Source organism: Drosophila virilis, chromosome X (genome assembly GCF_030788295.1).
Source record: "Drosophila virilis strain 15010-1051.87 chromosome X, Dvir_AGI_RSII-ME, whole genome shotgun sequence".
NCBI classification, from domain to species: domain Eukaryota; kingdom Metazoa; phylum Arthropoda; class Insecta; order Diptera; family Drosophilidae; genus Drosophila; species Drosophila virilis.
The window spans coordinates 5,098,300-5,522,975 of NC_091543.1; the positions used below are offsets into that span (position 1 = coordinate 5,098,300).

Genomic DNA, 424,676 nt, shown 5'->3' on the forward strand with positions numbered 1-424,676 from the left:
ATCTATGGTCGAAGATTGTATACGCTTGACTCTATATATTTTGTATATTGAACTGATCACGATCATAATCTTATCTTGAGTTATCTATTGGACGCCCCAATCTTGAGGCTGACAAGTTGTTTTCAGCTGGAACTGGAACTGGAGCCTGAACTTAAGTTGCGCCTCAAGCTTAACTGAACTATTTCAATATGAATTCCAAAGAAATGAAATCTAACACAAAACTGAGAACGAAAAGTCACTGGTTCGGTTCAAGGTTTGAACCAGTTCGTGAACATCTTTTTGTAGAACATCAAAATCAGATTTCTTATTTTGAGCTTACACTCAAAAAAAAAAATGGGTTTTTACATTTTAGAAAATCTTCAGCACCCAAAAAAAGGTATCAGAAAATATTCTATAAATCAATTTTTTTTGGATATTTTTTGTAGATATGAAAATTTCCCGACACAAGTTAACTTTTGCATATTAAGGCGAACCTTCTTTTAGTGTATTTACTTTTACAGTTTATTTAAATTTAAATTTATAAAAATATGTTTCGGCTGTTATTTAGCTCACGAACCAAATCTGTTTAAGGTAGTTCATGAAGGGAGTTCAGATCGCGAACCAGTTCGGTTCAAAACCGGACTAGCTTTTGCGACATGTCTGCAATACAGCTTCCAATCGAAAGGCATACAGAAATGTCTTGTTCAAATTGGAGTCGTCTCTTCAAGATTGAGAAATGGCTAACCACATGGCGCATGCCGCATGCGGGTCGCGGCCCAAGCTGAAATCAAGCATAAACCATAAAAAGAAAACCTGAAGTCTCTTGTGGCCGATGTTGGTTGATTGTGGATCGTTTCAATTACGGCCCGTGTGGGTATTTTTATTTTATATTATTTTTTTTTTCGCTTTAAAGGCTTGGCCCTGTTTAATGTCAGCCGCGTGGCTGCGGCGGGCATGGGGTGGGGTGGTGCGGAAGGTGGGCTCCGGCGATGGGCCGCAGCCAGATCGTTGACAATGCCGATTTACTGGCTTTGGTGGGCAACAGAACCCGTTGCCACAAGAAACTAGAGTGTGCTCTAGTCGACAGCAGATACCCTGTAGCACACCATGGGCAAATGCCTGTGCATGAGCACTCCTCGGCTTTGATCTTTCAAAATGGCTTGTCAGACATAAACAAATCGATTTCGATCGATTTCGGTAAATACAGTCAGTTATCGATATGTTTGAAGTGCATTTATCGATAGTTTTTGAGTTAAATTAAATTGTTTTTTTGAAGTTTGATCTTTATCAGATTTAACCGAATCGACTTTGATCGATTGTTACAAATGCAGTCAGTTATCGATATGTTTGAAGTGAATTTATCGATAGTTTTGGAGTTAGCTTACATTGGTTTTTTGGAGTCTGATCTTTAAAGATAGCTTGTCAGACTTAGCCAAATTGATTTTAATCGATTGTTTTTCGATATATTTGAAGTGTCTATCGATATGTTTGAAGTGAATTTATCGATGGTTTTAGAGTTAACTTGAATTAACGGAAGCTTAAGCATATAAAGGGCTCCCCCATGCCCACATTTGCCTGTCGCATACACCTGCTTGGAAGCAATTTACCCATTTGTATAGATATGTTCGATATGTATAGGGTATAGAAAGCTGCTTTTGCTATGTTGGTATTGTTGTGCGAGTGTGTGATGTGCTTTTTTGTCTCTTATTGAAGTTGAATGCCCTCGTTGGGCCATTCTCTCTCTCTCTCTCTCTCTCTCTCTCTCTCGCTCGCTCGCCAAAGCTTGCTGACGTCGCCAAAGAACCCAGCGATGACGTTTCCAATAGCAACTCCAATGAGAATGAGATTCCAATCAGAACTGCAAAGGGGAGCCAACGAGCGTGTGTGTGTGTGTGTGTGTGTCGACGCGGCATACCTGTTGCCTTGCATAGCTGTTGCCCAGCAACAAGTTTCGATAAACGATAAAAAGAAACGCGCAAAGGCGCGCCAGGGGGCGCCAGCAAAAGGATATGCCGTACAGCTGACAGCTAGGGCTAGAGTAGCAGAGTCTAACAACAACAGTTAAGCAAGAGATGGAGAGAGAAAGAGCGCGCTCAACGTACACACACACACACACACACACACACACACACACATACGTACGAATACAGTCGCTCGCAGCAGCGGCTGAAACGAATGGAAACGAAGTTAAAACAACGTTTCAGTACGAGCTTGGCATTTGCTGACGACGCCGACTTTGGTCTCTTTGCGTCTCATCGTTTGTCACTGTGTGTGTGTGTGTGTGAGAGAGTGTCTGTGTGCGTAGTGCGTCATTGCAGAACTCACCGAACGCCCCCCGCTCCATCAAGCTACATTGTGCAATCGAACAGCAGCAAACATCAAAAAAAAAAAAAAAAAAACAAAACAAAAGGTAACACAGCAAAAGGCAACAAAACAAGACAAGACAAGACAAAATGTCAACGTCGCTGCTGTTGGCAGCGCTGCTCTGGTGCTGCTTCTGCCTGCGCTGCAGCTGGGCCATTGAGTGTTACGTATGCGATGCCAGCGATACGCAGAATCCGTTCCAGTGCGGCGAATGGTTCGAGCGCTTCGATCAGCCGGACATCCAGCCGCAGAACTGTTCCAGCGTACATGGCGCCACATTCTGTGTGAAGCATGTGGGCCGTTTTGAGGGGGGCATCGGTGCGAAACGTTTCTGCAGCTCCAAGGATTTGGGCAACTATTGTGACTATGTGCGCAATAAGGGCGATCGCATGGATTATCGCAGCTGCATTTACACCTGCGACACGGATGGCTGCAATGCTGCCAATCAGTTGGCCAGCACAGCTTGGGGTGTGGCAGCGCCACTGTTGTTGCTGTTAACGATCTGGCAACGCTGCTGAAATGCTAGACAGCCAGCCAGCCAGAGAGAGAGAGAGAGAGAGAGCCCTCACAAACATAGCTTTGTAAACAAAACAGACAAACAAACGCAAACAGCTTGTTGTTGCCTTTGATTACCTATTTTTCTTCTTCGCTATTTTTTTTTTCTTTTTTTTCATTATTAAACAAACAAAAATGTACGTTTTATATATATATATATACCATATACACGTAAGTTAAGCTAAGTTGAACATGAGTAAAGTTTCTCACACAACAATAAAAGGCGGCATTTATTTTTTTTTTGTTTCGCTGCGCGGCACGAAATGAAATGGAATGGAACGGGTTAGATGCGCGTTCTGTTCACGCCCAGCAGCAGCCTGATCGTGCGTGTGAAGGGGTTGGTTGCGGGAGGGGGGGGGGGGGGGGGAGGTGTAGATTGTGATGGGATTGAGCTATGCAATTTGATAGTTTTTGCGGCAATATTGGTTAATCGACAGATTGATATCTGTTGGCGGCCGCTGCAACTGCAACTGCAGCGCTGTGACACACATTTCAACGACTGTTTATACCCTGTAACTGTCAATTGTTTGTCAAGGGGTATGCTGTGCAAATGCTCAAAAGTTTATGCACAATTTGGCATTGAAATTGTCGAGTATACGACTGGAAATACCCTGTGAACTCAGCGTAACGTGAGCTTAGAGCCAACAATTGGCGATTTAATCAATATACGACTGGAGATACCCAGTAAACTCAGCGATATGTCAGCTTAGAGCCAGAAACTGTCGAGTTTATCGTGTACATACCCATTAAACTCATTTAAACGTGGGCTAACAGCCAAAAAACTGTCGAGTTTAACTTATATACGACTCGACATACCCATTAAACTCAGAGTAACGTGGACTAAGCATATATATTAATAAAGTTTTAGTGTAGATAGATAGATATAAGTATATGAAACATTTAAGTACTCTCTATGTATATATAATTTATATTAATAGAATCCCATTTAATGTTACCATATCTACATTAGCTCCACAATTTTTCGTGCAGCTTAGATGCCTAAAATGTTAATCTGGAATCTATATATGATATGCACCTATTTACAATTAAACAGGGTATCAACTGGCCGAGCCGTTAGTTTCGCTGTGCCGACTAGTTTTGAAAGTTGTCGCTGTGGCTGCGGCTGGGGGCGGGGACTGGGCGCGGGGGGAATGGGGACGGCGGGCTGTCGTCGCCAGCGATTGCCTTGAGTTGTCTTACGATTGGCGACCCTCAATCAAACGGATCGCAACCTGTGCGGTTGATCGAGTCGGCTTTGGGGCTCATCAGTGCAACACAACAAAAAAAAAAAAAAAACAAAGTATTGAATTTATATTGACATTTCATTAAGCGAAAGCCATTTAATCCAGCTCAATTAGCTTTTGGGTTATTTCTTGATTTAGCTGCGCTTTTTTTCTTTATACCCTGTACCCAATAAAAATGGGTATAAGGGTATATTGTATTTGTGCAAAATCCAAATGTATGTAACAGGCAGAAGGAAGCATCTCCGACCCCAAAAAGTATATATATTCTTGATCAGCATCAAAAGCCGAGCCGATCTAGCCATGTCCGTCTGTCCGTCCGTCCGTCCGTCCGTCCGTAAGTATGAATGCATGGATCTCAGAACCTATAAGAGCTGGAGATGTGGGTGCTCCTAGTTCCCGCGCAGATCGAGTTTGTTTCCGATAATCGATAATTTACTCCGTTTTCAAGCAATCGATAAATCGATATCGATATCGATATCCTGTTTTTTTTAGTAATAATAAGAGCTAGAGTCACCAATATAGCTTCTAATATTGCATTTGATGTTGGAAGAAGAAGAGGGTTCAGGGTATCTGCTAGTCGGGAGCTGCCGCCTAGAACCTCATACTTGTTGAGGTTAGAATTGCCGCCCACGTTGTGCCAATTCCGGGCGCACAGTTCCAATTCCATTTACAGTTGCGTAATTGTCTAAATTGAAAGCGCCTTGAGGCGCTATCATTGTCATGCGGCGCTAATTTGGCTCTACGCCTGGACGGACAACACCACCCAAAAAGATCCGACACACACACACACACACACTCGCACACACTCGCACACACATGAAGCATACTATATTTAGAGGAAATTTCAGCCTCTAATCGAGGCGTCGCTTGTTGCTTCTTATCATCGGCCTCTCGCCTAATCTAATGGATGCTTCCAGTTCTTCGTTGCGTTGAGTTCTTCAATTGACTTTTGTGACATTGTCTCATCAAAGCAAACAGCAGAAAAAAAAAAAAAAATGAAACAGCATAAAAAAAAGATACAGCGAGCAAAAAAAAACCAAATACATCACGTTCTGTGTAAACGAGCTGTGCCCTCTTGTTTAAGATCTTGCTCGTTGGCAGCTTTGGCATGTTTGTGACTCTGGGAAAATGCTACTTTTATTGCCAAAGGTTATTTGCACAGCACATCAACAAAATTCCGATATAGAAAAATACATTGAGATTGGCTTAAACACGACATTTCTAAGGCTTTCAGTCCATGTAGACCCATGGTAACTCAGCTTCTAGTGAAGCTATGAGGCTGAAATTTGTTGCACTTGCTGCTCTTGATAGTAGTTGATCTCATCCCAAAAACTATTCAGATTGTTACATTGCATCATGCATAGATTCACGGCTATGCTATATAGACCCTTGGGAACTCAGTTTCTAATAGGGCAGAGTTGCTGAAATTTGGTACAGTTGCTGCTTTTGAAAATAGTTGCCATAATATAAAGCAACCTTGAGATTGTCGCATTATATCATATATTATTTCGAGGCTAAGTTGTATAGACCTATGGTAACTCAGCTTCTAGTGAAGCTATGAGGCTGAAATTTGGTGCACTTGCTGCTCTTGATAGTAGTTGATCTCATCCCAAAAACTATTCCGATTGTCACATTGCATCATATATAGATTCACGGCTATGCTATATAGATCCATGGGAACTCAGGTTCCAGTGAGGCTTGATGAAACTCTGCCAAGACTTTTCTCTTTAGCACAGATAATCGGATTCAAAATTCCCTTTAAGGGGAATCGAGCCATCGAAGGATAATTTATTGTATGAAAGCATTTTGTCAAGTCTCACATATTAGAGTGCAATTTGACTCAGTTTTGACAGAAAGCTTTGTTCGGTTTTTACAAGCGACTCGTACGGCCCATTGGAATCCGTTTATATCGTATAACCGATTCGCTTGCTGTGCATATCATGTTGGGGCAATACGTGAACAGTTGGTTTTGGATAAAATGCATCGTTTACGGAAAGGAAGTAGTTTCATCGTCGAATGCCAACACGGAGTCCGATTTCCAGCAGGCAGCAGCTCGAAAACAGAGCTCGATGCGGTTCGGTCTTTAATCTTAAGTTTACGTCATGCACAACAATTTGTTGTGGAACCCAACCCCGGGCTGATAAGCTGATAATCAGGCGCTTACGAGGCCACGTAATTATTATGTAAAATAATCTAGGTAAATACCCTGTAATTGTTAGGGTATCAGCGGGTAGCGGCGGGGCAGATGGGAGTACTTGGCATTTATAAAAGTAAAAAGATTTCAAATAAACTTCAATTCATACCCTGTAATTTTATGCTGGAGGAAGGTGCGAAATGGAAATGTGAGAAAAATAAAAGGAACTGCAAGTATTTGCAGCTTGGCTGCTTGGATAGGTAGATACCCTGTAATTAAGACTAAGTTATTGTTGTCGACTTTGGCGAATACCCTGTATTAAAGGGCTACGCTTCGGTATTATTTTGGACCTTGGTAAGCTTAGGTATTAATTTAGAATTTGGAGATATAGCTAGTTGAATACCCTGTAATTTAGTGTTTAACTAGCGTAAATAGCTCGGGTCGAGTAGCTGGTTCAAAGACTTATGAATACCCTGCAATTTTGTTGAGCAACACGCAATAGAGAGAGAGAGAGAGAGAGAGAGAGAGAGCTGCTTTATTGATTGTGTTGTAGGGTATCTAACAGTTCATCATGTGCGCACTGAACACCTCTATGCTAGCCCCATTCGATGGGGAACACGTCTAAGGCTAGAGGTCAATAACATTTGTTGATACGCTCCGACGTGACGAGACAGGAGTCGCATGTTCCCAACTTAGGAGCTGGAAACAAAAATAAAAACCGTCGAGAGATGGAAAGATACGTCGGGCATATTGTTGCTGGGAGGGCGGCCAGCGTCAGCAGCTGCTCAAGGTCACTGCCAAGTGGCAGCCAAATGCAATGCGAAGCGCGGCCAAAGGCAAATGCAGACAAAGGCGAACTCATAAAAACGGAAATAGACGCCAGACCGAAACTCAAACTATGAAGAAATCTCGAGAAACTCGGCGAACGAAATTTCCGGGCAATAAAAAGACGACATTAGAACGTGCCACATGTTACACACACACACACACACACTCGCACACAACAAACATTGTAAACAACCCCCGAATTCCTACTTCGCAGCACCCCAACCCTTGTCGCCGGGGTTGTCTATACCCTAGAGCTGGGCATTATGATTTATATATAGAATACGATTTTGAGTTGCGTCTCAGTAATATCGGAACACTATATCATATCGTAACAATCGGTTCAAAGTTTGACCAAACTATATCATAATCTTTAGAATGTAAGACCCCTATTTGACATTGAAATTGGTGCTAAATCTCGTGAATAACAGACATATATATTATAACTTGAAATCTTGACGAAACTCTTTGCAAAATGTAGCTTAAACATGTTCCCTACGATATCATATATATATATATATATCATATTCCTTACATACATATATCCTTTTTTACCATATGTACAGCTTCTATTGGTCAGAAGAAAAGTCTTGTTTTATTTCCTTAACTTTTCGCTTTATATATCCAAATCTAAATCTAAATCCAAATCCTTTTCGTAAGATACAATCTTTTCATTCTATATCGTCTGGTTCACAGTTGGAATTTCAAATATGTCTAGCTAGGATATTCAATTTTCGGTGTGCCAAACACAGCTGTTATTTCTGGTATTTTCTTCTTCTTCTTTTTTTGATTCTTTGTTGTCGAAATACGAAAAAATTTCGGAATGCATTTCGCTTCCTGGAAATCGGGAGGGTTCTGTTTCCGTGTTGCGGGTGCGAATTGCGTCGTTTGCTTTGTTAGCTGTTTCGGGCTGCTGCGACGTCATTTCGAGGGTTGCTACCCCCATTCCGCTTGATCCTGAGCCAAAGAGAGCGAGACACACAGAGAGAGGGAGAGAGAGAGAGAGCAGGAGAGAGCGCGTGCTTTGTCCTGTGCGTACTGTACTGAGTTTTTGAGTGAATTCTCATGAGTTGAACTGACCTACGCGCTGCACGCAATTCGTGGTTGGTATTTCGTCATTTTTGTCCTGGCACCAGGAAACGCATTTTAATATCCGGAACAAAGACACAAAGGCAACGCGGAAATAAGCTCAGACTCCATGCGACTGGGAAGTAGACAAAAAAAAAAAAATAAAATTAGCCAGAACAAAGACTTTTTGCCATAGTTTGCTTAAAACTCAGCTGAAACTAAAATTTCGGTCTGCTTTATGACAGGGCATAATGCTCAGAGTACTCTAAACTAAATGTAGGAAATTTCGATTACAAAATATGGATAGCACCAGGACTTGCTCAATTGAAACTCTCTTTAGTGCAGAAGCTCAAAGATTCGTAGAAATTTAAATTTAAAACAAGTAAAAGGCTCTAGTCGGGAGCTCTCGACTAGGAAATATCCTTAACCCTCTTCTTTTTGCAACACCAAATGCAAATATATTTTATTTATTTTCGATTTTTCGACTTTTATCGATTACTTTGCAACGGGGCAAGTTATCGAATATCGGAAACAAACTCCATCTGCGCGGGCACTAAGAGGTTCTTCAAGTTTCTAGCTCTTTTAGGTTCTGAGACCCTTGTGTTTATACATACGGACAGACGATCAGACGAATAGACGAACGGAAGGACAGACGGAAGGAGAGACGGACATGGCTAGATCGATTCGACTGTTGAAGCTGATGTCAAAGCCTGCTTAGATTAAAAGAGAAGGTAGATTGAGAGGGTTGACGATTTGGGTTTTCGCAGTTCATTTCGACTTTGACTATTTTAAGGCAGTTCTTATAGCAAGAAATGCTACGCTTATTCCAGATGATATGTGAAAGTTATCGAATCCATGGCTTAAGCCAAGCTATGCAGTCTTTTATAGCTCGAAGTATGCAGCGCACTGTGAATCTATTCCCAAAGGTAGCACAAAATATTTAATTATATAAAAGTTTCCCTTTAAACAAGTTTCGTACCTATGTCAGCTATATGATATAGTAGTCCGTTGTTATTAGGATGCTGCATATATGTAAGGAGAATTGTCTAACTTATAAGGCTTTAGAGTAAGTTCAAGATATCTTGAAATTCCACTCGCCTAAGAGCTTGGGAAATTTTGGAAATTCCACCCGTTACAGTGATAAATTCGCTTTCCGTTCGATCGATTTCAGTATAATATATATTATATAAAGTATTTCTAAAGCTGTTCACATGCTCAAATTAAAACATAGCTTAATAATTTTCTGTTGCCAGCATTTTGCACATGCTAAAACACATTCCGCGCACATGCCTTTCTCAGTGGACTCTCTCACGTGCGGCTGAAATTGGGGCCAGGCATTGCCAGAAATTGCTAATAAATTGTAATAAATGTTGCATGAGATGCAAATTGGATGCATGTGGGCGAAGAGGAATGTTACGAATTGGGCATTTGGGCGAGACATTTGCTAATCCGCACAAATGAAATGCAATTGAAATAAATTTTGCATGGCAAAGAAATTGGCAGAGCCCTCCCCCCCCCCCCCCCCCCATATTCCACCACCGTCGTGGCATGCAACAAGTGTGCCAATTGCATAAATTTATTGGCAACAAATTGCCGAGACAAGCCACAGGTCGCCGCACAGCAGGTCCACAGCATGTCCAAGTAGAGAGCCCAGCAGCCATTTCCCCAGTCGCATCTATTGCCTGACTGGGCTGCAGCTCGTTTCGCTTGGCTGCACCAGTTCAAAGTGTTAATTGTCGCATATATTTCGATAATTGAGGCAAATTTGTGCACCTACCCCTTTCCCCAAGGGCTGTCGCACATGAGAACCTGCACCTGAAAGTAAGCTTACTTCCATTAAGTTCGGCTTTGGGTCGAGCAGAAACGATAGCCTTTAATTATTTACTACAATTCTAGACATTATTTTTAACTGCTTTACTAACTATTTCCTGCACGTTGCCCGCTTTCAGTTTATGGCTAAAAATTTTCAAGTGGATTTACGGAAAAATGTGCAACGAGTCTCAAGTGAATTTTCATAAGAACCTTTGCAGTCGCCTCTGTTGGTAAGCGTTAAAATGTCATAAAACCGTTTTCCACCAATTTTCCACAGTTGCACGTGAAATTGCAACATCTCAGAGTCAATATTTTGCTGTTTATAAGTTTTTGCAACGTGCGTAATTATGTGTTAGCCATGAAATGAGCCCGAGGACATTTTCCCTAGACTTAACGCACATTAAAAAAAACGGTAAAAAGGGTATATTGGTGTTTCGTTGATGAATGTAACAGGCAGCAGGAAGCATCTGCAACTCCATTGGGTACATAGATTCTTATTCTAATTATGCGCCTATGTCTGTTCTTCCGTCTGTCTGTCTGGATAAGTCCGTCGATTTTAGAATCTAAAAGAGTTAAGGCGTTTCTTTTCGATAATCGATAACTTTTCGCGTTTCAAAGTTGTCGATAAAAATCGATATTGAAATTCTGTAATTTCAGTAAATCTCTTAGATTTTAGGAGCTAGACCCACCAAGATTGACATCTAGCCGCTAGAATATTATATACTGATCACGTATCTTTCAATTTATAGCTGTCGTATATTTATAAATCAAATGAATGATATACACATTCTTGTGAATATACGAATATTTTCAAGTACAATTGAATTTTTTTTTTTTTGAGAGAATATGTCAACCTCTAGATCAGATATTTATCAGCTTGATTTATCAGATATACCCTAGAATACTTTTGCTTGCCATTTTGTTTTTTTTAGAAACTAAACAGATTTCTTTTACAAAGTGCTTTCCAAAGTGCCGAGATGTCGCCCACATCAAAGACTTAACACTTCTTACCATTTCTTTTGGGTTTTCTCTTGGCTTTTGTTGCTGGGGCCAGCTTGTTTTGGCCATTTGTGGATATGGCCCGAAAGGCGCAAGCTCAATGGGGGCCAGAAGAAACCTGTCAGGCCAGAAAGCTGGTTCTTTGGCGACGATCTCGACAAAAATGTTAACGGTCATTCACCATGTGAGGGGCGAGGCGAGTCGATTCGATTCGATGCCCAAAACAATGCCGAGCTGTAGACAATTATTTATTGTTCTGCTTCTTGGTCTTGTTCTGGTTCTTTTGACTGGAATTTTTTTTTTTTTTTTTTTTGGTTTCCGCTTTTGCCCGAACTTCGAAACAACGAAGTTTCGGGAATGAACAAGACAACGAAAAAGAACATTAACTGAATCACTTGATATGCAAAGCAACAAAAGAATGAGAATATTTCTATATATATATATATATAGATCTATTGTGTAGTTCGCCCATGTGACATATTTATTTATTTCAATGCCCTCAACAATCCAATAATAACCTCTGATCAGTTCTCTGTTTTTTTTTTTTTTTTTTTTTTTGCTTTTTACATTTTGCATTTGCATTGATTCCATTTCGAAAGTCTGATATTATGCAAATAGCTGGCAAAACAGATTCGCAGCACACGCTTTCTGCGAGGTAAATCAACTAAATGTTGCAATTCGTCAAACTATCTGATTATTATTTATATAAACGTTACAAAGCGAAGCTTTATGATCATAAATTTAATACATATTGTGAAATATTTCTTACAAGAACTCACATACGTAGCTAGTTGATACGTATCTCTCATCATTTTTGATCTCTTGATCTCTATATACTTATAAAACTGTTGGTCCTGAATTTCTGATTGACTGACTGATTGACTGACTGACTGACCGTAGTTCCCTTATACGTTGGAGTTGTACGGAGTTTTGATCCATTCCACCCGCGTGTGTGGAAAAAACGCGAAAAAGATTTTTAAAAAACTTTTTTATTTGACAACCGATCGGCCGCAAACTCATTTTCAAAGATCTTTGTTCGAATTCATTTGAAAGCTGTTTCACACTTTTCGGAAAATCCATTCCCGCTTGGCGAAACTGGGGATCGTTGATTTGGTGCGTTCGTGTTCGATTCAATAGCCAAGGTTCTTTATGAAAATTAATTTTCGCAGAATTCAAGATTCCTGAGTTTTCGTCCAATCGACTTCATATCTGTGTTTAAAGCCCTAGCTAAGAACTTTATGAAAAAGTGCTCAAGGGTTTTCACACAAAACAAACTAAATACGGACAAAGCCGGGTAATAATCGTTAATTTTTATCGATCTTTGTTTTCGATTGTTGTTATGGAAACGAAAATGTTGGAAGGCTTCGAGAAATAAAAATATATATGTATAGGATTTTCCTAAATAATACAAACTTAAAGTTTGTACGCTTTAATAATCTATAAAAAATGCGTGCTACTAAGTTCCTTAGAAGTGGCTGATATGTTATTACGATATCTCAGGATCTTATGAAGCCAATGTATGAAGAATTCATTTATGTTTTAACGAAGGCTTGTACTTTTAGAAAACAATTGTTTCATTATTGGGTTCGGTACATTGCGCGTAGTATTCGATGAAAGTCAAGGCTCTTTTCAAATAAATGTAAAATAAATATTCAAATGAACTTTCATTAAAGCTTGAGAGCATTAGATCTTCGGATAGATTAAGCTGCCTAGTTTTGTTTTGTTTTTTTTTGTTTTCTACAGGTTTCTATTAGCTCAACAACTTAAGGCGACAGCAAACACATGTCGACTGACAGCCGCAAGAAGGGGCTACTGCAGGTGGCCCGGGCGCGTCGGGGCAGGGGAAGCTGCCACAGACTCAACTCCACGCAAGTGAACTCGTTGGCATTGACCGCAAATAAAAACGCAAACACTCGTCAGTTGGCAAAAAAAAAAAAAAAATGAAATAGTAAGAAAAAGAATAATTGGCAAACACCTTAAAAGATTTAGAAACGCAAAGATTTTAGTCGAGTGGCTGGCACTTTGGCCAATAAAATGTCAAATGGAAGTCAAACAAATGCTCGTCAGATCGAGACGTGCTCGACTCTGACCCGTTAAGCAGGTGTCATAACTAACTGGCAATTACATGTTCACAAATATGGCAATCGAATATATTTTTTTTATACCATGTTTTTGACGCATTTTTCTCTCCATCACAAATCTCAAGTGCCGCAAACGCCAAATGTTATATAGGGGCTGCAACAAATTGACATCAAGCCCATATAAGCACATCATTTGAGATTGTAGTTTGTTGCGAAATAACTCGGGAACTCTTGAAATGAATGTGAATCAAATTGGTATACGGCTTAGTTGGTGCATTTAGTTTTAGTCAACGCTTAATTTGCTGCTGGGCGTGGCATATTTTGCTAGGTACCTGAGGATAGCTTGGGATCGGTAGGACTAAATTGTGGAATATTTCGTATCTGCGTTAGGTAGGGCTTGCAAATAAATTTCCAAATAAATATTTTAATGTGCTTTCTGTGTTATGTTCTAAGTGTTCAGTCAAGCGACTGCAGAAACGTAATGTGATATCTCAGGATCTCATCAAGCTAATGGATGAAAAATTGATTTATGTTTTAATGAAGGCTTGTACTTTTAGAAAATAAATGGTTTATTAATGGGTTCGGTACATTACGCGTAATATCCGTTGAAGGACAAGGCTAACTTTATGAAAAATATTTGAATGAGCTTCCATCAAAGCTTTGAAATATTTATAAAGGTACGCATTATATATATCAGCTATATTTGAGGATCTGTGGAATGGCATTAAGGCAGCTGGCACTTTTAGAAAATAATTGCGCGTTACAAGGTTCGTTTTGTTGGACGTGACTAATTCAATTTGGAGCCGCAACGCAATACCGTGACCCAATTGTGAGCATGAGATATGACCCAATGGTAGATCTTTGAACTGTGAATGAAAACCACAGCTGTTGGCCACATTTGCCACGCCTGCGGTGCTGCGTGTCAATTGAAAGTGGGTCAAGCCACAGTCAAGAGTGTCAAATCCAAAGTCAAGATAAAGTCAAGCCAAACGAAAGACTTGACGGCTGACAACAAAATATATGTATATATATATATATATATATACCTCAGACAAAAAGGAGGCGGGCGATTAACTGTTACAGCTGCCACGCCCACGCGGCTCAAAAATTTTGGGTGGCTGAGCTTAGCCGGTTTTAGGAGTTTTTTCCATTTCTAAACTGGCAGCGGGGCCAGTTTTTTGCTTTCGGCTAATTTGAATATTGAAATATTGAAATATTTCTTGCAACCGGTTGACGCAGCCAAGGCCAATAAGAAGAAGCACAAGAACTTGACAATAAATATATTCAAAATAATAATAAAAAAAAAAAACATCTGAAATCGATAACAATTAATAACATAGCTTTAATTAAGGTACATAAATAGCAGCCATCAAATGGGCAACGTGGCGCCATCTGTGGGCGATTTTGGCGTTGCCAAAACGGGCCCCGCCCCCCGATGATGCAACAGCGGCGCATCAACCGTATCCAGTCCACCGAGAAGCGGATACTTTCCGGTACTGCCGCTGGGCAACTCACGTTCCCGTGCTCGATAATCATTGATATCGTTATCGTGTATCGGATCGTTGGGAAACTCGCTGGCCAAATGGTAGATGACCTTTTGGAAGAGGAACTCGGACAGATTGGTGCGCAAAAAGAACAGGAACATCCAATTCGAGAAATTGCATTTCTCTATAATTGACTTCAGATCCGATTCATCCATTTTGCCGGGCTTGGCCCAGTACAGAGCACATTTGGTGAAGGTAACGCTAAAAGAAGAACAATCAAATTAATTGGATTTCTGGACAGAGCTAAGGCTTAAGGGACGGAAGCACAAGAACATCATAAGATGTTTAGATGGATCATATGCAGATACAGATACATTTTGGCTGCAGTAAAAGATACTTTGATCTGAAGAGCCCAGAACATACTAAGGCTTCTAAGGCTTGAGCGTCCTGGAAGCTAGACCCTAAAATTCGGACAGCCTAAATTGCAAATATTATAGATCCTCTGCGTTGTCTAAGGAATACGTAAGGTCTATGGCTTGGTATAGTAGGAAAATACCCTAATACAGGGTATTTTAGGTTTGTCCTGTCTTGTGTAACGCATGGAGGCAGACATCTCCGGTCCCATAGAGTATATATATTTTCTAGATCAGCAGCAACAGCCGAGTAGCTATAGCCCAAGGTCCGTCTGTGTTTGCAATGAGAGCCAAATGATATAGGTGTCCGATTCGGCAGGTTTTGATAAATATACTGCCTTAAATAAAAAGGTCCTATCAAGCTTGAAGAGCTTGGGACCGATTTGCTCTAGATGGCTTCGAGGTTGTCCTCTATAAAAGAAAACCTCCCAAGATCTGGACCTAGACATTCTGGGAATTTCTGGGAATATGTGCTAGCTCGGTATGAGAGCTTGAGGACTTCAACTTACTTATGGTAGAAGATGAGCGTGAAGAGGCGCCAGAGCAGACCCAAAACGGTGACAACCAACAGGAACGAATACCAGAACCAGAGTATTGTGTAGATCTTCTCGTTCATGATATTCAGTGCCATGACACAGAGTGTATCGTGCTCTTGGAGCGAGCCAGCCGAGCCATATTTGTAGAACGTGCATTTGGTGACTTTGGGAAAGACCACGTCGAGTGCATCCATTTTATCGACCCAGCGTTCGCGAAGCACCTTCACGCCCAACGTGAGAAACTCGCGACCGAGAAACCGATTTGTCCAATAGATTTGTAGGCACAGATTCAACAAATTGAGCAGCTCGGCAAAGACCAAATGTGCACCCCAAGATTGATTCAGACGCATCCGATCGATCATAGTGCGTCGTATGTTGATCACGCGATCCTCCACCTCGGCCATCGAGGGTATATTCAGTTTACCAATGCGCATGCTATCGTTCTTCAGATACTTGGTCAGCCCAACCATGCGCAAGCCATAGACCAAGGCCTTGACGCGTCCACCCTCCAGTTTCTTCCAGAGCGCGTGCGGCAGATAGAAGCACAGCGCCTGCCCGAACAGCACAAAGGGCACCCACTGATAGTAGGCGTGCCTTTTGATCACATCCTCCTTGCGATTGTAGGGTCCGATGCCCGGCTGGAAAATGGAGCCGGAGTCTAGCGCCGTGTTGTTCAGGTGACGCACCTGTGGTTGATTAAATCAAGCAGTTGCATGGCATTTTAGTTATTTTGAAAGATGTGGCAACCCCAAAGATAAACAATTATGTTGCGGCCTCTATAATTCATAATCAGTTTAAGCAAGCACAAGCACAAAGTGCTTACGATTGGGCAACACTTTCAAATATTTGGTACACTTGCTTGTTGCCAGAAGGCCACATGCAGCTTCAAAAAACTGGCTGAATCTTAGATAGAAAATAGCTAAAAATAGTTAAATAAGCTTTCTGGCCAACAAACATAGCTAGTATCTGTCGTCAAAAATCAGGCTAAATCAGTTTATTAGCGTCAACTGTTTCCAGCCGATCTCTGTTAATAGCCAATTCTGGCTAGTAAAAAGCTGAATCAACTTGAGATGTAAATAATTGTTGACAATATAGTACACAATATAAAGTAGCAAGAGTCGTGCCGATATACCCTATATATTGCATACGAGGAAGATTAAGTTCTTGAGACTGAGACTGAGTTTTTCATGAACAAGTTTAGCTTTTGAGTACTGTAAAATCCATCAATGCACACTTACCACTGTGAATGTGGGCGTAAAGAAGCAGAATGTATTTATAACGGGCGCGACCACATTATCGGATATGCACTGTATGTGCTCGCCAATGTATTGGCGTGAGGTTATCAACAGGGTTGCCACCAGCAACAGCACAAAGGTCCAGCGATAGTGCAGCTTGAACACAATGTTATCGATAACCACGCGCGATATATCGAACTTGAGGTATTGCTTAACCGAACTGAAGGTGCCCAACATGATGTTAACTTTCTACGCCCGAAAGCCAACCCTGTTCAGCGCTTGTTATCAGGCCCGCGATATAATCGAACGTTTTAATATATTTAAAACAGAAATATTTATATGTGTTGTTTTTTTTTTTGCTTTCTGATTTTTGTGCGAGCAGCTCCTCGTATCGTTGCTGTTGTTGACGGACTGCAAGGCTTTTTAAGTTTAAACGTCGTTTGGCCGGCCGATCGAGCGAATGGGCGACTACACCTTATCAACAGCCAGCAGACCAACCCCTTGGCAGCTGGAGGAGGGGCGCGGGCGGGGGCGGGGCTATCCCTAGCCAGCCACTTGGGAGCGAAAAAATAAGGCAACGATAAGATAAATTCAACTGAAAATAACAAAAAGGCAAAGTAAAACAGTTAAGCACATTAATTGAGTTTAATTATGATACCCTGTAGGCGCATAGAAAATGTCTGAGCCAGGGCATATTGGTTTTAAGTAAGCCGACATGGCCGAGCCGATATATATATATACATGAATATATGGTTGGTCAGGTTGAGCTGGAGAAATATATACATATATATGCATATATACAACTTTTCAGTTTTAATCGAAATTTGTCACAATTATCAGTATATCGATAAGAAATCGATTTCCGCCCAAAATCGTTCAAAATAATATACTTCTAATGTAAGAGCCTTATCTTTGAATCATATGCCCATAGCAAGACCATATATATGCTCTCGAAACTCCAATAAGATCTGCTGACAAACATAGAAGTTATTCCGAACTCGTTTGTCAATAAATCAAACTGATCTCAGGCACTGGAGTAGAGCTAGAGCTAGCAAAATTGTTATGTAGATGACCATTCTTTCGTTATGAAAATATAGAAAATTGCACAAAAAATTATATTTTTCATTTTATAAACTTATAAGCAGGGTATCCACCCACTAGAGAAGTTAAGTTTGATTCTTGAGTCGCATAGCGCTAGGGTGCTCCGCCCATAGCAAGCACACACTCAAGAGAGTGGTCGGAAAACCCTCTCAAGACATGTGCTCAATAGTTATAAGCGTAGAATATATTTTTGATTGGCAAAACAGTGTGTCCTCCTTGCCTAGCCATTGGGTTCTAATCGAGTACCGTTTTTAACTCAAGAGCAACATGCTTGCTGCAGACACCTCTGCTCTAGTACATCCATTCTATCATTCTATCATGACATTGCACTCGGCGTGGGCGATATTAATATGGACCAATATCAGTGCTCGGTTGGCGCCATTAGCATGAGCTTTTAGATTACTGGGACAAGCTTAGCCTTAAATGGGCAGAAGACAATCTAAACCGAAAAATGATAAAACAAGGGAAGAGCATGTTTCGCTGATTCTATAGAGAAGTTAGTAATATTCCTGATCAGAACGACAAGCTGGATTATTCTAGCCAAATCCATCTGTCCGCCCTATGAAAAGAACCAAAGCCAAAGACCTGCAGTTTCAAATATGTATTCAGCTAAATCACACGCAGAATGGGTTTATTTTTTTTTTATCGATATTTTCTGAAATTTTCGATATACCGATAACTATCGCTTTTGAAACATGCCTGTTTAAGTATTGCTCAAAAGTAAAAGCGCACTCGATTCACTTAAAAAAAAAGGCCAAAAGTTTTCTATAACAATTGTGCAAGTTCTTTGATTGCTTTTTTGTCTAGTTATCGACAGACCTTAGACACTTTATTCCTTGAAGCAGGCATAGATACAGATAGAGAAATGTGGAACGCCTTGAAGAAGGCGCCTCCGATTCCAGAAAGAAAATATATTTTTTAGATCAGCCAAGCTGTTCCTCTGTTCCTCTGTCTGTCGTCTAGTCCCTCAGCCCTGACGCCTCGGCCTGCCTAGCATATACTCACTCTCTCGTTATTTTATTCGAAATATCGCAGCTTGAAGTTCAAGTCGAAACATTAAGTATGGCTGCGACCCCATTATGGGCCGTTGTTATCAGCGGCAATTGACCGAGTTGTCGAGTGCACTTTGGATGAGTGCAGCTGACACAGATTGGTCTTGGGGGATATACGTATTGTTATTTACATTTGTGCACAACTGTTTGCTAGTCTTGCCTTTGATCTTGGCTGGCGATTGAGGCCTAGTGACTGGTACTAGCGCCCGTTTGCGTCATGGCTGATTCATGTTGGGCACTTGCGGTATCTTGGCAGCTGGCGGAACTAATTAGCCAGCCGGCAATGCGAACAACATTATCAAAAATCAAAGAACTATGCCATGAGGCATGCTTCTCCGCGCCGCATTTACAGCAAGGCTGCGTCAACGCTTGCCTGGAATGTGTTCAGGTAATCGTGACAAGTCAATATTTGGCCAGTGCTGCCAGATGCTTGTCACTGACAACAAAAAATATATGGTATATACACCCAGTACTTATCTCGCTGGGACTATCTTTAAGTGCTTCATCTCTATTTATAATATTATCTTTGTTTGTTTCGGCTGGTAAGATATCATGCATTGGCTGGAAGCAAAAGTTGGGTAGGTTTAGACAGACCTGTAGAGTATCCAGTTTTTATTTGATCGTGTGAATATATCAAAACACATTTCCAGATGTATCTGTATCTGTATCTGTATCTGTATCTGTATCTGTATCTGTATCTGTATCTGTATCTGTATCTGTATCTGTATCTGTATCTGTATCTGTATCTGTATCTGTATCTGTATCTGTATCTGTATCTGTATCTGTATCTGTATCTGTATCTGTATCTGTATCTGTATCTGTATCTGTATCTGTATCTGTATCTGTATCTGTATCTGTATCTGTATCTGTATCTGTATCTGTATCTGTATCTGTATCTGTATCTGTATCTGTATCTGTATCTGTATCTGTATCTGTATCTGTATCTGTATCTGTATCTGTATCTGTATCTGTATCTGTATCTGTATCTGTATCTGTATCTGTATCTGTATCTGTATCTGTATCTGTATCTGTATCTGTATCTGTATCTGTATCTGTATCTGTATCTGTATCTGTATCTGTATCTGTATCTGTATCTGTATCTGTATCTGTATCTGTATCTGTATCTGTATCTGTATCTGTATCTGTATCTGTATCTGTATCTGTATCTGTATCTGTATCTGTATCTGTATCTGTATCTGTATCTGTATCTGTATCTGTATCTGTATCTGTATCTGTATCTGTATCTGTATCTGTATCTGTATCTGTATCTGTATCTGTATCTGTATCTGTATCTGTATCTGTATCTGTATCTGTATCTGTATCTGTATCTGTATCTGTATCTGTATCTGTATCTGTATCTGTATCTGTATCTGTATCTGTATCTGTATCTGTATCTGTATCTGTATCTGTATCTGTATCTGTATCTGTATCTGTATCTGTATCTGTATCTGTATCTGTATCTGTATCTGTATCTGTATCTGTATCTGTATCTGTATCTGTATCTGTATCTGTATCTGTATCTGTATCTGTATCTGTATCTGTATCTGTATCTGTATCTGTATCTGTATCTGTATCTGTATCTGTATCTGTATCTGTATCTGTATCTGTATCTGTATCTGTATCTGTATCTGTATCTGTATCTGTATCTGTATCTGTATCTGTATCTGTATCTGTATCTGTATCTGTATCTGTATCTGTATCTGTATCTGTATCTGTATCTGTATCTGTATCCTTATCTGTTTCTTTATCTGTTTCCTTATCTGTATAAGTTCAATATTCTTCTACCTGCATCACTTTCTTTGATTGATTAATCAAAAGTCTTATCTGCATCATAATCGGCGGCTTCATCTCTTATCTTTAGGCATATTCGTATTTAGCTAAGGTATTTGCGTGCGTATTACAAAGCACGTATATTTTGATAGGAAGAGCTAAAGTCCCAGCCTATCGGATTAGATTGCTCCAGATACGGGGCCCGGTTACGAATGTGCACTCTTTGTCGAACGCGCTTAGTAATTTGTACATATTTAGTTGGCTGATTGGTTGCCGGTAAAATACGGTAGATATGAAATAACATGAAGGTTTTTTTTAGCCGTAACTGCTTTAGTGACTTTGCTTCCTAACACCCCCTTCCGCAATAAATATTCATTGCGACACAGTTCATTGATTGATGGACTATGACGCTTGCTCAATCGGCGTCATAAGCAATTGTCTGGTCTCGTCTTGTCTCTCTATCTATCTCTGTCTTTGTCATTGTTGCATCTGGATTGCATTACAGGTGAAATTTGAATACGCTCAACCACAAAAGAAATCGAAATGCGATCCATTCATGCAAAGCGCGCACAAAATGACGAAATATATTTAAAATATACAGGCAAACAAGCCAGAGAGCTCGAGTCGGGTGGGCACGACTAGCAGATACCCTTAATCAAGAAACATGTATATAAATCGATATTTATCGATATTAGGGAAATGAAAGAATATATGTCAGACTTCAAGAGTCTAGCATTTATTGCTTCCGCAGTTCCTCAGATGATCAAGAATATATATAAGCTTTATGGCTTAGCTGTCGCGAACGCCTTTTCCGACTGTCACAATATCATACCCCTTTTATTCATTTGCAAAGCTGTTCACTTCGCAATTCACCTCAAGATACAATTACAAGTAGCTTAACAATTTGAAGAGAACGCGTTCGATTAATTTGCAACAGTTGCAACAAGTTCTGCTGAAAATGTGAAAGTATTTTCGATATCGGATGAATAATTTGCGCAATAGGCCGCAAAACCGAAAAAAATATGCTACTCGGCTGTGCTAGAGGAAGAGTTACCCCACAAATGTTTGGGTCGGGTGCAATCGACTGCAGAGCACTTGTTCAAACTTGTTTAAGTTTTTGTGATTTTATTGTGCTTAAAGAACGACTGGAACGATTTATTCTTATGCTTGCAGTGTAAAACAATTACCACAAAGTGTATAAATATTATGGTTTACTTAGCATACAGACATGATAAATATATATTAAATATATACATAGATCGGCAGACCCTTGCTTCTGCAATTCGCAGACATTTAACTGAACTATACAAAAATGATTCCCCATCATATCAAGCTGTTCCACAAACTGCTCTTGGCCCAGTTCTATATAAACCTTAAATGATTCAGTTGTGCAAACCCTTTCAAAAAGGTGATAATAAATAATTATAAAAGCTGACTCGAACCTCGTGAACTTCTCTTTAAGAATGAATACTTTTTTCTTAGTATTAGCTGTACGATTTAATTAAACACGTTCGATTTTGATTAGGTTCGATACAAATATTTCCAAAGAAAAAGTTTGTCATACTGAAATTTATTTTTTCAATTTTGGTTAACAGCTTTATTAAAGAATGCATCCCATATGAATACCTCTCAAAACATTAACAAATTATTTAAATTTGACTCTTAAATATATTTCTAAATATATATACTATTTCAATCTAAGTAAAGTAAGGAATAAGTTAAAGTAAGAAATATCGTTGGCAGGCCAAACTTCGATGTTTCTTCCTTTTAAAGTTGATTTGGGAGTCTCTAATGCACTTATCGATGACATCGAGCGATATATATCGAAACATTAAACGCCAGAAACATCGCGTTCTTCTTCGATAGCAATCGATATCTTAATGTTTCGATGCTTTTCATAAAATACGAGATGGAAATGTTTCCGAATTTTTTATATTTCTTCAAATCTAGAGAAATATTGTTTCCAAACAAGCAGATATTAATCTTCACTAAATAGGATATAGAAGAATAGAACATGCTTCGTGGGATACTCTCTACTTTAATCTATATCTACTTCAATCTGATCTATTTATCAGTACTAAAAAAGCTTCAGTAAATTCAACTTCATTAAACTACACACAAAATTCTCTTCTAAAGACATAAATATTTGAATTAATTTCTTATTTAGTAAATTGTAGTTCCTATCTTCTTCCTTCTTCTTCTGCTTATGCGGCAGTAAATATTATCAATTTCTTTGTAAATGCCAAAAACTCAAGAACTTTTTACCAATAGCTTATGGGCCTTCTTGGGTTGGGAAACTTTCTAAAATAGATAACAGGCCACATCACAATCTATTCATATTCAATATACATGCAGAGAATGCGCATACGTGACCGTTGTGAGGTCATCAAAAATTATCAGTTCTATTAACCCATATACGATAGACATGGTTCGGAGAGTTGGGACTTTGGCAGACAGCGTTTGGCACGATAAAGTCGATATCCAGCGCTTTGATGTGGCGCATCGGAAATCAAGTGTGCCGCCAATTAAGCCCAACTGATTAGCTTAAAAACTGTATATATATATATATGCATATGCCTGTCCATATCTTAGCTAAGCTGTTAATACCTTTTATCTGACTCAGGTGGAGTACTGTGGAAATTGGGTACCGCATCGGCCATTAAATCCAAAGAGGGATTCAGCCGCGAAATGGCTTTGGGGACTGGCCAACTATGACGCTGACGGGCATTTCGGTGAATTCGTCATGACTAAGCCATCAAAATGCGTGGAGCATCGCGATCTGCCCGCAACCGCCACGCTTCCCTTACCCCGCTGGCGTACACAAACATTTGATTCATGCTTTAAATAACATGTGCTGAAAACGCAATCTCAGCATGGCGACATGTAAATGCAAGCAGGGATGTGTGATTGTGGCTTTGCACGACTTGAAGATACCCTGTTAACAGTCGACAGTACTTGAAAGGCCTAAAAGTCCATTGCTCAGCTTGCTTACAATCATTATGCTTGATTTTATGAGAACAATATCTATGTATAATCCAGAAAAGTCCGAGAAACCAATTTCGCAGAGTCCAGTTCCTGAGTTCCATAAAGGTTCAATATGAGCACAGCTTAAAAAACCTTTTGGCATGCTCAAGTTAAGTCTGATGAACAACAAAATGTATTTTCTTAGCACGCGTCATATTATATTTTCTTTTATATTGTGATTTAATGTGTTTGCGGTTACTTTAGCTCAAGCTTTTCAATAAATTACATTTAAAAATGCTATTATTATGCTGCATATAAAATTTTGCAACACTGGCACACACAGTTCCTGAGTTCGATGAGGTATAAACTATAAAACAGCTCTTAAGTGGCTTAAAAAAGTTGTATACCTTCACAAACATAAAACGTTGTTATCAGAGATGCCGCCTACCAAATTTCACTGCTCGAATACTTATAGTTCCTGAGATTCTTGTTGGGTTTTACAGGGTATATAAATATTAAAAGTGCTCAGCACAGGCACGACCTGCTTAAATATTTATTGAATCGAACTCTATATCCTCTTAGCTACTTATATGTTTTGTGAAAACCCTTTGTTTTTGTTTTGCAAACTGTTCGAGAAATATGCAAAATTATGAACAATTCCAATTGATTTTATCAAAATCGAGCATTATTAAAATCAAGTACCAAATGCTTCACAATCTGACTGTAATAGTTGCCGAGTTACTTGAGATTGTTGTCGTATGTTTACAGCGCATTTGGCATACGAAATGAATACAAAACTATTAACAACAGCATTAAATGCTTGACTCCAAAGTTCTTTGTCAATTTGTGTAAATATTTATGCTGCGGCTCGAGGCGTCTTATCTGATGTTTCGCAAAATTTTGTGGCCTGGTGTGAAATTCGAGACGTCGAGACCGAAACATAAAAAAAAAGGAACGAAACGGCAAAGAAAAAAACAAGACTTCACAGAAAATTGAGTCGTTTGAGGCGTTGATTTGATTTATGCCAAAATAGATGAGCTGCCACGCCCCCTACGCCCACCCCCCTAACTGCCTACAACAACACTGATATACGATATGATCAATTATGTGTGTGTGCGTGTGTGTGCGTGTGTGTGTGCGTGTGTGTGTGGCCAGATGCTGTAAATTTTAACGGTGTACCTAATGCGATTTATGAGCGTGCGATTTGTAGTAGGCGTCTTTAATTTAAAATATTTATCGGATAACTATTATTAATTGATATAACATCTCTATAAATGATTCGATAATAGATTTAACAAATAGTTCGAACCCTTTGAATGACTTTGAATAGGCTTATGAGCGCTGCTTCGGCTGGCTCTTTGAGAGAAGAGGCACGTGATTGAAGAGTCTCAGCTAAATTGTTTGGCATATAAATTATATACTTATTTACTTTTTTTTTATATTAATTAATAATTAAATTCTAGATATATTTTTATACCCTGAAATGGGCGATTTTGGTAAATAATAAAAGCTAGAGTCACGAAAATGATATGTTGCTTCTAAAATAGAATATATATATTTGCATTTGATGTTGGAAGAAGAGGGTTCTGGGTATCCCCTAGCCGGGAGCTCCCGGTTTAAAAAAAAAACTATTTTTTGCTTGCAAACAATTTATTAATGCAATCGAATTGAAACATTTTAAAATTTAATTTAATTTTTAATTTAATACGAACATAAGCCTAGGATTTTTGCCCTATACTTAAAGTGTATTCTAGAATTCGGCTCTATATTTTTTAAGGAAATTTCATATCTTTTTTTGAAATTTCATATCTGGAGATTTTTCTTGAATAATTTCAACTGGAATTTACTTTTTAAATTTTCTGCTCCCCGGACATTCCATTTGATATGCTTGGGTTTCTCGAAATTCTGTTTCTTTAAAGTGTTTTTTTTTTTTTGAGAAACAAGTTCGATAATTGTTATATATGGAAAAATTATTCAAGCCCCGCTGGGATTTGATAGCTAACAATGTTATAATAATTTCTAATTTTATTTTACGAATTGACTTCTAATCATTTTATGAAAATGGCTTATGCATATGTATATGTAAATATATATATGTATATAGGTATATATATGTATGTATATATATGCATATATATATATATATAGGCATTTCGGTTATAAAACACAACGGATCTGATTTGATATGGGCCCACTTGAGACGCACAAGCGTGTAAGGGTGAGGTTGTAAATTTACATTTAAACAATTGAGCGCGAGAGAGGGAGAGAGCGCGTATATATATTATTTGAAGGCATTTAATTTATAATTAAGATAGTATAAGCTAAGGTAATACGGCTCGTAGAGGCCATAAATTATGGTCAAACGACGTTCAGGCTAAACAATCCGATGATTAAAGGCTGCTCGCACCTTAACAGAAGGCACAGAAAACGAGTGTAACAGGTAGTCAGCCGGTTCGAATCCACATCCACATGGCTGCTATATACCACAGGTGTGCGTGTGTGTGTGTGCGTGTGTGTGTATTGAGTGGTAAAGTATATCTGGCGAGCTGGAAAATCCATTGATTGAGCGCTTAAATGTATCTATCGATGGCATAGATTGAAAGCATAACGAAAGGTAAAAGATACACACGCACACACAGACACGCTGTGGCCACAGGTAGTTGGGCAGCTCGTCAGGTAAGGGAAAGGTCTGTCTGTTTTGTAATTACTGCACATTATCAGGGAGACGCGTCAGGTAAATAACAATTTGAAGGCAAACATCATGCAGTGAAAGCAGTTGCCGATAATAAAATAAAAATACCAAAACCCAAAAAAAAAAAAACACATTTCTGTGTGTCTGCGTCTGCTTCTTCTTCTTCTTCTTCTTTGAGAGTGACAGAGAGAGCGAGAGGGGGAGCGAGAAAGAGAGAGAGAGAGAGAGAGATATGTATCTGTGCCTGTCCGTAACTTGTTTCTTTGTGCAATGTGCATTCCAGTGGAGCTGGGCTCTGCTTTATTTCACTCAATTGACGAGTTCCAAGAACTCTTCGTCTTCGCCCTCGTCTTCAGCGTGGAGCGTTGCATAAATACACACACACACACACACACAGACACTCGCATGCATACATACCTGTACACACACACACACACACACAGGCACATATGAGGTATGCGTTGCAGTTGCATTTTGTTGCTTTTCGGCCAGCCTGAGTCTGGGTGCAGTTAGCGCTGCAGCGTTGCCAGACTGTCGCCAGATTGAAATTTGCATAACCTCAAGACATAACGAGCCTTTCGTTTGCTTAAACAAGTCCCCAATTAATTGTAATTTCTAACTACATAGCGTTGCCAGACTGTTTGCAAGTGCAATTTTAATCTCTGAAGTCAGACAGAGTTGCTCGAAAAACAGCCTTAAAAACAGTAGTTCTTTGCTTGGTATCCCATTGAAGGTTGCCAGATCAGCCCACAATTGCAGCTTTTGGGCTCCGCACCTTGCCCCACTTCGGTTTCATTTTGAGCAGTATGTATGTGCCCAATATCCTGGCAACTTTTAAGCTAGAGTTGTCTTAAGGCTGCGCAAGGTTGCCAGATCGCTTTAAAGTGCATATGTTTTAATGACAAGCTATGTATATGTGCGTCTAAATTTAGAGCGGCCTTTAAACCTTTATCTAGGCTAGAACAACAGCTAGTCAGGGTTGCCAGACTGCTTAAAAGTACCTTACAGCCTTCTGTCCAGCGTGAAAGCTCAGCTTGGCAACAATTAAATAACCAAGTCAGCAAATTGCGTTGCCAGACTGCTTGCTGTTTATTTGTTTTCGGTTCGGAAAATTGATTTGGATAAAAAAAAACCAATATATATATATATATATATATAAAAGTATGGGGCCTTCATGCTTAGGGTTATTAAGCGACAGATTTTAATTGGAAAGACGAATTGCTGAGAACAGCTGAACGAAATTCTATAGCTTAATGGAATACCGCTAGCTTTAATTTGAATTGTCTAATTAAACGGGCTCGTCGCATTCCCGATAAACGAAATTCGCATCAGTTGCGGCAACTGCGAATGCAATGGCATATGTCAGCTGCCGTTGCCGCTGACAGTTTTCGGTGGCAAATGTAAATACCCTATTAGCTGATCTTCCAGTCAGGTATATACAATGTTTGAAATGCGTTTGCCAGATGTGCAGCTGGCAGTCCAAAACTGTAAACGCATTTCAACAGCAATTGCCATTATTACACGCACATTGCATTGCATAGGTATTGGCCAAGTCGAAGCTGGGCTAAGAAAATGGCGACATTTGGCAGTGGCATCAACTGAGTCATGGCATGCCCCCGCTTCTACCCACTACAGCCAGGCAAATGCCACTTGACCCCGCTCCTGCCTTAACTAACCCCACCAACATGGCTTGGCTATGTGCTTGTGTGTGTGTGAGTGTGTGTGTGTCTCAGCTTCCAGTTAGCGCTTGAGTCTCCACTAAATCATGTTTATGTTGCGCTCTCTCAGCAGCAGCAGCAGCAGCAGCAGCATAGAAAAACAGGTCTGACTGCAGAGACAAAGGCAGAGCGCGTGTTTATGTGTGTGTGTGTGAGTGCTGCTGCTGTGTTTGATTGCGCGCGTGTGTGCCTATATGTGTGTGCGTGTGTGTGTGTGTGTGCACTCAAGGCGCGCGCTCAACAAGATCCACCCCAAGCAACAACATTTACCTGAGCTCACATGAACAACGCAGCGCGCTCTCTATCACACTCACACTCATGCGCGCGCTCGTGCGCTCACTCACACACACAGTTGTGGGCAAACGACTCAAGCGCAAGAGACCTGCTTGCCTGCTCTCGCACGCTCTCTCTGGCGTTTGTGCACGTTTGGGCTGTGTGCGCTCTCTCTCTCGGCGCCCGTTACTCCAAAGTTTTGGGCTCAGTTTGAATTTTCTATTCGAAGAGTGCGCTTACTGCCCGCTGCTGCGACGGCGTTTAAAATACAGAACGAATTACAAATACAACAACAATTGCCGCCAGTGTTATTTATTTATTTGATTTGATTTGTATTATTTTTTGTTTTTTTTTTGTTGTTGTTGTTGTTGTTTTCGGCCAACATAACACAAGAACAACACACGCACACACACGTTGCACGACGCTCAAGCTCAGGCCCGTTGATGTTGTTGTTGTAGCACGTTCTTCTGCTGCTGCTGCTGCTTCTTCAATTTGTTTTTTTTTTTTTTTGTTTGTTTGTTTGCGTGCGTGCGTGTGTGTGTGTGTGTGTGCGCTGCAGAGAGCGTCGACTCAAACACACTCGAGGGAATTCGTTCAGATCAGTTCAGCACGGAGCAGCGGCGAGTTGAGCCTCCACGAAACAGTTACGGCTCATTACGGCCCGCCAGATGTGCATATGCCCTGGTGCATTCTCGAGCCAGAAACTCAAGCGTTATGCTGGACAAGTGACGTGTGAAGCGCAGCACTAAAAAACAAACTATACACAACAATCAATCAATCAATCAATCAATCGATCAATCAGTCAATCAATCAGTCGATCAATCGAACAGTTCATCAATCAAAACGAAAAGAGACTTTAATCAAACGAAACGTAACTAAACACAACTCGTTGCGACACACATCAATCAGCAGCCAGTCAATCAATCAAACAGCCGCAAAATGTTTGATGTATTCGGCTCCGTCAAGGGGCTACTGAAAATCGATCAGGTCTGCATCGATAACAATGTGTTCCGCATGCACTACAAGGCAACGGTTATCATCCTGATCGCCTTCTCATTGCTGGTCACCTCGCGTCAATATATTGGCGATCCGATTGATTGCATTGTGGATGAGATACCGTTGGGCGTTATGGACACCTATTGCTGGATCTATTCAACGTTTACGGTGCCGGAACGATTGACGGGCGTCACCGGGCGCGATGTGGTGCAGCCCGGCGTTGGCTCCCATGTGGATGGCGAGGATAAGGTCAAGTACCACAAGTACTATCAGTGGGTGTGCTTTGTGCTGTTCTTCCAGGCGATACTGTTCTATGTGCCCCGCTACCTGTGGAAGTCGTGGGAGGGCGGACGACTCAAGATGCTGGTCATGGATCTCAACAGTCCCATTGTGAACGATGACTGCAAGAACGATCGCAAAAAGATACTGGTCGATTATTTTATGGGCAATCTGAATCGTCACAATTTCTATGCGTTCCGTTTCTTTGTGTGCGAAGCTCTCAATTTTGTGAATGTCATCGGTCAAATCTATTTTGTGGACTTCTTTCTGGATGGCGAGTTCAGCACGTACGGCAGCGATGTGCTCAAGTTTACCGAAATGGAGCCGGACGATCGCATCGATCCCATGGCAAAGGTCTTTCCCAAGGTCACCAAATGCACCTTCCACAAATACGGTCCGTCGGGCAGCGTACAAAAGTTTGACGGCTTGTGCGTGCTGCCGCTGAACATTGTGAACGAGAAGATCTATGTGTTCCTCTGGTTCTGGTTCATCATTCTGAGCATCTTGTCTGGCATATCGTTGGTTTATCGCATTGCCGTTGTGGTCGGACCCAAGCTGCGTCATCTGCTGCTGCGCGCACGTTCCCGTCTCGCCGAGAGCGAGGAGGTCGAGAAGGTGGCCAACAGGTGCAACATTGGCGATTGGTTCCTGCTCTATCAGTTGGGCAAGAATATCGATCCCCTCATCTACAAGGAGGTGATAGGGGATCTCTATCGTGAAATGGGCGGCGACGGTCAAAGTCCGCAGAAGCAGCCGTTCGAGGCCTAAGCGACAGTCGGAAATGGAGTTGGAGTCGGAGCTGGAGTCGGAGTTGGAGTTGGAGTCGGAGCTGGAGTCGGAGTCGGCACCTGGGCCACCCTGTGCTAGGCCAGGCAGCGTGCCAGCGGCCGTAAGTTGAGCTTAAAACCCCAATTTCCCTTTCCCTAACACACACACACGCACACGCACAGACAGACAACATTTGTACTAGCAGTAGTTACACACACACACACACACACACACATACCACGCACATACGATCTTAGCCTACGAACTGTAAATCTCTTACAGAGAGCGCACGCATAAGAGTTAGGCGTTAGAGTGAGAGCGCGCGCTTAACAGCGTCTGGCATGCAAAAGACATTTAGCCCTAGTTCTTAGTAAACATTAGCTCTTAATTATGATACCCCTTCCTTTTCTTTCTTTCTTTTTTTTTTTTTTTAATCTGTATAATTTGTATGTTCGATATATATATATATATACATATATATACATTAATTTTTAGTTGTAATTATTATTGTCAATAATTTTTAAAACAGGCTATATATAAAAAACAAAAACAACTGCAGTTGCGCCACGAACAACAACAATATCAATAAACGACAAATACACAAATAAAAATTCCAAATCTAAGCAAAGATAAGCCACGCGCTTTTAACGACAGCTTAAACTTTAAGAGCGCTCGCTCTTTATCTTCAACAGCGCAGAGAGAGAGAGAGCGCGTGCGCACACACGCACACGCACTGCTGGTCTTACGCGCTCATTTAAGCGTAACGCAAGCAGCTCAAATCGGCGTTCGCCTCGCTTGTGCGCACTTGCGCAAGCGAGATGCCCGCACAGAGTGCGACACGCATGCGCAACTGGAGAGCCATTGTATACCCGTCTCGCTTACTCATCAAACTACATTCCAGACTTGAAGTCTTCCTTTTTAGTTTTCTCTTTTGTTTTTAGTTGATTGCTGAAAGCTGCTGAATCTGCATGCGAACTGGTTTGACCAGCCAATGGCATAGATGAGGGGCACAGCAGCGGAAGGGGCACAGCCGGCTGCCGCAAGTTCAGGGCAATTGCGAGGGCGCATTTGCCAACAAGACAAATAAATGATCTGCCCCGAAGAAGTTCGTCCGATAATTAAGAGAAACATCTTAAGAGATAGGCGCGACACAGAGCGACATATTCTATGGAAGTTTCTTAAAGGCGCGACTACTTGAACACCCTGTTAGGAAATTCAATTATATTAAAGTAAACGTTATGCATCCGCATTTTGAGCAAAATTCCTGCATAAATATGCATTTTTGTCAACCATATTTATTAACTGCCCATACCTAAAAAATGTTAAAGCCAGCTTAGAGAAAGTTCGTATATAGACGCCACAAATGCAAATCCATGTTTTTTTTTTTTTTTGTTTGACCTCAAAGAACTCGGGCACTGTGAGAGCTAAAGTTATGAAACTTTGTGTGTGACCTCTTGCATAGAAAAGCAAAATAATTTGATGTCAAAACAAGATCTAGACACATTCATATTAATCTGCACATATCCCTCTTTACAACTAATATATTTTGGAATGGAACCAAAAACTACTAAAGCTTTCAATTTGGTATATTTCTCTAATCAGACGTTGGAAGCAGTTGCTCAAGTGTCTGCATGTTTACCATGTCGTATGTCTTATTCTTTACCCGCCCCGCCCCGCCCCGCCCATTGCCCCGTGTCTGCGGTCTGGCTTGTTGGTTTTGCCTTGTGCGTACATACAATGCCAATTAGAAGTTAGGCAACATATATTTGGCTTCTTCCGTCTGCCAGAGCGACACGCCTTATCTTATCAAATGTGCCCCAACCCCTTCCCCGCAGCCAACCGACAGGCACCCTATATAGCAATCCGGCCTCGTTGATAAGACGGCAAAAAAAAAAAACCAAAAAAACGACAACAACACAAAAAAAATACCAGAGATGCTGATGTCTTGATGGTGATAAGTGATAAAGTGTTGTAATTAGCGCACATTTTCCACGTCGCACACACACACACACACGGGCTTGTTATTTACAATTAATGCAAGCGAAACACATAAATGGACACTTGAAATGCAGCCGAGTCGAGTTAGCGACTAACAGCTACCCTGTAGAGCAGTTAAATAGCATTGCTGCATGACAACACTGCTGACATGTCAGCTAGCACGTCATGTAGGCATCCGAATTTTGTCTGTAATACTTGCTGTTACGGATGTCTAAACAACCTTTTTACAAATTTGTATACAAAAAATCAAATATCATATAAATAGCTTTTACAATTCCCAAGTTCAGATAGTTTGTTAAAATTCGATTTTTGTGTCTGTGTCAAATTTGGATTTTTCATAAAACTTAACTCAGTTTTCAAACAAAAAGTTACGTATCAAATTTCATGCAACATTCTAACATAATTCTCGAGTTCGAATAGGTTGTTGGGTTTACTTGTTTGCAATTTGTATGCCTGGCTGTGTAATAAAATCTAGATTTCCTATAAAATTTTACACAATTTGCCAACTAAAAGTCAACTACCAAATTTCATATAACTAACTTCTATAATTCCCGAGTTCGGATGGGTGTACGAATGATCTAGTTATTCTATGAAAAGACTTGTCCATTTAAAATCTCACTCTCTGAAGGGTAATGAGTGTTTCAATGGGGTAAAAAAAGGAAGAAAAAAAACAGAAAAAAAACAGAAAATTCGTATGGAACGTCGAATCCCAACCACAAACCCAGCCTCAGTTCCAGTCGACACAGTCATGATGATCACATAAACTCTGACCGCCAATTTGAGGTATCAATGAATGGACCTACCCCTGCACACCCACACCCCCCCCCCCCCCCCTCCCATTCTCCACCCACCGATCCCATAGATCGTAATGGCAGCAGCGAGTTTAGGAATGTGAGAATTGTTTGAATGTATTCATTGTACTCGTTGTACGCGTGCATGCGAGTATTCACTTTGTTCTATGAATGAGAAATGAAGGCAGCCTTCAGAAAATTTATTTGACACGCGAAAAACGAAAATGAAAACGTTAATGAAAAGCACAAACGTTGTTGTTGTTGTCGTTGTTGTTGTTGCACGCACAAATGAGTCGCGCGAATATTCACAAATGTATTCATTTGCACAAACGCAGACTCTCATTTTTGTTGTTTTTTTTGTTGTTTTTTTAATTGTATTAATTACTTTCAATTAACGAAAAAGGCAGCCCAACTAAAGATCACAGACATTGCCACAGATAATTGCCATTAATAATTGTGCACACATTACGTATACGTATGCCATGAAAAGAAGAGGAAGAAGAAGCAACAATTTATGACTTTTGATGCCACGTGAGCTATTGGCTCACCCGACCCCAGCGCAGCTAAAACTGTAGGGAGCTCCCGACTAGGGAATTTCAGGATATTCCCGCCCTCTTCTTCCTCCCACTGTCTTTTAGGCATGGCACATTTTACGACAAAACTATAATACCCTCTATAATGCTCTCTAATTAGATGCAATGTGTTAGGTGGTTGTCAGCTTCGAACTGGCGACTTTCCGCTTGCCAGCTAGACGCGCTCACGCCTCAGCTCAACAGCTGCTCAGCAATCGGTCTGTGAGTCAGGACAAATTCTTTGGGTTTTTTTTTTGTTTTTCGTTTTCAAGTGTTCTTTAAATTGATTAATTAGGTTTTGTTTTCCGGACGCACAATTGTTTATCTTTTAATTTTTGTTCGCCAGATCTTTTCGCTTCAGCAGAAGAGTGATGAGTGGTGGCTCAGCTGTTGTCGCAATTGTTGCGCTGAAAATGTGTTTTACTCATACGATATATATTGTTTGTTTTGCCTCTTTTTGTTGCAGTTGCACGCCGCCAAGTGAAGGATGATTTATTATTAAAGGGGGCGTGGCCAATATTTAAGACATATCAACGAATTGCAATGCCGCAAAGGCGCTTGTGTTTCACATGTTTTGACCGATTGCAAAACACTTGAAAACCCGAAGAAGTAGTGCAAAATATATAAATATATATTAAAAATGATAAAAGCAAACACGACACGCCCACATACGATGACCGCCCACACCCCCCTCAAGCCACAGAACAGGCAGCTGTTTTTTTTTTTTTTTTTTTTTTTGAAGCCAAGGACAATCTTGAATGGGCTGCTATAAGAATTAAAACGGTAAAACTATAGAAACTCTAGAGATAATAACGATAAAAGACAACGCAGAAAAGACACAAGTTGACAAATGTTTCGAAGACAACAACAACAAAGTTCAAGCATTTTTTTAACAACAATTTAAATACATTTTTTTTTTTTCGTATTCTAAAAACTATTTTGGTAAATATTTTTGAAAAGAAACACACACACACACATATATATACATTATACTACTAGATATATAGATATTAATATTATATATATCTTTATATATATATATATATTTATGATGCGAATGCCACGATGCGATGAATATTTATGCTAAGAGTTGTGATCATTGATTAAGCAGTTTATAAAATTTATAAACAATTTGAATAATAAACAAAAACAAAAAGCAAGCAGCAAACAAAATAATAAACACTTAAAATACATAAATCATTTACGCCTAGTAAACAAATGCCAACAACAACAAGCACAACAACAACAACAACTACAACAACAATAAACAAATGCAACAATAATAATTATAATAATGCAAATAATTATTAATCATATACATATATATATATATTAATATATATATACACACATATTTTATGATAATTATTTTATAAACATTTTTCGCCCATATTAAAATATTTTTAAAAATCAAATATAACAACAATAATAATTATTTGAATTATTATACGCCTATATATATATTTTTTAATTTACAATTTTTTTTTTAGCAATTTTTTCGCCAGCCAATTTATTTGTCATTTTATATAAATATAAAACATCTTTTGTAGCATTTATTTTGTTAGTTTTTAGCACATTTTAGTTTAGCGCAATTTTTTTTTATTTTCTTTGTTTAATTCAAAACAAATCAGCTTGAAATAAACATAACATATAATATTTATGCATATTTTTGTATGTTAAAAGAAAAAATGAAAGACTCAAAAGCAATATTTAATAAAAGAAGACAAAGAATTTGAATAACAACAAAAAGGTAAACAGCAACAGCTTGAAATTGTCTTGCAGCAATTTTTTGTTGCATTTCAATTCGTTTTTAAAATTACATTAATTATATATGCCTATATATATATATATATATATATATATGTAAAATGTAAGAGTATAGAAGTGCGCGCAGCTTGATATATTTAAATATATATATATATATTTTTTTTAAAAATATCGATTTATCGAATTATCGAGTGTGTAAATGCGCCACAGGCCGTAAGCTAAGTTTTATATAAATAAAATAAAATAAAATAACAGAAAAAAAGCAAATACTTTTTTTGAATTAAGCTTAAATGTAAACAAAAAAAATGCAACCAAAGAAAAGCAGAAATAATATTTCTGTACTATCTTATCTCAGCACACACTGTTGCCGCTTCTCCTGCCAATGCACCTCCCCCCCCCCCTCTGCACTGTCGGCCCCCTCTTTGCGACAGTCGCACATGCGCAAACAGAACAGGTGAAGCAGAGCCACCTGTCGCTGACCTCTTGGGCAAACAGTTGTACGTCGTGTGGGGGCCATAAATCTAAGCAGCAGGCAGCTGGCAGACAGCTGAGATTGTGACATGACGAAGCTAAGATACCCTGTAATATGAGAGTAAGGTCGTCAGCTTAAAGCCAGAAGCCGTTTTTATAAGTAAATAGTTAAAATAAATTTAAAAACCAAAAAAAGGGAGAGGCAATAGAATGCTTTCTAGTAACAAATAACCGCGCAATGCCGTCTAATTTCTTAGAGCATGCTTCATAGTAATAAAACCGGACTAATTTTTACGTGGAGAATGGCAAATGAATGGCTGTCATGCAATGCCGGGCAATTTCATAGATAAACTTACTCATTTTCGCATCTCCTTCGCTTCGTAAACTCCGCATTCGAGTCCAGGTGGAATTGAAAAAATGCCCTGGACTTCGCCCGCTTTTCACGGGGAACAAAGATGCGCCTTTCATGGGAAACTAATAATACGCTCTCAAGGGCCATAGATAAAATAAACATAATAATAAATTCTCAAAGCAAACAGCGCTTTCCATGAAACAACGCACAGGTCGAGCGTTTGTGGCACTTGAACAAATCTTTGTCTACGCTGTGAGAGCAAGTACAGTGCATACCCGCTACAGTGCACGAATTAGTTAGAAGTACTACATAAAAATAATAACTATGCACAAGTCAAATCAAGTAGTTCACATAAAACCTTCTCTGTCTATTTGCCCCAAGTGTTTCATATAGACGTCATATTGACGTTGGTTCACTGTAGTGGGTGTGGTCTGTATCAATTCTTTAAGGGCCCAAGAATTGGCTACTTTTACTAGCTTTTGATATTTTATATTAATTTTGACGCTGGACTTAAAGAACTCTCAAAGTCTTTCCTCCTTATGTACGTTCACTTTATTGAGTGGGTACTGTACTTGTCTATATTATATTTAATATTACAATTACAATTACGTTTAAATTCTATTATTCACTTTATCGAATGTGTACTGTATTTCGTATTTGATCTCTTGCAAGCACGAGATAAAGAAAAGGAGATTTATAGTAAACTTTGATCCCAACTACTTCTATTCTTCGTAAATATGCCTCTTAGCGTGAGTCTACTGTATTGTTAGAACCAGCGACTTTTTTCTCCGAATTTGACACTTTTTTAGCTGTTTATCACTTCTAGACTGGTTTGCCCAGTGCAAAGTTTACTTTAGCCTGCGTGCACTGTGTTGTAGTTGGGCTGATAATTCTCTAGATTTGTCACTTGTTCGACTTGCGGCTCGACTAGATGCCAATGAACTGAGTCGCATCCAGGCACGTTTCAGACGTTATTTTGTTTGAATGAGTCAAACGTTCCAAAACTATTTCTGGAGCACGATCGTCATGATCCGTGCAACGGATTCCGAGTGGAAAATCTGTGAGATTATCAAACGAATGGATATCGAAATCGGAGTCCGAATTCGGTTGGCCTACAGCATCATATCGGATGGCAACTGCGCCACAGGCCACAGTCAGCCGGGCCACTCGTGCCATTATTCGAATATTATTTCATTTGTTTACTCCAAAGTTCTCAGTTCCCAGTTCTCAGTTGTCTGACTGTTATTGCCAGCAAGTATGCCAATGCAACAGTACAGCTCGATTCCCAACCAAATACTTGTGTAAACATAATGCAGTGCAGCTCAAATTATATCAAAATTTTGCAAATGTATTGTCTCGTTGAATTCTTTTATTATTTGCTCAACACTGTTCGTAGAACTCATCTGAGGTCGACTCCTCCTCTGGGTAACAGCTTGTCATCTTTCTTCTTTTTTTTTTAAAACAAAGAACTTTAGATATATACTGAATATCTTATGAGATCTGAGAATTCATATTTTTATATATGTTTTTTTCTTTTAATATATCTTTTTTAATTTCCCTTCTCATTTTTTTCATTAGTTAAGCCCTTTCAGATGGAAATTCAGTTCAACTTGTCTTATTGTTCTTTACGATTCTTTAAGTTTTCTTGATTCTTATATCCCCGTGGAAACATTTGCTCTGCTATTTATCCAATCTATTTTTCGTATACCTTCGCAGCATTTGATAACGTCATAAGCTTACGTGACGATACAATTAACTGTACTTGAAATAACTGTAATGCGAGCACTACGATAACTTCCTGTTGGATTTTTATGTGAATAATATGATCCAGCGAACCGAATACCTGAAACACCACAACATATACAGACCTATTATATATATACCTATTATATATATGTATATATATATATATATATATATGTTAAGGTAAGTACTCATGTTAATGTTAGCGTTATAGTAATGTTAATTGTTAATGTTAATTGGCACTGTTAATATCGTAACAATGTTACTGTAAGTACTCATGTTAATGTTATAGTAATGTTAATTATCAATGTTTACATTACGAATGTTAATTTTTATGCGAAAAATAATTAACAATGAACCAGTTCCCAGTGTGTAGGCTTCAGTTGTTAACATTTAAATTCAAGAGTTTGGGAATTTTAATAATTCAATATTCAAATCGGAAAATAATCGAAAACTGGTTAGAAATACTCTTTTGTTTTTAGTCCCATTCACTACGAACACATTTACCTTACATTAATAATTCATGATATCAAGTTTCACAGAAGTGAATTTAAGTGAAGTAATGCATGTTTATTATTTCCCAAGTTACACATCAAGTAACGAAATGTAAATACCCTGGGCGTGTAGGGTATACGATTTGCGAAGCATTACGAAAAGAATAGAAAGTGTGGCAATTGGCAAATGAACCTGATACCGCGTGCATTCTATCTGAGATAACGTCTAATGGAAACTAGCAGCTAAGCATGTCGGAGCGCCCCTCCCGTACCCAGATGGGTTGGCATCTGCTTGGTGTGCGTCGTCTTTGGCGATTGTTCAAGCAAATTAGCATATCAAATTGAATTAAACGCTGCAATTGTCCAGGCGTGCCCTCAATAAATAAATAAATAAATAAATATTACGGCACCAGAAAAGCGAAATTCAAGTGGGTTACGGAACTGGGAACGCACACAACGAACTGCACAGGGCTTGGTGGACGCAAGTTGGGGTCAACATCAAGTCAGACATTGCAATTGGAATGTGAGAATCGCCCGCGAGTTAAGCAATTTACGAGTATTACGGGTGTGCGTAATACAAGTATTACAAAAGAAATATACATAGATATTGCCTAAGAAAAAGTTAAAATATTCAAGATCCTGGATTCGATTAAGGATACGGCACGAAGAGGAGTAGGGAGTAGGGATAAGCACGCACTGTTTCCCATTTAAAATACATTCTCAAAAGTATCTCAACGTTTTATTACATAATTAGATGCCACAAACAGCAAACTATTTGCAGCAAAGATGAAACGTTTAAGAATGCGAAACAAAAGGGAAATTGAGAAAAACCAAAAGCTACTTTGAAAAATTAGATAAGGGAAGAAAACAAAAACCAATCTCCATTGAAGTGTTGTCAGCATTAGCTTTAAGGATGCGAAAGGAGGAGGAGGAGGAGGAGCAGCAGCAGCAACAATGAAACGTTTACGAATGCGTAACAAAGAAGAAATTGAGAAAACATTAAGTGTTGCTGCACCCAGAGCTGACATGGATTTGTTGATTGAAAAAAGAGGCTTGCAGTCAGTTTTAAGATAACCAAAAATCATTTGAATTTATGTGTGCGAATGCTTTTGAGTACTTTGAATGACCTTGAATGGCATTGCGTCATTGCAAAAGGTTAATTCGAATCAAACAAATGCCGCGCAAAATGTCAAATAAATTGTAATTTTAATTCAATCCCAACAAATTGGCAAAAAAAGCCCGCTAAACGTGTTGCATAAATGCGAAACAGCATGGATCACTGGATGCCTCTGGCGGCCGTCAATTGCATAATATGATAGCTCTCTATGGGTGTGCGTGTGTGTGTGTGGGGGGTCTATGCTTAAATTTAGACACAATTTATTTATTTAAAGTCAACAAACAAACGCTTGTTTTTTCGCTCGCTTTCCAATTGTTCCTTTTTGTGGGCTCGTCTTTTGTCTTTGTCATTCGCTTGTTCGCTGTCAGATTTATTGTTATTGTTTTTTTTTTTTTGCTTTCTTTCGTTTTTGTTTATTGTTTTTTTTTTTATGTTTTTGTGATGTAAACAAAACTTGTCGCTGTGACTTTGATTCGATCCCAGCTTTCCGCAGACCTCACAGCTGTCCAGCTGTCCGGCTCTTGTCCATTCCAATTTGTTGCTGCTGTCATTTCAAAATTTCAAAAACGTTTAATAACGGGCTCCCAAATCCATGGATATTGCATTTATCTGTCACTTGCAAGCACTTTGTGCCCAATAAAATAACACACATTCAAAGTATAGTATGTGTAATATGTGTAATATGTACAATATGTATAATATGTATAGTATGTATTATATGAATAATATGTATAATATGTATGAAATGTATTATATGTACAATATGTACAATATGTATAATATATATAGTATGTATAATATGTATAATATGTGTAATATGTGTGATATGTATAATATGTATAATGTGTACAATATGTTAAGTATGTTGACTATGTATAAAATTGACCATATGTATTACATGCATAATATGTATTATATGTACGATATGTTTAGTGTGTATGACGTGTACAATATGTAAAATAACATTTCTATGATATGTTTAACAGATCCTTGAAAGTTAACATTAGCATCTCTGAGATTCATCAAAGGAGGCTCTGCAATGCCCAAAAAAGTGCTTAAATACGCGTGAGAAACTGTTTTGGGATCAGTCTGTTTCCGTGCCTCGTCGAGGACAGACTCCTATTTAATCTCTGTTTTTGTTGAACAATTTTTTTTTTTATTTTTCAATTTTTATTTGTTTCTTTTTTATGTTTTAAACGTTTTTGGTTATTTTTTAAATAATTTATTTTAAATATTTGCCACGATTCGCCCCGAATGATACCCAAGGAAATCATTTTCGTTACGCACATTAATTGTGCAGCACCTTTTTTCAAGTGTAATTTTGGCATTCAGACCGAATTAAAACTGAAGAGTATTAAATTAAATTGTATTTAAACCTTTGGTGGTGAAATGATCTGCGTCAACGAAGTTTCTTCCAATCGTTTTTTTTTCTCCTTTTATTGGACATTGAAAAAATTGTTGTCAAAAATAGATCAATATTTTGTCTTGTATGAAATTTCTTAATATTTCATGGAATATTGAACCTTCATCCAATTGACTAATACCTGTAAAGAACTAACCATAGACTTTTTGAAATGTTTTTGAAGAAATGCAATGCTTTATAGTAATTTGATTGTGAATAGGGATTGGCTTACGTTTTGACAAGTTAAAGCTCTAGTTCTATTTATCGTTATTTGTTCTCAATGTATAAATTCTGAATTTAATTTTTGTTAGCATATCTTATGTTCCATATATTTTTATATTCAATGAATTTCTTTTGAATTACTTGCCCAGAGGTTTTCACTTCAGATCGCTTACAAAAACTCTTCGCACCAATCGATGAGGCATTAGTAGCAATCGGTGGCCTGTTCTTGAGTCAAACCCAACTTCATGCAATATATGAAATAGCTTTTGACTTTTCGATACTCGTCTCGTCTCTGTTACAGATTTCCATGCCCATTGGCATTAAACACAAGAACTATTTTCGTATTTTTTAAATCTTTTTATATCATGATTAAATTTATTTTATTAGGCTATTTAATGAGATTTAAAGTTCACATTGGCTTAACATATATATTCGATTAGTCGCATTCTAGTATATGGACGCAATTACGTAGAAGACTTTCATTTTCTTCACATGCCGCAAGTTATATGTCTGCAAGGGTATTTAATTTTCGACGTGCTTTCTAGCTTTTTAAATTTTTGTTTCGTTGTATTTTTACTAAGCATGCACTAAATATATTAAGCCCAAGTCTTAATTTATGAAGTTATGCATATGCATTAATATTATTTCTTTTTTTAAAAATAAAAAGTGTCTGAACGAGAGTTTAAATATTAATAATAATAGTAATGATGAAAATTATAAAAATAATGATAATGATAATGATAATAATCATAATTAAAACTGTAATAATATTAATATCAATAATGAATATTAATAATGAAAATATTATTATTAACAATATATATTCTAATAATATGAAGGTACTAATAATATTAATAACAAATACTAATAATATAAAATATTAATAATGAATAATGAAAAATAATATTAATATTAATAACAATGATAATAATTCGATGCAACAAGTATTTATATTTTCTGATGTAAATGTATGAACATATGCTCAGCTTCATAAATCAGTGTTAATTTTTTTTATTTCTGATAATAAATCATTTAAATAATGGTAATTAAATTTAAGCCCGCTTGTCACGCAGCTCACCCTGACCCTCCCGCACTACCCCCCTTTCTGCACATTCCACTCAGTTTTTAAATTGCTCGCTCTTTTTCTGTTTACTTGGTCAGGCGACAAATATTTGTTTGCGTTATCATGAGTTTTATCAATTAAAAAAAAAAAAAGAATCAATCCATTCTAAACAAATTCATTAGCATAGCGCAGTTATCGATGGACTAAAGCCCAACCTAAGGCCCCTTTTTTGCCAAGGCCCCCTTGCCCTTCTTCCCAACTTTGTACACACGCAAGTTTCGTCGGATATTTTTGGGTGCACAGTTCGTAGAGCATATTTATGTTTTACTTGTTTTCATTAAGTAAGCAATATAACAATACAAGAGCAGCTTGTCCATTCTATTTCAAATACATTTCAGCTTCAACAGAACTTGCTAACGACTCGAGCATGGCATGTGCCTCATCATCTTGCCAAAGCTATAACTCGTTGCGAATTACAAGCAAGTAGGGAAAAGTACAGCTTGCACGTGCAGCGTGCAAGTTGATGTGTGTTTGAGCAATAATTGTGCTTCAAGTTATCTTTAAGGCAATTGGAATTAAGAAACTATAATCCATGCCAAGTAGCCGAGCCTCTTGCAAGGGTATTTCAACTTCGGCACCAGAGGGAAAAAAATGAAGTTTTCTGTCTTGTTTTCGATATTCGGCAAATGTTTATCGCCAGCCGTTGACTTTGTATGCAAATCCTCATGTTCTCAGCGATTGTGTGTGAAGTTCTTTGGTTGCTTTTTTGTTTCTAGATTGGACATTTGGTTAGCTTTCGCACATTCGCGTAATGGGCACAAGCAGCAAAAGTGAGTCAGTATCGAGTGGGGCGCTGGAATTGGCAACTCCCCCACAAATCGCACACTCCCCCCCAATCGCACGCACCCTTCGCCCTCCATCAATTCCATTCAAAGTGCCCTGTGCGACGACCTCTTTGAAACATGGGCCTCGTACAGACAGAGCTCACTCATTATTTGCATTATTTTGTGTGCTCCAGAAACTTAATTTGAAGCTATATGGAAAAACATATACATATATACGCCTGATATGCATATATATCTCGGTCCATTTGGCTATTTAGCTATGTCGTCTCCGAATCTTGCGGAAGTTTCAATCGTTTTTAATGAGCTCGTCCAACAGCCACATAAACGGGCCGAGTACAAGACGCGATTGTCCGACTGCTAGTTGCCCTTTTTTGGTTCAATTATGCGCTTAAATATCGGCCATATTTGAAGTCAAGCTCAAAATATTGGGCTATATAGAGCAAAAGGCAAAACTGAATTCATCCCCAAAACAGCTTGCTTCGATTAAGGACAGACTAAGATTATATTGTGACGTGCGAAAGAAATCTTCTCTGCGCCCATATTATATATATACTATATATTCCTGGTCAGCATCAGTATCACAGTCGATCTCTGTGCGTCCGTGTGTATTCACGCCTCAATCTACGACAGAATTTAAGGATTATAGACGTGAAATCCTGACGTCTATTGCAGTGGTTTTGCACAACGATCGGACTTTAAGCACCGAAGTTATTTCAGAATGATTGCGCCCATAGTTGGGACCAGCTCTGCAGGGTATCTTCTAGTTGAGCACTCCCAATTGGTGGTAAATGAGATATTCTGCGTTTCGATGACATTGCATACGCGTGCATATGCGAGAATCAACTTTTGTTAATGCTTCCCCAAGTATTTTTTGTCATATGTATGACCGGTAAACGAACAGATTTTATATATCCAATGCTGGAGGCTTTAAAGCCAGCCAAAGTGCGACTTTAATTTCAGAGGGGTTGCAGACCTGTCTTACTCGTTATTATTTAATATTATTCACCTTTTTAGTGCTAACTTTTGCTGACCAGCTTGAGGGTCAACTTTGATTATTCTGACCAAGAACAACAGGGCTTAAAATTCAAGGGCAATCCAAGCTATTTCAAGAACCCCTCGCTTATATTAGCCAACTTTGCCATCGTTTCTAGATCTGCAAGGCCTTTCACTCAATCTAAGGCTAAAACCAGTTGAGAATTATAAGCTTTCCGCTCATCTTCCACGCTTGCCAGTGAAATGTACATTAACAATAGTTCCATTCAGTCAGAGTCTTATAGAGTATTTATGAAGAGTTCTTTGTAACTTGAGCTGCATTTGTTCGGTCTGCAACGAACGTCGCTTTCTTGACTTTATAGCTGAGATGCCCACACATATCCATGCCAGTTTTATAGGGTATCAAAAGACCAGCACACACGAGGCGTCGGCAGTGTCTGTCGCTGCAATTTAGCGTGTGGATGTTCCCCTGTCCAGACTCGTGTCTGCCCCACGTTTCAGTCGCCGCGTGTGTGTGTGTGTGTGTGTGTTTGGGGCACAATCAGCGTTTCTAATTAGCTGGCCAGACGCTTATTAGACTTTGGATTTTGGGCAAACGGACTCAAGTTTCAGCTGCAGTTTCAATTTTGGCATCGGTTTTGCCTTTCAAGCAGAACTCTGACGCTCGCAATTTGTTGCCTCGTGTTTAGCTTTCGCAACTCGACAACAAGCAACAATTTACAGCACAAACATTTGCACAGTGCAGCGAACAAGTTGCATAAATTATAATTGAAAACAAATGCAATTGCACGACTCGCTGTGCATACAGTGAGAGAAAAAGCTGATATCGAAACAGAAAAAGAAACAGGCAAACAAACAAACCTTGTTGCTAATGACAAATTCATGTTGTTGTCGCTTGCTTTGTTGATACTGAATACCCTCTACCAAAGCGCGGTCAATTAACAATGTGATCAGCTTTGACCAAATGCTGGAGAATTAACATAGCCATAAGATTGAAATAGATATAAGATATATATAAAGTTTGGAACTTGATCCAGATTATCTGCACGAAAAGCAAGAAATTAACTTTATGTAGCCTCTGCACCTATTCTTTTTATAGCCCCTTTAGCTATATCATATAGTAGTCCGATATGGCAAGGCTTTTGCTCAGGTATTAGAAGCAGGTGGAAACGCCTCAATGTCAAGTTTGACCAGGCATAGAAAAAGGCTGGTTCATAGTTGATTCGCAAGTGAACAAGTTCAACATTAAGCTTCTATATTTGTAGCTGTTATATTCAAATATCCATTTATATATACATATATATCTATCGATAAGTTAGCGCTGATATAGACAAAATTTCAATAGACATCTTTGGTTACACTAAAGATTTTCATGCAAGAAATCAAGTATAAAATATTAAAATACATTTTAATATTAAAAAATGGACCAGCATTAAAAATTATTAAGTTATTATTAAATTAAATAATAATAGTTCCCAATTCCCAATATCTCCTAATTATAGAGTTTTTTTTATGTATTCCATAAAAAATGTGAGAAATGAAAACTCTTGTGCCAGGAAATTCGATCTTTAAAGTGTCATATGATTTTTTAAATATTTATTTATATAATATATTTAATATATTACAGTAATTAAATAATAAGTAATTAAGTAATTGAATTATTTAGGACTAGTATTTGTTTCTTATTTATGTATTATTTATTTAATATTTATTTATTATTTGTTTTGATTTATAATTTATTTATTTTATATTTATGTTTTTATGTATTAATTTGTTTGTTATTTATCTAGTATTATTTAAAGTTTTTCAATTGAAGGGCATTCAAGCCATCGAAGCACATTTATCTATCAGCAATATGCAGTTGTCTGCAGTTGGGTGGCGGGCATTTTCCAAGGGGCTGGCGGGATGGGGTATGGTGTGTCAATAGGCAATGGGGCGTGGCATGTTCGAGGCATGCACTTGCATTTAGTGTGAGGCACTTAGCACACGGCCGAGTGTTTAGTTTTCAGTTTGTTCAGCACAATTACAAAACTGGAGCATTAAGCAAAACGATTTCAATGGGTTGGCTTTTGGGCTTGGAGTCTGGCTTGGAGTCTGGGTTGTGCGCGTGTGTGTGTGTGTGTGTGTGTGTGTGTGTGTGTGTGGCCTGACAGGCGTTAACAAGCTGACTAGCCGAAAAATGTGCTCATGCAAACTGATCTGCCTGTTAGCGAAACACTGTCTACAAAAAGTCAGTGCGCACATGTTTTGATTTTCTAGTTCTAGTTTCCATTTAAGAACAATTTTCTTACCTTTTTGAACACAATGTAGGTCTTTGTTGTTTCAAATTGTTTCAAATTCTTTATAAAATGAAGATAATATTTTATTGGCTTAGAAAGCATAAGAAAGCGCACTATAAATGGCATATTTTTTATAATATAAGTGCATTTGGCATAGATTTATATGTCCTGATTCTTTTAAGCCAGAACAAACAGATTTGTATAGTTATTCTTGGGCTTTGGCATGCCTTCTTAAAGCGCTCAACATTTCAGAAAAATCGGACTTAATTAAAGCAAGAATGAACCATAGATAGTGGAAAGAAGAAGCAAGAAAGAAAGTTCAAATATTTGTATTGCCAACTTGTCGCTGGGTGCAGGGCATCTACTACTCGGGCGCATTCGACTCGAGTTCTATTCTTTGGCTTAAAAGTTTTATGACATCGAAAATTTTGCCAAGCAATTATTGTGCTTAAATTGTTAGCTTCTTCTTGAGAATGTCGCAAGTTAAAGAAGAGTTTTTTTTTTTCAAGTTGAAAGTTGATTAAAACTTGAAGCTGCAAATGTCTAACGCGAGTTTTGAAGTCTGAAACCAGTTTATCCATTAAATTCCGCAATTGTCATGTGTAAATAAGTCGAGTCCCCGTTCCGCTCTCTCTCACTCTCTCTCTCTCTGGCTCTCCCTTTGCCTCGCTCACATATCTCTGCTCTCAGTCTATCTCTCACTCTCCTCCCCCTGCCACTCCCACTCTCCTTTTGAGTAATGACTATTCAACACTTTTTTTTCTGTCTTCTCTCTGCTGTATTATTTTTTTTTCACACACAATTATCTCAACACTTTGGAATAATTGCTGCGGGCTGTACGGAACGGAATCTTTATAAATATTAATATGTACATAATAATATTAATGGCATCAACCGATTTCAATTACCAGAGCAAAACTAAGTTGTTGGCAAATGCCATTATAATTTTGTAGAATTTTTTCAGAGACAAACAAACAAGAAAATGGAAAATTTCATGTGAACTAAACGAAAGACTTATGCAACAAACTTGGCCAAAATGGGCGGGCGGCTGATGAGCTGCTCTGGAGTTGGGCCGCATGGGCCAGAGGCCAGGCGCAGCATGTGGCATGCCACATGCAGCTTATTGCGCCTGCTTGGACCAAAGCCAAATTGTTTCCCACGCTCGCAATTTTGGCCAAGTTAAGCGAAGTGCTTGCGCTGTGTTGGGTGGTGTGTGTGTGTGTGTGTGTGTGTGTGGTTGTGTGTGTGTGTGTGTGTGTGTATGCTGTTGTGTGTATAACATGTCTAGCTTTGGGTTAGCTCATAGGCGTATCCTATGCGCTAGTGGCGCTTGTTGGCTACCGTTGCACGCCAGCGCGGTCCAAGCTAGACCCGAAGCCAAGAGCCAGACCAGAACCGGTTGCCGCGGCCAGCGAAAAATGCAAGGGTATATATAGGGTATATACAAGTGTATCAGTATATATAAATATGTGTACAGCGAATTCTATATGCATAGCTGTATATACATTATGTATATGCGCTGCGACTTGCCTGGTTGGCAAAAGGGTAAGAAAAAAGACACGAGACATGGGTGCTCTAGGCGCGAGTGTCCGACCAGGAGATACCCTGTAAAAGCATCGAGCTGCCGTGAAAATAATTCAATCTAGGATAAAAGACGCATACAACTTTTGTTAAAACTTAAGATGCCTATAAACGATATACGATATAAAGAATATGCCATATACGATCGGATATACGATAAAATATATATGATATAGTGTATATCGTATATACTATATCCTTAATACTATATAATACCGGAATATACATACAAGCCATATGCGATATACTATATCCGATATACGATTTACGATAAAGTATCTACGATAAAAGACTTTGGATATCCAGTAAATACTATATGACCCCGCAATATATATACAATGTCCGATTTACGATATTGGACATATGATATATACTATATGACAGCACAATATAAAAACAATATACTATACACTATATACTACATCCGATATGCGATATACGATATAAGACTTTTGATATCCAATAAATACTTTATGACCTCGCAATATATATACTATATACTGTATATATTATATGACCTCGCAATACAAAATCTATATACTATATACTATATCCGATATACGATACACGATATACGATATACAATGTACGATGAACTGTATGGCTTCGCAATTGTATTTTTCCATTTGTTGCATACATATGCACATCTCTGCAATATGCCCGCTTTTTCTCAACCATTTTCAATTGGGTACAGGGTATTAAAAATCAAGTTTTGCATTTTCATTTAAATTTATTGGCTTTGGCTTTGGTTTTGGCCACGGCTACAGTTACGGCTTCGGCATTAAGGTTTGTTGCCAGGCACAGTTCGAGTTGCCACAGCCTCAGTCGCAGCGGATTTGCAACTTGTTTGCCCGTCAAGTGGCGAACAAGATTCTCAGCAGCCAGTTTTAAATATGGCGACGCACAACATACACACACTCACACACACACACACACACACAACACACACACAACACACAGCCCACAAAGACAACACTTGAAATTTGCATTAAAACATTTTTTCAGTTGCAATCGCTTTGACATTTATCTCAGCAAATGCAGAAAAGCAATTACGCCCGACTGACAGATACCCTGTGCACAGCCAAATTGTCCATGCGTGATGTGGACATTAAATTTCCGCAGCATTTAATTTTATATAGTTGACGCTTATTTAAGGACCCTTGCAAAATTTTGAGATCGGAGCACAAATACTAGGGTATTAAAGCCCATGTTTTTGACTATATCCAAGAAAATGCCCACGAACAGGGTATATGAGGTGCTGATAATGTGTCATCAATTTGTAAATGTAAATAAAAATATTTTTGAAAAGAAAATCCTCTGTCTCCCAAAAAGAAGATACAATTTTTGTAAGCATATTTTTTATTTTTGAAAATAATTTAAATATTGGGTTAACTCTGACTTAAAATTTAAATACTTTTTGTATTTATTAATTTTTCTTTTAATATTTTTTTATTATTATTAAATCTTAGTATAGAGTTTTTATTATTTATTTATTTTTTATATTATTATTTATTATTTATAATTTGAATTCTGTAATTAAAATAATATTAAAATAATATTTACTTTATGTTTTTCTTTTCTATTTGATTTATATTTTTTATTGTTGATATTTTTTATAGTATTAGACACATTTATTACATTCATTCACCTTTCCTTGTATTTGAATTATTTAATTTTTCAGTACAATTTATAAAGTAATAATTCAATTATTTAATGTTGATTTTGGCGACGCTTCCATTTTTTACCTTCGTGCTAATAATATATTTATTACATTTTTTTCACATATATATTGAAATATTTGCTAGCCGATTTATTTGCTTGCTAAAAAAAATTATATATATATTAACATTTTTGATATATTGAAAAACATAAAAGTTCTTCACATAAGAGCTTATTCTTGTGGCAGCTATATTATATAGTAGTTCGATCCGCCCGTTTGCGATATACATAGACATATATAAGACAGAGAGATTAGTTTGCACAGAGAGATAGACAAACGGACATGACCATATCGACTGGGCTATTGATACTGAACCAAGCATATATAGGCTTTATAGGGTGTAGAGATCTCTTCTACACTCTGCTGCCTAAATATGAACCGTTCAGCTTTTTTTTGGACAGTGTATAAAAATAATATATAAAAAAGGCGTCTTATACATTTTAGACATATAGACATATATACATTTAGGATCGATACAAGTTTGTAGCTTTTAGACAGATGAGTTTTTATGGTTTATAAAATAAAATAGTATATAGTTATAATAATGGAAATAGTAGCAGTACAAATATAACCAAATGTTGAACATTAAGACTAAAGTTCTTTAGATTTTTGTAATTTTGTTATTCTTAATTAAAGCTGAGTAGAGGGCCGTGCGCGGCGTGTTGTTGGGGGCATGCAGCTACATGCGCACCTGGAATTTGCCCGCTTTGGTTAGATATTTGACGCCCTTGAAGGGCTTATATTTCTCGCCGTACATGTCCAGGCGATTCACCTTCAGCCCGGAGACGGCCAGCTGTGAGATTTGGAATTGCACATTGATTGACGGATTGGCATCAAGTATTGGGCTGCCGGGCATGATGGAGACCTAAAATCAAAACTCACAATAATCGCAATTCGATTGACTGGTGCTTCAGCTTACCGAGCCGCGAATGTTTGGCAGCTTGGAGACATCGATGCGTCCGACATCCCAGGAGAGCGTTTTGCTCACCGAATCGAACGTGTATTTGCCCTGATTGGGCGTTAGCACGCAGTTGAGCACGCACTTGGGCATTGTTAGCTCTAGTTTGACCTTGTCGACGGTGCGGCCGAGCGTGTTCCGTGGCCCAATGGTCAAATCTAGGCGACCCTGTTCGCCGGTCTTGATTGAAAAGTTGTGCCGTATATAGATGGGTATGGCCACCACCGACTGCGAGCTAATGTGATAAGACATGAGCCGAAAATTGCCATCGGGCGGTATAAAGGAGAGCAAACGTTCTGCCTCCCAGCGCTTAAAGCGCACGCACGGATGAAACGACACGTCGTCGAAGAGACGCGGATTCATAAAGGACAGCGACAAGTCGGGCATGCCAGACAGCTTGATGCAGCAGTCGATCTAGTGTGGACAGTTTAGGCAGGATTAGAACCGATAATATATATATATATATATATATATTAAGTTTGGTCTACGTACGTGTCCCTGTATTTCAGCAAACACCGTGGAGCCGGATTTGTCAATGATGGCGTCGACCTCCTCGATGACATCAAAGTAGGCTTCGTTGTTGGTGTAGCGCACACCGCTGCGACGCCAGGGTATGGCCGACAGCTGGCCCACGGGCAGAATGGTGCTAACACTGCAAGCAAAAGGACATGCATTAGGTAATCCTTTAAAGAAACGCTTATAGGATCGGCACACACTTGCTCTTGCCGGTGACGGTGTTGGCGATGGTGCGCAATATGTTTGGCGGCTTGATCAGCTCCTTCAGTATGTTGCTTTCGGTGGACAGGGGGAAGCCATTGTCGAGCATCTCGTCGAGCAGCTCATAGACGACCACATAGTTATCCTTTATCACAGACTCGGAGCAGTCGCTAAAATAGTCCTGGAACGTGTCCACAACGCGATGCAGAAACTCGATGACAAACAGCGGCGGCACCTCCTGCTTGCAGGCGGCCACCAGTGAGACGCTGTCCCGCTGCACGGTAATCAGATAATAATGGGGCGTGGCAATAACAGGCGGCACATCCTGCAAGAAGAAGAAGGCTTAGTGTGCTGCATGGCAACGTGGCAGGCAACTTACGTAGGGTGCGGCACGCTGTGCATCGAGAAAGTATTCGCAAACGGAGCGCGAGACAACCGAACGCCAGTGCTTCTCTAGAAAGACTTCGCTGTCAGGGAACAAAAGGCATAATTCTTTTATTTACTGCGATAACTTGGCATATGCCAGGCCTGGCACATTCTAAACATTTTGTATGTCATGCTTACCCGCTGCTGTTGACTATGAACAGGCTGTGTATCATATTTGGTGTCTTGTTTACTATGTATGCATATGTTTAAAACAAATGCGTTTGCAAATATGAAATTGTTTACGTGTTGAATAAATGGAAACACTAAACAAACGTAGAATGTAACGTAAGGCTAACAGCGAATGTTAAAATTAACAGGGCACGTAAGGTGACAAAAGAGTAGAGTGCGCCATTTATGTACGTAATGCAGTATATTGAGCAAAATGGATGCAACATGTACGTGAAAAGGGATCTTAAAGAGCAGCAGCTGTACAAAATGGGTAAGGAAGTACTAATAACATTTTTTATTAAAACACAAGATGCAGCAGCTTAACAGAATGTGCTAGTCCTCTGCTATAAACAGCAGACAGTGCTTAACGCAAGATTCGGAACTCAACGCAAGAAGAGCTAACAGCATGTAACGGCTGTCAGTGATGTTGCCACTGCGTTGAACAGCTGTTCATCTGGACGACAGGTATGATTTGTCTTTTTGAATAAAATAATATAAAATTTCCTAATTAAAACAAGCATACAGACCTCTTTAGTAAAACACAATACGCCACGCAAGGAATTTCCTAAACCCCTAAGTACTAACAGCATGTAAAGACACAGCGTACTGACAGCATGTAAACACACTGCGTATTAACAGCATGTAAATACAGTGCGCATAGGCCAAAGTTGCCACTTGGTCAAACAGCTGTTTTAGCTACCCACATTTTGACAGTTGAAAGCACACAGCTCGCATTTTTGAATTATTTATTTTAAATCAATTTATAAATTAAACTTACAGTTAAGGAGCGAAGCTGCAAACAGCAGCGCTGACAAAATCAGTTGCTTTTAACGCACTGCACAAGCGTTCGCGTAGGCAGTTCGCCTGGGCAGCCGTTTGGCGGCCTGCTTATATAATCGCCGGATGAGTCTTTACAGCAGCTCGGTGCGACGTCTGCTCGACAGTTGGCCCGGCAAGCGGCGCTTTGGCATCTACAGATTCCTGCCGCTCTTCTTTGTGCTGGGCGCGGCGCTGGAGTTCTCCATGATCAAGTGGACCGTGGGCGAGACAAACTTCTGTGAGTGCCAGCGCAGCAATGGAAACTTTAGAAAAAATCGAATTCTCTGTTTCTGTACAATCCACAGATCGCACATTCAAGCGGCGCCAGGCCAAGAACTACATCGAGGAGCAGCAGCAACACCTGGCGCAGCCGCAACCCACAGCCACAGCCACAGCCACAGCCTAGGCATGCCCGCGGGCGTTTCATGGGGCCAGTACATGAAGTTTCTGGGCAGCGCCATGCTGGCCATGATGGCCGGCTCCCAGGCGGTGCATCTGTACTACAAGCCGCTCGAGGATTTGCCCGTCTACATAGAACGCGAGCGACATCAGCTGGAGCCACCGTCAGGTGACACAAAAGCGAACAGTTAGATTTAAGTGTCATATATATATATATATATATATTTGGAAATGCAACTAACAACTATGTAAATACTCCCGCCCGCCTGGTCGCGGCTCACTTGTTCTTCTCGTGCACCCGGCCATGGTTCTTGAGGCACGTCTGCTGTCGGAACGCCTGGCCACACACCTGGCACACATACGGCTTCTCGCCCGTGTGTATATACTCGTGATGACGCTGGGTTTTGCGCGAGGCGAACGACTCCTCGCAGTACTTGCAGCCGAAGGGCTTCAGCTTAAGATGCACCGCCCGGATGTGCGCCTCCAGCTCGAATTTGCGCGCAAAGAGACGGCCGCAATGCTCGCACGGCAGCTTCTCGGCACTGTGCATCAGCATGTGCTGGACGAGCATGAAACGCTTGGCCAAACGACGCCCGCACACCTGGCACTCGTGCATCGTGACACCTGGTGCGCCCGTGCCCGCAGCCGTGGCCACTGCGTCCTTCTGATGCTGCTGCATCGTGTGATACTTGAGCGTGTAGCGGGAGTGAAAGTGCTTCTGGCATATATCACAGAAGTGCTGTTCGCTGGCGCGCGCATTGGCCGCCGCCTCGTCGGCGGTGGGATGCTTGGTGCGCCGATGATACTTGAGATTCGCCGTCTGGTTGAATGTGGCGCCGCACTGCTCGCACACGTACTTGCGGGCGGGCGCGCCGGCTGTGCTGTGCTTGAGCCGCTTGTGCTTTTGCATGGCAATGCAGCTGATGTAGACGCGCTCACAGCCGGGCTGATCGCAGCGATAGGAGCGCTCCTGGGGACTGTGTATCTCCTTGATGTGCGTGTAGAGGCCGCCCATAAAGCTGTAGGCCTTGTCGCAGCGATCGCACTGGAAGGGTCGCTTGCTGCCCTCGTGCACCTTGCGCACGTGCGCCTGCAGTGTGAGGCTGTGCGCAAAGCTGTGCCCGCACTGCACACACTTGAAGCTGTTCTTCAGGCCCTTGCTGCGACGCCGTGCAGCTGGCTCCACGATGGGCTGCGGCTGCGGCTGCACCTCTTCCATAGCCGGCTCATCAATCGGATCTGGCGGCAGCTGCGGCGGCGGCGTTGGATTACCCTGGCACTCCGCTTCGAGCAGCTGCTCCGGCTCTAGCTGCTGCTCATCAGGCGCCGGCTCCTCGTACACAATCTCGAATACGCTGGCCGTTGGCTCTTCCACTTCCTGACGCGTCCGCTGCAGCAGCATGGACAGTAGCTCGGTGCGGCAAGCATTCGCCTGTTGCTGGAACAGCTCGTAGCCCAGCAGCTGCTGGTGGCAGGCCGTGCACAGCTGCTGGGGCAGCCATTCGCTGGTCAATTCAGTTGGCTGCCATTCCAATTGCTGCACCAGCAGACGCTGCAGCTCGGCGTCGATGGCATGCGCTGCCGGCACCTGTCCGTCAGCGTCCAGTTTCTGCAGACATGTCAGACAATTGTTGTTGGCCAGCGTGTGCATTGGGAGCAGCCGAGCGAGCGGTTGGGCTTGTGCGCACCTCCGGAACTGAAGGCTAAATGGCGCTGGACGATGGTAAACAAAAGGTTTATGTTAAAGTGCGATGCAGCAGTGGCACAACTGTTGTGTATTGTCGCTGTTACTGTTAAGCACGCGGCGTTGCCACCCGCAGCTGCCCACTGGCTGCCAATTGCAGGCGACTTTTTGTGTTTACAGCTTATTTAAAAGCGGTGTAAACAGGCACGTTCGCGCATTGCGTGCGCATTGACGCGATTTTGCGTTAACACAAAAGCGAATTTTAACAGTTTTAGAAACCGTTAGATTGCTTGCTCATAACATATTGCCGCTAAACTTTGGGCTTGTTAGAATTCATTAATTTAGCTTTGCAAACAGCTGTTACGGTCATCTCAGCTTTACATTAACAACAATTAATATAACTTGCCCACACCTCCACTGTTAAGGGCTTCTGCCTCACACTTTCCCACATTGCAGCTTACAGTGGCGCATAAGCGCATTTAACAGCGCCAGTGTTACCATATACTCGTCTTAAGTTTCGCCATTTTGTGTGTATTTTGTCCATTCGTCGCCGCTGGTCTGTGTATTTTGGTTTCCCATTGTGTTTGGGGCCCAAGCGCCAAGCCACTTACGCGTCCTATTGCTAGCATCAGCACAGCCAGTTGCATGCAGGCGTTCAACAGCAACGCACGCATCGGACCAGTCACAGCGCAGAGCGCACAGCTATTGGCAAAATTAACTGTTTTTGGCGCGCATTTCAATCTGTTGGCCACATGCAGCAGTAGACACAAGTTGTTGCTGCCCCAGCTAATTGTAAAGCGCATTTGAGAAATTCATACGACAAGTGACAGTTTTTTCTTTTATTTATTGAGTGAACTCTAGTTTTTTTTTTTTTTTTAAACATTTTGTTTACGTGACTTTGTTTGTGTTTGTGTTTAGAGTGTGTGCTGGGTGTTTACTTAAAACTTTGCACACAACACAACATGTAAATCCTTATCAATGGCGTCGAGCAGCATGCCCAAATACCGTTACAAATCCCCTGGCGCTGCCGGCACGCAACTCCATTGGCTGCACTGCCTCCTGCGGCTCTGCTTGTTTACCCAAGGTAAGTCCAAAATGGCGGCGTTTTGCCTTATTTATAATATGACAGCAACAGCTGCTGTTGTTATACGGTCTCAACTACTTAAAGAAATTAAAATATGTTCCGGAAGATTCCCCCACTCAGCGTTGCAACGACCACGCGTTTATGTGTAAATTGTGCAGCAGCACAAACAAGATAAAAAAAAAAATTAAGGGAAATTCTATTAATATGAAAATTTCCCAGAAAATATATTCGCACATTAAGAACGCAACATAAGCATAAGCCCACACATATGCAGCAGAGACCCACACACACACACACACACACACACACACATATCGCTCTCCTCTCTCCCCTCTTCACTCTACTAACTGTCCACTGCTTGTGCTCAAGCACGAAAGAACTGCACGCTGCCCCAAACAAAGGCGAAAGCAGCAGCATAAGGAGACAGACGAAAGGCGAAAGGCGAAAGACACAGAAGCAGCGCTGGGCGAACTGCAGCCGGACCAAAAATAACTTATAAACAAACTAGAAAGCCTGACTGCGCGATACTCTGCTCTGTTGCCAAAGCGGCAAACCGGGCTTAAGCCCCAGTTTTCGGCTCCACACTGAATCGAACTAGTTGTCCGTAAAGAAGCCGAGCCGTAGGACTTCTCAAATCTGACTATTTTCATAGCAACAAAATTTGATTACTTAAAATCAAGGCTGCAATTTCTATATATTTTCTATTATAGGCCTAACCTTAAACCAAATCAGAATTTTGAGCAGATCTAGCCCTAGCCTAACTATTTTGCTCAAAAAAAAAAATTGTTTGGCTCAAATCAAGGCTTAAAATCTGTAAGGCAGATCCAGCTGCAAGGCATCAACAATTTAATTACATCTTGTATTTTATTGTATAAAAGTTTTAGTATATTATCAATTTTATCATATTTTACCAAAAATTTTAACAAAGTCTGAAAATACAACCCAAATGAATTTTCATAAAGAACTTTGAAGATGAGTTAAGATCCTATCTAAAAACTTTTTCCACAAATATTTCATCCCAGCGCGTGACATCTTCAAAAGCCCCTTGTATCGTAAACTTAGGTAGACATTAGATAACTTTATTACAAATTTTCGCTTCGTAGCTCTTAAAGTTATCGCAGGGCGTTGATCATCAATCAGTCAATCAGTCAGTCAGCTTGATGTATGGTTTCTTTAGAGCGCGTAAAACCAATTTACTTCAGTCTTCCGCTGTAAACAGCGTATAAAAGTGCAAAGCAGGAAGAACAACAATAACAAAACGCACAACAAAAGAGATGCAAACAAGAGGGGGTGGGGGATATGAGTGGCTGGAGAGAGGAAGTACCTATATAAAGATAATCTGTGAAAAGTGTGAAGAAACTTTGCTCGCGCCGCTACTGCAGCTGCTCAGTTATTGTATGGCACTTCAACGCCTCCCCAATTCCCTCCTTACCCCCTTCCCGCCCGAAGTTCAGGCAAAGTATTTTTCTAGGGATTTGGCAAAGAGTTGGACTAAGGCATAAGCTGACTCTTGATTGACCAATGGCTTTGGCATCTTGGTTGACGACGATGACGATGACGATGATGGAGATGGAGATGGAGATGATGGTGATTGGGACGTAAAGTGGCTTTCGATTTGTTCAATTACATCAAACTTTTGCAAGTGCGCGAGAATATTTGCAACTTTGTACCAAATTACTTGGGAGTTACCTTTAGAATAGCTGGAGGCATTGCGACAGGCGGCTCTGAGGCTGAGAGAAAACTGTTTGCAACATTTCCATAAGTACAAAATTGATTTGTTGCCCTAATACTCATGAAGCTTAAGCAATTTTATTAATTTGTATTGCTTTATCTTAATGGGTTTGGGATTTTAATAACTAATCAAGTAAATTATGAGCAGTAAAGCACAATACACAACAAGGAGAGTAGAAAAGCAAGTTGGGCAACAAATTCCTTCAATTTACTTTGCTGATTTTCATTTGTATTTCAATTTCATAGCAAGCCATTAAAACGTTTAAGAATGCAGCACAAAGAAGAACATGCAATTGTAATGCTCGCAGGAGATTAAAGTGCTTGTAAAACACGAACAGAATTAGATGAGAGTAACAGTTAGAGAAAGCGAAAGAGTGAGAGAGATAGAGGGCGAAAGAAAGGGAGAGGGATAGCAGGAGGCAGAGAGAGAGAGAGAGAGAGAGCGAGAGAACAAGCGGGAAGGAGAAAGAGAGAGAATGCGAATGAGGAAGAGACCGAGGACAAGAGCCCCAGCGGGAGACAGGGAGAGAGCGAAAAAGATAGAGAGACAAAGAGGAGGAGAGAGAGAGAGAGTGAGACAGAGAGAGATAGAGACAGGAAAAGAGTTGGTAACATAATTCCGACTATTGATGGAAATATGTTGCCAACTCTTCTCCTCCCTCTTCGCTCTCACTATCTATCTCTTTCGCTTGCTTCAATTGCAGTTAAAATGAAAATGAAAAAAAGAGCACAAAAAATTAGCAGAAATAATTTATCAAAATAAACACATAATAAATTGGCAACAATCTGTCAGCCTTAATCGACATTTGTGTCCGAGCAAATAAACAAAATTGTTCCGATTTAGAAAATTCAAATAAATGTTTATTGCATTAAGTAGGCAGCACGTCCGACGGCTGCAATAATTTGATAAAATGATTATTTATCTTCGATACAGCAGGCATTACATTTGGCATTACATTTGATTTTATAGCAGAATACCCTATAAAACTGTTAAAGTGGGTAGTTAGCGAAGGGAATTTACTTTCCATGTGAATCTGTTTTTTTCTGTCCAAGTTGCATGCATCCGCTTATTAGCTCTGATCCGAGCTCGTTAAATTGGTCTGTATATCGTCTATATATATATTCTTGAACATTTACAAAATCCTAGTCGATATCTGTATATGTGCTATATATGCAGCAGAAATATCTGAATCGGAACTAGCTTATCAAGCTGGAAGGAATAATATATTATTAAGCTTTTTGAAAACAATAAGAAGTGAAATACTCTGGAGTTACCGAGTAGGGGATACCCCAAACCTTCTTCCACCAATACCAAATGCAGCTCCGTCTAAAGAAGGGGGAAAAGGTAGCTATAAAGTACAAGATACTATTCTAGAAGTTTCATATCAAAGTTGGTGACTCAAGATCTAAAAACCTAAAAGAAATGCTCAAAAAGTTGGATTTCGATATCGATTCTTATCGACTGCTTAGAAACGGGGCAAGTTATCGATTATCGGAAATAAAACTCGTGCTGTGCGTGCGGATCCAGTCTCCCTTTAGGATCTAGGATCTAGGATAGACATACGGACAGACAGAGGGACATAGCTAGAACGAAAGGGCATCTGCTAGTCTGCCATATTTACGTTGCATCTAAACAATCTCGCCTGGATCTCGAATCGGGATCAGCGTTTATTTATTTATCATGCCGACGTCTACTTGAAGATTTTATTTGTTTATGTCGTTCGCACAGTTAGCCAAAGAGAACTCTATTAATATATCTACGACTTAGTGATGGGTTTTTTTAAATTTTTTTTTTTTTGGCTGGAAACAAAATTTTAATTGTATATGTGGAAGACAATCAAACACTTCTTCTCTCACATTGGCTTATAATTTAAAAATGTATTTTAGCTGTATCTGCTTTCGCCCGAATGAATGCAATAAATGTTGTGTTTTGGACAGGCTTTGACGAATTCTATATTTATGATTTATATAAGTAATTGTGCGACATTTTTCCTTGAAAAAGGCATCCAGCCAGGCCTGGCGCCCCATGCTACATGCCACATGCCACGTGAGTCAAGAGGGTACAATTTTTATAAAACTGCTTCTCAAGCATTTGGTGCTCAGTTGAAGGTCTTCTGGTCTGGCAGCCAGAATGCTTATGTAAATGGTGCTACCGGAGCAAGTTGTTCTTTCCTTCTTTAACTGGCCGTTTCCCAAACTGACGCGCACACACACGTGTACACACACACATCCCCCCCAAATCAAGCACGGAGCAGACAGCCCCGTGAGAGTTGTGCACGTTGGCTTTGACGTCCGTCTCTGACGCAGAAGTCGCCGTAATCGTCTTAGCTGCAGTTAGCCAGCTAGCTACCTGCACGACGGGGCTGCTCCTGCAAATGACAGTTAAATGGAGCGATACCTAATCAGGTGCAACAACAACAACAACAGCAACAACAACTAGAACTCGCGAGGGCCAGATCACAGTTACAGCTTTGGCTACACAGTGAAAGTTCTTGCTTTCACTTCGAAACGATTTATTAGTTGTTTTTTTTATTCATATTATTTTATGTATGGGACATACAGCTTGGGAGTTAAACCAGCATCTTGATTGCTTGGTAGTTCAAATCACTTACCGATTGCTTTATTTTGGTTAACTTCTATAAGGAATGAGAAAATAAATCTGATTGCGTACTAATTTTGTAAAAGCCTTATATATATCTTAGATCATATATTTTATTCCTTATACCTTATACCTTGTACCTTGTACCTTGTACCTTGTACCTTGTTCCTTGTTCCTTGTACCTTGTACCTTGTACCTTGTTCCTTGTACCTTGTACCTTGTACCTTGTACCGTGTACCTTGTACCTTGTACCTTGTACCTTGTACCGTGTACCTTGTACCTTGTACCTTGTACCTTGTACCTTGTACCGTGTACCTTGTACCTTGTACCTTGTTCCTTGTACCTTGTACCTTGTACCTTGTACCTTGTACCTTGTACCTTGTACCGTGTACCTTGTACCTTGTAGCTTGTACCTTGTACCTTGTACCTTGTTCCTTGTTCCTTGTACCTTGTACCTTGTACCTTGTACCTTGTACCTTGTACCTTGTACCTTGTACCTTGTACCTTGTACATATATAAGGTACAAAACTTTCTTAAGACTTGTTCAGATTGTTTTCTCTTGTTTCCTTATTTCCCACAAAAGCAAACCAAAATAAATCAAAATGGAATCATATTTAGTCCTAATTGGGTTGAAATACAATACGTAAACATTAGAGCCACGTACGTTTTTATCCAACGATAGTCAAAAAGCAAGAAGATCTTTCTAGCATCGAACTAGGGGTTTATCATTTCTCATGCCCTTAGCGGTCGGTCGCCTTGCCACTGAGCTGTGTGGGCTCTGGCTTTGCTGGCAGCTTAAATTCCCTTGATAAGGTAAAAATGTTAAAAAGAAAAAACTATTTAAAGATGAATTTGAGATAAATTATGAAGCTGTAAACTTAAAATCAGCAGAAAGACTAAATATTTGTCACCCTATATATCTGCTTCAATAGTTTTTCGAGTGAGCTATAAAATAATTGAAACTAAATATCTATATTCAAAATGTTTGCAGTGTTCTGTGAATACAGACTCCTTCTATCTCTCTTTCTCTCTCTCCCTCCCTCCCTTACTCTCCTCTTGCCTGCTACAGCTACAAATACACATTTGTTTCAGCTCCACCTTTTTGTTTTTGTATATTTGTCATCCTGTTGGTCTCTTCTGAGCTCCTGTTGGAGCTTTTACCTTTCGCGTGACAGTCGCCCTAAGCCAGTTAAGACAGGTACGCACGCGATTTCTCTTGGCTGTCGCCAGCTTTTCAGGGCCACGATTTGAACCTTGGCTTTGTTCTGTTCCCAGCCATACAATAATGGGCTTTTTATCTGGTTAGTCTGGTAAGCGCTATCACAAGTCCCCAAAGACCCTTCAAACAGTTCGCACTCACAGCTGCTTATATATTCCATATTGACATGCGCTGAAAGTTGGGGCCAAATCAAACAGGAAACAACTGTTGCACTCGGATAGTGAATATTAAATACCCTTGAGGAACTTTAGAAGCTTTAGGAGCTTTGAATATAAAATATAGAATACAGTTAAGCTTTTAGCTCAAATTTTAAGTAACATCTGCGACTTTTCCGTTTAGCTAAGAGAATTTTCATTAAAGTGGAAACATGGAAACAAATGTGCTTATTTATCATACCCTGGACACATTAAAAATGGATATAAGGGTATATTGTATTTGTGCAAAAGCCAAATGTATGTAACAGGCAGAAGGAAGTTTCCGATAATCGATAACTTACTCCGTTTCCAAGCAATCGATAAAAATCGATATCGATATCCTCTTTTTTGGGCAATTTTGGTAAATAATAAGAGCTAGAGTCCCCAAACTTGACATATAGATTCTTAAATAGAATATATATATGCATTTGATGTTGGAAGAAGAGGGTTCAGGGTATCCCCTAGTCGGGAGCTCCCGACTAGAACCGCTTACTTGTTTTAGTTGCCTTGCCTCCTCGATTCTCAAAAGTATAAGTAAGGCTTGGAGGCTTCACCTACGAATTAGGCGCAGGCGGCTTTCACGCTGGAAGCTGAGGAGCCGGAGGAGCACCAGGGGGGCGCAGCAGGAGGCGTTGGCATATAGATATGTCTCTAGATATGTAGGTATGTAGATATATAGATATGTACATATGTATGTATGTAGATATGTATGTATGTTTAAAATTGATCGTTTTTCATAAGTATCTTCCCACACTTGCACTCTCAGCAAGTGTCATTGGGCCTTGCACAGCCTGACAAAAGCAAACTAGTCAGAAAATATAAGTAGCTCAAATAGTTAACGCGCTGACACATGATTCTCCCCTTAGCCAATTCAACAGGCACGAATATTCAAAAGCTAGCCACAAGTTAAAGAAAATATTAAGTATACGCCACGTGCCACGTGGCACGAGGCCGAAGCGCGAGAAAGCCAGGCGAATTGTCGGTTTGTGTACGCCACAGGCGGTGTGCACGGGGGGTTTATGGGGGAGGGGGGTTGAAGCAATAAATTCTCATTGGGCAACGAAATGCTCAAATGTTTTGTGCAAATATTAAAATTGTACATTAGCACCGCAAAAATCAATCAAACCCGAAAACGCGGTTGGGGTAGGTGCTGGGATACGGGCAGGGGCAGGGGTAGGGTTGTGCATTGGCAGCTTGTTTTAACTGTATATTTGTAAACATTCTCATCTACTCTCTCTCTCTCTCTCTCTCTCTCTCTCACTCTCTCCCCCTGCTCGTTGTGTACAAATAAACGATAAACAAAATTTTTGCGCTGCTTTTGCTGAAAATTTCGAGCGTTTTTAACATCTTGCTAAATCATGCTCATCATTATTTCCCATATTCCCATCATCATCTTCTTCACCATCATCATCATCATCTTCATCAGCATTAAGCAGACACACACACACTCGCTTTCAATTGTGTGTGTGTTTATGCCACGCCTACCGCCTGTCCCTGTTGCAATATTTCCAAATTTGTCAACTGTGTTTTTTGTGGTTGCCTCCGTCTCTGCCCATACCCCGCCCCTGCCCCTTGGCCCATTTAGCCGCTAAAAAGGACACACACATATGATACATGACGACTTTATTTTGTATTTTTTTCTATATATTTTTTTGTTTCTGTCATACAATCCAGCGACAACAACAATTACAATAACAAAAGCCGCAGAAAATACATATTTTATGCCCTGAATACCCATTGAAAATGCTGTAAAAGGGTTTATTAGCTGTGGGCAAAGTATATAGACTCTTATAGCACATATATTTATATTCAATATTTGAATTAAGTTTTTCAAGCGTAATTCGGTCAGAAGCCAAATTTGGTTAATAATTTACTGAAGCACGACAACTGAAATATCCATCAAATATATTTTTCTTTATCGGTAGTAAATTCTCCACTAGCATCTGAGGGGATATATCCAAGTCCGTCCGAATATAAGTGCTACGGACTTGAAATTGAACAATTAGTTTTGTCCGCTGCAGATCAGTTTCTGCTTGGAGTTATCAATAGTTAGTTGGTTTTTAATGGAAGAGTATATTGCAGTCGGGCACGCCCGCCTAGACGCCTGCCTATTCGTATTGTTTGGTTTTGTGCTCGCTTTGCCCCTGCCCCAACTCCTTTTGGTGCGTGCTACAAACACGAGTTTACAGCGTCTATTTTGTATTTGTTTTTTTTTTTTTTTGCTCTCCTTCACTGACTGCCGCCGAACTTTGAAATTTAATAATTTTGAGAAATTGCTATATCAAATTTATTTGACTTAACACATTCTGATTAAAGTTCATATTTTATGCTCTTTACGTAATGCGAAAAACTCCTTAAATCTAGTAAAGTTTTTCAATTCTCCGATTGATTTGTTGCATATTGTTCTTAGTAAGACTTAAATTTATTTTACTTTTCGTCTGATTTATGCGAACTTCAAGGTTTTATGGGTAATCTAAAGAATTGAAAGTAATAATTGTAAGCTTTGGGGTTGGCATTTCCAAATCGCAGCAACACACTTCCCTTAATTTCGTATGTAGGGCTTGGAAAATAAGTTTGAAGCCAATCCGACAATGCTTAATCCTTCGCCTAAGGCCGTACACAAATAATTCGCATACAACAGTTTTACGGGATTTCTCCACACTCACGAGTGGAATTTCCCAAAATCCCATCTTAGCTACAGTATATGTTTCCGCTGCCACGGCAAGGATGGGGCATTCCCGCTATTAACCTACATAGACATAGATCAAAATTTCCCATACCCAAAACTCGATCAAATCTCATCTGATCTTCACGGGATTTGGCTCATGGTTCATGGTATCTAATTGGCATGTAAATCTGGAGACTTTATTCTTGTTTTGTCCGATTTGCTTTAAACTTATTTCCACAATCTACAGAAGAACTCAATGATAACGTGAATAATTGATTTTTTATAAATTGGCAAACTAATTTTTAAAGATCTTTAAGAGAATTTACTTAATACGTACCAAGCGCAAAGCTGGGGCATTTCTTTTTATGTAAAAAATTCAGCAATATATCAGAAATTTATATAGTATTTGGTTTTTTTATTTTTATTTTATTTGAATTTTTTAACGAACTGTGCATTTTTGGTTTAAAATTGCATTTCTTCTGTTTTTTTATTTTTTTTTATTTTATATTCATATTTTTTTATTGTCGTTTTTTATCCATTCTAAATTGATTTTTCTTTATTCAATTTTGTTTTTCGGTTCTAGTTCTAGTTTTAAATTTCAATTTCAGTTTTATATTTAATTGAGTTCTGTGCTTGCAGTTGCCTTCGGCTCTCTTCTGCTCCCTTTTCTAATTCTCTTCGCTTCACCGCCTCCACCCTCCACCCTCTCCCCTCTTTCCTTGCTTGCCATCCACACTTGTCTTCTCGTTCTGTTTTGGGTTTATGCTGCGTATTGTTAATGCCGTCGGCCAAAACAATATGAATTTTTGCGTGTCGTCACACACACACACACACACACACACACAGAGGCTCACAGGCACACACACACAGAGGCTCACAGGCACACACACACACGCACTTGCCGGCGGCTTTTGTTTGTTTTTGTTTCATTTTCATTTTTTTTTTGCTGTACATTTTTGCAGTGTTGTAAAATTTGAACGTTTCGTGCATTTTATTTTGTACCTTACAAAAATATCATAAAACACGCATTCGTATTTGGAAGGAAAATAAAACCTGGAAATGGAAATGAGAATGAGAATGAAAATGAGAATTGTAAAGCATGAAGCATGAATTTACCGTTGCTCCCTTTCCCCTTGCCCCCTTACTCTTTAGCCTGCCCCTCGTGCTACGTACTCAGCTTTCAGCTTTCCGCTCAAACGTTTGAAGTTTTTTTTTGGCATTCGAATTTTTGTATTCAATTTTGAAATTCATTTATTTATGAGACCTCACACACACACACACACATTAGACAGTCACGCCCCTGTCCACGCAGCTCCTAATCCCTGCCTCGGACACGCAATTGCGATTATGGTCGACAGGTGATGGGAGGGGGGGGGGGGGGTGGAGGGTGCTGTGCTGGGGTTAGGCGATTGTTTGATTTGTTTAATGGCGCCTAATTGATATTTAAATAGCGATTCGCCTAACAAGCGAGCGAAACAATTGCATTCACGAATTTTGTTAGGTTAGTTTAGAGACCTAACGGTAAACTCTGCTTCTTATTCACCTGGCCGGGAAATGCAAAAACTTCGAATGGAAAGCTCACATATTTGTATAAAACTCTCTACTTGCGAATTATTTTCTATATTATATTTGTATATATATATTTGTATAAGTTTTGTATAAGTGTTTACATATCTTAACTTTGCATAAGTATTTCTGACTTTTAAAAACTATAAACAATTTCTGACTGTACTTCATAAAGTTTCCACCAACTGCAAAGGACTTAACCCTTTTATGTTATACCCTGAACCCCAGTTAAAATGTGTAAGAAGGGGTATACTGTATGTGTGGAAATTTGTGTAACAGACAGAGAGAAGCAGCTCCGATCCCATAAAGTATATATATTCTTGATCAGCATCAATAGCCGAGCCGATCTAGCCAGGGCCGCTTGTCTGTTCGTGCGTCCTTCCGTCTCAGAAACTATTAAAGCTAGAGACTTGATATCTCAAACGTATGTAGGTCCTTCTTGTGCCCGCGCAAAATAAGTTTTGTTTCGATTACCGATACTTAGCTCCATTGCCAAGCAATCGATAAAAGTCGATATCAAAATCCTGTTTTTCGAGCAAATATCTTATGTTCTAAGGGCTAGAGTCACCGAATTCGATAGGTAGCTTATAGAATGCTATCACAAATGAGTATTCATTCATTTAATAGCTATCGCCTCGCCCTCCCCATCCAAGCGCGACCTGCACTTGGTGTTACTAGAAGAAAGTTCAGGGTAGCGTATAGTCGGGCACACCCGACTTGCGCACTCTTGTTTTCACGCTGATTTAGATTAAAATCAGCTTTTTGCTCTCATAAATGAGTCACCAGATTTTTTCAATTGACTTTATAAAATAAATTTGTTTTCATTTTCCTAACTTAATTTTATAGCTTTCACTCGCTTTTCCTCTAAATCTACGTTCCTCTCTCCCCATTCCTCTCTCTCTCTCTCTCTCTTTCTCTCGCGCTCTCTCGCACTCTCTTCTTCTTGTTCCGCCTCACTTTTAGCTAGTTGAGCTATTTACACGCCTTTCGCACGCATTTTCCACATACTTAACCGCCTCTCCGCCACCCTTCCCCCACTCCCTCTGCCACCCAATTTCTCCGCCTCTCTGAATATTTGCTTCAACTTGTGCACATTTTTCTACAAACATTTTGCAATATTTCTCGTTTGGTCTCAGCGTCGTCCTCTTAATTACTTTAAGTGCACATTCTTCACATTTCGCTTCTTTGTCCAGTGGCTGCTCCCCCCCCCCCCCCCCCCCCTCTCCCAACCCACCACACTCCTCCTATGGCCCTTATAAACTACTTCTGTTTTGGCTTTTCTTCTGGCTTTTGTCGTTGTGCAAAAATCTGTTCACGCGCTTTAATTGCATTAGCCTTAAAGACATTTTAGCCTTTTCCGCTGTTCCTTCTTCAGGTTATATATAATAACAAGTAAGACTACTCTGGTCGGGTCTGACCGACTGCCTGATACTCTATGCTCAGCGCCAAGCTGCCTCCATCTCTATTTGCCCTTGCCACACAATATGGAAAATGAAAAAAAGGAAACTACTCTTTATGTGAATATATTGAAGGCGAACCCACAAATCAAATTTAATTTGTCTAGCACTTAAAATCCATGAGATATGCTTGAAAAACGTTCTGCCAAAACTGATATCTATCGATATTATGGCATATGATATAGCAGAATATATATACCGAGATTGACACTATACATTGCACAAAAAAATACAAAACCCTTTCATATGTTGGGTTCAGGGTATCAAAATCCGTCAAGAATCAACGCCTCGTCTTGCTGTTCTGTTGTTGTCGAGGCTCGGTTGCTGTGCAAATTGAATTGCAAAATGCCAGCATTTCCATAAATAAAGGCTAACAATTTCCTGACACACCCACAACCGGGAAGTCATGTGTATGTGTGTCTAGTGCATGACATGCTAGAATTAATTCAATAATCCAAGTCAAGGCAGCTCAAGGGTATCCGAGCACTCAGAATCCTAGCCCAACTAGGCGCAGATGAAAGCAGAGCTGACAGCCTACACAGAGAAATATGAAACCCATGCCAAGTGCATAAAAATGCTCGACTATGTAAAGGGAAAACTTTCATAGCTTCAGTTTTTGGCATTAATGTGAGCTAATAAATGGATCGGGGGCAGGTTTCCAAAAGGTATGCTATACGAGTGCATCAAAAACTGAAGAGTAATATCGATAATTATCGATTTACAGCAAATTAAAATTGTAAATTAATTAATTATTCGTTTTGAACAAGAGCATAGATAGCAAATTTGGCGTATTAAGCTCTTATAATTATCGAGTTTAATTATAGAAACCCCGTCTCAAAATCGATACTTATCGATAATACTTATGAAAATGCATGGAGATATCGCCAACAACATGATGAGCGTGATATAGAAGAAAATATATGATTTATTACATTTCTTGTTTCTAGCTTTAGTAAATTTCGAGTGCATTCCGACGGACGACTTACTAACAGTTCAACCGAACGATTACTTTTATAACCTTTTCTGACTACTGCTTTCTTTTGCCTGCTGCATCGATTTGCAGAAACCTCTTAAAGCCTTTTTCCAATATTCGATGGTTCTAGGATCTATAAATGTAGCGTGTCTTATTTCTCTTTATTATTATTGTTCTACTTATGTCCCCAGCTTTCCGAGCACGATTTTAGCGTGTCACGACGACTATCATAATTAAAAACGCATTGCTGGCGAAATGTGTGACTACAAGCGGCTTAGTCTCTGCACCCACTTTCACACACACGCTCACGCCCACCACCAACTGCCGCCCCACCACATACGGGTAGCGGCGAGGCTTGTTCGCACATTGTCACAGCATGCGGCATAGCACAACAGCCACGCCCACAGCACAAGCAGACAAGACCACGTTTGAACATTAGACACAACGAGCTGGCGACAGCCTTTAATGAGACTGGCCGCCGGGCCAGAGTTGCCAGGTAGTTGAGGCGAAAGAGTTAACTACCTGTTAGCCAGTTGCTGTTGCCTGCTGCGCCCAGTTTCTATTGAGCTGACCGCAAAGTTGGCCAAACGACATTTGAATTTGACAATTTTTTCGACACAAAAAAACGCGAAAGCGCGCTCCAGCCAGCGTTGCCACACTGGCCAATACCCTGTGCACAAGTGTACACAGCTGCTGTGCTGCTTCTTTTAGCATTATGTAAATTTTTATGCTATAAAACTTTTGTCGAAGCTAAAATCTTTACCGATTTCCCCTGATCTTTTTGGACTCAACTCTTTGGCTTGACTCCATGACTTCTTCTGCATTTTACATACATTCCCATTAGCTTCAGCATGCCCTTTCTCAACCATTTTTAATGGGTATAAGCTATGACAAAATTAATTTTAGTTATGCTTCTGCTCTGTCCCACTCTTGCTCTCTCCCTCTCCCCCTCTCTGCTCCTCTTGCGCTCGCTTTCTCTGGGGACTTTTCGGCTGGGGATTAATTTGGTAAGCGGCTCAATGCATAATTAACCAAAATGAAGCAGCTGCCACGCCTCCCTCTAATGGACGACCAGACTCACACAGCTCCAGGCACAGCTCCATTTAAATTAACCACAAAAATTGCCAGAATTCAATGCACGCTGCCTGGGCTGAGCTGCTTACCTTTCATCCCCCCCTCTCTCTCTCTCTCTCTCTCTCTCTCTCTCTCTTGCTATTTCTCTCTCTGTGTAATTAGTGACATTTTGGGCCAGGCCCGCAAAATGCATTGTTTGCCAGTGCGAATTTGGTGAACAGAAATCGCATTTCACAAGGCGAATTCAATGGACAGGTCCTGCTGCCCTGCTGCCCCCACCCAGCCTGACCCCCCTCTGACCTGTAATGGATGCCCCAAATGTAAGCTCAGGTTTATCGTATGTGTGTGTGCGTGTGTGTGTGTATGTGTATGTGTGTGTGCTGTCAACAATGTCCATCGTGCTGAAATTGCAATGCGGAAAGAGGCGACAAGAATGTTCATGTTCAAGTGTTATTATCCTAGATGCCAAAATAGATAATGTTCTGGTTTCGGTTCAAGGCCATAATTCTGAACGATTTGAGGTTATAGCTAGTTTGCTTAGCCCTATTAACTATAATTTAATTGACACTTCTATCGCTTATCTGTGACTTTATTCCGCTCAATTAAATGTAACTTAAATGCTTTAATTTGTTTTATTCAGACTGCGCTCAACTAGTTTGTACATCAAATTGAACGTCCTCCATGGTCACTTGCATGCATATTTATGTATATATCATATATATGTCATGCTGATAACTTGACTTGGCATTATTCTCTCAAGCACCCATTCGTTTTGCGATCAAGTAACATTATTTTTATTTCTGTTAAATTTCGGTGCTCTTCATTGACATTTGTCCACCATGGTCTCTTTTATTTCTAAGTGCAATTACCGTTTTAAGGCCACAAATGTTCGACAGGGTGTCCTCCATGGTTATTCAAGTTTGATCTTGTCTTGTTTGCCTGGTCTTCATGATTAACCAAACTCGAGCCAAACTCTTTTCCTTGTTTGCTCTTAAATATTGACCATGTTCGCTTTAACCCTTTTCTCAATAATTGTTTCTTGAATATTGTTAATTAAGCATTTTATTTGGGTCATTTGGTATTTTCTGAACTTTGTGAACAGAACCTCAAATTTACATTGTCTGCTTGTGTCTCCTATTTAAGAAACTTCATCAAATCCCATTTAACTATCTTCGTTATAGATTATTTAACTATCTGATTGTCCTCCTTGGTCACTTTAATCGCAATTAAGTAGTTAATAGTTCTTCTAGATTTTTCATGTTCATCAATATAATTTTTGTCAATGGTCAATTAAAGCGCAGTCGTTTTTGTCCTTCTCCCCATTGTTGTACCAACAACATAATTGACCTCCATGGTCACTTTTGCTTTGTTTACTTAATTACTTTTTATTTTCAGCAAGTTCTCATTTGCGCAGCTTTAAAAGTTTTGAAGCTCTCTCAAATATTTTGGTTTCTTTTGCCATCCACTCGAGTAATTGCAGTTGGACTAACGCAACCACAGGCACATTTAACACACGCTCAACACATACACAAACACACACATATGCGCACACACTCAGCTGGAATAGTGCAAGAAGCACTTGAAAGTTTGTCGTACATTTGCGAAATGAAAAACACGTTACAACTGCAACTGCAACTGCAACAACAACTTTGAACAGCAACTTCAAATGCAGATACGAGTGCGAAATGCAGATACAGATACAAATTAAGATGCAGATACAGATACAAATGAAAATGCAGATTCAAGTGCAGTTACAATTACAAGAACTTCTACAAGTACAGATACAGATACAGATACAGATACAGATACAGATACAGATACAGATACAGATACAGATACAGATACAGATACAGATACAGATATATTGGAAAATACCTAGTTATATCTACTGCACGGTGTGTCCAAAATGTATGGCACCTTTTTTTCGCGCGAACAACTAAAATTAAGTTACAAATTGATCTTTAAGCTTTAATAAAAACTAGAAAGAATGTTTTTTTTTGGCTGGGGAGACCCGCAACCAAGAGCTTCTCATTCTTCCCTTTAGCCAATGCTATGTGTGGATCGAATATACTTGATTAGCTTCGGTGTTTGTAGTCAGATCTGTGTAAAATCTGCAAGGCTTCAATATGGCAAGGCCTTGGTCTTTATCTCTTTTATTAAGGGTCTTACAATTTTGGAGCGAACGAATAAGCGTATTTTCCACAGGAAGTTACATTTCAAATTTGGGTTCTCTAGTTCTAATAATAAATTTTGAGATATGCCAATAAAACCTTGTCTCAAAATCGATTTTTATCGATATTTAGAAAATAACAGTTGATATCGACAAGAAAAATTGATTTCATTTAAAATATCAAGGGATTTGCTTTTGTAGTTCCTGAGCTGATCGACAAAAGCAGCCCAAAGTCTGCGTCGTCAGTATGCAGCAGGTGCTTAGCACGCATTTATCATTGTTTCTGCCAAATTGCAATAAAACACAGGTTAAGAAATTAATTTTCCGGACAGTTGATTGAGTTATTTGTAAAATAGAGCACAAAATTGTTTCGCAATTAGTGTGTGAAATCAATTGTGGTTGCATACACGTGCATTAACTTTTGCCCGGGACTGTGCGCCTGGCTCATTCATCAATTTGATTTAGATAAATGCGAAATGAAGCGTTAAAGGCCAAGGTGCGTGTGTGTGTGCGTGTCGGTGGGTTTTTGTGTTTGTTTATTTGTGTTATGCGTATCAAGTTGTTAGCCAAACATGCCACTTGCCACATGCCGCAACCCATTCAGAACTTGCCCTCCAATTTGCATATACGCATTTTCCCACAGACACAAACGGCAAAAAGCCAAACAAATTACAAGGTCTGGCCACAAGGCACAAAGTCAAAAGTGCCCTTATAATTATGGACACACACACACACGCACACATATACAGACACGCACACATTGTAACTGGAGCTTGAATACATGCTTAGAAATCAATTCCTGTTGGCGATAAACGATAAACGATAAGCGATAAGACGGCAAACAAACAACGCGCAAACCTTTTACACAAAGCCCAAATAGCATAAAGGACGAGACACAAAAGCATCGCGCACAAAAGGATAAAAGGCAGCCCATATACCCCACTGTTCCCCCTGCCTCTAGCCACGCCCCAGTTGGGTCAAGCGTCTCGGCGCGCATTAGGCGAGCCCCTAAAAACAAAACAAAAAAAAAAAAACAAAGACAAGAACAAACAAAAACCGCAAGGTCTACATTTAAGTAAAGGCTTATCAACAATGATTTTTCTATTAACTTTTAAATTTTAACCAGCTAGTAATGTTACCGAAAATAAATGTTTTGAAATGTCGAATTTCCTTAGTATATGAGCACAAAAATAACGTATACGACCGGCTTCCGCCTAATTTCCGACCGCGAATGTGAAGTTCCTCGAAATATTTCAAGTCTTTCGGTTTGATCTGTGGAAGTGAATTTAGCAGAGTTATGTTTATAATACTGAAACCCATTGGAAATATATTGAGCTTCTCGCTCCACCCGCTGTTCCTTTAAAGAAAACACTTTTCGATTGAAATTTTCATAAAATTTGTATTAATTTGGCTATCCCGTTAAAAGTTGTACATATGCTTGATTTGGTCACCAAAGTATTTTTATCTCAAAAAGTTGTGTGTGCGTCTTAAAAGCGTCCCCATTTTGTACCAAAGCCCAGATGGGTGTCGGCTATTGCTTCGGCTTGTGGAGCTCGGTCTGCTGGGTCTTGCGCTTGGCCCCATTGCGATTTATGGCATTTGCCGGTGACTGTTCCCGCAGTGTGATCGTTGCCAATTGGCGCAGTGGTATTACCTCGCCGGCAGCGTTGGGATACTGCGGCTGCTGTCCAATTGTCCAGCCCAGTTTGACCAGCTGGCGCTGCAGCTCCTCCTGTGTGCGCTGCGACATGCCTTGTGCCGAGTATCGAAAATTCACTTTGACTTTTTTTAGAATTGCAAACTCAAGAACAAAATTATTAGCGAGGGTTTCTACAAATTTACTTTAACTGTAACGAGTTTTCAAATCATGTATATTTGCAAACTTGTGTTCTGTTCGAATGCTTCGTTGTAAAATGAGCATTTGTGCCCGGGCTCGACACAAGCCTGAACCTTAAGTCACGGCTAAGTTGATAAAAAGCACAAATTGATGGAAAAAGAAATTATAGACATTTCAAAGCCTTCTAAGAAGTTGCTTTCTGGTCTTTTTATGAAAGGGGGAGATTACAATAATTGATAAAGTAATAAAGAGCATTTGATAAAGTATTATAAAATATATATTATTGATTGTCAAAGTACTCGAAATAGAAGAGCATCAAAATACTATTAGTGATTCAATTAATTCGAATTTTTGAATAGCTTCGAAGCTTACAGTCTAATCTTCATAGAAATGTGCAGCAAAAGTAACCAATTTTAATTAAATTAAAATTAATTAAGTATAAAAAATTGTTGGTATTTACCTGTATAGACTTAACAGCTCTTTATTTGAATAGCTTTCATGTTCTGTCATGTCTAATGGAAAATCCTTAACCATCAGCTTAGATTAAGGGCATCTCTCAGTCGACTTGGCAGCCTTGCTTTTTCGTTTCTTGGGCTTGGTGGGGGAATTGTCTTTTAAACGCATTCGGATTGCTCCTTTTCTTTTCTTTCCCTTTCTTTACTTTTCATTCTATTTTGTTATAACGCAAAAGAAATCATAAAATTAAATATGCGTAGCATACTTTTTGGGGTGGCGGCTGCAATTGACTTAATATCTGTTGGGCAGACAATCAAAACAACAGGCCACTAAAGGGCTGTCCGGAGCGGAGGGGGTGGCTTGTGTGGGTGAGTTGCCAGAAAAAAATACCCAAAAACCGCAAAAGTTGCGCGCCAGCCAAATCTTAAACCAAAATGGACGCAATTGATGTGAAGCAGAAAAAAGTCTTTGATAGCAGGGGGGATAGCTATAAAAGGGGCGAGTTTTGTGTTTTGTGGCTTGGGGCAGGCCTATCAAATGGTTATGAGGCAAGTTTCGTGAATGCGGCTTCGATTTGCAACGCTTAGTTGCACGCATTCTGTTTGGGCCCAACGGGGCGGGCCAGGGGCGGCGGGCACACTTTGGCCATTGAGCTCTGGGATTCTGACCTGCTGTTCTCTTCTGTTTACCTTATTCCTGTTGTTGTTGTGCTTGCTGCTTCATTTGATGACTGCAATTATGGCGTCATTTACATTTTGCCTTGAAATAGAATGATTGCCCCGCCACAGCACCCCCCCTTTCTGGTACCATTCGCCTTCGCCCTGCTGCGGCCTCTGACAAGCTTGGCGAGCAGTTTTGCAGTTGTTTTTACATTGTATACTCTGTACGCATTGTAAATGCCTAAAAATCGGGCAGATTAGTTTGGAGCAAGTGCTTGTAACAGGCAGCAGTATTTTGATCGATATTGCTACATAATTCCCTCAAATCGATGACTATCGATTGCGAGGCACAACTGGCACCTTATAGAAGCTGTTTACAACATATTTGCTATGTTTCTGCACGCATAACATATACAGTTAAATATTACTTCCATAAAAATTGATAAATGGTCGACGCCTGCATCTATAGGGTAGCCGCTAGTCGAGTACACCCGGCCAAAGCACTCTTGTTTTGCTGCCCGTGCTATATTGTTATTGTTATTTCTATTTCAATGCCACTTTGGTCGTTGAAGCGCGCTGCTAAGTATGCTACACATTTTCTTTCAATTTTCTTTGTTTTTCAACTGGGCGTATCTAAGCAGGGCGCGGGTTTGTGGCACGTTTATAGATGTTTGTATTATGCTGAGAAATGGCTTTTAGCAGCTGCAACAGCCCCTCGCCAAGCAAATGATAAATGCAGCTCACCAATGGGCGACCAAAATTGAACATTTTGAGGGTTAGAGAATGTTTTCAACAACAGCCCTAACGACATAAATCAAGCTGCAAACTCAGGCTAGTTAGTATCTTAATTCGTATATATTATATTCTTTGTTAATAAAGAAAAGATGCAAGCCGTAAAGCCCATTGATGAGTCGGCAACCGACTGTGTTATATGTGTTTTTTATAAACATATAAAATCTATATGTCTAGCTCTTGTCTGAGATTTTGTAGCTTAACTTGGATACCTTCTTCGACACATCGGTTTAACATTTAATTCTTCTCGCATAGCAACGCAACGCAAAATCCAGCAAACTTAACATGAGCCGCGGCTGTTAGCTGAAAATGTTAAAAGTATTTTGCTGTTACAAATAAAATGTTAGCAAAGTTCGCCAGTTAACAGCATATATTATTACATGCTGAATTAAAAGTGTATGTTTCTATTGAAAATTGCAAGGAAAAAACTAAGGAATCGAGATTCGAGCCAGCATCTGGCAGGGCACCGGTTCACATCACGCATCTAACTACTGAATACATTTGTCGCCTTGCCGAGCCTTGGCAAGCAGTTTATTTTAAGAGCCAGCTTTTGAGCCAGCTTTTGAGCCAGCTTTTGAGCAATTCGAATGCAAATTTTAGTTCCAGAATATATATAATTTTTTTTTTTATTTCCTCGGTATTTTATATGAGGCAGTTGTCGGCTTTCATTTTTCGCCCTGGCCTCTAATTTTATTGCTATGCTGTTGTCTGCGCTTATTTAGTATGCCCTTTCATTATCATTTACTTATGTCCTTTCTTTCGCATTTTTCTCTGGCCTGTTTTATGTATTTTTTCTGTTAGCTTTTTAATTGGCACTTACGCTTACGGCTTATGTACAAGTCATGTCCTTGCCCCCGCCCGCCCTTGTTGTGCCGCGAACTGCCTAATTTATTTTTCGGCAAATGCCTTTTATCCTTTTGTCATTTGCTGTACGTGCGCGCGTGTGTGTGTGTGTGTGTGGCCCATGCCCAAAATGAGGTTCAACTAATTGCGTAACGCATACGCCCCGTGCGCTTTAAGTGGGCTTTACTGCAAGACTGCAGAGCAGAGTCTTTGCCAATCGATCCTCCCCCCTCACTGCCTGACATCCCCCCATATTTAGCTGCTGCTGCGCGCCTGGCTTTTTGGCTGGTCTTCAATTTATTGTGTGTGTCCATGCGGCATTTTATTATCTCAATTTGCCGCTGCCAGCCGAAATCCGGCGGGATTTGTGGCATGATTTAGTGCTGTGTGCAGTGTCATTAAAATTTAATTAAGCGCCAAGTTCATATGCATCTCAAAGAGAGGCAGTCAGCGAAGTGGAGAGAGAGAGAGAGAGAGTGGGAAGGAGAGGCAGCGTATAAACTGACGCAAGAAAGTAACGCAATGGCAAGAATCTAATTTGCTTTTCTGAGTGCGCATACAAAGCAGATTGTAATAATTTATAACATGATGAACCTGTTTCTGTCAACCTACACACACCTACACACACCCACACACACTCACACACACATTCAGGCGCGAATGCACATGATTTGTTTGCAACAATTTTGCATACATATATGCCAAGACAGGCCAGCGGAAAGCGCAAAATTCTTCATAATAACAATCGTGATAGCAGCAACAAACAGCGCCACGTATCAAGTTGTTTACCTTCGATTGGGCCTGCTCGACCTTAAGTTACCCTGCAAAACGAGCATATAAAGCAACTGTCCGCGTGCTGTTAACTAACAACTGTACAAAGAACAAGATAGATATGTCTGCTGTTACTTACAGTTCTCTGTTAACGTACTGTTAGAGAAAAGTTGTCTATTCCCCAGCTGTATTTGGGCTGCTCTTACTAACATTATGGCTTTAATCTCTTGTCACTAAAAGAAGACCTGCTCTTGAATGCACAAATTGGGCTCTAGTTAACAGTTTGGTAGTACAGTCACTGCAACGTTTGATATGCTGTTATTGCCAACTAAAGCAGCTGCTGGCTTGAAAAGTAGTAACTTAACAAAAATGTTAGTGCATAAGAATTACCAGCTGTTAAAATTAAAAATTATTTGCAGTCACTTTAAATTGCTGGCTAGTTAGGCGACTGCTTTTACTAACAATGTGTGCTGCAGCATGCTGTTATTAAATGTACGTCTTATGTGTATAAGCTGTTATGTTTCAAACATTTTCTGACTATGTTAAACATCTGTTAACAAATATGTGCTGTTATCAACAGCTATCAGCTCTGTTATGCAGCTGTTAGCAGGGCTAGCAGCTGCAAATGAAATAAAACCAGTGACCTTCACCTACTTAATGCACCTGATTTATTGCGTTTCCGAGAAAAGAAATCCAATTACTATTCCTCTTAAAAGACTAGTAGAATTTGCAAGCAAGCACTCTTGATAGAGTGGATACCAGTTCCTGGAAGCACTCCAATATAAATCTAAATGTTAAAAGATATTTTTCGCTGGAATTGAATTGCCAGCTGCGGTTGTACATCAACATACCCAACGATGATGATGATGCCGATGCCAGTAATAGCAAATTGTTGGCTGCTGTGCGATGATGATGATGAGAACCCGGGCAGCTATGTATGGGCGTACGGGCGGGGGTGTTGTCTGGCAAGGTAGAGGCATAAAGATTGTTACCATATTGCTATCATTTGCACACAATCAGCGCCAGCGTCAACAGACGCGAATGCCCGACTGCAGAGACAGCGACAGCGACAGCGACGGGCAAGAGCCGCAAGGCAAGTGGACCAGGAGTAGGGGGAGGCGTGGCGGCGATGTCGCCATCAACTGAAGCGGGCGCCGGTGGAAGCGTCAAAGGGAAATAAAACGATTTGATAGCGTTGCCAACGATAACGGCTGCGAATGACGTTGCCAACCACAAGCACGAATGAGGCATGAAAAATGGCAAATGTGGGCGGGGAGTTGCTTGGGGGGGGGGGGGGGGGGTGTGTTTGGTCATTGTCATCGGGAAAAGTGCGAAAATTGCGGATAAATTGAAATATAAAATTTTAATAAATAGACCAAAATCAAATTTCACAGGTTACTAATAGAAAAAGAGTCTACCGGAGTGTGTGCGAGTGTGTGCATGTCACAAATCGTAGCTCTCTTTAATGCTTAAAGCCACACACACACATCAACGCACACACACAGTAACTTCTCTTCACGCACCAAAACTTCGCTTACATGCACAGCCAGCTCATAAAAACAAATAAGAGCGGTTAGCAGCGACTGCGCCATACCCTGTGCCGATTTCAAAAAACAGTTTCGAAGCTTCAAACTGAGAATATTACAAAATAGATTATTTTTATCTTTGAGCGTGGCTGCAATATTTGTGACTCATCAGTAAAATTACCTTTGCCCTAAAGATGCGATAATGATAATTTTTTATTACTTTCTGATGCGCAGAAGCACAAGAAATTTGAAAAAAAAACCCAACCAATATACTTTCTAACATATTGCGTACAGGGTATTGAACATAAACTCCAAATTATCGAATGATTAAGTTTTGAGGCTCTAAAAATAGCGGCTACAGCAGCAGCTGAGCCGTAACCACAGTCTGGGAAGTTCATAGAGAAACTTCCAGTAAAAGGGAATAAGCGATGCGAGACGAGTAGGGAATGATAGGGGGGGGGGGGAGTAGGGAGGTTGACTGTGTCGCGACCCACTTAAAATGCGTGAAATGTGGCAGCGCGCATAAACTGACAAATTTATTTGATTAGCCGAAATGTTGCCAGCCTCGCAGACTGCACGTATGCAATTATTTATGTTTTATCCCACCCTCGGGTCCCCCTTAAGCGCTGCGTAATTGCCCTTGCTGGTAGGTTAGGGAGAAGGATATGGGGGGGAGAGTTCTGCTTTGATTCATGGCGACTCGGCTTTGGCCTCGGCCTCGACTGCAGCGAGCGGCATTAAGTCTGCGCCCGAAATTGAAAAGTATTTGCCGGCTGTTTGTCTTTCTCTGCTGCTGCTCTTCTTTTGCGTACGCCCCTCTTCTCCCATCCCCCGCACCGCTGCCTGCGTTTGGTCTTTGTTATTTGCTTTTGGCTCTTGGCCAATCCGAGCGGCTTTGTTCCGTTACGTTTTGTTTTTTTGTTTTTTTTCAGTTTGTTGTCTTGTGACATCCGAATACCCTTCCAGCGGAGGCCTCTATTGTGATTTGTTCATAGAAGTCGACAATCCTATAAATGCTAGTTACAAAAATATGTCCTTTAAATGAGCCGAGTCTCTTATTCCACTTTAATTCCTTTCTTAAACGTTTTACAGGCTTTTAAAAAATTAATCGTAGCCCTTAATTTAGATCATTTTAGCCTAGGTAAATGTATTTCCATGCTTAACTGGAAAGTAGACGGTCTAATATGGCAGTTGTTAGGGTATACGGCAGTCGTATTGTTGTTTTCAGCTGTGCGCTTGACTTGCTCTTATTAGCTGCTCGCCGTTTGAGTGCGACATTTGGTAAACACGCGTTACTCATACGCCGCGTGTTGCCGCATGTTGCATGCTACATTTGGCTGTCTTTCTGTCTGACGGTCTGTCCGTCTGTTCGTCTGTCTATCTGTCTGCTACTTTTTTCTTGTTCCGCTTTCTGTTTTGCTGCTTATAATTGCCTATTAGTTTTCATTTGTTGATTTTGTTTGCCTGGCGTAGCGCACGTGACGCGTCGCTTGTGGCTCTTGGCTTTGCCTATCGATTTGCTCAAAGTAGGTCCGAACCCATTCTAAGTGGACACTATCTAAATGGAATGACATGTGCGACGAGGGGGGGTTGGCATTTGGCTTCAATTTGGATAAATGTGGCTGATATGTTGGCAAATGTTGCCTACTCTTTGATAGTAGCTGTGATTTAACTGGGCCATTGATTGAGTTCATTTGCTACCAATTTCCCTCTCTGCGCCGCCCCGCGCCCTCTCTGTCTTCTCTGGTTCTCTGTGTGAACTTGTGCCAATTTATGTGGCCAGCTTTGCGGTTCGTTCAACTTGTTGTCATCTTTTTTCGCGTGTGCCACAAATATATCATTGCGGCATTTGCATTATGTGGCGCGTCGTCTCTGGCATTTCGCCTGCCACTTGGCAGCCTCATAAATCGTTTGGCCCACTCCTCAAACCTCTTTAGCAGCCCGACGCATATCAGCGCAACATTTTTGTTTCCCCCATTTCTTATTTTTTGCTTTCTGACTAATGAATGAATTTCACATTTTGCATTTTCTTTGGCTTTTCTTCTCAATCAAATTGAAATCACCAGCGACAGCTGGCAAGAAAAACAAACAATTTTCAAAATAGAAAAGACGCATCATCAATACAAATCGGTGGGAGCTGCGAAATTGGCTGATTGATAGGCCCGATAAAAATTACAAGTGAAAATAAACAAATAAAGTAAATAGCAGCAGAGACCGAAAGACTGTTAACGCCAAAGCTGGAATACTCTTTATTTTCGAAGACATTAAAGAGTACTTTTTTTTTGAAAAAATCCTTGTACATAGGCATTCATACATAATCAATATACATCATACATACCTTATATATATATCAAAGTACCTCATGCATGCATCGCATATGATGTATCATGAGTAGATTATTCCCGCTTCATTTATACATCATGCATACATCATTAGGATATCACTTGTTTATCAAGCATATGAATATATGAGATGTATGTACATATTACATATTACATATTACACATGAATCATAAAAACATCATTCATACATAACAAATATATCAACATATACATCATCATACGTTTACATGCATTGTCATTCATCATACGGATACATGAATCAGACATATCCACATAGTTGTCATATCGTATATATATTTTTCTCTCTCTCTCTCTCCCTCTCTCTTTCTACCTCCCTCTCCTTAATTGCTATTACTTTTTACCTTTTTGTACCTTCTTTCCTGTGTTTTTATCTGTCTACTTTACTTTTTTGTCTACTTCTTTTCATATATTGAGAAATATATTATCATACATCAGCATCGTTTTCTCTCTATTCTTAACTATTTTTATACCCTGAATCCATTAAAAATGGGTATGTAACAGGCAGAAGGAAGCATCTCCGACCCCATAAAGTATATATATATTTGATCAGCATCAATAGCCGAGTCGATCTAGCCATGTCCGTCCGTCCGTCCGTCCGTATGTATGACGGCAAGCATCTAAGAACATATAAAAGCTATAGACTTGAAATTTTAGATGCAGGTGCTCCTAGTGCCTGCGCAGATCGAGTTTGTTTCCGATAATCGATAACATACTCCGTTTCCAAGCAATCGAAAAAAAACGATATCGATATCCTGTTCTTTGGGTAATTTTGGTAAAAAATAAGAGCTAGAGTCACGAAACATGATATATTGCTTCTAAAATAGAATACATATATATGCATTTGATGTTGGAAGAAGAGGGTTCAGGGTATCCCCTAGTCGGGAGCTCCCGACTAGAAACTCTTACTTGTTCACTATTCTTCTCATGGTGTTTATCTTTTCCTCTTTCAAATATAATGATATCTCTCACTGCTTGTCGCTTACAATCTGTGTCCTTTATTCACATCTCCTCGCGAGCTGTTCCACATCGTCATTCGTAAATGTTTCACTGATAAAGTGCAATCTGTTGCTCCCCTCTCCCTGGTCCAAGAACTGCAGGGCTTACATTTTATTAAGGGTATTACAAAGTGTTGGGCAGACTAATTGCAAAACCTCACAGACCCACGTCAACCCGCCCACCCACACACACACACAGACACATACACACAGACGAGCCTGCCATGTTGCCGCTTGCCACACGATTTTGTTCTCGTTCTTTCGACTGTTGCATTTTTGGCTGCATTTTGGCTTAGTTTTATTTACTTTTTTTTGGCTTTTCTATTTGGCTTTGTGAGTTGGCAGCAAATTCATTGACGCTGATTAATTGCCGCCGCCAGTGACCCTGCCCCGTTTAGGGGCGTTTGCTATTTCGACCAACTGCAAAAAATCGTCTGCGGCGGTTTTCCCAACTGAAATAAAAGCTTGAAATACAAATGCCCCCAATTACTGTCCCATTTCATAAAAGCCAGTTTCATCTTCATACATCAGAGACTGAGGATTAATTTGTATTCATTTTGTATTTGGCTTTTACCCGCTCAGTAAATGACCGCTATTCCTTTTAATGTAGACCCTTATCCATATGAAATGTATCTTAACATTCCAATCAAATTGATTTAAGTTACTTTAATCAATCGATTGATTGATTGTCTTTTTTCAACTACTATGCATTGATCAGATGGATAAAAGTACAACTCTTTATGGAAAATTTTATCAATTGATTGATTGACGAACTGATTGATTTATTGTTTTTTTTTTTGACTTACCGATCAATCAGTTTGCTTATTGTCTGCATATTACTTAGTGATATGCATATTGATTGGCCTACTGATTGATTATTTAGCCAATTCGAGATTAAAATCATTATACTGCCTTCATTTATGTTGATTGATTGACGGACTGACAGTTGATTTGATCTATAAGAACGGCGGAGATATATCGTGCGAAATAATGTAGTTACCCCAATAATACGTTTATTTGGTCTATTCTACATTCAGAACATGGTTCAAATTTTGTTTTAATACATCAAATCCGATTGATGGATATATTTATTGATAAAAGCAACTTGTATATAACTACATTTATATTTCTTAGCTTAAATTCGAGCTAATTGACTAAGTCTAGGTTGTTTTATCCTGGTATACTTCGCACATTGTCATTGATTGTTTTGATTGACTGATTGATTTACTTCAAATTTCACATATCTCTATTGGATGCAGCTATAAATTTATATCTTTTGTCTCGTGCGTATAATCCCTTATTTAACTGCTAGTTTTATATAAACTACAGACTGCCTCTTTCAAGTGATTGATTGATTGAGTGCTTTGATTGTACTGTCCTACATACATTTCAGTTCGAATTGTATTCAAACTAAAACATTTTTTTTGATTTACTTAAATACGAATTTTAAAAGCTATCACATTACGGATTCCATTTCGTTACTACAAATGCCATCAAATGCGTCGTTCGTTGCGACGGGCATAGTAAAAGCCGCCATAGTATTCCTCCAGATCGCATAGCTCCCGCTGCAGCTGCTCCTCCAGCTTGGCCTGGGCGGCTCGCTGGCGTGCCGTCAGACGCCGCACGCTGCTCTGACTGCTGCCGGGCAGGCGGAAACTCAGACGGCTTCGCACCTTAACATCGCCCACGACGCACTCCTCATAGAGCGGCGGCTCCTCCTGCCGCACCAGTTCCTCGTGCTGTGGGCAACGACGTGCGTCCGTGTGCGAGGGAAAGCCACGCGGCGTTGTCTGCCCCGAGAGCGCCTCGCTGATGTCGTGCGGACGCGGCGCGGCCGGTAACTGACGCTTGCCACTTGTATGCTCGAACATGCACTTCCACTGCGCATAGTTGTTGTCCGCCTGCGTTGGCTGCTTCTGCTGCTTGGGCGGCATCAGCAGGGTGCTGCAGCTGCCGAAGGAGGAGCAGCGCGGCATGGGACGCAGTAGAGCAGTGCGTGCGCTGCAGCCGCGTTGGAAGCCGCCGCTGCAGCCAACGCCGCGTCGCTTACTTGACCGCAAATGGCGGTTCAGAGTGCGGCGCAGCTTGGCCAGCAATTGGCTGAATTTTGGTCGTGGCGACAGGCAGCAGCCACAGCCGCTGGGCGTCGTGTTGCTGCCACCTGAGCTGGCGGCGTTGGAGTGTGAATTGCCCATACTTTCGAGTAGGTGTTTGGACTTCTCTGTCGAATATGTTTAATAGATGTGTGTACTTTGCGTGTGTGTTGCTCGTCTGGCGGTCGAGAAGCTTCTGTGTGCTGTGGCCTCCGCGGCAGCTGTATTTAAGGCCAGTTACCATTTTACCTGCCCGCCCAGGTACGCGTTTTGTGCAATCTTATTGCGACCGTTGCGCGCCATAAAAGCTGCCTGCTTTGCATCCCATTTATGAGGCATCATTAAATCGGGTTTTGTGTAAATCCCTTTTGGTTTTTGTCGCACCACAAGGCCTCATAAAAGCGCACGTGTTCGCGCCTGGCAAACCTGCCCGCCTGACCTTTGCCACAACATGCTGCAAGCTGTGGCAATTGTCTGCAGTTGGGCGCCACTTCAGACGACTGCTAATTGTTAATGAATTGCAGCAGCTATCATTAGCCGCAGCTATCATTCAGCTGCCACATGCGCCACTTGCAACAGCACTTGCTGACGTGGCACAGATGAAGCTCTGCCCCGGCTCCGCATTTGTTTGCGGCTTTGTCAATTGTGGCTTTTTGCGTGTCAGCAAGGCCCTCATTAGCCCGGCTTTGGCCACTTGTTTATGCAACTTGTGTCTTTCACACGCATATGCAATATATACAACATTTAATCCGATTAAGTTTTGTCTAGCTTTAGTTTGCCTTTGCCTGCGACTCTTTCAATTATCCATACTACTTTCGTCATGCTCCTTTTCATAATTTCATTTGCTTTATTTTCTGGTTTTGTTTGTGCATTTGAATACCTCTCACCACCGGCATTCTATAAACCCTTTTAAGCCGAATATGGCGCAACATGGCCAGCTGTGCCAATAAACAAGGACAATAATGAATTGTGCACTTATATCCACATCCAGCGTGAGTTTCTAACCGGGAGATCCGATTAACCTTCCTAAGGAATATGTCTTCTCTAAAATAAAGCTGTCTCCTTTTGACATCTATTCAGAAAACCTAGTATAGGTTTAAATAGTTGCCTTCAAGTTAGTATATTAGCTGCCCCAGAACATTTCTTTATAAATTTTATGTATTTTTTTGTGCCTATATAATGACTAAACATAAGTATATCACACAAATATTACGTACAGCTTTTTCCAGCTACTACTCCCAAGGTTAACCTATTCTAACTAAGAGACTATGACTTTAAAAGTTAAAACATTTCGTATCTGGATTCATCCAATTGTTTCATTCAAAGAAGTACATCCATCGAAATTCTATTCTATTTCTAACTATTCTATTCTAACAGTTCTTTGCTTTTCGGACTTCGCAAAAAATTTACATAAAATCTTTATATCATACGGAATTCGAATCGAATTATAGTTGGAATAATCCTTTACAGAGCAATTTGCCAGCTACTTCTCCTAGGCTTGACCTACTTTAACTAAGAGACTATAAGAGAATTTAGCATGTGGATTTATCCAAGTAAAATATATATAAAAAATCTTAAAAATATATATATGCGCTGCTTTAAATATGCGGCTCATCAATTTTGTATTAAATCTTCAAATTACACGAAGCTTAAATGGAATTATATTTATGAGAATCCTTTAATGCGATTTCAAGTCAATTTATGCACATAAAATTTACCAGGAATCATTAACACCTCACTGAAAATTTGTATGCCAATTTGCAGCTGTTAAAAGTATATTTTAATTTAGGCAAACATTTTTAAATGCGCAATTGCAAATGCGTAATTCGCATGCGTTTTAACATTTATTAGTAATTTCCCATGGCTGATTGAATGCGAACCAACAGTTGCGAGTGCACTCTTCAAGCGAATGCACTCAAATCTCCGATGATTCAGTCCGACATGATTTGTTTCTAGAATCTCAATGCGCTTCATTCTATATATATACATATATATAGCTGGGATTTTCTGCGCCTCGACGTTGTCCGTGTGGCATGTGTGAAATTGGAAGTGGCTGCAGCCCGAGCAAACGTCAACATCATTCAGTTTGCCGCAAGCTGATGGAGCCTGGGAGCGGGCCCAGCTGGAAATTCATTTGCGAATTCCAGCACAAGCCAGAAAAATAAAATACACATCAAATAAAACACACATGAGGAAAAATGCAGCAAGCTCTGGATAAGAGCTCTGCTCAACTTTTTGACTCATCTGTTAAGTCCAGATCTGAGCTTGGTATAATAAATATGAGCTGCTATTTAAATAATAGTTCAGACCTCAATTAAATCATTTTAATTTCATTTTAGTCCAGTGTTGGACAGGGCGAGAGAAAAGTAGAGTAAGAAGACGCTTCAAACAACTTATTGACCGAATAAAGCGAAGAAAGCGTAAGAAATTACGATTAATAAGAAAGAAGCACAAATATTTGATATGTTTAAGGCACTTGCATAATGTGCAAATTATAAGCTCTCAAACTTAATGCATAATTGATAATAAATTACGGCCTATAGGGCATCTCCCGGACGCATTGAGCTGCTGTCCCCACTTTGAGCTGTGAAAGGGTCTGCGAAAGTAACCAACGTTGTTGTTGCTGTTGCAGCTGACAGTGACGAGCACTTGCGGCTAGTGGTAACTAGTGTTGGGAAACGCGAGAGAGAGAGAGTGTGAGAGAGATGGAGATGGAAATGCGGCAGTAGCCTCAACTATTGCAACAATATGTCGACTTTTGGAATGCTATGAAAAATTGCTCAATGTTTAACTAGAGATGGGCGTGCATGGAAATTTTTTTCTGATAAATCAACAGTATAGTGTTGACAAGTGGCATGTTTTTTGCGTGTCCGTGCTAATAGTGCAAGCATGAAGACAAAAGCATGTGCGAAGCAGATATTAAAGCAGATAAAAATATGCAGATATACAAATATACTTATTAATATAATAAGCCTGTTTTAATATAACATATATCTTATACGTATCACTTACACATGCATATATGCAAGTTATTACATATATATGTAATGCAGAATGTTCACATTAAGAAAATGCATAAATTTGATATCTTAAAATCAGTTGAAAGCTCATAATTGAGCCCCAGTCTCTCAGTCTGCTTGGCTGAATATTCGTGTTTGCAACGTGTCATGTCCTGCCGTGTCGTGCTTGAGTCCTGAGTATTGAAAATGGTAACCATTTAATATAATTTTGACTGCATGACATGGCTTGCGCGGCTTCCATTTTTCGCTACCAAACAACTTTGAACTTGTTTAATTGAGTTGCATGCGGCGTGCGGCATGCGACATGCGGCATGTTGCATGTAAAACATGTCCAACGTTAATGCAGCAGGCAAACAAGCAACTCGGTAATTGGCTGCCTGTCAATTCCAATTAATTTATTATGCTATGACAATTTTGCGCAGTTTTTGTGCATTTTCTTTTGTGTTGAAACCACAATTTTCTAATTGATTTCCCACTGACCGCTGCAAACATGAGACGACTGTGACAGCACAAATATTTCTGACCCTGCCTCCTCTAGATTGAAACACGCCCCCTCGAATTGTTTTGCACGGGTGCAAAAGTTTTTCAATTAAAGTCGACCACAGTGTGTGGCATGGAGCTGGTTGTGGGTGGCTGTTGAGGAGGGGCCTTCTTTGCGCGAGAGGTGTGTCTGCAACAGCAAGCAAAAGCACGACATGACATGAAATTGCAGCAACAACAACAAGAACCAAAGGTGGCACTGTCTGCCTTTGTTTTTATTTGGTTTGCGTCCCAACTGAATTCATGAGGCGTCGCAGCGTCAACAGCGCCGCCTGTGACTCAATTCCTGCGCCCCTTCTGCAGGACCTCTTCCACCTCACCCTCTCTCTCTCTCTCTCTCACACACACAATCCTGCTCCGGCTCACTCTATTTCTCTAGCGACTTATGCCCACGGTATATGCATTTGAGATAAACTCGATTTGCTCATAAATCCCAAAGACACGCACGAGAGCCCTCGCAGGGTGCAGCTCGTGAGCTCTTCGTGGGAAGTAATGTCACTTTAAATTTACAGTCTATTGCAAAAAACTTATTAGTTTAATAAAGCAACCATAATTTAGTCAATGATTTTAGCCGCAACCCCAGCACTGAGCTTACCATTTTATGACAAAATTATAATACTCTCTACATACAAAAAATATGAACGATCGGGCGTTTATTATCACAGATTTAGTCTAATCCAAAGCCTTTTGAAGATCCATAAAAACCTAATATTGCGCCGCTGTATGGAGAGAGAGAGAGAGAGATAAAGATGTCGTCTATGTTTCGCTCTCTGTCTCTCTCTCCCATACCCACTCGTCTCTCGTTCTCACTCTCTGTCAGTCGTTTTGCCCTCGTGCTCGGTCGTGTCACGAGCTCGCGCCCAAGTGTCATGCCTGCACACAATTAAATTAAGCCGTGCGCAACGCAATGGAATGGAATTGGAACGTCGTGGAATGGAACGCGGTGCGTCGACAGTAGCGTTTATAACTGTGGTTGCTTTTCATGCTTTACGGCCACGCTGGGCTGGGCCAAACATATGTAAAGGCCATAAAAAACAGGCCATGAAAATTGTTTATTATGAACGGAGTTCATTTTTTACCCGCCGCTGCTTAACCCTTTCACCCGCCAAACCCTTTTTGTGGGTTACAAAGGCACAAGCAAAACCGAAAAGAAAGAAAAGAACACATCAATTGCCGGCTGACGTTCCCGGAATACCAACGCTTTTCAAGTGGTCTGCACTTTAACCTCCAACCCCTGCCCATCACAATGCCAGGGGCCATGCAAAATTCAAGTTTATTGATGTTCTGCAATTTTTCATGCGCAACAATTGGCCAAAAAACAGTTGACACTCTATCTATTTGTATGGCTGTCTCTGAGTGTGTGTGGGTGTGTGTGTGTGGGTGTGTGTGCTGGTTCCCTTGTTAGCCACACAGAAGGTTCTTCTGTCTGCGGCTGGCACAAAGCTGACAAAGCGAATTTGCCAACTTTCAGTTTAAATACCCTGTAACCATAAAACAACCACACTGGGATAAAACAATTTAAAGCATCTGTTGGTAACCAACTATAGAATGCAAGCCCGTAAAATCCTATAAAGTTTCTGCTCTCTGGCTCTCTTTTTAATTGTATTTATTGCATTTTATATATATTTTAATATTATAAAATTTCATTTGTTTTTTGATTAATTCAAGTCAAGGTTTTTTTTTTAAATATTTAATAAATGGAAATCGACATTCTCACTTTATTTGTAGCTATTTCCAATTGTATTCTAAATTATCGCTAGATTGATTCAGTTTTGAGTTTTTCAGTGCGAGGTTCTCGTATTTTCAATCGATATGTGAAAAATCCCATATAAAAGGAGCACATTTCCCCCACCTTCTTATTTAAGATATTTATATTTGAATTCAAATTATAAAGTTTTATTTCTAGTCAACTGCTGCGTTCAAATCAAGTATAGCTGAGGCAAAAGTGTTTTGCTAACAAAACTCTTTACAAGAAATAAGGAATTCATAACTTTTTCAATCAATAACTTTTGACATTCTTCCTCTTGATTAACTATAGTATACATATATAACATAGATTTTTAAATTTATTTACATTTTTTTTAAAGATTTTTATTTTGATTTTAATTTTGACAAATGGGGCGTGCAGTCCATTTTCAGGCAACAAAGCGTTCGAGTCCCAAAAAAAATCTTTAGATTTAATTTTAATCAAGAAGGATTTTTGCTTCAACCTTGACCTAGCTGCTAGATATTTGCGCAGTCGAGCACTTGTTTGTCGTTGATTTGCCGCCTCAGGCGAATTGCGATAAGGTATGCAAAATCAAAGTTATATTTTTTTTGTTGTTTTTTGGATTCTCAGACAAAGCAGGTACACGTAACGGTACAGATACTACTTAACGGCTAGTTAGATGTGAGGCTTACTCGGGGGAAAAGTTTCCTCGAAATGTGCTCGACAAGTTTTGTATGCGAACAGAGCAAAGCTTAAACGCAAATTTGTAATCTTTAAAAGGGAATTTATTGCCAAAGCGGGGCAAGGCTTCGTTTCAGCTGAGATTTGATCGGTTGTTGTAATTCGCAATCGGTTCGAAGTTACTCGAGCTTTACCTGCATACTTCATGGTCTTTAGCTTTTCCTTTTTCCTAAGCGAATACTTAATTTTTGATAGTCTTTAGTTACGGGTGTAACAGAACCCCCTTCGCGCACTCATTGCCCACTCCCCCTTGCATCAGCATTTGCTCTTGACATAGTTCGCAACTAGCTCGTCCCCTGCCTTTTAATAATGATAAGTGGAAGCTGATAACAAAGTTTACTAAACAACGTCAAGTGTAAGCAAAAGTTAATAATGCCCACACACAGACAGACAATTGGCCTGAAATCTTTTGGCAGCGACCCACAAATTTTTGGCCAGCCGCAGTTAACGCAAGGAAACTAAGCCAAAGGCAGGTTCTCAATATATATATCTACACACTTATACTTCGCATATATCCTATATATATATATATATATATAGTATATTTGTAGTTTTGTTTTCTTTATGTCAGGGTTAAGGACAACTGCTGCACGCATCACTAGCAATCAATCAATTTGCTGGCAAACAAAAACACAAAAAAAAATAGATATAAACACAACTCGTTGAGGAAAAACGCCGCCGGCTTAAGTTAACAGCATCTAATGTGATTTTTAGACACTCGCCTACAGATAACAACAACAACAACGACTTGACCCGTCTGTACACTGAGCGAAAAATCAGCTGAAATCAGAGCATATCAATAATCATTTTAATCATGGTTGAAGTTTTGGTGCTTAGACTCCGATTCTTGTGATTTATGACAACAAACTATGTGTATATAATAAAGCTCAAGGCTGTTCATATGTAAATGAGTTTTTGCTATTATTTTTTAAGACTTGCCTTAGCTTCTATAGTTGTTGAGGCTGATGCGATATGCTTTCTCAAAATCGACATATGCATAGATATTTGCGAAATGAAAGTCTATATCGCACAAATTAGAATCTTTTTCTGTTATTAAAGATTTGGCTTAGGCTTTCTCTCGGTGTATGCCACATTTTGTGTTATGTTGCCTTTAAGTATTTTTGTGTATTTTTCATAATTGAATTTGATTAAACACAAAACGTTTCGGTTTCGGGGCTTTTCGGTTTGTTTAGTCTTCGCCTTGGAGGAGGAACCCGTCTAATAAACGGAGAAGCTGCCGGCACAGCTCGGCGCTATCCGCTGTTTACACACATCAAATTCCAAGTCTGCATTTTTATACCCTGAACCCATTAAAAATGGGTATAAGGGTATATTGTATTTGTACAAAATCCAAATGTATGTATCAGGCAGAAGGAAGCATCTCCGACGCCATAAAGTATATATATTCTTGATCAGCATCAATAGCCGAGTTGACTTAGTGCCTGCGCAGATCGAGTTTGTTTCCGATAATCGATAACTTACTTCGTTTCCAAGCAATCGATAAAAATCGATATCGATATCCTGTTCTTTGGGCAATTTTGGTAAATAATAAGAGCTGGAGTCACGAAACATGATATGTTGCTTCTAAAATAGAATATATATATGCATTTGATGTTGGAAGAAGAGGGTTTAGGGTATCCTCAAGTTGTTGGTTTTGTTTAGCTACTTTCCTTACTCGTGCTTCCTTTTTTTTCGCCCGCCTGCAAATGGCCATGGCTGGAAGAACAAGGCGGGCGGCAAGGAACGAGGCCTGGAGATGGGCCATAAATTCATCAGGGCTCTAAATGACTTTGTGCTGCTGCTGCTGCTTCGAGCTCGAGCGTGGCCAGGGGAGAGGTGTTGGATGCAGGGGAAATAGTGAAATAGATGCCACACAGCTGCATATAAAACCGCAACATGGGCCATAATCCTGGCAAGGATTACAAGCCCAACGCCTTGCGATGGGCGAATTAAACTGAAACCCCGCGACGTTTTTCCATAAAATTCCAAGTGCTATAAACCGCACACACACACACACGCGCGCGCACACACACACACACATATGTGCGTGTTGACTGGTTAATCTGCGGCTTTGGCTCAGCTGCGGTTAGCATTGGCCCAGCCCGAATCCTGGCCAGAATTCACGCGCACGCGACATATTCAAGTGGGATCAAGTGGCCCCTAAATCCAGCCGATTTAAAGAGCACTCAATTGTGTCATCTCAAGTGTTGCATTTAGTAATTAGAGCAGCTTATGCCCATATATACCCTGTATATGCCTTATACCCTATATCTGGCCGCATCGTTAATTCAGCTACTGATCCCCGCCCAAGCCCTGGGCCTAAGCTCAGTTTCAGCTCAAGCCAAACTATTTACTGCCTGGCTCAATTGATTGTCTTGGCTTGGTCTTAATCTGACAATCCCCGCGCTCTCTCTTCCTCGCCCTCCTCTCTCCCTGATTTTCTTAAAGTGTCGCAGCACTCTGCCTTTGCTCACTTTTTTTTTCAGCTCTGCCCGCCAGCGTCCATTAGAGCACTTGAATTATGCATGGCCCGGGAAAATAGATTGCTGGCCCAGACCACAAAGTTCTGACCTGCCTTCACGTTGGCTCCGCTAAAAGCTGAGACAGCGCATGCCACTTTTCTGCGTAATCCGGAGGACTCCAGCTAATGAACTATAAATGTGAATATTTTAACTCATGTAATAGCACTGCAATCCGGTTAGCTGTACATATAAATGAGTTTGTCCTGACATCAGAGCCGGAAACTTGCATTATTTGCAGAAGCTATGTTTTTGGTTGCAGTTGTGGCAAAAGTAAACTTAGTTGTTATAGAAAATCAGGAGCATAAGTTGTGTTTTGCCAGCTTAGCCTAGCTTTTATATCTAAGCGTTGGACTAGCAAGCGTGATGGCGCTGGTTCAAATTCAAAAAGCATTTTTAATTCGTGTATTTGAAATAACTTTTTGCACAAACAAGCTTGCATTAGCCTGCGTCGCTTTTGTGACAGGGGATTGGACTAGCAAGCGAGAAGTCGCTGGCTCAAATTCAACATAAAATTTAAAATCTTTCATTTACTGCAATAAACTGGATTTTCTTTTTGCACAAACAAACTTCCATTAGCCTGTGCAGCTTAGGTGTCTGGGCATCGGACCAACACGCGAGAAGCCGCTGGTTCAACTTCAGCAATTATTTTTACTAATTGTATTTGCTTATTAAACTTTATATTTTTATGTATTAAATCAGCTTTAATTGCAAACCTAATGCATGATTAATTCAAAGACTAATTAACGTTAATCTATGATATGCGCAACAATTTACATTATTTCCACATAGTTTTTTTTCAGTTGAAAACAATTTTTGTCAAATTAATTTAATATTTTGTATCTATGTGGTTTTTGCATATTGCACAAAGAGCTCATAAATAATATCAAAGGGTCCCCACACCTCTGCGGTAGGGTCACATACAATTTATGCCACACCCCTGTACACAGCCGCCCCTCCTTGCGCTCCCACTCCGGACCTATCTGCCCTCGAGCTTTTATTTCAATTTCATTTGGACGCATTTTTCGCATAAATTCCATAGAAAATAGCTCGATTTACTATTTATTACTGAGCACACAGAGCTATGTAGTCCTTTTAACCCACACACCACTCACACACACACACACACACACACACACACACGCCCGCACACACACCCCCGCCTTGCCATTTCTCTTCCCCCTTTGACCATCGGAAGTGGCCAACAATGAAAGGCCCCGAGCCTGGGGCCAGTTTTTGTTGTTTTTATCGCTCAATTCAGAACCCAGAAAGTTAATAATTCTATATCATTTTTATGTGCATGTCCATTCGAATACACACGCACACACAGGCACACCCACACACACACATGGTGAAAAACTTTTGTCACACTCACATAAACAATTTGCTGTCCTCAGAGCAAAAAGTTGCGCAGTCTGCACATAAAATTGTTAAATTGTGCGTTTCGCATCTGAAAATTATTCCATATTATTAGCCTCTGAGCGACCTCCCCCCTCCCGCCCTTGTCACAACAGCAAAAAGCATGAATTGAGATTGAGAAAAGCTTGCAAAAAGTTTTGCAATAATCAAGGCGAGTTCTCGCAGGCTCTGCAGGATCACAAGGTGCAAATGTATTGCCCCTCGAACCGCACGGCAACATTTGCAATTGTCTCCGGCCAAGTGTTTGTTCAAAGCAGGAAGGGGGCGGTTGCAAGGGCTTGTGGGCGTGGTCGGGAACTGTGCACTTGCCCCGTGCTGTCATTTGATTAAGGGCTGTCTCTGTGTTTTGACAGCGACCAAAGTGCAATGCATATAGACACGATTAAGTCAATGTACACTGAGCCAAAAGATAGTGTAAGAAATGGCAAATAGAAAATATACCCAAAAAGGTAAAACCTATCGCCAAACGCATCAAGAAGGTGTCTTTACGTCGAGCGAGAGGTCGCTGGTTCAAATTCAGTAACAATTTTCAATTTTTCGAGACACTCTGTATATACAGAGAAATATCTAAGTAAAAGCAACAACAAATAGATGGAAAATTAATTGGAATTAAAAATAGTAATTAAAACCCCAACCGTAATCAAAATATATGGCAGTATTTAAATATGCACGTCTTTCCTTTATAGAATATAAATTACAACTAAATAGCTGATCGATTTCCAGAGTAGCCGCTTGACTGTAGTTACACGCACTTTTCGCTCAGTGCACGAGCATGAGACTCAAATTGCAATTGACCCCACGCCGTAACCTTAAAACGCGACTTTCCACCTGTGCAGGGGTCACAGGCACTGGCCGACTCTCTGACTGATTGACGCTCTGCCTAACTGACTGACTGACTGACTGAACAAATGGGGGACGCACAATTATGGCTAACACTGTCACGTCATTGCGGTGGCGCTAGCTTAAAAATGCAAACGGCTCGCAATGTCAGGGCTGCACTTCCGCTGGGGTCCATACAAGGACTGATCGGGGATGGTCGGGGCAATGTGGGCCAGTGCGAAGGCTACGTCAATTGTTTAGCTGGGCAACCAAGGCAAGGCAGCCTGTCAGCATTGGCCCCTCGATGACGATAACGATGACGATGACAATGATGCGGCCAAGAAGCCGACGTAGACGACGACGATGCTTGGACATGGGCCCCCAGATACTTGACATGGCTAACGCCTGGCTACAACTTGAGTGCGGATGGAGCGCAGGTTGGTGCCTTACGGGGGCGGGGGGGTTGGTTGTCCAAAATCAATATTGCTTGCTTTAAATTATGAACAATCGAATGAATTGTCGTCGTGCTGTTTTCTTTTTGTGCTATTGTTACTTACGTATTCTGTGAAAAAGTTTGAAAAAATATTTTGACCATTTGTTACCGAACTTTGCACTCAACAGTTTTTTGAATACCCTGCTTGAGCCACTTATAATCACTTGTGTCACGTAACAGGCAACACATGAAAGGAAAACATTTATAAATCCATTAAAAATGTATATAATATACATCAGTTTAATTGGCCGATATGTATAGTGCGGCTTGCCCTAGTGGCTTTTAGTTGTGCCAAATAGATATATGTTAATGCGTACATAACGATCTTTATATAACAGAGTAACACTTAACTGTGATATATCTAATCAGGGCAATATCTGCTTATATGGTATCAGCTCCATCAATAGGAATGCTAGCCAAATGATATTTAGATTCGTGCGTTTGCTGTGAGCTGTTTAAAAGTCAACTTCACGGGGATTGTAGCTCCATATAATACTGTGTTAATAGTCGATCGCAAATAGCAACTTGAACAACTTTGTATACCCTTTTCTATATACATACCCTTTAAAGGGTGCTATCTTTTTTCTTGATTTTCTTGGTTAGAAAATAGAGTTTACACCTGTCATAAACATGTCTGCAAGGGTATTCAATTTTCGAAGCACTCGAAAGAAGTCCTTTTGTTTTGTTGCTTTTCTCTTCAGACTTGGGTCTCAATTTCGAACTCTACGCTAGTAGATCGTTTCTCAACAGGGTTTGTTTTCTTAATACTTGAGCGACTCGACAACTCTGTTTTTCATGCCACGCGCTAACTTAATGGGAAGCGCTTTAATTGTAATCAATTTAATTAGTTTGTTGCGACAAGTTTGAATATTTGAAATTGGCTGCAAGAAAGGAAAGTTCAAGGCGATTGCGAGTTGCATGCTACCAAGTTGCAAGTTAACAAGTTGCAAGTTAACAATAATTTCTGTGTTGCGTCCACTTCAATTTGATGATTTGATTTGATTGCAGCACAAAGCCAACTGAATAATAGTCGAATCATGGGAAGGCAGGCAGCCGGGGTGTGCTAGAGGCGGGGAGAGGAGCAGCTGACCAATGGCAAAAATCAATGCGCATTATGAAATACATACACACACACACACATACATATGCAGAAAGAAAAAAGGCAACAATTTAATACCGACCACACGGCGAATACGCAATATTCACATTTCAATTTATAATTTGTCCAATAATTAATTGAACCAAATTACGAATTTTCGTTAAAGGGCATCCAATTAAAGCGCAACCACAAATAAAACTGACAAAGAAAAAATTCAAATAAATAATTTTAGGGTTGTGGTCGAACAACGAATACCCTACACAAAACTTAACTCAATTTTAGAGAGTATAAAGAAATAAGGTTAAAGGATATTAATGCCAAGAATGAGACGAAAACACTGAAATACAGAGCGAGAGAGAGAGAGTGAGCGAGTGAGAAGGAACGAGTGAGAGAGAGGGAGAGAAAGAGTTGGATGATGGAACGATAGATTGGGAGAGACAAAGTGAGTAAGGGAAAGGGAGCGAGAGGGAGAGTGAGTGAGAATAAGAGAATTGAAAAATATAGTAAGAAATTTAGAAATAGAAGAGTAAAAGAGTGTGGAAGATACAGCATAGAATTGGCATAGAATAACCGAATGGAAAAATATAATAAAAGAGACAGCTAGAAAGGATAAAAATATTAAATGAAGTAATTACGAATAAGATTAACTGAAAGTGATGAAATAAGAAATGTTAAGTTCAAACATTATTTGGTATTAATATTTTTTGTCCTTAAAAATGGGCTGAGTGGGTCGGAGGGAGGGTCGGCTACTGTCTACTTGGGCTACCAAGAATTTGTGAGAAGTTGGCCAAGCGGAAATACGAGTGCAGGCGCTAGGCGACAGTCGACCTTTGACCTGTCGCACAAAATATTAACAATGCGAGCAGCTTCAGCAGCAGCTGCTGATTTTTGTTGCTGTTCTTGTTGCTGTTGTTGTTGTTTTTCATTTGTTTGCTTTGACTAATTAAGAAAGCCCACAAAGTGCCAGACCCAAGAGTATGTCCCCGGGGCGGAACTGGATGTGCCTTTAATTCATTTCAAATTGAAAAGTCCGTTGAAAAATGTATGCTTTCAATATTTAATTTGATTTGTTCATTTAATTAATAAATTCGTCTTAATTAAAATACATTTTTAAAATTTGATTTTATTTTGTGACAAAAAAAAAGTGTTTGCTTAAATTAAATTTTTGTCTTAGGACTAAACACAAAATAAATCGGATATAGATATTTTTTGCTAGGCAATTGGGAATTATTCACAAGGAAAACACTTACAAAGTGCTCTGTGTTGATTGATTGATTTGGTGTATGCAGCTAGGTATTTTGATTGATTGATTGACTGATTTCCAAAAAATTGCTGAGCCGACTAATTGAATGATTGCTTGATTGCTCGAGAAGTATTTACAAAATGTTGCACTCGAGCAACTGATTGACTGCTTGATGAGTTGCAAAAATGTCAAGTCAATCAGTTGACTGCCAGATGGATCGACTGACTGACAACCTGTTGCCAGTAGCCAGCAGTCGACGCACGTGATGTGAGGGCAACTGCGACAACTCCGTACCAAGCGGAGCCCAGTCCAGTTGCCGAGCACGCATCAGCCTCTGATTAGCTCAGCTCAGCTACCACTGCCTGCTCCCACTCACAGATCTGTGCTAATGGTATGCGTCAGATGCTGCTGAAGCGGATAGTTGTCCGCATAGACGGACGCATTCGTATCGATCTTGAAACGCTTGGCCGCACTCTCCATCTCCTCCAGATCGCTGAAGGCGGGAAAGTCAAGGGGACAAAAGTGGCCCGCAATCGCCTCCGGTATGTGGCTGACATTGTGCAGCATGTGGGCGGGCGTGCTCTGTAAATAATTGCGCCACTTGTGATACGAACGTGAGTTCAGCTCAAATGTGGCATCGCGACGCTGGCAAATGGGTGACGAGGTCTTTGGCATAATGCGCTGGGCATGCTGCATCATGTACATCTCCCATTCCAGGTTGCCCACGCCGCGTGACAACTCGCCGCAGCTCCCGCTCCCGCTGCTACTGCTGCTGCTTTGCTGGCTTTGATTGGCCAGCTCCATGTCCTGGGTGCGATACAGCTGATGCTGATGCTGCTGCTGGCTGGGCGTTGAGGAGCCGCTGCTGCATGTATGATAGCCACAGGAGCGCTCCAGTTCGTGTTCCGCCTCCAGTTCGGTTAGCTGCGGCAGCGGCTGTTCGGCAAAGTCATCGCAAATTGGTCGCGTTTGGCTGCGACTCCAAATGCTGCGATTGCGCTGCGGCGTGCTGCATGCACTGCCCAGCCCGCTGCTATTGCTGCCACAACTGTTGCTGCCGCTGCTGCTGCGACTGCGCTTTGAGGCATAGACGCTGCCATTCAAACTGCGATTCGTATCCAACTTTAAATTGCTCGCACAGCAACCCATCTCTGACGTCTGTAATTCAAGTATGTTCTCTATATGATAAATATTTATGGCTCGAGTAGCTCGCGTTGTCTGTTCGCCGCTGCGTTTTTGTCAACTGTTTGGCCTAAACGCCCGGCAGCTGGCTCTTATATAGCCTGGACATTGGCTCGGTTCAGGTAGTTTTTCGCGAATTTCCCGGAATTTGTGTTTGCATTTTTGGCTAACGCGTTTACCTGATCCGCTTTTGGCTAATCCGCCGTTTTATGACGCGGCCCAAAAGCCCGTGCACGTGTGTGTCTGTGTCCTTTTGGCCTTAAATGATGCACACAGCTTACCGTTTACCTGCCCGAGCCGTGCCTTGATTGTCCTTGTCGCACGGATTCCCTTGATGGATTTTCAATTTCAAAATCTATGGATTTTCATAAGACTCGCAAACTGGACAGTTCTGGCTTTTTTCCCCTTGTTTTGGCCATTTTGCCGCGTTTATAGGTAACCCTTTTTTCTTGTACACATTTTATACAGACTGCAATCGAATCTGAGTCCAGGCCAGAAACTGACCTCCAGCTCGATGTCGAATTTCATTTCGATTTCATGTGCGGCGCTGCGACTGCGCCTAACCTTGGCCCATGGCCCGATTGTGGCCCATTGTTGTGCAAACGCCGTTGACGCCGGACAAGTTGTCAGCCAGCCAGCCAGGACAATGGGAGGACATCAGACGGGACAGAGAACAGCTGCGCTTCGATCATGCACAACGGCAATCTTTAGAGGCATTTTATTGACAGTTTCTCGACTCGCATTTCACATGAATTTTTTCTGAATGGAGTTTCGTGCGTCCTGACCAGATTCTATTCTTGGCCAGAAATACTTATGACTGCGCCTCCTGCTGCTGCTGCTGCGGCTGCTCTGCCTGCTCTTCAAGGCTGCCCAATTGAAGTTGAACTCACTTCGGGCAATCAAACTGTATTATCAAGCCCAGTATTACTTCCAATACTATCCAAATCACATTCCACAATATGCCATAGCTTTTTTCATACCTTTATGCCTTTCACTTTAAGTCAGCTCTGATTAAACATGGTTGCAATTAGCTCTAGTTGAAGGGGAAAGTTTGAGTGCTGAAAAACGCAGCCTAGATCTAGTCCATTCAAAATCTAAGGGAAAAGCTCTTTTGTTTCTGACAATAAAATAAATATATAAATATATAATAAATGTAATAATAAATGTAAAGTGGGAAAATAGTTAAAAGAAAGGGTCTAAAAGCTGACACGAAAATCAGTTAGAAACTTCCAGAAGACACAGACAGCTTCAAGCTGAGACCTTGAAGTACACTCAAGAGCAGAGATTGGACTTGGAAAGACTTAATTTGGGAAAGTCTCAACTAAGATCCGGTTGCAGCTTTTGAGCCAAAGAAGCTGTTTTCCCTCTGTTAACTATAAGAGGAATGAGAGGAAAAATAGCAACAATTATGCCCGCTGTTGCGTTAAGATTAGTTTTGCTTAATGCAATTTGAGATCCTTTTGGAGCTGAAAATCAAATCAAAATGTTTTCTCATATTTGGCCGTTTGCTGCTTGGAAAGCTAGAAATGCCCTTTGGAAAAACCTTGGCTCTGGACAATCCAAACGAACTGTGCTCGCCACTCGGCCCGCTTCTCTCTCCCACTTCCACACTCTGCGCACTTTCCCAAAAGATGAGCGCTGGGTAAATAGCCCTGGGAAACACTCGGCCATGGTTGGGATTCGAGATTCTAAACACAGCCAGCCCCGTCTGCTGTGGACGCGTCGGCGGTGAAGGGTTGAGGCGTTACTTTTCCCACACGCTCGCTGATGTTTTGGGTGCAGCCCATTTATTTGGCTGGTGTCAAAAGGTTGCGACTCGACTCAAGTCGACTCTTTGGCCCTTGGCCGTTGCTCATTTGACTATCGGCAGGAAATGTGGATTGTTGCATTTTCACACGCAATCGCAACAGGCCCGCAGTTTTCCGCAGCGGCCAACTGGAATTTCCCCCCGGCCCAGAACAATTTACACAACAATTTTCCCAAATTTATGACCCAACTACAAAGTCGTTTGTGCGGTTGACAATTTTCCAAATCCGAAATGGAATTCAGCTCAGGGTTTTTCTTTCCCTTTAATTTTGCCTAGCCGCTTATCTGAGAATGCGTTAAAGAAAAACCGGATGCCGGACCTCGACCTCGGGCTGCGAGGCATCCAATGCACGTTGTCCAAACAGTTGTGCAGTTGGCACTGCAGTTGCACATTTTCCGACTTTCCAATTTTTCTAATTCTTCAATTTTGTTTGCCTTGCGTGGCCAGCACGTGACTTTCACTCCGGGCATCAAGCGGAAGCGGAAGCAGCTGCCAGCCCAGCATTAAAACTAAAGGCCAGTCCGGAACTTATAGAAAAAAGTTCTCTAGCTGGAAGCTTTCAATTTTGAAGAAGAAGACGCTGGATAATCAAAGCAGAGTTCGCAAAGAACTTCGAGAACCTGAGGGATTGCTTAACTAAGAAAAAAGCAGACGACGAAGCCAGTTCGAGCCTGGAACTCCTATGAACGGAACCAGTTCCAGGGAAAGGAATAACCGAATTAAAAAAAAACTTTTAACCGACCAGTACTCAATTCTACCTCTATCAAATCAGAGCGGCAGTATCCGACTAGGGGATACCCTAAATATTCCTATACTACTACTTATACATTCAATAAGCTACAAGTTGTGCTAACTCAAGCTCTTAAAATCTGAGAGGTCACTGGACCTTAAGCCCATCTATCTGAATCCGACAACTATAAAAGCTACCAAATTTGGAATATGACTTATACTAAACATGTATATTGTTTGGGATGTAGTTGTGAGATTTGATATGATATTTGTTAGAATTTGAAGATCAACTACTTATTTTCATAGATTTAGCCACAGCTAGAGCTAGTTACAGAGTATACGCTAGCCGAGCATGCTCGATTGGTCTGGCTTGGAATATGTCTGCTTCTTTTCTTATAGAAATTATGCACAACTCTTATATACACATTTTCAGCAATTTAGTGGTTCGTGTTTTATTGATTATTCAAGTGTGGTCAGACCCACTTTACAGCCATTTCAATGGGTATTACTGCCTCCCCCCCCTACACACACACACACACACACACACATTTCCGCATTGTCAGCACTTGCAACTGGGCAAAGAGTTAGGGCAGCATCCAATGGACAACCACTTGGCACAGCTGCAATCGAAGTAGTAATCGCAATCGCATTCCAGTCCAGTCCAGTCCAGTTCAGTGCTCCTCTTGGCAATCGCTGTCAATTAGTCTCCCCATCAATTTGGGACTATCCAACTGCAGGAGTTGCCCATGGCGAACCGAAGCACGATTTGTCCGATTTGTTCTCCACTCAGTGTGCAGTTTGCAGCCTTGTAGCAAGCAGAGCATTTGACATGCCATTGACGTGCGCTGATAGGGGCAAGCGGCCAGTTGGCATAGAGATCAAGCCACAAGATACCCTGTAAATGCCTAGACCTACAGTTAACTTTCAAATGCAATGTGTTGCACTTTAATCAAATTCGATTGACAGCAGCAACGAAAACAACACAGTTCGCTACATCCGCTACATCGTTTCTGAAATACCCTGGAAAAATACAAAATGTAAGCACTAGCTGCTTACATACACAAATCGTTTAGGCAAATGGCTAAATAAGTGCATCCGATTTTCAAAGGTAAAAAATAGTTTTAGATACGCCGTAAAAACAAGATTAAAAATCCTACATATACAGATACCCTTTCGAAACACAAATGCACACAGCTGTAGGTATTAATAAACATTCCATTGCACTTTTAAAGCTCAAGCTACGAGTTACCATAGTGTACCCTCTTTGTATGATTAATGCCTGCTGAAAGATACCCTCTAAATTGAGAATTATGTTCGATGTGGTATTTATTTCAGTTGTAATGCGGTCCGCATAGTTAATTTTCTTCCAAAATATCCTGTAAACCGAAATGCATGAGCATTCACCACTTTCATAGTTGGCATCTATTGAGGGATAGCCTGCACAAACTGGGGCTTGCCTAGCTAACGCAGTTATTTTGTGGCTACATCGAACAGTAATTTGCTAGAGGGTATCTTACTTTCCCGCACATTAAAGATACCCTTGTATTTGCTCTGTTAGATCAGTTATACCCGATCCGCCGTAATTGTGCGGGGTAGAATCGAAACACTTGAACTGAAAATCGCAGCCAATGCAAAGAGGGCCACTTGCTTCAGTTGGGAACGTGCCCGAAATGTTGAAATTGTCGAGAATCGTGAATGCCAATGCTAGATTATTCATATGCAACTTTCGTTTTTTCTATTTTCGATTTGCGTTTATCTTTTTGTTGCAAGTTCGATTGTTTTCGATGTAGGGACAAGGACGAAGACATCATTGAGCAGGTTACCGAAGGGGACTTGAGATAGCAGATAGAATCGAAGGGCAGGCACATCTGGACGCGGTTTTGTTTGTGTTTATTTTTTTCGCTCCGGCTTTTTAGCGCGCACTTCCTGATAATGAAAAAAAAGAACCCACGAAGCAAAATACTATAAAACCTTTCTGACGGATATCTGCAAATGTTTGCCTGTTTATATGCATAGTTGTGTTGTTTATGAAACGCATTTGCGGGCCAGCCCTTGGCCCACGGGCCACATACTTGCGGCCGTTTGGGCCATAAAAGCAATCGCTTAGCCCTGGCTCAGGCCAGGTAGTCGTTGCTCTGCGCTGCTGTAATGCCATCCTGCTGTCCGGTGTGTCCTTTCGCTGCGTTCACTTGTTGATCCGGCGGGCCATTCCGCCGGCTCGCTGTCAAGTTGGCGGCCAATCGATGCGTCGGGGCGCTCGCCTTTTGGCGGTATTTCCGTTTGGTATTTCCGCTTGGCCGCGTGGAATTGCCACAGCAAATCGCGTCCACATGTGCCGCATAAGCTGCTCGTTAGCATATGCCGCGAGGCGGCATCTATTTAAACGTTAATTTGTCCATTTGCCTTGGAATCGGTCACTCTAAGCACTTGCTCTGGCACAGCACGGCACGGCACAGCTTGTGGCATTCGCATCGGAGACAAGTGTGGCATGCGGCCAGCGCTCGGGAATTGCCAGCAAGGTTTTCTAGGCTCTATGCCAGGTGGCAGGCGTCAGCCGTACTCGAAGTACAGTTGTGCTTGCCACTAAAATGAAATTTCTACAGCAACAGCAACAACTTTAATTAGACAGCTGAACCCCCCCGTGACGTGGCTGTCGCAGCTGCATTTAGCCGCCAGCCCATTAATATGTGTGTCTAAATGCGCCTCGCGGATAGGCAACACTTTTCTTGATGGGGTGGGCTGTGAGTGGGGTAGCCCTGCTGTCTTAGCTTAGCTGCACTGCATTGTAGAGTATTTCGCGGCGAATCACTCGAAATAGAAATGCACAACTCGACACTACACTGAAAAATATAAAAAAAGTTTTATTATTTAATCAGTGCTTACGTAACACTTAAAAGCAAACACACATGAGGTGTGTAAAAATCGCGTAACCCACGCACAACATGGTGTCAAAATAAAGGATGCTGGTTCAAATCTCATGTTTATGTATAAATGAATGTTAATACGGTTTAGTTCATTGCTTGAAAATATAAACAAATTGGATGTATGTAGCTCAATCCATCTGCTATTCTAAAGAAAGCTGTCGTAGAAGTATATTTTTGTATGTTTTCTTTCAGATATCCCAGTCAAATCCACTTTTTATGTGCTCATTAACAAATCTTTATATTCATTATTATTTCTTTGTAAAATCAGTTATAATAATAAACGAGTCCACAGCTGAGATAAGCTCGAACCCGTTTTTATATATGTTAGTAATTGCCTTTGTTGAGGAGAGAAAAACTTCATAATATTTAAAGATTTCAAAATGCATCTAATAAATATGCCTACAGCCATGTTGGCATTTGTGCAGAGATATGTTATTAAATCAAAAATTTTTCTAAAATCTTAAGTTATTATGGATCTCGTTTGGGAATAGGCCAAAACAAAAACTGTCTATTACAGCAGCAGACATTCCAGGGTATTTCCAGGCTAGGCTTGACGTGGTTAAATGGAAACACCGTCTTTTTTCATGTTTCTTGTTGTAATTTGTTGTTTTTCCCCCACACGGTTCTAGCTTTTGCATGTGTCATGTTGAGTTAACAACACATGTGTGTACATGTGTGTGTGCGTGTGTGTGCATGCGTGTGTGTATGGGTGTGTGTGTCATTTGTTTGCTTGATTTACAAAGCAACTGTCTGCCATCGAAGCTGGCCAACGAGTGTGTGTGTGTGTGTGTATTGCAATACATAGAAAATCAATATTATTTCCCACTTTTATATTAAACCCCACGTGTGTGCGTGCGTGTGTGTGTGTGTGTGTGTGTGTGTGTGTGTGTGTGTGTGTGTGTGTGTGTGTGTGTGTGTGTGTGTGTGTGTGTGTGTGTGTGTGTGTGTGTGTGTGTGTGTTGCTCTTGTTGTAATTTCTTTATGAATTATTAAACGGCAATGGATTCTCGCTTTGTCTGTCCTCTCGAGTACATTTACTCATAATTGAAACGACAATCTTTGCCGATACTTTGGTATCGATACTCGCTAATTAAAAGGGGCGTGGGCCAGGGGTGTGTGGGGGATGCGTGCCTCGATTGGGGTTAAGTTTTCATGCACGTGTGCAAATTACCAGGATTTCTTAAGCTTCAGTCACAACGCGTTTGTCATTTAAAAAGCCAAGAACTTAATTGTTCTCTGCGATACCCCGTAGCCTTCGACGAGGGGTATATTTGGTTTGAATAAGATTTAATATCATCATTATCATTTAATAATTCATTACGAAATCATCAAAAAGGTTGAATTTACGAACGAATCGGTTTTTTGTCTTCATTTTTTTTAACAAAAAGGTATAACATTTTAAAATCAGACATTATTTACCCGAGATATTAAAAAAAAATCATCGAAAAAGTTTCGATTTTCGCACCGACCTCGATTTTGAAAAAAAAAAAAATGTGATGTAACCCCTTGCCATTTTGTCGATTTGGGTCGAAATTTTGGATTCCCATCAATAGAACTTATCCTTACGAGTCAAAGATGGTATAAAATTGCAAAATCGGACATTATTTGACGGAAATATTCCCAAAAATCATCAAAAAGGTTGAATTTACGAACGAATCGGTTTTTTGTCTACAACATTTTTTTTTAACAAAAAGTGATAACAAGAATTTTGGATTTCCTTTTTTTGATGCCAATCGATAGAACTTATCCTTACGAGTCAAAGATGGTATAAAATTCCAAAATCGGACATAATTTGACGGAAATATTCCAAACAATCATCAAAAAGGTTGAATTTACGAACGAATAGGTTTTTTGCCAACAACATTTTTCAACCCATCGATGATTCATTTGTTTGAATGCCAATTGATGGTAGGGATCCGTACGCATTCAAAAAGGTATAACATTTTAAAATCAGACATTATTCACCCGAGATATTAAAAAAAATCATCGAACAAGTTTCGATTTCCGCACCGACCTCGATTTGAAAAAAAAAGTGATTTCTTTATTTATTTATTTATTTATTTATTAATGGTCGACAAAACGAGTGTCTTCCTCATTATTCAATAGATTGTACAATAGAATTATATGCTAAAAGCCTAGTTAAAGGATACAATTTTCTAAATAGCAACACCGACCGATGGAGGTGTTTTATTTGCCAGTCCGGCCAGCTGTGCCCCTTTTCACAGCTAATTTTGTCAGTGACACTGTTAGAGCCTACATCTAAGCAGAAGGTTGTAAGTGGGAAAAAAGTGATCTCAACTAAAATTAAAAATAATCTTAATTTGCTATATTAATAAAGAAAATACAATAAATAGGAAAAAAGAAAGTAAGAAGATTGTTAATAAAGTAAAGCAATGTAAGTTAAATAAAGAGAGTTAAGTAGGTAGGACAAAGAGAAAAGTAATGGGAAATCACCCGGTGGGGGAAAATTTTTCAGCCTGTCCGGCAAGCTATGTCGGATGATGATGATTTGGAAGGTCATATCTCCGCGCGGAGCTATTACCCAAGATATTATGTCGTTTTGGAACGTCATATCTTCGCGCCGAGATATTACCCTAAATATTAAAAAAAAAATATATTATGTCGTTTTGGAACGTCATATCTTCGCGCGAAACTATTACCCGAGATATTATGTCGTTTTGGAACGTCATATCTCCGCGCGGAGCTATTACCCGAGATATTATGTCGTTTTGGAACGTCATATCTTCGCGCCGAGCTATTACCCTAAATATTAAAAAAGATATTATGTCGTTTTGGAATGTCATATCTTCGCGCGGATCTATTACCCGAGATATTATGTCGTTTTGGAACGTCATATCTCCGCGCGGAGCTATTAACCGAGATATTATGTCGTTTTGGAACGTCATATCTTCGCGCCGAGCTATTACCCTAAATATTAAAAAAGATATTATGTCGTTTTGGAACGTCATATCTTCGCGCGGAGCTATTACCCTAGATATTATGTCGTTTTGTAACGTCATATCTCCGCGCGGAGCTATTAACCGAGATATTATGTCGTTTTGGAACGTCATATCTTCGCGCTGAGCTATTACCCTAAATATTAAAAAAGATATTATGTCTTTTTGGAACGTCATATCTTCAAGCGGAGCTATTACCCTCAATATTAAAAAAGATATTATGTCGTTTTGGAACGTCATATCTCCGCGCGGAGCTATTACCCGAGATATTATGTCGTTTTGGAACGTCATATCTTCGCGCGGAGCTATTACCCTAAATATTAAAAAAGATATTATGTCGCTTTGGAGCGTCATATCTTCGCGACGAGCTATTACCCTAAATATTAAAAAAGATATTATGTCGTTTTGGAACGTCATATCTCCGCGCGGAGCTATTAACCGAGATATTATGTCGTTTTGGAACGTCATATCTTCGCGCTGAGCTATTACCCTAAATATTAAAAAAGATATTATGTCGTTTTGAAACGTCATATCTCCGCGCGGAGCTATTAACCGAGATATTATGTCGTTTCGGAACGTCATATCTTCGCGCGGAGCTATTACCCAAGATATTATGTCGTTTTGAAACGTCATATCTCTGCGCGGAGCTATTACCCGAGATATTATGTCGTTTTGAAACGTCATATATCCGCGCAGAGCTATTAACCGAGATATTATGTCGTTTCGGAACGTCATATCTTCGCGCGGAGCTATTACCCGAGATATTATGTCGTTTTAAAACGTCATATCTCCGCGCGGAGCTATTAACCGAGATATTATGTCGTTTTGGAACGTCATATCTTCACGGGGAGCTATTAACCGAGATATTATGTCGTTTTGAAACGTCATATCTCCGCGCGGAGCTATTACCCGAGATATTATGTCGTTTTGAAACGTCATATCTCCGCGCGGAGCTATTACCCTAAATATTAAAAAAGATATTATGTCGTTTTGAAACGTCATATCTTCGCGCGGAGCTATTACCCTAAATATTAAAAAAGATATTATGTCGTTTTGGAACGTCATATCTTCGCGCGGAGCTATTACCCGAGATATTATGTCGTTTTGAAACGTCATATCTCCGCGCGGAGCTATTAACCGAAATATTATGTCGTTTCGGAACGTCATATCTTAGCGCGGAGCTATTAACCGAGATATTATGTCGTTTTGGAACGTCATATCTCCGCGCGGAGCTATTACCCGAGATATTATGTCGTTTTGGAACGTCATATCTTCGCGCCGAGCTATTACCCTAAATATTAAAAAAGATATTATGTCGTTTTGAAACGTCATATCTCCGCGCGGAGCTATTAACCGAGATATTATGTCGTTTCGGAACGTCATATCTTCGCGCGGAGCTATTACCCAAGATATTATGTCGTTTTGAAACGTCATATCTCTGCGCGGAGCTATTACCCGAGATATTATGTCGTTTTGAAACGTCATATATCCGCGCAGAGCTATTAACCGAGATATTATGTCGTTTTGGAACGTCATATCTTCACGGGGAGCTATTAACCGAGATATTATGTCGTTTTGAAACGTCATATCTCCGCGCGGAGCTATTACCCGAGATATTATGTCGTTTTGAAACGTCATATCTCCGCGCGGAGCTATTACCCTAAATATTAAAAAAGATATTATGTCGTTTTGAAACGTCATATCTTCGCGCGGAGCTATTACCCTAAATATTAAAAAAGATATTATGTCGTTTTGGAACGTCATATCTTCGCGCGGAGCTATTACCAGAGATATTATGTCGTTTTGAAACGTCATATCTCCGCGCGGAGCTATTAACCGAGATATTATGTCGTTTCGGAACGTCATATCTTAGCGCGGAGCTATTAACCGAGATATTATGTCGTTTTGGAACGTCATATCTCCGCGCGGAGCTATTAACCGAGATATTATGTCGTTTTGGAACGTCATATCTTCGCGCGGAGCTATTACCCGAGATATTATGTCGTTTTGAAACGTCATATCTCCGCGCGGAGCTATTAACCGAGATATTATGTCGTTTTGAAACGTCATATCTTCGCGCGGAGCTATTACCCGAGATATTATGTCGTTTTGAAACATCATATCTCCGCGCGGAGCTATTAACCGAGATATTATGTCGTTTTGAAACGTCATATCTCCACGTGAAGCTATTAACCGAGATATTACGTCGTTTCGGAACGTCATATCTTCGCGGGGAGCTATTACCATAAATATTAAAAAAGATAATATGTCGCTTTGGAGCGTCATATCTTCGCGACGAGCTATTACCCTAAATATTAAAAAAGATATTATGTCGTTTCGGAACATCATATCTCCGCGCGAAGCTATTAACCGAGATATTATGTCGTTTTGGAACGTCATATCTTCGCGCGGAGCTATTACCCGAGATATTATGTCGTTTCGGAACGTCATATCTTCGCGCGGAGCTATTACCCGAGATATTATGTCGTTTTGAAACGTCATATCTCCGCGCGGAGCTATTAACCGAGATATTATGTCGTTTTGAAACGTCATATCTTCGCGGGGAGCTATTACCCGAGATATTATGTCGTTTTGAAACGTCATATCTCCGCGCGGAGCTATTTCCCGAGATATTATGTCGTTTTGGAACGTCATATCTTCGCGCCGAGCTATTACCCTAAATATTAAAAAAGATATTATGTCGTTTTGAAACGTCATATCTCCGCGCGGAGCTATTTACCGAGATATTATGTCGTTTTGGAACGTCATATTTTCGCGCAGAGCTATTACCCGAGATATTATGTCGTTTTGAAACGTCATATCTCCGCGCGGAGCTATTAACCGAGATATTATGTCGTTTTGAAACGTCATATCTCCGCGCGGAGCTATTAACCGAGATATTATGTCGTTTTGAAACGTCATATCTCCGCGCGGAGCTATTACCCGAGATGTTATGTCGTTTTGAAACGTCATATCTCCGCGCGGAGCTATTAACCGAGATATTATGTCGTTTTGAAACGTCATATCTCCGCGCGGAGCTATTAACCGAGATATTATGTTGTTTTGAAACGTCATATCTCCGCGCGGAGCTATTAACCGAGATATTATGTCGGTTTGAAACGTCATATCTCCGCGCGGAGCTATTAACCGAGATATTATGTCGTTTTGGAACGTCATATCTCCGCGCGGAGCTATTACCCGAGATATTATGTCGTTTTGAAGCGTCATATCTTCGCGCGGAGCTATTAACCGAGATATTATGTCGTTTTGGAACGTCATATCTTCGCGCGGAGCTATTACCCGAGATATTATGTCGTTTTGAAACGTCATATCTCCGCGCAGAGCTATTAACCGAGATATTATGTCGTTTTGAAACGTCATATCTCCGCGCGGAGCTATTAACCGAGATATTATGTCGTTTTGAAACGTCATATCTCCGCGCGGAGCTATTAACCGAGATATTATGTCGTTTTGAAACGTCATATCTCCGCGCGGAGCTATTACCCGAGATATTATGTCCTTTTGAAACGTCATATCTCCGCGCGGAGCTATTATCCGAGATATTATGTCGTTTTGAAACGTCATATCTCCGCGCGGAGCTATTAACCGAGATATTATGTCGTTTTGGAACGTCATATCTTCGCGCGGAGCTATTACCCGAGATATTATGTCGTTTTGAAACGTCATATCTCCGCGCGGAGCTAGTACCCGAGATATTATGTCGTTTTGAAACGTCATATCTCCGCGCGGAGCTATTACCCGAGATATTATGTCGTTTTGAAACGTCATATCTCCGCGCGGAGCTATTACCCGAGATATTATGTCGTTTTGGAACGTCATATCTTCGCGCCGAGCTATTACCCTAAATATTAAAAAAGATATTATGTCGTTTTGAAACGTCATATCTCCGCGCGGAGCTATTAACCGAGATATTATGTCGTTTTGAAACGTCATATCTCCGCGCGGAGCTATTAACCGAGATATTATGTCGTTTTGAAACGTCATATCTCCGCGCGGAGCTATTACCCGAGATATTATGTCGTTTTGAAACGTCATATCTCCGCGCGGAGCTATTACCCGAGATATTATGTCGTTTTGAAACGTCATATCTCCGCGCGGTGCTATTAACCGAGATATTATGTCGTTTTTAAACGTCATATCTCCGCGCGGAGCTATTAACCGAGATATTATGTCGTTTTGGAACGTCATATCTTCGCGCCGAGCTATTACCCTAAATATTAAAAAAGATATTATGTCGTTTTGAAACGTCATATCTTGGCGCGGAGTTATTAACCGAGATATTATGTCGTTTTGAAACGTCATATCTCCGCGCGGAGCTATTACCCAAGATATTATGTCGTTTTGAAACGTCATATCTCCGCGCGGAGCTATTATCCGAGATATTATGTCCTTTTGAAACGTCATATCTCCGCGCGGAGCTATTAACCGAGATATTATGTCGTTTTGGAACGTCATATCTTCGCGCCGAGCTATTACCCTAAATATTAAAAAAGATATTATGTCGTTTTGAAACGTCATATCTTGGCGCGGAGTTATTAACCGAGATATTATGTCGTTTTGAAACGTCATATCTCCGCGCGGAGCTATTACCCAAGATATTATGTCGTTTTGAAACGTCATATCTCCGCGCGGAGCTATTACCCGAGATATTATGTCGTTTTGAAACGTCATATCTCCGCGCGGAGCTATTAACCGAGATATTATGTCGTTTTGGAACGTCATATCTTCGCGCGGAGCTATTACCCGAGATATTATGTCGTTTTGAAACGTCATATCTCCGCGCGGAGCTAGTACCCGAGATATTATGTCGTTTTGAAACGTCATATCTCCGCGCGGAGCTATTACCCGAGATATTATGTCGTTTTGAAACGTCATATCTCCGCGCGGAGCTATTACCCGAGATATTATGTCGTTTTGGAACGTCATATCTTCGCGCCGAGCTATTACCCTAAATATTAAAAAAGATATTATGTCGTTTTGAAACGTCATATCTCCGCGCGGAGCTATTAACCGAGATATTATGTCGTTTTGAAACGTCATATCTCCGCGCGGAGCTATTACCCGAGATATTATGTCGTTTTGGAACGTCATATCTTCGCGCCGAGCTATTATCCTAAATATTAAAAAAGATATTATGTCGTTTTGAAACGTCATATCTTGGCGCGGAGTTATTAACCGAGATATTATGTCGTTTTGAAACGTCATATCTCCGCGCGGAGCTATTACCCAAGATATTATGTCGTTTTGAAACGTCATATCTCCGCGCGGAGCTATTACCCGAGATATTATGTCGTTTTGAAACGTCATATCTCCGCGCGGAGCTATTAACCGAGATATTATGTCGTTTTGGAACGTCATATCTTCGCGCGGAGCTATTACCCGAGATATTATGTCGTTTTGAAACGTCATATCTCCGCGCGGAGCTAGTACCCGAGATATTATGTCGTTTTGAAACGTCATATCTCCGCGCGGAGCTATTACCCGAGATATTATGTCGTTTTGAAACGTCATATCTCCGCGCGGAGCTATTACCCGAGATATTATGTCGTTTTGGAACGTCATATCTTCGCGCCGAGCTATTACCCTAAATATTAAAAAAGATATTATGTCGTTTTGAAACGTCATATCTCCGCGCGGAGCTATTAACCGAGATATTATGTCGTTTTGAAACGTCATATCTCCGCGCGGAGCTATTACCCGAGATATTATGTCGTTTTGAAACGTCATATCTCCGCGCGGATCTATTACCCGAGATATTATGTCGTTTTGGAACGTCATATCTTCGCGCCGAGCTATTACCTTAAATATTAAAAAAGATATTATGTCGTTTTGAAACGTCATATCTCCGCGCGGAGCTATTTACCGAGATATTATGTCGTTTTGGAACGTCATATTTTCGCGCGGAGCTATTACCCGAGATATTATGTCGTTTTGAAACGTCATATCTCCGCGCGGAGCTATTAACCGAGATATTATGTCGTTTTGAAACGTCATATATCCGCGCGGAGCTATTAACCGATATATTATGTCGTTTTGAAACGTCATATCTCCGCGCGGAGCTATTAACCGAGATATTATGTCGTTTTGAAACGTCATATCTCCGCGCGGAGCTATTAACCGAGATATTATGTCGTTTTGAAACGTCATATCTCCGCGCGGAGCTATTACCCGAGATATTATGTCGTTTTGAAACGTCATATCTCCGCGCGGAGCTATTACCCGAGATATTATGTCGTTTTGAAACGTCATATCTTCGCGCGGAGCTATTAACCGAGATATTATGTCGTTTTGGAACGTCATATCTTCGCGCGGAGCTATTACCCGAGATATTATGTCGTTTTGAAACGTCATATCTCCGCGCAGAGCTATTAACCGAGATATTATGTCGTTTTGAAACGTCATATCTCCGCGCGGAGCTATTAACCGAGATATTATGTCGTTTTGAAACGTCATATCTCCGCGCGGAGCTATTAACCGAGATATTATGTCGTTTTGAAACGTCATATCTCCGCGCGGAGCTATTACCCGAGATATTATGTCGTTTTGAAACGTCATATCTTCGCGACGAGCTATTACCCTAAATATTAAAAACGATATTATGTCGTTTTGAAACGTCATATCTTGGCGCGGAGCTATTAACCGAGATATTATGTCGTTTTGAAACGTCATATCTCCGCGCGGAGCTATTAACCGAGATATTATGTCGTTTTGAAACGTCATATCTCCGCGCGGAGCTATTAACCGAGATATTATGTCGTTTTGAAACTTCATATCTTCGCGCGGAGCTATTACCCGAGATATTATGTCGTTTTGAAACGTCATATCTCCGCGCAGAGCTATTAACCTAGATATTATGTCGTTTTGAAACGTCATATCTCCGCGCGGAGCTATTAACCGAGATATTATGTCGTTTTGGAACGTCATATCTCCGCGCGGAGCTATTACCCGAGATATTATGTCGTTTTGGAACGTCATATCTCCGCGCGGAGCTATTAACCGAGATATTATGTCGTTTTGAAACGTCATATCTCCGCGCGAAGATATGATGTTCCAAAACGACATAATATCTCGGTTAATAGCTCCGCGCGGAGATATGACGTTTCAAAACGACATAATATCTCGGTTAATAGCTCTGCGCGGAGATATGACGTTTCAAAACGACATAATATCTCGGGTAATAGCTCCGCGCGAAGATATGAAGTTTCAAAACGACATAATATCTCGGTTAATAGCTCCGCGCGGAGATATGACGCTTCAAAACGACATAATATCTCGGTTATCTCGGTTAATAGCTCCGCGCGGAGATATGACGTTTCAAAACGACATAATATCTCGGTTAATAGCTCCGCGCGGAGATATGACGTTTCAAAACGACATAATATCTCGGGTAATAGCTCCGCGCGGAGATATGACGTTTCAAAACGACATAATATCTCGGTTAATAGCTCCGCGCGGAGATATGACGTTTCAAAACGACATAATATCTCGGTTAATAGCTCCGCGCGGAGATATGACGTTTCAAAACGACATAATATCTCGTCTCGGTTAATAGCTCCGCGCGGAGATATGACGTTTCAAAACGACATAATATCTCGGTTAATAGCTCCGCGCGGAGATATGACGTTTCAAACGACATAATATCTCGGGTAATAGCTCCGCGCGGAGATATGACGTTTCAAAACGACATAATATCTCGGTTAATAGCTCCGCGCGGAGATATGACGTTTCAAAACGACTTAATATCTCGGTTAATAGCTCCGCGCGGAGATATGACGTTTCAAAACGACATAATATCTCGGTTAATAGCTCCGCGCGGAGATATGACGTTTCAAAACGACATAATATCTCGGTTAATAGCTCCGCGCGGAGATATGACATTTCAAAACGACATAATATCTCGGTTAATAGCTTCGCGCGGAGATATGACGTTTCAAAACGACATAATATCTCGGTTAATAGCTCCGCGCGGAGATATGACGTTTCAAAACGACATAATATCTCGGTTAATAGCTCCGCGCGAAGATATGACGTTCCAAAACGACATAATATCTCGGGTAATAGCTCCGCGCGGAGATATGACGTTTCAAAACGACATAATATCTCGGGTAATAGCTCCGCGCGGAGATATGACGTTTCAAAACGACATAATATCTCGGTTAATAGCTCCGCGCGGAGATATGAAGTTTCAAAACGACATAATATCTCGGGTAATAGCTCCGCGCGGAGATATGACGTTTCAAAACGACATAATATCTCGGGTAATAGCTCCGCGCGGAGATATGACGTTTCAAAACGACATAATATGTCGGGTAATAGCTCCGCGCGGAGATATGACGTTTCAAAACGACATAATATCTCGGTTAATAGCTCCGCGCGGAGATATGACGTTTCAAAACGACATAATATCTCGGTTAATAGCTCCGCGCGGAGATATGACGTTTCAAAACGACATAATATCTCGGTTAATAGCTCCGCGCGGAGATATGACGTTTCAAAACGACATAATATCTCGGTTAATAGCTCCGCGCGGAGATATGACGTTTCAAAACGACATAATATCTTGGTTAATAGCTCCGCGCGAAGATATGACGTTCCAAAACGACATAATATCTCGGGTAATAGCTCCGCGCGGAGATATGACGTTCCAAAACGACATAATATCTCGGTTAATAGCTCCGCGCGGAGATATGACGTTTCAAAACGACATAATATCTCGGTTAATAGCTCTGCGCGGAGATATGACGTTTCAAAACGACATAATATCTCGGGTAATAGCTCCGCGCGAAGATATGACGTTCCAAAACGACATAATATCTCGGTTAATAGCTCCGCGCGGAGATATGACGTTTCAAAACGACATAATATCTCGGTTAATTGCTCCGCGCGGAGATATGACGTTTCAAAACGACATAATATCTCGGGTAATAGCTCCGCGCGAAGATATGACGTTCCAAAACGACATAATATCTCGGTTAATAGCTCCGCGCGGAGATATGACGTTACAAAACGACATAATATCTCGGTTAATAGCTCCGCGCGGAGATATGACGTTTCAAAACGACATAATATCTCGGATAATAGCTCCGCGCGGAGATATGACGTTTCAAAACGACATAATATCTCGGTTAATAGCTCCGCGCGGAGATATGACGTTTCAAAACGACATAATATCTCGGTTAATAGCTCCGCGCGGAGATATGACGTTTCAAAACGACATAATATCTCGGTTAATAGCTCCGCGCGGAGATATGAAGTTTCAAAACGACATAATATCTCGGGTAATAGCTCCGCGCGGAGATATGACGTTTCAAAACGACATAATATCTCGGGTAATAGCTCCGCGCGGAGATATGACGTTTCAAAACGACATAATATCTCGGTTAATAGCTCCGCGCGGAGATATGACGTTTCAAAACGACATAATATCTCGGGTAATAGCTCCGCGCGAAGATATGACGTTTCAAAACGACATAATATCTCGGTTAATAGCTCCGCGCGGAGATATGACGTTTCAAAACGACATAATATCTCGGTTAATAGCTCCGCGCGGAGATATGACGTTTCAAAACGACATAATATCTCGGTTAATAGCTCCGCGCGGAGATATGAAGTTTCAAAACGACATAATATCTCGGGTAATAGCTCCGCGCGGAGATATGACGTTTCAAAACGACATAATATCTCGGGTAATAGCTCCGCGCGGAGATATGACGTTTCAAAACGACATAATATGTCGGGTAATAGCTCCGCGCGGAGATATGACGTTTCAAAACGACATAATATCTCGGTTAATAGCTCCGCGCGGAGATATGACGTTTCAAAACGACATAATATCTCGGGTAATAGCTCCGCGCGGAGATATGACGTTTCAAAACGACATAATATCTCGGGTAATAGCTCCGCGCGGAGATATGACGTTCCAAAACGACATAATATCTCGGTTAATAGCTCCGCGCGGAGATATGACGTTTCAAAACGACATAATATCTCGGGTAATAGCTCCGCGCGAAGATATGACGTTCCAAAACGACATAATATCTCGGTTAATAGCTCCGCGCGGAGATATGACGTTCCAAAACGACATAATATCTCGGTTAATAGCTCCGCGCGGAGATATGACGTTTCAAAACGACATAATATCTCGGTTAATAGCTCCGCGCGGAGATATGACGTTTCAAAACGACATAATATCTCGGGTAATAGCTCCGCGCGGAGATATGACGTTTCAAAACGACATAATATCTCGGTTAATAGCTCCGCGCGGAGATATGACGTTCCAAAACGACATAATATCTCGGTTAATAGCTCCGCGCGGAGATATGACGTTTCAAAACGACATAATATCTCGGTTAATAGCTCTGCGCGGAGATATGACGTTTCAAAACGACATAATATCTCGGGTAATAGCTCCGCGCGAAGATATGACGTTCCAAAACGACATAATATCTCGGTTAATAGCTCCGCGCGGAGATATGACGTTTCAAAACGACATAATATCTCGGGTAATAGCTCCGCGCGGAGATATGACGTTTCAAAACGACATAATATCTCGGGTAATAGCTCCGCGCGGAGATATGACGTTCCAAAACGACATAATATCTCGGTTAATAGCTCCGCGCGGAGATATGACGTTTCAAAACGACATAATATCTCGGTTAATAGCTCCGCGCGGAGATATGACGTTTCAAAACGACATAATATCTCGGGTAATAGCTCCGCGCGAAGATATGACGTTCCAAAACGACATAATATCTCGGTTAATAGCTCCGCGCGGAGATATGACGTTCCAAAACGACATAATATCTCGGTTAATAGCTCCGCGCGGAGATATGACGTTTCAAAACGACATAATATCTCGGTTAATAGCTCCGCGCGGAGATATGACGTTTCAAAACGACATAATATCTCGGGTAATAGCTCCGCGCGGAGATATGACGTTTCAAAACGACATAATATCTCGGTTAATAGCTCCGCGCGGAGATATGACGTTCCAAAACGACATAATATCTCGGTTAATAGCTCCGCGCGGAGATATGACGTTTCAAAACGACATAATATCTCGGTTAAAAGATCCGCGCGGAGATATGAAGTTTCAAAACGACATAATATCTCGGGTAATAGCTCCGCGCGGAGATATGACGTTTCAAAACGACATAATATCTCGGGTAATAGCTCCGCGCGGAGATATGACGTTTCAAAACGACATAATATCTCGGGTAATAGCTCCGCGCGGAGATATGACGTTCCAAAACGACATAATATCTCGGTTAATAGCTCCGCGCGGAGATATGACGTTTCAAAACGACATAATATCTCGGTTAATAGCTCCGCGCGGAGATATGACGTTTCAAAACGACATAATATCTCGGGTAATAGCTCCGCGCGAAGATATGACGTTCCAAAACGACATAATATCTCGGTTAATAGCTCCGCGCGGAGATATGACGTTTCAAAACGACATAATATCTCGGTTAATAGCTCCGCGCGGAGATATGACGTTTCAAAACGACATAATATCTCGGTTAAAAGCTCTGCGCGGAGATATTATATAATAGCTCGGCGCGAAGATATGACGTTCCAAAACGACATAATATCTCGGGTAATAGCTCCGCGCGGAGATATGACGTTTCAAAACGACATAATATCTTTTTTAATATTTAGGGTAATAGCTCGGCGCGAAGATATGACGCTCCAAAGCGACATAATATCTCGGTTAATAGCTCCGCGCGGAGATATGACGTTTCAAAACGACATAATATCTCGGTTAATAGCTCCGCGCGGAGATATGACGTTTCAAAACGACATAATATCTCGGGTATTAGCTCCGCGCGGAGATATGACGTTTCAAAACGACATAATATCTCGGTTAATAGCTCCGCGCGGAGATATGACGTTTCAAAACGACATAATATCTCGGTTAATAGCTCCGCGCGGAGATATGACGTTTCAAAACGACATAATATCTCGGGTAATAGCTCCGCACGGAGATATGACGTTTCAAAACGACATAATATCTTTTTTAATATTTAGGGTAATAGCTCGTCGCGAAGATATGACGTTCCAAAACGACATAATATCTCGGGAAATAGCTCCGCGCGGAGATATGACGTTTCAAAACGACATAATATCTCGGGTAATAGCTCCGCGCGGAGATATGACGTTCCAAAACGACATAATATCTCGGTTAATAGCTCCGCGCGGAGATATGACGTTTCAATAACATAATATCTCGGTTAATAGCTCCGCGCGGAGATATGACGTTTCAAAACGACATAATATCTCGGGTAATAGCTCCGCGCGAAGATATGACGTTCCAAAACGACATAATATCTTTTTTAATATTTAGGGTAATAGCTCGGCGCGAAGAGATGACGTTCCAAAACGACATAATATCTCGGGAAATAGCTCCGCGCGGAGATATGACGTTTCAAAACGACATAATATCTCGGTTAATAGCTCCGCGCGGAGATATGACGTTTCAAAACGACATAATATCTCGGGTAATAGCTCCGCGCGGAGATATGACGTTCCAAAACGACATAATATCTCGGTTAATAGCTCCGCGCGGAGATATGACGTTTCAAAACGACATAATATCTCGGTTAATAGCTCCGCGCGGAGATATGACGTTTCAAAACGACATAATATCTTTTTTAATATTTAGGGTAATAGCTCGGCGCGAAGAGATGACGTTCCAAAACGACATAATATCTTTTTTAATATTTAGGGTAATAGCTCCCCGCGAAGATATGACGTTCCAAAACGACATAATATCTCGGTTAATAGCTCCGCGCGGAGATATGACGTTTCAAAACGACATAATATCTCGGGTAATAGCTCCGCGCGGAGATATGTCGTTCCAAAACGACATAATATCTCGGTTAATAGCTCCGCGCGGAGATATGACGTTTCAAAACGACATAATATCTCGGTTAATAGCTCCGCGCGGAGATATGACGTTTCAAAACGACATAATATCTCGGTTAATAGCTCCGCGCGGAGATATGACGTTTCAAAACGACATAATATCTCGGGTAATAGCTCCGCGCGGAGATATGACGTTCCAAAACGACATAATATCTCGGTTAATAGCTCCGCGCGGAGATATGACGTTTCAAAACGACATAATATCTCGGTTAATAGCTCCGCGCGGAGATATGACGTTTCAAAACGACATAATATCTCGGTTAATAGCTCCGCGCGGAGATATGACGTTTCAAAACGACATTATATCTTTTTTAATATTTAGGGTAATAGCTCCCCGCGAAGATATGACGTTCCAAAACGACATAATATCTCGGTTAATAGCTCCGCGCGGAGATATGACGTTTCAAAACGACATTATATCTTTTTTAATATTTAGGGTAAAAGCTCGGCGCGAAGATATGACGTTCCAAAACGACATAATATCTCGGTTAATAGCTCCGCGGGGAGATATGACGTTTCAAAACGACATAATATCTCGGTTAATAGCTCCGCGCGGAGATATGACGTTTCAAAACGACATAATATCTCGGGTAATAGCTCCGCGCGGAGATATTAAAAATGATATTATGTCGCTTTGGAGCGTCATATCTTCGCGACGAGCTATTACCGTAAATATTAAAAAAGATATTATGTCGTTTTGGAACGTCATATCTCCCCGCGGAGCTATTAACCGAGATATTATGTCGTTCTGGAACGTCATATCTTCGCGCCGAGCTATTATATAATATCTCCGCGCAGAGCTATTAACCGAGATATTATGTCGTTTTGGAACGTCATATCTTCGCGCCGAGCTATTACCCTAAATATTAAAAAAGATATTATGTCGTTTTGGAACGTCATATCTCCGCGCGGAGCTATTAACCGAGATATTATGTCGTTTTGAAACGTCATATCTCCGCGCGGAGCTATTAACCGAGATATTATGTCGTTTTGAAACGTCATATCTCCGCGCGGAGCTATTAACCGAGATATTATGTCGTTTTGAAACGTCATATCTCCGCGCGGAGCTATTACCCGAGATATTATGTCGTTTTGGAACGTCATATCTTCGCGCCGAGCTATTATATAATATCTCCGCGCAGAGCTATTAACCGAGATATTATGTCGTTTTGAAACGTCATATCTCCGCGCGGAGCTATTAACCGAGATATTATGTCGTTTTGAAACGTCATATCTCCGCGCGGAGCTATTAACCGAGATATTATGTCGTTTTGAAACGTCATATCTCCGCGCGGAGCTATTACCCGAGATATTATGTCGTTTTGAAACGTCATATCTCCGCGCGGAGCTATTAACCGAGATATTATGTCGTTTTGGAACGTTATATCTTCGCGCCGAGCTATTACCCTAAATATTAAAAAAGATATTATGTCGTTTTGAAACGTCATATCTCCGCGCGGAGCTATTACCCGAGATATTATGTCGTTTTGGAACGTCATATCTTCGCGCCGAGCTATTACCCTAAATATTAAAAAAGATATTATGTCGTTTTGAAACGTCATATCTCCGCGCGGAGCTATTAACCGAGATATTATGTCGTTCTGAAACGTCATATCTCCGCGCGAAGCTATTAACCGAGATATTATGTCGTTTCGGAACGTCATATCTTCGCGGGGTGCTATTACCATCAATATTGAAAAAGATATTATGTCGCTTTGGAGCGTCATATCTTCGCGACGAGCTATTACCCTAAATATTAAAAAAGATATTATGTCGTTTTGGAACGTCATATCTTCGCGCGGAGCTATTAACCGAGATATTATGTCGTTTCGGAACGTCATATCTTCGCGGGGTGCTATTACCATCAATATTGAAAAAGATATTATTTCGTTTTGGACCGTTATATCTTCGCGCCGAGCTATTACCCTAAATATTAAAAAAGATATTATGTCGTTTTGAAACGTCATATCTCCGCGCGGAGCTATTATCCGAGATATTATGTCGTTTTGAAACGTCATATCTCCGCGCGGAGCTATTACGCGAGATATTATGTCGTTTTGAAACGTCATATCTCCGCGCGGAGCTATTACCCGAGATATTATGTCGTTTTGAAACTTCATATCTCCGCGCGGAGCTATTAACCGAGATATTATGTCGTTTTGAAACGTCATATCTCCGCGCGGAGCTATTAACCGAGATATTATGTCGTTTTGAAACGTCATATCTCCGCGCGGAGCTATTAACCGAGATATTATGTCGTTTTGAAACGTCATATCTCCGCGCGGAGCTATTACCCGAGATATTATGTCGTTTTGAAACGTCATATCTCCGCGCGGAGCTATTAACCGAGATATTATGTCGTTTTGAAACGTCATATCTCCGCGCGGAGCTATTAACCGAGATATTATGTCGTTTTGAAACGTCATATCTCCGCGCGGAGCTATTACCCAAGATATTATGTCGTTTTGGAACGTCATATCTTCGCGCCGAGCTATTACCCTAAATATTAAAAAAGATATTATGTCGTTTTGAAACGTCATATTTCCGCGCAGAGCTATTAACCGAGATATTATGTCGTTTTGAAACGTCATATCTCCGCGCGGAGCTATTAACCGAGATATTATGTCGTTTTGGAACGTCATATCTCCGCGCGGAGCCATTACCCGAGATATTATGTCGTTTTGAAACGTCATATCTCCGCGCGGAGCTATTTCCCGAGATATTATGTCGTTTTTGAACGTCATATCTTCGCGCCGAGCTATTACCCTTAATATTAAAAAAGATATTATGTCGTTTTGAAACGTCATATCTCCGCGCGGAGCTATTAACCGAGATATTATGTCGTTTTGAAACGTCATATCTCCGCGCGGAGCTATTACCCGAGATATTATGTCGTTTTGAAACGTCATATCTCCGCGCGGAGCTATTACCCTGATATTATGTCTTTTTGAAACGTCATATCTCCGCGCGGAGCTATTAACCGAGATATTATGTCGTTTTGAAACGTCATATCTCCGCACGGAGCTATTAACCGAGATATTAGGTCGTTTTGAAACGTCATATCTCCGCGCGGAGCTATTAACCGAGATATTATGTCGTTTTGAAACGTCATATCTCCGCGCGGAGCTATTAACCGAGATATTATGTCGTTTTGAAACGTCATATCTCCGCGCGGAGCTATTAACCGAGATATTATGTCGTTTTGAAACGTCATATCTCCGCGCGGAGCTATTACCCGAGATATTATGTCGTTTTGGAACGTCATATCTTCGCGCCGAGCTATTACCCTAAATATAAAAAAAGATATTATGTCGTTTTGGAACGTCATATCTTCGCGCGGAGCTATTACCCGAGATATTATGTCGTTTTGAAACGTCATATCTCCGCGCGGAGCTATTAACCGAGATATTATGTCGTTTTGAAACGTCATATCTCCGCGCGGAGCTATTACCCGAGATATTATGTCGTTTTGAAACGTCATATCTCCGCGCGGAGCTATTAACCGAGATATTATGTCGTTTTGAAACGTCATATCTCCGCGCGGAGCTATTACCCGAGATATTATGTCGTTTTGGACCGTTATATCTTCGCGCCGAGCTATTACCCTTAATATCAAAAAAGATATTATGTCGTTTTGAAACGTCATATCTCCGCGCGGAGCTGTTACCCGAGATATTATGTCGTTTTGGAATGTCATATCTCCGCGCGGAGCTATTACCCGAGATATTATGTCGTTTTGAAACTTCATATCTCCGCGCGGAGCTATTACCCGAGATATTATGTCGTTTTGGAACGTCATATCTTCGCGCCGAGCTATTACCCTTAATATTAAAAAAGATATTATGTCGTTTTGAAACGTCATATCTCCGCGCGGAGCTGTTACCCGAGATATTATGTCGTTTTGGAATGTCATATCTTCGCGCCGAGCTATTACCCTTAATATTAAAAAAGATATTATGTCGTTTTGAAACGTCATATCTCCGCGCGGAGCTATTACCCGAGATATTATGTCGCTTTGAAACGTCATATCTTTGCGCGGAGCTATTAACCGAGATATTATGTCGTTTTGAAACGTCATATCTCCGCGCGGAGCTATTAACCGAGATATTATGTCGTTTTGAAACGTCATATCTCCGCGCGGAGCTATTACCCGAGATATTATGTCGTTTTGAAACGTCATATCTCCGCGCGGAGCTATTAACCGAGATATTATGTCGTTTTGAAACGTCATATCTCCGCGCGGAGCTATTAACCGAGATATTATGTCGTTTTGGAACGTCATATCTCCGCGCAGAGCTATTAACCGAGATATTATGTCGTTTTATATCTCTGCGCGGAGCTACTAACCGAGATATTATGTCGTTTTGGAACGTCATATCTCCGCGCAGAGCTATTAACCGAGATATTATGTCGTTTTGAAACGTCATATCTCCGCGCGGAGCTACTAACCGAGATATTATGTCGTTTTGAAACGTCATATCTCCGCGCAGAGCTATTACCCGAGATATTATGTCGTTTTGAAACGTCATATCTCCGCGCGGAGCTATTTCCCGAGATATTATGTCGTTTTGGAACGTCATATCTTCGCGCCGAGCTATTACCCTAAATATTAAAAAAGATATTATGTCGTTTTGAAACGTTATATCTCCGCGCGGAGCTATTAACCGAGATATTATGTCGTTTTGGAACGTCATATCTTCGCGCGGAGCTATTACCCGAGATATTATGTCGTTTTGAAACATCATATCTCCGCGCAGAGCTATTAACCGAGATATTATGTCGTTTTGAAACGTCATATCTCCGCGCGGAGCTATTAACCGAGATATTATGTCGTTTTGAAACGTCATATCTTCGCGCGGAGCCATTACCCGAGATATTATGTCGTTTTGAAACGTCATATCCCCGCGCAGAGCTATTAACCGAGATATTATGTCGTTTTGAAACGTCATATCTCCGCGCGGAGCTATTAACCGAGATATTATGTCGTTTTGAAACGTCATATCTCCGCGCGGAGCTATTACCCGAGATATTATGTCGTTTTGAAACGTCATATCTCCGCGCGGAGCTATTAACCGAGATATTATGTCGTTTTGAAACGTCATATCTCCGCGCGGAGCTATTAACCGAGATATTATGTCGTTTTGAAACGTCATATCTCCGCGCGGAGCTATTAACCGAGATATTATGTCGTTTTGAAACGTCATATCTCCGCGCGGAGCTATTAACCGAGATATTATGTCGTTTGGAAACGTCATATCTTCGCGCGGAGCTATTACCCGAGATATTATGTCGTTTTGAAACGTCATATCTCCGCGCGGAGCTATTAACCGAGATATTATGTCGTTTTGAAACGTCATATCTCCGAGCGGAGCTATTAACCGAGATATTATGTCGTTTTGAAACGTCATATCTCCGTGCGAAGCTATTAACCGAGTTATTATGTCGTTTTGAAACTCATATCTCCGCGCGGAGCTATTACCCGAGATATTATATCGTTTTGAAACGTCATATCTCCGCGCGGAGCTATTAACCGAGATATTATGTCGTTTTGAAACGACATATCTCCGCGCGGAGCTATTAACCGAGATATTATGTCGCTTTGAAACGTCATATCTCCGCGCGGAGCTATTACCCGAGATATTATGTCGTTTTGGAACGTCATATCTTCGCGCCGAGCTATTACCCTAAATATTAAAAAAGATATTATGTCGTTTTGAAACTCATATCTCCGCGCGGAGCTATTACCCGAGATATTATATCGTTTTGAAACGTCATATCTCCGCGCGGAGCTATTAACCGAGATATTATGTCGTTTTGAAACGTCATATCTCCGCGCGGAGCTATTAACCGAGATATTATGTCGCTTTGAAACGTCATATCTCCGCGCGGAGCTATTACCCGAGATATTATGTCGTTTTGGAACGTCATATCTTCGCGCCGAGCTATTACCCTAAATATTAAAAAAGATATTATGTCGTTTTGAAACGTCATATCTCCGTGCGAAGCTATTAACCGAGATATTATGTCGTTTTGAAACGTCATATCTCCGCGAGAAGCTATTAACCGAGATATTATGTCGTTTCGGAACGTCATATCTTCGCGGGGTGCTATTACCATAAATATTAAAAAAGATATTATGTCGCTTTGGAGCGTCATATCTTCGCGACGAGCTATTACCCTAAATATTAAAAAAGATATTATGTCGTTTTGGAACGTCATATCTTCGCGCGGAGCTATCACCCGAGATATTATGTCGTTTTGAAACGTCATATCTCCGCGCAGAGCTATTAACCGAAATATTATGTCGTTTTGAAACGTCATATCTCCGCGCGGAGCTATTAACCGAGATATTATGTCGTTTTGAAACGTCATATCTCCGCGCGGAGCTATTAACCGAGATATTATGTCGTTTTGAAACGTCATATCTCCGCGCGGAGCTATTACCCGAGATATTATGTCGTTTTGAAACGTCATATCTCCGCGCGGAGCTATTACCCGAGATATTATGTCGTTTTGAAACGTCATATCTCCGCGCGGAGCTATTAACCGAGATATTATATCGTTTTGAAACGTCATATCTCCGCGTGGAGCTATTAACCGAGATATTAAGTCGTTTTGAAACGTCATATCTCCGTGCGGAGCTATTAACCGAGATATTATGTCGTTTTGAAACGTCATATCTCCGCGCGGAGCTATGAACCGAGATATTATGTCGTTTTGAAACGTCATATCTCCGCGCGGAGCTATTAACCGAGCTATTATGTCGTTTTGGAACGTCATATCTTCGCGCGGAGCTATTACCCGAGATATTATGTCGTTTTGGAACGTCATATCTTCGCGCCGAGCTATCACCCTAAATATTAAAAAAGATATTATGTCGTTTTTAAACGTCATATCTCCGCGCGGAGCTATTAACCGAGATATTATGTCGTTCTGAAACGTCATATCTCCCCGCGGAGCTATTAACCGAGATATTATGTCGTTTTGGAACGTCATATCTCCGCGCGGAGCTATTAACCGAGATATTATGTCGTTTTGGAACGTCATATCTCCGCGCAGAGCTATTAACCGAGATATTATGTCGTTTTGAAACGTCATATCTCCGCGCGGAGCTATTAACCGAGATATTATGTCGTATTGAAACGTCATATCTCCGCGCGGAGCTATTACCGGAGATAGTATGTCGTTTTGAAGCGTCATATCTCCGCGCGGAGCTATTACCTGAGATATTATGTCGTTTTGAAACGTCATATCTCCGCGCGGAGTTATTAACCGAGATATTATGTCGTTTTGAAACGTCATATCTCCGCGCAGAGCTATTACCCGAGATATTATGTCGTTTTGAAACGTCATATCTTCGCGCCGAGCTATTACCCTAAATATTAAAAAAGATATTATGTCGTTTTGGAACGTCATATCTTCGCGCGGAGCTATTACCCGAGATATTATGTCGTTTTGAAACGTCATATCTCCGCGCAGAGCTATTAACCGAGATATTATGTCGTTTTGAAACGTCATATCTCCGCGCGGAGCTATTAACCGAGATATTATGTCGTTTTGGAACGTCATATCTCCGCGCGGAGCCATTACCCGAGATATTATGTCGTTTTGAAACGTCATATCTCCGCGCGGAGCTATTACCCGAGATATTATGTCGTTTTGAAACGTCATATCTTCGCGCCGAGCTATTACCCTAAATATTAAAAAAGATATTATGTCGTTTTGGAACGTCATATCTTCGCGCGGAGCTATTACCCGAGATATTATGTCGTTCTGAAACGTCATATCTCCGCGCGGAGCTATTAACCGAGATATTATGTCGTTTTGGAACGTCATATCTCCGCGCGGAGCTATTAACCGAGATATTATGTCGTTTTGGAACGTCATATCTCCGCGCAGAGCTATTAACCGAGATATTATGTCGTTTTGAAACGTCATATCTCCGCGCGGAGCTATTAACCGAGATATTATGTCGTATTGAAACGTCATATCTCCGTGCGGAGCTATTACCGGAGATAGTATGTCGTTTTGAAGCGTCATATCTCCGCGCGGAGCTATTACCTGAGATATTATGTCGTTTTGAAACGTCATATCTCCGCGCGGAGTTATTAACCGAGATATTATGTCGTTTTGAAACGTCATATCTCCGCGCGGAGCTATTACCCGAGATATTATGTCGTTTTGAAACGTCATATCTTCGCGCCGAGCTATTACCCTAAATATTAAAAAAGATATTATGTCGTTTTGGAACGTCATATCTTCGCGCGGAGCTATTACCCGAGATATTATGTCGTTTTGAAACGTCATATCTCCGCGCAGAGCTATTACCCGAGATATTATGTCGTTTTGAAACGTCATATCTCCGCGCGGAGCTATTAACCGAGATATTATGTCGTTTTGAAACGTCATATCTCCGCGCGGAGCTATTAACCGAGATATTATGTCGTTTTGAAACGTCATATCTCCGCGCGGAGCTATTAACCGAGATATTATGTCGTTTTGAAACGTCATATCTTCGCGCTGAGCTATTACCCGAGATATTATGTCGTTTTGAAACGTCATATCTCCGCGCGGAGCTATTTACCGAGATATTATGTCGTTTTGAAACGTCATATCTTCGCGCGGAGCTATTACCCGAGATATTATGTCGTTTTGAAACGTCATATCTCCGCGCAGAGCTATTACCCGAGATATTATTTCGTTTTGAAACGTCATATCTCCGCGCGGAGCTATTAACCGAGATATTATGTCGTTTTGAAACGTCATATCTCCGCGCGGAGCTATTACCCGAGATTTTATGTCGTTTTGAAACGTCATATCTCCGCGCGGAGCTATTAACCGAGATATTATGTCGTTTTGAAACGTCATATCTCCGCGCGGAGCTATTAACCGAGATATTATGTCGTTTTGAAACGTCATATCTCCGCGCGGAGCTATTAACCGAGATATTATGTCGTTTTGAAACGTCATATCTCCGCGCGGAGCTATTACCCGAGATATTATGTCGTTTTGAAACGTCATATCTCCGCGCGGAGCTATTAACCGAGATATTATGTCGTATTGAAACGTCATATCTCCGCGCGGAGCTATTACCCGAGATAGTATGTCGTTTTGAAGCGTCATATCTCCGCGCGGAGCTATTACCTGAGATATTATGTCGTTTTGAAACGTCATATCTCCGCGCGGAGTTATTAACCGAGATATTATGTCGTTTTGAAACGTCATATCTCCGCGCGGAGCTATTAACCGAGATATTATGTCGGTTTGAAACGTCATATCTCCGCGCGGAGCTATTACCCGAGATATTATGTCGTTTTGAAACGTCATATCTCCGCGCGTAGCTATTAACCGAGATATTATGTCGTTCTGAAACGTCATATCTCCGCGCGGAGCTATTAACCGAGATATTATGTCGTTTTGAAACGTCATATCTCCGCGCGGAGCTATTACCCTAAATTTTAAAAAAGATATTATGTCGTTTTGAAACGTCATATCTCCGCGCGGAGCTATTAACCGAGATATTATGTCGTTTTGGAACGTCATATCTTCGCGCGGAGCTATTACCCGAGATATTATGTCGTTTTGAAACGTCATATCTCCGCGCAGAGCTATTAACCGAGATAGTATGTCGTTTTGAAACGTCATATCTCCGCGCGGAGCTATTACCCGAGATATTATGTCGTTTTGAAACGTCATATCTCCGCGCGGAGCTATTAACCGAGATATTATGTCGTTTTGAAACGTCATATCTCCGCGCGGAGCTATTAACCGAGATATTATGTCGTTTTGAAACGTCATATCTTCGCGGGGTGCTATTACCATAAATATTAAAAAAGATATTATGTCGTTTTGGAACGTCATATCTTCGCGCGGAGCTATTACCCGAGATATTATGTCGTTTTGAAACGTCATATCTCCGCGCGGAGCTATTAACCGAGATATTATGTCGTTTTGAAATGTCATATCTCCGCGCGGAGCTATTAACCGAGATATTATGTCGTTTTGAAACGTCATATCTCCGCGCGGAGCTATTAACCGAGATATTATGTCGTTTTGAAACGTCATATCTCCGCGCGGAGCTATTACCCGAGATATTATGTCGTTTTGAAACGTCATATCCCCGCGCGGAGCTATTACCCGAGATATTTTGTCGTTTTGAAACGTCATATCTCCGCGCGGAGCTATTACCCGAGATATTATGTCGTTTTGGAACGTCATATCTCAGCGCGGAGCTATTAACCGAGATATTATGTCGTTTTGAAACGTCATATCTCCGCGCGGGGCTATTACCCTAAATATTAAAAAAGATATTATGTCGTTTTGAAACGTCATAACTCCGCGCGGAGCTATTAACCGAGATATTATGTCGTTTTGAAACGTCATATCTCCGCGCGGAGCTATTACCCGAGATATTATGTCGTTTTGAAACGTCATATCTCCGCGCGGAGCTATTAACCGAGATATTATGTCGTTTTGAAACGTCATATCTCCGCGCGGAGCTATTAACCGAGATATTATGTCGTTTTGAAACGTCATATCTCCGCGCGGAGCTATTAACCGAGATATTATGTCGTTTTGAAACGTCATATCTCCGCGCGGAGCTATTAACCGAGATATTATGTCGTTTTGGAACGTCATATCTTCGCGGGGAGCTATTACCCTAAATATTAAAAAAGATATTATGTCGTTTTGGAACGTCATATCTTCGCGCGGAGCTATTACCCGAGATATTATGTCGTTTTGGAACGTCATATCTCCGCGCAGAGCTATTAACCGAGATATTATGTCGTTTCGGAACGTCATATCTTCGCGCGGAGCTATTACCCGAGATATTATGTCGTTTTGAAACGTCATATCTCAGCGCAGAGCTATTACCCGAGATATTATTTCGTTTTGAAACGTCATATCTCCGCGCGGAGCTATTGACCGAGATATTATGTCGTTTTGAAACGTCATATCTCCGCGCGGAGCTATTACCCGAGATATTATGTCGTTTTGAAACGTCATATCTCCGCGCGGAGCTATTAACCGAGATATTATGTCGTTTTGAAACGTCATATCTCCGCGCGGAGCTATTAACCGAGATATTATGTCGTTTTGAAACGTCATATCTCCGCGCGGAGCTATTAACCGAGATATTATGTCGTTTTGAAACGTCATATCTCCGCGCGGAGCTATTAACCGAGATATTATGTCGTTTTGAAACGTCATATCTCCGCGCGGAGCTATTAACCGAGATATTATGTCGTTTTGGAACGTCATATCTTCGCGGGGAGCTATTACCCTAAATATTAAAAATGATATTATGTCGTTTTGGAACGTCATATCTTCGCGCGGAGCTATTAACCGAGATATTATGTCGTTTTGAAACGTCATATCTCCGCGCGGAGCTATTAACCGAGATATTATGTCGTTTTGGAACGTCATATCTTCGCGGGGAGCTATTACCCTAAATATTAAAAAAGATATTATGTCGTTTTGGAACGTCATATCTCCGCGCGGAGCTATTAACCGAGATATTATGTCGTTTTGAAACGTCATATCTCCGCGCGGAGCTATTAACCGAGATATTATGTCGTTTTGGAACGTCATATCTTCGCGGGGAGCTATTACCCTAAATATTAAAAAAGATATTATGTCGTTTTGAAACGTCATATCTTCGCGCGGAGCTATTACCCGAGATATTATGTCGTTTTGAAACGTCATATCTCCGCGCGGAGCTATTACCCGAGATATTATGTCGTTTTGAAACGTCATATCTCCGCGCGGAGCTATTAACCGCGCGGAGCTATTACCCGAGATATTATGTCGTTTTGGAACATCATATCTCCGCGCCGAGCTATTACCCTAAATATTAAAAAAGATATTATGTCGTTTTGGAACGTCATATCTCCGCGCGGAGCTATTACCTGAGATATTATGTCGTTTTGAAACGTCATATCTCCGCGCGGAGTTATTAACCGAGATATTATGTCGTTTTGAAACGTCATATCTCCGCGCGGAGCTATTAACCGAGATATTATGTCGTTTTGAAACGTCATATCTCCGCGCGGAGCTATTAACCGAGATATTATGTCGTTTTGAAACGTCATATCTCCGCGCGGAGCTATTACCCTAAATTTTAAAAAAGATATTATGTCGTTTTGAAACGTCATATCTCCGCGCGGAGCTATTAACCGAGATATTATGTCGTTTTGAAACGTCATATCTCCGCGCGGAGCTATTAACCGAGATATTATGTCGTTTTGAAACGTCATATCTCCGCGCGGAGCTATTACCCGAGATATTATGTCGTTTTGATACGTCATATCTCCGCGCGGAGCTATTACCCGAGATATTATGTCGTTTTGAAACGTCATATCTCCGCGCGGAGCTCTTACCCGAGATATTATGTCGTTTTGAAACGTCATATCTCCGCGCGGAGCTATTAACCGAGATATTATGTCGTTTTGAAACGTCATATCTCCGCGCGGAGCTATTAACCGAGATATTATGTCGTTTTGAAACGTCATATCTCCGCGCGGAGCTATTACCCGAGATATTATGTCGTTTTGAAACGTCATATCTCCGCGCGGAGCTATTACCCGAGATATTATGTCGTTTTGAAACGTCATATCTCCGCGCGGAGCTCTTACCCGAGATATTATGTCGTTTTGAAACGTCATATCTCCGCGCGGAGCTATTACCCGAGATATTATGTCGTTTTGGAACGTCATATCTCCGCGCGGAGCTATTAACCGAGATATTATGTCGTTTTGAAACGTCATATCTCCGCGCGGAGCTATTAACCGAGATATTATGTCGTTTTGAAACGTCATATCTCCGCGCGGAGCTATTAACCGAGATATTATGTCGTTTTGAAACGTCATATCTCCGCGCGGAGCTATTACCCGAGATATTATGTCGTTTTGAAACGTCATATCTCCGCGCAGAGCAATTAACCGAGATATTATGTCGTTTTGCAACGTCATATCTTCGCGGGGAGCTATTACCCTGAATATTAAAAAAGATATTATGTCGTTTTGGAACGTCATATCTTCGCGCGGAGCTATTACCCGAGATATTATGTCGTTTTGAAACGTCATATCTCCGCGCAGAGCAATTAACCGAGATATTATGTCGTTTTGAAACGTCATATCTCCGCGCGGAGCTATTACCCGAGATATTATGTCGTTTTGAAACGTCATATCTCCGCGCGGAGCTATTAACCGAGATATTATGTCGTTTTGAAACGTCATATCTCCGCGCGGAGCTATTACCCGAGATATTATGTCGTTTTGAAACGTCATATCTCCGCGCGGAGCTATTAACCGAGATATTATGTCGTTTTGAAACGTCATATCTCCGCGCGGAGCTATTAACCGAGATATTATGTCGTTTTGAAACGTCATATCTCCGCGCGGAGCTATTACCCGAGATTTTATGTCGTTTTGGAACGTCATATCTTCGCGCCGAGCTATTACCCTAAATATTAAAAAAGAAGATATGTCGTTTTGAAACGTCATATCTCCGCGCGGAGCTATTACCCGAGATATTATGTCGTTTTGGAACGTCATATCTTCGCGCAGAGCTATTAACCGAGATATTATGTCGTTTTGAAACGTCATATCTCCGCGCGGAGCTATTAACCGAGATATTATGTCGTTTTGAAACGTCATATCTCCGCGCGGAGCTATTACCCGAGATATTATGTCGTTTTGAAACGTCATATCTCCGCGCGGAGCTATTACCCGAGATATTATGTCGTTTTGAAACGTCATATCTCCGCGCGGAGCTATTAACCGAGATATTATGTCGTTTTGAAACGTCATATCTCCGCGCGGAGCTATTAACCGAGATATTATGTCGTTTTGAAACGTCATATCTCCGCGCGGAGCTATTACCCGAGATATTATGTCGTTTTGGAACGTCATATCTTACCGCCGAGCCATTACCCTAAATATTAAAAAAGATATTATGTCGTTTTGGAACATCATATCTTCGCGCGGAGCTATTAACCGAGATATTATGTCGTTTTGAAACGTCATATCTCCGCGCGGAGCTATTACCCGAGATATTATGTCGTTTTGATACGTCATATCTCCGCGCGGAGCTATTACCCGAGATATTATGTCGTTTTGAAACGTCATATCTCCGCGCGGAGCTCTTACCCGAGATATTATGTCGTTTTGAAACGTCATATCTCCGCGCGGAGCTATTAACCGAGATATTATGTCGTTTTGAAACGTCATATCTCCGCGCGGAGCTATTAACCGAGATATTATGTCGTTTTGAAACGTCATATCTCCGCGCGGAGCTATTACCCGAGATATTATGTCGTTTTGAAACGTCATATCTCCGCGCGGAGCTATTACCCGAGATATTATGTCGTTTTGAAACGTCATATCTCCGCGCGGAGCTCTTACCCGAGATATTATGTCGTTTTGAAACGTCATATCTCCGCGCGGAGCTATTACCCGAGATATTATGTCGTTTTGGAACGTCATATCTCCGCGCGGAGCTATTAACCGAGATATTATGTCGTTTTGAAACGTCATATCTCCGCGCGGAGCTATTAACCGAGATATTATGTCGTTTTGAAACGTCATATCTCCGCGCGGAGCTATTAACCGAGATATTATGTCGTTTTGAAACGTCATATCTCCGCGCGGAGCTATTACCCGAGATATTATGTCGTTTTGAAACGTCATATCTCCGCGCAGAGCAATTAACCGAGATATTATGTCGTTTTGCAACGTCATATCTTCGCGGGGAGCTATTACCCTGAATATTAAAAAAGATATTATGTCGTTTTGGAACGTCATATCTTCGCGCGGAGCTATTACCCGAGATATTATGTCGTTTTGAAACGTCATATCTCCGCGCAGAGCAATTAACCGAGATATTATGTCGTTTTGAAACGTCATATCTCCGCGCGGAGCTATTACCCGAGATATTATGTCGTTTTGAAACGTCATATCTCCGCGCGGAGCTATTAACCGAGATATTATGTCGTTTTGAAACGTCATATCTCCGCGCGGAGCTATTACCCGAGATATTATGTCGTTTTGAAACGTCATATCTCCGCGCGGAGCTATTAACCGAGATATTATGTCGTTTTGAAACGTCATATCTCCGCGCGGAGCTATTAACCGAGATATTATGTCGTTTTGAAACGTCATATCTCCGCGCGGAGCTATTACCCGAGATTTTATGTCGTTTTGGAACGTCATATCTTCGCGCCGAGCTATTACCCTAAATATTAAAAAAGAAGATATGTCGTTTTGAAACGTCATATCTCCGCGCGGAGCTATTACCCGAGATATTATGTCGTTTTGGAACGTCATATCTTCGCGCAGAGCTATTAACCGAGATATTATGTCGTTTTGAAACGTCATATCTCCGCGCGGAGCTATTAACCGAGATATTATGTCGTTTTGAAACGTCATATCTCCGCGCGGAGCTATTACCCGAGATATTATGTCGTTTTGAAACGTCATATCTCCGCGCGGAGCTATTACCCGAGATATTATGTCGTTTTGAAACGTCATATCTCCGCGCGGAGCTATTAACCGAGATATTATGTCGTTTTGAAACGTCATATCTCCGCGCGGAGCTATTAACCGAGATATTATGTCGTTTTGAAACGTCATATCTCCGCGCGGAGCTATTACCCGAGATATTATGTCGTTTTGGAACGTCATATCTTACCGCCGAGCCATTACCCTAAATATTAAAAAAGATATTATGTCGTTTTGGAACATCATATCTTCGCGCGGAGCTATTACCCGAGATATTCTGTCGTTTTGAAACGTCATATCTCCGCGCGGAGCTATTACCCGAGCTATTATGTCGTTTTGGAACGTCATATCTCCGCGCGGAGCTATTACCCGAGATATTCTGTCGTTTTGAAACGTCATATCTCCGCGCGGAGCTATTACCCGAGATATTATGTCGTTTTGAAACGTCATATCTTCGCGCGGAGCTATTACCCCAAATATTAAAAAAGATATTATGTCGTTTTAGAACGTCATATCTCCGCGCGGAGCTATTACCCGAGATATTCTGTCGTTTTGAAACGTCATATCTCCGCGCGGAGCTATTACCCGAGCTATTATGTCGTTTTGGAACGTCATATCTCCGCGCGGAGCTATTACCCGAGATATTCTGTCGTTTTGAAACGTCATATCTCCGCGCGGAGCTATTACCCGAGATATTCTGTCGTTTTGAAACGTCATATCTCCGCGCGGAGCTATTACCCGAGATATTATGTCGTTTTGAAACGTCATATCTCCGCGCGGAGCTCTTACCCGAGATATTATGTCGTTTTGAAACGTCATATCTCCGCGCGGAGCTATTACCCGAGATATTATGTCGTTTTAGAACGTCATATCTCCGCGCGGAGCTATTACCCGAGATATTATGTCGTTTTGGAACGTCATATCTTCGCGCAGAGCTATTAACCGAGATATTATGTCGTTTTGAAACGTCATATCTCCGCGCGGAGCTATTAACCGAGATATTATGTCGTTTTGAAACGTCATATCTCCGCGCGGAGCTATTACCCGAGATATTCTGTCGTTTTGAAACGTCATATCTCCGCGCGGAGCTATTACCCGAGATATTCTGTCGTTTTGAAACGTCATATCTCCGCGCGGAGCTATTACCCGAGATATTCTGTCGTTTTGAAACGTCATATCTCCGCGCGGAGCTATTACCCGAGCTATTATGTCGTTTTGGAACGTCATATCTCCGCGCGGAGCTATTACCCGAGCTATTATGTCGTTTTGGAACGTCATATCTCCGCGCGGAGCTATTACCCGAGATATTCTGTCGTTTTGAAACGTCATATCTCCGCGCGGAGCTATTACCCGAGCTATTATGTCGTTTTGGAACATCATATCTTCGCGCGGAGCTATTACCCCAAATATTAAAAAAGATATTATGTCGTTTTAGAACGTCATATCTCCGCGCCGAGCTATTAACCGAGAATATAATAGAATATATATGCATTTGATGTTGGAAGAAGAGGGTTCAGGGTATCCCCTAGTCGGGAGCTCCCGACTAGAACCTCTTACTTGTTTTCTTTTCTTTTTGCTGCTGCCCTGCAATTGCGTTAAGAAATTTGAGAGTGGCTCACATGCTGCTGCTGTTACTCCTGCTGGTTTTGACTTAACGAGCATTTAATTGCCAGGTTTACCTTTGGTGTCACCCACACACAGGCACGCACACACACATACATAATCACACGCACACCCTGATTACCTGGACATTCCTTCCGGTTCACCCTTTTGTCCAACGAATTCACTTTTATTGTGCTGTGCGCATTTCTAGCTTCTTCTCCTACTTTCCTAAACGATTTCCTTTGCTTTCTTTTTCTAAATTTACTTTTTTTCGTCTACTCTTTGCGTTTATATGCGCTGTTTCATTCATAAATTACAGGGAATCCCTCATTCTCATTGTCCCTGCTGGGCAAAGTTCCAGGAAAGTGTCTGCCTTTACCTCTCCCTTCCTCCTTTTCTCTCTCTCTCTCTCCTTAGCTCCTGCTGCCTGTGTGTTGTCTAGTCTAGACTAGTTTTGGACTCTCGCTGTTTTCTTTCTATTGCTCCCTGATCTTGTGACCCAGCCGATGCCTCGCGGGAATTGCGCATAATTTGTGCATGTTAATTAGCTCATTTTCGGGCATAGATTAAGCAAATTAAGCAAATTAACTAAATGAGCAGCAAGAAAATAAATAAATTAAATGCTACACGAGGACAGCATCTCAGCAAGGGCACAAAGGGTATAAAGGGCCTAAAAGGGCTAAAGTATTCAGTAATGGCCATCTGGGTCGGGGGCACAAAGCACCATCAAATGTGTGAAATACCAAATTGTGAGCATCTACTTAAGAAGCATTTGGGGTTCAAGGCGTGGCTGTGAACTGTATGCATACTATATATATTGCTCATCAGCGTTAAAAGTCGTCTTAATCGCAGCCTGCTCCTTGTTGAACTCAGGGATTATACGACCTGCAGCTGACAAATTTGTTATGTGAGTTACGTTTGCCGAAAGCAGAAGGCATAACTTACAAGTTCGAAAAGTGTAGAAAAAATAGCTACAAAAGAAATGCATGTATAAATTGAACTTAAATGAAAACTGCCTTGCACTTTAATTCATAAATAAATAGCGTTTTTTTTTCTGGTTGTCTTTACTTGAAGAGATTGAATTGATGGCATTCCAGCTCTTGTGGCTATGCCATAAATCACCATCTTCACAACAGGCACTAAGTAATGCCACCCCTTCGCCTCCTATTCGGCTCCATATTCCCTGACAGCTCCTCGGCCCAGCAGCTAGCTGCTTCAGTTGTAACTTTTAATGCACTAAACAAGTGCCAAAAGTTGCGTCTTAAGTTTCGCATATTCGTAAATTGCGTTCATAGCACCGAAAACTATATCAGAATGTGTGTGCATGTGTATGCATGCGTGTGTGCATGCGTGTGTGTGTATGCCCTGCCCCGGTGTCTGACACAAGCACTTTTCAAGCTCAGCTAGCAAAAACATTTTCAGCCAGTTGCTCTGTGCGCTGGGGAGGCAGGGCGGCTTGTGGGGCTCTGGCTGAAGGACGTTGCATGCAACATGAAGTTGCACATGTGAATTGGCCGCTTCAAGCCATGCAACACTCCGGGGAATCACGCCAAAAGTGCTGATGCAGTGCCCTCCATCTGTCCGTCCGACGCCGCCAACTCGCCCCTTGCCCACGTCATTTTAAACAATTTGCGCACCCGAGGAGCAAATCCCGCTGAGTCGCCAAGTTTGCCATGGATTACAATTAAATTGTGCTTGATTATAATTGCAATTGTATTAGCCGTGATGCGGCAACGCTGCCACTCTGCGATGCTGCAACGATCTGGCACTTGACTTGCTTGGCAACTGTGCGCGTTAAGCTGGCTGCGCTAGGTTATTGCCTGAATTGATAATTGAAATTGAATTGCCTTTTTATACCCTGAACCCATTCAAAATGGGTATAAGAGTATATTGTATTTGGGCAAAATACAAATGTATATAACAGGCAGAAGGAAGCATCTTCATCTAATAAGGGCTAGAGTCACGAAAAACATGATATGTTGCTTCTAAAATATTATATATTTGTCAAGTATCTTTTATTTTATCTTTCATATAAATCAAGTTAATAACCCAACTTTTATTGCCAACCAATTTAAGCCAAAATTTAAATGCAATTGACCTTTTCGGTATACACAAATATTCTATAATACAATAAGATATACTGTAGAAAATTTCATAAAGATCGGTTAAAAAAAAACCCCAAAGTTATATGCAACTGCGCAATTGAATAGAGCAGCATCTTTAAGAATTTCTGTATACATGTACAAACACACATTCATGCGCGTTTGCTTCGCATTTTAACATCATAACGACTTTTTTCTGTAATGCTATTTAAGTTACTTTTTTATGGTGCTTAATTAAAAATATGGACCCAAATCGACAAAATGGCAAGGGGGTAATATCGAAACTTTTTCTTAGTTTTTTTTAATATCTCGGGTAATAGGTCCGCGCGGAGATATGTTGTTCAAACACGACATAACTCCGCGCCAAAATTAATCATTTCAAGGGCAACGCCACTATCCTTGAAAATTTAAAAAAAAAATCGTACTTTAAACACCTTAGTTAATCTAGAGTGGATTTCTGATAGTGTGGGGCTACACTTGGAAGAAGTATAGCTCCTTTAAGGTTATCTACTGACAGTTTCAGTTGGTTTGTTTATCCGAGTAGCTTGGCAAAATAAAAGGCTATCAAGGTTATTTAGGTATACATTTGGGAGTTGCTTTTGCAAACTCTGCAAACTCATTAGCCGACCACTGACAAGTCCGTTAGCTCTCATATCTGATAGTTATGTGTAGCTTTCCCTCGCTTATGTTCACAATCATGACAAAATCGTAGCCAAAGCATTCTTTGATGACAACTCATGACCAAGTTGGCCAAGTTTTGTTGTTCTTCAAGAAACTTTTTGGCATATTCATCTTGGCTGCTGGCCAAGGTAAACGGAATCAATGGCAGTCGCTTGGCAGTGGCCGAGTCAACATTTGCCACTTGCCGCTTTCTACTTGGCACTTGCCACATGCGAGTGCCGCACTCGAAAGTTTATCGTTTGTCTTTGCAACACATTTAACCCGCTCTTCCCCGTTGTTTTTATTGGTACTTGCAGTTGTTAAGCTGGGGGCACGCGCCGAGGAGGCCAGCACTTCGACTGGCATCTCTGAAGGTGAGTAGATGACGCATAGATGCCACGTGCCATATGCCACTTGAAACTTGCCAAATGCCACATGCCACAAGCGGCATGCGGCATGCGGCATGCCACTCGATTGATGAACTCAATTCGCAAACTAATTCACAGAATGGGGCTCCGGCTGGAAGGGCGGCACCAACTTTCTCGTAGAGGTCGAGGAAACAGCTGCCATGTCACCAAATACTGCACGTGGCAGCAGCAACACATCCGATGAATACATCGCCGAAATAACCAACAGCCAGGAGGAGGTGCCACCCGGGGCCACCGTTGCCACAAATGGCACAAAGCCCGAAACGGGTGAGTTGACCCAAAAAACCGAACTCAAATGGCATTAATCCCACTTAAGGCCATTAATTTATTAATCTGCATGCCCGACCGCATTTAAGCCGGGATAAAAATCGTATTGTTGGGGAAATTCGCGCATCTGATCGGTACGCGCCTAATGACTGGGATTAAAGGAAATGTTACGAGTGCATCTGACTTCAGAAATTAATTAACTTAACTAAGTTTGAAAAACATACAAAATGTAGGCGCGGCCACCTTAACTAGTGTAGCCAAAAGAGTAAGAGTTAAAGAGAGATGAGAAGAATTATGCTTAATTGTAGATAAAATACTAAGCGATGTTTTTGACGGCATTGCGACTGCATTTCCGATTTACAATCAACCGAATTCCGCACGAATATATGTCGCTTTCAAACACTAACAATTATGTCTGTGACATGCAGTTTATCCTCATGTTACTGATGCACAGCCAAGTTAACACACTTTGCAAATATCTAGTGTTGCCAGATGACTAGGGTAACAAATTCATGCACATCTGCTGCTGCCCGATTAATACGCTTGGTGCTGCCAGATCATAAAAAAAACTATGTATCACACACAAAACTATAATCCCACATCTAGCGCTGCCACACGTTATATAGACATTCACCCAGCGCTACCAGATCGCTTAGTGAACCCCCCAGCATACATCTAGCGCTGCCTGAATGCTAAATTAAGGGCTTAGCAGACAAAATTACAATTCGACACGCACTTGGCGCTGACAGATCCAAATCTAAATCTTCGCTTAACAAAGAGAAAGTCTCAAAAAAAAAAGTAATGCGATGTTATTGGATTTAGGAGAGTATCGTAAATGGCTCAGCACAAGCACGACTTTAAAACAAATCCGTGAAGATTTGTCGCTACACATGTATCCAGAATGCGCAGGATACGAGTAATTGAATGTTTATGGTCTTAACTGTAATCCAATTGGCTTGCCACGGCCAAAAGGGGGATGGGGCAGGTAGAAGGACAGCTACCAGCAACGGCGACAGAATGTGACAGCAGCCGCGTGATAATTGAATTCCAATCTGCGGCATCGTCTTGAGTTATTTATGCGCTTTACGTGCGCTGCGAGAAATTCAAAATCCCAACATACAGCAAAAGCATTTTACAATTTTCTCCCTTCTCGTTTGCCATTTCAGGTCCGAAGATCATAGTGCGCACCGAGGAAGTGCTCATTGTTGGGCTCGTGCTCATCCTGTGGGTGGGCGCCATCATGCTCTTCTTCAATCGCTGGGGCAAGATACGCATGTTGGAGCCCTATCAGCCCAAGTTCCAGCAACAGCATCGCAGCTCCTGTCCCCTGGTCGATATAGATGCGGTACCAACGCATCAGGTAAGATATGTTCGAAATCTATTTCGAACTCCAGATCTTCCCAGATAACCCCGAAAAGCTGTAAAGCATGCAAACGGGTTAAAAATGTCCAAGAATGTGTTATTAGACTTATAGGCGATTAATGTTAGTCAATCGGGGTGTTAATCCAATACTAAATAGTATTAAAAAAAATCGTTAGATAAAATACAAGTTGTCTTAAGTTTAGGCAAAAGGCTCTTCTGTCATAAGAAATATATTGAAAACATTTTGAGATCCGCATAAATTAAATTTGTTTTGCATAACCCTTGTATCTGCAAAAATGTCTAATAAAAATTTATTCAACTTTCTCAACTTACTTTTCGCATTTTTTCTCTCTCTTCTTTTTTGCAGCGCGCCTCCGTGTCCCGCATGTCGATGGGCATGGTACACAATCATAATCTGAATATGCCAACGTGTCAATTCGCGGCCTATAAACCGAGCCTCTATGCAAAGGGTAAGCATTGTCCTTGGCGTAACGCCGCAAGCTGCCCGCACTTTCCGCTGGTGCCGCATGTTGCATGCTGCACGTTATTCGTAGTTTTTTTCTTGTTCGCCTGCAGCGAAAAGAAAAAATTCGCGTAAAATGCAAATGCAAAATGCAATTAAAATCGAACAACATCTTCACACACACACACACGCCCGGCAACCACCTCTACATGTGTGTGTGTGTGTGTGTGTGTATGTTGTCAACTCGTGTCGCATGTTCTGTTGCCTACTTTCGAGCGCCGCCCCAAAGCGTTGCAAACTTTGCGCTGCAAATAAATTGCACTTGAAATTCGCGTTAATCCATTGAACTGACTTGCAAAAAGTTTTTGGTAAAACTTTTCGAAATTTTTGACCCAACAAACTTATTCTGAATTATCTATATGAGAAATAAACCAAATAAAGTAAAAAAATCTGTGAGAAGAAATTAAACGCATGCAAGAACTTATTATTCTTATATTTCTTATCACGTTCAAGTTATTTGAAGTAAATTTTTTATTTTGCACCGAAAATAATCTTTATATAAATTGAGCCAGCGAATGCCGGGTAATATACGTTGTGTGTACACATGCTCCTAAAGCTGCTTCCCTGAATAATTTGTAGAATCTTACTCAACCCAATGATCGAAAAGGGAAAATAAAGATAAGAAACGTTCAAGATAAGTGTTGAACACAGCGCCCCTTAACAAATCGCATGTGAGTCGCAATTAATTTTATGCAGTGTTGTAAAATGCTGCGAGCAATAACTTTAAAAACTTGTTTTTACAGCCACATATAAACTAACATACATACGTAAATTGTCTTAATCTTCAGTACTTACCTTTGATGCATATATTCCATTGCTAGCACACTTTTTGCCTTATATGTACCTCATTCATCATCAATTCAGATCCCTTTACAACACTGCATATCTTCTGCAGTAGCGTGTAAATATTAAAAATGGTTATTCAGAAATGTGCGATTGTTTATGACTTAACTTGATTCAGTTAATACATGTCATATTAGCAAGAACATATCAGTCGATTTAATGCAATGCTCTAGACGAACTCAAAGATCTTAGGGACCATAAGAACTAGAGTTACCGAATTTGTTATGCGAATTTCAAAATACCAAATGACAATACATTTCATTTAATACATGACATTTTCAGCCCAGATACTTGGCATGACAATAGTCAATAGTCAATAGCATATAGGTAATATATAGATTTTATTCGAGGCATATGCTTTGGATATGAAAATCAATTAAAATATTTTAAATTTGAGCAATTGGCTTATAAGCCAGACACAGGGTATCTGCAGGTCGAGCACTGTCAAGTGCAACCTTCTTAAGTAGTTTTTCGAATATAATAGTCTTGACTTTTATGCGAGACGAACATGTTTGAGCTTTACGCATTAGCGCCGCATACAGCATGCAGCCCGAGAGGGAGGGAGAGGAAATGGCGAGAGCGAGGCAGACAGAGAGAAAGAGAGAAAACGACAGACAGAGAAAGAGAACAAGGAAAGCGTTTATAAATATGCTTAATGCTCGCTAGTCGAGGCGTGTCTCGCTTTAAGTGCAGCATTTTTGTTCGACTTTTAATGAGTTGCCAGACAATTAAACTGCACAACAGGGTGGCCGAATGGGGGCTGCTTGCATGCGGCTAGGCCCCAAGGGGAAAGGGGGGGCGGTGTGGGTGGCGACAGGCGGCACCGAGGCGCAAGCGAAGCACATAACAATACAGTTTTAATGCCATTTCTTTGACTCAACTCTCGGCTCTCGTCTCTCGAGGATGCTGCGACTCCGATTCCGGCTCCGACAATGGCTATGCAATTAAATCTTGCGGAAACGCACGCACAACCACACAGATACGCACGCACACACACACACACACACACACGCGCTCATGGCAAAAGGCTGAGCGTAGCCGAGGGGAAAATGGCTTGTTGGGGGGTAATGGAAATGTTAATGGAAATGGATGCACGATTCGCTGGCAATAGTATATTAAGCTTGTTTTTCACAAATGAGTATGTCTTCCACAATGTGTGTGTGTGTGCGTATGTGTCAACACATGCTCAGCAATCGTGACTCCGTGTGTCCATCTGTCCGTCCTTGAAAAAGATGTGCTCGTTTCTCAGATAGACATACATATATATATATATATATATATAAATATATATATATATATATATATATATATATATATATATATATATATATATATATATATATATATATACCATATAATGGGGGCTTAGGAGGAAAGAAGCACAGAAGCAAATCTCGTGACTTCTTTCTTGTGAAGAAAAGCTGTATGTTGTATGAAACGATAACTTGGCACTGGACTTAGGGTAGCTTCCAGTTCGAATGTAATCTATTTCAAACTCTTCTCTAAATCTTATTATACCTTTTTCATTTCAGGCTACGCCTCGCATGTCTCGCACGTGGCTCGGCCGCGCCAGAATTCGGTATTTGTTGGAGCCAGTACGAGTCACTATTTGATGCCGCGGCCGCCGAGGAAGACTCGCTCCGCCATGGATCTGCACTCGATGGTGCTGGACGAGAGCGCCGAGCAGGTGTAGATGCCTAAAAGAGAGAGCGAGAGAGGGAGAGAGAGAGAGAGAGAGAGAGAGAGAGGGAGAGAGGGAGAGAGTGAGAGAGAGAGAGAGAGAGAGAGAGAGAGAGAGAGAGAGAGGACAAATGTTAAGGCTAATGTGAGCGTGTGTGAGTATGTGTATGTGTTTTGTGTTGGGGGCGTGTGTAAAAGAGGACAGCTAGATGTGTGTAGATCAAGGAATAGGTAAATAAGAATATGTGTCAATAGCGAGAAGAGCATAAAAGAGAAAAGAAGACATAGAAACAGTTGAAGTTACCCAATTGCAACAACTACTAAGTATTTACAACGTGTTCTTAAACTCATACTAAACGCGACACTCCTATCTCTCTCCCACTCAGTCTGTCTGTCTCTCTCTCTCTCTCTCTTTTTGCAACTTACTCTCCCATTTGTGCTTATTTTTTGCTGATGCAGCGTGGTTTTATTCATTTTCAATGCCAAAACAATTGACGCACTCTTCAGTGAAGTGTGTTAAAGCAAAGAGCTCTGTAGCTGCGATAACAAAGCTCGCTGCTATGCAACTGCATTGTAAACAGTTACCATGCATTTTGAGCTGATATCAAACATAAAAGCCATCAGCTTTTGTCTGCCGCGCTGCGTCCACGGCGCTTAAATCAAACCTAATTTATAGTATTATTATCTCGTAAAGCTATCGAATCTCTTTATATTTACCTTAATTCGTAACTGTCTCCCAAAGAACAACTCGCACACACCAGTTTATTTCGATATATCTATAAGAAAAATAATGAAATTAAGTGCTAAACATTTATGTCGATTGTTGTTTTGCAAAGGCTCAATATATCCCACATACGAGTACATATTTTGCTATATCCCAACTACAAGTATCTTTAACTATATCTATATTAACATATTCGAGCTGATTGTAATGTTCGTATAAGTTCCATTTAATAACTCACAAAATAAATACATATGCACCAAGTTTTCGCTTCTTGTTCAGTTAAACGAATATATGTTTCGAGCTAGACTAAAACCGAAACGAGAATCGAATTTTATTGGACAGAAACAGCGTGAATAGGATTGTAACGAATGATAACGAATGACGGCAGGACGGCAGAATGACGAACTGAATGACAGGAACGAATGAGAACGGTGATCTAACGAGTTGAACTAACGAGCACGGAACTGTAACGAATAGAATGAACGAGAACGAGACTAAAGGAAAATGAGTACAAATGTGTACACAAAAAAGAAACAAATGAAACGAAAAGTAGACTCAAATGAATCAAAGTAACTAAACAAAAAAAAAAAACAACGAATAAATGATTCGAGTTTCATAAAATTAAAAAAATAATTATACTCGTTTATTGAAATGCAGTAGGGAGCTCTTTGTATATAGCACGACTTAGTTGACTTAGAAGCCTGCCTATTAGCTATTTTTATTATCTGCCCTCTTTTGTGGCAAAGTCTTTTGCATTTCTAACGAGTCAATTGGCCTCCCTTTTTGCTCATTTGAATTCAACATAGTGTTTACTGCATCTAATATCCTAAAATATATATTTAAAAAAATGTAACTTAACTCTGGGCGGTTAGCCCAGCTGTCTTAATATTCTCGTTGTCTACTTACTTGACTTTTGCATAGATATTTTACTGTACCTAACCAACTATCTATCTATTATCTAGCTATCTATCTATATATCTAACTATTCATATACATATATCTATATCTGTTCTGAACTGCGCGTTAAGTATTGTAATTTGTAAGCACTGAGCTAACTTTTGACCAAGAACAACAACTACAACAAGAACTACAACCAAAGTATGACTAACGAAAGCTTTAAACAAATAAACAACCCATCCAACTAAATAAACTAATGTCACAGATATATATACATAACATATTTTAAGATTCGTATCTGTATGATGTAAAAACTCAACTAAAGTCTAGAGCAAACTATGCGGAACAACTATTTAAACCTAAACAACAACTGCAACTAAAGCTAAATCAAAAACCTAATGCAAGCTAAAAAACATCTCTGAATATAGAAATAATTCAGCTATTGGGCACATTGGAGCTGTATATTAATAGCTAAGCATATGTATTATATATATAAGTACTAAAGGGGTATTCCCTAGCTCTGAGTGAGCTTTATTCAATAACTGAGTGTTGAAAAGAGCACTAACATTTGTTTAAGCTAACAGAGTGGCAAAGCTAGACTTAATTTTTTTTTTTTGACAGTTAAATGTGGGCTTGCACAGGCTAACTTTGCCGAGCATAAAGGCTGCCTATGTGGCAGCCTCCTTGGAGCTTTGACAGTGTTGTATAACTAAAATAAAATGAAAATGTGGCAACGCCGTTGACATAAGTCTTCAGGCGATCTTGTGTGCCAGATTCAAGTTTCAGCAGTTTACTTGGGCTGCGGAATATCCCCACTAAAAATTTGTTGAAAAACGTGTTCCAAATTTAGAAAGGGTACCAAAAGGGGTTTTTTTTTTCTAAGCTACAAAAATGGCAAAACAAACACATAAATACTTATATATAAATTTAAAGTGCGAATATATGCATACATATATATATATATATATATTTGTCAAATTGTATTTTACAAACCAAAGGCAAAATCTTTTAATTACATATTTATACATATATATATGTATATATATATATATACATAAAGAAATACAGATGTATATGTGCGATTAGGCACGAGAACATTATATACATATATATATATACTATATTATACTCGTATACTACAAATATCAAAGCGAAATTATAAAAAACAACAATTATATACAATTAAATTCAAGAATTAAATTGAAACAATTATATTTGAAGCAAAATCAATTGAGTTTTATTCATTTTCGACTGCTTTAAGTGAAGGCAAATAATTATTTTTTATACCCTGAACCCATTAAAAATGGGTGTATTGTGCAAATACAAATGTATGTAACAGGCACAAGGAAGCATCTCCGACCCCATAAAGTATATATACTCTTGATCAGCATCAATAGCCATATCGATCTAGCCATGTCCGTCTGTCTGTCCGTCCGTCCGTCCGTATGTATGAACACACGGATCCCAGAACATATAAGAGCTATAGACATTATTTTAGATGTAGGTGCTCCCAGTGCCTGCGCAGATCGAGTTTGTTTCCGATAATCGATATCCTGTTACCCTGTTTTGGGCAATTTTGGTAAATAATAAGAGCTAGAGTCCCCAAACTGAACATATAGCATATAGGATATATATATGCATTTGATGTTGAAAGAAGAGGGTTCAGAGTATCCCCTAGTCGGGAGCTCCCGACTAGAACCTCTTACTTGTTTTAAGCATGGATTGTTACTATATCTTATCGCGATCTCTTTACAGCTTTGTTTTGGTCCTCGAACTTGTTTTATCACATCCATAAATCCACTGTCGAACTTTTCTATACATTATATGTACATAAATTCTATTCATTGAGACTACTTATTCTAATCGTAGATCTTTTCGGGTGGAAAACTTCTTATACATCTTAAAGCTCATGACTTAAACATCAGATGAAGTTTCCTGCTAAAGGATAAAACAAAGCTTAAGCATTTATTATTACGCAACGAGACTTTGACTCCGAATGAAGCCAGAGATCAGGCTGGCAGCTGATGCGGAAATTGATTTTTTGGGTCTCAAGTGAAAATTGTTTTTAACTAAGGAGAACCCAAAATTAATAGAATATACCGAATAGTAGACATTGATATTGGTTTTTCTATGCCTTTGCAGATGGCTTGGGTGGCCCTAAATAAAGTTGGTTTCTTTTACATAGACATATATTGTTAACTAGAACCACCTAAAAATATCTTCTCAAACATTTAACAGCCTTTTTTTGACTTTCACGAGGTTTGGTTTTTAAAGATCCTTGAGAGAATTTATTTTATACGTACCATTATTTTAAAGGATTATGCTGGAATTTAAGTGTTGATAGGAAAAAAACATTTAGAATTCGTTCTTGCTTTATTGCGTTTATTGACGCGCGGCGAAATCCAACCAAATGCCGCCTTCGAGGGATGTAACAATTCCAATTGGACTGAACTTGTTATCCTTGCGTGTCTTGGGATTGACCTTGACATCGAAATTGACAATAATCTCGACGAGAGCTGCCTTTATCTGGGCCAAAGCGAAGCGCATGCCTGTAGCCAGCCAAGGAGTGTGAGTATTGAATGAAATGGGAACAGGTCAATTGTGGCTTTACGTACCGATGCAGATGCGGGGACCATCGCCAAAGCCCATAAAGACGCCGCGATCGCGATACATTTTGACCGCATTGGGCTCCAGAAAGCGATCGGGCTGAAACTGATGGGCATTGGGAAAGTAATCCTCGTCCAGCATAAAACAGGCGTGGGGCACAAGGACGGTGGTGCCCTGCTCTATGGTAAAATTGGGTCCGTTCCGATTGGGCAGCTCGATGGGCTTAGTGCACAGCCTGTTGGAGACCGTAAGTGGAGGGAACAGTCGCAGGCTCTCTGGAATTGTAAGACCGAGTTATTGTGAGCGCAGCTGTACGTAATCCAATACATACCGTGAACACAGGCATCCAGAAAGGGCAGCTCGACCAGCTTATCGAATGCGACAAAGCCCTCATCGTTCAGTTCTGCCTGCAGCTCCTCGCGCAGTCGCTGCTGTGCCTCGGCATCCCGTCCCAGGAGCAGCAGCGTGTGGGCCAGCACAGAGGCCGTTGTCTCAAAGCCGTCCAGCAGGAAGGTCATCGAGTAGGCGGTTAGCTGTCGTGCGGGCAGGTTCCTCTTCTTGGCCAGCTGTAGAATGTAGTCCAGAAAGTCAACGCGATCGGATTGCGTTCCACGGCGCGCTCCGACCGCCGCCTGCATGAACTCCACGAAGAACTCCTCGACGTGCTTGGGTATAAAACGCAGCTTTATGATGTGACGCAGTGAGGGTATCACGGACACCGCCATGAAGCTCAGCAGCAGGGACAAGGGCTGTTCGAAGAGAGTCTTTATGTTCGCCAACACCGGCGTGGGATGTTCGCTGAAACTCTGGGCGCTCAGGCCAAGAACCGCATCGGTGACCATTTCGGTGGTGAAGCACAAGCTGAGCTGTTCGTAAAAACAGGGTTTAATGGACTTTCTGATATTTACACCATGTAGCACCCACATCCTTGCTGTTGACGCCGTCCGGCGATCCAATGCGGATCTGCTTGCGTATGAACTCGTTCATCCTTCTGCACACCTGGTTGGTCACAGGGTAAACCGCCTTGACCTAAATTGATTTAGTGCACGGCTTGCAGATAAGAAAGCATTTACAGAGTGCTCAGAAGGCTTACGCGACTTATGGTAAGACCGGGTGTTAGATCGGAGCGGCGCTCCTTCCAGCCCTCCCCGGTCATTGTGAAGATATTGTTGGCAAAGATGAAGTCGGACTTCTCGGTCACCAAGGCGCTTACCTCGTTGTCGTGGAAGTGCTTAAAGTCCGTAACGAATACACGATGTGCCAGCTCCGGGCTGACAATCAACAGCTGAGGGGAGCGGGACGCATAAATGCCGACAGCATCATATTGCTGCTTGTATTTGCTGCAGGTGGGAAAGGAAAGAGTCCTCTTCATTGACAGCAATCTCTTTGGGAAAAGCTATAGAATCGCGATAATTACCAATAGATCTCATTTAGATCCTTGATAAGATGTTGCTTCATTGTGAACATGTTGGGATAGTTGCCGGTAAGAAGCGCTGGCCGCGGACCAGGCACCTTCCGCCTGCGCCAATAGCCATAGTTCCAGACGAGGAACACATAGCCCAGAGACGCCAGCAGCACGATCAAAACTATTGTTACCAGAAACATTTTGTCCAGCACATGGAACTAGTTTGTAGCAGAGATTCCGTTTGCCGACTGTTGCTTGAATCGATACAAACGGCGCATTTATGCCTAGCCACAATCTGTAGCTGAGCTTATCTGCCACGTAGGTCAGTTCCCAGATAAGGCTCTAATAGTTGCTGCAACAGTCGGTTAGACTGTTGAAATCATGGCTCTGATAACGTTTATTGGCCAGTTAGAGCCTCAGATATACCCTTTCCATTTACAGCAGTTTACCATTCATCCATGCATCTGGCTTGGCATAGAGCATGCAAACGTTGCTGCGTACCTATATTATTTGATAATCGTGACGGTGCAACTGTCTTTAACTAAGTATTTCGCAAATCATTCTAAAGTATTGAAATTGAGTGTAAAGATTGTGTTGATTGTAAATAACATACACTTGATGGGGTCGGTGATGCTTCCTTCTCCGTGCCCCACACAATTCCAAACAAAGTTAACAAATATTCGAAAAATCAAATATGTTGTTTACGAACCAAAAGTGAAAATTCATTTGAGTTGTATTTCACATTTTATGACGAGTCAGCCCTCTTCTTATTTTTGTCATTTTGAAGATGTTTTCAAGCTATACAGTGAATCGCATAAATAAAATGAATAACTTAACAGTAGAAGAATAAGAATGCGTTAAAGATTTAGCAAGCAGTAAGAGCGCATATTATTTCGCCTATTTCAATGTTTAAGTAGCACGTTTATCAGTTGGTAAATTTACCATTAGCTTGGCCACATTGCGGATTAACATATCTGTTAACTGTCGACCGTCTGTTTCTTCTCTCTCCACATTGACTCCATCGTTAAGCTAACAGACGCTGTTAAAGCTTGATCAATTCTGTTACTGTAAGGACATGTCTTTCACTCGACTCTACTGTTAGAAACTTAACACCAAGCTTTGCCTTAAAACATCTATCTTCTAGTAGAGCACTAACATCTAGAGAATTTTCACATGTGTTTATCATATATTCTTTAAGGCCTTATTCTTCAGCCTTAGCTCATGCAATCAACATACTATTAAGGGTTAAGATTGCCATCTCTAAGTTTTGTATAACATCAAAGTAGGCGTTGCCATGCCCAACAAATGCCTTCTTTCGAGTTGGCAACTGCTTTGAGGCTCAGTCTGCTTCGGTGCTTCGTCGAGGACAGACTCCTCTTTATTTATATTTTTCTTGATTCCTTTTTTATCCTCATACTTTTTTTTATGTATTTTTTTTTTTTATTTTTGGTTGCGTGACACGTACCTTTAAAGAACTAACCACAGACCGTTTATGTTTTTTGGTTTAAAAGAAAGTTGATTGTCAGGTTTTCGCTCCGAATGATACCCAAAAAAATCTTAATTTTTCTATTAACAGTAAAACCTGCGAAGCGTTCAGGTAATAATAAACTTACAAACTAAAAGCGAGATGTTCCTGGTTTCCAAAAGGCAATATCTTGTATTTTTTATTTTATTTTGTATTTGTGTTTTTTAGTTACTTAAGCTACATTATTTGATAATTTTTAAATATTATTCGAGTTGAAGCAAAAATGTTCTTTTGATTCCTGCTTGTAAAGAAACAACCACAGGCTTTTTGTGTTTACCACGAAGATACTTTTTTGCTTATTTAATTTTAATGGAATCTTCAACTTTATACTTTATTTTCTCAAATATTTGTGAGGAATTCGACCCGAATGATACTCAAAAGAATCTGCTGTTTAGCAAAAACTTTATATTCCTTGCCATGTATTTTTATAAGACCAAATTAAACTTGCAGGCTAAATGGTAAATTTGCCAGCTGAATAACATACGCTGTAAAATGTAAAAGGTGTGCTTATAGCTGTCATTTCTCATTTGTTTTCTCTTTATGGGCTTTAAAGCTTTGTTTTATTTATACCTGAGCTCATTTGGGAATTTGGGAGCTAGCCAAATATAATGTCGCCAGAGTTCGAATCACAAATCAAGCAAGTCTTCACAAGTGTGGCAACTCTGTCATAAAAAGTGACAGCCCAAAGGCGATGTGAATGCCTTAAAGGTGCTGGGAAAGTGGCTTGCCTTGCCGTACATAAAAGTCGTTCGGCCTTTTGGCCATGTGGCATTGTTATGGGGCAGTTTGGCTTCTGTTGGCTCTTGGGCATTTGGGCCATAAACAATTTGTGCAAATGGCCGAACGACGCATAAACTGCTGACAAGGAAGCATTAAGCGCCGAGCCATTGCGCCCTGTGGCCAGCCGACCCAGCCGACCCAGGCTCTCTAGCCCGACCACCATGATGTTTGCCCCCAGCCCATGGGGCGGAGGGGGCGTTAGTGGGGGCATTCGGTTCAAGTGCATTGAATTTATGGCCAATCTACAATGCCGCATAGCAAAGTGCACACCTAAACCCTTTTGGCGCCCTCTCCCTCCCCTCAACCCCTTTTACAGACGCCAAAGCGTCGCGTAACCTTGAAGGCGCCTGCACACAAATCAAGCGAAATTCGTGTCGCTGCAACTTGCAACTTGCAACCTGCCGCAAATTCTACTGAGAATTGCAGCCCATCGAAATGCGCTGGGCGTGGCGCAGTGCTGGCACATTTGTTGCAGCTGCCATCCTTATCCAATTGTCAGCGTAAAATTCTAGTGAAATGTTTAACTCTTGTAGACTACGACTTAAATCAAGAAAAAAATTGAAAGTGCAGCAAATATGCTACCTATCATAGTTTTAGCAGGCACTGTTACATGTCCGTCCACTCGTTTTTTTGGTTTCTATTAGTTTTTCTCGCATCGTTGCTGATTTTTCAATTTTCCTTTGGTGTGCGCTTTTATGCGCTGCGCTCCGTTGTTTTTGCCTGCAGAGCAGCAGCAGCTGCTGGAGCTAGATTTGCAGCTGAAGCTTCGTTAACTTTGATTTGTCCACTGAGACACATTCAAATGAAATTTCACGGCTACCCCGCACAAACACACAAACACACACATACACACACGCACAAAGCAAACATGAGCAAGCATTTGTGTTATACCACGTAATAGTGGTAATGGGGTAGCTTAGCCTGCCTTTGCGATCAATTCAAGCACGTCTTTTCGCCTCAGTCAAAATGTTAACATTTGACAAAGGGATCAAAACTAACTGCTTGTCAGCTAACATGGTCTTTAACATGCACATGTTAAGCAAAGATCTTATTTATTTTCAATTTCAGATCTTGTAGCTTTAACATAAAGTATGTGGGTTTTTTTTATGAAATTTAATAATTTTACTTCTTTTGCCTAAATACAATAATTTGTATTTATGTATTTTGCTTAAGGCTAAGAGTGAGCGATGAGATTTCGAGGAAGTACTTTTAAATGTTTTTTTCGTTTCTTTAAATATATTTTTTATATATATTATTTTTATTTGTATTGACGAAACAAAATAAAATTGCTAACCATTTATTATCCTTTTTTGTTCAATTTTATTTGATTTGATGAACTTTTTTTTAAATTTTATAAAATTTGTGCTTAGTTTCTTATGCTTTCATTAAGTCTGCAATATATTTCGATTTATATTTTTGGGGTTTAAAATGACTTCTATCTTTATGTTAAGCCAGAGCGATCCCAGTTCTTCACTGACAAGCTCAGCAAATGGAACTGTCAAGAGAGCAAGCGCCAAAGAGAAATAGCTTGGGCTATTTTGTTGTAATAAAAACAATATTCTCTTTTGCGTGCTATTACAGAGTATGTTAATACGATGCACATGTTTTAAATGTATGCGAATAAATCGTTTTATGTTTTGTGCTTGAAACTGTGCGTTTTTTATACCCTGAACCGCTTAAAAATGGGTATAGGGGAATATTGTATTTGTGCAAAATCCAAATGTATGTAACAGGCACAAGAAAGCATCTCCGACCCCATAAAGTGTATATATTCTTGATCAGCATCAACAGCCGAGTCGATCTAGCCATGTCCGTCTGTCCGTCCGTCCGTCCGTATGTATGAGCGCAAGGATCTCAGAACCTATAAGAACTAGAGACTTAATAAGATGTAGGTGCTCCTAGTGTCTGCGCAGATCGACTAGATCGATAAAAGCTAGAGTCACGAAACACGATATGTTACTTCTAAAATAGAATATATATATGCATTTGATGTTGGAGGAAGAGGGTTCAGGATATCCCCTAGTCGGGAACTCCCCCTCTTACTTGTTTTATGTTTGTATTATTATCCAATGGCAATTACAGGGTATTCACGAGTCCATACGCCGCACGCTGTACAAACGCTTTCGATTCGCTGTCTTGCTCTGGAACAATTGCCGGAAACCTTCGCTTGTCGTCGCGTCCCTGTCCCTGTGCAAGGACAAACTCATAACTGCGCATTTGAAATCGTATGTGAAGCCCCTGGCAAGGGAAGGAGAAGGTGGAGTTGGATAGGGTGCTGTGTATTTCAATGTACGCTATCTGTGGGTGCCACATAAAAAAGTTGCAATGTTGCAAACGTGTGTCTGCCCCACGCGAGCGATCTCACTCATTAATTGCTGCCGACAATAAAAAATCATCGTCAATCCCGACAATTTTAGATGGCTGCCAATTTATTATATAAATCGTTTATGGGTATATAATGCTAAATAAATTGCGCACACACACACACACACATATGTATGTATATCAAATTAATACACAATTCCATTACGCAGTTCAGCTCGTTGAGTCTGCAGGCGGGGTCGCAGCGGGGCAGCGGGGCAGCGGGGCAGCGCGGCAGCGGGGCTAAGTGAGCTTTTGGTCTAATAGTTTGTCCAGCTGATTGATTGCCTTGGCCCCTACCCACCCCTCCTCTCCCCACCCGCCCGCTGCTGCTGCCGCTGCAGTCGCTCGACTTCGTCTTCCTGTTTGCATGCATGACTGATGGCAAAGCCAGTGCCGCATGTGGCATGCGACATGCGACATGCGGCATGCGGCATGCATTTAAGCGAGTCGTGTGGATTTCAAGAGCAAACAGCTAGCGAAATGCGAATTTGATGAACTGCCTGAAAGCTGATGCCAAATATTTAACCGCCGATTAATCACCAATGTTTGCAGACGTGCTTCTTCTCACCCCCATTAATTGTTAATATTTAATATTAATACAAAATATTTGAATGATGCAAGTCAAAAATGTGAAAAAAAAGTATAATAAATAAAACAATTAAAAAAAAAGGTCAACGTATGAAATTAATTTTTTGGTAATGAATGTATTCTAGACATATTTTCTTCCTTAAAAAAATGGGACTTATGCGAGCAAGTTTATATGATGATGATTTCAGCTTTTAAATCGATTTGCGCTGACCTATCGATAACAAATATCGGCATCGATAACAACTAAATGTACGTAGTTACGACGACGATTAATAATTGAAAAGTAGGAGTGCCGAAAATTGAATACCCTTCACAAAATTCCCTTACCCTGCACTTTAGCATAAGTGGTCCGATATCATCAACCGATTATATCAACCATAGAATATAGTCCGATTTCCAGATGATTCGCTCAAAATATCTTTAATAATAGAATTGTTTGAAGAACAGACTTCTCTTACTGAAAACATGCTGTTAGCTCGAAATGCCCTAAATTTGGTAGGGATATCTTGACAGACAGAGAAAAGTGGCTTTTAACTATAACAACTTTTAAGCTCGACTCATTCATATGACAGCTATATGACTTAGGGGTCCGCTTTGGACGATCTTAAAATACGTACTTCCTGCATAGAGAAGGATCTGTGAAGCTATATAATCGTCTATTAATGCTGATCAGGATTTGATATATTGTCGTCAATGATTGAGACACTGTTTCGTGAAAATTCCATGCAATCAATTTGGAGCAAATCAATGCCAAGGTCAGTCCTGCAGCTGCAGGAGCGGAGTGCACGGATAGGATGAGGACGGGTAGAGGAAACATCAGCTAGTCGATGTTGCCGGCATCAATCAGAGCTGACTAATTATTCCGTTCGAACCGTGCCAAAAATGCCAGCTCATGGCAGACAGTAGACAGCAGAGGCGCATAGTTGGTTGAAAAGCAAAAAGGGAGGGAGGGAGGTAGGGAGGTGCGGAGCTAGGGAACTCTGTCGTCCTTGTCCTGCAACTGAATCTGGATGCCACCGCAACTGTCGATTTTCCCATGCTATGCACGGACGGACGCTTCGAAGCTTCATCTGAGGCTGGTGACAAATGCAATAAAAACCCAAAAGCGACGCGTCTCATTGTTGTTGTGGCCACAGAGGGGGAGGTGGGTTGATGAGGGCAAGGGGATTGGGAGTTGGGGGGCTGGTGTCCAGTGGGCGGGTGTTTTGGCGCTATTTGATTAATGACTGCCATTGCAGCGCTGAGTGATGAGCGGCTTTGACAGTGGAGCACAACGCAACGGGAAAGCAGCAAGGACAGGAGCGGACCCGGTTCCGGGGCCACTTTCATGCTCATGGATGGCAGTTTATTATAGTGCAGAGACAAAACTAAGTTGCCGCTTTTACGGCATCCGATTGGAGTCATTTTAAACCAAAACTGGCGCATGCACAAGCCCGACCAGCAGATGCCCTTCTTGTATAAAGTGACAGGGATTAAGTTTCTTTTATCAAATACGTAAGGAAATAAAGCTTTTAACTAGAGAAAAACAGAGTCCTTTCAAGCCCAATGTTAATGCGAGCATGCCAATGTTAATGTAAACATCTTAATGTTAATGCGAGCATTCCAATGTTAATGCGAGCTTCACGTCAAATAGTTAACAGTGGCATGGTCGACAGCTTTAGTTTGTACATTCGACAACGGCATAAAATAACTTATTACGACTACAGTAAATCTTCTCCTGACACTCTCGTTCATTCCGTTATTCTGGCCACCAGAGCAGGACGCTAACCGCACAGCATACAGTACGTAGGTTACCTGCTTTGGATTGTGTAATTTATGCCACACTCAGCTTAACAAAGTTCACATTTCCAAGCTGGCTGCAATTAATCTTTCAGCAAGAGACTTGATTGATGCATAGTTCCATGTTAGTGTGACGACAACAGTGTGACATTAACAGCACAATTTACAGCAGCATAGTCTACAGCTTCATGAAACGGGCAATTGATTTTGGCTAAATAAACTGGTGTTAATTTAATTGTAACTTAACCGCCAATTAACTAGCCAATTCAATGTTAATGTGACGCTAACAACTAACAGACACTGTTAGCGTCACATCAACAGCACTGTTAACAGTGTTACGCACCCGTCTGCTATGCAGAGTATCAAGAGCCGAAACAAAGCAGATGACCAGACCCAAAACTCTTGGAAATCAATCAATGTGAACGAAATGAGCCAGACGGCCATGTAGGCGTGGCCATTGCGCCCCCAACTGTCATCAATGTTTACGAGCGGTCATAATGACAACATTGCGCATAAGATACACGGATTGGGTGTGGGTTTGGGCACTGCAAGTGAGCTATGGCATAATCAAAAGACACGCAGCCTCATCAAGTTTTTTGTTCAGTTTTCCCCCCAATCCCTCACAACAAAGGACAGGAATGGGCCGTTTGGATGCGGGATGCTCGCTTCGGGACCATGAACAATGCGTGAAAATAAAACGGGCGATAATGAGTGCGTGCTGAACGCTGACCCGCCGACATCTGGCCCAACCATAACTATCCAGCATTGGCAACAACAATGGCCATGTGCTTACCCGAGACCATCTCCGAAAAAGGCAACAAGCCGTCGCTTCATAAAGCGGACACGCTCCCCCCACAAGCCGAAAATTGAGCTGTCAAGGACAGCTTCGCGGCGGTGCCTCCAACCCCCCCCCCCCCCCCCCCCCCCCCCCCAAAACCAAAAGGAGAAAACAAAAAAACCACAAACATAAAACTGCCCTCAAAGTCCCGGGGATTCGAGTTGCATTTGCCTCTTAACCTCTGCCCCGCTACAGTTGAAGTGTTCTTATAAATGCCAAAAAAAACAACATTTCTTTATCTTTTATCTTTTGCGCTGATGACAATAAAAAAAAACACTAAAGAACAGCTTGGAAATAAACGATACAAAATTAAGTCTTGAACTGCGATTTAGATCATAGGTTTTCGAAGTTCATCATTTTGCTCAAGTTATAAGATAAAAATGATAATTTAGCAAAAAAAAGGGACGAGAAAGTAGGCATATCTTCGACACGCCGAAGATTTAATACCCTTGTACACATTTGCCTTACAGCTTTGCAGATGTGTTAGAATAGGGCCAAGATCATATATATATATACTTATATGAGGAGCATAGTGGACACAATAAATACCAAATTTGGGCAAGATATCTTGATAAACAAAAAGTTTTCCATACAAGAAGCTATTTATCGACCGATCATTCCTATTGCATATATATGATATAATGGTTACCACATATTTACTGGCTGCAGCTGAAAGCCCGACCTATGCGAAGTTTTTAGTCGAAAACTTTAAAGCTAAGAGTTCGCATAGAAAGGAGCGGATGGACAGACAGGCGGATGGACAGACGGACGGACGGACTAACTAAGTATATCTACTCGACTGTAAATAGGGATCTAGAATATATATACTTTATGGTGTCGGAGATGTCTCCTATAATTCTTTTAGATAATAGTCTACTGCACTTACCAATATCTGGGCGCACTTCCGTCCAACGTATTCGAGCATTTTGAAAATCCTGAAAGCGTTGCCAGATAAATTGCGTTCACAAATACTAACAGAACTGCTCCACACTTAAAAAAAAAACAGCTCCACATTTGACAAGTCAACAGATATTGCTTTATAATTACATTTGAGTGTTATACACTCTGGCAATAGAAAAAAAAAGCATTTAAATATAGATATTTAGGTTGCTAATGGAGAAATGCAGGAAGCGCCCGCGGTTAGGATATGGGCGAATCGCTATCGCTACTACATAAAGTCATCAGATTCGTTGCCGGCATCGTAGTTGGTGCGCATGTTCTCCGTTTTCTGCAGCGAGGCGTAGCTGCGCAGCTCGGCCTCCAGTTCCCGCTGCTTGGCCGCCTCCTTTTCCTGTTCGCGCTTCTCGCGCTGCAAACGCTTCTGATCCTGACGATCGGCGGCATCGCGTGCCTCGCGCTGTCCCCGAAAATCGGGATGCTCCTCCTCGGTTTTGGTCTTGTTCAGGCGATTGACAATCTCGTTGATACGCTTTTCCAGGCGTATCTTGCGCACCGCCTTCTCGTCATGATAGGCCACCTGACCGGGCTCCATGTCCGGCGTCTTCTTAAGATTCTCCCACATGGTGTAGACCACTTCCAGATTGTTTACCTTGTTGCCTTGTATGCTGTTGGCCTTGCACAGCTGTGCGGCATCCACCAGCACATCGGTGGGTATATCATCAATAGTCTGTCCCTTGTTTCAAAAACTTTATAATAACATAAATTCAAGCCCCATAAAATTAGTTGGATAATCATTCAGTAAATTAAAATATCTCTTGAAATTCCATTTTCTACGGCCTCTTAAATCGTGTCGAGATTCGTAAACTTTTTTTATATGTTTCCTTAACCAATGTCAAATATGTATTAAAATCGAATTCAATCTCATTGATTGGAATAAAGTCGTGTTAAAGGTTACGATCAGCACAGTTGCTCGTGCTAAGGCTTGTTAAATCTTGTCAAATGTAGTGTTAATTCTCTTCAAGTCGCGTTGAATGATTTGTTTTTGTGATTGCCATTTAATACAACAAAAATATATGAATGTTTTCTTTATTTTAATGCCAGTCAAAGTGCACAAAAGTATCGCACGTGCTGTGAGGGTTCGTGTCACGCGCCCATCTCTACAAGCAGACAGTAACTGATAACGGTAAAAACCCGAAACCGAACCTCAACAGAAACAGAACCGTGCCCAGAGCCCAAGAACGCCGAACCCCGCAGACGTAACGTCATCAAGTGGGAGTTACGTTTGCAAAAAAAAAAAAAACTTAAGTAAAAAAGGTTCTCAAAGGTTTCTTCTTGTTTTCTTTTTTTTTTTTTTGCTGTGCTCGTGTTGCTTTATTTTTTTTTTTTGTTTTTTGCCTTCGTCATGGAGAGGCGCGAAGCGAGTTATGAAATTGATACCGAGTCGCTGGTCGCCATATGATTGAAATGCGCGGAAGTTTCCACTTGTCGTTTCCAATTAGACAAGTGTACAACAACCAAGTTAAGAGCAACAACAGCAACAGCAGCAACAACAACAGCAACAACAACAACAACAACAACGGCGACAACAACGCGGAGCACTACAAAGCCAACGGACAGCACGCAACATAGCCACAGTCGGGCCACAGTCAACGTTGCGCTAACGTTGCCAATATTGTTAATTGTGAAGCATTGACAAAGAACAAAAGAAATCAAATAGATAAAGGACACACAGCAGCAGCACACGGCAGCAACACACGCCAGCAACATACGCGAGCAGCAACATGACGCTGGAGCAGGAGAAGGAGCTCATGCCGCCGCCCTATGAGGCGGGCATGGCCAGCGTCTGCAAGGATCTGGACAAGAGCAGGCCCACAGCCAATACGCAACACAACAGCAACAGCAGCAGCAACAACATTGCCAAGCACAGCAGCAACAGCAACAACAGCAACAGCAAACAGAGCAAATCGCATAAGCGCAAGGAGAGCAGCCTTCCGCTGGGCGAACGACATTTGGCCGTGCTCCGCCAGGAGCTGATGGTGTTCCTGGGCAACAGCGGCGTCTTGGGCTCCGGCATGGTTGTCAGCATGCCCAGCGTGACGCTCAACCAGCTGTGCGACAATACGCAGCCCTTCTGGCTGAGCAAGGATGAGGCCAGCTGGTTTGGTGAGTAGAAGAGTAGAAGAAGAACAAGAACAAGAAGAACAAGCGAATCTGCTAAAGTTTCTCGGCTCACGGGCTTTTCACAAGGGAATTACTAGCTCGGTCAAGTCCTTAAATCAAAACTAGTCAAGTTAGAAAAGCTAGAAAAATGAAAGGTTATAAAGAGATCCCATTGAATTGTCAAAATGTGGATCATATTTAATCCTCCTATTCCATGCCTGAATTGACCTTAACCTATTTTTTTCCCCATCAGCTGATATATCTTTTCTTATCAATATTCCATTATCTTATCTTATTCAATTATTTCCTTATCTGTTCAATCAATTACTTTGACCTTGTTGACCTTAACCCATTTACTCTCACAATTCCTAGACATGCTATGAAGGCCCGATAAGGGCTCATCCCATTCTTGTTTTTAACTGGCTACGACTTCATCTACTTCTTATCTTACTCAAACACAATTTTTCATTCTAACTGGATCGAGACCTTTTTTGTTTGAAAAAAAAGAACTCATCTTCATGATGTTTTAACTGTAATAAAAACACCTCAACTAAAAAAAACCTAAGAAAAACCCATGAAATCTGGTGCAACTGAAGAGGTTCACTGTGAAGTAGGGTGCTTTACCTTTTCCTTACAGAGTTGGGTCGGCATTGGAGCCTACAAATAAGGTCTGGTAATTCGCATAGGAACGTACTATAGATTCTCCTTTTCCCTACATTTTCCGCTGAAGAGCTACGCTTTGAAGTAGGGTACTTATAGGGTGCTATTCCTTTTTCTCATAGGAATTCAGAGTTGGGTACGGCATTAGAGTCTCCAAATAGGTTCTTATAATGTTCACAGGAGATTACTGATGATTCTACATTGCGAAACCTTTTCAGCTGTAGACCTACGCCATGGAATAGGGTGCTCATAGGTTGCTGTTCCTTTTTCTCGCACCATATCAGAGCTGGGTACGGCATTAGGGCTCACAGTTAAGATCTGGTAATTGTGACAAAAGTGTACTAAAGATTCTACCTTTCCATAGGGTGTTGCTCATTCTTTCTCATAGAGTTAGGGATATGTATATCATGCCCTGAGTCGATCTATTCAAAAAAGGAAGAATGCCCAGCTGGAGGCTTAGCTAAGAAGGTTTCGTCCTTTCTTATTGAGGGAGTCTTACCCATTTGATATTCCCCGTTGATTAAGTGTCTTCCATTACTTCTATTGCACAGCGTCCATCAACAATATGGCCTGTCCGCTGGGCGGGCTGATGGTCAGCTTCTTCCTGGATCGCATTGGACGCAAGTACACAATTCTGCTGACGAATGTGATTGGACTGATTGGCTGGCTGCTACTCGCGACAAGTTTCCTGTACACGAATCGGGATTACATATACGCCCAGATGCTGGTGGGTCGTGCCTTTGGCGGCATTATGATTGGCATGTTTGTCTCCCCGGTGGGCGTCTACTCGGCGGAGATCAGCCTGCCCCGGATCCGGGGACGACTGATATTGGGCACCTCGATCGGCCTGGCATCGGGCATTCTGCTGATGTACGTGTTGGGCTATTTTATACGGCACAATGTGGTGCTCATCGCCAGCATTAGCTGCGCCTATCAGCTGGCCGCCACGCTCCTGGTGATGCCCATGCCGGAATCGCCCAGCTGGTTGCTGCAAAAGGGACGCATCGAGCTGGCGCGCCGTTCGCTGCGCTACTTTCGCGGTCTGCAGCGCCGAGGTAAGTCCAAGCCCGGTTCCTTTAGATCCAGTTCCTGTGCTAATCCCGCAATCCCAAACCCAACCAGATGACGACTGCGTGCCGGAGTTCGAGGCGGAGCTGACCCAAATGAAGATGACGGCGGACAACAGTCGCGACACGGCGGCCAGCGAGTCCATTGGCCAGGCCATACGCCGGCCGGAGGTCTATAAGCCGCTGCTCATGATGATCGGCTTCTTTGGCTTCCAGCAGGCCTGCGGCGTCGTTGTGATCATTGTGTATGCGGTGCAGATAGCCCAGACGGCGGGCGTTACCATCGATCCGGTGCTGGTCGCTGTCATGCTGGGCGTCGCGCGCATCATAACCACCTTCTTTATGAGCAGCATCTTCGAGAGATGGGGCAGACGGCCGGCGGGCATCTTCTCTGCCAGCGGCATGGGCATCTGTATGCTGCTGCTGGCCGCCGGCGGCTGGTTGCCCGAGACGGTGGGCACCTGGTCCTGGCTGCCCGTCGTCTGCATTGTCGCCCACATTGTGTTCTCCACGATGGGCATGCTGACGCTGCCCTTCATCATGATATCGGAGGTCTTTCCGCAGAGTGTGCGTGGCAGCGCGTCTGGCGTTTCTGTATTCTTTGGCATGATATTGGCCTTCATCTGCCTGAAGATCTATCCGAATATGGAGGCCTGGCTGGGCACCGCCAATCTGTTTGCCTTCTATGCGTGCGTCTCCTTTCTGGCCGCCCTCTTCATCCTCAGCTTTGTCCCAGAGACACGCGGTCGCACCCTCATCGAAATCGAGGAGCACTGGCGCATGGGTCGCCGTGGCAGGCGGGCTCAACGTGCCTCCGCCGCGGCCGTTAACAATCTGAAGGACGTGGAACTGCACGAGGTCTTCCTCAAGAAGTGAACCCGATCCATGCGTGAGAAACCACGCGTGAGAATGCAATCTGTGATGTGTTAAGTACTTAGCCTTAGCCAAATGGAATGCGGCATTTTCTATGGCAACAGCAAAACAACAAAAACAAGTTAACAAATAAATATATATATACTATAACTAACTAAATATGTCTGCTTGTACTTGTTACAAAATCACAACTTCAAATTGATTGGGAAAGTGCCTTCAAAATAAATATATTTATTTATCTGTCGGGTGCAAGCTGCAAGATAGCAGCTGATAAGTTCGCTGAAGTGCAAAGCTCTAAACCAGCTGGTGCTACAGAATTTTACGGGTTCGATTGTCTGAGAGAGAGAGAGAGTGAGAATGAAAGAAGAAGAGTACCCTAAGAAATATTCAAGCTTTCTTCTAAATATGCTCAACTGTGCCTCTTCTTCCCTCTCTCCCACAACTACTAAATGCATTCTGAAATAACTTCGGTGCTTATAGTCCGATCCTTGTGAGATTTGCAGGGCACAGGCCCTAACTTAAAAATGAATCTCCTTTCCCATAATGAAGGGCATTCAGGCGGTAATCTCACAAATAAAATGTTGAGAGTCTCAGCATACTCTATAAGAGTTGACTAGGTTGTATGCTTGACGAGCCTGGCTGCGAAATCAGCGATATGTTTGCTGATGTTGATATTTACTCCCAATTTCCTTATATCGATAAATATCGATAGTGCTGAGCCTATATAAAAATAAAGTGCTGATCAAGAAGAAATCTACTTTCAGGACAAATGTTAAATCCCATAAAAGGTATATAAATAGATAGATATAGATGGATAAAGACGCTTAATAATTAGAAAAGTCTGCATTTTTTGTATATTCAAATTTAATTGTCTATACTGCAGCTCTTTTCCATATCAATCTAAGGCTTATTAGCCACAGGATCAAATAAAGAACTAAGGAAACGAGTTTGTAAGTAATCAAATATTAATAAGTCCAAGGACAATAACGTACATAATTTAAGGGCCTAGCAGGCCATCAATTCCACAACAACAACGACAACAACAACAAGCACAACAACTCAAGGACAAGGACGCCTGATTACCCAAAAGGAAGTCTAATTTTAGCAAGGGTTAAGTCCAACACTTTCGGGCCGCTGTTGTGGGCCGAGCTCTCAATAACAATAAACAGAGCCAGTCATGAATAAAAGACAATTCAAGTGCGTTCAATTGGAATATTTATGGCGATGAAGTGCCGTGACGTAAGGCCCTTGATGTTGCCCAGTGTAAGGTTCGCATTATCGGATCAATATAGAGCGCCATCAACAGATAGGAGTAGGAATTAGTTAGCAAGAGTTGAATGTGAAAGACCTGGAAGATTGGAAGATTTTATTATACACACATCCATTTCACCATACTTTTTCATTATTAATGTTATTATTGATGTCTAATGCATCGTCCAATCATTAGCTCACTTGGAGCATAGCTTCGCAATCCAGTTAGGGTCTCCGGTCTCTAGGAAAGCTTCCAGTATATCTTCTGGGCTGGGCTGAGAGACCTTCACTTATAACAATAATAAGCAAAAGCATTGATGAATAATGTCATTTGAAGTGCATTTAAGGGTAACCACTAGCAATTGGCATTAGCCATCGGACACCGATGAGCCGATGCAGTCAGCTGATGCGGTTGTTGTGGGTCTGAGTCAGAAATTGGCCCACTTGCAAGTCGCATGCAACTGCGCATCAGCGCAATCTCTGATAAGATTAATAAGTAGCTGCGGCCACGGGCTCAGCACGTACCCTAAAACTGCAAGCCGAGCCAGATCTAGTGGGAGAGAGCGAGAGCACAAGAGACAGAGAGAGCGAGAGAGAGAGAGAGAGAGAGGGCGAACGATTGATAATGTCAGGGAGAGCGTTTGATGATTGCATCATTGGAGCCGCAGTCGGAGCCGCAAGTCAGACTGATAGCTGCTGACTATATAAGATCAGACCAGACCGAGCCGGAACAGGCAACGCTTAAATAGATCAAAAACTTGAGCTACTTTCACGAACAACAGACAGCTTTGTGGCCATATCAGGCCAGATTTTATTCAGCGCAAAGACTGTTTGGCTTCTGGCCAATACGAAGTGTAAATACCCTTACCAATGAGCGTAAATACAAAAGCCGAACAAAAATTGTGCTCTGATACTGTGCTAGCTTTTATATTCCTTTGTTAAGTTCACCTTGAAACGTGGCAGCCCTATAGTAAGATAGGGCGAAAGAGGTGGCAGCCCCATCTATATATCTTACTTACTATTGAGGAAGAGAAGTTGCCAATAAGAATCGCATTGAAACAGCAGGGTTGCCACCTAGTTGTCAAAATTTCAGTGTACTGTTAGCGGAGGGCTCCTTCCCTTCTGTCCAACTCAATGAGGTTTGCATAACGATCGGGTTGTGATTAGCATTTTATGTACTTATGATACACATTCAATTGCCGTGGCAAACAAAGTCTTCGAGCTATCATGCCCGTTACAAGGTATTTCCTAATGGCAAACACTTTGATGTATTTGAAAATTTCGCATTAGATAAGCGACAAAAACAAAAACAAAAAAAAACCATGCACAGCAGCAAAAACCAAATGATGTGACGCAACTAGCGGCAAAATATTAACAACAACGGCTAACTGAAATGCAATAAACAATAACAACTTTAATGACAAGAAGAACAGCAAATAGTGTTAATTGAATTTGATTGAAAAAAACGTGTGCCGCTTATCAGCTAACCAATTGGCTATCAGGCGACAAGGTGTGTGGGCGAGAACGAATGTCACCTGGGGCGAGGGCGCTTGCCACTCGACTAAATGACTGGCAAAAGTGATCTAGCCGGAGATACCCTAGAGCCAGCTGCCAACATAAATATGTGCACTTTCTCTCACAGCTAACTTTTACAAATGTACAGAAAGCTCTTACAGTACGTTTTGCTTTTCCAATACGATGCAAGGCCGACAAAGATCTTAGCTTTCGACTTCAAAATGAACTCAATCAAAATTCAAGTCGCTAGACCAAAAATCTTTGAATGCCATTTATGTACACACAACCTTAATGCTCATTTTGAATGGATACAGGGTATACGAACACACACGCACACATTCACGCTCACTTACATATATTAGTAGAGAACTAATCTGGCAACGCTTCTCGAAAGTAAAAACTCTTACCTGTAATTATTGCCATAACAATGTCAAGAGGTAGATGTCAAGTCATTCCAGCAAAGCCATGCACAGATATCCATTTGTTGCACATGCAAAACGTTTGAAAAGCCGTTGCGTTAACGTGGCCTAACATAGCAAACAGCTTTTGTCTGAGACAATAACATAGCCAACGCTGCCACCTGTTGCGGCTCGTTTGGTTTGTTTTGAATTTTAAATATTTTCGTTTATTTGTTCTTATCTTGGTTTAATGTGACGACTTAGTACAACAATTAGCTGCTGCTATTAATATATATAATATATATATTTGTATAAACGAATTAAAATTCAAGTTGTTCATTTCACGCTCATTTATATATACGTCATGTAAACTACGAACATTACAAGTTTGTGTGTGTGTGTGTGTGTGTATAGTGTAGTTTATCGTATATATATATTTTATTTTATTTTGCCTTTAATTCGGATTTCATTTAAAAAAAAAAATGCGCGCGTTTATTTATTTTTGTTTTTGTTTTTGTTTTTTATCTCACTTAACATTTGTATACGTATGGTATATAGTTACATATATAATTTGTTTTTGTTTTTTAATTCGTGTTTGTTTATTTTTAATCGGTTCAGTGAATACATTTTTTATTATATTTGTTTGTTCCTTTATGAATGCATGGTATATATTGCTTATGTAGTTTTGTTGTTTTGTTGTTTGTTGTTGTGTATTTGTTGCTGTCGTTATTTAGTTTTATCTTCACTTTTTTTTTTTTTTAAATATTTATTTTGTGTGTTTTTAAAAATCTTTCAAAGGGCAGTTCACGTTCCACATACAAACTTTGACAGCAGTTTGACGGGTTCATCTTTTAACTTGTTTTTTGTTTTTGTTTTTGTTTTTTTTTTTTTGTATTTGTTATTTAGTTTTTATTTTGTTTAATATTTCACATGCACTACTTAAGTTCAGTTACAATTTCTAAGCCGAAAAAAAAAATGTTCTTTCAGTATATAGTTGCTTAATATGTATGTATGTACTATATGTGTACTTATGAGTGCTATATGGGCATTTCCAAGGGAAATGGAGTAGCTTTCGTATAAATTACAATGCGAGAAAACTAAGTCTGCAATGAAAACGAATTCTATTTCCGTTTTGGATCAGCGTCAAAGCTTTTACTACGAAAACCACCCGATTCTTTTATTAGCCAAGTTTGAGGCCAAACGCATTGTCTTCTCTTCGATGCCTTAACATGTTGAGAATTACAAGCGTCAAGCAACATAAGAAGTACAGTGTGCACTGGCAATGCCCATATGCCTGTTTATATAAGTAATGTAGCTAGTATATATAAAAATTTCGGTTTTTTTTTTTTTTTTTTTTGATTTTTTATATAGGATGGAATATGCATAGAATATGTCTGTTAGATTGCGAGCATAGAAAGAAGAAATTGGAAATGAATAATCCATAGAGAATTTACGCAAAGATTAACAATTCAGTTTATAGAATTTGCGCCGAGCCTTGAAATTCTTGTCGTACTTTCTAACACTAAACTCGAGTAAATAATTATTATTTTTCTTTTATTTTTATCTCTTTTTCTATATAATATCATGAGTCGCTTTTTTTTTTAATTTGCTAACTGACAAAAAAATTATTGTTAACCTGGTTTATGCATTGATTATACGTAAGAAACTATTTTTACTAATCAGTTTTGAGGTTCGATTCGTTAATATATTTGGTTTTCACATCATTCTTATTGATTTTTTTCTTGTTTTATTTCGTTTACTTTTTAATATAAAAAAATGTTTATATTTTTTGTTTTGTTTTTGTTTTTGTTTTTCATTTTGGATTTTCACTTATGCTAAACTCAAAAAAAAAAGTTGTGTATGCTTCTCGCGATTTATTTATGCATTATAAAAAGATTCTTTTTACTTTCTTTATTTTTTATTTATAAAAAAAAAATGTATGTATATATTTGTAGGTTCATATATATATATATATATATACATATATATATATATAGGTATGTATTAATATACATATATTCCTTGAACAACATTTAAAATGTGTGTAATTAGTTTTTGTGAGGTTTATATATCTTTTAATTGCGCATTCGATTATTCCTTCACAAAAAAAAAAAAAAACATATACAACAAAATTAGCTTGGCTGCTTATGTTTAACAACAAAAAATATGTTCTTTCATTTTTATATAAAATATAAGTTTAAAAAAAAAATTATCATCTCTACAAAAAAAATAAGAATTTACACATGCTCAAAAAAACATATTTGGTTAGAAAAAAAAAACACACATTTGTTTTTTTTTTTTCATTTCCTTTATAAAAGAATTTGGTGATTTGTTGAACTTGTTTTTTTGTTGTTGTTTTGTTTTTCTTTCATTTTTGTATATATTTTTCATTTGAATTAGTTTGCTTAACTTCTTAACTTGAACAATTGATGAGACGTCATTAAGCTATCGATTATCGTTTATCGATAATCGTTTATCGTTTGTCGATTATTGGATAAGGAAAAAAATTTGCATTACGCATTTATCTAGAACTAGTTACGAGACGCTAAGTGCTATGGATTAATCCGATATTCGTTACAAGCTAAGGCTACGATTGGTTGAGTATTCATTTTGTGACTATATCCGACTGTTAGCTAATGTCAATTTCTTTAAGGTTCATATGCATTGTGTGGTGCTAACTCTGTGCCAAATGCGTCATGTTCTGACTGCCGGGAGAAGCGTTTAGAGAAGCAATGCAATTAACTACTAGCGAATTCTTTGTGGATGCGATGAGCCGAATTGCTCGTACAGCTGCCTTGAAAAAGAAAAGCACAAGGAGTTCCTCTAACTAGTTGCTTGCTTCTTGCTGCTCTGCACGCTGTGCATCTCTCTTTGCTTGTCTAGGAATTTGCTTGTTATTTCATACTTTTCGCTTTTGAGTCTAGCCGAGCTTCTTACTTGCTTGTGTCAAACGTTTGCTTCCTGCTTCACTTCTCACTTTGCTTCTTGCTTTGTTTTTCGTTTTGTTTTTCATTTATTTTATTGCTATAACGCAAGAATATCGCGTGTTTTCTGTATTTAAACGTTTTTAAGTCTTATTTCCCGGCACTCTCATTCATTTTACTTATCTCTTTTATGACCTACGTTTCTTTCATCTCTCTTCATTGTGACTTGCTATATGCTTTTCTTTTACTTTTAAATGTGCTTTTCGCGTCTTGCTTTGGTGTTAAACATTTCGATTGGTCGCATATTCAATATTCCCGTATTGCTTCTCCGTTCGCTTCTCGCGGCTACTCAGAACTTAACTAACCATTTTGGCTGCTATTTTTTTGTAACGTTATGTTTATTATTATTAAAAAAAAAATTGCATTTGTATATTTTTGTATTTTGTTTTCGATTTCTATTTTTGTTTTTCTTTTTGTTATATCTTTAGAATGTTAAGTACTCAGCACAACCAAGCTGTATGCATAAATGATTAATTGTATGTTATTTAACATTTTCTTTTGTTGCAATTAATTTGCCCGTAGATATTCTTATATCTAATATGTCGACTATGTTTAATGATGAATTTGCTTTTTTTTATCAATCGCAATTCGTTGTTGCAAACTCGACTCTGTTCTTCTTGAAAATAAAATATGTAAACGATAAAAATAAAACAAAATGAAATCAAAGGAAATGTTTGTGGTTGTTGCTAAATGTTTATTTATACGTATTTCCGTTTCAAATTCTTTGTGTATTATGCTCAAATTAAAATAAAGTGCAATTTTTAAAATTTTCGATATACATATATATACATATACATATATGTGTGTGTATTTCAGAAATTTTGGGACAAAGTAAAATTGTTCACATTTTATGAATATTCGTAAGAACTATAAACAAGCATATAGAAGATCATCTCATATACTCATCAATTTGAGTACACAATTCAATTGAAATTTAAATTGAAATTAATTTAATTTTATTATTTGTTTTTTTTTTTTGTTATTGTTTCATTTACATAGTTCATGCAGGCTCGTGGGCGTGGCGGATGGCGTGGCTTGAAGGAAATGTTAAAATCGAAACAAAACTTAAAATAATACAAGAACAAAAGAAAATTATTAATAAAATCATAAAATTGAACATAAAATTATAAATTGAATTTGTGAAGCTGCCAGTGCCACGCCCACTAACAAACTAGGGCGCCGCATTAATTTTCGTGCTTTTTCTTAACATTTCGCGTTTTCTTTCAATTAACTTTTGTCTACTTTTCATTTCACTTCTGTTAGGCTTTTATCACGTGCTTTTCGTTTCGTTTTTTAAGGTTCTTCAATTTGTCTGTATTTGTGTGTGTGTGTGTGTGTGTGTGTGTGTGTGTATGTGTGTGTGTTTGTATAACATGCTCAAGTTGTTTAAACGCATACAAAAAAAAAATTCGTTTCAAAAAAAAAAAAATAATAATCTTTATATTATGAAAAAAAAATACTTTTTTACAAACTATGAAAAAAAAATTGTTTCCTTCTTTTGTTTTTATTTTTCTTTTGTTTTTTTTTTTTGTAATTTTGTCTGGTAAACAGGTTGAGGGGGCGAAGGGTTCAAGCCCCCCCGAAATAAGCTGCACCTTTTGTTAGCTGCTGTTGAAACAGACAGGCCTAGCGGACAGTGCTGCCAGACTGTCGCAACAGCAGGCGGGCAGTGCTGCCCATATACCCTTCAAAAAGCTCGTTCTCATGCTCTCTCTCTCTCACTCGCCTCATCGTATCATCCTATAGTTGGTAAGAACAGCCTGAACTTGAGCATGCTAACATTTATATTATTATGTATTGAATATAGTATATATAATATATTAAAAAAAAATTGTATTTATAAATTATGAAAAAAAAAAATAATGTAAACAGATCTTCAGCTATATAAATATACATATATATATATAATCCGGTACTCGTATAAGTCAGTTAAGAGACACAGAAACAGAAAAAAAAACAGAGCTTATATGCCTTCACGCCTAATTGTATGATATATATTTATATATATATATGATTTTTTTTAGTTATATATTTGAAAAAAAAAATTATCATTTCGCCTAAAGTTAAGCACAAAAAAAAACCTTCGCATTTCTATATGATTATAATATAGTATTTCATATACATACATATATATGTGTATATATATGTGTGTCTGTGTATATATATATGTGTGTGTTTCACTTCATATAGCCAATGTATACATATATAATGTTTATATATATATAGAGAGAGCGACTAACTACGGTCGCATTTTACATAGAAAGAAAAAAAAAGTCCTCCGAAAAAAAAGCACAAAAATAAAAAAAAAATTACAACATAAAAGTACTGAGGAACATTTAAGGATAAACACACAAAAAAAAAAAAAAAAAATAAATGGTCAGAAAAAAAATATTCATTAATTAATTAATAATTATGTTTAAATTGATTGGTATTCGTTGAGAACATATAGATGATCCACATTAGTTCAAGTTATATGCAATGTTTTTTTTTTTTTTTGAATCCGTTGAGTTTGATGCTCTCGCTAATCTTTTCTTTTTTTGTTTTTAAGTATTTATTGTGTGTGTTTTTGAGGTTATGTGGGCCACAAAAAGCCGCCATTTGCGTGCGTTGCCGTTGCAGTTGTTGCTGTTGCAGCTGTTGCAGTTGTTGCCGCTGTGAAGCTGTTGCTGCTTAGCAGCTTTTGCAGCTTTTGCGCATGTTGCTGTTGATCTATGCCATAGCCAAAGTCCAGCAATTGTTGCTGTGTTGAGAGCATGTGATTGTTGCTGCTGCTGTTGCCGAGGCTATTGAGTTGACTGTTGCCGTTGCTGCTGTGTTGCTGTTGTTGTTGCATGTTGCTGCTGGTGCTGTGTGGGCTTAAGCCGAAGCCATTGCTGTTGCTGCTGTGTTGTTGTTGCTGCTGTTGCATGCTGCTGTTGCTGCTGTGTGAACTTAAGCTTAAGCCATTGTTGCTAGTATGTTGCATGTTGCTGCCGTGCGAGCCCAAGCTGAGGCTATGAAGGTGGATGTTGCCGTTGCTGCTGTTCAGTTGCTGTTGCATGTTGCTGCTGTGTGGACTTAAGCTCAAGCCGTTGCTGTTGTGCAGTTGCATGTTGCTGCCGTGTGGACTTAAGCTCAAGCCATTGCTGCTGTGGTGTTGCATGCTGCTGTTGCTGCTGCTACTGTGATGTTGCTGCTGTGTTAGATTGCCGTTAAGCTGCAACTGCTGCTGTTGTTGATTGTAGCTGAGCATGTGGGCGGCAACATTGTTGGAATTATGTTGCTGGCGCTGCGCATTGCTGCTGTGATTGTTGTGGCCCATGTTGCTGTTGTTGTTCTGTTGTTGATACTGATTGCTGCTGTGCGCAGCAGCACTGCTCAGGCGTGGCAGCTGCCCAATGTTGTTGTTGTGGTTGCTGCTATTGTTGTTGTTGTTGTTGTTGTTGTTGTGGCTATGTGGCGGCGATTGTTGCTGTTGTTGCTGATGATATAGTGAATGATATTGTAGCATGTTGTTGGGGGAGTTGTTGCTGTTGTTGTTGTTGTTGTTGTTGTTGCTGCTGTTGTTGCTGTTGCTGTTGTTGTTGCCATGGGAATTGTAGCCGCACGCCTGCTGATAGAGCTGCAGTTGCTGCTGCTGCTGCGGCGTCAATTATAAGTAAGGATAATGGTACTTCCGGCGGTACAGTCCGTCAAGCAAATCGGCAAAGTTGTCGCCTAAAAGTTGTATTAATTTTTTTTTTTTTTTAGCAAAAAAAATAAAAAAAGAATAAAAACAAAAATAAGAGAAAATTGTATATTAGTAAATGACTTTGTGCATAGAATATTAATATTATTAAGCGTCTATTTGAAAAAGTTTGGCATTCGTTAAGATTTAGAAAGTTTTAAAGATTTCGTTAAATTTAAGCTAAATGTTGTTCTCTAGCTTAAGATCAAATTTAAGACATACAATGCTTGATTTAAGTTTCAATTAAGTTGGAAAAGTGCTGCTAGACAAAAACCCTAACTTAAATAACTTAAGCGGTCTTCTAAAAACTGACTGATCGTACAGATATATGCATATATATATTTATATATATATATATATATTTATATATATATAGTTATATATATATATTTAAATAAACTATAGTTTGTTTGGATCTAGAGTTTTGGTAGATGTGTTTGTTAGTGTTTATTGTTGTACTCGGTTTGTTTTTGATTTGTTTTCTGTTATTTTTTTTTTGTTTTTTCTTTGTTTGGGGTTTTTTTGCGTTTACGTTAAAAATTTGTATTTGAATTGGATTTAGTTTTCTTTTTCTTTATCTTTGTTTAAGTTTTTGCGAGTTTTGGTATTTAGATATTTTGTAGCTCGTAAAACCAAAAATTGATTTGCTGAACGTTTTCATTTTGCATTTTACCCGTGTCGTTAGAAAGTCTTCAAAGTTGAACGAGTTTTATTTTCGTTTGTTTTTTTCTTTCTTTTTTTTTTAACTAGAAAATTGATCGATTATTTCTTATTGCATTCATTGAACGTGCCATGTTTTGTTTGCTTTTTCTTAGTTACTTTTTTATTTTTAATTGTGTTTTTGGATAAAAATGGGGAAAAACTTGTTGGGAACTTGTTTTGGAATAGCGTGAGGTTTTCAAAGAACACAAAAATATGGCTGGGCAAACGTTTGATGAGCATGAGCATAGGCTATAGCATGAAAGTGTAAGAAAATGATTTTGATTTTTGCAATATCAATCGAAGAAATAACGAACTTGGCAGGCAAAACACAATTTCATATAAATATGTTACCATCTATAAAGAAAATACAAATTCCAACGCATACGTGAGAGCTGATGATTGAGATATAGTTTTTTAAAGATTGATGGATTGATATCATGTTATACATATATATCTATATCTATATATAGCTGAGCTAACGAACTTCTCGGACCAACGAAAATGAGGCGTGCCCCTTGCAATTGGGCAATATATATTGCATTTATATATATATATAGATAACTGTAGGATCTAGGACTAGGTAAATTTTGGTTGGGTTCGGTATTTACACAAAATTCTCAAAAGACGCACATCAATTGGAGTCAGGGGCAAGGGGGGCTGGGGCAGGTAAGGCGCAAGCAAAACTAATCAATAGCAAAAAAGTTTCGTTCGAATATAATATCCGATTGATATATATTTATAGTATATATATATATATGTATATAATATGTTTTGGGTATAAAGCGGAATGTTTATGATTTTTAGGGTCTTTGCGCATTTCTTTTGATGGGCTACAAAATATTTTCATTTTTGTTAGTTTAATTAATTTTGTTGCCTTTCGCGCGATTGGAACTTTTTCAAATAACGCTCTAAATTTTAATTTTAAATATACTTAATTTTTTTTTGGTTTTTTTTTTTTTTTTTTTTTTTTTTTGAGAGAGAGAGTCAAATAAGCACGAATCAGACGAATTATGTTGAATATATGATGAGGTATGAGAAACTAAATTGAATTATGTTGAAAACATGGCACGCTTTGAAGAATTGTTTCTTTCTTTTTTTTTTCGACAAATTTGCAGCATGAGGCGGAATTTGAAGCTCGCATTGATATTGAAAAAGAATAAAAGTATATATAATATATAAATATATTGTATATATTGTTTTTTGAGCTATGTCGAATAAATGTGTGTCGGGTAATGTCCGATTATGTATATATATATATCTGTGTGTGTGAGTGTGTGTGTGAGTGTGTGTGTGTGTGTGTGTGTGTGTGAGTATATATATTAAAAGCTGACTGCAAATTGGCCGCGAGCAGCGTTAAGAGAACAAGTTGGAATTGAAGAGAAACTCTGCGAATTGTCTAACCAAAGTGCCGCCAAATAAAAGAGAGTGAAGCCCACAAGGCTGAAAAGTAGGCAATATCTTAATGGTTAAATGGGCCTCTCTCTGCGCTTCTCGCGCTCACTTTGTCAGCCTAGCCAGTGAATGTCTGTTTGTATGTGTAAAGCTGTATGTTTGTAATGGGCGTGTGTGTTGCTAAGCTACTTAAATAATATATATTTAGACTCGGAATATTCTTATGTGCTCTCAAAAAAAAAAAAAAAAAAATCAATTATGATTATGATTATCATTAGGCATAGTAGAGAATATAAAAGGAATAATTACTATCGAGACCAAAGATAGCATCGCAAATAGCATCGAATAATGAGCGTAATTTTTCCATTGCTCCGTCTATAAAAAAAAAATGAAAAAAATAAACAAATTGTACAACTTATTAGTTGTTGGCGCCACAACTGATTTTTGTTTTGGTATTTTTTTTGGTATTCTTTCTTCTTTTTTTTTAGATTTTTAGTAGTATTTTATATATATATATATGTGTGTGTATGTATATAAAATTTGGTTTTTCTTTTCATATTTTTTTTTTCTTCAAACATGTCGTCGATGTTTCAAACAACAAACACATTTTGTAATCAAGAAAAATCAAAGGCAGTTGTCGAAGAAGAAGAAGAGTCGAATAAGTATGATCAAATGCAGGAAATTCGGTTTGTTAGTAATTCGACTAAGTGGGCGTGGCATATATATATATATAGACATATAAATGTGCCACGCCCGGTTAGTGCTTCAAATTATGACTAGGGCAACAAAACAAATGCGACATATAAGGAATATATATATACACATATACATATATATATATATTACACATATACATATATATATATATATATTACACATATACATATATATATATGTATATATATATTGCATATAGAGAAAACACAAACTACACGAAAATCTAAGGTTAATAAACTAAGTAAATTCTGGCTGTGCTTCAGTTTTCTGTTTGCTTCTTTTGTTTCTTTCAGTTCTAATTTAAACTAAACTAAATCAAATATAAGTTTATAAACTATAAGAAAATAAAATACATAAGACTTAAAATGAGCAAACAACAACAACAAAAAATATATATATTTATATAATATATACGAATTGAAAAAACATGAGAAACAAAATCACAAATATTAAAAAAAAAAAAAAGTTGTATAAATTTAAATTTCTTGCTGCCTTTTTTTTTTTGTAATTTCCATAGATGTCAATAATAAAAGTTTGTCTAAAAAGTCGCCTGAATGAATCAAAAAAAAAAAAAAAAAAAAAATTGTTATATATATTTATATATATAGAGTGTATAAAGGGGGAGCTGCATAGTTAGAATGATTTATGAGTATTTTTTAAACTGATTTTTCCAGTATTTGCCGAGATTTTCTTTTTGTATTTCTTAACACTGAAACAGCAGGCACAACACAACAAAAAAAAAAAACTAGAATGGAGCTAAGTTTGATTATAAAGAATAAACTTTACACACACACACACACATATATAAATGTATGTATGTGTGCGTGTGTGTGTGTGTGTGCGAAGCTGCAATCTTAACACCGAAAAAAAAGTAAACAAAAAAGATATGCATATATATACATTTATAGACGACAAGAAACTCTCGAGCGAGAATCTCGGCACACAATTTGTCACTTTTGAAGAAAAAAAAAAAAAAAAAAAAAAAAACAGTACCTTTTTTTTTTTTTGTATGATTGTTTTATGCATGATACACTTGCAAAAAAAATATGAAAAAAAATATTACAACATATATACAGTTTTTATTCATGTAGTTTTTTTTTTTTATTTTCTCTTTTTGTTTATAGTTTTATTTTTTGTTTTTGGAACTTTTGGCACTAGAACCGATAAGGGGGTGTTTATTTCTTTTTTTTTGCTTGACGCTTTTGTATTATTTTTTCGCTTCGCTTCAGTAGTTTAAATGCAAAAAAAAAAAAAAATATGTAAAAAAAAAGTTTATTGAACACTAAAAAAAATTGGGGGAAAAAAATGATATTTGTAGCAGAGCGCGTTGGAAAATAGCACATGAAAAAAAATACAAAAAATATAGCATGTTATCTGTTTTACGATTTAACATTGATCGATAACATGTCGATCGATAACAGCACGTTCAACTAAGCACCCCGTTATCGCTTCGTAAGTGCGCGCATACTTACCATGCGCCACGCCTGCATTTCTTTACAAGTCAATACAAGTATTTGTCTCTCTCTCTCTCTCTTTTAGTATCTTTTTGTCTCTCTCTCTCTCTCTCTCTCTGTTTAACCTCTTTTATCGTGTGCGTCTGTGAGCTGTGAACAAAAACCTGCTGCATGCGCGCGCGCCCCCTGGCGATCATTTGCGGCAAACACTTTTACATATTACGAACAACAACAAAATTTATATATATATGGAAGCGCACACATACAGCAACACGCACGCACGCACGCACGCACGCACACATACACACGCACACGCACACACACAGAACAGCCACGCATTGATTTACCGTTATACCACACACACTCAAAAAAAAATAAGTAAATACTTTTCGCTTGCATATTTTGTTTGCTGACTTTCAACAGCCAAAAAAAAAAAAAAATAAAAAAAATTTGTTTTTTTTTTTGTTTTGCGTTTTGTTTTTTATTCTTTTTTTTTTCTTCTCTCTCTCTCTCTATATATATATACATAGGTGTATATATATGTTTATATATAGGCATATATATATATATGATTATATATATTTAGATGATTAATCTTTTTGTTGTTTTTCTTGCGCTTCGGTCGGTCGGCGTTGTTGTTGCTGTTGCTGTTGTTGCTGTTGCTGTTGTTGCTGCTGTTGTTATTGTTATTGATTGTTTTTTTTTTTTTTTTTTTTTTTTTTGTAACGCACTACAAACTAAATAATTTAAAATTTAACGCTATTCAAGATATAGATACGATATATAGTCAATATATGGTATAAGGTATATATATATATATATATATATATATATATATATATATATATATGTAAATTTTACTTCGTTTCTGTATTTTTTTTTTTTAAATGTTATGAGAAAGATTTGTTGCTATTGTTGTAGTTATTGCTGTACTTGTTGTTGTTGTTGTTTCTGGCTGTTGTTGTTGTATTAAATCATAAATATGAAGCGATTGTGTATATTACTTATAGGCCAAAGAGGATGGATAAGTGTAACAAACAGGGCAACGCTTCATTTGTATTTATTAGTTTTTTTTTTTTTTAGGTTATGTGAATTTTGCGAATTTTCAGTTCATTTTCGAGTTAGTTCATTTTTGTTTGTTTTCTTTCGTTAAATTGGTTCATTTGGATTTGCATTACGTTTGTAGATTTTTGTTTGGCTTAGTTCTTCTTCTGCCTTAGCATTCCGTGTACTTTGCACAACAAAAACAAAAAAAAAAAATTATGTATATTGTTTCACGTTCATTTTTTGTTTCTTTTGTTTTGTTTTATTTGCGACGTGGGATATTCTGTTGCATTAGATATTTGCTTTCTTTCTTTAATCAGCTCAGTCCGTTATTTCGCACACATACACTCAAAAAAAAAAATATATATAAGAAGCAGTTATTTGTTTGTTAGCACAACTCTACATGTAATTACGAGTATATATGTATGTATATATGTATATATATATATATATAAAAAAATTGAATATATCTATTTGCTCTTATAGCACAATGCGCACTAAAAGCCTAAATGCAGCGCTGTAATTGTTAACTGCTATCGATATATTTATGTCGCTCGATTGTTATCGATAGACGTGTGCATGTACTGTTATGCGTTTGCTGCGTGACACGATCGTTGTTTTAAGGTTTCGCAGAACAATTTCTACGGCACTTGGGTTCGGTTTTCTAGTCATTTTTTCTGCATATTGCTATCATTTATCTTTATCTGTATACATGTGTATGTGTGTGGTGTGTGTGTGTGTATGTGTGTGGTGTATGTGTGTGTATCGATTGTTGTTTTTTTGGGGCTGCACTAAACTTAGAAAAAAGCTATACAAAAAAAAAACCATATATATATATATATTTATGATCTTAAAAAAAAATTGCCTGCTTGTTTTCTTTTTTTTTTTGCGGTTTTTCTGTTTTTCTGTTTCTCCAGTTTTTCGTTAGTATTAGCTAAAGTTAATTTTAATTTAAAAATACGCATTAGTTTCTTGTTTAATATTATTTGTTGTTTTTTTTTGTTTTTGTAATTTTTTCTTTTTTTTGTAAATTATCATTTTACACTAAAAATGGCCAAATCGACCATATATATATATATATATATATATATATATATATATATATATATATATTTATATATATTATTATAATATATATAGCAAACATTATTGTGTGTAATTTACATGGAAATTAGGAGAGAAAAAAAAATAACAAATAAAAAATTGCAACGAGAAATTTGTTTTTATGTTTTTTTTTTTTTGTTTAAAATAGTTATAGAAAATACGTTTCTAAATATGCAAATAATAAAGAACTAAAGATTATTATTATAGTTAAGTATTCTTATAATTGTTTTTTTTTTTTTTTTTTTCGTTTTTCGTTTTTCTTTTTTGTTTTGTAATTATTATTTTTGCTTAGATTTTCCTTAGATGTGGGGTTAGAGTTGTGATTTTGCATCTGTTTGTTGTTGTTGTTTGTCAGAAAAATATATATATATATATATATTTGTGTGTGTGTGTGTATTATATATACATAAGATTGTATGTATAACTGGTCTGTTGTTTGTTTTTATTTTTTTTTACGATTATTTTTTGATTTCCTGGTTTGTTTGTTTAGTTTTTTTTTGTTTTTTTTTTAGATAAACTTTTGTGCATCAAAGTACGGATGCGTTTTTTGGAAGCGCTGTTGTGATTTTAATGATCTACCTCTGTGAACCATATTATTGAAGCCGGCCGCCATGTGCGGCGGCGGTGGCGGCGGCGGCGGTGGCGCCTGCGGCGGTCCCATGCCCATTTGGGACATAAAGTGCGCTGCCTTTGCCTTGCCGTGCTCCTCGGCCAGGCGCACGGACAGCGGCTGGGATCCGCCCTCCGGTATGACGTTGTTCAGCGCCGAGATTGCCTCCTGTGCCTCCTCGCGTTTGTTGTAGCTGTTTTTGTTGTTGTTGTTGATTTGATTTTGATGATTTGTTTGCGATGCGAATCGATTTACCAAAAAAAATAACATAAAAAAAAAAACAAATATATAAACAAAAAAAAAAAAAACATAATGAGAGAGCATGAAAGAAAAATATTAAGATATTTATATATAAATATGATTAAAATGCAAGTTGAAGTGTTTAGAGCGAAGGCAACAAAGTGTTTGTTTTTTTTTATCGATTAGCACATGTGCGCGTTTTATCGATTAACAATTTTGATATGCGATTTTAGTCCGATTCACTTACCGTACAAATGCCACGCCCCTTGGCCGACCGGTCAGCTTGTCGCGCAATATATTCTTCTGGACAATGGAACCGTATTTGCCAAAGATCGTGTCCAGCTGATCATCGGTTATCGTGCGCGGCAGATTGGTCACATACAGATTTGTATCCTTGATCGATTCACCGCCAGGACGCGCATATGAAACCTACGAAAGAAGAGAGCATAGATTGAAAATACACTCAGCGAAATTCAAGAGAGTTGTGTTGTTGAAAACGTACCTTGAGCCGCTTATTACGCACTGTGATGCCATTGAGCACTTTGATCGCACGCTGCGAGTCCATTTCCGATGTGAAGTCCACGAAAGCATAACCAAAACTGTAGCCAGTCTAGAGGAATGTCAAGAAAGTGCGATTCAAATACGATTATGATCAAGTTTAAACTCATTTAGCTAGATAATGCAGCTTACAAATTAGAGCTTTAAGCTTTCAAGTAACAAGTCTAATGAGACTTAAATATTATAGTTGAGCTAAAGCTCTGATGAGCATGTAGCTAAACTAGTTTGTGAAAGCTTAAAGCTTTAATCGCTGGCCAGTCAGTTTATTCAAACGCGCTTAAAGCTCGGACAAGCTAGTTTAAAGCTTTGACTTAAGGCTTAAAGCTTTGGCTTATCAGGCTTTCTTACAGCTTTGACTGCTCTAAGAAACTTAAAGCTTTGACTTTTCTAGCTAGCTTAAAGCTTTGACAAGCCCTACGATTTAACTTGCAAATGTGTGCACGTATCTGAATAAAACTCGCTAGTGTAGTAAAATAAAGTTAGCTTAAAGCTATCCAAGCTTGCGCTCTAATTAATGGAAAACTCACCTTATAGTCTCTCATGATTCTGCACGTATTGATGGGTCCAATGGCTCGAAATAGGGCATACAGCTCGCGATCAGTCATATCCTGCGGCAGATAGTTGACTATCAAATTGGTGTTGCTGTTGCGCTGATCGTTCATGTGATCATCGCTGCCGCCGCTGCCAATCGATAGGCCGCACAGATTGTTCAGCGAATTGTTGCTGGCCATTGGCGGCATATTGCAGATGTTGCCGCCAAGGGAATTGGCGCTGCCGCCATTACCGCCTGGGAAATCATTGTAACCGCGACGCGACGAGGAACTTGGAAATGTAAATTCTGTGTCCTGTGGTGAGAACGCATAACGTGACTGTAATCAAATTAACCATACAAAGATATTCTAATGTTGAGAGCACGCCTCATAAACGCTTTAAGGTACGACTTCAGCTTCAGCTTCAACTTCGATTTCGATGACTGTCGCGATACACAAACATTTTCTCAGCAGCAGCATTAACAACAACACACGCACACACTCGCGCACACTCTCACACACACACACACACACACAAAGTTAAATTTCTACATATTGTTGTTTAAGGCAATTAATTAAGTTGCAGCAAAATTGAGTTTAAAGTAAAATAGTTTTGCTTGAGATAAATTGTTTGAATGTAACGTGCGTACTTAACAGTTGCTATTTAACAGACGCATGTTAACTTTTAACAGCGCTCAGCGCTGGTGCAAAACAATTGAGCACAGCTCTTGCTGTTAAGTTTTAATGTTTGTGTTTGTGTGCGTGTATGTATGTGTGTGTGTGTGTGTGTTTATGTATGTGGGTGTAACTGCATACACATAACGGCATTCAGCGTTACACTTCGAAGGCAAACGGAATTGCAAATTGTGAGCATTAAGCATAAAAGATGAAAAAAAAGAGAACTGCCAAAGAACATGTGAATAGGAAAACGAACGAATGCTCTAAAAGCCGCTTAGGGCCGGGTATATATGTGTGTGTGCGTGTGACATGTTTGTGTATGCGTGTGTTTCATCGATTTTGATTGGCCGCAACAGCACAGAAGTAGTGAGTGTGTGGGTGTAGGGCAGGGGAGGAGGTTGTGGTTAGGGGAAACGGAAGAGCTTGGACAGCACAAGGCTGTTTTTCTTCTTCTTGTTGCAAAGTATGCAATGAAATGTTGTTGCTGCTTTTATGTTGTTGCTGTTAAGTTTATACTGTTGTGTTGCTGTTATTGGTGTTGCTGTTAAGTATTTACTGTTGTGTTTCTGTTATTGTTGTTGATTTTAAGTTTTTAAGTTGTTGTGACTTTAGTTTTCTTTTGTTTTTATTTATTTTCGACCAAAATGCAAATTTCAAGTTTAAGTATTATTTATTTTGGGATAATTAATTTACTTTCTGTTTAAGTTAAAATATTTTGTACAAATCAAATGTTGAGCATCCACAAAATGAAGTTGATTTTTATTTAACTATTTTTTTTTTATTTTTGATTTTTTCATTCTGATTAAAAGCGTGTGTGCCCCAGGAGCGTTCAATGAGACAAACTCAATAACATTCAACTAGAATAAATTTAAATATATTTTGCATAAACATACAAAAACGAAAACCAAAAAAATGTCAATTATCAATGCAAATGGCAAATTTCTGTTTATTAAATATTCTTTATTATTAATTATTTTTAATTGTATTTTTTTTTTCTCGTATTGCACATGCAATGAAATTTGATTGATTTGATTGATTTCGAACTTTATGTTCAAATAAAATATAAAAATTTATTGTATTCAAAAAATAGAAATTGAAATAGGAATACGTACCATTCCAGATGGCAGTGAATGTGACATGCCAAATACACGCCCACCGCTGTTGATTGAACGTTTGATTGATGATTGAAGAGAAGAAAATATCGCATATTAGCATATTATATTGTTAAATTTTCCAGTAAATGATTAAAAATAACAAAAATCATAATTTAAGTTTAAAGCGCAATTTACTTATGGTTTTTTTTTTCGAAATATGAGCAAGAAATGTTTTGTATGAATGTATGAATGAAATTTCTTACGGAACTAACTTATTGAGCTTAATACCAATGAAAGAGACTTAAAGCAAGTCAATGTTAACAGCTGTTAACTTAGCAGAGCCTCGCAAAGCACCGTTAGGCCACTGTTAAGCGCCAAACAGCGCGCTGTAAAGTGCTCTGTTAACGAATACAGCTTCAATCATTGACCCAAGATTATTCACTACGCTTATATTATATAAAAAGAAACTAATAACAACAGTTTGGAAATACTCTGAAGAGGCATTTGTGTAATTCATAGCAGCCTTTTGGGCGCTCAGGGTGTGGAGAGAAGGTGAAAGGTGATTTGCTTGTGAAAAGGCAGCAGATGCCAAGAACCAGTTTTTCAAAATTCGCATTAACGAATATTTAGAGAAAATTGGAACTTGATCTGCGCAATGCTTGAAATACCGAGAGATGAAAAAAAATACGATAACCTAAACGATCAAAATTGATTTTAGGTTTTACTTTTACACCCGTAAATTGACTTGTGAACACCTAAAAAAAATTGTTTGGCACTTCAAAAAAAAAAAAAAAAAAACAAAATAAACCAACCGCAATTTTATTAACATTTTACGTTATATTTGCACTGCTTTACACTGAAAAAAAAAAATATATATATATATAATAAATGCGGACACACATTTTTTGAAATTTGTACATTTTTGTTGATGCACTTGAAAAAAATTGAAAAAAAAATATCGATATTTCTTTTATTCTTTTCACACTGGAAAAAAATTTGAGCTAACGCTGAAAAACCTTTAAGAAATTCGGACGCAAACTTGTTGCAAGTTTTATATGGAGCACTTTAAAAAAAATCGAAAAAAAAAACTCATTTCAGTTGCACTGAAAAAAAGGGGGAGGGAAAACCCTGCGGACACACATTTGAATGAATCTTCAAATTCTTGCCATGCACTTGAAAAAAATATAAAAGAAAAAAAATAATAATTTGTTGCTGCACTCGAAAAAAATATTTTAAAAAAATTCCAAAAAAAAAATAAAGGAAAAACATCTTCCCGCGTAGACACAGTCTAAAGAAGAACTGTGTTTGCTGTTGTTGTAGTTGAATGATGCAGGGAGACTTTTGTTCAAGTGTATTTTAAGTGTCTAGTTTAACTTAGGAATGCATGAATTCAATTTATTTTTGTTTGTTTGTTACTTTTTTTTTTTTGTTTGTTTGTGTTTATTGTTAAGTTATGGTTAAATGTCTAGTCTTTACTTACAGGCGTTGACGGCGTCTTCGTTTAAGGAACATTTTGTTGGTACTTCACAGAGTTATCACACCAGTTTCTTAAGTTTTCTTTTTTTTTTTGTTGTTGTTTTTTTGTTTGTCAAACAATAATTATAAGTATAAGCACCGAAAAAAACCACACTACATACAATCTAAATGTTTGTGTCTGTCGTTTTCGCTGTTGAGATCGCTTGAAAATGCTGCTTGGCTGTTGCTGTGAAAAGAGATCATGTCTACACAATTAAATCAACTGGCAAATATCGATAAATCGATTAATCAATGCTTTGGCGGCTGTTGACATCGTGATACAGTTTTACGCTGTTTGCGAGCGGGGAAGGGTTTTGGTGGGAGCGTGTGTGTGATGGTCAAAGTGTGTGTGGGCGTGTATGTGTTTCTGTGTGTGTATATCATATTTTACTCTTCTTGCCTTTTCGAATTCATATATTGTGGGTAAGAAAAAAAAAAATAACAATTTTGTGGGCACATGAAAAAAAACAACAAAAAATTCCTTAAATTTGCTTCCGCTGGTAACACTGGCAGCTAATGTTATTGCTGATGCTACAGTTGGTCTGCTGTTAACAGAAGTAGCTGCTGCTGCTGCTGTTGTTCTGCTGTTAACAGAAATAGTTGCTGCTACAGTTGTTCTGCTGTTAACAGAAGTAACTGCTGCTGCTGCTGCTGCTGTTGTTCTGCTGTTAATGCAAGTAGCTGCTGTTAATTAAAGAAGAAGCCGCTGCTTCTGCTGTTGCTGCTGCTGTTGTTGTTGCTGCTTGTTGATTCTTGTTGATTGTTGATATGTTGATTGTTGAATGTTGACATTGATGTTGTTTCTACTGCTGTTGTTGTTGCTGCTGCTGCTTTGTTGTTGTTGTTGCGGCGCAAGGCCTTATTCTCATTATAATTATATTTTCATTTTTGTTGGTTTTGTTTTCGACAATGATTCGCTGCTGCGACGGCTGCTGTTCGCAGCCATTACAGCGCTTAAGAGCGAGACGCAGTTATGCAATCTAATAGGCAGTTCGTCTGTTATGCATTGGACATATATGGAGACGTTCGTTGTGTAGGTGTGTTGGTGTTTGTATGTGTGTTGGTGTGTGAGTGTGTACGTTTACAACAACAACAACAACTGTTGCTGTTGCGCTGCTTACAATCTAACCAGTTACTGCTAACTTACATATATACATATACATAACTTAAGCCTAACAGTGCTGCTAATGTTAACGGCTGATGATGCTGTTGCTGCTGCTGTTAAGCATATGTCAAGGTCCTGACACAATTTGCGAGCACGTGACACGCACAAGTGCGCTCCCTCTCTCTCTCTCTCGGAGTCGTTTGTTTACATTTGAGCGCACGCAGTGCATAAAGAGAAAAAAAAAAAAGCAAACTATGCCTGATGACGCCAGCAGCTGCAAAGTTCATTGGGTGTCACAATTCGGAGTGCATGCTCGCTCTCTCGCTCTCGCTCACACCCAGTTATGAAGTGCGGCAACAGCGCGCACATTGCATATTGCTTTTGGCAATAAAATGAAGTTAAATCATTCGGCACAAGGACCCAGCCCAACAGCAGCCGCACCATAAAACAATGCCAGAGGCGCCGTAACGACTTGCCCCACTTGGCGCAAGCCGGGTTTACAAATAGGTCAACTACGGACACAAGCACTCGGCTCACGTGTGCACGTGTGTGCCTGTCTGTGTGTACAGCAAAAAACAGTCGGAGGGGGGAAAAAAAAAACGAAGTCGAGAATTTCGCTTAAACTTATTAACAGAGCTTAACCTATGCTATTGTGAGCATGGAGCGAGGGGAGGGGGTGCAGGGCGCGGGCGGCGACGTGTGAGTGATGTGAGAGAAAATGCGTTTCGGATGAAATTCTGATTCGAGTGAGTTTCAATTGCACAAAGCGAATACTTTAAGGAGTGCAAAATGAAAAAGCATTAAGTAGAAAAACAAACTGAATTAGTTGAGTTTTGTTTGCTTTTTAGTTAACAACATTTACCGGTACATCGTGAGGCTGTTAAGGTTGCACAGGCCGCACCACGAAAACGTTGTTAGGCCGTTACGTTAATCCTCGGGGCCAAAAAGAAAATCAACGAATCAAATGGTTTCAAATCCCGTCGGAACGTGAAATGTAGCCGTATTATAATAAGGCGCGTTTTTTCATATTGCTTTGATTTCGGTTTTCATTTAAATGCAATGTTACAATTACAGTTACGTTCGTGTGGAAGAGCTTGCGTTACGTTGTTGACTTGCCTTACGTTACGTTACGTTACGCTACGTTAATTTATGTTAAATATAGTTTGATTCTCTTTGTTGTTTTTGTTTTTGTGTTTCTTTTTTTTTTTTTTTTTTCTTTCGTTTAATGTTAACATTCATGTATTTATCACAATTTGATTGCAAGACACTACGAACAGAACGCGACGCGTTGCGTTACGTGACATGTTGCGTTACGTGACGTTAGCGATGCGATGCGCTGTAGAAAATCGTGTCAGTTAAATATACGTATACGATATATGCGATTAACATACGTGAGGAACAAATCAATGTACATGAAAACGACGTAACTAACGTAAAAACGTAACTGTAAATATGTCTAGCATATGATGAGCTAAAGAGAGAGCGCAAAAACCAAAGCTACGGCAAGAGTATAAAATATGGAGCGCAACAGCTTCCGAAACAAAATGTTGTAGAAGGATGCACATGTTCAACTCTAGAGGGCGTATTGAAATGAGCTTAAATCATAATTATGTGTGACTTAATTTTTTTTATTCGGGGCGGGGGGGTGGGTGGTGGGTTGGGATACGTGTCGAATTGTATATATCATATTTCAAATTGATTTCTCTCTTCTTCAATTTTTTACTTTTATAGTTGAAAACCTGCCTGAGTACGGTACGAGGAGACTGCTTTTTGCTGTACTGTGCACACGCATTATTTGTTTTGAGGTTAGGTTGGGCTGCATTTTGTGCTTAATTGAATTATTGACTGTACAATCTAGTACATATCAGATAAATAAGACTTGTTGTTGTTTCTGCTTTATGCAATTGCTGTTGTTCTTGTTATTGTTGTTGTTGTTGTTCTTGTTATTTTTATCGTAGCACACTCAAGGGTTTCCATTGTTGCGGGAAAATACATTTTCTTTTTAGTAGATAAAAATAAAGAAAATGTGTGCGTTTGTGTGTGTGTGTGGGTGTGGGTGTGGGTGTATAGAGGGGTTGCATATTGGGTTTGATGTATATTGATAGGGTCTGTTCGGTTTTTTTTTCTTTTTGTATTTCTGTCTCTTCTGTGCTGTCAAGTGCACATGTGACACACGAGCAGCAAATGGCGTCAATCAATAGCAGGAAATGTGGGCGAAAGGTATTTCCGCCCACATGCTTAACGATTGCTCTGCCATTATTTTCCCTTGCAGCCGGCTTGTGCCACATGCGGCACATGCCACATCTCACAAAAAAAAAAAAAATTAAAAAAAATTCACATATATACCAATGCATACAGCGAGCTTGCCAGATCAATTTTAGAGCCTAGCAAAAAAAAAAACAACTGGGGTTTTATCTAAGTCTAGAGTCAGCTGCAAAGTAGGCAGCAGAATTTTTAAAAATTTTAACTGCTAGTTAAGGATCAAACTGGGAGGCAAAAAAAAAACTATAAAGGGAAATTTTTGGGAAGTGGTTTCTGTGTGCGCTAAAAAAAAAAAAAAGAACTTTGCACGTTAATTGCAGTAGTTGTGTTTGTGTGTATTTGTATTTGTGTATGTAAAGGGAAATTTTTCATCTGGGATATTTGTGGAGTCGGGAATTGGGAAGGGTTTTTTTTTATTGCTGCTGCAGTGTTTTTGTTTTTGTTGTTGTTGTTGTTGTTGTTGGAATGCTTGAAGATGAAGAAACTGAAGTTAAAATTTACCTCGACTTGTTGTAACCGTATGGGGGATAACCACCGTTATTATTGTTACTACCCGGATTATTGTTGCCGTACATATCCTGAGAGTGTGTGTGCACGAGTATTTTTTGCAAAATACTCTCAGTGCGCCGTTATTTTGTTTTCTTGAAGGTATCGGTTGTTCTGTCTCTCTCTCTCTCTCTCTCTTGGTCGCGTTCTCTCGCACTTGTCTCACTTGACGTGATCAGAGAGCTTCTATTCTTGCTCTCTCGCCTCTCTTTCTTTGTAGTTGTTTGGCGCTCAGCGCTCTCAGCTGCCAGCTGCTGTTAATTTCACGTAATGTATATATATATATATATATATACTATTTGTCTCGTCTGCTTTGGCTGTTGTGTGAGTGAGTGCGGGTGTTGGCATATATGTATGTCTGTCTGTGTGTCTGTGTGTGTGTATATGAGAGACTCAGTTGTTGCTTGGATGTGTGTGCGTGTGTGTGTGTGTGTGTGTTATCTTGTATTGCCTGCCGAGAGCTTTGACGCTCTCGTCGTAGACAATGGTCGCAACACGGGAACGCAAGCAATTGCGATTTAAGCCTTTTGTTTCCTTCCTTCCAGCCACAGTACAGTTACTCAATCTGTCTCGTTCTATCTGTTAGTATCAAATAATTTGGCGGGCGTTCTCTCTCTCTCTTTCTCTCTCTGTCTCTCTTTTTCTCTTTTTGTAGACTGTTACGTTTGGCGCTCTTCTTTGTGGCTGCAGTTGTTGTTCTTGTTGTTGGCGCGCTCAGCTGTGTTGTTGTTGTTACTAAGGTTGTTGTAGTTGTAGTTGTAGTTGTTGTAGTTGGGAGTGAGAGGTGAGAAATTGGTAAGGAAATTAACATATGATCAAAGAGACGTGCATTACGCGCTTTTCTGTGTGTTCTCTTATATTATGCGTGTGCGTGCGTGCTAATGTGTGTGTGTGTGTGTGCGCGTATTTGTATGCATGTGTGTGTTTGTGTGTGTGTGCGAGCGAGTAACTTATGCTGATACTAAAATAAATGCTAAGTACTTAAAAGAGCAAGCTTTAACATTAAGCATATTACATAACAATAACAGAATATAGATACATGTATGTGTGTGTGTGTATACATTCGAAGAGCAGCAGAGTTGCCAACTCAGACTTCAAAAGTGAAAAGAAGCTACTAGAGTTGCAGCTCAAAAGTGATATTAAAATATAAATATATATAGAGTTGTCACCCAGCTTACAAATATGTAACATATACATATAAGAAAGCGATCAGAGTTAAATGCGAGCAGAGTTGTCACGCTGACATATGAAAAAGCGCAGAGTTTTAACCCCGTTTAGATTTTCATATCATATAATGTACAAAATAGAGAAGCAGAGTTGTCACCCAACAAAGACGACGAGACAAACATTTAAATAAATCTCGACTATGAACCATAGAAAAGACAGCGACCAGAGTTGTCAGCTTGTCAAAATTCAGACCAAATGCTGTAAATTTGAGGAAAAACAAATATTTCGAAAACCAAAATACAAAATTGCGCTTAAAACAAATACATCTAGAAGAGTGCAATACTAGAGCCTGGCCACATACCTTGCCATCTTGAAGTTATAATAGGACGACATGGTCGTCGAGGGTGTCACAGTATCAAAATTGAAATCCATTTTTAAGGATATTGATTAAATATAGATAGAGAGATTTTATGTATCACACACACGGCAATTATTACGAATCACAATTTGGTTTTCTATGTTTTTGGGCACAAGTTAGACTTGACACGAGTAGAACTCGACTGAAGTCAGAGTGGAATGTGCGTAGCTATTTAAACGATCGCTAAAAAGGATCTGCGCCCAATGGGCGGCGACCCACAACTACCTGGACCCACGGAATATTGGCCGCAAGGTGCGCGTGCCAGACGCGTGCGCTACCTGTTGACAGTGACAGCATGAACCCAGCCCAGCCCAGCCCAGCGCAAGCCAACCCACCCACCCGATCAGGAGCCGATCTACTAGGAAGTGTGCCGTCTTTATGACGGACTTTTCGCTCCGCCGGCTGCAGTTCAGCTCGGTTCAGAGAGTTCAGGCAGGCAGATGTTTTGTCTTCTCGGAAGCTCTCCTCTGCTCACCGTCTCGCCTCACGCAAGGTGGCAAGCTGCATGGAAAACAAAAAAAAAAATACATATGCAAAGGTGGAACACACGAGACGCACAAGCTGCAAACTGATTTTTACTTGGAAGCAAGCTGCAAAAGATTTCTCGATGGAAAACTGAGCGAGATTTACGGGGAGAACTAATCAAATCGATTAGAGGCTAGTTAAGCGTATCTCATACCAAGATTTAGGAACCCGACAAAAAAAAATTATATAAAAAGTTCTAAACATCATAGAAAACATTTTGATATAATAATCATATAAGACTTGATATATTTTGATAATATATTCATTTACGCGGAAATAAAATCGATTAGAAATTACTTCGTTATGTGGAAAGATTAAGGATTACGATAAAAGATATAAAGTTATTGATAATGCCAATTTGGCATAGATTAGTTCGAGATATATTTCACATATTGAGACATAAGAGTAAAAAGATATTTATGAGTAATTAATCAAATCTTTGCGATATTTCAGATAGTCGAGGATTATGCCAAAAAAAAAACATTTGGAAAACTTAGTTTCAGGCATAATCAAAATATTGTACATGAATAAATACTTAATATATATTCATTTGCGAGAAACTAAACAAATCGATTAGAAACGAGTTAAATATATAGAAAATATATGCCAAATATCATCAGGTGTAAGGAATGTCGAGAAAAGAGTTTTGGAACAACTATTTAATTGAATCAGAAAGAAAGTTCGATAAGGAAAACTCTTAAATTTCTTTGATTGGCATAAGCATAAAAATTAGAGAGAGATCCCAAAGGAATCCAAAGAAATGCCCTTAAGGAATTAATGGATCAAACAGATATTTCGCGCATTATGAAACGATTCGTTTTTCAAAAAGTGATCTTAATCAAAAGAATAAACATATATTTACTATATAGACTTCTTCGGGCGAACAGTTACGGAAAGGCTCTACTAAAATATATATACTCATTTTTTTAAGTTCCAGGCTTTAGGTCTACTAATTTCTGTATATCAATAATTTCCGTAATATACGCATAAGATTTTATTACAATTTTATTCCGAACGAAAAAAAAAAACGATGCATAATTTTTGCACATTTCGAAATTGCCTTTTGTCAGGCCTGCAAACGTTTTCCCGGTATTCCGTGCGGGCATTTTCCAACAAGCTCAGCTAATGACAGCTCGAATATCACCTGCTTTCCAGGCAGCTGCATTCTCATGTGGATTGAGCTAAAGTCACAATTGTGATTCTCCATCAAATTTTGCCAATATTCGTTCGAATATATTGAATAGCAGCGCATGATATAACGGATATTACGGATAGTGTCCCAGTGGGATTACGATTATCGTACCCAAATCGTAGGGTATCCACAGATGATAAGATTCCAGATTCCAGATTCCAAAGACAAAGCAAATGCAATGCAATTGTAACGAGTGGGGGTTAGTTCTCCGGCGCATGTTCCACTCCAAAAGAAAGAAAAACGAATATAAAGGAGACAAAAAAAAAATACAGTTAAGCCGAAATTGAGGACAGGCCAACGCAGCCACCAACCCCCCACCCCCCTGGCTGGACTATAAATGCGTTGCTGCGTAAACGCCCTAAAGGTGGCGCAGGGGGTTGCTTAGTTAAGTGGAGGGGGTTGGAGCGGGGTTGCAAACGAACAGGCAAGTGCCATTGTATGTGTATGTAATACTAAAGCACAGACACACGCACACACACAGCTATATACTGGCGTATATAACGGCACAATATATATGGTACATAAGAGCTACGCGTTCAAAAGGGCGTACATAGCCGAAAAGAGAAGGAAATGGTGAAAAGCAAAACCCCATACAAAAACAATTGACAAGCAGTGTAGAGAAGGGAGACTTGTTACTGTTGTTGTTGTTGCTGCTGCTGCGAGCGAAACAGACGAAAATGGGAGAACGCTTAAAGAACCAAATTGTTTTAGCTCGCAAAAAAATAGTAAAAATACGAAAAAGCAGAGCAAGAAGTTCATCGTGTAGATACATATGTAAAACAACGTGAATTAACGGTGAAAGCAAACAAGGCTAAAAATCAAAACAAAAAAAAGAAAGTCACACGCCAACAGCGCACGTTCGACGGCGTCGAAGAGAGCAACTCAGGCCAATACGCCATAAGCCAGAGCGAGAGCGGAAGCGAGAGCGAACAGCAGATCTTGCCAATATCGTGTCGAGCATTAAATACTCTTCACAAATATGGAATTTATTTTCTAAACAGTCGAGGCTAAGACAACGGAGTGATATAATATTTTTGATACAAAATATCATTGTAACTCTGCCTCGTCTGACATACACACATATGTATGTATTCAAAATATATATATGTATTCCATATGTAGTCAACACTGTTACGCATTGCATGACATAATACATATATACTGCTGCCAGCGGCAAGGGTGTAACAAAAGACATTGCATTGAGCTTTGAACAGTAATCGAGCGGTTCGAAACGCAAATGCGTGCATGCATACATACGCACACATATGTAACTGCGTATGTGTGTGCCCAACTGCTGCTGATAACGGCAAAATGCAAAACTCAGTCAAGGAAACAAGAGCCAGCGCACACACACACACAGCACTTATTACAGCCGCTCAGCTGTGAACGTAAATTACAGGGGGATGGGGACAACAATAACGAAATAACAACAACAGCCAAAATGAATGAAAACCCAGCGCAGAGTTGCCAGACGTGATCGACAAAAACAAAACGAATTGAGGAAGAGACGGAGATGGCATACGGCAAGGCCGGCATTCCAGCTGATTCTATGTATGCATGTACACACACACATATATATATATATATATATTTGTATATACACATGTGCATACATATGCACACTTGAATTATATATGAGCACATGTTGTTGCACTTTCAACTGGTCAAGCCCCACCGCCTCCACTCCCCTACCCGATCAGATCACCAACGCATGCAGCGAGTAAGACAGGTACTCGCACATTTATCGCTCTTCGATCGTTGCTCTCATAAGAGGCGAATGGCCAACGTCACAGGAAGTGGGAGCCGAAATGGAGACATGAAATGTGCAAGGCGGAGTAACAGCAAAAAAAAAAAACTATGGAGAATGCGGCAGCTGTCACAAAAGCGTTTGCCGACTCCCTCTGCTCGCCACGCTCGCTCTCTCCATTACCCTGTCTCTTGCTCGCTCTCTCTCTCTCGCTCTCTCTCTCTCGCTCTCTCTTCGGCAGCTGCATGGGAACGGCAACGGCAACGGCAATTCGAGCGGGAGACAAACAAAAAATTAAGTGAGTGCAGCATGCACGAAGGCTGCCGCGACTACCTGCATGGCAAAAATAAGAAGAAGAGAGATGAGCAGCTTACACACACACACACAGGCACACATATGCACCTTTTCTTCAATGGAAAAATGGCCATAAAATCGAGATAAATCCAGCGCAATTAAAGCGGGCGCGCGTGTGCCGGTTAATATTGTTTGTATTAAACAGCAGCGTGCCAACTTTTATGATACACCAAGCGAATCGATCGAGCTCTCTCTCTCTCTCTCTCTCTCGCTCTGTGTGTGTGTGCAGCGTTTAACTAGAGCGAAAACCGTTCAGTGCGAGAGCCAAGTCCTGTCATTGCACAGCCCTAAAGTAAACGTTGCCAACATTTTGTAATTGTTGTTGTTGTTGTTTTTGCAGCAATTATTGTAATTGTTATTGTGCACAAAACAATAAATAAACAACAAATTGCATGCACATAAAATGATTTGTTATCTTATCGCATAAAAACAACAGCTGCTCCGTTACAGTGCAGTGCCAGACAAGTGATGCCGGCAATAGAAAATTTCTGTTATAATTTGCAATTTTCAAAATTTCTATTTACTTTTTTTTTTTTTTTTTTTTTTGCTTGCAGTAGAACAATCTGGCAGCATCGACGAACAGTTAAGCAAAAAGAAAGATTTCTAACCGGAAACAGAGAAACGCAGGACATGTAAAAAAAAAAAGGTGCAGTTAGTTTAGGTAGACGAAACAGCCAGACAAGAAACGGCGCAAACGTGACATGCACGCACGCACAAACACATACAAATATATGTATATATGTATGTATATGCAAGTCTCTTAGTTTTCGCAGTTTGCAGCCTAGCCAATGGAATCATCAGTGTGTACACACTCTGCGCGGCAAAGCTTGGCCCGTGTGTACGCTTAGCAGCGCGCGCATAAATGGTAACATTTAACTGGACGCGACTGTATGCACGCGCTTTGTTGTTGTTTCTTCTGCAGCTTGCAAGTGTTTGCCGTTCCCTTTTCCCCCTAAACGTTTCGTAGCAACAGCAAAATGGTATAAAGAAAAGGAATAAAAACAACAGACGGCAACTCGATTTAACCAACGTTGCCACTGAAATGAGTCACAAGCGAAAAGAACAAAAAAGAAAAAAAAAAAAGCATATGTGCACTCATACAAGTACATAAGCATAGTTGTATACATACATACATACATATATATTAATGCACATACGTTGTGTAAAATGTTGTCAATATTCTGATAAACTTACTGTAATATGCTTGCTGTTTACCGCTTACTCTTTACTATGGTTATTGTTGTTGTTTGTTGTTGCTGCTTCGAAAAAAAAAAGAACACTCATTTGATGCTAACGGAAAATAAATAAAAAAAAAAAAAACCAACAGCATGAATAGAAAAAAAAAAAAACGCTGCAAAGCCACCATGTTGCTGGCTTGACAGCAAGGGGCAGGGGGCGGTGCGCTTAGCAGAGCCAACAGCGCAGACATACACACACACACACACAGGCACATAAATACACGACGCACACAAGCCCAAACGCGCTTCGTTCACTCACACGCATTCGTCATCGACGCTAACAGCGAGTAGCGGCGGCCTCAGTGAACGAGGACGTTGTGAATGTGTATGTGTGTTTATGTGCTATGTGTATGTGTGAGTGCGCGCGTACGTTTTCAGCGGCTCGTTGCCATTTTTGCTTTGCTGCTGTTCGTCTTCTGCTATACTACAGTGCACTACAGAATTATGCTGACTACTCTAGAAATGCGCATAATCATTATACATATATATACATGCATATATGTATATACATATATATTTTGAGAATTTTACTTAACAAGCTTAACAATATTGTTGGCAAATGAAAAATGCGATGCACACTTTTGGTACGCACTGTAACAGAGCTCGTTTGTTTTATGTGTGTATGCAAGCACACAAAAACACATGCATATGCTGTTCTATAGTAAACATCACTTTGTTGCACTTTAAAATGCACTTCGTTTTATTGTGCATTACGTTTAATTCGCATTTCTAGCCCGTTTTAACACCAACAAACAACAACGGTGGAAAAAAAAAAAAAAACAAAACAGCGAGTAACTGCTACAGTTACTCAAAAATGCTGCCCTGCTGCTACTCGTTGCCTTCTCGCCGACACACACACACACACATACATACACATGCATACGTAGTAAATGATGTGTATGTAATACAATATAAAAAAAAAATAAATAAATAAAATAAAAAATTGAAGCTTTTTGTTGTACTATATGGAATGCAATTAACTACGCATGTATTTTTCAATGATCGATTACTTAAAAAAAAACATAATTTATATGCAATATTTGTTTTGCGTATATTTCACAATGTCTGCGTGTTTTCATTTTCCATTTTCTCTTTTCGTCGATTCATTTCTTTTTTTTTTCAGCTTCTTTATATACACTTCACGTCACGCTAAAACCCATTGTGGGCCCTAGTACATACATACGTACAATATGTATGTACATGCACACGCATGTGTCTGCATACGTGTGTGTATGTATATTATATTGTTTTTTTTTTTAGGTAAGCTTTCTTCTTTGATTGCACGTAAATGTCTGTGTTGTCTGGCCAGTCGATTGGACCATAAAACGCATACGAAAATATTGCATTGTGTATATTATTGCAAAAAAAAAGAAAAAAAAATAAAGAAAAAACAGTACAAAGTGGAGAAAAAAAGGTTACCAGAAAAAAATGCACTGCGCGCGGCGCTACAAATTTCCTTTACAGTTCACAGCCGACAAAATGATACTGAAAGCGTGACCGACTCGAGCATGGGCAAAAAAACATAGCGACTACAATGCCTCAGTTGTGTATGCAAGTCGGTCACACTGCACAATGTTAAGCTCAATTGGGGCTGTTAGTTATCGATAGCTTTTGTAAGCCCTGCAAAGTAAAGCTAGTGCGCTTTGATGCTCTCACTTGCTTGAGGGTTAAGCAAAAATGCACACTAACTATATTTTAAGAAGCAAAAGTTGTATACATTACAAAAATCAACCATTTTTATTAATTGAATTACGCGACAAAACCAACATACAGTCTGTAGACGCGCTGTATGGCTGCTGTTAACGCAGTGTTAAGCCGATTACCAGACTGTCAACATTTGAACAGCTGTTTAACACTGATCTTTCTGCGAACAGCGCAAGCTTAAGAATATTTTGAAAAAAATGAGAAAAAGATGAATAAATTAATTACATTGAGTACGGGCAGTCTTCAGACTCTATATGTTAATAATACTTAAAACTTGCCGTTTATTTCGTATGTCTACAAATTTCGAATACTACGATTACGACTTAATTTACAATCATTAACGACTAAAAAATAAATGTTTTTGAGTTCCAGTTACGACTACATTTTGTATCAGTACGTAGCATATATATATATACATACATATATATATACGATCTTCGCGCACACACATATATATATATATATATATTTAGGAGTATACTTAATCAACAAAAAAAAAAGTCTTTCTATATATTAAATATATATATATATATATAATCTAGAGTTAAAAAAAAAAAAAATAAACAAATTATTTTATAGTTATAATTTACAGTTACATAGCAGTCCAAATCCGATTTTTTTTTTTTATAGGAGCTAAAATAGCAAAAACCGATAAAGCTATACAAATGTAACATTTGCTTTCATTTCTTTCAGTGTGCTTGTGTGTGTTTGCGTGCGTGCGAGAGTGTGTGTGTGTGTGTATGGGGGGGGGGGGGGGGGGGGGGTCATTTATAATCATAAACATAATGCTACAAGTCTTTTCAGTAGAGGGGCAGAGGGGGGGGGGGCGCATAAATTTCATTCAAATTGTTCCTCTTCACTTTTCCCACTATTTTGCCCATTATTTGCTTTTCTTTAGTTAATTATTGCGATTTCGATGGCCGCCGCCGCCGCCGCGATTGCGATTGCCAACAAAATGGCGCCCCTGATTGCCATTGTTGCCACCCGGTCCGAAGTTCTTAAAGGGTCCAGGTCCAGGTCCAGGTCCAGGTCCAGGTCCAGGGCCAGGTCCAGGTCCAGGTCCGCCGCCGCCATTGAACGCGACGCCCAAATTGTTCATGTTCATGCCATTCATATTATTCATGCCGTTCATGTTCATGTTATTCATATTGTTCATATTGTTCAGATTGTTCAGATTGTTCAGGCTGTTCAGGCTGTTCAGGTTGTTCAGGTTGTTCAGGCTGTTCAGGTTGTTCAGGTTGTTGCCGCCGGCAAACGGATTGAACGGATTGCTGTTCATCACGCCCATCACGTTGGGCACATTGGGCGGCATGCCCAGTATGCTGTTGGAGCGCTGCGGGGGCGGCTGATTGAAGGGCGGCATGCCGCCGCCGCCCATGCCCATGGGCAGCATCCGGTTGACATTTGGCGGCGGTTGCCGCAGCATTTGCACCAAATTGGGCGGCGGCTGTGACATGTTTGGCAATATGGGCGGCATGTTGGGCACACCGACGGGCCCGCCCACATTCTGGGGCGGCTCCTCGGGCAGCTGAACGACCAGGCCATTGTCATCGATATAGATGTGCAGCTTGGCAAAGATCTGCTGGAGCGTCTGATTGTTCACTATGAAATTGACATCGAAGATCTTGTTGGGCGATTCCTGTTGATGGAACTTCTTCAGTTCGGTAAAGACCAGCGCCAGCTGCTGATTGACCATGATCTTGTTGTTGCTGCCCAGATTCTTGTACCAGTTGGAGCTCTGCAGCAGATTGCGTATCTCCGAGATTTGCCGGCTGCTATCATTGACCGCTGCCACGCCCCCCGAAACGTTGCCGCTGCCGCCGCTGTTGCTGTTGCTGCTGCTGCTGGTGACATTTAAATGCGCACGTCGCGGATCACGACGCGGATCGGCACGACGCGGATCGCCGCCGGAGGCAACTGGCCCGGTTCCCAGCGGCTCGGCCAAAGGCAGCGGTTGAGCATTCCCCGCCGACGACACAGGCGGCGGTGAGCTGGGCGTGGAGTCGGCCATCTGTGCGTCCGGCGAGGCGATGCAGTTGCTCGTCTTGCGCTCGCGTCCCTCTGTCGCGTATGCGCCAGAGCCGGTGCCGCTGCCCAGGCCGGAGCCTGTGCCGCTGCCGCTGGCCGTGTTATCGTTGTCGGAGAGCTCGGCCAGGCCGAGTATGCGACGCAGTCGGGGATCGCGCAGCTCACGCTGCTCCTTGTGGCTGGCGCTCTGGCGCAGCTGTGCATAGCAGGCCGGCTCGACGAGCACCTCCTGCATTTGCCAGCGTATCGGTATGTGCGAGAAGATCGCCGCATCGATCTCGGTGGCGGGCAAATAGTGTTTCATCGGCTCGAACGGCAGACGCATATCAATATCGCGATCCCGTTCGCGTTTCGCGGCGCTCGCCCGTGCATCCTCCAGTGCCGCCTTTGCCGGATCGTAGTCGTACATGGAGCGGCGCGTATATATCGAGGCGGCGGGCAATTGTCCAGCTCCCAATGCGGGCGTCGATAGTTCTCCGCCGCCGCCGCCGCCGCCGCCCAGACCCTTGGGTGATTGGGAGCCCGGCTCGGGCGTTGGTGTCGGCGTCAGCGAGCGGGAATTGGAATTTGAGTAGTGGGCGGCGTCCATGTAGCTGAAGCTGCTGAAGTCGTTAGCATCCTTGACATTGTCGTTGTCGTTGTCGCTGTCATCGCCCGGGCCGTCGCCGCTGTTCGGCTTGAAGGGATTGCGTATGATGTCCCGATAGAATGAGGCGCGCATTTCCGGCTCCTTTTGGTCGCCGAATAGCAGCTTGCCAAAGGGTCCGCTGCTGCTCTTGCCCGCCGACGTTGGCGGGCTGCTTTCGCTGTGTGGCTCCGGCGTCGTTGGGGATGAGCCAGCTGGCGCGGCCGTCTTTTGGCCGAGCATGTTGCTCATGAAGGTGGGCAAATCAAATACGGACGGCCTTGGCGGTGTATCATCCTCCAATTCGGACGGCAACTTTTTCTCTTTGTCCTTGTCCTTCTCCTCCTCCTCACTGGAACGTTTCGTTTTCTTTGACTTGGCATCCGTTTCGGAGTCCTCCTCGTCCTCGTCGTTGCCATCATCGATGACCAGCTGCTCGTCATCCTCCTCGCGATCATCGTCCACTGTAAATGCAATTGCAGTTTAGATAAGCAACAAGAATGTTAGTTAACATACAGCTTAACATTGCACTGTTAACTTTATTAATGTTAATGTACAACAAAAAAGAAGAGTATCTTTAAGACTAAAGCGAATAATACCTAAAGCTACGACATTAATTACAATCCTAATGTTAATTAACATACACTTTAACAGAGCGCTGTTAAAATGCTTGCAGCGATTATCCTTTAGCTAGGACACTAACAATTAACATATATGTTGATTAACATACAGTTTAACAGCCTGCTGTTAACAGAGATGCATCAATATTTCGAATAACAAAAATTGTGCAAAATATATAAAAAAAAAACTGAAACACTTGCTTCAACCCTATAGAGTATATATGCCTATATCCACGGTTAGAATCTCAGTTAACATAGAGTTTAACAGCATGCTGTTAACTTGATTTCATACTGTTTCATATTGTTTAAGTCCTCAATACAAATGTTTGTTACATATTTTAAGATAAATATATACAGGATAAGAAAGTATATATCTATAGAGTATATGCCTATAAGGCGGTACGAGTAGCATGGTAAATGTTAGTTAACTTCCAGTTTAACAGCGCGCTGTTAAGCCAATTCCATTAGTTATCTTCGACAAATATTCAAAAATAACAATTTATCACAACTGTAAATGATTGAACCCTCTAGGCTATAAAAATATAGTTAAAAGTTATGTTTCTTTAAATCTTCAACCTTGTATATGTTAATTGTTATGTTAACTATGTTAACACGTTGCTGTTAACATTGCACTTAACAGTGACTGTTAACTAGATTTGAAGTAAGCGAGTTTTTATGGTAATTGGATGATTTTTTGAATATATTCGTATTTTGCTGATCGAGCTGTCAAATAATACTATGTGAATTATATCTGTGTAGGATCTGATTATAATATATTAACGAAATCGAAAAAAATCTATATATGTAGAATATAGAATCTGACTATATTGACTATAGGATCTATATTGTGGGAAAGAGAGATCTGACTATACATTTATGTATTCGATTTCAGTATATAAAATGGAATTAAATATTGGAAGGATACTTGGAATAGCCATATAAATAATGGGAGCTGTGGGGCATGGGATCTGGTTACATTAAGTGACATCTATTTTTATGGCAACTATGGAATATTGGACACGATTATATTGATTGAGATCTGATTGTTATGATATATATACAACAATGTTCATTTCAATGGGAACTCTTGGGTATGTGCTCTGATCTGATAAGAACTCTGGGATATAGGCTACGAGTATATAGAGGAAAAGATCTTCTTCTGGAAACAGTTGTATATAGGATCTGCTGGCTGGCAACTCTTATGGCAGCTCCTTGTTACATGCTGTCGCAGGATATTTTACTTACGCGGATCGCTGCCGGGAAAGTTGACATGTGCATCCTTCAGATATTGCGTGTAGTCGACCATGATGAAGCCGTTGTTGCTGTTGCTATTGCTATTGGAGCTGACGACGGTGCTCAAGTTGCTCGTCTCCTGATCCGACTTGGCTGTGCTCCTGCAAATGCAATTGAATGTGAATGAAATGGTTAATTAAATGGTATGAGAGATTCGCCTACTTGGCTGTGGCGGCGGGTGGGTCTGTTGTGGTGCTGGTTGGGGCTGGTGCGCCCGGCTCCTGGGGCTTGGCCTCCTCGGCCTTGCGCTGGATCTCACCAATTTCGGGCAGCGTGAGGCCCGCCTCGGTTAGCTGGCCGAAGGGCACCTGCAGCATCTGCTCCAGATTGCTAATGCCCAGCTTGTTCAGCTTGGCCATGTGCTCGGCGCTGAGCACCTGCGTCAGATTCACCAGATCCAGGTGGGCAGGCAGCGGCTTGGCCGCAGCAACAGCACTCGGCGATCCACCGGCAATTGTGGCGGGATTCGTGCTGGCAACTCCAGCTGCGCCAGCTGGCGAGGATGCTGCTCCAGCCGCTGCTCCACCGGCTGCTGCTTTGGTTGCGCCCTTCTCGGCCCAGCGCGACTTGCGCTTCTTCTCGGGCTTGGCATCGCCGTGATGCAGATTGATGGGCGGATTGATGACCATGTCCAGCAGCGAGGGTATATTGACGCCAGCCCCCAACCCAGCCGCTGCAGCGCTCACGCCCGCATTTGCCGCCTGCTGCAGATTGGCATTGACCGCTGCAATGGCCGCCGCCTGATTGGCCGCCTGGGCGGCTGCCTTGGCAGCCGCATGCTGCTGATCCTGCAGCCGGCTAATCCCTGCGCTGGCCAGCGTTGTCCAGGAATTGTCCATGTTGTACTGCTCGCACAGCTGTTCGTGCCGGCGCGTCATCTGGTTGAGGGCAATGTCGCGCGAGATGCGCTTAAAATCGCCCAAGATCTCTTTGGGCGCCGTCTCCATGTGCTTGAGTAGTATGTTGCGCAGCTGCTCGGTAAGCGGCTCGCCGTGATGAAAGAGGCAATCGTCGCCGGCATAGCAGTCCATGCCCAGGTAATAGTATTTGCACGGGAACTCCTTGTGCATGTAGCTGCACTTGTCTCGCTTCGCGCAGCAATCCTTCAGATAGAATTTGCACAGCTCCAGTTTGCGCGGCTCGCGCGGCTTCTCGTCGCCGGAGTCCCTACGATTGCGCTTGTTGCCGCTGCCACAGATGCCGCCGCCGCCTCCGCCGCCGCCGCCGCCCGCACCGCCGCCGCCGCCTCCATCGTGTCGTCTGTCCAGGTCGCGATCACGTTCGCGTTCTCTGTCCCGATCGCGACGCTTGCGTCCGCCGCGCGTGTCCTTTTCGCGCTCGCGACGCTGGCGTCGCCGCTGTGCAGCACCGATCGCTCCGCTGCCGGGCTCATCGTCCGAATAGGAATCGTAGCTGCTGTAGTTATCCGGCGGCGACTCGTGGCCAGCGTCGTCGCCCATGCCCGGCCAGTCGCTCGCATAACGTGCGGCCACACTGCCCGTGGCGCCACCTGCCGGCGGCGGACTGCCGCCGCGCACATTCATCATCTCGTACTCATCCATTTCCAGCTCATCGCTGCCGGCGGCGCCGGCCACGTCGTCCATTGAGTCGCGACGTGCGCGTTTCTGTTTCAATGAGAAAGCCGCACAAAAAGTCAATAACAAGATTTGAATGTAAAAAAAACAAATAGAAATTATGCAGCTTGTATGCGCGACTAGAAGATACCCTGCATGCAACATGTGCCCTGCTAGAACAGGTTTAAGGTCAAGGATACCCTGTTAATCTATATACAATTTGAATAAGTTGAGATATGTATAGATACCCTGTACAAATGCACCATCTGCAAAGCACTTCTGACTGGTAGATACCCTGCATGCAACGTGCGCCCTGTTAAGCCGCTTAGTGGGGAGATAGAATGTACTTAAAATAGAGGATACCCTGTAAGTCTATTATATCACATATTACAATATGTAAAGATACCCTGTAACTCCGGTTTACCGTCTACAATGCATTAGTGCAGCTGACTGCGCGACTGCTAGATACCCTGTAACTGTTGCTTCTGTAATAGCTATAGTCTGTTGCTGCTCATTCAAGCTACGCTAATAGATACCCTGTATTTCAATTAGATCAATCAAAGAATTACAAATACGATTCATATACAATTTGTAAGCTTGTCTTTGTCATACCCTGTAAAACCCAACTGCTTTAAACTCTTTAATTATGATAAAGGCCCTTCGATAAGGTCTAACAAATTGCATGGTTTAGGGGAAATATATATATATATATGCATGAGATCTGATGAGAACAAATAAAAATAGAATACAATTTATAATCATAAAAAAAATAAGTAAATAATTACGATAATAATGATGTTCGTTTTGTGATGATTATAAATAATTACAATATTGAAATGTAACAAATGTTTCGACGGAGAAAACAAAACTGGGAACATGCTCAACAAATCTCCAATGCTCAAAATTTAAAAGCCAAGCAAACCAAGCCTTAAATGAAAGCAAGTTTTGCCGGGTTCAAAGGCCAAGATTGGGTGGATTATTGGGGTTGGTGGTGGGTGTGGTTTTTGTGCGGCGGGTTGGTGCAGATGTGACCCACCTGTGCTGCCGATTTCGCCTTGAGGCGTTCGCAAACAACTGGCGAACAACTCGCGAACAGCTGCCGCATTTTGGGGGCATTAAATTCGCCGTGAAATGCGTTGCATTGGCGCGGCGAAAGGCGAATTCGTTGCGCTTGCTTAGCAGGGCATGGCGCATGAATCAATGGGGGCTAGAGGGTTTCGGTTGGGGGGTCGTCGGTTCGCATAAGGTTAAGGCAATGACCTACCTGATGCTCCTTGTCTTTCTTTTGCTCGCGTTCGCGTTCCTTTTTGCGCTTGCGTCGACGGCTGCTGCGACTTGGCGGCGGTTGCAGCAGCAGCTGCTGCTGCTGCTGCTGCTGTTGTTGTTGTTGTTGTTGCTGCTGTCCAACGATTTGGCAGCCATCGAGGCTGATCGCAGCGCTGCCGCTGTCGCCGGCGGCGTTGGCAGCGCTGTCGGCGTCACTGTTAACGTTGTTGTTGCTGTTTAGCTTGGGCATGGGCGGCTCAATGCCACCCTTCTTGAGCGCCTTGGCAATGGCATTCTCAATGCTGACCGCATGATCATCTGTATGTAGGAGTAGGAGGTGGAGGAGGAGCAGGAAATGGAGTTGGGGCGCAAGAGTGAAAAGCCAGCTGGTTTTATTATAATTATTTTTTTTTTTTTGCTGTTGTTGCTGTTGTTGTTTACCTTCGAGTGGGCGTGGTTTCTTTGATTTGTTCGTGGGCGCGCCGACAGACAACGATTCGCTGGCCATGCCCAGGAATATGACGTCATCGTCGTGCAGCAGCGGCTGCTTCTCGCTCAGGCGCTCAATCCCCACAAATTGCACCTCATCATTGGAGCCGCCAGCTTTAAAGGCTGTGGGCTTTAGTTGTTGTTGCTGTTGTTGTTGTGTTTGGTTTAGTGTTTGTTGTTGTTGCTGCTGCTGCTGCTCATCATCATCGTCATCATCATCGATCTCGCCATCCTCGAGATCCTCGGCTAGATTAATTAGCGGCGTTTCGCCGGCCACAACGGATGACATATTCCGTTTCCGTTTCAAAACAAGCGAAAAATACTGCAAGAGATTTGTATCGGGCAATTAGCTTAAAAAAACAAAAATAATCAAAGTCTTGGGGCTCATACACATATATATATATATATATGCATGTACATAAATTATATTGGACGCATATGCATAAAGATTCAAAAGACTGTCGACCACAGTGCGGCATAGTCACATGTTGCAGCCCGTTTTGCACGCAACATGTTGCTGAGTGGGTGGTGGGGGCGTGGGGCGCGCGTAGTAAGGCAAAAACAAACACCAAAAACAAACAATTCTCTTATATATACAACACACACACACACACACACACACACACAGAGAGACGTGTGCTTGTGTGAGTATGTGCGCTTGTGCTACATACACAAAAGTAAAAGCTTTGTCGCACACACACACGCACACACATACGGGCGTGCTTGTATGCAAACGGCCACACACTTACCCATTTACTGGGCACATAACATAACGCTGTTAAAACGCAAAAGCAACGCACCCAAAATGTTGCCAGCAACAATATGCTTAGACCTACGCACACACACACAGAGAGAGAGATTCACATGCACGTAGACACTTGTTGCTGTGGCGATGGCCTTACAAGCAAATATGTATATTGTATATATAAAATAATACATACGTGCACATAGTATGTACAGTATATATATATATATATATATAGACAATGTTTAAATTCAATTAATAGCAATATGTGCGTAGCGAGCTTTCGATCAACGCTGTTGTGCACAACTGTTTTTGTAAATATATATATATATATATATGTACATTGCACGTGTAACACAGTTTGTTGTTGGCCAGCAGAAAGAGACAAAATTAACATACATATATACATTATTTTGCCAAATTCTTTTGGCGCTCATCAACACAGAGACATACGCACGCATACAGACACACACACACACACACACAGATGCAAGCAACGCTCTGGCGCGCTCTCGATTCCGGCTGACCTGTCATGTTGTCTCGCTTGCGCGCATGTATTGAGCATAGAACGCAAATGCGTGACACACATACAAACACCCATATGCGTGCGTGTGTGTGTGTGGTTGTGTACGTGTGTTGGGGCTATTGCTAAAACGTTCAAAATGCATATTTGATACGTACAAACAATTATGAATTATGTTTTGTTATGAAATTGCACTTTGTACTCGTTGTCTCTGTGTTGTTGTTGTTGTTGTTAGCTTTTATAACTGTTCAAGTTGCCACAATTGTCAGAGCCACGCTGGGCGAAAGTTTTTTGTTTTTGCTGCTGCTTGTCAATATATATATATATATATGTATAAATTGTGTGCGTGCGTGCGTGAGTGTGTGTGTGTGTAATGCGACGCCCCGCATGACACACGAACGAAAAAAGAACGCTACAGCAATGGCCGCTGTTCAGCTTGTACTATGCACATGCACAAATGCATGTACATGTGTGCGTGCGTGTGAACATGCATACATACACACATACGTATGTATACGCATGACACAGAGTAGGCCCGTAAGACATCTTTGTTGTTGGCAAATTACTTTGAAATTATAAAAAAAAAAAAGAACAATTCCTTGTTGGTTTCTGTTTGCGTTCTGCTCTCTCTCCTCTCTCTCTCTCTTTTACGCCAATTTGCGGCATACAGTGGGAAATGGGCGTGGCTGGCAACAAACAAAAACGAACAAGGATTTGTCGCAACAAAATTTGGAAAAGTTTTGTGCTAGGCATGTTAAATTTTTTTTTTTGGTTTTTTGTTGTTGGTTGTTGTTGTTGTTTTTGGAACAATTTCTCTTACGTTTCAGCGTGGGCGTGGTTTGTGGTTACGGAACATTTACAAATTACAATTATTAATGATTTATAACATTTCTGTTCAATTTCGTTGTTTCATGGTTATATTTGGTTTTGTCGTTTGCTGGTTCCCTTTTGGTTTTTTTTTTCTTTTTTTTTTTTTTTTTTGCTTTTGCGTTTTCTTTTTTTCTGCTTTTGCTTGCTTGGCGTCGTACAGTTCCCGCTGCTTACATAATGAAGTGGTACAGTAGGTGAATAGATATGCATATACATATGTATATAAAATATGTGAAGGTATATACATATACTGGCATACACATATACATATGGCTGTAGCGCAATATGTGTGCGCACACACACATATACGTATTACATTTATCTATGCATATATGTATATATATGTGGTATATATGTATGAGAAATAAAAATTTCTTAGTTTCGTTATTTTTCTTCTTTTTTCTTTTTTTTTGATTTTTCGTACAATATATGCAAGCTGTCGCTCTCTTTCTCTCTGACTGTGGCCCTGGCCTCTGTATATGTCTGTCCCTTTCTCTCTGTTTCGCTCATAGACAGAATAACAAATACATTAAATAATTAAAAACTCGTCAACATGAGCGTTGTTAACAATTCAACAATATCTACTTGAATGATTTGTGAAATTAGCAACCGTACACCTCGAACATAAACCAGGGCTGGTTGCGCCTGTGTGGTGAATAGCTGCTGAGCGAGTTCACCAACTGCAGTTGGCAGCACTGTTTGAGCGCAACTTTTGTATGCCGCGACTTAGCAACCGCTTGCGTCAATGCAACTCACAAGCAATTTGCTTTTAATATTTTTTAAAATGTCCATAAACAATTGAACGGAAACTAACAAATCTTGATTGCACTATTGCCCATATGTTGTGTAGAGCGCTTAGCGCTGCTGAACGCTGTCCGCGCTTCTGGCAGCACTGGCCGTGCATGGTGAATTTGTTCGATAGGCAGCAGAGTTGTTGCGAAAACAATTTCGCAATTACAGAAAATAATATAACATTCTATGCCAATGTGTATATATTTAATATATGTATGTATTTGCGAAATTATCTTGAGTTTGGTAATGGGTTGAGGTGGTCAGCATTGGAGATATCTTATCTTACCTTAGACATAGGCTTAGACCACTCTTTATAATCAATGCGCTTGTAAATGATATGATTTGTTTTGCCTCAATACAAATAAATAAATGTTTTTATTTTTATATTTTTTTTTTTTAGAAATTGTCCTGCTGCGATGCATGTAACACAGTAATGAACATGAATTCGTAATAAAAGCACACAAGTTGCTTTCGTTTCGGTCTGAGTTATAAGTCAAGGCAAATTCTTTTGAAATAAGCAGCAACAAGCGATGAATGCCTATCGATAAACAGTGTGACCTGATATCCAATATATTTATTAAGCCAAAGGTCACATTGCGATCGCGTGCTGTATTTTAATTTTTGTTAACATTAAATTTCCACGCTCCATAAAATTAACAATACTAAAAGCGCAAACAAAATAATAATTTCTTTATAACGCACACTGCGCCCGTGCGTAGCTCACACACACACACACACACACACCTGTGTATATGTGTGTGTGTGGGCACATCGATTCAGCGGACGATCAGTTACTTTTTGGAGTTCCCCGCGAGCGGCCAAACAATGAAATACCAGCTGGATAACATGCATGTGGATGATCTGCCCTACTTGGAGCGAGATCTAAGCTTTGCACAGAAAGTAAATGCAGCCCCAAATTGCCCGGCTTTCGTTCATACAATATCTTCTCCGTTAACAGGTGTCGCTTGCGTTCCTGCTCTTTGGCGATCAGCACGCCCTGGCCACATATGTGCTGCAGAAGCTGCTGGCGCTGATGGGAACGGCGGACCAGCGTCAGAGCGATCTCTTGCGCCAATATGCGAGCACGAATCCGAACAATTGGCGCGGCCATCTCGTCGAGGCGCTGTGCATCATCAATGCACGCCAGGCGCTGCGCAAGCTGGGCTTTAACTGGCAGGAGCTGCGCCTGCACTATTTGCCCCAGGTGCTGGAGGTGTCGCTGCATGTGCATCCGCTGCTGAAGGCCTTGTACAATATATGCGAGCAGCTGACCATTGCGCAAACCGGACGCCTCGTCCTGGACATTAACGATCAGCTGGCGCGCCGCCAGGCTGGCCGGCATGCGGACGAACCGCTGCGTTTCTATGATCACGCCTATTTGGAGATCTTTCTGCTCGACTGGCTGACGCGCCATCATCTGCGACTGGGCGACATCAATGCCAGGGGCAGCGACATGCAGCTGCTCATTGAGTACTTCAAGTTCAACGATATGCATTCCCTGGCCACGCTGCTCGTGCAGACGATCAACAGCTGCGATTCCGGCGACAAATGCGATACGGATGCATCGCAGTCCGTATCCACAAGCACAGAATACCCAGCTGCGGCTCCTCTTGCTCCTGTCGACGGCATCGTGCAACAACGACGCGCCAATGCTCTGCAGGTGCGAAAGAGCAATGCCGGCATTTTGCTCATCATCAATCAGCAGAGATTTCATCGCAATGTCAGCGAGGAGTTGCGCGTGAGTAGAAGACCTTCAATTGTTTGATAAACCTGGTACAAAAGCGCTGGCAGGCTCGACTAGTAGATACCCTGTGCTCTATGCATTATTCCGATCGTTATGAAGTTTTCAAGGCAAATCAAAAGATTTGGCTTTGCAAATGAGTTTTTTTGTGTTATAGTTTTTAAGTTGCGCCCAAAGGAACATAATTTCTGCGAATCGATATTTATCGATAAATAGTTGGTAGCAGTTATCGGGGAGTGTAAAATGAGCGCGCGTAAGGCAAACATGAATCTACTACCAAATAATATAGGTGACTCTATATAGTTTATTAATAAATATTCATTTTGCCAAGTTGCATAATATAAGCCACAATTTTACCAAAAAAACGCTTTTCACCTAGCTCTGGCAGCACGGGATTTGTCACCAGGTGGCAACACTGCAACATTTTCCTTAGCCAATTTGAGTAAACGGATCGTAAATTTATCGATATCGAGTGCAAAAAAAAAGAAAACAACAAATATCTGTTTAAATGAACTATTTACAACGCAAATAAACCATATTAATTTATTAACAAATGTGGCAAATGCAAAGAATATGTAAACAAATGAGGCAACAATTGGCAATGCCAGGTACAAAGACAAAGAGATAACTAAAAATGTTGTTGATCAATTGCAATTAATTGGCAAACTATTTTTTATACAATTTGCAGTCGCTGCTGCCCGCCGTGAAGCTGAGCGCACGCGAGGGCACCGACGTGGACAAAAAGCGGCTCAGCGAAGTCTTCTCGGAGCTGGGCTACAGCGTGGAGGCTCACGACAACGTGGACCATTTGGAGCTGCTCAGCCATATGCGCACAGCCTGCGCCCGTTCGATTCTGCGCGATTCATTGATTGTGTGCATCTTGTCGCACGGATTTGAGGGCGCCGTCTATGGCGCCGACAGCATTCCATTGAGCATCACGGACATACAGAACGTGCTCTGCGCCAACGAGGAGCTGCACGACAAGCCCAAGCTCCTCATCATTCAGGCCTGCCAGCAGAACGCGAAAGAGTTGCAAACGGTATGCTGGCATTACAGCATCTCAATTGTTAAACTCAATATAATTTCTGTTTGCAGCGCGATGTGAATGCCACCACGCAGTCGCCCAGCCAGCATGCCAACATGGTGGTGGCCATGTCCACGGTGCCGCGCTTCGTTGCGCTGCGTCACAGCGTCCAGGGCAGCTGGTTTATCCAGACGTTATGCGATACGGTCAAACGGCATGCGGCCAGGTAAGCCAATACTCAAGCCAACAAAATTAACCTTTACATTAGTCTTTATCTCAATGTCAATTTCACTAACTGCCAGTTAAGGCACATATTGAAACATGTTGTGCACAAAATCTGCCTTCATCGATCGGGCTCAAATTCCGAACTAAAATTTGGGTTTTTTTTTAAAAACATATTTCTCTCAAAAATGATTGAGTTTATATTAAAGTATCTATTGCGCAAGCGTTTGCATTTACAGCTACGGCTGGTGGCTGGTTCAACATAAAAATGAATATTTTCCAAAGTATTTAAGTTCGTCAGATTTGGCAGTTGGACTATTAAATTTCTAGCATATCAATTTAAAATTCAAGTATACCAAAAAGACAGCTGTCAAATGCCAATCAGCTGTTCCCAACTATCCCATCGATAAACATTTAACACACAGTTTGTTAACTAACTAATAGTTAATTGGATATTGAGTGAACGTTAACTTTTTGCTCTGAATTCGAGTCTGAAATTTATTTTTCTTGCAGCGAACATGTGCTAGACATTCTGACCATTGCCATTGGACAGGTGAGCGAGAAGCGCGGCGACAAGGATCAGAAAATGGTGCCTCTTGTTACGAGCACGCTGCGACAGAATGTTTATTTTCCGGCCATTTGACCGGCAATTAGTACTTAGCTTTGCTCTCGAATCGAGCTCAATGTTAACAATATTTGATGCAATATTGAAAACAGACTTTAGTCAATATAAATTAATTTCCATTGTCTTAAAATTCATGTTAATTTGACAAGTAGTTACGCTTTTTGTCAACCGGCCAAGTGCTTGTCAACTTCGACAGACGATTACCACATACGTTTGTTATTAGACTCATGTTAGCTTGACAAGTGGTTATATTTTAAGTCAATCAAGTGTCCGTTAACTTTGACAGACGGTTGCAACATGAACTTGACGTAAGATTCATGTTAACTTGACAAGTTGTTGTTATTCTCATCGGATCAATGATTACTACAAAGTTTGTCGATAGACGAATGTTAACTTGACAAGTGGATAAATTTTTCATCATGTCAAGTGCCTGTCAACTTTGACAGACAGTTAAAACATAAGTTTGTTGTTACACTCATGTTAGCTTGACAAGTGGATAAAATTTTCGTCGTCTGATCGAATGTTTTTCAATATGGCCCTCACATTTCATGGAAAGCCGTCTGAAGAGTTAAACAATATGCAGCTATCTCAGTTCAATTCGCTGCGGATGAAAAAACAGGTCGGAGCTATGGTCAGAAATTGGGGGTATCCATTAGAGAATGTTTTCCATACATAGTCTTTGCAGTTTCTGTATAATAATAAACACTTAAACTAATTTAACAAATAGAAAGAAATTATCTTTTAGTTATTTTGTCAAATGTGTTTTTTTTATTGTTTTTTTTTTTTTTTTTTTATCACTTGGCTTACTGCGACACGCAGTAGACCAAACTTTGAACACTTAACCGCGTGAGCCCCTTCTGCGGCTACTTAAAACCCGCCCAAATTATGTAATACAAATAAAAATAATGTACAATGTAAGAAATGTGTGCCGGTTAAAGACTAGGCGCTATCTTCAGCCTCCGTGAGGACCTTTTGCAGCTGAGCGAGCAGCTTCTTTTGCAGACTGCGATCCTTGTCGGCGACCGGCTCATATTTGTTGAGGATGCCGTGGAACTCGCGGGCTGTCTGCAGCTTATTCGTCAGGGTATTGCAAATGCGACGGCAATGCTTGAGCAGCAGCTCGAGAATTTGGACGCGTCGGAAGAGACGCAAGTTCATCGATAAGAGCGCATAAAAGCTGGCCGCATAGCGTCCAATGCCGATCCACGGCGAGCCAAAGATGGCATCAAAGGTGGCCAACTGATAGGGACTGTTGCGGCGACTGGCCCAGTCCTGGGCAAAGCTCTGCAACAGCGGCCACACTTTGCTGGCGGTGACATTTGGCTCATTGAATTGGCTGACCAAATAGGCGATGCATTTGTTGCGCCACACGACATAATCGCCCTTGGCCTTGGGCGGCTGCTTGAGCGGACCCGCAAGCGGCGGTTGTTCCTCATTCTGTTCCAGCAATTGCTTGATGCAATCGATAATTGGCTGCTTGTCCTGGTCGGGCGACTGATAGCTTATCTTTTGGGCGAGCAGCTTGCGCAGCGTCTTCTTGCTGGCCTCGGCCAAGGGCTGCAGTTTGGTATCCGCGCTGCTGATCCTATAGACCTTCTGGATGCTGTTCAGTGCGTTCAGTATGATATCCAGCTGGGGCTGTGCACCGATGAACAGTTCGACTAGATCCAGGACACGTATGCGCAAGTGTAGCAATGCGGTGTCGGTGATGCGTTCCGATTTGGTCTGGCGTTTGGCATTTTTGCCCTTGGCCCCCTTGGGCTTGCGGATGTGGAAGGCGCGCTCCAGCGCTTGGTTAAGACGTTCGCCCTCTTCCTCGCCAACGTCGTTCCAGTCAATACTGCTGGAATCGAAGTCATCGTTTTCATTGCTGAGCAGCGCTTGGCGTACACCCTCGCGTATTCGCGCCAAGTTGGTGGCTTCATCATCCTCATCCTCATCCTCATCTTCATCGTCCTCATCATCGTCATCGTCTTCATCATCGTCATCATCTTCATCCTCTTCATCCTCCTCATCACTCTTATCATCGTCATCCTGAGTGTCCGCTTCATCACTCTCCTCAGCATTGCTGTTGGCGTCATCTTCATCGTCCTTATCGTCATCTCCCTCATTGACGTCCCAGTCTTTGTCGTCCAGCGGATTCCTGTCCATGTCTAGCAATTCCAGAAACTGTTCCAGATTCCTTTTGTTCAAATGCGGCATCAGCGCGCCGCCAATCGCATTCACAAAGAGACGCCAAAAGTGTCCGGTTTGCAGTAGCAATTGGAGCAGGACATCTGTGAGCACCTCCTGCCAGTTGGGTTCCGCTTCAGCCTGTAAAGTAAAGGCAAATATACAAAATATGAGCAAAGCTGCAAACAGCTTAAGTTTTAACATAATGTCAATGCAATTAACAGCGCTGAAGAACTCTATGTTAAGTAGCTGTTAAGGCAATGCTGTTAACATGAACACTTACCGCAGACTTGCGCTGTTTATCCTTGGCCTGCTTTGTCTTGAGCGCGTTTTGCTTGCAAATGAACAAATCATCGATCAGGTCCAGGGCAACATTGCAGCTGGGCGTAAACATGGCCAGGCCTAGGAACAGGATCAGCGCATCAAAGATAACAGCCAGTGCCTGTTTCTCCTTGACCGGCGCGTTCAACACTTTTTGCACCTTCTCCCACATGACGCGCATTTCGGGCGTCACAGTAATGCGCAGCTTGCCCTCAATGCCCGGCTTGGATAGCTTCTTGGCCAGCTGGCCGAGCAGCGGACGCAGCTGCTCATTGAGCGCGGCCAGTTGCTCGGTGTTGGTGCCAATCTTGTTCACAAGGCAACTGAAGAGGGTCTCCTCGCAGCGTGAGGCTGCCTGACGACTGAACACGGCCGCCTCGTCGGCCGTGCAAGGCTTCTGCTGATCGTTCAGATGGAAGAGCGAGGCGAACAGTAAAAATTCCAGCTGCTTGTTGCGCCTGGAGTTCTGCAGCTGTTGCATTTGCTTGAGGCAATGCTCGCGATTGGTGCGCGTCAACAGCTCGTTGTTGCTGGTAAACTGTTCGCTATAGAACTCATACATCTGTTCCAGACCCTGCTCGCCCAGCTGAGCGAGCAGCTGCTGCGTGAAGCGTGGCGTCTGCACAATATTGTCCAGCTGCAGCTGCAGCTGCAGCATGGGCCGCAGTATGCCCAGCTTGCAGGCATCCTGCTTCAGCTGCTGCTGGAAGCTGACGAGCAGCGCGGTCTCAAATTTGCGGCATATATAACGCAACTGACGCTGGGCAGCCTTTGCCTTGGCATTCGCCTTGCTGTTCAGCTTCTTGGCGGCCGTCAGTTCGCCAAGTAACATGCTTACGAGCGGCTCCAGCGTAAACAGCTGCTCCAGCTGCATGTCCGTGCGGCTGCCATCATCATAGTGCATCAGCACATGGGACAGCGTTTGGATGATGTAGCTCTTGGCGGTGACATGCTTGAAGGGCAAGTGCTCCGCGATATGCTGCTGCCAGGCGGCCAGCACCTGTTCGCTGGAACAGGTGGCCAGAAATTTGCCCAGACGCGCATAGAGGCCGTCGCCCTGCATGGTTGCATTGTTTAAATATGTATCAAACAGCTGCTCGAATTGGGTCTGCTTGCGCCAGAGCATCGTCTGCAGCTGGCGCAGCGGCAACAGCTTGGGATAGTTCAGATGCACGGACAACAGCAGATCGCAGCCATGCAGCTTTTGTGCCGTAATCGGTTTATTCAGCTCCGGCTGCAGCAGCGGCCAGACATGAGATTGAAAACTGGCCAAGCTAACCTGGAACACACACATAGAAGCAATCAGTTGCTATAGAGTAGAGCAATTAGTGCCATTTAAACGCACCTGCTTGAAGGAGTCAGCCATGATGTCCGCACACAGCGACACCAGATATTCGCGTCCCTTTAGCTGTGCTATCAATATGGGATAGACGACGGCTATCAACTCGGCCGTGGGCTGTTGAAAGTATTGGCTTTGCATTATGGCCAAAACGGTTATGAGCTGCCCAACAGCGGCCAACGTCTCCTCCTTGCCCTTCTGCTGGCTGCTCGCGTGTAGCTCGCGCTTCAGCACGCTGATCAGCTCAATCGGATCCAGGCCGGGCACATCGCGCAGTATGCTGTTAATATAGCTGGCGTTAAGGGCCACAGCTTCTTTGTCATCGGCGCCGGTGCAGCGTACCAAACGCTTCAAGGCATATGCGCAGGTTGCGGTGCGCTGTGCAAAAATCAAATTTAAACATTTTTAGTTGAAAATATTGGAGGTTGTTTCATATTCCCTCCTTAAGTGAACCCTGCTAAGGATACCCGGGGTCTCCTTCTACTCAATTCCCGGTGGGAACCCATTTATTCGTCTCGGTCGCAGTGCCCCTTAATCCTTATCAATCTCTTCTGTGAGAGTTTAGTTCGACTAAGCTGATACCCTTTAATGTAGTTGAAGTCTCTCAAAATGTTACAATTGAGAACATTTCTAACAGAAGAGAGCGCTTTTATAGTGGCCACAGGGTTGTATTTAGCTCAGACAACTTTACATCTCTTTTGGCATTTATGCAGTATTTTTCAACGTTCTGCCCTGGTACACACTTTGTATATGTGTGCGAGAGAGAAAGAGAGCTGCAATAATAGACGCAGGGCTGCATTTCGCTCAGAAAACTTAAAATCTCTTTTTGATACTTATTTATTCTTTCAGAAATGCAAGATAATTGGATTAGGTATTTGAATCAAGTTTGTCAGCATTCCTATACTTTATACAATTGCAATTTGTTAAGTTCTTAGAATTACAACTTTTTCAAAAGTTGCGCTCAGCGTGAAAAAAAAAAACAGCTGTTCGGCTAACGGCGGCTGCGACTGCGTGTTGCAGTCGTGTTTGTTGTGAATGTAAAAAAGCCTTGAATGGGACATTTATTTAACAGCTATTTCCCCAAAAGTGTGGACTCAAAATGCCAGAGGGACATTTTCAACAAGAACCTATAGATGAGCATTTCCTCTTGTACATACCTTTTCCGCGGCGGCTTCGTTGGTGAGCAGCGCAATTATTTCGTTGACGTGCTTTTGTGTGTTCTGTTTGTTGGTGTCCTGCAGCTTGTTGAATATGGCGAAAATGCCCTTGTTTATTTTCGTGGTGTCCAACTTCTTTTCGATCTGCGGTCCGTCCTCCGTTTCGATTTGGTCAGCGTTGCCGTTCTGTTTGTCAGCGAGCTTGCGTTTCTTTGCCGGCACTTTATTTATTTCTTCGGCTGTGCCATTTTGCGGCCGCTTTGCCTTTTCCTTGGGCTTTTTCTCGGTTTTGGTCCGCGGCGGCTGCGAGCTCTGCTGTTCGTTTTGTTTTCGATTCTCTTTTTGGACGTGTTGGTGTTTTTTAGCCGGCATTTGAGATGGGACGGCTCTGTTGGCCACTTCTGGCTTCTTCTTGCCCATTTGGACGATGCTTTTTATTAAAAAAAAAAAGATAGTATATGAAACACAAAATGCTCGTCAATTTACGGAGCACGTTTTTTAAAGAACTTGCCCGATTAATTTTTAGTCGCACGTTGACTGCGGTACAGTGTTGTCTTTTCGATTAATATCGAAATTATTAGCACACGTTCAGTTGAATTCAAGACAGGTATGCTGCTCATTATATATACTCGACGCAGTGAGGATATAAATATCTAACAGGAACACATTATTAATAAATGTTTTTTAAAAACGGTTTGTAGGCAACGTCTTTAATGCTTAAGCAAACGAAAAAAGAGAGCGTCTTATACTTAGTACTTGCTCAGAGTAATAAGAAAGCTCTGTTTGTAGTAATTGTGAACACTGCAGTTAATACGCTAATATATCGCACAGGTATCGATACTAATAGAGTATCGGTTAGAACGTGAGCTGCATACTAGTTTTGCACAGCTGTTGCTAGTACGATTGCACGTGTTGCCAGAGCTGCATTCAATTTTTAGCCTTATTTGGTTGTTGTTTTGGTTTTGCTGCGCGGCGGCGTCTTTTAACCGGTAATTCATTGAACGTATTCAGTTGTGAAAGACCTCACAATGGGCAAAAACAAACGCAACAAGCAACAGCAACAACAACAGCACAAAAATGCTCAACAACCAACAGCAGCTGGGCCAACGGCATCATCATCATCCACAAATAACGCGGAGGCGGCCAAAGGCAACCGCATACCCAGTCTCAATAATAAGAAACGCAAGGCCTTAAATTTGGTCATACAAGCGATATTGGATGTGGTAGAAATGCAGCCGGCCAATGCGAACGAGGAATGGAAACAGTATGTGGAGCTGCAGCCGCTGCTGGAGCGTCTGATCGAGCAAGAAAAGCCGCTGCAGCTGGCCGCCTGCCCCGCAGAGGATGCGGCCAATGCAAACGAACAGAAGCGCCTGGCCAAAGTGGCCGCCTTCAATGAGTGGGCGCGCGCGGGCGGTGTCCAAACCGATTGTGTGGAAATAACAACATTTCCCGGCTATCAGCTGGGTCTGCGCGTCACACGCGATCTGGCCGAGGGCGAGCTGGTGCTCACTGTGCCGCGTCAGCTCATTTTCTCGGAGGAGCTGTTGCCCGAGGCGCAACGCAAGCTCTTTATCGACTTTCCCACCCACCTGAATGTCACATATATGCTTATCATTGAGAAGGTGCGCGGCGCCGCCAGCAATTGGCAGCCCTTCATCGATACGCTGCCCACGCGCTACAATACCGTGCTATATTTTACCGTGGAGCAAATGCAGCGCCTGCGCGGCACATCTGCCTGTTCCGCTGCCGTGCGTCATTGTCGCGTCATTGCACGCATCTATGCCTCCATGTACAAGTGCGCCTACATGCAGCCTGATGACAGCGTTATGGCCGGCATGGCAAATCTCTTTACCGAGTACGGTCTCTGCTACGAGCTCTATCGGTAAGTGTGCATGTGTGTGTGTGTGTGTGTGTGTGTGTGTGTGTGTGTGTGTGTGTGTGTAGGCGTGTGCGTCATATAACTTGCCCTTCAGGAAACCTACCCTGCAACAGGCAACAATGGCTAGCACGATTTGCTTGTGGTTCTTTTTTGTGCCTTCGCCAAACTCATCAAAAGTGTTAGACACATTTGTCTTTAAGGGTATTTTGGCTTCGGCTCTGATTTGTTCTTACCTAATACCATCTGGTTGGGCTTATTGGAAATGGAAAAATACTTGAGTTTTCAAAAATGTTTTCCGTTTTGTGTGCTTTAAATTTGGCAAATGTTTCATTTTAAGGTTACAGTTTTTCAAGCTGCTTTCAGCATCTTGTTTCATTTCCAGCGTTTCAGCATTACAACTGTTTCTTACCAACGTTCCATAGGCGTGTCTTTCGACTGTTACATTCCAGTGTTTCGGCATGATTATTAAAGAATGTCTAGAATTTTAATTTTAATACATTTAAACGAATTGAATTTTCAAAGGGGGCTTTTATTGATTTTTAAAATGTGGCCTGGGCCATGTGGGTATTACAAATTTCTAATTTCGGTCCGATTCCGATTCCCTTACCTTTTTAACAGTCTGCAAGTGTATGACCCGCTTCGGCGTGCCCTCAAAGGCTTTTCTGGTTTTATTTTTAAACGCACGCTCGCCGTGTGTCCAATAAAAATGATTTCTAAAATTGCCCAACCACTTCTATGTGGGCATTATAATTGTCTCATGCAAAGTGTAACGCATAGAAGATAGTTCCGAACCTATAAAGTATATGTACTAGATCAGCATCAACTGTTTTCATGCGAAGTTGACTCGCAGTTTTAAAGTCATACAAATGAAAAGGGCATTAAATCTTCGGCTTGCCAAAGAAATTTTTTCTTACTCGCTGAAATAATATTTTATAATTTTTCAACATATTTTTTTTTTTACTACATTTTATTTTGCACAAAAAAAAAACATTGAATTAACAAAAAGAGAAAAACAAATCGTAACTTATTTACATGCTTAAATTTACGTATATATGCATATTATCTTTTATGTATACTTATTTGTGTATTTAGTTATATTCTTCGTATTTTGTGGGCACAAAAAAAAAATATTGAATTCGTATAATCGGAATTTGGAATTTATATTTAAGATATTTGTCGCGTTTTTGAGCAATTTCTCGTTTTTCTAGTGCACTGAACTGAGTTATAGCTTTTTTTTGTTGTTTGCATTTGAATGTGAAAGCAATCAATTTGGTATACTTTGATTCGCATCGTTTTAAGTATTTATTGTCCTCAAACATTGTTTTTTTTTTTTTTTTAATTTCCAACAGAATTTGCATAATTTGCTCGTTCAACATAACCTCACTAAAAGCTCAACTGTACTTGTGCAACATAACCTCACTAAATGATTTCAGCACAACTGTACTTGTGTGTGTGTGTGTGTGTGTTTCCGCTAGTGCATTTCTTTTGGTGCGCTACCGAAACCCATTTGCAATTCTGTTTGTGCCCCTGAAACGCAGTTTTTTAAATCACTTATCTTGGCTTTTAGGTTTCCATTTTCTAGTTTCACTTTTACTTTATTAATTTTTCGTTTTTTTTTTTATTTTGTCCGTAGGTTAGAGTTCTAAAATTACGTGCCACACGCCCGAGCATTGGGTCGACTGTAGTTCGTATTGTAATTAGAGCTTAAGATCTAAGTTCTATTTGTTGAAGTATGAGTCTTAGGAAAACATGACACTGCACTACAAATTACCTCGTTGCTGTGAGCACAAGTTGAAGCTAGCAAAATTGTTTTCCGCAAGTACAATTTAGCTTGCACTTGAATTGTGGTTTTTGGCTGTGAGTTCGTGTTTAGTGAAAGTCCCAGCTGTAATTCGGTTTGGCTAATGTCAAAGTGGGAGTAGTAGATAAGCTCAGATAATTAGCAGTTTAGTACAGCTTTTTCTCTCTAAATAGTAATTACTTTTTAATTGAAAATTGAAAAGGTTTACTTCTTGCAACGCTTGCTTTACTTATTTAAATCTGCGCACTTTACTTTTTTTTTTAAGAAAAAGAAGAGTTCAGCATGGCTAACAGATTTTTCACTTTCCTTTCACATTAGTCTGTGTTTTGTTCCTTCTATTATATTGCATTTTTTCTAGATCAGCAATACTTCTTCTTGCTACACTTCTCGCTGCACTTCTTACTGGGCTTCTGACAATGTTTTCCCATAGGTCTTTTACGTCTATACTTTTCCTTCTAAGCTTCGCTTTCTTTGTTTTTCGCTTCTCACTTCTCTTCTATTATTTTAGCCTCATCTTTCGTTACGCTTCACTTTCCGCTCTTTTCATCGCTTCTCGTTTCGCTTCTCAGTATGCTTTTCGCAATGCTTCTCACTACACTTCTTGCTTTGCTTTCCGTAACTCTTCTTGCTTTGCTAACTACTAACCTTAACTTCGCTTCTCGCTGTGCTTCTCACTGTGTTTTTAGCAACGCTTCTCGCTAACTTTCCTTTACGCTTCTTGCCTTGCCTCATACTTTTCGCTTGTCGCTGCGCTTCTCACTATGCTTCTCGCTACGCTTCCTGTCATTTCGTAAAGCTTCGCGCTTTGCCAACTACTTTCCTTAGCTTCGCTTCTCGCTACGCTTATCACGTTTACTATCTCTTCCGCCGGCAATTTGTCGGACAGTGTCATATGATCCCAAACTATTTTTCATTTCTAGTCCTAATGCAACCACACACAAAAAAAAAAAATTCCATTTCTCTTAAGTACATAAACTAACGTATTTTCTGTGTATATATTTATAATATTTTTATGTATATTTATAGTTTATATAAAACTTGGCCTAAACGGAGCGATACTACCATGTTGTCTAGTGTTGTCTCTGGACTGAGAGTGTATGCGTATGTGTGTGTGTGTGTGTGTTTGTGTTATCTAACTGTTTTATCTAGAGCCTAGCGCTTAATTATCGAACGATTTGCGCAGTGTATCGAATAGATATTCCTGCACCTCCGGCGAATTGGGATCCATGGTATTGAGTTTCTGGTGTGTGCTGCGCAGTGTTAGGGCCAATGATCCAACGCCACGCCCAGCTGCCGTGGCAGTGGCAGTTGTTGTTGTTGCTGCCGCAGTTGTTGTTGCTGGTGCTGTAGCTGCAACTGTTGCCGCCTTTGTCAGAGAACTGGCACAGCAGCCCTCGCGGCTGAACAACAACGAGCTCTGACGCTGCAGCTGATGGGATTGCTGCTGCTGATGTTGCTGATGCACTGGGGTGTTGCACGAGACCGTTGCAATGGTTGGCTTGTGGCAGCCATCGCTGCTGTTGCTGCTGCTAACCACCAGCTCCTCCATGTGCTGGCGCAGCGAGGAGCGTCTCGATGCGTTCGCCGTTTGCGCCAATTGCGGCAATTTGCTCTTCATCGCATTGTAGGTCTTTAGGTAGCTGGTCTTGCGACGTCGATGCTGCTTCCAGCGGCACACCACAAATATGACCATGAACGTGGCCAGCGAGGTGAGCACAATGGCCGCACTGGCCACAATTGCCGACCGTATGCCCGCCGGCATGCTGGCGTATAGGCTGCCCAAATGCTGTTGTGACATGGATGTGGCGGCCGCGGCGGCCGGGCTGCGTCGAAAACCATGGCCGGATAGCTCCAAATCGAGTAAATCATGCGCACGCGCTACCTCGTTCTCAATGGTATCGATGACATCGCTGTTGTCCTCGCTGGGCGCCAGTTTGCTAACATTTCTATTGATCCCGCCGCCAAACCCATTCACGCTAAGATCTATGTCCATGCTGTTGTTGTTGTTGTTGTTGTTGTTGCTGTTGTTGTTGCTGTCGTCCTGCTCCTGTGAGTTGCCGTCGAGTAGTAGGCGTGGCGGCGGCAAATAATACGCACTGCGCTTATCATCCGCATTGGCAGCGGCGGCGCGTGCAGCTGTTGCCGTTGCCAGCGAGGCGAGCGCCAGAGTTTTCCATGAAGGGAAAAATCCGAGTGATTTTTCGCCGCGCTGCTGCTGGAGCTGTTGCTGTTGTTGTTGTTGTTGTTGGGCTGTTGCAGTGGCTGCTAGGGAAGATTGGTCATAGGAGGGTCCTGTATGCCGCAAAGAAAAGGAAACGAAAGATAGAGAGAGAGAGAGAGAGATAGATGGAGTGGTAGAAGGTGTGGGGAGGGTGAATTGTTGAGTTAGTCTTGTCGTTAGTGTATAAAGTTGTGTATGTGCGGCGGTTACAGCGAGCTGTGGCTTGTGTGCTAAAGTACCAGGCGTGATGGCATATTTGGTGTGTGTTAATTTCAAAAAAAAAAAAAATGTTATCGATATATATCGGTGCACTCATTTATCGCTTATCGATGATATGCTTTAATAAGCGCTGAAAAAATAAATAACTATATGTTCAAGCCTAACAGAATCTAGTTTTCAATCAATCGATAACATTAAATCGATATATCGGTGTGCGATTACCACTAAATACCGAACATTCATGTATAGAATAGTAAATTATAGCAAATGATTTGTTGGTTAAACTATGGAATAGAATCAAAAAGTATGTTATCGATATGTATCGATGCACTCACATATCGTTTGTTTTACGAAATGCACTTAATAATCGATAACACAAACTATGTTTAAAAGTAAACCTAAAAGCGAACAGCATTTTGATATATTAACATTTACATTAGCATTAATGCATAAAATAGTTAAATGAATTGACAGCAACTGAAGTGTTAGATAAATTATAGAATCGATATATCGATAACATAAACGCACTTGAAATATGCCCAACATTCCTAGCGATTACTTACGTGTGTGCATTTGGCGTGCTGAGCTGCTGCCGCATTGTTGTGTACCTGCCGCGCTGGACAACAAGTACAACAACAACATCAAGAACAGCAACGGAAAAAGTCAAATCGATAATCAATAAACGATAAACGATAAACGGCAACAGCTCAGCACGCGCCAAATACGCGCGCGTTCAGCACACGCTCACTGCAGCTGGCGCCGGCGCTGCTCGCGCTGGCGCTGACGTTGACGCCGTAGCCGCAGTGCAGTTATACCTCGATTACGATTGTTGTTATCGCTGTTATCGCCATTATCGCCATTATCATTATTGGGCTCAATATCGATAATCGATGTAAAATAACTGGAGCCCTGCGAATCCGTTTTTATCTCATCCGGCTTAACGCTCTTCAAATCAATCAAATTGAAATGTGGAAAATTCTCAAATGCCGTCACAATATCCATATTATCCTGCAGCACAACCTTCTGGCCGGGATAGAAACGCGAATGCTCCTTGCCCGTGCTGAGTATGGTCGACAAATGCAGCTGACTGGAGCCCCGCTTGCGATGCTCGATCAGCTCCTCCAGCGTCATGTTGCGCTGTTCGAGCACCTTAAACAAACGATTGCCCGAACGTCGATCCTCGATCAGTTCCAACAGATCTGTGCGATCGTCCACATCATCCATTAAAATCATCGGCGCTGGCGACTGTTGCTGCGGCTGCATCTGTGGCCGGGGCTGCTTAGCCCGGACACGCATAGTCGGAGTGCTTGGCCGGGCTGTGGTTGTTGGCGCTGGCACGCTTATATGTTGCGTATTGCTCTCGACCTCGTCGAAAAAGTTCTCCAGCTCATCGTTTCCATCATTATAGCCAAGCTGCTCGGCGCTGTTGTTGCTGCTGCTGCTGCTGTTGTGTGTTGCTGCTGTGCTGACAACATTTTCAGCCAGCTCCAGTTCCACATCCTCAATGCTCTCCACGGAATTCCGCTCATAATTGCTGCCAATAATATTGTCGCGCAGACGTTTCGTTTGCTCCCTGCTGCTGTCCCTGTCCCTGTCCCTGTTGCTGTTGCCTCTGTTGCTGCTGCTGCTGCCTCTGTTGTTGCTGTTGTGACGCGTGCGATAACGCGTTGCTGGCGGCAATTCGCTGCTGTTCTCCTCCTCAGACACATCGGTTTCGGGCGCAATTGTTGCTGCCGCTGTCACAGCAGCTGTTGTTGTCTCCAGCAGCAATTGCTGCTCATCCAGTTCGGTTGTTGTTGTTGCCGCTGCTGTTGCTGCTGCGGCTTTTGTTGTTGTTGTTGTGGTTGTGCTGCTTGCTGTTGCCTTGAACAATGCTGGCGGCTTTAGTGTGGAGCGCATTTGCTGTCGCTTCTTGTACAGCGGCAAACGTGTTGTTGTTGTTGTTGTTGTCGTTGAGCTGCTAGCAACAGTTGCTGTTGCTGCTGTGCTGCCTGCATGCAGAGTGCGTCTGGTGCTGCTGCCCTCGCGCGATGAGCTGCCGAATAGCTTTAAACGCTGTAGTGCCGGCAATTTGTTTTGCTTGGGCCTGAACAGCTCCTCCCGGGAATCCTCCTGCTGTTGTTGCTGGCGGGAATCTTCCTGCTGCTGCTGTTGCTGCAGTTCCTCCACCTCCTGCTCATGCGCCAGGAAAGCGGCGGGTATGCGTCGCACTCCATGCTTATTGTTGCCGTTGCTGCTCTGGGCCGTCGCTTTCAGTTTGGGCTCCTGGCTGGCGGATGCAGGCGCCACCGCCGTAGTCTGCAGCGCCAGCAGCGCATTTTGCTTGCCCTTGAGCAGATCATCCAGCGATAGATTTTTCTGCTGCAATATCTCGCTGAGACTCAGCCCACCGGAATTCTTCAAAATGTTCTTCAGATCCACGGGCGTTTTGCTGCCCGTGGCAGCAGTTGGCGTCAGTTGTTGCTGCTGCTGCTGCTGCAGCAGCTGCAGCAGCTGTTGTTCCTGATCCTGTTTCTTGGCCTGGCCGTAGGGTCGTCGATAGGCCTTGCCACCCACGGCTGGCGCCTCTGTCGGACGCTGCCGCTGCCGGTCGCGTTCCCGTTCCAGTGCCGCCATAGGCTCGCGTATGGGCAATTGTTTGCGCCGGACAGCAACACCTCCGGCAGCAGCTGCACTGTGATCATCCTCGACATGTCCGCGCCAGTAGGCACCATTGTTCTCCTCTTCGTTGGCGCCCATTGTGGCCAGCGGCAGTTGGGGACGTCGTTTGCGTTTGGCGCCGCCGGGACGACGTCGGGACACAGCTGCCTCGGGCGTTGGCTTGCCATCGTCCACAATGAGAGAGACGCCAGTTTGGAGCAGCTGCTGCAAGTGAAGTGGAAGAGAAAGAACAGGCATGAATGGGGCGGCTTATCAGATGCAGCTGGGCAGAAAAAGAGAGATTTATAGCGCCGGTTAGCAGATGGTCAGCGCGTTGGATTGACTTTCATTGATTGATGGACTTCATTGATTGATGGCATTTATGAAGGCTGCCACCAGAGCAATCGTTTGTGTCAGCATGTGTGTATGTGTGAGTGTGCCGGTGTGCGGGTGTATGTGTGTGTGCAATCAATTTAACATATGCGTGTGAGCATCCATTTAAATCTGTTAATAAAAACAGATACACAAATATGCTAGACGAACGTTTATTTAAGTATTTAACTGGTGAAACGTTTACGAATGACGCATATGGAGGAATTAATAATTAAATGCCCTTCAAAGTAAAAGGGTGGTTGAAGAAAGGAAAAAAAGGACGGAGGGAAAAAAGAGAGAGGGCGAGAGGGTAAGAGGGGAAAGAAGGGAAAGGAGACACGAATGGGGTGGTAAAAGAATTGAAAGGAAATGCGAGAGAAAGAAAACATCAAAAGGAATAGAGACAGGGAGACAAAAAAAGGCTATTAAAAGAAGAGGAAAGAAAAAATGACGAAATATAGAAACAAAGTATCAGATGGAAGAGAGAAATAAAATAAAAAGATAGAAGGAAATATAAGGAATAAAGGAAGTTATAAACGAGGGAAAGAGAGTGAAAGAGTGAGAGAGCGAAACAGATGGCGAATAAAGACCAAGAAACGGATATGGAAAATATAAAAAGTGAGAAATAGAGAGTAACTAAGAAGTGTAAAGAGAAATAAGAAGACAGGGGTAGATAGATTATAGCAAGACAGTTACTAATTGACTTGTATAAAGAAGGAGCTAAGATATCATTTAGTTCGAGTGTAGCAAAGGTCCACCTTTTTCACCTTTCTACATCATCAAATAACTTATTTGTTGGTAAGGCTTTCGTAGATTGAGAAATAAGCGACCTTTGTGAAATGATCGATTGTTAGCGATTTCGATTGTTATCGATTTGATTTGAAAAACATTGAAGCCAATTACCTAATTATCGATTAGACCAACACTGCTTAGTGCACACCGAACAGCTTGATATCGATATGTTATCGACAACATTGCCACATTGCAAATAGCTTGTTATCGATATATTCTAGATAACTGACATTATTTGTGCGAATAATTTATATATGCCATCAAATTTGATTAACTAGAGCACCACTTGCCGACAAACCAATCAATGTTTGCTGAATTCATAATTACATTTACCATTTGCCATAATGTGGCTAAATATAGGCACACACGCACACACAGGCTGTCTAAACTGCTCTCACAGGAAAATGGCGCAAGAGATGGAAAGAGTTGGACATACGAGGGAGAGAGAGAGAGAGAGGGAGAGAGCGGGTTATAGATTCAACTATTGATAATCTGCCAAACCGTGACTTCAGGCGCTTTTCTGTTCACCTAATTAATTTTCAATTTAACGCCAACCCTTTTACACACCCCCACCCCCCTCACTGCTGTCTGTTGCCTTACCCATCGCGTCCAGTTAGCCGCCCCATTATGTTGATGTCTGCATAAGAAGCGTAAAAGCTTGGATGATTATTCGCAGTCGGGATTATTATGTTGTTGGCATTGAGCATCTGTCTCGCTCCAGCCCCCGCTTCACCCCTTTGCACGCCCATGGTTAGCCTGAGTAATTGGCCTGGCCCAATGGCAACTCTTTCTCTCTCTCTCTCTCTCTCTCTATATTTTGCTCGCGCCCTCTCTTTCTCGAACTGTTATTTTCCCAGCTCTAATCAGTCTAATGCAAATGCCGATTTCTGCATTTATGAGCCTTATGAGTGTACTTGTGTGTATGTGTGTATGTATGTGAGTGTGTGGGTGTGTGTGTGCCTGCCTGTGGCTTGGGATTTGAAGCCCATATTAATAAAATTGATAAGATTGGCTTTTTGATGACCTACCAAAGGGCAAACAATCGCTTAACGTTACACAGCATCATTTTGTATGCATTAAGGCAGAGATTTTCAAACGTACGTAATTTTAGCTGAGGAATCGATCGTGATATCTATTTCGTACAAAAATGATGCATCCTCAATCCTGTTTGTATATATATATATGCTTGATCTTGATCCCCATATCATGAGTTGTTATAGGAATAATTTTTTGAAAATTTAGCTCTTGTGTTTTATTGTCATTATCATCATCAACAACATCAGCCTGCTTTAAAGGCTATACTCTGTTTGGGTATGGGTATTTCAGCTTTGACAATGCTTTAATTGATTTAATTGATTGAATTTGATTACATTTTGTACAACCAAATGCTGTTCAAGCTCAAATAACAGGTATATCATATAGTTAGCATAGCAATAATATTTGTCTATATAAAACTTGTTGCAATTCTTGCTTGTTACCCTTTATTGTGTTTGTTTGTGAAGCCATTAAATGATGAAAGCCCCACAAATACCTGAGCGTATTTCAGAAATTTTCAATGCCGCCGTGCGAATAATTAACTTGAAGGCTAATGACAAAACTAAATTGTTGACGTTGAAAAGTTAACCAAACAAAGCGCCAAAACTCGCTCAGAGTTTTGGCCGAAACTCATTACCCAATATGCCAGCCAAAAACAAACGGCAAGAGACGAGAGAAGCGACGGCAGCGCAGAGACGAGAGAAGCGAAAACTTTTTGCGACAACTGCAAACAATGCAAAAATAATGTAAAGTTGAAAACACAAACCGATCCCCCTTTCGGCTCGCCCCGCCTCGCCTCCACAGCTGAAGCAAGGCAGTTAAGCAGAATGCGGAATGAAACAAAACGAAATGGAATGGAACAGCATTGAAATGTGCTGACAAGAAATCGTTGCATAAGCCAAGGCGCTATGCAATTTGGGCGCTTCCTTAGTTAGAGATGGGCGCGTGTCGTAATGGATTTATCGATAACATAACAATAATATTTCGATTACAGTTCGATAACATATCGATAATGTGCTCTATTCTGTTGACTGTTTTTGTCCGCATGATTAACTTAATTGGATCTTGATGCAAACATAAAGTGATTGCTCGGTTACCAGAATTAACATTGACCCAAATGCCTTGCTTATTTGTAGAATTCTTTTTGTTGTATTTTATTATTATTGACTTCACTTCTTAAAACTCTTTATCAGATTGTTTGTAAATCGTTCGAATTTGTTGTCAGTGTTTTGTGCTTTGAAACAATTTCGTCACGCGCTCATCTTTAGATGCCATTGCATGCAATGCAATTGCTGGGGAAAAAAATAGCATTAAACGCATTTCCCTCAAATCATTTGGCTGTGGCGTCGCTCGCTGTGTGACATGTTTTGTTGTCTACCTTTCAAATTGGATGAATATCTGCATGCCGCCTTCTGCTCTACCCCCCGTCATTGTGTCCCATTGAAAATGGCATCAAAAGGGTATAGAAGTTCTGTGTGAATGTTTGTAACAGACGAGAGAAGGCTTCTACGACCCCATCTGCCCGTTTGTTCTCAGAGACTATAAGAACTAGATTCTTGGAATATGAAACGTTGATTTATCCTAAGCGGATAAAATTATATCTGGAATAATCGACAACTCGTCTGATTAACACAAAATCGATAAATATCGATATCAATAGCCTAGTTTATTCAAAAACGCGCTGGTTTAAGGTATTACGTAGTCGGGCACTCCCGACGAGACACTTTTTTGGCTTTTTCTTTTCAATTCGGTCAAGTTTTGGCTGTGGAGATTGCATGCATAATGAAGATGGACGTCAATGGCAATCGAATTGTTTCATTCGGCAAAGTTTTAAACAAAGATCCCAAACGAACTGAACAGAATCGAGCTGCAATTGAGGGCGCACAAAAGCGAAAAATAAGAAGAAAAGCTGCACGAGGAAGATGAGAAGAAGAACCTGCTATGGAAGCAGCTTTAAAATGCAACCCTGCCCATGTTTTTGCAGTGCATTAAATCAAATTGAGACACACGCACACACAGTCGCAGGAGCGACACAGACAGACTTCACGTGCATGTGTGTGTGTTTGTGTGTGTGTGTGTATGTGTGTGTTTGTTTGTCCGCCTGTGTTGACAGGAATGGCAACACTTTAGAACTTGGCCTGTCAGCAACAGCGGCAACAGCAGCAAGAGCAACAGCAGCCTTCAAAAGTTCGCAACGCGCTTCGTTTGGCTGCCGCATGCGGCGTTTTTTTTATAGTCACATAACCTCAGTTTTTTCTTCTCTTCCTTTTCTCTAGTTTTTTGATTTTCTTTTTTGGTGCGCTGTTTGGCCTTATTTTTATACCCTGATCCATTAAAAATGGGCAAAAAGGGTATATGGGCTTGTGCCAGGCAGAAGTAAGCATCCCCGACATCAAAAAATATATATATTCTTGAGCAGATTCTATAGTCGAACTTAGTTCCTTCCAGTGCCCGCGCTGTACGAGTTTGTTTTCGATAATCGATAAGTTGCCACGTTTTCAAGAAATCGATAAAAATCTTTATCTATACCTTTATATCTATATAAACTTTACGAATATGGGAATATTCTATAGCACGATAAGATCTGCTGCTGAAAATTTCATCAAGATGTGTTGTCAGGAGAAAGTTCAGGGTATCCCTTAGTCGGGCATATGCCATGTCAGCGCTCTTGTTTATTTTTTTTTATCCAGCGGGCAGTTTATTGCCAAGCTGTTGAGCTGCAACGTTTTCTTCTACTTTATAATGCCATTGTCGTTGTTGTTGTTGTTGTTGTTGTTTTTTTTTTTGTGCAGTCGATAAATGTCAAGTTAGCGTTAAAGTTGTCATCGACTGTGCAAATATTTTGCCCGGTTCTGCCATGTCGCGCTCACAGCTTATTGCAGTTGACATAACGTCTCGGGTTTTCATGCTCATGACACTTATATGTTGAAATTGTGCAGAAGTATGGCAACGCTTTGATTTTAAATTGACAATAAGCCATGGTTGAGTAAAAAGCGTAGCCGTATGAAATTATTTAATAGTACATATTTTCATTTACTCTTGCAAGCTACTGTTGGCTTAAGTGCATTGTTGTTGTGTGCTGCCAGATTTGTGATTGCTAGGTGGCAACACTTCCAAATGCTTTCAATCACTCAATATGAACAGTGTGATAAATTGTCAGCTAGATTTTTGACAGAAAACAGGAAATGTGGCAACGTTCAGTAGCTCGCTGGCTAGAGAAATATGTTGTCCAATTAATATTTAAGTGTCAGCTTGCCAAGCTGCCAGTCAGGATGGCAACACTGGCATTTTATCAAGCTGTTAAACATTTCATAGGTGCATAATTTGTCTTTAGACTTTTTGGCAGCAGTCACAACAGTACACACAATACCAAAGTTGACAGCATAATAAAGTGACTGTCATCTTTAGATTGAACTAAGAAATTGATATCAAAGTTGACAACTTAATTAAGCGTTTGTCAAACTATATTGAAAGTCTTAACAGTTGCAGCATGTGCAGATGGCACATATGCTGTGTTGGTTTCTATGTCTGATTTAAATTGCGAATGTTAAATGCGTTTATACGATAGACTTTGACTGTTAAATAAGTGCGAAAACTTTGGCTTTGAATGTCTTAAGATGTCGACTTGAAACGTTAGTGAAGGTGGATTCTTTTAAAGAAGTGCTTGTCAAATTTAACAAGAACTTAAATAAGTGATGCATAGACAATATGAAAGGGTTTAAACACACGCTGATCAAGATATATAGACAACATAGTCGGTGGATTTTTTTGATTTCGACGGCTAAAGTGTTTGTCAAATTTGACAGGAGGTTGCAAAAGTAAGTTATAGACAATATGAATGTTTTTAAACGCAAGCTTATAAAAATAAATAGATAACATATGCTTGTTAGTGGATTTTTAAAATTCGAGTGTTAAAAGTGCATGTCAAATTTAACAGGAACTCACCAAAAACCTGCCCAAATATGTATAGATGATATGAGCCTTAATTAAAGCTATCTTGATCACGAAATATGTACACGTATACTTCATAAATAAAATTAGGCACAGTCGATTAGTTAAATTAAAGCTTTTATTTTACGGTTAATTGGCTTAACTGGCGCTTTGTTGCGGTACTTTTGTCGACTTCTATACGGCAAACACTTTGATAAGTTTAATGCCTTTATGAAATTAATGAAAAAATAAAACATGCAAAAGAAAAAGAAAAATTTGGCGAAAAACACTTTGGCATGGCAACTTTGCTGCAAAGCCAGCTCCTACCACATAATGGCCAATACAAAAGGGGCGCAACCAAAGGGGACAGGGAGGCTCAATTGACGTGGGGGCTGGGGTTGGTGTGGTCCGGGGCTGTAGTCCGGCAACCACAAAAAGCTGCTTAGCTGCTTGTCGTTCGTGTTCCTGTTGCTGTTGTTGTTGTTGTTGTTGTTGTTTCTGCTGCTGCTGACGATTTCTAACCATACCTGCAGTATCCCTGCTCGCCAGCCCCGCGCTGCCCCCGCACCTGCCGCGCCAAACCCTCATTTCTTTTTTTTTTTCAACCACTTCAAACAAGTTGCCGCTTTTCATAATTAAATTGAAAAATTTATGCGCAATTAAATGGAAAACTTTGCTTTGTGGTCCAAAGCCACGCATAAGCCAAAATATAAGTAAATGATGTGAGAGCGAGGCGACTGCACGACCCTTGCATACCCTGTACACGACTTGATTTAAACGAAAAACAACTTTTGTAAATATATGAAAATTTTGTATATTTTCTATTTGTCGCTAAATTATTTTATTTTATTTTATTTGTTTAAATTTAACTTATATTCCAGTTATTTTTGGATTTTTCAATTATTTCTGACTTTATTTATGAATTATTTTATTGATATTCAAAAATGTAATCTTTAATCGATTCAATTTTTTAAATATCTGGAAACGAAAGGGTTTTGGAGTTTTGAACTACGAGAAATTATGAACCCTGAAGCGAATACTAACAATTTTTCAGTCTTTGCTTCGATCTACCCTATTTACCTTTTCTTGGCTTAGTGCTACCCATTGCTAGTCAGTTTATTATCTACAGGGTATATTGAAAAAAATAATACAGAAACTGCAACTTCAAATAGCAGTATAAAGGAAAGTAGTTTTCAGCGGCTTAAAGATAACGCAACTAACAATACCCTAAGACCAGTTGAATTGGTTAATAGAGCATGATATGCTTGTGCTTATAGGTCTGAGATTTGAAATATATGAATATATATAAGTATGTACCAAGTTATGAATGTATAAATGTATGAATGATGAATGAATGAATATATGATTGTATAATTGTATTAAAGTATGAATGCATGCATATATGAATGTATAAATGTATGAGTGTCTAAATGTAGGAATGTATGAATATATGAATGTATGAATATATGAATGTATGAATATATGAATGTATGAATATATGAATACATGAACGTAGGTATATATGAATATAAAAATTGTAACGAGCCTATCACTTTTGTCGCTCGCTTCAGGGTATCTTCTGGTCGAGCATTCCCACTTATCCACTTTTAATTATGCTGCTTATATATTTATATATATAAAATATTTATATATATATACGTATTAATTTACATAAAATGTAAACTGAACTGTTTCATCCTTTAATCACACAGCTGGGCGGTATCCACGGTGACGACGCGTCAGAATCTGGTGCCCAGGCAATTGGCCACGGATTCCGATGTCGTTCGATATTCGGGCTTCGAAATGAACCCCATGTCGGAGAAGGGCGTGAGAAACTCACCGATGTCGGCATTGATACCATTTTGGGATATGGCGAATCATCGTTGCGGCAAAATAACCTCATACTACAAACCGTCCGCACAGCAAATGGAGTGCATAGCCCAGGAGGCATTTAAGGCGGGTGAACAGTTCTTTATTTACTACGGAGATAGATGCAATGCGGATCGACTGGTGCATCATGGGTGAGTGCTGCCCAGGGATTAAACCCTAGAGCCAAATGCATTAATTTGTTTTCGATTCGCAAAGCTTTCTGGATATGAACAATCTCAAGGATTATGTGCATATACGTTTGGGTCTTAGCCCAACGGATGCGTTGGCCGAGCAGCGCGCCCTGCTGCTGTCCGAGCTGAATATCGAGCGAAAGGCGGAGCTGCGTGTGCTGCCCGCACCGGAGCACATCTCCGGCGAACTATTGGCTTTCGTGCGTGTCTTCAATATGAGCAAGGAGCAGCTGGAGCATTGGTGCAGCGATTTGGAGCGTGCCGTCGATTTGCTGCACATTGATTGTGCGCTCGAAACGGATCTGGAGACGCGCACCTGGCAGTATCTTTACCAGCGGCTCAAGCTGTTGCTCGGCGTCCTCGATGCGACGCTCAAAGAGGCCGACGAGCAGCAGCAGTTGGAGGCATTACAGCAACAGCCAGCCCCATCCGAGATTGACATAATGGTATTGCAGTATCGTCTCCTCGAACGTCGCATACTCGGCGATGCCCTGCAATATGCACAAGAACGCCTCAAGGTCTAAACGAAAAGGCGCTCGCCCAATCAACGAACTCAAGTGGCCATTAACCAACAGTTGCAGCGTGTTCCCAAATCAAATATATATATATATATATATATATATTTTTTTTTTCCTAGTACCCATACAAAGACTCCGATCCTAGCGAGAAGCCTAAGAAATCAATATCGATACGATAAAAACCCACCAAATTTGTGGGCTAACATTTAGATTCTATGTCTGGCGGTTTTCTATAGCCGTCGCATAGTTTCCCAGACAGTGTGTATTTTTTTTAATATTTTTTTTTAATTTATTTATTTTGCTAAGCTCAAAAATATCTGCAAATTCTTAAAATATTGCTTGACAAAAAAAAAACCAAAAAAAAAAAACATGAAACTAGTTTCAACATGAATATAAATTAAATTGTTTGCTTTCATTTCTTAAATTGCTTAACTAATTTTTTTAAAATCTTGCTTTAAGATATTGAAATATCATGCATTAGTTTATTGCTTTAATTTTTTTAAAATAATATTTAATTTTTGTTTTATCTTTTGCTTTTTGAGCCAAATAAAATAACGTAATTAATAACTTTTTAAAAAATGTTAATGTATCAAAAGCTTGTACTTAAATCAAGCTCAAAAACAAAAAATTATTTAAACTATTTACAAATAACATGATATTAGAAACAATTTGGTTTTCAATTTCTTTGAATAACAGATTTTTGAAAGAGTTTGATTTTCGAAAGTTTCTTGTTCAAAAAATGTTAAAAAAATACTCTGTCAGTTATCAAAAAATAGTTAAGTTCATTTCTTGAACAATATTTTTGCAATATTTTATGTGCTTAGAAACTTGAAAAACAATCTAAAATCGTTTTGGTATATTGATCCCAAAGTGCATTTAGACTTGTTTTTAAATACTTGAGCAATTTATCGACTTTGAAAGATAATTAAGACAGAAGTGAATTTAATACACAATATTTTGTGGAAAATCAGGAGCTTTTGAAATCATCTCGTTTCATGTTTGAACATTGTGTTAAGTTAAATATATATTGTGAAGGAATTATTATGGGTATTTGCACATCGAAATCAGTTAATGGCAAAAACAAAACAACAAACCACAACAACAAAACAACATAAAAATACAACAACAACAACACAACAACAACAACAACAACAACTAAAACAACAAAAATAAACACAAACAACAAGAAAGGAGCATTGTTCAAACAAATAGAAGCAACAAATGGAAATGAGCATTAGAAACGAAATCGCCTTAAAATGTATGAAAATGCGCTTAAGTGCTTAAGTAGCATATAACCCACACACACACTCTCATACACCCACACACACTCACACACCCACACACACACACACGCAGCACAGAGTATTAGGATTAAAACAAGCCATGCTTTCAACCACGTGTCCATGCGGCTGCCCCTATGTCAATGTGGTGTGTGTGTGTGCGTGTGTATGTGTATGCTGGTCTGTGTGTGTATGTGTGTGTGTGTGTGTGTTGTGCTGTGGTGTCGTGTCGGTATGTGTGCGGCAATATGCGTAGATTTATGTATAGCGTAACTCAACGTTTGATGAAACGCACACAGACACATTATTTGAAAATGCAAAAACTAGACACGGAAAATGAGAAAGTGAAAGATATTGCAAGGAAATGCTGGGAAATGCACAAAATATACTGCGCATGTGAAAAGGTCAGGCATATAAACCAGGTAAGTCCAAATATATTTCCTTTAAGTCTTAAGTCGTGTAGGCCTAAATAATGCCTAAATTATTGGGCAGGTATTTGAAATGGATTAAATAGCATTATTTTTAATAAAATATGTGTTGTATATATGCAATAATTGAAATTACACGACGTTCGCTTCGCTTTAAATGCCAGCGGACGTCTTTGCATTGTTATACCCTTGCAGGGTATATAATATTGTCATGAAAAGTGTAACGCAAAGCAGGAGACAACTCCGACCTTACTAAGTATATATATTCTAGTTAAAATTCAATAGTCGAGTTGATATAGCCCAAGTCTGTGCATTCGTCCGTCTGTTTTTATGCGAACTAGTCTCTCAGTTTTAAAGCTATCCTCTTGAAAGTTTGCATCAGTCCGTCTTTTTGTTGTAGGCCATATAGCTGGCATGGGAACTATCGGTTGAAAAGTAGGTTTGTTTTGTTTTTCATTATATAAATAAATAAATATAAATTTTGACTAATTCCGGTATTTACTATTGAGACTATGCTACTTGTTACATACTTGAGCTAAATCTTTATCAAGATCGGACCACTATATTATCCAGTTATTAGGCAGCATCAGTCGGAATATATGTTTTTTAAGATATTTTTTTCTTTTACCCTTTTCTCACATATTAAGGCAAAATGATACGTTAGACACAATTATTGATAAACATTTATCTATACATTATATTTTGCGCATTATATGTCATCTATTGTCATCTATCAATGTTTGGAAAACATGTACGATTCACAGCTACACCCACAGATATAGACACCCACACATAAGAACAGAGCTTGGCTGTGTCAACAAGTGCTCACAATGTGGAGTGGTCCTTTTTTGCGTTTTGGTCCACTTCTTTGTAGCGTGGCATGTGTTGCAAAAATGCTAAGCCGCTTACTGTTTGAGGGCCGGTGGGCGTGGCCATTTGCTAATTGCTTGACAGCAACAAATTGGCCAGTCCAATTAGCAAATTTTCCAAGAGCGGCTGGACAGGGCAGGGCAGGTTTCCGGAAGGGGGGTGGGGGGTGGTGGCGCTGGCTGCAACTTTAAGCGATGCGAATGCAATTTCGCCGTTTCCGTTTGCAAATGCAAAAACTCAGCTCGACCGCAACAGGAACAGCGGCAGAAGCAGCTATAGCAATCGATGGCATAAGCTAAACCAAATTGCAAACAGGATATACAGGATATGCTCACACACACACACACCACAAGCACACACACACACACATGCATGCATATATTTCAATCAACTGCCTAAACACTTTTCAAATTGTGCAATTGAATTGCAAGCGCGAAAATCGACTATGGATGTTGGATCTAGGGTGGCTGAGTGGTTAGCTGGGCGTGGCATGTGAATACCCTCTAAATATAGCTATTCAAGTGTCAAATCAAATGTCGTGCAAGTGGTTTGCAATTGGTTGCCGCCGTTGGTTGCATTACGAATGACTTTTGTTGCCCGCCATTTTAATGACGTTTTCAAAGTGTTTGCATTTCCAATTCCCCAGGCAGCTGGGTGGGGCTCTGCTGCACTGGTGAGGTTGTGGGGGGCTCGATAGGCAGCAGGCAGCGGTACGGATACAAATCGCAATCAAATATGCATACCGCTTTCAGCATCGGCAACAGCAGCCAGCAACAGGCATTACGTTTGCAGTTCGACTCCATAATTAACAGCATTTCCAGTTGGCAGCTGTTGGCAATAACTCGAAATATTTCGACCCGAAGGCTGTCGGATATTGAGTTCCATGTAAAGTATATCGATTATTATTCTATCCCGACTGGTTGACTGACTGACTGACTGATTGGTGAACATTTTACTGCGCAAGCCGTAGGGAATTAAAATCCACGCCAAGACGAGATTTTGAACAACTCCACCTGCAAGTGTGGAAGGCGTCACCTTTTTCAAATATTTCACAGCCCAATTCCGCCCGCAAGTGTGAAAATTTCGTGTGAAACGTTTAAGGAAAACTTTTTTTTCTTCACATCGAATCAGATTTAAACACATTTTTAGCGGGCTTTATTCAAATTTATTAAAGCCGAATTCGAATATCTCAAACCCAAGCCCTAAAGAAGTGAAGTATACTCTAGGACGGTATTTCGAACAATTTCACCAGCAAGTGTGAAAAGTTAGTGAAAATGGGTTAAAAGGTTTTACAAAAACTTGCTGGAGACGCAGTGCACGCTTCTCAAACATTTCACCGAGCAATTCCACCTTAAAGTGTGAAAAATGAATGGAAAACTGTTTTGAAACACTTTTTTTTATTATCATTGGATCAGCTTTAAACGCCTGCTCTAAGTAAAAAATAATGTTCTGAGATTGAGTGGACGAATGTTTTAGTTTTATTTGATTTAAAAAGTTTGCATAGGAAATAAATGAATAGATGTTTCGCCAACCCCTCGGCTTGCCGTTCTTTTTTCTCAACCGTTTGACCTAAAATGTATTCAAATATCTATGTAAAAGAATTGTCAACGTGTTTGTAAGTCCACTGCGCTGAATGGAAATGGAAATGAATATTTCAGTTGTAAAAAAGGGAAATTTTTAATATCACAAGTGCGGAAAATGCGTCCTATTAATGCTATTTAATTGAATTTAAATAATAATTAAATACAACTCGCCTGCAATATTCGTTAAATATGTTCACGCAGCATGCGATACCTTTGTCAAGCGAACATTTCGCTAAATTCAATAGCATTGTGCAGCTAGCTAAAGTAGGTTTCGTACGAAACTATGTTTTTTTTCTTCTTGCTATTTATTGGATGCTTTTCAATTGAATATTGATTAATCAAAGGGAATATCAGAGTAATACTTTGGAATATTTATAAAAAAGCAGCTCTCAGCTGGCGGGCTTTAGGCACTTTAAAGCATTCGCGTACAGTTTTTGCATAACAGTCCAACTAACTCTTAACTTAACATGCCGGCCTATTAGCTGCCTGTTGGCTTATTAACAGTAATATGTTAATGGCTGGCCATTAACGGAATTCCATTTGAAGAATGCTCAAAGCTTTTGCTTTAACACAGACATTTATATGCAATATTTCTCTTAATATTCTCATCAATGGTTGGACATAATTTGGCCACGTTGCGTATACGTAATGTGCGCGTTGCCACGTAACGTATACGCAGCGTTGCCTTGCAAGGATCATTAAATGGAATAAATAATGCGCTGCACACACACACATACACATACACGCACATGTGTCTCTCTGTGTGTGTGTGTGCCTACAATATGATTAAACATATTTTTCAGCAGCCAAAAAGGCTACCTGCACTTAAGGCCAGTGGCTGTTGGTGCTACAGCAGCGTAACGAGCTAAAAGGGTTCGGGGTAGGTGGCGGGCCGTATCAGGTATGCCATAAAAACAGATTGTAATCTACGTAAGTGGAAGTGGCCACATTTGGCTGCAAGCGTGCCAGTGTCAGTGGCCGTTGCCCATGCAACACACGAGCTGGCGCATGCAAAGCAACAAGAGAACATTTAAGAATGTTGCAGATGCAAAAGTGCGCAATCAATAGATACCCTATTGCAGTTAGCCAGGCAAACAGAAACAAGACGATGCCCAAGTGCTAAGACAACAATCGATAAATAATGAAAAACATCGACGTTAGATTATGGAATAATCTATCGATAAGAAGAGGCAATAAATCGATAGGTATCTAACAGACATTTTTATTGATTAGTTATCCTCGTTGTAGGTATTATAATAAATATCGTTCTATGATATAGAAAATGTCGATAGTTATCGATAATTTAGTATTAGTAAGCATATCGATAAAACTAAATCAATTTATTATCTCAAAGTTATTAAAATATATACTAAATGTTCGATAAATTCTGAAAACCAATCGAATATTATCGAATTATTATCTTTAAGCAATCAATTTATAAATAATATATATATATAAATTAATTTCTTTTCGTTCGATAACGATTGTTCTCAGCATATATAAATGGTGAAAGATAGTCTATTAATTCCGGAATCGATGTAGATATCTATCTGTCTTGAGTATACAAGTGCCTGCGTATCAAATTTGCAACAAGGTTATTAAAATAGTTTACATTGTGCCCAAAGCTGGCTGCTTTTCCCTATTGTACGCTCTCTTTAACTGATTTTCATGCGTGCTGGGTAGCACAAGGAGGCGAATAATAGCCTGGCAACTGGTAAGCTCTTAAATTTCCTAGTTGCCATATCGAGAGTTCCGCATGTTTTCGTGTTGTTGTTTTGTTGCTTGTTTAGTCCCGAAATTCGTGGGGCGTACTCCAATATTTGCAAGAACTTTGTGTTCCATTTTTCTTCTTCTCCCGTGTTCTTGCTTTACACTCTGTAGTTTTTTTCCCCTTGTCTGTGGCAGTTGCAGCTGGATTGGAACAAATGCTGTTGCATGCACCACAGAGACTGCGACTTGATGAAATTTCACAAATTTTCGTTATGCTAGTGGATTTTGAAAAAAAAAAAAAAAAAAATACAAAAATACAGAAAAAATGTACAGAGTCATTCTGTACATTTTGAAAGCATCTGCGTAATAGAGTCGAAGCTGTTGAGCACAGAATCGCACGAGCACTGACAATAAATTCCATTCACAAACTCCACTCAAATCACGAATGGAACGAAACTTCTTTAATATGTGCATGCTGTTTTGAATAACTATATAAGTATATATATATATATAAAGGGGGGTGAGAAAGAGGGAAGGAGAGAAGGAGCGCAAGACCTCTTGTAAGTGAAGATTTAGCTATTTTTCTGGCTTTACTCATATTTCTTCCAATTTATTTCGGGGCTTGATTTGCTCGATATCTTACTCGCCATATACTTAGTATCCTCCTTCGCTTTACTCGGTTTTGCTTCTTTTTTTTATTTTCTGGTTGTCCTTGCTGTGCATTTTCTTCTTTTTTGTGCTTGGAGCCTTGCCTTGGATGACTCTTCTTAAACCATTGCATTCACTTATTTACATGCTTCTCTCTTTGCTTCCAGCTGTGCTGCTTCCTTTACTGCTTGCCTTGTTCTCCTTTGAGGGAGCTTCTCTCTTCATTTCACGGATACTTCTCTCTTTACTATAGCTTTGCTTCTTACTTTACTTCTTGCGTTATTCTCCCTGCAGTCAGCTTCTCCCTTTCATGCTTGCTTTGTTTCTTCTGCTTTATCTATACTTTGCTCTTTACTCTAGCTTTGCTTCTTGCTTTAATTCTAGCCGTCTTCTCGTCGTATGAGCTTTTTACTTTGTTTCTGGTTCTGTTTCTTCACTTCTAGTTTCTCTTTTGGTCAGCCTCTTAATTCTCATTCCTCTTAGTTTCTTCTTTGATTTTCTCGCTTCATTTGCATACCTCTTTTTGTTAAATGTAATAAAAACGTTGCTTCTTGCTTTTTTTTATTATGTGTTTTCTCGCTTCGTTCATCGCTGCGCGTATTGTTACTCAGATTGAAATGTAGCTCAGAAGTAAAATGATGAAAAGTTCTAAGCTTAATTGCCAGTTCAAACTGAAAATAGATATTACTTTCACTTATATTTTTTTGCTTTTCCCCTCGCTTTTCGCTTCGCTTAGCTCTCGCTTCGCTTCTTTCTGCTCTTTCTTGCAGTTTCTTCCTACATTCGTGGCCTCTTCTCTGGCTTTTACCAAAGCTGTTTCTACTTTATTTTGCATACACGCTCGCTTAGTTGCTTAGTTTACTTCTCTCTTCGCATCTCGCTGAGACTTTTCTGGCTTCTATACGGCAGAGACAAGAAGCCCAACTGGGCAATTTACTTGATTGATTTATTTTTTTCTTTTTGTTGTATCTGCTAGCAAAATTGTTAATTAAATGGAAAATTGTTGTTTCTTTTGGCAACTTTCACTTATCCTTTTGGACAGCAACTGAATTTTAGGTTAGGTACCGCACATCTGCCTCAAGCCTCCAGACATTCGACAGCGCACTTGCATATATGAGTAGCCGAGTAGCCAAGTAACTGAGTGCCTGAGTGCTTGAGTGACATCAGATGTTGTTGCTGTTGCCGTTGTTGCCTCTTCTGTTGCTGCTGTGTCTAACAAGGTTACCTGGGCAACTAATTTGCATGGGACGTGACTGTACCTGACTGCAGTTGCGAGGCTCTGTCGCCGTGTTTGTTAGCAATTAACTGGGCCATTGTTGCTGTCAACATTCTCGGGCTCAAGCAGCAGCGGCAACAGCAGCTACAGCAGCAGCAGCAATTGTGCTCAAGAATTCTTGCGCTTTGCATTGGCAATAGCCACGCGGCGGCAGCAACAGAGACAGCTGCTTATTTTATTTGCTAATTGCAACACTCGACGGCGAGCGGCAAGGACGAGAAAAGGACCGAGCCCTCGACAAGTGCTCGACAAGTTTCCTGCAGCAGCAGGAGCAACGGACAACATTGTCGCCCGGGGGCAAAGGCTTGTCGACTCGACGCCCTCTCGCATCCTTCTGCTAACATGGCAAACAAATTAAAAGTGACGCATCTTTTTCTTTCTCTCGCTCACTCGCTATTCAATCCCCCTCTCTCTCATCTTTTCTTTTGCTTTAACTTTGCATTTTTTACAATTTTTTCTTGACTAGTTTTGCAGTCAAGAGGGTTACAGCAGGGCGACTGTGATGGCAGGCTGGGCGGGGTCAGGTCGGGTTTTGCATCTTGTCGGACAGGTAAACAAGACACGCACTTGACTGCACATTTCGTAGTGCCCTAGGCTTGGCATTAACCCAAAAGCCGAAGCATCTGCTTCTTAACCCACAATTTGCACACATTTCTTGGCCCAGGGTTGCGGCACGTTTTGTTTATCGATAAAACTATCGAAATTTTCAAGAGTTTAAGATAGTACGGGTTCCTCTGGCGGGAACTAGATGAAAATGATGTAAGTATGTATGTATTTATGTATGTATGTGTTTAGCGCCTACGTATATGAATTGTAAACGCCGTGTTCACGGCTCTGCTGGAAGCTAAGATCCCTTAATGCAATAACAGCTGCTTAACATAATGTTGAATACATAACATTTACGCTAGCAACTCTTATGTTGTCTTGAAAGCAGAACCCGGTGGCTATTAACATAGCTTCATAAACAATGAAAAATGTGAAATATACTCTGAATAAATATGTTGCTGGGCGAGAGTATGCGAGCAAGCAATACCCTGTGATCTTTTGAGTTAACATAAAGTTGATAAACTTATTATATAAGAGATGAGATATTCGAGTATCAAAACAACATTTCAATAATTGCCTTCTACTATAGGATTTCACATATCAGTCTTAACTTCCCTTATATACAAATGGAAAAATGGTTATATCTGTTGCCAAATGATAAATTTCTTTATATATTCCGTAAACTATTCGGCTTTAATTTTATAGAACTTTCCTTAGTCTTTAGTCGTGTTTACAGAGTATTAGAAGGCTTTCAACTGACATCTCAAGAGCTGCTAACAATTCTGGCAGTTTCTTTAGCCCTTCACCGCGCCCTGTTTGCTATCTACCTTCCCCTTGCCTATCCTAGACAAATGTCAACATAATAAACTCGTTGCATCGAACAATGTAATGTGGGAATTCGGAGCTGGGTAAAATATCTAGAGTTTTGGTTCTCAATTCCCTTTCAATATAATCCATAGAATCCACGCTGACTGGCAATTGGCAATGGACAAGGAGGATGGGCAAAGGGCGAAGGGGGCGAGCATATGGGGCAATGCAGATGCTTAAGAGAATTGCAGAAGAAAATGTCAAACAAGCTAATAACAAGCTTTGCCATTCAGACGAGGTACATAGCAATGGGAAAAGCATAGAGATATGTGAGAGAGAGAGAGAGAGAGAGAGAAATAGATGAAGACACAGCGTGAGACATTTCGAAAGCAGTTTAAGTCAACACGCATACGCCATGTGCGACAGTGCGGCATGCAGAGCTGCATAGGTGGACAACGGAGAGAGGGGGCGTATCAAGTAATCCCCATACAAAATACTTGTACATGTGCAATGCATATTTCATACGATATGACCAGAGCTGCAGCACTGCAACTGGCCCATTATATATTCATGTTCGATATCAAACACACAAATTGAATATGCTATGAGCGGGGCGGTGGCTGGCCATTTAATATGAATAATAAGTAATAAATGCATATGTGCTTACAATAACAATGACACGACTTGATGACTTCATAATGTTGTTGATGCTTCAAGCTAATGCGATTTCAACTGCTGCTGCTGCTGAGGCGACGGCAGGGGAAGGGAAGGAGGCTGACGCATTCCGATGGGAGCTACCCGGACAGAAATACCTCTTAAATGTTTCATAAATTGTTCATTTATGCACACAGATGAACGCAGAGAGCAACATTTTGGTTACATTTACTAAATCACCCAGCGGACCCATACACTCACATGTGTGTGTGTGTGTGTGAGGGTGTGCGCATTACGCAATCAGCCGACAGCGCAAAATGTCCACGGGGATTGGCAGCGGGCAACGAATTGACAGACAGCCGCACCTTCCAACAAAGAGCAAGAGAGGGAGAGTGGGAGAGAAAGAAAAGAATTGGGAGAGAGTTCCTGTGATTTTAAGTGGGGAGCAACATCTTCCAAAGGAAAAAAAGTGAGAGCTAAAGACTTGAGATATGAAATAAACATTCTTGTATGCCACGAGCAGAAAGAAACAATTGCTAACAGTTTCAATAAATCGATAATTATCGATAGCCTTATGAAATGTCTTACTAAGGCTGAGATGCCATCGCTAGCTCTTATAGGCTCTGAGATCCTTGCGTTCATACATACGGACGGATAGACGGACGGACAGACAGACAGGCATGGTTAGACTCGGCTATTGATGCTGACCAAGATGGGGCTGGATATGTTACCTTCTGGCTGTTACATACTTTTGCACAAAACCAATATACCCTTTTCACACATTCTCAAAGGGCTCAGGCTATAATTTCTTATGCCAAACACTAGGATATGGAGCATAGTATTTTATTTAAGTGTAGGTTAGAGAGCAGACTTCAATTGTTGTGAGCGTGTGTGTGTTCAGATTGTGTCTCAGTTTGACTCGCACGCCGCCCCTTTCTCGCCCGCACTCTTGATAAATTAACATAATTGCACAATTTTTCACAATTTGACAGCTTCATAAATATTAAATTTTAATTAATTGAATGCCGTTAAGCGCTGCCCCAATGCAACAGTTTCGAGTGCCTGTCCCCGTGTGAGTTTGTGTGTGCATTTAATGCTGGCAATTAGCGGCCGGTCAACAGTTTCATAAATATATCAAACAATTAATCAAAGTAAACCCTGTCCAAAAAAATAAAAAAAAAAGATATACGATATGCTACCCAATATAAAATAACGGGAACACACAAAATGGCGGCTGACATATCCGTTTCCGTTCGGAGCCGGGCAAGCGCAACTATGTCCATATGCTCGAAATGTCAAATAATTCAATATCAAGGGACTCAAATTAAATTCATATAGTTATACCGAATTCTTCATTACGCTGAACCCTTTGAAATTGGTTAAAAAGGGCTTACAAATTTTTGTTTGTTTATTAATTATTAATTTATTGTTTTTTATTAATTGTTAATTTATGTTTATTAATTGTTAATTTATGTCACAGGCAGAAAGATGCCATTTTGTTTATATAGTTTACATCTAGCTACCGGATCAAAACTTTGCATAGATCCGTCCTTCTGTTGCAGGCAGTATTAGACTACTATATCATATAGCTGACATAAGATCGTTCAACCTTTTCTATATTAACATCGGAATAAAATGTCATCTATCTTATAAGTGAAAGATATTTCTCTGCATTAACGAGCTTCAAGGGTATTAAATCTTCGGCATGCCAAAGATATTCTTAATAATATAATGCACAACATATTCAAAGTGTATTTCTTGAAAAATAATTAAAAATATGCCGCAGGCGTGAATCACTCGCGGATCCGCAAAACAGAGCTGCCACGTAATGCAAATATGAACCTCATGTTATATATGCGCGCAAATGTGCATTATAATTGCGTTATTTAATTATATTTTATGACATTTAATTTAATTTATGTGCATAGCATTGTCGTTGCATGAAATGCGCTTTCAATGCCATCGATTGCATAATTAATGGCTTAAATATTTCTTAATATTTTATATCTTGCATTTTGTAACAGATGTCAGTGTCCAAAAATAATCGCCCCTTATAATTTATGACGGCATTTATTGTGGCCAGTGCGAAAAACTGTCTGATATATGACTGTCTGGTATATGATGCCTACAGGGTATCTGAAGTCGCACAATAATAAATTATTTTATCTCTTAACTTAACTCAATGATAACTTAAGCATTTATATAATTTATGCCAAACTTCTGACTCGTGCTAGTCAAATATGCAGAGCATATCATTTTGTTGCCTTTACGACTTGTTTTTTTTTTTTTTTTTTCTTGACTTGCGTCTAGTTGAAAAGTTTTTAGGCTCAAAAGCTGGGGTTTTGATTTTTGCTATGCCTTCATTTGAACATATTTTCAAGCTATATCTGAAATTTGAAAACAAATCAAGAAATATTATATGATATGGCTGCCATTTTCTCACATATCTCTAAAGGGGCAATGTCTACAGGGATATTAAATCTTCGGCATGAACAACTTGCTCGTCTTTATTATTCCAACTAAGCAATCAAATAAAATTTAACTCAAATATAACTTAACTTAAGTATAATCAAAAGGTTTAACAGAGCTCTTAAATCCATTTCGTATGCAATTTGTGCAAATATTTGGTTAACAAACGCTGAAACTAAACAAATGAATGAATAAATAAGTGAGCATTCAGCTGGCAGTTGGGAAACAGTTTGGATTTGTAATATAATTTGCTCATCTGCATAGCTAATGCACAGTTAGGCGACAGTTTGCAATTTATTTAAATATTTAATATAACAATTATGCAGCCGCAAATGACAAAATTTACAGAACATAGTGCACACATCAAAGGGCGTCAAATGTCCGGGTCATTGCTACCAATGTGGGGCACACACACACACACACACACACACACACACCTCTCACATATACACACACAACCTTGGTTGGCCCAGTTTTTGTTTTGTGGCTTGAAAATTTGTCTCAAGTAGCAAGAGTCGCTTTTCCGAGGCGCTGAATAATTTAGAAACATTTTCCGAATGGGGCAACATGAAAACCGCACACAAATTACTGAAAATTGACCGCACTTAAAGCAAGCACACACACACACACACACACACACACACACAAACAAACACATACATGCAAAACGATTAAATATTTAATATGCAAGCGCAATTTTTAAATCTCGTTAAAGCCAAACCAAAGTCATAAAACAAATAACATCAGGAGAATGTTAAAAAATTAACATGCTGCTAAATGCTCGTGTGACGCCATTTTGTTTGCTGTTACGGTAAAAAAAAATTACGAGTCGGATTTACCCAATCTAAAATTTATAATATACAATTTTAAAGGCTAAATTCGGGCAGCTATTCAAAAAGTTAACTCTTCTACATAATATACAATGCTAAATACCGAATTTGAAGCTTCTAGCTCCTATAATCTACAAAATATGTTGCAGATGTTGAAGCCTGTTGTCGATTTTTACCGATTTCTGTGAAATCTCAGTAGAGATCTATAGTTTGAAGCGCACTAATTTACAGGCTGGAAATATCCTTTCTATACATTCTTATACACCTTCTCGACTTACATAATTGCAATTAAATAATTTTAATGAATATGCCTATAAAAAATAGGCAATATTGCCCAATTGTTTGAGTAATTACATGCTTTTACTTGGGTTAAAAATTATAAATTCTTTCCCAGAAAATTCTACACTATAAATTCGCTTAATTTAAAAAATGTAGCCCTTATTATTTTAATTACTTGAATAAATTGCTGCAGCAAATTTTAATTACTTTGGTAATTAAGTTGCAGGCAAATTTAACAGACTTAGCAAAGTACACATACACATAAACACCATCATATGTGTGTGTGTGTGTGTGTGTGTTTAAGGTAAACTGCAGCGTTTGCCTGTGTTGTAGCATAAAGACAAGAAAGTGACCTGATTGACTGAGTAGGTTGGCATGGGCAAGCGGAAATGACAGCGAAACACACAAAACACACACACAACACACACACACACACACGGCCAACACACTCCATTTGTCTCAGAGGGCGCGCCGCAAAGTAGGCAACAAAAAATGATGTAAGCAAAAACTTAAAAAAAAATGAGCAAAAAAATGTAAAAAAAATAAAAAATTGTGACAAAAAAATATGCAGCTTAAAACTGATGACATTGCACCCGAGCGGGTGTGTGTGTGCGAGTGTGTGGGCTAGTGTGTGTGCCGTGACGTTGTTTGCAGCAAGTTTTGCCGCAACTGCAGCTACAAAATTTTTATGGCTCCGCACATTCACGTGTCGCATATTCATTTAAATTTCAATTTAAGCACACACACACACACACACACAGCAAGTGTGTATGGGTGTGTGTGTGTGTGCATGTATGTGGGTGTGTGTGCAAGCCGCAGCTAAGTGGCCGCAACAGTTGCACTCGCGCCGTGCTGCCAAAACGTGCGCCCATCATTTGAATAACTTGCAAATGTTCATAATGAGCTACTCATTACTCGCGGAATAATGTTTACACGCCGTTAGACACGCACTCAGCAACACACTCAAAACGCACTCACACCAGTACACCAGCACACCAGCACCAACAGGCAGCCCACAATATTCGGCTGATATGGCAGCACTGCCTGCAGCTCTTAGGCGGCGGCAAAAACAGCAGAACGCTAGCTAAATGCATTTTATATAACACCCAACCACATATCATGCTAAAATAGCTACTCGTGGATTTATTCATATTATTCACTTGCAGTTATTCGCATTGGTATTCGTGAGTTTAGCACTTTATATTCTGCTTTACTCTATTCACCTGTAATTCCTAATGGAAATTCCTGGTGGAAATTAGGCTCTAAGATTTATTGGGTGACGTTTCGCGCTTAAATTCATTTCGAAGGAATGGAATTTTCGCAGAATCCAATCTTTCTAGGTGGAAATGTGATAAAAAGATTTTTTGGGCGGTTCAAACAAACATTTGAAATCCCAAAAAAAAAGTTAAATTAAAACTAGAAGAAGACTTAAGGCGCTTGTAGACTTTTCCCTTTGCAGATATCTGAGAATAGTTATTAATACTATACAAATTCAAAGGCTATTTTTCTGCCAAAGTTAGTTATTCGGCAAATTAAAGTTAAAAAATTTGTTTGTTAGCCGATTGTCAACGAAAATTTATCTGAGGTTAACAACCAGTTAAAAGGCATAAGAAATCGATTTATTGTTCAGCATTGCCAGACAAACAATGCTCTGCGAGGTGGCAACGCTGTGAATTCCCCATATATTTTATCATATCGACGTATTTAACTTTTAAAGGATTTTGGCAGGCACAAAAAAGCTTTAAAATTTTGCATAATTCTTGGCCTTGCCAGTCAAACAATGCTCTGCGGGGTGGCAACGCTGCGAGTCCCTGTTATAAATTATTATATTCAATTTATTTTATGAAACTTTCAACAGATTCGAACTTTTATAGCAAAAAAAGTGCTATTAAACTACGATCTGAAAATAAGCTTATAGAAAAGGGAAAATTTGAGTTTTTCATTCGATTTCCATACATTAAAAGCCTGGCTAGGTCCATCTATACAACAACTATGCTCTCTAGGCATGTATTCTCTAGAAATGCATACTCTTATGCCACTCAGTTGTCTCAATAAGCAAGCCCTAGCTGCGTTCCATATTTGATAAAATAAAAAAATATTATTAAAATTATAGCTGGAAAGTCTGACAAATAAGTAATTGATTTTGTAATTGCTTATGCGAAATACTAAAAATACAGGAGAAAACTCTCCAATTTAAATCAAATTTTTGTAGCGACAACAAATCAATGAGGATTTTCCGCCTTAGCACCCACAGTCAACACACACACACACACACACATATATATATATATATTACTTCATAGTTAAAAGATAAAAGTTAGATTTTTGCCTTGAAGCTTTTTAGATTAAAAATAGACAAGAGGATGACACAAAAATGTGAAAATTACAAATGCATTTTCCTAGAAAATGTAGCCTGCTATTTGCCAAAGAAAAATAAAATATATATAAAAACCAATCAGAGCGAAATAAACAATGTGCAGAAACAAACACACACACACAGGGACACGCACATGCACTCAAGCACAGACACAGAGCGGAGTGCAAAGCGTAATAACTAATTATTTGGGCTGGCAACAACGTTGCGTATGAATGCTGCGGCATACATTGCGTATACGCACTGTGCAGCAGACGTAGCAAGAAATTTCTTTCAATTAAATTGTTGTAAGAAATTGTTTGTTGTCTGGCAATGTTGCAAAGTGCATGTAAAGTTGTTACTTTCTGCCAGTGTGTGTGTGTGTGTGTGTGTGTGTGTGTGTGTGTGTGTGCGTGTGTGTGTGGCAACAATTGACAGCGACACACATAAAAGCTTTTAAATCTTAATAAATCTTGCATACAATTTGAAAAAGTAAAAGCAGCAGCCGCAGCCGCAGCGCAAGTTGAAGTTTCGTTTCGCGGGGCGTGACCGAGTGACAATGATGTGGCATAGATTGTGGCACAGCGTCGTACGTACTGTAGGCAAGGGGGCATGGCAGGTAGCTGGAAGAGGCAGGTTTGTCTGTGGGTTGCCGTTGCTGCTGCTGTTGCTGTTGCTCCTTCAGCATTTTTGGCAACTGGCAGCTGTAGCTGACACACAACACATCCCAACTAGGAGCAAGTAGCGGCTAGATGGTGGTAAGGCGGAAAGGGAGGGCAGTTGGCTGTTGCTGCCACAAGTCAAAGGCAAATGGCGACGCCGGTTTCATGGCTTGCAACGGACGCGCACCTTGAGACGAGTCGTGGGAAGCTGTGGGCAGACGGGGAAGGCGTCTCAACTGTGTCTTTGGCACACAAACACACATTTCGCTGACGGGATTCATATATGCATATATAAAATATATTTGTAAAATATATATAAATATATACATATATATAATATAACTGTGTACATTTTGTATAACTTTTGATGCTCTTTATTGTATGAATGGATAAGCATATTTCATATCCTTCATCTTTCGCCTCGCAAAGCTGATATTTTATTTGGCAGTTGTCCCTGAAATCAGCTTCATGCCGTGATGCTCAAGTATATATGCATATAAATAAATGCTGCTAGCTATAATTTCGTGGGGGTTGCGATCCTATAAGTATATCCTCAGTTTTTCCAGGCTGCCTTTAATGCAAGTAAGCATAAGATAAACTGCTTTTGTGAGGAATATTACCCTTAAATGGAAGCGGTCGCTTTAAGGAGAAATTTGAAGTGTACTTGACCTCCGTCTGTCTATCGAGTCGATATGTACCAAATCGGGAGTCCCTAGGCCATTTATTGGCTGAGATAACACAGGCTATCGATATTTAACGATTTAAGAAAGGAGGCTAAGATTTTGAGAATCTGTTAAAAGAGAACGTACACAAGACTTTCTTGTCCGTACTTGCCATAATCGCCAAGCTGTATTTCGATATCGATATTAATCGATTTTAAGACAAAATTGTGGAACTATCGAAGAAACGATCTAGAGAAACACAAGATTGAGCAGAAGATGGAGAAAACGAAACAGATATATTGGTATAAAGAAGAGAAGCAAGAGAAAGTTTGATATAAGCAACAAAGGTAGAAGAAGGAAGAAATAGAAGAAGCCTGATAGAGAGTGAATATTTATCTAATATATTCTGGAGTCTCGAATTAGTTTACCTTAATTCTTATCGCCTTTTCTAAGATTTTTCAACTAATCCTGAGCTGGTTATATGAAAGAGCAGCATAAACCAATGGGGTTGCCTACTTTGTAGGGTTGCCATAAAAAATGCTGGGATAAATTACTTTAAAGCAAGCGAGTTTCGTTGTTCGCTGTGACTGCTGCTCTCTTTTTTTTCCGGGCACTTCAATTTTGTCACGTTATACGTCGACTGCATAAAGTATACAATATGTATACCTGATCAGTCGGAGAAACCAAGTCGTTGTAGTCATGTTCTTCTGCCCGTTTCGCAGATCTTAAGCTATTGTAGTAGATATGTGTGTCGGAATGGACTTAGCTGCCAAATTATCTTCAAGATATCTTCTTGACTAAGCTCGACGTTTGCAAGTGCAAAAAGATTCCTTACATACAAGCAAAATCCGATGAGCTACCATATCATATAGGTCTATATAGGAAGAATCGGTCGAGCAATGAGAATCTATGCGTTAAATTTGTCTATCTTTCCATTTGTTTTGGTCAGATGTGGGTTTTACATACTTAACTATGCTCTACTATATATCTTTAAGGGTATTTCACATTCGACTTATACGAAGTATGCCCTTTTCTTGGTTTCATTATATGATGTTTTCATATGGTATCTTACAGCTGTTCCATGTCAGCAAGGGTATTTCATATTCGACACGCTCAGAATAATGTTGTTTTGTGTTCTCGATATTTTGTGTAAATCTGACGTTGTTATAAAGTTGCTCTCGCTGTTGTTGTGCGCTGTTTTCAGTTTTAAAAGGGGCAACACAATGTTGCCATACAGACACACAATCACACACACAATCACACACACTCGCACACACACAAACACTCACGTAAATACGTATATAAATTTTGCACAACTAACTGCGTCACATTTTGCATAAGTGATGAGATCGATTTCCGGTGATGGTGCGTGATGAGGACGAGGAAGCACCAAAGAAGAAGAAGAACAAGAACAAGAAGAAGAAGAAGAACGAGCAAGAAGAAGCAGCAGCCACAGCAGAGGCAGCAGCAGAAGCAGCTGTGTGGCACGTTGTAAGCGCCACAGCCAAAAAATCTTCTGGGCCAAGTTGCCAAAGATTGTCAACAGTTATTGCTTATGCCCGAACGGTGCCATTTATAGTGTGTGTGTGTGTGTGTGTGTGCTGATGTGTGTGTGCGTGCAATGAACCGCATCGCAACTTGCAACTTGAAGCCGGCAGCCGAACAAAATAAACCGAGAGTGCCATAAAATGTTTGCACACAGTTTTTGGCGCTTGACTTTTGCCAAGCACCCACCACCTAACCCAGCCCACCCCTCCCGGCTCCCCGCCTGCCCGTCACGCTTTCCTGGTTGGAGCCTGCCCCACGCAGCATGGACCACCGCATGGCCATTCATCCATTGCCAGAAATTCGCCTCGCACCTTTGCAGCAGGTTTTGTTGCTTATTTACGTTCGTTTTGCCCATTTTTATACACGCCATTTATTTGGGATGGGGCTTCTTTTTTTTTATTGTATTTTCGTCTGGATTTCTTCTTAATTTCTGCTTCTTGTTTTCCTTATTTATGTTGAGCTATAAAAGCAGCCACAGCTTCTCTTCATCATACCCTTTCATGGTGCAGCGGGTATTTAAGCTTCGACTTGAAATTAAAGTTGACTTTTTCGCAGACTTCCAAAAAGTTGTTTGCCTTTGAATAATAGCAAATGTATAAATATGCATAAGAACTTAAATTTGCTACTTTATTAGGGACACGACTTTCCAGGAGCCATATCTATGGGTAGAAACTATTTTCAAAAGCAAATGCTCACGATGAGGAAATTATCCATATATGCTTTGGAATAGCTTGTTAAATAAACTGAAGAAATTTATCTTGCAAATGTGATATATATTGCAAAGAATTGCGCAATATTCTGTCAAATCAACTTAGTTAGGGTATCTATGGCCTCTGCCAGCCGTGCAACAAATGTTATTTTGCTGTTATTTTGTGTGTCCAACAAGAAGCAGACAACAAGTTGGGGCTTAAGGCAGAATTTAAGTGCATATTATATATAAATATTTATTAAATGCATAGTTTTGGGCTAGTTTATGAATTGCATCAAGCTGCTTGCTGGCGTCACTTGAGGTTAATTTTTTACGAGTCTGGAAAATGTTGTTCGAAATTTTATTGTTCAATTTGCGTGTGCTACAAGAAATAGAGCTGATGAAGAAAAAATGTTTAAAGCTAAGTTGCGGGCTGTGCTTAGGCATTTTATGATGAGCATTTTGCATTTTGCATGAGCACCAGCAGCAACAACAACAACTGCAACAAGAACAATAGTTGTCGTTTGGCTTAGGGGTCGGGGTCTGAGACGACCGCATGACACATAAAAACTGACATGAAACTGCCCTTAACGAGCGCATAAATCTTTAACTGGCCTGCAACAACCGTAAGAAGTGGCTGGTGGGTGGGGGAACAGTTGTGGAGGGGGTCTGTGGGGGAGAGAGAGAGAGACGGGGCGGTTTTAATTTTGATTGTGCACACATTGCAATTGCAAGTGTGTGAGTGTGTGTTGCTGTTGTTGTTGTTGTTGCTCTGCAGTTTTTGTCCATGTGTGTGCGTGCGTGAGCGTGTGTGTGAGTGTGTGTGTAGCTGGCGCTTTGTGGCAGTCAGCACTTTTTGGACTATGCGCTTATTTTGTAGCATACTTTTTGGCATGCCATTAATTTAATATGCAGCAGCCAGAGCGAAAGAGAGGGGGCGAGAGATAGGATGAAAGAGAAAGAGGGGGAGGGGGTGAGACAGCGAGCGGAAGCAAATAAACAGTAAGGTAGTCAGTGAGCATGCATGTGTGTGTGTGTGTGTGTAATTGCGCGCACAGCACTTAAGTCATTTTGTTAGGCAAGTGTGTGTGCGCGTGTGTGTGTGCGTGCAACTTTAAATGTTTATTTAATTGTGTTAAGTGTCATTTACACTGCAGGACTCTCTCTCTCTCTCTCTCTCTCTCTCTCACTCACACACACACATTCGCTGAGTGCTTTTGCTTTGCGCCATTTTAGCGGCAAAACTTTTAGCCAACATTTTAATTTATGTGTTGTGCTGCCGCGCCCCACTAACACACAAGCACAGCAAAGACTGCCATACACGCACACACACACACACACACTTAAACACAAACACTGCATCATATAAGCGAGTCGGTTTCTCAAAATTAGTTGCACTGCAAAAGTTGCAACGTCTTCATTACGCGCAGATAAACGCCAAGCCACACAGGCATATACGCGCACACATGCACATATACTCACTCACGCCCACACACAAGCATGTGTGTGTGTGTGAGTGTGAGTGTGTGTCTTGTCTAGTGCCAGACAACTTGTCAGCCATTCAGGCTGGCTGGCAGTGGGCGTGTCTGCCACTCATTCAGCTGCATTTGGCTTTGCAACTACTGCTGCCAGTTGAATACCCTGTAAGCTTTAACCAACTAAAAAGAGGTATATTCAAGCGACTGCATCGCATGTAACAGCCGACATTGTCGTTTGGGTGTTGCTTAGGTTTTCCCCGAGTTTAACCCCATTTAAGTGCAAAATCAATGAAAACTTTGAAGATTTTGGTACAAGTTTTTTCAAACACTTTTTCCAAGCACAAGTAAAAGTTCTGAGAGATCTTTTGTTCGATCTTATATAAACAAACCGTAACTGTCTGTCGATTTTTTATACGCTCTAAGTTTTTTAAGTTTGCGATTTTGTATCTTCCGGCGGACACAAGTAGCTAGGCCTCATGCCTCTCTTAAGGTCTAGGGTATCTTGCGATCGGCTACCTTTGCCTGGTGCGTTTAAATGGGTTTTTGAAATATTGTTACGGCGCGCTATTTGCATTGCTTGCAGCACAGTTTTCCAGCTCCGATGTGTGTCAGGTTTGGGGCATTCAATTGTAAAAGGCTTCCTTATATTTCTGTGTTGCCATATTTTGTCACTTTAATTTTTTTTTTTCGTGATTTAACAATTCCTTTTGTTGGCTTTAGTATACAAAATAAATAAGTGAGAATATTCTTTTTTTTGTTTTTTTTTTTAAGCTGATTTATATATAAATTTGATCTTTTATGTTTTGGTATTCTCTTGGCTTCTTCAGTATTTAAGCAACTTTAATTTTTTCTAATCAAACTGACTTTTGGTATTTTTAATTGCAGAATTTTTGCAATTCTAATCGGTAAAAATTTTCTGAATTCCCTAAAAGTTTTCCAAAGTTCTTTATAATTCATAATATACACAATTAATCTAGATTTGTGTAAGTATTTTTTCGGTATTTTTAATTGCAGTATTTCAGCAATTTCATATTTTTCCGAATAAATAGGTTAAAGTTTTCTGAATTTTTAAATTTACAATTTATGTAGGTCTTTTTTTTCCCAGCTCCTGCTCTTTTAAACGTCAAAAATTAATTTATTTAGATAATAAATTTCACTTTAACACTGAACAAAACTCCCGGCAGAAACACACGCACACATGCACACACGCACACACACACGCACATACACGGGCAAATGTTTAATGATTAGCAGCAGCAAATTTGTTGCTGTTGTTGTAGAGGCAGCTTAAAAGTGCGGGGGGTCAGTGTTAAGCTCGAGAGCGTGGCAGGGAGGGGGGGGGGGGGTGAGGGTAGGGCTGGTGGGCGTAACGCTTTCAATTTAAAATAACAAATAGTTTAAGCGCTTTCAGACTGGGCCTTCTAATTTGTTGCACACATAAATTAAAACGGCAAGCTAATAAATAACGGCTCATTAAGCCCACACACACACACACACACACACACATCAGCAAGAAGCAGCAACAGCAGCAGCAGGGAGAGGAAGAGACAGAGAGAGCGAGAGAGAGAAAGAGAGGGAGCGAAAGCTGTAGCCAGCGCGTTAGTTGCTGAATTTGTGAGCCAGTGGCGCGGTTAAGAGGGGCTGAGCTGTGCTTAGGCACGTGTCTGGATGGTGAGGGGGGTGCTTGCTTTTTGCACTGTTCGCATTAAAATTAACTGCCCTTTGTGAACGGCTGTTGGTCATTTGTATTTGCGTGTATGGGCGTGGCCGGTGCGCCTATGCAGAGCTTTAAAGCCGAGCCGGGGCAGGCCTGGCCTGGCCTAGTCTGGTCTGGCCTGGCCAGTGTTGACAAACGCATAAAAACCGTAAATTTGACCGCTAATTATAAATCCAACGCGCGGTCTTTGTGCACAGCGCAAGTGCAAGTGTGTGCGTGCGTGTGTCTTGTGTAAATGTTGCATTAATTAGCAATTTAAATGCATAAATTAGTAATGCAATCAATTTAAAATGCAGCGCTAATAAATTTTAGAGTCGCTTCTTGCCCCTTTGTTTGTCAAACGCGGTGCTCGGTGCGGCTAGTGGCAGGGGTTAGGCAACACTTGTAATTTTACACCCTCGGGCACCTTTTTGTTATTGTTTGCCCAGCATCAAAGTAAACAAATTGATTGAAAACAAACAAGAGGCAAACTTACAACAATGCGCAGCTCTGTTAGCCAAAAGAAAGATTTTGCTCAGGAGATCAAATCAATACGTTTGAGTTTTGCTTCCATTGCAGCTCAACTGTGTGATACATCACACTAAAAATACATAATTGACAGATTCATATTAATAGAACCTATAGAGGTAGGCACCTAAAACGTAACTCTTCCCAGTGCCCGTGCAGCACGAGTCTGTTTCGATAGATAAATGCCCCGTTTTCAGCCTATCGATAAGAAATCCCGTTTTTTAACCAGTTTAAATTAAGCATTTTTTTTTTTTATTTTCATATTAATTGCTTAAAGTTATACGAAAGGGTACGTACTTCGGTCTTAGTTTAAAATACAGGGTGTGCTATAATCGTAATTGAGTAAATGGTCTGTATGCAAAAGTCAAGGAACACCGTAAAGTGGCTGACATTTCTGGCATTTAAGCCTGGTTCAATACAAAATGCAGGGAGTCGAGAAACTCAGGAAGTAAACATGGGTGTGTGTGTGTGTGTGAGTGTGAGTGTTGGGTAATCATAATTACCGGTTGACATATGCCAATAAAGAGCTCACAAAAGTGTGCGTGTGCCTGTGTGTGTGTGTGTGTGTGTGCTTGTGTGCCTGTGTGCTTTATGGCCTGACACACATACATAAATTATAATTAATCGAGTATATTTCAACGGCCCCAAAACTGAAACTAAACAAGTCAAATGGTGTGAAATAATTTGTGAAATGTGCACCTAAATGCTGCCAGTGTTGTCAACATTTGCAAATGATATTAACTGCAACAACAATATTGCAAACAGCTCAATTAACTGAACAACAATTTACCCTGTAAATAGCTTAAGGGCAGTTCTAACTATTTGAGTTTTATAAGCAGATGAAAGAACTTTTGCCAAACACCGGTTCTTTGGAAAGTTTTGAAAACTTCCATTCGGAAATTTTGTAGAATATACAGATTAACTGTCAATATATACAATTACTACTTTTTACTTTGGGTTCGCTGATACATTAACAGATATTACAAATAATCAATCGAACCCAATAAACAGCTATTAGTTTTCTCAAAAGACAACATCTGACACAAGCTAGAACAAAATTATATGAAATTTGGTTAAACAGATATGAAGGAATACTAACATGGGTAACAGGGTATTTTTATTTCTATTGAGAATTGAGTTAGTGAGCCATTCAACCATGTGAAATGTTCGTAATTTTTGTATACTATGGGACAATCGGTGCACATCACCAAATCACAATGACATAAAATCGATATTCACGGATATTAGGAAAATTGAGAAATATATATTAATATGATAATCAGAATATATACTAAAAAGTTTGCAGCTCTTAAAGTCTAGAATTAGAAAATGTACCCAGAAATACAGAACTCAGTCAAGGATTGCTAATTAAAAGCTACAGAGGATATAAGAACAAGTCGATTTATATCCCTAGCTCTGTCCGATTACTTCCAATAACTCCAGACTTAAATAGTACATAAAAACAAGCGGAATACAAAAATTAAAGAGCATTAATAAGTAAATCAAACATTTGATATTGCAACAAAAACTAATTATACATAATTCGCAAATGCGAATGCGTTACGCCAACTGATTACGTATACGCCGCATTGTCTGGCAGGAAGGAAGAGCAAGTGTCCACGAACTGGCGACCAGTTCAAATGCCGAGGCCAGCTCGTAGAGCTGAAGTAGGAGACGTTTGTCACGTTCATAATTGCATAATGTATTATGCAGATTTTGCATAACAAGTTGCCGCAGCAGGGAGCACAAAATCTGGCGATAGACGTCTTTGGCTTTTGCCTTTCATTGCATTTGTTTCCGAGGGGGATGGGCGGGCTGTGGCGGGATTGGGGCATTTGGACGGCGGGCGGGCGGTGGAACAAGGCAAACAGCTCGATGGCAAAACAAAGGGCAAAAGTGTAAAAGAACTATGCTAATAGCTTGGCCGAGCTGCCAGGCTTGCCTGGCCTGACGCTGGCGTGCTCTATATATATTTATATATACATATATATTTGGTATATATATCACTCGGAATTATGGGACGGAGTAAGGTTGACGGAGAGCTGACCTAAGTCTGGGTTAATTTGGTTTAGCTTAATGGCCAGCTGAAAACGTAGCACTTTGATAGGGCAACAATTAGTTAAGATTTGTTTTCGCTAAAGCTGTTGAACAACACTGAAAATCTGTAATAAGTATTAAAGCAACCGTGAATTTTACGTAACATGGCATTAAACGTAATGGAGTCTAATGCAAATAGTTAAAGGATGCCCTGCTTTAATCGCAATACCGCTTTCAGGCATGAAATTGCCATCAAAGGGGCTATAACGTCAAACGTTCATTATAGACATCTTAACGTAGCTTATATCTTAAGTTCATAAGATGAAATCTTACGTCAACACCTAATGCACCCAGGTTATACGTAATTAGTAAAATGCCTGCGAGCCAGCAATTTAATGCCGTTCTTTACTACCAGACTTTAAGCCAATGTGTTAAACAGGTCAAACGTTAAGACTTCTGTGACGTAACACAATTCGCGACGTAATAAGCAGCTTAATGTGATGCAAGCTTATGCAATTTGTAAAAGGCTGCCAGATAAATCAATGTGTAATAAATAACAACAAATGAGTAATACTAATGTTATCTAACCAGGTAAACTGTAATTGTTGTGACATTTATTCACTTAATAAACACTTATTTGATTAGCAAATAGCTTCACCGCACAGAATATATTAATAATATAGTCAATTAAATGTGTTAAATATATTGAGAATTTAACAGTTTAATAAGTTTTAAGGGAGAGCAAATATTTGTGTCTTTAGTCGATGTTCGTAAAACTCACAAAGTCACGTAACCAAATACTTAAAGTACTGACTTCCTTAACGTAATTAACCTTACGTAGCGTTACGTTATTTGCAGTTTGTCGTTATGCTTCAAAGTTTTTGGCTTATTCAATTGGTATCGCGCACAAAATTCGTTGGCTGCCATTAGAAACCCCTGTACAAAGTGCAACGGTAAAGCCACGAGAGGTGGCCTGTGGGGGAGTAGGAGGTGGGTGGGGTGGTGCACCACAGCGTAGCTGTAGGTGTGGCGCACTAAAAACGAAAATGAAAACGTGGCAACAGCAAAAACAGATTCATGCAATTTGCATATTTTCAGCGCTGCTGCGGTTGCCTCTGACGTTGCACTGCACGACACTTTCAGCGTCGTTTGCCAACACTGAATGGTGAAGAAGCAGCAGTAGCAGTAACAGCAGCAACAGCAGCAGCGAAGTCGGCAGCAGCTAGAAACAGCGGCAACAGACGACAAAGTCTTTTGCATATGCAAAGGCTCCGGCTAAGGCCGCCGCCCACAACGCGTCTTTGTTTTATTAAGTACTTCTTCTAGTATTGTTATTATTATTATTATTATTTTATTTTTATTTTTTTCTTTATTCTATGTGTCAGTAACAACCAGCGACAACGTTGCCAAGAAGCAAAGTTTGTGTAGAAATATTTTTAGGCTCGGTATGTTTTTTTTTTTTTTCTATACCCTTACAGAGGGTTGTAAGAATTTTGGAGTAAGGAGCTGACGATGACTGCACAACTAGTTTCTTAAAGCTAAAGATATGTAGATTATAGTTTCAAAGTTAAGTTTTGTATTGATTGGGCTTTGGTACGAAGAAAAAATCTTCATTTGGGTAAGGAAAACTATTTTGCTATTTAACACTCAAAGTTATGTTTCTGTTATTGTCGAGCTTTTAGTTAACATGGAAATATTTAAAAATATAAAGTTATTTTATTGACAGTCAATTGTTTGCCTTTAAGCTAGAGTTAATTAAATTTTACTTTGTAAACGTATTCGAGTTATGATCGTTTAACAATATCCTGCAGCTGGTAATTCAATTAAGATGCCAGCAAGGGTATTAATTCTTGGCTGCTTAAAAAAAAAAAGAAGAGAGCTGCTTTTTATAAATTCTGCGCTTTGTATTTTATTATTTTCTTGTCTACCGCTTTATTTTTGCAGCGCGGCTTTTGTTGCCGAGCAGCAGCCCAAAAGTGAACATACAAAAGACAAAGTAGCACAAATTTCCATCCATGCGCAGCGGGGGCGGATAAAGAGGGTTGTGTTTGTATGTGTGTGTGTGTGTGTGTGTGTGTGTGTGTGCTGGGTGTTGTCGTGTCTTAGAGACGTGCATGCCGCGCAGACAGTAAAGCAAAAGGCGCCAAAATGAAAGCCTTTTATGCCCTATGCCAGCCCCCCTGCCGCTCTCCCGGCCGCTCCGTCAAAGGACTCGCCAACAAAGCAGCGACAGAGCCAGACTCGACTCGAGGAAATGCCAAGAACAAAAGAATCAACGCTTAACACAATTTTTTTATTTTATTTTATTTTTTTCTACTGGTTCAAGTGGATTGCGGCACACACACACCAACACACACACACACCCACACAGCGCCCACGTTTTATGCAACTGCGACTTTCTCGGCATCAAAAAGGGCGCATTACGTATATAGAAGTCTGCTCTAGGCTCGAGTTGTCCAACATCGTCTGCTTCACATGTAGGACAAGTTGCCCCTGTCACCTACCCCAGCCCCGCAGCCCATGCCCCCACCCACTCAGCGGTTGTTGTTGATAGAATTTATTTAGTTATGCACACCTTCATTTTAAGGCCCTTTACGTGCCACACGAACACATGCTTAAGTGTCCAAGTATGTGTGTGTGTGCCGCAAAGTTTTGGTGTCACGGCGCCACATGAAATTATCGCAACGTGTAGCCCCCATTGGGTATGTGGGCGTGGTCTGGTCACAGTTGGAGCCTAAGCTGTAGATTGATATTTTATTATTATTAATATTAATAATAATAATAATAATATAATTATTATTTTTATTATTATTATTATTATTATTATTATTATTATTATTATTATTATTATTATTATTATTATTATTATTATTATTATTATTATTATTATTATTATTATTATTATTATTATTATTATTATTATTATTATTATTATTATTATTATTATTATTAATTTTATTATTATAATTAATAGTATCATATTTAATATGAGGAAAACTAAAGTAATCAGCTTTTGAGAGACATTCCTTTCTGATTATACGCGCGCCTATGCAAATCCCGTTACAGTTACAGTTACGTTCCGTTAAATAACTTGCCCGAACTGATTGAGAATTGCAATGCCACAGTTGCTGGAAATTCGAAACGCGGCCAAACATTAGCGACAGCCGCAGTGCGCTGCATTTGAATTTGACTTATGGTGCGACGGGTCTAGGATTGGGGTTGGGGGTTGAGGGTTGAGGGTTGGGGGTTGGGTACGCACTTAAAACTGACGCCGCGGCATGCCACAAATGGAGGCGGTAGCACGGCAAATATGTGATAAGGCACACAGCTGCAATTAGGCAATAGCCAAGCGGCCAAAATGTGCACTCAATTATGGTCAAGATGATGTAGAGCCAGTACAAGGAGCAACAGCAGTGCATATATCAAGGTCGAAAGTGGCTTAAAGTTGAGTCAAGAGAAAATGCTTGATTTTATTTGTATTTATTTCAAGTGTTTCTGTGTGTGTTTGTGTTTGTGTGTTGGTGTAGCCAGACACACACTTTGCATTTTCGTAATTGCTAAAAATTTATGTGTTGTGTTTGCGGTGGCGGTCAAAGACACTGTGAAAGGTGCTCGCAGTTGGCTTGTATGCGAGGCGAGGGTTCCCATTCATTGAGGGGGACTGATGGGTGGGTGGTGGAGGGGAGGGCTTGGTTTAATGTTGTGTGGGTATGCAATGGGGTGTTAGTAGGTTAGTCTGTGGCATTTGCGGTTAGCAGCTATTTGCTTTGCTTTAGCTAAGTGTTTGGGCTTTGATTTTCCACACTGAAAGCCACAGATTCGTCTCTCTCCCCCTCTCCCTCTCTCTCTCTCTCTCTCTTCTGCTCACTCTTGTTTTGTTCAGTTTCATTAACATTGTAAACGTTGTCAAAATGCAATTACATAGGCATTTAATATTAAACAATTTATCATTTTTAACTCAGTTCACACTTTTTTTTCTTAACTGAGCTCAAAAGAAAATGTACTTTTTTCTGCATATCATTGAAGCCAAACAGGATTAAAGACTAAACTATGCTTGCAAAGTACTTTTAAATTTATTACCTGATTGCATTTTTTGGATCATTTATATCTGTGATGTTCTGTGTGATGATGAGTGATGTTTATTTTACGAGACATATCCAGACAAATAATGAAGATTAACATAGTCGTTAATCTCAGTCATTAGCATCTTAAATTTTTGAATCTTATATCCTACCGCTTACCTGCCCTTAAAGCTGTGCTCATTTTGAATTGACCTTTACAAAATAACCCTGGCAAAAAAGTCGTTTAATATTTGATCAAAAATCCAATTGACTGATTAGAAATGCCCTCCGTTCAGCTAATTCCGTTCGCAACTTAAGCAAATTGCATTTAAGATTTATAAGTTTTAAGATTTCGTTTCAGGCCCAAGTCAAACACAAATATACAAATCAAACAACTTTCTAAAAGTCAGGTAAAACAAGTCGAACAACTGGATAACAAAAACTTTTTTCAGATTTGTCCGAAAAACTTTTGCATCAACCCTCTTTCTCTGTTCTAATTTTTTGTTTGTTTATTTACTTCAGCCTAAAAACAGCCGCAAAATTTGACCGTATTTTGTTTTGTGGGGCAGAGAAAAGTAAATGAATAAATAAACAGGCTGACAGGACGACATTGTGACGTCACAGAGCTGAACGACCACTGTCCCCTCTCAAATTCTTGAATAGGTCACACACACACACACACACACACACACACACAATCACATGAGATGTCAATTAGGGAACTCTGTCACTAGCACACACAATTTACAATTTCAATTTCTATATGCCAATGAATATGTAAATTTATTGAGGATATTTCCGTAATCATTCACTGTGGGAAATTAGCTTGCACATCGTGGAGCATGCGATGGGGTATTCGAAAAGTGAACAATTTTGGAACTGTGTATAGTCAAACATATTCTACTTTCCATATTTGGTGTCTGCAAATCTTATTAGCACCTGTTTAAAATATAGGAAGCTGATATCGATTTTATGGAAATTATGCAATTTATGATTTGATATAAACTCCATATTATCGTGCTCTTGCCTGACTTACGTTCAACATTTCAAGACCTTAGCTCTTAAACTCTTTGAGATGAGTTGGAGGCAAAGTCCGGACATGATCTTCGAAATCCTGATCAAGAATATAAGCATATGCTTAATGGGGTCGAAGACTCCTGTTTCTAAAGTCCGGTTGAGTTACGTTTGCTTGGGCTAGGTTAGGATAAAGTTAGGTTAGGTGAGGGTGAGTTAGGATAGGTTAGTTTAAGTTAGGTTTAGTTGAGTAAGGTTCTGTTAAAGGTTGATTGAAGTTCGGTTAGGTTATGCAAGCATGCGTTGAATTGGGTTAGTTTAAGCCACAAGCCAGCGATAATCCAGAGAGCCTGCTGGCCCCATTGGCCAAGCCAACACAAGCATTAACCTGATAAAGAGTCATAAAGCCTGGAAAATATATGGACAGCTGCCGAATGGGGCAATAAAACAGTTAACCAATTTGTTTGGCACGTCCAAAATGCCACATGAAGATGCCGCAGAGGAACAGATAGAAAGAGAGAGACAGCGACAGAGACAGAGAGCAGGAGCCAGATGCAGTCAAGCGCATTTATCATAAATATGCGCAGCTAGTTGCGATTTATAGCTCAACTTAAAACCACTAAACTAAAATCCAAATGTTTATAAACGCAACTGAAACTGAAACCAGGCGCCAGAGCAGGCCGTGCAGAAGATTGGCCAGCGGTGAGGGCCCAGTGCTGGCTGCCGGCAAAATTTCGGAATGCTGAAAAAAAAAACTATGCCGGAAATACGTGCTTAGCATGGAAACGCACAAAACAACAACTAGACAGGCGGACGGACGGACGGACGGACGGTCGGACGGACGGATGGACGGATAGACGGACGGACGGATGGACGGATAGACGGACGAATGGACGAACAGATAGGCAGGCAGCTAGGCAGACGGAGGCTGTGCACTATAGTGCTAACACTAATACACACACACACACACACACACACACACACACACACACACACACACACACACACACACACACACATGTATAAACCGCTTAACAATGCCACTTCCGTTTTTGGCATGCGGTTTACCCCGCTCGGTCGCCGGCTTCATGGTTAGACATCAGTCGTTGGTCATTGTTGTTGCTGTTGTTGTTTTTGTTGCTGCTGTTGTTTACGGTTTTTCACACACACACACACACACAGACACACACACACATACTAGTGTTGTAGGCAACATTTTCACAAGTTGTGCGCCGCCAATGTTTGGCAAAATGTCAGCTTTAGTTAGTTTAGCTGAACAATCGTATACCCTTTAAATGTTGTCAGCAGTGGCTATGTCAAATTGATGCATATAAATGCAACAGGCGTAGAAATTAGATAAAGTTCAATATGTGTATACATATATAAGTATATTCTGTCATTTTAAGAATCGCAGCTAAGTCCATGGAATAAATGGGACCATTGCGTAGCGTATCTGATATAGTATCTGTTTTTCCTTAGAAATAGAAATAGGAAAGTTTTGTGAGAAATATATTTATTTATAATATAGTATGGAAAAGTAGCTTAGCACATATGCTCGGGTTATGCAAGTGAATGCAAAAGGACATGCAGCTGTTAGAGTGTGTCAATAATTGCAGAGTATCTATGCAGGCCTCGACTCTGGCATGTTTTGGTTATTGTTGCTTGTCTCGAGCGCAGACTGCATTCACTCGAGAAGTGTTTTTGTTGTTGGCTGTTTGTTGTTTGTTGTCTCGTCTCATAAATAAGCATAGCTCGTTTGGGCGCTTGATGTCAAAATGAAATTATTTCAATTACATTAGTAACTGAGCTAAAACAAATGACAGGCAGCAGCTGCTCGATGCCAGCGAATTATCCACATTCTCAGGCCTTCAGCCTCTTAGCTGTCAGCCCCGGCGGCTCATCCTTATTCTTGGCCACAGTCTCAGTCGCATTCTGTTTGGCATTTGCGATACTTAATTTGAACACTTGAACATTTGTTTAACAGCAGCTGTTGCTAACTTCTATTTTCCGCACTCTCTCTCTCTCTCTCTCTACCCCTTTCTCTCCCTCTCTGTGTGTGTCTCGCATGTTGATTTGTGCGCGCCTGAAAGTAGGCAAGGAATTTCGTTCGAGCTGCAGTTGCCAGAAGGAGAGCATTTGCTGCAATCGCTTTATTACTGCACATTTGCCTAATTTCAAAAAGAAAATTTTAGCTTAAAAATAACTTTCTACGTTTATGTTGAATAATTTAACATTTTCATTAAAATTGCATGTTTTCTTAAGCACTTTGAAAATATTTGGTTTTAATAAGCACATCTTCGTTAGTCGGCAAATTAGTTTGTCGAAATGCGCCAAGGCCAATAATATATTAGATACGACAATTGGTTCAGTTTTGCCAATGTTATGGAAGTCAAATGAGATCTATATGAGACTAAGTCTTGATATTCAAAATTTATATCAAATTACGCACATCAGACGCAAAAGAAGTTATTGCATTTTTTTATATCTTTTCCCATATCAAAACTATCGATAAACATGATTGTGAGACTTGGTTTCATTAAAGCATAGCTCGAGAATTATAAAAGTTAGCTATACTAAAATTGTTTTGCAGTTTGTTGATAAAACTGGAGACTTGCACTTACTTTATTTAGCCGCGCGGATTAAGTTTGTTTTAAAATATCGATAGCTTTACCAATCGATAAGTATCGATATCAATAATTTTTTTTCACTATATCTCTTATCTCATCTATAATTATCTGTGCTTCTTTTTTACCATATCTCGTACATCAAATTAAAAATATGGCTTCTCTAAGATACACTCACATTGACTTTTAAGATCAAGCCCTTATGCCCTCACACCATTCAAGTTGTCTGAAAATGGGTAAATATTTAAAAAATCCTCTTTTAATAATTAATTTTGTTAAATGTATCCAAGCTTTGTCAAGCTTGAGGCGCAACTCGATTGGCGTCACGTAAAGGCGTGGATTCAATGGAAAACGTTTGTCTGGCAGTCGAAACCTTTCGGCTATTTTGGCTGCATTTGGCTCGACCCCACCTGTCAATAACTGTCTCGTTAGGAGCAAATGCCATTAGAGTAAATCGCAGCTGAGCTTCTGGCGCAGACTAAGACACTGTGAGCCGAAATCTGGTGCTAACTAAATTCACACACTTAACGCCTGCAGCGCTGCAGATATTCGGCACTGAAAGGCAGCGGATGGTGTGGCCAGACGAGGTACGGTAGGGGGATTGGGGGGGATATGGAGCGTAACAGCGGGTATATCGTCTATCAGGCAGCGATGTGGCGTTGAAATGCTTTGGCAGCTTTGGCAAGTGGCAAAAGGCTGCAAAATCCACTCAATTCTTGCCAGCAGCCAGACCCCAAAAAAGAATTTACAGTCAGCCAAAAAGCCAAAACAAAATGCCAGCAAAAAACTGCCAAGAATGCGAAGGTTCCAGCTGCCTGACTAGAAGATGCCCTGTAGCCGACTAAATAAAATTTATATAAGGCTCATATAGAAATTAAGCTGCCGATTTTTAACAACTAAATTAATTATATCGATACTTTCAAGAACTTTCAGTAGACATGTGCAAGTCTGCGGATGAAAGGAATGAGATTAATAAGAAAATGAAAGGATATATAGTTGATCGTAAAATCAATGTTCCGCATTTGATATAGACACACTAAAACGTTCATGTACCAAAAATCGGATTTATACTTATATAGAAATCTACGGGATACGTGATTCCCAAATAACTATGACATCTATAAATTGATCATAAGAAAACTTTCAGAATTTGTTATAGACACGTTCAAATGAGCGGGTATCAACAACCGGTACTATATCGGGAAGAATATGGGATTTATTAATCTCCGACGATAGCAACTACTTTCTCGAGAAATTTTAGTATTCACGAACAGATCTTTTATGAACTTTTATAATTCATAAGTGTACCTTAAAATATCATGTATTTGTTATCGTAACCTCGTGATTATAATAATATTTGAGGGATATTATATTTATTTTTGATGCACACACCTTTTGATTTGAAAATTTGTTTCAATCAATGAATATGTACACGAGATATAATTTATCTATTCTCAGGGGTCGAACTTCAGCAAACTTTCTTAAAACTGAAATTTGTTCTGGTATTTAAGGTTTGGATAAACTTGTTTGCTTTCCCAGCTCTCAGTATGCCGATCGGAATATACATCAAGCCCGCTTTTGCGCACGCAGCGGTTACAGGGTATATACATGTGAGTGTGTGTGTGTTCGAATTGAGTTTCGAGTTTTGGTTTTCATCGTTTTACTCGCTTGTTTTTACGTCGTACAAAATGCTGCGCATTCGATTTTCAGTTCCATTTTCAGTTTTCAATTTGTCTTCTTCTGCTGCTGCTTCCTCTGCATCCGGTTGTGTGTGTGTGTGTGCGTGTGTTTGGGCTCTTTAAATGTGTCATGGCAAGACAAAATTTCGTCGACTGGGCCTTTGTGGAACGAGGGCGAAAGTATTTTCACGTGCTTGTCAAGCCCTGTCACTCGGCCAGTCAATTAGCCAACGCTTTTCAATTACAAACAAATCGAAGCAATGGACACGGTCAGGGGCGTTGGCTCGATTTACATACAGGGGGAGGGGCGGGGGAGGAATGGTCTAGTCAAAGAAGGAGTAGGGAGAGTGGGGCTTGGCATCACTTCGTTTGCAGTCGCTGTCGCTGTCGCTGTCGCTGTCACTAGGCTTTACGACAGATGCTCAAAATTTACATTTGTCACCTCCCCAAAAAGTGGGTCACAAATGGACAATCGGATAGATACGCCCCCCCTTTCACAGCAACCTCCCCCCTTGGCCAGACCCCACTTTAAAAGCGGAACCGCACAAACCAGAAATGAAGAGAAAATTGAAATGAACTGAACAGCTTTGTGTTGTGTTGCGGCAAGAGAAGGGGCAGGGCAGAAGTAGGCGTTTGTGCATTTTAAATAACATACATATTCCCTTTGCACGGGATGTAGAAGGCTGGGAGGGGAGCGGGGGGCATGGCAAAAATTGATAACTTAAGCAACTATTTAGGTCAAACAGCTGTGCGGAAATGTGTATAGCTGTCAAAAATCTGTATTAAAATTGGATCTTCCATATGAAGTTGCTAAACAAAGCTTGTAATCATATAATATAATTTAGTAATAATATTAAATATAGTTGTTACAACAATAATCGTTGGATCCTTTGAATGTCGTGATTTTGACTGGGATGCAAACCAAAAAGAATTGTCGTTAGATTTCCAGCTTCGGCTCAATAACCTGATTGCCCAATCTATTAATCCATAGAGCTTGGCTACAAAATCTGCTTTGTCAATTATTTACATATTTTCTAACGACATCGATAGCCGTTGTATCGATAGTTCGATATTTAAATTGCAACACTTAAGTTCTGTAAACTCAAAGAACTCGAGTCTTCAATCTCATTGAACTTCAATTGGCGTAAGGCTCGCACAATTATAGCACACGTCAAGCCAAAAAATCCTGGCAAGCTGCATTAAAAATGCCAGCCATTGGTGTGCCAGTGTTGGATAACACGTAAAGTACGCAGCACATAATTGAATTTGACATATTTTAAGTCGTTGAGGTCGTTTGGAGGGCGTATTTAAATAATTCAATTACAATGTAAATCCCTTAATCATATGAATATTAATTATAGTTGGCCAATGCGCACATCGATGCCAACTAACTGAAGTGTGCCAATGGGGGGCGTGGCAGTTTGTAGGCAGACTGAGCAGGTGTTGCAGAAACGTGTGGTGTGGGAGGCGGGCGAGGAGAGTGCGATTCGCATTCATGTAAATGCATTTACCACAGCATTTCCGGCACACTGAGCGGCGCATTGAAAAATGCGGAAGTGCAGATTTCTGACAGCAAAGTGGGTGTGGCTGCGTATGTGTGTGTGTGAGTGTGTGTGTGTGTGTGTGTGTGTGTGTGTGAGTGCACACAAAGCCCGGATTTCAAGCGACAACGCGGCATCTTTTGCCAGGGCTCATCGTCTGTTTGTGTCATTTTGAGATGCTTTTCTTTTAATTTATTTTTTACTTCATTTTAATTTTTTGCCAGGCAAAGTTGTGTTTAATGTGTGTGTGTGTGTGTGTGCTGTGGTGTGCACACATTGGCCACATTAATGCGTGTCTTTTACATTCGAACACGCCGCAAAATTACGAAATTTTAACGCAATTTTAAGCTCGCCGTTGAATTTGGCAACTCGCCGCAATTCGCCTCGATGCTCCTTAATGCATTTAAAACACACACACACACACACACGCACACACACACACGTAATTTTATGGCAATCAATGCGTCCGCATGAAGGATGAGCCGCCATTCCGGGCTTCTGGCCATTGCTGGAAATACCCTGTGCATGGCTGGCGGGTCGCTCAAGTGTTTGCGCCAGGGAAGTATGTTCAGTAGCCTATCGATTTTATGTTTATCGATAGCAACACTTTTGTAAAGTCAGCCATCAGATTCGGATTCTGAGCGTAGAGTTTCATGTGAAATTGTTTTACGAGCGAGAATAATAATGATTATTTTCGTATGTTTTTATATTTATCAAAAACAGCCTGTCCCTATGTGAGCGCTTTTTCCGACGGTTTTGTGCGTCTTCCTAGATGATGCAAATAGCTGTATTTCTAGGATAAAGTTTTGTATATTTAAGTTTTACTCTTCATTCTTGACTTTCTTGTCACCATAAATGACGCAAACCCCAACCGATTTTAACTATCGACTTGTTTAAGATAAGCTAAGAAAGTGCCTAATTTTGTAATATATTTTGTACTACTGAACTGTATTTGAAAAGTTATCAAGTTTGTTATTACAATAGGTTACAGATTTTCAAGGTGCCATTTGCCAGAAATCGATATCATTAGAGACTCCCAAATGAACTCTTGGCTCTTGCAGCATGTTATCGAAAACAATTTATCGAACTGGAGCATTGTCAATAAACATTTACAAATGCATTGAAGATGGCAACATCTCAAGCAGCTCTCGTCTTGCCTGAATTTGCATTGCCAGCTGCCGAAGAAGAGTAAGAGGCAGATGAAGAAGCGGAGTCTGAGCCAGGAAAATCCAGAAACCAAAGGCGGGAGCTCAGCTCACCCGCACTGAAAGCAAAGTCGTTATGGTGCTCGGAAAAGTTTTTGGCACTTTGGAGCATTGCATTTAATGTGGCATTTAAATGTCTATGTGAACGCTTTTCTTCCAGTTGTTGTTGTTGTTTTCGTTGTTGTTGTCGTTGTTGTTGTTGTTGTTGATGTTGTTTTTGTTGTTTTCGTTGTTGCAGGGCAGATCGTTTGCATAGGCAATGGAAAAGTTTGCATGCGACATCGTTGGCCATTAAAACTTGGCACCGGCTCGTGTAATACGCTTATGATGTGCCATCAAAGCTGAAGAGCAGCCCGACAGCAGGCAGCGTGCGAATCCCCTCGCACACCGCAAACAAATACCTTGCAGCTGTTTCCCTCACCGCGTCCCCCACCACCCACCTTGCCCGCTACAGCAAAACTGTTGGCACGTGCCAATGGCAAAGACTTGTAGCTGCAATTGAATTTAAATGCGAAAATCATTTAATTGCTTTAATTAATTGCTCTGACGTGGCGCTGTCTGTGGCTTGCACTGAGTTCAGTGGCTTTAAACTTGTATACCCTTTAAAATGGTGAACTAAAGGAGCAGCGAGATGCTTGGGAGACAGCTCTGATCTAAGTGAGTGCTTGATCAACAACAATCCAATCGATCTAGCATTTACTTCTAAATATCTATACATCTGCCTGAACTGCCCGAACTTTGAGTTTCTCCCTTATTTAAGTATCTCTCTGATCTACCCGAGCTCCGTTCTGCCCGAGCATTTCTCTGACCTACCCTAACTCCTAACCTAACTCGGATATTATTTCAGCATTACAGAATTTCAGTCGATTAAGTTTATGATATATCCTATATATTTCTACAATTATAAACGTTTTGATAGCATATTTGATAGAATGATATCTTAAATATCTTAGGCCATGCTCAAACATAAATATAGCTTTATATATGGGGCTAATATAGCATTAGATACTTATCAAAAGCAATTAACAGAGCGAAGTTTGATTTTATACTTTGCACAGAGTATTATCAAGTTGGTTGAGTTCGACTAGCTTTTTGTTTTGTTTATTTTATTTTATTTTATTTTGTGTTATTTTTTTCCTTAAAGCGTTGCCCGCAAGCTCCAAAAACGGCGAGCGAAACCTGCAGCAGAGAGTTTCCATATAAAAGAAACCACTGAATTTCAATTGAAAATCGATCAGTCAGTCAGGCATGTGTGTGTGTGTGTGTGTGTGTGTGTGTGTGTTGTGGCTGCTTGGCTGTAACTTCCGCTTGGCACTATAAACTATGCATTGCTTTAGCCCAACGCCCAACCGCTCAGCTCAGCTGCAATGCTTGTGTGGGTATTAAATCTTCTCTCTTTTTTTTCGGGCATATAAACAAAGCATATTCATTGGCCATGTGTGTGTGTGTGGGTGTGTGTGTGCGGGCGAGTGTGTGTGTGGGTGAGTGTGCCAAATCTGTCTATGCAAGAAATTGTCACGTTTATTGGTTCGATTCGCTCGGGCTTTGCGTTTTAGGGCAATGAATTTTTGCATATTTGAGAGCCGAAAGTGCAAAACAATGTCAAATGCAGTTCGCAATGGCCGGAACTAAAGACTTTTACTTTCGTATAGTGCGACCCGAGGTCTGATCTGGGCACGGTTGAGCGACAATTTTGGTAAATGTTTGCATTTATAAAATTGTAACTTTGTACCTATTCAAATGTAAAAGCTAAGCGAAACTGCTAACGTTTACGAATACCCTGCAAAGTAGAATTGCAAAATTTTATGCTCACGAGAGAGTGAGAGAGATTGAGTATTTAAGTGTAAGGTGGAATACTTGGTAATAAATAAATGAAACAATTATAAAATAATAACGTAAATAATTAAATTAAATAAAACTGGGGACCAAACTCGATTCGGAACAACAGCAATAATTCTCTCTCCTGCATTATGATAGACAGCCAGACGGGCATGGCGCTTGATTTTGAACAGGAAAATATATAAGTTATAAAGTCGCATTTGCTTTAGGTCTGTTACAAACGTTTGCACAAAACCCTTATACCCTTATTAGCCATTTTCAATGAGTGCAGGGTATCAAAACTAAAAATATGTTATCGAATTTATGCATTCCATATTGACATTTCTCTTGCCCCGCAAACACTTCTGTGCAGCGCGTTTGAATGAATCTTTGCGGTTTTTTGAATGAAATAAAAATCGTAGGATTAAGTTACATAAATGCTGAAATAAAATCAAGCTATGCGTGGATAAACACAGCTGCACTTATTCTTCTGGCAGTTATCAACACTGAAATAAATCTTTAAGATTAAATAAAATATTCATTTTAATAATTAAACTCAAGAAATATTCATGTAATTTCAGCTTATCCTCAGATAAGCTATTCTCATGTGCAGTACGCATAATATAGCTTAAGCAAAGGCCTTATCTAAAATTGTAATATTAATTCGCTGATTGAGCTACATTGACGTCTCCTAAACTTAACTGATTTAGCTGTCATTAACCAACACTGACTCATTAATAGATTCAAGTGAAGCCTTACGCTTGAATTAAAAATTCATATTCAAGTCGATGAGATTGACTCTGATTTTTCTGTGCTCAAGTGTCTACTGGTGTTTACCAACACTTAAATGAATCTTCCACGGCACTCAGCTGTATATTGAACGTTTTATGGCTAAATTACTTATATGAAGCGGGCCACAACAACAACAACAACAAGAACTGTAGTTTATTGATGACCCACATGCGAACTGTGAATACAGCTGGCAAACGCTTCATTACACAGCCCCACACACAGATATTGTGACTGTTGGGGGGAGCAGGCGCTGGAGCTGGAGCTGGAGCAGTAGCTGGAGTCAGTGGTTGTCACTCAATAATTCAATGTGTTCTGCTTCAGCTGGCACTTCTCCTGCTGCTTCTTCGGATGCCACTTGACTATGAGACGACTCAACCTCAAATAGCTGGGGCACTCAAACTTTGCTGGCGCTTGTATAAATCTTTGCTTAACCTCGTCTGAACTTTGGATAGTGCACACACACACACACACAGGCGCGCGCGCCAACACACACACACATACACCTGGACAATTTCCGAGCCAACACCTTTGCAGGTGAAATCAACTGTCATGCAGTTTTAAACAGTTTACGAGGCGTATGAGCGATATTTGCACAGGCATTGCTTTATTTTGCACACAGCTGTGTGTATGCGAGTGTGTGTGAACGTGTTTGTGTGTGTGGTTGTGGTGTGTGTCTGTGCTAGGGTATCTGTGTTTTTCCCCCTCTGCTGATAGCGTTTTATTTTCGTAGCGTCGCTTTTACCCTGGCACTTAAAACAGCGTAACGTTTCAACGATTGATTCAATGCAGCCAAGTGAGTGTGTATGAGTGCCTATGAGTGTGTGGGTGAGTGTGTGTGTGTGTGTGTAAGTGAGTGAGTGCTCAAGTGCGTGTGCTGGCAATTTAATTACAAGACAAAATGTGGACATATCACGTTATAAATACAAAATGCAACCAGAGGCACACACACACACACACCCACACCAACAGCTAAAAGATGTGCGCGTGTGTATAGAAGTGTGTGTGTGTGTGTGTGTGTGTGTGCATAAACATGCCATCGGCTATAACATGGGTTCACACATTTTGCGACAGTATTGCCAACTTTTATGCGAACCAGACGCGAATTACTGGCAAGCACATAAGTACAGCAAGTCAGAATAGGATAGGCAAAGCAATGCGCAGCAAGGAGATACCCTGTAGTTGGAGTGAAACAAACAAAAAACACAAATTAAATCAGGTACAATATATATTATGCAGCTGCTACTCGTAATTCCTTACGAGTTCGTTTTGTTTAAGTAACAGACCAAAATTTGATCCAACTCAAAGCTATATTTTGAATAATATTTAGGACTTAATGCTACCAGATACTAAAAATGCTGGCTGCTGCTTTTATAGTCTCAAAGATCAATGAGTATGTCCATGTAAATATGTTAGATTAATTTGCCTGACTGTATCTAAATCATCTATCGACTGTTACGCATCTTGCCGAGCCTGTATTTGTTTCATGATTACAGGGTATAAGCAGGCAGTTGGAAAAACAGCACAGTGAGTTAGTTGAATCCCTAAGGGTAGGGCAACGGTTGGGGGGTTTATCGACTAGTTTTACGCCGTTAATTGCAATTGTTGTTGCTGTTGCATAATATGCGAGTGTCGAGTTTACAGACTGACAACGCAGTTATCATTAGGGAGCTGCAGCAGCAAAGTTTTTAACGCTCGTAAGGGTATGGTAATTTCGATAATTGCATGTTGAACATAAGGCTGAATTCAGGTGAAGTTATTTAAAGTGCTTTGACAATAGCGCTTATCGAAATGAGAAAGTTAAGCAAGGAACGGTTCGAGCAAAGCTTACTTGACATGGGTGCACTAGTTTAATATAAGCAGAGATAGGTTTATATTTATTCATATGATCTATCGATTAAATTGTTAATGCATACCGATTAAAAGAGTCTTGAAACTACTTAAAAGATTATCGTAACTAATTGGAATGTGTTTAAATAGGCAAAAAAGGTTCATATTTATACGTATTTTCGTTTCCGATTATTCGATTATCGAAACAACTCGGCATATATTCAAAAGGAGCAGGTATAGGTTCATGTTTATACGTTGGATCTATTGATTAAAGATAACTTGAATATCGAAACTGAGAAACCTTATATGACAAGTTAACAAATTATCTGAACATGATCTAAAAATGATCAATCAATGAGCTATCTATAAATGTATTTGGTCTATCTAGCTTGTCAAGTTATCGATTCTTTCTTCAATTTAAAATTGATATAGTACACTACAAATTATCGATATTTTATCGGTTCAATATGTGGTATTGATTAAAGTGCTAGAAACTGTGGAAATTTGTTTGTTGTGTGCTAAGGGGACAGAATTGTAACCAAAGCCAAATTTGATGGGTGTGATATCGATTTACTTCTTATTATATATGCCACTTATCGATAACAGTTGTCACACCAGTCTGACAACAGATAGCTGAACGTATGCAAACGGTGCGAACATTAAATAAATAAATTAAATTGTCAGTGAAACAAGTGCAATGAATGCAACAATTCGGAATTGGTGTTCAACGGCCGATAACATCGCCGGGCATGGAAATTGTGAATGCGCTAAAGTTGTTCGATGGGCCGTACTCTTATTTCGTTTCGATTTCATATTTGTTAATATTTGCATTTGGTGCTCACCGTGCGCTGAAGCGTGCAATCACGCACCCACACACACACACAATGAGCAGAAAACATTTAAACATTTATCTGAGCCCTTAACTCGCCAAGTGGCCGAACAGTCGTTGTTGTCCGTGTTGCAGTTGTTCACAGTGAATCGAATTCCCAATGGCTACAGCTACCCACTCATCGCTTGGTCCTACTCACAGAACTGTGTGTCGGGCATAGAATGCCACAACAAAGTGGTAAATGGGCATTTATTAGTCACCCGATGGGAGAGTCAAATGTAATTTTACGTTTTATTTCACTAATTATTTAAATAGGCCATAGTGAATACCCTGTAAACGAGCTAGCGCGTCAAAGGTGTATGCCTCTAAGTTGTGTTTAAAGGTAGCTTTTTTTTATACTGTGCCTCTTCTCTATTTTTTACTCAAAAGAAACCAATTCTTTTATTTCGTAATCTTATTCAATTTACATATTTGACTCAGGTTATGCTTAAATTATTTATAAGCACGGTTGTTCGTTTAACATGTATGTTATTTTTGTTTTCTCATTGCATTCTTTAAGCTAAACAAGCTCAAGTTATTTTCTTAGTTTTCATTATATCATCTTTAACGTTATCTCTATAATTTCATTGCGCCTCCAATTGTACTTATTCGCATTGTAAATTTGTTTGCATTTTTAACATGCATGTTAACTTTTTATCTTGATTGCATATTATCAATTATCCTTACCAAATTATGATAAGCGGCTAAGCTTTGCAGCTGATGAAGAAAACAAGCATGTGTCTTGTTTCACTAAGGGCATCTTTCTCAGTTTATTGCTTTTATTACAGGGTATTTTATGGCCTATCCCGATAAATCTATATTGTGCACCGCGTGTATCATTTGCCCTTTTACGGCAATCTTTTGGCCCAATTGTAAACTTTATGTCGTTTTTAATCGCAGTTCTGCGTTCAATTGTTCGTTTTATACCCTTAAAGAGGGTAATACAAATCGCATTAGACTTGTAACGTATTGAACCCTTTTTTGTGAAGTTTTAAGCTATTTGCTTCTAGGCATATATGCCAAACAATCGGATCGTGTGTGTTGATAATAAGAAATATAGGTCGAGAGCTTTCGTTTAACAAAAAATACATTTACCTTATAATGGTGATATATTTTAGTATATATTAGATGACTAAATCAAAGTTATTTTTATGAAAGGGTATATAATATTCGGTTTGTTCCATATGTGTATTTGCATAGTATTTACCATTTCCCCATGGTGCATTTGGTTTTTGCCTTATTTTTATTTTTTTTTGGTAATTTTGGTATTTGGAATTTAATCAATTTTTCGACCAGTGTTGCGCTGTCCAGCGAAGGGGGGAGGGGTGGCAAGAGGGTTTGCTATAAATTTTATTTAGTTAAATATTTGCATTTCCACTTTAATTTGTTGCAATTATTTAGTTCTTTTTTACTTTTACTGCAGCTTTTAATCAAATATTTAACTCCGGAGCACCAAAAATTGCTGGCAAATTTTTAGCTTTGTGCGAATAGAGTGTTCGTGTGAGTGGTGTACGTGGGTGTGTGTGTGTGTGTGTGTGTGTGTGTGTGTGTGTGTGTGTGTGTGTGTGGGTGGGTGTGTGTTTTACACATTTTGTGCTAATGAAGCTGTTCCTCAATGGCATATTTGCTTGGGGTGTGTGTGGACTGTTTGTTCAACGTGTGTTACGCTTTTAAATTGTGAGGAATATGAAAAACTTTCGAGACAAAGGAAATTTTGCGTTTTGAAAATTGCCGAAATTATGAAAGGAGATTTATTTTATAACAATTTAAGCAAATAGTATTTTCTAAAAGAAATTTGCAAATATTTGCAAATATATTTATGCTGCATTTGTTTGCGGTCAAAACTCAGTTTATACCCTGAGCATGCATAAAGAGGGTATATTAGCTTTGTTGCCAGATGATCAGCATCAACTAGAGACTTGAGATCTTGAACGCAAATTGAGTATGTTTCGATAACATCGATAAAATTCGATATCGAAATTCTGCTATTTCCTTGAAGTCACCAAATTTGGACAAAGTTTCTCTTAGACTAAAAACAGATCCAAAATTTATTGATTATTTAATATGAATTTTTTGCTTCAGCATGTGCCCTACATATAGGCAAGATTTTGTCAAGATCTTATTGCTATATCATATAGATGCTATAGGCATAATCGGCCAAAAATTAAGTTTTTGAAACTAGGAAACAAGTTTTTTGTTTTTTCTTTTTTTGGACATCTTCTTCAAACATGGTACAATCTAGTTTCCCTAAGTTTCCTCATATAATGTTAAAATTTTCTGTTTTGTTTTTAAATATCTTTGGCAATTATGAGCTTTGCAATTCTCATCATACATGTTACTGCATTATCGCATGCCAAGGGTATTAAAGCTTTCTGTTTTTAATACCCTGTATTCAGTCTTAAGCTGTCGAATAGACCCAACGCGCGCCGAAAATGCAGCTGTATAAAAAGTTTGTCTCTTGTTTTTGTTATTTTCTTCGCAATTGCGCCTGAAAGCCTGCAACAACAACAACAAAGGCAACTTCTCAATGTCGCCTAGCAAAAAAAAAAAAAAAAAAAAAAAAAAAAGATATCCAGAAATGGCTAAAATGTTCGCAACGGCCGACAATGTCGAGAAAAATGGCCCAAACAAAGCTCGGGCAGCGTCTCGTTATGGCAAACCCAAAAGCGCAATAAAAGCTGCTCAATTGCTGTCCCGTCTCGCTGTCTCCCGCCCCCCGCTCCCCGCCTCACTCAATGGCAATATGCAGCATCAACTTGAAAGCCAAGTACTCCCTGGGGTGGGCTGAGGAGGGGCGGATCGGGATGGGGCGGAGCGGATTGTCAACTGGCCTGCAACGGAAATGCGCTAATTATGCGGCGAGCGCATTACAAAAGCGAAACTCAGACCAAAAGCTGATCAAAAGTAAATATCCATTGGGCTAAAGTGTCAATGCTGATCGACTAGCGGCTACCCCGTAGAATTAGTACTTGCGCTCATTGCATGCACAGTGATACATGCAAGTCTTTGTGAAGAACGATTAATATAAAGAGAGCTTAGCATATTAAGGTTTGAACCAGCGACCATCATTTTGAGGTTAGACCCGGCTGCGAACGCGAAAGTAACTGTCGTTGGTTTGATTATAAATCTAATTAAGTTGAATCTAAGCAAGAATAAATGGATTTACACTTTATATAATGCTGTCCCCTGACAGCGTTTACAGGGCATTCAATTATGTTGTTTACCTAACAAATATACTCCTTTTGTCGTGATAGACATTACAGGGTATTTGGGCCATTCAAATTGTTATTAAGATGTGTACCGCAAAGGCAACAGCGCATCAGCAACAGGAGCAACATTGCCGTTATAAGGATTCAAATGGTTGGCTGGGATAGCATGGCAGGATAGTGGGATAGTCGGGAAGGGAGGGAGGGATTTTTGGGCTATGGGCAAGGGGTAAGGGAAAGGTTGTCTAACCGGAGTAAAAATGTGCTGGCATTGTGACAGTCCTTATTGTTGTTATTTAACGGCCGTGATTTTGTGCAAAGCGAAGAAAAGTTAAAAAAAACAAAATTGCAGACGAAAATGTTAAAAAGAAAAGATGACAAGTCTGTGTGTGAGTGTTTGTGAGAGAGTGAGAGATACAGTGGGAGTCCACGAGAAATAGGCAAGCAGAAATAGGTAAAATGCATATAAATTGATTAAGGAAGAGTGTGAGGAAAAATGCGAAAGCATATACAAGAATTGAAAAAAAAAGTAAGCAAAAGTCCAGAAGAAGTTAAGATCAGAGCGGCAGATGTGCAGAACAAAAAGGAGAGAGAGAGAGAGAACTAGAGAGAGAGAGAGGGAGACAGAGAGAAAGAGAGAGAGAGAGAGGGACAGAGTGTAGTAAAGAGAGAAAGAGAGAGAGAATGAAAGAGTGAGATATAGAGAGATATGGAGAGATAAAGAGAGATAAAGAAAGATAAAGAGAGAGATGCACATAAAATAAGCAGGTGAGTGAAAGAGTCACGACACGAAAAGAGTGAAAGATCGAAAGCAATGCAGAGAGAACGAAAGGGATAGAGAGAAAGAGAAGCGAGAGCTACATCTAAAGACAGAAAGAGAAAGAGAGAAATAGATAGGAGAGAGTGAAATAGAGGGAGAGAGAGCGAGAGGCAAATATAATAAGCATGCGATTAGAAAGATAGAGAAAGAGAAAGATACATAGAGGAGAAGCTACAGAAAAAGAAAGAGAGAGAGATAGAGAGAGAGAGAGAGAGATATATGTATATAAAATGAGAGACTGCAGGGGATTGACAGAGTGGGTGAGAGAAAGCCTGGAAAGCACAGAGATGGCAAAAACTTCAGCACTGTTGACTGAACCCAAAATGAGGCAACATGCAAAATGCAATTGCTGTTGTTGTTGTTGTTGTTGTTGGAGTTGTAGTTGTTACTGAAGTTGTTGTTGTGGTTGTTGCTGTTGTGCTTGCAGCGCATCCTGTTGGCTGCTCTCGCCTGAAAAGCATCCAGAGACAGAGACAGAGCCACAGACATGGACCTGACATATTTCTGCATTTGTATGCCATTTCCCCTTCACAAAAGCAAGCACCTCCCGCTCCCCGCCTTTTCCCCCTGTCACCACTGCTTGTGTTATTTAATCCGCTCCGGGCTGTTGTTTGTTGTTGTTGTTGTTGTTGTTGTTGTAATGCCGTGCGCTTAAAGAGCTTCACTGGCGCTTATCATTCAACGCAGCCACCGCCGTCGACGTTGACGTCGCTGCTGCAGTCGCAGTCGGCGTTAACGTCACCGTTGCCGTCGCCGTCGCCGTCGCCGTCGCCGTCAGCTTCGTTTGTTTTCATATGCGAAAAATTGTAAAGTTTTCGCTGCTTTTTGGTCAACCGCACAAAAAATTGGCATAACCGTGAGTGTGTTCCACGGCCCAGTCAACCCCCCCCCTCTCCTTCCCCCTGGCCAAAACAGCCCCCGTTTCCTTTGCCAACAACAACAACAACAACAACAATTGAAAGGCAGCGGCGTAAAATTTTTGCAACTATTTTGTGGCAAGTTTATAACGAAATGCAGCAAATTGGTTTGGTTGGGGCTTTGGTTTTGGCATTTTAGGGTCTAAGCAAACGGCCGTCGACAAAAGTCGAGCACAAATCGAGAATCTGAAACAAGCAAATGCACAAAAAAAGTGAAAAATAAAAAAAATACCCCAACATTTGGTTGTTTGAGTTAAGCTCAAAGCAAACAGAGTTTCGAGTCGAAATGTTGTGGGAAATTTACTATTTTTTTGTTTTTTTTTTTTTTTTTTTTTGTGGAAGTAATGGGCTAAGGTGGCTTGTAAAGCGGCTTGTAAGATAGCTTATTGCAGTCATTGCAGGGCATTACGAATGGCAGTTCTTGACTCCTCAACCAGACCTATTTCTTATGTAGCTGCCAAGCTTAACAGTCGTCACTTTGACATCCAGTTAAACTCGCACATGTTTCTATTAGCTGATCTGCTTGTAAAAGTTTGCCAAAGTATGCCAATAGTAGACCAAGTTTTAAGCAACAGCTTGACATGAACAACACAACTTTAACGTTGCCAGATCGTTTAATTTTATTGTAATTTTTTGTACAAAGCACAATAATCTGTTATAGACATAGGTCGAAACTTGCTACCCCCATAACTCGGTGAAATCTCATCCGATTTTCATGAGGTTTGTATTTTTTTCATTGTTTTGATCTCTAGATCAATTTGGCATCCAAATCTGGCAACGTCATTTTTGGTCAAAATTCATGTGAAAATGCTACATTCAACTATCTTACTTAAATAGACATGGCTCAAAATTTTCCACCCCTATAGCTTGGTCAAATCTCCTCCGATTTTCAATGGGGTTGGGTCTTTGTTTATGATTTGTCCTCTTAATCTGGCAACATTGAAACCGATCGGTTTCAAAGTCATTTTTAAAGATCTTTGAGGGGATTTGTGTTCGATACGTACCACGGGCATACCCGCTGGTATATATATATGCAGGGGGTCGCATCCTAATTAGTTAATGATAATAAGCCAGACATTAGCGACAAAATAGCTCGACAAGCATCGCACGCAATAAAATAAAGTTATTATTGGTTGGTTCGTTTGCAAACAAATAAGAGGTTTTTCTTTTGTTTTAAAAATTGCGCCATTTCTTGGTCAAATATTGTGCAAATTGTTGTGAAATTTAATACCAAGAGTTACCCAAGCAATTTTGCGTGTTGCCAACTTCAGCGTAAGATACAGCAAAAAAAAAAAAAAAAAAAAAAAAAATGGAAAAAACATCGAAGGGAGCAGGAAAAAACTTTGGCCGCACGCATGCAAATTGAAATAGTTGCGCAAACTTGGGTCAGGCTTCAAATAACCTTTTGTGGGTGGCTGGGCAGGCGGCGGAGAGTGGGGAGAGCGGGGCTAGGCAAATGGGTGGAGGGAAGGCGGCAAGTGCAAAAGGGCGAACGCTTAAGCTCTTGGCAATTATGAGCTGAGATCCGAAAGTGAACGAGCTGCTGTTGTTGTTGTTGGGCCTTGGATATATATACATATATATATATATATATAGTTCATTAATATATCAAGGTTTTAATCTCCGTCTGGCAGCCGCCATCATCCGATGCTAAACAAGCGTAAAACGCTTTTTACCGGAAACTTATAAACGCAACGCGCTAATTATTTTTCGCGTGGCATGTAAAGGCCATGACTTCCAAATTCCGCCCAGCTTTTTGCCTCGCCCCATTTCCCCAGCTTCCAGCGTCGTCGCTGGCAGCGGCTTAGAGTATTAAATTTCTGTGCGCGTTGCAAGCTGTGAACCAGTTGCAAAGTTTTCCTTACACTTTGTGGCAGCGCACTTGGGCGCTGTGGCTTAGTGGTATGGCAGGGGGGGGGCTTGGGTGTGCAGGGACAAGAACTAGATCAGGGAGCGGGTGGCGTGTGCTGTGGCGCATATTAGCGCCAGGACATACATTTCATTTTGGCTTAACAGCGAGCTTTCTTTTTAATTTCTCTAGGCAAACAACACTGCAGTTCGAGTCTGAAGAGACTGCCCGCGCACAGTGGGCCGGCATGATTCAATTTCAATCAAAAACTTTAGCAAGTTAACATATTGTAAAACTAAAGCAGACAATACAAGCAAGGCAAGAAAATTGCTTTTAAATGTTGCTCTTAACTAAATTAAAAGCTTATTTTTATTATGATTTTCTCTCTTCTCTATTAATTTATTTTAATTTTTATTTATTCTCTAACTGTATTTAGTATATGGATTTATATTTATATATATTTATTCTCTATCCTTGTCCTTGCTTACAATTTCATTTTTGCTTACCTTAACGCTTGGCCTGCCCCCTATGCACAGGCGTCGACGTCGACGTCGGCGTCGGCGTCAGCGTCGGCGATGCTGCCATTTCCTTTTCCGTTTCCGCCCGCACGTACGTGGCGGGCACTTTGGGCCTAACAACTACTAGCTACTTGGATAGACACGGCGAGAGTTTTGGCATGCCGCACACACACACACACACACACACACACACACACACACACACACACACACACACACACATATACACATAACACACACACATACACACAGTCGAATACCTGGTGTGGTGTTTACATTGTTGTTGTCATTTTCTAGTTGCCAGCTCGTTTTGGCTTGGCTTGAAGCTGGTGCTTATTGTAGTTAAGTTTTATGCCGGCATTTTCTTCCGCTTTGCGTGCAGCACGTATTGCGCCCATCTACCGCCCCTCCCGTCTCTCCCGCCGCTCCACAGCTAGCTGTCTATTCCGCTCTCTATGTGCGGCTTTTAGGTGCTGTCTTCTTCTTCGCTGCTGTTGTGGATGCGTCCTCTCGGCGCCTTTGCACCTAATTCCATTTTCACTTTCTTTGATGATGCTCAATTTTTTGCATCATTAATCTTAAGCGATTTTCAGCTTTGACGCTGACACACAGCAACTCAACTGGCTCAATCTCTTGCCCCCCTCTCATTCTCTTTCCTTCTTTCTCTGCGTCTCCTTCGCCCACTCTTCGTCTACTTGCCCCTCCCCCTTTCTCTTTTAGATCCACTCTTCCTTTCAAGCGCACATTCAGGCATTAAGATATGAGTTTCAGTCATGAAACATATTTAATTTTTTGTATACAAATATTTTGTATATTTTAAATTTATTTTGAATAGACCATTAAGCTGGGATTACTCGTGTCTGTACTAATCGCCCCTAATAGATCTTCGTTAGCAACTGCTTTTGCTGTTGTCCTGTTAAAGTTAACAGAAGCTGAATGTTGGGTAACATTTCAATTTATAGTTTTTAGCACAAAGAGCAGCTAAATTTTTATTAGGGGTAGCTGATTGTCACTTAACATACTTCTTTTAACAGCTCTATGTTAACATTACGCTAAACAGTGACACTGCAGCAATGTTAACAAAATCCTTGTAAAAAAATAACTTAATATAAAACTGTCTTACCCACAATATGGACATAGATGACAGAATTGTTTGCCTAAACTTAAAAAAGTTAACATTTTCAGTACACACTTTTATAGCTGAGTAAATTGAACTTGACTTAATTTGAATTATTAGTTATGAAACAAAGCTTTGAAGCTGACGCTGTTAGGTGTTACATTCTGTTAAGCTACCCGCGCATGTTACTGCAAACTGTCAACTGTTAACTCTTTAAGCCAGCTACAGAGCATAGGGCATTAGCATTGACATTAACAGCGACACTTTTAAACTTAACGCTAATATGAGCTTATGCATTTATATATACGTATATATATATATATATATATATATATGCATATATGCCAGGCTGCTGGCAGCCCTAACAATTTTCCGCTCGATTTGCTGCTCAGTTTTTGTCAGCTTACAGCGCTGTCGCTGACTTTTCATAGTTTGCACAACAAAACAATTTCGGTTTTTCCCAAAAGGCGTGTGCAGGGGCTGGGGATTGTTAAGGGGGGGGGGGGGGGGAGCCAAACGGAACTGAGCCAAACCAAATGAAACAAAACGAAACGAAATAAAATGAAACGCAATGTTAGCAAAGCCTCTGCACTGTCCCAGGGCAGGGGCATGGGTCGGTTTGTAGCGCCAGCGTTTTGTAGATTTTAAGAGCCATAAATTTTAAGTGTCAATATATAAAAACCGCATATGTGCGGCTAGCGGCGGCAACGAGTCGAAATTCATAAATTTTGCCATGGGACGAAATGGTAAAATAAAATGCAGCAGCTTTCGTTGTGGCCCAAACGCACACACACAGACACACGCATGGGATATATATATATATATATATATACATATATATTTGAAAGGAGTTTTGCTTTATAGTTTTCGGCTGCGTGTGTGTGTGTGCGCGCGTGTGTGCATACGTGTGTGTGTGTTCCATGTCCGTTGCATATCGCCGCAGGGCATTTGGCTGGCTCTGTGGCTGGGGCCAAGCTATGCTATGCCACATGACGCTCCCGATTCGGTGTGGATTTTATTTTATTGCAAGAAAAAGAGTAAAACACGTAAAAATATGACGGCAGCATGTGCTCGACTTGTGCATACCCTGTAAAATGCTGCTAAGAAGGCGCGAAAGTATTAAAGACTCATTCAATTGACAGGGTATCTTTTTTCTAGCATCCTTCATTATAATAAAGAGGAGCAAGAGTGAGCAAAAGATACTAAATATCTATCTGTTAAGAACATTCAGCCGAGGTTACTTGACCCAGCGGATACGCTGTATTTCTATTAGGAAAGAATGTCATGAAAAGTTTAGCGTCCTTGGCGATAAATATGCTACAAATATGGCTCTTAAACACTCTTAAATACGCTCAACAAATCGGAATTATATATCGATATTTATCAATTTCGAAGCAAATATATTCATATCAAATATATATTCTCCCTATTCTCAACGAAAATTGAAACACTCTAGAATTTAGTTTGTCGCTTCGGTTTAGTTTACACAAAATACCCATTTGAAAAACTGCCAATAATATACCCTATAATAATATTTGAGGTTAAGCCCTAATTGACAACTTTAACATAGACAGGGTATAGCTAAGACATAGCCAAGTTGTTACAAGAAATACCACAAAATAAATACTGCTGGAAATAAAACAGATGACAACGGTCAGAGCAAGAAGAAAATAGACGCATGAGTCCAAAAGCCAATGGAAGCTGGTCAGCTGGTGGGCCAGCTTGTCAGCTGGCCAGACAGAAGGCAATCAAGAAAGCGTTGAGTCAGTGCAATGTCTGTCAGGCCTTGGCCAAATATCCCTTGCATTCTCGACATATATACTTTTTGGTGCAATAAAATTTCGCCACGCGAACTGCGAACTCCCAGAGTCCGCCATAAAAAAATATAAAAAAAAAGCAAAAGCAATCGACAATCGCCAGTGGAATCAAACACAAGCAATTTTCTAACAAAGTGGTTTATGGAATCACTTGGCCATGTGAAAAGAGGGTGGGCATTTTTTTTTTTTTTTTTTTGTGTGTGTGTGTGTGTGTGCGGGCACCGCAGGCGCCGAATGTGCATCTAAAATAGCTATAAATGTTTGCTTTCAGCTATTTGAAAGATATTTTCAATATGATTCCTTAATTAGAACATATAATCGAAATACTATGCAACGGCAGCTGCAATAACTTTCGTTCAATTTCAATTGACATTCCACATAGAAGCCCACTATCATCGGCTTTTAACTAAATTTAATTTGTAACCAGCTTATTTGCAAAGCCATAGCCTAGACGACCCCCATTGCTATTTAACATAGCTCTGAAATATATGTTACCTTTAAGTATGTATTAACAGTCAATTAACAGCGTGCACAAATTGTTAACGAGCTTCATAACAGTTAATATAAATAACCTGTAACTTTTTCTATCTTTATGTGATATGATATATGTTTAACTCTGACTTTTTCATTAACAGTTCTTATCTCTGTTAGGTCATAACATGTTTTTGTTTTGCATAAGAGATTTTATAAGCTCTGCAATTCTTACACCTTAACACCGTGCCTCTCTTTGCGCTTCTCAAATTCAAGCGTCATCTTCATCAATGCGACTGCCAAACAACTTGCAATTCGCCACTTTTTTGTGGGTTGGCACAAAGTTTTCCAAATTAAATGGCTTTGGCTTTGGCGGCGGGCACAAAAAGATGGCCAACAAGAAAGTTGGCTCTAATTAAATATAACTTAAAGTCTATCAAAACCAAATTAATCACTAAGCGCCACAAATTGAGGGCCTGTAAAAACAGCAAGAAAAAAAAACAAAGGAAGATGAAGCCAATGCCCAAGTCAAGGCTTTTTTTTTATTATTTTGCCTGCTGATTTCATTTGGCTAATCAGCTTATTGAACTCTGGGTTGAGGCAGAAAGCAGACCGAACAGAGAAATGAAGATGAAGTCAAGTGGAATTGGCATTGAGATTTTGGTCTTTAAGCAGTTGCAGCTACAAAATCGCAATCCAAAATTCAATTTGTCGAGCACGGCGAACAAAAACTGGGAACAAAGCAGCCCGAAATGCGGAGTAACGCGTTGCCAGAGCCGTAAAGGCGACCAGGTTGCAGCCGTATCACCAGCTTAATTAATTACAAAAGGAGTTTATTGAATCGCAAACAAACTTGGCCAAAAAGTTCAGCTTAACGCTCGCCGCGCCGGGCTACAAACGACTTATTTAAGCGACTGCAATTAATATTCAGTTGGAGTAATTTATTACAAAATGTGTTTCTGATTTGGCAAGGAGTTAAGCTAAATACGTGCTAATCAAACCGTACTTCAGTGATCAATCAGCTCCAGTCAATCTATTTTCTTTCGCTTATCTATTTGTTGGTAGCACTTTAATCTGCTTCAATCAGCGTTCAATCATTTACTTATTTACCAAACAATTTAATCCGCTAATTGAAATTTATGACTTGAACTTCCAAACTAATTAATACCCTAATGGCTTAAATCAATCTCAGTCTCATCAGTCTTCAATCATTTATATTCGACTTCATCAAGCTGCTTATCGGTCTTATCAACATATATGTGATAATATTATAATTCATATACATCAAAGTCAATTAACATCATCTTCAATCAATTTGCGTCTGCTGTGAGAAAGCTCATAAGCAACGTCAATCAGCTTCAATCAATGTTCAATCAAATATTAACATACCAATTATTATCATATTTGTTCTCACAGCTCATATAATAAGCTGCAATCGCTTTTAACTCTGCATCAATCAAATATTTATATACTTTACAACACCTACCTGAGTTGGTTGTGTGGCCAGTAAATCGATGGGTTGTTCCGGTAACGCCTGTGCCGCTGTGGGCAACACTAATTGCTGCTGATGTTGCTGTTGCTGCTGTTGTTGTTGTTGTTGTTGTTGCTGCTGCTGTTGTTGTTGTTGCTGTTGCTGTTGGAACTGCTGTTGAAAGTGTTGCTGCTGCTGATATTCATATTGCTGCTGCATTTGATATTGCAATTGCTGATATTTCAGTTGCTGCTGCCCGCCAGAGGTCACCTGATGCTGCTGCTGCTGCTGCTGATGTTGCTGCTGTTGTTGCTGCTGCTGCAGCTGTGCCTGCACCAACAACAGCTCAAATTGACAGCAACAATAAAAGGCGATTGCCAGCAATTGAAATGTGTTGGCAACACTGCGTGCTCTGGCCCTGCGTCGAGTTGCTCTTGCTGCTGCCGCTGCTGCTGCTGCTGCAGCTCCTGTTGTTGTCGCCGACAACATCGACATGTTGCCGCCGTAAGTGTGTCCGTGAGCTCGTTGTAACTGCCAAAGTATGCAACAATTTGGCTCGTTGCAAGTTGCTGCCTCTTGTGGTTGTTTTTGTTGGTGCTATGTTATTCTTGGCCGTTCAGTTGCTGCTGTGCTGCAACTTTATTCGCAAATTGTCTGCAAGCAAAAAAAAAAAAAAAAAGAAAAGGAAGCAGTAGAAACAGTAGCAAAAGTCACTTGAAGTTGAAGTTACAGCTGAAGTTGTTGTCAATTTCAAGTGGATTGTCGCAAGAAAAAAGGAAAACACATTTCAAGCAATTCTGTGAGCTATGTGGAACGAGCCTGAAGGATAACAACAACAATAACAACAACTACAGCTTCATGTATAGACGTTATGTTAATTTGACGTTTACAGAGTGTAGCTGAGAAAATATGCAATTATGTTGCAAGGCTATCAGCTAGTTGAATATGAGAGCAACAGTTCAATTTTATGTTGAGTGCGAAGTTAACAGTCTGACATTAACATTCTCAGGTAAACATAGAAAGTATCAGCCTTATGCTTTGCAAGATTTAAGCAAACAAGACTTCTTTAAAATCTAATATAGTTCAAACTAAGGCTTGTCTATAGTTACAAACATGTGGATGGGTTTGTTAATTAAATTAATGAAACTGAATGATTTAAATCTATGCTCAATCGTATCTGTTAAAGTGCCATTAACAGCTGTGACAATATGTTAAGCATGCAGACTATTAACATAATTTGCGGTGATTCGTAGCTGAATGGAAACTTTTCTGTGGTCCTTTAGTTGAGCCAAAAGTGGTAAAGCGGGTTAGATTCAGGGCATAAGCTCAGCTGGGGGGGGCCTTACAAATGCACAAAATTTTCTCTAACGATGTAAACAGTAAACACTTTGCCACGGCCCCAAAATCGACGCAAGTACTTAAGAGGTTTTCTTTCAAAGCGAATACGCATAAGTCGTATAAAATGCTGAAGAATTCGTTAATTTCAATGTTTCATTTGCGCAATTATCGTGCAATTAAAGCGGCTATTCAGAAGACGCACAAATTCCAACAATTAGGGGAGCTGCGGGTGGGGGCGGGGAGAGCTTATTGCAGGTGATTGAGGAGGCAAAAAAAAAAGCGAAACTCGAAGTAATGGAAATTTCGAGTTGGAGGAACATAATGAGCAAAGATTTTCGCTGGCCGAACTGAGAGCACAAAAGTAAGAGTACATATTAAAAAAAAAATGTATATTTGTGTATACAATTTCAATAATGAATGTACAAGAAAATGCCAGAAATCGGAGAAACATAAAAAGAAGAGAGGAGAAAAAAAACAAGGAAAACGAACAGCGATTTTCACTTGGCAAAATCAATTTCACTTTTCAATTAAACGCGATGAGGAAAAACCAAAGCAAAAGCTCGCAAAAACAAAATCTCAAAATTGACCAAAGATAATAAATCTCATGATGTGCTTCGTAACGATGCTCGCAATGATGATGATCATAATGATGATGCGATATTTGTTTGCTGCTGTTAATGTGCACTTTACAGCACTGGCACAGTGCGGCGGCAGACTGGGATGGGTTGGGGGTTGCCTGGCGTTGCATGCACAGCTTTCGGGGTGTGGCACAAGCAGCGAAATGAAAATAATATGCAATAAAAATGTCTGCGAAAATTGCGCTTTGATGTTGCTGCTGCAACAGACGCCGACGCCGACGCCAACGCCAACGCCAACGCTGACGCTGACGGCGACGCCGCGAATCAGTGGAACGTGCAACACGCGGGCACAGCTAGGCAAATCGAGCAGCCGAGGCGTGCGAGGCAGCGGCAGCTGCAATTAAAAAACAACGTCGGCAAATTGCACAGCGCTTCTTCTAAAGCAACAATAAAAACATTAACATTTTACTTGCGATCATTTTCAATACGGCTCGAGCGCATCCCACTTCCCCGCCCCCTTGCCACACAAGCGACCTTTGCAGCCGACTCTCACTGCAATTTTTGAGGCACAGCACACAGTATAGTGGTGCATGTTCGCGAGTTGAGAGTAGTCGATCGACAGATACTCTGTAAAGATTACATACTTGTCCATGGATATTTGAAAACAATTTTACGCACACTCGTTGCAACAGTTTCTTAGTCTTATAGGATAATTTAAGCTTTCTAGCACTTACGGCTTGGCGTGTGTGTTCATCTCCAAGCAGTCAGTCAGTCAATCAGTGAATCAGTCAGTCAACTCATTAATCAGTCATTCAATTATCAAATCAGTAAGTAAGTATCAGTAATTAGTCAGTCAATATAGAATTCAGTCAATCAATCAACAAGTCAGTCAGTTGATCAGTTAGTAAGTCATCAGTGTATCAATAAATCAGGTAGTCAACCAATCAGTTAGTCAGTCAGTCAATTCAAAAGTCAATCAACCAGCCATTCAATCAATCAATCAATCAGTTGATCATTCAGTCGAGATCACCAGGTTTGGCAGGGTACCAGATTGACTTATATAAGTCTTCAACACAGTTGCCCCTGTATATCAAAATATTTGCTTACAGGGTATAAAATAGAAAATATTATAAGAAATTTTGCACTGGTAATGCAAGAACAAAAATATATATATATGCATATCAATATTTCCAGGCGTTTGTAGAATTTATTTGCATGTTGCAACCACAAGAAAAGCCCAACTGGGCTATGTGGACGAATAAATGCTCTAACGGAATATCACACAGTTCTATATAATTAAAAAGTTTTTTTTTTTATTAAAATTTCATATTCCATAGTTAATTAATAAATAAATAAATGTATATAGAAAAATACGGTCTAGCAGTGTTTTTTAAGCTCCTTATAGAAGCGAAAGGGAGAGAGAGAGCATTTTATTGCATATTCCAGTTGATCTCCTCACTTTATGAGGCACTTTTAATACCCTCTATGGAGGGCATTAAAAATTATATGAAAATCACGGTGCTCGCAACTTTTGAATTGTGTTAACAATATTTCAGTTGTTGTTGTTCTTGTGAATATTGCTGTTGTTGTTGTTGTTGTTGTTGATAAGGATGCACTGGCTGTGACTGGGCGTTGATGCTGCCGCTGCTGCTACGCTTGTTTGGTGTCAATGATAGCGTGAATGATACTTTGTGTACACACACACACACACATACACACACTTACACACACAGAGAGGCTCATACAGACACTGCCATAACGCTTTTGGCATCCTTTGCATAAGTGGGACGCCAGTTTCCGGCATACGCTGCGTATACACAATATGCAAGACAAATACGGTAAAAAAAGGAAACAAACACATGCATAATATGCATGTACACACACACACACACAGGCACACACACATAAGTTTTGCTTGTGCCGCCTTTAAAGCTGATGTGCACCGTGTTGAAAGCAGGCGCGCGGTACACAGTCAGGCAACAGTGAGGTGTAAAATGTGAGATTCGTTCAGGCATCGGGCATCAGTTGTGGAGGTAGGATATATAACCTGAAAGTACGGACAGGCGTCAGGCATTGCGCTGGCAATCACAGCAAATCATTGCATTCACAAGAGACCCATAATGTAATCGTCGTATGGTCGTAAATCGCTTCAAGTCAGACTCAAAACTGTACAAAAATAAAATGAAGTGCAGCTAAATTAAAAACCAAGAAGTAAGCCAAAAACAATTAAAAAAAGTAATAGGAAACAATTTATAAAATTTTCACGTGCGGAAGATGGGCGAAAAATGCATATCTAACGTTTAAGTATAAATACTTGGCCGGGCGAGGCGGGGTAATAGTCGAGCTGTATTTGAATTTATACCAACCGTAAACAAAAAGAACTTCACTTATAGCGCTCTTCTACTCGATTCTCATGAATTTTACTAATGCTTACCGATTTTCATGCTTTGAATTGTCTCTCTCTCTCTCTCTCTCTCTCTGTCTCTCATTTTTTCTTCTTTTGTCTCTTTCTTTGTGCAACTCTTACTCTAACCGCTCTACTCTTTTGTTCTTTCAGGAAAATGTTTAAATCAAATTCTGACTACCTTCGCCGATATACATTTTGAGCCTTGGGGTAAGTACACATACCTGTTTCTTTTTTTGTCTAAATAATTTGTTGGAGCAATTCAAATAAGGCCTGGTTTATTTGCTACACACCTATTTGCCATATCATATATATATATCTCACCAGGACTTCCATCTTTAAACTTTTCCTGTATGTCGAGTAGCCTCAAGGAATACATGTGTCTAAATTGTAACTTAAAATGTTTCCCAATTTTATTATTGCCTTTAAATTCGATACTTCCTTGCCGAAAATTGCAATGTATGGCAATAGCCAGGCTCATAAAATTGATAAACAATAACGAGTTGACAGAGTCCGAAGCTCATCCGGTTACATTTAGCTACCGCTCTCCGCAAGCTCCAGGACATGTAAGCGTATTACGTATACGTAATATGTATTCGTATTTGGGGGAAGTGGCACTTTATAATGCATTTTAACGGCCCATTGGGCCCGGCTGGCCAAACAACTCGGCGTTTTATGGCCGGGCCCAAGTTATATATAGATATATATATATGTATATCGGCTCCGCCTGCAACTTGCGGCCACAAAAATGAGCGAAAAATTGCAAGCGGAGTGTAAAATTTATGATAAAAACGTGCGACGCTGATAAGAAAGGCGTTTGCCGTCGGTCGAGGGGGGGCGGGGGGAGGCATGTGCCAGGGACGGGGCATAAAAACTTCCGAGGAAGTGCAAGGCACGGTCAGGCGTCGCTGTAGGCGTGGCATCATCTTGTTGCTCGTTAGCCTAATAGCGAGCGCTTGTGGCGCCTGCAGGCGCGGTGGGGCATGCAGATTTACGGCGATGATACAGACCCGAAATTGCGATGCACGGTAAAATGTGTTGATAGGCGCCGCCGAGAAAAGAACGTGTTCAAAACGATAATTCCTCGACTGTGAAATACCCTGTAGATATACGCAAACTCTATAGCTCCTTAATGTATTCAAAAAATCTTTCGTTTGGTTTGTGAAACATGTCACAGTGTTGTTATGATAACAATTATATTAATATATATTTATATATGCTGGCCTTGCTTTTATAGTTCCTGAGTTTCGTTGGTATCTTCGATAATATTTGATTTGTTGGCAGAACGCTATTCACCTGAGAGTAAAAGAGTATACAAAGTGATTTAGAACCTATAGAGCTCACATACCAAATATGTTGCTCCTAGTGCTAATAGTTCTTCAGTATATCACATATATATGAGTTGGTTACATATAGAGTTTGTTTTATTATAGTAAATCAGTAAGATAAGTTAACAGGAATAGTTGCGCATGGTGAAACAGAGATCAGATACCATATTTAACAATATATCGACATCGGCATGATACTGCTTAGATGGCTTGAATATGCAACCCTTCTACTGTACAGCCTTACAGGGTATTCAAGTGTAGAAGCTAACGGCAAAGAGCAGGTGGCAATTGGCCTCATCAGCTTGGCACTGTGGGCAATGCAATCATGACCATGCCGATACTCTGAAGCAATGCATCGCCGGCGTGGCCCGGAGGCTATGCGAATTGCTGTGTTGATTAAAAGCGTTGAGCCTTTGTGTGCGGGAGGGCACAGCTGCAGCATCTAATTTGATTTGCGTGCCGTGCCAAATTCGATCACATGCCAATTGAATTTGGCCAATTCGGCTTAACTTTTGGCCAGGCTAACGAAACTAACTGAGAGCCCAGCTTGATGAGCAACTTGCACTAGCTCGATGATATTCGAAAGGCAGGCGCCAACGAATGAACATTTGTCAGCAATTAACCTTTCTGGCCTAATGCCCAGGAGGGAGAGTTTGGGGCCTGGGACTGACTGCGAGAAGGGGTGGGAGTTGACAACTGGCCAAGCTGAAAGTCAAATACAAAGCGCATCTATTTCAATATTTGACAGTCGAGGCTAAGACGCTGAGAAGCTGAAATTCCCAAAACTAATCAGCACGAAAAGCGAGTAACAACTCACGACATGTCCAAAATGAATCAAACGCGCACACACACACACATACATCTACACACACATATAAATATATGAAATGATAGAGCAAACCGTCGGTTAAGAGTAAGACTTACTACTGTAGCACAGTCCCCGCTCGGGCGCCACTATCGCGGTCCCTGCTCGGGCGCCGAGTAATAACACGCATTTTCAATGGCAACGTGGCTGTTGTAAACTTGTCTCATAAACGCAACATTGTGGGCCATGGCGCTGCACAAAAAACCATTAATCAAATGTCTGCCCCAACCAGTCTGTGCCTAAGACCGCCCGTCCGCCCGCTAGTGTGCATGTGTGTGTGTTAGAGTGTGCAGGAAACGGAAGTGTTACACTAAGCCATTTTGTCTGTAGCGTTTGTCAAGTGTCAGTTCAGTTCAGCTGAGCAGTAGCAGACAAATGTGATACACTTCAAAAAGAAGTGCAAGTCGTTGCAGATTTAAATGTTGTCAGCTATAAACATTATTCGATTTGTTATTGGATTTGCATGTGATTGAACAAGATGTAAGGAAAAAGTGCTGCATCGAATGGCAGATATCCAGCAAGTAAAGAGAAAGAAAAAACTCCTCACTCTTATCTAAAAGTGTTTTCATTGTGGGGGTTAAAAGTTAAGCTGTGAATTCAGCCTCGCAGGTGGAAAATAGGTGGAAATTTGAGCTGCAATTTGAAGAATAACACCAGAGCCGTGCAAAGCCGACCAATATCAGCTGGTAGGGTATTTTAGCTACGGTCTGCTCTGCCTTTTTTTGCTGCAGAAAGTTTGTTGAAACATTTTTGCATCGCATTTCAGGCAAATAGAAATATTACACACGCACATTTATAAATATTTATTTGCCAGCCGTTGCAGCTGTTGGCCAGCATTAACTTTTGGCCAATCCCCCTCTTTCACCTGGCTCGGCTCGCTTTTAGCCCGTTCGCTGCCTTGGGGCAACAGCCAGAGCCAAAGCCAAAACTTTTTGCTGAGTTTTTGGCCCTGCCTCAGCTCAGTCGTCGTTGTCGGGCATGTTTGACACGCACACTAATAGATGCAAATACATACATTAGACACACACAAGCACACACACACACACAGACACTCATACAAATACACACTCAGACCTGGTCACAACTTTATTGAGAACATGTGTTTGCGCATTTAGTTGCCGGCTTTGGAGGCGGGTGCCGCTCAGACTTTGCCCAAGTCAATTTGATGAAGTGCGAAAAAAGAGCAAATGAAAAAAAAGGAACCAGAAGAAAAAGCAACAACAGGAGCATCAACAACAATGAGGTGCTGGGGCTATGGCAAATCAAAGGGCCGACAGGCGTGGCAATCTGTTTTGTTGCTGTCAAGGCTTAAAGCGCTTACCCCAGGTAGCCCAGGTAGCCTTAATGTGCGCCTAACCCACCCCAGCCAAGGCCCAAGCCACTGATTGCCAGTGAACTAAAGTTGTCTAAGCCAGGGCTTTGCTTGTGCCTGCCTCAACTTTTGTTACTGGAAACCAAATCAAACAAAGCAACAACAACTACAAGAGTGGCTTATTTGTGCCTGGCAATCATCATCATCCGCCGTCAAGGCACCTGCTCAAGCCAGTGCTTAAACCGTTTGCGAATTATAAACGAAAACCAGTCGTTGCGAGTTTGTTCTTCACGTTAGCTGCGAATGAGGCGCAGCAGAAGCTTTGTTATATACGGAATTCATTGTGATCCTACAGCTATTTGTTGCAGCTTATGTATATAAATTTAGCTCTCATCTCTGCAAAAGCACAGAAAGAAAATGAAGTTAAGTCTTTGAGCTTTGAGCGAAACTAAGTGGAAAAGACATTTCGAGAAATTATCATAATTTGTTTTTAGCTTTCGAACAAACTTTGTCGCTAAATAAAGCTTAAATATGCTTTAACACTTTGCGAATTAGAAGCAATAACTTTCTACTCCCTTGAGCTTAGAAATAACTTTGGCAATTGGGAATAGTTGTGCTTAATCAGAACATTTTGAAAGCAATTTCATTCCGTGTTCCTTATTGAATAAATGTTTATGCGTCTGAGAAAAAACTTAAAATGTCTATAATATTATTTATTTCAGCTATTATTAAAAGTTTTTAAGTTTTTGCTCTTTGTTTAATTGTTTAAAATATACGTATTGCATAAAAAAGCAAATGCTGTTAAAAAAAAAAACAAAGTTTAAATTCAGAAAAGACATTAGAAAATGAAATTTGTAAACGGTTGAAAGGATTAAATCAACAGAAAATTCGAACATAAATTCAATATCATTTAATTAACAAACAAAATATTGATTGAACGTCATTTGAGGCACAAAGGCAACACAAATCAAAGCGAAATCATAGACACAATCAGAGTATAATCTAACGGCAGATTTTAATAAAAATATTAAAAAAAAATAAAAATGAATAAAGAAAATGAATGTAATACATTTATCGCAACAGAAGGCAAATATTGGCCAAACAATGTTAATTCAGCTACTCAGATAACAGAGAAATAATTATTTGAATTTTCACAAAACTGCAGTTGGCAGTTTTTATATTTTGATTTAATTATGAGGAAAACACAGCCACACACACGCACACACCCACACACAGATGAGTGTAAACTTTTCACGCACAGCTGATTTATGTGCTTATTTATTTATTTATGCATTTATTTATAAACCTTTTTTTATTATTTATTTATTTACTTTTTGGTTTTTAGCTACCGCGTGATAATTGAAAGGCATTTCGAATGCTTCGCTGATTTTGCTGGCATGTTCCTCCTCTCCGCTGATGGGCTAGAAAAACTGTGAGGCGTTTCGCTAGTGGGCGTGGTCCCGGTTGTGGTCGCTTATTTAACTTTCGATGTATTAATTTAGCTGCATTTTATGGCGAGTTTAGCTAGATCCATTTAGACATAGCCAAGCAATAAAAGTTATTTATGAAAAAAATTTAACAAAATATCGGCTTGAGGCACCTTCAGAGATCACAGCACATTTGACAGGTTCTTTTAAGTCAATTTTAAGCTGACCGGCTCGAGGTACATTTTGCCACCATGTTGCCAAATCTTATCAACATCGTAATACTATATTATATAGCTGTCGTAGGAACAATTAATTGGTCGAAAAGTTGGTTCTCATATGGAAACCCAAAGATAACTATCATGGAAAATTTGAATAACATCGTTTGAAAATTAGTTTCTTAAATGGGAAAAATATTTCGTTTACCAATAGATCGAATCAAACTCAGCATTTACGAGCTTTACTATTCTCACTCATCTGTAAAAGAGAAATGTCTACAAGTGCATTACATATTCTTACTTTTATTTTATTTGATAAAATCATTTGAATAGTTCATTTAAATCTGGACAAATATAGCAAGTCGAGGGGAAGCACCAAAATCTAGGTCCCATGATGTGAAAAATCAGATGCAGGAATCTAGCCGTCAGGCGGGCCGTTGGCTAGTGTGGGGCTTGTCATGTTTAAAATTAACAAATTAACATTTAAGATAAAACTGAATTTTGATTTATTTTTAATGGGCATAAATGACAGCAAAAAAATAATCAGTTGAGTTGGGCAAACACACGGCTCGATATAATTGGTATTAATTTCATAATTAAAACATGAGCCAATATTTAGCAGCGTAATTAAGTCCTTCAATTGTTGTTGTTGTTGTTGTTGTTGTTGCTTAGTTTGTGTAAAAACAATTTAATTGAATAGCACAAAAATAATAATCGAATTCAACAAATCGCAGCATAAATTGTCAAACGCTTGACAGCCACCGACACTTGACATGAGGTCGAATCGTCGACACACACACATACACATCTATAAATATATATATATGTATATATATAACTATATATAAATTTGGCTATATATCACGTTATGGATGTGAAGTGTTTCTCTATTAGTCCAGACATAAATCTAGAATATATGCAATTTTGTGTGTCAATTGCAAAATGAACAGGAAATCCATTTCCGAACATATATATTTTTTTCACAAGGTATTTCGACAATTTGTGTGTGCGCGTGTGTGTGTGTGTGTGTGGGTGTGTGTGTGTGGGTGTGTGTGTGTGTGGGTGTGTGTGTGTGTGTGGCAATCGTAATGAAAATTGAATTAAATTGGGTAAATGCTTTTGGTTATTGGATAAAGAGACAAAAACCATAACGAAATTAAATTGCAATCGAAACCAACAGTCATAGAAATTGTTAATGAAAATGCCAAGCAAAACAATTTGTTTAATTGAATAACATTTGCTTAAAAACACTCGATAGAAATCAAATAGCAACAACAACAATAACGACAACTTCAACAACAACTTCAACTTCAACAGCAACAACAAATCGTCAAATCAGCAAATTGCCAGCAAAAACGATGCAATCGAAATTCATTTACAAAACAACACAAAAACCGAAAGCAACATTTGCATCTGACAGCGTACTCTCATTTACGTGGAGAGAAAGAGAGAGAGAGAGAGAGAGCGAGAGAGAGAGAGGGGGGGGGGGGGGGAGAGAGAGAGAAAGGGGGGAGAGGGAAAGAGTGGTAGAGAGAAAAGAAAAATCACATCTAGAAAAAAAGAAATTTACAGAGATTCACTTTTTAAATCAAGTTTAGAACATTTACAATACAGATTAGTTGGAAATAGATGTAGCTGCTTATTTTTCTTCTTCTTAGTAATTTCTATACAAAATAGATGCACATCTATTTGAGAGATGGCGAACATATAGCAACAGAATATGTAATATGTGGTTTCCCATAGACCATCATGCTAGCTCTTTCTCTGATCCCACGCTGTGGTGAATGGCATACTTGATTAATTTGGGTTTATTTAATTTTCAAACTTTGCGAATTATTCTCTGGATTCAATATGATTAACATATGGCACTCTGCCTACACACATTGCTTATCAAATTTTCGGCAATTAAAAAAAAAGTGAAATATTTGTAATCTGTATAAGTACTACAAGAATCTTTACGCAAAGTCTGGTGTATCTAGATCTTATAGTTGTCGAGTTATGTTTTAAAAAACAGGCTCTTAAAATCGATAAATATCGATATGTCGAGCAAAAACGATATACTCATTTTGCATGCGGCATATGAAAAGTCGACCAAATCAACTCAACTGAAGATGCCTGGCCAGAACATGATTATGGCACGAGAGAAAGTATCTTTTGCCTGTTACAAACACATGCATAAGTTCAATATACCCTGCATATGCTTGTGCTCTGTCAAACTAATCCGATTGCAGCTGCAGTTCTGGGCCAATTAAATATGAGTTTGTCGAATTGAAATCGATTTGCATTAATGGTTTTTATCACATAAGACAAAGCTCGTAAAAGTTCAAAACTGAGCCGTGAACCATTTTCGTGAACCAGTTCGCGAACAGAGAACGAAATGCGAGCGTTTTCTGCATTTACTTCGAGTCGCATTTCAAATTTGTGTGGCAACTTTGAAAAGCATTTTCACAGTGAAATTGTTGCTAAAATGAAAATGCGAGAAAAAGCGGCAAAAATAAATAACTATATTTTGTCTATGTGTGAGTTCGAGTGCGTGAGTGTGCGTGTGCCTGTCTGTGTGTGTGCGAATGTGTGTTAGTGTGTGTGCGAGTGTGTGTGTTTAAGTCGAGTGTGAAACAAACAAGAAATTTCACTTACCCATTCGCCACGACCAATTAACACACAAAATTTTTGCGTTTTGCAGCAAAAATGCGGCGTCAAACGCTGCGTATGCGTGATGTCAATTGTTGTTCAATGTTGCCGCTGTTGTTGTTGTTGTTGTTGTTGTTGCTGAGCGTTGATCAACAATGCGAATAAAATGGGCTTTGTTTCTTATGTTGTTTGTTTTTGTTGCTGTTGTTCTTGTTGTTTTTTTTTTGTTTAGTTTTCGAGTTGTGTTGACACAAATAAAGTCATTGCACATGCAATTTATATTTGCAACGTGGCAAAATTGTCGTTGTTCAAATTTTCCATTTCTCTGGCACTCTCTCTCTCTCTCTCTCTCTCTCTCTCTGTTTTGTCTCTCTTGAGTTCAGCTCATGCAGTGGGTGGAGGCATTGGGCATTTTATAAGCGCATCATTTTATTTAAATTTATTTTTATTGTTTTTTTTTTTTTCGGGTACCCTTCGTTTACTTTGTTCCGTCTAAAATTGTTTGCCAATGGAAATCAAATTAAAATTAGCCAGAAAAAAATTTGCCATCTAAATACAACGTATATCGGGCTGCGTAAAAATGTTGGTGCCAAAGGTAAACAAAGGGCAGCGACTTGTGTGTGCGCTGCTAGCAAATACCCTGTAATTCAGTTGCTCAACACTCACAGCATGCAGGGTATAGCGAAGCAACTAAATAGCGTATTAATATGTTTAATATACGAAAACATTTTTATCTGTCAGCAAATGCATTTTGCACCACTTTTTCATGCCCTTTCCTAGCAAACTTAATATTTGATAGGGTATACCATAAGATATCTTCTATACATTTAAATATATCCACATATATGAATCGAAATATATATTTTAAATAACTTTTTCGGTGAATGTGCATGGCTTTCCGACCACTTTTTCATGCCCAACGTTAATCTTGTGACGGTGCATTGTGCACCAAGTTGTCATGCCTTTTTGAAGAAATTTTCAAAATTACAGGGTATAACTCGCGCAGCTACAATGCAAGCAAATGAGTAAACGCGACAAGGCGACACAAAAAATCGAGGAGCGAAAAAATGCCGCTAATCGCAAATGTTGCGGCACATTTTTCTCCTCCTACACACACACACAAAAACAGGAAGCTTACATATACATACACACACACACACACTCACACACTCACACACACACAACTGTAGCCTGCGGGACACGCAAAATTTTAGAGACTCGCTTTGTTGTCTTGACGTTGTTGTTGTTGCTGTACTTAGTTGACAAATGCTCAGAGGATGCGCATTATGAAATTTTTAATCAAATGAAATGACAATAAGATTTTCAATGCAAAGAAATGCGCTAAGCATTCAATATGGAAGAAGAAACAGAGAAAAGCGGCCTTAATGGAATTTTCACAGCCAAAATTGAGGTAAAGACGTTGATTGCGGAGCTAGACAAAAAGGTTAACCAAAATGGATTCAACTTTGATATTAAAAAGACAAAGCGCTATTTGTTGAAGAGTATGTCACAAAAGTCAGCCATGAAATAAATGTTATTATTTTAACGATTTTAACAGGAAATGAAAAAGATTAAGTTATATTCGGCAAAAGTCATTCGGGAAATCTCAAGATCGCAAGTTCAATAAGTTGAGTCTTACGGATATATAGATGTATTTTACTATCGACGCTGAAAAATTAGCTTTATCTCGTAACATTCAATCAGGCATTTCAATGCTACACCTCTTCTAGCTCTGTTGGTTTACAGGGTATAAAAAAGTGACAATATAATTGAAGAGCCTGTCGCAGGAAAGCCTCTGGCAGTGAAAGCCACACACAAACAAAAACGAATGCGGTTTGATTACCACTGAAATGACAAACCGCAAATGGAAGTGAGCTACAAGAAAACAAAAAAACAGACTAGTTTTTAAAAATGCGTTTATAATTCGCAAACGGTTTAAGCGCAGCATGTATAAAAGCAAAGTCAAAGAGGAGAGAGGCTAGAAAGCATGGCGAAGAAAATGTTGAAGATAACTTAACCAAAGACAAGTACAAAGCAGAAGGAAAGAGAGAGGAGTAATGAATAAGAATGGACTTAAAAAAATAAGTGGCTAGACTGCTTGCAGACAGCCCGTCGAGGCATCAGCAAAATGTATTGAGTAAAAAAAAAACAAAAACTTCTTCTATATCTTTGCAACAGATTTGAACAAGTTTTGTCAAGAGAAACCTATGAAAAACGAGCACAAATGTTAAAAGCATATACGATGCTGATTATACGCGATTGTAATACTGCAAATATCTATGCCAGATTTAATAAATTTTCTTCATAGCCTCGAAAGGAAGATAAGAAACATGCAGACATGTCTTTAACATGGGTGTTACCTTCCAATATCTCGATCAATGTTAAATATGGTCGAGAGCATCAAACAAATGCATCACAACATTTTACACAATTTACTACAAAATTTAGATTTCACATTTCCACATTTTGTGAAGTTTAGTTCCTCATACGGATCAGGAATATATAGTCTCACAAAATTATGCAAAAATTTAAGCAGTTTGTTAACTCTTTTGGCCTATTATTTATGAGGAATGAAAAAACGACAAAAAAAGTACCCCAAACTTTAATTGTTCATTGAAATATTAACTTTAAAATATTCGCACACACACACACACACGGCTTTTGCTTTGAGCTTGTATGAAAAATAACTTTAAAGTTATTTTTGTTGCCAAAATAAGAGCACAATAAACAAAAAACCTTTTAGAAAACTTTTTTTGCGTTACGCTTTATTTAAATTAAGTAAAAATTTATTTTTCATTTTGTTTCCTCGTTTTCGTTTTTTTTTTTTTTTTTGTTTTCGGAAACATTTGAAATTTGTTTGTGCTAAGTTGAGCTGCTTGCAATTTCGCTGGCAATTAGCAAAATTCACTAACGGGTTTTCAAAGATAGGCCCCCTGTCTACCGCCCCATTCCCCCCCCCCCCTTCGCATCATCCCCCTTCACTCTAATTAACAATCGCTTTTAGAAATAGCAAACACTTTCACTAACTTAAACATACAAAAAAAAAAGTGGCAAAATTTAGTTATTCGCAATTCTTCAAGTTGCAAATTGCAGCGGCTTCTTAGCGCACACACACTCACACACACACACACACACACACAACACACAACACACAAACAACAACAACAAACAAATTGCAGCCGCCGCGCAGCACGTGGCACGTGAAAAACGCGCGCGAAAATCACTTGAAAAACACTTGAAAAAAAATAAACGAAGAAGTGTAAGCAGAAAAACATACGGAAAAAGCACGCGACGCTTCACGGTGACTGCGACTCAGTGACTGTTCACGCTTGCTAACAGTGACTGCGACTATTCGACTGTTTTACTGTTCGACTGCTCTAACTGCCAGGCACACAACGTTCACACGCTGAGCGCTCGCTTGCGACTGAAGTCGCCGCCTCTGCCTGGACTTGATAATGCCGTCGACGCCGGCTGCGACGGCGACGTCGGCGCCAAGCAGCAGCAGCAGCGACAGCCGAAGCCGATGGAAAATCGTGGCGCCTCGTGCAGACACAGGTTTGACCACTTTTCTCCACTGCGTGTGGTGAAAACTAGCGCCAAATTATGGACTTGCATTTGGCCACTGTTTAACAGTTGGATGACACCCCTCACCGCCCCGCTCCACTCCATCCCACTTCATGCCACAGCATCGCCCCTCCGCGCCGCGGCGTCTATTCAACCAGCAGGTTGCAAGTTGCAACTGATGAGCCTCAAGCTAAAAATTGGCTCCAATAATGAGTGCAACAGTCATTGCGCTTGGCATAGCTGCGAAATTTATCTAAACTAATGCCCATAATATGGGAGTTACGTTCCAATATTTCGATGAATGTCGAAAACTTGATTGATTTGAATATTGTGAAGCACATCAGGCCTTATAAATATATAAATGTATAAAATTATTTATATATATTATAAATTAGCATACGTTTGCTTCTAATTAAAGATTTCACATTTTCCACTCATTTTCCGTCCATCGAAAAATGTTTGTTGTTCCGTTCTGGCTTACGCTCCTGTTTCCACTTAGTTCAATGGACTCTTTGCGATTGACGAATCTCGTCTAAAATTTATTTGCACAGATGCTTCAAGCGATCTTAAGCTCAAACCTGAATCGATATATATAAAACTACATAGAAAAGTTTTTCGCACATTTTTCGACATGCTGAGTGGAATTGCCAAAAACGCTGAATAAAGGTTTTCAACCTATCGGACGAGACTTTAGGTTTTATTAATTGAAATTTGTATTCCTTTTTTCGTGTGGATTATCAAGTAAGTTTCTACAAACTGATAAGTCTTATAGCAGGCCTGATATGTGTACCTGTGCCCACAACAGAATATTCTGCTCATTTTTTGACTTCGTGTTACCTTGGTATTGACCCTGGACATATTTTAGCATTACCCAATTTTTGAGGGGAAACCAAAAAGAAAGATATTCTAGATCACATTTAGTGTCTCTAGCTCTTATAGGCTCTAAGATAAGTTACAAAACAACTCAAAGCTGATATTCAATATATACCGAAGGGAAGGTCGATCATTTGACTTTTTGGCTATATTCCAACTTAAGTGCAACAAAATGAAGCCGCTTATTCAAGTGTCCTTGTGCCGCCCCAAAACAGCAAACGCATTTAAAGACACGGCCGTAATCCCAAACGGAATTCGCGGACAGCAGCCACATGAGACGCGGGCGCTATCAAAACACATAGAATAAAATTAGGAACAGATAAGAGCAGCAGACAGGCAAACAGCCGCATCCCTGGGACCCGCCGACTCCAGCACCGACTACGAGTCCGACTTCGAGTCCCACATCAACTTCAACTGGCTCCGGCTCTGACTGGATGCGACCTTTGGCTGGCGATGCCATGCTATGTGCATGTGGAACGCCAGACATTCTTACGCCCTAACTCTGGGTATAAACTTGCACTCGTATATTTTGACTAGCTAAATTTATTCTTAGCCTAACATCAGAGCTTACTGGATATGCCAAAGTACTGTTAACAGTTAACTGTTAACCAGAAGGCTGTAAAGCATTTAGCTATTTACTATCTGTTAAAGTTGGGCTCTTAACGTAGTTTTGTTAACTTGCTGCTGTAAGTATAATGCTTAAACATGTTTCAGCTTAGCAGTCTTTAGTCCCGTACTTATAATTTATTTGGATTTCTTAATGCATATTCAATTAAACATTTTAATGCTTTATTTACTCAAGCTCTGCGTTTGTAGGCTTTAATGTAAAGCTTATAAATGTTCCTTGTTTTCATCTAAATTTAGGGAGAATCTTTTGAAAATTATTAACAGAATATGTAAACATCAATCTGTTAACTGGCTAAATGCTGTTAAAACTGATTTAAATAACAGTTGTGTATTGCGCAATTATTTTAAATTGCCAAAAATATGAAGAAAACTATAGAAAATTATTAGAATAGTAATCCAATATTATTATTTTAAAGGGTATGCCAAATGCGCTCCTGGTAAAGACTTGAATTGCATTTGATTATTTTCACTTTTTTTTCGCACACATTTTCCTTTTACATTTTTTTCCCCAAAAATCTTTGACAAATGTAAACAGCTTGTGTTTTTTTTTTTTTTTGTCCTACTCATGAGTCTTCTTCTTGCAATAGAGTGTTAGTGGCAATGCGGGCTGCGCTTTTTCACTCTCTCTCTCTCTATTTTTTTTCTGGGACTTGCCCTTCTTCATTTTTTGCGTTTTCCTGTTATTCTTTTGGTGGGCGAGTTTCTACTTTAGATTAGAGTTAATCAGCTTAGCGTGTCACTTTGACTATTAAAAACGACGTGTCGCCAAAGGGTTTTGGGTCGTTATTGGTGGCTTACCCACAACACCAACACACACACACACACACACACACACACAGACACACCCATAGAATGGTGAACTTGTATGTAGACGCGAAAGTGGACACATGTGATACGTGAATGTTAATTATAGTCCAACATTTGGGTTGGCATATTGTCAGGGGTCCGACAGCCTGTTAGTATTATTTCGTTTTCACGAGCCAGGCAAAGCAGATATAGAGAGAGAGAGAGAGGGAGATAGAGCGAGCAGGGGAGAGGGAGAGGGATATAGAGAGTCAGACAGCAACATAGGGCAACAAGATAAATAGATGCTAAGGCTTGTTAATGGAATTGCCAGAGTCAGGTACAGCGTGGCTTTAGCTTTCCATCATAAGACAGACTTATTTGACGAATAGCAAATTTAATTAAGTAATGGGATATGGTCTCTTATATTATAATAAGTATAAATTTGCAAAACCTCAACCCTTTTCGGGCAGAACAATAATGCTTATATGGAGTTTTCTGATAGTGAGCTGCAGGGTTAGAACCAGTTTGGTTCAAATCCGATTCGAAGTCCTGATACACATATGTTCCTTGGAACTGCAACTAATTGTGTATTTCTCTTTTATGCTAAAATAATTAAATAATATATACATTTTGATTCAATAAGAAGTGAGCCCTGATGAGTCCACATTTCAAATCCGAATACCTCGATTACATTATGCAAAGTCCAAATTGTATCTATTTTATTAATTAATATATTTATTTGTATTTAAAGCCGGAATAGTTTATCCACAATCAGAAAATTCGCTTGAAATATTCGTACATAACCTTAAAGCTTTTGACATTGTCGAAGAAAAATGTGTAAGAATATTTATTTTGTTCATGATAAATTAATAATAAATAAACTAAATTAAAATCGAATTGTATCCAACCAGATGCACGAACTGAACCGAACGTTGAACCGTGAACCGAACCACCAAAAACAAAAAAAAAACGTTTTTTACGCTTGCAGCCATGGCTACAACCCTTAGCCTTCTCTAGCCCATGTGCTCGAAGTGCCACGCCCACACTAATGGACACGCCCAATGTAAACTGTGACTGCTGCGAAATTCGGGCCGAGAATTTCGACTGCAATTGAATTTGGTGTGTTTAATTTATTTGGTGCAACAATTGTTTTGGCATTAAAACTGCGCTCCAGAGTTGGCCAAAAAACCAAAAAAAAAAAAATAAATAAAATACCAAAAGAAAACTAATAAAAATTACGAGGAGTACAGTAAAGCCTGTAAATTGATGACCCTATTGTGGGAGTTGTTGCTGCTGGTGTGGCATGCCACGTTCGTAGCTGTCGCTGTTGCCATCCATCACACTCAAAGTGAAATAAATTGAAACTAATACCAAAAGGCAATCAATGTGTGCTTTTGTTGCAGTTGTTGTTTCAGTTGTTGTTGCAACAGCTGTTGACGCTGTTCGCCTCGTCACTGTTACTTTCCCAAACAACTTGAAAATCCTGTTTGCTTTGGCATTCATTTGCCAAAGTCAAAGTCAGTTTTTAGACACATAAGAGCGGCCAGCGAGAAGGGAGGGGGCTAACTGGCCATTGCAGGCGAAGGCGTCATGGAAAGTCAAGTGCTGTTTCAGTGAAAATGTTCGCATGCTGCAGCCACATTTTCTGGAACAACCGTCTCAGCCAACCAACCAGCGGCCCGTGGCCAGTGTCCATGTGGAGCAGCCAGGCCGGCTGCTCACTTTCTATGCTGTAGCCAAGTCTTGACAGATCTTGACGGCGCCAACGACAACGCAATTCAGCGAGAGCGCGTTCCGACATCTGCACACAAACGGCATCTTCAACGAGCTCCAAACATGGCCTCAAATGGCCAAGCTGCACAGAGAATTGTCCAACCATAATCGAAGCTGTTGTCAATGTGCTTCCTTGAGTAATTGAGCGAACCTTTTTCCATTTGATTAGCCGAATCTTTGATCATAATCCAACGAGGCTTGGCCTTGCCACAAGTTTTGGCTTGGCTCGTGCCATAATTTAGATTGAATTATTAATATTGCTATAAAATAAGTAAAAATTCCGATTAATTTGACTTAGTTTTAGCAAATGCCGAGTTGGGCTTAAAAGCATTTGGGGACTTAGCTTGTTTTGGTTGTTGCTTTGGCAAATGTCGCTGCCACATTTAATTGCCCAATGAAATGAAACATAGCTAGTTGGCGGCTCTCTATTTTTTTTTTTCTAATTGACCCATCAAATCGCTGTTGCAACCGTTTTCCAATTGACTTGCCACGCACAGCTGCAACGCCATTTGCGACATGCAGCGGCTAAAACTGGATCCACATTTATTTCTGGCTGCGAAAACCAGCTGACAATTAAATGTGTCACTGAAAGACACTCGAACCTATTCCCAGACACACGTGAGGAATCTCCTTTTGTGCCCTTGCATAGCTGATAAGCCCAACTATTTGTAGAGTACTGTCAATTTATTATATCATTCTTCTATTTATCTTTATATGCTAGCTTTTAAGTCTGGATTTTCCATTCTGATTCTGTCTCTGTCTTTCTATTCTGTATCTGCATCTGTATCTATATCTATATCTGTATCTGTATCTGTATCTGTATCTGTATCTGTATCTGTATCTGTATCTGTATCTGTATCTGTATCTGTATCTGTATCTGTATCTGTATCTGTATCTGTATCTGTATCTGTATCTGTATCTGTATCTGTATCTGTATCTGTATCTGTATCTGTATCTGTATCTGTATCTGTATCTGTATCTGTATCTGTATCTGTATCTGTATCTGTATCTGTATCTGTATCTGTATCTGTATCTGTATCTGTATCTGTATCTGTATCTGTATCTGTATCTGTATCTGTATCTGTATCTGTATCTGTATCTGTATCTGTATCTGTATCTGTATCTGTATCTGTATCTGTATCTGTATCTGTATCTGTATCTGTATCTGTATCTGTATCTGTATCTGTATCTGTATCTGTATCTGTATCTGTATCTGTATCTGTATCTGTATCTGTATCTGTATCTGTATCTGTATCTGTATCTGTATCTGTATCTGTATCTGTATCTGTATCTGTATCTGTATCTGTATCTGTATCTGTATCTGTATCTGTATCTGTATCTGTATCTGTATCTGTATCTGTATCTGTATCTGTATCTGTATCTGTATCTGTATCTGTATCTGTATCTGTATCTGTATCTGTATCTGTATCTGTATCTGTATCTGTATCTGTATCTGTATCTGTATCTGTATCTGTATCTGTATCTGTATCTGTATCTGTATCTGTATCTGTATCTGTATCTGTATCTGTATCTGTATCTGTATCTGTATCTGTATCTGTATCTGTATCTGTTTTGGGGCGGCGGCGAAAACTGAAGAAAGAAGGTGTAGAACCAGTCTTAATTTTGTGGCAGGCATTGGTTAGGCATATAGATCTTAGAGATTAGCAGACCTATATATATAGAAGATTTGGCAATAGTTTCAAGTTTACCTTTTACAGGGTAACTGCTTGTGTGTCGATTTTCAAGACCCCCTTTAAATAATCGACTGCAATTTACATATTTAAAAAGCCGTCTGAACCGGGAATTAAAGGGGCTAATGATTTGCTTGTGTTTTACATCATTTTGTTATTGTTTTTTTTTTCGTTTTATGCCCTGTATATTATAATCTACTAGGTATATCAATGTTATTGATAGCTTTGGGCTATAAGCTCACCAGTACAGAACTGTTTGCCAATCAAAGCTGTGGAGCTCTTCATGTCAAGCCAGCTGCTAATTAGATGCACCCACACACGTGTACACACATTATGGGTATTGTCTGAAGCACAACTATAAGATACCCTGCACAGAAAATACAAATTATAGCCTGGCTAATCTTATTTGAAAAGTTAATCAAGAATAATTTTGCTCAAACACTTGTTTACTTTGCCATATTGCATATGCCCTCTGTCTTGGGCGACTACAGGGTATATGCGTCCCTTTTGAACGCGTTATTAACTTCTTTAATGCCCAAAACTCTGATGAAGGGATGTCCAAATTTCCACCAACTGCTTTATGTTCGCAGTCTTATACAAATTTCTTCATATAATTCAAATACCCTTGCTTGTGGCAAATACTGGGTGTCTAAAACAGTTCAAAGCTCGTATAATATTATCAAAATCGTATAAAATTTCGAAAACTTGGAGCATTTCGTAGGGTTTGCTAACATATTTTGGACGATTCGTGCATATACCCCATGCGCAAAGTGATTACAGGGTATGCGGTACAGTGTAAAAGGTCCGCCACTGCATAAAATTGAATAAATAAGAGCGAAGCGAGGTATATTTATTAAATTTGCACAACATCCGCTGCTCTTGTTAACCATTTCCTCGTCTGCGCCAACTGCGAATGGAAAGCACACACACACACACACACATACACACACCCAGACTGGGGCGGGTGTTGGTGGCAGGAGAGAGCGGGGGCCGGGAGGCTGGATTTTCGATATTGTAAAAACCGAAATATGCGAGCCATAAATTTATGTGGAAAAAGCAAGCGCTGCAATAACAAAAACAAATACAATAAAATGAAAACCTGAAAAGTAGGCGTGGCAAAATAAAATCAAATAAAATACACATATGAGAGCAAGAGTGCAGGAGGTTGGGCCTGGGACTGCGACTGGGGTTGGGGTTGGCCGAAAAAAAAAGTGCATACAACTGCAAAAACCATATCAATAATGGCGATGATGATGTTCAGCGAGCAACCGTGGGTAGAGGGGGAGTGGGCGAGGGGTGGCAGGTGGCGTGGGGGCTGAATCAGAGGTAGAGACGGTCGAGGTAGCTGAACATGTATGTAAAAACAACAACATCAATAACAACAAGTATGGTTATGTTAAAAATGCTACCATTTTGCAGTTGGTGTTGTTGTTGTTGTTGTTGTTGTTTTCGCTGGCAACTGAATTATTGCCGGTTAAACAACTTTTGGTGCCCAACATATTTCAATTAAGTGCCAAAGTTAAGACATGGGAATTGAAGAAAAAACGCAGAAAAATAGTAAGCGAAAGAGAGAGGGAGGGAAAGTGTGGGAGGGGTAGAGAGAGTAAGAAAAAATGCCTCTTAATTGAAATGCAGCAATCGAGGCACAAATACAACAACATGGTCTAAATTGAACATGGAAAACGTCAAAATGGTAACTCGAAAAACTCAATTTCTAGTTCATTAAATAGAATGGAAAACATCATGAAATTGAGAGGAAGCTGAAGCTAGATAGACATGCATATATAAGCTCAGACGTATTTGTAACTAAGCGCAATATATAGGTCTATATATGTATATGGCTCCAGTTGAGCCCGGAATAAGTGTTTTTTTTTTTACCAGTTTGCCCGATTCTCTCATAGATATATATAAAATCGTTAAGACACGTACTCAAAAATATCTTGAATAAAAAACGTTCTTCGACAAGGTAAAATTAAAAAAAAAAAAAAAAAAAACACAAGAAAAACCTGAAACATATTTTCAATAAGTTGCTTTGGAGAGCTTTAAAAACAAGTTTTAAGCCGATTGAGCGAAACTTGAACCGAATCCACAAAAAAACATTAGAACCCATTTTCTGCTCAAGATGGCTGAAGTTTCATGAAAATTCTAAGACATAAACCAATTTTCCACACTGAAGGAATGTATTTTGCGTAGAGTTTGAAACATCTCTCAAATGATTTCAACAAAGATCTGTGAAAATGAGTTTGAAAATCGATCGCATAGAAAATAAACAATTTCCACCAGTTTTCCGCATTCTAGCAATATGTATTATATACTTTTGCAATATATATATACCAATATTAAATATCTATCTATCTTGATATAGAAAAGGTTTAAATATTTGCATTAAATGATTTGTGAGCGCCTCCAGGTGGCTGGGCAGGTGGGGAAAGCACATGACAAACAGTGGGCGACAGTTTGGCCAAGACAAAGTCAAAACGTTATTTAAACGCTGGACCACAGGAGAGACTGCTAGTCAGGGCCTAGAGAGGGGATGTCCGACAAAAAACCGAACAGGGCAACTGGCCAATGTCAAGTGTGGACAGCTGCAGCGGCAGCAGGTGTAGAAGGAGAGGGAGAGGGGAAGAGAAGAAGAAGGAGGGGTAGAAGGAGCAGCAGTAGAACGCAGAGTCGCATGCACGTTGCATGTACCAACCACCCCTATCCCCCCACTTATCCCCTTTCCTAATGCCCTGGTTGCCCAAAAAAAGTGTGTCAAGTAAAAATAGACAAAATGACAAGTATGAAGGTATTTAGAAGCAGGCACACGGCTATCAGATACCCTATATCCAGTAAACATATTCCACAATATAATCAAAAGAACGTAAACAAAAGCTGCTAAATGCATGCAGCCTGTGCACTTGCACACTTTTTACAGGGTATCGCAATATATATGAGCAGCAAAGCTCAAGGATGTTCCTGGCATTAATCTTCGAAATTTGTTTTGTGACCAAAACCAAAAGGGAGCAAGCCGAAAAAAAGTAAAATGAAAACCCTATGACCGCGGCCTTTTTACCACATGACCCAAGGTTAATGCGAGTGCAGCTGGCATTAGGCAGGGGTGCGGATGGCTGGAGAGGGGGTTGGGGCGTGCGGCTGGGGTTGACCGCAGTCAACTGCAAACTTATGGCCCAGCGGCAATTTAACGCTTGCGATTTCCGTTAAGGGATTTGGCCGTGTCGAGGGATTCGCGATTGAATGCCAAAATGCGCACAAATTGTGCAAATGCCGCTGCATACTTGCAGGCGACGCCAAAACACACACATTCACACACACTCACACACACATACACATACACAAAAAAGCGCAATCAGACGGTTGGCCAGGATGAGGTTAGGGCGAGTTTAACTGGGCTTTGACTGGCTGCTCGGGGCCGGCTGTGCCCCTGGTCACGCTCTGCAGCGTCTGTTTTGCTGTGGAGCTTATAAAATTCACACGCTGCACTTTTCTTCTTTTTTTGTTTTTTTTTTTTTTTCAACTTGTTTTCGCCATGCAAGTGCTTCATGCGCGTCTCAGTCCCGGCCACGCCCCCGGGCGAAACCTTTTGCCAAATGCAATTTACTTTTGTGTGTTTTATAGCCGACTGCGCCGCGCGTCCCGCCCGCGCACGCAGCAGCTGCCTTTCTGGTTTTGGCTAATTAAATTTTATGCTTGGTAATTTTAGAAAAAGGCCTTCCACGTTTTCTTCTCGTTCTCTTCTTTTTTTTTTTGGCCAGCAGTCGCTGGTGCAACCCGCTCGGAGAGGAGAAAGTCTGGCATAAGTACGTCTCTCAGTGTTTTTTTTTTTTTGCCTTGGGTGCAATTTACAAAAATCGCACAAGTTGCGCATAAAAGAGGCGACCGGCAAATTGCAGGCAATAAATAAAACATCCACGAAAAATCGCTGCATACTTTCCGGGCGCGGCGGTGCGTCATGCTTGGCCCCAGAGAGGGGTACGCAGAGAGAGAAAAAGTGGGCAGAGGGGAGGCGTTGCTGTGCGCCGCACGACGCGTGCTTCACTACCAAAATGGCCGCATTTCTTTGCCCCGAAAATTTACAAAGCCAAGCAACGCCAACAGCAACAAACAACAAGTACACTGAACACAAATATTATTATACTACAATTAACATAAACTTATTAATAATTAGGAAATATTATTTATAAAATTAGCAGGCTCTTGTATTCTTACAACATACTTTTTTTTATTTATTAAAGACAATTTTCGCATACTTGAAGATGCTGTTGCTAAAACCGCTTGGGAATTCTAAGCAAAAACTAGGTATAACCGCGATAGCATGCAGAACTTGTTGAGTCAGATGTTTCTTTCTGGTTTTATAGTTGAGCCATCATATATTAGAGAAAATATTAAAAAACGTTGGTCGAGCCCTAAATTGGATCATCTGCGTGGTTATTAGATTCGATATACAGTCCTTAGGATTGTGCAAAATTTTATAAAATTATAAAATAGACTGTATGGGAAGGCTTTAGGATAGCTAAAAGTATATACATAATACAGGAGCTATTGCCCCTGATAAATAAAATCAAGGTGAAAATATAAACCAAACAAAAATATTAGAAAAATCAGATATACTCCAGTAATTTTTCTCAGTGTAGAGCAGCAGCTGCGACAACTAGGGTGAAACAAGTTTAATTGAAAAGTAAAATAGAAAATTTTCAAAAATATATACACAAGGAACAAAAAAACGAACAACAACATAGAAGCACATCAAATTGAAAACTAAATAAGCAGCGCATTAGAGCCGTCGCCTAGCGGCGCCTAAATGCATGCATCATTAGTCAATGGCAGCCACTGATCCTTTAGCCTGGACCCCCCATAAAACATATATATGTGTATATAAAAAAAATACGAGACCCCGAGCATCATAACAATACATAATAAATAGCAGCTGATGCGACACGCCGACAATGAAATCGATTTTCGAGCGACAGCAAAATGCAACAAAAGCCTCGCACAACATAAAAAATCGTCTGGGAAGTGCAAAGGAAAGCGTCAAGCATCAGGGCTGCACGACTGTGAAGTGCTCTGCAAAAGATATTGAAAACTCGAAAAACATGCTCAGCTCGCAAGTGACGTGTTCTGTTCTTGAAATGGCATCAACATCACTTGTGGCATGCTTTCTCTCATGTGACTTTGCTTTAAAAAATGTCTAACATTTGTGCATAACATTAACATGTATATTAATGCATTCCTAGTGAGAGCAAGCGTGAGAAAACGACGAACAGGGAGAGGGAAGAGATTGAAAGCGAGAGTGAGAGCTAGAAAGAGAGACAGAGCTAGCAGAAGAGAGAGTGAGAGAGTTAGAGAGTGACAGAAAAAAAGAGAGGGAAAGAAAGAAAGAGAGGAAGGAAAAGAAAAAGAGAGTGCAAAAGGGGAGAGAGGGAGAGATAAAGAAGACAGTGTCAACATTTTTTTTTCTATCCACATAGTTAGCAGTTTACAGTTTACATAAAATTAGCTTAACAGATTGTTTTGTTATTTGAAATGTTGAAATGTTATTTTTCCTCAGGATAAAAATATTTAATATTTTATTGAATTAAAATTTAACAGAATTAAAAAATATCTATTTATTAGGAAAGGGCAAATTGTAAGGGCTCAGCTACCCCAACAGGGTATTAATACATTCGTGTAAGTGCCGTGAGCTGGCGTCGTGCCGTAAAGATTTTTCGATTATGAAGAAAAATGCACAGTTGACGGGCGGACATTTATCACTTGCCACGGCGGGTGGCAGCAACTGTGGCAGCCTGTGGGACAGCTGGGGGCAGCCGGGGCAACTTGGGTAGCCAAGTGCGACTCCCAAGGAGCCGTGTGCATACGGCTGCCAGCATGGCAATTAAAATGCATATTTGAAGTTGATTAAAATGTTGATCGCTTGATTTTGATCAAATTATTTGCAGCTCGTTTAAGGCCAAAAGCAATAAAGCGGCAAGGCCCTGTGTGCGGATTTTATGCTACAATTTAATGCTATTAAATTTAATTGTGCATAAATTTTCAATCAAAATAGACTCAGAGCGAGGGCAAAAAGTGACTGCTAAAAACTGTACGAAAGCTGCGCCGGGATAAAAAAAAAAAAGACAGAGGAACCGAGGGCAGTCGGGTAGTGCAAGAGTACAAGAAGCGACCGCCCATGACGGGTGCTTAAAATTTGATAAAGCTTAAGTTTTCCAGAAAAAAAAATATAAAAAAAATGCCAGCACGAGGTGTTAAAAGTCAAGCACAAATATTTGCCCAGCAGCAGCGGCAGCAGCAACGTACTGTGTGTGCGCTTCTCGCTTCTCGCACACAATATGTGTCCAGGAAGCGGATATTAAAGCACAAAAGCACAGCTTCTGCAAAGAGTGCTTCAGTCGGGAGTGTCCGACGAGCAGGTACCTGCATATTCTAGGGACGAGCTGCCAAGCATAGACACACACACACAGCTTGAAGCACTTTTGAGGCAGCAGGCTGTTCTTTATGATCTTCGGTACTTATTGTCCGATCTTCATGAAAATTGTAGAACACAAATGTGGCTTTTAAAAGAGTGTAAATACTAAGGGCCAAGACTTGACTGCATTAGTGTTTTATTTTTGGGGTTTGCGAAATGTGATAACACATTTTTTTATTGAGCGGTTAATAAGAGAAGATTACCAAAAACATAAATAATCTTCGTCTGTGTTTACGCCAGCTCTCATAAGCTTTGAAATATGCCCAAGAATTAATATTTCGCTATCGGTTCTCATCATTTTATCGTTAACAATAATGTGAAATAAACGCAACCTTTTCGAACTTTCTTTAGGATTTCTAGCTCCCACTGTCACTCAAAAATAGTGTTCCAATATCGATTTTTATCGATTTCTTCTAATCGATAATGTGAAATAAACACAATTTCTTCCACCTTTGCGCAAACATGTGAAGCTTATTTAAACTCTACACTGGAACGGCCAGACATACAGACTAGCTCAATCGCTGGTTTCCGAAATCGATTTTTATCGATTTACTGTTATCGATGATGCGAAATAAACGCAATCTCCGAGTTATTGGGTCGAAATCTCATGTTATCTCTAGAATAGAACAGACAGGCAGCCATAGGATCTTGATCGAAATCAGACTAGCTCAATCCTTGCTTTCCGATATCGATTTTTATCGGCTTATCGTCATCGATGATGTGAAATTAAAGCAATCTCTTCGGCATTCTAATCAAGAATATTTTTGCTTGACCGGCAGAGCCTTCTTCCCTCTGTTGCATAAAATGGCATGCAACCAATATACCCCTTCGACCCACTTTGAATGGGCTCAGCGTATAAAAATAGCGAATAAATGAAATTTCTAACAGCACTTTCAAATACTCCATAATGCCCAGCTCGTATGACTTATATGCGCACGCATTAAAGCTCACAGTCGGCAAATATTTTTCAGACTTCTCTTTATGATTTTTATTCGAGTAATTTTCCCGCATTGTCGGCTGGCGTGTGAGAATGCGAGAGTCTGTGCTGGCTGGCGATAAGGCACTTAAGCAACTGCCCCACTGTCAGGCTCCGTTTTAATTTTATGGGGCTAAGAGTCATTAATGCTTCCAGCTGGTCACAACTAATGACTAGACTATTGCAATTTCGAAATAGCAGCTGCCATCTGATGCCACACTTCAGCCTTGCTCAAGCCCCCTTTATACAACTCAAGCCACACCCCATTTTAAGGCCAACTGTCTCAAACTAAGAGATGTGCAAGTGCCAGTTCTTAATTCTAAGAGTCACAATCTGTGCACGCTGAACAGCATATGGGATACCCTGTAAAATATAAATATGGCTAACATGGGTTCTTAAATTGATTACAACAATCAAAACGTAGTGCGAATTTATAAGCCCTCTAGTTTTTATGCCCGTGTTTCTTAGGATCTATCGACACTCGCGTCAGTTTGTAGCTTCTTGAATACCTTCTTCAGATCATGTTTATCATCTCTTTAGTAAAGCCTGTTCTTTGCTTTCTTTTCAAGTTCTTCCAACACCTCTTCTATCACTATAACTAATAGTTACTCAGTAAACTGAGAAGTATTTATCAATAGGGGTTTCTCTGGCCAATTCTAGATCTATTCAGGTATGCCCCATTCTACACTTGAGAATACAGACTCTGAGGAACTCCAAAAAGATGCTGCATTACTTATAAAAATGCCTCTTTACTAACTCATATTTGTACAGGGTATAACAATGACAGCCAATGCATTGATATTTTACTTAACCAAACCATTTTTAGGCTATTGCATAATTGATTTGGCCCTTGTGAACTCTGCACTCGCCGTTTAATTGGCTGCCAGTTGGAAAACTGACAAGAGGTCTGGGGGTTAGATACTATTGCTCGAATGGCTATTATCGCGCCGCAGTTGATAGCGCAAATAAAAATAATAATAAATGTAGATTAAAGAACACACTTTCAAACACACACTGAAATTTCGAATAGCTAACGAGTAGAAAAAGTCATCCCATGTGAATTTCATTTCAAAATTAAACAATATACTAAAAAGAAAATCAAACTTAGATGTGTTTGTGTGTGTGTGTGAGTATACATTGGTGATTGTGTGTGTGTGTGTGTGTGTGTGGATGTGTGGTTGTGTGTGTGTATGTGTGTGCAGTGTGCTAATTTGGCAATTTAAACAATTTATTTTTTATATTTTGCTCCACCCGCTTCACCCAATTTTCTAACAAATATTGTGTGATATTTTATAGATATATGTATATTCGCACCATTCGAAAATAACATTTATTCTATGTTATTTAGTTAACAGTTAAATGCTAATAACATTATGTTAGCTCTCGCGTAGCATGCACTCTACTTTTTCCACTACTATTGCAACTGTTATTGAATGCAATTTCAAAGATACTCTACGTATCTTTAGGCTTCATTCCATCATTGAAGATTTCAGCTAACGCTATGAGGTATGGCACAAAAAAGGCAAAAACAAATAAGCAAAAAACAAAAAGTTGATCTGTCCTTTGGCACTGGAGTGTGTGCATTATGCATTATGCATTTCGCTTACATATATTTGTCAAATAGCTGGTCGAGAATCTGCGCCAGTGTCAGGACCCTTCGCACAAGCACACACACAAACACCCGCACACTCGCACACACACACACATACTGCGCTGATGGCTTACTCGTGCCTGGCGGGCGGGCGATAGCCGGCTGTCAGTTTATTTAATTGAAATGTTCCTGGAAACCTATAAATTACAAACACATGCAATTTGCATATGCGCCACACACACACACACACACACCAACACACACAAGCTTATGTACATTAGCAGCTGAAATTTTATGCATGCCAATCCGCAAAACAAACAAACAAACCAAATCAAAAAATTGCTTAAGTGTAGTCCCAAAAATACCCTGTAAAATGTACTTGCCGCTTTCCTTTGCTGAAAATCGGCTTATATGAATACTTAATAGATAAAAGCCATTAGGGGCGAGCATAGGTAAGAATTCAAATAATAAATAAAGCATAAGAAGCATAAAATATTCGTGAGCCAGCATGTCAAACATTTACCCTCTATACCCTGTAAGCTATTCCTTCATAAGAGATTCCCCTGTAAGAGATTCCATTATTCTTTTTGCCAGTTGTAGATCACGCAATGGGTTGCTTTAGAAAGTCCGTTTTCTTTTACATTTAACTTTAACATTTTTAATTTCCATGTGAACACGTTTACAGGGTATCGCAAGAAAACTTGCATGAACTTCCGTGCACTCACTTAGCTGGCAAAGCATTGCATACTTTTAGGAGCCAGTCAGCCAGAATTGAAAGTCGCAAGTGACAAGCAGCAAGTGCAACATCGTTCGCTTGCAACTGCAACAACAGATGCAACAGCAAACTGCATTAGGTAAAGTGACAAAAATACTGTCTCCGAATATTTATGGGCGAAATTTTGTGGGGTGTGATGCATTTCCGCTCACCCCTGGCAGTTGGGCGGCAAGTCCAATTATGCCAAACTTTGCCATAAAGTTAAGTTAACGTACAAGTTATTTGTTATACTTGCTGAACAGCTGCAGAGCTAAATTATGAATGCTGAGCAAATATATTATCTATTGCTTGCCTTTATATATTAATGAGAATCGCCGAGATAGGCTGGTTGTAGTGCTCGACACAAAAATACTTCTGAACTGTGCCAGTTCTTGCTCATTTGAATTTAAAACACAAACTGTTAAGCTTTTAAGAAATGTGACCCTAAATAAAAGTTTTTGGAGTCACAAGTTATTTCGAAAAATCTGAGTCCCTTTAACACAATTGGAAACAGTGGAAGCAATGCAACTTTCCTTTCATTATTAAAAGTAAATAAATTCACAAATGGATCTGGCAGCTGCATCTTAAAATTCAGCTTAAATAGGCTTAGAAAATGTTCCGAATTGTAACGAATTGTAACGAACATTTTTTTAATTAAGGCTAGTCATGCATAGTTGTAGGCTTCTGGCTCGAATTGTTTTCATCTTCCGATTACGAGTGCTGTACTTAACAGACAGACGAGCTTGAATCGATAACAGCAATTTATCGCTCAGCTGCTGGGCAGTTGGAGAGGTGTAATGGCTTCTTAACTACACTGACACACACACACACATACATTCACACATTCTTTCGCACACACACGTCACGCTCACATTCAACAAACAGAGAGGCACAATTTGCATTCGGCACAGGCATAGTTACAGTTATTTAATGCTCGCACGCAGACACACGCACACACACACTTATTCGCACACCTGTTTAAGTATAAGTGGTTGTGCTCGGCCAAGCAAATGAAGCATTGAAGGACGAGCCATAGTGCAGCCAAACGAGTCCTGGCCAGTAGCACCTCGCACTGCGCACTGCTGCCCACTAATGTTCATTCGTGCGAGCTGCCCTGGCGTGCCCGGCGTGTAGGACGTGGTGCAGGGGGGAATCTGACTGTGTGCACCCCAAAATGGTTGTCGTAAAGTGTAAAGTCAACATTTTGTGCTGCAATTAAAGCCAAATTGCAAAAGCAAATAAATTTGCCAAGTAAATCGCTCGAAAGTCACACAACTACCAACTGGGGAATTGGCTGACCGCACGAGGCAACTCTCCCGTCCAAGGCATGCACGAGTATCAGGCAAAAGAATTTCGCCCATGCTAACTAACAGGTAGATCATCTAAAGAGCGGGAACAATTTGAGTTTTTCTACTAGTCCTCACACATCTCACACGCTGTAATGCAAGCTTATAGATAGATAGGCGCCCAACGCCCAAGATTAAACGAATATTAACCCAAAAAGCGAGTTTATTTCTGGCATCTAGAACGAGACCCAAGTTAATAAGCAAACCTAGTCCAAGCAAATCTTAATTTGCGGTTTCTTAATGCATTTGCATGCTTGGCGCCCAGCGTGGTGTGAATATAATTTGCAAAATTATTAACAAGACGAGCAACTTATACAACCTTAAACGCCACTACACAATATAATAGATACATATTTGCTAGAGCATGCTCGGCTTCGGTCTGTTAAGGATTTGGCCATGTGGTGAGAGTCAGCCCGCCCAAGCATTTGCCTGAGGCACGTGTAAGCGCTGAAATGACGCACATGGAAATTTACGATTTCCAAAGCTGTGACTGTAACTGTAACTGTAGCTGTAACTATAACTGAAGCAAAAACGGGCATACAAATTTAAGCTGACAGGCCGTGGCCAGTCCTCCAAAAGCCTTTAAGCCATGTTATGAGCAAGTGTGTGAGATAGACTGGGGCACCAATAGGGATTTGGGTGGTGAGCCAATATACAAGTTAGCCTTGTCAGTTGACGCCATTTTGGTCTGCTAACTCTTGTTTACCGCAAGTTTTGTCCGAGTTTTGATTGCGGTTGGCATTGCGGCCGTATTTGCCAATTGCCTACCGCACTCTGATTTCAGATTTACTGATACAAATTCAGATAAAGCTTCCGCTCCAATTCGGCTGTGGAAGTGCGTCTGGCAGTTATTAAATAACATTTGCGGTCTTTCATGGTTACTACTATTTCGTTCGTACTATATCGCTCGTTTTGGCCACTTTAAAGATTTATGCATGCTATGCGGTGCATGTGCGGGGCATCAATTCAAATTCAAAATGGCATCACATGGCGTATACGCAATTTGTTATAATAAACATGTTGCTCGGCATTTTGTACGTTGCCAGCGTTTCAGCATTCTCTTGCAGCATTCCCTACCCTACCAGCCTATACTCTGACTCTGTTCATCTCTCGTACATCCTGTCAACTTGTCAAACAATTTATTACGCCTGCCCCGCCGTACACGGCCTCGACAAGCCGTACGCAAAGCCGTACCCAAGCCATCACATCATGATTTATAGCTGCCCGCCTGGTTTAAGTTGTCGCCTCCACTTGGTATTTCTTTTCTTTATGTTCTTTTTTTTCGTTCTTTGTTTTTTAAAAATTTAATTTTCTCGCATTGTTTGTTGATGCCACATACAAATTTCCAGCTGGGCTCTTTCTTCGGCGTTTTCAATGCGACGCAAACATAATTGATGACGGGAACAGTGCATGAATTGGTACCTTATGCATGATATATGTATGCAGATACACACACACATCTGTTTGTGTGTGTGAAGAGCACATCAACAAGCTTTAGTGGATAGAAACTTCATAGAGTAATCAATTCTGATCACACATGCTCAATGCATACAAATGTGAATACAACAGAAACATGCATGAAACCAATTTATTTTGAAATTGGCGACAAACGTAGGCAAAGTCAACTTTCCAGATTTATAAGATTAATTTATTGGCATCAACAGTTATCAAATGTACTCTGTTGCTTATGAAAATTCTGTTTCTAGGTATAAAGCTCTATATATAAAACCTTTTTGTCGTGACTGACTAATTGGTGACAGAGGTCGAAATTTCTGTGAAGATAGCTGTGGATACTAACCATCCGATCGGTTTCAAACTCATTTTCAAAGATCTTAGATATATATGATATATATACAATAATATAATGTATACAATAATACCTAAAATCTTACAAATCTTCAAATTTGTTTGCATTAACTGACTCCGACACGTATCGGGAGTTGGGCCAGGCAAACTGTCAGCTTAGCTCAGTAGTATTCGAAAGAGCGACAAAAGCTTGTAAGTTACTTTCAAGTGGCACCCAACGTAGGTACATTAAAATAATTTGAAAATGTCCTTAACAAGTGTTTTGGGCTAATTCCCAAATGCACCGTATTTAAAAAGCATTGGAAGAAGTAAAAGACAAAAGAAGCCCCCTTGTAATCTAAACATTGATTTGGTTGCATAAACAGACCTTCAGATAGCCCAAACAGTCGGTTGGATAGCTCAAGTAAACTGGTTGCTTAGCCATCTAATTGACAATCGGATTGGCAATGGTCATTGGTCAGGCGATGCTCGGTTGAGCGCTGGGAGATTCCAGTTACCAGTTAAGCAGTCCCCAGTTGACTGTTGGCCGAGCTGAAGCTCATCTTCGTCTGTCTGGCAATGCGAAACCATTTTGCACCCGCACACTGATATCTATTACAATCAAATTGCAAATTAAATCAGAGAACGGAATTAAGCGACTTGTAAAAGGGAAACGCTGATGATCAAAAGCAGCAAAGGGGAATGCAGAAAAGCCAAGGCGACCAAACGAATGGAAAGGCATGGCTAAAACAGACGACAGCAACAACAGCAGCAGCAGCTATCGCCTGCGAGTCTGTGGTCGCAGTGTGGAAACTGTGGAAATAAGATGAAAATCGTTTAAATGCGTTAGTTAAACAAGTCAAGTTATAAGTTCATTTTCCGGTAACCGCACATATCCGGCGAAGGTAAACGCAAATCCTGCAGAACCCTTAACCAAACCCCAACCGGGCTACCCACCCCTCAGCTCAGCCCAGACGCAGCTGTCTCAGCGAAGCGTGTGATTCCATAAAATCATGGCCAGGTAAGAGCAGGAGGTGTGGCTGCTCAGGGAATCATTGTCGCTGCCAGCGAATAGCATTCCGAACATGTTAGCTCTACGGCCAGGAGACCAACTAACCATGCACCAAGTCAAAACTGTCCCCACAGCAGCCCACGCCTTCACGAACTACAAAAACTAAAGGGGGCAAAAAAATGTGATGAATTTTTCGTGGAAGTACAGCCGACGCTCAAATATCCTTACAAATAGAAATCTATGCTACCTCGCTTACGAACTATATATAAAAATAGATAAATTGAAGAGTCCGATTTTGGTACAAATGAACCTCATTAAAGACAATAAAAGATGATATAATCGCTAAAATGATAAAACGGGTCTTACTTAGGAAGCACAGTTCCTATAGAGGATATAGTTTGTTGATAAGTAGGTAGGTAGATATATATAGTTCGACAACAAGCCAATAGAAGATAAATAGATAAACAGTTGATAATTAAATTTAATTGAGGTGAGTTGGATAGATGGATACAAAGATTCGATTTAGATAAATAGAGAGACTTGGGAAAGATTATATATTTAGAATATGTATAGATAGATCGATGGGTTAATAGGTTAGATAGGTCAGAAGATTATTCATGTAGAATATATATAGATAGATCGATGGATGTATAGAAAGATGGATACATAGATAGATCGAACATATGCGAGTCCTTATGGTATCCATATGATACAGGAATCCTAAATTGAGATAGAGGCAAAGTTTCGAAGTAACAGACAGAATAATCTGTGTCCACTCGGTATATATGTGTGACAATATTCGATGTACTTCTGCTAGGGTATACACAGAGTAGTCGGAACGAGTTAACGCTCCCAGTTGTACGTTTTGTAAGGGTCTTCAGCTTCGCCTGCGCTCGACTGCTCCGCCACTCAACTGGACTAAACTGACGACAGCACAGCTGGGAGCTCCGAGCTCCGAGCTGGTAGCTGGGCTGGGCACAGGGAACTGGCTACTAGGGTATTGGTGTATTGGGGGAGCCCTGTTACTGGCGATTGGTAGCTGCTGGCTAAAAGATGACTGTCAACTAGCTGCTGCAGCTTTGCCCAATGCAATTCCTTTACCCAAAAAAAAAAAAAGGTTAAATGTAGCCCCCCAAACAGCAGCTGAGCAAGTTTGTTAGACCAGAAGGTAAGGCGGTTATTTCGGAGGCAAATTAAATGCTTCAGATGAGGGCGCCTCCAAGGGGCCGCAGCAACTTCCAATGCCGCATATTTGTGCCAAAAGCTGCCAAAGTGCCAAAACGACCGCAGACTGGCAAAGCGTGTGGTTCGGGTAATGGCTGGGTTAATGAGTGGGGCATAGAGGGAGGGCGCAAACCGTTTAATTAGCGTAAGTAAGTGACATAGAACTGTCAGCCATTCATTGGGTGACAACAACACCAACAACAGTTTAACAACAGAACTCTCAATCAGCCCGCCCACAAGGACACACCCATTCGTACCCTCATCCGCACAACTACCCGCATATGGCTTTGTGTCCGGCTGTCCGGGTGTGTGTGTGTGTGTGTGTTTTGTGTAACCAACCGCGATAACAAACACATTGGTTACGCCTGGAAGAACGTAAGCCGTTATAGCCCGATTGTTCAACGAACACGAGCTTGGACCAGGCTCACCAGACGAGCAATACAATTTGCGCTCAGCTTATGATAATCCGGTAACGTTTGAATCAGGGCTACCAACTATTTTTCGAACACCGAATTTCAATTTATTTTGTACAACGAACCCAAACCTTAAGCCAAATCAGTTGCTGTAAAAGCAGGCGAGCTGATGCAGCCCGAGCCGAATCTTTATTTCTCTCACAAATGCTTTCGTTCAAACATATAACGTTTGACCCAGTTGCAAGGCATAAATAACTTGGGCTATTTGGTGGATGTCAATTTTTGGCTAAGGGTCAAATTTCGTACGCAATTTGCCTGTGATAAGGCGATTTTCAAGGCGACTGGCGAACGTGGGCTTAAACTTTATTTCTATCAAAAATATGGGAAGCAAATTTGAAGCAAAACCTCGGCCCGATGATGTGTATCAAGCGAGTATCATGTAGCGAGTGGGTTTGAACCAGCACTGGTTCGAATCGGTATTGATTAATATTAACTATGCATGGGTCGAGATTTTTGCCAGAATTAACTATTTTTCAACTATAATTTAATATTTCATGTTGTAGCTTTGAAAGTGAATTAAAAGCTCATTGGAGAAGAACTAGAAATTTCATTCATAAAACATTTTAGACTACATAATCCAACTATATATATTTTATTTATAATTAACAAAGCAATGCTCAAATAAATTCTTTAATACAATTTAGAAATGAACCATTAGAAAAACGAAATGCATTCCATACAACAGTAATCCACCCATTTTCCGATCATATGAGTGGATTACATTAAATGGATAGAGCAAACATTCTTTATTTTTAAATGCCATACATAGTAACGCTTAAAATATATACTTATATTTTATGAAAGTTGATCTTAAAGCTGTTTTTGGACAAAAGGTACACACGATCTTGAAGCATTTTGACATTTTCACCTAGACACGTGGGATTTTGTTTTCATATTTCACAAATTTTACATACTTGCTAGAGGAAAAACGAACTTGCAATTAATATTTTTTGTGCAAGTTGCGGAAAGTTTAGAGGAAAATGTAAAAAGGCAAAAGCAACTAATAAAGCAGAATGGGAAAAGTGTTAAAAAAAATCTGCACAAAGCCAATTAAGAAATGTGCACAAATTTTGGTGCTAATGTTAAAACTGAATTTTAAGCAGAAGTCGTGAAGTTCACGTTGAAGTTGAAGTTGAAGTTGACGTTAAAATTGAAGTTGAAGTTGAAGTTGAAGCTGATGCCAGCTGTCCAAATGCAAACCCGAAAACTTCTGAGAGTTGAGTAAATCGCGCTGGCACCGAAAATTGGCTAACCAAATGGCAGTGCATATTTTATGAGATATATATACATACAGATGGGTAGAATTAAATATATGTATATGTATATTACGTATACGTAAACGTTATTTAAAGCGTTATAAATTTGGACATTGCCTGCTGCTCTGGCATTCCCTACCCTGTACAGCTGCGACTGTGGTTGCCATGCTGACTGTGTCTATGTGTATGTGTGTGTGCGTGTGTGTGTTTGTGTGTGCCACTTTAGCACCCTTATGGCATGCATAAATGCAGGCAGTGCACGCCATTTGCCATTAGCCAGCCGCACAGTTGGACTTTTTGGCCATTGACCGACCCCACACCCAAAACTGGTCATCGTGTCAAGATGCCCTACAACTGCCCAGTCTCCCCCCCCCCCCCCCTTTCAACCTTCCTCTTCAGTCTTGCTCTTCAGCCTTCCTCCTAAGCGTATATTAAAGCTGCCGCTGTCCATTTTCTAAATGCAACTGGTAAAAGTTGTGCGATTTTCATCTTCCAGCGCGAGACGATGATTAGAAGAGATTTACTGGCGCCAAAACTGGAAGACCAGGATGTTCCGAATCCATTCCATTCCACAATCCCTGTGTCTTTTCCTATTGCTGTTGGTTCGTTGGCAACATTAAAATTAAACTTTAATTTTGTATGCATAAATGTAAAATCTAAACAAATGTTCAGATCAAAACAAAATGGAACCTTACACTAACAATGTGTGGGTGTGGGTGTGTGTATTGCCATCAGTGAGTGTTGACATGACACCAAAGCGACTACTCTTTATAGTTTTTGAGTATACAACAATATACGAGCGAGCGAGTGCATAAACGAATGACTCGACGCTTTACTGACTGTCAAGACAGACAGACAGACACACAGAGAGAGAGAGAGAGAGAGGGAGAAATGACAGTGGAAAGGAGTAAGCAGCAGTGAGAGAAAACGAACTGCTCTGCATGTACATGGCACGTGCCCTGTGACCCCCATGCCAGAGCAGAGACAAAGAGCAATGAGTTGACTTCAAGAGCTCTTGCTCTACACTCAGCGGAGCCCCATGCATCTCATGTGCACTTTGTCATGCATAGACTATTTATTTAGTTAGTTTTTCACTTTCACTTTGTCAACGATTTGGCATGGGAAATGTAGACAGCTTAAGTCCAGCATTACGCCATGCGATTTTATATGAGGCCAAAAAACATCAGCAAACCCTCAACAAAAGTCTTAATTCCATAACATGCGCAAGTGTTTCAATTCATCATTCCGGCAACCCAACTGTTGCGTTCCATCATTTCGATAGGCTGATGACAATCGTTTATGAAATGGAAATTAGTTTCAAGCAAGACCCCTAAAGTGTTTAGGGAATTTGTGCAGGTGATAATTCTCAGAATGTTTCATTCCAACATTCCGCTCACTTTTTCTGCGATAATGTAACGAATTTCAGTTTCTATAATATGCCTTCCTTATAGCTTATAGTGAATTTCCACAGCTAAATAATGTTAGAATGTTTCATTCCAGCATTCCACTAGGCAATTTTACAGCTGTCAGTGTCATTCAACCAACCCATTGAGCGACTGTTAAGTGCTGGAGTGGAGTGTTCTCCTTGGGTATGTTGTACACTCTGTTCCATTCCATCATTCCATGACACAATTTTCACGCTGATTTTTCAATTTTCAACAACTTTATTTCTACGCCTTGCTAGACAGTTTCATTCCACAAATCTATTGAGAGATTTTAAGTGCTTGTAAACTTTGTACTAATATGCCTAAATTGAAAAGAAACTCTATATAAATACAACATGTCCGTCTAAGTAATGTACACTTAGAGCATTTCCGCTTCGTCTGAGCGAGTCTTAAGCTATTTTTGGTCTTTTTATTTGCTTCTTCTTAGCCCCGTTGTTGTTGTTGTTGATGTTGTTGTTGTTAAAGCATCGTTACTTGGCCTTTGCAGTGTTTTAGTGCACGCCTGATGCTCATATGCTTTATTATACTTGTGCTTAACTACATATGCAATGCTTTTTACGGTTTCTACGTGCCTTTTTAACGGTACAGCTAAAGCAACATCTCCAACACTGGCGGCGCCCGAGCAGGGATTCAAAAGTGTTTGACATTTTGTCAACTCTGCAGTAACTAAATATTCAATGGGATTTGCGAGAGTACAGTCAAATTTGCGAATATTAAGCTTCAGCTGAATAACTTGGCAAAGGTTAGATTGTTGTGGCAGCTGGGCGGAACGAATGGATTTCTGAGACTTAGCAACTGCTCCTTCTGAAGACTATGCCACTGGTCGGAAACCCACTCAGTCGCTTCCATTATAACAACTTTTCAGTTAAAAAAAATATTATTCTTCACGTGATTTCAACGGGCATTCCACGTGGAATGATACAAAAGACAGAGACAGAGAGAGAAATAGAGCGAGCGAGAGAGAGAGAGGGGAGCTGTTGATAGACAGTTTTACGCATACTTCAATTAGCACATAATTTACCTTGCACTCATCAGAGTTCATCAGAGCGCTAATTGAAGCGCTTTTAGTTGCAGCCATAAAAGCAAAAGGTGAATGTGCGTGCTCATGTGTGTGCGTGTGTGTGCGTGTGTGTTTGTGTGTGCGTGCTGCTCGGAAAGTGTCGAGGGCAACTCTTTGCACCTTTACGCCTTTTGTACAAGGAGTTGATGCTTGTCCATAGCAGCAGCTCGGTCCATTAAGCAATATTCCCAAACGCTGGCCCCATGTTTCAAATGTTGCCATCTCTATCGCCCACTCTGTTTTGCCTCTCTTTCCTGCACGTTCGGTCAATTATTTTGCAGTTTTTGCGGTTCTCCTTGGCTAATTAAAACCAAAACAAATGCAATTGTCACCGCTGGCAAAAATAGCAAAAGCTGTCAGCGCCACAACAATGTAAATGTGTGTGTGCGTCAGTGTGTGTGTGTGTATTGGGGTGTGTGTCATTGCTTACCCATTGCAGCAACCGCAAACAATAAGCAAGGACAATGCAAATGAAGTGGGCAGCGAGTGGGTGCAAGGTCTAAGGGCGACAGCTATAAAAAACCAAGTTGGTGCCCAATTGTCCAAGCCCAGAGTGCTGCACTAAAAGATACCCTACAAAAAAGCATACATACTCAAAGTAACTGCTAGAAAGCTAAAGCGGGGTTCTGTAAAGCTCGACTCGTAAGGCGATCAAAGTAATATTTGTGCTGGTTTGAAAGTGGCTAAAAAGTGAAATGTCGATATTTATCGATGACTAATATTAAAATCCCTTTTTATTCACTGTTAGGGACATATTTATTGATATCAAATGACCTCGGCCTGTTGCATGTCCTTGTCCAGCCTTATCATACCCTATTTTCAACATTTTTCTAGTTACTGGGTATAAAAATGGCAAAACTAAGGACAACAACTGCACGCAGACAATGAATGTCACTAGAGTGCGACACTCACTGCTGCCACCAGCAACCCTTCCTTTACCCCTTCCCCTCTCCACCTACCGCCCTGCCACTCGACTTACCCCCTCGCCGGTCCAGACAATGAATGTTGCTTTGTGTGTGACCGTTTGCTTTGTTGTTTTGTTTGCTTTGAAACATATTCCCGCTGCGTGCTGTGGCTTTTACTTGCGTCCCATTCCTGTTGTTATTGTTGTTGTTTGCTGACTGTTGTTGTTGTTGTTTCTGTTGTTGCTTTTGTTGTTGTCGCTGCTGCTGCATTTATATCACAGTTGGACAAAGGGTCCCCAAGCCAACAGTGAACAGATATATCTAATTTTTAGCTGGCTTTTACAAATTTTAAGACTTGCTGGGACAAGGCTAAAAGAAATATAAATAAAAAGCTAAAGACAAAAATGTTGAAAAACATTGTTTTCCAATTTCCCGAAAACCAAATTATATATAAGCAAAAAATCAAATCTGTTTTTTCAAAAAGAACATTTTCTATTTGTCTCGAAACGCTTGTCATATCATTGTCGAAAGTGAACTAATGTGCATGCCTATTTCGGATTGTAAAGTGCCTGGTAAATGCTCCTGATAATGCTCATATATCATTGTCAACACCGAACCGACTTGTAAGTGCCTGGTAAATGATCCTTTTGCTATTCAAAGCCTTATATTTTCATGCCTATTTCAACTTGTGAAGTGCCTGGTAAATACTCGAATAATATTTGCAAAACATAACCAACATGTAAAGTGCCTGCTAAATATTCATATGTCATTGGAATTTTTGTTCAGCTCTCTCTATTCTTCATTCAGCAAAAAAATCAGATCGGTTTCAACTATTTATTTTATTTTTAATTATATCCAACTCGACTCGTTGGTATTTTGATTTTATTTGTGTGCTGCATAAAGTCGAGTGCGACTTAGAAAACTGACCGAACTGCCCCTTGTTGGTCCTGCCAGCCTCGAGCTTGTTAGCTGTCAGCATGGAGGTGGCACAGACGAGACCAAACACTTGGCTGTGGCTATTGTTGAACAATATTGCTTGTGTACAAGTGTGTGGCGCGGGGCAGCATCGCCGCGCAGTCGGTGGCAAGCTTTGGTGCTACCCACATCAAGTGACATGAGGCAGGACGGGCAAGGTGGCCACACGGCCATGGGGCAAAGGAATTGTGTATCCGGATGCATGAGAAACTAATGTCATAGTCATGCCGCATGACAGTGACAACAACAATAATGCACTCCTGATGAGGGTGACAGCTGGCGGGCGGCCGAGTGGTGTGTGGGGTGGGGTCTGGGGTCTGCGGTTTCAAAGCAGCACCTGTGCCGCAATACCTGTGCGTGTGTGTGGCGTGTGTATAATGTGCGACATTTGCCATTTGACTTTGTTGCAAGCTGCAAACGGATGCAACAGTCGCTGATTTGCCATATGCAATTCTTTTGCTGGCCCACAACGTGTGGCAACGGCTTCGGCCCACGCAGCTTGCCACAAATGAGCTGCAAGCTGAGCATCGAACGAGGGCCGCAATGTTGCACAAAGTCTCCAATTATGGCAATGAGAGCACATGATAACTGTACATTGCATTACACGTTGCTGTCGCGTCGGCTAATGGCAACAAATTTTCAATGTGCATGTGTGTGTGCCTCTGTGTCTGTGTGTGTGTGTGTGTGTGTGTGGGCGAATTTTTACTTGCCAGCACGGCTGACATCGCCTTTTGTGTATGACAAATGGCAAAAAGGCTCATCGGGAGGCCGCCTGCCGCTCTCGCTCTCTCTCTCTCTCTCTCTCTCTCTCTCACACACACTCTCCCATACTCTCTTTCTATCTCCCACCCACTCTCACTCTCTCTCTCTTTCTCTCTCTCTGTCTATCTATCTCTGTCTCAGTGTCTTTGGGTCGGCACTTGTGTGCACTGCAAATGTAATAAGTAATGCATGCATAATAAAATAGATGTGCCTGTGTGTGTGTGTGTGCGCGCGTTTGTGTGGCATACTTTTTGGGGCTGCGTAAAAATTTGTGAGCTTAGAATAGTTATAAATCATATTTTGAGTGTGTTTAAGGCAAGGCAAATTTGCAAAATGTGCGACGTGTACTCAAACACATAGTAGACGCAAATTTAATACTCATCTGGCTTTATAATTCTCAAGTAGTTTAAGTTGGAACATTTTCCGCCCTTGTTCAACAAAATGGACAAAATGACCGTGAGAAGCAGATTTCTTTCAGCTTAACTTAAGAGGTTAACGAATTATACAACAGCTTTCCACCCAAATTCCGCTTTTATGGGTGGATTTTTTTGAAAAGCGTGTGGCGCGTATTCTTCTTTGTTTTCTTCTTTTTTTTTTGTAAGGATTCAACATAATTAAAAGTAATGTAAAATTTGTCAGCTTCAACTTAAGTTGCGGCAGTTCGCTCCCAAATGTTTAAATCACAAATTTGGATTCGGCTGTGAGTTGATGAAATGACGAAGACCGTAAAATAGCTCGAAAATGAGCAAAATCTGATTAACGGGCACAAAGAAAGGCTGCTGTTGTTGCAGCTGCAGCAGAGGCCCGTTTCTAACCTGAGGCAGAAATTTTGAAAACATGCCTCGTCTTTGGCGTCAGTTGCCAACTGATAACAACGGGTTGCAACAATGCGCTGCAATACAATTGAAATGCAAAGCGTGGCAACGGCTGCAACTGCAATTGCAACTGCAACGGCTGCAGCTGTCAGTTGAAGAGAAGTCGCTCTCATCAAACGTTTTACCCACCTTTGCTGCCAGGCAGAGGCAGCAGACCATGCCAAAAGCCTTCAAATGCTCCACTGACTGGCTAATGGAAATACTAGCTGCCACGCCCCCTGTCCACCATAATATGCAGCACACGTTGCGTTTGTCATGTAACTTCTGATGAGCTGTGAGCCAAGGCAAAGGCCTAAAGCGGATCATTGCCAACAACAAAGAGTGCTCTTGTCGGGTTTGCTAGACTAAAAGCAATCCTAGCTACAAATTGCTTTAAGCTGAAATCGAACTTAATATGATTGATTACTTACTGAGTGATTGATTAACTAACCGCCTGACTGATGGATTGACTTCTCTACTCACTGCGTGATTGAGTGAGTGAATGACTGACTGACTGACTGACTGACTGACTGACTAGCTGACGTACTGACTAAATGATTGATTGAGTGAGTGTCTGACGCGTGACTGACTAACAACATCATTGACTGATTGACTTACTGAGTAAGAAATTGATTGACCGATGTACAGACTAACTGACTGACTGCCTGCCTAACTGTCTGACTGACTGGCTAACTGACGTACTGACTAAATGATTGAGTAATAGAGTGATTGACTGACTGATTTAGTGATTGATTGACTAACGTACAGACTGACTGACTGACTGACTGACTGGCTGTCTTACTGACTGACCGAATGACTGACTTACTCAATGACTGACTTAGTTACAAACTGATATACTAGCTGATTAATTGACTGACTTTTTTTCAGTGTATCCCAAAAATCATTTATTTATAGAACTCAAAAATTCCAAGTCAGGAAGTTTTTCATACAATAACTTAAATTTCGACATTTAAAACGAACGTGAAGATGAACTTGAAACGCATCTTAACATTGCTTCAACCACTTTTGGACAAACATTCGGATGAAAATTTCCTTTTAAGAATATATATATATAAATATGTGTGTTCATGTTCTCCGAATTGTACCCTACCGCCTTGCCTTTGCATTTGCACAACTTTGTCAGACTCTTTTTTAAAGCCATTTTCCAAGGCATAAAAAATCGTAAATTGCGCTGACATTATCATGGCCTGTGCATAATTATGTAATAAATATAATTTCCATGGAGAGCACATGATGCTGACAACGTTGCGAACCGGTAGGGAGGAGTCGGGGTAGTGGGGGGGGGCGTCATCCTGGAGGGGTTGTGAAGTGGCAGAGGCTGGGACATGTAGCTATATCTGGAGAATAGAGGCGCTTCGGCAAAATGTTGGGCCGCAACATTTTGTAATAATAAAGTTTCGGCACAGCAAATGCAATGTGTGTGACTGTGTGTGTGTGTGAACGCCTCGGGTCAACACACTCATAAATGCATGTGTGTGTAAGTGTGTGTGTGTGTGTGTGTAATGTGACTGCTATATAATTCATTATTAAAAAGGCTTAATGACAAAACTTTTGGCATTTAAAACAAAATACAAATTACCAAAAAATATGCACAACAATTGGTAGGCCGTGGCGAGCAGATCTGTGTATGTGTGTGTGTGTGTGTGTGTGTGACTGTGTGTTGGCGTGGAAGAACTCATTTAGAGACAGTTGCTGTGACAGTCTATAAAAAAAAAAACTTTTTATAATTGGAATTAATAAACTAAATGAAATGCCTAACAAATTTGTTCAGCTGGATGGATTTTATCCATCCAATTAAAAATAAAACTGACATTGTTATAAATACACTATATTCTAAATGAAACTAATTGAACATTAAGTAAATGCTTTAAAGCAATGTGACATTTCTTTACAGATTATTTTTTTAATATTTTTACTCAATGTTTAATACATAAGCTAAGTTTGAAAATATACTAACTCTAGCTTGCGCTTAAATACTTCTCTGAACCCAAAACCTTTGAATATTCTTCCATTTATATATATACATAAGAACACACAGATAAATATATAACTACACTATAGGAAATGCATCCTTGATTATCTACGCTGTTTGAGGTCCGATCTTTATGAAATTTGAGGGCTTTAAATTTAGCATATGAATATGTGTGTATATCAAGTTGAGTGTATGTAGCTCTAATAATTCTCGAGCAATGACTAAAATCAACTGTTATCGAGCACATGAAAATGGGCGGAGATATCGTTTAAAAATAATAAACTACGGAATGTGCTCAGGGTATACAGAAAAAAGTTCTCCCCCTAAAAGCAGGCAACACATTTGATTGTTCGCGGCAATTAGCAGCAAAAGTGACTGTCAGAGAGATAGCGCAAAATGTTAATGTTAATGTGCTAGAGAGAGAGATATAGAGAGAGAGATAAAGAGAGAGAGAGAGAGGAAGCCAGAAAGTAGACGTGGCAATTATGTCAACATATCGTGGCAGCCAGTGTAGCCGCCATTTTGTGACGCTTATTATTACGATTATTAGCTGAGACGGCTTTGCGCTGGCAACAGTTGCGGCTGAGGGAAATGCCAGCCAGGCCCACAAGCTCCCACCTACCGGCTCCAGCTCCAACTCCAGCTGCCAACCCGACCCCATCCCACAACCAAGTCGAGTCGGCCAGCCCCACAGCTAACCCAATTGCTGCCCACTTGACTTGAGGCGGAAACGGAAATTGCGTTAATAAAGTGCGCACTGCTGTTGCAGCGACTGCATTTGAAGTGCTCCTCAATTCCATTCAGTTCCGTTCAACCCCCACCCTCTCGCTCGCCATGCTTGATTGGCTTGATGGCGAGTCCATCTAATGGCAGCAGTTGACGACAAAATTGTCCTGGCAAATGAATTATTTCTTATTATTGACCGGAAATCCAATGACAACGATTAGTCGCAGCGTTCAACCCTTAACCCCTACACCCCCCATCCCCCGGCCCCCTACCATCTATCAGCCCTCTCCGTCTATGCAATTTGTGGCTGTTGTTCGCAGCTTGTTGTTGTGGCAAATGTTGTGTGGCTTTGGCTTTTACATTTGGCGAATTTCAGTTAATTACTTAATCGCCACTGAGTACATAACATATGTGCTCTTTGCCAAAAGCTGGCTTTTAATTACATATTTGGCTTTGCAACAGAATTGATTCGCTTCAATCACCTGTCCGTTGCCAAGGTGATGTCAATGCAATACTCGACAAATACGCTTGACATGCCAAAAGTTAAATGCATCAATTTTCCGATAGACAATTTGCCTGCTATTATATTCGCTTACTTCTTCCTCGTGTCTGCGTATGAATGCAATATTTTAGGCGAGGCCCGAAACCTGGGAACAACGCACCAAATTTGACAAGTCTAGCTTCTATAGGGTCTGAGTTCAATGGAGTTATTAGGACTAGCATGGATAGCTTCTTCGAGCTATTGTTGCCTATTAGGCACATTGTATATAATTTTGAATATTGCTGCATTATTTGTAATTCCAGGGTATTAAGTGGCGGACTTAGCTGTTAACACAGGGATGCAAGTCCGGGCTTAAACCTAATCGGTTGAAGGCTAGATTTATTATTTTAGCATAAACAAGAATCAAATTCTTTAAACTTTCGATAAAAAACAAGAAATCCAAAAATGATTTCTTAGCCACTTGGAAGATAAAAGGACGATAGTTATACACTATATCTATTCTATTCTATATCGCCAACTTATCGCCTGGGAAGATAAGTTTTCTCACTCTATATAAGTCTTTGATTTCGGGTCTCAGCTCGGACTTTAAAAGAACTTTAATCAAATGTATTTAACTTATTTGTGGCCAATTCCAGTGCTCAACAATTAAAGCTTTCTGACATCAACTGAAACGACGTTAATCAGCACTAAATGATCCAACATTCGGGCAGTGGCAATGTTTTATATAGTGTTGTGAAGCAATCAAAAACAAATTCCACTTAAAATAACAGCACAAAAACACTTTCCACTTAAATTAATTGAGATGAACTGCTGCGCGCCGTGTCAAAATAAAAAAAACTTTCGGAAAATCCCAGCGGGTCGACTTTAAGATGCCGCGTAAAAACCCGAAAATTATCTACTAAGATTTCCAAACCAAACTAAGAAGCAAATTTAACAGACGCACTGAAACATGCTGGAATATAGATATTAAAGACTTTGGCATGGATTTTCTGGCAAAGTTTTCGCTAGGCAAACGATTTGCATTAGTTTCTGGTTTCCCCTAGGGAGCTGCGACTTGGAAACTGGCATATTATGTTTCGTTAGCTTGGATGGTTTTTTCTCTTGGCCGGCGATAATGTCACAAGGCAGCCGCATATTAACTTGGCCAACAAAACTCTCGCAAGCAGCCGCAGTTAGCAGCTAACTAATTACCAAAGCCGTTGGCCCCAGCACCTCAGGAGGCTACAAAATGGCGCGAGCCAGCAGTTGGCCGGGACGGGGCGTAGCCGGGCAGCCACACTTAAGTAACCACCAACTTTTTACTATCAAAAAGTGTTGAAAGAAAATAGAAAATAACAAAGTATAGTTTGCCAAGAGGTTTGCCAAAGCGTAGATACCCTAGCTGACAATTTTGTTAGCCACGATTCGAGTTCGACTATGTTATCGCCAAGGTATCGCGCAGAAAGATAAAAGCGCAAAGCAAAATTTATTTTATAAAAATTCTTAAATAAAACTTGAAATATCGCCAAGTTATTGCTAGGAGCATAAATTAGCGATAACTTGTTTTTTTTTTTCGTTTGATTCGGATTACAGCTCAGCTGATTTTTAGCAAATAAATAGTTTAGTTTGGAGTTCGGTTCATGGCCATTATTATATTGGATTTTGGAGTTTGAACCGGTTTGGTTCAAACCCTATCGAGAGCCTTGGTAAAGTAAATAACCAGCTTACTTATCTGCCAAGAAATTAAAGTTATCGCCTGGATAGGCAAAATGCGATATCGCCAACTTATCGCCCAGGAAGATAAAGAAGCGATAGCTATATATTTGTATTATATGTATCTTTAAGACCTTTTCAATTTGACTTAAAGGGAATTTGCTTGCCCAGTTCTCAGGCTAAGACACACTCGTTCGCATAGAAATGCCCACTTCAATGCAGGACGCAACTCATGCGTAAGCTAATATGCCCATTGTTAGTGTATGGAAATGGTAGAATTGCTACAGCAACCAAGCAAAACAGTCAACAACAACAGCAACAATAACAACGGCAACAATGGGCGACAACAATAACTGGCAATGAACTGAGAGCTGGCTGCAACTTGGGGCGTCTTTGGCTAACGCAAAGTGCAAACGTTTTGGCCATTTTGGGCGGCAGCAAGACATGGCAAACTTTTTGCAAGTCACCAGCGAAAGTTGCCACAACATGCACGCACACACACACACACACACACACTCGCCTGCAATTGTAAAATGTTTTTTAATTTGACCAAAAATACTTTTGCAATAGTCACAAGCCGGCAAAAACAAAAACTTGCTAGCCAAACATTTTGACGCTCATATCAAGCACACGAGCAGCGGGCACGAGGGGGCAGGGCTGCAGCGAGCGCTTTGCTCAGGGGACAGTGGGCGTGGTAGAAAAAAAAAGTGAACACAAAAAAGAAAAAAGAAAGCTAGAGAGCGCGGCACTCCGAATATTAAATGCCCTGGCAGACATTTGACCTAAAATTTTGTACGAACAAACAAAATTCCTAACTTCTTAGATATAAGTAGTAAAACGGGATATGCTGGAAGAATATTGATTTTCGTCCAGGCGCAGTTTGCTAAAAACGAAAAAGTTAAAACCATTAAAAAACGATCAAAAACGTTTCGATATTTATGAGATTTTCCCTCTTTGATATGTCAAGAGCTCTTAGAGAATACCTGCAGAAACCTTATATCCCTCTCCTAGCAATTCGACTTGCAACTTTGTCATTTGCTGTTCAGGAATATATATATATATATATATATATATATATAAATTACATATTTCGTGACAAAATAAAAATACCCTTTACTCTTAACTAAAAAAATTGAAGAAAAAAATGAAAAGGTAAAAACTTATGCGCCCAAAAACTTCAAATGCGAAAAACTGCAAAACGCTGGACACGGGCCCAGTGGGTGGACTGGACTCGGGTCTGGTCTGGTCTGGACTGGTGGGCGGTGGCAACGAAAGATGGGGGCGTGCCGGCCACAAAAGCAAGCAAAAGTTAACAACAGTGTCTAGGCAGCATGACATGTACCAAGTTCGGCTATAACAATAAAAATTGCACGTTACGCTTCGAAGCGAACGGCAGTTGGTTGGCCCAGATGGGCGGGCAGGTGTGTGGGCGTGGCAGGAAATGCACAGCTGGACATGGCATATCAAAAAATATGTATCCTTGCAACAACACCAGCTAATGTTTATGTATAGAGCTGAAAAAGCAGCTGCAATAGGAGCAGCAGTAGAGGAGCAATAGGAGCTGCAGAAGGAGCTGCAATTGGAGCTGCAGGAGAGGAGCAATAGGAGCTGCAGCGGAAAACGAAAACTTTTCGTTGTTATTTTCAACTTAATGAAAATGTAAGACACACAGCCAGGAAGCGCGCTGCAGTCGTATAAAAGTAAGTAGGTCCGGGCTGCTCGGCAGTGTGCACTTACAGATAAAGTGGTCAAGTGCTTATATATTTTTGTATACCCTTTTTTAGGGTATTTTAATCCGGTCATGATATGTGTACCTCATGGCAGGAGACCTCCCATTCAGTATACATAATTAAGATCAGCATTAACAGCCGGGTTTATATAGCCAAGTCCAACTGTTCATTCGTCCGCATGCTTCTATGTGTACTTGTCTCTCAGTCTTAGTATAAATATATTTCTATATTATGTATATCTATATTTCCGTTGTGCGTAGTACTTACGTCAAAACCGGAAAGATCGAACCACTATAACATATAGCTGTCATAGGAACGATCGCTTGAAAAGTTGGTTCTGATATGGAAACCTTTCTCTATAGTCAGATATCTTGACTAAACTTCCATTAGATTCTCATATATATGCGTGATCTAATCAACATCGGATTACTATAAGAAAGATCGGTCTATCATATAAGACAAAATGTTTTGTTTCCAGAGATATTTCAAGAAACTCAGCATTTTCTCTGTTCTCTCATATCTGCAAAGGGGAGATGTCTACAGGGCATTAACTCTTCGGCGTGCCGTAGATAACCTTACACTATCTCGTTATATTATTTTTTTTTGCCATTTCTTAGTTTTTATTTTTTTTTTTTGTAAAAGCCAGCTAGCGTTATGAAAGTTACTTTCAATACCATTCACTGCAAATAAACGCTATGCACTTTTATGGCAAATTCACTTCAACACCCACGCTTAATATATAACATTTTACACAAACTTCAGGCACGTATCATTCACAACAAATTTGCTGACTGCGAGCTGAATGCGGCTGGATGGGGGCAAGGGCAAAGTGCTTGACTATTGCTCATATAATATTTTATGATAGTTCCTATAGCAATTAGGTCTATAGCAATTCCCACAGCAATTGGCAACTTTGCCAACTCTAGCTTTGCTTATTGCTCAGTTCAAAGAGCCAGAATATAAGTCTATAATTGTTAATAATTTGTTTTGTTTTTTTTTTTTTTTTTATAATTAACAATCTGCACACGAAATTTCAGACAACAAAAAAGGACTCTGAGTACACAAGAAATTGTCAAATAATAAAATATTTACATATTCGAGTAAAAACTTAAAGTTTGAATAGTTTTTGAGCATAATTTCATATCTTTTCCGCCAGAAAACAATTGATACCTAAAATGTATATAATATGTGCGTGTGTGTGTGTGTGTGTTAGTGTATGCATGTATGTGTGTATGCATTTATGTATGTATGTATGTATGTTTGTATGTATGTATGTATGTATGTATGTCATCTGATACCAAACGCAGAACTAGCTTATTTTTCGCTGTGCTGCAAATTTAAATAAAACGAATTTTTAGCAAGTGCTCTCCTCCTCGATTCTCAAGAATTCTAGTAGGCTCTGCAGTTTTTCATGCTTAGCTAGTAGTGTAGTATTTTTTTTTTGTTGGTATTTTTGTTTATTGTGTTTTTTTTTTTTTTTTTATAAATACATATGTATATATATATATATATATATATATATGTACGTATGTACATACATATGCATAAGTATGTATGTAAGTATGTATGTATGTTTGTTTGTTTGTATGTTTGTATGTTTGTATGTGTATGTATGTAAGTATGTATGTATGTATGTATGTATGTATGCATGTATGTATGTATGTATGTATGTATGTATGTATGTATGTATGTATGTATGTATGTATGTATGTATGTATGTATGTATGTATGTATGTATGTATGTGTGTATGTATGTATGTATGTATGTATGTATGTATGTATGTATGTATGTATGTATGTATGTTTGTATGTTTGTATGTTTGTATGTTTGTATGTTTGTATGTTTGTATGTTTGTATGTTTTTATGTTTTTATGTTTGTATGTATGTATGTATGTATGTATGTATGTTTGTATGTATGTATGTATGTATGTATGTATGTATGTATGTATGTATGTATGTATGTATGCATGTATGCATGTATGTATGTATGTATGTATGTATGTATGTATGTATGTATGTGTGTATGTATGTATGTATGTATGTATGTGTGTATGTATGTACATATGTACATATTGTGTATGTATGTAGGTATGCATATTTGCATTTATATTTCCATTTATATTTCCGGACTTGTATTCATACATGTTCGCATGCATGGATGTTTTCATATATGCAAAACAAATATGCAAACATGTATGTACAAACAGGCATATAAATCTTACCTCTTGCGGCTTGGTCTGTGCGTTGATCATCAATCAGTCAGTCAGTCAGGACAAACGAGCTTTACATATAGAGATAATAAATGCAAGTTATTTAAAATTCAATAATAATATATATATCTAGAAATGTTTAAATTCAAATTAAATAGATGAAGCACCATTATCATAAATCTTGAAATCCGCTTAAAATTCCAACTAAATTAAAGCATTTGCCAGCGCCGCAGACAGAAAGCACAAACGCTTTAAAATTAAACATATCTAATAAATTGCCCGGCTAGCCGTATAAATTGTTAAATAAATAAATCTAAAAGTTATATAAGCGTGTCGAAATTCGATTTACAGCTGCAATGAACGCGACGGCTGCTCAAAAAAAAAAAAGAAATAAAAAAATAAAAGAAATAAAAATAAAATAGTAAAAAAAAATAAAAACAACAAATCGAAAAACCAAACTGAAACGAAAGCAGAGCGCAGGAAAAATAATATACTAGAAATGGAACTGGCCACAAATAAAACAAGAGGGAATTTAGCCTTATGCTTGACATGACGACCACGGAATACTCTTTTTATATAAAATACAAAAAATAATGACGTTTAGTAAAACGAACTGATTCTTAAAAATATACAAAACGATTCTAGCTTCTTCTTCTTTGGCCACAACAAATTCGATAGTTATCGATGTTTTTAAAAATAGCAGTTGTTATCGAATAAAATGATAATCTTTAAATAGGTAGTTAGTTAGAAGGGGTATTTGGTAGTCTTTTACTTATTTTGAAAAGACTGCAATAGATACAATTCGTTTATTCATATCGATACATATATCGCTCACTTCCATATCGATACATAACTCGCTTGAATCGAATACTTAAGTATTTAATGCACTCTTTAGAATAAGCTCATCTTGCCAATATGAAGCGGGCGTATTCTATATTTCCTTGGCCTAGATCGACGATCGTTTTGATAGAGAAACAGAAGTGCGGACATGCCTAGATTCACTGAGCTCGTATATGTATATATATATATATATATATATTGTCGGTCGTAAAATCTTTCTTCTGCCTGTTACATACATTTGCACAGACACATAATACCCCTTATACCCATTCCCGATGGCTTAAGGGTAGAGCAAGCGAAAAAACAAACTGAACTTTTACATGCAACAGCTCGATTTAACAACTCAATATGGCATGATATAGTGTGCCGATCCGTCTGATTCCAACAATTGAACTTCCCAAGGCGAAAAAAAAACAGCAGCTATACAAAATTGGATCAACATTGCATGGTCGAAAGCTGAGTTGAACAGGGACAGGTTTCTACATTAGTCCAACTTTGCAGCTCGACCCATTTGAATATGTAAACCGGGAACACACGATTTCAAAATACTCTCCACAAAATGAAACTTAAGACCTTTACAGCATATATACGAATGGTTTTTTATTTCAATATGAGATTCGTCTATCGGCGGCTTTGTGCATTTTAATTGCTATTGTCTGCCATTTATATTTCAGTTCTTTTTTTGCGTGTCATATTTTTTGCGCAATTTTTTTTTTTTTCCAACATTTTTCACTCACAACTATTTTGTTTTTGCTTAAACGCTTGGCAAATAAACATCAAAGATTTATTTGTTGTAGTTTTATATGCCCTGTATTCATTGAAAATTGTATTTAGGGTATATTGCGTGTGTGCAAGAGTATGTAACAGGCAGTGGGAAGCTACTCTGCCTGCATAAAGGGTATATATTTTTGATCTGGGCGACGACCTTAGTCGATCTTAATCTGTCCGTCTAACAGTCTGTCATGAGGAAAACCAAAGTGGATAGCGTCTTGGAATTTGAGATATATATTTTGTTATTCCGTACACAGAACGATCTTATAAAATTTAACTCTCTCATTTTAGTAAAATCGATAAATATCGATTGCAGCACTTGATTTTCATAATTGAGAATATTCAACTAAGATAAAGTCTAGGTCCAGGGTAGCTGCTAGTCGCTCCCACGCACACACAGCTCGCTTATTTATGAATTATTTAAACAAACAGCAAATATTCGCATTGTTTCTGTCGGATGTTGAAAATTGATGGATGCGACACTAGCTGTACGAATTACTTTATGTAAATTTCCCGACACAACAACAGAAATCGTTTGGGCATGTTACGAGACATGGAACTACGCGAAAATATTGAATGTATATGGAGAATAAAATTATAAGCATTTAAATCAGTTCAAGCTTTAAAGAGGACATTTTGCCGGGAATGGTAAAGGGTAGAGAAAGATAGGTCCCAGATAAATGGTTGTAATGTACACGAAAAAGGCTTGGGAACTTCTAGATATTGTACGTCTCAGGACTATCGCTAATCATTCAAAAATAATCCAATTCTAACCAAATTTATAACAAATTGAAAGGTCTAACATCACTTTCTCGTATCGAAATATCGGTTGACTTTGTCGGGTACCTCGGGTAAATAATGTCAGATTTTGGAAAGATATTTTGAACACATATATGTATATCGCGACTACCGATAGACATTAAAGGAAGGAAAAGAAAGTGACAACAATTGCAAGTAATTTAACTATTTGTACAAGAAGAAGGAGTCTTAGGAGGACAGGGATTGGATAAGATTACCAAGAACTATCCACTGTTCCGATTGGAGGGAATACGAATATTGGTGGAAAGTGCAATAATACAATAAATAATTAAATATTGTTTTGTTCAAATAGTTAATAAACTTTCCTGCATGTTACTCCAAAGTTAGTTAAAGTACATTTTAAATAGGATACAAAACATCTATCGAAATATGATTATTCTAGAAAAAGTAGCTGAGTAACTAGAATATATATGCAATTCTATTATTTATTCCAAAAACTATCGCTATTTAAGTTAGGAAATAATATAACATATGGAGCAAAAAGATATTTGTTAGCCATGCATTGTCTTCAGAGCATGATCCGCGCAGCAGCTGCGCTGCCAGCCAACTGAAAAGGACACGAGCGTCGCAGCTGTGCAGAAGCCGACAGCAATTCAACACGACTGCGGTGAATTCGCCGTGGTGAGTTGACTGCAATCTGTGAATGATTGCAGCTTACGGTCGTCGGGCGGATGGCAGGGGGCGGCGCCCGATGCGCACGTCGACTGTTGTTGTTGTTGCTGTGGCTGCGGGCTGCTGTCTGGACGGTTGTTTGTCGCGTTGCTGTTGCCGTTGTTGTTGGTGTTGTTGTTGTTGTTGTTGTTGTTGTTGCTTGTTGTTGCCTGTTTGCCGGTGATTGTTTGTCTATTTATATGCTCATTATGTTTTCGCGCTTGTTTTACCAGGCGCAATGTGCGACAACAGCAGCAGCAGCAACAACAACAACCACAACAACAACAACAACAACAACAACAACAGCAACGACGAAAAGAAAAACATCGCGAGTCCTTTGAATAATGTGCGGCCATATATTGTGGCAAGCAGAGATGTGCGGCTTTTGCTGGCAGCTTCCTTGGTTCCTGTCCAAAAGATACAAAAAGATATATAAAAAACAACCCCAACCCTTTTTTGGCACAAGCTCAACCAAGTTTTTTTAATACCCTGTAGACGCAAAAAAGTATTCGAATTAGCGTAACAACTGGCAAAGGGAGACAGCTGCTAATTAATGAATAATTTATCCTTCGAACGATCTCATTCTGGTCGGCTGATATTGGCGCTTGAGTCAGGATATAGTTCCTATATCATTAAAAAATTCATCAGCAATATCTTATCAGTTATTCAGAAACATAGATTTGTAGAACAGATTTTAAAAACATAATGCATATATATGTGCATATTTCTGTGGACAATTGAAACTAGTTGAATTTTAGAAATAATTGTCATTATTGCTAATACATCTTCCAGGCGATACTCTTTCTTAGCTCTCGGGGGCTTAAGCTTTAAAAATCATACAAAATAAAAAAAAACATGTCGCAAATGCATATTTCTGTGGTGAATTGAAAAAAAGTATCATTAAGAAAAACTATCGCTAATGCATCTTCCAGGCGATACGCATTATTGGCCTTAGTATCGCAATAGAGAATTGAATTGGGGAATTTGAATGTGTTTTCTTTGTGCGCAGCTCTACAGCTACCAGGCAACACAATTATTGAGATATACGACAAATTGAGAAGAATTAGGAGTCGACTGCAGGGTATCGGACAGTCGAGTAGATGCTTCTTAAAGAATGCCCCGGACTTGTTGTTAATCTCGTTGTCGCTTACAATCGAACCGCTTGTCAATCACATTATTTTTGTTTTTGTTTTATTTAACTGGACGAATCAGCCATTAGGAAAGACTAATTATACAGTTAGCTGCACAAAGGGCGTGGCAAATCAAAGGGAGTGTAAAAAAATAAAATTTCACACAAAGAATTGATTTACAAAAAGCAAAAAACAAAAACGAAATTTAATGTTATTAAAAAACGCGCAAGAAACGCCGAAATATGTGAAAAGTGCCACACGAAAAAGATAGCAGGGCTGCCGTAGGGGAAAGGGCGGGTGATATGAGCGGGGTGTGCGGGGTGAGTGGGGTGAGTGGGCGAAAGGCGCCGCCGCGCGCGTTTCCTGTCCGCGAGACTTAACGTAGCGAAATGTTTGCGGTTTTACTTCATAAACAATTTGTGCACATATTTCACAAATATGCATCTATATACAAACATACATATATATATATATATGTACATACACACATATGCATATATGTAGCACATATTCATATATATTTATGTGTTTTTTTTTCCCCGCTGTTGTTGTTGTTGTAATATTTCGCCTTGGTCCACTTTGTCATTTTGTTGTTGCCCTTTGTTTGCATTTACCGTTTTATTTGCTGGAATTACAGTTTCTGATGGGACATATCAAAAACCCCCGACGGCCATACTTTTCGTTGGGGCGTATGCTGCTGGGATGGGCGTGGCAGCGGTGCTGCAGGAAAGGGCTTGCGCGTTGTTTGGACGCGTCGCCATTTGCGAAAGGATCAACTTTTTGCTGTGAATATGGCGGAAAGTCAACGTGTCTGCAGCTGAGCGTGTGTGTGTGTGTGTGTGTGTGTGTGTGCGAGCGAGTTTGTCTGTGTGCGTGTGACTGTGCGCATGTATTAGTGGTAGGCAAGGCCAGAGCTTTTGTTGTTGCTGCAGCGCTATGTTTCATGCTTTTAAACATGACCAGCGGCATGTGTGTGTGTGTGTGTGTGTGTGTGTGTGTGTTGCCATATGCGTTTTGTTTATTTACACACACACACACACACACACAGCCATTCACACACAGTTGACAGCGCGAAAGTTGCAGGTAAAGCTCCCTTGGGTCGTGTTTATCTTGCGCTTACGCTGAATATTCCCTTAAACTTCGCTCCAGACATACACTCAGCGAAAAGATGGGCCACAAAATCGCAAATTGAAATAAAAATGAAAATTTTAAATTCTAAAAACATAAATATCAATAATAATAATAATCAAGCACTGAAAAAAAAAGAGATTAAATTCAAGAAAAGCTTGGCTAACTTTTAAGCACCTTCGCATTGATTTAAATAAGACTTTGACTCGATAATTCGATTGTTCTTGAACTAACATAAAATAAAAATATACAAAATATAACAATAAAAAAAAAATAACTGTAAAATTCTATGTTAATGTGGAACATTCAAAACATTATACAATGTTTTGTTTTACTTAATGAACTATTGTTAGCTTAGTTTTTCTCTCAGTGCATACCTTTATGCGTATGAATATACTCTATTAAATGGGGCGTTAAATACTGCACTCTTTGTGCTATAAAATTAAAACTCTACCAAAAATTTATAATGTCTGGCCAAGGGAATAAAGTTGTATTGAAATTAAAATTACAAAAAATTAAGAGCAACATTTTGTTCAGTTTTTGCTCTGCTTTAAAGTTAAGCAGACGACTTTATACCCTGCGTAGAAGACGCAAGGGCATACGAAATTCGACTTGATAAGGCCTGCCTTTATATCATTGCTTTTCAATCGGTTTCTTTTTTTTTATGTCATTGTTTTGCCTTGTTGCAGTTTTTCCGCACAGTTTGGCCCCAAAGCATTTTATTGCCACTGCGCGCTCCGTTTTCATTTTCATGCAATTTGTCTCGGGGCCTAGTTTTTGGGTGGACTCGAAGGGGGCTGGGGGTGCACATTGGAGGCACTCCCCGATTATGAAAATAAAAATATTTGTGACGTGACGTGGCCCAAGCGAGATCATAGCCCTTATTTGGCTCCCAGCAGAATTAATAACTGGCATAGATAGATTTCATATGCATAGACTAGATTTTCACAAGGGAAACTCGCATCAGTTCCAATGCGGTCAACTTTCTCATGGCGATCGCCTGGCGATCGTTTCGTCAAATTGTTGCAACTGGGTCTGCGACTATTTGACCATCTGCTTGAGCTCAGAGCGCTCTAAGAGAGAGAGAGCGAGAGAGAGGGAGAGAGAAAGAAGAGAACACAAGACTGTTGAGTGTTTCGTTAAGTTTGCCAGTTACCATTTCCACTTCTACACACACACACACACACACACACGCATATCTGAGTGTATGCATGTGTGTGGCAAACGAACCTGTCCACTTGTATGTGAAGTGTCCTCATTGTAATTGACCAGGGCTTGACACTGACTTGTTTGACAATGACTTGGCACCTTTTAGCACTGTCATTGTCGACCTCTAAAGCTGCCAAAAATCCACTCTTATTTTGTCTGAGCGCACGCGCGAACAGCTTATCGATTTATAACTGACAGGCTTTTAAAATCGATTAACGATCAATCAACGGTAATTGACAGCTCACATTACAGATGACATAATTAACCCATGTTGCCTCTGATTTTTGGGATCGATTGCCTAACGAATAGAATAAATATTAATAGAATTCTTGAATAAGGTATGCATCTTGCCAAATTACTATCTAAAAACAGATTTAGTCGATTTTACAAAAGGGAACTCTAATGTAATTGGAATAGACAGAACAATCTGGGGTTAAACGATAACCAAAAACTTGTAAATTACTATGAATATTTTAAAAAGCGTTTAAATTGCTTAATGAGTTAATAAGAAAATGAATAAAAACAAAGCATTACATAGCTAATTAGTTGTATTGCCAAAGAACTCAAATATGTAGATGGGCGCCTTAACGCCCTCATGCTAATTAACAGTCTGGACTGTGGCTGTTGCTAACATAGCTATGTTAAATGTGCATACTCAAGCATTAGAATATTCTCGTGCCGGCTTTGCCAGCCCTGGTCCCGTTACAAATGACGTTTTCATATAAACACAAGCGGCCAACAAAGAACGGAGGAAGTAAAACGAGTTAAGCTTCAAAGAATTGGCCAAGACGGCGGCAACAATGAAGTTTGTTAATGTGTGTAAATGTAAATTGCTGCTCCGGTTCCCAAGGCACACACACACACACATGCACATGCAGGCACACACACATACACTCGCAAACACGTGAGAGCTGTGCGCGCAGACGCAAAGTGGCTTCAATTGTTTTGAGCCCTGCTTCTCAGCTGTTGCGTTGTCATGTTTACGTTTTTCCCATACCCTATACATTTACCATTGCGCATAGGTAAGCAAGGGTATGCTGGTTATGTGCAGCCAGCAGAAATCAAATTATTATTATATTATTTATATACCGAACTCTTGTTATATGGAAGCACATACGCTTAAGTATAAAGAGGAGTATCCGACTGAATTTTCGTCAATCTTGAGATTATAAGAATTATACCAAATTATCGATAGCTCCCTCCCCTGATATCGATAAATATCGATTTTATTCCTAAGCTTTTCAATTATATCTCATAGATTATATGAACTAGAAAGAACACAATTGGCTGACAGCTATTTTCTAGTATTGCACATACGGAATTATAAATCAGATATACATATGTATATTGGTCATGATATTTAATATTTGCCACATTGACAAAAATGTCTGCCAATTGAGTCTAAAGTTCCAATCTCATAAGCAAAACATTAAGAAAATCTGTAAAAACAAACTAAACGCAGACGAACGCCTAAATAAACCGATAAAGGAATCAAATGTAAGAAATAAAGCATAAGCAGAGGGTATTTAGCAGTCGGTCAGTCGCTTACTTCTTGTCTAGTTAGAGGCTGAAAGAGTGACAGAAAAAACAAGGGTATTTAGCAGTCGGGCAATCGCTTACATGTTAACAAGTTACTTTTACCTGTTGCCCAGACACACACACACACAAACACACACACAAACACATGAACACACACACAGAGACAAACGGCAATTGCAAAGAGAAAACGCAAAGCAAAACGGGCAACAAGCAAAGCGAACCAAACCAAATGCCAAGCATGTTGTTGTTGTTGTTGTTGTTGTTGTTGTTGTTGTTGTTGTTGTTGCTGCTGTTGTTTATTGTTGCCCAGCGACAAAGAATGGCGTGTATGAACGGGCGTGCGTGTGTGTCTGCACGCCTACGTATGTGTGTGTGTGTGTGTGTGTGTGAGCATGTGTATGTGTGCTTGTTTGTCTGCCTGTGGATGGCCCGCAACGGGTTTGATGGCCCCGCGCACAACGACTCCGACTTCGAGTCGGGCTCTTTGGCTCTTTGGCTGTTTGGCTCTTGTCATTTTTCACAACGTCACAAGCCAAGAAGCTGCGCAGTCGCACAATTGGGCTAAAAGGCTAAGTAACAAGTGCGCCGAATTGTGAGCTCTGCTTAAAAAGTGACAGTAAATAGAACAACAACAACAACAACAGAAGAAGTGAAACAACAACAAAGGGTCAGCCGAATGACACCAGCAATAGTTACGGCAGCTGGACCCACGGGGGGGCCAGTCACAGCCGAGGAGATGCGTCAGAGATGCGGCACCGTCTACACATGGAACTGTGCCGGCGAGCTTTATGGCATCGAGTGCGAGCTGTGCGAGGAGCGGCCCCTCTGCGCCCTGGACGAGTTCGCCGAGCATATGGAGCTGTGGCATTCCGATTGGCAGCAGTCGCCCGTCGACGAGCTAATGCTGGAGGTCTTGGCCGAGCAGTCCAGCGGCGGCGAGGTCAACGAACTCAAGCAGCAGCTGGTCCAAGAGCTGAATGCCCTCGACGCAGCCCATCAGAGCCAACATCTGACCGAAACGCTGCAGCTCAATAATCGCATCAAGTACGATCTGAACGTAAGTAGGCAAACATATGGCAGCTATATCGCATCTATATATACATATATATATACCCTATACTTCACTACGAAGGTGTTAAAAAGTAACATCCATAAACAAAATACCCTAAAGAAAGTTGGAAAAACCCAACTGAAAAGAAATTGAAATATTCTAACAGATAGCCTCAGCCTTGGCTAAGCCTGACTTTCAGCGTCCCTGCTGCTTCTTCTTCCCTTTGAGCCCACAATATTTGTGGAAAAAGCATTCTTGCATAACTCGGGTGTTTCTGGTCCGAACTTGATGAAATTTTCAGGGCTTAAATATAGCATTAGAATGCGTGTAGATACTTGGGCACCAGACTATACGTCTTATACATTTTGGTGCAGTGAAAGCGGAAAAAAGCTTACAAAAATATGTTATATTCTGGAGTAAAGTATATCTCAAAAGAAACTGCATTCGAAATTTTATCTATTATCTTCAGCTCTCATTAGCTTTGATGTATGCTCAAAATACAGTATATCTATAGAGATAATTATTGTTATAATAAAAACAGAGCGTGTTATCGCTGACCTGATATAAGCTCGATTTTCTCTCGCACCCAGAAGATCTCTATACAAAATTTCAAGTGAACAGCTCGTAAAGTTCCTGAGTTACGACGAACAGGAACTCTGCCTAGGTAGATAGATCACTGCTGATCCAGATCAAGATTATAAACCCCCTAAAATACGTGCGTCAGAATGGAATGTCATAAAAATGAACTATTAGAAATCAAAGCACATTAAAGTAAAAAGAATATTTAAAAAAAAAAACACTCGTAAACAAACACGAATTTGGTCAGAAGAGCAATACATATAAAGAACCGACTGCGTAATACTCTTCCAGTATTGTGACTCGGTCTTAATAGAAGCCCATCAATATTTTTTATTCCAAACTTGTTTCGTCCAGCTCTAGAACTCACGCACATATAGATCCGTCCAAATTGACACGCCCACAAAACTAATATACTCCTTTCAAGTCGAAGCAAAAGGTGACATAATTCCCAAAATTACAGCAGATATTGAATTTCGTGAAAGATAATAAAGAAACGGAACATGAAAAAAAGAAATCAGAAAAGCTTACAAAAATACAAAAGAAGAAAAATTTAACTGCGGACTGCCGAATATAAAATACTCTTTCATACAAAAGTGAGTTACACGAAGGTCTTCTTTTATGAAAGTGAGAAAAGGAGAGGGAGATATAAATATATATTTTTATGGGATTTCTGAGATCAACTTCAATGCGTTGCAAATTGCGTATCAAAATCATCATACCCTCCTTTTAAGGGTATAACAATGGAGCAGGAATATTAGAAAGTTGAAAGAAAAAAGACACAAACAAACAAAGTGGTTGCCGCAGAAACCTCTCGGCTGTGCAAAATGCTGCGTAATAAATGGATTTCTTTCATTCTTTTTCTCGACCTTGAATAATGTCTTTCATCGAAAATCCCATAAATCAAAATTTTTAACTGGTGGCAACAATGGGCGTGGCAAAGCAAAAAATCGCTAAGAAAAAGAATCGTGAATACGTGTGTGTGTGTGTGTTTTGATAATAAAATAAAAGTTATTTATAAAAATAAATAGAAATCAAACCAAATATCGTAAGCAATAATAATACAAAGTTTTGTAAAATCGAAAGCTTCAATTCCACTCGCACACGTGAAAAATAGGCGAAAATCGTTTAAGTGCAATACATTTTTTTACCAACCGATTGGCTGCAAACTAATTTTCACAAATCTTAGTGAAAATGCATGTGAAAGGAATTTCACGCATTTCGGAAAATCACCAATCTGAGTGGAAAATGGAAGTTGCTTGAAACTATTCTGGCGCAAGTTGTGAATTGAAACGAAACTCATTTTTGAAGACTTTTAGTTAACGCGATTTCGGTTAGATTTAATAGTTAAACGGGTGGAAAATGAGTGAAAAAGTGAAGGAAAATGCTTGCCCGGTCAAAGTCAGACTTTTTTACAGATTTGTTCATTCGGCTTATTAATTGATGCGCATTCCCTTCCGTCTTTCTCAGAGGCCACTGCCAGATGTGGAGCCCCAGAAGCTGACCAGCGAGCACGTCCAGCACCTGATCGAGCTGTATCAGGCGCATCCGCGCCTCTGGGATCAGTCGCATCCCGAATTCCGGGACGTGGACCGCGGCCGTGAATCGTGGCAGCAGATAACAGACGCCTGGAGCGCCCACTGCGGCCGGAGCTTCAGTGTGACAGATGTACGGATACGCATCTCGACGCTGTGCCAGCGATTCCTAAAGCAGCGCGAACGCGTGGCCGCCGAGGGCGAGCTGGAGGAGAGCATCAAGTTCGTGCACTACGACCAGCTCAGATTTCTGTGCGCGCAGCAGTCACTGCTGAAGCGGCAGGAGCACTATGCGCACGAGAACCGCAAGCTGCTGGAGCTCTACGAGCACTATCCGATCCTCTGGCACAATGCCCACAAGCGGCTGCGCTGCGCCGAGACGGTGCGCCAGCGGCACGAGGCGCATCGCGGACTCCAGCTGGCGCTGCGCATGTGCGGCGTCAAGCTCTCCGGGCTGGCCATACAGCGGCGGCTGCAGTCGCTGCGGAAGAGATATCGGCTGGAGAAGATTCGGTATCTGCACAGCGTGGTGGAGGGCAAGCAGGCGGAGTTTGTGTCCGGTTTTGAGCACTATGCGGAAATGGAGTTCCTGCACAAGCATATCGATCCGTATGTGTGCGCCAGCTGTGGCAAGATCTTCGAGAATCTGGTCAGTCATCAGGCGCATGTGCAGGGCAACTGCGAGGAGCAGGCGCTGGCGGGCCAGGAAACGGTTCACGAAACGGATGCGACTGTGGGTGAGCTGATGGCGCTCGTGGAGATGGAGCATGAGGTGGAGGTGGAGGTGGAGGCGGAGGCGGAGGTGGAGGTGGAACCAAAGGAACAGCTGGCAACGGAACACACGGACGAGCTGCCAGAGGAGCACACGGAGCTGTTGGAGCCGGAGCCGGAGCCAGAGCAGGCGCAAACGGAGGCAGAGATCGTGGCGGAAGTGGAGTCACAAGCCCAGCCGGCGGATGAGATAACCACGCGGCTGCACAGTTTAGCCACCGCCTGCGCCGAGGACGTGCAGCCGACAGCGGTCGGCGCCGGCGAAGATCTGACGGAGACCTCCTCCGAGGGCAGCCTGTCGCCGGGCGTACAGCTGCGCATGCGGCTCAGCCTGGATCTGACGCACCGGCTCATCGAACTATACCAAGAGCAGCCGCATCTCTGGGATCCCAATCACCTGGACTATCACGATCGCCAGCTGCGGCGCCAGGCCTGGCACGGCATTGCCGCCGAGCTGAACGCCTATGCCGGCTGCCCGGGCCGCTTCGGCTGGCAGATGCTGCACCGCAAGCTCACGGACTACATCAAGTACTATCGCAGGGAACGGCAGCGGGAGGCTCTGGCCGTCGAGGGCAGCGGCGTGGGCACACGCTGGGGCTTCTACGAGGCATTCAGTTTCCTGGACGACGTGGTGCCCATCAATTGTGTGCTCCAGAAATCGCTGCAGCAGCGCGACAGCAATCTAAAGATCATACAGGTCTACCAGAGCTACGAGCAGCTCTGGTGCACTCAGCATCCGGACTACACCAAGCGCAAGCAGCGCTTGCGGCACCTGGAATCGCTGTGCACCCGCCTCCAGGAGGAGTGCAATCTGCAGATCAGCGTGGAGCGTCTCAAGAGCCGCCTCATCGAGTTCCGCTGCCAATATCGACAGTGCAAGGAGGCGCGCCAGGCGGCCCTCAGACGCGGCGAGGACTGGCAGCCCAGCTACGAGTACTATGTGCCGCTGCAATTTCTGGAGCTGCACATCTCGCCCTTCGGCTGTGGCCACTGCTCGGCCAGCTTCAAGCGACGCAGCGACTATTTGCGCCATCAGCGCAATGTGCACGCGGAGCAGCTGCAGCAGGAACAGGAGCAGGAGCAGGAGCAGGGGCAGGAGCAGCAGTCACAGACGCTGCCGCGTCAGCGTCGTCGCGGCAGATCGAACCAGAGCCAGAGCGTTGGCCAAAATCCGCTCGAGCACATCTGCCACATCTGCGCAATGAAGTTCTCGCTGCGCAGCAGCCTCCAGGCCCATCTGCGGCGGCATCTGGGCCAGCGCACGCATGCGTGCAGCGACTGCCCCAAGAAGTTCTTCAACTCGACCGCGCTCCAGGTGCATCGGCGCAGCCACACCAAGGAGCTGCCCTACGTGTGCGAGCACTGTGCCCGGGGATTCGTGAATGCCAGCAAACTGAATCAGCATGTCAAGCGGCACACGGAGAAGCGCGATCATCCGTGCAGTCGCTGCGACAAGGCCTTCTATACGGCCCACGAGCGAGATCGCCATATGCGCGCCCATCTCAATATCCGGGACAAAGTGTGCCCGTATTGTGCGCGCGCCTTTGTCGTGGGCAGCGCCTACTACGCCCACCTCAACCTGCATCGGGGCGAGAAGCGCTACAGCTGCTCCGGCTGTGGCCAGAGATTCGCCCAGTATGCGGGTCTCTACAAGCATCGCAAGCGCTGCTCGGCCATTCAGTCGAAGGAACTGAAGGAGAAGTGAATGCCCGTAACACTCATTCACTCGCATTTCATTCATTCAACCGATTCCATTTATATCACATCACAGACATAACTTATCCTTTATGCTCTATTAGTGCAATTTTAGTTTTAGTTCCTGTTTTATTACTCATTCGTTTATTCATTTGCAATGAATACCTTTAACACTCACTCGCATTCACTTGCCCATATTCATGCATTCAACCCATTCCACTCACATTCAATTTACTTATTACTTTTCTGCTCTTTTAGTGCAATTTTAGTTTTAGTTCCTGTTTTATTACTCATTCGTTTATTCATTTGCAATGAATACCTTTAACACTCACTCGCATTCACTTGTCCATATTCATGCATTCAACCCATTCCACTCACATTCCATTTACTTATTACTTTTCTGCTCTTTTAGTGCAATTTTAATTTTAGTTCCTGTTTTATTACTCATTCGTTTATTCATTTGCAATGAATACCTTTAACACTCACTCGCATTCACTTGTCCATATTCATGCATTCAACCCATTCCACTCACATTCCATTTACTTATATCTTTTCTGCACTTTTAGTGCAATTTTAGTTTTAGTTTCTGTTTATTACTCATTCGTTTATTCACTCGCTTATTCATTTGCAATGAATACCTTTAACACTCACTCGCATTCATTTGGCCATACTCACTTCATTAAGCCCATTCCACTCACATTCCATTTAGTTGTATTTTTTATTATCTTTTAGTTCAATTTTAGTTTTAGTTCCTGTTTTATTACTCATTCATTTATTCGTTTATTGCATTCACACATTCATTCATTCATTCATTTGACATTTAGCTACAATAAATGATTTCTTTAGTGTTATTTGAGTTATTCGTTTTTGTTGAAATTGCTGTTTGATTACCTATTTGATTCATTTGTTTATTCACTTGCACTCATTTGAAAGAGAAATTGTTTAATTCTAAGAATCAATCTAAACACAAATGTTTTACTTGAGCACTCCCTTCGGTTTTCTATGCATTCACTTATTCGTAAAATTTATGAGTTATTTGTACATTTGTTTTACTATTTATTCACTTGTATTCGCTTGTTACACATTTAATTTATGATATGATTTAGTAAAGCATTCACATTATTAACATGATTTGGAGTTCTGTCATATCCCTGGCATACAAATATTCGTGCACTCAATTGTATTCATTCATTCACAAACTTATTCAAAAAGTAATGCACTAATATTATTTTTTTATTTCTTTCCCCATGCTCTTGATCATATTTTTCAATCCCAATACTCGATTCTGAGCCAAGCTCTAGCATTATCTAGCATTATGACTGCATTCGCAAAAAAGTGTGGCAACTTTTTAAAAAATCATAATATCTTCAACTATTCGAAATAAATTCATTTTGATAATATAGTATTTCTTTCCGCGTTTGCTATGTTCTTGAGATTCTTAATCATGGCTTATTCTCGAGAAACGAATGTATATTTCAAGCGTAGATACACTTGAAGATGCTTATTGTATTATTCCTCTCCCACTCTTGTCCGAACAAAACGTTAACGAATGCAACACAAAGCAGAAGAGTGATTGAAATAATGTTTTCATTCGTAAATCATTTTACGGGCAGAGATAGGCAAAGATACATGAAAGTTCCTTACTAAGTATTTTGTCTTCTTTCTTTTTGCTGAATTCGTAAACGCTTTACTGGCAAAACACAAATATTTAGATACACTCTCAAATTTGTTACCTTTACAATGTTTTACTAGAAGTTTTCCTATCTCTCTCTTTCTCTCATTCTCTATTTTCCTTTCGATAGAGGAAGCACTGCTTTTGCGATTCTTCTTCATACAACATTTTTAAACGTTTTATTGGCCGGGCAATTTTTGAAACTGAATGAGCTCTTCCTTATCTTATTTAAACTTGTATTAATTAAGAACCAACTATTTTTGTTGAGTAGGTGCAAAAAATGAGGCAAGCTCAATGGATAAATAGAAATATGTTTATTCAAGATTTAAAATATTTCCTCTGTGCTTATGACTCTTTCGAGGCTGAGACAAGAATAAATATTTTACTGTTTGTTGTATATTTGCTTTAATTCTTAATCAGTTACGACTATGGTTGCTATTGTACTTAAAATTGTAAGATTGAAAATGTAAATTTTTGTTGTAGTTGAGGGGCGTGTGTTAAAAAAAAAATTGCTATAAAAATAATTGCCAATTGGGCCAACTCAATTGGACTTGGCGAATCGCTTGAGCTGTCGCAGGCGATAAATATCATTGGTGGGCGGCGCCGAGGTCTGCAGCTCATCATCGCTGTCATCGCCGCCGGGCAACAGGCGGCGTCGTCTTGGCGCCATGGACGTAACACTGTGCTGCACGCCCGTATACGTGCTGGTGTCCACGATCCAGTGCACCGATTTGGCCAGATCGAATATCTTGGGCGTCAGATCGTTGTCGCCATTCGGCTGTGGCGCAGCTGTAAAACGGAACACAAAATATACATGATACACAGCTGTGTCATATCTGGGGGCTGGGTGACGACTTACACTCTGGCAAGTTGAGACGCATAAAGATGTCAAAGAGCAGTTCCACGCTGACAAAGGGACCGCGAAAGCTATTCGGCGGCGGCAGTGCGGCGCAAAGTGCAGCCAGTGCCGGTGGCTGTGGAAAGACGCCGCCGGCCAGCGGATGGGCGCCCGGATGGGCGCATGAGCGCGGCTTAAACGGTATCATTTGCGAGAAATCCGGACGTGGCAGCGGCTGTGTCGCCTCCCCATCCGTCTCGTTCTCGTTGTTATTGTTGTGACTATTCGCACCGCCGCTGGCGCCGCCCACCTTATTCAGTATGATGCCCACGTTCTGCAAATGGCATAAGTAATTATTCTTAGCTGAGGCATATTTTTGTAGTTAACCTCACCTCGGCATAGCCAATGGACTTGAGCTCGGTGCTGGTGCAGGGATATAGATCCAGGAACTTGTAGCGATCCACTAGCTGTGCGGTCTCCTTGCCCTCGTACTCTTTGAGCTGCAAATTGAAGAGTATTAGGCTCAGAAGTTTCATAATGATAAGGGAAATAATGATACTAGTACTTTAACCTTTTCATATTAATATTAAATGCTTACTGCAAACATTATTTTTTGATTCTAGCTATTAAACTGACATTTCCCTGAGATCGAGGCGCTCATAGTTGTTATACTCACATTTTCAAAGACCGCACTGCGCCTTCGCTCCACTTTGACAATGCTCGATAGGTCGCCAATGTTGGACTCGAACTCAAGGAAGCGATTCCAGACCTCCACGCTTTTGTGCGGCGAGAGGCCGCCCGAGCTTAAGACGCGCTCAAAGAGCACACGCGTGTTGTTGTCCTCGTTCAAGTGCGAGAGGTAGTCGATATAGCACATGACGTACTCGGGACTGCCGCCGAAACGCTTTAGGCCCAGTTCGAAAATACGAAATGCAATCTCCTTGTCCTTGGAACAGTAATACTCCATTAAAGCGGCCGCCACAAAGATGTGATAACGCGAACGCACATCCTCGCGCGCCTTCTTAAAAATGCCACGCGCGGACTTGATGCCCTCAGCGCGACGAGCGAACTTCATGTACTGCACGTATACCTGGAGGGCGACAGGTGAGTAATTAAAAAAAGTAATTTAAAAGCTTTTATTTGTTAAATACAAAATATTGTTCAAATCGTTGACATATTGCGATATTAAGGACAATGTCGCGAAGGACTCTTAGTCGTAGAAATCATAGCTAATGGCAACTAGTTTAAAACTCTAAATGAATATTTCGTGCACATTGATTTTCCCCCATATTCCACTGCTGTGAGTGAAGTGACTTTTCACATAAAGCTGAATTATACAAACACAAGCTGTGCCATCCATTTTTCCCACTCAATAGATAGATCGATTCTATGAAAACCAAAAGATTCGCATACTTCTCAAGTCTGAATTGATTTTGAGATTAAGCTTTAACGAGGTGTCCCAATCTATATGCTTACTATCAAATATTTACAATATAAAATATATGCCCATTATTAGCCTATAACTATTATATTCATAGCCAAGGTAAATGCGTGACATAAGCTAAAGATGATGTGGTCAGTTAATGATGTCGCATGCACGTTCAAAGATTAAATATAAAATAATATAAATATCTAAGAGTCGAACAAAGAAACAGCTAGTCTATGACTATATGTCAAAACCTATTCTATTCTAACTTATAATTACAAACGTATAGTCAGCTATCGGAAGGCATTCAAGCTGGAAGATTGTGTTGGCTTACCAGCGTAGGATCTATGTCGGGCAGGGTGAGCAGCTTGTTGTACATGCTGTGGACCTTCTCGTACTTGAGGCGGCCCTCCTCGAAGTCCGCGTAGGCGAAGTAGAGCAGCGCATTGCGATTGAGTACACCGTTGATGGAGCGTTCCAGTATGTTGGCGCATTCGTCTGCAAAGATTTTAGCTGCTTGCACATCCTGCAGAAAGAGGGGTTCGAGAAATGTTTAATTGATTTATATGTCATAGGCAGATGTGTGTTGGTTATTTTGTACAGTTTTACTGGGCTGGGGCGGGACGGTTGTGGTCGAGTAAAACGCGTGCGGCCAGTGCCAAGGGCAACGCGGCAAGTGCGAGCAAGTGAGGAGGCCAACATTTCCGGCTGTCACGTGCCGCTTTACCCAAGGGGCGACACTTCACAAGTAGCAACAACAAGAGACAGAATTTTGATTTTGCTGGCATTGATATATAAGTTTCTATTTGCAACATTGCGACAAATTGCGGCAGCTGTTGATTTTGGTTTGTGTGTTTTTGAATACGACTACGCACGCCTTTCTCGGTGAGAACGCGCGCACTGGTGTCCAGGAACTGCGATGCCTGATGCCAAACGGCCGGATGATGCGTCAAAACCAGCAGGCACTGCTCCGTGGCAAACATGACGCGACGTGTGACCAGCGCCGTGTCCTCTGTGCGCAATGGATTCGATTTTTCGTAGGTAATGAAACGTTTCCACAGCTCCACCTGTTTGGTCTCCTCTTTGGTCAGCGTGGGCGGCACAGCGGGCAGGTTTCGATTAAGGCCCTTTGTATGATACTCCAGCTCCTTGGCCACGCGACGTGCATTCATATAATCCCTATGCAAACACATGGAATATAAGAGATTGGGTTTGGGCATTACGATTGAGGCCTTGGCAAGACATATATATATATTAGGGAACTGAAAGCATCAACACGCACTTGGAACGCTCCAGACTCATTTTCTCCGATATTATGGGATTTATGTTCTGCTCAAAGGCAATGTAATCCTTCCACAGCTGCTCAATGCCCACTATGGGCGTCACCACCGCCTTCTGATAGACACGCCGGACGGCTGTAATCTTTTGATTCTCCGCATAGTTGCCCACTGCTTCGACGCCGCGCAAGAAATAAATATAATCCTGCCAGATGCTAAACGAATGCAAATCCATGCCAATCTTCTCCAGCGCAAAGTCATACGCTTGGGCCATCTTCTCTCTGTCAAGGAATACAGCAGGGATTAGCTGTTGAATATTGGATTCGCAATGCTGCGTGGTCACTTACTTGTGCGTGCTAAGGCCCGCCTTGGTCTCCTTTACATAGGTCAGGTAGAGCTTCCACAGATCAATATTGAGGATTTTGACCAGACAACGCTGAAATAGCTTCTCGACGCGCTCATAGTAACGGCTACGCATCTCCATCTCAATATAGAGCTTCCAGTAGCGAGCCGTTGTCGGAAACACATTCACCAGGGACTCGTACAGGCTGCGCACCTCGTGAATGGGCCGTGTCTGCGCCTCGCGCAGCATCACCGACCACGACTCGATGTCATATGGACGCAGTTCGACGACCTGTTGGGCGCGCACCAAGCGCTCCATGCCCCATTCCTGCATAGATGGGTGCTGCATTAGTCAAACGACTTATTTATTATATATTTCTTGCCACTTACTATATCAATTTTGATCAGATCCCTTGCGGATGTCATTGCGGTAGTTGTCGTTGCCGGCGTATTGGTATTTAATTTATTTAATGCGGCCACGGTTGCTTTTGATTAGCGTACACACTGCAGCAATTTGTTTAAGTAAAATTAAATAAATAGTTTCAATATTTCATATTTCCCCTAAAGAAATATGACAAAATTGTCTACAATAAATAAAATGCGGCTTTACAACAGTGTTGTTCACAACAGTGTTGTGAAGTACAGTTTTTAACTAGTTCAGGCTGCGAACTACAATTTGCAGTACTAACAAAATAATTTAATTAAATTATCGGAATGTTGCGGAATGAAATAAAAAAAAAACAACTTTATTTTTAATGAAAACATGCTCAATATAAGAAACATATTGAATACATTTCTAAACGAAGCAAATAATCACATGAAACGTATATCATATATTTTTAAAATTATCTGAACTTCAAAAACGCGGATAGCTTCACGAACGGTTCATTTAGCTCACGAAGCAGAACACAAGTGCGCAATATATCGATAGCTGCAGTACAACTCACGATTGTTTTTTAATCCCGATAGTTTTTGAAAGTTCACAATTTGAAAAAAAGAAAATGCTAAGTTATTACAAGATAATAAGCTATATATACAGTATATATGCTGCACTCTGTAAAATATATATGGAGCAGTTTTGTACCACAAGACATTTTGCTTAACATGCTAATTTACAGGTTCACCAATATAATCGCGTTCGGACAGCAGCTTGTTGCATTCGCTATTTGGCGGTTACAATAGCTAAGCGATGGAAATTATGCTAAGCAAATATATCGATTGGCATACAGCCTGGAAGTGTATCGATTTCCAGCGATGCATCGAAATGAATATATCAAATAACAAAACCAAACGAAACAATCAAGCGTGGCAATCAAACGAAACGAAACGCATTAAACAGCAGGCAGACAAGTGTATTGTAAAAGAACATTAATAAGAATACCAGCATAAATAAAACGTGCATTCGGCGTTGCTGTCTCAGGCAAAGCATGTGATAAAGGCGAAAAAAACAAACAAATAAATAAAGTAAAAAACTTGTGTCCCAATGGCAAGTGACAGTTTTAACTGCCAAAAGGAGTGAGAGTGAAAAAGCAGCGACACACAAACACACACACGCGCGCGGCCACACACGGATAGGACCAGCTGTTGTGTTGAACAACGGCAAAAGAGGTTAATATTAGCGGTACATTTGTTTGCTTGATCAACAATCAATACGCATTTTATTTGTTTCGCCATTATTTGCACTGCATGTGTTGACATACACGGCAAATTTTATGTGCTTGTTTTCTTCTTTTTTTTTTGTTTGCCATTTTTAAATGAATATGAATTAATTATTCAGTGGCTGCCATTTAGCATCTGTGCCAAGTCTGAAGCGAGTGGCGGCCGCTGCCCGTTTCCTGAAGTATTTGTCTGTGCGTACTTGTTGTTGTTGCTTTTGTTTGTGTTTGTTGGTGTTGGTGTGGCTGATTCCTGCGTAGCGGCAGCAGTTTATTGACCGTGCTATGTAGAAAAGTTACACTTAAATTGTATACACATACACTGTGTTTCTGCGTGTGTGTAAGTGATAAGGCATAATAAGTGTGTCACACAGACGTGCGGCGACAACAACAAGTAAAACACGGCGGCTTTTGTGTCAAAGTGGAGCGAAAACCTTTTGCTGATTGTGATTGTATTTGCTTATAATGTAATGCAAGCCAGAATGTCCGTGAGTGTTTGCTTGTGTGCGTTGTTTGTGTGAAAGCGAAAAGCTCACGTATGTGTGTCAAATACACACACACACACGCACACATGCCAGCTAGCTGTCAGTGTCATTTGACGAAACAATCGCCTGCTCGCTCGCACACGCGCTCTTGCCCGCTAGCCCCTACTCGCTCTAATGCTCGCTATTTGCACATGATGACAACAACTCTTAACGGTTGTTTTTAATTGTGTGCATAGTTTTAAAGCCATTTAAGTGGGCCGTCGCTGCGCGCATTGCCTACATTCCGGCGCACCGCACGCAAACATAGATGCATATGCATGCATGTGTGTGTGTGTGTGTGTGTGTGTGTGTGTATATGTGCATGTATGCATGTGCTCCCCCTCCGCCAGTTGCTTGTCTTTCAGCTGCTTGCGAGCAAATAAGCATGGCAATTACTTGAAATGGATACTGCTACGCACACACACACACACACACACGCACACACACACACACACACACACACACACACATATGTAGCGACTGCCTGCGTATTTGTGCTAATGAGGTTGATTTTCTTGTGAAATTTTTATTAACTATTTATACTCACATCAAATGCAGGACTTGCCATCGGGCAGGCAACAGGGGCCCCCCCCCCCTCTTTCCACTTTCCCTGTCCATTGTTTCCATCCCCTTTGACAGAGGGAAGGCAGCTCAAATTGCAGTTTTAATGGGTCTTCTGAAGCAATTACTCATAAAATTTCCGCTAAGTAAAATGGCGCTGATTTGCGGTAAATTAATGAGCAGGTAGACCGTTATGCAGGGAATGGGCACACCTGGCGCATCGACTGATTGATTAACAAATCGCCACCGAACACATTCAGCGGCAACATTGTCCATTTCCATTTGATATATTCCATGTCCTCCATTTGCGTCCGACTGTTAGATATTGGATTGCATGTCTTTGTATCATCATCAGAACTCGAAATTAATCATCCGCCCGCCCCACAATTCCATATGCCATACAAACTCTTGACGAATGTGCCTGCATATCAATCTCAATTGGCATATTGGCATATCAATAATGCAACAAATTATGAACAGCTTTTCGTAATGCCTTTTTAATGCTTATCCAACTCGACAACGTTAAGCCCTACGGCACTTGCCTAACATAAGTGGCAAAGCGCTTGTCAAGGTCGCGCTGTTAAAGTGACGCAGTTAATGTTAATGTTAAAGTGGCTCATTTATCATAAACAGGATAAACTGCGCAGCGCTGCTCAAGGTCAGGCTATTAAAGAGACGCTTTTTATATAACTGTAACATTAGTTGCTCATTAGAGCTCTTAAGACAGTCCTCATCTTGCGCATGACGCTGTTAATGCTTAAGCAGCATTTGCAGACAAGTTAATAGTTAAAGAACTACTTAAACGAGCATTCGTATTAACAAGACAACTTTAAGCCACATTCATAGTTAGTTTATGCAGTCATATGAGAGCTTTAAAATGCCTGTGTAAGTGACGCAGCGTAACATGGCATTAACATTACTGTTAAAGTCGCACTGTGAAGTGAACGCTGCTATTGTAAATGTGATTAATAACTAATAACATGGCGTTAACATGACTGTTAAGTTCGAGCTGTTAATGTGACACTGTTATCGTAAATGCGAATAATGACTCTTGAGATAACGTAACATTAGCTGTTAAGTGTGCGCTGTTAATGTGACGCTGTTAATGCGACACTGAAGCGCACATACTCAATGCGTGCAGGAAGTAAAATATATCCATTAATTAAAACCTATCAGAACGCACATTTATATAAATGTTGACACAAGGCCCCATGAAGACCCGAAACCGAACGTTCTTTCCAATTATAACGCATGCACACACATATGTTTATGTATATATGTGTGGAATCTGCCTTTAAATTGTAATTAGAGACTGTTTTGAAATGCCAAATGGAATTTTATTTGCCTGTTATCAGTCGGCAGCTCAATTAAGTCGAGGCCAATTGATTGAAGCGCCCGGGCTATGCACTCGATTGTTCCCGGAACGTTCCCAGATCGGGGGCAACGCGTGTTTCGTAATGATTTATAGCGCAACTGAAGTGCGGGGTTAGCCAACATTATTTGCTTTTATAGCAGTTATTTGTTGACAATATTTGTTTTGCATTTGAATAACATTGTTTGGCTTATTGTTGCTGACGCGCCAACAGAAACATGCAAAGCAATTGTATTTATGGATGGGATGTACCAGTTACAATAGTTAACGACATGAAAACGACTAATTTGACTATTGGCAAAGGCACAGGCTGAGCACCTACCTGAACAACTCTTCTCATACCCTGTACTTGAAGCTAAAGAGCGTATTAATTGAGAATTATCTTTAAGCAGAAAGTTTGTGCTCTATTCGAAATTGAATGGCATCTATAGATCATGTTACGACTATGCAAATCGGAAATTAAAATCAAAATTAGGTGCGGCTCAATGTGGGAATTTTAATAATTGTATAACAAATGCCAGGTTCCTTTTCAAATATTCGATAACTCTACCTAAACAAAAATCGATAATTATCATAAGCTAAGCGAATTCTACAAATAAAAGCAATTGAAAACTTCAAATTTAGTTCTCATTTACCATACAATATTTCAATTTCGATTAACGATAACTGCAGCTGTTCTTTTCCGATTCGATAATTATCGATTTTCGGCTTTTCCGATTAAATGGACATAATCTTCTCACAATCTACTTATGTCGCAATCGTTTTTATAAACTAAATTTACACAGCATCAACTAGTCGAGCATTTGCGTGGATTATTCAAAAGGGAACTGGGGCTCTTGGGGTTCTTGACATCGAGGGGTCCTCTGCAAATCGCCGTCTGACGTGATAACAAATAACCGCAAATTGTTGCCAGACAGAAATATTGGGATTTTGTTTTTTGTTATTTTTTTTTTTTTTGTATCCAATCAATGCAAATACAAATGTTTGTACATAATTTCCACCTGGCTAGAAGCTAGAGAGGCCATGATTAGTTGCCCCGGGTTGGGAGTCCATCAATGTCAAGTCTGTAGTTTGCTTTGTGGGCTACATCCAAACGGTTCAGCTGGGCAGCTGGCGCGCGCGTGCTTTAGTCGAGATATATACATCTCTCTCTATCTCTCTCTCTCTCTCTCTATATATATATATATATATAGTCCATGTCCGATCTGACAGTTGTGGGCCAGCCGCTGCGCGTGGGCGACAAGTTTGTGGCGCAGCTGAGCATGCGAAGGATCTTTAACACAAAATGCTTTCGCATCGAACGCTATCAGCACGAGGTGGCCAATCATTATCGTGACTTTAAGCTGCAGCAGTCGTCGCTGCCGTCGAGTCGCAGCTGCCACCTGCCGCGTCAGCCGCGTCGGACACGCAGTCGCCTCCAGCGTCCAAGCTTTGGCTCGCCCTGTGCTCAATTCCGTGGCGAGTTGCCCGCCCATGTGCACTATTTTCCAAGGTACACAACACTAATTTTAATGGTGGCGCGTATGTGTGTGTGGGGTGTGTGAGTGGGGTGTGTGAGTGGGGTGTGTGTGTGTGGATGACAGTTGGTGTCATAAATGTATATAGGCCCCATATTGTCCCACCCTGGAGCTATCGCTTGGCATACGGCAATGCGGTTGACGTGAAATTTCCGACACATCTTCAGCTCGAGTTTCGTGCCCTTTGCCAGGCCCTCCGTTCCATCCCTACCGCTTCAACCAACCAGCTCGTCTGACGTCAGTGTTGATAAGCGTTGGCACATGGTGTGATGTGTTGGTTAGTGCCGGCAGAAGGCGGGGCCAACATTCTCCATTGGGTTTATCCACATTTAAATGCTGATAGTGGAGCAAAAAATATATACTCGGAATATCCCAAAATTAAGCGTTAACAATTTGTGCACTTATGCTGGCTTCATAAATGAGTCCATAATCGGGTTCAAAGTGGAAATACACAAAGTTTATTCTCGAGATATCGAAAATTTGAAGAATTTTTAAGTTTTTACTGTAATTGAACGAGGGGAATTCCTTGTATTGCAAAGGGACTCTTTTTAGAGGGAAGATCGCCTTTCTATTCGATTCTCATAAACAAAAATAACTGTCTAACAAGTGAAATCCGCATCGTAAAATACTTCTTTAAAATCATATCGTTACAGTTTATTCTATACCAAAGTATTCCCTTCCATTCCATGTCATTCTATCTCTTATTGACTATTCTAATAATTTCAAACAATAGAAATTCTCATCATGTAGCTTTTCGAAACAATGAACTAAGTAGTTTACTGAACAATTGAGCTCAATCCTTAAGTCCACAAATCCTGCTATCCAATCTAATAATTAATCTGAGACTTCCAAAAAGAAAACTTCCTAGAGGAGAACATTTCTCGAGTTGAGAAAAATAAACCCTGCAAAATGTATATGCATAAGTGTTTAGCGAAGCTAGCATCGATTTTTGAGTAAATATTTTCATGCATTCGACTTGGCAGCTGTTTAATATTAACTTTTGGCTATCAAAGCTCTCCGAACCGAATTTCGAGACTAAGCTAATAAATTAGGCAGCAAAGTAGCCCAGCTCTCAGCCTGCAAATAATGAAGTACAGTCCCATCCATCATCTTGTTTTACTTTCATTAGTTTTCCTATTGATTTTATCAAACAAGCAACACGGTTAACATTAAGTTCAGGCCCGGGGTAACCTTTGCCAAAGGTAATTCCACCGAGCGGGGAATACAAGAAAAAAAAAAAAAGAAAGGAATAGAGAAAAGGAGCCACTTCCGCGTCGCACTTAACCTCACTTGTTGACGTTGCCCATAAACGATAACGATAACGATAAGTAAATAGCTGTACAGCGGCATTTTGTGTGGTTGTGTGGAAATCGTTGTTTGATTTTATTAGCCCATCCCTCCAAACCACAGTGGGTGGAGGGGTGGAGGGGTGGTGCGTCATTTTGTTATTTATTTCATTTGTGTTTGCCTGTTTGTTCAGTCGTACGTGAATACGTTTAGTGCTTGGCATTGTTGTAATTAATGTTTTCGGCCGCCCCTCGCCCCTTTTATGGCCGTGCCTAATTACAGATTCGGCGATACGTATGCGCCCCGTGGCCGGCAAACGATTTGCTCGGCTGAGCCACCGGACGACACCTACAACGACACGGTGCGACGCATCAGGTGCGCCCACAGCAGCGACCAGCTGAAGGCGCTCGTTGAGCGGCATTTGAACTGACGCAGTGGCGTCCGCGGCAGCGGCGCCGGCAAGAGGGGGGCAATTGGAACGGGCACGAGGACGTGCCATGATGGCAACCACAAATGGCAACAAGACCAACGTGACCAAGACGGCATACGCAGCGGCAGCGACAGCAGCACAAGCAGCAGAAAATATGAGCAGCGTGTTCTAAATATTAATACGGCAAAGGTGGAAAGCCTACAACGGCAGCAACAGCAACAGCAGCAGCAGCAGCAGCAGCGACATCATCGCATCGATCTGTGTACATATTTGCAACTGGCCAGTGGCTACTACGAACGGGGGTTGCTTGCCAACATCAAGTACCTGCAATCGATTGGACAGCGTAATGCAATAAAGCAGCAGCAGCAACAGCAGCAGCAGCAGCAGCGCCACAGGCAGCGACGCTACTCATTGAAAGCCTGGCCGCAGCAGCAAACAGTTGTTGATCAGTCGCAGCAGCATTTGAGTACATTTTTGAAGAATTTGCGCCAGCGCGAGCGTTGCCAGACATTGCTTGACCAGGGCTGCACAACGGATGCCATTAGTGTGCACATAACGCCAGTGCTGCGCGCCGCAACGGACATGTGTGATTATGCGAGGCAGTGTGGTGAAAATAGCAACAATAACATTGAGAGTAGCAGCAGCAGCAACAGCAGCGATCGCAGCAGCAGCACTAACAGCGCTTTAACAGCGGCAATCGATCAACGCAAGCTGTACGAAATTATCGATAACTTGAGCGAATTGAGCTTGCACGATAACAGTCTGCCGCTCATTACGCTCACGGACTACACGCAACAGGTGGCGCTTTATGGCGCCAATTTGGATATTGCCGGCGATTGTTTAGTGCAAACACCCAACGAAACCGAACCACCAACATAATAGAACTGTTATACGCGACATCAGCAGCGACAAAAACTGCAATTAATTGCCAACAACAAACAACAAAATAAAATAATACAAAACAAAAATAAAACAAACAAGCAGCTAAAATAGACAACAAAATAAACGCTGAACAAAGCAAAAACGCGCACGTCATCGGAAATCGTTCGTTTTTTTTTTGTGTTTTTTTTTTTTTTTTATATGCAAACGGCAGACAAACAACGACCAGAAGCAACAATAATCACAATAACAAAAACAACAGCAGGCGGCAGCTCATAACGGCTAGAACAAAATATAAAACGGCTTTTGAGCCAAACTATTGCGTATTTGGCGAGGCGCTCGAACAATGGTTGCGGCTGCTGCCGACGTTCAAATAACAGCAATAAAAACAACAACAACAGCAACAACAACAACAACAACAACAACAGCGCTGCCAGCGTCAGCAGCGACGACGACGACGACGTCAGCGAACGCCAATAGCAGCGGCAGCAGCGTTCAATTTGCAGCATTAGCGGCCGCAAGTGCCAGCGATACACAAGCGGCGACCTCCAATTCAAATAATAACAACAACAGCAGCAGCAGCAACAGCAGCAGAAAAAAGCATATTGATAAGCGCGACAGCAGCAACAACAACAACAACAACGACAACATGTCTGATGCAAGCGACGCCGACGCCGCCAAAGCAACAGGCACAACAACAACAACAACAACAACAACACCAACAACAACAGTAACAGTAACTGTAACGGCAGCAACGGCAGCAGCAGCCTCTGCTACAGCCGCGCCCACCAAAAGCGCCGTTAGCCAGCGCAATGTGGACATCAAAATCGAGAAATGCAGCAACATGGAGGCGGCCACACAGCAGCTGACCAAAAAGGTGCTAAAGCTCGATTTGGGCGGCAAGAATTTGGATGAGTATTCGCTCAAGTCGCCAAAATCGCCCATCGCGGGTAAGTTTCAAGAATATATATGCATATATACGTATGTACATAAGTCTATACAAATGTGTGTGTGTGCATATTGAACAAACCCCGCTCCTAAGCCCCAGCTATGTTCAAGGTAAACGCAAACAAGCCAGCGCCTATAAAGAAGAAAATTAGAAAAAAACACACACACACACACGAGTAGGCGTGCCTAGATCAGAGAGCGTGCCCGACTAGGAGATACCCTGAGCACAGTAACAAGCCGCGAACATTCTACACACAGATACACACGCAGCAACTGTGCTAACCCCCCCGTCACTCCCCTCTCTAACCTACACTTTGCATGGGAAATGCAGTATTAATTATCTTCGGTGTTTATAGTCCGATCTTTATGAAATTTTGAGTGCTTGAGTGTGGCTTGCATTCGCAAGGATCGATCTTTAAATTAGTGTAGTCTCCGAACATTTAATCTATGAGTACCTTTGTGTCATGTTATGTTCAAAAAAAACCTCGTTTCAAAATCGATATTAATCGATATTTAAAAAAATCAACTTCCTAATTGTGAGCAAGGTATCTAAATAGTTAACTATATTTATGCACTTTGAGAAACTTTATAATTGTCGGATTGGTGCTCAAAAAACCTTGCCTCAAAAACGATATTTATCGATATCCAAAATAATCAACTAGCTTTACATATTGTATACACTTCCCAATTTCGTGGGCAAAAGTCAAGTCTAACTTCTAGTTTCTGACAGAGAGATATGACTAGATTGTCCTAGATTGTTCCTTCCGCATGTTAGTTACAAAAACATTACACCCTTTATCCACACTTTCAATGGGCTCAGGGTATAATTATAAATACGCACATGAGCAAAAGTACAGTGGGACAAATGTCACGACGATCGCAGGAACTAAACAATATGTTGTCTACTTTGTTTTCCCATTTTGAACCTTTGACTTTTACGTGTGTTTTATCACTAAACAAATAAAATAGATTTTTATGCGTTGCTTCGCAAGTCAAATATTTGTGTTAAATGTGACAACAGCGCTGGCTAATTTTTTTGGCCGCCAGCCTTAAAGTACGTTAACTTTTCCACGAAACTTGGAGTTAACTTTTGCGGAGCCGTAAACACAAAGCACGCACCGAATCGGTTCGATTTTGAAAGCACAACAAGTCGAAGGCTCATTTTGTGGAGTTCCTTGCAAAAGTTCATGTTAAGGATTACTTGCAAGGATTAGATGGCTGTGAATGATTGCTGGCTGGACAGAAAGGTGGCAAGTCTACTTTTAGATCGGCCAAAGCTACAATCACAATACAAAACAGTTTGAGCTAATTTAATCAGATGATTTGCCATTTAACAATTGGAAATTGGTTACAATGAGTTTATCCACCTGTTAAACATGTATTAAATGTGATGACAGCGTTGCCACCTAATTAAACTAAACTAGCAATAACCATTTGATGGCACTTAAAGAATACGAACTCAACTATCACAAGGTGCTGATGGACACTATATTATCGATAACTAACTGAAAAGTGTTTAACATCATGTTATCGATAAGTAAACGATTGGTGTTTGACAGCGTGTTATCGATAACTAACCGATAAGTGTTTAACAGCATGTTATCGATAACTTAACAATGCGTGTTTAACAGCATGTTATCGATAACTAAACGATAAGTGTTTAATAGCATGTTATCGATAACCAAACGATAAAAATCGATTGTCACAGCAGGTTTTTAGGACAATTTTACTACAGATATGCAGAATTTAGCTTCCGAATTGCCAGCTTCAATACGTAGACCGCAGAAAAGGGCAAATACACAGCGAGGCACGGGATTTTTGAGGCAGGCTTCGTTTCCGTTTTTGCGTGTCTTCACTGTAGTTTACACAATGTGTTGTATGTATATTGTATGCCTTTCGCTCGGGCCGCTCAAATGTCATGTGGCTTGAATTGATTTTTCCATGAAAACTGATCTAAAAAACACACACACACACACGCACACACGCACACACACACACGCACACACATGCACGCACACTCAGCTGATATTTCCCTGAAGCGGCGGCTGGCCACAAGCCGCATGCGAGAAAATTAATCTGCGAAACATTTGAAGGCAGAACTTTCGACTTGGGGTTTTTAAATTTTTTATTTTATTTTGTTTTCAATTTTTAATTCATTTTAACGATTGCCTCGCCTTATCGCATGTGTGTGTGTGTGTGTATGTGTGTGTGTGTGTTGGTGCGTTTATTTAGAGTGTGTATTTTTTATTATTATTATTAATTAATGGTGTATTCATTCGCAGCACGTTTGCCGCATCAAACATCATTGACGTCATCGGTGGACGTTGAAGATCGAAAGACATTACGAGAGGCCTTATATCAGGGTATATTCCATCGACATCGGCGCACCATATTTGCCGTGGGCAGCTTTCTACGGATGCTGCGCAGCCGGAATTCGCAATACAATACCATACGCAGCTCGTCGGAGGGTGAGGATATCGATGAGGTTAGATAAGAATATATCCAATATCCGGTTGCCTAACTATCATGCTAAATGTGTAGTGTATTGGCCAGAGACAGCACTCGATAACAGCAGCAACAACAACAACAACAACAACAACAACAACAACAACATCATGAATACATCAACAACAATAAACAAGAACAACAACGACAATCTGGATTATTATATGGAACATGTTTTAGATGGAACGTAGCGCAGCCAGTCGCAGAATATGTCGTTGGTTGCATTCCCTATTTTCGTTTTTAATTTAATCATTTTCTACTCTTTTCTTTTTTACTTAATCTCTTGCAATTACTTATTATCAGTTTTTTGAACTTAGCATGATATTTGGGCATTGACATAGTTGTGGATGGATCCATTGATGCAGGCCGCGTCTTGTTCTCCATTTTTTTTTGTTTTGGTTTTTGTGTTAAGCATAATCTAGTATATAAACATATATATATATATATAGAGGGAGAGAGAGAGAGCGTATAGCTTCTAGTTTTTAGTGTATATGTAGATTCATTGTAATCATGTCATGTATCTATTTGTATCTATTATTCGCGTGACTGCAGAGCCGCAAAAAACTTGCTGCTGGTTCGCGGATCGCGGTTCACGCGTGGAACCAGTCGCAACGCGGTGCCTGGTTTTGGTTCACGCGTGGAACCAATCGCAGCATAGAATTTCGAATCCGGTTTAAAATTTAAATTTTCAACAAATTTGACTAGCATATTGAACTATTTCCTTTGATTATTTTGAAGTTGGTTTATTTTTGCATAGTTTAGGAACTTGAAAAACGGTTTCAACATTATTTTTGTATAATTACTAATATTAAGCTAGTCCGGCTCAAGTTTCATGTTAGCTTTCTTATATTTATATATATATAAATAATTGTCGAATGACATATGAGCAGGATGTTTGTTTGATTCTACCGATGCTATCGACTCCCTTGTACCTAAAACTTGTTGAGAATTACAAGTGAATTTGTTGTTGTCAATAGCTTGAACTTATTACCATATTATATGCATGGAGCTCAGGCAGGCCAGCTTAATATTAGTATATACAAATATTCATATAAGTTTTCATATAAGTTGTCAGAGTTCAGATTTAGCAGCCGGGCTCGAAGCTTTGCGGCTTGCAGTCTCGCATGAATCATTTATGGCTATGCTAAAACAAAAAGATGAATTTTAAAAAGAAATCGCTTTTACACACACAAACACACACACACAATTTCATTTATGATCAAGTTAAGCTAAACTTTTACAATGTTATACAAGAAAGAAAACGAAAAAAAATGGTTTAATTCCAAACAGCAAAGCCCCAAAACAAAGCAACCATAAGACTAGCCACAGACTTAGAGTAAAGTCATTTTAGTTGCACTTAATTATTATTTAGTTGTTGTTGTTTTTGTTTAATTTTTGGTACATTTATTTGGTATTTAATGCATTCCGAGAACATTTTGAACAACAACAAAACTGAGCTGAAAACATTCCCTCACCTGTGGACACAGTTTGTCTCAGTCTGCTCCTTTGCCTTTTCCCTTTCTGCAAGCAAACGGATCTGAAAGACGCCTTATATTAAAACAAAATAATAATAATAATAATAATAAATAAATAAACAAATAAATGAAAAACTCTATGATATAAAAGCAAAGTAAATAATTTTAGTATTTAATGCCGTTTTTCTTATATAAGCTAAATGTGAACCTAAGCTAGAAAAAAAAATGCATTAATATCCATGCATGTTATAATTGTAATACTGTAATACTGTCAAACTGTTATACTATACAACTGTAATACTATTTAACTGTAACTGTAACTGTAAAACTGTGTACAACTGCGCCTCGTTAAATCGATAACAATTCGATTGTCGATCGATAAATTTCTTTTGAAACTTGCAGAGAGCTTATTCGGAGAGGTTTTGTTTTTTTTTTTTTTGCAAATTTATTGATTATAAATGGAAATATATATATATATATATATATAGTAAGTGTCTGTATCTGTTTATCTCGAGCTAAGTTAACAGTTTTTCGACTTAGTTTTCTCTTAATCAGACATTTTTGTTAAGCATCTTCTGCTAGCCTTGTTCTAGAGTGTATCCATAGTATATATAGGCCCATTTAATTCCACAAATAAGGCAATAGACTAGATCCGATTAGTACAACATATAGTAGTCATATATGTTAAGTTGTTAAACCATATAACTTTGATTTTTACACACAGAAACCAGACCAAAATCAATAAGAACAAGTTTCCGTAAGCCTTATACAATATATATATATATTTATATATATATAGCCAAATTTGGTTGGACCAATATACAAAATAGATATATAAATAGAATCCATAGAAATTTGTGTTATTGTGTGTTAAAGCTTAAATATTTTTTATAAAAAGTACCATTCAGAAACCTGATCGATATAGGACTAGTAGAATATATATATAGATATATATGTAAGATCGGTTTTGTCTGGGAATTAAGCTCTCTGCAAGTGCCAGGCAGATGTTCGCTTCGTTATTATTAATTTATATCAAACCCTGTTTTTTTTTGAGTATATTTTTAAAGTCGGTTATCATTGCTAAGGGAACAAAATACAAAAAAAAAATATATAATGTAAAGCCGCACAAGAACCTGGTAGCTCGATATATAAATGCCTAGTTATAGTCCCAACACACAAAGTCAACTAATGTGTATACCTCTTGATTTGCAGTAAACAGGCTAGACACGCGTATAAGTATGTTTGTACACCTGATATGATATGATATACTATATTATATATATATATATATACATATATGTATTTTAGAGCATTTTTGTTTAGTGCTAGAGAAAACTAATGTTTAAAGAGATTTTGTACAGCGATATACCCTATGTGTATACCCTATGAAAAAGAAAGAAACAAAAGAAAACAAAAAGAAAAACACATTCATGGCAAAAAGGAAACAAAAAATAAGAAACTGTTGAAAATTGTTTGATAGCTAAAATTTCATATGCTATAAAGTATACATTTCATTATTACTACATGATTAAGTTTTTTTTTTTTTTTTTGTTTTTTTTTTTCCAAATAAAAACAAAAAGAATTTCCAGTTAATGCAAATTGTTTTTTGCAGTTTCTCAAGGCGCGTAAAGTATTCAAATTGCCGCATCTGTTCGGTCGCTGATGGAAAATCCTCGCACTTTCGGCTGTTTCTAAACTAAATATGAATTATTTATTATAACTGGAATCGGAATAAAAGCGAACAAAAACATACATGGTCGCCACCAAGTCGCATTTGGCAGCGTGAAAGCGGGCAGCACGGGCATCGCGAATGGGTTAACAGCTGCTCCTGGGCTGTTCACTTGGCCCAGCGCACTCAGGAACTGGAAGAGTTGGGATTGATAGTAATTTTAATGTAATGTCCTTCTCTTCGGAAAGATTTTGTAATACCTTAAGAGTAGAAAATATTTATGATATATGTTATTTTAAGCTAAGGCTAGAATCGTATTGTTACGAGCCAGGACTCTACTTTTTCAGCGGCCAAAGAAACTGAATTAATTAGGCAATTTATCTAGCCAGACTTTCGGCTTAAAAACAATCTTTAAATATTTGAATAATTTTCTAGAAAGTCTTTACTCTACTAAAAGATTTTTAAAAAAACATATTGTTGAACCAGATGTAAATAAGTTCGTTAGATTAAGTTCATTGCAAAGTTCCTGCTAATAACAAGTTGCACCCATTTTTTTACAAGTGTGGCAACGCCGCATTTGATTGGCCAGAGATAATTTAGAGACTTCTCGATGCTGCCAGATGAGCAGAGGATAGCCAGGTGGCAGCACTGCAATGCTAACTTCCTGGCAAATACCTAACACCTTGGTTAACTGCCTTGCAAGTATATGGAAAAAACCTAGCACTAAGTCTGTGCTTATTAACTTTGATATGTGGATGCGAGAAATTGAAGCTTGCTTTTTCTTTTAGCCACTGTCGCTGCTGGCACTTGGCAGCACTCACCTGCTGTGGACTGGCGGCCACCACGTAGGTGCCCTCATTGACGGCCTTTTGTATGCTCGCACGTATGTCGGCTGTTTCCTGTAGCTTTTGCGGCGTCACGCTCACCCGTGCCGCCTGTGAGGAGGGCAGCAAATCGGGCCGCATTAGCCACAATGGCTGCACCACCTGGCGACGCGGCCTGGCCGCTGGCACGGCCCAGACATGGCCGAGACAAATGCCAATGCAGATGCAGCTCCAGATGATGGCACGCCCATGCATGTTGCGTTAAGCTGCAGACGTGACGGTTCACTAAAAGAGCCAAAGCTACTTGGAGCTGTCGCAGCTCAAATACCAAAAAAGAATTCAACGCAATTTGATGAGGAAGTACACAATTCTGGCTTGTATTTCAATGTTGGCAGTTGTTGCACGCGAAAACGTGCCGCATTTTGGACATAGACAAATGGACAAAACACACACAATGGAATTGGTAAGTAGGAGGGGGGAGGGGGGGTGCGAGTGGACGGGGAGACACATTGATTTGAACATACATAGTTTAGTATACATTTGAACTTAGCTTAAGAACAGTGTGTGTGTGTGTGTGTGTGTGAGCGAGTGAGCATATTATTGGCATCTCTTTCATATTGGCGCATTGGCCTGCTCGGCTGTGTCAGATGGCTCGGCCGGTTCGTCTTTGATATGCACATCGTCATCTTCCTGGTCCTCCTTGCTGTTCTCATGCAGCAGCACATATTCGCGCGAGCTAAAGCCAAACTTGATGACATCCTTCTCCATCAGTTCATAGTATTTGCGTCCATCGATTTTCTTGTTGTTGAGAAACGTGCCGTTTGCCGACTCCAAATCGATTAGATATAAACGCACCCGTTTGCCCTGGCTGCCGTCATCGCGGGCGAAGGGCACCAGACGGTATTGGAGTGCTGCATGCTGCTTGGAGCAGCTGGGATGATCGACCGCCAGGTCGACCACTTTGCGATCGCGTCCAACCAGAAAACAGCTCTGTCGATGTATGTGCAGCGTGGGCAGCGCCGTCTCACCCTTGAAGGGATACAGACGCCAGCGGCGTTTGGGCTTGCGCGCCTCCGGCGGCTCCGAGTATTTGACAACAACACCGTTCACTTTGTTGGTGTCCTCGGTGAGGGCACCACTCAGTCCAAAATTGGGTTTCTCCTTGTCGAGCGGCTCATCATCATTGGACGCCGGCGGCTTGTCCTTGTCATTTGGCTTGCCCCACTCAAAGTGCTCCTCGTCCCGGTTGCGATGGTCATTGCGACGCTGCTGCTGCTGCTGCTGATGGCGACGTGGTCCACCGCCGCCTCTGTAGGAACGTTCCCGTGGACTACGACTGTGGCTTCTGCTGCGCCTGCATGGGGCATAAATGCTAAGATGTTAAGGTGTCGCACTCTCAACTCTTCCACTTACCGATGTGAATCGACGGGCGAACGACGTGGTCGCTCCCGACGCTCGTTGCTGCGCATACGCTGCTGCTGCTGCTGCTGCTGGCGGCGATCTTTGCCGCGCTCTAGATCTCTATCGCGTTCACGTTCCCTTTCGCGTCCGCGACGCACTTGATTGTCACGTTCACGTTCACGATCCCGCTCCCTGTCTCTGTCCCGCTCGCGTTCCCGCTCCCGCTCTCGCTCACGTTCGCGACTGCGGCTTCGTTTGCGTGCTTTGTTTGTGTTTTTGCCAGAACCGTGTCGCTGGTTGGCGCCGCTGCGTTCTGGACTGTCCCATTTGGAGCGCTGCTCTTGCACTCTGCTCTCCACGGTTGCAGGCTCCCGTTGCTGCTGCTGTGGTCTTTCCCGTTTGGGCGTTGCGTCCTTGACAACTTTCGTTTTTTTGGCGCGTTTGTTGTCACCGACGGACTTGGAAGCCTCGCTGCTGTTGCTGCTGCGACTATTGCTGCTGCTACTGCTGCTGCTGCTGCTGCTGCCGCTGGAGGAGGAGCTGGAGCTGGAGCTATCGCGTGCTATTTTTCGCTTGCGCGTTTTGCTCTCTTTGCGATTTACGGCTTCTGAATGCTTATTGATTGTCTTTGATTTTGCTAACTTCGATTTGGTGTCGTCATCGCTGCTTTGGGCCGCCATATCATTGTCGCTGCGCATGGGGCGTTCCTTGCTGCGCGCTTTGGCAACTTTCACCATATTTCACTTGAAATTATTAAAATATATGCGGCTTGATAAATCGAAAACACAAACACCTTTAAAATTATGCTAGTGGTGACAAATTGACTGATAAGCGGCATTGGCGTTAACAGCTGTTTGCCTATCGATACCCAGCACTGTATCGATACTTACTTCAAAACAATTTCAAATGATGACTTAAGCTTGATTAGCTTTTAATATGCAATATGTTTATCAATACTATTCAACTATACTTACTTTGGTATATTTAACTCGTTATTTGAGAAAATACTTCATATCGATATAACTAAGCGACTCAACACTGATAGCACTGAAATAATTTCGATACTATCGATATTCTAAGCTTAAACCGCGCCATGCCCATCACAAAGCGCTGTGCCTGTGCTGCCGCTGCAGCTGCGTTTAACACATAATTTCGTGCAAGGTTGCGAATTTTTATTTTAAGTATTTGTTTTTGTGATAGTGTTGCAGTGCCAGCGCCATGTTAACGTTATTGCTGTGCATATAATAAACCGAATCTTGAAGAAAACGCCCAGCAGCTGCAGCAGTAGTCAAAAAGTAAATAAAGTAAAGAAAAATCCGGATCTAAACAAACTGCAAGCTGCATTTGGACGGCGTTTTCGGCATTCACAATGACACCATTTGATGATTTCGTCTACTTAATAAATCACGTGCTGCTTGGCGAAGAGCCGGTAAGTAGAAGCAACAACAACAACATCAAGACCGCACACACACACACACACACAGACACACACAAACACACATACAGTGCTACCAGACAACACTAATCGAATTTATAATTGATTTTCATCTTCTATGCTCTAATCAGACCATCGAGGATTTCATATTGCTTGTTGGCACACTGGTGGCCTTCATAGCGTTCATACTCTGGTGTTGTTTTCCCATACAGCCAAAGGTAGGTAAAAACATACGCAAACGCAAATACTGACACACACAAGCACACACACACACAACACACACACACACAGACACAAGCACACACTCACACAAGTATGTATGCATATGTAGTATGTAGGGTATACGGGGGCCAGTTACTAATTTGATTTTGATTTTTTTGGCTTTTGCATAGGAACCGGGCCAACATCGTCAATTTACGTGTAAAATCATACAGAATCACATCAAGGCATTCGATGCGGCAACCAGTAATGACAATGGCAATGCTACTGCGACTGCGACTGCGACTGCAACTGCAAGCAGCAGTAACGGGATTAACGGCAGCGCCAGCTTCTTAAATGGCGGCGGCAACCCAAGCACACAATACAATGGCGGCGGCGGCAGTTACAGCAAAAACGGCACCGTTGCCATGCACAACTATTACGTTAAAAACGGACACCACTGTTGCACCTAATTGAGTGTGTGGCCCAATGAATTATGGAACTTAACCAGGCCCAAGGCACTGGCATCAAAGCTTCGACCAAGTCAACAAGAAAATTTTCAAAATTGTTAGCCAATTCTCATTTCAAATTATTCAACTTGCGTTTGTTCCTTTCTCTAAATCTAACACACTCTCATTTTAAATCGGCAAAAACTTTTCTCAGTGTACTAGAAATGTGTGTAGAAATTGTGCCAATTGGTTGTTCAAGACGCAGCTAAAAGCTATAAAAAGCGTACTGAACGTTGCCCTAACCCCCTCCGGGCAAAGAACCCCCCTCCCATCCACCTACACCTCCGCCACACACTGTTTAAACATGTTGTTTGTATATGTAATTCGCAGGCACATTTGAATTGTAATTGCTCAGACTGATTTGTACATGGGCTTAAAATGCATTATATGTATTTCCCCCCCTTGTGAACGAAATGTTAGGCGTTCGTGTTGGGCGCAAGTTTTGAAAACTTCTCTAATTTAGTACGTATTGTATCGCATTCGAATACCAAAATGACAGACATAAGCATGTTAAAGAAAGCAGACGAAAAAGCGACAAAATGAAACCAAGCAACTATTTATAAGTATTTATTATGATGAAAGACAAGAACTAATTGCATATTTATACGCATGTTAATATTACAACAATCGCTAACGATCCCCAGACGATTTGCCCGCATAAAGCGCAAAAAACTAAACAAAAAAAAAAAAAAACAATTATCAAGTCGCCGGCTTTATGGAGGGCGAGCAGCTACAGTGCTGGCTATTTGATTAGAAACATTTGTGGATTATTTGTTTTATGTCTGTAAGATATACTCACACACACACACACACACACACGCGCACTGTCATACAAATTGACAAGCATAGTTAAAATTGCTGTTTGAATAAGTTGTCATACAAATTGTTTGGTATTTCATTTCTCTCAGTGTATACACCTAAGATACTTATATGTATATGTATGTTTGATCTCATTTAGCAACTTATTTATGTGATGAAACTTTAATGAATTTCTCCAATCCGAAGGGTTATTAAACAAAAACAACAACAAAGCAAGCACATAACGGTGTTTCCCATTTGGCTTATCAGCACGCCCTAAGCACAGTGTGCGACATAAGTATGTACACACTGTGCACAAACTAATCAGCAAATCACACAGGCCACTCGAGAGTCGAGCAACGGGACACTTGAGTAGTTTTTGTTTTTAAAATTTATTTTATTATTATTTGTTTCTCTCTTTGCTATTTGCTATTTGCTATTTGCTATCTGAGCAAAATCGTTAAAAATCACAATTGTTAATATTTGTCGTTAAATGTATTTATAAATTAATAACAAACGGTATTTGTGTAGATGTGTCGATGTACAGTAACGGTAACAATAGAGTCCACACATTATGGAATATCAACAGTGATAATACACGGGCACACTATCAATACCCTGTGCACATAATTAAGGAAAGTCTGGCCGTTGGCCATAAATATCGCAGGGCACTTACGTAATCGTACTTGTAGTTAGTTATAGTCAGTAAATATATACAATATATATATAAATATATATATAGCATTTGGTTTCTAAGTGGTAATTCGCTTGAAGTTTTTGTTTAGCTACAGTAGAATGTCGCGCTTTGGTACCAGTTTTAAATTTGTGACGTTAGCAGAGCCTTTAGGGTAGGGTTTTATAAATAGTGTACAACAGGATAGTTTGTTACAATCGATTATTTATACCTAAACAGTAGACAGTCTTAAGGAGTACCTAAGCTAGGAAAACAAAAAAAAAAAAATGATTATAATAATAATTGTGTAATATGAACGTATGACATTAATTGAGCTTGATATTTTAGGTTAGCTTGAACTAGTGTTAGTTTTTGTGTAAATCTCCGTCGTTGTTGTTCGTTATCTCTTAGGTGGCAACCCTAAAATAATACGTTAGCTTGGCACTTAAGCCGAACTTGATAGCCTGAATTAGTTCAATGAACCATATCAACTCGTACTGAGAGCAATACCCAACATTTTTGGCAATCAATGTCATAAGCCCCATTATCGATATGTATATACATATTAAAACTAATGCAACTCCAAAATCTCGTATATACATAAATATTTAACAATTAGAACGGAAAACTTAACCGAATCCACGTCTGGCTGCGTTTTGCTCTGGTGCCAGCCAGAAGCTCGATGGCATACAACTTGAACACGAATACCGATTATCGAACTGGATATTGGAACTCGAACTGGAACCCTAACTGGAATTGGAACTGGTGTTGTTGTTATTAGCTGCTGCAGTCCATGGGGAAGAACACGTTCATCTCGATCAGGATCTGCAGCACAATAAATACCGTATAGACGCTGAACAGGGCTATGCCCACGCGCTTGGTTAGACGATATCCGCTGCAGCTGAGCACGACGAATAGGGCGATGGTGCAGAAGATCAGGATCAATATATTGTACTCGATGCCCTGGGTGCCAACCTGCTGTTTTTCGCCGGTGCCATAGTTGATGCAGTTCTTCACGAACCACGGCACGCCCAGGGACAACAAGATGGCCAATGAATTGGCGCCCAACGAATTCGAGACGCCAATGCCATTCTCGCCTAGAAATCCACGAGATTAGTACCAAATGTGAGCGAGTCTAGAATCAATTTGCTTACCATTTCGCAGCGATATAAGGCTGGAAACCGCCTCGGGCATTGTGGAGCCGGCGGCCAAAAAGGTGAGACCCATCACAATGGTGGGCACACGTATGGCCACACCGAAAGCCGTCAACATCCAGACAATTAGATAGGCATTGAGGCCAATGCAAATGATGCACATGATGAAGGACAACGGATACAATCTGCGATGCCGCATGGGATGTGGAATCACCATGCGCAATACTAGCTTAATCGGGAACGTAAAGACCCACCAGCATTTCATGAAAGTTGTGGCGCCGTGTGGAAAGGCGAAAATGCTTCGCGGCAGCTGATCGTCATCGTCGTCCTCGCCGTTCCCTGGGCAGAGACAAAAAAAAAAGAAGAATAAAATTAATGTGTTGTAAAGCGCATTCAAAAGGAAAGCGATAATTTCGTGTTGTTATCGATAACATTAAGCAATTATCGAGATCTCTATAAGCTCGCATTACAACTGTCAAGATAGCAGCTCTTTTTTGCTGGCAGCGGAACCAGTAAAACAATTTGGAGCTGAACAGGTTTAATTTGCTTTCGCATGCATACTTACAATTCTTGGAGTGCGTCAAATTGGCCGTAGACGACATGGATGAGGTATTCTCCGGAAAATTGACCACAAACAGCCCGTCACCGGACAGAGGATCCTTTTTCAGCGGCAGCTGCGCTTTGGCACTGTTCTCAGGTGGTTCCGTCAGATCTATTGAAAGATGTGCAAATGTTCCTCAACTGATTCACCAGGTAAGCGTAGAGTTAGGCGTACTTACCGTAGCGCGTGGAGAAGCAGCAGTTCATGCGATCCTCGATAAAGACGCGTATGGCAGGCATAAACTTGTTGTTGTTGAATGTGATCAGATAGTAGAGCACCAGGAAGCCCATCATGACGCACGATTCCACAAAGCTGATGCTGCCGCCCCAGGCGAGCACCAGCAAAACGATCGTATTGAAGATGTAGATGAAGCAATCCCTGGCTATGGGCCACCAGTCCAGCTGCACTGGCTGCAATCATATCAATTGATACAGTAAATACACGCTAAAACGGCTGCCCACCAATATTTACCTTGTTGATGGCCAGGGCCGCGAGTCCGGCAACGCCAAGTGTGTTGAACATCAGCGAGCCAATTATGGTGCCCAGTCCCATGTCCGATTCCAGAATTAGTGTACTTATCGTGTTCGTAAAGAACTCGGGCATCGAGGTGGCCGTCGCCATAAACGTGGCTGCCGCCACATCCTTGGACAGATGCAGATCCTCGCAGATGCACTCGACGGTGGGCAGAAAGTAATCATTGCATATGATGGCCAGCAATATGAAGAAATAGATTGCGGCGAATACGTGCAGCACGACCCAGCCCTGACGCAGTTGCTCCACTGTGTTCGAACAAGAGAAGATCACAATTCAATTGGGATTTCACCTTTTTTTTTTTCTTAAACAAATTTTCTGCCAGAGAAAATTTGGTAAAATTCTAGACCCAGGTTTCTCTTGTATATGCCATAAAATTTCAAAATTGAGATCTACAGAGATCTGTAGATAAAACAGGGGAGAACAAGATACCCCACTAACACAGTTGCAGGGCATAAAGATTCTATTGGCATATCATGTAAATACAGACAGTTTTTTTTTTTTTTTTTTGCTATTTATTATACATGGGCCGAGTTTGACGCTCGAAGTATGCGTATCTGTCGTGTTCCAAGTATTGTAGTTTAATTAAAGGTTTTTCACGACTTGGCCGCGATAAGGTGCACGATTTGAAGAGCAGCAAAGAGATATAGTACATATATATTTATATATATATGTATATAGTGTATATACGCGGACATGTGTGTACATAGAAGATACCGAGAGTCGAGAGCACGGACTCGACCCGTTGCGCTGTGAAAATAGACAATCTGGCGGACTGAGGTGGGAGCTGCTCGGTTGCTGGTTGCTGGTTTCTGGTTTCTGGTTCATATGGGCGAAGCACCCAGTGTAAACACATTTGCGGCGACTGATTTATTGGCCCATTGAGTTTTTCTTTATCGGCGCACTTGTATTGACCCTGGCCCAGTGATAAGTGATAAGAGCCGTGCGCGCCGACCGGTGCCAGCAGGAAGACCATTGACCAATGCCACATGGTCAGCAAGTTCAAGACAATTGACAAACTTGTCAAGCTCCGAAGTTCGAAGGCTTCTCGTGCGGCACAGATTAAACACAAACCCGTTTCGTTAGCGGCCCGGAACTAGTGTTAGCTGAGCTGGTTTTTTACATACCTGTAAATATATCGGGAAATTCATCTAGTGGCGCATCCTGTTCCTGGCCGGGGCATGTGGCACGCGGCAGAATATCGTACAGCAGCTGCTCATCCAAATATCTGAGCGATGATTCCAGGAAGCTCGTTTCATTATTTGCTGTCAAACGAAGAGCAGAAGAAGAATAATTATATATAAATCATCTGTCTAGTATCTCTCTCTCGCTCTCTCTCTCTCTCTATATATGTATATATATATATATAATATGTGGGCGCCATAATATAGATAAAAGGCATTCAGTGGGCTAATGAAAACTCTGATAAGATTGAAGCTGCAACCCTGAAAATCATAAATGCACAATTTTTCAACTAACATGCAAATTGTCTGACACGCTGCAGTCATGCGTATACGACTGGCAGATACCCTAGATGGCATGGTTGCATAATTTCGGAGTTTATCCAGCTATTTTTGAATATATTTCAATTAAATCATATTCCATGCTGGAATTATGTTTATTTAACAAATTCGTATTGAATATGAAATATATAACATAATTAATGTGATCATGGAGGACACTCTGCTCTTGGGATTAATTTTATATTACCGTTAAGATTTCCTTTTATTTTTTATGCCAAAAAATACGACCTTGCGATTGATTTTGAATGCCATTTGATAGTAGGGATTCGTACGAATTCAAAAAGGCATAACATTTCAAAATCAGACGATATTTTCCCGAGATATTAAAAAAAAAATCATCGAAAAAGTTTTGATTTTCGAACCTACCTCGTTTTTGAAAAAAAACGTGATGTAACCCCTTGTTTTTTTTTTGTCGATTTGGGTCAAAATTTAGATTTTCATATTTTTGACGCCAATCGATAAAACTGATCCTTACGAGTCCGAAATGGTGTCAAATTCTAAAATCTAACATTTTTTGGGATGAAATAAAACTTTTGAAATGCATTAAAGTGACCATGGAGGACGCTGGCTCGTCTAAACCGGGAATGCAATTTTGCATTATATTTTCCTCTGCATCGATACACGCTAAACAAACTTCTGCCCGTCGAATAACAGACTTTAATTGTTTCTCACGAAAAAAAAAAAAAACAGAAAATAAAACACAAAAAAAAAATTTCCACCACAATTCGTGGGTAGATAAACAATTATATGGCATAGCAATTAGTTGTCAGATGGCAGTCTAATGCTTAATTGTATATATAAATCAAACTAGACCGAACGTAAACATTAAGTGCCCCCGACCCTACCCCCCTCCCCTCCTCACTTAGAGCCCATTTACATGGCAAAGTTTGGGGCAAATTTGAATTGAATTCCGTTTCAATTGAAAGTTTTACGATATTTTTGTTATTTTGCACAAGCTAAATTGTTATTATTGTTACCAATATTATTGCTCTTGTTGTTGTTGTTGTTGTTGTTGGGTTTTAACTGAAATTGTCTTGGCATTTGACTTGTCATCCAAAAATAATGCGAATAGTCATTTGGCATTTGGCTCTGGTCTTGTTATTTGCTTTTCCTGGCATTTCTTTTATAGGGCATATGATTAAGCTCTTATTGCTGGCCATAATTTGTCTTAGCGGGAATGGGCAAATAATGCCATATTTTTGACTTATTTTATATATCTAGTTTATGCCGCAGAAGTGCTGACAATTGGCTGGGGCCCGGGCCGTTCTGTCTGATTGGCATTGTCTTATCAGCATTTCTTGTGCAAACGTTTTGCCAGCGAAAACCCTCTCGCCAAATAGTGATTCATTCGTTTTATACCCTGTAGCCATAACAGCCATTAAGCTGGACATAAAGCTGCGCAAATATGTGTGCAAATCTTCGTCAAGTCAATTAGTTATTTATGTGCTCGAGTCGAGCCAGCGTATCTCCAAGCAGATATTTGTATTTAGTTTTTGAGCCAGCGACCTTACGTCTGCCAGTTCAATGCTCAGACACCTGCTGGAAAGGCATGCTCTTGAGAGCTAGACGAAGGGTATCTGTCAGTCGAGCATGCCTGCCACCCATTATTGTTGTTATTATTAAGATTCTTGCTGCCCATGTTGAGCATTTTGGTATTTGGTGTTGACCTTTTTCGCTTGAGACTCTTTCAGCACGTGCGATACGCTCGGCAGCTTTTCACCAGGTTTTTATGCTCATTCTTGTTATTCGTATTGTTAAGATTGTTTTTCTTTTGTTCTGTGGCAGCTAAATTGCATGTCTCTTGCAGCTGGGCGCGGAATAGACAAAACAATAACAATAAATACAATAAAAAAGTTACAACATTCATTGGCAATTATGCAACATAATTTAATAATTAGAAAAACTTAACAATCTTAAAATTGAGGCAACTAAATAAATTGTGTGAACGGCATGCTGAGCAACGACGCCAAGATACCCTGCAAGCAGTTCAACTGCTTGACACTGCTTGGCTTAGTCGGCGCTGGTTCAAACCAAAAACCAGTTAAGTCTAGAAATCGAAGTTAGGTTGAGGACAAATATATTTTTATAGGTCTCTCTGGTCTTATAGAAAAGCATTATAAATAAACAAGCATGAATACCTCTCTTTAAGGCTATGTTTTATGAGCCAAACATTAGCCATAGCTCAATCGCCAGTGTTGCCAACGACACATATTCACTCGATACTCGATACTCGCTCGCATACACAATGCAACAGATGTGTGAATGTGAATGTTATTGCGAATATATCAACGCGTTTGCATCTGAAGCTTGCGCTAAGCCGATGCATAAAACAAGTTTATTGAACCTGTTGACAGCTGCCCGACGATGGAGGCCGGGTTTGTGAAATACCCGCACACGCCCAGTATAACAAAATCCCAGAGTGATGCAGCATTTTGTAGCATATCCAAATCGGAAACCCTTATGCGGAAATTGTTTGGCAACTTTTTATGCGCTTCTTGGGAAATTCCTAATCTGTTTTTTTCTTTTGATTTTGTTGTTGTTTTATTCTAAGCCATATCTATGACGCCTTGCACCCTGATCGGACCCATTGATGCGATTCATTGTGCAATCGAGAAACGTTTTGACGCTTTGCCATAATTACTTGAGACACCCCCCCCCCCCCCCCCCCCGCGCAAATGCAAAGTGCATTTTGTTTAGTTAATAACATTTTTCAGTATTTGTTTTAACATTTGTTTTTTTTTTATCATTTTCTTTAATTGTTGCAACTTTGCCGTTTAATTGGCGGCTCATTTCGCTGATCGTGTTGCGACTTAATGCAAATCAATCGGTTTCCCAAGCTGAAACCCAAAGACTGAAAACTGCTTGCTAATTGTTGTTAAATAAATATAAATACGATTCCCCAACACTGGCTAACAAAATCGAACTCCAAAATTCGTCTGGCAACGCCAGCTTTGCATTTATCGCTTAATGCTTTGAGTAAAATGAAATATATTTCCATGTGGTTGTTAATAGAGACGCGGCCAGTAAAACGCTCAAGAATGCCGCACATAGCAGAAACGAAAAACGCTATCAAATGCTTTGGCAACACAGTTCGACCGAGTCGCGAACCGTTTTACAACACTGACATCAACATAACTGCATAACTTGGCTGGACTATCAAAGAGCTGGCGACTGTGGTTGAGACTTGAGCTGCCAGCCCGTTTTATGTTGTCTAGTGTAGCCATCAAACGAGGGCGCCGTCGTCTGGCGCTGCTTGTTTGCGTGTTTGTTCGGCAAATACCAGAGATGATGATAAATGTGCGCCGGCAGCAACAACAACAACAACAACAACAAGAATAGTTGCAACAACTAAAACAAAACACTCGACAAATAGATGAAAATAAAAACCAAAACAAATAATACTCGTAATACTCGAACAGCCGTTGGGGAATGCTGCGACGCGTATTTAAAAACCGATAGTAATAATAAATAAAAAAAAAAACAAAAACGTCATGAATGCGCTGGGAAAAATGATTGAACTTTGGATACGCGCATCAAATTCCAAAACATAGAGAGCAAGAGATAGACAGAGAGAGAGAGAGAGAGAGAGAGAGAGAGAGAGAGAGAGGCTAGAAATGCCTTTTCATGCTTCCAGCTAAATGTTATTAGATGGAATTACCAAATGTTTTCTATTAAATCCCATAAAAGCACCGGGTCGCTGCCCCGGAGCGCAGTTCCATAGAATCAAGAATCGGGAATCACCTTCGCTTATGCTGAGTGCGGGTAAATAATTCTTCTATCGTATGACGCTCACGATAATTACTCGCATTTGTTTATGCAACAATTATGAATGGGTGGCAACGCCAAAAAAAAAAAAAAAAACAAATTAACAATAAATAAATAAAAAAAAACTACTAGATAATTGCAGCACGAGTGCTCTTAAGCGCTTTACGCTCCTAATAACCATATAAAATTTCTGGAGAAATAACATAATATACAACTTTCGGAACACGATCCTATCACTTTTTTTTTTATTTCTTTCTCCTTCTAAGGCAAGGCATTAAATTATTTGGCAAAAAGTGTTTCTTGGAACTTGGTGGATTTTGAATTGTCTAAACTGTTCAGCTGATCGCAGCTGTCAGCTTCCTTCATATATTTTTAGCTTGACGGATTGCTAATTTTTATGAATATACGATTTATTCTTAAACAATATCATTCAAATAATCTGGGCTAAGTAAAACATATCGCTTAGATCCAAGAGACCGTTTGTAGTTTGAACGAACACAAAAAGAATTAATTTTTTGTATTAGGTTAATTTATATGCTTCAGTCTGGTGATTAATTTTTTAAGAATTTTAAGATTTCCTTAAGAATTTCTTAGATAATTTTTAGTTGTACTTTTTGTAAAAGGGTTCGACCGCTTTAGTCGTATATTCCGGATGGGAACTCAACATGGAATTGTACCTGCTTCTATTTTTCTTAAATCTTTCCATTCTGGGTCCAATTTTTTTTTTTTTAACTTTCTCTTCTAATCTTCCCACTCAGCATGAAAACAAAAGCTACAATTTATGGGAAAAACTTTGTCAATTGCAGTAGTTGCTAGAATCTAGAATTTCGGGCTTGGAATGGGATGAGTATTATATTGTCTTAGCCGAGGCTGCAAAAAGAGCTTTAAACCTTATTGGGTTACATTTCGGAATAGAAATTTATCTTTTAAGAAGAATCAATCTTTAAACTAAACAAGCCGAAAACCGAGCAGAACTACGTAAAAACGAATATTAAATTAAATTGTTTCATTAAAATTATCTAGATATATGACAAAGCCAGGCTGGAACCAAGATCTAGGCCTAGGGCTATGGAATGGCATTCGAAGATAGGGTTTCATTTGGCAAACCCAAAGGCAGGGCTTACTACTCTTGATGCCGTATTTAACTATATTCCTCTATTGCTCGCAGATCAATGATAAATCGTGGTATCAAAGGTTTTCGGGCTCAGACTTTTTGCTCTGAAGTCTTTAGTGCAGGCACTCGAAAAGCGCTACTCACCGAAAACTGAAATGGAAATTGGATTTGGACATTTTGTTGTTGTTGGGCTTTTTGTTTTTTGTTTTTTTATTTTTTATTTTTTTATCAGCTATAAACAGCTGTCAGATAATCGCATCAATCAATCGCATGACATTTGCTTCCAGCCCACAATCAGATGGCTTATAGATATATATATATATACTTATATATGTGTTATTTTTTGGGCATGCTGATAAATCAATTTGGAACTGGAATTCATTATCGGCTGACGATTATAGATCACAGATGCTACATCAATGTTCGGCCCAGCTGACACGATTCCCACCAGTTGACCTGGCCCTTGTATATATGTATATATATATGTATATGTATATGTATATGTATATCAGGATGTAAAGACCACGCCCCAAAAAAAAAACACATACATTTGGTCATACACGTGCACTTTCAATCAATCTTTCAATCGTTCAATTTTGGCAAGTTTTATTTGTTATCAAAGCAGCTGCCACTGATAGCTACCCCCCTCTGCCCCACCCCTTTGTCCATGGCCTGTGCTCAGGCGACAACACCTGTAAACCGTTTTCAATCTGATTTATTTCCATGATTTAAATGCTGCATTTCTTTTATTATATTGTTATATTTATTTGTATTTGTTTTTGCTTTGACAGCTGTCTCTTGCTCTGCTCTGTTTTTGGGCATGATTTCGATTAAAAAAGCCCGCAAATTTATTGCAGAGAATTACAAATACGTTGGCCTTCAATGTGTGGGGTCTTAACGTGATATATATTAATAAATTTTCCGTTCTTTTCTCTTTAAAATCGCAGTCTTTATGCAGTCATATAATATACATAACTTATTATTATGTAAAATTAATATTGTCCTTTTCGCAATTCCAAAGCTTGCGACAAACAGGATTTTGGTATTTTATTCTCTAAAATTTTGAGTTGGTATTATTAAGATACTACTACTGTTAGTGCGTGTTTATGTTATATGTGAACCATGAACCGGCTCATTTGAACAGCTCGCTTTTAAATTTATCAACAATTTAAATAAATATTTCAAATGACTGCATATATATTCTAGTATTTTGATTTGGTATTAAACAAATACCATCTATGTCCTGAACTGTAAATCAAGAACCAGTTCATTTTAATAACTCATTTTTGAATTAATCAACAATTTTAAACGATTGCATGGTACAAAATGTTCACTTTATGCCTATATACATCCAAGATCTACGATATTTAAAACAGGAACTAGTTCAATTGAGCGAACGAATTGTTGAACTTATCGTCAATTTGAACTCTTGACGAGTAAATTTATTGGCCCAAGAACTCTTTGACTACAATAGTTTGATAGATCTTACGCAAATCGTCACGAAATACAATAAAAAGGTGCAATATTTTAATTTGATTTATTTGGCTTTTATGTTGCGCCTCACTTAAACAAAGTTCGAAAAGCATTAACTTAAAACCTGTCTATATCTAGAGTAGAAGGCAGCGTAATTGCGGGCTCTCGATTGCTGCAGCTTCTAATTTATGGAAACTGTCAAAAAAAAAGAGACTCATACTATAATTACACAAATGAAAAATTAAATAATGCATGCCAATTCGTTGAAATTTATCGATCTACTTTTACAGACATGTTTATTATTTGCCAGTTTTTTTAAACTAATAAGCCAATTGTTTAAATAAATAAAACTTTTTAAAACACACACGATATATACATATATATATATATATATATATCTATATAGATTTCAATAATAACAATTCAGGTGACAAACCAAAGAAGTTACATATACTAGAGAGATAACAGTATATATTTGATCTATGAGTCATCCGCCTTAATAGGCAGCACTTTAGAGCCCATCAAGAATATACATAGACTCTTGATTAGGACGAAGAGCTGAGTCAATCGAGTCCGTCCTACCGCCCTCCCGTCCGCCCACCCGTCTGTCTGTCTGTCGATGTCGGGAACTACTTAAGGTCGAGACGATGCGCAGCTTGATTTTATTATATATTTCTCGACGTTTTTATAAGACGACAAGCATATCGATGTTGGGCATAAATCAAAAGTTTTTATAGTAAAATGTTTTCATAATTCCATAAATCAAATATTCGATTATTACACAATTCTTAGACATTTTCCCCTGTTTTTTTTTTTTTCAATTCATCAAATATCATTTTTGAGCATTACATTTTGTTGTCATATAATTTTTGTACCATTTGCCCCATTTCCATAATTCGATAAATTAAAACAATCTTTAACATATCTTCCTATTTTCATAATTCAGCAAATATCGATGTTAATCACATATCAACAGTTATTATAGTGACATTTTCGACATTTTTTTCCGGTTTTCATCAAAAGTTATCATTCTATGTAAAGACTTCCGCATGGTACTCACAAATTTATGGGCTATTCAATTTTTTTTTTCTACCTCTTAAGAGCAGAGCCTTGCGCTGTTCTATGTCATATTAAAGCAGTGAAAATCGCATTCAGATCGGACTGTAAGCACCGAGTCGCCGTTAAACAAGACTGCATAATGTGCGGCTTATGGAAGCAGCAGAGACAGGAGAAGGGTATAAAGCAGACGCGCACTTAGGGTATCTGCCAGTCGGGCAGCGCCCAACCATCTGGTCTGTCTGATCTTCATCAAATGCTGTGCATGCCAGGCACATTCATTGAGTATTTCGGGGATTCCTTGGCACTTGCCATAAACGGAATTTCCCTACGCATATTTCTTACAATTTGATTTTGTTATTGTTTTTGCTGTTGTGCTTTTAATTATTTACTCACCTGTGGCTTGTGTATCCGTTATGAGGCTGGCAGACAATATGAAAACGCCAAGCAAAAGGCGCGCGTTTTTCAACATGATACAAAAACGAATTCAGAAAAAAAATAAGCCAAGCACTTACAACAATATCGAAACTTGAGCAAAAACTTGTTTGTTGTTGTTTTGATTTGTGAGTTGAGACAAAAAAATGGAAAAAATTAGAATATTATAAAAAAAAAGGCAAACACGTGCCACACGTGCGCCTATGAAAATGTTCAGTTATTTTCAATGGGCGTTTTATTTTACTTTTATTTTTTTGTTAAAAATTTCTCTGAACTCTTGCCCGATGCTTCACACACGGCGTATGCGCAACGCGATGTAACTCGTTTTCGTTTTCGGTTTCGTTTTCGATTTCGAATTTATTCGTTTTTTTTTTTTTTTTTGGCGGGGGGAATGAGTCGCAGCTGCCTACACTTAAATTTGAATAGTTTATGAATATATTTGTTTATTTGATTTCTTATTTATTTTTTTTTTTTTTTGGTTTTCGGCGTTTTTCTTGTTTCTCAGAGTTTTTCTCGAGTGCAGTCGCTGCTGCTGCTGCTGCTGCTGCTGCGTCAACCGCTTGGCTAGAATTGTATCGCACAACTAATTAAGTGCGACCAGCGCGCGCGCGTCTTAATAATAAACAGCGACGTTTGCGTCGCTGCCGCCGTCAACGTCGGCGTCGGCGTCGGCGTCGGCGTCGCTGCCAGCGCTAAAGGCGTTATTGGCAATGCTTCTCTGTATTAAAAAAGAGTTTATCTCTGCTTGGCGTGCAGTCAAGTCCGAACACTTGACAACATTTTCGTTTTCGCTTTCAGTGTTTTTTTTTTGTTGTCTTGTTTTTTGATTTTTGATTTTCGATTTTTTTTTTTGGGCGTGTGTGCGATGCGCAGGTGTGCAGCGGTGTGTGTGTGTGTGTGTGTGCCGCTTCTTTTTGGTATCGCATTGTCGCATTGGTCTTGTCGTTCTTATGTTCGTTGATACCCTGTATAAATAGGCTTACATAGGGTATATTAAAGTCATGCAAATGTGTTTGTTGGTTTGTTATAGTCAGCTATAAAACCATCAAAGCTAGACTCGAACATCAGTTGATTTATGTTTTCTGTCTATCGATAACAATTCCGATTACATGCAAATCGATATCTATCGATTGACAGTTTTTTATTTTTTTTTAAATATATATCCCGGCTAGGCACACCAGTTGAAGTTGACCTCAGATTAAGTATTAATTTAGCTACTTCTATGCAAATCGATAATTATCGATTTACAGCTTACGATTTGTTAAACAGGTCTCGAAATATATTAGAGCTGGGCACTCAACCTTTATTGACGGCTATGGAGGGGCTTGTAACGCATACACAGTTCAAGTTAATTTTATAGTTTGGCCAAAATCGATAACTATCAATTTGTGCACATTTCGCAGATTACATTAGCCAGGCACAGCACGTTAATCGCTCGTCCGCACGCAAACCAAATTGGTGCCCTACACTTTAGAAAAGCAACATGAAATAAACAAGCAAATCAATTTATTTTACAGGGCAGCCGCTAGTCGATCAACAGCAACAGCTTTCAGCTGCAGCACTCAATTACACACACGCACACATACACACACACATGCACGCTGAGAGCAGAGCTTGTAACGTGTACTCATTAATATAGAAGTTACCGTTCTGATAAGAGCAAAGGAAAACAACAATTGCAGCGACAGTTTATCAATCTACAGCCGGCAGCTCAAGCTCATTTGTATGCGAGCTGCGCGAGTGTGTGCGCATGTGTGTGTATCTATCTGTGTGTGTGTGTGTATGTGTGTGTGTGTGTGTGTGTGTGTGTGTGTGTAATGTAAGCAATTGAAACAGTTTGGGTATTTTCATGCTTAACTGGAAACTTCGTACCATTTGGATCTATTTATAGGGCTCACGTGCTGGACACACTGATCACTGATCACTGATCGCTGATCGCTGTTCTCGCTGTTCTAGCTATTCTCGCCGTTGTCGGTTGGTCAAGTGCATAACAGCTGATCGCTGGCAGGTCTGAACATTTCACTTTCGTATATGCATATATGAATAGTTGATATGGGCATTTAGCGATCCTGATCAACAGTTTTGCGATCGGAACGCGTCAAGCAAATTTCCAATAATTGCTTTTGAGTGTTTGATTTGAGTACTTCCCTGTGCTTGGGCAAAGTTCAGCTGTGCTTTTACCATTCGTAACACTCTCGATTTAGCAATTGGCAACGATCACTGATCACCGATCACCGATCACTGATCACCGAACGCTGATCAAAACTGCTGTCTCAGTATGCATATAAACTTAACAATTTCCATCCAGCTTGATGGGGGATTAACCATTTTTCCTTTCACTCAAAAGAATTGCACATGCACATGTTTGTAATATACGTAATTGGCAAAAGACAAGCCTCAAGTATTTATAAGTAGTATTTTATATTTATATAATAAATAGCCTTTGCATTAATTGGACCAATCTTAAATCTTAAAGTGCATGGTATTTAGATCTTAGCGGGCATAACCTGATTTTGTCGAAATCCTTTATCAATATCTTATTTGAATGCTCCGCAAATGGTAAGGAAGGGTATCATGACTTTATGAAAACGAAAGGAAAACTCCTCTATGGCTTGATTTTTTTTTGTTTTCCACAAGATTTTTAAGCTGATCGAACGACAAATGAACGTTAACCCATTCAAAAAGGGTTTCAGTCAACAGCTTTTTATATAAGCAGAAATTACGTTCAACCACTTTTGATACTACACAAAAAAGTTTTTGCAGTCTCGCATCGAGTATCCGGAACTAGTTCCAGGCAAACTGCATACACTTTTTAATGGAACCAAGGGTACTTCTCAAAGGAACCCGTAGTTCTATCTAACCAGGTTAGCTGGAATACTACCAGATAGCTCTTTAAATACTTATATAAGTATCCCTATGCTCATATAGCTCTATACTCAAGTAGCTTTAAAGAAGAAATCAGTTGAAAAATGGGATCTTCTGTGGCAAAATTTTCTATATTTTTGATACAATCGGGGCTTTATCATATCATCAAATACACATATGACTTCTGAATAACTTCCCATCGGCTGCTGAATAACTTCCCATCGACTTCTGAATAATTCCCCATCGTTCCAACAATAGAGTACAGCTTCTTTCACTTGTCCAACGGCCTTAACTTTTTACAAAACCCAACAGAATTCCATGTGGTACACCCTTTTTCTCATATCATACCCAAGATAAATGCAGCATTAAAGATTTATTATATATTTAAATACATATTTTATTATATATATTTGTCACATCGGGGGGTTTTTCGAAAATCTTTAGGGAATTGTCTCTATGAGTCATTTAGGGATGAAACTATTTTGTGTAATCGCAAATCTTACAATTGATTTTTTTTTTTCATAAAAGCTTCTTAATCACGAGTTTGCTTTTGATAGGTTTATTTTTTTACTGATAGTAGGGTTCAATTTTTACCAGAGTATGATTAACTAGTTAATGCCCTGTCCAGTTTTGTCTTGGTGTTGGTTGCGTCTTTAGATTAGGAATGGGAGTTATAAGCGGTTCGTTGTAAGATCTCAGGATCTTTGTAAGCCAGTCTCTTGATGCAAACAAACTGTATGCAAACTGTAAATCTTATGTAAAAACAAATATCAAAGAGTTATAGAGCATACGCCTTACAGACTATGAGGTAAATCGTCATTGCTAACAACATGGAGAGAAAATACGTAATACCTTGTATAGACATCATTGTATGGAATGCGTTTATTTTTATATATATATATTTTTTTATCATATCTGAGAGATTGGCGGACAATCAAATCAGCACGCTTCTTCTGCTCATTGATTAATATTGTACTTTTTGTTTGTGTGCTCATAATATACTCTTTCGATTTTTAAATTTGCTGCCGTCTTTCAATATGGACGTCATTCACAAATCGCACGCGTTGCGACGTCATGTCTTCCAAAACAATGGCGTAGTCGCCTTTATACCATGCCATATATCAATTTTGGTTAAAGAACATAAGAATTATAAGCCCCCGAGAGCTGTAGAAAACATGGGCATATAACACTGACAGACAGTTTAAGTGCCAGACTTAACTGGCAATCAATGCCTTGATCCCCACAATTTAGTAGATGTCTGCAGGCCGAGAGATATGTCTATCAAGGATTTCTATTATCATTTTCAGCACTTTTTTTATGTCAAAGGTAGACTTTATAAGAGATCTTGAATTGTGATAGAGAGGCTGTAAAAAAGTTATAATATATATATCGATCTATGAGGCCTATGATGTATAAGTTATATAAGCAAACCGAATGATATGACTATCAAAGATATCTATATTGGATATTATCATAGATCTTGAGTGTGAAAGAGAAGCATGTAGGAAGATCTGGGATATATGGTATATGCTTCTCAAGGCAATCAACTCCATGATTCCGACAATTTAGTAGATGTCTGAAAATCGAAAGATATGCCTATCAAAGACTTATTCTTTCTTATGCTATAGGCATATATATTATAACAGATCTTAAATGCGTGAGAGATTGATCTATGATATACAAAAATATATATATGGTATATGATTTATAATATATGTTAGCTGATGCTCTATATGATTAAACTAAGACTTTTGTTGGGCACTTGAACAACGAGATATGAGCATTTGGTAACAGGAGTCTTGTCTTGCGATGGAAGATTTTATTTGCAGTGCCAAGAGTTCGTAGATTTGGAACAAATTGAAGTTGCATTTGGTACAGTTTCTATAGAAAGTATAACAGATATTGTAAGAGATATATTCTAGCAAATCATCATAACACTTGCTTTCTGTGGTTTCATTGATCCAGCCATAAATCATTATAAATTTCTTGGAATCGCGTCGCACAATTTCTTTTCTAATCTAAAGATCTATAAACGAAGAAACCAAATCAAAAAAGTTGCAAAAATATTTTTAATAATCTTATATTTGTTTCGGTTAATTATAAGTGTACAGATTTATGCCCGAATTGACACTGGACTATGTATGTATATTATTTTTGTAAAATGCTAATTTATGATCGATACTTTATCAGGCCCCTAGGCCGAGGCTTTAAATAAAGCAACACGTCATTGGTTGGATCAGTCCGATAAGATGGGCTCATAAAAGGCCACCCACACATAATCAAAATTCATTTAGAGTCGGCGGCAATTAAAGTTAAGATTGATCTTATCCAAGGAAACCGGCTTTGTTCGGTTTGGCTGATGTGGTCATATTTTAATTATATGATATTATAAGATTATATTATAAGATTGGAATTGTTTTAATCAGCCTTTGGCCTACCATTTTGTTTCCATTCTTGTGCAGCGATTATCAGAGGCAGAGGAACCAAAAAAAAAAAAAAAAAATATATATATATATATAAGAAATACTCGAAGCTGACATTGTAGATGGGTTCTCATCAAGATTAGCGCACACTTCAGGCGACTTAGCGTCGAACCAGCACCCACACAAAATTTTCAATTAACGATTATGGTCACGAGTTTCCCCATAAATTGCCGTTGCTTGAGTCCTTATCGAGCGATTTGCCAAATCGTGTTGACCATTGATTAGGAGCGCGCGCAGAACTTGGACAAAGAACTTGTGTCTTTAATCTGTTTACAGAAGCTCTTAAGAGCGGAGAGATTAGCTCAAAAAACATGATATCGATATCGATTTTTATCGATTGCCTGCCTACGCGGCAAGTTATCGATAATGGAACAAGTCCTGCGCGACCACTCGAATGACCTACATTCTAGAATTCAAGTCTCTAGCGTTTGTAGCTTGCGAGATCTGTTTAGGGCTGAAAAATCTGCCTAAACATTATTTGTTTGAGAAGTAAAATTTACTAAAAGTAATATTTTCAACAAGCCATTTTATATTCTTTATATGTTGATAAAAAAAAAAAACGAATACATATGTGATAGAAATCTGATTGTTGAATCAATTTGAATAAATGCCATCAACTTGGACAGGCTCGTGCTCGAGCTAATGCGTAAACCACTTGCGAATTATACTTAGAGACACACACGAACATACATAGCTAAATTGTATTCGTACTCTTATCTGGCTATTATATACATATAACGAGAGCTGCTTCAGTTTGAAATCTAAAACGGAACCCTTTTGTGACATGCACATTCCAAATATTTCCATCTATATCTGATATATGTGTACTATAGCTTGGAGTATCTATATCTGTTCTGATTTTCAAATGGTGCGTACGAAATGCTTGTCAATAATATAAATTATATATACACACACACACACACACACGCACATTGGCACTTATCATCATATGTATTTGCAATGACAATGACAATTCGAGTAGCTGTCCTGATATCGCAAAACCACCTCTAATTGACGTCATCGATTGCGATTGTCTACTACACACACCAGCACATGCTGATATCAAGATAGATGCATCAATCTGTATAACAATATGGCGGACAATGCGCACAATTCAATTAGGTTCATATTTAAAAAGCCGAAAGCAACAGGAACATGAGTTAGAAAGAGAAATATATAATCCTGACTGATGGATTTGTGATCAATACAAAACCTTAAAACTGCTTAAACTGACTGATTGATTGATTAATGATCAACAGAAAACCTCAAGAGCTAGTTAGGTGCTAAATTTTCACTGGCAAATGTGAAAAATGAGTAAAAAATAGTTATGCTAAACCTTATGCTCACCACATAATAGGCATTTGAACTCAGTTGCAAAACTCTTTGTGAAAATTGTTTTTAGTCTTTCACGCTTTTTGTAAAATTCACGCCTCTGCGTGAGTATTAAAAGCTCCAAGCTTAAGTCTCATCGCATGTGTTTCAAGCTTTTTTTGAAAGCACCTCGTAGAAAATTATTTATTTATTCGCTTTTAAAAAGTCTATTTCAATCGGAGACGAAAAGCTGTTTTATGAAACAGTTTTTTGTTTTTCATCCAAGCGTAAGTCCACGTTTCCAAATTAAAGATTATTTATGAATTAAAACAAAACCGAACAAAAAAAAAATGAGAGTTAAAATTCTGTTTTACTCAATTACGTTAATTTACACAACTGTTAATTTGCAGCCTCCTTGTTCAAATATGCATACTTAGGGGATTCAATATCACACGTTTTCTTGAGTAGTCTGATTTCGAAATAAATGGCAGCTGCCACGAAGAGGGCGTATGCGACGAGGCTAATCCAGCCGACAACCTTCCCAAGTACAAACTTCGTAATTAAAAAGGAGATAAATAAGACGAGCGCTGTTCCAACCAGCATTCCAGTTGTTATTGTTAATCCAGAGGAGTGCACTTTAATAGTGTCGGAGAAAATGAGTGCAGCAACGAACCAAGGAAGGCCAAGGCATATGAAAATGTCAAAAGTATTTGAGCCAATAGCATTGCACATAGCCATGGAGCCGTAGCCTAAAAAAGAAATTAACATCAATCAGAGGATAAGAAATGAAATTGCAATAGAACAATTCGATAAAAAAAAAAATGTTAACAATCGGATACCAATAAAATCTGCTAATAGACAAAAATGTCTCATGTCAAAATTTACAATGAACCAAGGTTCATTGCCACCCAAAATGTGGCAAGGCGATAAAATTAAGCTGGCAACGCTTTGGCATCAATTTTGAGAGATATCTAAGATATGTGAATGTTAAATAATTAATAAGCGAAGCATGCACAAATGTTAAGTATATCAACATGTTAGATTTGAAAGGAACATATGTAAAGCGCTTGTAGATTTTGGATTTCTTTAAGCCTTTTCCATAAATGCACGTTTTTCATTTGAATGTCAGAATTTACAATGAACTAAGTTTCATTGCATTTCGAAATGTTGCAGCATAGTGGCAACGCGACGAATTTATCCTGGCAACGCCCTGTCGCAGGTGTCTAATACTTGGTTTTTGTTAATTTTATGTTAATGGCAATTGGGCACGCACCTTTTTTGGCCACAATATATGAGGCCACAATCTCCGGCACACTGGTACCAACTGCCAGTATCGTAAGACCCATGATGGAATCAGGTATACCAATGTTATAGCCAACTACGGTGAGAAACCAAGTAACAAAGTACGATATAATGCTGATCCAAATCACGGCCAGCAGCATGCTTAAGAAGAATATGGAGCGTGCGCTGGGCGTGGTTATGGCCAGCAATATAACGGCTGGGTATTTGATACCCCACCATATTTTCCGCCAAACACTATCTTCCTTCTCTGGGTGCCCACACACGGTCTCCTTAAATGATTTCAACGGCTCTTCCTCCCGTTCCAATGGATTCTCGTCAATCATATCGCGATCATTGTCGACAGCTGTAAATGGATTTATTTCACAATCAGATCATGCCTATCATCAATTTCAATTTCAGTTAACGAATTTACTTCGACATATACTCTGTATCTTGCGATCAAATATCAGTCCGATGAGATAAATGGCATACAAGATAACTAGACCCACTGCCTCCCAAACATTCACTGCGGAATCGTATAGTACATAAAAGAGCGCACATATTGATATTAAATACCATATTGTATCTCTAGTAATAGGCCACCAGTCCAATTTTGATGTCTACAAATATTAGGTTATCAAAATATTATATGTATATAGCTAAAAATGTTCACAGTTCTTGAGTTCTCGGCTCTTGAGAGGGGTTCTTAAATCTATTATTTCCAATCAGCTAGCATCTGATATCAATTTTTTCTTTTGGTACATAAAAATTATAAATTTATGACTGATAGATTGACTGAGTGATTAACTGACTGATTTATTGACTGGCCAACTACCTGACTGACCAACTTATTGACCGACTGACCGCCTAACCGACTAATTGATTGACGTGCTGAATGACTGAATGAATCTGACTGATTGATTGACCTACTGGATTGACTAAGCGACTGATTGACTAACGAACTGATTAATTGAGTTACTGACTGACCGACGGATCAACAGACCAACTGATTGACTGACCGACTGGCAGACTCAGCGACTGATTGATTGACTCACTGACTGAGTAACCAACTGATTAAGAGACCAACTGATTGACTTACCGACTGACTGACTGATCGGACCAATGACTGATTGTTTGATTGACTGACTGACGGACTGTATTTTTCAATTTACCATGAAACTCTTTTGGATAACACCCTATCTACCTCATAATTTTGACAATCTTCAAATCGGATTACTGTACCAAATGGCTTGGTAATAAGAATTATAGCTTATGTGTAAACAAAGATTATATAATGGATGTATTATGGATACTTATACGCAGATTGAATACTTATATAGAACTCACCACGCCTGTGCATATGCCGCAAACGGCACCAATGCCAAGTACATTAAACACGGATGATCCAACAATAGTGCCAATACCAATATCACCTTTCGTGATGAACGTGCCAACGAAGGCAACAAAAAGCTCTGGAGCTGAGGTAGAAGCGGCCAGAAATGTAGCTCCAGCCACATCATAGGACATACGTAACGCTGCATAGATCATACAAATGCTTAGGAGTGGGCCAGACTGTGAGTGAATTATAGGGGCTGGACGGCCCCAAGGCTGAAATACCTACAATAGCACAAGCGCTCCATAGCGGGCACCAAATAATCATCGCACACAATTGCCAGCATTATAAACAAATAAAAGCTGAGAAATATACAGACTACCGTATAGATGATACTCTTTTTGCGCATAAAATTTGGAAACTCTAGGATCGACGGAATAGAACAGTTCAATTCGGATTTCCCTGCGGCGCGCAATAAAAATGGATCTGTTTTCGTACATCAATTATAGTGCATATCTGTTAAATTTGATTTATTTATATTGTTACCGCTCCGCTTACCATATTCCTCGTCCATCAGTCTACTCAAGGCCATATCAAAGTTGAAATGCATTTAGAATTTGACGTAGATAATTGTAAGAAGAACAAGAACGTAAACTGTTGAGCCGATTTTGTTTTTTTTGTATATACTAACTTCTGAATTTATGACAGCATTCTATACACTCGATTACTACTAGATCTATATAACAAGTATATCTAGATGGTGCCAATAATAATATACGCAAGTCTCTGGTACGGGAGAAACCATCTTTCATAATATTTTTTAATTGACTAGCAGAAATTACGTTGTCCGGCTTTCGCAAATGCGCTTGATAAGAAAATGATTGTTGCCCAGCTCATACACACATACGTTTCATATTTCGCCCTTCCGGGTTTGAACTGGCTTGCAGTCAGGCTGTTGGCACTGTAACCACTGGAAATTAATCAAGTTTTTATCAAGGGTCGTGACCTTTTTTTTTTAGCAACAGCTAGAAAGCTCTTTGCTTTAATCAAGATTATATATGGACATTTCCGGGAAAGGATTTTAAAAAATACAAAAAAAAAAAAAAAAAATAAACAGTTTTTATTTTCTTATCAACCAAGAAAATAACTTCTGCCTTCCATAAAATCGCAGAAGTATATTATATATAGGTCGAAGACTATATTTATTTACGAAAAACTTCTGATCAAACTAAACATTCATGAAATTGACAAAGCTCCTTTATCATAAAGCTTCATTGGAACAATCGGTTGCAAATAAGTTCTCTCGGCTCTAGGCTATCTTATCTTCCGCCAGGCATTCAGAAAGTGTCATTCATTGAAGTACAATTCAAAAATCACTCCAAGCACAAATATAAAAATACATGAAGCTCTTCTTTTTCACGCTAAAGACTCTCAGGAACGTAAGCTCAAAATTAACCAGGCAATAATAATAAATATTCCAATAACATACTGTTCTGGTAATTTGAAGTTGTCCGGAAAATTCAAGTGAAGCTAGTAAAATTCCAAATCAGAAAATTTCACTTTGTTTCACTTTGTTTGTTTGTTTGTTAGTTGGTTTGCTTTGTTTGTTTGTTTGTATTGTCTGTCTGCTTGTTTGTTTGTTTGTTTGTTTTTTGTTTGTTTGTTGGTTTGTGGGTTTGTTTGTTTGTTTGTTTGTTTGTTTGATTGTTTGCTTGTTTGTTTGTTTGCTTGTTTGTTTGTTTTTTTGTTGGTTTGCTTGTTTGTTTGTTAAATATCTATATTACTCCCTAAAGTCACAGAGGATATTAATATACATATTTTATCATAATTACTTGTGCTAGGCTAACAAATACACGTGAGATTATGTCGTTTTAAAGCGACATATCTCCCTCGCGCTAAACGAATAAATACATAACAAACAAATCTCGCATACGATCAACGGCGGAATTATGTCGTTCCAAAACGACATAACTCCGCGCGGAGATATGACGTTCCAAAACGACATAACTCCGCGTGGAGATATGACGTTCCAAAACGACATAACTCCCGCGATATGATCTTCCATAAAATCATCACTTTGTTTTTCAAAATCGAGGTTTTTGCGATAATCAAAACTTTTTCGATGATTTCTTTAATATCTCGGGTAATAGCTCCGCGCGGAGATATGACGTTCCAAAACGACATAACTCCCGTGGAGATATGACGGTCCAAAACGACATAACTCCCGCGGAGATATGACGTTCCAAAACGACATAACTCCCGCGGAGATATGACGTTCCAAAACGACATAACTCCGCGCGGAGATATGACGTTCCAAAACGACATAACTCCGCGCGGAGATATGACGTTCCAAAACGACATAACTCCGCGTGGAGATATGACGTTCCAAAACGACATAACTCCCGCGATATGACCTTCCATAAAATCATCACTTTGTTTTTCAAAATCGAGGTTTTTGCGATAATCAAAACTTTTTCGATGATTTCTTTAATATCTCGGGTAATAGCTCCGCGCGGAGATATGACGTTCCAAAACGACATAACTCCGCGTGGAGATATGACGCTCCAAAACGACATAACTCCCGCGATATGACCTTCCATAAAATCATCACTTTGTTTTTCAAAATCGAGGTTTTTGCGATAATCAAAACTTTTTCGATGATTTCTTTAATATCTCGGGTAATAGCTCCGCGCGGAGATATGACGTTCCAAAACGACATAACTCCCGCGGAGATATGACGTTCCAAAACGACATAACTCCGCGCGGAGATATGACGTTCCAAAACGACATAACTCCGCGTGGAGATATGACGTTCCAAAACGACATAACTCCCGCGATATGACCTTCCATAAAATCATCACGTTGTTTTTCTAAATCGAGGTTTTTGCGATAATAGAAACTTTTTCGATGATTATTTTAATATCTCGGGTAAATAATGTCTGATTTTAAAATGATATACATTTTTGAATGCGTACGGATCCCTACCATCAATTGGCATTCAAGACAAATTTAACATCGTTTTGTTAAGAAAAATGTTGTAGACAAAAAACCGATTCGTTCGTAAAGTCAACCTTCTTTCGGCTCGAAAATCAAAACTTTATTGATGTTTTTTTTTGAATATCTTTGATTTGTATACTTGATGCCTTTTTGTATTCATACGGATCCCTACTATTAATTGACATTCAAACAAACTTAAAATCGATGGGTTCAAAAAATTTGTTGACCAAAAAACGACTCGTTTCTATTTTCGACCTTTTCTCATGATTATTTTAAATATCTCGGCCAAATAAAGTTAGATTTTGGAATTTTATACCATTTTGGACTCGTAGGGAGTACTATCGATTGGCATCAACATAATGAAAATCTAAATTTTGACCCAAATCGACAAAAAAACAAGGGGTTTTATCACGTTTTTCTTCAAAATCGGGTTCGGCTCGAATATCAAATCTTTATTGATGATTTTTTTGGAATATCTCGGGTAAACATTGTCTGATTTTTATATTTTATGCCTTTTTGTATTCTTACGGATCTCTATTATTAATTGGCAGTTAAACAAACTTAAAATCGATGGGTTCAAAAAATTTGTTTACCAAAAAACGACTCGTTTCTATTTTCGACCTTTTCTCATGATTATATTAAATATCTCGGCCAAATAAAGTCAGATTTTAGAATTTTATACCATTTTGGACTCGTAGGGATCAGTACTATCGATTGGCATCAACAGAATAAAAATCTAAATTTTGACCCAAATCAACAAAATGACAAGGGGTTACATCACGTTTTGTTTTTTCCAAAATCGAGGTCGGTGCGAAAATTGAAACTTTTTTGATCATTTTCTTAATTTCTCGGGTAATAGCTCCGCGCGGAGATATGACGTTCCAAAACGACATAGCTCCCGCGGAGATATGACGTTCCAAAACGACATAACTCCCGCGGAGATATGACGTTCCAAAACGACATAACTCCGCGCGGAGATATGACGTTCCAAAACGACATAACTCCGCGCGGAGATATGACGTTCCAAAACTACATAACTCCGCGCGGAGATATGACGTTCCAAAACTACATAACTCCGCGCGGAGATATGACGTTCCAAAACGACATAGCTCCGCGTGGAGATATGACGTTCCAAAACGACATAACTCCCGCGATATGACCTTCCATAAAATAATCACGTTGTTTTTCTAAATCGAGGTTTTTGCGATAATAGAAACTTTTTCGATGATTATTTTAATATCTCGGGTAAATAATGTCTGATTTTAAAATGATATACATTTTTGAATGCGTACGGATCCCTACCATCAATTGGCATTCAAGACAAATTTAACATCGTTTTGTTAAGAAAAATGTTGTAGACAAAAAACCGATTCGTTCGTAAAGTCAACCTTCTTTCGACTCGAAATCAAAACTTTATTGATGATTTTTTTTTAAATTTCTCGGGTAAACATTGTCTGATTTTTATATTTTATACCTTTCTGTATTCGTACGGATCCATACTATTAATTGACATTCAAACAAACTTAAAATCGATGGGTTCAAAAAATTTGTTAGCCAAAAAACGACTCGTTTCTATTTTCGACCTTTTCTCATGATTATTTTAAATATCTCGGCCAAATAAAGTCAGGTTTTGGAATTTTATACCATTTTGGACTCGTAGGGATCGGTACTATCGATTGGCATCAACAGAATAAAAATCTAAATTTTGACCCAAAACGAAAAAATGACACGGGGTTACATCACGTTTTTTATTCAAAATCGAGGTCGGTGCTAAAATCGAAACTTTTTCGATCATTTTCTTAATATCTCGGGTAATAGCTCCGCGCGGAGATATGACGTTCCAAAACGACATAACTCCGCGCGGAGATATGACGTTCCACAACGACATAACTCCGCGTGGAGATATGACGTTCCAAAACGACATAACTCCCGCGATATGACCTTCCATAAAATCATCACGTTGTTTTTCAAAATCGAGGTTTTTGCGATAATCGAAACTTTTTCGATGATTTTTTTAATATCTCGGGTAATAGCTCCGCGCGGAATGACGTTCCAAAACGACATAACTCCGCGCGGAGATATGACGTTCCAAAACGACATAACTCCGCGCGGAGATATGACGTTCCAAAACGACATAACTCCGCGTGGAGATATGACGTTCCAAAACGACATAACTCCGCGTGGAGATATGACGTTCCAAAACGACATAACTCCCGCGAATTGACATTCCATAAAATCATCACGTTGTTTTTCAAAATCGAGGTTTTTGCGATAATCGAAACTTTTTCGATCATTTTTTTAATATCTCGGGTAATAGCTCCGCGCGGAGATATGACGTTCCAAAACGACATAACTCCGCGTGGAGATATGACGTTCCAAAACGACATAACTCCCGCGATATGACATTCCATAAAATCATCACGTTGTTTTTCAAAATCGAGGTTTTTGCGATAATCGAATCTTTTTCGATGATTTTTTTAATATCTCGGGTAATAGCTCCGCGCGGAGATATGACGTTCCAAAACGACATAACTCCGCGTGGAGATATGACGTTCCAAAACGACATAACTCCGCGTGGAGATATGACGTTCCAAAACGACATAACTCCCGCGAATTGACATTCCATAAAATCATCACGTTGTTTTTCAAAATCGAGGTTTTTGCGATAATCGAAACTTTTTCGATGATATTTTTAATATCTCGGGTAAATAATGTCTGATTTTAAAATGTTATACATTTTTGAATGCGTACGGATCCCTACCATCAGTTGGCATTCAAGGCAAATTTTTGTTAAGAAGAATGTTGTAGACAAACAACCGATTCGTTCGTAAAGTCAACCTTCTTTCGACTCGAAATCAAAACTTTATTGATGATTTTTTTTTAAATTTCTCGGTTAAACATTGTCTGATTTTTATATTTTATACCATTCTGTATTCGTACGGATCCCTACTATTAATTGACATTCAAACAAACTTAAAATCGATGGGTTCAAAAAATGTTTGACCGAAAAACGACTCGTTTCTAATTTCGACCTTTTCCCATGATTCTTTTAAATATCTCGGCCAAATAAAGTCGGATTTTGGAATTTTATACCATTTTGGACTCGTAAGGATCGGTACTATCGATTGGCATCAACAGAATAAATATCTAAATTTTGACCCAAATCGACAAAATGACAAGGTTACATCACTTTTTTTTTCAAAATCGAGGTCGGTGCGAAAATCGAAACTTTTTCGATCATTTTTTTAATATCTCGGGTAATAGCTCCGCGCGGAGATATGACGTTCCAAAACGACATAGCTCCGCGCGGAGATATGACGTTCCAAAACGACATAACTCCGCGTTGAGATATAACGTTCCAAAACGACATAACTCCGCGTGGAGATATGACGTTCCAAAACGACATAACTCCCGCGATATGACCTTCCATAAATCATCACGTTGTTTTTCAAAATCTAGGTTTTTGCGATAATCGAAACTTTTTCGATGATTTTTTTTAGTTCACGGGTAATAGCTCCGCGCGGAGATATGACGTTCCAAAACGACATAACTCCGCGTGGAGATATGACGTTCTAAAACGACATAACTCCGCGTGGAGATATGACGTTCCAAAACGACATAACTCCCGCGATATGACCTTCCATAAAATCATCACGTTGTTTTTCAAAATCGAGGTTTTTGCGATAATCGAAACTTTTTCGATGATTTTTTTAATATCTCGGGTAATAGCTCCGCGCGGAGATATGACGTTCCAAAACGACATAACTCCGCGTGGAGATATGACGTTCCAAAACGACATAACTCCGCGTGGAGATATGACGTTCCAAAACGACATAACTCCCGCGATATGACCTTCCATAAAATCATCACGTTGTTTTTCAAAATCGAGGTTTTTGCGATAATCGAAACTTTTTCGATGATTTTTTTAATATCTCGGGTAATAGCTCCGCGCGGAGATATGACGTTCCAAAACGACATAGCTCCGCGCGGAGATATGACGTTCCAAAACGGCATAACTCCGCGCGGAGATATGACGTTCCAAAACGACATAACTCCGCGCGGAGATATGACGTTCCAAAACGACATAACTCCGCGCGGAGATATGACGTTCCAAAACGACATAACTCCGCGCGGAGATATGACGTTCCAAAACGACATAACTCCGCGTGGAGATATGACGTTCCAAAACGACATAACTCCGCGTGGAGATATGACGTTCCAAAACGACATAACTCCCGCGATATGACCTTCCATAAAATCATCACTTTGTTTTTCAAAATCGAGGCTTTTGCGATAATCGAAACTCTTTCGATGATTTTTTTAATATCTCGGGTAATAGCTCCGCGCGGAGATATGACGTTCCAAAACGACATAACTCCGCGCGGAGATATGACGTTCCAAAACGACATAACTCCGCGTGGAGATATGACGTTCCAAAACGACATAACTCCCGCGATATGACCTTCCATAAAATCATCACGTTGTTTTTCAAAATCGAGGTTTTTGCGATAATCGAAACTTTTTCGATGATTATTTTAATAACTCTAAATAATGTCTGATTTTAAAATGTTATATATTTTTGAATGCGTACGGATCCCTACCATCAATTGGCATTCAAGACAAATTTAACATCGTTTTGTTAAGAAAAATGTTGTGGACAAAAAACCGATTCGTTCGTAAAGTCAACCTTCTTTCGGCTCGAAAATCAAAACTTTATTGATGTTTTTTTTTGAATATCTTTGATTTGTATACTTGATGCCTTTTTGTATTCATACGGATCCCTACTATTAATTGACATTCAAACAAACTTAAAATCGATGGGTTCAAAAAATTTGTTGACCAAAAAACGACTCGTTTCTATTTTCGACCTTTTCTCATGATTATTTTAAATATCTCGGCCAAATAAAGTTAGATTTTGGAATTTTATACCATTTTGGACTCGTAGGGAGTACTATCGATTGGCATCAACATAATGAAAATCTAAATTTTGACCCAAATCGACAAAAAAAACAAGGGGTTTTATCACGTTTTTCTTCAAAATCGGGTTCGGCTCGAAAATCAAATCTTTATTGATGATTTTTTTGGAATATCTCGGGTAAACATTGTCTGATTTTTATATTTTATGCCTTTTTGTATTCTTACGGATCTCTATTATCAATTGGCATTTAAACAAACTTAAAATCGATGGGCTCAAAAAATTTGTTGACCAAAAAACGACTCGTTTCTAAATTCGACCTTTTTTCATGATTTTTGGAAATATCTCGGCCAAATAAGGTCGGATTTTGGAATTGTATACCATTTTGGACTCGTAAGGATCGGTACTATCGATTGGCATCAACAGAATCTAATTTTTGACCCAAATCGACAAAATGACAAGGGGTTACATCACGTTTTTTTTTCCCAAAATCGAGGTCGGTGCGAAAATCGACACTTTATCGATCATTTTCTTAATTTCTCGGGTAATAGCTCCGCGCGGAGATATGACGTTCCAAAACGACATAGCTCCGCGCAGAGATATGACGTTCCAAAACGACATAACTCCGCGCGGAGATATGACGTTCCAAAACGACATAACTCCGCGCGGAGATATGACGTTCCAAAACGACATAACTCCGCGCGGAGATATGACGTTCCAAAACGACATAACTCCGCGCGGAGATATGACGTTCCAAAACGACATAGCTCCGCGCGGAGATATGACGTTCCAAAACGACATAACTCCGCGTGGAGATATGACGTTCCAAAACGACATAACTCCCGCGATATGACTTTCAATAAAATCATCACTTTGTTTTTCAAAATCGAGGTTCTTGCGATAATCGAAACTTTTTCGATGATTTTTTTAATATCTCGGGTAATAGCCCCGCGCGGAGATATGACGTTCCAAAACGACATAACTCCGCGCGGAGATATGACGTTCCAAAACGACATAACTCCGCGCGGAGATATGACGTTCCAAAACGACATAGCTCCGCGTGGAGATATGACGTTCCAAAACGACATAACTCCCGCGATATGACCTTCCATAAAATCATCACGTTGTTTTTCAAAATCGAGGTTTTTGCGATAATCGAAACTTTTTCGATGATTATTTTAATATCTTGGGTAAATAATGTCTGATTTTAAAATGATATACATATTTGAAGGCGTACGGATCCTTACCATCAATTGGCATTCAAGACAAATTTAACATCGTTTTGTTAAGAAAAATGTTGTAGACAAAAAACCGATTCGTTCGTAAAATCAACCTTCTTTCGACTCGAAATCAAAACTTTATTAATGATTTTTTTTTTAAATTTCTTTTAAAATCATTGTCTGATTTTTATATTTTATACCTTTCTGTATTCGTACGGATCCATACTATTAATTGACATTCAAACATACTTAAAATCGATGGGTTCAAAAAATTTGTTAACCAAAAAACGACTCGTTTCTATTTTCGACCTTTTCTCATGATTATTTTAAATATCTCGGCCAAATAAAGTCAGGTTTTGGAATTGTATACCATTTTGGACTCGTAGGGATCGGTACTATCGATTGTCATCAACAGAATAAAAATCAAAATTGTGACCCAAATCGACAAAAAATCAAGGGGTAACATCACGTTTTTCTTCAAAATCGGGTTCGGCTCGAAAATCAAATCTTTATTGATGATTTTTTTGGAATATCTCGGGTAAACATTGCCTGATTTTTATATTTTATGCCTTTTTGTATTCTTACGGATCTCTGTTATTAATTGGCATTTAAACAAACTTAAAATCGATGGGTTCAAAAAATTTGTTGACCAAAAAACGACTCGTTTCTAAATTCGACCTTTTTTCATGATTTTTGGAAATATCTCGGACAAATAAAGTCGGATTTTGGAACTGTATACCATTTTGGACTCGTAAGGATCGGTACTATCGATTGGCATCAACAGAATAAAAATCTAAATTTTGACCTAAATCGACAAAATGACAAGGGGTTACATCACGTTTTTTTTTTTCTTCCAAAATCGAGGTCGGTGCGAAAATCGAAACTTTTTCGATCATTTTTTTAATATCTCGGGTAATAGCTCCGCGCGGAGATATGACGTTCCAAAACGACATAACTCCGCGCGGAGATATGACGTTCCAAAACGACATAGCTCCGCGCGGAGATATGACGTTCCATAACGACATAACTCAGCGCGGAGATATGACGTTCCAAAACGACATAACTCCGCGTGGAGATATGACGTTCCAAAACGACATAACTCCCGCGATATGACCTTCCATAAAATCATCACTTTGTTTTTCAAAATCGAGGCTTTTGCGATAATCGAAACTTTTTCGATGATTATTTTAATATCTCGGGTAAATAATGTCTGATTTTAAAATGATATACATTTTTGAATGCGTACGGATCCCTACCATCAATTGGCATTCAAGACAAATTTAACATCGTTTTGTTAAGAAAAATGTTGTAGACAAAAAACCGATTCGTTCGTAAAGTCAACCTTCTTTCGACTCGAAATCAAAACTTTATTGATGATTTTTTTTTAAATTTCTTGGGTAAACATTGTCTGATTTTTATATTTTATACCTTTCTGTATTCGTACGGATCCCTACTATTAATTGACATTCAAAAAAACTTAAAATCGATAGGTTCAAAAAATTTGTTAAACAAAAAACGACTCGTTTCTATTTTCGACCTTTTCTCATGATTATTTTAAATATCTCGGCCAAATAAAGTCAGGTTTTGGAATTTTACACCATTTTGGACTCGTAGGGATCGGTACTATCGATTGGCATCAACAGAATAAAAATCTAAATTGTGACCCAAATCGACAAAAAATCAAGGGGTAACATCACGTTTTTCTTCAAAATCGGGTTCGGCTCGAAAATCAAATCTTTATTGATGATTTTTTTGGAATATCTCGGGTAAGCATTGTCTGATTTTTATATTTTATGCCTTTTTGTATTCTTACGGATCTCTGTTATTAATTGGCATTTAAACAAACTTAAAATCGATGGGTTCAAAAAATTTGTTGACCAAAAAACGACTCGTTTCTAAATTCGACCTTTTTTCATGATTTTTGGAAATATCTCGGCCAAATAAAGTCGGATTTTGGAACTGTATACCATAAGGATCGGTACTATCGATTGGCATCAACAGAATAAAAATCTAAATTTTGACCCAAATCGACAAAATGACAAGGGGTTACATCACGTTCTTTTTTTTCCAAAATCGAGGTCGGTGCGAAAATCGAAACTTTTTCGATCATTTTTTTAATATCTCGGGTAATAGTTCCGCGCGGAGATATGACGTTCCAAAACGACATAACTCCGCGCGGAAATATGACGTTTCAAAACGACATAGCTCCGCGCGGAGATATGACGTTCCAAAACGACATAACTCCGCGCGGAGATATGACGTTCCAAAACGACATAACTCCGCGTGGAGATATGACGTTCCAAAATGACATAGCTCCGCGCGGAGATATGACGTTCCAAAACGACATAACTCCGCGCGGGGATATGACGTTCCAAAGCGACATAACTCCGCGTGGATATATGACGTTCCAAAACGACATAACTCCCGCGATATGACCTTCCATAAAATCATCACTTTGTTTTTCAAAATTGAGGTTCTTGCGATAATCGAAACTTTTTCGATGATTTTTTTAATATCTCGGGTAATAGCTCCGCGCGGAGATATTACGTTCCAAAACGACATAACTCCGCGCGGAGATATGACGTTCCAAAACGACATAACTCCGCGCGGAGATATGACGTTCCAAAACGACATAACTCCGCGTGGAGATATGACGTTCCAAAACGGCATAACTCCGCGCGGAGATATGACGTTCCAAAACGGCATAACTCCGCGCGGAGATATGAAGTTCCAAAACGGCTTAACTCCGCGCGGAGATATGACGTTCCAAAACGACACAACTCCGCGCGGAGATATGACGTTCCAAAACGACATAACTCCGCGCGGAGATATGACGTTCCAAAACGACATAACTCCGCGTGGAGATATAACGTTCCAAAACGACATAACTCCGCGTGGAGATATGACGTTCCAAAACGACATAACTCCGCGTGGAGATATGACGTTCCAAAACGACATAACTCCCGCGATATGACCTTCCATAAAATCATCACGTTGTTTTTCAAAATCGAGGTTTTTGCGATAATCGAAACTTTTTCGATCATTTTTTTAATATCTCGGGTAATAGCTCCGCGCGGAGATATGACGTTCCAAAACGACATAACTCCGCGCGGAGATATGACGTTCCAAAACGACATAACTCCGCGCGGAGATATGACGTTCCAAAACGACATAACTCCGCGCGGAGATATGACGTTCCAAAACGACATAACTCCGCGCGGAGATATGACGTTCCAAAACGACATAACTCCGCGTGGAGATATAACGTTCCAAAACGACATAACTCCGCGTGGAGATATGACGTTCCAAAACGACATAACTCCGCGTGGAGATATGACGTTCCAAAACGACATAACTCCGCGTGGAGATATGACGTTCCAAAACGACATAACTCCCGCGATATGACCTTCCATAAAATCATCACGTTGTTTTTCAAAATCGAGGTTTTTGCGATAGTCGAAACTTTTTCGATGACTCTTTTAATATCTCGGGTAATAGCTCCGCGCGGATATATGACGTTCCAATACGACATAACTCCGCGCGGAGATATGACGTTCCAAAACGACATAACTCCGCGCGGAGATATGACGTTCCAAAACGACATAACTCCCGCGATATGACCTTCCATAAAATCATCACGTTGTTTTTTAAAATCGAGGTTTTTGCGATAATCGAAACTTTTTCGATGATTATTTTAATATCTCGGGTAAATAATGTCTGATTTTAAAATGTTATACATTTTTGAATGCGTACGGATCCCTACCATCAATTGGCATTCAAGACAAATTTAACATCGTTTTGTTAAGAAAAATGTTGTAGACAAAAAACCTTCTTTCGACTCGAAATCAAAACTTTATTGATGACTTTTTTTTTTTAATTTCTCGGTTAAACATTGTCTGATTTTTATATTTTATACCATTCTGTATTCGTACGGATCCCTACTATTAATTGACATTCAAACAAACTTAAAATCGATGGGTTCAAAAAATTTGTTGACCAAAAAACGACTCGTTTCTATTTTCGACCTTTTCTCTTGATTATTTTAAATATCTCGGCCAAATAAAGTCAGATTTTGGAATTTTATACCATTTTGGACTCGTAAGGATCAGTACTATCGATTGGCATCAACAGAATAAAAACCTAAATTTTGACCCAAATCGACAAAAAATCTAGGGGTTACATCACGTTTTTCTTCAAAATCGGGTTCGGCTCGAAAATCAAATCTTTATTGATGATTTTTTTGGAATATCTCGGGTAAACATTGTCTGATTTTTATATTTTATGCCTTTTTGTATTCTTACGGATCTCTATTATTAATTGGCATTTAAACAAACTTAAAATCGATGGGCTCAAAAAATTTGTTGACCAAAAAAGACTCGTTTCTAAATTCGACCTATTTTCATGATTTTTGGAAATATCGAAATAGTCGAAACTTTTTCGATGATTTTATTAATATCTCGGGTAATAGCTCCGCGCGGAGATATGACGTTCCAAAACGACATAACTCCGCGCGGAGATATGACGTTCCAAAACGACATAACTCCGCGCGGAGATATGACGTTCCAAAACGACATAACTCCGCGTGGAGATATGACGTTCCAAAACGACATAACTCCCGCGATATGACCTTCCATAAAATCATCACGTTGTTTTTCAAAATCGAGGTTTTTGCGATAATCGAAACTTTTTCGATGATTATTTTAATATCTCGGGTAAATAATGTCTGATTTTAAAATGTTATACATTTTTGAATGCGTACGGATCCCTACCATCAATTGGCATTCAAGACAAATTTAACATCGTTTTGTTAAGAAAAATGTTGTAGACAAAAAACCGATTCGTTCGTAAAGTCAACCTTCTTTCGACTCGAAATCAAAACTTTATTGATGACTTTTTTTTTTTAATTTCTCGGTTAAACATTGTCTGATTTTTATATTTTATACCATTCTGTATTCGTACGGATCCCTACTATTAATTGACATTCAAACAAACTTAAAATCGATGGGTTCAAAAAATTTGTTGACCAAAAAACGACTCGTTTCTATTTTCGACCTTTTCTCATAATTATTTTAAATATCTCGGCCAAATAAAGTCAGATTTTGGAATTTTATACCATTTTGGACTCGTAAGGATCGGTACTATCGATTGGCATCAACAGAATAAAAACCTAAATTTTGACCCAAATCGACAAAAAATCTAGGGGTTACATCACGTTTTTCTTCAAAATCGGGTTCGGCTCGAAAATCAAATCTTTATTGATGATTTTTTTGGAATATCTCGGGTAAACATTGTCTGATTTTTATATTTTATGCCTTTTTGTATTCTTACGGATCTCTATTATTAATTGGCATTTAAACAAACTTAAAATCGATGGGCTCAAAAAATTTGTTGACCAAAAAACGACTCGTTTCTAAATTCGACCTTTTTTCATGATTTTTGGAAATATCTCGGCCAAATAAGGTCGGATTTTGGAATTGTATACCATTTTGGACTCGTAAGGATCGGTACTATCGATTGGCATCAACAGAATAAAAATCTAATTTTTGACCCAAATCGACAAAATGACAAGGGGTTACATCACGTTTTTTTTTCCCAAAATCGAGGTCGGTGCGAAAATCGACACTTTATCGATCATTTTCTTAATTTCTCGGGTAATAGCTCCGCGCGGAGATATGACGTTCCAAAACGACATAGCTCCGCGCAGAGATATGACGTTCCAAAACGACATAGCTCCGCCTGGAGATATGACGTTTCAAAACGACATAACTCCCGCGATATGACCTTCCATAAAATCATCACTTTGTTTTTCAAAATCGAGGTTTTTGCGATAATCGAAACTTTTTCGATGATTTTATTAATATCTCGGGTAATAGCTCCGCGCGGAGATATGACGTTCCAAAACGACATAGCTCCACGCAGAGATATGACGTTCCAAAACGACATAACTCCGCGCGGAGATATGACGTTCCAAAACGACATAACTCCGCGCGGAGATATGACGTTCCAAAACGACATAACTCCGCGTGGAGATATAACGTTCCAAAACGACATAACTCCGCGTGGAGATATGACGTTCCAAAACGACATAACTCCCGCGATATGACCTTCCATAAAATCATCACGTTGTTTTTCAAAATCGAGGTTTTTGCGATAGTCGAAACTTTTTCGATGATTTTATTAATATCTCGGGTAATAGCTCCGCGCGGAGATATGACGTTCCAAAACGACATAACTCCGCGCGGAGATATGACGTTCCAAAACGACATAACTCCGCGCGGAGATATGACGTTCCAAAACGACATAACTCCGCGCGGAGATATGACGTTCCAAAACGACATAACTCCGCGCGGAGATATGACGTTCCAAAACGACATAACTCCGCGCGGAGATATGACGTTCCAAAACGACATAACTCCCGCGATATGACCTTCCATAAAATCATCACTTTGTTTTTCAAAATCGAGGTTTTTGCGATAATCGAAACTTTTTCGATGATTATTTTAATATCTCGGGTAAATAATGTCTGATTTTAAAATGTTATACATTTTTGAATGCGTACGGATCCCTACCATCAATTGGCATTCAAGACAAATTTAACATCGTTTTGTTAAGAAAAATGTTGTAGACAAAAAACCGATTCGTTCGTAAAGTCAACCTTTTTTCGACTCGAAAATCAAATCTTTATTGATGATTTTTTTGGAATATCTCGGGTAAACATTGTCTGATTTTTATATTTTATGCCTTTTTGTATTCTTACGGATCTCTATTATTAATTGGCATTTAAACAAACTTAAAATCGATGGGTTCAAAAAATTTGTTGACCAAAAAACGACTCGTTTCTAAATTCGACCTTTTTTCATGATTTTTGGAAATATCTCGGCCAAATAAGGTCGGATTTTGGAATTGTATACCATTTTCTTAATTTCTCGGGTAATAGCTCCGCGCGGAGATATGACGTTCCAAAACGACATAGCTCCGCGCAGAGATATGACGTTCCAAAACGACATAGCTCCGCGTGGAGATATGACGTTCCAAAACGACATAACTCCCGCGATATGACCTTCCATAAAATCATCACGTTGTTTTTCAAAATCGAGGTTTTTGCGATAATCGAAACTTTTTCGATGATTTTATTAATATCTCGGGTAATAGCTCCGCGCGGAGATATGACGTTCCAAAACGACATAACTCCGCGCGGAGATATGACGTTCCAAAACGACATAACTCCGTGCGGAGATATGACGTTCCAAAACGACATAACTCCGCGCGGAGATATGACGTTCCAAAACGACATAACTCCGCGCGGAGATATGACGTTCCAAAACGACATAACTCCGCGCGGAGATATGACATTCCAAAACGACATAACTCCGCGTGGAGATATAACGTTCCAAAATGACATTACTCCGCGTGGAGATATGACGTTCCAAAACGACATAACTCCCGCGATATGACCTTCCATAAAATCATCACGTTGTTTTTCAAAATCGAGGTTTTTGCGCTAATCGAAACTTTTTCGATCATTTTTTTAATATCTCGGGTAATAGCTCCGCGCGGAGATATGACGTTCCAAAACGACATAACTCCGCGCGGAGATATGACGTTCCAAAACGACATAACTCCGCGCGGAGATATGACGTTCCAAAACGACATAACTCCGCGCGGAGATATGACGTTCCAAAACGACATAACTCCGCGTGGAGATATGACGTTCCAAAACGACATAACTCCCGCGATATGACCTTCCATAAAATCATCACGTTGTTTTTCAAAATCGAGGTTTTTGCGATAATCGAAACTTTTACGATGATTATTTTAATATCTCGGGTAAATAATGTCTGATTTTAAAATGTTATACATTTGGCATTCAAGACAAATTTAACATCGTTTTGTTAAGAAAAATGTTGTAGGCAAAAAACCGATTCGTTCGTAAAGTCAACCTTCTTTCGACTCGAAATCAAAACTTTATTGATGACTTTTTTTTTTTAATTTCTCGGTTAAACATTGTCTGATTTTTATATTTTATACCATTCTGTATTCGTACGGATCCCTACTATTAATTGACATTCAAACAAACTTAAAATCGATGGGTTCAAAAAATTTGTTGACCAAAAAACGACTCGTTTCTATTTTCGACCTTTTCTCATAATTATTTTAAATATCTCGGCCAAATAAAGTCAGATTTTGGAATTTTATACCATTTTGGACTCGTACGGATCAGTACTATCGATTGGCATCAACAGAATGAAAATCTAAATTTTGACCCAAATCGACAAAATGACAAGGTTACATCACTTTTTTTTCAAAATCGAGGTCGGTGCGAAAATCGAAACTTTTTCGATCATTTTTTTAATATCTCGGGTAAAACGACATAACTCCCGCGATATGACCTTCCATAAATCATCACGTTGTTTTTCAAAATCGAGGTTTTTGCGATAATCGAAACTTTTTCGATGATTTTTTTAGTTCTCGGGTAATAGCTCCGCGCGGAATGACGTTCCAAAACGACATAACTCCGCGCGGAGATATGACGTTCCAAAACGACATAACTCCGCGCGGAGATATGACGTTCCAAAACGACATAACTCCGCGCGGAGATATGACGTTCCAAAACGACATAACTCCGCGCGGAGATATGACATTCCAAAACGACATAACTCCGCGTGGAGATATAACGTTCAAAAATGACATTACTCCGCGTGGAGATATGACGTTCCAAAACGACATAACTCCCGCGATATGACCTTCCATAAAATCATCACGTTGTTTTTCAAAATCGAGGTTTTTGCGATAATCGAAACTTTTTCGATCATTTTTTTAATATCTCGGGTAATAGCTCCGCGCGGAGATATGACGTTCCAAAACGACATAACTCCGCGCGGAGATATGACGTTCCAAAACGACATAACTCCGCGCGGAGATATGACGTTCCAAAACGACATAACTCCGCGTGGAGATATAACGTTCCAAAACGACATAACTCCGCGTGGAGATATGACGTTCCAAAACGACATAACTCCGCGTGGAGATATGACGTTCCAAAACGACATAACTCCGCGTGGAGATATGACGTTCCAAAACGACATAACTCCCGCGATATGACCTTCCATAAAATCATCACGTTGTTTTTCAAAATCGAGGTTTTTGCGATAGTCGAAACTTTTTCGATGATTTTATTAATATCTCGGGTAATAGCTCCGCGCGGAGATATGACGTTCCAAAACGACATAACTCCGCGCGGAGATATGACGTTCCAAAACGACATAACTCCCGCGATATGACATTCCATAAAATCATCACGTTGTTTTTCAAAATTGAGGTTTTTGCGATAATCGAAACTTTTTCGATGATTATTTTAATATCTCGGGTAAATAATGTCTGATTTTAAAATGTTATACATTTTTGAATGCGTACGGATCCCTACCATCAATTGGCATTCAATACAAATTTAACATCGTTTTGTTAAGAAAAATGTTGTAGACAAAAAACCGACTCGTTCGTAAAGTCAACCTTCTTTCGGCTCGAAAATCAAAACTTTATTGATGTTTTTTTTTTAATATTTCGGGTGAACATTGTCTGATTTTTATACTTGATGCCTTTTTGTATTCGTACGGATCCCTACTATTAATTGACATTCAACCAAACTTAAAATCGATGGGTTCAAAAAATTTGTTGACCAAAAGACGACTCGTTTCTAAATTCGACCTTTTTTCATGATTTTTGGAAATATCTCGGCCAAATAAAGTCGGATTTCGGAATTGTATACCATTTTGGACTCGTAAGGATCGGTACTATCGATTGGCATCAACAGAATAAAAATCTAAATTTTGAATCAAACCGACAAAATGACAAGGGGTTACATCACGTTTTTTTTTTTCAAAATCGAGGTCGGTGCGAAAATCGAAACTTTTTCGATCATTTTTTTAATATCTCGAGTAATAGCTCCGCGCGGAGATATGATGTTCCAAAACGACATAGCTCCGCGCGGAGATATGATGTTCCAAAACGACATAGCTCCGCGTGGAGATATGACGTTCCAAAACGACATAACTCCCGCGATATGACCTTCCATAAAATCATCACGTTGTTTTTCAAAATCGAGGTTTTTGCGATAATCGAAACTTTTTCGATGATTTTATTAATATCTCGGGTAATAGCTCCGCGCGGAGATATGACGTTCCAAAACGGCATAACTCCGCGCGGAGATATGACGTTCCAAAACGACATAACTCCGCGCGGAGATATGACGTTCCAAAACGACATAACTCCGCGTGGAGATATGACGTTCCAAAACGACATAACTCCGCGTGGAGATATGACGTTCCAAAACGACATAACTCCGCGTGGAGATATGACGTTCCAAAACGACATAACTCCCGCGATATGACCTTCCATAAAATCATCATGTTGTTTTTCAAAATCGAGGTTTTTGCGATAATCGAAACTTTTTCGATGATTTTATTAATATCTCGGGTAATAGCTCCGCGCGGAGATATGACGTTCCAAAACGGCATAACTCCGCGCGGAGATATGACGTTCCAAAACGACATAACTCCGCGCGGAGATATGACGTTCCAAAACGACATAACTCCGCGTGGAGATATGACGTTCCAAAACGACATAACTCCGCGTGAATCGAAACTTTTTCGATGATTATTTTAATATCTCGGGTAAATAATGTCTGATTTTAAAATGTTATACATTTTTGAATGCGTACGGATCCCTACCATCAATTGGCATTCAAGACAAATTTAACATCGTTTTGTTAAGAAAAATGTTGTAGACAAAAAACCGATTCGTTCGTAAAATCAACCTTCTTTCGACTCGAAATCAAAACTTTATTGATGACTTTTTATTTTTAATTTCTCGGTTAAACATTGTCTGATTTTTATATCTTATACCATTCTGTATTCGTACGGATCCCTACTATTAATTGACATTCAAACAAACTTAAAATCGATGGGTTCAAAAAATTTGTTGACCAAAAAACGACTCGTTTCTATTTTCGACCTTTTCTCATGATTATTTTAAATATCTCGGCCAAATAAGGTCGGATTTTGGAATTGTATACCATTTTGGACTCGTAAGGATCGGTACTATCGATTGGCATCAACAGAATAAAAATCTAAATTTTGACCCAAATCGACAAAATGACAAGAGGTTACATCACGTTTTTTTTTTCCCCAAAATCGAGGTCGGTGCGAAAATCGAAACTTTTTCGATCATTTTCTTAATTTCTCGGGTAATAGCTCCGCGCGGAGATATGACGTTCCAAAACGACATAGCTCCGCGCAGAGATATGACGTTCCAAAACGACATAACTCCCCGTGGAGATATGACGTTCCAAAACGACATAACTCCCGCGATATGACCTTCCATAAAATCATCACGTTGTTTTTCAAAATCGAGGTTTTTGCGATAATCAAAACTTTTTCGATGATTTTTTTTATTTCTCGGGTAATAGCTCCGCGCGGAGATATGACGTTCCAAAACGACATAGCTCCGCGCGGAGATATGACGTTTCAAAACGACATAACTCCGCGCGGAGATATGACGTTCCAAAACGACATAACTCCGCGTGGAGATATGACGTTCCAAAACGACATAACTCCCGCGATATGACATTCCATAAAATCATCACGTTGTTTTTCAAAATCGAGGTTTTTGCGATAATCGAAACTTTTTCGATGATTATTTTAATATCTCGGGTAAATAATGTCTGATTTTAAAATGTTATACATTTTTTAATGCGTACGGATCCCTACCATCAATTGGCATTCAAGACAAATTTAACATCGTTTTGTTAAGAAAAATGTTGTAGACAAAAAACCGACTCGTTCGTAAAGTCAACCTTCTTTCGGCTCGAAAATCAAAACTTTATTGATGTTTTTTTTTTAATATTTCGGGTGAACATTGTCTGATTTTTATACTTGATGCCTTTTTGTATTCGTACGGATCCCTACTATTAATTGA

The 424,676-nt window shown here is 40.1% G+C and overlaps 29 protein-coding genes and 1 long non-coding RNA gene across 55 annotated transcripts; 12 read left to right on the forward strand and 18 right to left on the reverse strand.

Annotated features, from left to right (window-relative positions):
* Positions 1-2,177: 2,177 nt before the first annotated feature.
* bou (glycosylphosphatidylinositol anchored membrane protein boudin) lies at positions 2,178-3,106 on the forward strand. Its single transcript, XM_032433368.2, has one exon. It carries the CDS (start codon positions 2,433-2,435, stop codon positions 2,859-2,861), a length of 429 nt encoding a protein of 142 aa, XP_032289259.1. The 5' UTR covers positions 2,178-2,432; the 3' UTR covers positions 2,862-3,106.
* An 11,273-nt stretch (positions 3,107-14,379) lies between these two features.
* On the reverse strand, positions 14,380-17,143 carry Inx7 (innexin 7). The gene is made up of 3 exons (XM_002057878.4): positions 16,733-17,143; positions 15,468-16,180; positions 14,380-14,806 (listed from the first exon to the last, which is right to left on the reverse strand). The coding sequence occupies exons 1-3, from the start codon at positions 16,964-16,966 to the stop codon at positions 14,431-14,433; spliced, it is 1,323 nt and encodes a 440-aa protein (XP_002057914.2). The 5' UTR covers positions 16,967-17,143; the 3' UTR covers positions 14,380-14,430.
* Positions 17,144-28,516: 11,373 nt separating this feature from the next.
* Positions 28,517-34,449, forward strand: Inx2 (innexin 2). Its single transcript, XM_002057877.4, has 2 exons — positions 28,517-30,463; positions 34,170-34,449. The coding sequence occupies exon 1, from the start codon at positions 29,239-29,241 to the stop codon at positions 30,340-30,342; it is 1,104 nt and encodes a 367-aa protein (XP_002057913.1). The 5' UTR covers positions 28,517-29,238; the 3' UTR covers positions 30,343-30,463; positions 34,170-34,449.
* Positions 34,450-49,872: 15,423 nt separating this feature from the next.
* Positions 49,873-52,152, reverse strand: cm (AP-3 complex subunit carmine). Its single transcript, XM_002057876.4, has 6 exons — positions 51,992-52,152; positions 51,807-51,894; positions 51,427-51,752; positions 51,203-51,362; positions 50,672-51,124; positions 49,873-50,617 (listed from the first exon to the last, which is right to left on the reverse strand). Exons 1-6 carry the CDS (start codon positions 52,024-52,026, stop codon positions 50,432-50,434), a joined length of 1,248 nt encoding a protein of 415 aa, XP_002057912.1. The 5' UTR covers positions 52,027-52,152; the 3' UTR covers positions 49,873-50,431.
* A 560-nt stretch (positions 52,153-52,712) lies between these two features.
* sloth1 (sloth 1) lies at positions 52,713-53,494 on the forward strand. Its single transcript, XM_002057875.4, has 2 exons — positions 52,713-53,078; positions 53,146-53,494. Exons 1-2 carry the CDS (start codon positions 52,925-52,927, stop codon positions 53,244-53,246), a joined length of 255 nt encoding a protein of 84 aa, XP_002057911.1. The 5' UTR covers positions 52,713-52,924; the 3' UTR covers positions 53,247-53,494.
* sloth2 (sloth 2) lies at positions 53,249-53,494 on the forward strand. The gene has a single exon (XM_002057874.4). The coding sequence runs from the start codon at positions 53,249-53,251 to the stop codon at positions 53,429-53,431; it is 183 nt and encodes a 60-aa protein (XP_002057910.2). The 3' UTR covers positions 53,432-53,494.
* LOC6634435 (zinc finger protein 93) lies at positions 53,433-55,037 on the reverse strand. The gene has a single exon (XM_002057873.4). It carries the CDS (start codon positions 54,888-54,890, stop codon positions 53,517-53,519), a length of 1,374 nt encoding a protein of 457 aa, XP_002057909.1. The 5' UTR covers positions 54,891-55,037; the 3' UTR covers positions 53,433-53,516.
* Positions 55,038-55,160: 123 nt separating this feature from the next.
* Positions 55,161-146,466, forward strand: LOC6633244 (uncharacterized). 2 transcript variants are annotated; one of them, XM_032433367.2, is made up of 6 exons: positions 55,182-56,007; positions 140,324-140,380; positions 140,513-140,701; positions 141,868-142,061; positions 142,431-142,533; positions 144,962-146,466. In XM_032433367.2, the coding sequence occupies exons 1-6, from the start codon at positions 55,902-55,904 to the stop codon at positions 145,120-145,122; spliced, it is 810 nt and encodes a 269-aa protein (XP_032289258.1). In that variant the 5' UTR covers positions 55,182-55,901; the 3' UTR covers positions 145,123-146,466. The 2 variants fall into 2 exon arrangements, with proteins under 2 accessions (XP_070063120.1, XP_032289258.1); XM_070207019.1 differs by lacking the exons at positions 140,324-140,380; positions 140,513-140,701 and having other exon boundaries at positions 55,161-56,007.
* On the reverse strand, positions 82,988-84,164 carry nullo. The gene has a single exon (XM_002057871.3). The coding sequence runs from the start codon at positions 84,094-84,096 to the stop codon at positions 83,395-83,397; it is 702 nt and encodes a 233-aa protein (XP_002057907.1). The 5' UTR covers positions 84,097-84,164; the 3' UTR covers positions 82,988-83,394.
* Positions 97,396-98,826, reverse strand: LOC6634434 (uncharacterized). Its single transcript, XM_002057870.4, has one exon. The coding sequence runs from the start codon at positions 98,742-98,744 to the stop codon at positions 97,968-97,970; it is 777 nt and encodes a 258-aa protein (XP_002057906.3). The 5' UTR covers positions 98,745-98,826; the 3' UTR covers positions 97,396-97,967.
* A 2,625-nt stretch (positions 146,467-149,091) lies between the features above and the next one.
* On the reverse strand, positions 149,092-151,007 carry LOC6633235 (probable cytochrome P450 28a5). The gene is made up of 6 exons (XM_002056738.4): positions 150,755-151,007; positions 150,431-150,677; positions 150,262-150,366; positions 149,669-150,203; positions 149,346-149,612; positions 149,092-149,279 (listed from the first exon to the last, which is right to left on the reverse strand). Exons 1-6 carry the CDS (start codon positions 150,940-150,942, stop codon positions 149,113-149,115), a joined length of 1,509 nt encoding a protein of 502 aa, XP_002056774.2. The 5' UTR covers positions 150,943-151,007; the 3' UTR covers positions 149,092-149,112.
* Positions 151,008-159,629: 8,622 nt separating this feature from the next.
* LOC26531548 (coiled-coil domain-containing protein 25) lies at positions 159,630-160,782 on the reverse strand. Its single transcript, XM_070208031.1, has 2 exons — positions 160,720-160,782; positions 159,630-160,249 (listed from the first exon to the last, which is right to left on the reverse strand). The coding sequence occupies exons 1-2, from the start codon at positions 160,780-160,782 to the stop codon at positions 159,785-159,787; spliced, it is 528 nt and encodes a 175-aa protein (XP_070064132.1). The 3' UTR covers positions 159,630-159,784.
* On the forward strand, positions 160,606-164,435 carry LOC6633236 (facilitated trehalose transporter Tret1). Its single transcript, XM_032433058.2, has 3 exons — positions 160,606-161,679; positions 162,888-163,391; positions 163,459-164,435. Exons 1-3 carry the CDS (start codon positions 161,298-161,300, stop codon positions 164,277-164,279), a joined length of 1,707 nt encoding a protein of 568 aa, XP_032288949.1. The 5' UTR covers positions 160,606-161,297; the 3' UTR covers positions 164,280-164,435.
* Positions 164,436-165,474: 1,039 nt separating this feature from the next.
* LOC116649851 (uncharacterized) lies at positions 165,475-165,947 on the reverse strand. Its single transcript, XR_004302754.2, has 2 exons — positions 165,729-165,947; positions 165,475-165,624 (listed from the first exon to the last, which is right to left on the reverse strand). It is a non-coding gene; the product is annotated as an uncharacterized lncRNA (long non-coding RNA).
* A 7,049-nt stretch (positions 165,948-172,996) lies between these two features.
* Positions 172,997-173,914, reverse strand: LOC138911058 (putative uncharacterized protein DDB_G0286901). Its single transcript, XM_070208032.1, has one exon. The coding sequence runs from the start codon at positions 173,912-173,914 to the stop codon at positions 172,997-172,999; it is 918 nt and encodes a 305-aa protein (XP_070064133.1).
* A 63-nt stretch (positions 173,915-173,977) lies between these two features.
* LOC6633392 (protein sex-lethal) lies at positions 173,978-197,878 on the reverse strand. Of its 16 annotated transcripts, none has more exons than XM_070206652.1 (10): positions 197,742-197,878; positions 189,637-190,416; positions 185,734-185,955; positions 184,272-184,317; positions 182,479-182,796; positions 181,896-182,003; positions 181,641-181,822; positions 181,123-181,346; positions 176,534-176,599; positions 173,978-174,120 (listed from the first exon to the last, which is right to left on the reverse strand). In XM_070206652.1, exons 3-10 carry the CDS (start codon positions 185,763-185,765, stop codon positions 174,056-174,058), a joined length of 1,041 nt encoding a protein of 346 aa, XP_070062753.1. In that variant the 5' UTR covers positions 185,766-185,955; positions 189,637-190,416; positions 197,742-197,878; the 3' UTR covers positions 173,978-174,055. The 16 variants fall into 16 exon arrangements, with proteins under 16 accessions (XP_070062753.1, XP_070062751.1, XP_070062752.1 ...); XM_070206650.1 differs by having other exon boundaries at positions 182,479-182,820; XM_070206651.1 differs by having other exon boundaries at positions 182,479-182,820; positions 185,734-185,974.
* Positions 197,879-198,285: 407 nt separating this feature from the next.
* su(sable) (suppressor of sable) lies at positions 198,286-209,161 on the reverse strand. 3 transcript variants are annotated; one of them, XM_032433223.2, is made up of 6 exons: positions 209,138-209,161; positions 205,874-206,243; positions 205,431-205,750; positions 202,755-204,217; positions 202,545-202,693; positions 198,286-201,143 (listed from the first exon to the last, which is right to left on the reverse strand). In XM_032433223.2, the coding sequence occupies exons 1-6, from the start codon at positions 209,144-209,146 to the stop codon at positions 198,925-198,927; spliced, it is 4,530 nt and encodes a 1,509-aa protein (XP_032289114.1). In that variant the 5' UTR covers positions 209,147-209,161; the 3' UTR covers positions 198,286-198,924. The 3 variants fall into 3 exon arrangements, with proteins under 3 accessions (XP_032289114.1, XP_032289117.1, XP_032289120.1); XM_032433226.2 differs by lacking the exon at positions 209,138-209,161 and adding an exon at positions 208,484-208,661; XM_032433229.2 differs by lacking the exon at positions 209,138-209,161 and adding an exon at positions 208,010-208,661.
* Positions 209,162-209,414: 253 nt separating this feature from the next.
* On the forward strand, positions 209,415-213,211 carry Dredd (Caspase-8 Dredd). The gene is made up of 5 exons (XM_002056743.4): positions 209,415-209,751; positions 209,810-210,589; positions 211,281-211,631; positions 211,688-211,842; positions 212,352-213,211. Exons 1-5 carry the CDS (start codon positions 209,677-209,679, stop codon positions 212,479-212,481), a joined length of 1,491 nt encoding a protein of 496 aa, XP_002056779.1. The 5' UTR covers positions 209,415-209,676; the 3' UTR covers positions 212,482-213,211.
* Positions 213,212-213,248: 37 nt separating this feature from the next.
* On the reverse strand, positions 213,249-217,973 carry Mybbp1A (MYB binding protein 1a). The gene is made up of 4 exons (XM_032433236.2): positions 217,453-217,973; positions 216,302-216,673; positions 214,919-216,235; positions 213,249-214,776 (listed from the first exon to the last, which is right to left on the reverse strand). Exons 1-4 carry the CDS (start codon positions 217,870-217,872, stop codon positions 213,403-213,405), a joined length of 3,483 nt encoding a protein of 1,160 aa, XP_032289127.1. The 5' UTR covers positions 217,873-217,973; the 3' UTR covers positions 213,249-213,402.
* Positions 217,974-218,351: 378 nt separating this feature from the next.
* Positions 218,352-235,590, forward strand: Setd3 (SET domain containing 3). The gene is made up of 3 exons (XM_032433221.2): positions 218,352-219,337; positions 234,057-234,365; positions 234,430-235,590. The coding sequence occupies exons 1-3, from the start codon at positions 218,481-218,483 to the stop codon at positions 234,926-234,928; spliced, it is 1,665 nt and encodes a 554-aa protein (XP_032289112.2). The 5' UTR covers positions 218,352-218,480; the 3' UTR covers positions 234,929-235,590.
* Positions 221,383-305,080, reverse strand: LOC26530618 (putative mediator of RNA polymerase II transcription subunit 26). 2 transcript variants are annotated; one of them, XM_032433303.2, is made up of 5 exons: positions 304,945-305,080; positions 301,674-302,159; positions 289,585-290,223; positions 224,391-226,437; positions 221,383-223,427 (listed from the first exon to the last, which is right to left on the reverse strand). In XM_032433303.2, exons 3-5 carry the CDS (start codon positions 290,062-290,064, stop codon positions 222,295-222,297), a joined length of 3,660 nt encoding a protein of 1,219 aa, XP_032289194.1. In that variant the 5' UTR covers positions 290,065-290,223; positions 301,674-302,159; positions 304,945-305,080; the 3' UTR covers positions 221,383-222,294. The 2 variants fall into 2 exon arrangements, with proteins under 2 accessions (XP_032289194.1, XP_070067361.1); XM_070211260.1 differs by having other exon boundaries at positions 224,391-226,440.
* Positions 305,081-350,718: 45,638 nt separating this feature from the next.
* LOC6633343 (uncharacterized) lies at positions 350,719-357,287 on the forward strand. Its single transcript, XM_032433296.2, has 2 exons — positions 350,719-351,860; positions 353,901-357,287. Exons 1-2 carry the CDS (start codon positions 351,480-351,482, stop codon positions 356,439-356,441), a joined length of 2,922 nt encoding a protein of 973 aa, XP_032289187.1. The 5' UTR covers positions 350,719-351,479; the 3' UTR covers positions 356,442-357,287.
* Positions 357,288-358,483: 1,196 nt separating this feature from the next.
* On the reverse strand, positions 358,484-362,616 carry su(f) (cleavage stimulation factor subunit su(f)). Its single transcript, XM_015170055.3, has 9 exons — positions 362,377-362,616; positions 361,992-362,314; positions 361,650-361,925; positions 361,243-361,546; positions 360,702-360,893; positions 359,618-360,031; positions 359,334-359,441; positions 358,963-359,275; positions 358,484-358,892 (listed from the first exon to the last, which is right to left on the reverse strand). Exons 1-9 carry the CDS (start codon positions 362,410-362,412, stop codon positions 358,645-358,647), a joined length of 2,214 nt encoding a protein of 737 aa, XP_015025541.1. The 5' UTR covers positions 362,413-362,616; the 3' UTR covers positions 358,484-358,644.
* A 4,663-nt stretch (positions 362,617-367,279) lies between these two features.
* On the forward strand, positions 367,280-370,211 carry LOC6633344 (serine/threonine-protein kinase pakD). The gene is given in 2 exon segments (XM_002056749.4): positions 367,280-367,590; positions 369,185-370,211. Coding segments are annotated over 2 exon segments (1,323 nt in total). The 5' UTR covers positions 367,280-367,294.
* Positions 370,212-370,557: 346 nt separating this feature from the next.
* LOC6633345 (osteocalcin 2) lies at positions 370,558-376,891 on the forward strand. 2 transcript variants are annotated; one of them, XM_070211261.1, is made up of 3 exons: positions 370,558-371,161; positions 373,442-373,644; positions 376,752-376,891. In XM_070211261.1, the coding sequence occupies exons 1-3, from the start codon at positions 370,558-370,560 to the stop codon at positions 376,800-376,802; spliced, it is 858 nt and encodes a 285-aa protein (XP_070067362.1). In that variant the 3' UTR covers positions 376,803-376,891. The 2 variants fall into 2 exon arrangements, with proteins under 2 accessions (XP_070067362.1, XP_032289111.2); XM_032433220.2 differs by lacking the exon at positions 376,752-376,891 and adding an exon at positions 373,701-376,732.
* LOC6633346 (uncharacterized) lies at positions 376,725-377,903 on the reverse strand. Of its 2 annotated transcripts, XM_002056751.4 has the most exons (3): positions 377,630-377,903; positions 376,893-377,001; positions 376,725-376,835 (listed from the first exon to the last, which is right to left on the reverse strand). In XM_002056751.4, the coding sequence occupies exons 1-3, from the start codon at positions 377,885-377,887 to the stop codon at positions 376,831-376,833; spliced, it is 372 nt and encodes a 123-aa protein (XP_002056787.2). In that variant the 5' UTR covers positions 377,888-377,903; the 3' UTR covers positions 376,725-376,830. The 2 variants fall into 2 exon arrangements, with proteins under 2 accessions (XP_002056787.2, XP_032296745.1); XM_032440854.2 differs by having other exon boundaries at positions 376,831-377,001.
* Positions 377,904-377,980: 77 nt separating this feature from the next.
* LOC6633347 (uncharacterized) lies at positions 377,981-379,851 on the reverse strand. Its single transcript, XM_002056752.4, has 2 exons — positions 379,046-379,851; positions 377,981-378,986 (listed from the first exon to the last, which is right to left on the reverse strand). Exons 1-2 carry the CDS (start codon positions 379,768-379,770, stop codon positions 378,245-378,247), a joined length of 1,467 nt encoding a protein of 488 aa, XP_002056788.1. The 5' UTR covers positions 379,771-379,851; the 3' UTR covers positions 377,981-378,244.
* Positions 379,852-380,127: 276 nt separating this feature from the next.
* On the forward strand, positions 380,128-381,892 carry LOC6633348 (uncharacterized). Of its 3 annotated transcripts, none has more exons than XM_002056753.4 (3): positions 380,130-380,462; positions 380,600-380,686; positions 380,861-381,892. In XM_002056753.4, the coding sequence occupies exons 1-3, from the start codon at positions 380,403-380,405 to the stop codon at positions 381,137-381,139; spliced, it is 426 nt and encodes a 141-aa protein (XP_002056789.1). In that variant the 5' UTR covers positions 380,130-380,402; the 3' UTR covers positions 381,140-381,892. The 3 variants fall into 3 exon arrangements, 2 of the variants coding, with proteins under 2 accessions (XP_015025552.1, XP_002056789.1); XR_004305408.2 differs by having other exon boundaries at positions 380,401-380,462; positions 380,600-380,781; positions 380,861-381,002; XM_015170066.3 differs by lacking the exon at positions 380,600-380,686 and having other exon boundaries at positions 380,128-380,462.
* Positions 381,893-382,349: 457 nt separating this feature from the next.
* On the reverse strand, positions 382,350-394,866 carry LOC6633349 (sodium/potassium/calcium exchanger 4). Its single transcript, XM_015170054.2, has 7 exons — positions 394,260-394,866; positions 386,060-386,197; positions 384,873-385,180; positions 384,580-384,811; positions 384,366-384,512; positions 383,801-384,139; positions 382,350-383,743 (listed from the first exon to the last, which is right to left on the reverse strand). Exons 1-7 carry the CDS (start codon positions 394,333-394,335, stop codon positions 383,424-383,426), a joined length of 1,560 nt encoding a protein of 519 aa, XP_015025540.1. The 5' UTR covers positions 394,336-394,866; the 3' UTR covers positions 382,350-383,423.
* Positions 394,867-401,308: 6,442 nt separating this feature from the next.
* Positions 401,309-404,286, reverse strand: LOC26531566 (sodium/potassium/calcium exchanger 5). 3 transcript variants are annotated; one of them, XM_015170245.3, is made up of 6 exons: positions 404,130-404,286; positions 403,860-404,057; positions 403,586-403,773; positions 402,672-402,858; positions 402,231-402,602; positions 401,309-401,706 (listed from the first exon to the last, which is right to left on the reverse strand). In XM_015170245.3, exons 1-6 carry the CDS (start codon positions 404,179-404,181, stop codon positions 401,357-401,359), a joined length of 1,347 nt encoding a protein of 448 aa, XP_015025731.1. In that variant the 5' UTR covers positions 404,182-404,286; the 3' UTR covers positions 401,309-401,356. The 3 variants fall into 3 exon arrangements, with proteins under 3 accessions (XP_015025731.1, XP_015025730.1, XP_032289006.1); XM_015170244.3 differs by having other exon boundaries at positions 402,672-402,764; positions 403,586-403,793; XM_032433115.2 differs by having other exon boundaries at positions 403,586-403,793.
* Between the last annotated feature and the right edge of the window lie 20,390 nt (positions 404,287-424,676).

Excerpts from the sequence above, each read along its gene's own strand:
- Mybbp1A (XM_032433236.2), bottom strand. The coding sequence starts at position 217,872 with ATGGGCAAGAAGAAGCCAGAAGTGGCCAACAGAGCCGTCCCATCTCAA. Across the intron at positions 216,674-217,452 it reads ACGAAGCCGCCGCGGAAAAG|CGCACCGCAACCTGCGCATA; the intron begins GTATGTACAAGA and ends ATTTTTGCACAG. Across the intron at positions 214,777-214,918 it reads ATAAACAGCGCAAGTCTGCG|GCTGAAGCGGAACCCAACTG; the intron begins GTAAGTGTTCAT and ends TTTACTTTACAG.
- LOC6633236 (XM_032433058.2), top strand. The coding sequence starts at position 161,298 with ATGACGCTGGAGCAGGAGAAGGAGCTCATGCCGCCGCCCTATGAGGCG. Across the intron at positions 161,680-162,887 it reads GGATGAGGCCAGCTGGTTTG|CGTCCATCAACAATATGGCC; the intron begins GTGAGTAGAAGA and ends TCTATTGCACAG. Across the intron at positions 163,392-163,458 it reads TCGCGGTCTGCAGCGCCGAG|ATGACGACTGCGTGCCGGAG; the intron begins GTAAGTCCAAGC and ends AAACCCAACCAG.
- Dredd (XM_002056743.4), top strand. The coding sequence starts at position 209,677 with ATGAAATACCAGCTGGATAACATGCATGTGGATGATCTGCCCTACTTG. Across the intron at positions 211,632-211,687 it reads ACGCGAAAGAGTTGCAAACG|CGCGATGTGAATGCCACCAC; the intron begins GTATGCTGGCAT and ends TTCTGTTTGCAG. Across the intron at positions 211,843-212,351 it reads GTCAAACGGCATGCGGCCAG|CGAACATGTGCTAGACATTC; the intron begins GTAAGCCAATAC and ends TTTTTCTTGCAG.
- LOC26531548 (XM_070208031.1), bottom strand. The coding sequence starts at position 160,782 with ATGACGTTACGTCTGCGGGGTTCGGCGTTCTTGGGCTCTGGGCACGGT. Across the intron at positions 160,250-160,719 it reads ACGGTTCTGTTTCTGTTGAG|GGACAGACTATTGATGATAT; the intron begins GTTCGGTTTCGG and ends TTTTGAAACAAG.
- bou (XM_032433368.2), top strand. The coding sequence starts at position 2,433 with ATGTCAACGTCGCTGCTGTTGGCAGCGCTGCTCTGGTGCTGCTTCTGC.
- cm (XM_002057876.4), bottom strand. The coding sequence starts at position 52,026 with ATGATACACAGCCTGTTCATAGTCAACAGCAGCGG. Across the intron at positions 51,363-51,426 it reads ACCGTCACCGGCAAGAGCAA|TGTTAGCACCATTCTGCCCG; the intron begins GTGTGTGCCGAT and ends TTTTGCTTGCAG. Across the intron at positions 51,125-51,202 it reads TTGCTGAAATACAGGGACAC|ATCGACTGCTGCATCAAGCT; the intron begins GTACGTAGACCA and ends TGTCCACACTAG.
- LOC6633348 (XM_002056753.4), top strand. The coding sequence starts at position 380,403 with ATGACACCATTTGATGATTTCGTCTACTTAATAAATCACGTGCTGCTT. Across the intron at positions 380,463-380,599 it reads TGCTGCTTGGCGAAGAGCCG|ACCATCGAGGATTTCATATT; the intron begins GTAAGTAGAAGC and ends TGCTCTAATCAG. Across the intron at positions 380,687-380,860 it reads GTTTTCCCATACAGCCAAAG|GAACCGGGCCAACATCGTCA; the intron begins GTAGGTAAAAAC and ends GCTTTTGCATAG.
- LOC26530618 (XM_070211260.1), bottom strand. The coding sequence starts at position 290,064 with ATGTCGATGTTGTCGGCGACAACAACAGGAGCTGCAGCAGCAGCAGCA. Across the intron at positions 226,441-289,584 it reads TGGCCACACAACCAACTCAG|CAGCTGCTCCAAACTGGCGT; the intron begins GTAGGTGTTGTA and ends CTTCACTTGCAG. Across the intron at positions 223,428-224,390 it reads TAACAACAATCGTAATCGAG|GACCCTCCTATGACCAATCT; the intron begins GTATAACTGCAC and ends TGCGGCATACAG.
- LOC6633345 (XM_032433220.2), top strand. The coding sequence starts at position 370,558 with ATGGTTGCGGCTGCTGCCGACGTTCAAATAACAGCAATAAAAACAACA. Across the intron at positions 371,162-373,441 it reads GCCAAAATCGCCCATCGCGG|CACGTTTGCCGCATCAAACA; the intron begins GTAAGTTTCAAG and ends ATTCATTCGCAG. Across the intron at positions 373,645-373,700 it reads AGGGTGAGGATATCGATGAG|TGTATTGGCCAGAGACAGCA; the intron begins GTTAGATAAGAA and ends CTAAATGTGTAG.
- LOC6634434 (XM_002057870.4), bottom strand. The coding sequence starts at position 98,744 with ATGGGTTGCTGTGCGAGCAATTTAAAGTTGGATACGAATCGCAGTTTG.
- LOC6634435 (XM_002057873.4), bottom strand. The coding sequence starts at position 54,890 with ATGCACACGCTGGCCAACAACAATTGTCTGACATGTCTGCAGAAACTG.
- LOC6633244 (XM_032433367.2), top strand. The coding sequence starts at position 55,902 with ATGGCGTCGAGCAGCATGCCCAAATACCGTTACAAATCCCCTGGCGCT. Across the intron at positions 140,381-140,512 it reads TTCGACTGGCATCTCTGAAG|AATGGGGCTCCGGCTGGAAG; the intron begins GTGAGTAGATGA and ends ACTAATTCACAG. Across the intron at positions 142,062-142,430 it reads ATGCGGTACCAACGCATCAG|CGCGCCTCCGTGTCCCGCAT; the intron begins GTAAGATATGTT and ends TCTTTTTTGCAG.
- LOC6633346 (XM_032440854.2), bottom strand. The coding sequence starts at position 377,887 with ATGCATGGGCGTGCCATCATCTGGAGCTGCATCTGCATTGGCATTTGT. Across the intron at positions 377,002-377,629 it reads TGGCCGCCAGTCCACAGCAG|TTCCTGAGTGCGCTGGGCCA; the intron begins GTGAGTGCTGCC and ends CAACTCTTCCAG.
- Setd3 (XM_032433221.2), top strand. The coding sequence starts at position 218,481 with ATGGGCAAAAACAAACGCAACAAGCAACAGCAACAACAACAGCACAAA. Across the intron at positions 219,338-234,056 it reads CTCTGCTACGAGCTCTATCG|CTGGGCGGTATCCACGGTGA; the intron begins GTAAGTGTGCAT and ends TTAATCACACAG. Across the intron at positions 234,366-234,429 it reads GATCGACTGGTGCATCATGG|CTTTCTGGATATGAACAATC; the intron begins GTGAGTGCTGCC and ends CGATTCGCAAAG.
- Inx2 (XM_002057877.4), top strand. The coding sequence starts at position 29,239 with ATGTTTGATGTATTCGGCTCCGTCAAGGGGCTACTGAAAATCGATCAG.
- Inx7 (XM_002057878.4), bottom strand. The coding sequence starts at position 16,966 with ATGTTGGGCACCTTCAGTTCGGTTAAGCAATACCTCAAGTTCGATATA. Across the intron at positions 16,181-16,732 it reads TTACGCCCACATTCACAGTG|GTGCGTCACCTGAACAACAC; the intron begins GTAAGTGTGCAT and ends AATCAACCACAG. Across the intron at positions 14,807-15,467 it reads ACGCTCATCTTCTACCATAA|CGTTACCTTCACCAAATGTG; the intron begins GTAAGTTGAAGT and ends TTCTTCTTTTAG.
- LOC138911058 (XM_070208032.1), bottom strand. The coding sequence starts at position 173,914 with ATGCTACAATATCATTCACTATATCATCAGCAACAACAGCAACAATCG.
- LOC6633347 (XM_002056752.4), bottom strand. The coding sequence starts at position 379,770 with ATGGTGAAAGTTGCCAAAGCGCGCAGCAAGGAACGCCCCATGCGCAGC. Across the intron at positions 378,987-379,045 it reads TCGCCCGTCGATTCACATCG|GCGCAGCAGAAGCCACAGTC; the intron begins GTAAGTGGAAGA and ends TGCCCCATGCAG.
- LOC6633235 (XM_002056738.4), bottom strand. The coding sequence starts at position 150,942 with ATGTTTCTGGTAACAATAGTTTTGATCGTGCTGCTGGCGTCTCTGGGC. Across the intron at positions 150,678-150,754 it reads GATCTAAATGAGATCTATTG|CAAATACAAGCAGCAATATG; the intron begins GTAATTATCGCG and ends TCCCACCTGCAG. Across the intron at positions 149,613-149,668 it reads TCTGGATGCCTGTGTTCACG|AGAGCCTGCGACTGTTCCCT; the intron begins GTATGTATTGGA and ends TTACAATTCCAG.
- LOC6633343 (XM_032433296.2), top strand. The coding sequence starts at position 351,480 with ATGACACCAGCAATAGTTACGGCAGCTGGACCCACGGGGGGGCCAGTC. Across the intron at positions 351,861-353,900 it reads GCATCAAGTACGATCTGAAC|AGGCCACTGCCAGATGTGGA; the intron begins GTAAGTAGGCAA and ends CGTCTTTCTCAG.
- sloth2 (XM_002057874.4), top strand. The coding sequence starts at position 53,249 with ATGCCCGCGGGCGTTTCATGGGGCCAGTACATGAAGTTTCTGGGCAGC.
- nullo (XM_002057871.3), bottom strand. The coding sequence starts at position 84,096 with ATGGGCAATTCACACTCCAACGCCGCCAGCTCAGGTGGCAGCAACACG.
- sloth1 (XM_002057875.4), top strand. The coding sequence starts at position 52,925 with ATGAGTCTTTACAGCAGCTCGGTGCGACGTCTGCTCGACAGTTGGCCC. Across the intron at positions 53,079-53,145 it reads CGTGGGCGAGACAAACTTCT|ATCGCACATTCAAGCGGCGC; the intron begins GTGAGTGCCAGC and ends TACAATCCACAG.
- LOC26531566 (XM_015170245.3), bottom strand. The coding sequence starts at position 404,181 with ATGCATTTCAACTTTGATATGGCCTTGAGTAGACTGATGGACGAGGAA. Across the intron at positions 404,058-404,129 it reads ACTGATGGACGAGGAATATG|ATCCATTTTTATTGCGCGCC; the intron begins GTAAGCGGAGCG and ends GTACGAAAACAG. Across the intron at positions 401,707-402,230 it reads ATATATTGTGGCCAAAAAAG|GCTACGGCTCCATGGCTATG; the intron begins GTGCGTGCCCAA and ends TTTCTTTTTTAG.
- LOC6633349 (XM_015170054.2), bottom strand. The coding sequence starts at position 394,335 with ATGTTGAAAAACGCGCGCCTTTTGCTTGGCGTTTTCATATTGTCTGCC. Across the intron at positions 385,181-386,059 it reads ATTTCCCGATATATTTACAG|TGGAGCAACTGCGTCAGGGC; the intron begins GTATGTAAAAAA and ends GTTCGAACACAG. Across the intron at positions 384,812-384,872 it reads CGGCCCTGGCCATCAACAAG|CCAGTGCAGCTGGACTGGTG; the intron begins GTAAATATTGGT and ends ATATGATTGCAG.
- LOC6633392 (XM_002056740.4), bottom strand. The coding sequence starts at position 189,710 with ATGTACGGCAACAATAATCCGGGTAGTAACAATAATAACGGTGGTTAT. Across the intron at positions 181,347-181,640 it reads AGGGGCGTGGCATTTGTACG|CTACAACAAACGCGAGGAGG; the intron begins GTAAGTGAATCG and ends CAACAAAAACAG. Across the intron at positions 174,121-176,533 it reads TGCTATCTTTGGTCTCGATA|GCGACAACTTTGCCGATTTG; the intron begins GTAATTATTCCT and ends TACAACTTTTAG.